The sequence below is a fragment of the Choloepus didactylus genome, chromosome 11 (assembly GCF_015220235.1).
Source record: "Choloepus didactylus isolate mChoDid1 chromosome 11, mChoDid1.pri, whole genome shotgun sequence".
Taxonomy (NCBI): Eukaryota; Metazoa; Chordata; class Mammalia; order Pilosa; family Megalonychidae; genus Choloepus; species Choloepus didactylus.
The window spans coordinates 63969091-64491958 of NC_051317.1; the positions used below are offsets into that span (position 1 = coordinate 63969091).

General features: G+C 36.8%; 1 protein-coding gene, 2 non-coding genes and 2 pseudogenes across 9 annotated transcripts; 2 read left to right on the forward strand and 3 right to left on the reverse strand.

The window, feature by feature from the left end:
- Positions 1 to 224075: 224075 nt before the first annotated feature.
- LOC119506607 lies at positions 224076 to 224182 on the reverse strand. The gene has a single exon (XR_005211021.1). It is a non-coding gene; the product is annotated as a U6 spliceosomal RNA (small nuclear RNA).
- Positions 224183 to 237973: 13791 nt separating this feature from the next.
- On the forward strand, positions 237974 to 486492 carry NIPBL (NIPBL cohesin loading factor). 7 transcript variants are annotated; one of them, XM_037798981.1, is made up of 48 exons: positions 237974 to 238385; positions 370043 to 370185; positions 372374 to 372539; positions 374416 to 374543; positions 377379 to 377478; positions 378031 to 378182; positions 384764 to 384950; positions 385708 to 385810; positions 385903 to 385999; positions 389345 to 389971; positions 396531 to 398159; positions 413046 to 413228; positions 417246 to 417443; positions 418015 to 418086; positions 418182 to 418271; positions 419822 to 419925; positions 421024 to 421110; positions 423233 to 423464; positions 424252 to 424403; positions 424992 to 425072; positions 425639 to 425739; positions 427068 to 427206; positions 443339 to 443421; positions 443914 to 444046; positions 444816 to 444959; positions 448099 to 448188; positions 449236 to 449450; positions 449550 to 449652; positions 450285 to 450383; positions 450484 to 450630; positions 455691 to 455825; positions 456582 to 456680; positions 457515 to 457568; positions 464772 to 464880; positions 466156 to 466292; positions 469236 to 469376; positions 469574 to 469667; positions 470101 to 470255; positions 470813 to 470903; positions 472894 to 473067; positions 473447 to 473637; positions 475396 to 475503; positions 475977 to 476177; positions 481070 to 481216; positions 482848 to 483122; positions 484070 to 484244; positions 485238 to 485467; positions 485987 to 486119. In XM_037798981.1, exons 2-48 carry the CDS (start codon positions 370122 to 370124, stop codon positions 485991 to 485993), a joined length of 8229 nt encoding a protein of 2742 aa, XP_037654909.1. In that variant the 5' UTR covers positions 237974 to 238385; positions 370043 to 370121; the 3' UTR covers positions 485994 to 486119. The 7 variants fall into 7 exon arrangements, with proteins under 7 accessions (XP_037654909.1, XP_037654908.1, XP_037654906.1 ...); XM_037798978.1 differs by having other exon boundaries at positions 237976 to 238385; positions 473447 to 473538; positions 485238 to 485426; positions 485987 to 486492; XM_037798976.1 differs by having other exon boundaries at positions 237977 to 238385; positions 485238 to 485426; positions 485987 to 486492.
- LOC119506622 lies at positions 395981 to 396115 on the forward strand. The gene has a single exon (XR_005211035.1). It is a non-coding gene; the product is annotated as a U4 spliceosomal RNA (small nuclear RNA).
- Positions 434165 to 434940, reverse strand: LOC119506098 (annotated as a pseudogene).
- Positions 486493 to 499564: 13072 nt separating the features above from the next.
- On the reverse strand, positions 499565 to 507287 carry LOC119506036 (annotated as a pseudogene).
- Between the last annotated feature and the right edge of the window lie 15581 nt (positions 507288 to 522868).

A 522868-nucleotide genomic window follows, 5' to 3' on the forward strand; every position in this document is an offset into this window, starting at 1 on the left:
AAGTTTATTGTTAGGTTTAATTGAATTAATATGTAAAACATTTGTCACTGGTAAGCACAAAAGTGTGGCAGTTTTATGCACAAAGATATTCATTCAAGCAAAAGAAAATGGGGACATTAAAAATCTCTAGCAACAATAAGTGGTTTACACAGCAGAGGACAGTGGAGGACAAGGTGTGGCAGAAACAGCTAGTTGCCACCCAATGTCTGTCTTCTCCCTCTAAAGTAATAGAACCCTGGTTTTTAACTGGGCATGGGAATGCCTAGAATAAATACTACATTTCCTACCCTTCCTTGCAGCTAGTTATGACCATGTGACTGCGTCTGGCCAATGGGATGTGACTGGAAGTGGTGAGTATAACTTCCAGGTTGTGTCTTTAAAGGCGAGGGGTATCCCTCACCTCTTTTCCCCCTTCCTGCTAGGTGGAACATAAACATGCTGGAGAGCCATCTTGGACCATGTAGATGAAGGTCACACTGAGAGATGACAGAACAATACAATACAAGAGGCCTGAGCCTCTGACAACTTTGCAGCACAAAGCCACAACACCAGTGAAGACTTTGCCACAGAAAAGAAATAGGCTTCTGTTATTCTGTGTCTCTGTCACAGCCAAGCTTATTTCCTCAAACACATAAAAATGTGCAACTTTTTTTTTTTGTTGTTTTTGCATCACTGTTTTTTTTAATTGTTATTATGGTAACATATATCTAACATAAAATTTCCCATTTTAGCCACTTTAACATATATAATTCAATGGTATTAATTACATTCACAGTGTTGTGCTACTGTTACCAGCCTCCATTAACAAAACGTTTCCATAACTCCAAATAGAAACTCTATACCCATTTAGCATTAATCTCTATTCCCTCTTCCATCAGCCCCTGATAACCCGTAATCTACTTTCTATCCCTATGAATTTGCATGGTCTTATTAGTTCATATAGGTGAAATCATACAGTATTTGTCCTTTGCTGTCTGGCTTATTTCACTCAACATGATGTTTTCAAGGTTCATCTATGTTGTAGCATGTATCAGAACTTCATCTTTTTTATGGCTGAATAATAATCTTCATTGTATTTATATACCACATTTTATTTATCTGTTAATCCATTGCTGGACACTTGAGTTGCTTCCATCTTTTGGTTACTGTGAATAATGCTGCTATGAACATGGGTGTATAAATATCTGTTCAAGTCCCTGCTTTCAATTATTTTATGCATATTCCCAGATGCAGGAATGCTGGGAATGCAACTATTTAAAATGATGCTTAGGAAGTAGTTTTCATAGCAGGATAGGAGTATATGATATAATCTTAGGTGAAAAAAAAAAAGCAGGATACTAAATTGTACATATAGCATGATCTCAGGAATTTAAAACAAATTTATGGTAAAAACACTGGAAGGAATTACCAGAATGTTAATGGAAAAGCTTTGGATGATAGAATTATGTTTGAATATTTTCCCCCTACTTTTTATCTACACTTTTCCAATTTTCAGCAATGTGTATTTAACATTTTTATAAGCAAGAGAAGATAAAGTATAAAAGTTCTAGTCACCCATATTTCAAGGCAGAGTTCTCAGCTTCCAGGAATACCCCTTTCTTCTGTAAGCATGCATCATTTCATTCATGCCGCTAGTGTGATCATAATCCAGCACAGCGTCTTGTATAACTCGAGATGCCGCACAGAATTTTGCCTATAGCACTCACTCAATAAATATTTGATGGATAAATCATCACAACCAGAAAGGCAGAGGCGTTTATAAATAAAGCTAAGTTAAAACAATAAACTCGGCTGCTTTATGTGTATACTACCTGTTTTATAAGCGAATTAGTCACAACCACTACATCCAGTTCATCTTCCAATACTCAAGACCAATAGAAAATCTATTGTAGCTGCATTTGATGTTTTACCAATATTATCTTATTAATCAAATATTAAAATATTTGCCACCACTCTTCTAAGCATGCATTATTATCCCCATTTTAAAGATTTGAAAACTGAGGCTTAGAGAGGTTATTTGCCCCAGATCACAGAGCCAGCTAGTATCAGGATTGAGACTGTAACCTAGATCTTTCTTACTTCACATTATCCTACCTACTGACTTTTCTCCAAAAATAATTTTACTGTATGCTTTTAAGCTAATAACAGTAGTAGTAGAAAGAGATAATGGTTTTGTAATATATACCAAATACTAGACATTGTCCTAGGTACTTTTATCTATATTAATTCTTTTAGTCCACACAATAACCTACACACATATTTTGTAATTTACTAATAATCTATTTCATTTTTTATAAACAAGTTTTTAATTGAAAAAGGAATACATGCCCCAGTCTAACCATGAGAAAAACATCAGACAAATACCAATCGAGGGACATGCTACAAAACATCTGACCAGTATTCCTCAAAACTATCAAGGTCCGGTGCCTGCGCCATTCAAGACGGTGGAGTGAAATGCTTCAGGGATCCATGTCCCCACAGAAGCTTTGAACAACCACGAGAACTGGCAGAAACATCTATCTCAAAACTCCAGAAAACAACTGGAGACTGCAGTAAAAGGGCGATTGCCAAAAAAAAGAAAAAAGCTACTTAAAAGCAGTAGAATCTCATGGCACCCTGGCTGCCCCCTCCCCCACCCCACCAGCACCACGCCCAGAGCCTACCCATGCTTCCAGTGCGGCCCTCTGGTCCTAGCTCCAGAGGGAGCAGAGTAGCCCCTGTGCACATACTGGAGCACATATGTCTAGTCCAATCTGTCTGGTGGTGGCCTGAGGGTCTCTTCCCAGAGCTTGCTCTGCATGTTGAAGGCAGAACCCTGTGGGAGAGCAGTCAAGTTGTGATGCCTGGGGCAATGAATTGCTGGCTGTAGGACAGTGCCCAGGACCATGAAGAAACTGTTTCCTAGGAAAGAGGGGATATTTGACAAAGTGTATAGAGGGCATTCCTAGGTCCACATGTACATGCCCAAGACATAGCATATGTACAGAAAGAATCAGGGAGGCCCCTACTCTTTGGCCTGGAGCTATTTTCTAAACTGTGTGGATAAAGCCTGAAGGAGAGCACTTGCCCAGGTCAACCACAAAGACTGGAGGAAGTGCTTTCTTTTTTCCTTTTTTATTTTTTATTTTTTTTTGTTAGCACCTGACAATCAAGGAAGTTTCCTGTCATAACACCAGCTGGATACAAGCTTAAGGAACAGATGCCTCAGAGTCTAAATTCTAGCAATAACACTTCAAAATATCAAAATGTCCAGATTTCAATAAAAGGTTACAAAAATACAAAGAAACAAGAAGTGATGGCCTAGGCAAAGGAGAAGATTAAAACATTAGAAACCATCAATGAAAAGGACTAGATCTGGGACATTCCAGACAACGACTTTAAAAAATGGTCCTAAATATGCTCAAAGAACTAAAAGAAACATGAAAAAATAACTAAAGGAATTCAGGAAAATGACAGATGAACACAAAGAGAATACCAATAAAGAGATGGAAATTATGAAAAGGAATCAGAGTTAAGACCACAGTAACAAAAATTATAAATGTCCTAGAAGGGTTCAACAGCAGATTGGAGCTGGCAGAAGAAAGAATCAGAGAATTTGAAGATAAGACCATTGAAATGATTCAGTCTAAGGAGAAAAAGAAGGATGAAGAAGAATGACAGCTTGAGGAACCTCTGAATCACCATCAAATGAACGAATATATACATTATGGGAGTTCCAGAGAGAGAAGAGAGAAAGGGGCAGAGAGAAAATTCAGAGAAATAATGACTGAAAATTTTCCAAATTTAATGAAAGACATGAATATACATATCCAAGATGCTCAATGAACTCCAAACAGGATAAATCCAAATAGATTCATGCTGCGGCATATTAAAAAAAAACTGTCAGATGCCAAAGATAGAACTCTGAAAGCTTGCGAGAGAGAAGCAACATGTCACAATCAAGGGAACCTCAATAAGATTAAGATCCAATTTCTTATCAGACACCATGGAGACAGGAAGGCAAAAGGATGACGTATTTAAAGTGCTAAAAGCAAAAAATTACCAACCTATAATTCTATGTCCAGCAAAACTGTCTTTCAAAAATGAGGGAGGGATTAAGACATTCCCTTAAGACATTAAGACACTTTTTAAGATAAACAAAAGCTGAGAGAGTTTTTCACCATTAGACTAGTCCTACAAGAGATGCCAAAGAGAGTTCTGTAAATTGAAATGCAAGGGCAATAGAAAATAGATTGAAGCCCCAGAACAAATAAAGATGACATGAGTAAATATAAATGCCCATGGTTTGTAACTCCACTTTTTTTACGTATCTTATGAGATCTAAAAGGTAAATATATAAAATGTAATGATAAATCAATGGTTCTAGACTCATAGTGAATGAACATGTAATTTGTGACAACTAAATAAAGGTGGGCAGTGGAGGTATAGGAACATAGTTTGGGTATACTGCTAAAGTTCAGTTGGTATCAAAGAAAAGCAGATTGATACAGATTTAGGGTGTTAAACTTAAGCCCCATGGTAACTACAAAGAAAATATCAGAAAATAAGCTCAGAGACAGAAATTAGACTACAAGTTGCCAAGAACAGGGGGCAGGGGCAATAGGGAGTTAATGAATAATGGGTGTAGGGTTTCTGTTTGGGAAAATGGGAAAGTTTATGTTCTCACAATTTAAAAAAAAAAAAAAAAAAAAAAAGAGCAACTGAAGAGACAATGACAGTTAAGTGATACATGATCCTGGAAGGGATCTAGCAATGGAGGTGAAAAGGCTCAAAGGGATTGTTGGGACATATGAAAAAATTGGAATATAGACTGTAAGCTTTATACCAATGTTAAATTTCTTAAACTTTATAACTGCACTTGAGGTGGTTACATGTTCTTAGGAAATGTGTATAGCAGTATTTAGTGTTCAAGGAGCCAGATATATACAACCTACATTCAAGTGTTCAGAAAATGGACTGATAAATAGAAATGATAGATGATGATAGACAGATAGACAGATAGGGTAAAATGGCAAATGTGGCAAAATTTTAAAATTGGTGGATCTACGTATCTAGAGGTGTGGGTAGGGGTATGTTGGAGTTCTCTGTATGGGGTTTGTATTATTTTTGTAACTGTTCTGTTGAAAGAAAGAAAGAAAGAAAGAAAAAGAAAGAAAGAAAGAGAAAGAAAGAAGAAAGAAGGAAAGACAGAAAGAAAAGGAGGGAGGGAGGGGGAAAGGGAGGAAGGAAGAAAAGGTTTTTAGAAAACCATTGAGGTCATCAAAAACAAGGAAGATCTGAAAAATGTCTCAGCCCAAAGCAGCCTAAGGAGACATGGTAGCTCCATATAATGTGGTGTCCTGTATGGGACTCTGGAACAGAAAAAGGACATTAGGTAAAAGCTAAGGACATGTGAATAAATTTTAGAGGTTAGTTAATAATAATGTATCAATATTGGCTCATTAATTATGACAAATGTACCATACTAATACTATAAGGAGGCAATAACGGGGGGAACTGGGTGTAGGGTACATGGAAACTATCTGTACTATCTCCACAATTTTTCTGCAACAAATAAAACTATTCTAAAATTAAAAGTTTATTTTTCAAAAAAGGAAAATACGATTTGATAAATTTACAAACAGTATCAGAGTATTTATGATGAACAGTAAGTCTTCCTCTCACTTCAGAGTCCTGCTCTCTCAGTTTCTCTTTCCAGGGGCAACTGTAGTTACCAATTTTTTGTGTCTCCTCTCCAAGCATAGAAAGGTGCTGACATTTGTGAGTATAGACCTGTGTTCATGAGCTATGAATTTAACTCACTAGTTTCAAGTTAGGTGAGTGAGTTAGTTTCTTGTGGCTGCTATAACAACTTACCACAAGCTTGGTGGCTTAAAACCATGCACATTTATTCTATCACAGTTCTGGAGGCCAGAAGTCCAAAATCAGTATCACGGGGCCCAAATCCAGTTGTCAGCAGGGCCACACTCCCTCCGGAAGCTCTGGGAGGGGAATCCATTCCTGGCCTCTCCAGTTTCTGGTGGCTGCCGGCATGCCTAAGCTGGGGCCACAGGACCCCATTCTCTGCCCCCTCAGTCACACTGCCTTCTCCTCAGTGTGTGTTAAATATCTCCCTCTGCCTCTCTCTTTTGCAGACACCTGTGACTGCACACAGGGCACACCTGGATAACCCAGGACAATCTCCCCATCTCAAGATCTTTAACTTAATCACATCTGCAACTATACTTTTACGATATACAGTAACATTTACAGATTCCAGGTATTAGAACCTGATCTCTTTGGGGGCCTAGTACAGTAACTTTTCAGCCTACTATACAGTAAGTTTGTTTAACTTTTGAAATCTTTTCTTCACAAATTAATAACCATAACAACAACAAAGGTCCAGATCATATGTGTGTTAACAAAACTAAGAAATGCTAATAAAATTCTCTAACATCCCTCCTCATTTTTCTTCTGAGGAACTTAATTCTCCCTGTGAGTTCAGTGTAAAAGATTTGGTAGTTCTTAGGTAATGTGCAGCTGGTAATTTAAATGCAGTGCCTCAAGATATTGTTTTTAATCTTCCTCTCCATCTTCCCTTTCTCAAGGGTAACGTAACTCCCAGCACACCCAGCCCCCTCCGTCCCGTTGCATCAGTTTTCAACTGTGGTTGTTCCAGCCTCATTGTCAGAGCAACATGATGAAAGAGCTTCAGCATCTGATGCAAGACTACACTCCCCGAGTGTCTTCCTGCCCAAACAAGTTGGCTCTGTGCCCCCGTGTGAAAACTGGCTGCCTGGCTGTGCAGCATTTGCCAGTCCCTGGAGCCCTCTTGTCTGACTCTGAAAGAAACCTTCTGTGCTTTACCTGTGGAAAAATGAAGCAGAAGACCTCCAGAGCACTCTGCCCACATGTGGGTTCACCAGGAGAGGAAGGAAAGTGGAAGGTAATGTACCCTCCAGGAGGAAGGAAAAAATAAATAAATAAAATTCCCAGCTTCCACTGACCTGCCATCCTCTTCTCGTTCATTTGCTCCAGCTCAAAGGATTGGGCCTTCTAGAAACAGCCTGGAAGGTTTTGTGGGGGCAGGGGACAGTACAGAGTGCTTGGTACTTTTATTTTCCTAAATGATAAAGCATTGAAAATGTTGGTTAATAATGTGCCTATCTGGAGAAGTTGAGTTCCCAACTTAGCACTTTCTTATATCTTAGGCTCTTACTCACCCTAGCTCAAAATTTTTTTTTTTTTTAATTTTTACACTTAAACACTTTACTGTGTATTTCCAAAGAGCAAAGGCATTTTCTTCATAACAGCAGTACAATTATCAAAATCAGATCAGGACATTAACAATGACACAACACTACTATTACCTCCTCTATACACTTCAGTCAATTTTTGCCAATTGTCCCATTGATGTCCTTTGTAGCAATAGAAAGAAAAATAAAAAACCTTTCCCTTGGCTAGGATCACAAATTGCATTTGGTTGTTATGTCCCTTTAGTCTCCTATATTTTTTTAAAATTCAATTTTATTGAGATATAGTCACATACCATGCAGTCATACAAACCCTAGCTCGATTTTTACCAGTGTCTGTTTTACTGCGGGGAAGGGAACAGTTTAACTTCAATAAGAAACAATGGCTCCCAGAACTTTCATTTGCCACCAGTAATTACTGCTCATGGAAGAGATTCAAAAAATTTTAAAAAGCATAATTCCAATTCCCTCACAGTCTGCCTGCAAACTCCTTTCTGTAGCCGGTATCATATTTACCAGTATAATGTTAAGCCAAGCATGCAAAAGCAGAAAACACCAATAACTTTTGTTATTTAAAGTGCTGACAAAGGATCAAATGGAGCAATAAAACACCATGTTGGAGTGGGCTCATTACACAAATACGCCCATCCTCCTGGAGGGCTGTGAGGAGGAAGAAGTGAGTAATGTATCTAGGGTGCTTTGCACAGAGCCTGGCAAGTGGTAAGCGCTTAATAAATAGCAGCTATTGCTATTATTAGCACAACAGTGGGGCCTGCTTGGAAACTGCATCCAATACTAGGCAAAGTGAGGAGAAGAAATGAGGAGGAATGCATAGTAAGAGGCTGAAGGGAAAGAGTGAGGAGAGAAAAAGATAGGCCAAGAAACCGAGTGACAAGTTTTACAGTTTACCTCGAGAAAACTTCTACCCTAAGTACACAATCCAAAATGACCATTTTTATCTGATTGTTAGATGCCACCAATCGAGCTGAAATTGTCATCAGAAAACATTTTATCAAGATTGGAATTACAGTTAGCTACATTTATTTTATTTACAGATTGAATAATCCAAGTTATACCTTTTTTTCCCTGTGATTTACTCACCCCTGTGATTAAACCTTTGTGTATTATAGTTTCATGGACCATTTGCCTAATATCTGGAAAAGTACCTGACTGGGTAAAGCTTCCTTCTCTTGACCCAGGCAACTAAGATGTCCCTTGATCTAGCATTGAAATAAGTGAAATTGATACCATCTCCTCTGCCCTTTGGTGTAACATAAACAGCTGACTTTCATCACCAGTCTTTCACTGCAGGGAGAGACATCAATGTTACTATTTTATTTACTTATCTGTGGTCCATAATGGTCCATGAAAGGATTTGAAGAGCTTTTCAACAAGAACACATACAATAATATTGTAGCACATACAATAGTATTATGGAACATGTACAAATTAGAATTAAAAATCAGCAGCAGGAACAATATAAATAGAAAGTCAAGACTGGAGAAAGCCTATGACAACTTACATAGAGACTATAATTGTGCCTCAGATTTAGCTAGAGAGAGTTAGAAGTTTCCAGGCAGCCAGAGGAGCGACTGGGGAGCCAGACTCATGAGGCAAACCTCAGGACTGGAGAGGAGGGAACGGCAGGAGCCGCTGGAACCAACAGGACAGTGAAGCACAAGCCCACATCACAGGAGGCTGGAAGGCCTGCAAGTCCATGCTGGGGCAGCGAGTCAGCCAAGAAACCCACCTTTGTTTCTGCAATTGTAACCTAACTCCACCCCATTAGTGTGACCCAGGGAAACACAGATGACTAGTTTTCAGTCAAGGAGCCAGTGTGTAGATGCTGGGTAAGGGTGGATCCAGGTGCTTTTGAGGTCAGATGAGCAAGTGGGAAAGTGAGCTTCTAGAGTACCTGTGGACAAAGCCAGAAATTTCCTCAAGAAACGGGGTCTACTCTAGCATGATAACAAATAAATGCTCAGCTTGTAGCATTCTACACCATGGATCATGTTTCAGATGCTCTTGGCATGGTGTTACCAGCCATCCAGCAAGGTCTTAACAAATCTCTGAAATATGCTTGTGAGCAACAGCTTCACAGTGACCCTGCCTGAATGAATGTCACACAGTGTCCACAACCCAAGGGGAATCGGATGAATTATCCTGCAGCAAGGGGTTACTGGATATGAAGCAATAAATTTTGGAGAACAACTACCAAGAGAATAGTCTTCGTTTTTGAATGGTTAATACTGAGTGTCTCTTAAAACAACAACTAGGTAGTAAGACCAACTGCTTGTTGTAGGTCCCTCCTGCTCCTGACTTTAATCCGTAGATCAGCAAACCGGAGGGTTTGAATATTTGCATTCTCCAGTTCAATAGCCAGGTATCCAGGTGATTGTGGAGAGGTTTCAAATTATTAAAATATAACTTTACAAACAGATGGAAAGTGGCAAAGCAAAATAAACTCAAGTTATTATCTAATTTCTTAATCTATTCTGGCTAACCCTGCTTCTTACAGGAGTATGATTATAAATGTACCAGGCTTCCCATCACACCTGAATTAATAGAAAAATAGCTTCTGAGTGCCTTGGCCTCTCCCACTAGCAATTCTGGTTCAAGAATGTGGAGGAAGAATCCCAAGAGTGTCTCCTCCCCAGGACCCTGTCCCCTGTTTCCTTATAAGCAGAATAATGGTCATCTGAAGATGGCCACATCCTAATCCTTGGAAACTGTGAATATGTTAGGTTACATAGCAAGGAGAAATTAAGGTTGAAAATGGAATTAAATCAGGGGGCCTTGAGATGGAGAAATTATTGTAGATTATCCTGGTGGCCTGATGTGATCACAAGGCAGAAGTCAACCAAAGAGATAGTATCTTAAGAAAGACTCAGCCAGCACTGCTGGCTTCAAAGGTGGAAGGGGCCAAGAGCCAAGGAACGCAGGTAACTCTAGAAGCTGGAAAGGTAAGAAAATGGATTCTCCCCTAGAGTCTCCAAAAAGCAACACACCCCTGCTGACTTCTTGATGTTAGCCCAGTGAGACCTATTTTGGATTAGACCTGCAGAATTGTAAAATGATCAATTTGCTACTTTGCTAGTATAGTTACAGCTCCCCAATTGCAACTCATACCTAACCTGGGAACTCACCCCTTTCTCTCTTCCCGAGTCACTGGTTCTTCAACCTTGGCTGCAAACTGGAATCACTTGGGGAGCTTTACGAATACTGAATCCAGCCTCCTACACGCAGCTATTCTGATTTAATTGGTCTGGGGATGGTCCAGGAATCAGGATTTTTAAAAAGCTCCTCAGACGATTCTGATGTGCAGCTCAGTTTGAGAACCACTGTTATAGAACATGTGGGGTACCTCTTCCTCATGCTCTGCATACCTCAGTAATATTTGGTCTCATACTCCTTAAGCAATTATCATTTCCTTTCAGAATCAAAGGCTGATGAAGAGAAATAATAGATTTAAACTGGCATATAATTTTTGACGGATTTCTTTCCAGAATAATATGGAGCTTAACAATGGTCAGCAGTGGAGAAGTCACACTAGAATCTTACTTGATTCTCAATATTGGCACAGGACAACGAGTTCCTAAATCCCACACTGATTAGGATTTACTTTCAGATAACAGAATAATTCTAGCTAGTTTAAGCAGGAAATGTATTTATTTCAGGGTGCTAAATGGCTTCCCGAATTATTGGGAAAGCTGAAGAAATAGCCTCTAAGTTGGGCTTTCTGAAACAATTCCTAAAGCCACAATACAGGAATGGGTCACCAGAGGGGCTTCTGTCTCTTCTTGGACCGGGAAGCTGCTGGCTCCTGGACCCTACACCACAGCTATGACCACGAAGCTGCCACGATGAGGAAGCTCTCACATAAAGAAGTCACACCAGGCTGGCTCTGATACACACCAGAAGGGATGCCCATGGTCTGCCCCTTAGGACTCACCGACTTCATTACTAGACACTGTTGGAGAAGAAAAAGAAATCCTTCCATGACTGTGCTGTCTACAAAAAGGCAAAAGCAGCATCGCTTCTGCCTTACAGGTCTTGTACAGATGTGTTTGGCTAAACTTAAATGACATCCAGAACCTTAGCCACAAGAGAAATTGGGGAAATATAATTTCTTGCTTTCTCACTCCTGCAGATCAGGTAAGTTCACCATAAGGAGACTTGAATGGATATCGAGCATCAATCCATTATAAATGCCACAGACTCTTCGTCTATTCAACATCCAATATGCCCTTCTCCCCATATTTAAACTTCCAAACAATAATAGCATAACAGTCCCTCATAAAAGAAAAAAAAAAATGGAAAAACACAATGCCTTCACCTCCCCTTAAACAGAGAGACCCAAAGTCACGTCAGTCTTTGCATCTGTCTCTGGGTGATATTCATTCCTTCTCCAGTTCAGTGACGAGCCCACCTGGATGTTTTATAACATATAAATTAACCTATAAAGTTAACAACTATTAGTAGCAGTAAATGTGGGTGGTTATGATAGTCCTAGTTTCAGTAATTTGTCACAAGGTTATAGTTGGTATTTACAAGTTCTTTCCTCCATAATCCAGTCTGCATTACTGTTTCCCTCGTCAACATCACCGCTGGGCAGGGTTATTGAACTGGCAGAGTCTCCCAAATCTTCACTCCTAGTGGAGCTGAGCCCTTGATGGCTGGGTTTCTGTAGTCTTCCATTTAAAGGTAATGTTAAATATATAAATTTAAGCCTGTATGTACATGTATATATACATTAAATAGTTAATGTTAAATGTAAGATAAGTTTTACCAGTGAGCATGGCAACACTATGAGGTATCTCAGAGGAACTCCTGGGTTCCAGAAATACCCCTCCCTGTTCCCATTATATAACAGCAATCCTATTTCCCCTTGAGAATTGGGGTTAGTCAATCACCCAGCTGATAGAGCAGTGACCCCTCTTTAGCCTGTCGATTCAGTGACATGAGGTATCCAATGTATAACCTGAATCTAATCATGAGGAAACAATCTGTCAGGCTGGAGAAAGAGATGAAAAATCATCCACAAAACAAGTCAATGTGTCCAATTTATTTTTCAGCAACTTCCCCTCAAGTCATGTCCTACTGTGAACAAAGGTATGGGTCACATATATTATATTCTGTGCCCATCCTAAGAGTTCCATTCACATACCTCTTCACAGTCCTCTTGACACCAAGCCTCCAATCTTTTTCCTTTCAAATCCCCAACCATCCTGCTAACCCTCTGCCCACTAGCCCACCCATGAATCCATATTGGCCTGGACCTCAGAACAACTTTATTTTCAGGCCAAGTTGACAAGTTCTCATTGAGAGGTTTTCTTTCTCCACATCCCTCCAGGTCACTACCAAGTGAGGCTGTAGTGCAACAGCAGTTGACTTCCAGCTGCTACAACATATTATGTAGCAGCATCCATAAACCAGGTTTGATTTTTTCCTTCCTCGGGTGACTTGTTCATTGGGACCTCCTCAAGAATCTATAGTTATTGAGTGAGAGAGAGGGAGATGCAGCAACAAATGAGCCTCCTACTCATGCAATGTAATTCTGCCTTCAAGACCACTTAATGGCCAAGTGTTGAGAGGAACACCATTTTTTGTAACCTGATTAATCAGATAATACCCAGCTCATGATGGACAGCTCAGGTCATATAATCACTTAATGTTCCAAGGGAAGCAAGCCAGGACTGTTTGTCAAAGGGAGACTCATTCATTGACAAACAGGGCATGATTTTGCTCCAAACTCCCCTAGGGATCTGTACTGTAGTTCTTTACTGTAAAGACTTGCTACAGGTTCCATGCACCATCCTGATCTAATATAGATACTTCAGCCACATTAGATCAGTTGGGTCATAAGGACCAAGTAAGTGGCAACACTGCTTGCACTACAACCTGACTTTTTCATGCTCTGGGAACCACTCAAAACTGGCAGCCTTCCAGGTTACTCAGAAAGTGGGTCAGAGCAGCACACCCAAATGTGTTTGTCTTCATTTCCCAGCTGTGATCACAACAACCACAAAATGGGTTGGCTTAAACAATGGGAAGATCAGGAAACTGCCACCTCCACAATCACAATATGACTGCCAGAGTCAGAAAGCTACTGCACTGTGGAAGCTTTCATGGACAGGAAGCTGGCTCCAGAACCACACCACACATGCTTTCACCTGCGTCTGCACCATGAGACCCTGGTGACCTGCATCCTGGCACCCATAAACTTCAGTTAATGTAGCTACAGAAAATGCAAATGCCTCCACTACCAGCTTTTCACACACAAAAAAAGCAGAAGCAGCAAAAGCACAGTGTCTGCCTTTCAAACCTTGCACCAGTGCAACACATTGGAAGGGCCTAAATTATATCCAGAGCCCTGAGGGCAGAGGAGTATGAGAAATGTGGTGTTTAGTTCTCCAGCCCCCGCAGTCCAGAAAGGCACATTAGAAGGCAGGTGGAGTGGACGTTCGCAGCAGATCTACCAAATCCATCACAAACTCAAATACTGAGTTCTAATCTTAAGCTCTGACAAAGAACCTATGTAAAGTTAATTCTTTTTGAAACCAATTAGTCTGCAGTTTGCACTTTTTATATTCTCCACCCACCTGGTATAATTCGTGACAGCTATAGGTAAACTATAAATTTCAACTGATTTAGAATATGTTATAATCATGAAGGGCATTTTATTCTGACTCTTTGCTAGAAGTCACTGCTAAATGGCTCCTCTGCATAGCTGCAATATGAAATATTTGCTGTTTATCTTGATGAGATCCCAGAGTGTCAACTGAATCATCCAAATAAAAGTAAATTATATTTGGTAGCATTGTACTTTGAAGTACATTGTACAATATACTCATTCTCTGGAAACAGACATAGGGAAGCAGCATGCCCCTGTTTTTCCATTCATTTCAGAAAACAGAGAGTTTACTGTCTCGAGGAAAGGCACACTTTCATAGCCTCTTGCCTTGAAGTCACTAACGTGCCCTACAATAGTCCCAGTGCAGATGAATGCTCTGTCTTCTCCAAGATATCCCCTTTCTTATCTTGCATTTGGTTATCTTAAAACTCTGGAATAATCATTCTGCCTGAAACAGAGAACGTCTTTGTGAGTATTTCTCAGGGCAAGAACTGACCACAGAGGTACAGCCCCTCCTTCAAATCCTGCTCTCAGCACCAAGACATATTTATTTCGACTGTATAGATCTCCAGCACACACAGTGTGCCAAGTGTGGGACAGAATCCACACCCAGCACAGTCCACCTGCTACTCAGAATTTGGGAGAGCGAAGGCCATACCCTTCAACCCCCTGCCTCAGCCAAGACTAAGGATGGAGGTTCCCAAAGGAATGTGATTAACAGGGCATTATTTTATGAAGAAACTGTGAATAATTAAATATAATTTCTACTCTTTTTTAAGAAGTCAGGGAAGGAGTGAGTAAGAGAAACCCTCCCAGGACCCCTCACTAGAATCCTGTCTGGCCCTCAAGGCAGACCCAGCTATCTTGTTGCTTGGTGGCATCTATCATTATCTTCCAAGTCCCTTCCCCAACACACACCAATGGAAGTTTCTACACATTCTTGCCTTCCTGACCTAATGCATGCTTTTCGTTCTCCCTCTTATTACTGTCCTATCCCCAAAATACACACACATACACACACACACACACAAACACAATGATCTTGTCATGACCCCACCATGGTAGCAAAGAGCAATAACTCTGGAGCTAATGTGTCTGGGCTCAAATTCTGGCTCCACCATTTGCTGACTGTCAGGCAAGTTCTATGTCTTGATTTCTTCATCTATAAAATAAGGATAATAATAGTATCTACTACAGAAAGTTGTTTTTGAGGATTAAATGTAACAAAGTGTTTGGAAAAATGTCTAGACAAGCTGATAACCAGTACATATTAGCTCTTATTATTACAGGACATGGCATCTGGAGAGAGTATTGAGTAATTGCATTCCCTTCCTGTCCAACAGTGAAGCTCAATGTGCAGACCTTGTCTACAGCTCCATTCTGAGGAAAGTGGTAGGAGGTAGTTCTTTCTTCATTCAGGTGCCATAACTGATGGTCACCAACCAAACATGAGTGCCTAGGCCAAAGGCAACCATGAAAATGTGTATCATGAATATGAGCAAGACCAGGTGTCTGGGAGTGGGTGGTGACAGCCCACTCTGATCAGAACTTCTCTCTTGAGAAATTGTAATTGGAAGGAGCATAGAAAAGAAAGCAATAGAGGACCACTGGGAAGGAGATGAAAAGATGACCAGATCACTAGAAAGGCCAGCATGTTCTGAATGACAGTGACTCACCAAGTTATCCATGAAGACGGCTCCACATTTAAGCCTGGGAAGCAGGGGATCCAGTAATGGCATAGATGCTGAGACAACTTTCCACATTTCTTTCTTTCCCTTGAAACCTTATCTCCAAAGCAATTATTTCCAAACTTTAGTGTTAATAGCAACTCTGCCAGTTTGGATATATCATGTTCCCCCAAAAGAGCCATGATCTTTTAACCCAATCTTGTCAGGTGGAAACTGTTAAGTGTTTCCATGGCGGTGTGACTCACCCAACTATAGGTAATATCTTTGGTTATATTATTTCTTTGGAGGTGTTACACCACCCATTCAATGTGGGTCTTAATTAAATCACTGGAGTCCTATGAGAGCTCATAGACAGAAGGAGCTCAGTGCCGCTGTTGAGAGAGACTTTGGAGAGATGCTTGGGAGCTGACTGTTTGGAGATGCTAGCCCAGAGTTTGCTCCAGAGAAGCTAAGAGAGACGAGTCCAGAGACATTTTGGAGAAAGCCATTTTGAAACCAGAACCCCAGTGCAGACACCAGCCATGTGCCTTCCCAGCTAATAGAGGTTTTCCAGATGCCATCAGCCATTCTTTGGTGAAGCTATCTGTGCCAGTTTGAATGTATTATGTCCCCCAGCAAGCCATTATCTTTGATGCAATCTTGTGTGGGCAGATGTATTAGTATTGATTAGATTGTAATTATTTGATTGAGTGTTTCCATAGAGATGTGACCCACCAACTGTAGGTGATAACTCTGATTAGATAATTTCCATGGAGGTGTGGCCCTGCCCATTCAGTGTGGGTCTTGATTAGTTTACTAGAGCATTATATAAGCTCAGACAGAAGGAGTGAGCTTGCTACAGCCAAGAGAGAAACTCTGAAGAATTCACAGGAGCTGAGAGAAGAGCTTCAACTGAGAGAAACATTTTGAAGACGGCCATTGGAAGCTGACACTGACATTTTGGGGAGTGCCATTTTGAAACACAACCTGAAGCAAGCAGACGCCAGCCACATGCCTTCCCAGCTAACACAAGTTTTCTGGACACCAATGGCCTTTCTCGAGTGAAGGTACCCTATTACTTATGCCTTACCTTGGACACTTTATGGCCTGAAGACTATAAACCCCCTTTTATAAAAGCCAATCCATTGCTGGTATTCTGCATAATGGTAGCATTAGCAAACTGGAACAGCAACCTATAAAATTAGTTAGAATGTAGATTCATAGGCCCCCTCTCTAGAGAGTCTGGTTCAGTAGAATGGGGTGGGACGTCAGGTAAGACCATTATTTGTGGCCGCACAGGTTATTCACTGCACAACTCTGGGTGCCACGTTAAGTGTTGACTATGATGTGAATGCCCCTGAGAGTTGTACAGTGTGCAAGCTGTCCAGCTGAATATCATGGCCATGAATAAACCTCAAATAAGTTGCTCCAGATCCACACTAAGAAATACTGAAGGTAATGTGACTATATTCTTTTCTTTGCCATCTGAAATAATCTCACAAATATAAGCACCCTGGTGACTTAGTCACTGCTCATACACAGACAGTATCTAAAGCCAGAAAGTGCTGAAGAAGAGGGAAAAGATTAGGCAGAGAAAAGACTAAAACACTTATTGTTTCATTACACCCAGAAAACTTCAACAAGAAGCTTCGAGTCTAGTCTAAATATATGTCCCTTCCAAGTACTCCTGGCTGTGAAGCAATTGGAATGAAACCAAATACAAAGATTCAACAGGTTTTTGCTGAGCACAGTTAGGTGCTGTTAGGACAAAAAAGAATTAGAAGACTCAATCCCAAGCTACCCAAAGACTTTAGTGTCTCTGGTAGAGAGGGAGGGTCAAGATTAAAACATAAAGAAGAAATTAGAAGACAAGGAAGACAATGTGTTAGCAATTGCTAAATTACTGAGATTGTACATGCAATTGGAGTTCAGAAAAGCAAGAGAAGTGAGGCTACCTAACACCATGTGGCAACAATGGAAGACTACAGCAGTGGCTACTTTCATAAACAGTGAATATCGGAGGTTTGAAGGGAAAAGCAGACTTGCTCATTTTTCTTCTGATTGTCATTGTCCTTGAGCCCTGTATTGGTCCTGATTTCTGTCCACTTCATGGTCTCTGGACCTACCTTCTACTCCAGTTGCAGGTGAGTGTAACCCGATAGCACCTCACCGTAGCTGCACACTTGCCTTGGTCATCTGTGGGAACTACTTCCTCCTGCAAACTGGCACTGTGAGGGAGTTAACACTCAGGGGCAATCCTCGACCAATAGGGGAGGGGAGTCTGTGGGTGCCCACCCATTGTGCCCCTGGAGGGGACAATTCTGAGACGCATCCTTCATGGCTCCTCAGAGGATCCCAGAAGTATCAGGCAAGTTGCCCACAGCTGTGACCAAACTTGATAACACACCTGTGTACCTGTGTATGTACTGGCTTCCCATTTTTCCCCATTTCCCACTTCCCAGGCCCCTACACTTGTTCCCTGAGATTGATTCCCAAAATAAACCACCTGCACACAAGCCCTTGTCTCAGGCTCTTTCTGGAGGGAATGCAGGCTAAGAGAAACCTCTAGAGAGATGATGATTTCTGCTTTAGAATTTGAATACTCTATGCTCTATTTGCATAGAACTCTGACACAGGTCTTCTCCCCAAGGAGTTTGCCATCTCAAGAAAGTTCAAACCAAAAATACTATCTGCTTAATTGGGGCTTTGCCAAAACCCAGATTATGTGTCATGGAGGCCCAGGATGTGAGGACGAGGATGATAAAGGAGCATTTCATATTTCCTAAGTCCTTATTATGTGTCAACACTCTACTGTATGTATATTTGCATGTTACTAAATGCTTCATAAATGTGACAAGGTAGATAGAATCATTCCTTTCTCAGAGATGAGGAAACTTGGGTTCAGACTAAGCAAGGATTTGAATCAAATCAGGATTTGAATTCAGGGTCAAGGACCTCAGAGCCCATATCTTGACCATTTACTTACCTGATGCTACCTACGTGCCATACACTGTTTAATTATGGGGTTAGGTGCTTCTCTCAAGTGTGCCAATGGTCATCATTAAGTTTGGGGGCTGTTTTGGAACTAGAAATCAGTTACATATAGCAACTAGCTGGCATTTGAATCCCTCCAGGTTGAGGGAGGGAGTTGGCTTCTTAAGCATCAGTGAAAGCCCACAACACTAGAAAGCTTTTTGCGTTTTTTATGCTGTAATCGGGGATCGAATGCCAACCTTATTTTGGCTGTGAGAAATGCAAGGCAACTGCATGGCTGGTAATCAACACAGAATGTGAGTCCGGCCTATTGCAGCACTGGGCTCAATGCTGAGCACCCAGAAGGTGCACAAGAAATATTTGCCAAATTACCTCATAAACCCTGAAGGCCAAGGATCCATTTTCCTCTAAGGGACTGCCAAAGGTAAAACACTATGGACCTCATAACACATTTCTGTGCTGTCTACTCTGTGTCCCTGTGATGGTTAATTTCAGGTGTCAACTTGACCAGGTTATAATATCCAATTGTTTGGTCAAGCACTGGCCTTCATTTTAATTGCGGGTATTTCAAGATGGGATTTATGTCTATAATCAGTTGATTGCATCTATGATCAACTGATGAGATTGCCCTCTGCAAGGTGGGGAGTCTTCTCATCCAGTCAGTTGGAAGTCTTAAAAGCCACAACTGAGGATTTCAGAGGTCAGAAGAGGAATTTGGACTCAACTTCAGCATGACTCTTGCTGGAATTCTCAGCCAGCCAGCTTCCCCTGGGGGAATTCGGACTAAGGACTCTAGTGTCCCCTTTATTGAAGTTTCCAGTTTGCAGCCTGCCCTGTGGAGTTCAGACTTGCCAGCCCCCATGGTTGCAGTTGCATGAGCCAATTCCTTATAATAAATCTCTTTATATAAATATATCCTATTGGTTCTGTTTCTCTGGAGAACCCTGACTAATATGGACCCCCTTGTACTTTTTGTATGTGGATCTCTGGGATAAGATGCTTCTAAATACATTTATTAAAGCTATATGCCTACACAGCAGGAGACTGAGAACATCCCTTGTGCTCAGACAGCATCTAGAACATTACAACTCACAGCTCTATGAATTGTCACTCTTGTGCTTGCTTATACAGTATTAATTAGATCCCTGCTGCTTTATTTCTTCCTCTGTACTTTTCTTGATTTTGTATTTATTTACTAATTGGCTGGCTCCAGTTGCTTCCTATTGATTCACAAGTCAATTCAGGAAAAGTGATTCTGGGGCAGGGTACTGAGAGCTGGGATCTACACTCTCATGCTGCTGCTTTGGTGACTGTGAAGCGGCATTGCACATCTCTGAGAATATCCACCCTCCCTTGCATCTCCCAACCTTGGTTAAGAAGGAATCAGAAGCATCAAAGCCTCCTAGAGTAGACAACGCAACAGTCATCCATTCGTTTGTATTTACTGAGACAGACCCACATTATTTCTACACAAAGAAAAGTAGGGACTCATAACTGCAATCACTTTTCCTGGGCACTAGGGTGCTATGGAATTAGAACTCTCTACATGGTGCTTCTCACTCAAACTGTTGTCCTTTGACCAGCTGCATTAGAATTTCCAGGTATGCTTGTTAAGAATATAGACTCCTGGGCTTTGCTTCAGGCTTACTGGATCAGAATTTGTGTTTGTGTGTGTGTGTGTGTGTGTGTATTTTTAAATTTTTTATTTTATCAAGGTAATTGCTAACCAGGAGATTCTCATCACACTAATGTCCAAGACCCCCTAGGTCTACAGAGATCCGCACGTCCCTAAGTCATCAAGCAAAGATTTCATCAGTTTACATCACCACTGCCTTATCCTTTCAGAGCTCCCAGCCCATTCTGGCATGGTGTCACCTAATCCTCTTTTGTTCTCCTTCAGTGTATGAATATGAGTCAATGTATTGATGGAGGTGAAAAGAAACTGAGAAGAGAAGAAAAATCAAGAAATTACAATCCAGAAAGTTCACTAATCAACTGTGAGAAAGAAACTGACCCAAGAGTAGACTACCACAGTAAGTCACTGCAAACACATATTGCCTTCCAGCTACTCCACACATCTGTGTATCACCTTGGTAATTTCCCATGAAGACTCTCTTTTGGTTCCAAAGCCATGGTTATCCAAGTTAGGCTCTTGAAGCAGGAGAAAATTAGCCTAATCGTCAAATTTCCGTTGGGAATGTAAGAGAAATTTGCCTTCATGTAAAGGCTATGTGTTGTAACAACAATCACAGCACCTACATTCACAACGTAATTTGTGTTTTTAAACATCCTTAAAGGACAGTATCTCATTTAAACTTTGCATTTATACATTTCATAAAAATTACAATTTATAGATGAAAAACATTAACAGCAAAACAGGATTTAGTTATCTCCCCTAAAGTTCTTGAAAACCAAATCAGAACATGCAAACTGCTGTTGTCCAAGACAATCTTAATCTCTAGGTACAGAATCAATGGCAAATCTGGTCATGATTTGCCAGAATGAAAATTAGCACCTCTGATTCTCTGTGTTTGAATGTGTAAATTTTGCTAATAAAAGTGCCTGCCATGGATCAGGTTCTGGGAGACATATCATATCATATCTTAAAACACTCCCTGAATTTATTCAAATCTGCCTGTCGAAGTAAGGTTCACTTTGACGGAAAATCAAGTCTCTGTTTTTGCCCTAGGAAAACACTATTTGGATTCAGTGATGAAATTAAAAATCCTATTCACATAAATCTGTTTATTCACATAAAGGCCCTTCCAGGTCTCATTTTCTTAGCCTGGGATACCTCCTGCTGAAATTACAAGAAAATAAAACTTTGTTAATTAAAATGATGAAATGTGAACACATTATCCAAGGATATAGATACTTCTACATACATCCCCAAAGTATTATTATTCAATAATATGGTCTTTGGTTTTTATTCGGTTTTTTTTGTTGTTGTTGTTGTTGTTTTTTTTGCACTGAGAGCTTTCTCAGCAAGGCTTCAGATACTATCACTTTATCAGGCATTCAAATACTTCATGATGTGGGGGAAGACCTTTTTAGCTCTTTGCACCAAATATTTCAAGAATATCTACCACCACTAAGGATCTTATTGAAATGGAAAAACTTAGGCAGGCTAGGAAACAAAGAGTTAGAGAGGGGAATTTAAGTCCAGTTAGACAAAAGAAACATCATTATTATGATTGATAAAGGTGGATTCTGAACCCTCAAATCCCATCTCATTGATGACTTCCTCTCTGAATAAAGAGGAGAACACTAATCAATGGCAAATGCATAGTCTTCAACACAGCCTGGAGTTTAAGCCCCAAACTCCTAGTCCTACTCTGGGGAGCTGAGTTTTGAGGATCCCTTTAGGACCAGACTAAGAGTTGGCTGAATACTCTTACTTGGCTTGTCTCCCCTTGGCCTCCATCACATTGCTGACTCTCATCTTACCATTTTACCTTCAGAGAAGGAGATAAGGGACATGTGGAAATGTGAGCATGTCCTTCTCCTTGAGGACTGAAACAGAGTGCTAAGCCACCCCTCCATAATTCTTTTCCCTGGCCCCACCCCAAGTCTCACAAGGACTTCCAAAGGGAGGGGGGCACTTAGGACCAGGGGTACCCTGGACCAGACCTTCCATCATCCAGAAGGTGGCAGAGAAGACTCTGGAGAATATGCACATGGGGAAGACAGGGGTGCTAGGCTTTTCTGCTTATCATCCCTTTACTCTTCCCAGTAAGAGCCCCACTCTCAAGCCTGCTGCCCCCACTGAGCTTAACTAATCCACAGCGGCATCCCTCCTTATTGGGGATAGAGTATGAGGGAGGGGATCTTCATCTCTGCATCTTCAAGTCCTTATCACCTGTATTAGTCAGGGTTCTCTAGGAAAACAGAACCAACAGGAGATATCTGTAAATATGAGATTTTGTAAAAGCATCTCACTCAACTGTGGGGATGCATGAGTTCAAATTCCATAGGGCACATCGCGAGCTAGCATCTCTGATGAAAGTCTTCCATGAGCTCCCCAGGAGAGGCTGGCTGGCTGAAGAAAAAGTCAAAGTTCTCTCTTCTCTATCTATCTGTTCGAGTCCCTGCTTTCATTTCTTTTGTGTATATACTGAATAGTGGGTTTGCCAGGTCATATGGTAATTCTATACTTAGCTTTCAAAGGAACTGCCAAACTGTGTTCCACAGCGGCTACACCAGTTTACATTGCCACCAGCAATGAATGAGTGCTCCTGTTTCTCCGCATCCTCTCCAACGCTTGTCATTTTCTGTTTTTTTAATAGCAGCCATTCTAACCAGTGTGCATTTCACTGGTGGCTAATGGTGTTGAGCATGTTTCCATGTGCTTTCTGGTCATATCTTCTTTGGAGGGATATCTGTTCAAGACTTTTGCCCATTTTTAAATTCGGTTGTTTGTCTTTTTGTCATTAAGTTGATGTATTCCTTTAAATATTCTGGATATTAAACCTTTATTGGGTGTGTGGTTTCCAAATATTTTCTCCCATTGTATAGGTTTTTATTTTACTTTCATGAGAAATTCTGAGGCACGAAAGTTTTAAATTTTGATGGAGACCCATTTCTCTATTTTTCTTTTGTTGCTTTTGCAGGTCTTTATTTCTTTATGCCACTTTGAACCACTGTATAGTGTATTTTCTTTTCAGTCTGCTTCTAGCACTGCTTGCAGGGCAAGTCTAGTGGTGGTGAACTTCCTTAACTTTTGTTTATCTAAGAATGTTTTAATCTCTCCCTCATTTTTGAAAGAAAGTTTCCAGATATAAAATTCTTGGCTGGCAGTTGTTCGCTTTTGGCACTTTAAGTGTTTCAACCCATTGCCCTTTTGTCCCCATGGCTTCTTGATGAGAAATCAGCACTCACTCTAATTGTGACCCTCTTGTATGTAACATGTTGCTTTTCACTTATAGCTTTCAGAACTCTCTCTTTGTCCTTTGCATTCAATAGTGTGATCAGTATATGACAGGATGTATTTTTCTTCATGCTTATCCTGTTTGGTGTTCTCTGGGCTTCTTAGATGTGCACATTCGTGTCTTTTGCTAAGTTTGGGAAGTACTCTGTCATTATTTCTTTGAATATTCCTTCTGCCCCTTTCTTTCTTCCTTCTCCTTCTGGGACTTCCATAATGTGTATATTGGTGTGCTCGGTGGTGTCCCAGAGGTGTCTTGGGCTATTTTTGCTTTCAATAATTATTTTGTCCTTCTGCTCCTCAGCCTAACTCATTTCCAGTGTCTTTCTCCTGCCAGCTCCAAACTGCTCTTGAAAATTTCCTGGTAATTTTTCATTTCAGGTATTGTGGTCTTCAACTCCAATAGTTCTGTTTGGTTCCTATTTAAAATTTCTGTCTCTTTACTAAGTTTCTCATATTGCTCATTCATTGTTTCCCTGATATTCTTTGGTTCTTTCTCTGTACTTTCTTTCATCTCCTCGAGCATTCTTAAGATCACTTTTTTAAAAGGTTTTGTTTGGTACGTCCACATTCTGGTCCTCTTCATTGGTGTTTTCTGAATTTCACCCTCTTCCTTTGGATAGGCCATCATTTTCTGTTTCTTCATTTGTCTTGTACTCTTGTTGCACACTATACATTTTAATATTTTAAAATGTTAACTCTTGGGCTTATTCCCTGAGATATCTGTTTCTTGATTTTGAAACCAACTGGTGATGACAGAAATTTTCTTGAGCTTAAGCCCTTCTATCAGGAAAGTTTGCCAAAAGTGAATTCAGTATGAAGGGCTTTCTGGGCCTGTGTCTTGTCCTGGGTTTTTCCTTGCTAGTTGTTTTGTAGCTCCGTTGTTTACAGGAGTTCAGTTGTCCCCTCTGTTTCCTGGGAAACAGACCTTCCTCTCCCTTTGCCTTAGAATGTTTGCCTCTATAATTTCTGCTTTTGCCTGGAGGGCAAATTCTGGGAGGAGGGACACGCCAGAGAGGACTTTCCCAAGTCAGGCTTTCCAGCCAAAAGAGGGTCAGGGACCCACAAAGGGGGTGCAAACCAGCTCCAAAGTGCCCTGGGAGGGGATCAGGAAGGGGGCCAAGAACTTCTCTGCAGGCTCCCCAAGCTGAGCTTTCCTGGCCTGCCCACAAATGCAGCCCTTCAGCTAACTGTCCTCCACAGCTGTGAGGAAGTGCAGAGTCCTCAAGTTTCCATGGCTGCCCCCGCCCCTGTCTGGGGCAGTTTAAAACAATGGTGGCTGCTGCCTTTGTCCAGACAGGTTGAAAACATGACTGCCCTCAGAGCCGGACCCCAGTGATCTGAATTCGATAATCAGAAGCCATGATCAGTGATCTGCCGTGCCCACCCTTGTCTTGGGGAAGAGGATTTTTATGGCCCTTTCTGTCACCAGTGAGCTAGCCAAGAGATGGACCCTAAAGCAGCCTTCCATGAAACTAGGAGATGGGCACCAGTAGCTGCCGTGAGGAGACAGCAATTTACTGTTCTTTACAGTATTTTATCAGCCTCTTCCTCCCACTCTTCCCTGGATGCTGTACAGTCTTCTTCTGGCTTCTGGAGTGTCAAAATAGTTGTTTCAGACAGTTCCTGCCAATTTCATAGTTGTTTTGCTGCAGGGGCTGACTTGGAGCTCCCTACTCTGCCATCTTCCCACACTCCTTAATTCAGACTTCAATCTTTGTGCAACAGGATTACTATAAGAAACTGTTACTGGATTCCTTGATTCATCAATCACTCTTTTTCTCTGCTTCTAAATAACTCTTCCTAAGCATCACTGTCATGTTCTTATTTAACAACCTTCTATAGCTTTCCATTGCCTATAGAATGTGGTATAGGTAAGAATTAAGATCATGGACTCTGGAGCCAGTCTGCCTGGGCTTGAATCCTGACTCTGCCACTTAACTCTGTGACTATGGGCAAGTTACTTAACCTCTCTATGCCTTAGTGTCCTCCTCCTAAAATAGGGATAGTACAGAATACACTTCATAGGATTAATATGAGGATCAAATGAGTTAATATAGAACAGTGTTTGACACTTAAGAAGCACCCAATAAGTGTAAACTCTTATCGCTATTGTTACAAATCTTGGTGCAAATTTCTCAGTTCAGCCCTTGCTGAGAAGTTTGGACCAGAAGTTTGTATTCTCTTACACAGACTCCCCCCTGGAACGGCACTCTTGGGAGATGGTAGCATATCCTGGGGCTCCCTAGTTGCTTCCAAAACAAGTAAGAAATGCACTGAAGGTGATAGGCATGGTGGTCAATGAGTCTTTCTCTACTTTAATAGAGTAAAGATTTTATTTGAGCCAAAAACCTGGAAGAAGTATAGAGCACCATAGAGGAGAGGTGGTTTTCTCCCGTCTGCCACTCCCGGGGAAACATTATGCTCGAAAAAGCCAGAAGGGAAGATTTGAGTTGATTATAATCTAATGAGGCTGCCAAATCAGTTTTATTTTCCAATACAGCATAATGACTGGTGAGTGCCTTGGGCCCGATGCCAGGATTATTTTAGCCAGTAGCATTATCTGGGTCAGATTGGTCAGCCTCTCCAGGAAATTCTTTGGGAAATATCATCATTCAAGTCGGATGGGAACAGCCCTCACTACTGAATAGATGGTGATACTCATGGTGTTTGGAGGGCAAACCTGAGTTCCTGAAAAGTAGCAGGGAGTACAGAATGGGAGAAAAGAAAGGGAGAAGAGGAAGAGGAAGGGCAAGGGGACAGCATAATAATAATAATAATAATAATACAGGTGGAATAGAAGTTGAAGTGGGGGTGAATAAAGTAAAGGAAAAAATGGAAGGGTAGAAATTGAAGGCACTGAGTACCAGGGGACAGAGGCCCATCTGGGGAGAGCCAGGGGACTTGAGTGCCATATGGACTCGGAAGACTTAAAATACACAAAACAAGCAAGGGCACCCCTTTGTAGTCTAAGCAATGTCAATTTGTAAATATTTGTTAATAAGCTTAATGAAGTGCTAAATGGAAGAATTATCTAGCAAATTAGGACAATATGAACAAGCCAGTTGGATTCTTCAAGCTTCAGAAGCCTCTTCAGCTACAGCAGGTGGCTTGAGGCTAGAGTCACTCAGGAGTTCCCCCAATTTTCTGGTTCCCTCTACTGCTTGGAAACAAGGCTGGTTCAATAAGCTATGCAGCCCTGGACAGACCAATCATTGTTGCCAAGAGGAAGTGTGGGTCAGTGCCGGGTTTGCCTCGAGATTAGCAGCATGAGGCCTCATCTACCCCCACCAGCAAATCCTCCAAGTATGGCCTGTGTGGATGGAGAACGGTGCCTGGCAGCAGCCAATACACTTTGAGGTAATGATTTAGCCATCCCAATTTATTGTCACTCCATGGAACTGTCACCTGGGACCACACCACACTATGGAGAGATGGTGAAAGAGCTTATTTTTCTTAGCTCTCTTTTCCTCATCTGTGAATAAATTCATGACAAAATACATCCCTCTATCACTTACTGAATCAGGAACAGGGATCAGAGTCACAGATCAAATTACCCTTTAAATAGCCCCACAAAAGGAATAAAAATAACAGAAATATGAGGAAAGTCCACCATGTGACATTTATTTTAGGCAATATTTTTCAAAAGCCAAGAAACCTTTCTCTATTTCAAAGTTCCAAACAAGAGATGGATGCGTTTCTTGAAAATAGAAGAAAAGCAGGGGTTGGTGGTTCAGAGTAAATTTTAGGACCTATCTTTAGGCGACAGGACAACTCAGTTTTCTTTCATTCCTCTTAAATTCTTCCTCCTGGAGCCAATTGCAGTGTAGGGTTTGTTGTGGTTTAACCCTTGGACAGTAACAGGGACTTGCTGAAGATTAGGTCCATGTTCAAAGGCAATAGGTTAGGTCCTCGGGGACCTTGAGTTCTTTTCATCTCTCTGCAACTCCAAGGCGGCAACTCTAGTCAAGCCACCATAACCTCTCACCTGGTCTTCCGTGATGGCCTCCTATTGGGTCTCTGGGTTTCCATCCCTGCCCTCCTTACAATCCACTCCCCACACAGCAGCAGAAAGTGCCCCTCCCACCTACTGCATCCCGTGTTTTTCCTTTCCTAGCACTTTCCACAGTGTGCAAATATGGGTACATGGAATTACCTGACTAACCGTCTCTCCCACTTGATTGCAAGCTCCATGAGGTGGGAAGGGACTGTGCTCAATGCACACCACAAAATAGGCTGGAGTTGTGTTGTCAGTTTAGACCTGATGCTCAAGTGTGTGGAGAAGGGAATAGGGATGATGAAGAGCTGTCAATCAACGGCCACAAGGTTGAGCATGTGACTTAAGTTGAGCCAATCAGAATTCTTTCCTGAGTTGTAGAAAACTGAAGCTGTGAAAAGCCCCATGTCTTGGGTTGGGTTTTCCCAGAAACAGAGCCAAGGATTCAGGTGCAAGTACTTTATTAAGGAAATGCTCTCAGAGGAAACCAGAAGGTTTGTTAATGCTGCCATTATGCAAAACACCAGAAATGGATTGGCTTTTATAAAGGGGGTTTATTTGGTTACAAAGTTACAGTCTTAAGACCATAAAAGTGTCCAAAGTAAGGCATCAACAAAGGGTACCTTCACTGGAGAAAGGCCATTGGCATCCAGGAAACCTCTGTTATCTGGAAAGGCACATAGCTGGCATCTGCTTACTCCCAGATTGCATTTCAAAACGGCATTCTCTAAAGTGTTGCTCTTGGGGCATTTTGTACTCTCTTAGCTACAGGTGCTCTCTCAGCTCCTGTGCATTCTTCAAAGTGTCCCTCTTGTCTGTAGCAAGCTCACTCCTTCTGTCTGAGCTTATATAGTGCTCTAGTAAACTAATCAAGGCCCATGCTGAATGGGTGGGGCCACACCTCCATGGAAATTATCCAATCAGAGTTATCACCTACAGTTGGGTGTGTCACATCCCCATGGACACAACCCAATTCAAACTTAATCAATACTAATATATCTGCCCCCACAAAAATGCATCAAGGAATATGGCTTTTTCTGGGGGACATAATATATACAAACTGGCACAGAGGGGTTAGCAGGATAGAACAGAAGCCAAACAATGGAGCAGGCCCCTGATCAGGAAGAGGGGTAAGAGGTCACCATGAAGACCTGCAGCCACTCTTCTGGGCTGATTAGTTGGTGGGGTTAGTTCCAGCATAAAGGTTGACCCAGGTATTCCTAGCTAAGTTCCCTTCTCTTATCTCCTTAACTCTACCTGGGGTCAGACACTCCAAATCAAAAGCTGTCATAGCCAACTGCCTGGGCTGTGGTGCTGGCTAACTTTTCACCTGCCTTCTCAGACTTTCTGCCTCGGCTTTCCTAGGCTGAACCCACAAATCTTAACCTTTGTCTTCTTGTTCTTCCATCTGCATTAGATAACCTGGCTTCAAGCCTTGGGGTAGGAAATGCAGAAAGTCTATTGCATATGGACCATGCTAATTCTCTGCTGGTTCCACCACTGCATCCCAGGCACAAGGTACTTTGGTGGAGTCAGTCTACCTTCCCGGGTGGGATACCCAGGGCTGTAAGACACAACTCATCCCTGTGCTTAATTTGCCTTTTATTTAATAGCTCTTTATATTGAAGGAAAAATCTGGAATCTTCTCAAACCTCCTGATATTTTTTAATTAACTAGAAAATTTTGTTTAAGGCAGGTTAAATGCATTGCTCCATTTTTTTCATCCTTCTCCATCAATACTAATATGAGTGCCCACTTATTAAGAGCAGCCATACATCAGGCTTCATATATTCACAAACACACACCCTCTCACATCATCCTCAGTCTTAGAGAAGATAATATCCCCAAAGTCATGTAGCTGATAAGTAGAAAGGCTTAGATTCAAACCTAAGTCTATCTGACTCCAAATCTATGTTCTTAGCTGCTTCACGCAACTTTTGCCAGCAATCGTATCTCATGGGCTCATTGCCAAGACCTAAAGCCATAGAGATTTTGGAATGCAAGAAGGAGAAGCAGAGTAGGTCTTTTGATAATGCCTTGGAAATGGTCTCTACATATATATGCAGCATCCCATGGCCATAGGAACCCAAACCTTTAACACTTGTACTACAGTCCATTCATTTATTTATTCATTCAATCATTCATTCAACAAATACTTATTAAGCAATCCTTGTAACAGGCACCTGTTCTAGGCACTAGGTATTTATCAGAGAACAAAATAGACCAAAAAACCCCACTTTGCTCATAGACTTTATGTTCTGGGATGCAGGAAAGAAGGTGAGAAGGGAAGCAGACAATAAACATAAAAAATTAATTTAATTTTATCATATATTAAGAGGTAATGAGCCCTGTGGGGGTGGGGAGATGAGCAAGGTAAGGAAAGTCAGGAGTGCAATTTGATATAGGCCACAAGGTTAGGACTTCCTGAGAAACTGACTTTGGAGCAGACTTGGAAGGGAGGGTGTGAAGCATGTGGCTGTCTCAAGGAAGAGTGGTCCTGGCAGAGAGAAGAGTCAGTGCAAAGGCTCCCTGAGGCACGTCTAAGGAAGAGTGAGAGGCCAGTGTGGCTGTAAGGGAGCATGATAGGAGATGATGACAGAGAAGTCACAGTCACCAGAAAGGCCAGCAATTAGGGGCATTACTCCATATGCTGGTCTCCAGGTGCTCAGGTCCATGTAAGGCAAGCTCAGGGTCCATAGGCCAAAGTAGATCTGTGATAGGAATAGGGAGTGCCAGCAGTTCTTGATAAGATGGACCTGAAATGCTACGTCATCTCCAATACTGGTAGAATTCTGCTTCACATTATTTTTACTGCAGCTAATATATAGAAGGCATTGTTTTTTTCAAATTCCGAAACACACATGTTTTTTATTTTTAAAAATTCAAATATTCTTGAATTGTAAAAGCAGAAAATAAAAGCTCCCTCAATCCCATTCTGTTCCTAACTCCTGCCCAATCCCACTCTCAGAGGGTTACCCTCTGCTGACAGTTTGGTGTGTATGATTCCAGATAGTTTTCCTATGAATAAACAAATTCGTATAATCTTTTTACTATATACACTACTCTGCAACTTGCCTTTGTTTTTAAAATTTAACAGTATATTTTGGAACCATTTCCAGTCATATATTGTGAGAGCATTAACACATATATTATATACACCCATATAAAATTGAGATGCTTGATGCTATAGTCTGAACGTATTATGGAATCAGGTAACCATAATTTGTTTAATCAGTAGCCTATTGACGGATATTAGAGAGGTTATTTTTTGTTTTTATTTTGTTTTGTTTTGTTTTGTTTTTTGCCATTACAAAGAGATGCAATGGACATTCTTATACATGTATCTTTGAACATATACATGAATATTTAAGTAGAATAAATTCCTAGAAGTGAAATTGCAGGATAGTCACTGCCAAATTGCCCTCTAAAGAGCTTATTTATCCATCTAACAACATTGTATCAGTGAGGGAGGAGATTATCTTTTAAAATTGTTTTACAAAGTACTTTCTCCAACAAAGGGAGGCAGAATTGCTATTGAGAGTTACCACCATTAATCTGGAAAGCCCCAAAGTGTATCAAATCTCAGGGGCAGGGTTAGTGTATGATGAGCAAATGAGTGGCAAAGTCACGAGTCAAGAGAGGTACAGGGGTTGGGGGCGGTGTAAGTTTGGGTTGGGTCTAGTGGCTTGAGGGCAGTCCCCTCCCCAATTTGGGAATTCCAGCTTGTGTCACAAGTTGGTTACTGTTGTTTAAAGGAGCTGTGCCAGGCTGAACAGGTGTGGCTCTGTGGAAATACCACCTCCATGAGTACATGTCTTGAATCTTATCTTATTGGTAGGGTGCGAAGCAGAGCTTTCTGTTTCCTATGGCTCTGTAGAGGTGATGTTGCCATGTGCGAGGGAAGACTATTTACACAAACGCTTGCTGCCTCCCACTGCTGCACTCACCTGAGGAAACATAAAGCACAGCTACCTTCACGGTTTCTATTTGGGATTTCAGCTGAACATAACATGACCCAGCATTTGGGGTCCTCTCTGGGAAGCCAAATGGTGAGGACACAAAGCCACAGATTGAGAAGGCAGAGACTTGAGTTTGAATCCCAGTCCTGCCTTTAACAGTTGTGTGGCAAGTTACTTAAGTTCTCTGAGTCCCTTTCTTGTAGAAAATGTGGATATAATCACACCTCAAAGGGTTGTCCCGAAGACTACACAGGATGTAAACTCTGGGTGCAATGAGTGGCCCATAGCACCTGCTCAAAACCCCATGAAGGATATCCTGTGGGCTACAGAATTAGAAGTCCCAGTTGAGAAACTGAGGGAAAATATGGAAAGATCAGTGATACTCTCCTCTGAAACACACGATTTACTCGTATCTCTACCCTTCGATTCCTGAGCATCTGAAGGAAAATGGGATATCCAGTCTTCAGCCAAGGGCTCTGGAACAATGACTTCAAATAAATCTAAGCAAAATGCAACTTCAACATTTCTTCTTCTTCTTTAAAGTCCTTTAAGGGGAGAAATATATACATAAATGAAAAGTTTATTCCAAGACAACATTCTCTAAAACGAGCCTGTAATGAAGGCAGCTGATTAAAAATCTTTAGGAAATATTTCTTTTCCTTGAAATCAATTCACAGAACATGAAATAGTTGATTTCAAAAAATTTTCCATCCCAAACCATTAAAGGAAAATGTAGCCAATGTTTGTGAAAACATCACCTCTTTCTTATAGAAGTGGCCCTTTATAAAAGCATTTTTATGTGAACAAAAGGATAGCAAGGTTGACTGGTTAATGTTTTAGCAAGAAATGTCAGCAAGATCTTGGGTATATTCCCGAATTTTTTTCTTCTTTCATTCTACTTATACTCAACAAGTGAATAATTTCCAAGATTTACCACCAGAGGGCAGTGATGCAAAATTGAATCACAATCACATACTGTAATTGGCTTTCATATCATCGAAATGCTCTCAAGTTCAAATGTCCCCTTTCATTTTAACCAAACTTTACATGCAAATACCTCACACTAGCATTGGCTGAAAACAAAATGTCTGAGTATATAGAAACATGATATTAAACCATTTTCCAGAATAGTATACTTAAGCACCTTTTTCTTGTTGGAAGTATAAATGCATAAAATTTAAAATAGAGTAGAATGAAGACCATGTTCAAGATAACCATGCATTCCCTCCCCAGCCCCGAGGATCTGGGGGAAGGTGCAGATGTGTTGGACATCCTCACCTGGGCTGGTGTTGATGTTGTCACAAACATTGGGACTAGCGGTTTGATGTGCTGAGCCCTCGAGCATGGGACTTGCCCTCATGAAGCTCATTACCACAAAGGAGAGTTGAAACTTGTATGTAATGGTGCCTAAGAGTCTCCCCCTGAGTACCTCTTTGTTGCTCAGATGTGGCCCTCTCTCTCTCTAACTGAGCCATCTCGACAGGTGAACTCGCTGCCCTCCCCCCTACGTGGGACCCGACTCCCAGGGGTGTAAATCTCCCTGGCAATGCAGAGTATGACTCCCGGGGATGAATGTGGACCCGGCATCGTGGTACTGAGAGTATCTTCTTGACCAAAAGGGGGATGCAAAATGAGATGAAATAGTTTCAGTGGCCGAGAGATTTCAAATGGAGTCGAGAGGTCACTCTGGTGGACATTCTTATGCACTATATAGATAACACCTCTTAGGTTTTAATGTATTGGAATAGCTAGAAGTAAATACCTGAAACTACCAAACTCCAACCCAGCAGTCTGGACTCCTGAAGACAATTATATAATAATGTAGATTACAAGGGGTGACAGTGTGATTGTGAAGACCTTGTGGATCACACCCCCTTTATCAAGTGTATGGATGAGTGGAGGAATAGGGCTAAAAACTAAAGGACAAATGGGGTGGGATGGGGGGATGATTTGGGTGTTCTTTTTTCACTTTTATTTTTTATTCTTGTTCTGGTTCTTTCTGATGTAAGGAAAATAGTCAGAGATAGATTGTGGTGATGAACGCATAACTATGTTATCATACTGTGGACAGTGGATTGCATACCATGGATGATTGTATGGTGTGTGAATGTATTTCAATAAAACTGAATTTAATTAAAAAAAAAAAAAGATAACCATGCATTCATCTGTTGAGCTTTCTTCTCTGTGTTTCTGTAGTTTCTGCTGTTTGTACCACTTCTTTGGGCTGAGTACCTGAGAAGCACCAGTGTGGCTGTATTGCAAGGAACAGTGCATCTGTACCCTGACAAGCCCTGGATTTGAGGCCCAACTTTTCCACCCAAGAGCTATGTGACCTTGAAAAAGTCTCCGTGCCTCAGTTTCCTCACCTGTAAAATGGAAGTAACAATACTTGGCTGGCAGGGCTGTGCTAACGATGAGTATTATGCTTATAAAATGCACAGCACATTATGGGTTTCTAATTCAGTGCTGACATTTTCTGGGTACACCCTGCCTTAAATGTGGGAATCATGCACATTTTATTCCTATATTACAGACATGGAAACTGTAGGATAATCAGGTGCCCAAAGTACAGAGTTAGTAAGTAGCAGGGACAGGTTACATGCTGTTTTTACTTCCCACACTGCTTCCACCGTTTATGGTTATGCTCCTTTGCACTTGCAGAGCTGACAAACTTTGTAGGTACTCAATAAATGCCTGGTGGAGATGATGAATATGCATATGGAGCAGCTTCTGGAAAAAAAGAAATGAGATAATGAATACAGTTTGCTCTGAAAAATCAAAAAGCTTCACCAAAGCAAGGTATTGCTATCTTTATTATCAGCATCATCATTATCATTATGATTAAGTGCATCACTGGGTTCACAGATTGCAAGGTAATGATATGCAGAGCTTGCAACTTGGTCTAAGAGGTATTCGATTTCCTGGAAAGAGAAAGGGGAGCCCAGGTAGTTTGGAGTTTCAGGTGAGGAGCAGGACCTGTGCGGGAGGGACCAGCAGGGAGCACTGGAACACTCTCAGGTGAGCTGGGCAGGTAACCACTCAGCACTAGCAGCTTACTCTGCTCACAATGTGGCACTTCTGGAGGGGAATATCTTTCCTTCGCAGCAGGACCCATAACACATTCTCAACCGAAAATGGCTTTAGACCTGAGTCAGTGAGAAAGATGCAACCATTGTTTGCTTCCCTGGCCTCTGTGTGCCCCTCCCTCACCTGGCCCCCATCACAGCTCCTCACCATTAGAGACTTTGTCTAGACCACTTTTGTATTCCCAATGCCCAGCCAAATAGCTTGCTCAGTGACTCTTTATAGCCTGAGAAAATAAAAGGCCCCATGCTCTCCACCACCACCATGGGAAAAGGCTTTTGCCAGCATCTGTCCTGAAGCATCAGCATCAATTGTTTTCAGCAGCGGCACCTTCGGAGCTCTGGGACTGGTGTTTTCTTGCTACCCGGGCAGTAAGAAGCACAGGCCTGCTTCTGCTATGGCAGGCCAGACGAAGCTAATTTCAGCAACCTGAACCTGCCGTGACTAACACGCTTATTTAATTTCAAATGTATGTTTGTTGACCCACAGAAATCAAATATAGTGGCCTCCCTGGCCAGGCCGCCACCAAGGCCCTGGGAGTGATGTCTGTGTGCAGAGCAATTACAAAGGCCCGTGGCTGGGCTTGGGTTGGATTGCATGGTGATACCTGGAACAGAATCCACTCTGGAAAGATGTCAATTCTCTGGGCAATGTGGTTCAACTTGGGCAGAGAATGAAAAGCGTGACGCTGACTCTGGAAGGCTCTCAGTTAGTGAGGGCACTCCAGCATGAAGGCTAAATGGTGGAAAAAAAACAAAACAATGGCTCCCTTCACTGAGAACCTACTATATGCTTCATGTCCTTTATGCATATTATTGCATCTATCCCTCCCATCTTCATGAGACAGATATAATTATTCCAATTTTATGGGTGGAATAACCTGCCGAAGGTCATCTTATAATAGTAACTACAGTGGCAAATATTTATTGATTCTGTCTGAGTGCTTAATATAATGCCATTTAGTCCTCATACTAACCCTATGAGGTAAAGATTATCACTAGCACCATTTTCCAGGTGAGGAAATCAAGGCTTGGGGAGGTTAAGTGACTTGCCCAGGATCCCAGCTACTCAGCGGCAGAGCCAGGGTTCCTATGAAAATGATAACAGCTGATATTTGTGGCAGGTACTATACTTCATGCCTCTGACACTTTGATCTTCACAGCTTTGTGAGGTGGGGAATCAGTATCCTCATTATACAGATGAGGAAACTGGGACTCAGGGAGATGAAGTAATTGAGGGAGTGCAGTCTTACCCAAGGACGCAAGCCTGAAATCTTTGTGCCAGGCAGGCTTCCTGGGCTAGTCTGCCTCAGATCACCAGGTATGGACCTAAGATTTCAACCCTGTCTGTCGGACTTCAAAACCCACACTGCTTTCTCGTTCAAGGTTATGTGATTCTCCAAATGAGGAGGGAGCAAGTGTGCATTAAGGCCAAGGATATCAGCTCAGGTTGCTCTGACTCAAGGGCAGTCAAAGAATTGAAAGCACATGCAGCTAGAAAGAGACTGGAGTAAGAGGGAAAGGACTGAGTCTAGAAGTTAAAACACACTGCCCAAATCAGCAGCCAAACATTCCATCCCTGGCTAGAGGCAGGTGCAGTCAGTGTCACCAGAGAGATTCCATCCCATCGTGGGAGCTAGGAGCTGGCTCGTTATTCATAAGAATGATGCTAACAACCGCCAATATTTCCTGAGCACTAACTAGGTACCAGATACTGTTCAAGACCCCTGCGTACACTCATTGATTATATGCCCTTTTACAAATGAAGGCAGTCAAGGTGACTCAGGTAGGAAGGGACAAAGCAGACACCTGGACCTAGATCTGACTCCAGAGCCCCAAGCCTGGGCTCCTTTCTACCACTATTGTCACCAGTTAATTAGTTTTCATCACCTACAATATGAGCTCATAAGTTCCTTTCCTCCTTTAATGAAAAGGAAATGTATTAAGTCAATTCTTTAAAAAAAAAAATCTTCCAAATGCCTTAAGGTTTTCCAAGCTGCCACTAAATAAATAGCATTCCTATCACAGGAAGGAGGTAGAATCCTTAAAGAAGACAGCCGTACATCAAAACAAGATCATCTCCATTGTTTAATGTAATAGATGAAACTGGCAAAATGTGAAACGGAATTGTATCATGTCTCATGAAAATATGCTAGCTACACACACACACACACACACACACACACACACACACACACACACTTTAGCTGCCCTATGATTAATGGAGAATATACTTGGTGAGTCCTTTCCGCAGGTCTGTATGGACTGGGTAGTGTGAAGTTAAGTTCCAACGTGCAACCTACACCTTGCAACGCCTCTAGCCTAGTTCTGCCCCAAAGTATTCACTCTGTTCCAGGGGAAATCCCCAAGAGATTCAACTAGACCAGGAACAGATCTCATTGCTTTGTCGAATATCTCAAACCGAGTCATTAGTCTTGAGTTACAGAACACAATTTAGAAGCTGTCCCAGAAATTCCCCCAAAATGAGGCAGAAAAGGCTTTCTCCTCAGCAACTTCTTCCCCAAAAGTAAGAAAAGCCTAAAAGGGTCATGTGGATCTAGCACCTTCAGTTCAACTCAGGAAACATTTTTAATCCAGAGTCACAATACCAAGAAAAAAAATGCTACCAAATATTTCTTCAAAAGTCATCATTTCTGAATGCTTTCATATTCCTTTAAAATCTTATGATTATAGCAAGTTTGGACTAAAGTCTGCATTTTTAGCTGTTCTGTGTGATGGGTTTATTACTCCATATACTGCTAAATCCCCAGGGATTGTCGCTTAATTAAATGCAGAGAAGTCTTCATGGATAGATTTCTAATTTATTGTTTCTATGCCAAGAGTTTCACAGGTCTCATTTCCGTTCAGAAAATTCTACTGCTTCAAAAAAAAAAGGAGGGAGGGAGTAATGAAATTAAATGGTTACTATTTTTGCCAAGATTGAAACCTGCTCATAACTGAACTCTGAAGTTAAGGCATATGTCAAAAGGGCACCTGTCTAAAGGGAAAACCTCTTCCTTCACTGATTTGAGCCATCTCTCACATGCCAGCATATGCCCAACAGGCAGCATTCTTTGATTTTAAAATTCCATATACAGATCTTGCACGGTTGATTGAACTTCACAACTTAAAATTCATATAAATACTTTTCTCCACCTCATCCACCACCTTGGCAGGATCTCTGGTAAAATTGATTAAAAAAATAATAACATGTCAAGATCTTGTGAAAACATTAAGGCTGTCATGTGTGTGATGTTCCTAAGTCCAGGTGACAGTTCCAACTTCTCGACCTCACGTGAGGCTTCCACATCTTTTCAAAGAGAAAGCTGGAATGTCCAACCTCTGGGGTGCAGCGTTGGGCAGCTGAAAACAGAACATGCACCCTCTTCCCCATCTCAGCCTCATCCATCCTGCTCAGACTGAGCCTACATTAGTCTGAGAGAATGAAAGACCCAGCTTTGGAAAAGACATCTTTAATAGAGCAAAAGTTTGTTTATTGAGCATTTTATCAACCAAAGCACTTTTACAACCAGCCTACTTCCAAATGAAAAATGGTTATTATTGTTTAAAGTGATGAATTTGAGGCCCTATGATCCCGTTACATCATCCAGCAGCCGTTGATGTCTGTATCCCGTGGATTCTGTTTCCACAATATTCTGGCTGTGTGTGCCATGTTTTCTCCTGCCCTTCTGCACATGAGGACTGCCATAAGCATTTCCTAACTGATGTTCTCACCAATCCATCCTACACATCACTCACTGCCATATTATTCATCCAAAAGAGCAGGTCCAGTTTTTGTCAATCTTCTGCTCGTAAACCTTCAATAGCCTCCCATTGCCTACTGAACCCCTTGACCTGCCATGGAATCCTATCCAGTTGGTCCCCAACATATATCTTTCCAAATGTATCCCCCAGAACTCTTTCTTACATAACTTCCTGTGATTTCCCACCTCTCACCCTTCACCTCTGAGATTTTAAATCATTTCCCTGCTCTCATTTCTGCCTGTCACAACCTTTTCCATCATTTCATATGCCACCTCCCTCAAGAAGGTTTCTCTGACCCCAAAACACCCAACCCTCCTGAAAAACATACACCAGAGCCATCTCCCTCCTCTGAATCCCCTTCACACTTTGCACATTTCTGAAGATGCCCAGTATCAGGACTAGTTGTGAACTTGCCTTAACCACACATGCCTTAGAGTGTCATATTCAAACTTCCAGTCCTGCAATGTTTTGTCCAGTGCACTGAACACATATATACCAAGTACTCAGGAAATAGTGGCTCTACCCATGTAGGCAAACAATTTACATGCTTTCTTCTTTCAAAAATGTATAAAATATTTTTAAATTTTTCACACTTGTTAATAGTTTTATGCTGAAGGTTTAAGAGTATAGGATTCCATTCAAATATAAATAAAATATTTTATTCAACTGAGCCATCTCACCCATGAGTGAGCAAGATCTTGTGGATTTGACAGTTCTAATGTGTAATATTGTGAATGTGGCTGTTCACTCCATCCCAAAGATCTGAAGCTAGCCTTATGTGCAGTTTCCATCTCAAATCCTTTGTCCCTTTCCTCTGTGGAGTTTCTTTATAGGATTTTTTTTTTTTTTTTTTTTTTTTACTCATGTAGATAGTGAGTTTTTGGCACTTACAAACCTATCATTTTAAAAAGGGAGCTCAGAAAGTAATGCGCAAGCCCAGATTTGGGTTCAGTGCCCAAAATAAAATGCAATTTCTCCACTTTAATCTGATCCAGCCAAATGGCCAGTCCAGTGTGCAACATATGCCCAACCAACTGGTTTGAGTCCATGCATTTGGTTCCTTCTGTAGATTAATGAGATTATGGCATTGTTAAAAAGAGGCAGAAAATGCTAATTTGACATCTACCGCGATTTGCTTTACAGTTTGGGGGATTGTGCATTTTAAGACATTTTTAATTACTTTGTTATACTGTGCCAACGAGGGCCATATGCCATTCTTGTCCCTCCACGGCTGTCTCCATAGTCACCTGCACATTCCCAGGCAGGATAGACTGCTGAGGCCTTGCTTCTCACAGCCTCCATCTAGAAGAATTAAAAGGCAGCCTTCTCTGTCACACGTGTGCACACCTTCTGGTGAAGGCTGTTTCAGAAGAAAATAAAATCACCTACATATGCAGAACTAAAGAATTAACTGACCATGGAAGAAAACTTGATTCAAAACAATAAGAGTTCTGTCACTATTTGCATATTATATGATTGCCTATATAGACAGTCCAATAGAATCATAAACTATGAGAACCAATAAAAGAGCTTAGCAATGTCTCTTGATGCAAAAATCAATAATCAATAATAAAGTTTTTAAATTCCTAAGAATAAATCTAACAAATATGAATATGTATATTTAGAAAATTATTTAAAAGAAAAATATATTACTAATAAAAGGCATAAAATGCAATCTAAATGAATAGGTAAATATATAATGTTCATAGATAGGAAGCATTAATAGAGTAAAGATGACAATATTTTCCAAAATAATGAAAAAATTCTAAGTATTTTAGATAAAAAAGTATTATGTATAAAAACACAAAAACAAACAAACAGAAAAAGCCCACAATAGGAGTTCACCTGTTTGGTTTTCAGAGAAAATCAACCACATAGACTCAGGGGCACTAGCCAAAGGTACACCCTCCTTCTACCTGTATCCTGGGGGGAAAATGGAATTTTACACGTATAATGTACATAATCTATGTTTTAAAAAATTATCTGTTGTTCTGCAATTTGACACTAGGCTATATGTTGCCCCAGAAGGCTTTTGAGAATGACTGATGCAACATTTGCTAACATATAGAATATTATTCCATCTTTTACATATGCTTCTGAATGCCCATGGAGACTTTAGTAAAGTAAAGTTGTATCTTTCTCCTTTGATCCTCAGAAGAGGCTTATCCTAGAAGCATCTCCTTGTATGGTGACGGATTTTATGTGGACAGAGGCTGAAGGTCAGAACAACTTTTCTCTCCAAAGCCTTTTCCTTTCCTAAAAGTATATTTGGAGCTGAGACTCTCAAAAGACAAATAAAAAATTCCATAAGTTAAATAATGATTAGTGGTTGACACTTACAGAATACCCTAGTGGAACAGGGGTCATCATTCCAAGTACATTATATATATTAACTCATTTAATCTTCAAAATACACTATGCAATAGTTACTACTATTATCCATTTCTTACAGATAAGGAAACCAAGGCACAGAAATGTTAATTAATTTGCCCTCAGTCACCCAGCTGTAAAAAAAATTGGCAGGACTTGAGCCCAGGCAGTCTTGTGGAGTCTGTGCCCTTACCTTCTGCATCAGACTAAAGGAAAAAATGAACAAAGACAACCATCTTGTTAAAAATATAGAGGTGGAGAGAACAAATTCATGTTTCCAAATTTCCTTGGGCAATTACTGAAAACATTTTTTTTCCATGAAAACGTTTTGGGATTCCAAAATATGAAATAATGGCTTATAGATTTAGCTCAACATCGGCATGATGGCAACCCTCCAGTGAGGAGGTGGACAGGAAAGCAATGCAAAACAAAACACAAGCATATGCACCTCACATCTACCCAGCAAGAACCCAAATGGCAGCGAAGACAACAGGGGCCTCCTCCCTTCCCCACCCAACACCTGCTTCTCTTATAAGGTGGAAACTTCCCTTTTTTTCTTCCTCGTGTTTTAGGGGAGGAGTAAAAGCATCCCCAATGCAGTTGGAGCCTGCCACTTCCCCACCGCCTGGAGGCAGCCAGGCTGTTTCTGGGCAGAGATCTGTCATCGACAGAAATGCCGACCCCATGAAAGGGCGTGGGGAAGGGTCTGGAGGCAGGAGGGCAGCAGCATTGCCCCTGGGCACCAGCACCTTCACCTGTCCCCGCTCTGGGACACACCTTTCCTGGGCTGCTGCAGGCCCAGGGAAACAGAAAACAGAAAGCCAGTGGTGGGGGGAGATTGGTGGAAAAACACAAATGAGCCTCCCCTTTTCTTTTCCAATTAATAGAATGTCCCAGGGCAGAGTGGTTCAGGGGCCATAGGACAAGCTTCAGAGTTAAACTGGACCTTGGTTCAAGCCCCAGGTGTGCCACTTTCTGACTATGAGACCCTGGACAAGTTCCTTAACCTTCTCCTACTTTGTTCAGACAACCATCACCTTCATCCTCTGCCTGGTTGCCTTGAGATCAAGTCTAAGCTTTTTTACAATAACCAGCAGGATCTGGCCCCTGTTTACCTCTTCAGACTTTTTTCTCATTCAAAATCTACATTCCAGCCAGGCTCAACTTATAGAGAACTTCATGCTAGTCCTCATCTGCTGTTCTTTCTGCCTGGAACACTTTCCCTGTCCCTCTCTTTTTTTCTCTTTTTAACCTGGCTAACTCCTACTTACCCTTCAGGTCTCAGCTGTAAGCACTTCCTCTAGGAAGCCTCCCTGGCTGTCTCCTGTGTGTGCCGATAGCTGCTAGCGCTTACTCTCCTGGAGCACTTTAATCCTACATTGTAATGGTCTGTTTGCTCCTCCACAGCTCACTGTACTGAGAGCTCTTTAAGAGCAGAGACTCTGTGTAAGCTTCACTGACACCCTATTAAACCATCTCTTTTACAACTACCTCAGTTATGTTTCTATTTCTTGCTTTATTGCAAGCTCTATAAGGGCAAAGACTACATGTTTCTTGTCACTGTTGTATCCCCAGAGCCTAGCACAGTGACTGGCACATAGCAGGAACTTGATAAATACTGTTGACTAAATGAATAAATAAACCTCTCTGAACCTCAGTTTCCCTATCTGTAAAACGGAGAAAACAATACTCGTGTCAAGGGGTATGCAAGGATTAAAAAATACTGGATACAAAGCAGCTGGCACGTAGTAGGTGTTTGATAAATGGCCACTAAACTGGCCATCTAGCATCCAGCTCCATGGTTCCAACCATCCTTTAAGCCCTAGAGAAAACTTGCACTCAACAGGTAGCTCACACTTCATCCCAAGAATATAACTATCTTTTTCCTTAAAAATCTCTAGAGAGGAAGTCACACCTCTCCCTCTGGCAAGTATCAGTTTCCCAGCCCTTTGTTAATCAATCAGTCAACAATTACATCTTAATCATCCAATGGTGCCAGATATTCAACAGCACTTATTCATACATTTCTTTATATACAAAGTAACAAAATCTTGCACAGAATCATACAAAAGACTTCACAGAATCATTCCAAAGAGTATTTATTCATTGTCTTTTTCACCTGTTTTCTTTCTCTCTTCCCCTCTCCCCACCACACACACACACACACACACACACACACACACAGTCTTCAGGACACTAAAAAGTTTTCAAGGGACATAGACAGCCAGTGAGTCAGGCATTCATTCACCACCGAGGACTCGCCCAGTGCAGCGAGAGGCTGAGGCAGAGGTACAAATATAAATGAGCCATGAGCCATATCCTTTGGGAGTTTGCAGTCTTTTGGTAGGAACAAGCACATAAACAAATAATTACTTCATAGTACACTAAATGGAGCAACAGTGGAAAATGCAGGGGAGTACCACAGTAGCCCAGAGGAGGGAGCTAGAGAACAGCTGAGTCAGACCTTAAAATGGCCCTTACTAGAAGGAGCTCTATTTCGAACATATGACTCTTTTTGCTACGCTTTCAGCCCATTTGTTCTCATTCTGTCCTCCGTGAAGACAGAAAACAGTTCATCAGCATCTTTCTCATAATAACCACCTCAATCTGTCATAAAGGCCAGCCCTAATGAACATAGAAGTCACCTACGATACAGTCTTGGTCTGAATATTTCACTGTCACAGAAGTCTACAGACTAGATTTGAAATCTGTCCAGTTGAGCTAATGGGGGATTTCTAAATGCTAGCTATTCTACTCTTTCATAGATAAGCTCATCGTAGGTGGCCGTGTGAATATATCACTTTGTTCAGTTCATTTCCTCAGAGGGCTATTTCAAGTGCTGACTTGGTGTATAACTCATGCCACTTTATTTTGTGTCTTGAAAAACAGGACCTGGGATTCAGAATCTTTACCAAAATTTTAAAAAAACATGAATTATAATGGCATTGAAATCTCATTTTTCTGTCTGGCTAATGAGGAGGGACATTTCTTTCTGTTCTGAGCATGTTTTCAGAGGAGGCACATGGAAGAATCCACTGCCAGACACAGCCTTGGGAACAGGTGGCACAACAGCGCTCTGACAGCTGTGAGCCACCGCGCAGAAAGGCATCTTTGACAAACTCTCTCCCCGACAAGACTGCTTTGGACGCCAGAGTCCCCATCATGAGGATCCTCCTGAGATACAGAGCACTGTTCTCACTGCAGGGTGACATTCTTCAGTTCACAGGGAACAATATATCTGATAACTACTAAATACTACCCAGAACATATTCAGATAATGAGGGACTGGGAAATAGACCTGGTAAAATTTAATCAGGGGGGAGCATGAAGTACCCTTAGGTCAGAGGGAATGGTGATATAAGAGCGCTGGTCCCTGGAAGAGTAAAAAGGGGAAAATGGTACGAGGAAAGGTGAGATGCTACTAGGAATCCAGCAGGGATGACCAGTGTGGGCTCTAAAATGGGTTTTAGAGGTGAAGGATCTCAGCATCCACCTCACTGCTGATGGTTTCCAAATCTAATTATCCAACTATGACCTCTCTTTCACTTTGCATTTCCATACTGCCAACATCCTGCTAGGCATGTGCCACCTGGTTGACCTACCAACAGCTTAAACCAACACAGGGCATCTCAAATGGAACTCATTTCTGATTTCTATTATTGCCATCACCAATCTTCCAGACATTTTTGATCCTCGTCCACCCCCACCCCCACCCCCCAAAATCTAAAATGTCACCAAAGCCCTTTGCCCTTCCTTCGTTGTGTTTCTTGCATCCATTCCCTTTTCTCAGGCTGATTGCTAGCACATCTCATCCAGGCCTCTATCTTCTGGACCAGTGAAAGCAATTCCAACAGGTCTCCCTGCCTCCAGGCTCCTTCCGCTTACCCATCTTTATCTACCACTCTCAGATTAGTCTTTCTAAATACTGCTTTCATGATGAAACTATCTTTGCTCAAAAACCCTCCATGGCTCCCTATTACTGCAATAAAGTCTTAATGCTATAACTAAGCATTCTAGGCCTTCCACAGTCTGGCCCCTACAAATCTGATAATCCATTCTTCCTCCTAAACATTCTGAAAAAAAAAGTGGAATGGATGAATGAATAAACACCCCAACACAAACCATCCATTCCAGTCAAACTATCTTATCTACTAGCACCTTGTAAAATGTTGTGCATGTGCCCATATGTCCAACATTTCCTCCTTATCTATATAATTCCAACTTTTCTTCTAGTTCCAGCAAAAATCTTGCCTCCTCCATTCCTACCTGTCCTCATTACTAAAAATGTTGTATCCTAATTCACTCAACAGCACTTACTGTTTGGAGTACCCTATTTAGCACTTAAGTATGATTTTTTAATATCTTTCACTATCTCTTCCTGTGTATTGGCTTACTCTACAAGCACACCTTACTCTCCAAACTCCACAAAGGCAGACACCATGCTTTAAACTTCTTTGCAATCCCCATAACACATAATAATAACCAAAAACATTCATTGAGTGTTTACCACATGCCAGGCACTGTGCTCAGTGTTTTCTAGCATTATCTCATTTCATCTAGCAACAATCTTCAAGGTAGGTACCATTATTATCTCCAAACTGCAGATTTGGAGATTGAGAGTTAGAAAGATTAACTGGCCCAAAAGAATATAACTAGTAAGTGGCAAAGCTAGGACTCAAACACAGGTCTATGCAACCCAGAAGTTCCTGCTCTTAAACTTCTATTCATTCTTAGTGCCTTTCACGAGTAAGTACTCAGCACTCGTGTATGAATTAATTAAAGCTATGCCTGCTACCAAAATAATTGGGATATGTGGTATGCAAAAGAATGGCCTCCAAAGATATCTATGTCCTATTCCCTGGGGCCTGTGAGTATGTTAGGGTGCACGGCTAAGGAGAATTAAGGTTGCAGATGGAATTAAGTTTGCTAATCAGCCGACCTTAAAATATGGAGTTAATCTTGGATTATCCAGGTGGGCCCAATGTAATCACAAAAGTGGAATTACTTAAAAGTGGAAGAAGGAGGCAGAAGAGAGAAAAAGTGATGCAATGTGAGAAGTATTCAACCTGCATTGCTGGCTTTGAAGATGGAGGAAGGGGCCACAAGCCAAAGAATGTTGATGGCCTCTGGAGGCTGGTAAAGGCAAGAAAACAGATGCTTCCCTGGATCCCCCAGAAAGGAACACAATCCTGTCGGCACCTCGATTTTAGCCCAGTGAGACCTGTGTTGGCTCTGTAACCTACAAAACTGTAAGATAATAAATTTGGTTGTTTTAAGCCACCAAGATTGTGGTAATGTTTCAGTAATAATAGAAAACTAATATGGGGGATGTAGTTCCCAACTGGACCTAAAATGTCCTGATGACTGGGCAATGCCCCGGTGAAAGATAATTGGGCTGCTTTCTATAGAATCTGAACATCTGCCTTCTATCTCCATGAAAATTCTTCATAGATGGAAATTGTACCACTCCTAGCATCACTGTTTGGTGGGCTGACTCTAAACTGTCCTTTTCCCTTCCTGTCCCTGAATTATACTGAAAATGGCCTTGCCAAGGACATGAAACTGTGAGAAAGCCACACGTTAGTGACAGAATTCTCTTAGGAAGATTATTATTACAATCAAAACATGTATGGTGTTCTTTTAAAATATCATTACCTAGTGCTTTTATTCTAAAGCACATCCCCTTATATTATGTCAGGCATCTGTGGCAGCCTTTAAGAGTACATAAATGGCAGTTTCAAGTGCACACCCGTGGTTTGGGGATTGTAGTTTTTGAGTCGATACTAAGGATTTTACTCTTAAGTGGTCTTAAGGAGTCTAAAATATATTTTTCTAAATGTTAGGAAAACCAACAGTCCAGTATTTTTTAATATAAATTAAGCAAGCAATAGGCAGCATGCAAGTGAGAGGAGACTATTGTATAGACTCACAGATGTATGCCCCTTTTTGCTGAGCTATTCTGACCCTGTGACTTTGCATCACTGGTTTTCTAGGGTCTTTAACCACATCTTGGCTGTGGACACACCAGGCAAAGTGGTGGCATGGGCACACTGGTGAGGCTGGGGCTGGGATCCGCACTTCCATCCATCATCCCTTGTTCAGTTGTCTTCCACGCATCTCCCACAACCACCTGGGCCCTCAACCTCTCTGACACTTCCCTCATAAATCCACAGTGAGTTTCCTATATCTTTAGTGAGGACCAGTCCCATGTTTGTGTGCCCATAGTAATGGAAATGATAATAGCTACCTGATCCAATCGGGCTATTTTCCAGGTACTTTACATACACGATATCACTTAACATGCAGTTTAGCATCATTAAGACAGCGTAGACTTGGGAACTAGACCACTTGGCTCTGCCACACATCAGCTGCCAGATGCCACACCCTTGGGCTCATTAACATTTCCAGGACTCAGTTTCCTAGTCTGGGAATGGCAGTTTACAAAATAATTCTTCCAAAGTGTGTTGTGAGGACTGTCTAGAAGAGTCCCAGTGACACAGTCAATACCGTATAAGTGTGTTAGCTCTTCACAACCTCTTGAGGCAAGCACGAGAATAATGGAGCTCAGGAAAGTCGTGCCACTTGCACATTTTCACAGATTTGGTGAGGGGCAGAGACAGAATTTGGTGCCAGGTCATTTTGTCTCCAAGGCCATGTACTTTCCACCCTGTTGCACTGCCCCGTTCTTCCTTTTGAACCAACCCGCGCCTGTCCTCCGCCTGCCGTCCATAAATAAAACGGGCACATCTCCCCCACCCACCCCCGCGCCCCACCTCCACAAAAGAAAACAACCAGGGAAATTTAAAAGTGCCCCTCCCCAGGCATGCCCTCAGGAGAAGCCAGCAGGTCTGCTCTTTGTCTGGCTCTGCCGGCCCTGGCACCTGGGCACCGGCCCCAAGCGCCCTGAGTCCGCCTTTCTGAGCTGCACCCCGGAAGCCTGAGAGTACGCGGCAGCCTCGCCAGGTGTTGGATGGCGAGGGTGCACGGGACGGCTGTCGCAGGCTGTCGGAGGCTGCCTGGTGGGAATGCCTCCCCAGCTGGGAAGGAAAGCAGTTGTTTTCTTCCTGGTGGAACGTTCCACTTGAAATCGTTCCACAAGGGCTGTTCTCGCCTCCGACTCCGGGAAGAACTGTAATTAACACAGCAACAACAAACGCCCACGACGCTAACTGGCAAAGGGAGTGTAACACGAGCCACTTCTCCAACCGAAACGGGCCAATTGCTTTCCCTTCTTGTCTCCCATTTGGTCTGTTTTGGTTCCGCAGCCATCCAAGTGTAGCGTTTCTTAAAACATTTCAGTGGCTGGTGTTTGTGTTCGGGGGTTGAACAGTTTCACACACGTCGCTGGAGACGGTGCGCGCCCAGCTGCTGTTCTGGGGGGCTCGCTTTCTGCGGCTTCGGGAGCATCCGGTAGAAAAAAAATTAAAAGAGAGTGACTAGAATGGCTGGAGGGAGGCTGAGAGAAGGACACCTGCCTCATCCTATTAACTGGAGTCGGTCGGTGGCCTCGGGACGATGAGAGGTAAAACCGGTCTGTCGGGTCCCGAGGGGGAGCGCTCGCAGACGGCCCACGTGAGTCGCTGCTCGGCTCCCCGCGGAGCGCACCTGGCAGCTGCGCGGCGGCCCTGGCGCAGGCGCCCCACACTGGAGCCTTGAGAAAAGGGGGAGGGACCCGGCTCTCAGGCGTCCTGCAAGCTTTACTTTGCCGGATGCAAACGACAGTACTTTCCCGGGTGCAAAAGACAGGCGGGCTCCCCTGGGAGCAGGCGGGATGGGGGATGGCCGGAGGCTTGGGGAAGGGGCAGATAAGCCTGCGGATGAAAGGCGCTAGGACTCCTTTATCTACCTTTATAAGTGTCTGACCACTGATGCTTCCATTACATGAAACCCTGCTGGGCATCACGTGGGTGCTTGTGACTTGCAGAGTCTCAGGCCCTGCCCCGGACCTACTGATTCAGAATCTCCACTTTAACGAGATCCCCAGGTGATGTGAAGGCACACTAAAGCTCGAGAAGCACAGACTGATGTATAATGAAAATACCTTCCTTCACAGGCTTTCCATCACTATACTGACCACCATTGTGTCCATGCTGCCTTCAAAAACTGGAAAAGGTGGGGCTTTGGGAGAAAAGTAACCCCACTCTCAGCTAAACAGCTACCCTTAACCCATCTGATGCTTAGCAGTAGCTCTCTGCTAGTTGCTGCTAGGGGTAATGAGTGGAGGAGAGGCCAAGTCTGCTACACATACCAACCCATAAAAACTCAGAGACTAGATCGGGAGCCAAAACCAAAACAGGAAGAGTAAAATAACTAGTTGAGATAATAATACAAGAGGTTACCCAAGGCAGAGGTAACCAAGTATCACATGGGCAGCTTCAGCAGTAAACACACACACACACACACACACACACACACACATACACACACTAGCATGGTGCCTCAAACATAGTAGATGATCAAGATTTATTGAATCAATAGCTGGATCCTGTCACAACACATTCTGGAAAGAGAAGAATTTTGTATTTTAGACCGAACCAGCATGGCTCTGTTCTAAAATTAAAATGCCCTTCCAATAGCCAGCAGTCCCTTTGTGATGGTTAGGTTCATGTGTCAACTTGGCCAGGTGCTGGTATCCAGCTGTCTGGTCAAGCAAGCACTGGCCTAACTGTTGCTGGGAGGACATTTGTAGCTGGTTAATAAACCAACAGGCTGGTTTATTAAATCATCAGTCAGCTGGCTGCAGCTGTGACTGATGATGTCAATGAAGGGCATGTCTTCCACAATGAGAGAATGTGGTTGGCTGGATTTAATCCAATCAATCAGTTGAAGACTTTTAAATGAGACAGGTAGAGGAGCTTCACTTCTTTGGCTAACTAGCGAAGGGTTTCCTGAGGAATTCATGGAAGTTGCCAGTTCATTTCTTGAGGAGTTCATCGAAGGTCTTCATTGGAGTTGCTAGTTTGTTGCCTGCCCTATGGAATTTGGACTTGTGCCTACCCATGGTTGCATGAGAAACTTTTATGAATCTTATATTTATAGATATCTCTCATTGATTGTTTCCCTAGAGAACCCTAATGAATACACCCTTTAATACTATAAGTCTTTCCAAACATTCATTATGCAATAGGTATATAGCTATGCAATAGGTACATAGCTCCTCTTTGAACATGATGGGTTGTGGGAGGTGCTGATCACAGCTACTTTGAGAATCTTGCCAAGCCCTCCAGGCAGAATAAAGCAACATACCTCCTCCAGGTCCATCAAGGCCTCCCAGGACACAGTATACTCATAGATCAAAGATTGTAACCTTTCAGAGCTGTTTCGGTCTTAGGCATTATTGATCTGCAAGCCCAACATTTTCAAACTGAGTTTTCACTCAATGGCCTGTAATAGTTCCAATTTATTCTGTCAAGTATTCAAAGTTCCTTAACGAGGCACTTAATCATGTGAGTCGTGTACTGTGAGTACCAATGAGAAGCAGGATCAAGTGTCCCTAATGCTGGTTCTTTACAATTTTTTTATGCTTTTATTTTTCTTCCTTTTAAATGGCTGGTGCCAAAAAGATGTTGTAGAGATTTTTTTATTTTTTTCTGTTTTGTGTTGCTGCTATGCCCCAAATGGCTAGGAGACTGTCTGCCAAACAGCCGGTGCTCAATAAATATTTTGAGTTGAACTGAATCGAATTGAGTTGGTGCTTGAGTCCACATGTGTGGTAGTTTGGAGCTGTTATGTACCCCAGAAAAGGCCATGTTCTTTTAACCCATTCCTGTGGGTGCAGACCTATCCTGGGTGGGATATTTTGATTAGGCTATTTCAATTGAGATGTGACCCACCCCATTCAGGGTGTGTCTTAATCCTCTGACTGGAATCCTTTATAAAAGGACATATTGAAAAAGCCCAGAAAGCTCAGAGAAGCCCCAGAGAAGCTGAGAGGTGAATTTTTTTAATGCAATTTTATTGATATATATTCACATACCATACAATCATTCAAAGTGACAGTTGTTCATAGTGTCATCACATAGTTGTGCATTCATCACCACAATCAATTTTTTGAACATTTTCATTACTCCAAAAAATTATAATAAAAATTAAAATTAAGAAAGGACATCCAAAACATCTCATACTCCTTTTTCCCCTCTATTTTTATCCCCCTTTTTTCTATTCATTTGTCCATATAAGGTATATGATTATACGATTGTTCTAGTTTGCTAATGCTGCGGAATGCAAAACACCAGAGATGGATTGGCTTTTATAAAAAGGGGGTTTATTTGGCTATACAGTTACAGTAATATCAGTAATACAGTATACAGTAATACAGTATACAGTTACATCAGTAATCAGGTACCTTCACTGGAGGATGGCAAATGGTGTCCGGAAAACCTCTGTTAGCTGGGAAGGCACGTGGCTGGCATCTGCTCCAAAGTTCTGGTTTCAAAAATGGCTTTCTCCCAGGACGTTCCTCTCTAGCAAGCTTGCTCCTCTTCAAAACGTCACTCACAGCTGCACTGAGTTCCATCTTTTTGAGTCAGCACGTTTATATGGCTCCACTGATCAAGGCCCACCCTGAATGGGTGGGGCCATGCCTCCATGGAAATATCCCATCAGTTATCATCTACAGTTGGGTGGGGCACACCTCCATGCAAACAACCTAATCCAAACATTCCAACTTAATCCCCACTATTATGTCTGCCCCACAAGATTGCATCAAAGAATATGGCTTTTTCTGGGGGACATAATACATTCAAATTAGCACAACGATCATATTCAAGAATCAAGGATACTGGATTACAGTTCAACAGTTTCAGGTACATCCTTCTAGTTATTCTAATACACTAAAAACTAAAAAGGGATATCTATATAATGCTTTAAGAATAAACCCCAGAATGGCCTCTCAACCCCATTTGAGATCTCTCAGTCACTGAAATGTTATTTTTTTTTCATCTCTCTTCCCCCTTTTGGTCCAGAAGACTTTCTTAATCCCATAATGCCAGGTCCAGGCTCATCCCTGGAAGTCATGTCTCACATAAGAGGGGAGGGCAGTGAGTTTATGAGAGGTGAAATTGAGAGAATCTCTTAGAAAAAAAGCCCTGGAGAAGTTAAGAGAGGACCCACAGAAGCTCAGAGAGGAAGCCACTGGAACCAGAAACTGAAAGCAACAAAACCTGGGAGAAAAGGACCAGCAGACACTAGCCATGTGCCTTCCCATGTGACAGAGGTATCCCAGATGCCTGTAGCCTTTCTTCAGAGTCCAGATATCATCCTGTTGATGCCTTAAGTTGGACATTTGCATAGCCTTAGAACCGTAAATTTGTAAGCTAATAAATCCCCATTATAAAAGCCAACCCATTTTTGGTATATTGTATTCCAGCAGCATTAGTGAACCAAAACAACAGGCAAGAGGAGATTGTCACTCTCTGTTACACAACAACAACTAATACCTGTACCTGTTCATTTCCAACAATCTTTAATGAAGAATCTAAATTAGTTCCTCATGCCTTATCTTTGTCTGAGACAATTAAAATCAGTGCTGTTCAGACCATGCAAGAGGAGGCAAGTAACAATTCTGGACAGAGAGGATTACAGGGTGGGGAGAGCAGGGTAAGAATGGTTGGCAGGGGGGGGATGCATCCAGCGTCATATAGTGAAGTGTGAATGAGAAGAATGGCTTTCAATTGTGAGTAGTAGGAAGGCAGAATAAAAAAGGTGGAGAACCCAACTGTGCCAGTTTGGATGTATTGTGTCCCCCAAAACACCATGTTCTTTGATGCAATCTTGTGGGGGCAGACATATTAGTATTGATTAGTTGGGAACCTATGATTGAATGTTTCCATAGAGATGTGACTCAATCAACTGTGGGCAAGACATTTGATTGGATAATTTCCATGGAGGTGTTACCCCACCCATTCAGGGTGGGTCTTAATTAAATTACTGGAGCCATATGAAAGAGCAGATAAACAGAAGAAACTCAGAGCCAGTAAAAGTGACATTTTGGAGAGAGCTTCAGCCAAGAGAGACATTTTGAAGACAGCCATTGAAAGTAGACTTTTGCTACTCCAGAGTTTGCCTGGGAGAAACTAAGAGAATACCCCCAGACACCTAGAGAGAAACAACCAGGGAGAAATCCATTTTGAAACACAACCTGGGAGCAAGCAGATGCCAGCCAAGTGCCTTCCCAGCTAATAGAGGTTTTCTGGATGCCAACGGCCTTTCTCATGTGAAGGTACCCTATTGTTGATGCCTTACGTTGGAAACTTTATGGCCTTAAGACTGTAACTTTGTAACCAAATAGACCCCTTTTGTAAACAAATAAGCCAATCCATTTCTGGTATTTTGCAAAATGACAGCATTAGCAAACTGGAACACCAACCTAGAATATTAATCACTATTTCTGAAATTAAGGTTTCTAAAAAGCAAGAGCCTCTAGGCAGTCAATGCATCCTCATCCACTCTAATAGCAACAGCTAATATTTATTGAGTACTCACTACACACCTATTGTACCTTGTTACTCCTTTATTCCTTACACCAACCCTAAGAGGGAGGTACTAGTATCATCCCCATTATACAGATGAGGGAACTGAGACACACAGAATTTCTTAATTTCCCAGCTACAGTGACAAATACTACACAAGGCATTGGCTTAAACAATGGGAACTTATTGGCTCACAGTTTAAAGCCTGGGAGAAGTCCAAAATCAAGACATCGACAAGTCAATGCTTTCTCCCCAAGTCTGTAACATTGTGGTGCTGGCTGCCAAGGATCCTTGGCAGTTTGTGTCAGTTTGTGTCCCTGCCTCACATCACATGGCGATGTCCTCTCCTTTCTCTTTTGGGTTCCACTGACTTCCAGCTTCTGGCTCTTCCCCATGGCTTTCTCCGCATAAGGCCTCTAGCAATCGGATTAAGACACATCTTGATTCAGTTGGTGACACCTTAATGAAAAATAACTTCTTCAAAAGGCCCTACTTCAATTGTTTGCACCCCCAAAGGAATGAGATTAAAGATTAAGAACATGTTTTTTCAGAGGTACATAACCAAATCTTACCATTCAGAAGTTTGGTAATTTTCCCAAGATCACATGAAGCTAATAGGCCACAGAGCCAGGATTCCAATGTGGAGAGTCTGACTGCAGAGCCTGTGCATGTACAGTAACCACGGTGCTGGAGGTGAAAAATACCATGTGAGCACTATTATGGGGAACAGGAAAGAAAAATAAATCTAATTGAGGAGACTGCCATCTTGTCTTTTCTCCTTCTGTAGCAAATGCTCCTTGGGTTACCTTGGAGACCAGCAGCTTCAGTGGTTACTTCTATACTCACTGATGGCCACCTACACAAAGCCTGTGGTCTCCACCAGACCAGAATGTAGTATGTGGGATGCAGACCAGAAGTGCCAGGGAGTCAGACCCCAGGCCCTAAGGCATAAGAGATGGAAGTCATAGATAAATAGTCTAACTTCCTCTCCTCCTACAATGGGGTGCTTCTGAAGTGGAGTCTACAGCCTTTCAGTGGGTCCCCAGAGGAACTGAGTCCCAGTTGCCCTCACGGTAACCCCCTCCCTGATGCACCCTTTATTGACTCTCCTTCCCTCCTTGCCTCATTTTCCTGCTGTTCTTACTGGAATCACTTTCTAAATAACTGCTTGTTTCAGGGTTTACCATTGGGGAAGCCAATCCAAAATACTGTGTAACATGCTATGGAGTGGGACTTTTTCTTTTGCAATGGATTTACATGAACATTATTTGTGCATGTACATTACATTTACAATGTAATGATTCCACAACTAGGACTCCAAACTAAGGATGTTGAATATCCCACATACTAAATGAATTTGAATACAACTAGGAGCAAGACACTCCTTAGTGTCTGTTAAGACGTGGCTAAAATTGTTCTGCAAATACATCACTCCAGCTTCTACCACATTTCTCTCCTTTTTCCCAATCCATATTGGCAGACAATTGGGGAAGAAAAGTTTGAAGAAATGGTTGAGATCCTCTAGTAAGGAGTTCTGTAGCTTTTACCTCCCATCCCCATGAGATGTTCCCTATCCAAGTTAAAATAAGCTGCACAGAAATGGACATTTCAAGTCACAGAATGTACAGTGGCCCTCATAGGGTCCACCAGAAAGTATATATGTACCCTCTGAGAGAACCAGCCCCTGGACGCTAGCCACACAGAGGCCTTCAACTTCCAACAGAGGATGGCAATCATTTATCCAGCTTCATAAAGTTGTGTCTGTGCCTTTCTTCCCATCACCAACACTCGGTGAACTAGAAGTGAAGGGCGACAGAAGATAAGGGGGACAAGCAAATGAAAGAGGAGACCATGCTACTCACCACTTAAAGTCCCTTGGAGCAGAAGAGGGGAATAGAAGAATGTTCCATTGTATGAGAAATTGAAGCTTCAAACAAAACTAGACTTTTTTTTTTTTTTTTGCTTTGCTTTTAATTAACTGAAAGTGACTGAAAAACTATACTTCAGATATAGTTAAAAGAGAAGGGAAAAGAAGAGTCAACCTAGCACATTTAAGGCAGCAATTAGAAAAAAAAAATAATCTTTACTATTTACATTCCAACCAAGATAGGTTTTTCAGTTTTACAGGTTACACTTGTTTCTTGAATCAAGTTCCTCAAAGCCCATCTGGCTATACTATTTAACAAAGACTATTGGATAAAGATGAATTCTAAAATCCTGCTTAATAATGAAAAATCATTCAGAAGCAACTGACATCTACAGTGTCTACATTCTGAAAGCTCTTTCTGCCTCCACCATTAGATTAAAAACAAAACCAAAATTTCTTCCCAAATCTGCCAGGAGAGCTATGCAGCAAATATATAAACTGTAAGAGAGTAAACCATTTTTTGATGGCAGTTCACATGGCTACTTTGTCTGGTACCATTTATTTTAAAATAAAAAATTTAAATAAAATGTTAACATTGAAAGAATTCAAAGTCTGTTTCAAATGAGAACTCTGAAACTGGAATTTGAAAAAAATTGCCTCAAGTAATATTGTTGGTAAACTTAAATAGTGTTATTGGTTTGCAAAAGTAACCAACATATTGTCATGGTTTTGGTAGAGCCAGGCACAGTATATGGAAAAAAAGAGAAGGAAAGGCGGGAAAAGCCTTTCGTGATCAGCAATGTTGAGAACCATAAAATCAGTAATTAGAGTTAGAGAAAAAGCCAATGGAATTTAAAACCACAGTGATGCAATCTGCTAATCTGGAGCTGGTTAAAATTCTGGAGTAGCCATGGCACAAATTGCTGTCTTTTGCTATACAAACTGGAGTTACTAACAAACAAACAAACAAACAAATGAAAATGACAATAGATAATAATAAAGATGCATTGTTCCCTCCTTCTGGCTTTTTTGATCATTATTTTCCAACTATGCTATGAAAAGGATTTTTAATGCTCTATGAAAAGGCATTTTTTTATTATAGAAAAATATCTGTGATGGCATTCATTAAAGTGTTGAGATTAATAATGGATCTTTTTATTCCAAGCAGAATTTAATTTTTGTAAGCAGGAAAGGTAAGGATGATAAATTTTTAAATTAAATACATCTAAATTTTTATTCCAGGGGGAAATATAAGGACTCAAATGCATATATTTACAAACCATATTTCTGTTATTGTCATGGGTGGATGTTTGTCACTTTGTTTGGCCACCCAGCATCTGAACCTCTTTCCAGTGTTTGAAGAACATCCTATCCCACACTCTCCCCTATTTATGAAGCAGAGCCCATTTCCCTCTATAGAGCTGAAAATGCCAGGTCTCGGATTTCTCAGCCTTCCTGTGACAGGGCACAGGCACTTGACAAGGCTCCATTCATCAGATGCATCCCCCTCAGACTTTAAATTAAAAGAGGAGGGACTGCCCCAAATCCATTCTGGAGACAGGTGTTGGCAGCAGCAGCAACAATACCTGATTTTCAGAGGCAGAAGTGACAGCAGTTATGGTGGCAGCACCTGGTGGCACCAGTGTAAGCAAAATCAGCAGTGCAAGCTGTAGCATCTGGTGTCCAGAGGGGACACTTCTGCAGCATGCTTTGGGGCATTGTTCTTGGCTTACAGCCTCCCTGCCTGGCTCTCTGACCATCCCATGGATGGCATGAGCTGCCTGATATCCTTTAAATGAATTCTTCTGCCACTGAAGTCAACTAGGTTTTTATTGTTTGTACTAAGATCTCTGACAGACATAATTATTGTTCACAATATACTGGAAAACATAAAACTGCTTAGAGCAATTATATCCATTATAAAGAAGTGAAAATGAGATTTCATCAGATCCTCTTTGGGATACGGATATTCTAAAGGCAGTGCCTTTTGCCATGAAGTAAATTAAGAGAATAAACAAGGAGAGCAAGTCTGTATTTCTACACATTTCAGGATGAAAAATGGAAGTGATAACTTTTATTTATAAACAAGTCTTCATTCTCCATAAGTAGAGATTATTTTTCTTCAAAATCTGTTTTGACTAAATCAAGAAATTTTTTATAATTGGTGAAGAAAAAATGGCCAAAAAAGAGGAGGAGGAGTAAGAGAGTTGTAAAACCATCGCTGAGTACAGTATTTCAAGCAGACCATAAAGGAGAGGCTTATGTGAGACTTTCTAGGAGGCTGTGAGTGGCAGCATGAAATAAGCAAGGGTCCATTTAGTTGGATGACAAGATCTTTTACAATATGAGATCCATTTTAATTCTCAAATAAAAGTTATCAAAATTCCACCTGGAAACAAACACGACACTTGCTAACCAATAAATTATAATACAAAATAATAGTTCACACAAAAATAGCAACAGGAGAGCCACCCTTCATTAGAGGATCAAGTTTCCAAGCAAACATTTTCTAATTAATTCTTTCATTTTCTAATACAGCATTAGGTAGTTATTATTTAGCATTTTCATAGATAGCACTTTATGTTTTCAAAGTGTTTTACCAACAGTAATTAGTTTTCTTCACATCAACCTTGTGAAGTAGGGCAGTATCGTTAGGCCCATTTTAAAGAAAAGCAAGGCAGTGAATAAGCATGCATAGACAAGTGAGACCATCAGCATAATCCTCAGGTCAGTCACCTCCTATTTTTCTCCCACCCTTATCTTAAAAATATGTAAAAGTGTTTTTTTTTTAATTGCCTTCTTTTAACCTTCTTCAAAAACCCAATGAAGTAGATAGAATTACCTCCATTTTACAGATGGAAAAATTGAGGTTCACATACATATGCATACATCAGAGAGGTGGTTGTCTATTTTGTCTGTTTGCAAAACTCAACCATGATCCCAGGGTCCAATAGGACCCAACAGAAACCAATTTCTAAAAGAATTCCCTTTCAAATGGAAAGAAGTTCCCAAACATCTGTGCCACTTGGTATAATGGGTTTTGCAAGAACTGCTCTTACCAGGAACACTTCTGAATTTATGTTATCAATAGCAGATCCGTGGACCACCAATCCACACAGACAACTGTGAGAACCATTTTGAACAGAAAGATGGCAATTGTTACATATGAATGAAAAACCTACCAGTTTGCCTGATGGCTTAAGGAAAATCAGTCTTGTTGAGAATAACATGAGCTGATTGGTCTTTGAGAAGAGTAATTAAATATTGGGCAGTCAAATTTAAGAAAAGAGTTTTAAGAAAAACAGAATCAATGTACTTAAACCTATTTACAAGATTTTTTTTGCCATATATGATATTTGTTCACAGAAAATGAAAACATTTACCATAAAAGTATGTATTTTTTTAGTCTCTGTAATTGCACTGGACTCCATATTTTCCTTTTGTGAGAAGAAAATTCAACTGCCTATTTTATTCATAATTTAGGTGAACTGTTTACTAAATGTTAGCAATTACAGCAAAATATGAACAATAAAAAAGAAAAAGTTGTCATAGCATAGTCAGTCAGAACTCCTTTTTTCCCACTGCATGAATTCCAATGCAAAATAAATTGGAGTTAGTAACATGCTATTTTCCATTCATCTAACTGACAATTAATCTAAGTGAAGCAAATACAGCCTTGAAGTGTACAGAATTATTCCACATTAAACAAAAAAAATTGCTCAAGCCAGTCAGTGTATCTTCATTCACTATTCTGCAAATTGTGTTTTATCTTAGAAAAACCATTTTAGGAAACTTAAGTTTTAATACACACTATTTTCAAAACCTATCCTTTCATAACAAGCCTATTATAGTAATTCTGGTCAAATGTTTATTTTCTTTAGTTATATCTTCCTGATTTTTTCAGCTAAGCAAAGCACCAGTTGGAGAAGCTAAACATGAGCTATGACAGAATTCTACAAATAGAAAATGACTTAAAGGTTTACACTGGGATAATGCCAAAATCAAGGACATGCCAAAAGACAACAAATCAACACAAAAGAAATTTCCCTTTAATACCTTCCATGAGCTTTTGTTATTTAGTTTCACTTAAGAATTGAAGCCAAAAGCCTTCCATGATCCCTTCTAAAAATAGCTTCTTTTCCTGATTCAAGTATGCCAATCTTGAGCACAGATGTATGACTGGAAATTCCTGTCTCAGGGGAAATTCTTATCAATGCCACTCTGTCCTCACCATAATATCTTCTATTGGCTGTTCCAGCCACCATTTGGGGACACAGAGAAACAGAACACCCAGTTCCCACCCTGAAAGAATTTGGGAAGGGGCACAACCCCTCAGGAGAGGTGAGCAGTAGGAATCATGAAGAGAGTGCAGTGTCGGGACCAAGTCAAGCTGCAACCCCGTTCCACTGCAGCATCCAGAGGTGCTAACATCTGTGTATCCAGCAAGTCACATCCCTGACTTTGCTTTTCTTCTCATTACACTGGCCTACACTTTGCAGGCCAAGGTTTCTAGATGCAGACGCTAAGTCAAGATCAAGGTTCACAGGGCTCTTGGTAAAGACTGAATATGTTAACACCAAAAGTCTTGGAAAAGGAAAAGGTGCTGCTTTAATTAAGTCACCACCATCACTATCTTGACACTCAGGGCCATTTGCTCCTCTCCAGCTTGGCATAGGCATAATAATAACAACAACAACAACTAACAGTTGAGTGTGTAATGTGTCTGCTGCCATATTACTCTCACCTAGTATTCATAATAACATTCTGAAGTAGGCATGATTCCATTGTTTACAGACATAAAACTATGGCATGAAAAGGTAAGAAACTAACTTACTAAGATTGAAGCCTCATTTTTCTGACCCCAGAGCCCACTCAATTAACCATATCCTAATTAAATATGCATATTGTCTTATCTGGGTTCCTCAGAAAGCAACACCTAAGGTAGAGGGCTTATGTGACACTCTTTTATAGGAAATTCCATCCCTGTCAGCAGGAGTGAGGGAAAAAGGGAGTAGGGCAGAGAAGTAGGGAGAACCAATACAAGAATGAGTTACGGAACTGACCACTGCTAAGTGCTATTGATTGTTCAGTCTACAGGACTCTGCCCCCAAGAAGTCAAATCAATGGCATCTCAGGGTGGAGAGAAAAAGGGAAGAATTTATCCACTGGTTCCCATCCTCTGTTGGTCAAAAATTTGACTTAGGGCATTAACTCCTCCTCCACACTTTGCTCTTGTATGGACTCAGAGTTGAGTCCCTTGGTGGAATCAACACAGAATTCCAGGACTGGAGGTAAGAAGTGTGCATCTGAGCAGAAGGTGAGGTGCTTTAGGTTGCAGCCACATTATATAAGGCAGAGTCCATGAAGAGAGAGTATCTGAAGTGTTCCATAAGAGGGGTGCCATAGTAATATACTTTACCATGAGACTGGATTTCCAAATGGAACAAAAATGTCAGATAGCATTCACATGAAAGCTGTAGCACCATGTATAACTTGGAAGCACCCCAACCAACTATACCACAGGATTTAGAGTGACATGGTGTATATACCCACATTAATTTGAAATCATCTCATGTGATGATAACATTACATAATTTAAACCCAGTACTATTCACCTATGAAGACAGCTCAGGAATCACTCCTTCTTGGAAGTCTTTTCCTGATTCCCATCTCTCTGGCTTGGTTAGGTACTTCTCTCTATGTTCTAATAATTCCCCGCTTGTAGATCTCTTTCATTGTCCTTTCTTCTTGTAATATAATTAGCTGTTTGTGTGTCAGTCTTCCCCACTAGGCTGTGAGATCCTTAAGGGAAAGGATTAGTCCCATAGACCTTTGAATCCCCAGCACAGCGTTATATACCTTAGCATGCATTAGGTACTCAAGGAATACTGTGTAAAAAAGGGGAGGTGGGAGGTGGGAGGTGGGAGGTGGGAGGAGAATAGAGGTCTGAAACAGTCATAGTAAGAGTGCCAGAGAAACATGGAAGTGTGATCAGGCAGTGCCAAGGGCCCACCTGAGGTTGAGGGCTATGAAGTTATGGTGGAAACCATCTATTCTTTTGTGTAACTTTCTCCACCTGCATTTAGCTAGTGTTATGTGAGCCAGGTGCCATAGATTTTGATGAATGCTGTCAGGTCAGAAGACAATAATTTAACAAGATGTTAAGTGACATTTCTTGTTATCTCAGAATTTCAGTTGAGACCCCAATCTGAGGATTAAAGAGAGGTGCCAAACACCTATATTTGGGGCTTGTCAAGAGTGGGCAAAAACCAGTCCCATAACTCTTAGCCAGGCTGTTGTCCATCTCTAGGCTAAAAAAAACAAGATTAAGTATTCTTTCAGAGAGAAACTCTTTAAAGAAAATTGTCAGTCTAGAAAAGAGCACCATGACATTATAGGGAAAAGAGTGGTTGATAGTTTCCCTCAAGTCAAATGAAGGGGCTCTCTTGGCCCAGAAATCCCATAAGGCCTGTGATAGAACTTTAGGATGACCCCCCAATAACCCATGCCCTTGTATCATCTCCTCCTCTTGAGAGTGGGTGAGACGTAGATATGTTGGGATATTAGTCCCATGATCATATTGTATATGTATATTACATATTATTATATACATTATGTTACATTACATTATAATATGACAAAAGAGGTTTTCTATATGTAATTAAAGTCCCTAATGGGGTTACTCAAAAGAGAGATTATCCTTGGTGGCCTTCACCTAACCTAGGTAAGCTCCTAAAAGGGGTCATAATGGTCTGAGATGAGCTCCTGCTGCTCTGGCAGAAAGTAAACAGTCATGTTGTGATCTGTCTATGGGGCCATGTGGCAAGGAAGTGCAGGCGGCCTCTAGGAGCTGAGAGCAGTTCCCAGTCAACAGCTAGCAACAAAATTGGAACCTCAGTCATACAGCTGAAGGGAATTAATTCTGCCAATAAACAATGAGTTTGAAAGAGGACCCCACATCTCAGATGAGAATCACAATACCAATAAACACTTTAAATTCAACCTGCTGAGACCCTGGGCAGAAACTCAGCTAACTCATACCCAGACTCCTGCCTCTCAAAAACTATAAGGTAATAAGTTTTCATTGTTCTAAACTGCTAAGTTTGCTGTAATTTGTTAAACAGCAATAGAAAATGAATGCAGGGCCAAAGTGAACTGTATTGAGAATTTTGGGGTGATATTCATGTCTGTCCCCTAGAGATGGAGAATGACAAAGGCTCGAGACATCTGAGGGTAAATGGTTGTCTGAAACAGCTCTGCAATGGTGTGGTGAGGAGAGGCCTGTAGGATGCATATTTATACTGGGCCAAGTTGTGCCTGTGAAAGTGGCTGGGAATGAGACTTCTTGAAAGGATGCCCCCCAAGAGAACCACCTGCTGGGGAAAGACAACCCCTACAGGTTCCATCTGAGCAAGAGGGAGTCTTAAGCAGTCAGCCAGAGAGGGCATTCCCAGGAGCAAGTCTGCTGAGTATTGAGTGGTCTCTGAAGAATCCAGAAAAGCTCCGCATCAGAGAAAAAACCAGCAGTGAGACATATATGCCACGACAGAGGGCACCGATAGTCAGGTAATCACAGCACCTGTCAAGCAAGAATTTGGCCTTTCCCTCTAATCTAATGTTTCTCAATTGAGGTCACTTTGCCGCCCTCCTCCCCAGGCATGTTTGGCAATTTCTGAGACATTATTGGTTGTCACAACTGTGGGAGAAGAAGTTCGACTGGCATCTAAGTGGGTAAAGAGCCAGGGATGCTGATAAACATCCCATAGTGCATAGGAGTGGTCCTCACAGCAAAAAAAAAAAAAATTATCTGGCTCAAAATGTCAGTATTGCAGAGGTTGAGAAATCTCCCCCAATCCCCCGTCCACCTGCCCTGAGGGAGCCAGAGAGAGAAAGAGGAAGTAGAGAACAAGACAGCCCTCCCATCCTTCCTTTTATTCCATTCTGCAGAATCTCAAAACAGTCCCATGATGGGAGAGAGGAGGCAGCTTTGAACTGGATGAAAGATGGACATACTGCTTTAGATCAGACTGGACTTTTTGTATATGAAAATGAGACTGCTCTAGTACCTACACATGACTAGAAAAGCTGTGGAAGACTGAGGTACCATCTGGGGAGGGTCAGGAAAATACAACTGAGTATGTTTAAAGGCAGTTGGTCCAGAAAGAAGCAAGCTATTTCCTCAGTGCATCCCAATGGATTCAGCTAGCTTGATAAACCTGTTATAATAGCAACAATTTCAGAGAGAAGATAGTTGACCCAATGGCATGAAAGGAGCAAGGCGTTTTACAGAAGAGAAGTCTCAGTGAGGAGAAAATAAGATTTCCATGTGGCTTAGATTGGGCTCCCTAGAGCAGAGCCTGAGGCAAGGGTTTTTGTGCAAGAGATTCAATGAGACAGTGTGCTCAGGTGAAACCTCTAAAGCGACTGAGGGTGCAGAATAGGGCAGGGAGGATGTTTGGCCAAGATATGGGTTCACAATATCTTGGGATCAGCCTGATCCCAAGGGGAACTCTTATACCTGAGTGGCATCACAAAGTTCTCCTCCTCAAGGGAAAGGGGCTAGCCTTTTGTTCCCCCTGAATCAATCAGCCATTGGCTGCAGGCAGTCTTTGAGGAGAGGCTGTATCATCTCAGCCAATTACAGTCTGGGTTCCTATCCACCCTAGGGCAGTAACTGTCAAACTAAACTGGGCATCAAAAACATACAGGGCTGGACCCTGCACCCAGGTTTCTGATTCAGTGGGTCCAGGGTAGGGCCTGAGAATTTGTGCTGGTTCAGGGACTACACTATGAGAAGCACTGACTTAGAGCAACTTTCAGAAGGGGGGCAGTTGTGAGCATTCAGCAGCCAACACCCACAGCAGCTGGAGTGTGGGTGCAGTGGAGGGCAACAGTGAAGCAACTACAACCTCCTGCCTCACAAACCTGAGGCATGTGGGGAATGGAAAAATAAACCCACATAAGCTGCAGGAGAATCAGCATCTTTAGGGGAGCCAGATTTTTGTTACAGCAAAGGGAAGAAATCTGTCAGAAAAGAGACTGTGAAAAGAGGAGAAGAAACTGCTGAAGACTGCCGAGTTTTCTAGATAAAAAGCCAGGAAAAGGAGTTTCTATTTTTTAAACCATCAGTGAGACAAGTGGACTGTGCAGTAATGATGCAGGTGATTTTAAAGAAACAGAATTGATCTTGGATCTCCCCTGCATGCCTTGTGACCAAATTGGCTGCCACTGCCAATTCACCCCTTTTTTCAATCTCTGTGACTCACTGAGTGACTGTCAACCAAGCAGCAGTACCACTCAGTCATTTCAAGGGCCTGAAGAATCCCATCAAGTGTGCTACAGTCTGGTTATTTAACTGATAGAAACAAAGCTTTATGGCAACTTTCAGCTGCGACTGAAGCTTAACTATACGGCTCCTCTAGTAAGAGAGTTATCTAAGATTGTATAAAATTGCTGCAATTTTACTGAGCCCAAGAAAAGGCTCTGTGGTTAGAAAGGGAAAAGAAATTATTTCAAATGCATTATATGAAAGACAAATTAAAACAGGTGACTTAAAGAAATGGGCTAAAAATAAGTAAAGGGACCACAGAATGGATTTGCCTTGATGTCCACAGAGGTGGCTTGGAAAGAAAATCTGGGAATAAAGTATGTATTAATTTAATAACATTAGACTGAATTACGAAAATAGATGTTTAGAAAATAGCAGAATACTGTCAAGTTAAAAGCAAAAGAAGAGAAAAGTTTTCTAAGAACCTCTTTTCAATTCAAGCTGAATGGAAAGTAGATGGAAAAGATCTCATGAAATAAGAGGGAAGCTTCTTTTGGGGCAAGCATGTTCTTAAGGGTCCACAGATTCTGAAATTGTGACCTACAGCTTTATTAGGCATCTCCCTATGGGAACATTATGGGCCAAAAAGTTGGGATTCTTAAATATCTTTAATTTTGCATTGGAAGGTTGCTTAACCTTTTTTTTCTGTATATAAAAGAAAAATGCATTCTCACTGTAGAAAATTTAGAAAATATAGAAAGTGTGAAGAAGAAAATAAATTGTACCCATGATCCCACCATGGCAACAAAATCATAAATGTATAATTTTTCCTCATTATAACTGTTGGTATATTGTTTTTACAATGGTATGTCCAGTTTTTTCCACACTTACCATAAGACTTTTCCAACTTTTACTGCTGCATGGTTGACAGTCACTCAGTGAGTCACAGAGATTGATTTTTTTTCTTGTCATTTCTTAGCACTCATGTCCTAGCACTTTTCTGGAGATATAATAAACATTCAATTATATTTTCTCATAGATTTTCTACTATCTTATTTTTTAAATTCACCTCTTTAATCTGTTTGAACATCACTCACACTCGGTGTCTAATATTATACCAGAATATTTCCAGGGCATTCAATTGTGAATGCTTTGATAAATAAACTGCGGCTTGATTAAGGTACCATTAAGCCAGCCCAGCTATGTTCATAGGTACAACAGACTGATCTGCAGCTCAACAGGCTTTTATAATCTGCTTTGAATACACCAGGTGGATCTTCAAGTACAATATTTCCCAAGCTTTAGCTTAACAAAGCAAGTTCTAGCTTCCCTTCTTCTCCATGTGTTGTTTTCAGTAAATACACATTTGGTCTTATGTGAATAAAGATTTCTCAAGCCCTGTTTTGGGATCCATATATCCTATCTCATTTGTTTGATTCCACCACCCCCACCACCCCACCCTTGCTGGTTTCCCAAATGCTTTAAGGAGCAATCAGTGTTGCTGACACGTGAACTCCAAATTTCAAAGTTTTCTAATGAGATATAAACCATCTAGAAGCCAGAAACCACCTTTCATCAGAAGACAGGGATCATGTCACGTTTCTATGCATATCATCAAATTTTCTTGTAAAAAAAAATTGGAAGGTGGGAAACTGACTCTCTTGCATATAATAGTCAACCTGTTTCTTGTTCTCCTCTAAATTAAAAGAAATAGATGCATAAGAATTGGTCATAAATAATAAATAAAATAATAATAGTGCAGTTGGGGACTTATATCCAGAAAATATGCACGAAGAAGATTAGAAGGTACTAGAATCTCACTATCAGTACAAGGCAATTATACCAGCTGGAGAAAGTTCAAGAGAATTCAGGTCATATCCCCATTCTTCTTTAGTTGGTGTAAACAATAATGTGAAGGAATGCAGATCTCACAAAAATTCTTAATCACATTTGTGTAATTTCAGAATTTATTGTTTTAGAAGCAGCTACATCAAGATCAAGATTGTACGAGGAAACTGGGTAGAGTAAACGAGATAGTTGGATAAGCATAGCACGAGTTTCTCCTGAGAAGTCCACTGCAACAACTGGCATAAACCAAAAAGGAAAAGTTCTTTGAGAAGCAAATTGGTGTTGGGGAATGAGACTGAGAATTGGAAGTCTTATGCTCTAGTTGTGGCTTTTCCACTAAAAAGCTTAGTGATGTTGAGCAAATCTCCTACCTAACGTGAGTCTTTGTTGCCTCATGTTTACATGGAGGGACTCTAGGATTATTTCAGCCAGCTTCATGTAACAGGTGAGAGGGAAAGTTTGGGAACAACAAAACCCAAGATGACTAGAGAGAACTGTATTTATATCAAACATGCATAGAAAGAGGAGACCTTGATCAACAAAGCTTGCATATTTTTTCACTTGCCATCCCACCTACCTTTGTGTAGGCACAACTCAGCAAAATAAATTAGATCAGAATTATTTTTTGTTTGACTTCTGTGAATTGCTGCTTATACTGGAAGAATAGGCAATTACCAATTCCAGTGTTGCAGTTATCTATTGCTGTATAACAAACCACATAATAGCTTAAAACAACAATCTATTATTTCTCATGAGTCTGTGGGTTTGTTGGGTGGTTCTTCTGCTCTGTGTGTTGTCAACCAGAGTGCTGGGATAGCTGGAATATAGAAAATGATCTCACTCACATGGCTGGCAGTTGGTGCAGGCTGCTGGCAGGAAACTCAGATGCAGCCATGGGCCAGGGGACTCAGCTCTCCTCCACAGAGTCCTTTCTACACGGCTGTCTGAGCTGCATGTCATGTCACAGGGTTCCAGGAGAAAGCATTCCAAGTGTGCAAAGGCAGAAGCTGCAGATCTCTTAAGGCCCAACCACGGAAGTTATACAGTGTCACTTCCACCACATACTGTTTGTCAAAAAAAAATCACACGGGCAGTTCAGATTCAAGAGGAAGGGGAAAAGACTATATTTCTTTCTCTTTTTTAAAAAACGAAAGTGCGTCTTTTGGCCAATCCCTACTCCCTTTCCAATTGCCTGGGTAACCACTTAATTATGAAGCTGTATTCTTTCAGACCTTTTAGAAATATGTCTTTAGTTATATTTGGGGAATGCATTAAACTTTGACTTTCTAAAAAAAAAACAACTTATCACTAGACTTTTAACATCTTTTCGAATGAAGAAGATCGTATTTCTCAATGGGAAGAGTGGCAAAGAATTTGTGGCTACCCACTACACCAAGGCCAGTGAATTTATGGCGCTAGCTATCCTTATTTATTATCATTAATCAGCTAGGAATAATAGAGATACATTAATCATGGGCTTATCTAAACTACTTCAACACTTGGTAATTTTATTATGCTCCCTTCATTGACCAGCCCTAACCTATCCATCCATCTGTATCTCCAATTTGGACCTACCTTGAAACATAGTCATACTAAACACCACTCCCCCAAGAATGCCCACTCCATCCTTTCTCTCCATGTGGCAAAAACCTACCCATAGTTCTAATTCTAATTCTTGTTTAAAGCTTTCCTAAATCATCCAGCTTATGTTGACTAACACACACACCCACATCTATACCCATATTGCATTTAATAGAATTTCCATCAAATGTTTTTATATGTATTATATACTCCTGTATTATTTAATTGTGAAGATCACTAAAAGGTGATGAAGAAGAGAAAGTTAACCTTTTGCTACGTTCTCAGCGTTGAGATCCCATTCCTAGGCCAATTGCTTGGGAGTAGCTTCTTTTATCAGAAACCACTAAGGGAGGGGAAGGACAGAGTACATGATCCCTGGATGAAAGTTGAACCTAAGACTTATAAAAACTTGACAGGCAGTACCAAAGCTGGAAAACTGTTGTTGCAAATCATTTAGGAGTTTGGAGTTGTGCAAGGAGAAGAGATTTGGGCACACTATTCTCTGTTCTGGAAAAACTACCTGAATGGTATATTTACGAATATAAATAAAGACCACCAGCTGAAAAATAAGATGTTTGAGACTGGCTCCAAGGGGCTGAAGCTACAGTGAATGATAATGTCTATGTGTTAGGCAGTTATACCTCAGTAGATTAATGGTCCCTGGAGAGAATTTTTCTTTCCAAGTATGCATTTGAAGCTGCTTTGTTGCTGGAAAGCTGTGGCTCATTGTCATGGAGGAGCATGAGTGTGTATGCTGAGGGCACCAGAAAATGAGTTAGAAGCTAAACTAGCTCTTTGCATGGGAGAAACTGTGAGACTGGTTTCACATCGAGCTGCTTCGAAGCCTGGGTCTCCTTACTATCACCAGCACTGCTCCGGCCCCCTTGGAAAGTGGCTCCAGGGAGGCAGCCTCCCTGGCAAACACCAAGAATGTGCAACCATTGCCTCCTTCTCTGCCAAGAGAACCCTGATCTAGTTTGGGGTGGCAATGAGTGGAGCCCAAGGGCATGCATTTTAATTGCCTAAGCTGGTTATGTTTATCCTGTTCCTCTTTGCCAGATGATCATTTTCCCAGCCTCCCTTGAAACCAGGCAATTCATGAGACCCAGTTCTGATCAATGAACTGTAACAGGATAGGTGGGGGGTGGGGTGGCAGAGGAGGAACTCGTGCTGCTTCTAGGGCTGATTTTCCTCTCTAAATAAAAGAAAGCCCCTTTTCCTATTTGCATTCATTCCTTCCTCCTTTAGACCATGATGTGTAGCGCTGAGAAAGCAATCTTGTAGCTACTAGATGACTTGCACAAGGACAAAATACCAACACGCAGAGAGCGGCACAGCTGAAGGATGAACAAAGCCTGAATTACGGAAAACCCTTGACCCAGTTTCAAGCCTAGAACCGCTTTCCTCCACACTTTTTGTATTGTTGAAACTACTGCTAGGTGGGTATTCTGTTGCTTGCAGCTAAATAAGAGAGCACGTTCACTTTCCCCACTGAGAACAGCAGCAGCAGAGGCAATGTGGGGATGTCTTGGCTAGGAGACCAGAGCAAAAGAACTTGAGTGAGTTTTTTCTGAACAAATATGAGAAAATTTTTTAGAGACCCTGTTCTAGTTTGCTAATGCTGCCAGGAGGCAAAACACCAGAGATGAATTGGCTTTTATATAAGGGGGTTTATTTGGTTACACAGTTACAGTCTTAAGGCCATAAAGTGTCCAAGGTAATGCATCAGCAATTGGGTACCTTCACTGGAGGATGGCCAATGGTGTCCGGAAAACCTCTATAAGCTAGGAAGGCACATAGCTGGCATCTGCTCCGGAGTTCTGGTTTCAAAATGGCTTTCTCCCAGGACCGTCCTCTCTAGGCTTCAGCTTCTCTCCAAAATGTCACTCTCAGTTGCTCTTGGGCATTTGCCCTCTCTTAGCTTCTCTGAGCAAAAGTCTGCTTTCAAAGGCCATCTCCAAAATGTCTCTGTAAACTGCAGTTCCTCTCCCAGCTCCTGTGAGTTCTTCAAAGTGTCCCTCTTGGCTATAGCAAGCTTGCTCCTTCTGTCTGAGCTTATATAGTGCTCTAGTAAACTAATCAAGGCCCATGCTGAATGGGCGGGGCCACACCTCCATGGAAATTATTTAATGAAAGATCTCGTCCACAGTTGACTGATCACATCTCCATGGAAGCATCCAATCAAAAGTCTCCAACCCAATCAACACCAATATGTTTCTTGCCCACACAAGACTGCATCAAAGATAATGGCATTCTGGGAGACATAATACATCCAAACCAGCACAGAAAAAAAACAGTGTGATGTAAAGATGTGTTTCCCTATAAATCATGTTATTTTAATCCATTCCTGTGGGTGCAGACTTATTGTGGGTGGGACCTTTTGGTTAGGTTGGTTCAAGAGATATGACCCACCCCACTCAAGGTGGGTCTTAGTCCTTTTACTGGAGTCCTTTATAAGAGGATAAAACACATAAAGAAGCAGAGAGATGAAACCAAGAGAAGTTCACAGACTGAAAAAGCCCTGAAGAAGCCAAGAGAGGACCTACAGAAGCTCAGAGAGGAATCCACTGAAGCCAGAAAGCTGAAAGCAATGAAATCCCATAGAGAAGGACCAGTAGATGCCAGCCATTTGCCTTCCCATGTGACGGAGGTGTCTCAGATGCCTGCAGCCTTTCTTCAGAGTCCAGGTATCATCCTGTTGATGCCTTGAGTTAGATGTTTTTGTGGCCTAAGAACTGTAAATTGTAAGTGAATAAATCCCCGTTGTAAAAGTCAACCCATTACTGTTACGCTGCATTCCAGCAGCTTTAGCAAACCGGAACATCCTCCAAACATAATCAGGATTCCGTTGGTAAGAAAGAAGGGGAAAATCAATGTTGAGTAGACACTAGCAGTGTCAGTCAATCCTACAATGTTGCTTAATTTTCTTTAAAAATTTTAAAATAAATCTTGACAATTGTTTCTATCTAGTTTAGATATTTATAAATATGATGTATGATGAAGACTACCTGTCTAAAACAAAAGACCTGTTTGTTTATTCAAAGTGCTTAATTTTCCCTATAATAAATCAACTTCACCCAAGCACCATGAGTGACCTTAAAAATGCTTTGTATAGTTTCTGAAAGACACTAGCAGGTGTACACTATACTGAATATCTATGATCACAAATAAAGGGAATTTACTTCCTTGAAGCTCACTATTCCAAATGTTTGCTGGGGCCTATATAATTTAATTTGTGATTAAGCAGGGCCACATTTTTCTCCTTAACTTTTTAGTGTCAGAGAGTCTTAACTTTTTTGATCATTAACTGAATTAAAGGCAAATCCTTGATGTTGTTTGGGACACCTTCCCTTTTATTTATTTATTTATTTTTTACTAAATAAATGAACACAATGAGAGGATACCTGCTTTGTTACTCCTTTTGTCTATCCTTCAAAAGCTTGGGGAAATGCTAACATCTTGTTGAAAGTTTGACAAATGATCCAATAGGCAAAATTCTTGTTATATCTTGCTTTGATTTTTAAAATATTACAAGGTATGTAATTCCACATACTGTAAAATTCACCCTTTAAACATGTACAGTTCAGTGGTTTTTGGTATACTCACCACTATATAATACCAACACGTTTTCATCACCCCAAAAAGAAACCCTGTATCCATTCTTCCCTGCTCCAGCCTTGGCAACTACAACTCTATTTTCCATTTCTATGAGATTTGCCTTTTCTAGACATTTCATATAAATGCAATCATACAATATGAGGCTTTTTGTATTTGGCTTCTTTCACTTAGCATACTATTTTCAAGATTCACCAATGGTTGAGTAATAGTCCATTGTATTGTTCTTGTTTTGATTTTAAGGTTTCATTATTATTAAGGATTTTGTGCTAATTCTCTGATTATCTGGAGAAGCAAAGAAAACCATCATGGAATTCTAGTCCCAACTTGTGGAGTCCTTGTGGAGTTCGGTTATGCCATCTACAAAATAAAGGAAGTATTTTTCTCTATATCCTTTAAGGTCCCAACTTCTGAGAGTCTCCATTGAGCCTTAGGATTTGTTTTTTCTACAATAAATCTGCAGACATATGGTCATGCTTCAATTTTTATCTAAACTGGATATTTAGATGGGGGAATTTTATTGAATGTTCTTTTATTTTTTAATTATCTTTAAAAATACTAAGCCTTCAGAAGCTTCTAATTTCATATATGAATAGGTTTATATGTAACCAGGCTTGGAGACAAATAAATGAAACCAGAATAGCTATGAAAATTTTTAGCTCTCCTGGAAATTATACATTCAAAATTAAATACATCCCCTAGCACATGAACACGAAATGAAGAAAGACGCTACTGCTTCAGATATTCTAATCCTCCGCTTTTAATGAAGTATTTATTCATGTAAACATACACGCAGTAAATGTGGGCCACTTGTATTTGTGAGCACATCTGGCCCAGAAATAGAAGAATCTAGTAGTCAGACCACCTCCAAATTCCCCAATCTACACAAAAAAGACAAGCCACACCCATCACGCCTACTAACAAATTCATTTTGCATCTGATTTAACTGAGCTTGAAAAAGGATGCCTGTTTTGAGAAATAGTGTGTGTTCTCATTCCAGAATTCCATCTCTTTCATTGAATTCACAGGAGACTCTGTGGGTGGGGTTGACAGTGTAGATGTCAGAATTGATTAGCCCACCACTGCATATTTTACATTGAAAAAAAAGATGAAGAGCAGCTGGATGAGAAATAAATGAATGTAGAATATCTGTATAAACATAAATGGAAATAAAAGGGCTTAAAAGAATATATTAACAAATGGTTGATAGGACTGGGATGCCTTGGTAAGACACACTTCTGGCAGATAAATTCAGGAGTCTGCTACTTCAGTGAAGTTTCTAGCAAGCCAGTTGAAATTTCTGGGGCATGTCAGAATAGCTCCTCAAAAAATGTAAAGAAACAGTGCTGCGCTTTGTACTCCTTACCATCAAGAAAGAAGCACAATGCTTAACAGACCCCTTGAGATTTGGAGACAACATGCACCATGTTTTAGTGTGGTTGCAGTCCATTTACTGTGACCTTCAGGCTGAGAGAAAAAGAATCTCTCCAGCTGCTTCAGGATAACACTTGGCTCTTAGGATTCAGCCTATCCTATTAGGTTTGAAATGTCTATGACTGATTTGAAAAACTGCATTCAAGGAACCACTGTCCAGACCCCTAAGGTTTCAGAACAAAGCCATGCCATTCTTAACAAAGCTCTTCTCCAGAGAAACAGCTTGTTTTCATTTCCTTGACTGCTCAAGCAAACACCAGGCAAAGGGTAGGCTTAAACAACAGACATATAATGGCTCATGGTTTTGAAGCTAGAAGTCCAAATCAAGGCACCATCACGGCAAGGCTTTCTTCCAGAAGTTTGGTGTTCTGGGGCTGGCAACAGTGACGTGTGGTCCTGGGCTCTTCTGTCACATGGCCATGCACATGGTCGACTCTCCTGGCCTCTCCCTTGTCTTCCAGGTTCCACTGACTTTCACCTTGTGGCTGCTCCCTCTGTGGCTTTCTCTTTCTTCTGTCTGAAATTCATTCTGCTTAAAAAGGATTCCTGTAGTAGGATTAAGGCCCATCCTGACTGAGTCAGGCCATACTTTAACTGAAGTAACCTCATCGAAAGGTCCTACTTTCAAGGGGTCCACACTCACAGGGATGAATTAAGTTTAAGAACATGTGTTTTTTGGTATATGTAGCGCCAACCACCACACAGCTTTTGGCTTGTATGTGGGCCCTAGTGGAGACTTAATACTCATTTGATCATCAGATTTCAGGTGATCATGTGACCTGAACTTCCCATCATGAACTGCAGTGTTATCTGTTTCAGCAAACCCTAAAATTGTATGCAGTTGCACTCGATCCTTACAGGAACAGAAGTTTAGTCTCAAATAGGTTCTGAAGCCCCTAGCATATATCATGAACACAAGGCTTACACTCTCAGTACGCCCACTCTTGATGCACTGCCATCTCTCCTTCATCTCACAACTAATCACCTTTAACAATTGCCTGGGAATAAAAAATTCAAAAAAGCTTTTCAGATTATTCTGCCTAATATGCTGGCACCTTCTGGAAAGGGACTGTTTCAGGATTACAATGACACTCCCATGGACTATGAGGCAGAAAAATTCTCTCAAGGAGAAGAACTTTGAGGAGTGCATGTGCTTATCATCTTGGTTTGGAAAAAGAACTGTCCAAAATGACATCAATTCATGGGTAAGAGCTACCAATTTCGTTAGATGTTCAGAGTCTTGGAAGGTACAAGGATGGGAAACTGGTGATGAGGAAGTCTGGAGAAGAGGTATGTGATCATGAGGCAGATTGAATGTTCCAAAGATGACTACACCAATATATCCATCCTGCATGTGCTTTTTTACTACTTGACATTGACACTCCTCCACTGAGAGGTGAGGTCTATGGTCCCTATCCTTGTATCCAGAGAGGTTTATGACTAATAGCAGAAGCAATGTCATGTGACTTCTGAGGCTAAGTCATAAAAGACAAGGCAGCTTTCTTCTAGTCCTCTTGGGATGCTCACTCTGGAACCAGCCACCATGATGTGAGAAAGTCAAGCACCCACATGGAAAGGACACATATAGATGGTTCAGCAACAGCTACAGCTGAAGAGCCAACTAACAGCAACATAAACCTCTAGATATGTGAGTCAGCAAGGCTTCAGAATAATCTGGACCCCAGCCTTAGAGGTAGCCCAGATGACATGAAGTAGGGCAGAGGTGTGCTGCCTCCACTGAAACCTGCCCATGTAGCTGATTCATGAGCAAAATAAATGTTGTTTTAAGTCATTAAGTTTTGGCATGATTTGTTGCAGAGCAGTAGATAACAGACAGATATTTCAGAATTGATGCAAGTGTAAAATTATTTGTTTCCTTTGTGAATGTTAACCAAAAGTCAACCATTAAAGAATGATACTCTCAAAAATCTGGTGGACAAGTAGACCTGTCTGTGGATATCAGGCTTGTGAACAGGTAGCCATTGTGGGAGCAATGGACTTCTCCTCACCAAGGTTAATCTAGCTACTTCTACTGCTGAGTTCTCAATCTGCCAAGAGCAGAAACCAGCAATGAGTCCATGACATGGTACCATGAACTAATAGCTGTCAGCAGGTTGACTACACAGGAAACCCTCCATTATAGATGGGGGAAGAGAGATGTCCTCATGGAGTAGAGGTACATGCTAAATATGGATTATCTTGCCTATCTGTCATTTTTTTTCTGCCAGTACTATGCCTCATAAACTTACCAGATACCTTATTCACCCAACTACTGACTAAATTCCTAAATGTACAGAAGAATAAGTTATGCAATGAATCAATGCCAATGACAATCGCTGGCCTTACGAAGTATTTGATTACCCAGACACAGTCAGACTTACAAAACAGAACTGCTTATTGAAGATTCATTTGTAGTGTCACTTGGGAAATGCTTCCCTGCAGGATGTGATATAAGCTTTGTAGTGGTTTGAAGCTGTATATACCCCAGAAAAACATGTTCTTTAAATCTGACCCATTCCTGTGGGTGTGAGCCCATTGAACACATTTTAATGAGGTGTTCTGGTTTGCTAAAGCTGCCGAAATGCAAAATACCAGATATGGATCGGCTTTTATAAAGGGAGTTTACTAGGTTACAAATTTACATTTCTAAGGCCATAAAAGTGTCCAAATTAAGGCATCAGCAACAGGATCTCTTCACTGAAGAAAGGCCGATGGAGTCTGGGGTTCCTCTGTCACATGGGAAGGCACATGGCCACATCTGCTGTCCTTCCCTCTCGGGGTCCAGTTTCAAAATGACTTTCTCCAAAATGTCTCCGGGCTTCTGTCTTAGCTTCTCTGGGTCCTTCTGCTTGTTTCTCACAGGGCGTCTGGGAGTCCTCTCTTAGCTTCGCCCGGGACAAACTCTGGGCTTCATCTCTTAGCTTAGCATCTCCAAACATCCTCCTGTCCACATCTCCAAGCATCTGGGTCTGTGCCAGCTACGGTTTCAACAGCTGTCTCCAAAATGTCTCTGGGTGTTTTCTCTCTAAGTATCTCTCTGATCCCTCTTCAAAATGTCTCTGCCTTTTATCCTTTCATAGAGTATGCTAGTAAACTAATTGAGACCCACCTTGAATGAGTGGGGTCACATCTCCACAGAAATAATCTAATCAAAAAGGCCCCACCTTCAATTGAGTGGGTCACATCTCCATTGAAACAACCTAATCAAAAGGTCCTACTCACAGTAAGTCTGCACCCGTAAGAGTGGATTAAAAAAACATAATCTTTCCTGGGGTACGTAACAGTTTCAAACTGGCACATGAGATTACTTCAGTTAAGGGAGCCCAGTCAGGTTGTGTCTTAATCCTACTACTGGAATCCTTTAAAAACAGAATGGAACATAAATTCCCATTGTTGAAGCAATTTTGTGGTACTTGCTTGAGCAACCTAGGAAACAAACAGGCTCTGATCAAAAATTCAATAAGGGGCCAAGAGGAAGTGACAAGGATGGGATTTGTCCTCCCATCTTTAACAATAAAAAAAAAAAGACAAAGTATTTACAAAACAGTTTTGAAGACACTAGACATCAGGCAGTGAAGGACTGTGATGCCTAAGAAACAGGAAACAATGAGGTAAACCCTATGATTTTCCCAACTTACTGATTTGAGAGAGTTTCCAGGCTGCAATGCGAAGAGAGGGAAACCCAGGTGGAGCTACCAGGGCAGCTCCCTGAGTTAAGGATATGGAACTGAGAGTCGAGGAAGACCAAGGTGAGAGACTTTGCATGACAGAATATTGGAGAAGAAAGGAAAGTACTCAGAAGACTCTTGCCTCAATTGTGGGAAATAATTAGCCCTATACTAACCATAGCATAATGACTCCTAAAAATAGACAAAAAGAATCAAACTGTTTCCAAGTTAACTTAACTGAGTTGCAGAACAAAGCTGTATTTATACAAAACTATCCAGCACCCAACAAGATAAAACTCACAATGCCTGGTGTGGTGGCTTGGAGTTAAGTACCACAGAAAAAATATATATGTTCTTAATCTTAATCCACTGCTGTGGATGTGAACCCATTATAAATAGGATCTTTGGTGAGGTTGCTTCAGTTAAGGTGCGACCCAACTGAATCAGGATGGGTTTTGATCCAATTACTAGACGCCTCATAAAGAAGTCAAGAGAGAGAAAGCCACAAGGAACAGTCAGAAGCTGGAAGTCAACAGAACTCAGAGAAGAAAGAAGATGTTGCAAAGAGCATTACCATGTGATGGAAAAGCCAAGGACCAAGAATCACTGGCAGGCAGCCCCAGAATGCCACAGTCTTTGGGAAGAAATCTTCACATTGCTGATGGCTTAATTTTGGACTTCTCCTAGCTTCAAAACTGTGAGTCAATATATTTCTATTATTTACGCCAACTCATTTTATGATATCTGTTTTAGAAGTTAGGAAACTAAAACATCCAGCAAACAAAGATTTTCAAGCAAGAAGCATAAAGAAGTGATAAAACACAAACCGATAATGAGGAGGAAAATCAATTGATATATCACAACCTAAAACTGACACAGATGTTAAAATCAGCAGAAAAGGATATTTAAACAGTTGTTATACCAGTGTTCAGTATGTTCAAAGGTTAAGTAGAGACATGGAAGAAAAAAAAAATACCCAAATTAAACTCCTAGACATGTGAAAACTACCATGCCTGAGATGAAAAAATATACTCAATGGGATTAACAGCAGATCAGATATTGCAGAAAAAAGATTAGTGAACTTGAAGATATAGAAATAGGAACTATCCAAAATGAAACACAAAAAGAAAAAACTAATTAAAAAAAATGAAGAAAAGAAAAAGCTTCAGTGAGCTATGGGATAACTTTAAGAGGCCTAACATGAATGTAACTGGCATACCAAAAGTGGGATGGTGGATGTGGAAGAAATATTTAAAGAAATAATGTCCTAAAATTTCCACATTTGGTTAAAACTATAAATCCACGGATCTAAGATCAACAAACCCCAAGAACAAGGAATATAAAGAAAATCATACCAAGGAACATTATAATCAAATTGTTCCTAACAAGTGATAAAGAGAAAATCAGGGAGAAAAAAGACATGTTTCATAGAAAGGAATAAAGATAAGTATGGCATAAAATTTCTTTCCTTTTTGGAAACTATGCAAGTGGAAGAAAATGAAACAACATCTTTAAAGTCCTTTAATTTAAAAAAAAAAATCATCAATCTAGAATTCTATTCTCAGTGAAAATATCTTTCAAAAATGAAAGAGAAATAAAGACATTTTCAGACATACAAAATCTGTAAGAACTCATCAGCAGATGGACACTACAAGAAATATTAAAAGAAGTCCTTCAGGCAGTAGGAAAATGATACCAGAAGGAAATCTGGATCAACCCCAAGGAATGAAGAACACCAGAAAAGGTAACTACATGGGTAAATATATAAGACTTTTTCCTTATTATTTAAATTTCTTGAAAAAATTAAAAAATTTTCCTTATTTCTTAAAAGACAATTGATTATTTAAACAGAAATAATAACAGTTTATTGTGGGCTTCATATGTTTAAATAAAATGTATGACAACATTAGCATAAAGGCTTCAGAAGGAGAAATGGAAGTATACTATAGTGAGTTTATTATACTATATTTGAAGTATATAATATCACTGGAAAGTAGACTATGATGATAAATTAAAGGTGTATTTTATGAACACTACAGCAACAATTCAAATAACAAAACAGAGATCCATATATTATGAGCCTATACAGAATATTAAATGAAATAAAAAATTCAATCCAAAAGAAGACAGAAAAAGAATAACAGAGAGTAAATGGAACAAATAGAATATGGATTGTATGAAGATAGATTTAAAACTAACCATATCAATAACCACAATAAATGTCATTCATATTCCAATTAAAAGGCAAAGATTTTCAGATTGCATAAAAAAGCAAGATCCAAATATATGCTGCCCATGAGAAACATACTTTGAGTATAAAAACACGATGAATTAAAAGTAAAAGGATGGAAGGAGGGGCAAGATGGTGGAGTGGTGAGGTGTGGGTTTAAGTTACTCCTCTGGGGCACCTGGCAGATAGCCAGGAACAGTGTGGAACAGACATCTCATGTGTTCAGTCACACATCATACAACAGTCTCGAATACATGGAGCCCAGCTGAGATCAGCGAAACCTGTAAGTTCTCACAGCCAGGGGGCCCGCGCCCCTCCCCTCCAGGCATGGCAGACTGTTTCGTGGCTGGTTTCTTGAGGGAGGAGGGGCCATCAGTTCTGGGAACCAGGGGGGAGGCTCAACCTGACCCCAGTTGCAGAACTGATTAACAAACTCAGACTGCTGAACAAAAAGTCCAACCATAGATAAACTGAGACCAGACACCGGAGAATCTGGGAGTAGTCAGCACAGTGGAGAGGAGACAGGGCTAGCAAACACATCAAAAAATGTAACAAAACAAAACAAAACAGAGACTTTTGGAGTTGAGGGTGAACATAATATAGAGAAGGGCTGGGCTCCAACAGAATCAGGCACATACACGAACCCGGGAAGCCAGAGCCCTTCTCTGAAAAGATGGTTTTTCTGATTTCTGTTTACTCCTCAGTTGATCTCCAGTTCCTTATCTTTTTACATTTCAATAGCCCATCAGAACTCCTGGGTCAACCAGGCCCCTCTGCAAGGGCTGAATTAAAGGTATCTCAGAATAACTATCCAGTACAAAGAGACAATAAGAATAAAGCACTTTTCTTTCAATAGTATATACTGGGCCTTTCTTTTTCTTTTTTCTTTTTTTAGCTTTCTCTCTCTCTTTTTTTAATACCTATTCTAAGTAGCCCATTGCAGAAAACCTTAAAAACTTGCAATTGGCCATTGGACTCAAGCAAGAGCAAAGATAGTTCTGAGAGTCAAAAATAAGTCTAGTGGGGAAGAAAATTCTCTAAAGGGCATAACTCACCCAAGAAAAGGGGGAATGGTCCAGCTTGAGTGGCAGCTCTCCACTGGGGAACTTAGATCCCAGGGGCTGGAATTCAGAAACCAACTTCAGTCAGCCATGCCCCTGAAAGGGTCAGAGTCACAAGGAGAACAAGCAGTTCCACACCTACTTATACTGGTGAGGGAGCTGTGGGTTGGCAAGTGCCACCTGCTGGATAGGATAGAAAAAGCATGGAGTCTAAAGGCTTCACAAGAGGGTCTCATTCTCAGGGAAACTCCATATCCTCCTCCTGAGAACTGGGCCTCTCTGGACCGGGAAAACCTGGCTAGGGTTGACCATATCCGAGGATACCCTCTCACAAAAAGGCTACATAGAGGTAGGGCAAGAAACAGAAAAACAAGAGGGGAAAAACTCTGATCAACTAAATAGAACCTAAGTTAGAGCTCTAGAATAAGTTGAACACCAAAGACTAGAGAACAAATCCAACCAACAAGAAAATCCTAGATAAAAGTGTAAAAATGAGCTCCAGAATAAAATAATCACGAAAGTCAGATGCCTACAAAGCTTAAGATAATGAGCCATACTAGGAAACACAAAAATAAGGACCAGCCAAAGGAACAAACTAATGGTTCAATAAAGATACAGGATTTGAGACAACTAATGCTAAATAAATTCAATATGCTGAGGGAAGATATGGCAAAAGAGATGAAGGATATAAGGAAGACACTGGATGAACTTGAAAAAATATATGGCAGAACTTATGGGAATGAAAGGCATAATGGAAGAGATGAAAAATGCAATGGAGGTATACAACAGTAGATTTGAACAGGCAGAAGAAAGGATCAGTGAATTGGAAGACAAGACATTTGACTTCATAAACACAAAAGAACAGATGGTGAAAAGAATGGAAAAATATAAGCAGGATCTTTAGGGAGCTGAACGGCAACATGAAGCACAAGAATATATGTGTTATTGGTGTCCAAGAAGGAGAAGAGAAGGGAAAGGGGACAGAAAGAATAATAGAAGAAATATTCACTGAAAATTTCCCAACTCTTATGAAAGACAGAAAATTACAGATTTAACAAGTACCATGTGCCCCAAAGAGAATAGATCGCAATAGATCTACTCCAACACTCTTACTGATCAGATTGTCCAATGTCAAAGACAGAGATTCTGAGAGCAGCAAGAGAAAAGCAATCCATCACATACAAGGAAAGCTGGAAAAGAATATGTACAGATTACTCCATAGAAACCATGGAGGTGAGAAGACAGTGGTATGATATATTTAAGATGCTGAAAGAGAAGAACTGCCTACCAAGAATTCCATATCTGGCAAAAGAGTCTGTCAAAAATGAGGGAGAGATTAAAATATTTTCAGACAAACAGACATTGAGAGAGTTTGTGAATAAGAGACCAGCACTACAAGAAATACTAAAGGGAGTGCTACAGGCTGATAGGAAGACAGGAGAGAGAGGTTTGGAGAAGAGTGTAGAAATGAAGATTATCAGGAAGGGTAAAAGGAGAGAGAGAAAAAATAAGACATGACATATAAAATCCAAAAGACAAAATGGTAGACAAAAGTATGGTCCTTGCAGTAATAACACTAAATGTTAATGGATTAAACTCCCAATAAAAAGACACAGGCTGGCAGAATGGATTAAAAAACAGGACCCATCTATATGCTGCCTAGAAGAAACTTACTTTAGACACAAAGACAAAAATAGGTTGAAAGTGAATGGTTGGAAAAACATATTTCATGCAAACAGCAACCAGAAAAAGCAGGAGTAGCTATATTAATATCAGACAAATTAGACTTCAAAAGTAAAACAATTAAAAGAGACAAAGAAGGACACTATATATGAATAAAGGGTCCAATTCATCAAGAAAATGTAACAATTATAAATATTTATGCACCAAGCCAAGGTTCCCCAAAATTCATGAGGCAAACACTGAGAGCACTGAAAGTAGAAGTAGATACCTCTACAATAATAGTGCGAGACTTCAATACACCACTTTCATCAATGGAAAGAACACCCAGACAGAGGATCAATAAGGAAACAGAGATGTTGAATTGTACGATAAATGAACTAGACTTGACAAATATTTATAGAACACTAAACCCCAAAACAGCATGATACACATTTTCCTCAAGTACTCATGGAACATTCTCTAAGATAGACCACATGTTGGGTAACAAAGCAAGTCTCAACAAATTAAAAATATTGATACTATAAAAAACACTTTCTTGGATCATAATGGGATTAAGTTGGAAATAAATAGCAGGCAGAAGATTGTAGAATTCACAAATATATGGAGGCTAAACAACACACTGCTAGAAAACCAGTGGGTAAAGGAAGAAATTAAAAAAGAAGTTAGTAAATACCTTGAGGCAAATGACAGTGAAACCACAGCATACCAAAACTTATGAGATGCAGCAAAGGCAGTTCTGAGAGGGAAATTTATTGGCCTACATCTGTATTAAAAGAGAAGAGAGAGCAAAAATTGAGGAATTGACTGTCCACCTGGAGGAACTAGAGAAAGAACAGCAAACTAACTTCAAAGCAAACAGAAGGAAAGAAATAACAAAGATTAGAGTAGAAAAAATGAAAATGAGAACAGGAAATCAATAAAGAGAATCAGCAAAACCAGAAGTTGGTTCTTTGAGAAAATCAACAAATTTGATGGACCCCCAGCTACTAGGATAACAGAGAGAGAGAGAAAGAGAGAGAGAGAGAGAGAGAGAGAGAGAGAGAGAGAGAGAGAGAGAGAGAGAGAGAATGCAAATAAATGCAATTAGAAATGGGAAAGGAAACATAACTACTGACCCTGCAGAAATAAAGGAGATAATGAGAAGATACTATGACAAACTCTATGCTAATAAACTAGACAACTTAGATGAAATGGACAACTCCCTAGAAAAGCATAAACAACCAACATTGACTCAAGAAGAAACAGACAACCTCTAAAAACCAGTCACAAGTAAAGAGATTGGGTCAGACATCAAAAAGCTCCCAAAAAGAAAAGCCCAGAACCAGATGGCTTCACATGTGAATTCTACCAAGTATTCAAGAAAGAATTAGTACCAATCTTGCTCCACCTCTTCAAAAAAATTAAAAAGGAGGGAAAGCTACCCAACTCATTCTATGAAGCCAACATCACCCTAATACCAAAATCAGACAAAGATATTACAAAAAAAGAAAATTATAGACCAATCTCTTTAATGAATTTAGATGCAAAAATCCTCAACAAAATGCTCAAAAATTGAATCCAGCAGCACATTAAAAGAACTATACACCACAACCAGATGGAGTTTATTCAAGGTATGCAAGGCTGGTTCAACAACAGAAAATCAATTAATGTAATAAACCACATCAATAAATCACAGCAGAAGAACCACATGATCATCCCAATTGATGCAGAAAAGGCGTCTGACAAAATTCAACATCCTTTCTTGATGAAACCACTTCAAAGGATAGGAATAAATGGGAACTTTCTCTTTATGATAAAGGCAATATATGAAAAACCCAGGTTCCATTCTACCCTTCTTCTACAATGCTTTCCTGTACTGCGGAGGCTAGGAAGCTACAAACAACATTTCACAGGCTTCCTTACAGCTAGGATCCTGCTGGCAAGTTGTTTTTCTTTGTTTTACCAACCAGATATGTGGTCATGTGACCTGGAATGAAGAAGTAAGGCACAGGTATTTTTTCTGCTACCTTGGTTAATACTAAAGATACAAGTTAATTTTATTCTGCAGCCACATTTCTGTGTCAAGGTAGGAGTTTTGTGGGTATTGTAGCAGTGGTAATAGTGGCAGGGGATTTCTAATTTATTTAGTAGAGTTTATTGATGTCAGCAGTTCCAGAGGGGAATATTCCAATTTTTCACCTTGCTTATAGTTGCAGAGGTAGCAACTCCCCTTGCAGGCAAGTAAAATGATATTATTCTACAAATATGCCTAAATACCCCCTTTCCAGCCCTGCCAACTCTTTATATCATACTTCTTTTTTTTTTTTTTAATCTTCATTTTATTGAGATATATTCACATACCACGCAGTCTACAAAACAAATTGTACTTTCGATTGTTTACAGTACCATTACATAGTGGTACATTCATCACCCAAATCAATCCCTGACACCTTCATTAGCACACACACAAAAAATAACAAGAATAATAATTAGAGTGAAAAAGAGCAATTGAAGTAAAAAAGAACACTGGGTACCTTTGTCTGTTTGTTTCCTTCCCCTATTTTTCTACTCATCCATCCCTAAACTAGACAAAGTGGAGTGTGGTCCTTATGGCTTTCCCAATCCCCTTGTCACCCCTCATAAGCTACATTTTTATACAACTGTCTTCGAGATTCATGGGTTCTGGGTTGTAGTTTGATAGTTTCAGGTATCCACCACCAGCTACCCCAATTCTTTAGAACCTAAAAAGGGTTGTCTAAAGTGTGCATAAGAGTGCCCACCAGAGTGACCTCTCGGCTCCTTTGGGAATCTCTCTGCCACTGAAGCTTATTTTATTTCCTTTCACATCCCCCTTTTGGTCAAGAAGATGTTCTCCGTCCCACGATGCCAGGTCTACATTCCTCCCTGGGAGTCGTATTCCACGTTGCCAGGGAGATTCACTCCCCTGGGTGTCTGATCCCATGTAGAGGGGAGGGCAGTGATTTCACCTTTCAAGTTGGCTTAGCTAGAGAGACAGGGCCACATCTGTGCAACAAAGAGGCATTCGGGAGGAGGCTCTTAGGCACAACCATAGGGAGGCCTAGCCTCTCCTTTGCAGCAACCGTCTTCCCAAGGGTAAAACCTGTGGTAGAGGGCTCAACCCATCAAACCACCAGTCCCCTATGTCTGTGGTCATGTTAGCAACCATGGAGGTGGGGTAGGCGAATACCCCTGCATTCTCCACAGGCTCCTCAAGGGGGCACTACGTCTTTTTTTTTTCCTTGTTTTTCTTTTCTTTTTTTTTTGTTTTTAACTTTCCCTTCTTTTTTAAATCAACTGTATGAAAAAAAAAGTTAAAAAGAAAACAAACATACAATAAAACAACATTTCAAAGAGACCATAACAAGGGAGTAAGAAAAAGACAACTAACCTAAGATAACTGCTTAACTTCCAACATGTTCCTACTTTACCCCAAGAAAGTTACATAATATAGCAACATTTCTGTGAACTTGTTCCTACTATATCCGTCAGAAATTAACAGACCATAGTCATTCCTGGGCATCCCCAGAATGTTAAATAGCTTGTCTGTTCTTCTTGGATTATTGTTCCCCCTTCCTTAATTGCTCTCTATTGCTAGTTCCCCTACATTCTACATTATAAACCATTTGTTTTACATTTTTCAAAGTTCACATGAGTGGTAGCATATAATATTTCTCTTTTTGTGCCTGGCTTATTTCGCTCAGCATTATGTCTTCAAGGTTCATCCATGTTGTCATATGTTTCACCAGATCGTTCCTTCTTACTGCCGCGTAGTATTCCATCGTGTGTATATACCACATTTTATTTATCCACTCATCTGTTGAAGGACATTTGGGTTGTTTCCATCTCTTGGCAATTGTGAATAATGCTGCTCTGAACATTGGCATGCAGATATCTCTTCGTGTCACTGCTTTCCGACCTTCCGGGTATATACCGAGAAGTGCAATCGCTGGATCAAATGGTAACTCTATATCTAGTTTTCTAAGGAACTGCCAGACTGACTTCCAGAGTGGCTGAACCATTATACAGTCCCACCAACAATGAATAAGAGTTCCAATTTCTCCACATCCCCTCCAGCATTTGTAGTTTCCTGTTTGTTTAATGGCAGCCATTCTAACCGGTATTAGATGGTATCTCATTGTGGTCTTAATTTGCATCTCTCTAATAGCTAGTGAAGCTGAACATTTTTTCATGTGTTTCTTGGCCATTTGTATTTCCTCTTCAGAGAACTGTCTTTTCATATCTTTTGCCCATTTTATAATTGGGCCGACTGTACTATTGTCATTGAGTTGTAGGATTTCTTTATATATGCAAGATATCAGTCTTTTGTCAGATACATGGTTTCCAAAAATTTTTTCCCATTGAGTTGGCTGCCTCTTTACCTTTTTGAGAAATTCCTTTGAGGTGCAGAAACTTCTAAGCTTGAGGAGTTCCCATTTATCTATTTTCTCTTTTGTTGCTTGTGCTTTGGGTGTAAAGTCTAGGAAGTGGCCGCCTAATACAAGGTCTTGAAGATGTTTTCCTACATTATCTTCTAGGAGTTTTATGGTACTTTCTTTTATATTGAGATCTTTGGTCCATTTTGAGTTAATTTTTGTGTAGGGGGTGAGGTAGGGGTCCTCTTTCATTCTTTTGGATATGGATATCCAACTCTCCCAGCCCCATTTGTTGAAAAGACCATTATGACTCAGTTCAGTGACTTTGGGGGCCTTATCAAAGATCAGTCAGCCATAAATCTGAGGGTCTATCTCTGAATTCTCAATTCGATTCCATTGATCTATATGTCTATCTTTGTGCCAGTACCATGCTGTTTTGGCAACTGTGGCTTTATAATAAGCTTCAAAGTCAGGGAGTGTAAGTCCTCCCACTTCGTTTTTCTTTTTTAGAGTGTCTTTAGCAATTCGAGGCATCTTCCCTTTCCAGATAAATTTGATAACTAGCTTTTCCAAGTCTGCAAAGTAGGTTGTTGGAATTTTGATTGGGATTGCATTGAATCTGTAGATGAGTTTGGGTAGAATTGACATCTTAATGACATTTAGACTTCCTATCCATGAACATGGAATATATTTCCATCTTTTAAGGTCCCCTTCTATTTCTTTTGGTAGAGTTATGTAGTTTTCTTTGTATAGGTCTTTTACATCTTTGGTTAAGTTTATTCCTAGGTACTTGATTTTTTTAGTTGCTATTGAAAATGGCATCTTTTTCTTGAGTGTCTCTTCAGTTTGTTCATTTCTAGCATATAGAAACATTACTGACTTATGTGCATTAACCCTGTATCCCGCTACTTTGCTAAATTTGTTTATTAGCTCTAGTAGCTGTATCGTCGATTTCTCAGGGTTTTCTAGATATAAGATCATATCACCTACAAACATTGACAGTTTTACTCCTTCTTTTCCAATTTGGATGCCTTTTATTTCTTTGTCTTGCCGGATTGCCCTGGCTAGCACTTCCAGCACAATGTTGAATAACAGTGGTGACAGCGGGCATCCTTGTCTTGTTCCTGATCTTAGAGGGAAGGCTTTCAGTCTCTCAACATTGAGTACTATGCTGGCTGTGGGTTTTTCATATATGCTCTTTATCACGTTGAGGAAGTTTCCTTCAATTCCTACCTTTTGAAGTGTTTTTATCAAAAAGGGATGTTGGATTTTGTCAAATGCTTTTTCAGCATCTATTGAGATGATCAATTCATTTTTCCCTTTTGACTTGTTAATGTGTTGTAATACATTGATTGTTTTTCTTATGTTGAACCATCCTTGCATGCCTGGAATGAACCCCACTTGGTCATGATGTATGATTTTTTTAATGTGTCTTTGGATTCTATTTGTAAGTATTTTGTTGAGGATTTTTGCATCTATATTCATTAGGGAGATTGGCTGGTAGTTTTCCTTTTTTGTAGCATCTTTGCCTGGTTTTGGTATTAGATTGATGTTAGCTTCATAAAATGAGTTAGGTAATGTTCCATTTTCTTCAATGTTTTGAAAGAGTTTGAGTAAGATTGGTGTCAGTTCTTTCTGGAAAGTTTGGTAGAATTCCCCTGTGAAGCCATCTGGCCCTGGGCATTTATTTGTGGGAAGATTTTTGATGACTGATTGGATCTCTTTGCTTGTGATGGGTTGGTTGAGCTGTTCTATTTCTTCTCTGGTCAGTCTAGGTTGTTCATATGTTTCCAGGAAATTGTCCATTTCCTCTACATTATCCAGTTTGTTGCCATACAGTTGTTCATAGTATCCTCTTATAATTTTTTTAATTTCTTCAGGATCTGCAGTTAGGTCACCTTTTTCGTTCATTATTTTGTTTATATGGGTCTTCTCTCTTTTTGATTTTGTCAGTCTAGCTAGGGGCTTGTCAATCTTGTTGATCTTCTCAAAGAACCAACTTTTGGTGATATTTATCCTCTCTATTGTTTTTTTGTTCTCTATGTCATTTATTTCTGCTTTAATCCTTGTTATTTCTTTTCTTCTACTTGGTTTAGGATTGGTTTGCTGTTCATTTTCTAGCTTCTTCAGTTGATCCATTAGTTCTTTGATTTTGGCTCTTTCTTCCTTTTTAATATATGCGTTTAGTGCTATTAATTTCCCCCTTAGCACTGCTTTTGCTGCATCCCATAGGTTTTGGTATGTTGTGTTCTCATTTTCATTCATCTCTATATATTTAGCAATTTCTCCTGCTATTTCTTCTTTAACCCACTGATTGTTTAGGAGTGTGTTGTTTAACCTCCAGGTATTTGTGAATTTTCTAAGTCTCTGATGGTTATTGACTTCTAATTGTATTCCATTGTGGTCAGAGAATGTGCTTTGAATAATTTCAATCTTTTTTTAAATTTATTGAGGCTTGTTTTATGTCCCAGCATATGATCTATTCTGGAGAAAGTTCCATGAGCACTAGAAAAGTATGTGTATCCTGGTGATTTGGGATGTAATGTCCTGTATATGTCTGTTAAATCTACTTCATTTATCAGATTGTTTAGGTTTTCAATTTCTTTATTGGTCTTCTGTCTGGTTGATCTATCTATAGGAGAGAGTGATGTGTTGAAGTCTCCCACAATTATTGTGGAAACATCAATTGCTTCCTTTAGTTTTGCCAGTGTTTCTCTCATGTATTTTGTGGCACCTTGGTTGGGTGCATAGACATTTACGATTGTTATTTCTTCTTGCTGAATTGCCCCTTTTATTAGTATGTAGTGGCCTTCTTTGTCTCTCAAAACATCCCTGCATTTGAAGTCTATTTTATCTGAGATTAATATTGCTACACCTGCTTTCTTTTGGCTGTAACTTGCATGAAATATTTTTTTCCATCCTTTCACTTTCAGTTTCTTTGTGTCCCTGTGTCTAAGATGAGTCTCTTGTATGCAACATATTGATGGTTCATTTTTTTTGATCCATTCTGCGAATCTATATCTTTTAATTGGGGAGTTTAATCCATTTACATTCAACGTTATAACCGTGAAGGCATTTCTTGAATCAGCCATCTTATCCTTTGGTTTATGTTTGTCATATTTTTTCCCGTCTGTCTATTAATATCCTTTATTGTACCCATACCGAATCTCTTTAGTACTGAACCTTTCTCCAAGTCTCTCTGTCCTTTCTTTGTTTCTCTGTCTGTAGGGCTCTCTTTAGTATCTCCAGTAGGGCAGGTCTCTTGTTAGCATATTCTCTCAGCATTTGTTTGTCTGTGAAAAATTTAAGCTCTCCCTCAAATTTGAAGGAGAGCTTTGCTGGATAAAGTATTCTTGGCTGGAAATTTTTCTCACTCAGAATTTTAAATATATCGTGCCACTGCCTTCTTGCCTCCATGGTGGCTGCTGAGTAGTCACTACTTAGTCTTATGCTGTTTCCTTTGTATGTGGTGAATTGCTTTTCTCTTGCTGCTTTCAGAACTTGCTCCTTCTCTTCTGTGTTTGACAGTGTGATCAGTATATGTCTCGGAGTGGGTTTATTTGGATTTATTCTATTTGGAGTTCACTGAGCATTTATGATTTGTGTATTTATGTTGTTTAGAAGATTTGGGAAGTTTTCCCCAACAATTTCTTTGAATACTCTTCCTAGACCTTTACCCTTTTCTTCCCCTTCTGGGACACCAATGAGTCTTCTATTTGGACGTTTCATATTATCTATCATATCCCTGAGGTCCATTTCGATTTTTTCAATTGTTTTCCCCATTCTTTCTTTTATGCTTTCATTTTCCATTCTGTCATCTTCGAGGTCACTGATTCGTTGTTCAACTTCCTCTAGTCTTGTACTATGAGTGTCCAGAATCTTTTTAATTTGGTCAACAGTTTCTTTAATTTCCATAAGATCATCCATTTTTTTATTTAGTCTTGCAATGTCTTCTTTATGCTCTTCTAGGGTCTTCTTGATTTCCTTTGTCTCCCATACTATGGTCTCATTGTTCATCTTTAGTTCTTTGAGTAGCTGCTCTAGGTGCTGTGTCTCTTCTGATCTTTTGATTTGGGTGCTTGGGCTTGGGTTATCCATATCGTCTGGTTTTTTCATATGCTTTATAATTTTCTGTTGTTTTTGGCCTCATGGCATTTGCTGAACTTGATAGGGTTCTTTTAGGATTTGTAGACCAATTGAAGTCCTTATCTCTAATTTATCAGATCTACAGCTTCGTGGAGTACACTTTCTCTAACTAACCAGCAGGTGGCGTCCACGAGCCACCTGTTCTCCACAAGCCAGTTCTCCCCTGCTTAGCCTTTTTGGTGAGTGGGGGAGTGAGTCTTGTGGGGTTCAATTGGTGTACCAAGCTTGCGTGTGTAATTGGTGTTGCCTGCCCTGTATATGGGGCGTGTTTCTGGGCAGTCAGGGAGGGTGGCGTGGCTCTAACAATCAAATCTCCCTGGTGATCCTAGAGTTTTAAGGCTGCTGAAATAATCTAATCCTTCAGTTCAGTCCTGCCACAGTTTGTCTCTGCCACTGACCCACAAGTCCTTGGTATTGGCGTATGGCTCCTGAGACTTGCAAGTGGGCCCCTCTTCCAGGCCGTGCACCCCCTGGTCCTCTGTTGAGGGATGACTGTGCTATGTCACTGGTGAGTGCCGTCCCCCCAGGGCAGTTCTGGGCTGCTGGGCTGTGTAGGGAGGCTCCCAGTCTGCTGAAATGATGGCTGAATGGGGCTTTGTTAATTCACACTGCTCTACCTTCCCAACTCTGGGACAATCAGCTGAGGTTGCAGGGAAGGCTAATGTCCACGCCCAGTTTTGTGGTGTGTGCCTGTTATCTGAAGCACTTCCGTCACACTGGGTTGGCTGGGGCAGTTCTGGGCTATGGGGCTGGCGATGGGCAGGAGTGTTGCCTGTCCGCCAGGATGATGGCTGTGAGCAGAAACTCCCCTTTTCTTGGGAAGTTGTGGTGTTTAGTGAATTTTCTCAGCCACTGGATTATTGCGTTTTGTCTCAGAGCTCTCCTAGTTCTGCTCTTGACTTGACCTGCCCAAATTGCAGGTCTTTGAAGCTTTCTGTATTGGGCTTCTTAGAGTAATTGTTTTAGAAAAAGAAAAAAGGATTAAAAAAAAAAAAAAAAAAAAAAAAAGGGCCCTCCTCAGAGATCTAATGGGTTATTGAAATGCTAAGAGACAAAGCAACCAGGGCCATTAAGGAAAGGTCCACAGGGCAGAGAGATCAGCTTTTCTTCGGGATTTGCATATGCGCCTCAGGGCCCGAGCTCAGGCCTGAGCTCTGCCCTTCCCCCTTCCACGCTCACCAGAACTCCAAAAATCCTCCACTTTTATTTTGGAGTTTTTCATGTTTTTTTTCTATGCCTGTCTCCTCTCTGCTGGGCTGGCTGCTCTCAGATTCTCTGGTGTCTGGTCTCCGTCTATCTATGGTTGGAGTTTGGATCAGCAGAATGAGTTTCCGATAAGGGTTGCCACTGCAGTTCTCCCTTCTCCTTCCTGGAGCTGACAGCCCCTCCTCCCACGGGACTGAGCCTGGCAGGGAGGGTCACGGGTTCCCTGGCCGCAAAAACTTACAGATTTCGCTGATCTCAGCAGTTCCACGTTTTCATGAGTGTTGTATGAAGTATGCCCAAAGTCAGATTGCTCTGTGGTGTCCAGTCCATGCAGTTCCTGGCTTTCTACCTCCTTTCCTGGAGGAGTAACTAAAACATACAGCTCACCAGTCTGCCATCTTGCCCCGCCTCTCTGTATCATACTTCTTTTAATTTAAAACAGCTGGAATTATCCTGTTTTCTGAAAATGAATCCTGACTACTAACAGGAATTTCTATTAGTTATGTAGTGCTGTATAACAAATTATCCCGAAACATAGTGGCTTAAAACAGCAAACATTTATTATCTCACAGTTTCTGTGGATCATGAATTCAAAAGATGCTTAGCTGGGTGATTCTGGCTCAGAGTGTCTCATGAGGTTGCAGTTGTGATGTCACTCAGGGCTGCAGTCATCTGAAGGCTTGACTGGGTCTGGAGGATCTGCTTCCAAGAGGCTCACTCGCATGACTGTTGACAGGACACTTCAATTCCTCACCTGCCATTACAAAAAGCCTCAGTTCTTCCCAGCATGAGTGTCTCCACAGAGCTGCCTGAATACCCTTACAACATCGCAGATGGCTTCCACTAGAGCAAGCAATCCAAGGGAAAGAACAAGGAGGAAGCCTCAGTGCATTTATGACCTTGCCGCCTACGTCACACACCATCACTTCTTATTAGAAGTAAGTCACTAAGACCAGCCAACACTCAAGGGAAGGAAATTTATGCTCTAGTACTTGAAGGGAAGAGTGCCAAAGAAGTTGTGGACTGCCACATAACTCTATAGATGTGAAGGTATATTGCTTTGCATATTTCTATGCAGTTTGCACATATTATCAAACATTTACAAAGTACTTGTCCATCATTAATAATAATTCCAACAACCCCAAATCAGGTTTTCTCTTCTCTTTTGGCAACTGATCACATTCCTTTAGTCTTCCTTCTACTATCCTAATTCTTTTTTTTAAAGGCAAGATTTCATGAAGGTCAGTTTGTCTCTCCTTATCCATGCTAATTTAAAGGTGAGATTTGTCCCCATATTCACTATGGATACCATAGTCTTTCTTACTGAATAATTTTCAATGTCCATAGATCTCTCTTTCCTATGTGCAAGAAAAAATGAAATTCTACAATTGTTTCATCACAGGAAGCCTGAGGCATAATTAAATTGGAGGTGGCTTTCCTTGGAAGTGTCAGGGTAAAGGAGTAAGAAGGGCTTGGATTCTTACTGAGTTCATTCAAAAAGTGAATCAGAACTTAAGAATAAGTTCAATTCATTACATATTATTAAAATTAACAGTGAAATTCTTTTTAAAGGGTTCCCAGTGAAAAAAGAAACATGTCCTCCATTTTATAGAGACCACCCTCAAACAGCAACAATTTTTAGCAAAATATTTCAAAATATTTGCATATGACAATGCAAAAGAAAAGTTCCTAATGAAACTATCATAATGTCACAAAAATGTAGAAATTACATTAACATTCATATTTTTAATATCCCAAGCCATAATTTAAAATTTTTTAACATGTTATGTATTTTTCATAAAAGCTTTCTGTAGGGTCTCATGTCAATAAAAGTAATATAGCACTTAGTACAGTACGTAGCAACTAGCATAATTCTTGACATATAGTAAGTACCCACTAAATTTCCTTATATTAATTAATGGATTAATGTAGCTAATAAGAGCAAGATCTGGTTAACTGAAGAAGAATAGTATCAGCCTGGCAGGCTATCATTTCAAAGTTAATTAAAAATCTTCCAGCTCATTTCACTTGCTGTGACTGCTTTTCTTTTATGCCCTAGATGTGTAAGCCCACAGCAATTTTCAAAACTAACATGCAAGATACCACAAGATACAGCCTACATCCCCACTCCCACCCTGCCTAATAAAGTGAAAATATCAAAAAAATTAAAGATAATACTGAGTGAAGGAGGCATGTGCTGGATTCTAAAGATATGTTCCCAACAAAGGTATTGTCAGAATTCTTATTGCTGATTGACTTTTTCAAAATATTTCATGCTGGTTTCCCTGTGACAATTGGCTTTCTGTCAAGCTGATTTCAACTCTTCTTTACCCTAAATATGTATATGTGTTTTTCATTTCAAAATCTGTCTTAGATATATGGTGCTGTAATAAGAAGCACTGTATGAGACATGAGTATATTTGACATGGGCTTTAAAGAATAGAAATGACCTTAACAGTTCACAGGAACAAGAGACAGCATTCACTTATTTAAGGGTGAGCACAAGCAAAGGTAGGGAGACTGGAGAGTGCAAAGCATTTTCACAGCTTAGGTACCCTTAATCCTAAGTAAATAATGCTACCAATTGTGAAAGGAGGCATATTAAAACACAGTATGCAGGCACACACCTCTTAATTTTGGAGAATGAAAGCATTTGTTTGCCTTGACTTACATAAACCACCCATCATCCAAAAACAGGAACACCCAGGAGAATATGTGTCATGTCATTTTTTTTTGACTGTTTAGATGTAACATCATCAGATGTCACACACATACCAACACTCACCCTGATAATAAAGTCATTTGCTTTTTTGACAAAAGACAATTGTCACGACATAGATATAAAATTTGAGGAATCTCCAACAATCATACTATGACCACTATCAGTACTTGGAGAAAATATGTCAACCACACTGACAATGTCCTCTCTAAATGGCTTCTGGGATCTGGTTTCCCCAGTAGGATGCGGCAAAATAACAAACTTCACACAAACTCTAAGGAAGCTTGGAAATAGTCTAGTTTGCAAGAATGGCTGTGACAGGAATACCTCAGGTAGTGTTACATAACCACTAATTATATACATAGTTCCTCAGAAAAATGAAAAAGATGTTTTTCAATCTGACAAACTCAATAAATGATGGCCATAAATCAGACTGGAGTGTCTATTCAGCTTACACATTAAATACAAGGGTTGATTTCTTCAAATAAATATTTACATACCTGTGCCAGTCTCCATGCTAGGTAAAAGGGGCAAAAGGAGAGTTAAAATATGAATAAGATTTTAATTCCTCCCTCCAAAGGAATTTACAAGAAATAAACAAGGGATCAAGAAAGCATGGGGGAGGTTGAAGGTGGTGGAGTGAGCCACTTCAGGGCTCTGTCCCCTCAGAGAGGCTTTAAACAACCAGCAAGAAGTGGCAGAAGCATCTTTCTCAAAGCTCCAGAGAACAGTTAAAGGACTGCTGTAACAAAGCGAGTGCCAAATCAAGAAAACTCCAATCAGAGTTTCTGTTTGTGGTGATAGAATAGTTGTGGTAATGGATGGTGGTGACGGTAGCACAATGTTGTGACTGTAACTAACATGACTACATCATATATTTGAATGTCATTAAAAGGGAAAATTTTAACTTGGACATATGTAACTAGAATAATTTTTTTTAAAAAACCATAGGACTTAAACCAAAACAGTGAACCTAATATATACTATAAACTATAATTAATAGTACAAGTATAATATTTTTTCATCAATTGTAACAAAGATACTGCACTAATCCAAAGTGTAAATAATAGCAAAAACTATGTGTGTGAAAGGGGGGTATAGAGGAACTCTGTATTTTCTGCCTGATTTTTCTGTAAATTGCAACTTCCTTAAGATTAAAAAAAAGTTATTACAAGCAACAGGATGCCCCAATGCATTGTCTGGCTCCTCCCCTGCTTCTCACTGGTTCAACCCAGAGTGAGTCCACATTCCTAGTGCAGATCCCTGGTCCCAGTTCTGAAGGGAGCAGAGTAAACGCATGCACGTATTTGGAGTATGTCTGTAGTAGGCCTGTCTGGCACAATCCGTCTGGTAGTGGCCTGAGGTTCTTGCTGTCCTAGTTCTTGCCCTGTGTGGAAAAGGCACCTCATGGGACTCTCCTACTAAACACCGTGGGAGAGCAATTGGGTCTCACTGGCTGGGGTGAGGGATTGCTGGCCATGGGACCATAAGGAAGCTGCTTCCTCAGAAATGGGGACATTCAGGACCATGTAAACGGGGAATTCCTAGAGCCACAACACATGCCAAAGAGAAGACACATTCACAGAAAGGATAGGGGAGGTCCCCATGATTTGGCCCGGAGCTATTCTCTAAACTCATTGTATGGAAAATCCCTGAAGGAGAACACTAACACAGGCCAATCTGGAAAGACTGACAAAAGTGTTTTGTTTTGTTTTTTTTTCACTTATTTTTGTTGTTGTTATTAGCTCCTGGAATCCAAGGAAAGCTCTGCCATAATACTAGCTAGATATAAGCTTAAGGAACAGATGCCTTAGATTCTAAATTCCAGTACTATCACATTAAAATATCAAACTGTTTTAGCTTCAACAAAAGGACACAAAACATAAAAAAAAAAAAAAAAGGAAGTGATGGCCCAGGCAAAGGAGAAGATGAAAGCATTAGAAACCATCAACAAGGAGGATAAGACCTGGGACATACCAGACAAAGGCTTTTTTTTTAAAAGGTCCTATATATGCTCAGAGAGCTAAAGGAAAACATGCACAAAGAATTAAAGAAAATCAGGAAAATGATAAATGAACACAAGGAGAATATCAATAGGGAGATGGAAATCATGAAAAGAAATCGAACTGATCTTAAGACCACAGTAACCGGTAAGAACCTAAGATGGTGGCTAGGAGAGACAGGGCAAAAAAACAGCTCCGTGAAAAATACTAGATAAAAGCCAGAAAGTGACCCAGAACACCAGTTCCAGTGATGCACCAGCTGGACAAGTTCTGCTAAATCCACAACGACTGTGCACTTGGTGAAACTGGGAGTCTGCGTTCTGAAACGAATGAGTAAGCCTGCTGAATATCCAGCAGCCATGCTGAGGTGTGGGGAAACCATGGGTTGGTGTTTGGAGGCAGACTAGTTCTTTTTTAAAAAACCCAAAAGAGGCTGCAGATATGGCAGCAAGAACCACACAGTGAAGCGTGGCAGGAACAGGCTGTGCAAATGCCTCAATACCTGGCATGGAAGATAGCTTTTTGTGCACCTGCTGCTAATCGTCTCAGGGCAAGGCAGGCAGAAGTGAGCCAAAAGGGAAAAAAAACCACATCCCTTGCAGCCATCTTCCCGGTGGGCTGGGAACACTCCTGCCAGGCACCAGAGCCATAGCCCAGAGCTGTGCCAAAAAACCCAGTGTGATGGGAAGTGTTTCCAGTAACACGCATACATGCCACAATATCAGGCATGGACAATAGCCTTTTGCACACCCACAGCTAATTGTCCTGGAGCTGGGAAGGCAGAGCTGTGCAAAAAGGGGGAAATTAACATGCCACATACAGCCATCCTTACAGCAGGCTGGGAATGCATCTACATGGCCAGCGGCCCAGAACTTCCATTGAGGGATGGCAAGCACTTGTGACATAGCACAGCCTTCCCTCAGCAGAGGCCCTAGGAGGGCACGGCTTGGAAGAGGGACCCACTCAGAAATCCCAGGGAACGTGCGCCAATATCAAGGACCTGTGGGTCAGCAGCAGAGACAATCTGTGGCAAGACTGAACTGAAGGTTTAGACTCTTACAACAGCCTTAAATCTCCAGGAACACCTGGAAGGTTTGGTTATTAAAGCTGCCCTCCCTCCCTAAGCACTCAGACACACACCCCACATTCAGGGCAGACAGCACCAACAACACACCCAAACTTGCTGCACCAATTGGACCCCACAAGAATCAGGCCCCCACACAACACAAAGACAAAGTTGGGGAGAACTGGCTTGAGGGGAGTATGTGGCTCATGGATGCCATCTGCCAGTTAGTTAAAGTGTACGCCACCAAGCTGTAGGTGTGATAAATTAGAGATTAGACTTTGAATTAGCCTACATATCCTAAAAGAACACTATCAGTTAAGCAAATGCCAAGAGGCCGAAAACAACAGAAAATTTTAAAGCATATGAATAAACCAGATGATATGGATAACCCAGACCCAAACACTGAAATCAAAAGATCGGAAGAGACGCAGTACTTGAAGCAATTAATCAAAGAACTAAAGACAAACAATGAGAGCATGGCACAGGATATAAAGGATATGAAGAAGACCCTAGAAGAGGATAAAGAAGAAACTGCAACAGTATATAAAAAAATAGATGATCTTATGGAAATAAAAGAAACAGTTGACCAAATTAAAAAGATTCAGAATATTCATAGTACAAGACTAGTGGAAGCTGAACAATGAATCAGCAACCTTGAGGGCCACAGAATGGAAAATAAAACAACAAAATAAAGAATGGGGAAAAAAATCAAAAAAATCAAAATGGACCTCAGGGATATGATAGATAAAATAAAACGTCCAAATATAAGACTCATTGGTGTCCCAGAAGGGAAAGAGAAGTGTAAAGGTCTAGAAAGAGTATTTAAAGAAATTGTTAGGGAAAACTTCCCAAACCTTCTACATGATAGAAATACACAAAGCATAAATGCCTAGTGAACTCCAAATAAAATAAATCCAAATAAACCCACTTCAAGACATATTTTGATCAGACTGTCAAATACTGAAGAGAAGGAGCGAGTTCTGAAAGCAGCAAGAGAAAAGAAACTCACCACATACAAAGGAAATAACATAAGACTAAGTAGTAACTACTCAGCACCCACCATGGAGGCTAGAAGACAGTGGCATGACATATTTAGAATTCTGAGAGAGAAAATTTTCCAACCAAGAATACTTTATCCAGCAAAGCTCTCCTTCAAGTTTGAGGGAGAGCTTAAATTTTTCACAGACAAACAAATGCTGAGAGATTTTGCTAATAAAAGACCTGCCCTACTTCAGATACTAAAGGGAGCCCTACTGACAGAGAAACAAAGAAAGGAGAGAGAGATATGGAGAAAGGTCCAGTCTAAAGAGATTCAATATTGTTTCATTAAAGGACAATAAGAGAGAGAGAGAAAAAAAATATATCTGACAAACATAAATCAAAGGATAGGATGGCTGATTCAAGAAATGCCTTCACAATAATAATGTTGAATGTAAATGGATCAAACTCCCCAATTAAAAGATATAGATTGGCAGAATGGATCAAAAAGTATGAACCATCAATATGTTGCATACAAGAGACTCATCTTAGACACGGGAACACAAAGAATTGAAAGTGAAAGGATGGAAAAAATATTTCATGCAATCTGCAGCCAAAAGAAAGCAGGAGTAGCAATATTAATCTCAGATAAAATAGACTTTAAATGCAAGGGTGTTAGGAGAGACAAAGAAAGACTACATACTAATAAAAGGGGCAATTCAACAAGAAGAAATAACAATCATAAATGTTTATGCACCCAATCATGATGCCACAAAATACATGAGACAAACACTGGCAAAACTAAAGGAAGCAATGGATGTTTCCACAATAATTGTGGGAGACTTAAACACATCACTCTCTCGTATAGATAGATCAACCAGACAGAAGACCAATAAGGAAATTGAAAACCTAAACATTCTGATAAATGAATTGGATTTAACAGACATATATAGAACATTACATCCCAAATCACCAGGATACACATTCTTCTCTAGTGATCACGGAACTTTCTCCAGAATAGACCATATGCTGGGACATAAAACAAGCCTCAATAAATTTAAAAAAATTGAAATTATTCAAAGTACATTCTCTGACCGCAATGGAATATAATTAGAAGTCACTAACCATCAGAGACTTAGATAATTCACAAACACCTGGAGGTTAAACAACACACTACTAAAATAAATGGTTTATAATGTAGAATGTAGAGGAACTAGGGATAGAGAGCAATTAATGAAGGGGGAATGATAACCCAGTAAGAACAGATAAGCTATCGTGGGTAAATTTAACTTTCTGGGAATGCCCAGGAATGACTATGGTTTGTTAATTTCTGACGGGTATGGTAGGAACAAGTTCACAGAAATGTTGCTATATAAGGTTATTTTCTTGGGGTAGAGTAGGAACATGTTGGACTCCCTTGTTGTGGTTTGTTTGAAAAATTTTTTATTGTATTTTTTTATATAGTTGATTAAAAAAAAGAGTTAATTAAAAAAAAAAGCAATCAAAAAAATATGCAGAGCCCCCTTGAGGAGCTGGTGGAGAATGCAGGGGTGTTGGGCTTCCCTACCTCGATGGTTGCTGACGTGCTCACAGACATAGGGGACTGGTGGTTTGATGGGCTGAGCCCTCTACCACGGGACTTGCCCTTGGCAAGACTGTTGATGCAAAGGAGAGGCTAGGCCTCCCTATAATTGTGCCTACCAGCCTCCTCCCAAATGCCTCTTTGGTGCTCAGATGTGGCCCTCTCTCTCTAGCTAAGCCAACTTGGCAGTTGAAATCACTGCCCTCCCCCCTACGTGGGATCTGGCACCCAGGGGAGTGAATCCCCCTGGCAACATGGAATGTGACTCCTGGGGAGGAATCTAGACCTGGCATTGTGGGATGGAGAACATCCTCTTGACCAAAAGGGGGATGTGAAAGGAAATGATATAAGTTTCAGTGGCAGAGAGATTCCAAAAGGAGCCGAGAGGTCACTCTGGTGGGCACTCTTACACACAATATAGACAACCCATTTTAGTTTCTAGTGAATTGGAATAGCTAGCAGTAAATACCTGAAACTATCAAATTACAATCCAGAACCCATGAATCTTGAAGACAATTGTATAAAATGTAGCTTATGAGGGGTGACGATGTGACTGGGAAAGCCATATGGACCACACTCCCTTTTGTCTTATTTATGGATGGATAAGTAGAAAAATGGGAGAAGGAAAAAAAAAAAAGACACCCAGTGTTCTTTTTCACTTTAATTGCTCTTTTTTGCTTTAATTTTTGTTCTTATTATTTTTCTGTGTGTGGTAATGAAAATGTCAAAAATTAATTTTATTGATGAATGCACAACTATATAATGGTACTGTAAACAATTGAATGTACACTTTGTTTTGTATGACTGCATGTTATGTGAATATATCTCAATAAAAATGAATTAAAAAAAAAAAAAAAGACCACAGTAACCAAAATTAAAACTTCCCTGGAGGAGTTCAACAGCAGGTTGGAACTGGCAGAAGAAAGAATCCATGAACTTGAAAATAAGAAAATTGAAATCATTCACTGTGAGAAGCACAAAAAGAATGAAGAAAAGTGAACAGAGTCTGAGGAACCTGTGGATCACCAGCAAATGTAGCAATTGTGGGAGTCCAGAAGGAGAAAAAAGAGAGAAAGGGGAAGAGAGAATATTCAGAGAAATAATGGCTGAAAACTTTCTAAGTTTAATGAAAGACGTGAATATACACATCTAACACACTCAACTAACTCTAAATGGTATAAACCCAAATAGACCCATTCTGCAGCATATTACAATCAATTGTCAAATGCCAAAAATGGCAAGAATTCTAAAAATGGCACAGAATAAACAATGTGGCATGTGCAAGGGCGCCTCCAGGTAAGATTAAATGCTAATTTCTCATTGGAAACCATGGGGACAAGAAGGCAGTAGGATAACATATTCAAAGTGCTGAAAACTAAAAACAGTCAATCAAGAATTCTACGTCCAGCAAAGCTGTCTTTCAGAAATGAGGGAAAGATTAAGACATTCCCAGGTGAACAAAAGATAAGGTGGTTTGTCACCACTAGACCAGCCCTATGTAGAGATAATAAAGGGAGTTCTGCAGGTTGAAAGGAAAGTATACAAGACAATTGACTGAAACCATATGAAGAAATAAAGATCTCCAGTAAAGAGAATGATATGGGTAAATACACATATCAGTATTAATGTGTTTTTTATTTGTAACTCCACTTTTTAATTTCTACAGGATCTAAAAGGTAAATGCATAAAATATAGTGATAAATCAATGATTTTGGACTCATAATGTATAAATATGTAGTTGATGACAAGAACTGCATAAAGGTAGGCCAACAGGGGTCTGGGAACATAGTTTGTGTATGCTATTGAGGTTAAGTTGGTTCAAAACAAAAGAGATTATTACAGATTTAGGAGGTTAAATTTAAGCCCCACGGTAACTACAGAGAAAATATCAGAGAATATGCATGCTTATATACAGAAATTGCAGTACATGTTGCCAGAAGAGGGGGTGACGGGAATGGGGAGTTAACGCATAATAGGTGTAGGGTTTCAGTTTGGGGAGATGGGAAAGTTTTGACAATGGAAAGTAATGAGGGTACTGCAATACTGTGAATATGAACAATTCTATTAAATGGTATGCTTGGGAGTGGTTGAGATGGGAAAGTTTTTGTTGTATGTATGTTCCCACAATTTAAAAAAAAAAAAAAAAGAAAAAGCAACTGAGAGACAATGATAGTGAAATGCAATACAAGATCCTGGATGGAATCTAGCAAGGGAGGAGAAAAGGTCCAAAGGAACATTATTGGGACATATGCAAAAATTGGAATATAGACTGTAAGCTTTATATCAATGTTATATTTCTTGAACTTGATAACTGCACTTAAGTTGGTTACATAGTGAATGTCCTTGTTCTTGGTAAATATGCATGGCAGTGATAAGTGTTCAAGGAGCATGTTGTATACAACCTACACCGAAGTGTTCAGATTTGTATTAATTCATAGATGATAGATAGATAGATGATAGATCAATGATAGAGAAATAGATGATAGATAGATACATAGATAGATACATACATACATACGTACATAAATACATAGATACATAGATACATAGGATGATACAGTAAATGTGGCAAAACATTAAAACCGGTGGATCTGGGTATCCAGGAGGGGGTGGTTGGAGCACGCTGGAGTTCTGTGTATAGGTTTTGTATATTTTGGAACTGTCCTGTAAGTTTGAAAGTATTTCAATATAAAAAGTTTTTAAAAAAAGCTCAAGGGTAAATGTTCATGGTCCTTTCTGTCTCCCTTTAAATATATTTTTTTCATTTTTAACTTCAACAGATCACCTCTGTCAAGTCACATATAAAGCAACAGTACATAGAATTATTATTTTTATGTAAAACAGGTGAGATGGCACAATATTAGCTGTATTGTTATTGTAACAACCAATAAAAATTATGACAAACATTTTGCAACCATAGAGGTAAAAATCTTTTTATTAAAACAATCATGCCCCTAAATTTGAAACTGTGTATTCCTCCCTCTTCTCTGCCTCGCTCCTGAAAGCTTCCTGAGATGTCATGTGAATTTTCTCCTTTGTATTCATTTCTCTTTTGTGGTGCTCATCAGATTTCCCATATACACCAAATCTTCCTCTCTTTTTTTGTGCTTACTGTGGGTCTGCCCTCCCAGTCCTTGCAGGCATTTCAATTGCATATTAGCATATCAAAGATATCACCCCCAGTCACTGCTAGAGTTTGGTTTGTAGGACCAGCCTTAGGATTGTGAGGTTCAGGGTTGCTCCTTGGAGCAAATTCATATATGTCCCCTGTACTTAACAAGAAAACAGAACAGAAGTACCCAAGATATGGGGTTTACATATGCTGTCCAATATGATTGCCACTAGCCACATATGGCTATATAAGTAAAATAAAATTATCTAAAATTAAAATTTCAGTTCTTCAGATTCATCACAATTCAAGTGCTCAAAATCTATATATGGCTAGTGACTACTGTATTAGAAAGTGTAGAACTAGAACATTTCCATCATTGCACAAAGTTTTATCTAACAGTTCTAGACTCTAGGCACTGTCAGAAGAGACACTGGAGAATTCCAGGGGACTATCAGCATACACTGAGCTAGAATTGGGACAGTGGAGTTGTTCTTTTCTTCTCAGAGTCCAGCAATGCTTGTGATGTGATAAATTACCAAAAATGCTCCAACTCTTCCACCTTTTCCTGTGTCCTCACCTTTTACCATGAAAATTTGTAGCACCCTCCCAATCTACCTCTGGGCTTGGCCATGTGACTTGCCTTGTTTGTATTCATTCCAAACAAATGAATTGCATTTTGGCAATGGAAGGTAGTGAATGTACTGCAATATTGTACAGTACAAGCAGGGGGATGAACAAGCACTTGCATTCTCTGCTGGTGATTTGCCCTCTGCCATTGCTGTATGAACATGTCCAAGCTATCCTGCTGGAGGAGGAAATTAACACGGAACAGAACCAAGGAGCCCCAGTTGTCCTAGTCAAGACTGTCCTAGATCTGCTGACAGCTAGCTGGACCCCTCCTTTATGAGCAAATCCAGCTGATAGCAGAAGAATTGCCAAGCTGAGCCCAGCCAAGGTCAACAGAGCTGCCCCACATGCCTGAATTTTTTTGGTTGTTATTATTCACCATCATTCTGGCAATATAACACTGACATATTATAGGAGAGCAGGATGAGGAGTGGCGGTGGTTAGATAGGAGTATTGACTTGGGTATCTGATCCTAGATGTGGACAAATCAGGGAACATACTCTGAACTGCCCTCCAGGATAGTAATGGCAGTGGAATACTTGGAGACCTGAATGCTGTTCTAGGAAGTGACAGAGAATTTGAAGAAGCCAGGAGGATTCTACAAGAGGCATCGTATTGCTTGGGCACCAAAGAAGCTTTGGGAGTTTGCTAATTGTATCACCCTTTCCCAAGGAGCATCATGTCTGCCTGCTGTCAAGGCACTTACAGGAACTCTTAACAGAGTTTGTTTTGACACAGTCAGATTACTATCAAACTGTGGATTTACCTGCCAAAGGGTTTTTGGCCATCTCTACCATCCTAAATGAACATTTTTTGAGAGTATCTAAGGAAAGGCTAGGGCCTTTTGGCTGTGGCACCATCTGTCAGTTGTCTCCCAATATCCATCCTCCCCCTTCTTCCTTTATTAAAACTCTCTGAGTTTTAGCTCAGCACACAACTACATCCCCCAGCTTCCCTTGTAGCTAGGTGTGGCTAAATAACTAAGTTCTTATAAGTGGGATGTGTATAGAAGTGATGGGCACAACTTCTGTGTTTTGCAGAAGGCATGCCATATGCCTTCCCTTTCCCCCTTTTTGCTGACTGCAATGCAGACATGATGGTGATAGTCAGAGGTGGATCCAAGTTTGCATGGGGCTTGAAGCTTTTACAATTTGGTGGCAGTATCTCTTTAGAGGAAAGAATGCAAGTTCACAAATACAAAATTGTTAAAAAGTAAATATTTATTTAAAATGAGAAAATATCACAACAAATAAATTTTGAAGTGGAAAAAATCATGAACATTACAAAGTGCAGAAATTAATAAAATCACTTTATTAACAGTCTAACACATTTTTCCTATATTTTTGTTTATATATTCTTGGATAGCCCCTGCATATGACATCAATTTTTCATGTCATTTCATATAAAGAGGATGGAATGATAAATCAGTCTTTCCTTCAGCATTGTTATCAAATTTTGCATATTTTTTAATGGTTTAAAAAAGCTTTTTCAGCTCCATGACTTATTAGTAGTAATGTCATATAAAATCTTTATTTAAGCTCATTGTCAAATCTGGAAAAACTTTAATCAAGTTTTTATTTCATATATGAGCTGTAAGATGTTGAGTCATTTTAAGGTTATTTTACTCTTAAATATTTTGGATACCACCAGACCTTACACATTGCACTATATCCTCTGACCTTGCCCCAGTATGTCACAATGCCCAGTTAAGTCAGCACTGGGAGAGGAGGAGGGGGGTGTGGAGTTGGCAGGATGATTTAACAAGCAGCTACAGAGCAAATTTCAAAGAGTGTAAAGTGTTACAGTTCTATCATTTCAGTTATTTCCTTGTAGCTATTCTAATATCCTAGAAACTAAAAAAAAAAATTTATATGAAGATTCAGTTTTCATAATCCTTTGTTAAATCCTATCTTGTCTGCTGCTACCCCTCCCTCTTGTTTGATCACTGTCTCAGTTTTCAGAGATATCTGGGCTAACTTGTTCATATTGAAAAGGGGTGTCAACATTATTGGGAAGGAAGCTGCATCTGGTTGATGCTCTTGAAGAGGCTGTTGCCTCAGGGTTTGGGGACTTATCTAGCATAGGAAAACTCTGGAGGATTTAAATTTCTGAAAAATAAACTTAGTGAGTGAAACTTTTTAGTCTCAGATAGGGACCTAGGTATTCTTTAGTATTTTCAGAACTACTGTTGATTTGGGCTGGGCATATTGTGGCCGTTTGGAATATCTAGCTGAAGCTTGCATAAGAGTAACCTCCAGGATAGCCTCTCAACTCTATTTGAAATCTCTTAACCACTGAAACCTTATTTTATTACCTTTATTTTCCCCCTTTTGGTCAAGAAGGCCTTCTCAATCCCTTGATGCCAGGGCCAGGCTCATTCCTGGGAGTCACGTCCCACATCTCCAAGAAGACTCACTCAGTTGGTCCTATATAGGGGGGACAGTAATGAATTTATTTGCAGAGTTGGACTTAGAGAGAGAAGGGCCATATCTGAGCAACAAAAGAGGTTATCTGGAGGTGACTCATAGGCATAATTACAGGTAGGCTTAGCACTCCCTTTACAGCCATATGTTTCACAGGAGCAAGCCTCGAGTTCAAGGGCTTGACTTATTAAGTAGGGGGTTCCTAATTTCACATAGCATATATTCTGTCCAAGATAAATAATCAATGTTTCACAGTGTCTTCACCTAGTTGTAAAATCATCATCACTCACTCTCAACCTTAAACAATTATTATAACCGCAAACACAGGGGTTCTTAATGTGCAAAATTATGGGGGTGGGGGAGGCTTGTAAACTTGTATGGAACAAAAGTCTATCTTTATTTTCACTGATCCCTAACTTTTAATATTATCCTCTATTATAAATGCAGGCAATAAACTATAGTAATATCTGCATGACCTGTGGCTTTGTCACCAAAAGAAATTACAGATATTTTCATGACACTCCAATTATTGCAAATATATCAAAATATCATTAATACTTGTTATTACTTTGAAATTATGCCAATTATTAGACCCATCACTAGATCTTACAATTTTATGCATTAATAAAGAATCATATATATTACTCTATCACAAATGTTTTTTCTTATATTACTCATTCATTTTCAATATTATTGGTTTCTTTTGTAATACTATATATTTTACTTTAGGCTTTGAAAAATACTATACTAAAAATCTAGAATAGGCTTCACCAGACATCAAAGGGATCCATGGCACAAAAAATACATCATATCCCAGAACATCCTTGCAAACTCTCCAACATTACTTAACATGTAGAAAGGACCCATGCAAGCAAAAGATCCTAAAGCTGAAGCTTCATTAGTTTTACGGTAAATTGAACGATGGTTGTAACTGAAACACCATTTTCAGTGAAGGGATTGAACCTGAGTGTTGATAATCTCAGAGTAACACAATAGGGCTCCTGATACCATGGAGATGCCATACTGTTACCAGACTGTCTCTCCAGACTTCTTCATGTGAGAGAAATAAACTTCTATTTTATTTTATATTAAGCAACTGTTTGGAGTCACTTTTTCACATCAGCCTAACTATTTCCCCAACTACGGCATTAGGTTTTCAAATATAACTCACAAGAGATAGAATGACAATTTCCCACTAGGGATAAAGAGATAGATGAGGGAAGAGAAAGAAGCAGTGTTCAGGACCAAAAAAGAACTTACCAACTGTGATTGTTTGAAGCTGTATGTATACAGAAAAGTATGTTCTTAAAGTTGACCCATTCCTATGGGTGTGGACTCACTGTAAATAGGATCTTTTGGTGCATAGGATCTTAAGTTAAGATGGGACCTACCTCAATCAAGGTGGGTCTTAATCCCATCCCTGGAGTCCTTCATAAGCAAATGAAATTCAGACAAAGAGAGAGAAAACCATGGAAGGAAGAAGCTGAAAGCAAGGAAACCCAGAAGAGAAGGGAGAGACCAGCAGATGCCACCATGTGCCCTGCTATGTGACAGAGGAGTCCAGTATCGCTGGCAGCAGGTCTACAGGGAGAATGCATTGCCTGATGATGCTTTGCTTTGGATATTTTTCTCAGCCTTAAAACTGTAAGCTTGTAAGCTAATAAATTCCCAGAGTTAAAGCCAATGCATTTTCTGGTATCTGCCTTAGGCAGCTTAGCAAACAAGAAAGCCAATTATAGTAACCCAGAATTGAACCCAACCCACAGACTCCTAGTAAATAGTAGAACCAGGTAGAGAAGTCACACTTTCATTAGTATTTTCCTTCACATTTCTAATGTCCTGCATACAAATATCCAAGTAATGTTTTTTCAAGTCAACAATAAGTACAGTGAAAAGCATCCCTAATTTTAAAAAATTTTCCATCAAAAAAGAAAAAGAAAGGGTCTCATCTATTTTCAATACTGCTGCCAAAGAAATCCCATCATTCTCTACACAAAATTATCCAAAACCTTCAAATTATAGTAATATTTGAAAAGAGACAAGGACTTTGTAGACAATGTTTTCTAGATGAAAAATCAGGGACTGAATTCATACCTTGCCCAAACTTGTTTGAAAATTGCTTCTGAAGTTTGAACTCTAGGCATTCTGTCCCTTTAATCAAAAAGTGATATACACATCAAGTGACTGTATTTGTGCTTTGACCCTCATTAATGTTTCCTGTGGGTATTATTTGCAAGTTATATAGCTACCCATTAAAGTCCCCAAACTTATGAATGCCTACAGTATTAGAAGCTATGCATCAATGAGGATTTCTCAAAGAAGAGTTAACTTTTCAAAAAAGTTTTTTGGCTTTTTTTAAACTACAGACTTCTCAAATGGAATGTTACCCAACATAGCTGTTGAGACAGTCATATGGAGCCTTTTCAAGTTCACAGCTAACTCCATTATGTTTATGTTGCCTAGAAATGATCCCAACTAAGCAGGTAGACATTTTGGTCCTTCTGCCTGAAACGTCTTTGCCCCACCTCTCTGCACTGAAACCTTTTCAACTTACATGTCCTCTTTTTTCATCCATCTTTAACGTCCCCAAGCAGAATAAGCTACTGGTTCTTCTGTGTTGCCACAACACTTATATATTTATTTCAGCACTTACTGTCTACCATTTGACTCTTACTGCTTCCTCTACTAGATTTGAGTTCCTCAAGATTAGAGCCAGAGTCGTCAGTCCTCACGGTGATGCAGGAATAATGCAGGGACAGAATCAAGACAGAAACCAGGGAGAATAAAGTTGGATAGGGTGAATGTCTCCTCAAGCCAACCTTCTACTGCAGTGACTTTTCCTTTTAAAATATTCTGTTTTGATGTAGAAGAAAGGAGTAGGGTTCAGGGCCAAAAAGAATCTTACCACCTGGTAAGATCATTTTCTTATAAGAAAATCAAGGTAATTTAGGGTTCATCTCCAATTATGCCTTTAACTCAGGCTGACTCATCACACATTGTGTAACCAGCATTAGCACTCAATAAAAGTGAATGCTAGGTCCCATGTTCTCTCTTCCAGCAATTGTCTTCCACAATGTTTTTCCCCACATTCATTCTTGGCCGTACCACCTACCCCACCCCCATCTCAGTTGATCACACTAGGAGTTCTTGACTTTTTCTGCAGGGTACCCAAGTAAATTTCCAGTTTTCATAACAATCTCAGATTCCAGTGTTTTGGAGGAACACTGAAGAGGCAACATTGCTCTTTTACAGCATAAGAGGCCGAGATAGATGGTCATATGCAACATGGAGCCCCGCCTGGGCAGTTCTCTGAGTTTTCTGGTCTTGTTATGTGATATGCACAATACTCTCACCTGACCAGACATGGCCATTCCACCATTTCACTGGGGAGAGAGTTAATATGGCTGCAGTTCCAAGGAAGCCCAGGAGACGTAAGGAACAAAGATCACATTGTGGCATGTTTGGAGTTCTCCCAGAAGCAGTCCTGGAGACAAGGATTTGAGTGTAGTAGTTTATTTGAAAAGTGAAGATAGAACAGGTAAACAAGTGGGGAAGTGATATAAAGAAGTGAAGGGAAAGTAGCCGATAAGAGGAGTACTATGTTTTCTAATATTTTGTGGTTACATAAACGTATCACAAAATTTCCCATTAAAAGGAGTACTATTAGCCAGCTACTACAGTGGGAGCTGGAGCTCAATTTCCCCTTCCCAACCCCACTCCTTGAGTCCCTCACAAAACACACATGACTCAGAATTACCCCAGATGAGAGGTGTGGGAGCTGGGGTATGTATACTCAAAATCCCAAGAATAAGTGATAGAGGGCTATTGGTGTGATGAGGTGGAATGTCAACTCCTTGACTGCTAGCCTGTTGTATTTGGGCAGCATGGCTTTCCACAGTTGTTGTTGGAGGGGTGGAGGGAAGAGTCCTCAGGCAGAGATGCAGATACTGGCAACTGGAAGTCCAGGAGAGCACACTGAAACTCCAGGAATGCTGTACAACTGGTAGCTGGCACATATTGCTAATCTGAGATAAGTTCTTACCTTGGCTATTTCTTAGGCAAGTCTCAGTAAAGAACATGCATGGAAGAAGAGTGGGAGTTGGAAGGAAAGCGCATATTTTATACAAATATAGGCTAAACTAATACCCATTTTTGCATTTGGGGAAGATGCAGCCATTTTGTGCTGGTGTCCTATTTGTGCTATTACATAGATGTAGATAGGAGAAACCAGTAGCTTGACTCTCTACTCTATAATCCTGTTCCCAAAAATGAGACAGGGGTGGTGGGTAGCCAGGGTTTTCCTACAGATTCACATAAATGATGAATTCCAGGGGGTCAGACAACTTCCAGAGCCAGGCTCTGGCCCAAGTGTGTATTAATCTGGAATCTCTAGAGTAACATGAACTGAGACTCCATACTTTCACCATCTCCCATTCACCTTCCAACTGGGTTTCAGAAAGAATGTAATTGGAGTTTGTGCCACCCTTCCCAAAAGTCTCAGAGGCACTCCTTGTGATGGCCCTTGTAACTTAAGTAGGGTCAGGAAGAGTCATGAGAGCAAGAGAAATGTGCCATGCTCATACAAACCCAGACTCTGTTGGACATGCTTTCTAGGTGAGATCTGTTTGCTTCTTAGGAGTGTTGGTTTGAAGCTGTATGTACCTCAGAAAAACATGTTCTTAAATCGAATCCATTCCTGTGAGTGTAAACCCATTGTAAATAGGACCTTTTTGATGAGGTTACCTCACTTAAGTTGTGAGCCACCTCATACAGGATGGGTCTTACCCCTATTATTGGAGACCTTGATAAGAGAATGAAATTCAGACAAAGAGATGGAAAGGCAGGGAAGCAAGAAGCTGAAATTAATGAAACCCAGAAAGAGACCAGCAGACACAGCCATGTGCCTTGCCATGGGGCAGAGGAGCCAAGGATCACCAGCAGCCAGTATTTAGGAAGAAAGCATCACCTTGATGATGCCTTGATTTGGACATTTCTCCATTCTCAAAACTGTAAGCTAATAAGTTCCCATGGTTCAAGTTGAACCATTTCATTACATTTCCTTTAAGCAGTGAGGAAACTAAAACATTAGGTAATTAATGAAGAAATCACTTACTGTTCTCACTAGTGGGGAGCCTCAAATGGAATCAGAGCACCATCTAATTCCTCCACTCAGAAGAGCAGATCCCATTGCTTTCTTTTCCCAGTTAAAGCCTGGGTAGAGAAGATCATCTGTCAGCATCCAGCTGAAACCTAAGGCACTGGGGTTTGCACAACTGACTAAATGATGGAAATATCTGGCCCAAGATATTTCCATTTCTGGGAGAAATGGTGAACACCAGCTCTAAGGTTCTTAAAAGAGGGGATTGTGAAAGGAAGACCAAGGATTTGAGTGAAAAGAGAATAAGAATGAAAGAGGGCTTGGCAGAGAGGGAGTGTTGGTGTGGGAGACCCTCCTTCTGAGGGCCTAAGCCTGTGAGGCCTTTTGCCCCTTGTAATACAAAGGAAAAGGTTTTAAAAAGTAATAACCCTTGGTTCTCCCATACAATCATCATATGGCATGTGTCCATTTGGGTATGACTATAAGGTAGGAACTACTCAGGAGAGGGATGTTAACTGTTTCCTAACCATCTTGCAGGGTGTATCAGTTAGGGTTCAACCACAGAAACAGAACCAGTAGGAGATTTTATGGAGAGAGAGAGAGAAAGAAAGAGAGGGAGAGAGAGAGAGAGAGAGAAATACAATTGTGGGGACTGCTTAGGCAAGAAGTCAGGAAAGGACGATCCCAAATAGGCCAGAACCCTATAATCATGGGTCAAAGAGACTCCAGGCAGGAGTCACTCTCTTCCTCGGGGAAAGAAGCCCTGCATCCTCTTTGAAGTCCTTCCAACTGATTAAGTCAGGCCCACCCAAAGATAATTTCCTTTATGGTCAACTGTTTATGGACTATAACTGATCCACAAAAGCCCTTCATAGCAGCCCCTAGGTTTATGTTTTAGAGGATAACAGAGAGAAAGTGTGTATATGCTGCAAAATGGCTGCTGCTTCCCTTTGTCCTCCAGCTGTCAGGAGAGAATACCCCTTGTAGCCCACCCTATCCTACCATACTAAAAAGGGAATTCTGGGGAATGTAGTTTAGCCTGGCTAAGTTGACACACCATATAGCCACCACACAGGAGATTTGACTGAGTTGGGAGGGGCACCAGTCAACCCTGTGAATGACTAGGTGGAGTTACAACTAGGTACCACCCCGCAAAGAAGCCCCTACCAGGCAGCCCTGAAGATATGTAAACCTTAACGCTATAATTTCTACTCCTCACTCAGATTAGGAAGAAACACCTTCTATGATATAAGCACTATATAGGCACTCTCTACTGAGTGGGGGGTGGAATATCATTCAAGATTTCAAATGACCGGTTTGGGGGCTGTTTCACTTTGCCAAAGCTGCCCAAATGCAATATACCAGAAATGGGTTGGCTTTTACAAAGGAAGTTTATTAGCTTACAATTTTACAGTTCTAAGGCCATGAAAATATCCCAATTAAGGCATTAACAGGACAGATACCTTCTCTGAAGAAAGGCTGCCAGCATCCAGGTTTCCTCTATCAGATAGCAAGGCACAGGGCCAGTGTCTGCTGGTCCTTTGCTCCCAGGTTCCTTTGCTTTCAGTTTCTGATTCCAGTGGCTTCCTCTCTGAGCATCTGTGGGTCCTCTCTTAGCATCTCCAGGGCTATTCTCCTTTAGCTCTATCTGGGTAATTCTCTCTCTAAGCCCTCTTTGGATGTTTCTGCCTTCTATCTTCTCATAAAGGGCTCTAGTAAAGGATTAAGACCTGCCTTGAATGGGCTGGGCCACATCTCAATTGAAACAACCTAAGCAGAAGGCCCCACCCACAACAGGTCTGCACCCACAGGAAAGGATGAAAAGGACATGGCCTTTTCTGGGGTACATAACAACTTCAAACCAGCACAGACCCATTCTGAATGATTGCTACTATCCTCCTCAATGGTCCTTACTCTTATCTGAATCTAGATTTTAGTGCAGAAAACTAAACCTCCCTAGTTGTTTTAAACAGAAAGAGAATTTGATTCTTAAAGATTGTTTGAAGCACTGGGGCAGCAAGTTCTACCCTGGACAGACTGAATGGTTCCTAATCACTATAAACAAATTCACCAGGGGAACTTTTTCATTTGACACAATCACATATGAGGAAATCAAAAGACTGCTACTAGAACTACTGAGTTCAATAAAAAACCACCATAGCTATTGTATCAGTTAGCTGTGGCCACAACAATGATGTTTAACAGCCACAAGACTTCATTAGCCTAGAAAAATAGGTGTTTATTTAGCTGAGCTTGCAGTTGGCTGATCTAGGCTGGGTTTGTTAGGGGCAGCTCCCCTAAGGCAGCTCTGCTCCATGTGACTGTCGTTTACCTCCTGAGACCAGCAGGCTCACCAGGGTATATTCATCTCATAAGTACATGGGGATGAGTGGAAACACACAGGGCCTCTTAAGGCCTAGGCTCAGAACTGTTGGCAAGTCACATGGCCAAACCAAAAGTTAAGGCATTATATTCATCCCATTAAATGGCATGGCAAAGGACAGGAGTATAGGGAAGTGTAGAGAATCAAAAACCTGCTGCCACTGCCACTCAATGCTCTCAAGCTGATGATAAGACATTGGAACATGTAGCTATTGCAGCTTGCCCTCAACACCCACAAAAGCAGAGAGTAGATTCTGGAACACTGCTGCAGAAAAACCCACAACTATTTTTGCCAGCAGAAAATAACCAAAAACAACAGGAAGATAATCTATACCTTGCTTATTTCTTCTAAAACTCACACAAATGTATCTCATGAACAGACTCTAATACATACGGAGAACCCTAGCTGCAGATGAGTCTGAAAAATGGAGTTTCTAACTTTTCAGCCTCTATAGCACAAGGCATCATACTGGGGAGTAGGGATGAAAGATGAGTACTAACTGGTCACATCCTACTCACCTGGCTAGAAATATTAACATTGAAGTCTCCTAAATCACTAGTATATTAAGTGTCACCTCATCTTACTGACCCTACTAGTGCCTGCAAGCTATAGCAGCCCCACCATGCTCCTCACCACCTGGGATTTTCGTACATGACTACCAAATCCTCTTAAAGCAAGATCAGCAAAGTCACCCCAAAAGACTGCCACTATGCCTGAGACATGCAGCATGGGGATCATTTATAGATGAAACATTTATTAAACATGAATTTGAGAAACTAATCCTTTAAAATTCTACATTTTATTGGAAGTTTTAATGTTAAAGTATCAAATTAATCCTAGAAAAAGCTTACTACTAGAAGCTGATGATTTCTGCATTTTATACTTCAGTGAGGTTTAAGAAAAAATAAAACACATTGCTTATTATTTTAGACTTTTTGTTGCATGGTTTTCTGAAACATTGTTGAGTCTTAAAAAATAACTTGCAGGGGGGAAGATGGCAGAGTGGTGACATGTGGGTTTTAGTTACTCTTCTGGGGTAGCTGGGAGATAGCCAGGAACTATGTGGAACGTACACCTCAGGGGAATGTGAGTTTGGACACGTGTCATATAACAGCCTTGAGTGTGTGGAGTAGCTGAGATCAGCGAAATCTGTAAGTTGTTGTGTCCAGAGGGCCTGAGCCCTTCCCTGCCAGGCACAACAGACTGTTTTGTAGTTGGTCTCCTGAGGGAGGAGGAGCCATCAGTGCTGAGCAAAAGGAGGGAGAACTGCAGTTGCAGAACTGATTAACAAACTCAAACTGCTGAACAAAAACTCCAACAATACATAAACTGAGACCAGACACTGGCAAATCTGGGAGCAGTCAACCCAGCAGAGAAGAGACAGGGCTAGCAAAAAGAGTGAAAAAAGAAAAAAAAAAAAAAAAACCAGAGACTTTTGGAGTTGGGGGTGAACATAATACGGAGAAGGGCTAGGCTCAAACAGAGTCAGGCACATATGCAAACTCAGGGGGGCAGTTCCCTTCTCTGAAAAGCTGGTTTTTCTGGTTTCTTGTTGGCTCCCCAATTGCTCTCCAACTCCTAGTCTTTTTGTGTTTCAGTAGCCCATAAGAACTGCGAGGACAGAATTAGAATGCTTTTATTAAAATAGTATATACTGGGCTTTTCTTTTTCTTTCTTTTTTTTTTATCATTCTCTTTTTTTAAATAACTATTCTAAGTAGCCCAATACAGAAAGCCTCAAAGACTTGCAATTTGGGCCCAGGCAAGAGCAGAGCTAAGATAGCTCTGAGAGACAAAGCAATAAGTCTAGTGGAGGAGACAATTTGCTAAAGGCCATAACTTCCCCCAAGAAAAGGGAGGAATGGTCCAGATGACTGGCAGCTGTCCTTCAGGGAACTCAGACTCCAGGGGCTGAATTTAGAAACCAACTTCAGTCAGCCATGCCCCCTACAGGGTCAGGGTCACTGGGAGAATTAAAGGCTCCATAACTCCTTACACTGATGGGGGAGCTACTGGCTGGCAAGCACCACCTGTTGGACAGGATAGGAAAAGCACAGCATCTAAAGGCCTTACAGGAGGGTCTCATTCTCAAAGGAACTCCATACCCTCCTCCTGAGACCTGGGCCTCTCCGGACTGTGAAAACCTGACTGGGGTTGACCATATCTGAGGATACCCTCTCATAAAAAGGCTACATAGAGGCAGGGCAACAAACAAAAAAATAAGAGGTGAAAAACTGATCAACTAAATAGAACCTAAGTTAGAAGCCTAGAATAAGCTGAACTGAACATAAAAGGTTAGAGAACAAAGCCAACCAACAAGAAAACCCTAGGTAAAAGAGTGAAAATGAGCTCCAGAATAAAGTAGTCAAGAAAGTCAGATACATACACAGCTTAAGATAATGAGCCATACTAGGAAACACAAAAATATGGACCAGCCAAAGGAACAAACTAATAGTTCAACAAAGATACAGGAGTTGAGCCAACTAATGCTAAATCAATTCAATGAACTGAAGGAAGCACAAATTAAAGATATTCAAAGAAATCTCCTAAATCAATTCAAAAATCAAGTCAATGAACTGAGAAAACATATAGCAAAAGAGATGAAGGATATAAGGAAGACACTGGATGACCATAAAGAAGAATTCATAAACTTGAAAAAACAAATGGCAAAACTTATGAGAATGAAGGGCTTAATGTAGGAGATGAAAAAGACAATGGAGGGATACAACAGTAGATTTGAACAGGAAGAAGAAAGGATCAGTGAATTGAAAAACAAGATATTTGAATTCATACACACAAAAGAACAGATGGTGAAAAGAATGGAAAAATACAAGCAGGTCCTTAGGGAGCTGAGTGACAACATGAAGCACACAAATATACATGTCCCAGACAGAGAAGAGCAGGGAAAGGGGGCAGAAAGAATAATAGAAGAAATATTCACTGAAAAATTCCCAACACTTACGACAGACAGAAAATTTCAGATTCAAGAAGTACAGCATACCACAAACAGAATAGATCTGAATAGACCTACTGCAAGGCACATAATGATCAGATCCTTCAATGTCAAAGACAAAGAGAGAATTCTGAAAGCAGCAAGAGAAAAACATCCACAACACACAAGGGAAGCTGGATAAGAATATATACAGATTTCTTCACAGGAACCATGGAGGTGAGAAGATAGTAGTATAATATATTTAAGATGTTGAAAGAGAACAACTGCCAACCAAGAATTCTGTATCTGGCAGAACTGTCCTTCAAAAATGAGGGAGAGATTAAAATATTTCCAGACAAACAGACACTGAGAGTTTGTAAATAAGAGACTGGCACTACAAGAAATACTAAAGGGAGTGCTACATGCTGATAGGAAAAGACAAAAGAGAGAGAGATTTGGAGAAGAGTGTAGAAATGAAGATTATCAGGAAGGGTAAATGGAGAGAGAGGAAAAAATAAGACATGACATATAAAATCCAAAAGACAAAATGGTACACAAAAGTACTTCCCTTACAGTAATAACACTAAATGCTAATGGATTAAACTCTCCAATAAAAAGACACAGACTGGCAGAATGGATTAAAAAACAGGACCCATCTATTTGCTGTCTAGAAGAAACCCACTTTAGACACAAGGACAAAAACAGGCTGAAAGTGAAAGGTTGGAAAAAGATATTTCATGCAAACAGCAACCAGAAAAAGGAGGGAGTAGCTATATTAATATTGGACTAATTAGACTTCAAAAGTAAAACAATTAAAAGAGAAAAGGAGGACACTATATACTAATAAAAGGGTCAATTCATCAAGAGAACATAACAATCCTAAATATTTATGCACCAAGCCACAGTGCCCCAAATTCATGACACAAACACAGAGAACACTGAAAGGAGAAGTAGATACCTCTGCAACAGAAGTTGAAGACTTCAGTATACCACTCTCATCAATGGATAGAACATCTAGACAGAGGATCAATAAGGAAACAGAGATGTTGAATTGTATGATAAATGAACTAGACTTGACAGACATTTATAGAGCACTACACCCCACAACAGCAGGATACACATTTTTCTCAAGTGCTCTTGGAACATTCTCTAGGATAGACCACATGTTGGGTCACAAAGCAAGTCTCAACAAATTGAGAATATTGATATTATAAAAAACACTTTCTTCGATCATAATGGAATTAAGTTGGAAATAAATAACAGGCAGTAGACTGTAAAATTTGCAAATATATGGAGACTAAGCAACACACTCTGAGAAAACCAGTGGGTAAAGGAAGAAATTACAAAAGAAATTAGTACATACCTTGAGGCAAATGACAATGAAAACACAACATATCAAAACTTATGTGATGCAGTAAAGGTGGTGCTGAGAGGGAAATTTATTGCCCTAAATGCCAATATTAAAAGAAAAGAGAGAGCAAAAGTTGAGGAATTGACTGTTCACCTGGAGGAACTAGAGAAAGATCAACAAAAGAACCCCGAAGATTAGAGCAGCAATAAATGAAATTGAGAACAGGAAGACAGTAGAGAGAATCAACAAAACCAGAAGTTGGTTCTTTGAGAAAATCAACAAAATTGATTGACCCTTAGCTAGGCTAACAAAAAAAGAAAAAAAAAAAAAAAGAAGAAAGAAAGCAGATGCAAATAAATGCAATCAGAAATGAGAAAGGAAACATAACTACTGACCCTGCAGAAATAAAGGAGATAATGAGAAGGTACTATGACAAACTCTATAGTAATAAACTAGACAACTTAGACAAAATGGACAACTCCCTAGAAAAGCATAAACAACCAACATTGACTCAAGAAGAAATAGATGACTTCAACAAACCTATCACAAGTAAAAAGATTGAGTCGGCCATCAAAAAACTCCAAAAAAAAGAAAAGCACAGGACCAGATGGCTTCACATGTGAATTCTACCAAGCATTCAAGAAAGAATTAGTACCAATCCTGCTCAAACTCTTGAAAAAAATTGAAGAGGGGGGAAAGCCACCCAACTAATTCTATGAAGCCAACATCACTCTAATACCAAAATCAGACAAAGATACTACAAAAAAAGGAAATTATAGACCAATCTCTTTAATGAATATATATGCAAAAATCCTCAACACTATTCTCACAAATCAAATCCAGCAGCACATTAAAAGAATCATACATCACAACCAGGTGGGTTTTATTCCAGGTATGCAAGGCTGGTTCAACACAAGAAAAGCAATTAGTGTAATACACCACATCAATAAATCAAAGTGGAAGAACCACATGATCATCTCGATCAATGCAGAAAGGGCGTTTGACAAAATTCAACATCCATTCTTGATGAAAACACCTCAAAGAATAGGAATAGAAGGGAACTTTCTCAATGTGATAAAAGCAATATGTGAAAAACCCACCGCTAACATCATACACAACGGGGAGAGACTGAAAGCTTTCCCTCTAAGATCAGGAACAAGACATGGATGCCCACTGTCACCATTGTTATTCAACATTGTGCTGGAAGTGCTAGCTAGAGCAATTAAGCAAGAAAAAGAAATAAAATGCATCCAAATTGGAGAGGAAGAAGTAAAACTTTCACTCTTTGCAGATGACATGATTCTATATGTAGAAAAACCAGGAAAATCTACAGCAAAGCTATTAGAACTAATCAATGAATACAACAAAGTGGCAGGCTAAATGCAAAAATCTGTAGTGTTCTTATACACAACTAATGTGCAACAGGAGGAAGAAATCAAGAAAAAAAATTCCATTTGCAATTTAACAAGGGCTATGAAAGACCTATACAAAGAAAACTAAAATAAACTGCTAAAAAAGGAATAGAATAGGACCCAAAAAAATGGAAGAACATACCATGTTCATGGATTGGAAGACTAAATATTATTAAGACGTCAATTCTACCTAAAGTGATTTATAGATTCAATGCAATACCAGTTAAAATCCCAACGACTTACTTTGCAGAAATAGAAAAACCAATAACCAAATTTATTTGGAAAGGCAAGGTGCCTCGAATAGCCAAAAATATCTTGAGAAAGAGGAATGAAGTGGGAGGTCTCACACTACCTGACTTTGAAACATATTACAAAGCTACAGTGCTCAAAACAGCATGGTATTGGCCTAAGGATAGATATACTAACCAATGGAATTGAACTGAGTGTTCAGAAATAGACCCTAGCATCTATGGACAGTTGATCTTTGATAAGGCAGTCAAGCCAAAGCAACTGAGACAGAGCAGCCTCTTCAATACATGGTGTTTGGAGAACTGGATATCCATTTCCAAAAGAATGAAAGAGGACTCTTATCTCACACTTTATACAAAAATTAACTTTAAAGGAATCAAAGATCTGAACATTAGTGCTAAGACCATAAGACCCTTAGCAGAAAATGTAGGGCAATTTCTTGAAGATCTCATTTTCAAAGGTTTCCTAGACCTTATACCCAAAGTGTGAGCAACCAAAAAACAAATAGGCAAATGGCATCTCTTCAAAATTAAAAACTTTTTACATCAAAGGAATTGTCAGAAAGGTAAAAAGGCAGCCTACACAATGGGAGACAATATTTGAAACCATGTATCAGATAAGGGTTTAATATCCTGAATATGTAAAGCAATCTTACAACTCAGCAACAGAATGACAAACAACCCAATTTAAAAATGGGCAAAAGATATGGACAGACAGTTTTCTGAAGAGGAAATACAAATGGGTAAAAACATATGAAAAATGATCAGCTTCACTGGCTATTAGGGAAATGCAAATCAAAACCACAATGAGATATCATCTCACACCTATCAGAATGGCCACTATACAAGAAAAGAAAACAGAAAATTACAAGCGCTGGAGAGGATGTCGAGAACGAGGGACATTTATTCACTGTCGGTGGGAATGTAGAATGGTGCAAACACTCTGGAAGACAGTGTGGCAGTTCCTCTGGAAACTAAATATAGATTTGCCATATGACCCAGCTATTCCATTACTAGGTATATACAGAGAAACTGAAATTTAAGACATGAACTGATATTTGTAAACCAATGTTTAGCGCGGCATTATTAACAATAGCCAAGAGATGGAAGTAGCCCAAATTTCCATCAATGGACAAGTGGATAAACAAACTGTGGTACATACACACGATGGAATACTATGCAGCTGTAAGACAGAACAAAGACATGGAACATTTAATAACATGGATGAACCTTAGGACATTATGTTGAGCGCAGTTAGCCAGAAACAAAAGGACAAATACTGTATGGTCTCACCAATATGAACTAACATTATGAGAAAACTTTGAGAGTTAAAACCTGTTAAAACAGGCTACCAGGAGATAGAGAGGGGGTAGAGATTGGGCATTTGATGCTGAAGAACTGCAGAATGTTTGGCAGGATTGCTTGTATAGATTCAGAAATGGATAGCATAATGCTGTGTGATGGTAGCACAATACTGTAAGTACACTGAACAAAGATGCCCATGAGTAAGGCTGAAAGAGGTGAGCTAGGGGCATGAATCTTTAACCTGAGTTAAAGATAGAAGGTAAAGACTGGAACTGTTTAACTTACCAAAGACTGGAGTGGTCTATGATTATGACTAAATGTACAAATACAAAACTGTTCTTGCACATGGAAGAACAGATGAATATCAACCATGCAGTGTTAGAAAGGGGATGGTATTGGGGAAAAAATATAATCAAAGCAAACTGGAGTCTATGGTCAATAGTAACATTGTAATATGCTTCCATTACTTGTGACAAAGGCAATATAACAAAGCTAAATGTTTGGGAGGGGGATGTAAGGGAGGCTTATGGGATTCTTGGTAGTGGTGGTGTTGTCTGACTCTACTATTATATTGTATTGTCTGATATTGTATTTTTCTTTTTATTATCTTTTTTATTATTCTTTTAAAAAAACTTTTTTTTTCATAGTGATCAATATGTTCAACTGCTGACTGGTAATAAATGATGATACCATGAGCAACTGATTGTATACTGTGGATAATTATATGGTGTGTGAATATAGCTCTATAAAATTGTATGGAAAAATATGAACAGTTATAAAAGTGCTGGAGAAAACATGGAGAGAGGGATGTACATATGTACTGTTGGTTAGGAGGCAGAATAGTATAGCCTTTCTGGAAGACAGTGCAGTGGTTCCACACGAAGCTAAGTATGTGGATGCCATAAGGTCCTGCAACCTCATTAGGGGGCATTTACCTGGAGGATCTGAGAGCAGGGACATGAATGGACATTTGCACACTGGTGTTTATGGAGAGAGTAAGCATGATTTGCAATGGGTGGAGGTGGCCTAAAGGTACATCAACTGAGGAACAGAATTGTGAACTGTTGTGTGTGCATACAATGCAATATTGAGCAACTGTGAGGAGTGAAGCTGTGAGACACACAACGAGGTGAATGGAACCCTAGACAGCATTTTGAGTGAACTATGCCAGAAACAAAGGCAAACAATATAATGCCTCACCGATATGGACTAACTACAATGTGTAAACTCAGAATTGAACCTTAGAGCACAGCTTATCAGGGGGACGCTGACTGTAATTGTCCCTAGATTGTAAGCTCTTACAGCAGTCACATTTATTCCTGAATTGTAATGGCTATCTCCAGATTCAGAGATGCTGATCCCTTTGTGTATAACCTGATCGATCCCTGGAACTTTGAGTATCCATGTGACACCTGAAACTCAGAGCTAGAGCTTGGCAGATATGAATGTCGGTACTGGCACATATAGCCGCTGTTGAAAAAGATGAAAAAGAGTCCAGACTTCAATAAAAGATATGATTGAAGCAGATGTGGTTAGGACTAGGGCAAATTGCCAAAGGGTAAAGGACAATACTGACTGCTTTTTTTTCTTTTTTTTTTTTAAATTCAGTTTTATTGAAATATATTCACATACCATGCAATCATCCATGGTATAGAATCAACTGTTCACAGTACAATCATATAGTTATGCATTCATCACTACAATCTATTTCTGAACATTTTCCTTACATCAGAAAGAATCAGAATAAGAATAAAAAATAAAAGTAAAAAAAGAACACCCAAACCATCCCCCCATCCCACCCTATTTGTCATTTAGTTTTTATCCCCATTTTTCTACTCATCCATCCCTACCCTAGATAAAGGGAGTGTGATCCACAAGGCTGACTGTGTTTTAAAACTTCAAATTCCTTGTGAGACCAAGGGAAGAGATGTTTAGTTGGTGCAAGATCTATATTTCCTGAACAATTTAACTCATACAGTTTGTTCAAATACCATAATTACATGGAACTTTTAATAGAAAGCAAGCCCTGGTAGGTTTGCATAGGTTAGTGTAAAATAATGACACATCCCAAAGTAATATGGACAGAGAATAAAAATATATATTCAGGGCCCCCCTGAGTTGCTGGGGGGAAATGCAGAGGTGTTGGGCTTCCTCCCTGAATTGTTGCAGATATTCTCACAAACATTAAGGAGTGGTGGTTTGATGTGCCAAGCACTCTACCATGGGACTTGCCCTTATGAAGCCCATTACTGCAAAGGAGAGGCTAAACCTGCTTATTATGGTGCTTAAGAGTCTCCCCGAGTACCTCTTTGTTGCTCAGATGTGGCCCTCTTTCTAGCTAAGCCAACTTGGCAGGTGAACTCACTGCCCTCCCCCCTACCTGGGATCTGACTCCCAGGGGTGTAAATCTCCCTGACAACACAGGATATGACTCCCAGGGATGAATCTGGACCTGACTTCATGGGATTGAGAACATCTTCTTGACCAAAAGGGGGATGCAAAATGAAATGAAATTAAGTTTCAGTGGCTGAGAGATTCCAAATGGAGTCAAGAAGTCTTTCTGGTGGGCATTCTTATGCACTATACAGATAAGGAGTGACAGTGTGATGGTGAAAGCCTTGTGGCTTACACTCCCTTTATACAGTGTATGGATGGATGAGTAGAAAAAGGGGACAAAAAAACTAAATGAATAATAGAGTGTTCTTTGGGTATTCATTTACTTTTATTTTCCTATTCTTATTTTCACTTTTTCTGGTACAAGGAAAATGTTCAAAAAATAGATTAGGGTGATGAATGCACAACTGTGTAATGATACTGTGAACAATAGTTTGTACACTTTGGATGATTGAATGGTATGTGAATATATCTCAATAAAATTGAATTTAAAAAACCAACCGGCTTTCTCACAAAAAAAAAAAAACAAAAAAACAACAACTTGGGATTTTATGTGCAGATGTCATTCTTTACATTTACTGCTCATGAATTTGATGAGTGTTGATGGCATTATTTTGTACTTTTGATGGCTTGTTATTGTCTGTCATGCTACAATTTTAGGTACTGATGTATAATGGAACCTGGAGATCTAGAGGAAGCTGTAATTTGGCAATTGGACATGTAGTCAAAAGCTGTCAAATTCCTGTTGTTATTTTTGGTACTTGAGGGACCCAAGGAGCAGTTGGAGAGCAGCAAGGGTCCCGGAGGCAAAAGCTTGTTGGCAAAGAGGAGCAGAGAGCCAGCAGGCACAGTGGACCTGGGGGAATCCTGGCTGCACCATGCTACTGGTTGAAGGGGAGTGGGGAGTAAAGTAAGAAGTGGAACTCAACAGCCAAGAAAGGCTTTGCCCTCGCGAAGAAGCCAGCACCACAGTCAGGAGAAGAATCTAGATTCAGCACATCAGTCTGTTGTTTATGAAAGAAACACAACCAGGGTTTGTGTCAAGAACCCATGTTCAAGTTGATAAGTTAGAACTGACATTCAAAATACAAAATGGTTATGAGCCAAATTGATATGGAAAAAAAGGAGGGAATCAAACTGCTGAGGGTGAAGGGAAAGGAATGGGTACCAGTGCTGCAAAGAACTGGAATATGAACAAAATAGAATGCACCACAAAATGGAGCAGGCAAGAGATGGCGACGGAGGACATGAGAAGACTCTACTTCGCTGGTTTTGTCTCAACCAATTTAAAGAGATTTGGCCAGGGGTTGCAGTGTGGAGTTTTCCAGGAATCAGGGGTGACACAGGTGCTGTTAGGTAGGTCAACCTGAACTGAGAAATAAAGTACAGGTACAGAGCCCAGGAACTGCAACTTCAGTCACAAAGACTCATATACATCTAGTTGGAAAAAGAGCCAGCCCCCAAAATTCAGGGAATCCAAAGCAATGAAAACAACCTTGCTAGACAGAAATTAGAAACAGATCCTGACAAGGCAATTCAAAGCAATAATGTTAGTTCCGTATCCATTATGGTAAATGTATTGAATAATACAGGACCAATTTTCAGGAATTATTTGGTTTTATTTTAAAACATTTAACTATAAAATGCAGAAATCACATGCATTTTTAAAAAAACTGTTCTTGTACTAATTTATATTGCATTATTTAAATGTTTAATAAATTAATTTATCAAAATCATTTCATAAAAGTTGCTTCTATAAATGACCTTTTTATAGAAGTTTAATTCTGTAAAAGAGACAAATAGGACCAGAAAACTGGAATGAGTCTTGTTCATAATACTGACTATTGATTGTTTTTAATAATATATAAAAGATAATTTTCCACCCCTCAATTTCAATATTCAATCATTTTACAATAGCAGTCAAAATATGTATGCATATAAATGATTGTTAGTATCATCTAATATTTGGAGTGGGGAGAAACTCTTGTGCTTTCTCACGTGGGCTATATGATCTCTAAGGCCAGTGCTAGCTCAAATTCTATAACTGAGGATATCAAATACATGACCGTGATAAAAAAAATTGGGTAAGATATATGTTGCACTTCAAAAACAAATGGATTTGTATAATCAGCTAAAACCCACCATTGTACATAAAACTATGTTGAGAAAATAATGGTTTTAAAAAAAACAAAAACAATTTCCAGACAAATCCAGATATTGGCGAAGCTGACCAATATCTTTTAAAACTTCAAAACTGGAGCTTTCGTCTCAGAGCACATTATATATTTGCATAAAAGTCCCTTATCTGTTAAATTTTACATTTAAATAGCAAAACAGAATCCAGTCTGTTTAGAATGAAACCTGTTATTAATCAATACAGAAGTGGTGTCCATTTCAATAGCAAGCATTTTGCTGAACAAGGAATGGATGACAGCAAAACATTCAATCAGCAAGACAAACTGGGACACAAGAACTCTGTGTTGTATATGGTAATGAAGATCCATTGGGTGCATTAAGTGACTGTTTTAAAAGTTTATCTTCAGGAAATTGTAAATAGGATAGTTTCCAGAGAGAGAGCCCTCATTTGCTGAATTTTCTTTCTGACCCGATTTTGCAGAAACCTGGTGGCATGACCTTCAGGGCATAGGGAAACATGCTGCTTATAAATCTAGTGTTTAATACGTTTTAATGTAATGATCACTGCTTCTCTGGTTTGGATATTATAATTATGTTATTTTAAAGCAGCCTTCAGGGAACACCAACATTATTAGCTAACTATATAAAGACTATAAAATCCAAAATACAGTTAACTTAAAAACAATTTTGCCTGAAATTTTAAGGCATCCTTTATTAACTGTAGGTTAGTTTAAAACAAGCAGAGCCATGAAACAGGTAATCTAGAAATCTATCCCTCACATCCACAAACTTTTGCTCATGTTGTTCATCTCAAATGTGAGTCCCAATTAGTAGCTAAATATTTTTAAAGGCAGCACAAAGTCTGAAGAGGGGTGTGTGTGTGTGTGTGTATACAATCACATGCAGTATTCTACTGAAGGCTCAAAAAACAGATTTCTAGGCAAGCTAGTCCAAATGAAGAGACATTTATGGAAAATGTATAAAAGAATCTCATGAAATATGAGAGGAGGAAAGCCAAGCCTTGTGCAAAATTGGTACTGATGAATGGAAACCCATCTGGAACCAAGGTTACACTCTTTACTTCTCAGGATTCTTAGGAGCTGTGTGACCTATTCCTTGGTTCTCTCTCTCTCGCTCTCTCTCTCTCTCTCTCTCTCTGCTGCTACCCCACCCCCATCCCCCGGATCTTTCTGTGTATCAGAACTTGGCCCCATATGGCCATCAGCCAAACTTCATAGCTTGGCTTCTCAGCCCCAGTGGGCACCACCCACTAAAATGTCTCTCTCTGTTTCTTAGTTCAAGTTTCTGAGAAAGGAACTGTGTTTGGGTCAGTGGCCTGACCTGTAACGGCCCTCCTCTGGGGAAGGGAAGGCAGATCACAAACATGGTCATGCTGGAACCATGGGCAGGACAGGCAAAGATAGATAAGTGTAGTATGACACCTGTGCATGTGTACAGTGATTATTTATCTGGCACTTTATTGCTTCACCATATTACACTTTAACAGTTACTATTTGTATTAGTCAAAATTCAAACAGAAAACACTCCGAATATTTACAGTAGAGGAAATTTAATACCTGGAATTGGTAACACAGGTGATGAAAGAGCTGAAAGTAAATTAAGATATGGTGAGGCAATCTAGAGATTAGCAAGGGCAGGAAGCCACTAGGACCCCTCAGCTTAGGGGACAAAAGGAAGACATGGTGTTACTGGAATCCAGCATTGGAATTGACTGGTAGGAGTTAGAACACAGTCAGCCTAAACAGATGGAGCTGAGGTCATGAACATAACCACTACTGGAGATGCTCCCAGAGGCACAAAGAGAAGAAAAGAGATACGTTGGCTTTTTCCTTCTTCCCACCTTCCAATCACATCCTGGACCTCCTATTAGCCTGACCCTCATGACACAGGGGCCTGGAAAATGGAGCCACTGCCTACCCCCACTCCTCTGTGATTCAGAAGAGCAAGAAATGGATCTGAAGGCAAATAGAACAAGGACTGGCTCTTCACATCAACACTCCAAGGTACATACTATCAATCTTACTTTACAAATTAAGAAATGGAGGCAAGTTGATAAATGGCAGAACAAGATTTTAGTCCAGGTCTTCTAATTCCAAATCCAGCTGACAATGACTTCCACTGGGCTTCACTATATATTTCACGTACCCTGGGCTCACCTTTCTCTGAATTTCTATACCACTTTTATTCTTTACTTTGCAAGTATTGCTATCTTGTTTTGTTTCTATCATTCTCATGAGGAATATTCCATTATTCCACAGCTCTCCAAAGGCACCAAAAGTACTTTAAGATCAGGGATCATGTAGCTATTCAAATAGCACCCATCCTACTGTCTAAGCTTACAGTAAGTGCTAAATAACTGCTCTGATTAATTTTTCTCCCAAACATTTGCTATGTTGTTACTGGGCATGGTTCTATTATTTCATGTTAATAAAGAAACCCTTCAACTTTTCCAAAATGACATAGTTCTCTAGTCACCAAAAAAATTTTCTGTGACTTAACAAAATCATCTATGTAAATATTGCATATTATTCTAAATGTAATCCCATAGACTGGTCTATTGGTATGAATCAGATCTTTAAATACTTTCCAGTTTCCCTCTTAACTGAGTTATCTGTCAAGGTTATCTTTTATCTTCTCCATTATTCACTCTTACTGTGAAACTGCCATCCTCTTTTGTCATAACTGTCCTGAAAATATCCTGTTTTGTCACTATTGATCAGTGACAATATCATGCAATTCTTTGCTGATAAAATTCGAAAAAAAATCAGAAATTCCTTTGCAGAAGCTCCTGGAGGAAAAATGATAAAGATTTCTTTCACCTTCATTATCTATGCTATGAAATATGCCAAGTACTTTGAAATCATTCAGAATACTACAAACACAACAAAATAGAAAACTAACCAAAATTTACAGGACTATGTATTAATATATCAAAGTCATATTACTTTTTACTCTACCCCACCATTGCTGCCTGTTCCTGGACCTGAGCATAACTAGTATATCTTTTCTTTAAGTGTCCCACTCACTGATCACCTGCAATTGTTCTTCTGGATTACTTCCTCTGGCACCACTGCAAAAACTCATCAACGTTTTCGAGACTGTCAATGCGATGACCCCACTCCCTTTCCTCATCCATTACCGCACAACCCACCCTCTCCTACCTTTCCTTCCTTCCTTACCCAGAAAGTTCTTTTCCTGTATCTTTATTCAAACTGGCCTACATTCATGGAGAAAATTATATAGCCAGACCAAATGATTTCTTTGATTTTGTCTTTTGTGGGGTGAGGGAATAGGGGTTTTAAAGAGAGAGGCTGTTATGTGTTTTCTTTTTATTTTATTTTTGTTTTTGAGGGAGATGAGGTTTACACCTTCTCCTAAATTTTCGGGAGGGTTGATGGCACCTGTCAGACCCAGGCTGAATTTAATTTTAAAAATTTACATACACATAATTTAAAAATTCAAGCATACAGAATGACACAAAGAGCAAAATAAGTCTCCCTCCAACCCCTGACCCTCTTCCCCCCCGGAACAACCAGTGTTGTAATTTTTCTGTGTCTCCTTCCCAGGAGCACACTGTATCAGTCAAGATAAAGTAGGTTATGCCTCAGTAGCTAACTAACCAAAAAATTCAGTGACTTAACACAACAGAGGTTTCGTTTCTTAGTCAAGCTACACGTCAAAGCTGCGTCACCTTTGTGATACGATGCTGCCATCCAACAGGTGGCTTCTGGGGGGAAGGGAGCGCTGGAGAGTTGCTCAGGGCTTTTTGCTCCTCCTTGAACTCATAGTCCAATGGCCAGAGCTAATCATATGGTCCCACTTCAAACAGTGGAAACGCCAGGAAGGAGTGCCAGAGACTAATAAGAACTAACAATCCCTATCACACATATATTTACATATGCATTTTACACAAATAGGAGCATGCTATACACACTTTTCTCTATCTTGCTTTGCTTTTCTCATTTTACAATACATGTTGCATAAAATAATTCCTTGGGTATGGCCATACTCTAATTTACCTAGTATCTGACTGGTGGATATTTGGTTGTTTCCAGTCATTTGTTTACTATAAACAGTAGTTATAACAAATATGCTCGTAAGAGTAATACTAATAATAGCTGACATGCATTAAGGCCTACTATGTGCAAGGTGCTGTTCCAAGCATCCTGCATATTTGAATTCATTTAATACTCTTAGCAACCCTATGCAATAGGTGCCAAAATTTACAGGTGCTCATTTACAGTGTCAGAGCCTGGCCTTAAACCCAGGCAGTTTGGCTCCAGAGCTTATCTAATTCATAAGGTTTTTGCACCTATCAACACAAAGTTCAGTAGTATAAATTCTTACAAGTGAAATTTATGGATCAAAAGGTGTTTCATTTTACAGTCTACCTGTTTTTGCTAAAATTACTGGGTCTCTTTTGTGAACCTTTTCAAATCCACTCGGAAGCAACCAGTTCCATGGAGCTGCCCTCAGCCTCATGCAGATGCAACCCCATAGCACCTTTTCTTAGCATTCCTAGCACTCATGCATGGAAAACCCAGAAGCACAAAGAAGCCTACTGTCCATGGAACCATTCTTGACAAACAGGATAAATACTTCCCCTTTCTTCCCCCATGTGAGAAGCTCTGTGATGCATTTCCTAAGGTTCCTCAGATCTCACTGAATTGAACACCAATCTCCAAAGCTGTGACCAACTGAATAATACTTCTCTACACTGGCTTTACTTCCTCCTCTTTCACTCCCCTGTCCCTCACTCTTGCTCCCTGGGATTACTTTCCAACAGTGTCTTCAGTAAAGCATTTGGGTTGACCCTGCTAAATGTAGTGAATGCGGTCATGCACCACCCGGATCCCCCCTTCAGGCCCAAGGCACTCGTTCCCTCCACTGCTGAACTATTGCCAACTGATGGCTCACAGCTGAGACCCTCTCAGGGCCTTGCTCTCAGCCAAAGGGAGTTGCTTCACCAAGTTTACAGCCCCTCCCCACAGCTTCACCCAGTGACTGGTAGTTTTGTAGGTACAATGGCCTAACCCCCTTGCCTCAATTTTAGACATCTTTTAATGACAAGATCAGCCCTAGAGATTTTCATGGGATCCAGCAACCCCTCTGTTGCAACTGCAACAACTGTTCAACTTCTCCCTCTGCTCAGTCCTGTTTTCTTCACTCCCTTATAGGTGTTGTTCTCAAGAGCATTTCCTCATAAACTTTGTAAATATCCATTTCAGAGCCCATTTCCTAGGCAATATGATCTAAGGCACTAAACTAAGCTAATTGGTAGAAACAGGCCCTTAGAAGGGGGTTTTGGAGCCGGATCACTCACAGACAGCAGTAAAACCCATTCCATTTGCTGAGACTCTGAATTGAGGGAGATTGAGATGAGGTAGAGGTGGAAAGTAAAGTGTCAGTTATGCAACAGTCTTCATGAGGGTAATGTTAATTATACCGGTGGTAATAGTGGGCTGAAACAATTTTGATCTGAAAGGTTTTTGCTGGAACCAAACAGGTGGATTGAGCAGGGATATGATGGGAATATCTTCCCCTGAATTCTTTAAGTATTGATGAGGGCCCTATTCACTATAACTCCTCTGGGATGTGGTATTACTTCTGATTTCTTATCTTGGCTGAGGGGTGAGGGGACAGTTTCAGAGGATTGTAGAATGCCTGATCTTTCAGTGTGGCAGCTGACACAATGTTACCTCTAATGAGGGGATCCATTTTGTGGCAAAGGTGGTGGTGTCAGTGGGCGCATGAGCATAAGATGCCCTGGTCTTCTCATATACCTCTTTACCCCAAAGCCTCTAAATTACTAGAAAGTCCTAATGATCTGTTACAGGCTCAGGTAACCCTCCAGTTCAAGTACACACTCTGAGGAGGGGCACAGTTCCAAGGATATGGTGAATTCTTTGAATCAATGGCCTATAAATGTTATGGCCCCAATGGTTGGAATACATGGGTCCAGGAAACAAGTGGTAGAAGTAGGATTAATTCCTCTTGGCATCACTACTTGTGACACATTTTCAGATATTGTGCTTCCATTCTCTGCAGCTTTAGGCTTTGCCAAATTAGAGTCTAGTTCCTAAGAGAACATTTCTACCAGGAAACACAATAAGAATTCTGCTCAACTTGAAACTAAAATACCATCTGGGCTCTTTGGGCTCCTCATGCAGCAAAAGAACTTATTCTACTGTTACAGAAAATGTACTTCTGATTACCATGGGATGCTGGGAAAGACTATGTCTGGAACTGAAAGGATTCACTGTGGAATCTCTTGGTGCTTCCATGCCTGGTGATAATTGTGAGCAGGCAAGTACAGAAACCATACCCAACTATGGCCTGATAATAGCTCAGACCCCACAGGGTAAAGGACCTGGGTTACCCCCACCCAACCCCACCCTAGGCTAGCAACCTAGACTAGCTGAAGCAATGGTAAAAAGGTGAGAGAAATCTAGGAAGGGTAAGAGAGAAGGGAGAAGATGAATATCAACTATGGCCATGGGACCAGCTCCTGCAACAAGAACTATGGTTTATTTCACTAATTCTCTTGAATTATGTCCTTGCAGAGATTGCTGCTGACCATTATGTTGAAGAGGGTTTTGAGGGGCATTGGACTTAATGGCAGGCATGAGTAGATCTGAATATTTTAAGGTGTGAACAATATAGGGCATTTGTGTGTGTGTGTGTGTGTGCTTCATTTTAAATCTGTGCAGCCCCACTTCTTACTCCAGCTACTGCGACAACCAGTTCCATGCAGTTTCAACCAGCTACCCACAGGTGCAAACTATAGTGCCTCGCTTTGAACCTGTACCACAGACCTCTCTCTTTTTGTTCCAGGTATTCTTTAACACTGCGACATAAGAGAAAACCTCTGGACCCTCATGCATGTACAATCCTGAAGTGCAGGGAATTAAAAACCATAGAACCATCCTTGCCCAAAGGGGACTGGGAACCAATGAATGAGTGCTTCCCTCTTTTATTCCCCAGAAGACAGTTCTGAGATGCATTTCCTAAGGCTCTTCTGAAAATCCTGTGGCACAGGGCACAAAATTGCCTAGGGGTGGTCATCTTGTTAAAGCATTCTTTTATTGGCTTTTCCTTTTTCCCAGTTCACTCTCCCTGTCCCTTATTCCTGCTCCCTGAAATCATTTCCCAGATAAACCATCTGCAATCAAGACTTTTCTTTGGCACTGTGAACAGAAAGCCCAGGCTAACGTGCCAGTTTATCTCCCAAAAAGATTGTAACAGTTTATATGCCCACTAACAATGTACAAGACTTTGTGCCCCACCCCACCCCATCTTCACCATCATAAATACAGTATCGCAGGTTCATTCTTTGACTTTGCTAATCCAAGGAGCAAATGTGACAATTTGCATTTCTTCTGGGTTTTTTTGAGTGGGCTTAAGCACTTCTTTTCAAATGTTTGAAAATAATTTTTATGTCAACTGTCTATTCCTCTGTTTCCATTATCTGTTGCTACATAACAAGCCATCCTAAAACTTAGGAGCTAAAAATAGCAATTTATTATGTCTCACAGTTCTGAGGGTTGACTGGGCTCATCTGGGCAGTTTTCACTTGGGGTCTCTCACATGGTTGTAGTCATCTGAAGGTTTGACTGGGGTAGAGGCCAACATTTTCACTTACACATATAGTGCTTTAGATAGGATGACAGGAATAGCTGCAGCTAGTTGAATATTTCTCTCCACACAGCCATGACTAGCTTGAGCTTCCTCACAGCATGGTGGGCTCAGTTGGATTTCTTGCATGGTGACTAATTTCCCAAGGCTGGAGCAGTAGGTAAGAGCAGCATAGGGCTCTATCTTTATCGCTTTATTTTTAAAAATTCAATGATGATATTTTATTTTATTTTATTTTATTTTATTTTATTTTATTATTTGATTTTATTTTAAAGTTGGTTGTACATAAGGCAAGTGATAGTGGCTTTCCATTTAAAGTCATGATAAGTTATTTTCTTTTGAAATACAGTTAATTCTTTAATTTTCACAGTAGGACAAGCCCAAATCAACAGTAGTCCTGAAAACCTGGTCTCAATCTGAGACTATATGAAAGTTTCACTCACTAATTTTATTTTTCAGAAACTTAAATTCTCCAGAGTGTTCCTATGCCAGATAAGTCCCCAAAACTAAAGGCAACAGCCTCTTCAAGAACATCAACCAGATGCATTCCCCTTTCCCATAATGTCAACACCCCTTTTCAATATGAACAAGTTAGGGTGGTCAATGCCTAGACACCCTTGAAGATCAAGAAAGTGATTAAATGAGAGGAAGGGGTAGTAACAGACAAGATAGGATTTAACAAAGGATTACAAATACTGAATCTTTATATAAATGTGTTTTGCTGTGTTTTTTTTATTTTTTAGTTGCTAGGGTATTAGAATAGCTGGAAGGAAATAACTGAAATAGTGGAACTATAACCCCTAACATTCTTTGAAATTTGCTCTATAGCTACTTGTTAAATTGTAGTTTGAAATTTATCACCATTCTGTATATATCTTATATTTCACAATAAGGAAATAACTGAAATTGTGGAACTGTAACCCATAACATTTTTTAAATTTGCTCTCTAACTACTTGTTAAATTGTACTTTGTAAGTTATCACTTTTCTGTATATATGTTACATTTCACAATAAAAAATGTAAAAAAAAAAAGTGAGTCAATTTTAAGAAAAATATTAAATAAATCTTAATTTAGAAGATATTTGACCATGGGAAAAATAGTAATGGTGGTAGGCAAACGACTGAATGTTGGGAAACCCTGCCCGAGGAGATTTTATGGGGTCCCCAGGCTTTTAAACACAGTACTGTCTATATGTTCTGATAACTCCCCTAGAGCTGTCCCCCAAGCTTCAGATTCATGGATTCAATAACCTGCTGGAAGCCACTTGGATACATAATAAGAAGCTCAAACACTATATTCAAAATAGATCTGAGTCCTGTCTCTCCCACTAGCTTGTGCCCCCAGCCCCACCCACTTCCCTCCTGATGTCGGTAAATAGCACCACCATCACTCCGCAGCTCCAGGCGAGCAAGTAGGAGTTTACCTTGATAATGCTCTTCTTCTCAGCCCAACTCTCTCTCCCCAGCCTCTGTCCCCACACCCCACATCCTATCCAGGTTATTTCCAAAATACATCTTGAATCTATTCTCTTTGTATATATCTCCTACCACTTGGTCCAAGCCTTCCTTATCTCTTACCTGGATTATTACAATGCCCTGCTAACAGGATTCCCTGAACCACTTTATTTATCTGAAACTACAATTTCTGATTTTTGCTTTCACATAGATAAAGTTGTGTGGAAAACACTGAAAATTCTGAATTTACCAGCCTTCACACTGAAATTGAGAAACTGTGGTTGAGTTATTTCACCATTGCAAAAACATCCAAGCCAAAGATGCCTTGGCATGCCAGAAGTCAATAAGTAGGAAAGTCAGCTAGAAGAACGTGGTGGCTGAGGATAGCACTTGACTTAACATTTCTGCACTGACCAAGAGGCTTCAAATGATAAAAAACAAAAATACGAAACACTGCCTAGGGCACAATCTGAGGGGTTCAGGACAGATTTTGCTCATGATTTACCCTATTTTCTATTTTGATGGCAAATTGGTAGAACTTGATATGCATTTCACCTTTTACATAGCTGATTCCATGTATTACCATTTAGGGTCCATCATATTATTGACAACTATGTTTTTTCTTTTCATCTGAAATAATGTGACATTATGTGGTCATGATACATTGTGGGGAGCATCTAATAAGTAGGAGGAGTCTGCTGATGTAAGCTAAAAGTCACAGACTTAGCAGCATTTCTTAAACTGTATTCCATAGACTATCAGATTCAGGGTCGTGAGGAATTTGCCTTGTTACAATGGCAAATTCCTGAGACCCTCCCCAGACCTATCCAAAATTTCTGAGGAATGGGAGTATGGAAGCCTGCTCTTTAAATAAGCTTTCCCAGTGACTCTTACATACACTAAAATGTCACATCCACAGGCATAAATTTTATGCCCTTTGTCTCTCAGCTCTGAGGATTTCTGCCTGAGACTTCAAACTTCCAGTAACCACCCAAAGCAAAAATCAGCTTAGGGGAATACAGCTGACTGGAAGGCCTGTTGTGTAGCTGCTTCTGTTAACACTGGGGCCCTGGGATACTCCCTGATTTTGTATTCCTTCGTGATTACTACTGTGCCTTTCTACAATGTTCCCTAGTCGAAGGGGGGGGGGGGGCATATGTGAAACAAAAGTAATACACATTGAGTCTGATTTTACCTGTATACACCACTCTGAGGATTCGGAGGGCACTTTGAAAGTTATGTTACCTCTTTCAGGTCATATAGCCACTATTTTCTCGATTACTGCTTTGCTGTATTAATCCTCATGTTCCAAAGGAATTATGCAGCTTTCAAAAGTGCATTTCATTGTATACAACGATTTATATATGGAGAGATTCTGAAATAATTTCACACATGATTTATCACCTGCTTAAGGTTAGTTATTGGCTCTTTCTCTACAATGCTAACCATCTGTAAAAAGAAATGCATCTAGATTAAAATTCCACATTACTGATGCTTTATCTACTAGATACCAAGGATATAAATAGATAGAAAATGAGATAAAACATAGACACAATTAACTGAAGTTTTCAATTTTGGTTCAATATTGGAGAGGCATAGTTTTCTAGAATACCAGTTAGAATATAGGTAAGAAAATTCTGCTTGCTTTATCTTCTCATATGGACATACTCCAAACTCTTAGAGTAAGTAATGGTATAATTGTGGTAGACAGAGATGCAGCATTATTCACTGAGCCAGTGAATATTTTATTACTCACCATGGGAATGATGCCTGCCATATAAATATGTATTTTACCAGTTTTTCACCTTTTAGGGTATAGGCACTCTACCAAGGAATTTCTATGAACAGTTAGTTCTCTTCTGCATTCATATGCTATATAGTAAATTCTTAATGTAAGTGCATCGTACATTCTCTGGGAATCCCCTCGGAGATTAATGAAAACAATAAATTAACTGTTGATGCATGATGACTGTTATTTTTCTTTTAAACAACTCCATGGGAAATTCCAAAGATAAAACACTGCCATATAATTTGTAATAGTAGAAAGTATCCAAATGCACTCATAAATTGGCATGGAGGATCTGTAATCAGATAAACTAGAAGAATAGACAAACAATGTAAAAAGCATGTTTTTGTTTTTATTACTTAGCTGATATATTCATAGTGACACAATCATTGCTTTTACAATGCATGAAAATTATGTTCTCTGTATTATTTTAGAACTAGTAATACAGTGTATGCAATATTATTTCTCATGAAACCATATAAATCATTTTAATATGCTGATGTTGTTAATATTTCACCAAGGTAATACTTATTTCTTAGACAATTATAACTAAAATCACTCTTTTTAGCATAGTGCTTTGTCTTATTATTCTGTGCAATTTTACTTGAAAATTACTGTCATCTTTTCCTGTTTCTGCAATTACACTACCTTTTCTTTTTTACATAAAATGCATAAAGTATAAAATTCAAATGTTTGAAATGAATTATCTGAATGAAGGCATAAAAGTAAAACTATTGACTGCTATCACAAGGCACTGAATACTAAAGGCTAGGAAATCTGGAAATTTCTGGTCCCATAGTAGAGTTATATGCTAACCAAGAATCAGTTATTTATCTCCAAATCTGTTGATTGCTAGTTGTATTAGTTATGATAATTATATAATTTAATTAATATTACATGAAATGAGAAATGAGTGCAAAAAGATAGGCTTTGATTGTATGAAAACTAAGTTAAATGCTTCTAAAAGCTTAAAAGTGCATTGCTAAAAAATATTATCAAATTAAATGTAAGCGAGGCAATTGTAAAAAAAAATCTTTCAACTGTAAAAATCTAGGATTCTGCATTCAGACCGCTTTGCAATGTATTTATATTCTAGCTCTGTGTTAAAGAAATGGAAATTGTGAAAGTAATACAAATGACAGTGTGATTTATATGATATTAACAATGCAAAACTCCAGTTGAGGGTGGTGGTGCACAAACTCAAAGGAAAGACCTTGGCTCCACTGAATGTTTGATGGATGAATGTACAATATACAAGCATTAATTTTAAAACATGTTGTATAATTTTTTGTATTATTTCCCCCCAACCACTTTTTTGATTAACCAATTAATGACAGCAACTAATGTGTCAACTAAGAATGTTCACTGTACTAGATTATTGTTTGGAAGACCCTGTCAGATTGGTGTCTTAATATTCCTAAAATGAGTCAGAAAGCTGAAATTTTTCATAGTACTGTTTTTATGTTATTTGAAAATGAAACCACAAAAACATGGTTAAGTACAGAATAACAATGCTAATCTCTTAATGTATTGCATTTACAATAATGTTGGCATAAGTAGATATGATTTATGGAATGAATAATAATTTTTCTTTCCATTCAATTTTTTAACTCCCATTTAAAAATAGAATGAATTGTTTATTTTTGTTTTCTTGTTTGTTCATTTTGTTTTATTGTGAGGTTTTTGTTGTTGTTGCTATTTTAGTTAAATACAGGGCAGAAGAGTACAAATGCAATACTTTGTTTTCCAGACTTCCCAAGAGTTGGAGAATATAAATACCAACAAAAGAATCTTTTAGAAAATATATGTTACAGCTTTGTGAAGATATAATTGACACATAATACATAGCACATATTTAAAGTGTACAATTTGATGAGTTTTGGCATATGAATACACCCATGAAGTCATCAACTCCCCAAATTTCCCACGCCCCTTTGTAATCCATCAATCTCTCCTCCCCAGCCCCATCTCCAAGGAACCCCTGATCTGCTTTCTATCACTAGAGATTAGTTTTTATTTTGTAGAATTTTATATAAATGGTGAGTAACTTTTTAAGAAACTAACAACAGTTCCCAAAGTGGTGTACCATTTACATTCCCATCAGCAGTGTTGAGAGATCCTGTTGCTCCAACTCCTCACCAAAATTTGGTATGGTCAGTCTTTTCAACTTTAGGTATTCTACTGAATGTGTAATGGTATTTCATTGTGGTTTTAATTTGCATTTCCAAATGACTAATGATGATGAGCATCTTTTCATATGCTTATTTGCTATCCACATATTATCTTTAGTGAAGTCTGTTCATATCTTTTGCCAATTTTTTAGTGAGCTGTTAGCCTTTCTAATATGAGTTATAAGAGTTCTTCATAAATACTAATGTCCTTTGTTGGATATATGTTTTGCAAATATTTTCTCCCAGTGTGTGGCTGTGTGACTTGAATTTGTATTTTTATAGTTTTCTTTTAAAGAGGAAAACATTTTTATTTTGATAAGACCCAACTTGCTCATTTTTTTTTTTTTTTGGTAGTTATTTTTATGTCCTGCTTAAGAAGACTCTGCCAAATATAATGCTACTAAGGTTTTATCCTATGTTTTCTTCTAGAAGTTTTACTGATTTAGTTCTTAAATTTGGGACTATAATCCACTGAACTCAAATTTTTTTTATTAAATTCAGTTTTATTAAAATACATTCACACACCATACAATTATCCATGATATACAATCCACTGTCCACAGTATGATAACATAGTTATGCGTTCATCACCACAATCTATCTCTGAACATTTTCCTTACATCAGAAAGAACCAGAACAAGAATAAAAAATAAAAGTGAAAAAAGAACACCCAAATCATCCCCCCATCCCACCCCATTTGTCCTTTAGTTTTTATCCCCATTCCTCCACTCATCCATACACTAGATAAAGGGGGTGGGATCCACAAGGTCTTCACAATCACACTGTCATCCCTTGTAATCTACATTATTATATAATTGTCTTCAGGAGTCCAGAATGCTGGGTTGGAGTTTGGTAGTTTCAGGTATTTACTTCTAGCTATTCCAATACATTAAAGCCTAAGAGGTGTTATCTGTATAGTGCATAAGAATGTCCACCAGAGTGACCTCTCGACTCCATTTGGAATCTCTCAGCAACTGAAACTATTTCGTCTCATTTTGCATCCCCCTTTTGGTCAAGAAGATACTCTCAGTCCCACGATGCCGGGTCCACATTCATCCCCGGGAGTCATACTCTGCGTTGCCAGGGAGATTTACACCCCTGGGAGTCGGGTCCCACGTAGGGGGGAGGGCAGAGAACTGAACTCAATTTTTGTGTATGTGTGAGGTAAGAAACAAATTTTTTTTCTCCAAATCCTATCCAATTGTCCTATTGCAATTTGTTGAAAATCTTATCCTTTCCCCACTGAATTGCCTTGGCACCTTTGCAAAAATCTATTGCTCATTTATATAGGAGGTCAATTTCTGAACTCTCTATTCTGTTCCATTGATCCATATGTCTACTTTTGCACCAATATCATACTGTCTTGATAATTATGACTTTGTAATGATTCTTGAGATCAGGCATGGTATATTCTTCAGTTTTGTTCTTCTTTGACAAAGTTATTTTAGCTCTGCTAGATGCTTTGCATTTCCATATAAATTATAGAATCAGTTTATCAAATTATATTATAAAATCCTGATGAGATTTTTATGGGATTACTTTAAATCTGTATATCATTTCAGGGGAAATTAATATCTTAATAATATAGAGTCTCCTGAGTCATGAACACTATGTGTATCTCCACTTATTTATGTCTTCCTTAAATTCTCTAAGCAATATTTTGAAGTTTTCTGTCTATAAGACTAGCACATCATTTGTCATATTCATATTAAGTATTTCATAGTCTTCGAAACCTTTGTAAATGGTATTTTAATTTCATTTCCAACAGTTCATTGAAGTATATAGAAATACAATTGATTTTTTAATATTGGCTTTGCATCCTGAAATTTTGCCAAATTCATTTATTAGTTGTAGAAGCTTTCTTGAGATTCTGAAAGATTTTCTTCATAGATGATCATGCCATCTGAGAATGAGCTTTAATTTTTTCCTCTCCAAGCTGCATGCCTTCTATTTTGTTTTCCTGTCTTATTGCATTGTCTAGATCCTCCAGAACATTGTTGCATAAAAATGGTAGAGCATACATCCTTTCTTTGTAGCTAATCTTAAGGGTAAGGATTCTTTTTATTTTTTTTTTCATAATACAGTATGATGTTAGCTGTAGGTTTTTTTGTAGATAAAATAACTTTTAGGACATTTGTTTCTATTCCTAATTTTCTAGGAGTTTTTGCTGTAAATGGATGTTGGGTTTCATCATACAGTTTTCTGCTTCTATTGAAATAATATACAATTTTTCTTTCTTGGTCTGTTAATATGGTGAATTTTATGGTTGATTTTCAAATATTAAACCAAACTTGTATTCCTTGAATAAACCTCACTTGTTGTTAAATATTAACATTTTTATATATCAATTTGTAAAATGTGTTAAGAATTTTCATGTTCATTTGGGATACTTGTCTTTAGTTTTCTTTTCCTTGAGTTTTTTTTTCTTCCTTTGGTTATCAGGATAATGCTGGAAGTAATTTGGAATTATTTTTTCCTCTACCATTTTCTGGAAGAATTTGTGTAGAACTGGTATTATTTCTTCCTTAAAAGTTTCATAGAATTAACCAATGAAGTTATCTGTGCCTTTAAAAAAAAGATATGTAATAATAGATATAGGACTATTAGATGATTTTTTTCTTTTTTTTTTTTTTATTTTATTTTGAAATAAATTCAAAGTTACAGGAACAGTTGCAAAAACAATACAAAACCCATACACAGAACTCCAGCATACCCCATCCCCCATCCCCCAATATCCCGATCCACAAACTTTAACATCCTGTCACACCACCATTTCTTTCTTTCCCTTCCTCCCTCCCTATATATCATCCATCATCTATTGCTCTGTCTTCTGAACATATGAAAGCAGGCTGCACACATCCTTGAACAAGCAATATAATTCACATATACATTTCCCATGAACAAGAACATTCTTTTATGTATTCCCATTAAGCACAGCTAAGAAGTTCAAGAAATTCCACACGATACAAAGTTTATATTCTATATTTCCTTTGTGTGTGTATGTGTGTCCCATCTGTGTCCCTTTGAACCTCCTGTCCTCCATCCTCAGATCCCATCCAGGATCATCCTTGGCATTTAATTGTCATTGCCTATTTAGATTGTCTTTTTCTTTTTTTTCTCAGTTGTGGAAACATATATACAGCCTAAACCTTCCTATTCCACCCCCTCCCTATCACTCCATTAGTGGGATTAATCACATTTAGAATGTTGTAGTGCTATCACCTTCACACCATCCATTATTAGAAAGTTCCCTTCACCCCAAACAGCAACCCTACACTCATTTCTTAACTCCCCATTGCCCCTTCCCCCACTTCTCATAACCCATATTCTACTTTTCATCTCTATGGTCATATTCTCTGATAATTTCTTTGTGTTTACTGTGGGGCTTAAATTTAACCTCTTAAATCTATAAATTTATAGATCTATAACCTCTTAAATCTTGTTTTTCTTTGATACCAACTTAACTTCAATAGGACATGTAAACTATGTTCCTATACTCCTCCATTCCCCCACCTTTATATAGTTCTTGTCAGAAATTACCTATTACACATTGAGTCCAAAGCCACTGATTTGTCATTAGAGTTTATATCCTGTAGGAAGTAAATAGTGGAGTTACAAACCAAAAATTATTGACTTCTATTTGTATTCCATTGTGGTCAGAGAATGTGCTTTGAATATATTCAATTGTTGTTGTTGTTGTTTTTTAATTTATTGAGGCTTGTTTTATATCCCAGCATATGGTCTATTCTGGAGAAAGATCCATAATCACTAGAGAAAAATGTGTGTCCTGGTGATTTGGGATGTAATGTTCTACATTTGTCTGTTATATTTTTCTATATCTCTCCCTCCTTTCTTTGTTTCTTTGTCGGTAGGGCTCCCTTTAGTATCTGAAGTAGGGCAGGTCTTTTATTAGCAAAATCTCTCAGCATTTGTTTGTCTGTGAAAAATTTAAGCTCTCCCTCAAATTTGAAGGAGAGTTTTGCTGGATAAAGTATTCTTGGTTGGAAATTTTTCTCTCTCAGAATTTTAAATATGTCATGCCACTGCCTTTTCACCTCCACGGTGACCGCTAAGTAGTCACTACTTAGTCTTATGTTGCTTCCTTTGTATGTGGTAAATTGCTTTTCTCTTGCTGCTTTCAGAACTTGCTCCTTCTCTTCAGTATTTGACAGTCTGATCAGAATATGTCTTGGGGTGGGTTTATTTGGATTTATTCTATTTGGAGTTCTCTGGGCATTTATGCTTTGTGTATTTATATTGTGTAGAAGGTTTGGGAAGTTTTCCCCAACAATTTCTTTGAATACTCTTTCAAGACCTTTGCCCTTCTCTTCCCCTTCTGGGACACCAATGAGTTTTAAATTTGGATGTTTTATTTTATCTATCATATCCCTGAGATCCATTTCAATTTTTTCAATTTTTTCCCCATTGTTTGTTTTGTTCTTTCATTTTCCATTCTGTGGTCATCGAGGACGCTGAGTCATTGTTCAACTTCCCCTAATCTCATATTATGAGTATCAGAGTGTTTTTAATTTGGCCAACAGTTTGTTTTATTTCCAGAAGATCTTCTATTTTTTTATTTACTCTTGCAATTTCTTCTTTATGCTCTTCTAGGGTCTTCTTTATGTCCTTTATATCCTGTGCCATGCTCTTCTTCATGTCCTTTATGTTTTGTGCCATGCTCTCGTTGTTTGATTTTAGGCCTTTGATTAATTGTGCCAAGTACTGTGTCTCTTCTGATCTTTTAATTTGGGTGTTTGGGTTTTGGTTCTCCATATCATCTGGTTTTATCATATGCTTTAAGATTTTCTGTTGTTTTTGGCCTCTAGGCATTTGCTTTACTTGATAGGGTTCTTTCTGGATATAATACGGATATCTAATTTTTCAGATCTACAGCTTGGTGGCGTATACTTTCTCTAACTAGCCAGCAGATGGCATCTGCGAGTCATCTATTCCCCTCAAGTCAGTTGTCCCTGACTTTGTCTTTGTGGTGTGTGGGGATCTGATTCTTGTGGGGTTCAATTGGTGCATTCAGTTTGGGTGTGTTGTTGGTGCTGTCTGCCCTGAATGTGGGGTGTGTGTCTGGGTAGTTAGGCAGCTTTAATAATCAAACTTCCCAGGTGTTCCCAGAGATTTAAGGCTGTTACAAGAGTCTAAGCCTTCATTTCAGTCTTGCCACAGATTGTCTCTGCTACTGACCCACAAGTTGTTTGTATTGGTGTAGGGTTCCTGGGATTTCCAAGAAGGTCCCCTTCCCAGCTGTGCTCTTCCAGGACTTCTGCTGAGGGAAGGTTGTGCCACGTCACAAGTACGCACCAGCCTCCAGGGAAGCCCTGGGCAGCTGGGCCATGCAGGGGTGTTCCTAGCCTGCTTTAAAGATGGTTGAATGGGGCATGTTAATTTCCCCCTTTTCGCACAGCTCCACCTTCCCAGCTCTGGGACAATTAGCTGTGTGTGCACTAAAGGCCACTGTCCATAGCTGATATTGTGGCATGTGTAGGCACTGTGGGAAACACTCTTGGCACGACTCTGGCTATGGTTCTGTCCCCGGGCAGGAGTGTCTCCAGCCCACCAGGAAGATATCTGCAAGGGGCATGGTTTCTTTCTCCTTTTGGCTCCCCTCTATCCCCCTGGCCCTGAGACAATCAGGAGCATGTGTGGGGAGGGCTATCCTCCACGCCAGACACCAATGCGTTGGCTACAGCCTGCTCCTGCAGTGCTTCACTGCGGGGTTCTGACTGCCATATCTGCAGCCGCTCCCAGGTTGTTGTTTTTTTAAAAAAAAAGAACTAGTCCATCTCCAAATGCCAACCCGTAGTTTCCCCACACCACAGCACGGCCGCTGGACTTTCTGCCAGCTTACTCACTTGCTTCGGAATGCAGACTCCTGGTTTCACCAAATGCACAGTCCCTGAGGATTTAGCAGACTTTGGCTGGCTGGTGCATCACTGGAACTGGTATTCTGGGTCACGTTCTGGCTTTTATCTAGTATTTTTCACGGAGGTGTTTTTTTTGCCCTGTCTCACCTAGCCGCCATCTTAGGTTCTCTGATGTTTTTCTTTTTGAGTGAACTTTGGTAGTTTGTATCTTTTAAGGGACCTGTCCATTTCATCTCAGTTATCAAATTTATTGTTATAAATTTATTCATAATATTTCATTTTTATTCCTCTATATCTGTTTCTCTCATTCTTCTAATTTAAAATTTAAAATTTTTTGTCTTTTTTCTTTTGTTTTCTGATCAGTATGACTAAAGATATATCAATTTATTGATGTTCTCATAGATTCAGCTTTTGGTTTTATTGATTTCCTCTATGACTTTTTGTTTTTTATGTTATCAATTTCTGCTCTGACCTTCATAATTATTTCTCATCTTATCATTGGGCTTAATTTGCTCTTTTTTAATATAATTTATTAAAGTTGGAGCTTAGGCCATTGATTTGAAACTATCTTCTTTTTTCTAAAATAGGTGTTTAGTGCTATAAATTTTCCTCTAAGCTAGTTTAGCTGCAGCACACAAACTTTAATATATCATGTTTGATATTCATTCAGTTCAAAATGCTTTCTAATTCCCCATTTGATTTCTTCTTTGACCTGTGAGTTATTTAGAAGTTTGTTATTTAGTTTCCAAATGTTGGGGATTATCCAGATATCTTTACGTTATTTATTCCTAATGTAACTCCATTGGGGTCAGTGAGCATAGTTTTTATGATTTGAATCTTTTAAATATTTTGATGCTTGTTTTATGGTCAAGAATATAGTTTATCTTGGTAAATGTTATATGTGCACTTGAAAAGAATGTATATTGTGCTGTCATTAGGTAGTGTTATTTAAATGTCAACTAAGTCAAGTTGGTTTGAGTGTTCTGTATCCTTACTGATTTTTAATCTATTTTATCAGTTGTTTGAGAGACACATGTGGAAATATCCATATAATTGTGGATTTATCTACTTCTCTTTTCAGTTCTGTTACTTGTGGCTTCATGTATTTTGAAGTTGTGTTATTAGATGCAGGTGTGTTTAGGATTGCCATGTCCTTTTGATGAACTGACCCCTCTAAAATATTAAAGGCCAAATTATTTGTATGAAGTTTGTATAATAGGAAAACTATTGGAATGAGATTCTGGGCATTCGAGTTCTAGTTTCAGCTCTGCTACATCCTGACTGTGGTTCTTATTTCCCCCTGTTGTAAAATCAGGATTAGATTATCCCTAACTTCCATGGACTATGAATGACATAGATTGCTGTGGTTAAATTTCTTATACATTTAGAAATTGCTGAGTCGTTTCTCCCAGAGTGCTTTTCCCTAGAAGAATCACTCTTAGATAATGGCTTTTCACCCAGAAGTAAATATAAAGAAAGTTATGTATAAATAAACATTACTTTAAAATGCCCCACAGAGAGTCCACTCTAAACAAGATAGCAGAGTAAGAAGCTTCAGGGCTTTGAACAACCAGCAAGAACTGGCAGAAACAACTTCGGCAAAGCTCCAGAACACTTAAAGTACTGCAGTAATGGGCAAGCACCAAATCAGTAAAAAGGCTTCATAAAAGTGGTAGGAACTCGTGGTTTCCTGACTGGTTACTTTCCATCTCCTCACTGGCTTGGAGTGGAACAGCCAAATACCCCATACATGTAAATACTACCTCCTTTATCTGATTATTCAAATTGCGAAAGCCTCCACTGTCCCTAATATTAAGCCCTCCGTGAGGAAGAATTTGAGATTTTAGGGAATGTTCCTTCCCAGGCAGAGGAAAGTAAGGCACTCTTAAAACTCTGACTAATTTAGGATAGCTGACCCACAAGGCAAACACACAGAAAGCATAATTACCAGTAAATTACCTCTTGCCCAACAATAGCTCTCCCCTTACTGTGAGGATGCTTTCACTTCACATTGTTTCACTGCCAAAATTCTACCAATTAAAAATTTAAAAAAAATCGCTTGCAATTTTCAAGCATCTCCTTTTGGAAATGCAAGTGCAATACTTCTGAAAGAAACAGAACTGTGAGTAACTCACACACCAGTCTAAATTGGTTTTAACTTATATTCTTCCTAACTGAATCAGCAAGTATGAAGGGCACAAAAAGGGAAGTGGAAGAATCTCAAAGGCAAACTTAAAAATTTTATAATTTTACTTCTTCATGAGAAAATTTCTCTTCTTCCTCCACCTCCTTTTTTCTCTTCCTTCCATTCAGTTTTAGTCAACAAATAATCACTGAGTGCCCACTATATTTCCAGCACTCTGCTAGATGCTGGGGGTTAAAAGATGAGTAGCACACAGCTCCTGACCTCCAGAATACTAGCATCTAGTTGGAAGAAAAAGATACATAAACAAATTTCAACAGTGGGTCATAGAAGAAATACAAAGAACAGATGCAAGCAAGTCTTAGAGATTTTAGAAAAGGTTTCCTAGAGAAGGTGATGTTGAGTTTAACCCTAATGGAGGAATAAAGAGGCAGAGAAGGAGCCTGGAAAGAGGTGGGGATGGAGAGAGTGGCAGACAAAAAAAATATGAGCAAAGGCACAGATGTGTGTATATATATGAGAAAATATTTAATAATTAAACACAATTTAAAAGCTCATCAGTGGTGCTCAGATGCAGTTATTTACACACGATGTGGGTATTTTCCTTCTCACTTGATTATTTTGAGAGAAGAAGAAAGGATAAGTATATGAGAGCACCCTTAGAGATTTAGAAAACAGACTTCTAATTAAAAAGAGGCCAAAAAGTGAGGCTCTTAAACAATCATTGAAAGAGAAAAAAGAGGGAAACGGTATAGAAGCTGATTTTAGGAAGACTTAGAACCATCTTGTTACTTGGTGTTCTCACTTGAAGCATGTGACAAATTACCTAACTTCTGTAATTGCCATTTTCCTATGACATGTTTTCAGAAATCATATGGGTATCTATTAAAGTTCTTTTGGTGCAAATAAGAGGAGCCCAACCAAAACCCAAAAGAACATTTCTCAGCTCATGTAACCTGGTTATTCAAAGGGTGAACTTCAGGCATGACCGGATCGAAGAACTCAAAATGATTTGTTATTATACTGTCTCTCTCCATCTCTCAGTTCTACTTTCCTCTATGTTGACCCCCTTCAAGGGGTGGCAAAGTTTGCCACCAGCAACTCCTGGTTTACATTATACCAAGTTAGCAACCCCAGGAAAAAGAGTATGCCAGTCTCAAGAGCTCCAACAGAAGTCCCAAACAACATTCTCATTGGCCCATCTTAGGTCATGTAGCTATTCTTACTCTAACAACCCAGCATAGGAGGATGGACTACTCTGTTTCATCCCCTACTTGAAATACATGAAGCAAAATCAAGGTGACAGCTTCAAAAGAAGTAGAAAAAAAATCCAGGAAGGCAAAAATTGTAGATGTCCACTATTAAATGTCTCTTTTTCCTATTACTCTTACTTTATTTCTCTTCCCTCACTGTCCTTTCTGTGAAAGGACTGGAATCAAGTCTCAAACTTTTTCAAGTGGCTCACTATAAACTTGAAACTAATAAACAAAAAAGTAAGTTCTCTATCAAAAACCTTTTATATCTAGTTCTGTATGCTAAAGTTGTGGTTATAAAAGTTAAATTAACAGGAAACTTTTGGTCTGAACTAAGTGTTCCTAAGATTTCCCATGAAGGCAGTCTAGGTTGCATAATCAATGATCAATTATTACAAATAATAGTATAGTCTTAAGATACTAATTTCATATCTATATATTTTATATCTACCTTTATTTTTGTGATTCATCCTTTCTAGAATGCTCCCACTGTTCCTCTACTTGTAGAAACCTATGTGTTCTTCCAGTAGAGAAGTTTGTGGTACAAAGCAATAAAGCATGCTAAAACATCACTGTGCTGGTTTGGATATATTATGTCCCCCAGAAAAGCTATGTTCTTTAATGCAATCTCTTGAGGGCAGACTTATTAGTCTTTGGATTCGGGTGGAAACTTTTGATTGTTTCCATGGAGATATAACTCACCCAACTGGTTTAGACTTTTGATTATGTTATTTCCATAGAGGTGGGGACCCCACCCATTCAGGGTGGGTCTTGATTGGTTCATTGGAGTACTTAAGAGCTCAGGAGCAGACATAGATGCTGAAGCTTGGAGACGCTTGGAGATGCAAACAGAAAGACATTTGGAGATGCTAAGCTAAGAAATGAAGCCCAGATTTGCCCTGGAGAAGCTAAGAAAGGACCCCCAGATGCTTAGAGAGAAACACCGTGGGAGAACAAGCAAAGATGCACAGGATCTGAGAGAGAGATGCTAAGAGAGACAGAAGCCCAGAGATATTTTGGAGACAGCCAATTTGAAACGCAACCGAGGAGCAAAGGAACAGCAGACGCTGGCCACATGCCTTCCCAGCTGACAGAGCTGTTCTGGACACCACTGGCCTGCCTTCAGTGAAGGTGTCCTCTTGTTGATGCCTTAGTTTGGACACTTTTATGGCCTTAGAACTGTACATTTATAACCCAATAAACCCCTTTTTCAAACCCAATTCATTTCTGGTGTTTTGCATAACGGCAGCATTAGCAAACCAGAACAATCACTGAGGTAGAGTACTGCATGCAGTTAGAAGAAATATTTTGATAAATAGTCTGGTATTGGGAGTGAACCCAAGCATCATACTCTGGTAAGAACAGAAACTTTATTCCAATGGAGGGTGGATCCAAGTAATTGCTGATCCAAGTAATTTGTGTTACTGAGTGGGGCATGTAATTTCTGAACATAAAGGTTAAGCTTGGCCACCAACTGGCATTCTTTCTCACCTTGCTTCTCCTAAATATTTAAATATTATGGGTTTGAAGGGGCACTATGTTATTATCCTACTCAGTGCCCACAGGTCTCAGACACAGCTAACATCTCACTTTCTAAGTGATTTCTCTCTCACTTAATCTCTTTACCACTCATTGAAAGTTAATCATGAAATTAATACCTTTCAGTATTATTAATTTTTCTCTCCATATATTCTCTTTCTAACTAGATTATGAGTTCTTTGAAGGCAGAGACCAATTAGTCTTCTCTGTAACTCTATTTTATGATGCATTATTATTATATGATTATAATGATAAGGAGGAAAAGCAGGATAAATTAAATATGGCCATAGCACAGTATGTCAAATATGATTTGACATTTGGGGTATGGATTAGACATGGTCCTCCATCTTGAACAGCAAAGTATCCGTGCCTACTCTGTAGTGTGTAGCAAAAAGAAAGCTAACAGTCGTATTACAAATTTTAGAAGGACCACATCTTATCTTTTTTATTTTATCACTTTTAGCTACTAAACAGGAATACCTACATTTTACATGCAGTAATAAATAAGTACTATACTTATTTATGAATGAATGGTAGTTCTGTGATATGCCTTTGCTCAAGGTGCCTATGAATGCTCAGTGGTTCCCAGATTTTGGATATTACAGACTAGCAAAATTTCAGAACAATTTTGGAGCCCAACACAAGACTATTACCTTCTTAATTGGCAAGAAAGGATGTTTAGAAATACAACTATCATTATTCCTCATGATAAAAGATACACTTTAACATGAAAATAATAGGAAGGACATATATGCCAGAATAAAGGGCAATCCTCTCAACTTAATTCATGTAATTTCATTTTTAAAACATGCACTAAAGATGCTGGTGGAATGTCTTAAAGTGGTAATTGTTCCCCATCCCCAAAATTAAGCAAGAGTGAAAGAAATATAAAAATTACATGAAATCATCATGGAACAAAATGAAATGGAAAAAAGTAGAGTCAGAAGCTCCAGGGCTACTGGGCTCTAGCATTGGAAACAAGCGGTTACTCTCAGGATTTAAAATGGTACAAGTGATCAGGAATTTAAAGTGCCCTACTTATATCTGAGAATTGTAGCCCGACTCCACATTATGTAATATAGGGCTAGGTCTAGGTTTCCCCACCTTTGAGAAGAAACTGAAAATTTGCTACCCCGATCAGGACTAGAGAAGTTATGAGAGACACAGCCCAAATCTATGGAACAGGCCAAGGGCTTGTTAACTCAGGGGTAGCATATTTGTTATTCATGATTTATCATTACAAAGCCCTGTTCTAAACTGCAAGACTCAAGAGGGGAGATGGAGTCAACCTCAAAACTGTCAGGCAGAGAAGACAACAGAGAAGATGAAAGTGGTCATTCAAGGATAGTTAGGTACGTATTCAGAAAAAGGATAGAAATATTAAATATTTTAGTCATTTCTAGGAAACACAAAGTTAAGTATATAAGAGAATATTTGGGTCAACAGGATCTTATCCATTGCTGGCAGGAATGTAACTCAATACAACCACTTTGGAAAACGTTTTAACATTCTTTTGTAAAACAGCACAACTGCTTTAGAAAACAATTCGATGTAATCTTACAGAGTTGAACATTTGCTTATCTCACAACCTAGCACTTCTACTTGTAAGTATATTCCAGGAAAACTCTTCCATATATGCTTCAGGAGATATATGCTAGAATATTCACGGCTGTAGTATTCACAATACCAAAACACTGGAAACAACTCAAATGTCCATGGATAAACAAATTAGTTTATTCTCATAGCAGTGAAAATGAATGAACCTCCCTACTTAAAAACATGAATGAGTACACTAATATAATGTTGAATGGCAAGAATCTAGTCCCTTTTAATAACCTCTTTGTAAAATCTGATGCCCTTTATATGTGGTTTCTTTTTTATAAAGCTCTCTTCATAAAATTCAAGAGTATGAAAGACTAAAAACTATTTACATATGTAAATATTTGTGATAAAATTGTTTTAAAATATGATTAAAAATACATTCTTATATTTTTAAAAAGTGAAGGAATGATAAATATAGAATTCAGGATAGTGGTTACCTAGAGAACTGGGGAGTGCAGGCAGAGAGATGGGATAAGGGAAGAATATATAGTTAGATATAAATTATTAGTAGCGTTTTGGTTCTTGGTTTGGGTGGGTATTCATCATACTTTTTTTTTTCTTGATCGTAATGGTAAAATAAAGAAAATAAAGAAGGATCATGTATGGACCAAGGATGATATGGTATTATGAATAATTTAATTCTGCTTACCTGTCATCCAAATAAAATATAATATACACAATAAAAATCAATAAAAGAATAGTATCAAAACTTTCAAAGAAGAATAAGAAAATAAAATAAAAGTTAAGGGAACAAAGAATCAAAACAATCTGTTGACTTTTTTGTATATTTCTCTTTTCCTTGCAAACTAGAGAAAATTTCTTCATGCGCCGGGTAGTGGGAACCACTGGCCTTGACTGAGCCCTCTACAGTTCACAAAGTGTTAGATTCTCATCATTCAACTTCACATACTGTCTTTGGGATTTGGGCAAAAGATTTTTGTCTTATCTGTCCATATTCTTAAAAATGATTATTCTACTGACCCTAAATATCAATGCCACTGCACCTTAGAAACACATGCCTTAAGATGCATGTTAGCAGAAACCAGTCTCAATATGTCACTCAACAAAAACATTTCCAGAAGCTTAGCACTTAATTGGCCTTATTAGCACCATCTGCTCATCAGTCTTGCTTGTGGAAAAGTGTTTCCAACAAGTCGAAAACAAGGCAGATTACCACACTTTGTTTTGAATTTGACACCACATTTTGCCTGCCTCTTATCACAGTTTTGTATCATCAAATTAAATAAGTCAGTCAAATCATAGCACTTGCATTACACATTAGCTCCCGATTTTCTCTGTAATCCCTCAAGCAAGTACATTGCCCAGGAGTTCTTTTATTCCCCATCATGCCTTTGTCAGATTGCTTAGTCATACATTTGTCTCTTAGTGGAAATTCAAGCAAACCTGGTGCACACAGTCCATTTTTTTCATTCTACAAATCTAGTTGCTCTAACACATCAGGTCATAGAAAAGTGATACCTAAGATGATGCAGAAAATAAAATTAGATGCTGGGTGAAGATTTGAACCAAAAATTATTCCTATTAGAAAGGCATTATCCTGAGAGCCTTTTGACAACTATGCAGTAATGATAAGAGAGTTTATGGTATGGATTTCCAGTCTTTCCAGACTTAAATGTTGACTCTACTGTTATGAATTTAACCATGGTTTTATTTTGAAGATATTTATATAATAAACTAAAGAAATGCTACATAATTAATATTAAACATTGCATAGTTAATCATTAAAATGTTCATTTCAGAAGGGAAATTAAAATTAAGTCTTGACCTCGTTAGTCTTACACATCACTTTTTTATGTGAAAAAGTGTAGCATAAAAAATTATAATTTGCCAAAGCAACAATTTAGCCAAAGCAAACATAACACTTATTAAGGAAGACAATGTAAACGATGGCTTCCTTTCTTAACCATTTTGGCTGTTGTTGGCATATCTGTTCATATTGCACCAAATTACTATTTTTTGTTGAAAAAATAAAATGATAAACAAGAAAAATAAGACCATCATCAGAGCTCTATACAAAACATAAAAGACTCTGCCAGGGAAAAACAACAAAAAATAGTTCTACAAAGACATAAATTTAAGTTTATTGTTCTCTTCTATCATAAGAAAAGCACACACATAGATATATACACACATACAAACCCTGGAATTTAGAATATACTAGAGCATCAATCATGGCAATAAATCATAGCATCTCACCAAATGCCTTGTTAGTTTTACTCCACATTTCATCAAAGACTTATTAACACTTACTGAAAACAGTTCACATTACTAGAACTTCATTACCATCTAGACAAAAAAAAACAATACAGTGCATTTGTTACCATTGTACACAGCAAGGGCACAAATATTTTATACCAATTACATTCACACATTTTGAGTTGCATCATGCTTAATGTTAAAATTTGGCTATGAAAATATGTAATCTGTTAATCTGAAAAGGATATCCTATTCATGACAATTAATACAATACATTTCATCTCACATTTAACCATTTTGAGAAAAATTGCATTATAAACAAAGTAAATAAATATTTAAAACATACATGTAATTGACTAAAATAAAAAGCATTTGTGGTAATAGATTTATTAAGGACCTTTAATATCATTAAGACTAATCTCAATATCATCTATGTAGAATTCCTGCCAAAAATGTTTCAGGTGAACCTAATCATGAGGAAAAAAACATCATAATAATCCAAATTGAGGAAAAGTGTGCAAAACAACTGGCCTCAACTCTTATGAGATCACTGTCATGGAAGACAAAAAAAGGGTGGGGAAGTGTTCTACATTAAAATAGACTAGAGAGACTTGACAGCTAAATGCAATGTAAGATCTATGATCAGATCCTGGATCAGGGGTAAAAATGATCTATAGGGGACATTATTGGGACATTTAGGAGAATTTAGAAATAGATTGCACATTAGGTAATAATGGATATATTTAATAATGCTAAATTTATTAAATGTGATAACAGATGGTGGTTACATAGAAGAACATCCTTGTTCTTAGCATACATGCTGAAGCATCAGAATGTCTATTTCTAATTTTTAAAATGGTTCAACATAAGAAATATATTTATATAGAGAGAAAAAACACAAATATGGCAAACTATTGGCAATTGTTGAATCTAGGTCAATAGTATGTGGTTGTGCATTATACCATTCTTCCAACATTTCTATAGGTTTAAAAATTTTCAGAAATAAAATTGGAAGTAAAAAGGCCAACCTTTGTAATTAAAAAATTATACTGTATCCAATAATATGTGGGCTCTCCCTCCTACTTTCCCACAAATTCCCTCTTACCCGTGTGTCCCCTAACAGTCCCAGTGTCTGTTGCTAAATTGCCCTGTCATTGATCAGGGTCTCGGGTGTCATGCAAAAACCACTTCCACAATAAATCCGCTGTAGCTACTGACACATTCTCCTTCACAAGGTGGCATTCATTCTCAAGTGCAGGTGATTTATTTAGTTCAGGCTATCTGCATGACTACATTTTTGTATTTCACTGTTCAAAGCAGAATTTGCGAGTTATTCTAATTAAAATGTAAAAGCTCACTTTGGGTGTTCTTTTTTACTTTTATGTTTATTCTTATTTTTAGTAATTTTGGAATAAGGAAAATGTTCAAAAATTGATTGGGGTGGTGAATGCACAACTAGCTGATGGTACTGTGAACAGTTGATTGCATACTATGGATGATTGTATGGTATGTGAATATATCTCAATAAAACTGAATTTAAAAATGTAAAAGCTCATGGGGGAGAGACTATATTAAAAATAAAAATATCTTTGTTTCTCAGTTTTCTACGTATAAATTAAGAGAACCCTACCTGCTTCACAGGATTGTTACAAGGATTAAGTGAACAAACATTTGAAAGCACTGAGCTAAGAGTCTGACACTCAATAAATTTATTAACATTCAATAAATTGCAGCAATTATTTACTCCAACCTTAATTTAAGTAGCAGCTTCTTTTTGTTTGTCTATAAGGAAAAGAATAGGGTACTGGGTATTAAAACGCACAAGCTCAAATTTTTTTTCTAGGGACTGAAGTTGTGTAAAGCCTCGTGAAATATCGTAATCTGAGCAAAACTATCTCTAGTACAAATGTTACCTAGTCAGTAGAAATTTGGTATTATTGAAGTTTAGAGATAATATTAAATCATAGTAGGTCATTATACCTACAGTCTTTAAACCTAAAATCTTTCCCAGAAAAGCTCTGCCTCTGGCCTGCAGGGATAGAAGGCAGTGACTCTTCTTCCTTTACATGCCTTCAACACTATGGAGGATCAGTAAATATTCAATAAATGTTTCCAGATTAAGGTAATGCTAACTAGTTGCAAACTTTTGGTATCACATCTCTTCCATAGGTGGTCTATAATCATTTGAGTAAATAATGTGAATAAGCATTGAATGAACAAATGAAAACAGATCTAGCAAAATAGAGGAGAAATCACTAAATTAACTGACTTAGAAACTTTTAAATGATTATGAGCTGGTTCTGCCTATTAACCATTTTGCCAATTAATTCAAAATATTGGAAATTCAAGACTCAAATGAAAGTAGACAAAGCAATGTTTTCTCAAGGAAATGCATTGTGTTTATTATAACTATGTATTTCTGTACCACATTATAAAAATATTTTGTTTCTTCTTGATTAGTTTACTCAATCTATTCAAATGTATACCAGCAGAAAGATTTTTAAAACAGTCCTTGCCAAAACACAATATGGCTGGTTAATATCTCTACAGACCCTTTTAGCTCAATTTTTAAATTGACAATTGTAGAAATAATCATATCACAGTTTATTACTTTGAATCTACATTTTCCATTCACTTTATTTTATTAGAGAAGTTGTAGGTTTATACAAAAATCATGCAGAAAATACAGAGTTCCCATAACACCCCTCACACATGCCCACACACACACACACACACACACACACACAGTTTTCCCTATTATTAACACTTTACATTAGTGCGTGTTCCAGTTTGATAATGCTGCCATTATGCAAAATACCAGAAATGGATTGGCTTTTATAAAGGAGGCTTATTTGGTTACAAAGTTACAGTCAGAAGGCCATGAAAATGTCCAAATGAAGGCATCAACACAAGTATACCTTCACTGAAGGAAGGCCAATGGCATCCAGAAAACCTCTGTTAGCTGGGAAGTCATGTGCTGGCGTCTGCTGATTCCAGGTTGTGTTCCAGCTCCACTCTCAGCTCCAGCGCATTCTTCAAAGTGTTTCTCTTGGATGCAGCACTTTCTTCTGTCTGCGAACACATTTATAGGACTCTAGTGATTCAACTAAGACCCACCTTGAATGGGTGGGGTAACACCTCCATGGAAATTATCCAATCAAAGATCTCACCCACAGTTGATTGAGTCACATCTCCATGGAAACTCTCAATCGAAGGATTTCAACCTAATCAACACTAATATGTCTGCCCCCACAAGGTTGCTTCAAAGAACATGGCATTTTGGGGGGACATAATACATCCAAACTGGCATAGTGTGGTATCATTGTTAAAATTAATGAAACAACATTATTATACTGTTAACTATAGTCCATAGTTTACATTAGGGTCACTATAACTGTTGTACAGTCCTATGGTTTCTTAAAAAGTTTTATTCTAGTAACAAGCATACAACCTAAAATTTCCCTTTTAACCATATTCAACTATAGAATTCAGTGGAGTTAATTACATTCACAATGTTGTGCTTATAATCATCACCAGATGTATTAGTTAGGGTCCTCTAGGGGAACAGAACCAACAGGAGATATGTGTAAATATGAGATTTTATAAATGTCTAACACAACTATGGGGATGCACAAGTCCAAATTCCATAGGGCAGGATGCATGAGTCCAAATTCCATAGGGCAAGCAGCAAACTGGCTACTCATTGCAGGTGTTCGATGAACTCCTCAGGAAACACTTTGCTGGCTAGCCAAAGAAGTAGAGGTCCTCTCTCTGTCTCCTTTAAAAGTCTTCAAATTATTGGATTAAATACAGTTGATTGAATTCTTTCACTGAGGAAGACACGCCCCTTGTTGACATAATCAGTCACAGATGCATTCAATTGATTAATGATTTAATAAACCAGCCTTCTGGCTTATTAGCCAGCCACAAATTCCTTGCAGCAATGGTTAGGCAAGTGCTTGTTCAACCAGATACCTGGACACCATCACCTGGCCAAGTTTGCACAGGAACCTAACCATCACACCATCCATTGCCAAAACTTTTCCATCACCCCAAACATAAAATCTGTACCAATTAAGCATAAACTCCCAATTCCCCCACCTCACCCTGGCTCTTGGTAACCTATATTTTAGTTTCTGACTCTATGATTTGCTTATTCTAATTATTTTGTATAAGTGAGATCATATATGTTTTTCATTTTGTGTCAGGCTTATTTCACTCTACATGATGTCTTCAAGGTTCATCCATGTTGTTGCATGTATCAAAACTTCATTTCTTTTTATTACTGAATAATACTGTGCATATACTGCATTTTCTTTATCCATTCATCAGTTGATCAACACTTGGGTTGCTTCCAACTTTTTGGCAATTGTGAATAATTCCATTATGAATATCAGTGTGCAAGTGTCTACTCAAGCCCCTGCTTTCAATTCCTTGGGGGTATATACTTAGAAATTGGACAGCCAGGTCATGTAATAAATATATGTTAAACTTTGTGAGGAACTGCCAAATTGCTTTCCATAGGAGCTTCATCATTTTACATTCTCACCAACAATGAGCAGTGTTCCTATTTCTCCACATCCTCTCTAGCACTTGTTATTTCCATATTCTTTGTAGTAGCCATTCTAGTGGATGTAAAATGGTATCTTATTGTGGTTTTAATTTTCATTTCCCTAATAGCTAATGATGTTGAACATCTTTTCAAGTGCTTGTTGGCCATTTGTATAGCTTATTTGGAGAAATGTCTATTCAAGTCTATTGCCTATTTTTCAATTGGCTTGTTTGTCATTTTGTTGTTGAGTTGCTGGGTTTCTTTATATATTCTGGATATTAAACCCTTATCAGATACATGGTTTCCAAACATCTTCTCTCTCTGAGTAGGTTGTTGTGCCAGTTTGGATGAGTTTTGTCCCCCCAAATGCCATGTTCTTTAAGATAGTCTTGTGGGGGCTGATGTATTAATGTTGATTAGGTTGGAATCTTTGGATTAGGTTGTTTCCATGCAGATGTGACCCACCCAACTGTGGGCAATACCTTTGATTGAATTATTTCCATGGAGGTGTGATCCCACCCATTCAGCATGGGTCTTAATTAAATCACTGGAGGCTTATAAGAGCTCAGACAGAAGCTCCCAGCTGCAGCCCAGAGAGACATTTTGAAGATGGCCATTGAAAGTTTATGCTGACATTTTGGAGAACACGGTTTTCAAGTGCAACCTGGGAGCAAGCAGACACCAGTTTTCCAGAAGCCAATGGCCTTTCTCCAGTGAAGGTACTTGTTAGGCAAAGCTCCCCACCCCTAACACATACACAACACACCCCTAGCAAATATTCCAGGAAGCTCTCCCACAACGGGTGTGACTGTTTACATAAAACCCACTTTTAGCTAATGTAACAGCCTGAGCAAGGACAAAAAAAAATTTTTCCATAACATAATAACCTCCCTGATGTCAACTCCTTACCTTACCCTAACGTCAACTCCTTATCTTACACTGAACACCCCTGACATCAACTCTTAGTCCTACCCTGAGGAAACCAGTCCCCTGACTCAACTCCTTATTTCTCTATCTTACCCACCAACAATTATTCCCCCAATCCCCCTCCCAAAAAGCTATAAAACTGTACTCCCACCTTTGTTCAGGGCTGTTGCCACTTCTTAGGCTTCACCCTGCCTGCGCATAACTAAAATTGTCTCCAATTGAGCTTTGGTCTCTTCTCTTCCTGGTCAAAAAACCTAATGTACCCTATTGTTGATACCTTACCTTAGACACTTTATGGGCTTATGAAACCCCCTTTATAAAAGCCAATTCATTTCTGGTGTTTTGCAAAATGACAGCATTAGCAAACTAAAACAGTTGTCTTTTCACTTTTGTGATAAAGTCCTTTGATATACAAAAGTTTTTCATTTTGACAAGGTACCATTTATCTATTTTTTCTTTTGTTGCTTGTACTTTGGGTGTAAAGCCTAAGAAACCATTGTCTTCTTGCCTCCTTGGTTTCTGATGAGAAATTGGAACTTAATTTTATTGGGACACTTTCTACATAACTCATTGCTTTTCTCTTGCAGTTTTTAGAACTCTCCTACTTGTCCTTGGCACTCAAAAGTATGAATGCTATGTGTCTGAGCATGGTTTTCTTTGAGTTTATCCTGCTCAAAGTTCAATGCTCTTCTTCAATGTATATATTCAAGTCTTTTGTTAAATTTGGGATGTTTTATGCCATTATTTATTTGAATATTCCTTCTGCCCTTTTCTTTATCTCTTACCAGGAATCCCATAAAATATATATATACTTGATGGTGTCCCAGGGTCTGTTAAGCACTTAAGCTTTTTCTTTCTTTCTTCTTTCTGCTCCTCAGTCTGAATCAAAACTTTAACTGGTTTCCAGAGTTTAGAGGAAGATAGTGCTGCCAGTTTCTGCTAGTTGTTCAAAGAGTCTGGGTGGAAATACCACCCTGGATCATCTTATGCCATCATCTTGGTCAACCAGAAGTCCCAACCTCGACTCACTTTTAAATACACTGTAATCTGGCTTCCTTTCCATCATGACTTTGCTGAAACTGCTCCAACAGAGGTCATCAGTGACTTTCTAATGGTTATTTCCAATGCCCTCTTTCATCCTGCTCTTCAATATTGGAAGTTGTTGACTACTAATCTCCTTAAAATTTTTTTCTATTCTTGCTTCCCTGAATACTAGTTTATCTTAGTTCAATTTCTAATTTATTCTCAGTTTCTCCTTTTTGTATCCTTTCTTTCTAATCCATTCCCTATCTAAATATTCTCCAGAAATTAGTCACTGCTCTTTCTGTCCTCAGTCAGGAGTCTAAGACTCAAGCTGCCTGCCAGATTTCCTTTCTTCAGGGAAAGTGTATTATCTCCACTACCCTCCAGTGCCTTTGCTGTCTGAGTTCCCAGGTATGCTGGTTTGAAGCTGCGTGCACCCCAGAAAAACATGTTCTTAAATTCAATCCATTCTTGTGGGTGTGAACCCATCGTAAGTAGGTCCTTTTCATGAGGCTACTTCAGTTAAGGTATGACCCTTTTAATTCAGGATGGGGTTTTTTTTTTTTTCTTTTTTTTTAATTCATTTATTGAGATATATACACATACCATGCAGTCATACAAAACAAATCTTACATTTGATTGTTCACAGTACCATTACATAGTTGTACATTCATCACCTAAATCAATCCCTGACACCTTCATTAGCACACACAAAAATAACAAGAATAATAATTAAAGTGAAAAAGAGCAATTAAAGTAAAAAAGAACACTGGCTGCCTTTGTCTGTCTGTTTGTTTCCTTCCCCTATTTTTCTACTCATCCATCCATAAACTAGACAAAGGGGAGTGTGGTCCTTATGGCTTCCCCAATCCCACTGTCACCCCTCATAAGCTACATTTTTATACAATCATCTTCAGGATTCATGGGTTCTGGGTTGTAGTTTGATAGTTTCAAGTATCTACCACCAGCTACCCCAATTCATTAGAACCTAAAAAAGGTTGTCTATATTGTGTGTAAGATTGCCCACCACAGTGACTTCTCAGCTCCTTTTGGAATCTCTCTGCCACTGGAGTTTATTTCATTTCCATTCACATCCCCCTTTTGGTCAAGAAGATGTTCTCCATCCCACGATGCCGGGTCTACATTCCTCCCCAGGAGTCATATTCCACATTGCCAGGGAGATTCACTCCCCTGGGTGTCTGATCCCACATAGCGGGGAGGGCAGTGATTTCACCTGCCAAGTTGGCTTAGCTAGAGAGAGAGGGCCACATCTGAGCAAGAAAGAAGCATTCGGGAGGAGGCTCTTAGGCACAATTATAGGGAGGCCTAGCCTCTCCTTTGCAGCAAGTCTTCCCAAGGGCAAACAGGATGGGTCTTAATCCTAATACTGGAGTCCTTTATAAATGGAATGAATTGATACATGAGAGAAAGCAAGAAGCTCAAATCAGTGACACCCAGAGTAGAATGGAGAGACCAGCAGGCACAGCCATGTTCCTTGCCGCATGACAGAGGAGCCAGGATCACTGGCAGCCAGCTCCAGAATGCTGGTCTTCGGGAAGAAAGCATCACCTTGATGATGCCTTTATTTGGACATTCTCTCAGCCTCAAAACCATAAGCAGATAAATTCCATTGTTCAATACAACCCATTTCATGTTATTTGCTTTGTGCAGCCTAGGAAACTAAAGTACCAGGTATGGAAACAAGCCCTGTAGCCAGAATTTCCTAGAATGCCATATCATGAGCAATCCCTAGAGCAGAAGGTAATAACATGCAGCCTTCCAGATGCCCTGAGCTGTCTTCCTAGTGCTCATGTAGTAACTGCTAAATCTCCCTTCCTTCCTGATACCAACCTCCTTCCTGTCTTCTTCCCTACCCACCTCCATTAACCATAGCCCACTCTGTGTAAAAAGAATACTAATTCATACATCCATTTTTGTGATTATGTTACTATTGCTGCTTAAAGATCACTGGCATAATACAATTATGGCTATCACATATAATTACATATATATGCATGTGTAATGTGTATGAATGATATTTCTCTTTCTAACCCATCTTAATATTTTATTGTATAATCTCCATGGTTGAGGATAAAAATCAAATGCTATCCAAGATGATTTACTATAGTCTTTCATGTGAATGAGTTCTAGGAAGCTGAAATCATACTTTGCTGTATATTTAAGTAGATGGTGGTAAGATACTGAATTATTGCAATATAATAGCATTCCTTATATATAAATGTGGGACTGACAAGTCCGAAATCTGTAGAGCAGACCAGCAGTCTGGAAACTAAGGCAGGAGTTCATGCTTCAGTCTTGAGGCAGAATTTCTTCTTCTCCAGGAAACTTCAGTTTTTGCTTAAAGCCTTCAACTGATTGAATGAGGCCCAGCCACATTATCAAGGGCAATTTTCTTTATTCAAGCCAACTGAATGTAGAAGTTAACCACAGCAATACCTAGATTAGTTTTTGATTAAATAACTGAGTACTACAGCTTTCTGATTCTAATTAACTGAGATCAAATTTCAAGTGAATCCCTATTATTGGGCCACTTTCTAGGACCCAAAGGGTAAGGCCTTAATTTAAAAAGAAAATATTACATACTGGTGACAGTTTCTATTTTAAGAAAGGATGATATTGTTAAAACAGTTATTAAAGTTGAAGAGAATTATGTAGCACTAATTATGTTTGAAACAACAGCAATTTCTAATTTACTTAAATGAAATTTAAATTCCTCATAAAAGTTCAACATGTATGTATTAAGACATCACAATCTCAGATGAGCCAATACCTATTTCTCCAATATTGTTCATATTGTTAGAGCCTTTAGATGTTTAAAATGTCAATAGTTATTAAATATCAACTCAACTTCTGAAATAAAATTTTAATTTCTATAAAATAAAAATTTTAATAATCATTATTTGTGTTGACATGTAAATTAATGTTCAAGTTTAGTGTTCTAAAATTTTGTTACAAAGGAAGAAAATTCCTTTGTTTTAACAATTTAGATGAGCACATAGATGAAAGCAAAGACTTCCCAGTTATAATAATTTAGATTTTAAGTTTGAAATAATAATCCTTGAAACTCTAAGATTAATCTCAGAAAGAGTTGAACTGATTTTTCATCATTTTGCATTAATATCAAATTAATTTATTCTCCATAAGTATTAAGCTATATCCATTTATTACTATAGTTTGCATGTGTGCATTCTTTTAAACCACTTCAAGTGTTTTTGGAACAAAGCATAAAATAAGCAAATGCACTACAGATATGGGTGATATTTTTTTTCCAACCATATAAATATCTTATTGTATAATCTCCATGGTTGAGGATAAAATCAAATGCTATCCAGGACGATTTATTGTAGTCTTTCATGTGAATGAGTTCTAGGAGGTTGAAATCAAACTTTGCTGTATTATTAAAGTAGGCAGTGGTAAGATACTGAATTATTGCAATAAGCAATTTTACAGATAGGTTCTGGAAATAAACGAAAGATCACTAGCTTACAGAAGATGAACATATATAATTATACCCTCAGTGTGATCTTAAAATAAAGATTCTAAAATGCCCTTAGACACAAATCACAGATCACCTGCATCAGATTACTTTCAGGGCTTGAAAAAATGGAGTCTCTAGAGGCGGGGTGCAGGAATCTGCATTGTAACAAACTCCCCCCACTAAAGATGAGAGCCATAGGTTTAAAGTGAGTTATTTTGTGCAAAGCTGGTTGGAGGTAGAGGAAACTTTGATATAGGTTGCCTGAGACAAAAAATTCTGAACAAGTGGGCTAACTGGGTGTTCTATTGGCCATTTGCCATGAAACAGTGCTTCAAGGTCATCAGGAAAGCATGGCATACTAAGGCATTTGCCTTCCAACAAACTTATTTATGTAAATGATAAAAAAGAAATAATATAGTCCATAGACTATTAAATTTTTTGGCTTACATTATGCCATCTCTGAGAAAATCTCTGATAAACTGCTTTTCAATGCTCCACATGAGAAAGAAAAAGTAATAATCAGAGAACATCACTGTCCAAGGCCTTGAGCATGAAAGAATGAGGCTGGTTCTCTTAACTGAAGGAAGCCATGATCAGTTTGTGGATACAGTGCTCTGCCTAGACAGACTCCTTTTCTTTCTGCCTCCTCTAAGGTCGTGTGGGAAAAGGCGTCCCTAGTCCCTGTTTAGAGTTTTGAAATGGCCAACCATAAAGGTAAGAGACCACCTCCAGAGATTTGCATAACCAGTTTAGGTAATATAAAGAGACTTTATATAAATCTTTCCGATTGACATCTGAATCTTTCACTCACTGGCTTATAAAATGACCTATTACTCCTGGGGACCTGGCAAGGAATAGGGGTCTCCTCAGATCATTGCCCCAAAATTCCCCTAAAATACATGTCTATCAAAGAATTTGGTTGCATTGCACCTGAGACTTAACAGGTACATGAATGATTTAACCAGTTCACCTCCATTGTTCTGCCCTACCTGAAACTTCAGAAGATGCAGGAGCCAAAAAAAAGGCCTCTCAGAAACAAGAGAGGGCCCTAGAGAATGGAGGAAGGCAAAGGGCAGAGAGGTATGATGAATTACGAAGATTGCAAACTCAAGTGTTCAGATGAGGCAGGACATATTCATTATGTGAAAGAAATGGGCCAGCGATAACTCACTTTACCAAAATAGAGAGCACATGGTCCCTCTTGTCAAGTCCACCTCAGCCAAGAGGAACATGCTGGAAGTTTGTACAGCATGGACGTGACTTCCAAGTTTCTAAGGCAAGCTAGAAAGCTGAATGCTTATGGGAAAGCTCTCCCTATTTTTAAATTTTGGCTGAAGAGAATTTTAAACACTGTGTGAGCCAACAAAACACATTTTCAGCATTGAATTTGGCCTGTGAGCCTACAGTTGCAACCACAGAGTTTTGCCCTCAATGATAAAATAGAAGAAGTTTTCAAGTTAACCAGGATGGGGAGGTTTAGGTATATTTTGAAAATTGTCACTGTGCATTTTTTTTGTTTTGTTTTGTTTTGTTTTTTCCCTACTTGAAACATTGATGCATCCATTGGCCTGGAGAAAAGATTAGGAATTTTTCAAAGGAAAAATGTGAAGAGAAAGACCAAGGTAACATTCAGCTTCGGATATTCAAAAGTGATTTTCTATGGTATTTCTTGACTTGGGTGGGCAATTTATCTATAAGAATGTTTAAATTTTGTATTTCCATTTTGATTCCTTTTTATTAGAGAAGTTGCAGGTTTACAGAAAAGCCATGTATTAAATACAGAGTCCCCCCAAATGCTGCCCTATTATTGACACCTTGCATTAGTATGGTACTTTTGTTATAATATTACAAATGATGAAAGAACATTTTAATAATTATACCATTAACTATAGTCCATGGTTTATATTATGTGTTGTAGAGTCCTATGGGTTTTTTTTGTTGTTGTTGCTGCTGTTATTTTAAAATTTTTATTCTAGTAACATATATACAACTTAAAATTTCCTCTTTTAACCACAAATATATAATTCAGTGCTGCTAATTACATTCACAGCATTGGGTTAACATCACCACCATCCATTACTAAAACTTTTTCATCAACCCTAACAGAAACTCTGTACAATTTAAGCATTACCACCCCATTCCTTAACCCCCACATTGGCCCCTAGTAAACTATATTCTAGCTTCTGACTCTAAAAAAAAAAAAAAAAAAGTGATTTTCTTCCATGTTCTGTGCCAGCAAGTGTTAAGCAGCTATAGGTGGATGTGGTGACCAAATCATAGTCTTGCATTCTGAATAGTTAAGCTTCCCAATGTAAATTTAAATGAGCCACAGAGAACTCAGCAGTATTTTCCATTCTGATATACTTCTTCTATAAAATAGGACTCTCTTCTAATTCAGAAAAGTCAAAATAATTACTCAATGTCGTGCCAAATATATAGTAGCAGGACAATGTTAATCAGGCAGGGGGCAGATATTGAGTCAGACAAAGGGTCCATTTCAGGAATCAGCAATTCAGTAGTTAAATGCACAATGTGAACACAGGTCTAAAAACAGGAAGTCATATGAGAGTCAAGACAAGGCATTAGTAGCCTTGTCATCACAGAACAATGGAGATGGGAATCATGAGGACTCAGAAATCAACGGAGGTAAGTTCTAGAACCGCCTTGTCCTATATGTTAGCCTCTGGTCATGTGTGCTACTGAGCACTTGAAACTTGTCTAGTCTGAATTGAGATGTGCTGTAAGTGCAAAATATGTAGTGGATTTAGAAGAATTATTATAAAAAATGTAAAATATCTCATTAATAATTTTTTGTTTTCATTATGTATTGAGATGATAGTATTTTGGATATATTGGTTTAAACAAAACATATTGTTAAACATTTCCCCTTTAACATTTCACCTGTTTCTTTTTACTATTTTAATGTGGCTACCAAACATTTTAAATTACATATGTAGCTCACATTATATTATTTCTAATGTTCTTAAAATAATGTTAGGTCAAGAGGAAAATGCCCGAAATCAGAACCTCGGAGTCATCCTGATGGCAAGATATGCAATTCACTTTCTTCTGTACTTCCTGATGAAGTGATGGGGGGAAAGGGCAGGTGGCAGGTGGGGAGCTCTAAGTCTATATACAATGATGAAAATGAAGTTGGAAAAATGGAGAACTCAAATAATAACTATATCTGATTATGGCTGCTAAATGGTAGGCGATCTCAGATAATAAGAATGATCTTAAAATTAAAAAAATAAACAATATAAAGCAAGATAAGAAAAGCAAACATTTAAGTATATACCTAGATCCTTCCTCACCATTCTTCTGCACTACCAAATCACTAGTGGAAGTAAGTATTCCTAAGGCTATCATGGCACAACCTGGGAATAGCAGCTTGTTCATAGTTTTTCTTAGCTTCAAGTCCTCTAGCCAGGCTTGCTCAGCATCAAAAATTGTTGTAGTCATCCTTCTGCTAGAGTGTTTTATTCATCCAAATCTTCATCCCAGCATGAAATTCCTGACTCTTTCCTATGATATGTTTTTTAAGATGTAATGTATCTTTTAGAATAAAATCCAGACTTCTTACCATAACTTACATGATCTAGTCCCTGCCCACCTCTGTGACTTCATTGTCTCTCTATATAAGTGACATACTGGAATGGATGGCATCTTACCTTTTCCTCAACTCTCATCTCAACTGACTACTCATCTCTCAAATCTTTCTGTGATTGACTCCTTATCATTCAGGTTTCAACTCAAATGTTACCTCTTCAAAGAGGCTTTCCCTGATTACTCTATGTGACGTTGCTCCCACCAAAACTCTCTATCCCATTGTTCTATTACATTTTCTTCATAACAATGATCACAGTTTGAAATTGCCTTATTTTTTACTTATGCATTTCTAGTCCCTTATCCTTCCCCCACATGTGAACTCCATGTGACCAGGACTTTTTCACTGTTGCTTGTTTATTGCAGAGTCAACAAAAACAGTGATGCAGATTGTGCACTGCCTGGTCATATCAGTCTACACATGCCCTGCTCTCTAGGTGCCTGGCATATAGTACGTACTCAATAAATATCTAAGAGTAAATGAAAATTTGCCTTTGCCCTTCAAGATTCTCTATCTTTTCTTCAATTCCTGTTTACTTATGACCCAGGAGAAAAATACTGAAGTTTATTTCAAAGTCTTTTTCAAATCAATAAATTCCCTGGCATCTATGTATTAAGTCTGAACTTGTTTATTCTACTTTGGAAAAGCTGTCCAGACATTATCCCCAACATGACCCAGCACATATATGCTTCTTATTTTATTAGAAAAAACTTCATCTCTTCATACATGCTCTCCTTACTAAGTGATTGAAGTTCTTAACAAGTCTGAACTCACAGGACTCATCACTGATATCACTCATTTGGGTATTTTTTTTGTGAGTTGCCTTTTGAAATTTCTCCTACTTTTCTATTTATTACTGTCTAGCATTTGTATTTACATCTAACTCTTTATACTGTGCCACTGCCTGCCCTTCAACTATGTACCCTTGAGGAGATATACTGACACTATCCTTTACTTTAAATTTTCAGGCAAGTAGTTCATTGCTGTGCACATAGCAGGTCCTCAATAACAAATGGCCTTGTTTCTGATTCGGAGTGAAGTCTTTAAAAAGGATCAGGATCCCTTTCTCAAAATATGTCAGTGTAAAAGATATAAGTATATACATCTAGCTGTTAACATTGTTTGCTTAGAGATCATTGGATTTTGGTGGATTTTTTCTTCTTTCTAAAGTTTCTGAAAGTTTCCAATTTCTCTCATTGATTTTTTTATTAGAGAGGTTGTAGGTTTATAAAAAATAATCATGCATATACATACTGAGTTCCCTTCTACCACCCTATTAGTAACACTTGCATTAGTGTGTTACATTTGCTACAATTCATAAAAGAAAATTTTTATAATTGTACTGCTAACTTTAGTTCATCATTTACATGAGGTTTCATTCACTGTTTGGGTTGTACAGTCCTATGTTTTTTGCTTTCTGTTTTTTTTTTTAATTATTATGCTAGTAACATACATACAACCTAAAATTCCCCCTTTTAACCACATCCAAATACATAATTTAGTGTTGTTAATTATGTTCAAAATGTTGTGCTACCATCAAAACAAGCATTACCAAAATATTTCCATCAATCCAAACAGAAACTTGGTACAATTTAAGCATTAACTTCCCCTTCCCTACCCCCATCCCAGGTTCTGGTAACCTATATTCTGATTTTTGACTCTATGAATTTGCTTATTCTAACTATTTCATGTCAGTAAGATTATACAATATTTGTGCTTTTGTGTCTGGCTTAGTTCACTCAACATGATGTGTTCAGGGTTCATCCATGTCATCATATGTATAAGAACTTCATTCCTTTTTATGGCTGACTAATATTCCATTGTATGTGTATACTACATTTTATTTATCCGTTCATCAGTTGATAGACACATGGGCTGCTTCCACCTTTTGGCAATTGTGAATGATGCCGCTATGAATATCAATGTGCAAATATCTGTTTGAGGCCCTACTTTCAAGTCTTTTGGGTATATACCTAGAATTGGAATTGCTGGGTCATATGGAATTATATATCTAATTTTCCGAGGAAAAGCCAAACTGTCTTCCACATTTTATATTCCCACCAACAGTAAATAAGTGTTCCTATGTCTCCACATCCTCTCCCACACTTGTAATTTTCCGTTTTTTAAAAATAGTAGTCATTCTAGTAGGTGTGAAATGGTATCTTATTGTGGTTTTGCCCTAATAGCTTATGATGTTGAGCATCTTTTCATGTGCTTTCTGGTCATCCATATATCTTCTTTGGAGAAATGTCTATTCAAATTTTTGCCCATGTTTGTTTGCCTTTTTGTTGTTGAGTTGTAGGATTTCTTTATATATTCTGGATATTGCTTTCATGATTAAGTAGTTTGATGCACAAAAGTTTTAATTTGATGAGGTCCCATTTAACTATTTTTTTCTTTTGTTGCTTGTCTGTTAGTCATAAAGTCTAAGAAATCATTGCCTAATATAAGGTCATGAAGATACCTTCCTATGTTTTCTTCTGGGGGTTTTGTAGTTCTTGTTCTTATATTTAGGTCTTTGATCCATTTCGAGTTGAATTTTTGTATTTGGTGTGAGGTAAGGGTCCACCTTCTTTTTTTTGCATATGGACATCCAGTTTCCCCAGCATCATTTGTTAAAGAGACCATTCTTTCCTCAATGAGTGGACTTGGCACCCTTGTTAAAAATCAATTGGTCATTAAAAAAAAAAAAATCAATTGGTCATAAATGTGAGGGTCGATTTCTGAACTCTCAATTCTCTTCCATTGGTCTATATGTCTGCCCTTGTGCCAGTACCAATCTAAAAAGATTGAGAAGTGTTAGTCCTCCAACTTTGTTCTTCTTTTTCAAGAAGTTTTTGGCTATTTGGAGCACCTTACCCTTCCATATAAATTTTTGATTGGATTCTCCATTTCTGCAAAGAAGGCTTTGGAATTTTGATTTTTAACAATATTTAGTCTTCCAGTTCATAAACACAGAATGTTCTTCCATTTATTTAGGTATCCTTTGATTTTTTTTAGTGAATTTTGCAATTTTCTGTGTACAAGTCTATGCCAGTTTATATATTTATATCCCCCAGAAAAAGCCATATCCTTTAATGCATTCTTGTGGGAACAGATGTATTAGTGTGGATTGGGTTGGAACCTATTGGCTCAGTGTCCATGGAGATGTGACCCACCCAAATGTAGTTGATAACTCTGGATAATTTCCATGGAGGCGTGGCCCTGCCCATTCAGCATGGGTCTTGTTTAGTTTACTAGAGCACTTATAAGCTCAAACAGAAGGAGCTCATAGCAAGCTGGAGCTGAGACAGGCATTTTGAAGATGACCGTTGGAAGCTGATGCAGACATTTTGGAGAATGCCATTTTGAAACGCAAAATGAGAGCAAGCAGATGCCAGCCACGTGCCTTCCCAGCTAACAGAGGTTTTCTGGATGCCAATGACATTTCTCCAGTGAAGGCACCCTTTGTTGATGGACACTCTATGGCCTTAAGACTGTAACTGTAACCAAATATAAAAGCCAATCCATTTCTGGTGTTTTGCATTCTGGCAGCATTAGCAAACTAGAACAAAGTCCTTTACATCCTTGGTTAGATTTACTCCTAGATATTTGATTCTTTTGGTTGCTATTGTAAATGGATTTTTTTTTTTCTTAATTTCTTCTTCAGATTGTTCATTACTAGTTACAAAAGCACTACTGATTTCTGGGTTTCATCTTGTACTCCACCACTTTGCTGAATTCATGTATTCATTCCAGTAACTTTTTTTAATGGATTTATAAGGTTTTTCTGTATATAGGATCATGTCCTCTGCAAATACAGAAAGTTTCACTTCTTCCTTTCCAATTTGTATATCTTTTTTCCTTTCTCTTGCCTGATTGCTCTAGCTAGAACTTTCAGTGCAATGTTGAATAACAATGGTGGCAGTGGGTATCCTAGTCTTATTACTGATCTTAGAGGGAAGGCTTTCAGTCTTTTGCCATTGAGTATGATTTTAGCTGTGGGTTTTTCATACATGCCCTTTACCATATTGAGAAAGCTTCCTCCTATTTTTAGTTTTCCAAGGGGTTTTATCAAGGAGGTATGCTGGATTTTGTCAAATGCCTTTTCCACATCAATTGAGATGATGGTGTGTTTTTTCCTTTGTTCTGCTAATGTGATTGTTTTGGATGTTATATGAAAGTTCTTTAGGTGATGAGGCACAAACACAGATAGCCAGCCAGCTGAGAATGTATGAAAGGACAGCTTTGTTTGATCAAAGGCCCTATAGGGCAGAGGAAAGGATGAGGGCAGCAGAGGGGCCCACTGGGCTAACCTAACCTAGGCTCCTGTGAGGGCCCATGGAGACTAGGGGGAAGAAGCACATGTGGGTCCTGGGCTCTTGCCTTTCTTGTGACCCAGAGGGGAGGAGTGGGCTTTGCCATGGATGCTGGAGATTGGAAGTCTCAAACCATATGGAACAAAAAGCAGATACAGCAAGGACCATTTGGAGAATCTGAGGGCCATTTGGAGAAGCTAAGGGCAGCTCCTAACATCCAGACCCCAGGGAGGTACAGGCCATGTTAGTTATAGTTATGTCCAGGGCGGGGTTGACTGAGGTGATCACTCAAAGGGAAACTTATGACTAAGCAGGATAGTGAGGCACCAAATATAATTTGTTTTATGCCATTAAAATCCATCCTATGGTGCCTGGGCATCATTCCTTAAGATGGCTATGGCCTGAGTAATGGACATATTTAAGGACACATTTAAGCTGTTCATTATGGTTCAAATGATCAGCCTAAATAAGGGCACCATAATCATAATTAGATCTAGTCCTATGGCTAGTAATTGAAGTTCTGGCAAAGCCAATCTCCCCAAGTAGTGGGGCTTAGCCATGAGAAAAGGTCCCATGCAGGCTTGAAGACAGTAAGGGTTTGGGAGGAATTATACATTTTAGCACAGGTATTGGAGATATTAATAATGTATATCTGTCATTGCATCTTTAGTAAATTCTATTGGGCTTGCCCTGAGTTGTTGCTGTGTACGCAACAAGCTGTGCTGGTCATAGCACCAAATCCCCCCCACCTTAATCAGCATATGAGTTAACAATTGCAAAGGAGGTGGCTTATGGTTTTGTAGGCTTTAGGGTACTGCATGGGCACACTGGGCAGGCAGTCGGTCTTCTCTGTGGGCTATAATTCCAAGTCTGTGTCCCAGGGCTACAAGCAGTACTGTAAGCCCTACACTCCAACTCCTGTGGTGGATTTGACTGGAGGCAAAGTCCTCTCCAGTGAAAAGGTCATGGGTTGGTGCAATGTCATCTGAGGTGGTGATAACCAGGGCCAACCCAGGGATGGGTATCCCTCCCAAGTAGCAATCCATAAAGAATTGGGAATTTTATCATGGGTTTTTAAATATCATTGGGCAGTTCTAGTCATGGTATCTCTGCAGGTTTTGTAAAATGTTTGTTTTCATGGAACTCCATAATTTTTAGAGGTTCATCTAAGATGCATCCTGTGAAGGCTTTGGCTTCATATTCCAGCACAGCACCCTACACTTTCCCCCACAGGCAGAATATGTTTTGTCCATTCATATATGCCATTGAGTGTTATTGGTAGGCTCACTTTGCAATCTAAGCTCTTGTCTTAGAATAGTATATCTGACAGGCAGGTGTAGAGGACAATTAGTCATGCAGTTTTGATTTGATCACACTTGTTAGGCTATTGATACTGTATTTAGATCATGCCTGGGTCAAGAATCATTTATGCATTGGTGCCAGTGGACCCATTTGATTTATAGGTTGGATAGCATAGGCACTGAGCCATGCTTGGTGGCATGCTGGGCACAGGTGGTTGAAGAACGACAGTCAGCACTCTCCTCTGTCCCATCCCTGTATAATTTTAGGATTAGCTGAATATTGTTTGAGCATTCCTGGGTCTGCACAGTGAGGCCTTGTGGGTCGGTAAGTAAGCTTATGACCCATGCAGTCAGCAAAGTACTAAAACCCAGAGCCAGGATGAACATTGACACTGTGCCAGTTGGTGAGGATGTTTCTAGGGCAGCTACTTGCATCATGACAGCCAGACTTGGTGTTTTTTTTCCTCCCTTGCTGAAGGATTGTATAATGCTTTCTCTCAAGCTTGCTCTATGTCTGGTTTTGCCAGACTGGGTGTTGTGTCTTGTGTGGGTAATAGGCACTCAGGGCAGGGTAAAAGGAGGTCATTATTTTATGTGACTAGCATCCACCAAATGTAGCTTTTCTTCACCTCTAAAGGTGACCCAGACCATTCTACTACTTGGTTTGGTAGCTATAATCTTTACTTCCTAGTGGTTCCAGCAGTGATGGGAAGTGGTCCTATGTAATTAATATAGCAATGAGAAAAGAGTTTATCCCCACCCTGTGTAATGTAATCACATCTATGAGATATCAGTGTTTGGTTTTGGAGTGCAAGCCCCAGCCTTTAGCAACTATTTTGGCCACGATGGGCCTAGAGGCAGTTTCATTTTATGTGTCCACTCTACCGGGGCAGAGGAGCCTCTGAGACCTAAGATACTATTGGCCCAGACTGCCAGTTGTAGGGGAAAGTTGGGGAGGCCTGAGTGGGCACTCTTCAATGGACTTGCTGGATATACTGTGCAAGAATGAATTTTAGGAAGTTTATCAGTAGTGTCATTGAACAGTGACTGTGTGGAAATGGGTGAGGCTGCAAGTTGTTTTCAAATGTGGAGCCCCCCACAAGAGCCTTTTTTATGAGAAAATTATCTTGCCTTTTATGAGAAAATTATCCTGTTTTCATTGGCCTGACCCTCTGCCAGCCCTTTGGCCATCACCCAAAAATCAGTGAATTTTGGAAATTGGGCAACTGGCAGCTCAGAGCATCCTGAAGGGCTAACTGGACTGCTTTTAGCTCTGGCAACCATGCAGACCCCAAACAGCCATTTTGGGTAAGTGAGGTGTTTGAGGCCAGGTGATATGCTGTGGCCCTCCAGTGAGTTACGTTGCATACAACGACAGCATTGCCATAGGTGAGATGTACTGATTCCCTTTCTCTGTCGGACAATTTGCCCCAAGGGGCTCCCCACTTGGCTAGAGAAGGGGCACTGAGAGCACCATCACAGTGTTTCTTTTTTTTTTTTTTTTTTACTTGTTTAACATTTATTCCCAGGTTTTTTTTTAATTTCCTCTGAAATGAATATGAATACACCACGGTCTTTACACTCTGCAGGAGCTAATCCTCCACTGGAAGCCTTGGGGAACCTCATTCCTCCTTGCGGATGCAATCTGTCGACACAGGCGTTCCTTCAGGCTCTTTGAAAGGCCCTCAGTGGATGGAGTGGCTCTCTCTTTGGAGCTCTATTACATTTATAACTAGGACTTTTCAAAAGAAAATAACACGGGAATTGCTTCCAGAACTCAATGCCTGTGTGAGACTCTGAACTCTCTTTGAGTCAAGGCAGCTTTGAATGGCTCATCCAGGGATGAGTGTGCCGGACCCCCTCACAGCCGCCAATGGAGGGGGGCAGTTACTGAAGCCTGAACTTGCTGCACACACTCAATGGGAAATGTGTACTTTCTTTTTTTTTTTTTTTTTTAATCTTCATTTTATTGAGATATATTCACATACCACGCAGTCATACAAAACAAATCGTACTTTCGATTGTTCACAGTACAATTACATAGTTGTACATTCATCACCTAAATCAATCCCTGACACCTTCATTACCACACACACAAGAATAACAAGAATAATAATTAGAGTGAAAAAGAGCAATTGAAGTAAAAAAGAACACTGGGTACCTTTGTCTGTTTGTTTCCTTCCCCTATGTTTCTACTCATCCATCTATAAACTAGACAGAGTGGAGTGTGGTCCTTATGGCTTTCCCAATCCCATTGTCACCCCTCAGAAGCTACATTTTTATACAACTATCTTCGAGATTCATGGGTTCTGGGTTGCAGTTTGATAGTTTCAGGTATCCACCACCAACTACCCCAATTCTTTAGAACCTAAAAAGGGTCGTCTAAAGTGTGCGTAAGAGCGCCCACCAGAGTGACCTCTCGGCTCCTTTTGGAATCTCTCTGCCACTGAAGCTTATTTCATTTCCTTTCACATCTCCCTTTTGGTCAAAAAGATGTTCTCCGTCCCACGATGCCAGGTCTACATTCCTTCCCGGGAGTCATATTCCACGTTGCCAGGGAGATTCACTCCCCTGGGTGTCTGATCCCACGTAGAGGGGAGGGCAGTGATTTCACCTTTCGAGTTGGCTTAGCCAGAGAGAGAGGGCCACATCTGAGCAACAAAGAGGCATTCGGGAGGAGGCTCTTAGGCATAACCATAGGGAGGCCTAGCCTCTCCTTTGCAGCAACCGTCTTCCCAAGGGTAAAACCTATGGTAGAAGGCTCAACCCATCAAACCACCAGTCCCCTACATCACAGTGTTTCAAGATCCATGGGCAAGGAGCTGAACATGGGGGAAGCCACATCCTCCTGTAATTTGGAAATGCCCTGTTTGTCAGGGTTAGCCCTCTCCTGTAGGTACCATTTCCATTTTATCAATGAGACTTTAGTGGTTGTGCTGAGCTCCTGCTGGGAGTTATCTCTCACTATGGCTTATGGGAATCTGTATGCAAAGGCTGACTGGTTGTGGCCTTATAAGCATCTACATTTTTTAGGAACCCAATACACAGCCAGAATTTGCCACGCTTAGTCCAAGGACTCCAAGAGACATATTTGGAGGTAACCAAGGCTTCTAATTTAAAATCCATACACAGTGGAACAAGGAACGTGGCATGGGAAATGGCCTATTGTGCCAATTCTAAGACACATTGTTGGGGCTCTCCCCAGAAGAAAGCAGCAGATGTACATGTGATTTTTGGATATGGGTTGTGATGAGACTAGGTGTCCCAACTGATCTCGAAGGATTTAGGGTCTGCAGCCATATACAGGTACAGGCCCTACTAGTTGCAGTTATACCCAGGGCAGGGTTGACTGGGGTGGTTGCTCAAAGGGAAACTTATGACTAAGCCAAGCAGGATGGCAAAGCACCAAATGATTTCTTTTATGCATTACAGTGGTATATTACATCATATGATATTTTTATGTTGAATCACCCTTGCATACCTGGAATAAATCCCACATGATCATGGTGTATAATTCTTTTAATGTGCTGTTGGCTTCCATTTGTCAGTGTTTTCCTGAGGATTTTTGCATCTATATTCATAAGAGATACTGGACTATAATTTTTTTTTTCTTGTGGTATCTTTATCTGACTTTCATGATGTTGACCTCATAGAATCTGTCAACTTTACTGATGATTTTAAAGAATGAAGTTTTGGTTTTGTTGGTTCTCTGTTGTTTTATTAATCTCTCTTTCATTTATCTCTCCTATAATCTTTGTTATTTCCTTCCTTCTGTTGGTTTTGGGTTTAGTTTGCTTTTCTTTTTCTAGTTCCTCCAGTTTTGAGGTTAGATCTCTGATTTGAAATCTTTCTTCTTTTTTAATGTAAGCTAAATGAGCTATAAATTTTCCTCTCATCACTGCCTTTGCTATATCCCATAAGTTTTGGTATGTTGTGTTTTCATTTTCATTCACCTTATGGTACTTCTTAATTTCCCTTGTGATTTCCTCTTTAACTCATTGGGTGTTTCAAAGTACATGGTTTAATTTCCACATATTTATAAATTTCTCCCTCTGTTGTTGATTTCTAGTTTCATCCCCTTGTGGTTGGAGAAGGTACATTGTATAATTGAAATGTTTTTTAATTTACTAAGACTTGCTTTGTGACCTAAGATAGGTCTATCCTGGAGAATGATCCATGTGCACTAGAGGAGAATGTGTATCTGCTGCTGTTGGGTGAAGTGTTCTATATATGTCTGTTAGGTCTAGTTGTTTCAAAGTATTGTTCAAGTCTTCTATTTTCTTACTGATCTTCTATCTATATGTTCTACCCATTACTGTGTTAAAATCTCCTATTATTATTGTAGAACTGTCTACTTCCCTCTTCAAATCTGCCAATATTTGCTTCCTATATTTTGGGGGATCTGCTGTTAGGTGCAAATATATTTATAATTCTTATGCCTTCTTGTTGAACTGACCCCTTTATCTGTATATAATGACCTCTTTGTCCCTCATAACAGTTTTTGACTTAAAGTCTGTTTTATCTGATATTAGTATAACAACCCTAGCTCTCCTTTGGTTATGACTTGCATATTCTTTCTGCTCCTCATTTTTCCATCATTTCACTTTCAACCTACTTATGTCTTTGAATTTAAGATGAATGTCTTATAAACAGTATATAGTTGGGGTCATGTTTTTTATACAGTCTACCAATCTTTTGACCAGAGAGTTTAATGAGCTCACATTTGAAGTAATTATTGGTATTGCAGGACTTTCTTCTGCCATTTTGCTATTTTGTCTTTGTCTTACACTTTTTATGACCCTCAATTCTTTCATTAATGCCTATTTCTCTATTTATTTGTTTTTTTATATGTGTATGTGTTGTACCATTTTGAGTCCCTTCTCATTCCTTTCTGAATATATTTTCCATGTATTTTCTTTGTGGTTACCATGGGGTTAAAATTTAACATCCTAATTCTAAAACAATCATACTGTCATGATTATCTTCATAATCATTTATCTTCAATAGCATACATCTATACTGTTCTTATTCCCCTCTGCCCCTCACTTTTTTGTACTTGTTACAAATTATATCTTTGTACATTGTATGTCCCAAACTATCAATTTATCATTATCTATTTGTATTTTAGCAACTTTACCAGAGATCTTTACTAGTTTATGCTACTTTGATCTACTGTCTAGTGTCCTTTCATTTCAGTTTGAAGAACTCCCTTTATTTTTTTTTTTTAATCTTCATTTTATTGAGATATATTCACATACCACGCAGTCATACAAAACAAATCGTACTTTTGATTGTTTACAGTACCATTACATAGTGGTACATTCATCACCCAAATCAATCCCTGACACCTTCATTAGCACACACACAAAAATAACAAGAATAATAATTAGAGTGAAAAAGAGCAATTGAAGTAAAAAAGAACACTGGGTACATTTGTCTGTTTGTTTCCTTCCCCTATTTTTCTACTCATCCATCCCTAAACTAGACAAAGTGGAGTGTGGTCCTTATGGCTTTCCCAATCCCATTGTCACCCCTCATAAGCTACATTTTTATACAACTGTCTTCGAGATTCATGGGTTCTGGGTTGTAGTTTGATAGTTTCAGGTATCCACCACCAGCTACCCCAATTCTTTGGAACCTAAAAAGGGTTGTCTAAAGTGTGCATAGGAGTGCCCACCAGAGTGACCTCTCGGCTCCTTTTGGAATCTCTCTGCCACTGAAGCTTATTTCATTTCCTTTCACATCCCCCTTTTGGTCAAGAAGATGTTCTCCGTCCCACGATGCCAGGTCTACATTCCTCCCCGGGAGTCATATTCCACGTTGCCAGGGAGATTCACTCCCCTGGGTGTCTGATCCCACGTAGGGGGGAGGGCAGTGATTTCACCTTTCAAGTTGGCTTAGCCAGAGAGAGAGGGCCACATCTGAGCAACAAAGAGGCATTGGGGAGGATGCTCTTAGGCACAACCATAGGGAGGCCTAGCCTCTCCTTTGCAGCAACCGTTGAAGAACTCCCTTTAGCATTGATTGTAGGGCAGATCTAGTGGTAATGAACTCCCTCAGTATTTGTTTATCTGGGAAAGTCTTATCTTGTTTATCTTTAAAAGAAAGTCTTGCTGGATTGAATATTCTTGGTTGGTTATTGTTTTCTTTCAGCACTTTAAAAATTTTGTACCATTACCTTGCCTCCATGATTTCTGATGAGAAATAGGCACTTAATCTTATTGGGATTTCCTTGTACATAACTTGCTGCTTTTCTCTTGCAGCTTTCAAAACTCTGTCCTTGTTCTTGTCATTGGACAGTTTGATTACTATGTGTCTGGGTATCTGGTTCTGAGTTTATTGCTTTCAAAACTCTCTCCTTGTCCCTGTCATTGGACAGCTTGATTACTGTGTCTGTATTTATGGTCCCCTTTGAGTTTATCACTCACAAAACTCTCTTCTTTTTCTTGTCATTGGACAGTTTAGTTACTATGTGTCCAGGTATGGTTCTCTTTGAGTTTATCCTTTTTGGGGTTTGTGCCAGTTTGAATGTATTGTGTCCCCCAAATGGCATTATCTTTGATGTAGTCTTGTGGGGCAGATGTTTTGTTGCTGATTAGATTTGCTTGGAATGTGCCCCACCCAGCTGTGGGTGATGACTCTAATGAGATATTCCCATGGAGGCATGGCCCCACCCATTCAGGGTGGGCTTTGATCAGTGGAGCCATATAAATGAGCTGACTCAAAGAGAAGGAACTCAGTGCAGCTGTGAGTGACATTTTGAAGAGGAGCAAGCTTGCTAGAGAGGAATGTCCTGGGAGAAAGCCATTTTGAAACCAGAACTTTGGAGCAGATGCCAGCCACGTGCCTTCCCAGCTAACAGAGGTTTTCTGGACACCATTGGCCATCCTCCAGTGAAGGTACCCAATTACTGATGTGTTACCTTGGACACCTTATGGCCTTAAGACTGTAACTGTGTAGCCAAATAAACCCCCTTTTTATAAAAGCCAATACATCTCTGGTGTTTTGCATTCCACAGCATTAGCAAACTAGAACAGGGTTCATTGGGCTTCTTAATGTGCATGTTAATGTCTTTTATTAAATTTAGAAGTTTTCTGCCATTATTTCTTTGAATATTCCTTTTGCCCCTTTCTCGCTTTCTTTTCTTTCTGGGAGTCCCATAAGGGATATATTGGTATACTTGATGGTGTCCCACAGGTCTCTTATGCTTGGTTCATTTTTTTTTATTCTTTTTTCTTTCTGCTTCTCAACCTGAATCAGTTGTCTTGTCTTCAAGATCACTAATTCTTTCTTCTGTCACCCTCAATCTGCTGTTGAAATACTTCATTTCAGTTATTGTGTTCTTCTATTTCCAGTATTGCTCCTGAGAGATTACCATATTGTTCATTCATTGTGTTCCTCAAATCTTTTAGTTCTTTCTCTGTGATTTCCATTATCTCCTTGAGCGTATTGGGGATAATTCTTTAAGAGTCTTTGTCCAGCTGTTGCTGATGTTCTCACAAACACTGAGGACTGGCAGTTTGATGTGCCGAGTGCTCTATAATGGCACTTGCCTTTATGAGGCTTATTACTGCAAAGGAGAGGCTAAACCTGCATATAATCGTACCTGAGAGTCTCCCCCTGAATGCCTCTTTGTTGCTCAGATGTGGCCCTCTCTCTCTAGCTAAGCCACCTTGGCAGGTGAACTCACTGCCCTCCCCCCATGTGGGATTTGACTCCCAGGGGTGTATATCTCCCTGGCAACACAGGATATGATTCCCAGGGATGAATCTGGACCCAGCATCATGGGATTGAGAACATCTTCTTGACCAAAAGGGGGATGCAAAATGAAATGAAATAAAGCTTCAGTGGCTGAGAGATTTCAAATGGAGTTGAGAGGTCTCACTCTGGTGGACATTCTTATGCACTATATAGATAACACTTTTTAGGTTTTAATGTATTGGAATAGCTAGTAAATATCTGAAACTATCAAACTCCAACCCAGTAGCCTGGACTCTTGAAGATGATTGTATAACAATGTAGCTTACAAGGGATGACGATGTGATTGTGAAAACCTTGTGGCTCTCACTCCCTTTATCTAGTATATGGATGGATGAGTAGAAAAATGGTGACAAAAACTAAATGAAAAATAGGGTGGAATGGGGGGGTGATTTGGGTGTTCTTTTTTACTTTTATTTCTTATTCTTATTCTGATTCTTTCTGATGTAAGGAATATGTTCAAAAATAGATTGGGGTGATGAATGCATAACTGTATGATGGTACTGTGAACAGTTGATTGTACACAATGGATGATTGCATGGTATGTGAATATATTTCAATAAAACTGGATTTAATTTAAAAAAAAAAAAAAAGAGTCTTTGTCCATTAAGTCCAAAGTTTGGCCTCCTTCATTGATGGTTTCTGGATTTTTATCTTATTCCTTTGGATGGGCCAAAGGATGCAGGCAGTCCTTTGTCCCAATCCACATTAACTTAATTGTTTCTCACACTGTCCCAACTGTCTGCAATCTGCTTCTCTGCCCTTGGGACAAATTGTGGGAAGGTGAGCCCAAGACACATTCCCCAGATCAACCCCTCTGACTTCCACTCAATAGATTGACACTAACATGCACGCACCCCTGTATGCACACAGGGATCCCTGTGCTCCTTCTGGAACAGGACCAAGTACCCACAATGGGAGCACAAGCTGGATGCAGCCTGCATTGTGGAGAGGGTGGGAGAGAGGCCAGTAAGGGCTTCAGGAGCTTCTTCTATGAATTTTGAAGGTGCATTTTCTTGGATCAGCACTTGTCCAGTTAATGCGGTCCTTTAACTATTTTCTGCAGTTTTGAGGAAGGTTGTTTTCTTTATGATTCCTCTGCAGCCTTTGCCCTAGGGGTGTTGGAACAATGGCTGTCTTTAGAGCAGGCCACCAGCAATCTGAAGTGGGAGATCAAAGGTAGACATCTGAAATCAGATCACACAACCTGGAGTTTGGAGGACTAGGACTTTATGTCCTATCCTGGCACCAGCAAGCTGTGCCAGAGGCTTGAACTGCAGTCCCCACTGCTGCCTGCCATGAGGCTGAAGGGAGTGGAAGGTGGCTGCTGCAGGGAGGATGAAACTCAGTGGTATTTACCACAATTCCCCAACATCTTCCTCCCACTCCTCCCTAGATACTGAAAAGTGTTCCATGAGACTCCAGAGTTTCAAAATAGTTGATTCAAACAGTTTCTGCCTGGTCAATAGTTTTGGTGGAGGGACTGATTCCTGGAGTTTTCTACTCTGCTATCATCCCACAATCCTCTCATCACTGATTTTTATTAAAATTTTTATTGGAAAAATCATAAAAATACATTATGTTTTAAAATGTGGCACAATAATCAAACCTGCCACAATTAGGTTTTGAAGACACAAGTCATGCTCAGGACTCAGGAATCTGGCCCTTGTCCCAGTGTTGCCTTTGAGGGTGGTTCCAGAGCTTACCAGAGGGGAAAAGAGTTGCAAGGTGGCACCAAAAGTCTAGAACCAGGAGTAATCATTGCAGGTCAGAGTAGAAGAAGCCAGGAAGAGAAAGGTTGGAGAGACAGTTTGAAGTTGGAAATGAGGAGGACATTTTATTTCATTTGATTCATTGTATATAATTTGACTCACTTTACTGCGTATTTACTGTATGGTTGGCACTTTCAAATTTATGAAGTCACTTTAATCCTCTTATTATTCTATGGATGGTGTTTATACACCACTTTTCAGATGGGCTAAGTAACATTCTTAGAAATGTTAATAATTTGCATAAAGTCACACAGTTCATCAATGGCAGACCCAAGACTCAAACTTCATAATGATTCTGTGATGGTTAGGTTCATGTGTAAACTTGGCCATGTGATGGTGTCCAGGTGTCTGGTCAAGCATGCCCTGACCTAACCATTACTGCAAGGACATTTGTGGCTGTTTAATAAGCCAGAAAGCTGGTTTATTAAATCTTCAGTCAATTGGCTGCAGCTGTAACTGATTACATTCAGCAAAGGGCGTGTCTGCCACATGGCTGGATTTAATCCAATCAGTTGAAGACTTTTAAGCAAGGCAGATACAGAACCCTCACTTCTTCTTCAGCTAACCAGTGAAGTGTTTCCTGAAGGGTCCATTGAAGTTACCAGCTCATTTCCTGAGGAGTTCATCAAACATCTTCATTGGAGTTGCCGGTTTGCTGCCTGCCCTGTGGAATTTGGACTCGTGCATACCCACAGTTACGTGAGTCACTTTTATAAAATCTTCTATTTATAGATAATTTCTTGTTAATTCTGTTTCCCTAAAGAATCCTAACTAATACAGATTCCTTCTAAAATTCTAGGAGGTGAAGCATGATGGTTCAGAACTGAGACCACAAATGCTAAATGATGCTACTTGGCAAAATCAGTGCACTTTGCCTGGCAAAGTTCAGGAACTTTAAAGGAGTTCACCAGACCAGTAATTAATCAGTTACCCACAATCTGCTCACATATTAGCAAGGAAGTGGAAGAGGGAGGTTCTTGGGATTCTAGAGGTTCCTGGGATTAAGACTCCACAGGCCTTGCTCAGTCATCACAATTATTCATATTTTTCCAAATCCTACAGGGGGGTAGGAGGATGAGGAGAACACACATTTGCAGGTTTCTGTCTGTGCTTGTATAATGCATTATAAGGAACTGATCAAGAGCCCAGTCTTTGGAGTAAGGCAATTTCAATTAAATTCTCAGTTTTGTCCTTTATAGATGGATAATCCTTATGCAAGATACTTAACCTCTGTGGGGCTTAATTTTCTTATCTGCCTGTCTCAGCTTGTCAGGGCTGCTGTAACCAAATACCACAGATTATTTGTCTTAAACAACAGAAATTTATTTTCTCACAGTTCTGGAAGCTAGAAATCTAAAATCAAGGTGTCATCTGGGCCATGCTTCCTCTTAAAGGGGAGAATCCATGTCATGCATCTCCCCTGACTTCTGGTTGTTACCTAGTGTTCTAGTTAGCTAATGATGCCAGAATGCAAAATACCAGAAATGAATTGGCTTTTATAAAAGGGGGTTTATTCAGTTACACAGTTACAGTCTTAAGGCCATAAAGTGTCCAAGGTAACACATCATCAATTGGGTACCTTCACTGAAGGATGGCCAATGGTGTCCAGAAAACCTATGTTAGCTGGGAAGGCATGTGGCTGGCATCTGCTCCAGAGTTCTGGTTTCAAAATGGCTTTCTCCCAGGACGTTCCTCTCTAGGCTGAAGTTCCTCCAAAATGTCACTCTTAGTTGCTCTTGGGGCATTTATCCTCTTTTAGCTTCTCCAGAGCAAAATCTGCTTTCAACGGCCATCTTCAAACTGTCATCTGCAGCTCTTCTCTCAGCTCCTGTGTGTTCTTCAAAGTGTCCCTGTTGGCTGTAGCTCCTCTTCAAAATTTCACTCTCAGCTGCACTGAGTTCCTTCTGTTTGTCAGCTCATTTATATGGCTCCAGTGATTTAAATTAAATGGGTGGGGTAACACCTCCATGGAAATTATCCAATCAGAGTCATCACCCACAGTTGGGTGGGGTGCATCTCCATGGAAACACTCAAAGAATTCCAATCTAATCAACACTGATAGGTCTGCCCACACAAGATTACATCAAAGATAATGGAGTTTTGGGGGACATAATACATTCAAACCGGCACAGCTGGCAATGAATTTTACTCCTTGGCTTGCAGCAGCCTAATTCAATCTCTGCCTCTGTCACATGGCTGTCTCCCTTTCTGTCTCTGTCTCTCTGTCTGTGTCCAAATTTCCTCTCCTTATAAGGATACCAGTCATATTGTATTAGGACCACCCTAATCAAGTTTGGCTTCATCTTAACTAATAACATCTTCAAAGATCCTATTACAAATAACCTCACATTTACAGGACTAAGGGTTAGGACATAAACATGTCTTTCTAGGGGATACAATTTAATTATAACATGGCCCAGTGGGAAAAACAGTAGTAATTATCTTATAGGCTTTAAGGATTAAATGAGATAATACATGTAAAGCATTTAGTTCAGTATACGACATGTAAGTATTCAATTCATTGTAGCTGTTTTGGTTTGGTAAGGCTGTCAGAATGCAATATACTGGAAATGGGTTGGCTTTTACAATTGGGATGTATTAACTTATAAGTTTACAATTTCTAATGCTGTGAAAATGTTCAAATTAAGGCATCAACAGGACACACCTTCTCTGAAGAAAAGCTGCTGGCAATCTTGGACTCCTCTGTCATATGGCCAGGCACATGGTGACATCTGCTGGTCCTTCTCTCCCAGGTTTCATTGCTTTCAGCTTCTGGCTTTAGTGGCTTCTCTCTCAGCTTCTCTGGGTATTTTCTGTGCTTTGTCTTCTTAAAAAGGACTTGGTTAAGAGGATTAAGACCCATCTGGAATGGGGTGGGTCACATCTCAATTGAAATAATCTAACAAATGATCCCACCCACAGGAATGGATTAAATGAACATGATCTTTTCTGGGGTACATACAGCTTCACACCATCACAGTAGCCATTATGACCATATCACTAATCCCTCATTGTGTTCAGCCCTTGATTGATTTCTCTTCCTAGTGAAGACCAAATAGTTTTAGTGTTCTTCCATCTCCTAAACCAATCTTGGGATGAATGCCATCACCTATGCGCCTTGGTTCCAGTTCAGACATGTGAGGTAAAGAAAGTTTCACCCTTGTGATTGGCTTCAGTGCCTGAGCTGCTGCTTCTTTTCTGTTTAGTGATATCATAGGAAGTGGCAAAGCATAGCAGTTTAAGATGTCAGGATCTGCTGGCAGATTGGTTGGGTTCAGTTACCTGCTTAATCTCTCTGTTCTTCATTTCCTCATCTGTAAAAAGGGGATACTAAGAGTACCAACTCAATGGACATTTGGAAGGGTTAAATGATTGATTCGTAAAACATGGTTAGAAGAGTACCAGGAATATAGAACATTCAAGAAATGATGGATAGAGCTATTACTTACAGATGAAGACACTGAGATTCAGAATTATTTATACATGCTGTTCTAGTTTGCTAATGCTGCTGGGGTGCAAAACACCAGAAATGGACTGGTTTTTATAAAGGAGGTTTATTTGGTTACACAGTTACAGTCTTAAGGCCATGAAGTGTCCAAGGTAAGGCATTAACAATCAGGTACCTTCACCGGAGTATGGCCAATGACATTTGGAAAACCTCTGTTAGCTGGGAAGGCACATGGCTGGCATCTGCTCCAAGTTCTGGTTTCAAAATAGCTTTCTCCCAGGACGTTCCTCTCTAGGATGCAGTTCCTCAAAAATGTCACTCTCAGTTGCTCTTGTGGCGTTTGTCCTCTCTTAGCTTCTCTAGAGCAAAAGTCTGCTTTCAGCGGCTGTCTTCAAACTGTCATCTGCAGCTACTCTCTCAGCTTCTGTGCATTCTTCAAAGTGTCCCTCTTGGCTGTAGGAAGTTTACTCCTTCTGTCTGAGCTTATATAGTGCTCCAGTAATTTAATTCAGACTCACCCTGAATGGGCGGGCCAACACCTCCATGGAAATTATCCAATCAGAGTCATCAGCCACAGTTGGCTGGGGCACATCTCCATAGAAACACTCAGAAAATTCCAATCTAATTAACACTGATAGGTCTGCCCACACAAGGTTACATCAAAGATGATGGCATTTGGGGGGACATAATACATTCAAACTGGCGCACATGCTAAATGTTAGAGATGGAACTCAAGTTGGTATGATTTTAAAGCCTAAATCCCCAATTGTTGCTAGCCATAACCACTTCTGCAGTGTACACTTCTGCAGTATAAATAAAATATTTACTTATGACTATGATTTACAAATGTATGAATTCTGTTTAAATAAATGTTTGTATATAAATATATGTATGGCTATCATGTATACATATATGTATGCATATTATGTTAATTACCTGAAATTATTTTTTAAAGTTTTTTAAAATAGTAATATTCCCCCCCTCAAAAAAAAATTTCACATGGAATCCCAATATCATGAAGAATTTAGGCAGAGGTGCTCTGCTTGAAGGGGAAAGTGGATATGAACAAGAAATGGGAAGATCATAGATGGACCCATGGCCTTTGCTAGGTCTTTCCATCATGGACCAGAGGCACCGTCTCCAATCCTTGGACTACTGTATTCATTTTCTATTGGTACCATAACAATTTACCACAAATTTAGTGGCTCAAAACCACACAAATTTATTACCTTACAGTTCTGTAGGTTAGAAGTTGACATGAGTTTCTCTAGGCTAAAATCAAGGTGTCAGCAAGTTGTGTTCCCTTCTTGAGGCTCTGGGGAAAATCTGTTTCCTTGCCTCTTCCAGCCTCTAGAGGCTGTCTGCATTCCTTGGCTCATGGCTCCATCCAAAATCAGCAATAGAGGGACGAGTCCTTCTCACATCACTTCTCTCTGATCCTTCTTCTGTCATCAAATCTATCTCTAACAACATCCAGGAAAGGTTCTCCAATTTTATGGACTCATGTGACTATATTGGGCCCACCCAGATAATCTGGGATAATTTCCCTGCCCCCATCTCAATGTCCATGCTCTTAATCACATTTGCAAAGTCTGGGATTAGGTTGTAGACATCTGTGGGGAGGGATGCATTATTCTACTTGCCACAGCTACACAAAACATTTTGAAAACCATTGTTTTAGGATAAATAATGCCAACATTTTTGCTAGTTAATTGAAAGTTGGTAACATTTTCATGGATTACAGAAAAATAAACAAAACTTTTAACATTAATTATTGGAAAGATGCCACCCAGTAAAAAGGAAACAAAATTAGGAATGCAATGAAGTCCAGGTTATCAAGCTAAATACAAAGACTTTTATTTTGGCTAATTAATTACAAAGTTTATTGTTTCACTTTGCTAAAGCTGCTGGACATGCAATATACCAGAAATGAGTTGGTTTTTAACAATGGGGATTTATTAAGTTACAAGTTACAATTTTAAGGCTGTGGAAATGTCCAAATTAAGGCATCAACAAGAGGATACCTTCTCTGAAGAAAGGCTATTTGCATCTGGGGTTCCTCTGTCACATGGGAAGGTACATGGGTGGCATCTGCTGGTATTTCACTTCTGGGTTTTGTTGCTTTCAGCTTCTGATCCCAGTGGCTTTCTCTCTGAGTGTCTGTAGGTTCTCTCTTAGCATCTCTGGGGCATTTCTCTCTCTCTCTGTGCTCTCTCCAAAAATGTCTCTGCCTTCTATCCTCTCATAAAGGACTCCAGTAAAGGAATAAGATTCACCTTGAATGCTTTGAGTCACATCTCAATTGACACAACCTAATCAAATAGGTCTGCACCCAGAAGAATGGATTAGAAGAACATGGCCTCTTCTGGGGTACATGACATCTCCAAATCAGCACAGTTATTAAGATAATTACAATGAATACAAATTACACTTAGTATGATTTTATTTATTTATAATTATTTATACCCTATCTTAACTATAGATATTATTTAAGGAAGAAATGTGATTTAGGTTTTAAAAGTTTGTCATTTAGCTGTACACAGTAAATTAGGCCAATAGGAGAGGAAATTATTAAATTTATCAGTTAGTATTCCGACAGATAAAAAAGACATTTATAGATGGTATCATTCACCAAGAAAGTATGGCATAAACAATTATTCTTGAAATATTAAATTTTTTATTTAGCATTTCTCAAAAAAAAACTTGTTAGTTTCAAAGAAATTTACTACATTATATTTTATAGATATATAACACGTGCCTTTAGAAAGGTTACACTTGTGTGGAGATTCTTCCCTCCCTCAAATTATCTTACCAGGGAGCTGACCTATGCTCTCAAAAGTTCCATAGCAGGTGGCTTGCCGAGCTGACTACCTTCTGTCTACTTCTTAAGAGTTCTCTGGTGCCACCCAAGCCCACAGTCTCTTCTCATTACCCCTGACACTTCTGCAGTTAAACCAATCTTTTTATTCTCTGTTTTTCTCCTACTTTCCAACTCCTTTCACTTATCCCTGGCTACATGGGTATACTAAACAGAAGTTAGCAAGATGGCCTTTTATGGACAGTTTTAATTAATCAGAGCACTCTTTTCTTTTCATCTGGTCAACCCAACCATCAAGATGCAAAGGCTTAAGCTTTAGTTGGACAATTTCTCTGCAATGTTAATTATGGCTGAATTCTGTGTTTTGCCTCTTCATAACAAAAACTTAATGGTTTAACTTTGTTTAATCATAGGTTCAGAATTGTTCCTGAGGATTCACAGTTGTTGAAGGATAGATACTGGATAATCAAGGATTTACAGTAATTGCATCAAAATAGCAAAATAACCCCAGATCTGCTAAAAGAAAAAAAAAAATTGCACAAATTCTAACAGAAAAGCCAATGATTTGGACACTTTCCCAATACAAGTTGGCCTGAAACATGTATAAAAACAATGCACAAAATATCAATCAGAAGCATGACTGGCATAGATTAAAAACTTAAATCTCCTTTTCTCCCTGAATCAGGGTGAAAATACAGTTGCTCATTAATTAGTACAGACCAACAACAAAAATAAAGGGCAGTTTAATTGTTAAGAAAATCATTCATTAGAAATATAGATTAACTTGTAACTGTAATGATAAAATAAGCTAAAATTAAACTTGAGTTTATCATAACAATTAGCCAAGTGGCAGTAACAAAAGCATTCACTGAGATATCAGAAAATACTTAGAAAAGAGAACCACCAGTGACACTCTGGATACTATAAATACCATAGAAGTGAGGACATATTTCCTTTGAAAGATTGTAGTATGGTCTTTCAGAGAGGCATCTTCTAAAAGGCAGTGCAATATTTACTGGATGAATCCCGAATGTTTCTGAAATAATCAGTTATCAGTTTTGGTTAGGTAGGAAGATAAAAACTGATGACATGAAGTTGTATAGTAATGGATTCTCTAGAATTGTATTAGAATTCAGTCACTAAAGGCAAAGACTCAAATCAAATATCATTAACTTGAACCAAATGCACACAAAAAAAACTTCTTTGTAATAGAGTTCATTATTAACTTACATGGATTTAATAGTAATACTATAGGTCAAACTCCATCACATGAAAATTAATCTACAAATAAAAACATTTGATGCTGAAGGATTACAGAATGTTCAAGAGGATTGACTGTATAGATCCAGAAACTGAGAGTGCAGTGCTGTGTGAAGGTAGCACAGTATTGTAGGTACACTGACCAAAGATGTCTGTGAGTAAAGTTGAAAGAGGAAGGCTGGGAGCATGCATGATACCAGAGGAAGGATGGCTGACAAAGACTGGAATTGTGTAATTTAGTGAAACTTAGAGTGGTCAGTGATGGTGACTAAATATACAAAAGTAAAAATGTCTTTACATGTGGGAGAACAAATGAATGTTAACCTTGCAAGGTGTTGAAAAAGGGATGGCATCGGGGAAAAAATATAATCAATGCAACTGGAGTCTGGGGTTAAAAGTAACATTGTAATACGTTTCCATTAAATGTAACAAAGGCAATATACCAAAGCTAAATGTCTGTAGAGGGGGGTGTAAGGGAGGAGTATGGAATTCTTGGTAGTGGTGTTGCTGTATTTTATTTTATTTTTACTTTTTACTTTACCCTTTTTACTATTCTTTTTTTTCAATTCTTTTTTTGAGTAATGAATATGTGTAAGTGCTGACTGTGGTGATGAATGAACAACTATATGATGATACTGTAAACAATTGATTGTACACTGTGGATGACTGCATGGTATTTGAATATATCCTTATAAAATTGCAGGGAAAAAAATAAACAGAGGGACACACATGCTGGACAGAACTTGGAGAGAGAGATGTATGTATTCACTGTTGGTGAGGAAGTAGAATGGTGTAGCCTATCTGGAGGACAGTGTGGTGGTTCCACAAGAAGCTACGTATGTGGGTGTCATAAGGTCCTACAACCTCATGGGGTATATACTTGGAAGATCTGAGAACAGGGACACAACTGGACATTTGCACACTGGTGTTTATGGCCGCAGTATTCATGATTTGCAGTGGGTGGAGGCGGCTTAAGGGTACATCGACCCATGAACAGAATGGTGAACTGTGGTGTATGTATACAATAGGATACTGAGTGGCTACAAAAAAGGAATGAAGCTGTGAGACACACAACTAGGTGAATGGATCTTAAGTACAGCATTTTGAATGAAGTATGCCAGAAATGAGAGGACAAACATTATGATGCCTCTTTAATATGGACTAACTGTAATGTGTAAACTCTGAGAACTGAATCTTAGAGCACAGCTTATTAGGGGAACACTTATTGTAATGGTCCCTAGACTGTAAGCTCTTATAGCAGTCATATGTATTCCTGAGTTGTAACGGTTATCTCTAAATCCGATGCTGAGCTCCTTGTGTATGACCTGATTGGTCTCTGGAACTTTGAGTATCTGTGTGACACCTGAAACTTGGAGCTAGAGCTTGGCAGCTATGAAGGTCAGTATGACCCCATACAGCAACTGTGTAAAGAGCTGAAAAACAGTTCAGACTTCAATTAGAGATACGAACAAAGCAGATCTGATTAGGACTAAGGCAAATGAGGCCAAAGGGTAAAGGACGATACTGACTGGGTTTTAAAATGACAACTTTTGTGTGAGACCAAGGGAGGAGATGTTTATTTGGTGCAGGATCCATATTTTCTGCAGCACACTAGATAATTTAACTTATACAATCAGTTTGTTTGAATGCCATAGATGCATGGAGCTTTGAATGGGAAGTGGGATTTGGTGAGTTTGTACAGGCTGGGGTGAAATCCCGATACAACCCAGAGTGGTGTGGGCAGAAGAGTAAAGGTGTATTTGCGCCCTTGATCTGGAGGCTTTCCCTTGTGAGGCTTGTTGCTCCAGGGCAGAGGCTAAGCCTACTTATAATTGTGCCTAAGAGTCTCCCCCATAGAGCCCCTTTGTTGCTCAGTTGTAGCCCCCCCCCCAACTAAGCCCACTTGGCAGATGAACTCACTGCCCTCCCCACTATGTAGGCCATGACTCCCAGGGCTGTGAATCCCCCTGGCAAAGCGGGGAATGACTCCTGGGGATGAGCTTGGACTCAGACCCGTGGGATTGAGAAAATCCTCTTGACCAAAAGGGGGAAGGGAGATGAAACAAAATAAGGTTCTAGTGGCTGAGAGCTTTCAAATGGAGTCAAGAAGTCACTCTGGAGGGTATTCTTATGCGCTATATATATATCACTTTTAGTTTTTGGTATGTTGGAATGGTTAGAGGGAAATACCTAAAGCTGTCTAACTGCAACCTTAATTCTTGAAGACGATTGTATAACAATGTAGCTTGCACAGTGTGATTATATGATTGTGAAAACCTTGTGGCTCGCATTCCCTTTATCCAGTGTATGGACAGATGAGTGGGAAAATGGGGACAAAAATTAGAAGAAGAATAGTTTGTGATGGAGGGGATAGAAAGTTTTGGGTATTCCTTTGCTTTTGTTTTTATTTTGGAGTAAGGAAAAGGTTCAAGAATTGATTCTGGTGATGAACGCACAACTATATGATGGTGTTGTGAATAACTGTGCACTGTGGATGACTGTAGGGTGTATGAATATATCTCAATAAAATTGTATTTTAAAAAGACAACTAAGTTAGCCTATAAGGAAACCCTATTTCTCCACATCAGCATTATAATTGGGAACATTTATTTTTTAAAAGTTCACTGTGATATTATATAGTAGTATGTCACAAACACTAGCATGAATATTAATAATGTCAGAGTATCTATCAAAAAATAGCAATTAATTGTGAAGATTAAACATTAGTCTAGATTAGTAACTTATTGATGCTTGTGTTTTCAATTCTAAGTAAGTAGCAAGTTCAAAAAGTATTTGGTGAATTTGTTGCCATGTGGTTAATTATGAGTCCTACTCACACCGCCAGCTCCTAAGTAAAAGCCAAAACAAGAGAATTATATTTCACATTTTTCCTTTCAATAAAACCTTCACATTTAAAGGAACTTAACTGAATGTATTCATCAAATCCATAATTGTGTTATTGACAACCATCTCTGAATAATCAAAATGTAAGCATTTCAAACTGAATTACATATTTAAATATGTAAGTATTTATATATTAATCCCATTTGGATTTTTGCAAGTGTTTTCTAATTGATACTTATTCTGGTATGCCCCACAATTAATCCATTCTAAAATCCTGTCAGCTCTACCTTCAGAATATATCTAAACTCTGGCTGATTTCCAGCACCTCCAGTAAACCAAAACATTCTGCCTGTCATTTAGACACCACCAGAACTTCCTAACTGGTCTCCCTGTTTCTACCCTTTCCCCTTCTAGACACAGCAGACAAAGTGATCCTTCTCAATTGCAAGTCATGTCATGTTACCCCTCCTCTCAAAACCACCCTACGGTACCCCATCTCACTGAGAATAAACCTAAGACCTACCAGTGCCAAACAATTCTGCTTCTGGAATAATCTGACGTCATTTCCTACCATTTTCCTCCCAGCCAACTCTCCTTCAGCCTCCTTGCTTATCTCTAAGCATCTCAGGGCCTCTGTACTCACTATTCTTCTGCATATGACACTCTTCCCCAGATATACTCATGGCTCACTCCCCCACTTCAGTGAAGGCTCTGCTCAAACATCATCAAGGAGCCGTCTCTTACCACCATATCTAAACTAGCACTCACTTCTCTCCACCTCCTCCTCCTTCTCCTGATCTGCTTTTTCATCACCTGACATATATTTACCTGATGGTTTATTCTTTTTTTAATTTTGGTCTTTCGCTCTCAGCTACAATATAAGCTTCAGGAAAACACTTTTATAAACTTCATTCTACTTCACTCTAGCCATACTAGCCTTCTTGCTGTTTCTGGAGCATAACAAATTCTTGCCCACCTTGGCTTTTACCCTTGCCTTGAAAGTTGTTCCCCAGATATGACTCATGCCCTCATTTATTTAACATCTTTCTTCATGCTATCTCCACAGACACGCCCTGTCCTACAATCTGCTATCAGTCTCCATCCTCTTTACTTTTCTTTATAGCACTTATCATACTTGTATATTTGATATTTGTTTTCACTTACTAGAATATAAATACTTTTTCATTTATCACTGCATCTCCAGCATTTAAAATGGTTCCTCAAATAAATATTTGTTTGGTGTTCAAAAATATTTGTTAAATGAATGAATGAATAACTACAAGAAATACTTTAGAAAGAAAGTTTTGGAATCATATTGTAAATATTGTAAATATTTATAGCTTCTCAAGAAGAAGGCCCATTACAGATTTATTTTACTCTGAATCACAAAAAAAGTTAGAATAAACTTCCATTTGCATGCAATTCAAGCAATTGAAAAGTAAAATAATCAAAATGTTTCATAACAGTATAAAAAAATGATGCTCATCATTTTGACTTTTGGTCCCAGGCTGGTCCAAAGACGAAATGGAAAGTAGATGGAGTTTGTCTTTATCCTTTGTGGTAGGTTGAATTATGTACCTTGATTTAGACATGTTCTTAATCTTAATCCACATTGCTGTGGGTATAAACCCATTGTAAATAGGATCTCTTAAAGATGCTATTTTTAGTTAAGATGTGGCCCAACTGAATGAGGGTGGTTCTTAACCCGTATTAGAGAAGACCTTATAAAGATAACCTGGAGTCACAGAAGCCAGAAAGGAGAGGACATCACCATGAGACAGGAGGTGGAGATGCATGTCAAGGAGCCCTAAGGATTGCTAGGAAGCGAGCACCAGAATGCTACAGACCCCAAAAGGAAGCAAGCTTTCTAGACTCCAAAACCACAAGACAATAAATTCCTGTTGTTTAAGCAACCCATTGTGCAGTATTTGTCACAGCAGCCTGGCAAACTAAGACATCCTTCTTTCATCTCCTCTTCAGGCACATCTCTTCCTACCCTTCACACATCCATCATCTTTTTCGGCCCTTATTCTTCGGTATCATTAATGAGCTGAATCTCTTTTTACAAGTAATGGTTGTAATAAATAGCTAACAACCAATCAATATCTGTCAATGACCAGCAAATTAGTCTTACTGATGCTTCTGTTCACATCTAACTACTTTCATGAGAAAATACCATGGTTCCATCAAAGATGTGTACATAATTCAACCTACCACAAAGAATAAAGACAAACTCCACCTACTTTCCATTTTGTCTTTGGACCATCCTGGGACCAAAAGTCAAAATGATGAGCATCATTTTTTTATACTGTTATGAAACACTTTGATTATTTTACTTTTCAGTTGCTTGAATTGCATGCAAATGGAATGGATTAATTCAAGCAAAATATATTGTTGTGGCAGACTTAGTGCACAGTACAGATAGGCTAACAGCCTGTAAACAGTTGAGTAGTCCATAAATTAAATACATGGATGATTATGTTTGTCAATGTAAATAAAATCTGTCAATTAATTAAGATTAAATGTTTGTTGCTGATGGACCTACAAAAAGCAATGTATCAAGAAAAATAATAATCACTGGGTACTGCTTTAAAATTTCAATCTGTTTCCAGATACATTATCTCTTTTGATCCTAAAGACCCTGTAATAGTGGTAAGACAGGCATTATTACACCCAGAGATGGATTTACTGTGCAACTGGAGTTTCAGGACCCCTCATTTGCACAGGACTCCTTGGGAGAGGCCCTAGCAACATGTGCCTTTTTTTAATAAGGTCTCCAGGTAATTGTCATTTTTAGACACCTACACCAAACTAATTGAGTTCCAACATGCCCCTAAGAATGAAGAGGTGTTGGGTGAAGAGTGTGCAGAAAAAACTTTGAGGCAGAGGGAATAGTTTACTGGGTGCTAAAGGCAAGAGATTTCCAAACTAAAAGAAAGCTAGCATAGAGAGTGAAGGTCTCACAGTGATACTGAAAGAGTGGACAGATCTCAGAGGGACTGAAAAGCAATGCTGAAGATTTGGGACTTTTTTTGTAAGCAATTTTAAGTTTGTATTTTTAAAAGTTCATTCTGGCTATAATGTGGAAATAAATACAATTTGAACTTTAATCTAAATCTGATTAAGTATGTAACAATTCTTCAAAGGTTAATGGAAAGGGATCTAGGGATTTAGGACAGAATATATTGTTTTATAATTTTATCTATTTATTTATCTTTTTAAAAAGGTACAATTTCCTTAGTTTTAAAAATGGAGTTATTCCAGTTTTTCCTACCTATTTTAAATCTCTAGAGAGCTAGAGCAAATTTCATGATGATTAAAGTTTTTAATTAATGCAAAATATTCACAAAAGAACACTGAAACCTAAGGCACATGGAAAAACCAAAGAAACATAAATTAAAACAACAATAAACTTCCCTTTTATGCTGAGAAGACTAACAAAATAATTATTAATAACATTCAAAACTAATAAGCTTGAAATGGAATAAATACACAATGTTAGTGGTATTGTCCATTTGGAGAACAATATGGTACTAGGTAGTAAGAGCTATAAAATGTTTATACACTTTGACCAAATAATTTCACTTCTGTGAATTTTTAAAAGGAAAACATTTTCATAAAACAGTGTTCCTAGAGGTGTTATCTAAAACAGCAGCAGTTGATAGTGACTATTAATATCATAGGCAATGAGGCACAGACCTGGTGTGCTGGTTTGGAGCTGTTATGTATCCCAGAAAAGGCCATGTTCTTTTAATCCATTCCTGTGGGTGCACACTTATTGGTGGTGGGAACTTTGGATGAGGTTGTTTCAATTGAGATGTGACCTACCCAATTCAAAGTAGGTCTTAATCTTTTACTGGAGTCCTTTATGAGAGGATAAAGGATGGAAAGAAGCCAGAGAGCTCTGAGAGAGAAACACCCAGGGAAGCTTAGAGGAAAGCCCCCAGACGAGCTGAGAGAGCAATGAAGCCAAGAGTTGAAAGCAATGAATCCCAGGAGAGAAGGATGAGCAGATGCTGGCCATGTGCCTTGCTATCTAACAGAGGAACCCCATATACCAGTGGCCTTTCTTCAGAGAAGGTATCTTCTTGTTGATGCCTTAATATGGACTTTTTCATGGCCTTAGATCTGTAAAATTTATAAACTAAAAAATCCCCATTGTAAAAGCCAACCCATTTTTTGTATATTGCATTTCAGTAGCTTTAGCAAACCAAAACACCTGGTAATATTTTATCAGGAAATAAAAGGTTAATTGTTTTTCAAGCCTGGTATGCCTGGCTGGGGCTGGATGCTTCAGGGTGGTCTATGTGAAGGCTCCTGGTATCTGGAAAAGATAGAATAATGTGCAAATGAATTGTCTTTTATTGTATGTGACTAACCCTTAGATTAGGGTTACTTTCTAGTTAGAAAGTAGGTTTTGATATTTTAGCAAAATTTTAGGTTTTGATATTTTGATGGGTAGGGTTTTGTGAAACTATTTTTGGGAGAGCAGAGGATAAGTAAATCAAATGAATCTTCATGACACCTCAGAAATTGGTGGAACTGACAACCTTAGGAAAGTTATCTATTTTATAATTCTTTGTATTTTTAATACTTTAAAACACAATTCTATAATCAAATAGTAAGGGTGGTAAAGACATACAAATTTGATACTTCTAAATAAATATGTCTAAAGTACACCATAAGCAAATTTAAAAACAAATAACAAACTGGGAAAAACTTTTGTATGATAAAAGGTTAATATTCCTAATATACAAAAAGTTCTTACAAACAATTAAGAGATAGATGACTGCCACAATAGGGAGATATATAAATGACATGAATAATTGACAGAAGAAATGGACAAGAAACATAAGAAAATATATTCAACTTAATAACAAAAAGAAATGCAAAAAAGCTTTAAAGAATTTATAATTCTCAATGATGCTGAGAGTGCTGAAAAATGGATATTCCCTTGTACTTGGTGAGACTGTAAATTGATATCATTTCTGGAGGGAGTTTGAACATATGTGCCAAATTTTTAAATGGATATATTTTTTGATCCAGCAACTCCACTAGAAATGTATCCTAAAGAGATAATCCAACAAGTACTCAAAGATGTATATAGAAGGATATTCCCTATAGAATTATTTATATGTTATAAGAAATGGGAAAGAATCTAGCTTTCCTTTAACAGGAGATTGATTAAATACCATACTACCCAGTGATATAAAATAATAATGTAGACCTATGTTTAGATTATAAGGAGGTCATATGTATAATGATGTAAGATGTACACAAAATATTATTGAATTCAAAAAGCGTAGTCCAAAACTGTATGAATATTTACAATTATTTAAATTTATGTGTATGTGTATGTGTGTGCATATATTTGTGTGTATATATGCTTTATGAGATGGTTACAAAATTGTTAAGCACAATTTTAACTGAGATTATCTCTGACAGGTGAGACTTCAGGTGATTTTACTTTCTTCTTTTATGCATGTGCATATTGCTTTAATTTTTTAAACAATGACCATGTACTATAATTAAAATCAGAAATATATAATGCTATTACATTTGAAATATATATACACTTCACATTTTATTTTTCACAAACTGTAAACTATTTATTGATCTATATCTAGAAAATTATTCAATAAAAGCCATCTAATTTATGTCACTGTCAGTTATGTAAAAAAGCCATTTCATTGTAGTTTGAATCTCTTAATGCAATACGATTTTTTAAAATAGTTTTCCTCCTTTTTTAATTATTTACATTTTTAAAAATCTCTATTAGCCAAAACTTCGAATAAAAAAATGGTCCTTGTTTTAGTATAATTTACAGCCCCTTATTCCCCTCACCTCCATACACCCACAGCGCGACCTGCACACAGCCACTCGTGGAGCCACCTGCTGAGCTGAGGGTGGACCACGAGGAAGGCCCATGGGATGTTCCATTTTCCCCGAGCGGTGGGGGGATTTTCTGAGAATTATAATTTATATAGCCCTACGTTTATTAAAATAACTTCAGTATCACCAAGTGCAATCAATAGAATAAAGCGCGATAACTAAATACGTGCCATAAAGTAAGTAAATCTGAGGTGAAATTTTGAAGTTGACGTCCTTCTTATAGGAGCTCGCTAGGAGCAATGGTTTATTCCGACCCTTCCCGCTCAGGTAAGAAGCTTCAAAGTTTTCTTCACCCTGTTAATTAGGTAATTATCTAATAACACCAAGGCCCTGTTTGTGTGTCTTCTTCCAGAAATATGAGGGCTTACTCTGTCCCTCTTCATGAATTCCCGCAAACTGTCAGCAGTTGATAGAAATGTTTAGTGAGTTCCTCGTCGCTCAGGGGTGCTGTAAGTCAGCGGTCGGGAGGGCAGGTGGGATGCTTCAGATACCAAAAACAGAATCAGCATTTAAACTTTACATGGAAAATATTTTAGACTCCTGAGAAGGTGGCAGTGTGCAATAAATGGTAGGAAGAAAGCCAGACATTGTGAGAGAGCCCTGATTCCATGTAAATACATTCGTTTCAACGAAGGTTACTCATTGTATGTGCCATTATATTAATTGTGGCTTAGTTTTTATAACTTTTGATATGTTTAAAATAAATAGTAAAAAATCCACTTGTCCAAATTTTTGGTCACCCTACCTGAATCCAATCCAAAGAGAAAGTCAGGGTTTCTACCAGGAACTAATATCAAATGAGAAAATGAAGGTTGAACAGGGAGAACCTAAGTCTTGCTCAGCACCTATCTGTGTCCCTGAGACATTGGCTTATCCCATTTATTCTTCACTGGAAATCTCATGAAATTTCAGTTTGGGAAGTTAGTTCCCTCAAAGATACAGTACTAGTAGACATGCTAGAGTAAGGATTCCACTCCAAAATCCATGTTCTTTTCCTCAGTACCATGCTGCCTCTAAGTGAAGGACTTGAGCGGTTATTTAGGTCATTGCCCACCATAGTAAAATTTTCACATTACTAATTAGTGGTAGAGCCAAAATGAAAATGTGAACATTCAGGCTGCTTTTCCAGCAGAGTATATATTAGTTATACCATTTTGTCTTTTGCATTTAACCAAAGCAGAAATGAAGTGGTGAAAACTTTATCCTTTCTTTTAAACTAGCTGAAGTATTGAGAATATTAATGATATTTTTTTCGAGAGCATGTAAATAATGACCAATAATACTGTAGTATATATACTATTTCTGTGAAAACTTCGTTTAAGTAGCCATATATATTCCTGGACTTTTAGTTTCATGTGATGGTGAACTGAGTACGAGAACTTGCACAGCTTTTTTTTTTGTTTGTTTTTTTCACTTTCCCACAGATTTTCTGACTGTGGCCAATCATTTTCATTCATTGGTGAGCTAGGTAGTCTTATAGCACCACACTTAGTCACAACATATTCATTTCTTAGTAAAATCAAGGATATTTTTTGGTTTCTAATTTTAGGAACATGGAAAGATTCATTAAAAAATTGTGTAAAGTTAACTGGGAATCTTTATTTTTTGGAGGAGGAGAGAAATTGAACAGTGAACACATTTTTTAAATCTCAAGTGGTCTCTCTGGATTTTAAAAACTGTTTTATTATTGCAAAATATTTTATATCAGTCCTGTGAGCTAGATAGTATTTTTAAAATATGCACACTGGGTTATTTTGGGTAACTTGCCTAATTTCAGAGTCAGAATTAAAACCTGAGGTGTTCCCAATAACAACAAACATTTACTTAGAATTGATTATGTGCCAGGCACTGTGCTAACCACTTTTCAAGAACTGTCTCCTTTAATTGTTACCTTTAGCTTCATGAGTTAGGTACAACTATAATTTCTAATTTACAGATGAGGGAACTGGGGTTTAGAGGGTTTTAAGTGACTGCTTGGATAGGAACTGCTAGATCCAGATTCTTAATCATTATACTGCCTCCAAGTAACTCTAAAAAAGTAGGAAGGAAACATTTTCCGGTCCTCCTTTGAGCACTTTCATTTGATACTTTGAAGTGGTCCAATCTCCAGTAAAAGGTGATGTGTCTAATTCAGAAGTAATGGTTTTGGAGTAGGCAAAATAGACAATAAAGAAAGGCATATCCAAGAATCTGTAACAGGTGCCATCTATGCATATCACAGTCTTAACTGAAAATGTTAATTGAATTTACCCTCTCTTTAATAGTGTCTGAAGAAGTTCTGTCAGCCTTTATAATAAAATGTTGATTTAATGGAAGTGATAACTATAATAAAAAACAGTTCATATATGGACCTATAAATACGCAAATTGCAAATAGTATACAGTGTAGTTTGGGTGTTAATCTCAAATGCTCTCTGGAGAACTAGTGAAAACTTCATCAAAGGTGATTAAGGGTAATGATAATGTTCTGGTTCTGTCATATCTTTCTTTTCATCCAGATGATTTTGCACAATCTTCTGGTTCTTCTTTTTTTGACCCATGCTAACCTGTGTTTCACTTCAGTCTTTATTGGTTCCTTATACCAGGGATAATAACCTAATTGGAAGGAATTTTAATTCTGCTTATAATTGGTTAAGTATTAATAGTATTTAGTAGAGGAGGGAGGGTCAGACTAGGGAAGATAGTATTGAATATTGTACTCCTGAGGGGCCAAACTGAGGTGATGGTGGCAAAATGAAGTGGGGATGATTTTAGTTGTGTTAATAAGCATGAGGGCACAGGAGTAGCTGGAGGAAAAAAGTATGAATAAGAGAAGAGAGATGGAGAAAGGGAGTGTGCTGGACATAAACTATGCCTGTTTCACAATTTGGCATACAGCCAGTCTTGCTCTTTTTGCCTAGTATTTTTGCAACCTATTTTCCTTTTTCTACTAAAGATTTTTTTAATGAAAACTTGTTATTTTTCTTTTTTACCAATGTGATTTATATTTATTATATAAAAGAAAATGCAGGTAGGCAAAAAAAAAGAAGAAAATAAAAATAACTTAAAATGTATCACTACTCAGTGCTAAGATTCCTGACTATCATCCTGGAGTCCTATCAATTTCTTACCTAATTCTAAGTTTTCAAAGTTGGTGTTTGATGAAATTCTCTATTTCATTGAACACATATGCAAATGAAATTTCAAATTAATGACAACAAAAGTTAGAAATAAAATATTATTATACCATTTAAGCATGTCAAATTTGCTTCTATTTTATGAAAGTAAAAATTGACATGTTCTTGCAATTTTGCATTTCTTTTTCCATTAAATCCTGTCACTATAAATAAAATACACATACACCTTACTGATTTTACCTGAATACATTACTTATTTTTGCACAAATTATTTTTGAAACTTAAAGGTATAAATTGTTTGTTAAAAGGAAATATAAAGGTAAATGCTAAATATATGTTGATTTATAGAACATGAACTTATTTATGTTACAAAAACCCATATGCTTTCAAAGAATATGTTGTTAAGAGGACATAGGACTGTTTTTAACCATGTGGGCCTATATGGTTTAGTTGGAAAACAAATCTTTAAACTGTCTCTACACCCCATGTCAAACATGTTTGCACTATTATCAGTTCAGTTTGGAATTGGGATATGAATAAAAATTATGTGATAAAAAGATTTTATGATCGAGTATGTTGGGTTAAAATTTAACAAGTTTCTTTATTGGGGAACTTTTCAGAACCTTTAATAGTTTGATGTACATGTAAATCTTCAAGAAGGGAATATGCCCAAATAATCCTTTATTTCTGGAACATTTTGTAGGACTAATGTTCTCTGAAATAATTTGGGAAATAGTGTGTAGTATAGTAACTTGGTCTAGTTAATTCATGTTAAAATAGAATTGGTACAGACAATATCAAATTTTGAATCTGTTCATAAAAATGTTAGTGGTTTGCCAAAATGTGTATAATGTCAGTTAATTCCTATCTCAATTTACAGTCTATGAGTTTTATCCCTAAATTTTGTTTTACATTAAAGTATAATTATTGCCCTGCTATTGTATGGGAGGAAAAAAAAGGAAACTCTTAATTTTTTAATGCAATTTTATTGAGATATATTCACACACTGTATAATCCTTCCAAGAAATACAATCAGTGGCTCAACGTATCACTACATGGCTGTGCATTCATCACCACAATCAATTTTAGAACATTTTCATTACTCCAAAAATAGAAAAAGAAAAAAAAAGGAAAAGAGAAAAAAATAAAAATGAACACCCAAAGCATACCATACCCCTTATCCACTATTTATTCATTTATTCATTCATTCATTTTATTACTCATCTGCCCATACACTGGATAAAGGGAGTGTCAGTCACAAGGTTTTCACAATCAAACGGTTACCCCATAAAAGCTATATAGTTATACTATCATCATCAAGTATCAAAGCTATAGTATTACAGTTCCACTGCTTCAGGATTTTCCTTCTATCTATCCTAATACACTCAAAACTAAAAAAAAAAAAAAAAAATACTATATACTGCATAAGAATAGCCTCCAGAATGATCTCTTAACTATTTAAAAAGTCTTAGCCACTGAAACTTTATTTTGTTCCATTTCTTTCCTCCCTTTTGGTCAAGAAGGCATTCTCAATCCCATGATGCCAGGGCCCACCTCATCCCTGGTAGTCATGACCCACATTGCCAGGGAGACTTACACCCCTGGGAGTCATGTCCCACATAGGGAGCAAGGTAGTGAGTTTAATTGCAGAGTTGGCTTAGAGAGAGAGGTCACATCTAAGCAACAAAAGAGGTTTTCTGGGGGTGACTCTTAGGCATACTCATAGGTAGGCTTAGCTTCTCCTTTTCAGGAGTCAGTTTAAAGGGCAAGTCCCAAGATCAAGGTCCCTAATGCTTGAGAGAATATCCAAAGTTCCCCAGATGGGAAAGGTTAATACTTCCACATTTTCCCCTTGTCCCTCATGGGGACTTTGCAAATACTTTTTTTTATTTTCTGCCCCAAATACTCTGGAATGTGTCGGGGTATTACATTAACCTGTACAGAATAACAGGATCTCATTTCCTATTCTAGGTTCCGTGTAATTATGTTGTTTAAGTAGACAAACCGTACAGGTTAAATTAGATAGTGTGCTATAGAAAATTTAAATTTTGTACCAAATAAGTGTCTCTTCCTTTGGTCTCATACAGAAGTTGAAGTTTTAAAATATAGTCTGTGTATCATCCTTTATCTTCTATTCTGATTTACCTTAGTCCTAACCAAGTCCGGAAAACCTTTAACTTTTAGTTGAAACATGATCATCTGGGGGTCATGCATTCAGTAAACATTATAGAGTACCTAGTAGATGTCAGGCTGAAATAACAGTAGTTGATGCTGCTGAAATAACAGTAGTTGGGGAAGCAGATACATTTTTTTTAAAGTAGTGTATATTTGTTGGATGATTGTATGGTATGTGAATAAATCTTAATTAAAAAAAATAAAAAAAGTATCCAACATAAGGATAATAAATTGTATCAAAGCAGCAGATCCAGCAATTAAATCAATAAAGTATTAAAAAGAAAAAAATAAAAGTAGTATATATTACGAATGTATCAGTATGTACATTAAGTTCTCTACATACTACTCAGGAACAAGTAAAGAAAGTAATAAAAAATATCTGCTTAACTTATTTCATCAGGATAAATTTTCCTTGCAGAATTTAGATTATATTTGGTATTAATCTAAGAAATGCTGGATTCTTTGGCTCATATTTGTGAATGTTTCAATTTATCCATATTTCTTTTTAAAAATTTTTCACATTTGTTTAAACTTTGAAATCCTTCCTCATTCAAAAATTTGATATAAGTTCCTTAGGTTTTCTTCTAAATTTGTATTGCTTGATTTTTAACTCTAACTCTTTAAAGTAGGTGGAAGTTATTTTGGTTTGTGGAGGTGAGTGAGACACTAAATAGATGTTTTTCAAATGTCTAGTTGGTTTTCACAGTACTATTTATTGAATAATTTTTCATATGCAATGACTTGCTTTCCAAGAGATTGTACATGGGATATATGTTGAATACTTTTTAGGCATCTGTTGAAATACTTACATATGTTTTTCTGATTTGTTGATTGATGTGATGTCTTGTGTTTAATATTAATGGGTTCGCTAATGACAACCATCTCTGCAATCCTGTTATGAACATAATTGCTATAGTGGATTGTTTAAATTGTTATTAAATTAAGATTTGTAATATTTTATTGAGGATTGTCTTTAGTTTCCATTTTAAGAATTTTTGTCATATTTAGTCTCAGGATTCTATTAGTCTAATAAAAAGAATTGGATAATTTTAATCACTTTTAAATCCTGAGTAGATTATAAAGCTTGGAAGTTTTACATTCTGTGAAAGTTTGAAAAAAGTGTGAGGAAGAAAATTAATTACTTTTAAACCCGCATTTCAGACATAACAATTTGATGTATTTCTTTCTAACCAATGTTTGAATTTCAAGATTGGGATTATAGTGCATGTAAGTTTGTATATCCTGAGTTTTATACTGTATTATGTGCTTGTTCTCCTATAACCAAATATTCTTTAAAAACGTGTTATATATATATATATATATATATATATATATATATATATAGTGATAACAAATACACATCATAAAACTTATATTGTGATAACAAATACACATCATAAAATTTCCCATTTTAACCACTTTCAAGCATAAAATTCAGTGGCATTAATTGTATTCACAATGTTCTGCTACCATCATCACCAGCTGCTACCAGAAAGTTTTCATCACCCCAAACAAAAGCTCTACATCAATTAAGCATCAAATCCCCATTCCTGCCTCCATCCCCAACCTATGATATGCTCTCTGTATCTTTGCATTTGCATATTCTAGTTATTGCATGTAAGTGAAGTCTTACAATATCTGCCCTTATTTCAGTCTTATTTCAGTCAACATGATGTCTTCAAGATTCATTCATGTTGTAGCATGTGTCAGAACAACATTCCTTTTTACATCTGCATAATCCTCCATTGTATATATAATCCACATTTTGTTTATCCATTCATCTACTGATGGACATTCGGGTTGCTTCCACCTTTGGCTATTGTGAATAAGCCTGCTATGAACATTGGTGTACAATTATCTGTTTGAGACCCTTCTTTCGATTCTTTTGGGTATATACCTAGAAATGGGATTTCCAGGTCATATGATAATTATATGGTTTAAGTTTTTGAGGAATCACCAAACTTTCCCACAGCAGCCACACCATTTTACTTTCTCATCAGAATGTATAAGGGTTGCTATTTCTCTGCCTCCTCACCAACAGTTGTTTTTTTCTGTTTTTTTTTTTTTTTTTATTTTTTAAATTAGAGAAGTTGTAGGTTTAAAGAAAAATCATGCAAAACTACAGCATTCCCATATACCCCTCCTATTATTAACACTTTGGATTTGTGTGGTACCTTTGTTAAAATTGATGAAAGAATATAATAATCGTACTATTAACTATACTCCATAGTTTACATTAGGTTGTATTTCTTTTCCCATATAGCACCCTAACATTAACACCTTGCATTAGGGCCATACATATTTTATACTTGGTGAAAGAACATTTTTATAATCATACTATTAACTATAATCCGTCATTTAAAATAGGGTTAACTGTCTTCTACAGTCCTATGTTTTATATTTTAATTCTTATTCTAGTAACATATATATATATATAACCTAAAATGTCCCCTTTTAACCACATTCACATTTGAATATTTATTACTTTTATTTACACTCATAATGTTGTGCTATCATCACAACTATCTATTTCCAAAACTTTACAGTCAATCTAAGTAGAAATTCTATTCACATTAAACATTAACTCTCCATTCCCTACCCCCAAACTAGAACCTCGTAACCTATATTCTAGATTCTAACTTTATGAGTTTTCTAATTCTAATTATTTCATGTCAGCGAGATCATATAGTACTTGTCCTTTAGTTTTTGGCTTATTTCACTCAACATGTCTTCAAGGCTCACTCATGTTGTCACATTAACCAGAATGTCATTTCTTTTTAATGTTGAATAATATTCCATTGTATGTATATACCACATTTTGTTTATCCATTTTTCTGTTGATGGATGCTTGCATTGCTTCCATCTTTTAGCAATTGTGAATAATGCCATTATGAACATTGGTGTGCAATATCTGTTTGAGTCTCTGCTTTCAAGTCTTCGGGTTCATACCTAGAAATTGGATTGCCAGGTCATAGTAATTAAATGTTTAACTTTTTGAGGGACTGCCAAATTATTTTCCACAGTTGCTGTACCATTTTACATTCCCACCAGCAATGAACAGTGTTCCTATGTTTCATCCCAGCTCTTGAAGGGCTTGGGTCAATGTAGCCCTAAGACCAAAGAACAGTCCAGGCACACAGTGAGACATGAGTTTATTAGTACATATGAACAGGAGGGTCCCTGGTGGTGGCTGTCTAAGGAAAATGGAATTAGCACTCCGTGGGGGTGGGGGTGCAAAGGGACAGCTTATAAGGGTTAGGACAAAGATGTTCCATAGGGTATGAGAACAGTTTTATTAGGGTCTCATGATCACATATCATGATCACATATAGGGTCTCATTGATAACATATCTCCAGGGGTCTGGAGATATGTTATCAACTGTGATTAGGGGAGGGGAGTTTCAGTGCTTTGTTTACGATACCATCTGTCCATACATTCTTCCTTGAGGAGGACTGATGGCCTTAACTGTCCCAGTCACTCAGGCTGCTATGTGCTGTAGGAACTTATTCCCCATTAGGGAGGGGGGGCCCAAACCTTGGGTCCCCACTTCTATTGTTCCACATCTTCTCCAGCACTTATTTTCCATATTTAATAGTAGCCATTCTAGTGGGTGTGAAATGGTATCTTATTGTGGTTTTGATTTGCATTTCCCTAATAGCTAATGATGCTGAGCATCTTTTCAAATGCTTATTGGCCATTTGTATAGCTTCTTTGGAGAGATATTTTCAAGTCTATTGCCTATTTTTAATTGGCTGGTTTGTCATTTTTTTGTTGAGTTGTAGGATTTCTTTGTATATTCTGATATTAAACCCTTATCAGATATGCAATTTCCAAATATTTTCTCCCATTGAGTAGGTTGTATTTTCACTTTCATGATAAATCCTTTGATGTGCAAAAGTTTTAAATTTTGACGAGGTCCCATTTATCTATTTTTTTTCTTTTGTTGCTTATGCTTTGGGTGTAAAGTCTAAGAAACCATTGCCTAACACAAGGTGCTGAAGATGCTTTCCTATATCTTATTCTAGAAGTTTTATAGCTTTGGTTCTTATGTCTAGGTATTTGATCTATTTTGAGTCAATTTTTGTACATGGTGTGAGGTGGGAGTTCACTTTCCTTCTTTTTCACTTTCCTTCTTTTCTCAGCACCATTTATTGAAGAGACTATTCTTTCCCATTGAGAGGACTTGACAGCCTTGTTAAAAATCAATTGGTGGAGAAAAAAAGATGGCGGCATAGAGAGGAGTGGAAGTTAGTTAGTCCCCCTGGAACAACTAATACACAACAGGAACAACTAGTAAATAATCTGGAATGACTGCTGGGGGACAGACGTGACTGTCCACACATCTTACAGCAACCTGGATTGGGAGGAATGCCTGAGATCAGAGCATAAAATCTGTAAGTAAAGACTGCAGACCCTTGCTGAGAGCCCCTCCCCCATGGCAGCCTGAACTGCAAACCTTACTGTGATAGAGAGCAGCACTCTCTGAACAAGTGAATATAACTCAGTCCAGCTCCTGCCGGGGGTTTGGATTAACAAATGTGGACTACTTAATACAAGCTGCAAATCCCCAAAAAGCAGACAGAGGCTTTCAATGATGACTGACCTTATAGAGCTGGCAGAATTCTCTGTGCCAGGAGGGGGATCCCAGAGGACTGGGTGCTATCTCTGGCTGGTGGGTGAAGCTGAGGGGACCATGGACTGGCTCTGAAAGGGGGCTTTCTCAACCTGGGTAGCTCAGTGGAGAAAGTCATGGCCATTTTTAGTCCATAGCTCTCTGACCCAGACAAGGGTGGAGATAGCAGAGTCAGAGAGACAAAGAGCCTATTTAAATGCAAATGAAAACTCCCTAGTATCTTCCCTAAGAGGAAGGAGGTGGTTCCCAGCCCTACTACTGGCCTCCCATTCAGAATGAGACCCCAGCGCCTGGGGGAAAACAGCCAAAACAGAAACTAAGGACTAAGGGGGCCACACCACCTTACACCAGTCAGGAGCTACAGGCTGACAGGCACCACCTGCTGGGCAGGTTAGGAAAAGCACAGCAGCTTGAGGCCTCACAGGGTGTGTCAGTCTTCTAAGACACACCCTCAGGGAGACCTGATACTGAATATTGCCCCCTTCTGAGTTCTGAGCCCATTCTGGTCTGGAAATACCTGCTTGGGGTAACCAAGAAAACTAGACACCAGAAAACTACAACCTACACTAAGAAAAATGAAGTTATGGCGCAGTCAAAGGAACAAACTTACACTTCAACTGAGATACAGGAATTGAAACAACTAATGCTAGATCAATTCAAAAAGTTTAGGGAAGATATGGCAAAAGAGATGAAATGTATAAAGAAAACACTGGGTGAATATAAGGTAGAAATCAAAAGTTTGAAAAAACAACTGGCTGAGTCTATGGAAATGAAAGGCACAACACAAGAGATGAAAGACACAAGGGAGACATACAACAGCAGATCTCAAGAGGCAGAAGAAAACACTCAGTAACTGGAGAACAAGACACCTGAAATCCTACACACAAAAGAACAGATAGGGAAAAGAATGGAAAAATATGAGCAACATCTCAGGGAATTGAATGACAATATGAAATGCATGAATGTATGTGTCATGGGTGTCCCAGAAGGAGAAGAGAAGGGAAAAGGGGCAGAAACAATAATAGAGGAAATAATCAACAAAAATTTCCCACCTCTTATGAAAGACATAAAATTACAGATCCAAGAAGTACAGAGTACCCCAAACAGAAGAGATCTAAATAGGCCTACACCAAGACAATTAATAATCAGATTATCAAATGTCGGAGACAAAGAGAGACTCCTTAAAGCAGCAAGAGAAAAGCAATCCATCACATACAAAGGAAGCTTGATAAGACTATGTGTGGATTTCCCAGTAGAAACCATGGAGGCAAGAAGGAAGTGATGTGATATATTTAAGATACTGAAAGTGAAAAACCCACAATCAAGAATCCTATATCTGGTAAAACTGTCCTTCAAATATTAAGGAGAGTTTAAAATATTTTCTGACAGACAATGACAGAGTTTGTGAACAAGATACCTGTGCTTAGGAAATACTAAAGGGAGCACTAGAGACAGATGGTAAAAGACAAGAGTGAGAGGTTTGGAACACAATCTTGGGTGATGGTAATGCAGCAATGTAAGTACACTGAATAAAGATTACTGTGAGTATGGTTGAAAGAGGAAGGTTAGGAGCATGTGGGACATGAGAAGGAAAGAGGAAAGATAAAGACTGGGACTGTATAACTCAGTGAAACCTAAAGTGCTCAACAATTGTGATAAAATGTACAAATATGTCTTTACATGAGGGAGAACAAACGAATGTGAACCTTGCAAGGTGTTAAAAATGGGGTGGCATTGGGGAAAAAATACAATCAATGCAAACTAGAGGCTATAGTTAACAGATACATTGTATTATGCTTCCTTTAATGTAACAAAGGCAATATACCAAAGCTAAATGCATATAAGAGGGGGACATAAGGGAGAGGTATGGGATGCTTGGCATTGGTGATGTTGTCTGGCTCTTTATTCTACTTTAGTTTAATTCTGTCTTGCCTTTTGTTGCTTCCTAGTCATCATGTTTGTTTTGTTTTTTTTTCTCTTTCTTTTCCTTTTTTCTTTCTGTCTTCTTTGACTCTTATTCTTTGTGGAAGAAATGGAGATGTCCTTATATAGATAGTGATGAGGGTGGTGAATACATAAATACATGACTATACAGGGAACCATTGATTGTTTACTTAGGATGGAATGTATGGGGTGTGGACAAAAACATCTTAAAAAATGGGTTGATGAAGAAATCTTGAGGACACTATATTAAGTGAAATAAGTCAGACACATAAGGACAAATATTGCAGGGTCTCACTGATACGAACTAATTGTAATAAGTAAACTCATAGACATGAAATAGTCTAGATATAGAACCAGGCTAAAGAATGGGGAGTGGTTGCTTATTATAAGCAGAATGTTCAACTGGGTTGAACTTAAGTGTTTGTAAATGGGCAGAAGTGACAGTAGCACTTTGTGAGAATAACTAACAGTGATGAATGTGTGAATTTGGTAGAAGGGGGAAGCTTAGAGTCATTTATGTCACCAGAAGGAAAGCTGGAGGTTAAAAAATGGGGATGTATGAAACAGTGAATCCTGTGGTGGGCAATGTCTGTGATTAACTGTACAAATATTAGAAATCTCTTTCATGAAATAGAACAAATATATGACACTATAACTAGAAGTTAATAATAGAGGGGAATATAGGGAGAAAAGTATACCTATTGCAAACTATATACTACAGTTAGTAGTATTTTTAACATTCTTTTATCAACAGTAACAAATGTACTATACTAATACTATGAGTCAGTAGTGGAGCGGGGATGATTAGGGGTACAGAGGATTTAAGTTTCCTTTTTTTTTTTTTGTCTCTATTTCTTTTCTGGAGTAATGAAATTTTTGGAAAAGTGAAAAAACAAAATTAATTATGGTGATGGATGCACAGCTGTATGATGGTACTGTGGGCAATTGATTGTACACTTTGGATCTTTGGATAATTGTATGGAATATCAATAATCTCAATAAAAATGCATATATTTAAAAAAATACTCCAACCATTTTTGGAAGTGTGCATTTTAAGGTATTTCCTGCAACTTGTAAATGAAACACACATATATGTATAACTAATTTCATTTTTATGTCTCTTCTCTGTGTCTTTAATAGATATCCTAGGAGAGATTGACATTTAAAAATTAGTTTTGATAGATACATTTGCAGCTACTTTAATAGTTGAAATATTTTGCTTTTAATTATTAAATTGATTAAATGCACATTTGAGAGGGAAAAAAAACCAATTTGCCATAGATGTGAGGGTCTATTTCTGAACTCTTAATTTGACTCCGTTGATCTATATATCTATCATTGTGCCAATGCCATGCTGTGTGGACTACTGTAGCTCTGTAATATGCCTTAAAGTCTGGAAATGTGAGTCCTCCAACTTTGTTCTTTTCAAGGTGGTTTTGGCTATTCAGGACCCTTTACCCTTCCAAATAAATTTGATAATTTATCTTTCCTTTTCTGCAAACTAAGCTGTTGGAATTTTGAATGAGACTGCATTGACTCTGTAAATCATTTTGGGAAGTGTTGACATCTTATAGATATTTAGTCCTTCCAAATATCCTTCCACTTATTTAGATATTTTTTTATTATTTCTTTTAGTAAAGTTTTGTTGTTTTTTGGTGCATGAGTCCTTTACTTCCAAGGTTAAATTTATTCCTAGATATTTAATTCTTTTAGTTGCTATTGCAAATGAAAGTTTTTTCTTGATTTCTCCTTCAGATTGCTCATTCCTAGGGAAACACTTCAGATTTATGCCTGTTTATCTTGGACCCCACACTTTGCTGAATTCGTTTATTAGCTCTAGTAGCTTTGTTGTAGATTTTTGTAGACTTTCTATATATATATATAAGATCAGGTCATCTGCAAATAGGGAAAGTTTCACTTCTTTCTTTCCTTTTTTTTTTTTTTTTTTTTTTTTTTTTCTTTTTCTTGGCTAACTGCTCTGGCTAGGATTTCCAGTAACATGTTGAAGAACAGTGGTGACAGTGAGCATCCTTGTCTTTTTCCATATCTTAGAGGGAAAGCTTTTAGTCTTTCACTATTGAGTATGAAAATTTGAACAGGAGGGAACACAACCTAACTCATTCTAAAAGGCCAACATCACCCTAATACCAAAGCCAGATAAGGATACTACAAAAGAAAACTGCATACCAATTCCTCTTAAGAATGTAGAGGCAAAATCCTGAAGTTAGCTGTGGGTTTCTCTTATATGCCCTTTATCATATTGAGGAAGTTTCCTTCTATCCCTATTTTCCTAAGTGTTTTTATCAAGAAAGGATGCTGGATTTTGTCAACTGCCATTATACTGCATCAGTTGATATCATGTGGTTTTTTCCTTTGATATCTTGTGGTGTATTGCATTAATTGGTTTTCTTATGTTGAACAACCCTTACATACCTGGAATGAAACCCACTTGATCATGGTGTATTATTCTTTTAATGTGCTATTGGATTCAATTCGCAAGTATTTTGTTGAGGATTTTGCCTCTATATTCTTAAGAAGAATTGGTATGCAGTTTTCTTTTGTAGTATCTTTATCTGGCTTTGGTATTAGGGTGATGTTGGCCTTTTAGAATGAGTTAGGTAGTGTTCCCTCCTGTTCCAATTTTCTAGAAGAGTTTGAGTGGGATTGGTATTAATTCTTGAGAAGTTTGGTAGAGTTTACCTGTGAGGCTGTCTGGTACTGGGCTTTTCTTTGTTGGGAGGTTTTGATGATGGATCCAATCTCTTTACTTGTAATTGGTCTGTTGAGAGCTTATTTTTCTTCTAGAGTTAGTGTAGGTTGTTTGTATGTTTCTAGGAATTTGTCCATTTCATCTAGGTTGTCTGCTTTGTTGGCATACAGTCGTTCATAGTATCCTCTTATGATCCTTTTTATTTCTGTGGCGTTAGATATCATTTCTGATCTTATTTATTTTTGTCTTCTCTCTTTTTTTGATTTGCCAGTCTAGCTATGGGTTTGTCAATTTTATTGATCTCTTCAAAGGACCAACTTTTGGTTTAGTTAATGCTCACTATTGTTTTTTATTCTCTATTTCATTTATTTCTGTTCTAATCTTTGTTATTTCTTTCCTTCTGCTTACTTTGGCTTTAGTTTGCTGTTCTTTTTCTGGTTCCTCCAGGTGTGCAGTTAGGTCTTTGATTTTAGCTTTCTTCTTTTTTAATGTAAGCATTTAGGTATATAAATTTCCCTCTCAGCACTGCCTTTGCTGCACCCCAGAAATTTTGATATGTTGTGTGCTCATTTTCATTTGTCTCCGAATATTTACTGATTTCTCTTGCAATTTCTTCTTTGGCCCACTAATTGCTTAAGAGTGTGTTATTTAACTTCTGTATATTTGTGGATTTTCCCTGATACTGATTTTCAGCTTTATTTCATTATGGTCAGAGAAGATGCTTTATATGATTTCAGTCTTTTTCAATTTATTGAGACTTATTTTTGACCTAATACGTAGTCTCTCTTGGAGAACAATCCTTGTGCATTTGAGAAGACTGTATATCCTGTTGTTTTGTGGTGCAATATTCTGTATATGTCTATTAGGTCTAGTTCATTTATATATTATTCAAATTCTCTATTTCCTTATTGATTATCTCTCCAGATGTTCTATCTATTGATCAGAGTGATGTATTGAAGTCTCCGGCTATAGTTGTTGAGATGTCTATTTCTCCCTTCAGTTTTGCCAGTGCTTGCATCATGTATTTGGGGCACCCAGGTTGGATGCATAAATATTTAAGATAGTTATTTGTTCTTGTAGTTTCCTTCTTTGTCTCATTTAACAGCTTTTGACTTAATGTCTATTTATCAATATTAGTATAGATACCCCAGTTCTTTTTTGGTTACTATTTGCATGGAATATCTTTTTCCATTCTTTCACTTTCAATCTATTTGTGTTTTGGGGTCTAAGGTGAGTCTTCTTATAAGAGACTTGTAAGAATATATAGTGGGTCATGCTTTTTTATGCAGTCTGGAAATCTGTCTTTTGATTGGAGAGTTTAATCCATTAACATTCACTGTTATTACTGTAAAGGCAGTACTTACTTTAGCCATTTTGTCCTTAGGTTTTTATATGTCATGTATTTTTTAGTCTCTCTTTTCCTTTACTGAAACTCCTTTTCTGTATGGTTGATCTTTTGTGCTGTATCTGACTGATCCTTTCTCATTTTGTTTCTGTACATTTTAAAATACTTTCTTTGTGGTTACCATGGGATGTGTATTTTACAACCTGCATCTATATTCTACAAATTTGAAAAGATAACAGCTTAGCTTCAATAGCATACATGTTCTCTGCTCCTATATCCCTCTGTTTACTCTTTAAGAAATGAAAGAGGAGAGTTGTATATTGAGGATACAGTACTATTGGGTTTTGCATTTACCCTTTTAGGTTACCTTTACTGAAGATCTTCATTTGTTCACATCACTCCAAGCCACTCTCTGCTGTCTTTTCCTTTCAACCTACAGAACTTCCTTTAGTAGTTCTTGCAGGGCAGATCTTTTGTTGACAAACTCTCTCAGTTTCTGTTTAATCTGTGAATATTATAAACTCACCCTCATTTTTGAAGGACAGTTTTGCCAGATAAAGAATTTTGGGTTGGCAGCTTTTCTCTTTCAATATCTTAAATATATCATATCATTGCCTTCTCACCTCCATGGTTTCTGATGAGAAATCTGCATTTAGTCTTATTGAGGATCCCTTGTACGTGACAAATTGATTTTCTCTTGATGCTTTCAGATTTCTTTATCTTTGGCCTTTGATACTTTGATTAGTATGTGTCTCAGAATAGGTCTATTTGTATTTATTCTGTTTGGAGTATGTTGTACTTCTTGGACATGTGCATTTGTCTCCTGTAAGATTTGGGAAATTTTTGGCCCTTATTTTCTCAAATATTCCTTCTGTCCCTTTTCCCTTCTGGGATATCCATGATGTGTATGTTTGTCTGTTTCATGCTGTCACTCAAATACCTGAGACATTGCTCAGTTTTTTTCTTTTCTCTATCTGTTCTTCTAACTGTATGATTTTGATTGTCTTGCCTTCTAGTTCACTGATTATTTCTTCTGCCTGTTTAAATCTGCTGTTGTATGTTCCTAGTCTATTTTTAATCTCCATTATTGTGCCTTACATCCCCATAATTTTATGTTTCATTTTAAACTTTGAAATTGTTCTTTATGCTCATATATTGTTGTGTTAATATCTTTTAGCTCTATATCCATATTTTCCTTCATTTTCTTGAATTGATTTAGGAGATTTGTTTGAACTTCATTGATTAGTTGTTCCAAATTCTGTTTCTCCTCCAAAGTTTTAATTTGTTCCTTTGACTGAGCCATATCTTCCTGTTTTGTAGTATGGCTTGTAATTTCTTTGCTGATGTCTGGGCATCTGATGATTTTGATGAGTTAACTCAGTAGGTCAATTTTTTCCTTTTGTCTGGGGTTTTATTGTTGGTTGGTTTTGTGTTAAGTCTCTTCTTTGATACCTGGTCTAACTTATTCTGGACTTTAGAGTAGCCTATGTTTAACTGTTCAGATTTTCTCAACCCTTCTTCATCTGATTCTTACCCTGGGTATGTGGTACTCTTTTTTTCAGTTGCAAGTTTTGTGAAATTGTTTCAGCTCCAGGAGAAGGCTTCCTTCTCTGGGATCTTGATCTGTTCTGTTTGTTTTTGGTTAGAATTTTCTCCACAGCTCCTATGATTTGTTTACATTCTCTCCCTTATTCAATGCCCCCTTTTCCTTACACTTTTCAGCTCTGGAACCTGTCCTGACTTACAGCAGGTCAATACCCCTCCCCCCCAACACACCCATACACTTTTTTTTTATGTGAAGCTTTTCTGCCTCTGGTTTCTTGACCATTAGGATATCCTGCCCAGATGTGGTCAATCCAGAAAGGTGAGTCAATCAAAAAGTCTGTTTTGCATTTAGGTGGTTTCACCAACAGAGACTGGGTTGGATGTGTGCACCTCTTGCCAACAGTTCTGCCATGGTTTCCACACACACACACCCCAGTGGGGGCTTCTGTATGTGGACTCCTCAGCTGCTTGTGCTCTGCCCTAGTTCTTTGCAGACTTGGGTCCCTGTGCCTGGCTATGTGTGGGATTCAAACTTGCTTCTGGGAGTGACTTTATAGGCTGCATCCATGGCAAGAGGGACGTTAGTCATGCTGCCTCTGTGCAAAAACCAAGCTGCATGGGACTAAGTGAGGGGGAGAGGTCTGGACTGGTGGGTTTTAGAAGAAAATCTCCTACCTGATCTTGGTAATTTTTTTTTCTTTTCTTCAATTAAGTACTTGTGTAGTCCTTCTCCAGTCTCTGTCATCCTCCAGAATTCCAATCAAGTGGAACTTGTCCTTTTATTAGTCGGTTCTGAGGGGAGAGTTTTCCAGGGGATGTCTTATGTCTCCATGTTGATGAAGTCACTCTTTTTCTGTTTTGTTTTTTAAACAATAGCCATACTAATGGGTATGAAGTAGTATCCCATTGTGATTTTTGAATTGCATTAACAAATTGCTAATGATGTTGATCATCTTTTCATGTGCTGATTGGCCATTTGTATATCTTCTTTAGGGAAAGGAGTATTCAACTCCTTTGCCCAGTTTTTAATTGGATTTGTTTTTCTTTTCATTGTTGAGTTTTAAGAATTTATATATTCTGGATATTAAATGCTTTTCAGATATATGGTTTCCAAATATTTTTCCCATTCTTTAGGTTGTCATTTCACTTTGTTGATAATGTCTTTTGATGCACAGAAGTTTTTAATTTTGATACATTCTAATTGATTTTTCTTGTTTTGCTCTTACTTTTCATGTAAAATCTAAGAATTCCTTGCCTAACACAAGGACCTAAAGGTATTTTCTTCTGTCTTTTCTAAGAGTTTTATAGTTTATGACTTATATTAAGTGATCCCTCCATTTCAAATTAATATTTGTATATGATGTGAGGTAAGGGTCAACATGCATTCTTTTGCATGGGCATATCCAGTTTTCCTAGCTGAAGAAACTATTTTTTCCCCATTGAGTGCATCCAGCACTCTTTCAGAAAATCAATTGCCTATAGATATGTGGATCTATTTGTGAACTCCCATTCTATTATGTTGGTGTATGTATCTGTGCTTGTAACAATGCCATATTGTTTTGATTACTGTAGCTTTGTAATAAGTTTTTTTTGTTTGTTTTTTATTATTCATTTTATTGAGATATATTCACATACCACGCAGTCATACAAAACAAATCGTACATTTGATTGTTCACAGTACCATTATGTAGTTGTACATTCATTACCAAAATCAATCCCCGACACCCTCATTACCACACACACAAAAATAACCAGAATAATAATTAAAGTGAAAAGGAGCAACTAAAGTAAAAAAGAACACTGGGCACCCTTGCCTGTTTGTTTGTTTCCTTCCCCCACCTTTCCACTCATCCATCCACAAACTAGACAAACGGGAGTGTGATCCCTATGCCCCCCTCCCCAATCCCACTGTCTCCCCTCATAAGCCACATTTTTATACAATTGTCTTCAAGATTTATGGGTTCTGGGTTGTAGTTTGATAGTTTCAGGTTGTAATAAGTTTTAAAATCAGGAAGTGTGAGTCTTTCAACTTTATTCTTTTTCAAGATGGTTTTGGTTATTTGGGCCCCCTGTCTTTCCATGTGAATTTGATGATTAGGCTTTCCATTTTTTTCAAAGAAGGCTGTTAGAATTTTGATTGGGATTGCATTGAATCTGTAAATCACTTTGGGTAGTATTGATATCTTCATGACATTTAGTCTTCCAATCTAAGAACATGGGATATCTTTCCGTTTATTTAGGTTTTCTTTATATTTTTTCAGCAAAATGATTTGTAATTTTCTATGTACAAGTCATTTACATCCTTGGTTAAGTTTATTTGTAGATATTTTATTTCTTTTAGTTGTTATTGTAAATGAAACTGTTTTCTTGATTTCCTTTTCAAATTGTTCATTGCTGATGTATAGAAAACACTGCTGATTTTTTCAAGTTGATCTTTTACCCTAACACTTTGTTGAATCCATTTATTAACTCTAGTAGCTTTCTTGTAGATTCTTCAGGATTTTCTCTATGTATGAACATGTTACCTGGAAATAGGAATAATTTTCTTCTTTTCCAATTTGGATGCCTTTAATTTACTTTTCTTGCCTAATTGCTCTAGCTAGAACTTCCAGTACGGTGTTAAATAGCAGTGATGATAGTGGACATCTTATTTTGTTTCTCATCTTCTGGGGAAAAGTTTCAGCCTTTCACTGAAGACAGTGATATTAGATATGCCCTTTATCATGTTAAGGAAGTTTTATATATTTTTAAAGACAAATTTACAATTGGTAGACATTTACATTTCTATGTCTTTAGTATTTTAAATAGTGCTACAGTGAACATCCTTTACATATTTGTTGGCCACTAATAATTTCTCTTAGGTTAATTCCTACAAGTGTACCATACTTGTTGGCTCAAAAGGCAAGTATAATTGTAATGTTGATAAGTATTGCCAGATTTCCCTGCTAGTTTATTCTTATCAATCATCTAACCATGGAACACCTTTCCTTTATTGAGGGAATTCCCCAGCCGTGTGGGTCACTAAAGCAGCTTTAAGTGAGAGCTGTTTCTCACCATAAAAGCTACAAATGTAAAGATACTTGATAGTGTAGCTTCTCTGAATTAGGAATCAGGGATGTGATCTGGACTTGGCCAGTCAGATACACAGCATCAGAATCATGGGAACCACCAAGAACTCTTTCTAGAAATGAGGATTGCAGGAGAATTGAGTTTTTGGGGACAGCAGAAGAATTGATAGCATCCAGTATCCAATTCTAGCCATATACAAACTGCAATGACTAGTTCTCAGTGATGTTATTGGTGTCATCACTGAAACAGTTCTCACTAAACTGTGTCCTCACTGAAATAACACCTTGATTTTTAACTTTGTTTCTGGCTATGTGTACCTTAACTTTGATTACCCAGCTTTCTTAATGACTCTCTGAACTACCCAGTGTCCTGTTAAATAAATACCTATATTCTCTTCTCTTTTTTTAGTTTTATACTTTATACTTAACTGTTTAACCCATCTGAAATGTGTTTTAGTGTATGGCAAATACATAACTGACTTTTCCCCTATATTTAGTCAGTAACCCTAGCCCCATTTCCTGGATAATCAATTTCACTGATTTAAAATGTTTCTTTATTCATAAACTGAAGTCTTATTTATAAAAGAGTTTGTGTTAGTGCTTCAAGTTTTTTGAATCTTTTATTGCTTTGCCATTGTCTTATATTTCCTTTATCATCTCTTTAGCTGCAGTGTGAGATTAGGGATGTTTATTCTGTTTCAATGACTGTATTACTATGTTGTTTTGATCTTAGATGTTTATGTTGTTTTAAGTATTGTTTTATAGAGTTTTAATATCTTATGAAATTCTCTCATTAAATTTGCTCACTTAAATATTTATTAGACATTCACTATGTGCCTGGCACCATATTTGATGCTGTGTTATGTGATATATAGAGACATAATATGTGTTTTCAAGGAGCTTATAGTCTAGCTATTAGTTTCCTTTGATGACTTCATATACTTTTTTTGCATTGTTTACATTCATATCTTGTTAATTCTTATTTTTTCTTTTATCTAATTTCTAATTTTTAGGAAATAATCTGTTTGGCTGTTTTATTAACACTGACCTTTTTTTATCCAATAGTTTTTCAGTTCACTCTGTCAGATTTTATACTTAGATAAGATATTTAGGTAAATAATGGTAATTTTGAATCTTGATTTAAAAAAATTAGTATTTAAAAGTTGTTAATATTTTAAATTTAATTTTGCAAAGGTTAGCTGCTGTCTTTTTACACTTTTGTCAATATCCAATACTAATTTAAAAAAAGAAAACTTCCCAAAATAGAGAAGAGACAATAATATTTTTATTTCTTTGGCTGATAGTGAAGTTGATAATTTTTTTCAAGAGTATAAGCTATTTGGATTTCTTCTGTATTCATGTTTTTGTCCATTTCCTATTGTAATGTGAATGCTTTCCTTGTTAATGATAAAGATTTTAATAATATTAAAATATTATCCCTATCTCATATTTGTTGCAAACACATTTCTCTGCTTAATTTTAGTTTTTTATTTTGCATAACATGATGTGCATTTTAACTCTTCTTTTGAATATCTAACTTATTATTGGAATTTGGAAAAATTAAAATCACCTGTAATCCTATAAACCAGAAATAAACCACTGTTAACATTTTGTTCAGTTTCATTCTACTCTTTTTTCTAGTCACATACCCACACATCTTACAAAATTGGGATTGCACTGTATTATTGTGTATTATTATTATGGATTCTGAAAATTTCTCAATTTTTAAAATATTCTTCAAACAAAATTTTTCTCATTTTAATTTTTTATCAAAGTAATACTTGCATATATATGTTTACTGAAGAGTTTTTAATGAAAAACAACAGACTTCTCTGTCCCACTCCTTACCTGTCCCACTTCTCAATGCTAAACATGTTTTAAAATTTCTTTTTGTTCTTCTGGTGGCAGGAAGGTGGCCTTTAGGCTAGGGTGATCACCAAATGCTAGAATGACTGGGGGTGGAGGGTGCTTTACTCTGGAGTACCAACATGTTTCCTAGAGGCACTAATACCTCCCCAGGAAATTTGTTAATTTCTATACAAAACAGTCCTCCAGGTTTGGGGAAGTAAAATACTAGGCATGAACTATGGTGTCCTATGGTGGTCATGGTGGATTACAGACAGGGCAGAGTGCAGGTTGGGTATGGTGGTGGAGTGAGGCCCATTGAGTTTGGGAATAGAACTGGCAAAATAATTTGGTAGAAACACCTTCAGTTATTTTCCTGTCTCAGTTTTCAACTTCATCTTGCTTGTATCTTTTTTTCTTTTCTTTTCTTTTTGTCTGTCTTTCTTTCTTTCTTTCTTTCTTTCTTTCTTTCTTTCTTTCTTTCTCTTTCTCTCTTTCTTTCCCCTTCCTTCCTTCCTTCCTCCCTCCCTCCCTTCCTTCTTCCCTCCCTCCCTCCCTCCGTCCCTTCCTCCCTCCCTTCCTTCCTTCCTATCTGCTGCCTCTAAACTTTGCTGGAGCCTCTCTGAGATGCTCCTGGGCAGATTAACTCTCTTCTATTTCTCCTATTGTTACTCCCTCCTGCATATTCTAGACTGCTGTTTTCTTGCTGTGTTTTGTCTTCAGTTTTCCAGATTTGTTGACAAATCTGATCTTAAGATGATTCTTCCACAGTCTTCACTGATATGGTCTACTTTTTACTGTAACTATATCAGAGTCTTGTGAAAGAAGGGGAGGCAAACACTTATGCTCAGTCTGCTCTCTAGAACTCATAGTCTTTGTTCTATTTTAGTATTTACAAAATACTCCATTTTATAGATGAAATAAGTCATTATGCTTATAGTAGAGATTTGTTTCCAGTTTTGGTTTATTATAAATGGTGATTATGTGATAACTATTAAGTCTTTGTGTGCAACTTTTGTTATTTCCTTGGAAAAAATTCTTGAAAGTGAAATTATTGAGCCAAAGGTATGTCCATTTAAAAATATATATATTTATTTTGAAATACTTACCAACTTACAGGCATTTGCAAAAATAATAGAAAAGACATACTGAGAACTCCAACATACCTCCCACCCAGAAATCACCAATTTTTAACATTTTGCCACATTTTCTATATTATTCTAGCTATATATGTATCCACCTACTCTGTCTTTCTGTCCATCCACCTGTCTGTCTTTCTGTGTATTGAGGTATCTATGTATCTATCTGTCTGTCTATCATGTTCTCAACATCTGAGAGTAGGTTGTATACATCATGCTCCTTGAACACCTAATACTTCTGTGTACATTTCCTACGAACAAGGATATACACTTATGTAACCACCTTGAGTACAGTTATCAAGTGTAAGAGATTTAACATTGACATCAATTTTACAGTCAATATTCTAAGTTTTTTGTATGTCCCAGTAGTATCTTTTTCAGCATTTTCTCCTCCATTATTAGATCCAGTCCAGGATCATTTCTTACATTTAATTGTGATTCTCTTTAGTCTCTCTCTTTATTTTAAACTGTGGAAACATATATACAATATAAACTTTTCCATCTCAACCACTCTCAAGCATACAATTCAGTGGGATTAATCACATTCACAATGTTGTGCTATACTCACCACCATCCATTACCTGAACTTTCCTGTCATCCCAAACAGAAACCCCACACCCATTTTGCTTTAACCCCTCATTACCTGTTCCCCCTAGAAACCTGTACGCTACTTTTGATCTCTATGAATTTGCATAGTCTAGCTATTTCATTTAAGTAGAATCAGAGTATGTCCATTTTTAATGCTCTTAATGCATTAAAATTTTCCAGTTGCCCTTAGAGATATTGTTCCGGTTTACACTCCCACCAGCAGCATTTATAAGGACCCAATTTACTGCATCCTCAGCAACATTGGACAATATAACTTTTCAAAAAATGTTTTCCAATTTGATAGTTCAAAAATGGTATGTGGTTTTGTTTTGCTTTTTTTTTCCTAATAAGGGTGAAAACTTTTCAAAAAGTGTTTTTCTTTTGTGACTATTCATGCTTCCTACCCATTTTTCTATTGGAGTATTAAGTTTTTTATTACTATTAAAGAAATATTTATATATTGAAGTTTAGTAATCCTTTGTCATATTTTTAGATATTTTTCATAGTTTGCCATTTATTTTTCCTGTATTTTTGGAAATGCAGTAATTTTAATTTTTCACAAAGTCAAAAACAATGTTTTCCTATGATTTCCTCTAAAATATTTGTTTACAAGTTTCTTTATATGCTCAGTTCTACTAATTTACCTTACTAACCAATGATTTTTTTTTAAATGATTCATTTTGCTTTTTGCATTTAAAATTTAGAATTTTATCTGTAATTTATTTTAGTGAATTTAATGTGGGAATCTAGTTTATTCTTCATTCATTTATTTATTCAGTCTTTCATTCAGTGAATATTTATCAAGCACATACTGTTGGGTGCTGGTAAACCAAACATGGTCCCCGCTCTTTTTAACACTAATAAATGTATGAATACAAACTGAGGTGAGTGCCCTAAAGGAAAGGAGTTCTAGGCAGGAGGGAGCATGTATTCATTCAAAGCTTTGGAAAATAGGGCTAGAGAGGCTGGAACATGGAATCAAGATGGAGATTAACTTGAGATAAGGCTGCAGAGGTAAGCAAAGACACACCATGCAGAACCTTGTACCATTTAATAGACTTTATTTTTTACAGAATTTTTATGTTTAGAGAAAATTGAGCAGATAGTACAGAGAGTTCCCATACACCCTTTATCTTCCTGGCTCACAGTTTCCCCTATTAACAAACTTGCATTAGTGTAGTACATATGTTAAAACTGATGAACCAGTATTAGGACATTATTAACTGAAGTTTAGAGTTTTCATTAGGATTCACTCTTTATGCTATAGAGTTCTGTGGCTTTTGACAAATGCATAATGTTATGTATCTACCATTACAGTGTCATGCAGAATAGTTTCACAGTTCTAAAAATGCCCTATGCTCTACCTATTCAACTTTCTGCCCCCCCCTCTACCCCAAATCCCTGGCAACCACTAGTCTTTTTACTCTCTCTGTAGTTTTACCTTTTCCAGAATGTTATATTGTTGGAATCATACTGTGTGTAGGCTTTTTCTTTCAGGGTCCTCCATGTTTTTTTGTGGTTTGATAACTCCTTTCTTATTACAGCTGAATAATATTCCATTGTATAGATGTACCCCAGTTTGTTTATCCATTAATCTATTGAGGGACATTTTGGTTGCATCCAGTTTTTGGCAATTATAAATAAAGTTGCTATAAACATCTATCTGAGTGTGAGTTTTTGTAGGCCTAAGTTTTCAACTCATTTGTATAAATATCTAGGAGTGTGATTGTTGGACTGACTGATAAGCCTAAGTTTAGCTTTGTTAAGAAACAGCCTAATTGTCTTCCAAAGTGGCAGTAACATTTTGCATTCCCACCAGCAATCAATGAGAGTTCCTACTACCCTACATCTTCACTAACATTTAGTGTTGTCCTTGTTCTGGATTTTAGCCATTCAAATAAGTGTGTGTAGTAGTTGCTTGTTTTAATTTGCAATCTTTAATGATATATGAGACTGAACATCTTTTCATATGCTTATTTTCCACTTGTGTATCTTTTTTGGTGAAAAGTCTGTTCAAATCTTTTTGTCCATTTTGTAGTTGGATTGTTTCCTTATTATTGAGGTTTTTTTTTTTATTCAAGAACTTGTAGGTTTACAGAACAATCATTCATAAAATACAGGATTCCCATATACCACCCTATTATTAACACCTTGCATTGGTGTGGTATATTTGTTACAACTGATAAAAGCTTATTTTTAGAATTGTAATATTAACTATAGTCCATGGTTTAACTTAAGTTTCACTGTTTGTGTAGTGCAGTTCCATGGATTTAAAAATAATTTTATTCCAGCACAATATAGACAACCTAACATTTCCCCTTTTAACCACATCCAGAGATATATTTCAGTGTTGCTAATTAATGTTCACAATGCTGTGCTACCATCACCACCATCCATTACCAAAAACATTTCCATCATTCCAAATAAAAAAATATGGAGCACTTCCTGAATTTCTGTGTCATCCTTTCACAGGGGCCTTGTTAATCTTCTCTGCATCTTTCCAATTTTAGTGTATGTGCTGCCAAAGTGAAAACTCAGTATAAATTTTTATATATTTATTTATATAAATTTCACATATTTCTTGTTAGTATTATTATAGGTATTTTATTGTTACTGTTGTTATTATGCTATTGTAAATGCAATGGATTTAGTTTATTGTAATGCAGTAAAATGGCTGGGTTGTGGAAACTTGCTGAAGAGAGTTACACTGCTGCTTCTTCACGTTTAAAACTTTTGGAAATTAAATGGACCCAACTTTATCTGAGCCCAAATAGCCAACATGATTATATTTTCTGTTTATGCTGCAAACAAGATATCTGAATATACTCACCTTGAGACCGCAGAGAAAAAAATAAAAGAAGTGATGAGTTGGTGAAGGGACAATAGTTATTAAACCAGAACATGGGAGTGGGTTGATGTTACTTGGAGAGTACATTCATGCCCCATATTAGAACTGCCCTATGCTAAATGGAATCATAGAATTTGAAGAATTGCAAAGCTATTTGGTAGAAATAAAATCAGAATTCAAAAGAATGCCACAAATTTTTATTAGCATGAATTATTTACGTTTCTGCAGCCGACTTTAGAGTGATGTATTTGAATTTTCTAAGTAATCTGCCTTAGCCTCACTCTATTTTAAGAGGACACTAAACAAGCTGAAAGCAAACTGTCCCCACCTAGAAGCCATAATATCCCTAGTATTTTGAAGATGAATATACACATCAGATCACCTCATTACTATTCTGAAATTTCTTGCTCTGTGGCCACAGTCTTGTATTATTTGAGTATCCCAACTCTGTTAATGCAAATTCCTTTTCAGGAAACTATCGAAATCAAATTTGAGGGCACTTTCAGTAATATGAACCTGAAGTGGTAATTGTGATGGGCCCTGTCTATATACAACCCTAGGTTCTTGAACTAAGTTTTGTCTGTTATATATCAGTATTCTCATTTACTTTTCAAAATTTATTGAAGACTGGTACTTGGCTCATAATTGTGCACTTTTATACAAATAAAGCTGATAAAGCCATTTGGACACTGCTTTGTAATACTATAAAACTAAGTGTTTTTGAATAGCCAATAGGCTATAATTGTAATATTGTTATAGTTTAAAATATATGGGGCCCAGAGACATGGATTTCTGATTGTTGTGATTCATTACTTTAAAACATGGATACCTCCGGCATATGTTGTGTTTTGCATAATCTTCACTTCTACCATGTTAGGCTGGTTTCTGTCTTACTACTAAGTGACAGGAATAATCAAGGCTGTTCTTGACTTAAAGGAAGAAAAATGTATGGGGACAGCAGGTAGATATTATAAAATTGTAAGAGAAACAGGGGTTAAGAAGGAATAAGTAAACCAGCAAGAGTAGTCAGGTAGAAATGTGGATTGGATTGGAATGGCACTTTGGGGCTAGAATAGACAGAAATTACTTGGAAAATCCAGAAGCAGTAACTAAACTTTCTAGATCTGGTCATAAGCTTTATTTAATTTGAAAAGAATTTGCTGCTTAAAAATAAAATGTCATTAAACTTTCCTATTATTCTCTTAGGAAATAAACCTCTGTTCTTCTAGTTCCTCATTTTCAAGTAAAATGTAAGAAAAAGAGATAGTAATTGAGTAACTTCCAAGATTAGATAATATTTTATATGTTATTTATTTAAGAGCCCAGCATCTGTGATAATATTTGGCTAAATATGTCTTAAAAATAAAAGGGTTCTTTTCAAATATTTTAGGGGAAAGTGGTAGATTTTCAAACCATAGCAGACATTGGTAGATTGCTTTTTCCGTAATGGTTTTTGTATAATTCTTGGCTCTTTCTCGTTTTATAAATTTCTGCTGGTGTTCACCTCCAGTGCTTCAACTGTCACCTACATGTGGATGACTATCATATTTGTATCTCTCTATCTCTTTAGTATTCACACATATTTTCAAATGTCTACTGGACATCTCTAACTGGAAGTCCAATAGACATCTCAAATTTAACTTACACAAAACCAGATTTATTCTTATTCCTCTCTGTTCTAAACCTACCCTTTCTCCTGTATCTGTGTCTCAACGGTACTAGTGATCATGTAGTCAACTAAGCCCAAATTGTCAGTCATACTTAATTCCTTCCTCCCTCTTCCCTTCCATATTTGTTGGTTCAACAAGTCCCCAGTTCTACCATATCTTTTAAATTCAGCACTCCTCTCCAGCACTGCTCCCATCCAGCCCTCATCTTTCACTTGAACAATTGCAGTACCTTTCTATGTGATCCTAGCCTCTCTCACATGAGGTCCTTCCTTCTTTCAATTCAGTTGCCTATGCTTCTTTCTGTTTTAACTGAAATTACAAAAGTAATATAAGACAAGAGAAATTTGAAAAACTAAGAAAAATTACCTATAATCTGACCTCCCTATTCTAACCACCATTTGCATTTTATTTCATTTCTGCTTTTTGGCCTATGTATATTTAAAATAATATAGTCATAATATACATTCAATCTCTGCTTCTTTTCACTTTACATGTTGTATTTTTCTATGTTGCAATGTAGTCTTCATAACCATACTTTTTTCTGATTGTTTTAAAGGAAGCTTTTGCAGACATCTCACAATTGCTTGAAGTGATTTTTCTAGGAAGAGAAGCATTTACTTACAAAGCTAATGTTTAAATCCTACCTGCCAAGAGTCCAGTTTTTCTTTTGGTGCAACTCAGTTGATATTGTTTCTTCTGGAATAATGTGCTGGATTAGAAAACATCACAATGTCATTATCTACCTCTTCATAGAGCGTAAGATGTAGTCCATGTGAGGAGGAATATTTGTTGGTATACTCCACAAACCTCTCATTTCCATGTAGGGATAAAAACATGATGTAACCTTAACATCCTACGTATTGGGCACTGCTCTGACTCATGCAATTACCTTTAATATCATAACCATAATTTTTAATGGCTATATAAATTTATCAAACAGAGGTACCAAAATTTTCTTACCATATTTGGGGCATTTCCAGTGTTTTGCTATTATAAGTAATGTTATAACAACTTTGCATATCTACATCTAGGTTTTTTCCTATTTGTAACTGGTTATGATAGTGTCTAGATTACTGTGTCAAAAGTATGAACATTTTTATAGCTGATACATATGTATAAATTGCTTTGCAAAAGCATGGTACCAATTTACTGTCACCAACAATGTATGAATTTCCAGGTTCCCCACACCTTTATTAAATATCCTTTTTAAAATGTAATGTAATAGGTACTTCTTTTTAATGTTAATTTTCAGATTTTTTAATTTAGTTTTATTGAGATATATTCACATGCCATACAGTCATCCACAGTGTACAATCAGTTGTTCACAGTACCATCATATAGTTGTGCATTCATCACCACAATCAATTTTTGAACATTTTCCTTACTCCAAAAAAATAAAAATAAGAATTAAAATAAAAGTAAAAAAAGAACACCCAAAGCATTCCATCCCCTCCTCCCATCCTATTTTTCATTTAATTTTTGTCCCCATTTTTCTACTAATCTGTCCATACACTGGCTAAAGGGAGTTGAGCCACAAGGTTTTCATAATCACACAGTTACATCATGTAAGCTACAAGAATCAAGGCTACTGGGTTGCAGTTCCACAGTTTCAGGATTTCCTTCTAGCTATTCCAATACAGTAAAAACTAAAAAGGGATATCTATATAGCACATAAGAATGCCCTCCGGAGGGACCTCTCAGCTCTACTTGAAATCTCTCAGCCACTGAAACTTGTTTCATTTCACTTTCCCCTTCTGGTAAAATTTTCTCAATCCAATGATGCTGGATCCAGGCTCATCCAAGGGAGTCATGTCCCACATTGCTAGAGAGATTTACACCCCTGGGAGTCAGGTCCCATGTAGGGGAGAGGGCAGTGAGTTCACCTGCCAAGTGGGCTTAGAGAGAGAGAGGCCACAGCAGATTTATTTTTATTTTTTTTAAATTCAGTTTTATTAAGATACATTCACATATCTTACAGTCACCCTTGGTGTACAATTAACTGTTCACAGTACCATCATATGGTTGTGCATTCATCACCCCAATCTATTTTTTTGAACATTTTCCTTATACCAGAGAAAGTAAAAATAAGAATGAAGAAGTAAAAAAGAACACCCAAATCATGCCCCCCCCCACCCTATTTTTCATTTAGTTTTTGTCCCCATTTTTCTACTCATCCATCCATACACTGGATCAAGGGAGTGTGATCCACAAGGCTTTCACAATCACACTGTCACTCCTTGTAAGCTACATTGTTATACAATCATCTTCAAGAGTCAAGGCAACTGGGTTGCAGTTTGATAGTTTCAGGTATTTACTTCTAGCTATTCCAGAACACTAAAACCTGAAAAGGGTTATCTATATAGTGCATAAGAGTGCCCATCTGAGTGACCTCTTGACTCCATCTGGAATTTCTCAGCCACTGAAACTTTGTTTCATTTTGCTTCCCCCTTTTGGTCATTTCTCAATCCAATGATGCTGGGTCCAGGTTCATCCCAGGGAGTCATGTCCTGCGTTGCTAGGGAGATTTACACTCCTGGGAGTCACGTCCCAGGTAGTGGGAAAGGCAGTGAGTTCACCTGCCAAGTGGGCTTAAAGAGAGGCCACTGCAGATTTATTTTTAAAAGCAAATTTTATGATGATGTTATCTTGAATGTAAAATTCCTTAATGTTAATCTATTGAGTATGCGATAAAATTTAAATGCATTATACTGGAGTACCAGATCTCAGCCTCCTTGGCCTAATTTGCATTCTTTTCAAACCAATAAGCAGATTATGAAATACAGCAAACTTTCTCATGCATCTATGGCTTTTTATGTGTTTTTTAGAATGGCTGATTTCCTTCCTTCCTGTCTCCCTCTTGTCTACACAGAAAATTATATATCCTTTTATTAATGTTCAAAATTTACTTTTCCTATGAAGCTTTTCTCAAAACTTCCAGGTTATCTTTGCTATTTTTCATAGTTCTTTTGATACAACTCAATCATTTATACCACTGCTTTAAATGTATTTGATCTAGCTCATCCTCTGGGCAGTGAGCTATATGAGGAAAGGGACATGGTTATTTATTTTGTATTCACTGTTCCCAATACATAGGTGCTGGTGCATGCTTGTTGAATGAAGGGTATATAGTTTATAGTAATAAGAATGTTAAATATTCATAAGTAAATAACAATCTTCCCCAATTTTGGATATACAAATTCAAAATTTCCTTAAGAAGCACATATTCTTCTGAAACAGTTAGAATACAGTAACTACTATTGCTACAATTATAGATAATTAGAGAATCATTTATTCAGAGGCCATACTTAACTCTGAGCATATTGAATGTAATAGTTACATTGTAGTCAAGTCATTTTCAAACCAATCTTCTGATGAGCATTTCTTAAAGAGCCAGATTTCAAAAGTATGCTGTTTTTCTACAGCAATATTGTATGTAGAATTAAAGCCCAAAAGATTTAATGTGTCTTACTATTGGCTATAGTAAGTACATTAAGCACAATATTAAACATAAGTCATTATGTTCTAAGCGCCTAGCACAAAATGAACATTAAAAAATATTTTTACAGAAAGTTCATAAGATATTCAGTGTTTTTTTAATTAAAAATATTTTTGCATATATGAAGTATTGTCCTAGCTCTTCTAAGTTCAGAATGTAAGCTATTTCTCCCTACATTAAACAAAAGTTACATAGGGTACCTGGATATTATCATGAAGAATCATCTGAATGTATTGGAGTAAGGTAATGGATGTTGTTAAAATTAGGAAGAAGGGAATACTGGGAAAGCTACTTCACATGCTTTAGAAGCAGTACAAAGTTCAACAGACTAAGGTGTAAAGAAGCTGATAAATCAGAAACATGACTACTTAAGAAATTTTGGTTTTAGTGCTCTTTTCTCAAAGAGAAAAAGAAAATATTTTAAATGTCTAAGAGCAGTGTTAAAAACAGTACTCATGTGTGGGTATAAATTCCTGAATAAAATTTTGTTTTTAATTTTTTAGGAAGAGAGAAATTCTTTACTCAAACCTCCTGATTTTGTTTATGGAAGTCACTTTCTAGGTGCTTACCTAATGTCACCTTCCCTACTCTGGAATAAGACATGGTATGAGCTTTTTTCTTCTTTCCTTTGTTTGGTTTTGAATTTATTGTTACAGTCAAGGTCTTAAATTATTAAATAAAAAATAGATAAAACAGAAATACATATACTACATATTTTAGGCCCTGAAATGTTGACTCTGGTGATAAAGGTAATAGTTTTTATTGGACTTTGATAAGTTACTCCATTATCATGCCTAATAAGGAAATGGTTAATGTAAATCCATTGCCACTATATTATTGTATTTTTTAAAAAGGCATTACTATTTTTCCATGGATGGAAATATTAACAAATTTTAAAACATAAAAGGCCAGGCTGTTTATACAATTCTAACAGCCTAAATTCATCACAACTTGCTTATAAAGGAAGAACATTATTAGAAGTAGTAATATTGGTTGCATTGCTTTTCTGGCATTATAATGTCTCTAGCACTGATTTCAGATTGAATTTTACTTTTTGGATACTATTGCTGTGATTAACAGATGCTAATATATGAAATAACCTCAGTATATTATATAATTTCATTATAAAAGAACTGACCGCCAAGAGGTTTACAGTGTACCTTCTAGAACTCAATATTAAATGATTTGCTTTTAAGCACTATTTTCTTGGACTGAATGAGTTGCATATTGATCTGTATGATTGTTCACAGAACACCAATGAAATTAAATCTTTTGACACGATTTAAGAATTTTGTCTAGTTCATAATGAAGATACACACCATGTGCTATGGAGATAGTGCTTAACAAGTATACTTTTGCAATAATAAACAGATGAGTAAATGTATGTATGACAGAAACTTGTTCAACCCATTGTCCTTCTATGCTTTGGATAGTATGTTTCCAACAAACCATGCAATGAGTAAGTGGCTGAACTAATGTAATTCATTCTATTATTTATCAATGTTTGGGTCTTTAAATTTCTTTTATTTTGATGCAGTTAGCCAACACTCCACTCTTACTTTTACTTCAGATAATAGTAAATAGATTACATCTATTCATTCAATATGCACCCATCCTATCATGTATTTTGATATTTTCTTAGAAAATATTAATGAAGCTGACAGTGTAGTTATTTTTTAGCTACTATAGTCCTCTAATCATCTAGTACTTTGTTGTTTTTATAAAGGGTAGTGGAAACAATTCTATTTTCTGTTTTTAAAGGGAAAAGTCACCTTATATATTAACTACTTCACTGTGATAATTTTGTTAGGGTTTATCCTTGATTTTAGATTGTTAAAAGTGCAAATAAATTTAGCAAAGTCAATCTACTTGTGCCAACTTTATAGTTTAAAAATGTGTCTATTTAGAACCTAATTTCAGTTTTAAATAATGATGGAAAAATGGTTCACTGTTACATATGGTTAGCAATTCTTTGTGGCTCTAAGGTAGCATTTCCTATGGTTTTCCATCTTAGATTATAATACTGACACACTCCACTTTTACATTTCTAGTTGAATGTCCTCTTCTTTATGGTGGATAAGGCTATCATTACTTTGTTCTAATCCACATAAATTTTACAACTCATAGTAGAAGGAATATCAATTTATTAATGTTGGTATATTTAACGTAATTCCATTTCTAACATATGCTTTTAAAAGAATTCTTTTAAGCCATTCTTCCCTGGGTTGTTCTTAATTTGAACAGAGTGTATATGTTTTCTTTCAGTTTGCTTCCTGAGAGGTAATTTTCATAGTTAGAATTTCCACCTTATCCAAATTTGATACATTCGTAGCCTTTCTTATTTATTTATTTATTTATGTGGACTAACCTCAACAGCTGTCACAGTTGCTAAATTGAAAACAGGAAGTCATGTGATCTTCCTTTGTACTCCTTACCCTTCAAAACTGACTTGGCTCCCTCTACTGGTTAGCAATATAATTGCTTTCTTAGTTCAATAGACTGTATTGCATTGGTGAAATATTTGGGGGGAATAAGCTTTGGTTCAATAAATGAGTTATTTAGAGATTCTTATATTAATTATCTAGTAAATTTTGATTTATGTTTAGCTAGGGTTTAACCATATTCCCTAGGTCAATCTACAATTGAAAGGGAGTTGGAATTACATGTTTGGAAAACAAAACCTATTATTAATGCTCTCATAGATAACTTTGTCAACATCACAATACTGATGAAAATCTATATAGCAAATGAGGTAAGGTACTGAAATGTTTAAATTTTAATAAAATGTCTACATTTTATTAAAATATTTCATAATCCTTATTTTTTTTGGTTAGATACCTTTCATTCCACTTATACAGTATTTTACACCTCCCTTTTAGATTCTATATACTGTTCCCTTCTTTTTAAACATCCTTTTAAATTCTGCACACAGTTTTAAGTGCATTTATTTAAATACATAGAATGCATTGGATGGCAAAGTTAACTATTTAAGTTAAAAAATTATTACTTTGGCTAGAGAGAAAAACTTTATTGAAAGCTTAACATTTTTTAGGAGGTAGAAGTTTCTATCTTTTCCAAGGAGTAATTTGTTCTTATGATAATTACTCTATGAGAGACGGCAGTTTGCTTTGTAATCCTATGACTAGTTAAGAAACACTTGTTTGAGATTGAAGGGAAGGTGCGAAGAAATAAACAAAACAAATATATCTTTAGCCCATATTTATTATTTTGCAGTATTAGGCATTTTGAATTAGAAAATTTTCTACAAGAGATCAGTAAGAAAACCAGAGTTCTGAATACACCAGATTTAGCAACACTAGAAAAATAATTCCTTCTCACAACTTCAACCATATTTGATATTTCTATGATTTATCTCCTAACCTCTACCTTAAGATCACCTTTCTGAAACCATTATCAAATCCCTTTTAAAATATGTTAGTGTCCTCTAAAATTCCAACTATCTCATAGGCAGTCAGAACTTCCTAATATTCCTCTTTTCTGTTTTGTAAGGGGGGCAATAAAGGAAAACCTGTACTGTAGATTAAAAAAAAAAGTCTTTTCCCCCCAGCCCACAGTAAGAAATAGATTTTATAAGGTAATCCAGCACATGCACACACATATACACATAAATACTACAAATATTTATTTACAAATAAATATCTTTACTGTGTGTGATGTACGCTTTGTATCTTCTATTCTTTTCTACATGTTTAATTAAAAAAGCTGGTCACAACCCATTACATTAATTTCAAGACCCATAACGGTACGTGGCCCACAGAGCAGATGCTTTGACAACAAGCTAATTTACTCAAGAGAACAGTTAAAAATGGGCATCAAAACCCTCCTTTCATACTTACTTTATATGCTTAAAGTTTTTAAATGTTTGTGTTCTTCACAGATAAAAACATTAACTGATGTTTTCCAGATTATTTCAGTAAAAAATAGATGTATAGTTTAGCTTTCTGATTCACATTCAGCATTTATGTAGGTTCCATGTAGATTAGGTTTCCATGAAAATTTATGACCCTAAATAAATTTACATTGAAATTATATTTCAGAAATGCATTTTTTGAGGACCCTAGTGTGCAATGCACAGTAAAACTTATAATGTAGTATAACACATAACTGATCACTTAAGACATAGATGTACAAAAATTCTAAACAATAATAGAGGAAATATTATTCATGAATGGCATGGATAATAAAATCTGTGAATTTAGAGAATCCATAATTATAGATGAGAAGGATCAATGAAAGGACAAAGCTGCTCTTGAAGGACAAGGATAGGCCAAGATGAAGAAAGGCATGCAGGGAAAGGACCATTTATTTCTATAATCTTAACAAAAATGGATAAAATACATTGAATAAGCTTCATAAATACTATCACAGATTCTATTAAGGTCTTTCCTTTGGAAACCTGAAAGAGGAACACATTTATAGAATGTTTAAGTCATTTGGTATTTTTGTATCTCTGCCCTCAAAATCAACATGCATAATTAACTTTTCATCAGATTAAGGTAAAAATCATCCTAAAAGTAACTTAATTATCCTACATATGAAATAATTTTGGTAGATTCTGAAATAATCTACAAAACATGAACACTACCTGTCCTTTGCTTCTTTTATCTTTTAAAGATTTGTTCCTTTAAAAAAAGATAAATGTGACTAACAAAGGTAACTAAAGGCATAAGAACAAAATGATTTCCTAAAATTTTTCATTTCTATCATCCTTTTATAGCAAATTGTATTTCTCTTGCAGATAAATATTCTTCAATAAAAATAACAATTCCTAATTTGTCAACTGTATCAATTCCTACACTCAATAAGACAGTTAATACTTAAAATCACCATTTTAAAGTATTTTATTATCTTCTACAATTTATTAATAAAGAATACATATGTAAATTTCCAGGAATATCCCTGGCAGTTAAAATAAATAGTGCACCTCAATCCTTAAGGCAAGAAGGGCAGTATTAGGTGAGATAAACTATTTATTGGGCTACCTTGCAAACTAAGAATTAACAAGTGAAGAATATAACAATGAAATATAACACAACCATACGTCAAATGAGTTTGGCTATAAAGGATTTTAAAATGCAAGAGCAAATTAAATGGAAGGTGCAGTGGAAAATAATTATTAAGCAAAAATAAAAGAAGAAACAAAACAATGAAATCAAGAACACTAATATTAGATTAACAGATTCTGTATAAGAGCACAACTTGGACACTTAAATTTAGGCAAGCAAAACACTAGTTGATATAATAAAGAAATAATTTCTAATATGCGTTGAAATAATTTCCTTAATTCCTTAATGATCTGGAAAAAATTTGTAATAAATTATATACAGGTTAAAACCATCAAATGCACAGACCTTGTTTGCATTCACTACTTTTACTGTATTTGAGGTGCCCAGCATAAAGCTTAGTATAGAATAAGGGAAGAACCTGAAAAATAAAGTATCTAAACTTTTAAATTCAATGCTACAATAATACTGGAACTTTCCATCAGTAAGCCTGGTAAAGACTGTTATCAACTAAAGATTTCTAGACATATAAAAGTATTAGTAGTTTACCAGTAATATGTAAGAAAGTAGATGGGAAGATAATTGGACTTCTTTAAGCAAACTGAAATACTGGTATTTTAAAACTGAGTCAAAAGCACATTCTGAGCCATCTGTATATTAATTAAAACTATTCTTAAGATTAATGGGAGAACTTATAATGAATGGACATTGATTTTATTTAATTGCATTAGTGGTTACAAAATACCTATCAAGACAGTCTTTCCAATCCACGAACTCCATACATGAAATATGAAAATCTGTAATAATCTCACAGCCAAAGGTCTAAAGCTTATTGCTTCGAGTTTAATGGACTATTCAATTATTTTAATTTAAAGAGCCTATTTTTCCAGCCATTAGGAAATAAGTTTTCACGTTTCACTGTTTTCAAAAATCATTATCAGTTAATTTATTGGTATACCCAGCGCTATCATAAGCAAATGTAAATAAACAGCAAACTAAAATGTGAATTAAAACATCCAGATTAAGGCTTACCTCAGCCTTCCCTGAACCTTTTCCAAGGAAACGGTAAAAATAAATCGCACTAGCATTTGCTAGTAGTAACCAAAGTAGCCATATGTGGTACTTTATATAAGGCCTCCCAAGCCTCAGAAACACACCTTTTGAATCACTGTGCCTGTGCCCAATAAATATTTGCTGAATGAACTTTTCCAGTAGTCCTGGTTTTGGGCTGAGTCAACTAAATTCTCAGATTTTTATTTCGTGAAAATAGCATGTATTTTGCAAGAAAGAGGGCAGACAAGATTAAGAATGCTGTTTGTGACTCAGGAAGAGAACAAAACTAATTGGCCCAGTATTAATTTGATAATGTGATCCACTAGTGGACCCTCTTCTAACATGCCCATTTATAGAAACCTAAAAACAAATAATCATCACTAGGTGTGGGCTTCTGGTTTTGTGGAGGGCTTTCAAATAAAAAATATCTAGAAGTGGTCTTTTTCTAGAATTTAAAAATAAAGTTGCATTATTCTATGTGCTGACATAAAACTGTAGATAAAAACAAAACCTCTTGCCCTCCTGGAGCTTGCATTCTACAAGGGGAAGAGAGATAATAAACAAGATAAATAAGTAAAATCTGTAGCACGTCCGAAGGGAATGGGGGACAGAAGACTTGCAGATTTAGAAAGAATGGTTACAGAAGCCCCGTAAGGTGACACTAGAGCAAACCCCGAAAAGTAAGGGAGCAAGCATTATGGATACTTAGGGGAAAGTCAGGCAGAGGGAATAGCAAGGACAGAGATCCTGCTTGCAAGGATCTCAGGGCAGCTGGAGGGCAGTGAGCAGAGAACGGTAGGAGCCAAGGTAGATCCACTTAGATGCAGGCTCCCCCCCACCGCGCGCAGGGCCGTTACGCCGCGGTTAAAGCTTTGCCTTTTACTCTCAACAAGATGGAAAGCCATTGCAATGTTTAGAGCAGAGGAGTAACAAGATGTGATCAGAACAACACATTTACTGTTAGCGCGGTGATATTATATATATATAATGCAGTTAACATACAGTTTACGTGCATTAAAATATAACACAAATTTTGATCCGTTTCAATAAAATCCGCTTACGTACTTTTTACCTTAAGACGACTCCCCTTTTGATTTACACAACTAAACTTAGATGAAAGTGGAACGATGAAGTTGTTTCACGTGTCAGTACAAAGCTCTTCCCTACAAGCATGGTATATATATAATTACAGTGAACTAAAACGCCATTTTATATTCCAGCCTTGATCAGTGCCTAACTATTTAAAATGTAAAGAGGAAAATGATGTTTGAAACTTGGAAGCCCCAGGTCGACCCGTCACCCACAGCCACCGGGGACCGGGAGCAGCTGCTTTCCCCGCGCGCTCGGCTCCACCCTCACTTGGAGCGGGGCGCGGACTCGCGCGCTCCAGGTCCGCGGGGCGCTGGGGCTGCGGCCGCCAGCTCCATGCTCGCACAGCGTCGCCTACAGGCCTTTATCCTGACAATTAGGGAAGAACCAAAATCGCCGCCAACGAAAAGCAAGAACCGAAAAGACCCCATGTTTCCAGAAGTAAATGCCTCACAAACGTGATCCCAATCAATCCAACTGGGAGTCTTCACCTCCAAGGGTTGCGTTCTTACTCCGGAGAAATAATGTATAGACGGGCGCAAAGTCCGGCATCTTAAAAGGAGAGGAGGTGTACGATACATCCATCCACCCAGCCGCTGGGACACCATATTAAAAATGCACCTTCGCGGGTCGAATCGCGGGCGTCCTCTACGTGGCCGCCCCGAGCTTGGCTCCTTAAAGCTAATGACAAACCCGGGCAGTAAGCGCGGCCTCCAGCCGCCGCCGTCCGCGGCCTGCCAGGCCGTGCGGACCTGAGAGGCCCCACCGCACACGACCACCACTAAACTCGAGTCCCGCTCCTGTCGGCCTCGGGGAGTATCAAAGACCAGGAAAGCCGACCGGCTCGTGCTGCAGCGAAAACGCCGTACCGCAGGATCGACAGTAAAGACAACATCCACAACCGCCCTAAGAAGGGCGCGAAGAGGAAAGCCGCCGCCGCCTCGTTGCCGGCCCCGGCCGAGTCCGCGGTACTGCGCAGTGTGGTGCGGCGCGGCGCAGGACGCAGTCCGAGGGCCGGGGGACGCGAGCCGAAGCGGCGGCGGCGGCGGTGGCGGTGGCGGTGGCGGAAGTGGAGTGGGGAAGAGGGGGTGGTTGTTAGTGTTTGGCGCCGGCGGAGGGAGTCATTCCTGCAGCTGCACTTCCGGTCGGCATTTTGTTCTGAGAGGGAGAGACGGAACGAGAGAGAGACACACACAGGGCTCCTTCCCCCCCGCCCTCCCCCCCTCCCTCCGTCGGTACCGACTCACCCGACACCACCAAGCCGCAGGGAGGGACGCCCCCGCCGACAGGAGGATTGGTTCCCGGGCTGGTGGCGATGCCCCCCCGGTAGCTCGGGCCCTTGCTTGGGTGTTTGTGAGTGTTTCTATGTGGGAGAAGGAGGAGGAGGAAGAAGAAGGAGCGATTTGTCTTCTCGGCTGGTCTCCCCCCGGCTCTACATGTTCCCCGCACTGAGGAGACGGAAGAGGAGCCGTAGCCACCCCCCCTCCCGGCCCGGATTATAGTCTCTCGCCACAGCGGCCTCGGCCTCCCCTTGGATTCAGACGCCGATTCGCCCAGGTAAATTCCTGCTCTTTATTTCGGCGGCGGCGGCGGCGGCGGCGCCAGCGCCAGGTCCTCAGCGTCTCTCTTCCTCGCTACCCTCCGCGCGGCTCGCTTAGTGGCCCCAGGTCTCTTCCACGGTTGAGTCTAGACTTCGCTCTTCTCCGGTGGCAGCCGCCCTGGGTGGCGATGGTTTTGTACCCTCTCCCCACTGGCTCTGGCGGCGGGGACTTGGGCTCCTGCCGGGCCGCCGGGGAGGCGTAGGCCCCGCGGAGAGTGCAGGCCGCGGGCCAGCGGAATCTACTTGAGCTCGGGGATTAGGAGAGCTCCGGGCTGAGCGGAGCGACTGCTGGTCGGTGACAGGCCTCGCCCGGGAGAGGAGCTGTAGCTAGTGAGGAGGCGGAAACAATACAACTAATAGCGAATGTGTGCCCAGATCGTCCCCATATTTACAACTTTCCCGGTGCGGGAGTGGGGAACGTCCCAGTGAAACAAACAACCCCCCTTCTTCCCCCTGTGACCCCATGAAGGGAGGAAGTAGTTTCAGTTAGTGAGACAAATGTAAATACTCAGACACGGATCCAGTGGTAATTCTTACCCTTTGTAAAACTTGTTTGGACGTTGGAAAGTTAATAAAGACTCATTTTCTTTTTTAAAGAATGAAATCGTCCACATGAATATTTAATATAGAAAACCATAGCGTGGCAGATATTGCATGTACTCCCTCCCACCCCGAGCTAGTTTTGTGTTTGACACTGTGTGTTGCACATGGACTTTTTATTCAAAGACAGGTATAAAGTATTTGACAGGTCTACCCTGTCACTTTATATTTGTATGCGTTATAAAAGGACCGTTTTAAAGGACTATACATAAAATCAACTCAGGTACTTCATGACCTAAAACGTACATAACAAGTATTTTAAATGTTCTGAGAATTGTGTTGGGATAAAGGTAAAGCCAGTTTTCTTTAAAAGGATAGAAATTAAGTTATGCTTAAAATCCCTGGGAGGCAAAAAATGTAAAAGATGCCATCCTTTTATGTCAGGGCAGATCTTCTTGAGGTCCCAGGATTGTCATTGGCTGTTTGTGCCCATGATGTTTGACTGTGTAATGAGAGAGGTGTCATTTTAATAGGTCAAATGTATCTGTAAATGCTGTAGAAAAATATTCTACCTTAACAAATTATAGTTCACAAGTAAGTTGTGTTTAGACCCTGTTTATGGAGGCCTTGGTAATGTAGGTTGGTAGAAAGAGAAAACACCAATTTAGAAGTCCCCATTCGTATAAATTTCATAGAAAAATAAATGTACCTGGTTTACACTATTTTGATACTTTGTCTCATTCGCTGAAGGAAAACTTCCAGTGGTTAAAATGAAGCAACACTGATCAACAAAGTCCCTTGTTTTACTAGTGGTTGTTACATTGGTTCAAAATTTTGGTGTCTTCTAAATTATTATTTTCACTGTAGAATAAGTAACTTTCCTGGAGGTTATTTTTGAGTTTAGGGTCCTGCTTACAATAAGTTGTTCCAAATTTCCTGTAAACATACAGATAAATGTTAAAAAGAGGGAAGTTAATATAGCTGTCACGTACTAGGCATGTTTTTAATGCTATAAATCCGTGTAGTAGTCAGTAGCGTGTCCGTGATTTGTATTGGTCAGGGAACAGTTTGAATTTTAAAAAGGCTGAAGCTCCTGCTGAGCCCCAATCCCGGCCTCCCTCCCTCCCACTAATCTCCCATTCCTGTCTTTGTGCTGCCCGCTCCTGTTAGACACTGTTTGCTACAGGGCCTCAGGCCTAAACCGGGTGGGGGGGTGTGTGAGTGGGGAGGGGTGTAGAGAATACAGAAGGAAGGAACATTTTCCATGTTAAGAAAGCAGAAGGTTTTTGTTTTTTGTTTTTTTTCCTTTCTTTAATTAAGGGCTTCAGTATAAATGTTTAAAAGGCCCATATATGTTCCTGTGATTGTCTACAACTTTAAATAAACTGAAACGTATGTCGAGGGATGAACATATTTCTACTAAAGATAATGCAAAGAACAGTTCTGCTTGCTTAGGTTTCATCAAGAGAAGCAACTTATTTTTAGAGTTTTTTTAGTTAAAGGGAGACTTCTTACATAGCTATTTGAATCAATGTTTTAGATATAGGTTTATGTGATTAATTTTTTCTTGTGACTTTGTAATTAAATTACAAGGAATTAGTTCCTATCAGATATTTTCCTAATCCTACATATTCAGTAATTTGTAGCGAGTAGTACAGGTTGTGTGATGCCTTCATAGCTATCATAAACATTTCTTTAGAGTAAACTGAAAATATTTTTAGTTTGGTCCAAATCAAGTAAATCGATCATAAAAAAAGAAAAAACATTGTTAAAATTGAATAAAACCTAAACTTAACTTTAAATTTTTGATAATTTAGTTGGAAAGAGACTGAAGAAAAATTTATGTTTCCCTAGAGATTATGAATAGTCTACTTTACCTCCCCTGTACTGGTTGGGATGTTCATCAGTGGCTAGTCTTGTTTTCTTTCTTTCTTTCTTTCTTTTTTTTTGTTTTGTAATTCAATGAAAGGAGATAACCAGGTGTTCAGTGGTCTTGTAATTCTAGTGATATATTTGGAGAAATATTTCCTAATATACCCAAAGGAAATTTCAACAGTGTGGTTTATTGTGTCTCTTCAGTCTGCAGAGTTACCAATAACTTGTAAAATTACTTGAAAAGAGACAGTTTTACAGTAAATAATGAAATGAAAAATTACTGAATAAATTGAAGTTGCACATTAAATAATTATTTTCAGTGTTTTGAGAAGAGTATATGGGATGTTTTCTTTTTTAAGCCATTAGTCAATTTGTTTACTTAAGTTACTTGCCAGTATTTTTGAACCTGTGCAAGGGATCATTATAATACTGCCCACCTTAAGAAGAAAACTGTTATATTTAAAGAAGGATTGTCCATCTAAGATTCTTTTTAGGGATGAAAAGTGAAAGTTTTTACCCACGATGGTGAACTTAGTTTCTTTTTTGGCACACTGATTATTATATTTTAAAAATATGGGCATAGCTATACCAGTTCAAACATGAAATTTTTGTTGTTTACAGTTGGACTGCCCAGTTCAAACTTGTATTTTCTAACACTTCCTAAATTAATTTCATATTTAATTTTTTATGTATCAGCCCATTATCATAAACTGTTACAGGAACAGTAGAACCCATGTTAATCTGTGTTAAATTTTGACATTGTGGTACACCCTGTTGTGGCATATTTACTATTTCAAAATCATATGTAAAAATAATGCAAGAGTAAACAAAATTAAGAGTTTGGGTCTATATAATTTCATTTAACCCCTGCCCCTCCATTGCTTTTTAGAAAAAGTGTGATGTGTAAGTTATTCTGGAATTTCTAATAAATACCTGATTTCAGTTTTAGGGGAAGTGATTGGGAGGTCTGAGGTAAAAATAATTCATTTTGGAGAAATATAACTTCACCTCTGCTTATTACCTTTGTTTACCATAGAAGGAATAGCTGACATTATTGACTTGGAAGCTTTATAGAAGCCTGATAATTGATTTTTTAGTTAATGATGCTTTTTTAAATATCCTGAACATAATAAGTTGGATTTGGTGGTAATTTATGGTCTTATTTAGCTTTTAAAAATCTTAAAAAGTTTTTCCTGTTTATCCAAAGATTATCCTGTTTTCAGCAATTGGTACTTATAATAATTTGTATATTTTTAAGTGATCTTTTTTTTTCCAAGGTGACCTGAGTCCATTCATACATATTCTCTTATCCCTGTGAGAGAAGTGACCAGCATTGTTGCCATTTTTTTGTGAAAAATTTGACACAGAGGCCATGTGATTTGTGTAGATTGATGTAGGAGTCAGTGTGAGAATAAGGGATTCCCTGACTCTTAATCGTTTTTATTAGATTATGTTGCTTTAACAGATGTCTGAGTTCTAGTCGTGAAGCCAGAGGTATTGGTGAGTTCTGACATTGATACCGTTTGTGAATTTTTGAATGATCTGAGGCCAAGGTGCTTTTCCTCTTTTAGAGGGATATAATACCTTGTTTCTTGATTCTGTTTTCTTGGTATGAAGATAATTAGAAATCCTGACCTTGTGTATATATGCTTGGGGTATGAATGACTGATTTTATTTACATGTATTCCTACTAAGGCAAGCGAATTAACTATACTTGCAGTAAACAATATGTAATGTTTCCTGAAATGTTTGCTTTTTAAAATTTTATTTTAAAAAATTATTAAATTGGAATTTTTATGTTTCTAGTTGATTAAAAAGCAATTTTAAAAACCATGTCTTTGTATTTATGGCCATCATTTGTAATTTTAGAGGATATTTTTTGCCCAAGTAGGTTAAGTAGTAAAAGTGATTTTAGTTATTTGTCTTGTGTTGTGGTATAATCTTCAGCAAATTCTAATGAATTGGGTTTTGTTAAATTGTATTAGGTTTTAAGACATATTCCTTTCTATTCCCAAAGTGGTATTATAAGGAGAGATTATTTCTTGATATAGCATTGCCAGCTAGATAAAAATTTGAGGGCTTATTTGCCAGGATCTGTGTGAAGTATATCCCCATGATACTATTTCATTTAGTTCTTCAAACTAGCCCATGAAGGAGAAACAATTATCATCTGCATTTCACAGATGAAACTGAGACTAGATAGGTTTAGAAAATTTCCCTTGGTCTTAAAGTTAGTAAATAATCAGTCTGAATTCCATTTGTTCTTAAGGACTCAGGATTCCACATTTTTAGTTTTAGTAAAACCTTCATATTATCCTTTGGGTTATTCAGATGATTCAGTACTTACAAGTCATGTAGTCAAGGAAATTGTGTACTTCAAAGAATTAAAATAGAATTCACATTATATATCCTGTATGTATAATGTTTTTTAAATTAACAGATTTTTAATTTTTAAAGTCTTACATTTTAAATTTGAGTTTGTTGAGCAATCTATGAATTTTTTACTTTTATATTGAGTTGAAATTGTCAAAGCATCTATTTTTAGAAAGGGAAAAATTAGCTTTAGAGAGTGATCTCATTAGAAGAAATGCAAATAAATACTTGTAGTATAGTAGACTAATCTATAAAGAAATATGACTGATAAGTTTTTTAAATTCCACAATTTATATAGCCAAAGAATGTTGATCTTTTCAAAGTGATCAATTTAGGAGGTTCTGTACTTATTCCAGAGCTATTGCCATTACATTCAGCCTTACAGAAATTCCTTTGGGAGTACTTTTCTTAACCTTTATGGTAACTCTTTATCCATAGGGGTGAATTTGATTTTTAAATTTAGTAAAAAGTCATTTGGAACTGAGTTTAGGGGAACTTCGATTTAATAAGATCTTACTATGTGCCAGACACTGTGCTCAGTGGTTTACGTTTGAAATATATAATACTATTGGGTGATTTCCATATTCCAGAAACTGCCAGGGATTTTAATATGGATTTTCTCAATTCCTCAAGGTATAGTAGGAGGTTGATGTATTTATTATCCTTATTTTATACTTGTTGAAACAGAGGTATAAAATAAATTAAGCAACTTGCCCAAGGTCATGCAGCTGATAAGTGGAAGGAAGTAGAGAAAGGAGTCCAGAGTTGATGCTTTGACCATCAACCTTAACGAGTACACTTTTTGTAATGATTTGTATATACATCTATCCCGGTTAGTCATCCTGTCCTTGTTTTATAGACAAGAAAATTGAGGTTCTGTCTTATAAGAAACTTGACTAGGGCAGCAAGTCCAGCAAGAGTTAGAGACAGGATTCCAACTCAAATATGTCTAACTCTAAAATCTCTGTTCTTTCCATTCTACCACCTTGCTTCTTCAAGATTTATAATAATTTTTGGTGAAGAGGTTAGGCTTGATTATAAAGTAGTCAGATTGGTTTTCTTGTGACTTATAAAGATTCTGAAGATAATTTTAAAAAAGGAGTTCTAAAATGTTTTAGTCAGTTCTAGTGGATTCATTATTTGATGATGGTCTTTTAATATCTTGTAACTTTATACCATGTATGTAACATGCAAAGTATTTGTGTATGCAAATAAACATTTAAATTAGATATTGATTTTAAATATATGTGTGCTGTATCTGTGGAATAGACAACTGAAATTTTGGTAGAGCCACTTTACTTTCATGAATTGATATTATGATTCTTGTTATTTAAAAATGTTTAGCATTAAAAAAATTCCAAAGAATACATTAAGCTTCCACCATAATAATTCATGAGGGTGAATTGCTTTGCCATCTTAGATGTGTATCATTTAACAAGGTTATGCCAATCTCTTTTAAAATTTTCTTTTGTATATATCTACCCTTCTTTGGCAGAAGGGTAAAACTTTTTCAGTACACAAAAACATGAAATTAGCAACTTAACATAATTCATTTATTAAAATAATTTTGTATACTTCTCCTGAGAAGTTCAGAAATTGTGACATAATTTTGAAATGGTGGATTCCTTTTTGTGACAGTTAATGTATTTGGGTCGCTTGTACTTCTTATTTCTTTACTCTTATGCAGATGAAGTACATACATGTTTTTATAAGAGCACTTTTTTAAAAATTGTTATTGATTCTGGATACCCTAAAAACTAACATGACATGTTTTTATAATAGCACTTTTCAAAAATAGTTATTGATTCTAGATACCCTAAAAACTAACATGCCTAAAATACTAATACAGCTATTAAAATTCACTTTAGTTTACTCTATAAATATTAATCTTTATGATTATATATTTAATTTGTTAATTGCAAAACAAAAATGTTCTTGAAATTAATCTTTGCAAGGAAATACATCACTGAATTTTCTTGGCAGTGCTACTTGGCAACACTTTTGCAGTATTTTAAAACCTACTTTTAGTAGCCCTTATCTGATAGGACTGTGCGTTGCCAATTTTCAGCTAAAGAAATTGATCATCTGAGTGTAAGCTTTATATAATTTAATTTTTCCTTGGTGATGACTAAGTTGAAATTATACAAGGGTTTAAAGTGGGTATAGCTCCTTTTTTATATGTGTGTATACTACTTTTTAAAAATTGATGCACACTGAGAAAAGCAGTTTTTCCAGGGTTCTGCCTATGCCTTAGAAAACTCCAAGTTTGAAAGTTAAAATGTATCAGCTAAAAGCTACTTTTGTCATTCTTTCTCCTTTGAGAAAAGAATTAAGAGTACGGTATTTATACCATAACCTACCTTGAAGTTATCCCCAAAGACATTTCTGATACATGCTTTTTGTATGACTCAACTAATCTTTTTACTCTTTTTTTCCCTTTCCTTGTGTCTCTACCTTTCTCTTTCAACTTCCATTCCATCTTTATCCTCTCCCAAAGAAAATTTTTATAAAGCATGGTGAATATAGGTGTTTATTGTTAATATGGGTGATCTTGAATGTATTACTTTCCATAGTGAAATGTAGAGCAGTTTGAAAGGCCTCAGATTTTGAGATCTTCAGTGGTTCAAATTTTTGCTGATGAAAAAAGCTTTGACATTAACTGAGAAAATGCATATTTGTGTAGTGTTCCTTCTTTTATTCTGTAAGCATGGATTGCTCCTGAAAATGTCACCTCATGGACTAGAATTTTTTTGTAAGGAGAAAGAGAAATTACAGATGAGGAAAAGCATGCCTTTTTTTGCAGAGGTTTCTTTGGTCATTCCATTTCATAGCATGTGTATAGTTTATTATTTGTATATTTGAATAAAATAATTTGTTCCTGTTTCTGTCAGTCATAGTAAATCATCAGCTTTATGAGAACAAGGAGATGTATTATTTTCATCTTTATGTCTGTATCACCACCATAAGTGCTGGTCTTGTTTTGGTATTCAGTAATACTTATTGAACCTGGTGAGTTAGAATTGAGCTGTATGATATTTTCTAAAGATACTTCTAAATCTTAGATTAGTGAATGGTAAATATACTTCTGTTAATTTCAAAATGTAACTCTCTTCTCTGGATTTACCAGATGTAGCTAAGACTTCAAGGCTTCTTGCTTTTTGAGTAAGAACATTTTCTTTAGGTATATCCCTAACAATACGTAGCTTGTGTATAAAAGTAAATCAAAGAAAGAAATTCCAAATAGAATTTCTTTTTTTAGCTATTAGTAGGGATTGCACAGTATAGGAAGAAGGACTCTTTGTTCTGGATCTCTTGGTCAATAGACTTGGGAGTAAGATATTGAGGTTTAAGTTTGAGCTAGATTATTATAGTTTTTACTTTCTTTGCTAATTTAAATAGTGTGATAACAATGTAGATAAGAGTAATGATAAATACAGTATATTAAAATGCTGTTCAACAAAAATAATGGTATGATGATTGAATTTTTTAAAATTTAAGTCAGGTTTATTGAGATATAATTTACACTGTAAAATTCACTCTGAGTTGTACATTTGAGTTTTGACAACCATAAACAGTCTTGCAGCAGCCACCACAATCAAGATATAGTATATTTCCATCAGCCCAAAAAGTTCCCTGGTGCCAATTTGTCATCAGTCCTTACCCCCTCCCTACCCCCTGGCAACTGTATCTGATTTCTATTCCTGTAGTTTTGCCTTTTCTAGAATGCCATATTAAGGGACTCATACAGTATGTAACCTTTTGTGTCTGATTTCTTTCACTTAGCAAAAGGCTTTTGAGATTCATCCATGTTGTTACTGTAGTTTGTTGGTTACTGAATTTTGAAATTAAATTTAATGTTCTAACTTTAATTTTGGTATTACTCCGTCAAAAAATAATGCTTTAAAACAGCTTTAGATATTTTTCTTGGATTTTTGGCAGCTGCCTTAGTAGACATAATAATAGTGCCGATTTTTGTCCCACACCCCTAAAAATCTAGTGTAATTGATATTAATTGCCACTTATTTTATTAATATAAGTACTGTTTGGTTAGATGATCTACCAAACAAGCAAAATAGATATTGCTTTCTTTTATCATTTCACCATAATCAAAATGGGTGGCATAGTATGTTTTTAATGTATAGCACATAGAGAAGGGAACAAGAAATGAAGAGTAGTAAATAATAACTCATCAAAAATTGACATTTTGCTTTGAGTTTAATCTCTGTAGTTTATGCTAAAAATAGAGTATGGGTTATAGTAAGGAACAGTCATTGCCTCTCTTCTAATCATTAAAATTAGAGAAGGAGTGGTGTTTACTGAAAGTTGGTACAGATAGTGAGAAAAGAGCTGTTTTCTGATCATTTTATTTGACCTTTTTGGTTTTTTCCACTTAACCTTTTGAAACAGCTTTCTTCCCTTTCTTCCCAGGGTTCAGGGACATTATTCCTTTATATCTTTCCTTATATCTTTGACCTCCCCTTTTTAGGCTCTTTTGCTAGTTCTTCCTCCTTTGTCCACCACTTAGTATTCCCAAGGTGGTTCTTCAACCTTTGTTCTGTTCTGTTTTCCTGTTGATTCATCTGTTCATATGACTAGTTGCAAGGTACCTGTATGCTGGTGACTCACAAATCTATCTCCAGAATATGTTTGTCCCCTGAACCAGATATAGCTGTCTACTAGTCACCACCTGATGTCCCACAAATACTAAAAATTCAATACTATATAAATCTGGACTCATCCTTCAGCCCCTCCCTGTTGTCACCTCTCCTCATTACTTGCTATGCCCACTCCCAAAGAAAGAAAACTATTCTTAAATATATATGAAGTGAGTTAATGTTTCCACCAACAACTCAGTAATCTGAACTAGAACTTTTGGAATAATCCTTGACTCTTCTTCAATCTGCTTCCTATCCAGTTCACTCAGCTCTGGCATTCGTAATACCTCCCTAAATATCACTTGAATCCATCCCTCCTCCACTGTTTGGATTCTGAGAATGGGCATGTACACCTTGTCAGATTGAATAACTTCTGTCACTTTAAGAACAATTTATGGGTGATTGTGAAAGAAGTATGTATTTAGTGTCTGGATATTTTTTGTTTCTATGTTTGGACTTTGCTATTTAAAATTAAGGTATAATCTTCAGTACCATTCGTTTTATATAACCTAAATGAGACTGTCTTCTGTAAACATTTCCATTATATCTAAAATCATGGCTTCTGACTTACAGTATATCAACTAAAACAGTTTGAACTCTTCATATCTTGGTTTTAGAGTACTGCATTTCATGGACGTGTACATTCATTTCAGTACTGTGTGTTTATGTGTTCTGGAGTAGGGTTTGAGTTGAGAAGAAAATGGGAATGTGGAAGGAAAAGTAAAGAAAGAACTTTTAATTGACTTTTCTGTGCTATGGAAAAAGACTTTGGAAAGCATTGCTTGTGAATTTTTGTAAAACCACCTGATGTTTCTTCTTTAGAATACGAAGTTACTCCTCCACCCCCCACACAATTTGAATGGAAGGGTCTGCGTAGAGTTACTGGTTTAAATAATCCCGAGTGTGTATTTTGTGAAATGGTAACTTTTAAAATGTGATGCTATCTTGAGAAACAAAGTAAGCATTTTCTTCGTTATAACTAGAGTCTATAACTAAAGAAATAATGGGTGCTTCTTTTTTTTTTTTTTTTTTCCCCCCTTCTCTAGTGCTAATTACCATGTTTTGGGGGAAAATAGGATCATTTTCCAAAGGCTGAAGAGGAGATATTATACGATTAGTTATTGGATCCCTGTGGTAGCATGCAGACAATTGTCAAATAAGTGAATTTGAATGTATTTCATTTTTGGGATATAGTACTAACTAGAGTGATGGAAGATGGTGGGGCTTGTTAAATATTGAGCACGTTTTATAGGGAAAGGAAAACATGACGCTCAGAAAAGGTAGGATAGCATTTCAAACAAATAGTTGGTATAATTTAGTTGATTCCTTTTATTTGGACAATTGGGTTTGCTTAACTCTAAATGAAAAAGATCAGTCTACACTATGTTTTGAATTCTTTCTATTCTATTCCCACTTGAGCTCTGCTGCTTGTCTCATGTATCATCGTGGTAGGCTCAGAGTTACAATCATCTGCATATTCCAGATATGCATATTAGAATTGGGAGGTGTTAGTGGGAAAGGAAGAGCTAGATATCTCCTATACTACTATCTTTTCTAATTCTTGGTTTGTAGTGTATGTCAAGGTACCATTACATTGTCCCCAGTTTTCCTAAGTCATTTAAAGTGATTTAAGATTTACACCAAGTTTATGACTATTCTTGGAGGAAGTACAGTATCTGTATCTGTATCATGCCTAGCTACTAGGCATGTACATGTTCCACCTACACTAATTACATATGATTTTAGTAATTCTGATATTTTCAACTAGAAGATAGCCACCCAACTGTGTTCGTTATAAAAATTTCAGTAATTCATGAACTATTCATTCCCTTAGTTTTCTTGGAAACCAGAACTACATATTGTTTTCTGGTATGTTATGTAAGGCTAAATTGTGGAATTTAGAACTTAAAATTTTTCAAGTACCTCAAAGTTAAAAAGCTTCCCTTAATTTTTGTTTTCAACCATAGAAACAACATGAGAAAACTACATGCTATTTGGAAAATAGGAAAAAATATCTATAATATGTTTTATGTTTTTCCTTATAGGTTTTTTAATAAAAATATTTATATGAATGTAATCATGGTCAAATAGATAATCATGATATAAATATACAGACATGATCCTCTCTTTTCTTAATGTTGTTTCATAAAGATTTTCCTAATTCCTGGCATAGTATTTATAATTACTTAAAATGTGATCCAATATCTTCTAAGTAGGTGAACCATAATTTACTTAGTCATTCTACTGCCAGACATTTAATTTGCTTTCATTTTTTTTTCCGTGTAAATAATGAGGCAGTGAACATCTTTATATGTACAATTTTTTCGTTTTGGAGCTTTATTCAATTAGAATTGAGTCCTGTAAATGAAGTTGTTGCACCAAAAGGTTTGACCATTTTTGTGGCTCTTGATATGTATTTCCAAAAATAGCTTTAATCTGCCATAATCTGTATTTTCATTCAAGTCTTAAGGCATTCAATAAATTGACTTTATTTTTTCTATGGAATGCACATTTCATTTTAACATTATTTTTAAGTCATTTAAATGCTTCTCTTTCACTCTTTGTGGCTGTGATCTATTTTTGATTTATTTTTGAGCATTTTGATGATGAAAATTAGGGCTTTTCAATGTGTGTATATCATTTAGAGGTACTATATAGTGAAATTAGGATGGAATTGAATCTAAACAAACTACTAGCCAGTTGACATTTAGGTAAATCATTAATCCTAGCCCTTTTATTCAACCCTAAACTTGAAGGGGTTCTATTAAATTGTTAGGTAATCCTCAAGTTTTAGGATTTTATGGACTAGCAAAAAACAAAGCAAAGCAAAAAAAGGAATCTAGATGAAGGAAGGAAGGGAAGGATGTGATGGGTAGAGCTATACTTGTAGTTCAGGGATCATCCGTCTTCTATCTAGAGAAAGTGGTAAGGAAATCAATCCTCCATTGGAAAGTACTAAAAAGAAAAGTAAATTGCTAGGTATGTCCTTCTACTTAGTTTTACTGTTTTGAGATACCAAAATATCTAGTATAATTTGGATATGGCTGTGATCTCATATTCATTTGCAAGTTGTTCATCAAATATTTATTGAGTGCCTCAGGAATTATTAGGCATTGGGCGTGGTGAAATGAAAGACTCCAGCCAGCCTTGCCAACAAGAATATTACAGTCTAATAAGGTTTATGAATAGACCAGTAAACAGAGATTATGTTATAGAATCTAAGTGCTATGATCAGGACAGACTAAGAAGGTGCAGTAGGGGCGCTGAGAAGGGACTACCTAATTTAGACTAGTGTGGGGGAGGGAGTAAATCAAGAAAAGTCTTGGTGAGATAGATGGCATGTATATCAAATTTTGAAGGCCATTAGTTAAAGTTGGAAGCCCGGGGCAACGGTTTGATTTTGGAAACTGCACGTGGCTTTTAGAATATAGGGCTGGAAAGGAGGTGTGCCAGAAATATTTGAAACTACAGAGAGGGTCAGGCGCAGATTATGGAGGAATGTATATATGCCTTGCTAAGAATTTTGTATTTTATTTTTAAGGCCGGGGGAATCAAGAAATTATTTAGTAACAAGATATATTTTGTCTTTTAAAAGTATTTTTTAGGCAGCAATGCGGTGATTGGATTGGAAGCAGATAAATGGATACTAGGGAAGCCAGTTAGGAGTTGATGAGATCCCCAGATAAGATAGAGGGAATATGGAGGAGGAAAGGAAATATTAAGAGTTAGTATATACAAATTGGTGTCTATATATAGCTGGATTGGGTAATGGAGAATGAAAAGAGTCAAGGATGCTTCCTTGATTCCCGGGTTTCATACTTGTGAGCCTTGATTAGAAATATAGGAGGAGAAGGTAGTAAAACTTGCACAATGAGGACATGATGGGTAGGAAGATGATATTCCAATTTTAGGAACATTGAATTTGAGTGACCCATGGAACATTCAGGTTTGTATTGTATATGCAAGTATAGGGCTAGAAGACAGAAAATGCTTCTGGTTCTCAGGCTCAGAATACCTTAGGTTTTTCCTTGACAAAAGTACTTTATGAATTGGTTTGTTAAAGGATATTTTCTTGAGGAAGATATGTCTAAATCTATGTAGAATTTTTTAAAGGATGTATAATTTTACTTTAAAACCATGTTTAAGTCCTAGGCTATCTTTATTACCTCAATTGAGAATATCTTAGATAATATTCAATTTTTTATTATAGTTTGGGTAAAGATATGCAAATTAGAAATTAGCACCTAATTTTTAAAGCCATTGTAAGTTCAATGAATTTTGCAGAGGATGCGGTAGAATTAAGGAAAGATTAGAGTAGCAGATATTACAAATGAATTTGGCCAAAGGGTTGATGAGAGAATTGAAGCAAAAAAATAATCAAATACAAATTAGTAGTAGTACTTAGAATTGTGAGCTGACTGATCTATTCTTAAGATGCCTTGAGTTTAAAAAGTTTACTCAGAAGTCAACTTGTATTTAATATGTTAGATATACACTACTTAAGTTTAGCATGAAAAAATGCTTAGAACCATGCTCTACACATACATTAAGTTTCAGCAAATTTTTGTGATTTGGTGAAAAATATGTCCTTGTCAAATATATTTATAAATGAAAATCTGCTAATTTGTGACATAATTAATTACTAGGAAGGATGGTTTTTGATAAGAAAAAAAGTAATCAAATCAACTCAGGATCATCTATATTGAAATAAGGTAGTATTCCTTCATAACACAATTTAGCAATATACTCTAGATCAGGCAAAGTATTCCAAATAATAACTCTATTTATAGGAGGAGCTTGATTTAACTCATCTCTAATAAAGAATTATTATGCTAGAACTGTTGACTATACTTTTAATTCTCATGTTTAGATGACAGCTAGTCATAGTTTTTCTGTTCTGTTTGTTTTTGATTTGTCTCTCTCTATTTTATATATATATGTATATATATGTATTTCTGTTCTGTTTAGATTTTTCTCCGTATTTTTAAAATAACCTGTTTTATTCACACACCATATAATCCATCCAAATTCACTATATTTGATAACTCATTTTCCCTGAAAGATTTTCTGTTTTCCTTCCTCACAACCTTTTAATCCTTTTACCTCCTTTTTTCTCCATCTAACCAAATTCTACCTTCTTTCTATCAAGATAGTATTGTTATTTGTTTCTGTTTTTTGATTGGAAGGAGATAGCATATCAGAATCACCTAGGGTTATTTTTTTCAAGCTTATAGTTCTTTGCCCCTTCTCTCCTGCCCCCAATTCATGTGATCTCTTTCTCTTCTAATATATACCTGTGTATGGGAATTAGTTATATATTGACTTGTCACATTTTCTAATTGTATATGAAGATGGAATTTGTTTTATTTAATTTTTACTTTATTTGCCTTATTTTCTCAATCAGATTATAAACTTTTTGAGGGCAGAGTTTGCCTTTGGTGCCTAGTAGAGTGCCTTGCCTGGAGTGGTGCCCAGTAGAGGGGTTGCTGATAACTTATCAGGCTCCTCTAAACTAGTTTGAAGAGGTTTAGAAAATCTCTTGCTTCTTTACTACATTTTCACATATCATAAAATTCACTCTTTAAAGTGTACAATTCAGTAGTTTTTAATATATGCAGAAAGTTGCGCAACCATCAACACCATCTAGTTTCAGAACATTTTCATCACCTGAAAAGAAACCCCATATCAATAGCAGTCACTTCCCTCTCCCTCTTCAACCACCCAGGCCCTGCCAGCCTCTGTCTTCTGTCTCTGGATTTGCTTATTCCTGTAAGTGGAATCATATAATGTGTGGCCTTTTGTGTTTGTCGTCTTTCACTTAGCATAATATTTTCAAAGGTTATCCACGTTGTAGCAAGTATCCCCACTTCACTGCTTTTTATGCCTAATAAATAATATTGCATTCCATGGATATATTGCACTTTGTTTATCCATTTGTCCATTGATGGACATTTAGGTTATTTCTACTTTTGCCTGCTATAATAATTATGAATAATGCTGCTATGAACATTTGTGTACAGGTATTTGTGTGGACATAATGTTTTCAGTTCCCCTAGGTAGATACCTAGGAGTGGAGTTGCTGGGTTGTAAGGTAACTCTATGTTCAACTTTTTGAGAACCTGCCAGATGTTTTCCTAAGAGGTTATGTAATTTTACATTCCCATAAACAATGTATGATGCTTCCAATTTATTCCCCTCCTTGCTGGCACTTGTTATTTTCTATCTGTTTGATTATAGCTATCCTGATGGGTGCGAAATGGTATCACAGTTTGGCTTCAATTTGCATTTCCCTTATGACTAATAATGTTGAGTACCTCATGTGCTTATGGATCATTTGCATATCTTCTTTGGAGAAATGTTTATTCACATCTTTTGCCCATTTTAAAATTGGGTGTCTGTCTTTTTATTGTTGAATTGTAAGAGTTTTCTTTAAATACTCTAGATACACGCTCCATTCACTTTGTTGATAATGTTCTTTGAAGCACAAAGTTTTACATTTTAATAAATGTAATTTATCTAGTTTTCCTTTGGTTGCTTGTGCTTTTAGTGTTATATCTAAGAAACCATTGCCTAATCCAAGGTCATGAAGATTTATGTCTGTGTATTCTTCTAAGAGTTTTTATAGTTTTAGCTCTTACATTTAAGCCTTTGATCCATTTTGATTAAATTTTTGTACATGCTTGTTAGGAAGGGGTCCAACTTCATTTTTTTGCTTAGAGATATCCAGTTGTCCCAGCGCTTTTGTTGAAAAGACTGTTCTTTCCCTATGAAATGGTCTTGGCCCTTTTACAAAAAATCAATTGAACATAAATTTAAGGGTTTATTTCTGGACTCTGAGTGCTATTCCATTGATCTCTCCTTATGCAAGTACCACACTGTCTTGATTGCTGTAGCTTTGTAGTAAGTTTTGAGGACAAGAAGTGTGAGTCTTTCAACTTTGTTCTCTTTCAAGGTTGTTTTGACTATTCAAGAACACATGTATCTCCATATGAATTTTAGAATTGCTCATCAATATCTGCAAAAAAGGCAGCTGAGATCTTGATAGGGATTATATTCAGTCTGTAGATGAATTTGAGGAGTATTGCCATCCTAACAATACTAAGTCTTCTAGTCAGCAAACATGGGGATGCCTTTTCATTTATTTAGGCCTTATTTAACTTCTTTCAATGATGTTTATGTTTTCAGTATACAAGTTTTACATTGCTTTTGATAAATTTATTCCTTAGTATTTTTTTCTTTTTTAATGCAATTTTATTGAAATATATTCACATACCATATAGTCATTCAAAATGTACAACAGTTGTTTGCAGTGTCATCATATAGTTGTGCATTAATCACCACAATAAATTTTTGAACATTTTTGTTACTCCAAAAAATAAAAATAAAAGTAAAGAAAAAACACCCGAAACATCCCATACCCCTCCTCCCTCTTATTCATTTACCATTTTTTCCCATTCTACTCATTTCTCCATACGCTGGATAAAGGGAGTGTGAGCCGTAAGGTTTTCACAATCACACAGTCACACATATAAGCTATATAGTTATATGATCATCTTTAGGATCAAGGATACTGGATTGCAGATCAGCAGTTTCAGGTATTTCCTTCTAGCTATTCTAAAGCACTAAAAACTAAAAAGGGATATTTATGTAATGCATAAGAGTTATCTCCAGAATGACTTCTCGACTCCATTTGAAGTCTCTCAGCTGCTGAAACTTGATTTTGTTTAATTTCTGTTCCCCCTTTTGGTCTGGAAGGCTTTCTCAATCCTATGATGCTGGGTCCAGGGTCATCTCCAGCAGTCATGTCCCACATTGCCAGGGAGATTTACCCACGTAAGGGGAAGGGCAGTGAGTTTACCTGCCGAGTTGGCTTAGAGAGAGAGGCCACATCTAAGCAACAAAAGAGGTTTTTGGGGATGACTCTCAGGCAGTTATAAGTAGGCTTATCCTCTCCTTGGTAATAACAAGCTCTATAAGGGCAAGCCTTATTGAGGGCTCAGCCTGCTAAACTGGTAGTCTGAAAGGCTTGTGAGAATATCAGATATTCCCCAGCTGGGGAATTTTAATATTTCCACATTTTCCCCCAGTCCCTCCAGGGGGCTTTGACAATACTGTTTATTCTCTGCCCACATTACTCTGGGATATATCAGGGCTTCCTGTTAACCTGTGCAAACCAACCGGATCTCACTCCCTGTTCAAGGTTCATATAATTATGGTGTTTGAGTAAACTGACCATACAAGTTAAATTATTTAGTGTGCTATAGAAAGTATAAATTTTGCACCAAATAAACATCTCTTCTTCCTTGGGTCCCACACAGAAGTCGATGTTTTAAAACACAGTTAATGTCATCCTCTACCCTTTAGTCTGATCTACACCAGTCTCAACAAAGTCAGTTTTATTCGTATCTCCAATTGAAGTCTGATCCCCTTGAAGTCTGATCCCCTTTTCATGCTCTTTAACAGTTGTTGCAGGGGGCAGTGCCAACACTCACAGCTGCCGAACTCTGGCTCTGAGTCCCAGGCTCCATGAAGACACCCAAAGCTCCAGGGACCAACCAGGTCACACACAAACAGCTCAGCATCTCAGAAATTAGAAATAACTGTTACAACCCATTAATAGATATGACTGCCGTAAGAGCTTACAATTTAGGAACCTTTACATAAGCCTTCCCCTGGTAACCCATGCTTCCCAGATTCAATTCTCAGAGTTTGCACACTATTGTTAGTCCATATTAGTGATGTGTTATAATGTTTATCTTTTCATATCTGGCTTATTTCACTCAACCTACTGTCCTCAAGGTCCATTCACCTAATTGCATACCTCACAACCTAATTCCTTCTTGCTGCTGCTCAGTATTCCATTGTATGTATATACCACAGTTCGCCATTCGGTTTATCAGTTGATGCAGCCTTAGGCAATCTCCATCCATTGCAGATCATGAATACTGCCGCCAAAACCACAAGTGTGCGAATGTCCACTTGTAGGTCCCTGCTCTCAGTTCCTCCAAGTATAAAACCAACAACAACAACAAAAAACAAAACCAATAACAGAATTGCAGGTCCATATGGCAACCCCATATTTAGCTTCCTGTGGAACAGCACACTATCCTCTAGATGGGCTGGGTTATTCTACTTCCTCACGAACAATTAGGTACATACCTCTCTCCACATTTTCCCCCAGCATTTGTATTCCTGTTTATTTTTTAAACAGTTTTAATCACAAAGCATATAATCCATCCTAAGTAAATGATCAGTGATTCCCAATATAATCACGTAGTTATGCATTAGCCACCAAAATCTATATGAGGACAGCCATTTCTTCTGTAGTGAAAGAGGAAGAGGAGAAAATAAAATGAAGAAGAAAAAAAGGTAGAAGAAAAAAATAAAATACAATATAATGAAAAGGTCATAAACAACACCACCACCAAGAATCCTATACCACTCCCTTGTATCCCCCTCTTACAGACATTTAGCTTTGGTATATTGCCTTTGTTGCAGTTAATGGAAGCATATTACAGTGTTACTGTTAACTATAGATTCTAGTTTGTATTGATAGTATTTTTCCCCGTACCACCAGTTTTTAACACCTTTCAGTGTTGACATTCATTTGTTCTCATGTAAAAACATTCTTATTTAGTACACTTAATCACCATCATTGACCCCTCTTAAGTTTCAGTAAGTTATACAGTCCCAGTCTTTATCCTCTGTCTTTCTTTCTCATATCCTGCTTGCTCCTAGCCTTCCTCTTTACCCGTACTCACACTCATCTTTGTTAAGAGTGCTTACAATATTGTGCTACCATCACACAGTATTCTGCTAATCTATTTCTGGATCTATGCAATCCTGTTGAACATTTTGTACTCCTTCAGCATCTGATGCCTGATCTCTACCCTCTCTCTGTCTCCTGGTAACCTGTGGTTCTCAACTTTAACTTTCAGGGTTCATTCATTAATGTTAGGTCATATTAGTGAGACCATACAGTATTTGTCCTTTTGTTTCTTGCTAATTTCACTCAACATAATGTCTATTGTCTACCAGTTTGTCCTTTGGATTTTATATGTCGTATCTTATTTTTACTTTTTTCTCTCTCTCTGATTACCCTTACTGGTAGTCTTCATTTCTACACTCTTCTCTGAATCTCTCTCTCTTGTCTTTTCCTATATGCCTATAATGCTCCCTTAAATATTTCTTGTAGAGCAAGTATCTTGTTCACAAACTCTCAGTGTTTGTTTGTCTGAAAATATTTTAAACTCTCCCTTATTTTTTGAAGGACAGATTTGCCGGATATAGAATTCTTGGTTGGCAGTTTTTCTCTTTCAGTATCTTAAATATGTTATACCGCTGTCTTCTTGCCTCCATGTTTTTGCTGAGAAATCCGCACATAGTCTTATCAAGCTTCCCTTTTTTGTGTTGGATCACTTTTTTCTTGCTGCTTTCAGAATTTTCTCTTTGTCTTTGACATTTGATAATCTGGTGTAAAGAGGTGCAGTGCCTTTAATTCTCAGTGGTCCCTGTCCTGGCCAGGGGCCAAGGGTTTCAGAAGCCAAGCTTAAGCTGTTTCTGTCCCCCGCATCTCTCTTGGCCCTGGGTTCTGAATTCTCTGAGGGAGGGCTGCCACTTGAGGTGTGCCCCCCCCGCCTTTCCTAGGGAAGACAAGCTCTTTAGGGAATTATCTCCTATGCTTGACTTCTTCTTTTGTCTCTCTGACTCTCTTAACTACACCCTTGCCTGGGTCAGTGCTGGCAATTGAAAATGCCTGAGTCTTTCTCTAATGAGCTACTTAGAATGGGAGAAAATGAAGAAAAAAGAAGAAATCCCCTTTTTAGAGGCAGTCCCCAGCCCCCCAGTTTTGCCGGTTGACTGGAGTTGGTACCTGGTTCTGTGTGCCCCTTTTCTTGGGACATAGCCATTTTCTAGTATTCTGAGCTCAGCCACCTCCAAAAGCCTCTATTTTTATTTATTATTATTTTTTTCATCAGTCTTGCCTCCTCCCTGCTGAGAGAGACCCCAGAGTTCCTTTCCTGCTTGCTTCGGGTTTATCTGTACACGTAGCTTGTATTCAGTAGTCCAGATTTGTTAATTAAGACTGCAGTTGAGCTTGGTTAGTTAATTTCCCTTGCTCCTAGTAGACTGCTGCTTCTTTCCACAGGGAAGTATTCCAACTCAGCCTCTATACCAGTGGGGGAAGCATACCAGCTCCGTAGTTTGGGGAGCTTTATTTACAGTTCTGTGCTGCAATCTCAGCCTTTCTACCCATTCCCTACTGGTGTATGATGTGTGTCCAGTCATGGCTGTCCCCCAGCAGTTGTTGCAGAGTGTTTACTAGTTGTTCCTGACTTTACTAGTTGCTCTAGAGGACTAACCAAATTCCACACCTCCCTATGCCGCTATCTTGCCCTTCCTCCTATTTTATTCTTATTGATGCTATTTGTCAGTGGAATTTTCTCAGTTTCATTTTCAGATTGTTCATTGTTTGTTTATAGAAATGCAGTTGATTTTTCTATATTTATCTTTTATCCTGCAACCTTTCTGAACTTGTTTATTAGTTCTGATCCATGCTTTCCTATTTGTTCTTCAGTTTCTTTCATCCTGCCCTTCTTCAGTGAACGTCCTTTCAAATACTACATGCCAACTCAAGTTATAAGAAATTTTTTTCCTGTTTGCTCAATCTTGCTCCTTTATGACTTGAAAATACCTTTGCACACATGTAAATTAAGTTTGGACAACTCAGAAGAAAAAGTTGTGAGCATATATGTCAACATTTATATGTAGTGCTGTCTGGCTGTTGCATAGAATTAAAAATATAAGATCGTAGTCATATATTTAATGGACTTACTGTAAGTACTTACATGTAGCCTTACATGTAGCAAGACATCTTAAATGTTTGTTGCAGGACTAAATATATGCCTGTGGTAACAATGTTTATATATGGTTGCAAAATAATGTCTATTGTTAGTAATTTCTTTACTTTCACTAGTTAATAAGTGGTTTTCAGTCATGCCCCTGGAAACCTTGTGTCATATATATAAAAAAATAATGGCAAGGGGAGGGAAGAAAGGGAAGGAGGCAAGACGACTAATAACTTGAATTTTGTTAATAGACAATATTGTGATTAAATAGATATATCTGCTGGTTAAGAACAAAAGAGAAAACAGCAATAAAAAATACTATTTTTCCTCAAGTTCAAATTTCCATTTTTTTAAATGGAGTGAGAATTGAACCTAAAATAGTAAATACACATATAAAAAGATGTTCAACCTCACTAGCAGTTAGAGAAATGTATAGTAAAAATTAGCCTGGGTGTTCTGTTGATCATCAAGAATTAAATAAGATAAAGTGCATAAAGTACCCTAAAAACTGTGCTTGTTTTGTAAGTTTTAGCTTCCATTCTTATTATGTATTCTATATAGAAGTTCCTTTCACCTTTTTGATTATGCATAATATACCTTGGATCCTTAAACTATAAATAACTGTTAAGTAAGATTTAAAGCAAAATTTTAAAATTTGATTTTGATTTTACTTCTGAAAAATCTTAGGGTTTTGTTTTTAGAAATCAGGTAAAGTATTTGCCCATTCTTTTAATGTTGTAATACTCAGTTGTAATGGTTTCAAATATTTCCTTAGTCCTTGCTTTGGCAAGTGTGCTTTTAAGACTCATGGAGATAGGATTTCAACCCAGAAACAAATACAGGCTCAGTAAAAGAGGAAGTCCTGGGAGAGCAGAGTAAAAATAACAAATGTAATGTGATTGCCTTATAGGTATTTAAGAAATACCTATATACAGAGCAAACCTTTGTATTGAGTTTGGTTTGTTAAGTTTTTGAGCAGTAGAATTTTGCAGAAGAAAATTAGCTTAAAGAAGTCATCTGAAACTTTGGTTGCTGAGGTGCCCTTTTAAAAGTGAATTTTTAAATAGGTTTAAAATAACTGATAATGAACTACCTCAAGGATTGCTTCATATATCTTTGGTCAGAGACTAGGTTGGCTTCTGGTTTTATGAAGTTTTTTCCGTTTTAAGCCTCAGTCACCCTATGGTTATTTGTTCAATTTTAGAATTTCAGGCTGTCTGTCTTATTCATCCCACCTAAGAGCATCCCTTCCAAAATATACCAGCTTCTTATTTTTAATTCTTATTTTTATATTTTATCCCAAAGTGAATTAAATAAGCTTCTCTACCTGAATTATTAAAAATCACTTCTTAAGCATCCATATGCGTGGAGATTAAAGTAATACTTAGATAAAATCAATCCTAGATTTAATCATGAGGTATTATGCCTGCTGTTGGGTCAGTTGTTTTCAGTACCTTCTTTTTTGGGGGGGTGGGAGTGTGGGGGCACATTATGACAGTCTAGGGGTACTTAATGCCTTAGTTGCTAATGACACTGTCACTTCTTGTACTTTATTTACAGAATCTAGGAGGAGATAAACAGAAAGGAGTCCAGAAGTTCCTTGTTTATAATTTAGGAAGGAGAAAGGTTTTTCACTATAACCTTTCATTACCTCACTCCTAGTAGCAGTGATGGCTTATATTTGTCAATAGTTTTGGCTTATATTTGTCAATATAACTATTTGTCAATAGTTTTCTGTTTTGAATATTTTACTTGCATTATCATTTAATCCTCGCTATGGTCCTTTGAGATGAAGGTATATTGTACCCACTTTAAAATTAAGAATCATGCTTATAAAGAATGTGACTCACCCAAGGGGGAGGGAGAGATTTCAATCAGCATAATTAAAATGAATGCATGCTTCCCCTAAATTCAGTTAGACTGCAGTCTCCTTGAGGTGAGGAATTTAACATCATGTTTGCTGTATTTCAAGTACACTACCTAGCACAATGCTCAGGATTTTGTCTTTTTTTTTAAGTTGAGGTTCACAATGAGGTGGTAAGAGGCTGATTTATTAACCTTAGCTTTAAGTCTGGAGAGAATCCACACTAATCTCATTTGGATTGCATGCAGTTTTACCTTTGCCTGGAATGTCATTTTCCCTGTGTCTATGTGACAAGTTCCTATTCATTCTTCAATTTTCAACATAATTCCATCTTTTCTGCGATGCCTTACTTATCTCTTTTAGGCAGGATTTTGTGATTCCTTTCTCTTTCCTCCCACTTATTTTTCCTTTTTTTTTTTTTTTAAAAAAAAAAAACTATGTTATAATACCTATAATATACTGTGTTTATCTTCTTCCACTTGCTTGGGGGGATCCTTGATAGGGCAGGAGAGGGTGTGGTGGTAGAGTGTGCAGTGGTAGACTGTACCTTGAGCATCAGACACAATTTCTGGCACTGGTAGATGCTCAATAAATGTTTGCTGAATGTATTCATACAAACAAATTAAAAATAAAATTGTAGATGAGTGGTGAGGCACTTTGTTTAAATGCTATCCTCTCTAAATTACTATTGTTTGTTTTGTGATTTTAGGCTACTCGTTAGTTTATTTTAAAAAATCATTCCTCTAACTGCTTTCTTTCAAATATTAATATTAGAGGAGATAGTATAGCATCTCAAGATTGCTACTGGGTTTTTCTAAGAAGTTCCCTGGCATTCTTATCCTTTGGGGGGAAATTTTAAGAAAGGGGGAGTTCCCATAGTCCCTCTACACACACATACCCACACAGTTTCCCCTATTATTGACATCTTGCTCTTACATTGGTGTGAATACATTTGTTACAGTTTCATGAGCAAATATTGATACACTTATTAGCCTAAAGTCCATAGCTTGGGTTTACTCTGTGTTGTACAGTTTTGTGTGTCTTGACAAATGCTTAATGTTGTATATCCACCATTATGATGTACAGAATGGTGTCATTGCTCTAGAAATGCCCTATGCTCCATCTACTCATCCCTCCCCTCCATCTACCCACCCTGAACCTATGGGAGTCAGTGATCTCTTTACTGTTTCTAAATCTTGTCTTTTCTAGAATGTCATATAGTTAGAATCATACAGTATGTAGTCTTTTCAGACTGGCTTCTTTCACTTAGCAGATGCATTTAAGTTTCCTCCATTTTTTCCCCTCTGTGGCTTAACAGCTCTTTTTTTTTTTTTTTTTTTTTTTTTTAATGATCGAATAATATTCCATTGTATGGATGTACTTCTTGAGGGACATCTTGGTTGCTTCTAATTTCTGGCAAATTATGAAACAACTGCTATAAATATTCGTGTGCAAGTTTGCATGGACATACATCTTCAATTCATTTGGGTGAATATCCAGAAACACTATTGTTGGAGCCTGTGGTGAAACTGTTTAGCTTTTTAATTGGGTTGTTTTCTTATTGCTGAATTTTAAGAGCTCTTTTTATATTTTGGATACAAGTCCTTTATTGGATATGTGTTTTGTAAATATTTTTTTCCCAATCTGTGGCTTGCCTTTTCATTCTGTTAACAGTGTCTTTCACAGACTAGAAATTTTTAATTCTAATGAAGTCAACTTAACAATTTTTTCTTTCATGGATTGTGCTTTTGTTAATATCTAAAAACTCCTAACCAGTCATTTAGATTTTCTTCTTTGTTACCTTCTAGAAGTTGTATAGTTTTGCATTTTACAATTGGACCTATGATCCATTTTTAGTTAATTTTTGTGAGAAGTCTGTGTCTGGATTTATTTTGTGCAGGTGGGTGTCCAGTTGTTTCAGCACTATTTGTTGAAAGCATTATCCTTTCTTCACTGGATTGTCTTTGCTCCTTTGTCAGAGAACAGTTGACTGTATTTGTGTGGGCCTGTTTCTGGTCTCTTTTCGGTTCCATTGCTCTATTTGTCTTGTTTATTGTAACTTTACAATAAGTCTTTAAGATTTGGATAGTGTTAGTCCTCCAGCTAATGATATTGTGTTGACTATTCTGGATCTTTTGCATGTCAACTTTAGAATCCCAAAATGCCTTTCTGTGATTTTTACTGAGATTGCCTTGAATCTTCTAGATTAAGAAGAACAGATATTTTAACAATAGTGAGTCTTCCTATCTATGAACATGGAATAGCTGTTCATTTATTTAGATGTCCTTTGATTTCTTTCTTAAGAGTTTTTTTTAGTTTTTCTCATAAAGATCTATGTATGTATTTTGCTAGATTTATACCTAAGTTTGGTTTTTGGTGCTAATAAAAATGGTTTTGTGTTTTTAATTTCAAAATCCAATTGTTTATTTATGGTATATAGGAAAGAAATTGACTTTTGTATATTAACCTTGTATCCTTCAACCTTGCTGTAATTAATAGTTTGGGAGGGTTTTTTTTTTGTTGTTATTTCTTTGGGATTTTCCACATGTACAGTTTTATTACAAAGACAGTTTTATTTCTTCCTTCCTATTCTCTATGCTTTTTATTTCCTTTTCTTGCCTTGTTGCAGTCCTTATTAGCTAGTACTTTCCAGTGTGATGTTTAATAGGATGGGCAAGAAGGGACATCCTTTTCTTGTTCCCCATCTTAGGTGGTGTTCTGGTTTGCTAAAGCTGCTGTTATGCAAAATACCAAAAACAGATTGGCTTTTATAAAGAGGATTTATTAAGTTAAAAATTTACAGTTCTAAGGCCATAAAGTGTCCAAACTAAGGCATCAACAAGAAGATATCTTAACTGAAGAAAGGCCGATGGTATCTCGAACACCTGTCAGCTTGGGAAGGCATGTGGCTGATGTCTTCTGGTCCCTTGCTCCCAGGTTCTGGTTTCAAAATGGCTTTCTCCAAAATGTCTCTGGGCTTTGTCTCTCTTAGCTTCTCTCTCTCAGCTCCTGTGCATCCTTGCTTGTTCTCCTGGGGCATTTCTCTCTAAGCATTTAGGGGTCCTCTCTTAGCTTTTCCGGGGCAAACTCTGAGCTTCATCTCTTAGCTTTGCATCTCCAAATGTCTTTCTATCTGCATCTCCAAGTGTCTGGCATTTGTGTTGGCCCTGAGCTCTCATAAGTACTCCAGTGAACTAATCAAGATCCACCCTGAATGGGTGGGGCACACCTCCATGAAAGAATCTAATAAGAGATCTCACCCACAGTTGGGTGGGTCACACCTCCATGAAAACAACCCATTCAAAAGGTTACACGCATACACCCATAGTAAGTTTGCCCCCACAAGACTTTCTTAAAGAACCTTGTCTTTCCTGGGACATATAACAGTTTCAAACCAGCACAGGTGGAAAGCATCTAGTTTCTCACCATTAAGTTTGATGTTAGCTGTAGGCTTTTTATAGATTTTCTTTATAAAGTTGAGGAAATTCCCATAAATTCCTACTTCACTGAGAGCTTCAGTCATGAAATGGTGCTGGATTTTGTCAAGCATTTTTTCTGCATATGTTGATATGATCAGATCGTATAAATTTTTTAGCCTGTTAAGTAATAGATTACATTAATCAATCTTCATATGCTGAAGTGGCCTTGACCTGGAATAAGTCCCTCTTGGTCAGAGTGTATAATTTACACATTGTTGGATTTGATTTGCTAATATTTTTTGAGGATTTTTTTTTTTAAATCTATGTTCTTGAGAAATATGGGTGTGTAGTTTTCCGTTCTCATAATATCTTTGTCTGGAATTTAATATATTTTCAGTCAAAATTTCAGTGAGATGTTGAGGATAATTGAAATAATGTTTCTGAAACTTATCTTAAAATGTAAGTAAGAGAAGTTTGAAAAGTTTGAGTAAATGGGGACGGAAAAACAGACATGCTTTATCATATGCTAAATATATTCTGAAGCTACAATAGCGAAAACATTACTTTATCAATATATTGTGATAAGTAAATCAGTGAAACAGAACAATCTTAAAATAAAGCCTGATGTTAATGTCTCTTCAAATAAAATATATAATCTATATACATATCACATATAATATATAGTATCTAATATGTAATATAGATGCACAAAATATATAAAGGAATTCTGTATTTTTAGATCTTTCTAAACAATTTTAAATAGTGACAGTGACTAATGTTATGATTATTTTGGGATTCTTTGTTTTAAGACTAATTTTAACAAAAATATAGTATAATCTCTGTTGCTGGTTAGATAATTCATCTTGCTAAAATCACTGTGCTGCCTTTATTAGTCTTTTCATTAAGAATGATAAATATTTTTTCTATCAGACTACTAACGCAATGGCTTTAAACAAATTATTTCTGTTAATGGAACAGATTTTGTTTTACTTTTAGTAGTAGTTTAAGATTGTTGATCTTTTCTCAAAGTCTCGTTATCTTTCTCACTTTCAGTGGAAAGTGTAATTTAATGCTTAGTGACTTCTAAATCTGACTTGGAGAAAAGGGTACCAAATTGAGATGCACTAGACTTAGAATATTTTCTAGAACATTAGCCTTTTTTTCTTTTATTTTAAATTCAGTTTTATTGAGATGTATTCACATAGCATACAGTCATCTACAATGTACAATCAACTGTAGAACGTTAGCCTTTAATTCCTTGGGGGAATGGTGGTATTTTGAGTGCTATCTAGATCCAGAAAGAATATGATTGGGTTTCTTCTTTCCTAGTCCCCCCAAATAAACTTTAATATAACTTCAGTTTTGGATCTGTATTTCAGAGTAATACTGAAAATGCCATGGTGTGTTTGTCTGCACAGGTGGTAACTGTTAAGACGTGGATTCCACCTATTTTAGAGAGCCACTGTTCCGGTTTGCTAATGCTGCCGGAATGCAAAATACCAGAAATGGATTGGCTTTTATAAAAGTGGTTTATTTGGTTACAAAGTTACAGTCTTAAGGCCATTAAGTGTTATAAGGCATCAAAATAGGGTACCTTCATTGGATCTGGCATCCGGAAAACCTTTGTTAGCTGGGAAGTCAAGTGGCTGGCATCTGCTTTCTCCTCGGTTGTGTTTCAAAATGTCATTCTCCAGAGCATCAGCTTTCAATGGCTGTCTTCAAAATGTATATCTTAGTGCAGCTCTGAGTTCCTTCTGTTTGTCAGCTGTTTTATAGGGCTCCAGTGATTTAATTAAGATCCACCCTGAATGGGTGGGGTCCACATCTCCATGGGAATAATCCAGTCAGACGCATCACTTACAGTTGAGTGGGCCACATCTCCATGGAGATACTCAATCAAAGGATTCCAACCTAATCAACACTAATGCATCTGCCCCCACAAGATTGCATTAAAGAACACAGAGTTTTGGGAGACATATTATATCCAAAGTAGCATAGCCACTTTAGGTGTCTGCTTTCTGAAGCAGTGGTTTTCCAACTTTGCTCCATGTTAGAATCACCTGATTATTTTAAGACTCTGGTTTGTCAGCCTTACTCCTGACTATTAAAATAGAATTTCTGGGAATAGACCCCAGGCATAAGTATTTGTTTAAAGTTTACCAAGTGATTCAGCTGTGTAGCCATGTTTGAGAAGCACTGCTCTGTGATGTTCACCAGGCATCTTGTTAAATGCAGATTGTGATTCAGTAGATCTGGAGTAGGGTTTGAAAGTCTGTGATGCTCTTGGTTTGTAAGCTACAAGATTGCCTAGATAGATGATAGAGATAGTCTTTGTTCAAAAAGAATTGTTCTGTTCTTGGTCTTATAACTGCAAGATATTTTGTTAGGTGAGTCTATATATATACTTTTTTTTGTTTGTTTTGTTTTTCATTTAAGCCTCACGACACCCCTGCGAGAGAGAATACATATTGGTTATGGATAATTCAGATAAGCAAAGAGAGGAAAAATAAAATTGTAGCTTTCAGAGATTAAAACTATATTTATTTATAGGTTTCTCTAAGTCTCCAAGTGAAAGTTAAAGCTTTAAGATGAAATAAATTTAAAGCTATAAATGGCTGTCATGTGGAGTTACTTTTGACATACTTGTTTTTTGTTTAACTGAAAAGTTGGTTTGCAAGATTAAAGAATTTTTAAGCAAGCACTAAAACACTGTAATCTCCTCTCTTTACCCCCAAATAAGAATGATTTTTATTTCAAAAGATTGTCATTCAGTATGTAAACATTTTATGTAGTGGCAGTTGGAATGTGTATAATATTTTTGTATTTTATTGCCAGTATATTAAATATTTATGGATCTTTGTGTTAGCCATATCACCTTTCAAAAGGTCACATAATGCTACCAGAAGTGGGTGAATATATTGGTTTTGCTATGTTTTGTCAGTGTTGGATATTAGCTTTAAAACTGTTATTGTGGAATGGGAGGAAGGAACCTAGTTAATGATCTATAAAATGCCTTACCAGAGTTGCTTTTGATTTTTCAGTTTTTTTCAGCTGTTGATTTACCACTTATTTTCACTTGTGTGAATTATTCTTTGCCCATTATTTTAGTGAAATATTGATGATTTCCATATGAATTGTCAGGTATATTTGTGTAATTTAGCTGTTACCTTCCAGACCTGTTCTTTAGAGGCATGCTTAAGAAGACTAAGGCATTTTGCTTTTCATTGTAAAGGTAATATATGCCCTTTACAAATATTTTGGACTGTAGATAAAAGGAAAAAGTACCTGTAATTGTGTTACCCTAATGTAGCTATTGTATGCTTTGGCATATTTCTTCTAGTCTTTTCTGAGCAAATGCATTTTAGTTGCAGCCATATTGCTCCCACAGTTTTTGTTTACTTTATTTAAGATGGGAGAATACATGTTATAATGCTTCTGACTATCAAGTGAACCATATTTTTTTTATTATTGCATGTTTAGCTTTTATGTGTTTGATTTATGTTTTCAGCCCTCTTCAGTCTGTATATTATAGAATCTTCCTAAATCAGAAACCAGTCTTAACTCCGATTTTTTTTTAAATTTTATTTTGAAATAAATTCAAACTTACAGGAATAATTGCAAAAACAAAAAACAATACAAAACCCATACACAGAACTCCAGCATGCCCTGACTCCCCTCCCCCAATACCCTGATCCACCAACTTTAACATCCTGTCACACCACCATTTCTTCTTTCCCTCCCTCCCTCCTTCTCTATCATCCATCATCTATTGCTCTGTCTTCTGAACATATGAGAGGAAGCTGCACACATCCTTGAACAAACAATATAATTCATGTATACAATTCCCATGAACAATGGACATTCTTTTATGCAATCCCATTAAGTGCAGCTAAGAAGTTCAAGAAATTCAACATTGATACAAAAGCTTACATTCTATATTTCCTTTTTTTTTTCCTATGTCCCAACTGTGTCCTTTTGAGCCTCCTCTCCTCCATCCTCAGAGCCCATCCGGGATCATCCTTGGCATTTAATTGTCATTGCCTATTTAGACTGTCTTTTTCTTTTTTTTTTCCAATTGTGGAAACATATATACAGCCTAAATCTTCCCATTCCAACCCCTCCCTAGCATTCCATTAGTGGGATTAATCACATTTAGAATGTTGTAATGCTATCACCTTCCCACCATCTATTACTAGAAATTTCCTTTCACCCTGAACAGCAACCCTATACTCATTTCTTAACTCCCCATTGCCCCTTCTCCTACTTCTCGTAACCCATACTCTACTTTTCATCTCTGTGGTCATATTCTCTGATAATTTCTTTGTGTTTACCATGGGGCTTAAATTTAACCTCTTAAATCTACAACAATCTTGTTTTTCTTTGGTATCAACTTAACTTCAATAGAACACGTAAACTATGTTCCTGTACTCCTCCATTCCCCCACCTTTATGTAGTTCTTGTCAAAAATTAAATATTTTACATTGAGTCCAAAACCACTGATTTGTCATTGGAGTTTATGAATTTTATATCCTGTAGGAAGTAAATAGTGAGTTACCAATCAAAAATTATTGACTTCTATTTGTATTCCATTGTGGTCAGAGAACGTGCTTTGAATATATTCTTTTTTTTTTTTTTTTTTTTTTTGAAAATTTATTGAGGCTTGTTTTATGTCCGAGCATATGGTCTATTCTGGAGAAAGATCCATGATCACTAGAGAAGAATGTGTGTCCTGGTGATTTGGGTAGTAATGGTCTATATATGTCTGTTAAATTTTTCTGTATCTCTTTCTCCCTTCCCTGCCTCTCCGTCGGCAGGGCTTCCCCCAGTATCCGAAGCAGGGCAGGTCCTCCACTAGCAAAATCTCTCAGCATCCATCTGTCCACGAAAAATTTAAGCTCTCCCCCAAATCTGAAGGAGAGCCCTGCTGTACAGAGCATTCCTGGCTGGAAACCCCTCTCTCCCAGAACTCCAAACATGTCATGCCATGGCCTTCTCACCTCCATGGTGGCCGCCGAGCAGCCACCACTCAGTCCCACATTGTCTCCCCTGCATGTGGCGAACCGCCCCCCTCCCGCTGCTCTTAGAATCCGCCCCTTCCCCTCAGCATCCGACAGTCTGATCAGAACATGTCTTGGAGTGGGTCCACCCGGGCCTATTCCATTTGGAGTTCGCTGGGCACCCATGCTCTGTGCATCCACATTGTGCAGGAGGTTTGGGAAGCTCCCCCCAACAATTTCTCTGGACATTCCCCCCCGGAACTACACCTTTCTCCTCCCCCACTGGGACACCAACGAGTCCCAGACTTGGACGTTTTACCTCATCTGTCGTATCCCTGAGATCCACCTCAACCTTTTCGATTTTTCCCCCATTCTTTCTCCCATTTCCTCACCCTCCATTCTGTGGTCAACGAGGACACTGAGTCATTGTTCAGTTTCCTCCAATCTTACACCATGAGTATGCAGAATCCCTTCAACCTGGCCAACAGTTTCCTCTGTCTCCACAAGATCCTCCATCCCTCTATTTACTCTTGCAGTTTCCTCTCAACACTCTTCCAGGGTCCTCCCCACATCCTTCACATCCTGTGCCATGCTCCTCCCCACATCTTCCATGTCCTGCTCCAGGCACTCGCTGCTTGATTCTAGGTCCTTGATTAACTGCACCAAGTACTGTGTCTCCTCCGATCTTTTGATTTGGGTGTTTGGGCTTGGGTCCTCCACACCGTCTGGCTTTATCACATGCTCTAAGATTTTCTGTGTTTCTGGCCTCCTGGCATTTGCTTTACTTGATAGGGTTCTTTCTGGATATAAAGAATACTGATCTCTAATTGGTCAGATCTACAGCTTGGTGACGTCTACTTTCTCTAACTAGCCAGCAGATAGTGTCCACAAGTCACCTATTCCCCTCAAGTCAGTTTTCCCCAACTTTGTCTTTGTGGTGTGTGGGGATCTGATTCTTGTGGGGTTCAATTGGTGCACTAAGTTTGGGTATGTGGTTGGTGCTGTCTGCCCTGAATGTGGGGCATGTGTCTGGGTGGTTAGGGAGGCAGGGCAGCTTTAATAATCAAACCTCCTAGGTGTTCCTGGAGATTTAAGGCTGTTGCAAGAGTCTAAGCCTTCATTTCAGTGTCGCCACAGATTGCCTCTGCCACTGACCCACAAGTCCTTGGTAGTGGCATAGGGTCCCTGGGATTTCCGAACAGGTCCTCCTTCCCAGCCGTGCTCTTCCAGGACCCCTGCCGAGGGAAGGCTGTGCCATGTGACAAGTGCATGCTGGCCTCCAGGGAAGCACTGGGTCACTGGGCCATGCAGGGTCGTTCCCAGCCTGCTTTAAAGATGGCTGAATAGGGCATGTTAATTTCCCCCTTTTCGCATAGCTCCTCCTTCCCAGCTCCAGGACAGTCATGGCCGATATTGTGGTGTATGCACGATGCTGTGGGGAACACTCTTGGCGCGGCTCTGGGCTATGGCTCCATCCCCAGGCAGGAATGTCTCTAGCCCGCCAGGGAGATGGCTGCAGGGGGCGCGGTTTCTTTCTCCTTTTGGCTCCCCTCAGTCCCCTTGGCTCCGAGACAATCAGCAGAGGGTGTAGGAAGGGCTATCCTCCATGCCAGACACTGAGGCGTTGGCAACAGCCGGCTCCTGCTGTGTTTCGCTGTGCGGTTCTCACTGCTGTATCTTTAGCTGCTCTCGGGTTTTTTTTTGTGTTTTTGTGTGTGTTTTTAAAGAACTAGTCCATCTCCAAATGCCAACCTGCAGTTTCCCAACACTGCAGCGCAGCTGCCGGACTTTCAGCCACCTCACTCACTTGTTTCAGAATGCAGACTCCCGGTTTCACCAAATGCACGTTCCCTGTGGATTTAGCAGACCTTGTCCAGCTGGTGCATCGCTGGAACTGTTGTTCTGGGACACTTTCTGGCTTTTATCTAGTATTTTTCACGGAGGTGTTTTTTTTTTTGCCCTGTCTCACGTGGCCGCCATCTTAGGTTCTCCCATCAGATTTGTTTTTAACTTTCCTAGTATTGAAGCCAACCATTTATTCAAAAATTTTAAGTTGACCTTCTAAGTGGTGCAATTATTGTGCAAATTTTATACAGGGAACATAGAGCTGGGACCACAAGGAAGTTATGGTTTAAAGAAATAGAAGGGTATTAAAGGTATTACTCCAGAAATGACTGGGCATCTTTTTTTTTTTTTATCTTCATTTTATTGAAATATATTCACATACCACGCAGTCATACAAAACAAATCGTACATTCGATTGTTCACAGTACCATTACATAGTTGTACATTCATCACCTAAATCAATCCCTGACACCTTCATTACCACACACACAAAAATAACAAGAATAATAATTAAAGTGAAAAAGAGCAATTGAATTAAAAAAGAACACTGGGTACCTTTGTCTGTTTGTTTGTTTGTTTCCTTCCCCTATTTTTCTACTCATCCATCCATAAACTAGACAAAGTGGAGTGTGGTCCTTATGGCTTTCCCAATCCCATTGTCACCCCTCATAAGCTACATTATTATACAATTGTCTTCGAGATTCATGGGTTCTGGGTTGTAGTTTGATAGTTTCAGGTATCCACCACCAGCTACCCCAATTCTTTAGAACCTAAAAAGGGTTGTCTAAATTGTGCGTAAGAGTGCCCACCAGAGTGACCTCTCGGCTCCTTTTGGAATCTCTCTGACACTGAAGCTTATTTCATTTCCTTTCACCTCCCCCTTTTGGTCAAGAAGATGTTCTCCGTCCCACGATGCCAGGTCTACATTCCTCCCCAGGAGTCATAGTCCACGTTGCCAGGGAGATTCACTCCCCTGGGTATCTGATCCCATGTAGGGGGGAGGGCAGTGATTTCACCTTTCAAGTTGGCTTAGCTAGAGAGAGAGGGCCACATCTGAGCAACAAAGAGGCATTTGGGAGGAGGCTCTTAGGCACAATTATAGGGAGGCCTAGCCTCTCCTTTGCAGCAACCGTCTTCCCAAGGGTAAAACCTATGGTAGAGGGCTCAACCCATCAAACCACCAGTCCCCTATGCCTGTGGTCATGTTAGCAACCATCGAGGTGGGGTAGGCCAAAACCCCTGCATTCTCCACAGGCTCCTCAAGGGGGCACTACATATTTTTTCCTTTTTTTTTTTTTTTAACTTTTTTTTCTTTTTTAAATCAACTGTATGAAAAAAAAAACAAAAAAAAAAAAACATACAATAAAAGAACATTTCACAGAGACCACAACAAGGGAGTAAGAAAAAGACAACTAAACTAAGATAACTGCTTAACTTCCAACCTGTTCCTACTTACTGCTTAACTTCCAACCTGTTCCTACTTTACCCCAAGAAAGTTACCTAATATAGCAACATTTCTGTGAACTTGTTCCTACTATATCCATCAGAAATTAAAGCCATTTTGAGGCCAGAGCTTTAGAGCAGACGCCAGCTGCCTTCTTAGCTAGCAGAGGTTTTCCGGACGCCATTGGCCGTCCTCCGGTGAAGGTACCCAATTGCTGAGGTGTTACCTTGGACGTTTTGTGGCCTTAAGACTGTAACTGTGTAGCGAAATAAATCCCCGTTTTATAAAAGCCTATCCATCTCTGGTGTTTTGCATTCTGCAGCATTAGCAAACTAGAACAGATTTTGGTTCTAAAAATCTGTACTCAGAGAGAGAGAACATCCCAGGACGTTCCTCTCTAGCAAGCTTGCTCCTCTTAAAAACATCACTCACAGCTGCACTCCGTTCCCTCTCTCTGAGTCAGCTCATTTATAGTCTGCAACTTTTTTTTTTTCAGTTGCTGCTGCTTTTCAGTGTCCAAGGTTGCATTCAAAACAGTGTAGCCACTGCCATACATGTGCATTATATCTTGGAGAGCAAAAAGAGAAATGTTCTGTAGCACTACGCCACGGTTATAAGACGTTTAAGCAGAGAAGCTCAGAAGTAATCAGTCAGATGCAGGTTCTTTAGAAACGTGAAACCACTTGAGAGAAGCCTAAGAACAAGGTAAAGGTATAGAAACATACCATATTGCAAATACTTCACAGAACTATTATTTTGTGTGTATCCTGTCTAGAAATTGTTACTGTTTCTCCACTTAAACCTTGTTGACTGTCTTTCCAGGCTTCTTACAACTGAAACCAAACAGCATACCCTAATTGTCTACTTCATTATTTCCCAGCCAGGGTTCAGGAGTATGCTGTTAGCACTTCTGACACGTCAGTTCTTTATTGTGTGGGACTGCCCTGTACATTAGTGTCCTACTCACAACTGTTAGTTGCAACTCCCAGGTATTATAAGTGCCTGGAGAAACAAATTAGGGAAACAAATGGAAGGGACTTGAGTCTTCTTTGTTCCAATAATTGATAGTTTAGAAATGGGGCAAGCGTTCAGGAGTAGGACTTACTACAGTCTTTTTTGGAGAGCAGTTTTGTACTATTGTTCCAATCAAAATTCAAAATGCATATGCCCATTTCTTATTAATTTCACTTCTAATCTAACTTGCAGGACTTTTAGTGGGCCATAAAAGTTCATGTGCTAGGATGTTCATTTGCAGTATTATTGGAATAGCAAAAATAAATAAAATTAAAATATAAAAAGGGTATTCGCCTACCCCACCTCCATGGTTGCTAACATGACCACAGACATAGGGGACTGGTGGTTTGATGGGTTGGGCCCTCTAACACAGGTTTTACCCTTGGGAAGACGGTTGCTGCAAAGGAGAGGCTAGGCCTCCCTATGGTTGTGCCTAAGAGCCTCCTCCCGAATGCCTCTTTGTTGCTCAGATGTGGCCCTGTCTCTCTAGCTAAGCCAACTTGAAAGGTGAAATCACTGCCCTCCCCACTACGTGGGACCAGACACCCAGGGGAGTGAATCTCCCTGGCAACGTGGAATATGACTTCCGGGGAGGAATGTAGACCTGGCATCGTGGGACGGAGAACATCTTCTTGACCAAAAGGGGGAGGTGAAAGGAAATGAAATAAGCTTCAGTGGCAGAGAGAATCCAGAAGGAGCCGAGAGGTCACTCTGGTGGGCACTCTTACGCACACTTTAGACAACCCTTTTTAGGTTCTAAAGAATTGGGGTAGCTGGTGGTGGATACCTGAAACTATCAAACTACAACCCAGAACCCATGAATCTCGAAGACAGTTGTATAAAAATGTAGCTTATGAGGGGTGACAATGGGATTGGGAAAGCCATAAGGACCAAACTCCACTTTGTCTAGTTTATGGATGGATGTGTAGAAAAGTAGGGGAAGGAAACAAACAGACAAAGGTACCCAGTGTTCTTTTTTACTTCAATTGCTCTTTTTCACTCTAATTATTATTCATGTTATTTTTGTGTGTGTGCTAATGAAGGTGTCAGGGATTGATTTAGGTGATGAATGTACAACTATGTAATGGTACTGTAAACAATCGAAAGTACAATTTGTTTTGTATGACTGCGTGGTATGTGAATATATCTCAATAAAATGATGATTAAAAAAAAAAAAAAAAAAGGCAACCAGTGGTGGAGGAAACGGCATTTAACGACAGTTTGGGGTTTGGAGAAGCCGAGATAGTGCATGGAGGGCATCGGTCATAGGGTAGGAAAAACAATGAGATGAAAAAGCTCTTGTGGAGGCGGGGCAAGATGGCAGACTGGTGAGCTGTATGTTTTAGTTACTCCTCCAGGAAAGTAGGTAAAAAGCCAGGAACTGCGTGGACTGGACACCACAGAGCAATCTGTCTTTGGGCATACTTCATACAACACTCATGAAAACGTGGAACTGCTGAGATCAGCGAAATCTGTAAGTTTTTGCGGCCAGGGGACCCGCGCCCCTCCCTGCCAGGCTCAGTCCCGGGGGAGGAGGGGCTGTCAGCTCCAGGAAGGAGAAGGGAGAATTGCAGTGGCTGCTCTTACCGGAAACTCATTCTACTGATTCAAACTCCAACCATAGATAGACTGAGGCCAGACACCAGAGACTCTGAGAGCAGCCAGCCCAGCAGAGAGGAGACAGGCATAGAAAAAAAACAACACGAAAAACTCCAAAATAAAAGCAGAGGATTTTTGGAGTTCTGCTGAACACAGAAAGGGGAAGGGCGGAGATCAGGCCTTGAGGCGCATATGCAAATCCCGAAGCAAGGCTGATCTCTCTGCCCTGGGCACCTTTCCTTAATGGCCCTGGTTGCTTTGTCTATTAGCATTTCAATAACCCATTAGATCTCTGAGGAGGGCCGTTTTTTTTTTGTTTTTTTTTTTAAATCCTTTTTGCTTTTTCTAAAACAATTACTCTAAGAAGCTCAATACAGAAAGCTTCAAAGAATTGAAATTTGGGCACGTCAAGTCAAGAGCAGAACTAAGAGAGCTCTGAGACAAAAGGCAATAATCCAGTGGCTGAGAAAATTCACTAAACAACACAACTTCCCAAGAAAAGGGGGGTGTCCGCTCACAGCCACCATCCTGGTGGACAGGATACACTCCTGCCCATCGCCAGCCCCATAGCCCAGAGCTGCCCCAGACAACCCAGTGTGACGGAAGTGCTTCAAATAACAGGCACACACCACAAAACTGGGCGTGGACATTAGCCTTCCCTGCAACCTCAGCTGAATGTCCCAGAGCTGGGAAGGGGAAGCAGTGTGAATTAACAGAGCCCCATTCAGCCATCATTTGAGCAGACTGGGAGCCTCCCAACACAGCCCAGCAGCCCAGAACTGCCCTGGGGGGACGGCACTCACCTGTGACATAGCACAGTCATCCCTCAACAGAGGACCCGAGGTGCACAGCCTGGAAGAGGGGCCCACTTGCAAGTCTCAGGAGCCATACGCCAATACCAAAGACTTGTGGGTCAGTGGCAGAGACAAACTGTGGCAGGACTGAACTGAAGGATTAGACTATTGCAGTAGCTTTAAAACTCTAGGATCATCAGGGAGATTTGATTGTTAGGGCCACCCCCCCTCCCCGACTGCCCAGAAACACGCCCCACATACAGGGCAGGCAACACCAACTACACACGCAAGCTTGGGACACCAATTGGGCCCCACAAGACTCACTCCCCCACTCACCAAAAAGGCTAAGCAGGGGAGATCTGGCTTGTGGAGAACAGGTGGCTCGTGGACGCCACCTGCTGGTTAGTTAAAGAAAGTGTACTCCACGAAGCTGTAGATCTGATAAATTAGAGATAAGGACTTCAACTGGTCTACAAACCCTAAAAGAACCCTATCAAGGTCAGCAAATGCCACGAGGCCAAAAACAACAGAAAATTATAAAGCATATGAAAAAACCAGACGATATGGATAACCCAAGCCCAAGCACCCAAATCAAAAGACCAGAAGAGACACACCTAGAGCAGCTACTCAAAGAACTAAAGATGAACAATGAGACCCTAGTACGGGATATGAAGGAAATCAAGAAGACCCTAGAAAAGCATAAAGAAGACATTGCAAGACTAAACAAAAAAATGGATGATCTTATGGAAATTAAAGAAACTGTTGACCAAATTAAAAAGATTCTGGACACTCATAGTACAAGACTAGAGGAAGTTGAACAACGAATCAGTGACCTGGAAGATGACAGAATGGAAAATGAAAACATAAAAGAAAGAATGGGGAAAAAAATTGAAAAACTCGAAATGGACCTCAGGGATATGATAGATAATATGAAACGTCCGAATATAAGACTCATTGGTGTCCCAGAAGGGGAAGAAAAGGGTAAAGGTCTAGGAAGAGTATTCAAAGAAATTGTTGGGGAAAACTTCCCAAATCTTCTAAACAACATAAATACACAAATCATAAATGCTCAGCGAACTCCAAATAGAATAAATCCAAAAAAACCCACTCCAAGACATATACTGATCACACTGTCAAACATAGAAGAGAAGGAGCAAGTTCTGAAAGCAGCAAGAGAAAAGCAATTCACCACATACAAAGGAAACAGCATAAGACTAAGTAGTGACTACTCAGCAGCCACCATGGAGGCGAGAAGGCAGTGGCACGATATATTTAAAATTCTGAGTGAGAGGAATTTCCAGCCAAGAATACTTTATCCAGCAAAGCTCTCCTTCAAATTTGAGGGAGAGCTTAAATTTTTCACAGACAAAGAAATGCTGAGAGAATTTGCTAACAAGAGACCTGCCCTACTGGAGATACTAAAGGGAGCCCTACAGACAGAGAAACAAAGACAGGACAGAGAGACTTGGAGAAAGGTTCAGTACTAAAGAGATTCGGTATGGGTACAATAAAGGATATTAATAGAGAGGGGGAAAAATATGGCAAACATAATCCAAAGGATAAGATGGCCGATTCAAGAAATGCCTTCACGGTTTTAACGTTGAATGTAAATGGATTAAACTCCCCAATTAAAAGATATAGATTCGCAGAATGGATCAAAAAAAATGAACCATCAATATGTTGCATACAAGAGACTCATCTTAGACACGGACACAAAGAAACTGAAAGTGAAAGGATGGAAAAAAATATTTCATGCAAGCTACAGCCAAAAGAAAGCAGGTGTAGCAATATTAATCTCAGATAAAATAGACTTCAAATGCAGGGATGTTTTGAGAGACAAAGAAGGCCACTACATACTAATAAAAGGGGCAATTCAGCAAGAAGAAATAACAATCGTAAATGTCTATGCACCCAATCAAGGTGCCACAAAATACACGAGAGAAACATTGGCAAAACTAAAGGAAGCAATTGATGTTTCCACAATAATTGTGGGAGACTTCAACACATCACTCTCTCCTATAGATAGATCAACCAGACAGAAGACCAATAAGGAAATTGAAAACCTAAACAATCTGATAAATGAATTAGATTTAACAGACATCTACAGGACATTACATCCCAAATCAACAGGATACACATACTTTTCTAGTGCTCACGGAACTTTCTCCAGAATAGATCATATGCTGGGACATAAAACAAGCCTCAATAAATTTAAAAAGATTGAAATTATTCAAAGCACATTCTCTGACCACAATGGAATACAATTAGAAGTCAATAACCATCAGAGACTTAGAAAATTCACAAATACCTGGAGGTTAAACAACACACTCCTAAACAATCAGTGGGTTAAAGAAGAAATAGCAAGAGAAATTGCTAAATATATAGAGACGAATGAAAATGAGAACACAACATACCAAAACCTATGGGATGCAGCAAAAGCAGTGCTAAGGGGGAAATTTATAGCACTAAACGCATATATTAAAAAGGAAGAAAGAGCCAAAATCAAAGAACTAATGGATCAACTGAAGAAGCTAGAAAATGAACAGCAAACCAATCCTAAACCAAGTACAAGAAAAGAAATAACAAGGATTAAAGCAGAAATAAATGACATAGAGAACAAAAAAACAATAGAAAGGATAAATATCACCAAAAGTTGGTTCTTTGAGAAGATCAACAAGATTGACAAGCCCCTAGCTAGACTGACAAAATCAAAAAGAGAGAAGACCCATATAAACAAAATAATGAATGAAAAAGGTGACATAACTGCAGATCCTGAAGAAATTAAAAAAATTATAAGAGGATATTATGAACAACTGTATGGCAACAAACTGGATAATGTAGAAGAAATGGACAATTTCCTGGAAACATATGAACAACCTAGACTGACCAGAGAAGAAATAGAAGACCTCAACCAACCCATCACAAGCAAAGAGATCCAATCAGTCATCAAAAATCTTCCCACAAATAAATGCCCAGGGCCAGATGGCTTCACAGGGGAATTCTACCAAACTTTCCAGAAAGAACTGACACCAATCTTACTCAAACTCTTTCAAAACATTGAAAAAAATGGAACACTACCTAACTCATTTTATGAAGCTAACATCAATCTAATACCAAAACCAGGCAAAGATGCTACAAAAAAGGAAAACTACCGGCCAATCTCCCTAATGAATATAGATGCAAAAATCCTCAACAAAATACTTGCAAATCGAATCCAAAGACACATTAAAAAAATCATACACCATGACCAAGTGGGGTTCATTCCAGGCATGCAAGGATGGTTCAACATAAGAAAAACAATCAATGTATTACAACACATTAAAAACTCGAAAGGGAAAAATCAATTGATCATCTCAATAGATGCTGAAAAAGCATTTGACAAAATCCAACATCCGTTTTTGATAAAAACACTTCAAAAGGTAGGAATTGAAGGAAACTTCCTCAACATGATAAAGAGCATATATGAAAAACCCACAGCCAGCATAGTACTCAATGGTGAGAGACTGAAAGCCTTCCCTCTAAGATCAGGAACAAGACAAGGATGCCGGCTGTCACCACTGTTATTCAACATTGTGCTGGAAGTGCTAGCCAGGGCAATCCGGCAAGACAAAGAAATAAAAGGCATCCAAATTGGAAAAGAAGAAGTAAAACTGTCATTGTTTGCAGATGATATGATCTTATATCTAGAAAACCCTGAGAAATCAACGATACACCTACTAGAGCTAATAAACAAATTTAGCAAAGTAGCGGGATACAAGATTAATGCACATAAGTCAGTAATGTTTCTATATGCTAGAAATGAACAAACTGAAGAGACACTCAAGAAAAAGATACCATTTTCAATAGCAACTAAAAAAATCAAGTACCTAGGAATAAACTTAACCAAAGATGTAAAAGACCTATACAAAGAAAACTACATAACTCTACTAAAAGAAATAGAAGGGGACCTTAAAAGATGGAAAAATATTCCATGTTCATGGATAGGAAGGCTAAATGTCATTAAGATGTCAATTCTACCCAAACTCATCTACAGATTCAATGCAATCCCAATCAAAATTCCAACAACCTACTTTGCAGACTTGGAAAAGCTAGTTATCAAATTTATTTGGAAAGGGAAGATGCCTCGAATTGCTAAAGACACTTTAAAAAAGAAAAACGAAGTGGGAGGACTTACACTCCCTGACTTTGAAGCTTATTATAAAGCCACAGTTGCCAAAACAGCATGGTACTGGCACAAAGATAGACATATAGATCAATGGAATCGAATTGAGAATTCAGAGATAGACCCTCAGATCTATGGCCGACTGATCTTTGATAAGGCCCCCAAAGTCACCGAACTGAGCTATAATGGTCTTTTCAACAAATGGGGCTGGGAGAGTTGGATATCCATATCCAAAAGAATGAAAGAGGACCCCTACCTCACCCCCTACACAAAAATTAACTCAAAATGGACCAAAGATCTCAATATAAAAGAAAGTACCATTAAACTCCTAGAAGATAATGTAGGAAAACATCTTCAAGACCTTGTATTAGGCGGCCACTTCCTAGACTTTACACCCAAAGCACAAGCAACAAAAGAGAAAATAGATAAATGGGAACTCCTCAAGCTTAGAAGTTTCTGCACCTCAAAGGAATTTCTCAAAAAGGTAAAGAGGCAGCCAACTCAATGGGAAAAAATTTTTGGAAACCATGTATCTGACAAAAGACTGATATCTTGCATATACAAAGAAATCCTACAACTCAATGACAATAGTACAGACAGCCCAATTATAAAATGGGCAAAAGATATGAAAAGACAGTCCTCTGAAGAGGAAATACAAATGGCCAAGAAACACATGAAAAAATGTTCAGCTTCACTAGCTATTAGAGAGATGCAAATTAAGACCACAATGAGATACCATCTAACACCGGTTAGAATGGCTGCCATTAAACAAACAGGAAACTACAAATGCTGGAGGGGATGTGGAGAAATTGGAACTCTTATTCATTGTTGGTGGGACTGTATAATGGTTCAGCCACTCTGGAAGTCAGTCTGGCAGTTCCTTAGAAAACTAGAGATAGAGCTACCATTCGATCCAGCGATTGCACTTCTCGGGATATACCCGGAAGATCGGAAAGCAGTGACACGAACAGATATCTGCACGCCAATGTTCATAGCAGCATTATTCACAATTGCCAAGAGATGGAAACAACCCAAATGTCCATCAACAGATGAGTGGATAAATAAAATGTGGTATATACACACGATGGAATACTACGCGGCAGTAAGAAGGAACGATCTGGTGAAACATATGACAACATGGATGAACCTTGAAGACATAATGCTGAGCGAAATAAGCCAGGCACAAAAAGAGAAATATTATATGCTACCACTAATGTGAACTTTGAAAAATGTAAAACAAATGGTTTATAATGTAGAATGTAGGGGAACTAGCAGTAGAGAGCAATTAAGGAAGGGGGAACAATAATCCAAGAAGAACAGATAAGCTATTTAACGTTCTGGGGATGCCCAGAAATGACTATGGTCTGTTAATTTCTGATGGATGTAGTAGGAACAAGTTCACTGAAATGTTGCTATAGTATGTAACTTTCTTGGGGTAAAGTAGGAACATGTTGGAAGTTAAGCAGTTATCTTAGGTTAGTTGTCTTTTTCTTACTCCCTTGCTATGGTCTCTTTGAAATGTTCTTTTATTGTATGTTTGTTTTCTTTTTAACTTTTTTTTTCATACAGTTGATTTGAAAAAAGAAGGGAAAGTTAAAAAAAAAAAAAAAGAAAAAAGACAAACAAGGAAAAAAAAAAAAAAAAAACAAAAAACGATGTAGTGCCCCCTTGAGGAGCCTGTGGAGAATGCAGGGGTATTCGCCTACCCCACCTCCATGGTTGCTAACATGACCACAGACATAGGGGACTGGTGGTTTGATGGGTTGAGCCCTCTACCATAAGTTTTACCCTTGGGAAGACGGTTGCTGCAAAGGAGAGGCTAGGCCTCCCTGTATTTGTGCCTAAGAGTCTCCTCCTGAATGCCTCTTTGTTGCTCAGATGTGGCCCTCTCTCTCTGGCTAAGCCAACTTGAAAGGTGAAATCACTGCCCTCCCCCCTACGTGGGATCAGACACCCAGGGAAGTGAATCTCCCTGGCAACGTGGAATATGACTCCCGGGGAGGAATGTAGACCCGGCATCGTGGGATGGAGAACATCTTCTTGACCAAAAGGGGGATGTGAAAGGAAATGAAATAAGCTTCAGTGGCAGAGAGATTCCAAAACGAGCCGAGAGATCACTCTGGTGGGCACTCTTACGCACACTTTAGACAACCTTTTTTAGGTTCTAAAGAATTGGGGTAGCTGGTGGTGGATACCTGAAACTATTAAACTACAACCCAGAACCCATGAATCTCGAAGACAGTTGTATAAAAATGTAGCTTATGAGGGGTGACAGTGGGGTTGGGAATGCCATAAGGACCAAACTCCACTTTGTCTAGTTTATGGATCGATGTGTAGAAAAGTAGGGGAAGCAAACAAACAGACAAAGGTACCTAGTGTTCTTTTTTACTTCAATTGCTCTTTTTCACTCTAATTATTATTCTTGTTATTTTTGTGTGTGTGCTAATGAAGGTGTCAGGGATTGATTTAGGTGATGAATGTACAACTATGTAATGGTACTGTAAACAATCGAAAGTACAATTTGTTTTGTATGACTGCGTGGTATGTGAATATATCTCAATAAAATGATGATTAAAAAAAAAAAAAAAAAAAAGGCAACCAGTAAACTGAAACAACAAAAAATAAATTTGTGGACTGTTTTAGTTTCCTGGGCTGTTCAAAGCAAATACAGTGAAATGGTTCTGCTTGAATTTAGTAATTTACAGTTTTGAGGCTGAGAAAATGTCTGAATCAAGGCATCATCAAGGCTATGCTTTCTGCTTGAAGACTAGCTGCCGGTGATCCTTGGCTCCACTGTCACATGGCAGCATCTGCTGGTGTTTCATTGATTTCAGCTTCTTGCTTCTGTGGCTTTTCTTTTTTTTTTTTTTTTACCATAACTGAAGTAGCCTCATCAAAAGGTCCTACTTAAATCAATCCACAGGAATGATTTAAATTTAAGAACATGTTTTTCTGAGGTGCATACAGCTTCAGACCACCACATGGACATAAATAAGGAAATGGATAAATTGTTTTATGGTACATACTATACATCTATTTTTTAAAAGTTAGTAGGTCTTTATATACTGGATAAATTGTTAACAATATTTTATTAAAGGAAAAAAAAGTTACACAATAGCATGACTAGTACGATCCCATTTTTGCAATAAAAATGTGCAAGTGCACATGTGTTTTTGTGTAAATAAGCCTGATAAGCCTGGAGGGTGACTTCCTGTTTTGTTTAAACAAATCTAAAAAAATAGAACGAAGACTTGCAAAGACTGAGGAAAAGACAATAATACTTTCTTTATTCTTCTGGTGCACAGTTGGTTTCCCATCATTTACCTTCATTTTCTCCTTTTCCTCCTTTAGACTACCCAATTGAACTTAGTAGAAAATCCTACGTCTTGAATCTCTACCCAAAAATACTTTGAAAAAGAAGTAGTAACTAATAGGGCAATAAGCACCATGGTTTTCATGGATACACAGGCTTAGACTTGTCATATTCTGACTATTTGTCTCTTTTTTTTTTTCCATATCTTCTTCATCTCAGTTGTTGGGTCCAGTCTGCACAGCTCCTTTCCCATATTCCCTTGCCATTCTTTTTGCTTCTATACTAGTTCATATCCTCATTTCTTTATTACCTGGATTATTACAGTAGTCTACAAAAGTGGTCTTGCTTTCAGCTTCAGCTCATTCCATTTCCATGTTAAACAATGTCTTCTGAGCATATGATAGTCAAGATTAGTACTCTTATTTTAAATGCTTTTGCAAAAGCAGTTCTGTATTATGTATTCACAGCTGTGGAAAATATACCCCAATAAATATGTTGCTTTAGCAGTTTGTACCTCTTCACCTAGAAAAGAAATAGTACTATATCTTATTTTCTTTAGTAGTGGAGAGAGAAGGCAAAGGAGAAGGGAGATACAGGGGCTGACACTGTTGTCTTTCAGTGCTGGTGGTCTGTCCCTAAGTAATTATATAAACTTGCAAACTGAACAACTGTTCCCGGAGGAAAGAATGCTCAAAGTAGCAAGAGAGGTCATAGCCAAGATTTAAAATAGATATATTTATGGGAGGAGCTCTTTATACAGGCCTGGAGAGAAAGGAACATGTTTACCTGTATAGTTAGTTGTATTTTAGGGTAGGAATTCTGTAATGAGTGAGCATGTCAGTTCTTCTTCTAATTATCTATAAGTTCTTGGTGTATTTTATTTTGATGTCCTCTTCCTTTTGAGAAATTCTCAGCTGAACTAAGAGGGAAGAAGGTTTTGTTACTTTGATCTCTGTCTAGACTAACATTGTGTGTAGCTGTAGCAATCTGGAGAAACTTATTAGAAGTTGCTCAGTGAGGTATCCCCCTTAAGAACAGAGTTTCCTATTTGGAGGAAGTAGCAGGGAGGGCATAGCACCTTGAAAACCTTTTCCAAACAATACTAATCAGATTCTGATATGGCATCCCACTTATTACCTTTCTCTCTTTGAGAATCAGTTTTAATGAGCCACTATTACTAAAAGAATGTGTCATATCCCTCATGTGTTTAGGGGCAGAAAACTAATTTAGAACAGTTGCCTTAGAGAAAGCGAATTGGGGATAACTATGATTATTTCCTACATACTCATGCCCAAACCTTTCATTTTCTTTAAGGCTGCCATCTGCTACCTCCTTTAAGAAAACTTCCCTGATTTCCTTCCCACGTTTCCTGTTCAGAAATAATTTCTCCCTCTGAACATACTTGGATCTTATTTATGACCCTTGTACTTGCCTACCTTGTACTGTAATTATGTTTGTGCCTGTTTTATCTACATTCTACACTAGAAACTTTCTAGAATGGGGTACATGTCTAATTTTTCTTGTGTCTCTTCCAGTACATAATACAATGCCAAGCATATATTTTAGAGGCTTAGCAAATATTCCCTGATAGAACAATTTTTGTATGTGAAATTTACATAGGAAAAGTTAATGAACTTCAAATGTCATTGTTTTTCTACCATCTTGAAATGTCTTTTTTCCCAGAGCAAAATTGGCAAAAATTAGAAAGGTGATATCCATGACTGAAGTTAGGGACACAGTGTACTGAAGAAAGCATCAGGTGTAGGTAGGCAGTCAACTTTGTAAACCCTTGTAGGTGATGCTAATAAGAGCTTGAACTTTATTCTGTAGTTGAAAGGGAACCATTGAAAGATTTTAAGAAGGGAGCCTTTTGATCAAATTTATGTTTTAAATGAATTAGTCTGATACAATGAGGAAGGTATATCTAAAGATGGTAAGACTGAAAGTTAGGAAATCACATAGGCTATTTAAGAGTATAGGTAAGAAATCCTATGATCCTAGATCAGAGGCAGAATAGTAGAATATAAGAGAATGAATTTAAGAAATAGAGGCAAAATTGGTAGGTCTTTTTGGTGCCTTATTTGATGTGGATTAAGGAAGAGGGAGTTGTCTTGACTAGGCTTTAGAGAATGGATGAAGTGCTGGCAGTTAAGTTAGAAAAGGAATATGGGAAGGAGAGTAGCAGTAAATATAGTGCTGATATAAATTTGGGATATTTGAATTTGACTTGTCTGTGGGACAGCCAGTTGAAGATGTCCAGCATCATTTGTTTATAGAAGTCTCAGGCTTATGGAGAGATCAGGGCTGAGAACCATCAGCATGCAGATTCAAAGTAAGAATTGCTAATGTTTACCCAGGAAACTATATATTATAGAGTTTCTGAACGTTTAAAAATCCATTCCCTTTTTCAGTGATTTCTGTGGTGTCCCCAGTAGCCAAGATATTTGTTATGATTTACTTTCTATAATTTTTTAAAATTCAGAAACATGATCTCTTTAATTTTAAGGTAATCATGGCGGGGAGTGGGGAATCAAAGCAATCCAAATTGAGAAGTCTACAAAACAATTGGCTTTGACGTTTCAAATGTCACTGTCATGAAAGATTAAAAACATGGGTTAGAGAACTGTTATAAATTAAAGGAGACTAAAAGGATAACCAAATACAGTGTGATCTTCGATCCTGGATAGGGGTAAAAAACAGCTTTAGAAGACATCATTGAGACAATTGGGGAAATTTGAGTATGGCCTATATGTTAGATAATTTATCAATGTTAATTTTGAGTGTGATCATTTATCGTATCGGACAAGGTCCTTGTTCTTAGGAGAAACACTTAGGGTAAAGTGTTGTAATGCAGCTAACTCAAGTGGCTCAGCACACACAAAAAGTGGGTATATGTAAAGAGAGAAAGAACTAAAACAAATATGACAATATGTTTTTTGAAAGTGACTACAGACAACAAAAAAACGTAGTGTCCCAATCCCCTTCAGAGATTCTGCTCATGTCTAGGGAGATGAGCTTCAGGCCAAGAGTAGACATGAGTGAACACCACATTTCACATGTGTTTAGAAGGAAGCGGTCAAGAAGGACATTGACAAATAGTCAGAAAATTAACTGAGCAGTCAAGAATAAGAATGCTGTGGAAACCAAAGGAGTAGAGAGAGGAGGGAGAAACCATACACCTTTTAATGAAAAGGTCTTTCAAGACTTCTCTTAGGCCTTCCTGGTCAGCAAAATAAGTTCATTGTCTTGTGGATTAAATTCTCTGCATAGTTTACCTTCACAGCAACTGAGAGTCTTAGGGATAACAACTGCTTGAGTATATCTTCTTTTATTTAGCGTAATGCTTTTCAGTTTCTTCCATGTATCAGCAGTGTGTTCTTTTTATTACTGAATAGTATTCTATTGTAAGAATGTACCATAATTTATCCATTCAGCAGTTTATGGATATTTGGGGTTGTTTCTAGTTTTCAGCTATTATGAATAATACTGCTATAAACATTCCCATTCAGACTTTTTTGTGGGCATATGTCTTTATTTCTAGGGTAAATAACTGAGAGTGGGATTGCTGGGTCGTTTGGTAAATGTTTAAACTTTATAGGAAACTGCCAAACTGTTTTCGAAAATGGTTGTATTAGTTTCCTAGGGCATAACAAATAACCACAAATTTGGTAGCTTAAAAAATAAGAGAAATTTATTATCTCACAGTTCTGAAGGCCAGAAGTCCAAAATCAAGATGTCGACAGGAAGGACACCTCTACTCTGAAGGTTCTGGGAGAGAATCTTTCCTTGCTTATTCTAGCTTCTGGTGGCTCTGGGTATTCCCTGACTTGTGGCTGCATAGCTCCAATCTCTGCCATCATCATAAGACTTTCTCCTTTCTATCTGTGTCTTTTCTTCTGTCTCTTGCAAAGACACTTCTCATTGAATTTAGGGCCCATCCAGATAGTCCAGGATGACCTCATCTCAAGATCTTAAATAAATTACATCTGTAAAGACCCTTTTTTCAAATAAGGTCACACTCATAAGATCCGGGGATTAGGATGTGGACATGTCTTTTGGGGGACCATCATTCAACCCACTATAGTGTTTGTATCATTTTGCATTCCTGCCAGCGATGAATGAGAGTTCCTGTTGTTCCAAATCCTCGCCAGCATTTGATGCTATCATTTTTTTTTTATTATTTTAACCATACTAATAGGTGTGGAGTGGTATCTCATTATTGCTTTAATTTGCAATTCCCTAAAGACATATGATATTGAACATCTTTTCATATGCTCTTTTCCTTCGATATATCATCTTTGGTGAGATGTCTGTTCACATCTTTTTAATTGAGTTGTTTGTTTTCTTATTATTGAGTTGCGAGTTCTTTACCCATTTTGGATACCAGTCCTTTATCAAATGTGTGTTTTGCAAATATTTTCTCCCACTTTGTGGTTCATCTTTGTATTCTCTTAACAGTGTCTTTAGGAGAGGAGATTTTGATCAAGTCTATCTTTTGTCATTTTTGCTTGTGTTTTTTCTTTGACCACTATATAATTGTTGTTCAGTATCTTCTTGTCATCTCTTCTTTAACATCTAATTGTGATATAGTGAACATTGTTTCAGTACCAGATAGATTGATTACTTTCTAGAATGGGCTCCTTCTGACCTTATCCTTCCTCTTGGGTATAAAATATGCCTTATGGCTGATACTGAAGTAATTACTCAAGAAATTATCTGGTTGATCCAGAGTTCTATTTATATAGATTTTTTGTGAAATCGCTAGGTTTTTTTTTGATACCATATAAATGTCATACTATGTCAGCCTTCCCATCAAAAAGATTTTCTTGCGATTTGATTTGACTCTTGTTGATAAGTACCCCTCCTTGAACAACATTGTAGCGGAACTGAACAATAACTAGCAATGTAGTCTTTAATGAATACAGTAGTATTGAATTTGGATATTGTCTTGTAAAGGCATCAAATTTAAGCCACTTTGTAGCATGTCATCCATGACTGTATTCTTTTGTGTATATTTCAGGATGAGAGAATCAATATTTTCAGATTCTTTAGGTGTTCTCACTTACAGGAGCTTATAAGGGTTTCTTGGTTATCTGAAAATGTATTTTTACAAAAGCATCTAGTTTTCTTTATATTTTTTAGCATGGTTGCACATTAGAGATTGAATAAAACTGTATTATTACATATTTGTGCCTTTGTTCATTGATTATGTGAAATAGTTAAGACAAAGGAAGATTCACTGTGAAGCAACTGGTTTATCATGACTCTTTGCAGCTAAATCTTCTAATTAAATGAACCAGCTATATTATGATCTGCTGTTAATAAACCTTTTATTATTCAGGATGGGCTAGGTTAACCCTAAAATCTCAGTGGCTTAACACAACCAAGGTTTGTACTTGCTCACATTACTTATTCAATACAGTTTGTCAGGGAAGTGGTCTGCTCTGTACAGTAGTTCAAGAAACCTTGGCAGCAAGAAGTTCTGACAATGTGTAGCTTCACTATCTGAAACATTAAGCCTCCACAGTTGCTATCACAGGGGAAGAAAGAGCTACAGTGTCTTTCATTATCTCTTAAATGTTTCAGCCTAGAAATGACACAGATCACATCCACTTACAGCCCCATTAACCAGACTAGTTACATGGCCCTGCACTGTTGTAAAGGGCAGAGAAATTTTGGGAACACATGGATACTTGGTGAGCAATTTGTCACATATTATATTTCATCTCAAGAAATACCTATAGTTGAGTATAGAGAGTCTTTAAAAAAATTGATGGAAATGGCCACTGTTGCCATAATTTTGCTTATTAAACTGGAATCAAAAGTTTCATCCCTTTTTAGTGGAAGGGAGTAATTTACTACTTTTGTATTGACTATTTCTCCAACAATCCACTTTTATTTACTTTCAAAACTGTATATTAATTGTAAACTGAATATGACATAGATTTAGTGATTGGCCCAGAATTGCAGAGTATATCATTTAAAGAGCTTATGGATTTTTGAGACTTTGCTTTGCTATTTATTTATTTTTATAGTGGTCAAATATATGTTAACGTAAAATTTGCCATTTTAACTATTGTTAAATGATGAGTTCATTGGCATTAATTGCACTCACGATATTGTGCAGCCATCCCCACTGTGTTTCCAGAATTTTTCATCACCACAAAATAAATTCTTTACCTATTGGGTAACAACTCCTTATTTCTCCTCCCCTCCTTCCTCCTTGCCCGCTTCAGATAACTTTTCATCTGCTTTCTGTCTCTGAATTTGCCTATTATAGACACCTCATATACGTGGAATCATATAATATTTGTCTTTTTGTGTCTGGCTTATTTCACTTAGCGTAATGTTTGCAAGGGTCATCCACGTTGTAACATGTATAAGAACTCCATTCCTTTTTATGGCTGAATAATACTCCATTTAAATATATGTCACATTGTGTTTATCTGTTCATCTGTTGATGGACACTTTGGTTGCTTCCACCTTTTGGCTATTGTTAATAATGGTGCTATTAACATTGGTGTGCAAGTGTCTGTTTCAGTCCCGGTTTTCAATTTGGAATATATACCTAGATGTGGAAGTGCTGGATCATATGGTAGTTCTATGTTTAATTTGTTGAAGAACTGCTAAACTGTTTCCGATAGTGGTTGTGCTATTTTACAATCCCAACAGCAATGCACAAGGTTTCCAATATTTCCACGTACTCACTAACACTTGTTATTTTCTGTTTTGTTTTTGTGTTTAACAGTAGTCAGTGAGTATAAATTGGCATCTCATTGTGGTTTTGATTTGCATTTCTCTAATGACTAATTATGTTGAGCATTTTCTCAATGTGCTGATGGCCATTTGTTTATCTTTGAAGAAATGTATTCAAGTCCTTTGCCCATTTTTTAATTGGGTTGTTTATCTTTTTGTTGTTGAGTTGTAGTTCTTTATATACATAGAATATTAAATTCTTATCAGATGTATGATTTGCAGATTTTTTTTTTTCTCATTCTGTGGGTGTCTTTTCACTGTCTTTTCACTCTTGATTGTGTCCTTTGCATAAACTTATTTTTGGTTGCTGTGCTTTTGGCATCATATTTAAGAACTACTACCAAAACCAAAGTCATGAAGATTTCCCCCTATATTTTCTTCTAAGAATTTTATACTTTTAGTGCTTAAACTTAGGTCTTCCAACCATTTTGAGTTAATTGTTACATATGGTGTTAAGTAGGGATCTAACTTTATTCTTTTGCATGTGGATATCCAGTTGTCCCAGTACCATTTGTTGAAAAGACTGTTCTTTCCCCATTGAATGTTCTTGGCATCCTTCTCTGAAATCAGTTGATCATAGATGTAAGGGTTTATTTCTGAACTCTCATATCCATTCCAAAGGTGTCTTTGTCTGTCTTTATGCCAGTACCATACTGTTTTGATTACTGTATAGTAATCATAGTTTTGAAACCAGGAAGTGTGAGTCCTCCAAATTTGTTCTTCCTTTTCAATTTTTTTTTTTTTTTTTTTTTTTTGGCTATTGTGGGTCCGTTGAAACTTAATATGAATTTTGGGTTGGATTTTTCCATTTCTGCAAAAAAGGCAGCTGGGTTTTTGACAGAGTGCATAGAATCTGTAGTACTGTCATTTTGACAATAGTCTTTCTATCAATAAACACTGAATAACTTTCCATTTATTTAGATTTTCTTTATTTTCTTTCAGCAAAGTTTTATTTTCAGTGTACAAGTCTTGTGCCTCTGTGGTTAAATTTATTCCTAAGTATTCTTTTTGATGCTGTTATATATGGAATTATTTTCTTATTATACTTTTTGGGTCATTCATTGATAGTGTATAGAAACCTAACTAATTTTTTTGTGTTGATTTTGTATCCTGCAACTTTGCTGAATTCATTAATTCTGTAGTTTGTGTGTATGTGTGTGTGGATTCTTCAGGGTCCTCTGGGAATAGAGATGCTTTCACTTTTTCCTTTCCAATTTGAATGCTTATTTCTTTTTCTTGCTTAATTGCACTGACTAGAACTTCCAGTACTATGTTAAATAGAAGTGGCAAAAGTGGGCATTCTTGTTTTTGTTCCTGGTCTTAGGGGAAAAGCTTTTAGTCCTTCAACATTGAATGTGATTACTAGCTGTGGGTTTTTCATATATGGCCTTTTATCTTGTTGAGGAAGTTCCCTTCTATTATTTGTATCATGCAAGGGTGTTGGATTTGTCATATTTGGCAAATTGGTATGTCAAAGCCTTTCTGCATCAGTAGAACTGATCGTGTACTTTCCTTCATTCTGTTAATGTGGTGTATTACATTGATTGATTTTCTTAAGTTGAACCACCCTTCCATTCTTGGAACAAATCCCAGTTCATCATGGTACAAATCCTTTTAATATGTTGCTGAATTCAGTTTGCACCATTAAATTTTTTTTTGTTATTTCATAATTTTATTTGATAAACATCTGTTAGTTTTCATCCACATTGACTGTCTGTAGGTTTTTGAAAGTGGTGACGGGTACATAAGTAACCAGTGTATTGAGCTTGTTTGGAAGCTTCGTCCTCTTTACATTTTCTGGACAACCGTACATGGATATATTATGGGATATTTCTTATTCCTTTGGCCCAGACAACTTTGTTGACCCTGGTTTCAGTGCATACATCTGGTATTCCCATCTCCTTCACGGCAAATTTCAGGATCTCTTTAAGTGCCCAAGGGGCACACTTCTTGAAGCCTACTCCATGAATGTGCTTGTGAATGTCGGTGATGTATTTCCTGGTCACTACCTCGATGGCAGAGCAGCCTTTCTTGCCATCTTTCTTTGCGAGAACATTCTGCTGGGACTAGGTTGGAAGGAAAGATCACAAAGTACTGTGACCATTTACATTTTAAGGATAGCTACTTTTAAATATTTATTTTAACTTCAAGTTTTTTGAAAATTTTAAAAGGGAATTTTACTTGTGGGATTTTTATTTTTATTTTTAAAATTGACATTATGTACTTTGAAAATAGCACTAAATAGTGTTTTTCAGAGTGTGGTCTATCAACCCGTTTAATAAAACCCTGTATATATTCATTCTCTTATTCTTGGGCATGCAGTTTGTTAGACTTGTTTCAGAGGTATAAATTCTAATGTATTTCTGAATAAATGTCCAAAATGTTTTACATTACAATTGTTAAACACATTTGAAATGCCTACATGGATTAATTAAACCTGTATCCATTTAGTTACATTTATATTTATGAGGTACAGCTCTGAATTGATTCCTGATATTAAAAGTTTGTACACAATAAAATACATCAGTTTTAATGTTTAATTTTAGGATGTTCTAAATCTGTTATAGAAAAAGTCAGTTAACCAGACACTCCTCAATTAACTTGATCACTGTACCAACTCCTCCTACAGATTTCTTTTTGTCATGTTAGGTCATTATTAGATGAAGTTTGAAGTCAGGGCAGATTCAAGATCTTTTATGCCTCAATAATTCTCAAAGGGAGTTTTGTTTTCAAAACAATACCTTATGAAAAACCATAAGCTATAAAAATCTGTAAAAAAGCTATACCATGAATGAGAGGAAGAGAAATACATTTTAATGTTAAGAATATATGAAACTTTACATTCTTGACACAAGTTTATTAATTCAGTAATGTGTAACTTTTGTTTAGGATTGTCAAAAAAAGATTTTTTAAAAATCCACTCATATTTCATCACTTTCATTTAAGAGTGAATTTTGTTTTGACATATAAAAATGATGCAAATCTTATTACATAGAACTATATGATGACACATGCCCAAGGATCTGCAGAGTTACCTCCATAGTTTTTGGAAGTGGTCCTGACTGAACACACCAAAAATTCTTAGACATTTGTGTCAGACTCCGTAAGGATCCAGCTGTGAGTTTATAAGTCAATGAAATCATATTTCACCATTTATTATTATTGATGAACACACCCTAAAAGGAAATGCATCTGGTATTCATTTCTTTACCACATCATTATCTCCGATGGAAAAATATATTTGGAAAGACTGCATTCAGTTGTTGCAAATGAAATGCTCATTTGTAATGGTCATCCTTTATTTCCCCCTAAACCATCTATTTCCTGAACAAAAGGAAAATTAGTGAAATTTCTTTTCTCAGTATACTTTATCCAAATTTGAAGTTTCCTAATAAAAGTCGATAATTGCCTTCTGGCACGTTTCCTTTTTATTTGAACTCCATTTAGGTGTTTTAATTTGTTTTACAAGTTAGGCAGAAGATAGTCCCTATTTTCAAAGTTACCTACTGAAGTATTGCTTTAGTTTGGAAGAAATGGAAAACTTTCTCTGAAACTTTCAAAAATACAGGTAAGCACCTGGCTAAAGTAAAGCCGTCTCTTTTTTGTAAGGAAAAGTCATTGTGCTCAATATCAGTTGTTTCACAAAAGCACAAAAGTGCTCAGTAGTTTTGGAGCCCTTTGTTTTTAAAGTGAATTTCAGTTAAATTTTAACATAGTATTGCCAACTTTTTATGTTGCTGAGTAGGGACATTTAAAAAACAATCATTTTATTAAAAGAGGGGACATTTTAACACAAGGTAAAGAAGGAAAGATGTAACTTTAGAATAAAAGATAGTCCTTCCATTTATGTCAGTTGGCAGTAGCATACTGATATATTTATGTCCTATATTGCCTTTACTTCTGTCGTTTCACCATCTGCTTCTGTATACTTTATTTTGATCCTTGTTTGAAAGGCATGATTTTGGACATATCCTGTGATGAAGTTTACAGTGCTTATTGCAATAGAAAAGGAATTTTCAGTTTGTAGTCAGTCTTAAGTACCACACAAACAGGTGTCTATAGCCATCAATTCCAAGTGGCTCTTTAAGCCAAATATTGACTTTAATGAAACTATCTTGGACATCTTCTCAATTTTTAAAACTTTCTGCCAGGTATTCTAGTATATCTTTTATGAATTCTAAAATGGATTGTGCTATTTGAAACTTAATGAAATTTTTTTGAACGTTTGGTATCAATACTATTTTGCTATTTCTAGGATACCAGCTTTCAATTTTCTTTTTAGCTATTGCATCAGGCAGCTTTGTTGGGGGTGAGGGGGAGTATACAAATATCAGAAAAATATAACTATTAAACCCTGATTTCATAGCTAAAAATGAAATGTTAAAAAAGGACAGAAAAAGCTTCTCAAGTGACACAAATGTAAATGTTCTCAAAGACTAGGAAGGTATAACCTTATGATGACAGAGCTTGCAGTCTTTTGGGTTTGTGTTACTTCAGAAGCATTTGTTACAGATATACTGCTTACTTGTCTAAACATTTCAACAAATAGACATTTTAAAGAAAAATATTAAGTAAATAATGATACACAGTTGATACTCATATATGGTGAAGTCATACAAGTAAACCTTGAATGAGTAGTGAGCAAATTGCTTTAGGATATGTGTGACTCTCAACTTCTGATGCTTGACTGTGTAAGTTTAGAGTTAGTGACTTAATTTTTCAGTAGATTGAATTTGGGAATGCTAATGACATATTCTTTTTGACAGTGAACACATTGGGGTAGCATAAGAAGCCGTATTCTCAGATGGCAATTACAAGACTATTTTCATAGCTATTCTGAAATATAGCAATAGCATATTATATTCTCTTTGCTACTAGTGGCTATTGAAATGAAATCATTTTATAATTGTTTTCCGGTAAAGAAAAATGTTGCTTGCAACAATGACCATCACCATCCCTGCACTTCTCATTTCAGTAGCTTGGCTACCTTACCTTGTATACTTTTCACTGGCATCTTTATCCTGTGTCTATGATATTACATATTTTTTGGTTTGTTTCTTAAAAATGGTTTTTTTTCCAAAGACTGCCTGAGCTTATGTTCTCTTATCTTAAAATACCTTATTAACTAGTTCTCAGCAATTTTGAAAATGTTTAAATCATACGTAGTCTCAGAAACAGAGATCTGTACTTTGCAGCCTCTTCTCTATGTGCCACCATAGCCACTTTCTTCTCTGTTCTGTTTTTGCTGCTGCAGTTCTTTTTCATTATTGCTGCTTGGATGCTGGCATTCAGGGCCTTACTATAAATGTCATTTTATCATAGATCAGGTTTATTCCACCTTCAGAGAACTTTCAAGTCCTTTATTTCCTTTTTCTCTCCTCAGTACCAAAAAATATACACCAAATAATTTAGCTAGTATTTTTAGTACCTTCCTGCCCCCCACACCCACTTTGTTCAGAAACTCATCTCATACCACCTTTTTACCCTTGGAGCTAAGAGTATGTTGTATGTACCTGGAAAAGGAAAATTTCGTCTCCTATAAAAATCACTGCCAATTTTTCTATGAGGACATCCTGCTTCTGGTTTGAGTACTATTTTGAAAATGGAGTGATGTAAAAATCTAGACTAAAATCTTTAAATTGTATGAAATTGCTATTAGAACCATAATAGTCAGATGGCATGTTTGTGTTGTTAATAGTAATCACACCAAAGCAAAATAAAAAGTACTTTTCCACTTGGAAATAAATTCTTGTAGTGCTTCATTGCCTTCTTCACCATCCCATGAAAATTTTCATTGCTATACCCAGGGTTAATTTTCTTTGCTTTATGTTTTTGCCAAGTCAGAATCAAAAGTGACAATTTTGAACTTGGAATCTTATTGAGATAGTTCATGTTGTCACTACTTTCCCAATTTTGTTACCTCACCAAAAAAGTAGCCAGGATTTTAGTTGGCTTTTGGTTAGGCAAAAAAATAGTGTTCCACATAGTAAAATTCTGTATTTCATTAAGCTATTTTAATGAAAATGCCAGTTTTCCTAAATGAGTGTTACCAGTATATAATTGATTAATGCTTAAAGAACTTTTAAATTTATATTGTTTTGATAAATTGTAATTTTTTAATATGGGGGAAAGCAAATGATTAATCTTTTATCATTGAAATACAATTTTTTTCCTTCAATGTATATTACCAATGTATATTACCAGTTTCCATTCCACCTACTTCCCATCCCCTTTTTTATTTTTTCCACCACTTAAAATGTTTATTTCACATGATTTGCAGCATGCGTTGTACTTTTTGGGAAAAAAGAGCCTTGCCCCAGTTCACATCATTAATTCATTTACAAATATAGGATTGTGTTAGAAATGATATTAAAGAACTCTGCACAATTTATCATGTACAAAAATAGCCATAGAATAATGGGTTTTTTGTGTACACAGTGTAGGGATAGTGTTCTGGTTTGAATGTATTGTGTCGCCCAGAGAAAGCCATATTCTTTGATGCAATCTTGTGGGGCAGACGTATTAGTGGGGATTAAGTTGGAACGTTTGGATTAGGTTGTTTGCATGGAAATGTGCCCACCCAACTGTAGGTGATCACTCTGATGAGATATTTCCATGGAGGTGTGGCCCCTCCCATTCATTGATTCCTTGATCAGTGGAGCCGTATCGATGAGCTGAAGGCCGAGGGAACTCAGTGCAGCTGTGAGTGACATTTTGAAGAGGAGCTACAGCCAAGAGGGACGCTTTGAAGAAAGCACAGGAGCTGCAGGTGAGAGACAGTTTGAAGATGGCTGTTGAAAGCAGACTCTTGCTGTGGAGAAGCTGAGAGAGGACAAATTCCCCGACTGCAACTAAGGTGAGATTTTTGAGGAACTTCAGCCTAGAGAGGAACGTCCTGGGAGAAAGCCATTTTGAACCCAGAACTTTGGAGCAGACACCAGCCATGTGCGTTCCCAGCCAACAGAGGTTTTCCAGACACCATTGGTCATCCTCCAGTGAAGGTACCCGATTGCCGATGCGTTACGTTTATGGCCTTAAGACTGTAACTGTGTAACCAAATAAACCCCCCTTTATAAAAGCCAGTCCATCTCTGGTGTTTTGCATTCCGGCAGCATTGGCAAACTACAACTGCATAAGAATTAAAAATTGAATCCCACCATTTTCTTGTTTTTTTTTAAATAGGCCGGGCAAGACCCAGCTTTCAGTGTTTTAATAATGATTGAGCTCCGTTCTGTAAATTCATATTAAAGTTTGTTAAGAATTATGTTTGTTAGTTCATTCGTTGTTTGCATTCTATTAATTGTCCCATAGATGGCACTGTTACAATTGTCCTGCTCACATTTTTGCTTTCCATAAAGATCCGTTTTTGTTTCATCTCTAGGACTTTTTGATTTAACATGATTGCTTAAGTAAATGATCAGACAAGGTCAGGTAATATAGAACTTTATGAGTAAAGTTGTTAACTTTGGATAAGTTATTTTTCCCCTAATTAATATCCAAGTTTTTAATATTTAAGTTTTTACAACTGAAATTAGCATGTAATATTATTGAATTATAGTTAAATAAATTATTTAATAAATTATTGGCTATAAATTATTTATAAAATATTTAAATGGTATGATTGGGGTTTTTCCCCTTTTTATCTTGAGTAAATTTTGTATAAATTTATTACGTTTCATAGCTTGTCAACATTATGGAAATTCTATTTTTATTTTTTAGGCGATATATAGTTAAGAGCACAAGTTTAATAATAAGATTTGAGTATGTATCCCTTACTAGCTATGTGAATTTGGCCAAACTGACCTCTTTGAAAGACCTTCAGTTCCTACAATAATCTGCAAGCTGGTGAAAGTAGGAATGCTGTCTTATCCTATGTATAGCTGTGTACATGGCGTCTGGCACCTAGTAGATGCCCAGATCCATCAGAGGAATCGCTACTCACAGTAGAATATCTTTCCAAACTGAAGTCACTCCTCTGGAGTCCTGATGCTCTTGTATCAACAAGTTTATGAATACGTATTCTAAATTCTTTTTTTTTTTATCATTTCAACCATGTTCATAGCATCTTTACCAGGAGTAGAATTCTTCTCAAGAAGTCACTTTCTTTGCTCATCCATAAGAAGCAACTCCTCACCTTTTCAAGTTTTATCACAAGACTGCAGCAGTTCAGTCACATCTTCAGGCTCCGCTTCTAATTCTCTTGCTCTTTCCACCATATCTATGCGTAATCATTTCTAGCTTTTGAGAGACTATAACTCTTCCCTTTACTGGAACACGTAGAAGCCATTGTAGGGTTATTAATTGGCCTAATTTCAATAATGTTGTGTCTTAGGGAATAGGGAGGCTCTATAAAAGGGAGAGAGATAGGGGAATGGCCAGTCAGGGGAACAGTAAGAACACACACAACATTTAGCGATTGTTTACTGTCTTATATAGGCATGGCTTGTGGTGTCCCAAAACAATTACAATATAACATCTAAGATCACTGATCAGAGATCACCATAACAGATATAATAAATAATAAGGAAAAAGTTTGAAATATTATGAGAATTGTGAAAATGTGACAAAGTGAGGACATACTGTTGGAGAAGTGGCACTGATAGACGCTCAACACAGGGTTGCCACAAACCTTCAATTAAAAAAAAAAGCAGTATCTATGAAGTGCAATAAAATGAGGAATGCCTGTATCTACCTGGGAAGAATCCAATGAAGATTAACATTATGTTAAGTAATATAAAAGAATGCCTGGCATAGAGTGGATACTTAATGGATGATACTATTTATTAATGGTATTGATATTAAGAATATTTAACAATTTATGCTTTTTCCCACAATATAGTGTTGTATCAAAATTATTAATACTTTTTTACATATATTATCTCATTTAATCTTTAAAATACCTCTGTTAGATGGGTCCTATTATCTTTACTTTATATTTTAGAAAACCTTCAGAGAGGCTAAGTAAATAGCCTGGAAATGACCATTATAATTGAAACCTCTATTCTTAACACTGTGCCATGTTCATTGAAGACTGTGTTCTTAGTCTGAGTTAAGAGAAGGTGCATACATCTTACATAACCTTTGGTTCCAGTTGTCTGTTCATTTTCCTATACTCCACTCACATTTCCTGCGTTTTTTTTTTTTTTAGCTTTGTTTCCAAATGGAACAGGAACACTGTATTCCATACCCTGTCTCCCAGACTTCTAGATCATAAATTTGTTTTAATCTCCTGCTTTGCTCACTTATTAGGTGTCATTTATAAATATTGTGTTCTTATTTTTATACCCATTCTCAAGCCAAATTCAAGACTTAGTTACTTCAGTGGCTTCCCTGTTTCTCTGGTCTAATCTTTCTGAACATGAGTATAAACATCTTTCCCAGCTTATTCCCTTTGGCTCACTTCACAAACTCTGTAACACTTTTGAATACTTGTTAACCATGCTTGTTTGATGACTTTCTGGTACTCACTTTTGTAGATAAGATTTGATTCTTTTGATTAAAATAAATTACTAGGATTTTATATTGATTTTCGTTAACTGTACTTTTTGTTCTGAAGATTTCACTGAAGGTGTCATTGACAAAAAGAGATGCTTCTGTAATCACCTATTGTATTTCCTTAAATTAATGTAGTCTGGAATTGAGGTTAGCTTTAAAATGCTTCTGCCAATATATGGCTTTTTTATGGAAGCTCTGTACCTGGAAATTAGAGTAGGTTCTCACTATTAAGTGAATGTGACAATAAGTACAGCATTGTGTATTATTTACACTTTAAAGAAAATATAATTTTGTTGCAAGTCTTTTATCATTTGATTGCTGTATTATTGGTTTAATATATTAATATGTGGTGTCTTTTGCTAATGATAGTAAAAATTAAAAAAACAATACTTACTCAACTTCCATCCACCACTTTGGCCCATGCTGTGCTTTGTATACATTGTCTTTAGTCCTCAGTGTCCTTACAAGGTTGGAGAACTATCCCCATTTTTCAGATAAAGGAACTTCAAAAGAGTTAATGACTTATATATGTAATAAGTAAATGAGTATTACATTTGTATTCTTTGTCCTCCATCCCTTTACACTCACCAGTGTAGATGTCATTTTTAGATACTCTTGTTTGGTTGTTAAATTAAACAGTTTCTTTAAACCAATTGTCATAATATGACAGTGGGCCCTGAACCTTTTTTCTTTCAGTATTACTATTCTTTCCTTAGTAGGTCAATACTGTGTCTCCTCCTAGTTATCTATCAATTTATTGTTTAACAGGTGGAAGGAAGTTATATCTTATACTTTATGTGAGAAAATATTTGAGAATGTGTAGTAAGAAGTTGCTTGTTCTGTCATAATTTATAAACTGTTCAATGTGCAAGATTTTCTTCAAGTGCAAAATGAGATTATAGTTCTTTTGTCATTTCAAAACCTTAAAATAATTAGTAACATTGAAATTTGCTATCATAATCATAGAAGGATAAGGGTTAAAGTAGCAAATGTGGTTAAGTTTTAGGTACTTAAGTGGGAAATAAGATTAAAATAATAAATAAATTTGGTTTCTAGGAAAAAAAGAAAAATGCAGGTCATTTTAAATTTTAAATGAAGACATCTTTGTTGCCAATTTAATAAAAATAATTTACTGACTGTTCCCTTTATCTCTTGAGCAACAGAGTCCCCCAAAACTTACTGGAGTAAAATAACCATTTTCTTATGTCTCACGATTCTGTGGGTCAGAAATTTAGGCAGGGCTCAGCTTTGTTCCATGGCGTATTGGTGCAGGTTTCTTGGAGGTCAGCTGGAGGGTTGGCTAGTCTGGATGGTCCAGGATGGTTTACCCACTTACGTGCCACCTTGGCAGAGATGTCTAGAAAGGCTGGGCTCAACTAGTACATCAGTTGTAGTGCGCATACACGGAACCACCAGGACGACTATCTCATGGTAGTCTCTCATTTAATGTGGCGGGTTAGGGTTCCCATAGAGTATTTTAAGACAGTTGGCTGAAGGCTGCAAGGTCTCTTATGACCTGGTCTTGATAATTCCAGAAGGTCATTTCTGCCACATTTTATTCATCATGTAATTCAATAAGGTCAGTCCATGTTCAAAGGGAGGGAAATGAGATTCACCTCAATGAAAGGACTAGCAAAGAATTTGTGGCCATTTTTATTCTGCTACAATGAATTACACCAATTATTTCAGATTGTGTAAATTCTAGTGAAAAATGAATTGATGGTAGAGAGGTCAAATGGTTTTATATATTTTTTACCGTAATAATTTAGACAATTGGAATCAGAGCAAATGTAACTGAATTTGATATTTTCGTAGAACTTAACCACAGTGTTTATTGGTTTGATTTGAAGGGAGGAGTTGGTTTTCTTAACCTTAGAAATATAAATGCTTTTTCCTTTAAATATGTACATTCTCCCTTTCATAGTTTTTTTTTTTTTTTTTGATTAACAGTATAACTGCATATGTTTTCATCTCATGTCTTGAGTTCAGGAGTTGCAGAGGTGTTTGAGATCTGAGGGGGAAAAAAACCCAAAAAATTCTCTGCTCTATTTTTTCCCTTTTGAGCCAAAGTTATGTCTTTTCTCACCAATTTATGTAACACTTAAAATATTATAAATGTTGTTTTCTAAAATGAGGTAAGGCTGTTTCTTACTGAGGGGAGAAAAGAATATCAAAGCAGATTTTTGTTTAAGAGATGTTATAATTCATTTTCAAAACTGGTAGGTCATTGTAAGGATTTTGGCTTTCACTCTGAGTGAGGAAGGAAGCCATTGAAGGATTTTAAGCAGAGAGAAGTAACATGAGGTCAGTTAGGAGGCTGTGAAGGGAGGATGGTAACTGGGAAATGGTCAAATTCCAGGTATATTTTGAAGGTATAGGCAATATGAGTTGCTTATGATCCAAAGTGGGGTGAGAAAAACCAGAAGTCAAGAGTAACACCAAGATTTTTGGTCTAAGCGATCAGAAGAATGTGTTTCCCTTAATCAAGATGGAGAATACTGCTGAAGAAGCTGGTGTGAAGAATAATATAAGCAGTCACTTTGGAAATAGTCGAAATTGAGTTATTACACATCCAAATTTAGGTGCTAAATAGGCAGTTAAATATACCAGGCTGGAGTTCAGGAGAGAGATACAGGCTGGAATTGTTAGCTTATCTGTGGTGTTTAAAATCCCTAAGATATGGAAATCACTAAAGAAGAAAGTAAGGAAGTAAAATTGTTGAGGAGAATAAAATAAAGAGATGGGCAGAGGATGTTGGAAAAAGTAAAAACAAAACAAACCATGGGAATAGCATGGAATAGAATTTAAGGTTAAAAATATTAAATCAGGTAGAGAAATTGGCAAAATGGGTAAATAAATGGCAAAATTTGTCAAGAACATACAGCAGCCAAAAATTTTTATGAACAAAAGAGCTAAGTATATAAAGCAAAAATTATTTTGAATATAAGACAATTTGACAAAAGACACTTATAGTGATATGCTAATACATCAGTTTAAATACTGGTCAGATATAGTAGACGAAATAGAGATATTGTAGTCAAAATAGAGGTATTGGATAGGATAGTTAAGCTTAAGAGAGGCATATAGAGAAATCCAAGTAAAGAATATCTTTTTTTTTTTTTCTTTTAATGAAAATCCCCCTACATCTCTGGGGGAAAATTCAAATTTTTCTGTCTTTTAGTATTTCCCTTACTTTTATTCCTTTTTGTATGATAGTAAGAAAAGTCTTTATTCCTTTCTTCATCAAATATTTCTTAATGTCTTATCACATGCCATGCTTGATCAGAATATGGTAATGAACAAAGTATATCCAATTTCTGTCTTCTTAGAGCTTGAAGTCCAGTGAGGAAAGTAGTCATTGAGCAACTAATTACAGAAATGGTGATTGAATTATAGTTACAAAAAGTGCTGTTGAGAAGAGCACATAATGCTCGAGAATATATTTGACGGGACCTAATCTAGTCTAGGAAAGATCATGGAATGCTTCCTTGAGGCAGTGGCAAGAGGAGTTATCAGCCAGCATGAGAGGTTGAGGGAGGGGTAGTTTTATGCTTGAGGAAGTGGACAACTTTCCAGGCTGAAGTCTTATAAAAGCAGTGAAGCAGAAGGAAGTTTTTGGGACTGAAAGAAAACCAATGTGGTTGAATCATACTAAGAGATAGAAAGGGTTGATTGAATATGAGCCTGAGGAAGTAGGCCAGGAGCAAATAAAAAATCAAAGCAATGCTTGGGTTCCTTGAACCAAATCAAATAAACTATCATTATCAATTGAAGAAGTTGGATTCTTTTCAGAGGTCACAAACTGGTGCCCTACAGGCCAAATCTGTTCTGTAGACTTGTTTTCTTTGACCCATAAAGTATGTTTGTTTGTTTGTTAAGGTGGCCAAGGTTTCGAGTTACCACTTTGGGCGTTCAGTCTCTAGATTGCCACGTCCTTCCCTTGTTTTTTATCCATCCTTTCATTCAGAGTGGGCAAGGCCACTGTGGGCATTTGAGTTTGCAGCCCCAACTTTAATCTGAGTACACACATATGGCTCATGCATTATGACCAGATAACTCAAGGAACTGAGCATTTCTTGATCAGTTAACCTTATGATAGAATATTAGAAAAACCCTTGTTTGGTTGTACATCATATGTGTGTTAAAGGGCTTAACAGGCCAACAGTTCAGTTAAGTATAACATTTATTCAGCATGTAAAACTGCCTGGTATTGTGGTAGGCAGTGGGAATATGAAAATTATATTGTCTCTGCCATCAAGAAGTTCATAATCTGACATGAAACTCAGAATTTTAGAAATAATTGCAGTGTACTGTAAATGCAAAAATAGAAGTGTGCATTAGATACAGGGATAGCATGAGATTACCCAAATCAGTATTTTGAAAGAATAACTCAAGCAGTGGGAGAGGAGAGCAGGTTAATCAGTTTGGAGGACCACTGCTATATTGGAGTTGTTCATGGAAGTGTGTGTATAGATGTCTGGAAAGTAACCCAAACAAATATTATCTGGAATATAAAACTTCATTAACTTCATCATAACAATACAATTTCCTATTTTACTGTATTCCCTAGATATTCAATAATAATCTGATATACTATATTCTACTGTAAAGATAACTACAGTAAAGGCAGGAATAATATTGTTGGAGTCTAGGTGGCCAGGCCACTTAATGGACAGGCAGTCTGAAAATTAGTGGTTTTGGCTTTAAGAACTTCCAAATTCATAGAGCCAGAAACTAGAATACAGTTTACCAGGGGTCGGAGTGGGGTAGGGAAGGGGCAGTTAATGCTTAAATTGTACAGAGTTTCTGTTTGGGGTGATGAAAAATTTTAGTGTTGGATGGTGGTAATGGTACCACAACGTTGTGAACGTAATTAGCAGCACTCAATTATGTATTTGAATGTGGCTAAAAGAGGAAATTTTAAGTATATATGTTACTAGAATAAAAATTAAAAAAAAAAATCAGGACTGTATAACACAAACAGTGAAACCGTGGCTATAGTTAATAGTACACTTATAATAGTATTCTTTCATCAATTGTAACAAATATATCACACTAACACAAGGTATTAAGAATGGGGGGGTATGGAAACTCTATATTTTCTTCATGATTTTTCTGTAAACCTACAACTCCTCTAATAAAAAATTAAAAAACAAAAACTTCCTCAGTGATTTATTTTTCTATTTTTAGGTAAATGTGGTTGATTTGATTTTTCCATGTCTATGACAGTTTATAGTCTTCTGTGTGAAATTAGCACCAAATATTACTATCACTAAGTTCTTTGCAGTTTCCAGTCTTTCTTTGGTATCTATCCTGACCAACTCCAATCTTTCCAACTTTTCTTTTGTCCCTTTCATGTTTCAAAAGTACCACTGGATATTATTCAGTAAATTGGACTTTTTGAAAGCCCTTGGGCAATACAAATAAACTTTCTTCTCCTTTCCTTAAGTTTGTTAAGTTATTTTTAAAATAGGCTCTTGTTACCTTCTATTTCTAGCATATGTGCGTTTATGAAGTTTAGTGAAAATATAGTTTAGAACATTTCACCTCCAAGGGTATCAAAATTAGTTCTTGTGCATCTCAGATATTAAAATAATTGGCGGGGCTCTCTAAGCTCAAATCTACCCTACAAAATGTTATTCCTTAATATTTGATTAGAGGGGCTGATAATAAATGTTTGAGAAATATTGGCTGTGTGTTGATTTTTTAAGAGAAGTGTGATTAGGTAGGAGAAAGATGATAACATCTGGAAGGAATTCTGCAGAAGCTGAGTTTGAGAAACAAGATTTTACTTTATGTTGGATTACAGTGATAAAAGGTAATCCAAAGTCAGATCTATTTAATCATTTAAACCACAGAAATATTTTACAGCACACTTCTAATGAAGCATAATATAGGATTATTGAATTCTAATGAAACATATGCTGCAACCTGATTATTATCTTCTTGGTTTCCTATAACAGTGAGATCAACAACTGTCCTGTGGATTTTGTTTAACTCAGGGAAAAATTTCACTTTCTTTGAGGTTCAGAGATTTTGTGCAGCTTAGATTTAAACAAATAAAAAAGAAAACTCTATTAAGTATAGTTATAAAGAGGAAATACCTCCTTTTTTCCTTCCTTTAGGTTTTTTCCCTCTTCCTAAACACAGTAAACCTTTTGACAAAACTTTCAGCCTGTCAGAAATGTAAGTTTTCACTTCTTTGTACATTATGATAGTCATTTTTAAAAACTGATTTTAAGTAAGAATGCCCAGCTTCATTGATGGAGCTGTTTCAGAATTTATGGAGGTATTTTCAATCGAAAGAAACTAAAAATAGAAGAGAATAAGAATAAAAAAACTCAAGTTTAATATAAGAATTAATGGAATTGGAAATTAGAAATATAGGAATTAAAGTTTTAAAATGAGGATAAAGTGCCAAGAATAGAAGAAAATTACAGAAGAGAATGGTATTAAGTTCTGAAAAACCACAGCAGCATAATGGTTTCCAAAGTGATGGATGTGTACTGCAGATGATGTTGCATCTTAGGGTAGGTCCAGGGGTATGTGTATGCAAGATAGTTTAGCTTACTATGGGAAGAAAATTAGAACCTATAGATATTGATTTTTATTTCATCCTTTTAAAATGTCTACTTTGTGACTTACAATAAACATTATATATATATATATTATATATATGTCAGGTATAAACACAAAATATTTATTGAAAGATATTGTGACCAAAATTTTTAAAGACCACCAGTTTAAAGAATCTAAACAGTGTGGAAAAACGAGCTTGGCTTTGAAGTCATATAAACTTAATTTTTAAAACTCTGGCTCTGTTACTTACCATTGCAAGTTAACTATTTTCAACCTCAGTTTCTCCAGTTATTAAATAAGATAATTATTATTTCATGGTTATATTTTGAGTACTAAATGAGATAATATATATGGAAAAGGTTTTCTAAACTTTCTCTCCCTTTTTGTAGACTATAAAAGGAACCAACAATTTGTAGGTACAAGAGATTTAGAGATTTGTTCTTAGAATGAAAATTAATTATGTGCTTAGCTGTTTGGATATTTTCCCTGTGATTATTCTTGATAATAATCTCTCACTTCCTTTCAAAAAAAAAAATGTTGTCAGTGCATGGAAAGAGCAGGAAAGTTAAGAGATTGGGGAGGTTTGCAACCAGCTTTGAAGGTATGATCTTTTCTCTTTTTGATTTTTTAAATTTGAGCTGTTGTAATAGAAGACTCATGCAAAAGTACAGAGTTCCTATATTTCCCTCTCCCCCTTTCCCGAGCACAGTTTTCTCTTGTTAACATTATGCATTAGGGTGTTACCTTTGTTAAAATTATTGAAGCAATATTATTATCATTATACTATAGTCCATAGTTTACATTAGGGTTCATTTTTTGTGTTGTACAGTTCTATGGCTGTTAAACTTTTTTTATTCTGATAACATGTACAACTTAAAGTTACTCATTTTAACCACTTTCAAATATACAATTCAGTGCTGTTAATTATATTCACAGTGTTATGCTACTGTCAGCACCATCTAATACCAAAACTTTTCCATTCCTCCAAACAGAAACTCTGTACCAATTAAGTATTAACTCCCCATTCCCCACCCCTTATGGCCCCAGTAACCTATATTTTAGTTTTTGACTATAGATGTGTATATTTTAATTATTTCATGTCAGTGAGACCAGACATTATTTGTCCTTTGTATCTAACTTATTTCACTCAGCATGATGTCTTCAGGTTCATCAATGTTGTTACATGAATCAGAACTTCATCTTCATGGCTGAATAATGTTCCATTGTATGGATATATCACACTTTGTTTATCTGTTCTTCTGTTGATGGACTCTTAGGTTTCTTCTACCTTTTGACAATTGTGAATGATGCTTCTGTGAAATTGGTGTGCAAATATCTGTTCAAGTCCCCCGTTTCAGTTCTTTTGGGTGTATATGTGAAAGTGGGCTTGCCAGATTATTTGGTAATTCTATACTTAACTTTCTGAGGAACTGCCAAACTATTTTCCACAATAGCTGCACCATTTTACATTCCCACCAACAATATACAAGGATTTCTATTTCTTCACATCCTCTCCAGTACTTATTAGTTTCCTTTTTTAAAAAAATAGTAGCCAGTCTAGTGGGTAAAATGATATCTAATTGTGGTTTTGACTTAAATTTCCCTAAGAGCTAATGATTTGAGCATCTTTTCATATGCTTATTGGCTATTTGTTTATATCTTCTTTGGAGAAATGTCTATTCAATTCTTTTTTCTGTTTTTCAGTTGGGTTGTTTATCTTTTTTTGTTGTTGTTTAGTTGCAGGATTTATTTGTATATTCTGATTATTAATCCCTTATTGGATATGTGGTTTCCAAATATTTTCTCCCATTCTTTAAGGTTGTCTTTTTACTTTCTTGATCAAGTCCTTTGATGTACAAAAGTTTTAATTTTGGTGGTTTCATTTATTTTTTTCTTTTGTTGTTTTGGTGAAAAGTACGAAATCGTTGCCTACCTCAAGGTCTTGAAGATGTTTCTTTGTTTTCTTTTAAGAGTTTTATAATTTTAGTTCTTATATTTAGGTCTTTGATCCATTTTGGGTTAATTTTTGTATATGGTTTGAAGTAGGGATCTACTTTCATTCTTCTGCATATGGCCATCCAATCCAGTTTTCCCATCACCATTTATTGAAGAGACTCTGAAGTTGTGATCTTGAACAAGCGATTTCATCTCTTTGCTTACTATCTATAAAACAAAGGGATTGGACTAGATGATTTATAAGATGCCTTTCTAATATATCAGTGATTCTATTCTAAACAGCATAATTATGTTGAACAAGACTGTCATCCTAGGGTAAAAGTAAGTAACAATTTTTAATTACACATAGGTGATAGTATGTGAGCATTCTTAAATTAACATTATGGCTTTTCTTACTCCTTATTCTTATTATTGAGAGAAATTTTCGTCAGTTGCAAGTAGGGCTAAGTAATATTGCAAAATCACAGTATTTGTGTTTGAATTTCCAGAAATGATTAGTATATGACTAATACATAGAATAGTATTTTTTTATCATGCTTGTTTTCTTTTTTAAGAAAACAATATTATTAACTAAGGAAAAATGTTTAGAGCTTGCTCTAGGAGATTACTATCTCCAACTGAATTTTTACTTTATAGCTTTATTGAGGTATAATTTACATATATAAAATTCAGTTAATATTAAGTGTACAAAACAATGTTTTTTTGTGAAATCCAATCACTAGCTGATTGACACTTGAATCACTTCCAACTTTGGGCTCTTTTGAATAATGCTTCCTTGAACAGTTATGGGCAACTCTATGGATGGACATATGTTTTCACTTCTTGTGGGTGGATTTCTAAGAATGGAATTGCTGGGTTGTATGGTACATTGTTTGATTTTTTTAAGGTTTTTAAGGAACTCCAAACTGTGTTCTGAAGTGGCTGTACCTTGTTCTGAAATGGCTCAACCCCAGTAATGTATGAGGGATTCCAGTTTCTCCACATTCTGATACTCGATATTGTATGCCTTTTTGATTATAACCAATTTAGAAGGTATGTCATGATCTCTCATAATGGTTTTAATTAGCATATTCCTAATGACTAATAATGTTGAGCACCTTTTTATGTGCTTATAAGCCATTTGTTGTATGTCTTTGATAAAACTTCTATTCAGACAAGTCTTTTGCCTGATTTTTAATTATACTGTTTGTTGTCCTATTACTAAGTTGTAAAAATTTGTCTATTCTGGATCCAAATCCTTTATGTATACAAGTGCTAATATTTTTTCCAAATTTGTGCCTTGTCTTTTGAAACTCAAAAAGTTTTAATTTTAAATTTAGTCCTGTTTATCAGTACTATCTTTTATGTCTCATGCTTTTGATGGTGTGTCTAAGAACTCTTTGCCTAACCCAAGATCACAAAGATTTTCTCCTATATTTTCTTTTCAGTGTTTTATAGTTTTAGTTCATACATTTATGTCTTTAATTCATTTGAATTAATTTTTGTGTATGGTGCATATAGATTGTTAATTGCCGCAGCACCATTTGTTTGAAAGACTGTCCTTTCCCCATTGAATCGTCTTGATGTCTTTGTCAAAAATCAGTTACACATAAATATGAATATTTATTTCTGGACTCTATTACTTCATTGATCTATATTACCTATCAGTAACATAATGCCTTGCTTAAGTAGGTTTTATAGCATATTTTGCAGTTGGGTGTTATAAGTCCTCCAACTTTGTTGTTTTTCAAATTGTTTTAGCTATTCTAAGACCTTTGCATTTCCATATAAAATTAGGACCAGCTTATTTCTACCAAAAAATAGCCAGATGGAATTTTGAAAAGGGCTGTGTTGAACCTGTAGATTGGTTTGAGAAGAATTGCCACCTTAACAACATTGAGTCTGCCAGTCTACGATCGTGGAATGTTTCTCCATTTATTTTAATTTTCTTTTTCTCTCAGCAATGTTTTGTAGCAGTATATAATATTAAACTTTTAAAACATTTATTCCTAAGTGCTTTCTTCTTTTGATGCTGTCTTGAATGGAATTTTCTTAATTTCGTTTCCACATTGTTGCTAGAATATAGAAATGCAACTGATTTTTGTATATTGCTCTTATATTTTGTAATTTTCTTAAGCTCCTTCATTAGTTCTAGTAGCTTTTTTGGTAGATTCTTTAGGATTTTTTTTACATATAAGATAGTGTAATTTGGCTATAAACTGTAACTTCTTCCTTTCAAATCTGAATACATTTAATATCTTTTTGTGGTTTTAGTTATTATTTTTTAGTGCTATTGTACTGCCTAGAACCTCAGTGTGCTGGTTTGAATGTATTATGTCCCCCAGAAAAAACCGTATTCTTTGATACAATCTTGTGGGGCAGACATATTAGTTGGAACATTTGGATTAGGTTGTTTGCATGGAAATGCATCCCACCCAACTGTAGGTGATAACACCAATGAGGTATTTCCATGGAGGCATGGCCCCATCCTTTCAGGGTGGGCCTTGATCAGTGGAGCCATATAAATGAGCTGACAAACAGAAGGAACTCAGTGCAGCTGTGAGTGACGTTTTGAAGAGGCACTACAGCCAAGAAGGACACTTTGAAGAAAGCACAGGAGCTGCAGATGAGAGACATTTTGAAGACGGCCGTGGGAAGCAGCCTCTTGCTCCGGAGAAGCTAAGAGAGGACAAATATCCCAAGTGCAACTAAGAGTGACATTTTTGAGGAACTGCAGCCTAGAGAGGAACATCCTGGGAGAAAGCCATTTTGAAACCAGAACTCTGGAGCAGATGCCAGCCACATGCCTTCCAGCTAACAGAGGTTTTCCGGATACCATTGGCCATCCTCCAGTGAAGGTACCCGATTGCTGATGTGTTACCTTGGACTCTTTATGGCCTTAAGACTGTAACTATGTAACTAAATAAACCCTCTTTATAAAAGCTGATCCATTTCTGGTGTTTTGTATCCCAGCAGCATTAGCAAGCTAGAACAGATTTTGGTACCAGGAGTGGGGTGCTTTTGCTGCTGAGTTTGCGAATACCAAACATGTTGGAACAGCTTTTTAAATGGATAAGGGGAAGATTCTGGAAGAATTGTGAGGAGCTTGTTAGAAAAGGCCTAAATTGTTTTAAAGAGACTGTTTGTGGAAATATGGACTCTAAAGATACTTCTGATGAGGACTTGAAAAGAAATGATGAATGTGTTGTTGCAAGCTGGAAGAAAGGCAATCCTTGTTTTAAAGTGGCGGAGAATTTGGCAAAATTGAGTCCTGGTGTCAGATGGAAGGAAGAATTTGAAAGTGACAACCTAGAATACTTAGCTGAGGAGATCTCCAGACTACGTGTGGAGGATGTACCCTGACTTCTCCTTGCAGCTTATACTAAAATGCAAGCAGAGAGAGATAAACTTAGAACTGAACTCTTGGATTCAAAGAAACCATAAACTAATGGTTTGGAAAATTCCAGGCTTCCAGAGGGTGGATCCCCAGAAGCTACAACCCAACACGAGGATTTAACTAAACATGGAACCCAGCCGCCATTTCAGTACAAGCCAAGATTGGAGATGGTGTTATCCAGAAAGGATTTGTGGAAAGTCCTATTGTCTGATGGCTTTGACCCCTGTGTGCTTCATGCGAAGCCAACAGAATTTTTGTGAGATCTTTATAGACAGAGCTGTTGCCGGTCTGGACTGGAGGAGACAGACAAGGAAAAAATTGAAGGAAAAATTTCTTCAAAGACAGAGCCATGAAGGTTGAGGTCTGGAGTCAAGAGGTCTCAGGCTGGGAGAGTGGAGCAGCTCACACGCATGGAAAGAGTTTGCTCCGGAGGCCGAAGGCCTCGATGTTCAGGAAATGTTCTGCCACCCCAACCCCCAAAAAGGGTGGAGCACATTTCCAGGGAATTGGGGAGAGCCTGGCTGCCACCACACTGTTCTGAAGGGGTTGAGCATGTGCCCCGGAGATGGAAGAGAATCTCGGTGCTGCCCTGATATTTAAGGAGGGTGGGGCCAAGAAGGTGGTCTCTCCAGTGTGTGAATATGTTGGAGCACTCACCCAAGGGAAGATGCCTCAAATTGTTAAAAACACTCTGAAAAAGAAAAACAAAGTGGGAGGACTTACATTCCCTGATTTTGAAGCTTATTATAAAGCCACAGTAGTCAAAACAGCATGGTACTGGCACAAAGATAGTTACATTGATCAATGGAATCGAATTGAGAATTTGGAGATAGACCCCCAGGTCTACAGCCGATTGATCTTTGATAAGACCCCCAAAACCACTGAACTGGGACATAACAGTCTTTTCAACAAATGGGGCTGGGAGAGTTGGGTGTCCATATCCAAAAGAATGAAAGAGGACCCCTACCTCACACCCTACACAAAAACTAACTCAAAGTGGATTAAAGACCTCAGTATAAAAGTACCATAAAACTCCTAGAAGATAATGTAGGGAGACATCTTGAAGACTTTGTATTAGAAGGTCACTTCCTAGACCTTACAACCAAAGCACAAGCAACAAAGGAAAAAATAGGTAAATGGGAACTCCTCAAGCTTAGAAGTTTCTGTACCTCAAAGGAATTTGTCAGAAAGGTGAAGAGACAACCAACTCAGTAGGAAAAAATTTTTGGAAACCATGTATCTGACAAAAGATTGATATCTTGCATATATGAAGAAATCCTACAACTCAATGACAGTGGTACAGACAGCCCAATTATAAAATGGGCAAAAGACATGAAGAGACAACTCTCTGAAGGGGAAATACAAATGGTCAAAAAACACATGAAAAAATGTTCAGCTTCTCTAGGTATTAGAGAGATGCAAATTAAGACCACAACGAGATACCATCGCACACCAATTAGAATGGCTGCCATTAAGCAAACAGGAAACTGCAAATGCTGGAGAGGATGTGGAGAAATTGAAACTCTTATTTATTGTTGGTGGGGCTGTGTAATGATTCAGCCAGTCTGGAAGACAGTCTGGCAGTTCCTTAGAAAACTAGATATAGAGTTACCCTTCTGTTCAGCAATTGCACTTCTTGGTATATACCTGGAAGATCTGAAAGCAGTGAAGCAAACATAATATCTGCACGCCAGTGTTCATAGCATTATTCACAATTGCCAAGAGATGGAAACAACCCAAATGTCCTTCAGTAGATGAGTGGGTAAATAAAATGTGGTATATACACACAATGGAATACTATGCAGCAGTAAGAAGGAACAATGCCGTGAAACATATGACAATTTGGATGAACCTTGAAGACATAATGCTGTGCAAAATAAGCCAGGCACAAAAAGAGAAATATTATATGCTACCACTAATGTGAACATTGCTGGGGAAGAATGCATGGGGTGTTGGGCTTCGCCACCTCAGTGGTTCCTGATGTTCTCACAGACATTGTGGACTGGTGGTTTGATGGGCTGAGCCCTCAGTCACAGGACTTGCCCTTGGGAAGACTATTACTGCAAAGGAGAGGCTAGGCCTGCTTATAGTTGTACTTAAGTGTCTCCTCCTGAATGCCTCTTTGTTGCTCAGATGTAGCCCTCTCTCTCTAGCTAAGCCAACTTGGCAGATGAGATCACTGCCCTTCCCCCATGTGGGATCTGACACCCGTGGGTGTAAATACCCCTGGCAACATGGAATATGACTCCTGGGGAGGAATCTGGACCTGGCATCATGGGATGGAGAACATCTTCTTGACCAAAAGGGGGATGTGAAATGAAATGAAGTAAGTTTCATTGGCTGAGAGATTCCAAAAAGGAGCCGAGAGGTCACTCTGGTGGGCGCTCTTATGCATAAAATAGATAATCCTTTTTAGGTTCTAATGAATTGGAGTAGCTAGCAGTAAATACCTGAAACTATCAAACTACAACCTGAACCCTTGAATCTTAAAGACGATTGTATAAAAATGCAGCTTATGAGGGTTGACAATGTGATTGGGAAAGCCATGTGGATCACACTCTCTTTTGTCCAGTGTTTGGTTGGATGAGTAGAAAACTGGTTGGGGGTGGGGGGGAGAAAAGCACCCAGGTTCTTTTTTACTTTAGTTGTTCTTTTTCACTTTAATTTTTATTCTTATTACTTTTGTGTGTGTGGTAATGAAAATGTTCAAAAACTAATTTTGGTGACGGATGCACAGCTGTATGGTGGTCCTGTGAACAATTGATTGTATGCTTTGTATGACTGTGTGGTATGTGAATACATCTCAATAAAATTGAATTAAAAAAAAAAAAAGAACAGGTATCAGTATTTTTCCCCCTGATTTTTAGGGGAAAACCTACCTCTTCCATTAGTGTGATATTAACTATAGACTTTTTGTAAATGCCTTTTGTCAGATTGAGGAGTTTCCTTCTATTCCTAGTTTAATGGTTTTTTTTTTTTTTTTCATGAAAGGGTGTTGTATTTTGTGAGATGAGTATTACCCTGATATCAAAGCTGGAAGACCAGAGACAGCAAAAGAGAACTACAGACCAGTATCTCTCATGAACCTAGATACAAAAATTCTTAGTAAAATGTAAGCAAACTAAATTCAGTAACAGATAAAAAGAGTTACGCATTATGACTAAATGGGATTTATCCTGGGAGTGTGAGGTTGACTGAACATCTGAAAATCAATTAATGTAAAAGACCATATTAATAGAATAAAGAACAAAGCCACGTGATCATTTCATAGACACATCAAAATCATTTGACAAAATTCAACATCTGATCTCATTTCAGGATGGAAAAGGAGTCTTATAAATTAGGAGCCCTAACATGCTGAAATTAGAAAGCTTGTTTTTCATATCCACTTAATGGTAAGTTGTTGATAAAGAATTTACTCTCTTAATTTAATAATCAAACCAAAGTGGAGCGGATTTTCAGTTATTGTTTCAGAAATCAGCAGTGAAAATTACTAGATTGCTATTAATTCATTGCAGATAAGATACCGTCTTCCTTTTTTTACTTAACTTCCCCTGCTCTCTCACCAGCTATGGAGACCCTTTTGGTAAGTATAAGAAGATACTACTATTACTAGCTTTTTATGGATCTGTTTTGGGTTTTTATAGCTTTTTTCAAGGATTTTATATTTCTAATCTGTGTAAAAGTTCAACTCTAATTTTTCCACTACTTTTATTAATAAAGTATTTAAAAGGAAGAAAAATTCTAGAGTTTAATTGGTTTCGTTAAAATCATTAGGTAAAATCATCAGTAAAAATCATTAGGCTGCTAATATAAACTTAACATGTGAAGATCATAATTTTAAGGTCACTTGATTTACAAATCATGTTCAAGTATGAATCCCTGATGTCATCATCCTAAATACATGAACTTGTCCAACGTCCGAATTTCAAACCCATTAGCCTAGTGTTTGCATAGAGCCTTGAGTTTTTCTTCTGATACATTCTCTAGCGGTTTCCCACTTGTTTTCTTTTCAACCCACTAAGCATATGATCAGCATTGTTCTAGGTGTTATGGGAAGATAAAATTTAAAGAGACAAAATTCTTCCCTTAAGGTGCCAGTGAAATTACTAGAGAAAATATGTAACCGTGTATGGTCAGATACTGACTTGTGAACGTATAATATAGGAGTTCATTAAAGGAAAAGATAGTGAAGTGAAATAATAGAGGAAGGTATCAAGGAAAAGATGTAGCTTGATGGATGAATAGAACTCATTTAGTTGTAGAGAAAGAAAAATAGCAGAGAAGAAAAAATAGCAATGTAAGGAAATCTATTGGTGTAAGATGTTTTAGGAACAGTAGAGAGACCAGTCTGGCAAGAACAGGTTTATGTTGGAACAGATGAAAATATTATTGAAGAGAGACTGAATTATGGAGGATATTGGATGGAAAGGTAAGGGCTTTGGAATTAAGTCTGTAGATGTTATTTTTGTTGTTAATTATGGAAGTAGATAATAAAAACAGTTGTTTTAGAGTACCTCAATGAGTAGCTGTATGAAGGGCAGTTGGAAGTAAAGAGGTACTGAAGTTGCAAAAAAGACTCGTTGATTGGTAATTAAAATAATCCAGGTGTCTGATAATGAATTTTTTAAAATTAGGATTAGAGCAGTAGAACAGGAACGGAAAAGTTAACTAATCGTGTAAATGATGAGAGAGATTAAAAGTTTATAGCCAGAAAGTTTGGATTACTTTGAATGGTAGTGGTGATAGAAATTGTATGATGGTGTCACAGGAGGTAATTTTGGTTTTAGAAATGTTATTTAGAGTGATAATACTTTGACAGAAATGATTGTTGAATGTCAGGCATATTGACATATTAGCACTATAAAAGTTTGTAGTGCCAATAAAAAATCATGAATGAATTCATATATAATTGAGCCATAGAGGTCCTTTAGAAGCCATGAAAATAAATGAATTTTCAAAGAAATGTAGAGAGAACAAGAAACTAGTAACTAGACTTGAGAAATGACCAAAGGTAGCAAACCTGTTAAGAAAGTGGAGGGAGTGAAGGTATTCCATTAAGAAAGTGCAATCATTAAGGTACAAGAGAGAAGATGGAGTCACAGAGGCCAAAGGATAAAAGTTGCAGAATAGAAGTACTCATTTACCGCAAGTATCGATTGTTACAGTAGTGCTTCTCTTGACTCTGATGTCTCTGTCCTCTTTACACCTTAAATTCAAAGATCAATCATAATCACTCCCTTCCATGCATTTTCAGTCCTTTTGACTCTTATTCTTGGTCTTGGCAAAACTACAACCACTACTAAATCTCATCCTTGTACTTCCGTGCAACTGGAGAAAAATAATACAGCCATTATGACTGATGTCTCTTAAAATTAATGACAATAATTAATGATAGTGAGCACTTAGTGCTACTCGGCAATTGTACTGCACATCTCTGGTTATTCATTCTCCCCCTCTCCTAGATGGCTGTTCTAGTTTGCTAATGCTGCAGAATGCAAAACACCAGAGATGGATTGGCTTTTATAAAAAGGGAGTTTATTTGGCTACACAGTTACGGTCTTAAGGCCATAAAGTGTCCAAGGTAACACATCAGTAATTGGGTACCTTCACTGGAGGATGGCCAGTGGCGTCCGGAAAACCTCTGTTAGCAGGGAAGGCATGTGGCTGGCATCTGCTCCAAAGTTCTGGTTTCAAAATGGCTTTCTCCCAGGATATTCCTCTCTAGCAAGCTTGCTCCTCTTCAAAATGTCACTCACAGCTGCACTCTGTTCCTTCTCTTTGAGTCAGTACGTTTATATGGCTCCACTGATCAAGGCCCACCCTGAATGGGTGGGGCCACACCTCCATGGAAATATCCCATCAGTTATCATCTACAGTTGGGTGGGGCGCATCTCCATGCAAACAACCTAATCCAAAGGTTCCAACTGAATCCCCACTGTTATGTCTGCCCCACAAGATTGCATCAAAGAATATGGCTTTTTCTGGGGGACATAATACATTCAAACCGGCACAATGACTTACATACTTCCGCATCTTCCCTCAGAATCTCTTCTATCCTTAGTTTAGCTGATGAACTTGAGAATATTGAGGCAGAAGAAAGTTTTCATAATTATCTGGCACCACATTTTTCTACGACATACTTAGCAGCCTCTATGCCCATGTACTTTGACTTCCTTTCTGTTACTATAGATGAATTTTCCAGACTCCTAAGGCTAGCCCTTCCACTTGTTCACTATGTCTCACTCCCCTTCATATACTCATATTTTTCCTGTAATTCTTATCTCTCCTGCATCATCGTTTTTTTCTCTCCACTTGATCATTCATTTTCATAAGCATACAAGCATGATGTTATTTCTCCTATCTAAACAAAAAACCCTACTCTTGACCCTTGGCTCCCCTTTATAGCAGTTGTCTTATTGGCTTGTTTTCCTCTTCCCCTTCTTTCTTAAGCTTATCCTAAACAGGTTTTTGCTTGTATAACCCACCACTTTACCCTGAATGGGTTTTGTGAAGGTCACCAGTGACTTCCATGTTGTTAAATCCAGTGATCAGTTCTCATATCTCAGTTGCAGTTGATGGCTCCCTTATCCTTGAAAACTCTTCAGTTGGCTTCCAGAATACCATAGTGTATTAGAATTGCTATATCAACACTCCTACTAACAGTAAACACACACCTTCTACATAAATTATTTTGTCCTTAGACTATATCCCAGTGTATTATTAGTTTCCTAGGGCTACCATAACAAGTTATACAAATTAGGTGGCTTAAAACAACAAGAATTTTATTCTTTCACAGCTCTGAAGGCCAGAAGCTGTGAAATCTAAAAGCTCTTGGTGAGAATCCTTCTTGCCTCTTCCAGCTTCTTTTGGCTCTAGGCTTTCCTTGGCTTATGGCTGCACAACGCCAATCTCTACTTCTGTCTTCACAAGGTCTTCTCTGGGTGCCTGTTTTCTCTTAAGTCTAAATCCAGGACGATCTCATCTTAACATTAATATAATTACACTTGCAAAGACCCTTTTCCAAATAAGGTCACATTCACAGGTTCTGGGCTGATGTATCTTTTGTGTGCCACAGTTCAACCCACTGTACTCAGGAATGTTATACAGTCATTCCTGTTATACAGTACTGTAGTCAAAGATACTTGAATTAATTTTTTTTCTGTGTGATTTGTTGTTATTTGATGTATAGTCAGGTTCCTACTGTTGGTATCTGTTGTTGCTGTTCATGTTCAGTTTTAGGATTTGCTTTTTAATCCATTTTGATTTAATATGTTTTTTTTTTTTTTGAGTATGTATAACATTTTCATGGTTCAAAAGTCAAAATTATATTAGAAAGGTATACTCAGAAGTCTCACTACCATCCCATTTCTAACCGTTTCATTATTTTCAAGTTTATTTTTCCTGGTTTCTCTTTGAAACGCAAGTAAATGTTTATATATAGGTACTTATTTTCTTGTGCCTTCCTTTTCTCACTTAATGTAGCCTGGAAATTACTTCATATCAGTTCATGGAGGTCTTTCTCATTCTTGATATATGTAATGCGGCATATAATAATCCGCTATGTGACTATATACCATATATTACATACCATAGTTTTCTATGCTTGGGCATTAGGTTGTTTCCAATATTTTTAATTGCGAATAATGCTGTAGTGAATAACCTTGTGCGTATGTTGTTACATATTGTGGATGTCAGTCTACAGGGCAAATGCCTAGAAATGGGATTGCTGAGTCAAAAGGTAAATGCATACATGATTTTGTTAGATACTGCTTAATTCAACTCCATTTTGCATTCTAACCAGCAGTATATGAGAGTGCCTGTTTTTCCACATCCTTAACAGAGTATCATAACATTTCTAACTTATCAGACACTCAAATGCTTATGTCAGTGTAGTTTTAATCTACGTTTCTCATATTAGGAGTGAGGTTGAGCGTCTTTTTTTTGTATGTTTTAAGAGCCATTTTATAACTTTTTTTATCTAAATGATGACATTTATTTTAAATCTTGGATCTATGTCTTACTAATTATTTTACTTTGAACAATTCTTTTAAGTTTGTTTTCTTCCCATCTTTAAAATGAAGGTAATAAGACTTACTCATGGGTTATTAAATAGATTAATTTAAAACAAATGTGAGGCAACTAATACAGAGTAGGTACAAATTCCTTTATTCTCATTGCTATCTCAGAATATAGGCTATATATTGCCTACAGTTAGGCAGACTATTGAAGTTGATCATCCATAGCCTTTTCTATAAAGGAAGATTTATGGTGTGTTAAACAGTGTGGTCATTATAAAGTACTGCCTTTTTATTAGCATTTTAGCTTTCCAGATTCTGAAAATTGGAATATATAGCATTTATTTATAGTAAATAGCCCTGGATTTAGAATTTAAAAGCATGATCCACTCCTTCATCCATATGTTTGAGCAGAATCAGAGTGCTTTTTTGTTGTTGTTGTTAAATTTTGCTAATGAAGTTCTGACCTGCCTGAGGCTTATTTTTCTGTAGAAGTAGAACATATCTTGGGTAAGCTTCTTAAACTTCACAAAATTATCTCCCCCTGTTTTTCCTTGCCTTGATTGATTGAGAATACATACACTCTGTCCTAATATCAAATCTTTGCATTCAGCCACATACTCTTGACTATATTTTTTTATAAGCCAGTTTTGTGCAACAATATAAATGGAGGATTGCTAAAGAATGTCATTCTCTCCATTCTTTTGAATATCTTAAAGTGCATGGGCTTCATTATTTTGGCCCTTCATAGCTTAGTTTTTTACTGAAGTGTGATTGTAGGGTGGATTTTTTTTTTTTTTTTCTTTAAAGAAGAAAATAAAAAGTCACTCAAAACAGAACTTTAGTTTTTTTAGGGGTGCTGTCAGGGACTTTTCTCCATCATATCATCCATAATTCTCTTGCTGAAGACTCATTGATGAAATTTCTCTCAGGTATCAGCATCTTGGGAAAGCTGTACTTCTCCTAAAACCATAACTGGTTTGCTTTTATCTTATGGCTGTCTTATGGATGTGTATTTTATTCTTTGCTTTGCTAACTAGAAAACTTAATCCATGTTTGGGACCCTGTTTATGGTGTTTTGGAGAGTAATATAATGTGCTTTTTGGTATGCTATTCTTACTTATTTTCATTATTTAAGTTGAGTTTTCATCACATATTCTTCTAATAAACTGCCTCAAATCCTTATGGAATGAGGCAGGATATGATGCGTATGTATATGTGTGTGTGTTACGTCTCAGTTGTGCAAGCCAGAACCTGAAAATTGTCCTAGATGATTACCTATTAATTATCCTTCACATCCAACTGGTAACCAAGTTTATTTCTTTAATTTCTGTATATCCATCTCTTTCTCCCTATTACCTTGTCTTATTTTGGTTCAGGGTCTCATTACTTCATTACTATATTTTCTACTTTATTTTTCTTTCTACCTACAATCTTAGTACCTTCTACATCCTCTTTAGTGTGACTAAAGAGCTGATTCTAGTGTCAGAATCTGCACATGTCTCTCTCTCAATATAAAATTCTTCTGTGGCTCCCCATAGCTATCAGTCATACTTGGACTCTAACTAGCACATAAGGCTTTTTCATTGTTTTGTTCCTGCCTATTTCTCTAGTGTCATCACTGTTCAAACCTTTCATTTTCGTCATCTTGAAGTTGATTTCCTGTTGTTTACCATGGTCTTCAACACTTGAAATGATTAGTCCTTTTAATTTTAGTCTAGTGGTATCTCATTGTGGTTAAAATTTGCATTTCCTAAAAGGCTGATGAAGTGGAACTTTACATATGGAAAACTGATCCTGTTTTCCATATTATACTCTAAGCTCTGTTAAGGCACAGGGATTATCAGTTTGTTTGCTGTTATATCCCCAGTCACAACAGGCCCTCCTTTCACATAGTAGGTACTCAATAAATATTTGCTGCTGAGTAACTACTGTAAGAGCAGGACATGATGAACACAGAATTGAGAATTTGCAGGCTTTGCCTGGTTACTGATTCTGTAACCTCACAGCCAAGACACCTAACATCTCTGGGTCTTGGTTTTCTTATCTGTAAAATAAGAGAGTTTATTCACAATGAAATGGTTTTCTTTTTGTCTAGTTTGTTTTTATGTTTGTGTATGATATTGTATTAAAATAGATGAGAATCCCGTCTTTCTACTACGTGCTTCTTTTCTCCACACACACCCCAATTTTACTTAGATTTCTTAAATAAAAACAAAAGTCACCCATAACATAAGATCAGGTTTCTTTTCTTAATCGTTTCTCATAGGTACTTTTAAAGTCAATCCGCTGTCACATATTCTAGTCTAGGGAAATCGCTATCTAGTTAATATCCTAATTCTTTCTAAAACAAGAAACAAAACAACAGCAAAACACTGGAGAGTTTAAGGTTTAAAGAGTTTATTCGGGTGTGTTTGCTATTTGGAATCCTTTCTTTAGGGACTGTTAACATTCTGTAATTTGATTAGCCTTCTACTTCAGGATGTAGTTGCCATTAAGTTTTCATTTTAATAAATTGTTTCATATTAAATTTACATTTGTGTAATTGTAATCATTAAATCTGAGACTATTTAAAAATTTTAAAAATCCATTACTCCCAGTGAAAGAGTGACATAATAGCAGAACTACATTTTTGCATTTATATGCAGAAATGATAACGTATTTGATGTTATCAGAACCTGCATTTTATAAAGAAAATTCTTGAACATGAGTATCATGACTTAGAAAAAAAATACCTCCTTAATTTATGTCGTCATTTATTTGGTTATAATCTATAAAATGGGGGATCTAGCAGAGGTCATAAAAAGGTAACTGTAGATACGGGAATCAGAAATCACTTTCCCCATTTATTGATTCCTTCCATGTAAATTGAACTATTTAAAGTAATTTTGAAATTTAGCTTCTTTGTAAGAAGCTGTTGATTAGTTTAAATTGACTTTTTAAAAGTTTATCTTTCCTGAAAACTACACCAGTATCTTTGTTCAGATTCATTAGTCATAGTATTTGATGATTATGTTTAATTTTCTTGAATTCTTTTCTGGGTTTTTAAAACCAGTTGCAGGAATATAGCCTGAGGGAATTATGGTTTAGCAATATTAGATCTAAAAAGACCTAAGGGCTTTAATGCTGACCTCATTATGAATCAATAGTATTTTGCACCCAACAAAGCTGCTACCTAGGTTTTTGAAAAACCTTTTATTATGGAAAATGTCAAATAATTGCAGAGTAAACAGAAGAGTGTAATGAATGCCAAGAACCCATCTCCTAGCTTTCATTTTAGTTTAATCCATACCTCCACCCATTCTCCAACCCACTGCCCAATTATCATCATCATTTTAGTTTTTTGGGGGAAGTTTAGTAAAATTTGCACGTGTTGAAACATGCAAATCTTAGTGTTACAATTTTGACAAGTGGGTACACTCATGTAACCATACCTCATCACAATATAGAACATTTTCATCAACCAGAAAGTTACTGATGCTCCTTTGCAATCAAATATATACCCCCACCCACCCACACAGGCAACCACTGTTTGAATGGTGTTTTCAACTTAGGTTAGTTTTGCCCATTCTAGAACTTAATATAAATGGAATTATAAAATATGTACTTTTTTCATTCAGCTTGTATGTAAGATCCATCCATTTTGTTGTGTTTGTCAGTAACTCTTCCCTTTTTAGTGCTAAGTAGTATTCCCTAGTATAAATATACCACAATTTGTATATTCAGTCTCCAGTTGATGGATATTTAGATTGTTTCCAATTTGGAACTTTAATGAGTAAAGGTGTTATAAACATTGGTGTATGAATCTTTATATAGACAGATGTTTTCCTTTCTTGGATAAATACCAATGTAAGTAGAATGAAGGAAATACTAAAAATAAGAGCATGTATTGGGAAAATACAAAACAGACACATAATAGAGAAAATTTAGCAAAAAATTAGTTCTTTTCAAACTTCAATACAATTAATAAACCCACCATAAGCCTATCAAAAATAAAAGATAAAATTAAAATTACCAGTGAAATGAAAGCATATCCCTACAAATTCTATACTCAAGGAAATAAAAAAAATTATGAATGATTTTTTTATTTCATTTTTTTTATTTTATTTTGAAATAAATTCAAACTACGGGAACAGTTGCAAAAACAATACAAACCCCATACACAGAACTCCAGCATATCCCGACCCCCCTCCCCCGATAACTCCAGTCCACCAACTTTAACATCCTGTCACGCCACCATTTCTTTCTTTCCCTCCTTTCCTTCCTCCCTCCCTCCCTATCATCCATCATCTATTGCTCTGTCTTCTGAACATATGAGAGTAAGCTGCACACATCCTTGAACAAACAATATAATTCACATATACATTTCCCATGAATGAGAACATTCTTTTACGCAATCCATTAAGCGCAGCTAAGAAGTTCAAGAAATTCAACATTGATACAAAGCTTAGATTCTATATTTCCTTTTTTTTTTTTTCTCATGTCCCAACTGTGTCCTTTTGAGCCTCCTGTCCTCCATCCTCAGAGCTCATCCAGGATCATCCTTGGCATTTAATTGTCATTATTTATTCAGACTGTCTTTTTTTTTTTTTTTTTTCCAATTGTGGAAACATATATACAGCCTAAATCTTCCCATTCCACCCCCTCCCTAGCATTCCATTAGTGGGATTAATCACATTTAGAATGTTGTAATGCTATCACCTTCCCACCATCCATTGCTAGAAATTTCCCTTCACCCCAAACAGAAACCCTACACTCATTTCTTGACTCCCCATTGCTCCTTCCCCCACCTCTCGTAACCAGTACTCTACTTTTCATCTCTATGGTCATATTCTCTGATACTTTCTTTGTGTTTACCGTGGGGCTTAAACTTAACCTCTTAAATCTATAAAAATCTTGTTTTTCTTTGATACCAACTTAATTTCAATAGGACACGTAAACTATGTTCCTATACTCCTCCATTCCCCCACCTTTATGTAGATCTTGTAAAAAATTACATATTTTACTTTGAGTCCAAAGCCACTGATTTATAATTAGAGTTTATGTATTTTAGATCCTGTAGGAAGTAAATAGTGGCATTATAAATCAAAAATACAGTGGTATTCGTATTTATATTTGCCATGTGATCTTTACTGGAAATCTTTATTTCTTCATGTGGTTTCAGTCGATTGTTTAGTTTCCCTTCCTTTTGGCCTGCTCACTTCCCTTTAGCATTTCTTATAGGGCTGATCTACTGCTGATGAAGTCCCTCAGCTTTTGATTATCCAGGAATGTTTTCATCTCCCCCTCATTTTTTTTTTATATTAAATTCAGTTTTATTGAAATACATTCACACACCATACAGTCATCCATGATATACAATCCACTGTCCACAGTATGATAACATAGTTATGCGTTCATCACCACAATCTATCTCTGAACATTTTCCTTACATCAGAAAGAACCACAACCAGAATAAAAAAAATAAAAGTGAAAAAAGAACACCCAAATCATCCCCCCATCCCACCCCATTTGTCCTTTAGTTTTTATCCCCATTCCTCCACTCATCGATACACTAGATAAAGGGGGTGTGATCCACAAGGTCTTCACAATCACACTGTCACCCCTTGTAATCTACATTATTATATAATTGTCTTCAGGATTCCAGACTGCTGGGTTGGAGTTTCGTAGCTTCAGGTATTTACTTCTAGCTATTCCAATACATTAAAGCCTAAGAGGTGTTATCTATATAGTGCATAAGAATGTCCACCAGAGTGACCTCTCGACTCCATTTGGAATCTCTCAGCCACTGAAACTATTTCGTCTCACTTTGCATCCCCCTTTTGGTCAAGAAGATACTCTCAGTCCCACGATGCCGGGTCCACATTGATCCCCGGGAGTCATACTCTGCATTGCCAGGGAGATTTACACCCCTGGGAGTCGGGTCCCACGTAGGGGGGAGGGCAGCAAGTTCACCTGTTGAGATGGCTCAGTTAGAGAGAGAGAGGGCCACATCTGAGCAACAAAGAGGTACTCAGGGGAAGACTCTTAGGCACCATTACATACAAGTTTAGACTCTCGTTTGTGGTAATGAGCTTCATAAGGTCAAGTCCCATGCTCGAGGGCTCAGCACATCAAACCGCCAGTCCCAATGTTTGTGATAACATCAACACCAGTCCAGGTGAGGATGGCCAACACATCTGCACCTTCCCCCAGATGCTCGGGGCTGGGGAGGGGGAGACTGTAAATATATTTTTCATTATCTGCCCAAATTACTCTAGGATGTGTCACTATTTCACTCCAGCCTATACTAACCTACCGTATCTCACTTTCTATTCAAAGTTCCATGCAATTGTGGTGTTTGAACAAATCAACTGTAGAGTGTACCGTTTAGAAAATTTAGATCCTGTACCAAATAGATATCTCTTCCCTTGGTCTCATATGGAAGTTGAAGTTTTAAAACCCAATCAGTTTCAACCTTTACCCTTTGGCCTGGCTTGCCCTGGTCTTAACCAGACCTGCTTCATTCATATCACTAATTGAAGTCTGGGCTCTTTTTCAGCTTTTTTTTTTTTTTTTTTTTTTGACAGTGGCTGTATGCACTAATACTGACATTCATATCTGCCGAGCTCTAGCTCTGAGTTTCAGGTGTCTCAGAGATATGCATTGTTCCAGAGACCAATCAGGTTATACGCTAGGGGATCAGCATCTCAAAGTTTAGAGATAGGCATTACAATTCAGGGATAGAGTTAACTGCTGTAAGAGCTTACAATCTAGGGACTATTACAGTTATTGTGTCCACGTTAGGCTGTGTTCTAAGATTCAATTCTGAGTTTACACATTGTAGTTAGTCCATATTGGTGAGGCATCATCCCTCTCACCATGTTTTCTCCAACACTTTTACTCCTATATATATTTTTTCCTACAATTTTATAGAGTTATGTTCACATACCATACATTTATCCACAGTGTACACTCAGTTGTTCATGGTATCATCATAAAGTTGTACATTTATCACCACAATCAGCACTTGAACATACTGATTACTACAAGAAAAATTGTATTTTTTTTTGGTTTTTTTTTTTTTTTAGCAATAAGAAAAAATGATAAAAAGAAAAATAACATGTCATAGAATACAATATACTACTAAGGACAGCAAATAACACCACTACCAAGAATCCCATATTACTCCCCTATATCCCCCTCTCATATACATTTAGCATTGGCATATATTGCCTTTGTTGCATTTAATGGAGGTATATTACAATGTTACTGTTGACCATAGACTCCAGTTTGCTTTGATTATGTTTTTTCCTGAATACTATCCCTTTTTCAGATTTCTACATGGTTGACATTCATTTGCTTTCCCACATGCAAAAACATTTTTATATTTGTATATTTAGTAACAGTCATTGGCCACTCCAGTTTTTGCCACATTATACAGTCCCAGTCTTTATCATCTATCTTTACCTCTGGTGTCATACATTCTCCTATCCCATCTCTTTCAGCTTTACTCACAGACATCTTTGTTCAGTGTACTTACAATACCGTGCTACCATCACACAGTATTATGCTATCTATTTCTGGATCTATGCAATCAATCCTAAACATTCTGTAGTCCTTCAGCATCAAATGGCTGGTCTCTGCCCTCTTTCTATCTCCTAGTCGCCTGTGTTATCAGCTTTTAACTCCCAAAGTTTGTTCATTAATGTCTGTTCATATTAGTGAGACCATACAGAATCTGTCCTTTTGTTTCTGGCTAACTTCACTCAACATAATGTCCTCAAGGTTCATCCACATTATTACATGATCCATGTCTTTGTTCTGTCTTACAGCTGCATAATATTCCATCATGTGTATATACCACAGTTTGTTTATCCACTCGTCCTTTGATGGACATTTGGGCTGTTTCCATCTCTTGGCAATTGTGAATAATTCTGCAATAAACATTGGTTTACAAATGTCTGTTTGTGTCTTAAGTTTCAGTTCCTCTGACTATATACCCAGCAATGGAATAGCTGGGTCATATGGCAAATCTATATTTAGCTTCCTGAAGAACCTCCATACTGTCTTCCAGAGTGGTTGCACCATTCTACATTCCCACCAACAGTGAATAAGTGTGCCTCTTTGTCCACATCCTCTCCAGCACTTGTCATTTTCTATTTTTTGGATAATGGCCATTCTGGTAGGTTTGAGATGATATCTCATTGTGGTTTTGATTTGCATTTCCTTAATAGCCAGTGAAGTTGAGCATTTTTTCATATGCTTTTGAGCCATTTGTATTTCCTCTTCAGAAAAATGTCTGTTCATGTCTTTTGCCCATTTTTTAATTGGATTGTTTGTCTTTCTGTTATTGAGATGCAGGATTCCTTTATATATTCGGGATATTAAACCCTTATCTGATATGTGGTTTCCAAATATCATCTCCCATTGTGTAGGTTGCCTTTTTACTTTTCTGACAAAGTCCTTTGATGTACAAAAGTGCCTAATTTTGAGGAGATCCCATTTGTCTGTTTGTTCTTTGGTTGCTCGTGCCTTGGGTGTGAGGTCTAAGAAACCACCTCCTTTCACAAGATCTTTAAGATATTGCCCTACATTTTCTTCTAAGAGCTTTATGGTCTTGGTGCTAATGTTTAGGTCTTTGATCCACTTTGAGTTAATTTTGGTATAAGGTGTGAGATGGACATCCTCTTTCATTCTTTTGGAAATGGATATCCAGTTCTCCAAACACCATTTATTGAACAGGCTGCTCTTTCCCAGTTGCTTCGGCTTCACTGCCTTATCAAAGATCAGTTGTCCATAGATGTAAGGGTCTACTTCTGAACACTCAATTAGATTCCATTGATCAGTATATCTGTGCTTATGCCAGTACCATGCTGTTTTGAGCACTGTACCTTTGTAATATGCTTCAAAGTCAGGTAGTGTGAGACCTCCCACTTCATTCCTCTTTCTCAAGACATTTTTGGCTATTCGGGGCACCTTACCCTTCCAAATAAATTTAGTTATTGGTTTTTCTATTTCTGTAAAGTAAGTTGTTGGGATTTGAATTGGTATTGCATTGAATCTGTAAATCAGTTTAGGTAAAATTGCCATCTTAACTGTATTTAGTCTTCCAATCCATGAACATGGTATGTTCTTCCATTTTTTCAGGTCTTGTTCAATCTCTTTTAGCAGTTTCTTATAGTTTTCTATGTAAAGGTCTTTTGTGTCCTTGGTTAAGTTTATTCCTAAATACTTGATTCTTCTGGTTGCTGTTGTAAATGGGATTTTTTTCTTGATTTCCTCCTCTTGTTGCCCATTACTTGTGTATAGGAACACTACAGATTTTTGTGTGTTGATCTTGTAGCCTGCTACTTTGCTGTATTCATTGACTAGTTCTAGTAGCTTTGCTGTAGATTTTTCTGGATTTCCTACGTATAGAATCATGTCATCTGCAAATAGTGAAAGTTTTACTTCTTCCTCTCCAATTTGGATGCCTTTTATTTCTTTTTCTTGCCTAATTGCTCTAGCTGGAACTTCCAGCACAATGTTGAATAACAATGGCGATAGTGGGCATCCCTGTCTTGTTCCTGATCTTAGAGGAAAAGCTTTCAGTCTCTCCCCATTGAGTGTGATGTTAGCTGTGGGTTTTTCATATATTGCCTTTATCATATTGAAAAAGTTCCCTTCTATTCCTATCCTTTGAAGTGTTTTCATCAGGAAAGGATGTTAAATTTTGTCAAATGCCTTTTCTGCATCAATTGAGATGATCATGTGGTTCTTCTGCTTTGATTTATTGATGTGGTGTATTACATTAATTGATTTTCTTGTGTTGAACCAGCCTTGCATACCTGGAATAAATCCCACCTGGTCGTGGTGTATAATTCTTTTAATGTGCTGCTGGATTCGATTTGCGAGTATTTTTTTGAGGATTTTTGCGTCTATATTCATTAAAGAAATTGGTCTATAATTTTCTTTTTTTTGTAGTATCTTTGCCTGGTTTTGGTATTAGGGTGATGATGGCTTCATAGAAATAGTTAGGTAGCTTTCCCTCTTCTTCAATTTTTTTGAAGAGATTGAGCAGGATTGGTACTAATTCGTTCTTGAATGCTTGGTAGAATTCACATGTGAAACCATCTGGTCCTGGGCTTTTCCTTTTTGGGAGCTTTTTGATGACTGACTCAGTCTCTTTACTTGTGATTGGTTTGTTGAGGTCATCTATTTCTTCTTGAGTTAATGTTGGTTGTTTATGCTTTTCTAGGAAGTTGTCCATTTCATCTAAGTTGTCTAGTTTATTAGCATATAGTTGTTCATAGTATCTTCTCATTATCTCCTTAATTTCTGCAGGGTCAGTAGTTATATTTCCTTTCCCATTTCTGATTGCATTTATTTGCATCTGCTCTCTTTTTTTTTTGTTAGCCTAGCCAGTGGTCCATCGATTTTATTGATTTTCTCAAAGAACCAACTTCTGGTTTTGTTGATTCTCTCTATTGTTTTCCTGTTCTCAATTGCATTTATTTCTGCTCAAATCTTTGTTATTTCTTTCCTTCTGCTTGCTTTGGGGTTAGTTTGCTGTTCTTTCTCTAATTCCTCCAGGTGAGCAGTCAACTCTTCAATTTTTGTTCTCTCTTCTCTTTTAATATAGGCATTTAGGGCAATAAATTTCCCTCTCATCACCGACTTTGCTGCATCCCATAAGTTTTGATAAGTTGTGTTTTCATTTTCATTTGCCTCGAGGTATTTACTAATTTCTGTTGTAATTTCTTCCTTTACCCACTGGTTTTCTAAGAGGGTGTTGTTTAGCCTCCTTATGTTTGTGAATTTTATGACCTTCTGCCTTTTATTTATTTCCTACTTCATTCCATTGTGGTCTGGGAAAGTGTTTTGTATAATATCAATATTTTTAAATTTGTTGAGACTTGCTTTGTGACCCATCATGTGGTCTATCCTAGAGAATGTTCCATGAGCCCTTGAGAAAAAAGTGTATCCTGCTGTTGTTGGATGTAGTGTTCTATAAATGTCTGTCAAGTCTAGTTCATTTATCATACAATTCAACATCTCTGTTTCTTTAGTGATCCTCTGTCTAGATGTTCTATCCATTGATGAGAGTGGTGTATTGAAGTCTCCAACTATTATTGTAGAGGTATCTATTTCTCCTTTCAGTGATCGCAGTGTTTGCCTCATGAATTTTGGGGCATTCTGGCTTGGTGCATAAATATTTATGACTGTTATGTTTTCTTGAGGAATTGACTGTTTTATTAATATATAATGTCCTTCTTTGTCTCTTTTAATTGTTTCACTTTTGAAGTCTAACTTGTGTGATATTAATATAGCTACTCCCGCTTTTTTCTGGTTGTTGTTTGCATGAAATATCTTTTTCCAACCTTTCGCTTTCAGTCTATGTTTGTCCTTGTGTCTAAAGTGAGTTTCTTGTAGACAGCATATAGATGGGTACTGTTTTTTAATCCATTCTGCCAGTCTCTATCTTTTTATTGGGGAGTTTAATCCATTTACATTTAGTGTTATTACTGTAAGGGCAGTACTTTCTACTACCATTTTGTTTTTTGGAATTTATATGTCATATCTTATTTTTTCCTCTCCTTTTACCTTTCCTGATAATCTTCATTTCTGCACTCTTCTCCAACTCTCTCTCTCCTGTCTTTTCCTATCAGCCTGTAGCACTCCCTTTAGTATTTCTTGTAGTGCCGGTCTCTTATTCACAAACTTTCTCAGTGTCTGTTTGTCTGAAAATGTTTTAATCTCTCCCTCATTTTTGAAGGAAAGTTTTGCTGGATATAGAATTCTTGGTTGGCAGTTTTTCTCTTTCAGTATCTTAAATATATCATGCCACTGTCTTCTTGCCTCCATGGTTTCTGCAGAGAAATCTGTACATAGTCTTATTGACCTTCCCTTGTATGTGATGGATTGTTTTTCTCTTGCTGCTTTCAGAATCCTCTCTTTGTCTTTGACATTGGACAATCTGACCAGTAAGAGTCTTGGAATAGGTCTATTGGGATCTATTCTATTTGGGGTACGTTGTACTTCTTGAATCTCTAATTTTCTGTCTTTTATAAGAGTTGGGAAATTTTCAGTGAATATGTTTTCTATTACTCTTTCTGCCCCCTTTCCCCTCTCTTCTCCTTCTGGGATACCTATAACGTGTATATTTGTGCATTTCATGTTGTCACTCAGCTCCCTAAGACCCTGCTCATATTTTTCCATTTTTTTCACCATCTGTTCTTTTGTGTGTATGAATTCGAATGACCTGTCCTCCAGTTCACTGATCCTTTCTTCTGCCTGTTCAAATCTACTGTTGTGTCCCTCCATTGTGTTTTTCATCTCCTCCATCGTGGCCTTTATTCCCATGAGTTCTGCCATTTGTTTTTTTAAGTTTATGAATTCTTCTTTATGGTCATCCGGTGTCTTCTTTATATCCTTCAGCTCTTTTGCTATATCTTCCTTCATTTCATCAAATTTATTTAGCATTAGTTGCCTCCACTCCTGTGTCTCAGCTGAGCTATTAGTTTGTTCCTTTGGCTGGTCAATGTTTTCGTGTTTCCTGGTATGGCTTGTTATCTTAAGTTGTCTAGGCATCTGATTTTCTTGATTAGTTTATTTTGGAGCTTGTTTTCTGTCTTTTACCTAGTGGTTTTCTTGTTGGTTGGCTTTGTTCTCTGGCCTCTGTTATTCAGTTCAACTTATTCTAGACCTCTAACTTAGGTTCTGTTTAGTTGATCAGAATTTTTCCCCTCTTGTTTTTTCTGTTTCTTGCTCTGCCTCTATGTAACCTTTTTGTGAGTGGGTCTCCTCAGATATGGTCGACCCTAGTCAGTTTTTCCCAGTCTAGTGAGGCCCAGGTCTCATTGAAAGGGTATGGAGTTTTCCTGAGAATGAGACCCTCCTATGAGGCCTTTAGAATTGGTGCTTTTCCTCTCCTGTCCAGCAAGTGGCGCTGGCCAGCCCGCAGCTCCCCCACTAGTGTAAGGAGGTATGGAGCCTTTAGTTCTCATGGTGACTCTGATCCTGTCACGGGCGTGGCTGACTGAAGCCAGAATCTGAATTCCAGCCCCTGGGGTCTGAGTTCCCAGAAGGAGGACTGCCAGTTGAGCTGGACCTCCCTCTACTCTCCCAATCCTTAGAATTCCAGTTGTCTCTCAGGGGCACTATTCCCTTCTCCCCTCTTCTCTTTGGGGCCTCTCCAGGTAGATTCCTTGGTCAGCCTGAGTTGCCAATTAAAGACGGGGGTGGAGGCCTTCAGTAGTGAATACGGAATTCAAAGACACTGTGGGTACTCTGTCTCCCCCAAGCCCAGCCCAGTCCCTCAACCTGGGCTTTCCGATAGAAAATAACCACATATATGACTTTTAGATTTAAAAAAAAAAAAAAAAATAGAAAAGAAATCAAGAAAAAGAAAAAAAAAAAAAAGTATCTTTTAAAAGTCTTTCCCCAGCCTGGAAGTTTTGTCAGTGTCAGAATAGAGCATTTAAAGATATGCTTTGGGCTATTGTCTGATAATTACTCTCCAACCGCTTCAGTTCTACCCCTGCTGGGGGCTATTGAAATGCAAAAAGATAAGGGATCAGTGAGAAGCCAGAAGGGACAAAATGTAGGGGGAAAAAAAATGTCTTTTTTGGAGTCTGGGAATGGGTGCCCGCTTTTATGTGCCCCCACTTCTTGGAGCCCAGCCCTTCTTTAGCACCCCAGCTCCCAAAGTTAGTTAATTAATTTGTTAATTAATTCTGCAGTTGGGGCTGGGTTGAGCCTCCCTTGTTGCCCTCAGCAGATTGCTGTTTTTTGTCCCACCCACCCCCACCCCCCGCCTTTCAGGGAGCCGGCAGCAAGACAGTCTGTGAGGTCTGGGTGGGGAGGGGCGCCAGACCCCTGGTCCGGGGAACTTACAATGTTCGCTGCGATCTCAGCTTTTCCTCCAATTCCAAACTTGTGTCCAATGTGTGACTGGTTACTGGAGACCCCGAAAACACTGTTTCATGTAGTTCTTGGGTAATTGCCAGCTGCTCGAGGGGAGAGACAAAATTCTGCTCCTCACTACTCCACCATCTTGCCCCACCTCTCTCCCCCTCATTTTTAGCATCCAGTTGTTTGTGGATTTTCTAAGTCTCTGATGGTTATTGACTTCTATTTGTATTCCATTGTGGTCAGAGAATGTGCTTTGAATATATTCAATTTTTTTTTTTTTTTTAATTTATTGAAGCTTGGTTTATGTCCCTGCATGTATGGTCTATTCTGGAGAAAGATCCGCGATGACTAGAGAAGAATGTGTGTCTTGGTGATTTGGGATGTAATGTTCTATATATGTCTGTTAAATTTCTCTGTATCTCTCTCTCCTTTCTTTGTTTCTCTGTCAGTAGGGCTCCTTTAGTATCTGAAGTAGAGCAGGTCTTTTATTAGCAAAATCTCTCAGCATCTGTTTGTGAAAAATTTAAGCTCTCCTGCAAATTTGAAGGAGAGTTTTGCTGGATAAAGTATTCTTGGTTGGGAATTTTTCTCTCTCAGAATTTTAAATATGTCATGCCACTGCCTTCTCGCCTCCATGGTGGCCACTGAGTAGTCACTGCTTAGTCTTATGTTGTTTCCTTTGTATGTGGTGAATTTCTTTTCTATTGCTGCTTTCAGAACTTGCTCCTTCTCTTCAGTGTTTGACAGTCTGATCAGAATATGTCTTAGAAAGGGTTTATTTGGATTTATTCTGTTTGGAGTTCACTGAGCATTTATGCTTTGTGTATTTATATTGTGTAGAAGGTTTAGGTAGTTTTTCCCAGCAATTTCTTTGAATACTCTTTCTAGACCTATACCCTTCTCTCCCCCTTCTGGGACACCAATGAGTCTTAAATTTGGACGTTTTATTTTCCCTATCATATCCCTGAGATCCATTTCGATTTTTTTCGGTTTTTTTCCCCATTGTTTCTTTTGTTCTTTCATTTTCCATTCTGTGGTCCTTGAGGATGCTGAGTTATTGTTCAGCTTCCTCCAATCTTGTATTATGAGTATCCCAGAGTCTTTCTAATTTGGCCAACAGTTTCTTTTATTTTCATAAGATCATCTATTTTTTTATTTACTCTTGCTATTTCTTCTTTATTCTCTTCTAGGGTCTTCTTTATGTCCTTTATATCCTGTGCCGTGCTCTCGTTGTTTGACTTTAAGTTCTTTGATTAATTGTGCCAAGTACTGTGTGTCTTCTGATCTTTTGATTTAGGTGTTTGGGTTTGGGTTCTCCATTTCGTCTGGTTTTATCATATGCTTTAAGATTTTCTGTTGTTTTTGGCCTCTTGGAATTTGCTTTACTTGATAATGTTCTTTCTGGATATAAAAACTACCGATCTCTAATTTGTCAGATCTACAGCTTGGTGGCATACACTTTCTCTAACTAGCCAGCAGATAGTGTCCGCAAGTCGCCTATTCCCCTCAAGTCAGTTCTCCCCAACTTTGTCTTTGTGGTGTGTGAGGAGCTGATTCTTGTGGGGTTCAATTGGTGCACTAAGTTTGGGTGTGTTGTTGGTGCTGTCCGTCCTGAATGTGAGGTGTGTGTCTGGGGGGTTAGGGAGGCAAGGCACCTTTAGTAATCAAACCTCCCAGGTGTTCCTGGAGATTTAAGGCTTTTGCAAGAGTCTAAACCTTTTTTTCAGTCTCGCTGCAGATTGTCTCTGCCACTGACCCACAAGTCCTTGGTATTGGCATAGGGTCCCTGGGATTTCCGAGCGGGTCCCCCTTCTCAGCCGTGCTCTTCCAGGACCTCTGCCAAGGGAACGCTGTGCCACATCACAAGTGCACGCCGGCCTCCAGGGAAGCCCTGGGCCACTGGGCCGTGCAGGGATGTTCCCAGCCTGCTGTAAAGATGGCTGAATGGGGTGTGTTAATTTCCCCCTTTTCACACAGCTCCGCCTTCCCAGCTCCGGGACAGTTAGCTGTGGGTGCACTAAACGCCACTGTTCACAGCCGATATTGTGGCATGTGCATGGTGCTGTGGGAAACACTCCCTGTCACACTGGGTTTCTTGGCACGGCTCTGGGCTATAGCTCCTGACCCGGGCAGGAGCATTCCCAGCCCACTGGGGACATGGCTGCAAGGGGCGCAGTTTCTTCCTCTTTTTGTCTCCTCTCTGCCCCCTGGCCCCGAGACAGTCAGCAGCAGGCTATCCTTCGTGCCAGACATCGAGAGGTTGACACAGCCCGGTTCTGCCATGCTTCACTGCACGGTTCTTACCGCCGTAACCGCAGCCACTCCCGGGTTTTTGTTTTTTTGTTTTTTTGTTTTTAAAAAGAACTAGTCCATCTTCAAACGCCAACCCACAGTTTCCCCACACCACAGCCGCTGGTCTTTCAGCTGGCTAACTCGCTCATTTCAGCATGCAGACTCCTGGTTTCACTAAATGCACAGTCTCTGTGGATTTAGCAGACCTTGTCTGGCTGATGTATCGCTGGAACTGGTGGTCTGGATCAGTTTCTGGCTTTTATCTGGTATTTTTCACGGAGGTGTGTTTTTGCTCTGTCTCACCTAGCCTCCATCTTAGTTTCCTCCTTATTCATTTTTTTAATAATTCAATATTATTGAGATATTTTCATATACCATACAGTCATACAAAGCGTACAATAAATCGTTCACAGTACCACCATATTGTTGTGCGTCCATCACCAAAATTAATTCTTGAACATTTTCATTACCACACACACAAAAGTAATAAGAATAAAAATTAAAGTGAAAAGGAACGATTAAAGTAAAAAAGATCACTGGTTGTTTTTTTTGTTTTGTTTTTTGCCCTCGTTATTATGAACAATTTAATGCTAGTAGGTTTGACAACCTTAGATGAAGTGATTGCTCCCTTGATCAAAACACAGCTTACTAAGAATGGACACAAGATGAAATAGGAAATTACAATAGGCCTGTGCCTATTAAAGGCATTGAATTCACAATTTAAAACCTTTCAGTAAAGAAAACTCCAGGCCCATATTGTTTCACTGTTGATATATCGATCAAACATTTAAAGATGAAATAAAGTTACTCTTACTCAAACTCCTTTAAAAAAAAACATAAAAAAGTAACAGTTCCCAGCTTTTCATGAGGCCAGCATAACACTGACAGCAAAACAGAAGAGCAGATTATAGTCAATATCCCTCATAGACATAGATGCAAAAATTCTTAAAACATTACTAAAGGAAATTCAACAGTGTATTTAAAAAAGATAATAGATTGTGACCAAGTAGAATTTATCTAAGGAATGAATGCAAGATTAGTTTACCAATTGAAAATCAATCAATGTGATACACTGTATTGAGGGAAATAAAGGAGAAAAAGCATATGATCATCTCACTAGATGCAGAAAAAGCATTTCACATAATTCAACATCTATTCATGATAAAAACTCTTATTTAAAAAGAAGAGAAATTCCTCAATCTGATAAAGGTTGTCTACAAAAACCATAGTTAATAGTGAGACACTGATTCCTTTTCTCTAGAAATGAGAAGAAAGAAAAGATGCTTACTTTCTCACTTCTAGTCAAAATTGTATGGAAGTATAAAAATTTGTGAGACACCACTAAAGCAGTACATGGGGGGAATTTATAGCACTGAATAGCTATACAGGAAATATTTATACTAAACACTAAATATCTGCACAGGAATACCTCATTTTATTCCATTCACAGATTTTGCTTATTTTACAAATGAAGGGTTTGTGGCAACCCATGTTGAGCAAGTCTGTTGGCGCCACTTTTCCAACAGCAGTCCTCACTTTGTCTCTGTCACGTTTTCACAATTCTCTAATAATTTCATACTTTTTCCTTACTATTTATTACATTTGTTATGGTGATGTGTGATCAGTGATCTTAGATGTTATATTGTAATTGTTTTGGGACACCACAAACCGTGCCTGTATAAGACAGCAAACGTGATTGCTGAATGTTGTGTGTGTTCTTACTGCTCCTCCGACTGGCCATTCCCCTATGTCTCTCCCTTTTGTGGACCCTCCCTATTCCCTGAGACACAACACTATTGGGATTAGGCCAATTAATAACCCTACAATGGCTTCTACGTGTTCCAGTGAAGGGAAGAGTTATGGTCTCTCGAAAGCTAGAAATGATTACGCATAGAGGGAGGCATTTTTCTGAGATAGGCTGAAAGATAGGCCTCTTGTGCCAAACAGTTAGCCAAGCTGTGAATACAAAGGAAAAGTTCTTGTAGGAAGTGAAAAGTGCTACTCCAGTGAACCCATGGATGATAAGAAAGCAGAAGTGCCTTACTGCTGAGATGGAGAAAATTTTAGTGGTCTGGATAGAAGATCAAACCAGCTGCAGCATTGCCTTAAGACAAAGCCCTAATCCAGAGCAGGTCCTAACACTCTTCAATTCTAGAAAGGCTGAGAAGAGGTGAGGAAGCTGCAGAAGAAAAGTCTGAAGCCATCAGAGGTTGTTTCAAGAGGTTTAAGGAAAGAATTCGTATCCATAACATCAGAGTGCAAGGTGAAGCAGCAAATGCTGATTTAGAAGCTGAAGCAAGTTATCTAGAAGGTGTATGTAACTAAGATCATTGATGAAGATGACTAAACTAAACAACGGGTTTTCAAAGTAGATGAAACAGTCTTCTATTGGGAAAAGATACAACCTAGGAGTTCCATATAGGGAGGAGAAGTCAATGCCTGGTTTCAAAACTTCAGAGGACAGATTGACTCTTGTTAGGGGCTAATGCAGCTGGTGACTTTAAGTTGAAGCCAGTGCTCATTTACCATTCCAAAAATTGTAGGGCCCTTAAGAATTACGCTAGATCTACTCTGACTCTGCAAAGCCTTGATGACAGCACATATGTTTACAAAATGCTTTAATGAATATTTTAAGCCCACTGTTGAGAACTACTGCTCAGAAAAAAAAAAAGATTCCTTTCCAGAGAGTACTCCTCATTGACAATGCGCCTGATCACAAAAGAGCTCTCATGGAGATGTGCAGTGAGATTAATGCTCTTTTCATGCCTGCTAACAGACCATCCATTTTGTCACCCACCGCTCAAGGAGTAATTTTGACTTTCAAGTCTTTTTATTGAAGAAATACATTTCATAAGGACATATCGATAGCGATTCCTTGGATGATCTGGGCAAGGTCAACTGAAAGCTTTCTGGAAAGGATTCATCATTCTAGATGCCATTAAGAACATTTGTAGTTTATAGGAGGAGGTCAAAATATCAACATTGACTGTAGTTTGGAAGAAGTTGATTCCAACTGTCATGGATGAGGGGTTCATGACATCAGTGTAGGGAGTAACTGCAGATGTGATGGAAAGAGCAAGAGAACTAGAATTAGAAGTGGAGCCTGAATATGTGACTGAATTGCTGCAGTCCCGTGATAAAACCTGAAAAGGTGAGGAGTTGCTTCTTATGGATGAGCAAAGAAAGTGATTTCTTGAGAAGAATTCTATTCCTGGTAAGATGCTGCGAACATGGCTGAAATGACAAAAAAGAATTCAGAACATTGTTCTAGTTTGCTAATGCTGCCAGAATGCAAAACACCAGAGACGGGTTGGCTTTTATAAAAGGGGGTTTATTTGGTTACGCAGTTACGGTCTTAAGACCATGAAGTGTCCAAGGTAACACATCAGCAATTGGGTACCTTCACTGGGGGATGGCCAGCAGTGTCCAGAAAACCTCTTTTAGCTGGGAAGGTACGTGGCTGGCGTCTGCTCCAAAGTTCTGGTTTCAGAATGGCTTTCTCCCAGGACGTTCCTCTCTAGGCTGCAGTTCCTCAAAAATGTCACTATTAGTTGCACTTGGGGAATTTGTCCTCTCTTAGCTTTTCCAGAGCAAGAGTCTACTTTCAACGGCCGTCTTCAAACTGTCTCTCATCTGCAGCTCTTGTACTTTATTCAAAGTGCCCCTCTTGGCTGTAGTAGCTTGCTCCTTCTGTCTGGTCTTATATAGTGATCCAGTAATTTAATTCAGACCCACCCTGAATGGGTGGGGCAACACCTCCATGGAAATTATCCAAATAAGGTCATCACCCACAGTTGGATGGGGCGCATCTCCATGGAAACACTCAAAGAATTACAATGTAATTAACACTGGTACGTCTGCCCACACAAGATTACATCAAAGAATATGGCTTTTTCTGGGGGACATAATACATTCAAACTGGCACAAACATGTATTCAAAAATTTTTCTATAAAGGAGTGTCAGGACTTGAGTGACTCCAGTTTGGAAAGATATTCTCTTGTGGGTAAAATGCTATGAAACAGCAACCCGTGCTATAGGAAAGGAAGAGTCAATCAATGCATCAAATTTCATTGTTGCCTAATTTTAAGAAACTGCGGCAGCCACATCAGCCTTCAGCAACTACCACATTGATCAGTCAGCAGCCAGCAACATTAAGGCAAGACACCCCCCCACCACCAGCAAAAAGATTATGACTCACTGCAAACTCTGATGGTGGTTGGCATTTTTTAGCAGTAAAGGTTTTTTTTTAATTTTATTGAGATTGTTCACTTATCATACAATTATCCAAAGTGCACAATAAGTTGCTCATGGTACCATCATACAGCTGTGCATCCATTATTCCAGAAAAGAAATTAAAACAAAAAAGAAAACTTAAATCCTCCCATACTGCTAATCACCCCCCCTCCATTTCTGACTCATAATATTGGTATAGTATATTTGTTACTATTGATGAAAGAATGTTAAAATACTAACTGCAGTACATAGTTTTGCAATAGGTATATTTTTTCCCTATATACCCCTCTATTATTAACTTCTGGTTATACTGTCATTTGTTCTAGTTCATGAAAGAGATTTCTAATATTTGTACAGTTAATCATGGACATTGTGTACCACAATATTCACTGTTCTATACATTCCCATCATTTAACCTCCAACTTTCCTTCTGGTGACATGACTCTAAGCTTCCCCTTTCCACCACATTCACACACCATTTGGCACTGTTACTTATTCTCACAATAACATGCTACCGTCACCTCTGTCCATTTCCAAACATTTAAACTCAACCTAGTTAAACATTCTGTTTGTAATAAGCAACTTCTCCCCATTCTTTAGCCTCATTCTGTATCCTGGTAACTTATATCTCATTTCTGTGAACTTACATGTTATAATTAGTTCGTATCAGTGAAACCATGAAATATTTGTCCTTTTGTGTCTGACATATTTCCCTCAATATAGTACCCTCAAGGTTTCAACCCATATATATGCATTCACCACCATCACTACTATCTATATAAGGACATTTCCATTTCTTCTACAAAGGAGGAGGAAGAGTCAAAGAAGGCAGACAAAAAAAATAAATAAATAAAAGACAGCTAATAAGCCACAAAAGGAAAGGTAGAATTAAAGTACAATAAAAAAGACATCACCAATGCCAAGAGTCCCATACTCGTCCCTTAAATCCCCCTCTTATAAGCATTTAGCTTTGGTATATTGCATTTAATACATTAAAGGAAGCATAATACAATGTTTCTGTTAACTGTAGTCTCTAGTTTGCATTGATTGTATTTTTTCCCCAATACCACCCCATTTTTAACACCTTGCAAAGTTGACAGTCATTTGTTCTCCCTCATGTAAAAACATATTTGTACATTTTATCACAGTTGTTGAGCACTCTAGGTTTCACTGAGTTATATAGTTCCAGTCTTTATCTTTCCTCTTCCCTTCTGGTGTCCCACATGGTCCTAACTTTCCTCTTTCAACCATACTTATAGTCATCTTTGTTCAGTGTACTTACATTGTTTTGCTACTATCACCCAAAAATGTGTTCCAGACCTCTCACTCTTGTCTTTTCCTGTCTGTCTGTAGTGTTCCCTTTAGTATTTCCTGTAGAGCAGGTATCTTGTTGACAAACTCTCTCATTGAATTCTCATTGAAGAGAATATTTTAAATTCTTCCTCATATTTGAAGGACAGTTTTGCCAGATATAGGATTCTTGGTTGGTGGTTTTTCTCTTGCAGTATCTTAAATATATCACACCACTTCCTTCTTGTCTCCATGGTTTCTCCTGAGAAAATCCGCACATAGTCTTATCAAGCTTCCTTTGTATGTGGTGGATTGCTTTTCTCTTGCCGCTTTCAGAATTCTTTCTCTTTTTTTTGACGTTTGATAATCTGATTATTAAATGTCTTGGTGTAGGTCTATGCAGATCTATTCTGTTGGTGTATGCTTCACTTCTTGGATCTGTAATTTTGTCTTTCATAAGAGATGGGAAATTTTTGTTGATTATTTGCTTTATTATTGCTTCTGCCCCTTTTCCCTTCTCTTCTCCTGGGACATCCATGACACGTACATTCATGCACTTCATGTCGGCATTCAGTTCCCTGAGATGTTGCTCATATTTTTCCATTCTTTTCCCTGTCATTTCTTTTGTGTGTAGGATTTCAGGTGTCTTGTTCTCCAGTTCCTAAATGTTTTCTTCTGTGTTTTGAACTCTGCTATTCTATGTCTCCATGGTGTTTTTCATCTCTTGTGTTATGCCTTTCATTTCCATAGATTCTGCCAGTAGTTTTCTCAAACTTTCAGTTTCTGCCTTATGTTCGCCCAGTATTTTCTTTGTATCCTTCATCTCTTTTGCCATATCTTCCTTGAACTTGTTGACTTGGTTTTTGATATGTTTTAGCATATTTCTTTGAAAATCTTTAACTGATTGTTTCATTAAAGTGAAACAATATCTCAACTCTATGTTAATTGAGGTGTAAGTTTATTCCTTTGACTGGGCTATCTCTTTGTTTTTCCTAATGTATTTTGTAGTTTTCTATTATCTAGGCATCTGCTTTCCTTGGTTATCCCAGTCAGATTTTCCCAGACCAGACCAGGTTCAGTTCTCAGAATGGGGCTATATTCAGAGTTCAGTTTCACTGAGGGTGTGTCTTAGAAGGTTGACAGACTTTCCTGGGGCCTGTAGCTGCTGTGCTTTTCCTAACCTGCCCAGCAGGTGGCACCTGACAGACTGTTGCTCCCAACTGGTGTAAGGAGGTGTGGCCCCTTTAATTCTTAGATTAGTTTGTTTCTGTTTTGAATGCTTTCCCCCAGGCCCTGGGGTCTGAGTTCTGAAGGGCAGGCCAGCACTTAGAGCTGGTCCCCACCTCCTTCCTCTAAGGGAAGATACACCGCTTCAGAATTATCTTCTGCATTTTAATAGCCCCTTTGTCTCTCTTAACTCCACCCTTGTCTGGGTCAGAGTGCTGCGAACTTAAAATGGCCACTCAGTTTGAGAGACAGAAAAAGAGAAAGAAAGCCCCCTTTACGAGCCAGTTCACGGCCCTCTGGTTTCACCCTTCCATCAGACAGAGCACCTGGTCCTCTGGGCTCCCTCTCCCAGGGCACTGGAGTCCTCTGGCTCTCCAGGGTCAGTCTCTGAAAGATTCCATATTTTTTCCTTTTTTTTAAATTAATTTTTTTTTCAGTACCTCCTCTCCACTGGCAGCGACCCCAGGGTACTTTGATGCTTGTTAGGGTTTTGTGTTCATAGCTTGTATTCAGCAGTCCACTTTTGTTAATTAAAACCCCTGTTGGAGCTGGGCTGAGCTATAGTTGCTTGCTCCAAGAATGCTGCTTTCTCCCACAGTGAGGTCCTGCAGCTCAGTCTTCTATGGGCGAAGGGGTGTCCCACTGCATGTCTGCAGTTTTTACTGACAGATTTTATGCTGTGGTCTCAGCCATTCCATCCAGTCCAGATTGGTCTACGATGTGTGGACAGCCACAGTTGGCCCCCAACAGTTGTTCCAGATTATTTACTAGTTGTTCCTGTCTGTTTATTAGTAGCTCCAGGGGACTAACTATATTCCACACCTCTGTATGCTGCTGTCTTGCCCCTCTTTCTAATACAGTGTTTTTAATTAAGGTATATACATTTTTATTTTAGACAGAATGCCATTGGACACTTAGTATACTACATTAAAGTGTAAGCATAACTTTTATATGCCCTGGGAAAGCAGAAAATACATGTGGCTCACTTTATTGTGATATTTGCTTTATTGTGCTGGGCTGGAATTAAACACTCCCTATGTCCAAGATATGCCTGTATTTAAAAGAAGGCTCTCAAATTAATGACCTCAGTTTTCCCCTTAAGAAACTAGAAAAAGCACAGAAAATTATACCCAAAGTAAGCAGGAGAAAGGAAATAAAAATGATCAAACCAGACATCAGTGAAATAGGAAACAATTGAGAAAGCCTATGAAAGTAAGTTCTTTGAGATGATCAATAAAATTGATAAACCTTACCGTACAGGACTAAAGCCCAAATTACCAGTGTCAGGAGTAAGAGAGGTGACATTTCTACAGATACAAAAAATACTAAAAGGTCAGTAAGGGGGTGTTATACTCTATGGCTTTAAATTTGAGAACATAGGTGAAATGACCAAACTTCTAGTTTACTGAGGAACAAATGGATAACTTGAAATGCCCTATTACTTGATGAATTCTTAGTTTAAGACTTTTCCAACATGAAAACCCAAGCCCCAAATGGCTACATTGGTGCATTCTCTACATATTTAAAGATGTTATACCAATGCTAGACATACCCTTCCAGAAAATTGAATAGGAGGGAATACTTGCCAGTTCATTTCCTGAGACCAGCCGCCTTCTTCCAAAAACAAAGACATTACAAAAAGAACTAATGAAAAACCTTCATCCCTCGTGAACATCAATGCAAATGTTCTAAACATACTAGCTAAATAGACCCAGCAATATATATAAAGTACGATGCATCTTCATCAAGTGGATTTTTTTTTTCCTTTTAGACATAGTTGGTTTAACATTTGAAAATCAAATCCATGTGATTCACTGTGTTAACAAACTAAAATAGAAAAAATGAACACATGGTTATCTCAACAGATGGAGAAAAGCATTTAACAAAATTTAATGTCCATTCGTTATAAAATCCAGATGGCACTGAAAAAATATATAGCAAGGTAGGAATAATCAAAAATGTCCTCAACCTGATAAAGGGTATGTATAAAAATCCTACATCTAATATCACAATTTACAGTGAAAAACTAAAGGCTTTCCCTCTAAGGCTAGGATTAAAACAAGTATGTCAGTTCACCCCACTTCTGTTCAATATCGTGGAAGTTCTAATTAGTGCAATAAGGCAAGATAAAGAAATAAAGGCCTGCAGATTAAACTGTCTTTTATTTGATGACAACATGATCTTCTATGTAAAAAATCCAATGATATGTACAGAAAAGATACCAGAATTAATAAGTGATGTTTGCATGTTTTCAGAATGCAAGATTAGTATATGGTATGCAGGTATATTTCTACCTAGTATCAATGAACAATTGGAAACCAAACAATTTAAAATTACAGTAGCATCAGAAATATGAAATACTTAGGGTTGAATCTCACAAAGATTTGAAAGCAGTAAAAACTGAAAACTAGAAAGCAATGTTAAGAGAGATTAAGGAAGTCCTAAATAAGTGAAGAAATATACATTGTTTATGGGTTAGAGAGTCAATATTAAGATGTCAGTTCTTCCCAAATTGATTTTTAGATTGAACATGGTATCTATCAAAAACCCAGCAATTTTGTAGAATTTGACAAGATTATTCTAAAATCCATATGGAACTGTAAAAAAAAAACTACAAGCAAAACAACTTTGAGAATTTAACAAAGTTGAACAATACCTAATTGCAAGACTCGTTACAAAAAGGCTATCAAGACAGTATGGCATTTATGTCAAGACAGACAAATAAATATTGATTGAACAGAATAAAGGGTCAAGAAATTGTTTAATATATATAAGACCTCTCCTATAAGAATCTTTAAGCTGATTTTTTAATAAACACTGCAAGGGCAATTCAGTGGAGAAAGGATAGTCTTTTCAATAAATAACAATGAAACAATTGAATATCTATATCTTAAAAACTGAAATTTAATCCATACCTCATACTACAAAAAGTACACAAAAATTAACTCTAAATGGTCATAGACCTAAATGGAAAATGTAAAACCATAAAACTTCTAGGAGAAAAACTTTGTGATTTGGGCTTAAAGATTTCTTTGCTGGAACACCAAAAGTACAGTCCATAAATGAGCAAATTGACAAATTGGACTTCATCAAAATCTGAAACTTCTGTTCTTCCAAGGGCACTGTTGAGAGAATGAAAAGACAAGCAAAGGACTGGGAGAAAATATTTGCAAAACATGTATCTGATAAAGGACTTGTATTCAGAATATATACAGTACTCTTGAAACTCAATAATAAGGGGAAAAAAGCCAAACCCAGTAAAAAAGAGGGGACAATGATTTGAACAAAGACTTAAGCATTTAACCAAAGACGATATAGAGATGGCAGATAAGCACATGAAAAGATGGTCAACGTCATTGATGGTTAGGGATATGCAATTTAAAACCAAAAGCAGATTTGACTGCATACCTGTTAGAATAGCAAAAATTAAAAAGACTGGCTAAACCAGTTGTTGGCAAGGAGGTGGAGGAACTGGAACTCTAATACACTGCTCGCAGGACTGTTACTCGGCACAACCACTTTGGAAAACAATATGGCAGTTTCTTACAAAATTAAATTTGCTGTATGTCTCAGCACTTCTACTCTTAGGAATCTACCCAAGATGAATGAAAACATATGTCTATACAAAGACTTGTATATGAATATCATAGCAGCTTTATTTGTAAAAGCCCAAAACCGGAAACAACATGAATGTCCATCAACAGGAAAATATTTTAGTAAATTGTGGTATATCCATATAATGGGGTACAACTCAACAATAAAAGTTCATGGAAAATTATATGAGATCCATATAATGAATGTCAGTGTCCATAAATAAAGTTCTACTGGAACACAGCTGTGCTCATCATTTACATATTGTCTATTGCTGCTTTCATGCTACAGCAGTAGAGGTGAGTAGTTGCAGCAGAAAACCACAGGTGACATTCTCGTCACTTCACACTGCTGCTCAGCCTACAGCAATTCAGTTGTGAGTCCTAACTGTGAGTGCTTTGAGTGCTGCATATATTACTGTACTGTGACATTTAATTTTTTTAAAATTCATTTTTATTGAGATACATTCACATAACATACCATGCAGTCATACAAAGCATACGTTTAATTGTTCACAGTATCATTATACAGTTGTGTGTTCATCACCAAAGTTAATTTTTGAACATTTTCATTACCACACACACAAAAATAATAAGAATAAAAGTGAAAATGAAAAAGAACAATTAAAGTGAAAAAGAACACTGGGTCCTTTTTTTTTTTTTTCTTTTGCTTTTTTTGTCCCCCATTTTTCTACTCATCCATCCATACACTGGACAAAGGGGAGTGTGGTCCACATTTTTCTACTCATCCATCCATACACTGGACAAAGGGGAGTGTGGTCCACATGGCTTTCCCAATCACATTGTCGCCGCTCATAAACTAAGTTTTAATACAATCATCTTCAAGATTCATGGGTTCTGGGTTGTAGTTTGATAGATTCAGGTATTTACTGCTTGCTATTCCAATTCATTAGAACCTAAAAAGGGTTGTCTATATTATGTGTAAGAGTGCCCACCACAGTGACCTCTCGGCTCTTTTTGGATCTCTCTGCCACTGAAGCTTATTTCATTTCCTTTCACATCCCCCTTTTGGTCACGATGTTCTCCATCCCATGATGCCGGGTCTGCATTCCTCTCTGGGAGTCATATTCCATGCTGCCAGGGAGATTTACTCCCCTGGGTGTCAGATTCCACATAGGGTGGAGGGCAGTGATTTCACCTGCCAAATTGGCTTAGCTAGAGAGAGGGGACCACATCTGAGCAACAAAGAGGCATTTGGGAGGAGGCTCTTAGGCAAATTATAGGCAGGCCTAGCCTCTCCTTTGCAGCCACAGTCTTGCCAAGTGCAAGTACTGTGGTAGAGGGCTCAGCCCATCAAACCACCAGTCCCCAATGTCTGTGAGCACATCAGCAACCATTGAGGTGGGGAGGCCCAACACAGCTGCGTTCTCCACCAGCTCCTCAAGGGTCTCTGCCTATTTTTTTCCTTGTTGTCTTTTTTTTAAACTTTTTTTTAAAATTGACTATATAAAAAAATAAAAATAAAAAAATACAATAAAAAAACACCATGACATTTAATTTTATTTTTATTACCAGTGTATATCTTTCATATCGAAATAAGAAAAGGAATGGAAAGAAAAAAGAGTGTTAGGCTTTTAATGTAGTATAGATTGTGGATTATTTTTTGAATTAGATGGCAAAGCATTGTGTGTATTATGCGATGGCATTATTGCTATGCCAAAATAATACACTATGTACTGATAGACTAAGCACTCATCACAATATTCCCCAATACTAGGAAAGCAATACTGTAGTTAGAAACATTGGACAGTTTAAATGGATTATATCTCATTGCCAAAGAATTTCTTCATAAAAATTAAAAAATGAAAATGAGACTACAACAAAAGTCAGTCTCTGAGTGGCAAATTTGTTAGCCCAGTAAGGAAAACTGTTTACTTTTGGTGCTCTAATTAAATCATATTTGATTGTAGAAACTGAATAGATGTGTCCTGAGAATATAATAAACTTGGTTAAGATTATTAGCCTTTTGATAAGAACAGTTGCTCCAAGAGTTGAGAACTTTGAGAGTATCATCAATAGTCAACTGAAAATGAAGACAAATGATGTAGAGTGGTTTTCCTTGGTTCTTGGTGTGTTAACATACATTAACCATTACTGCTCAAAGCCAAGTTTGACCCGACTGAAGAATTAGCCCCTGTGAAGAGTCTGCATAGAACAATGGGAAAGAGGTTAAGAAAACTCTAATTCAGTACAAACTGAAGTGGAATTTGGAAAGGTGTTCCAGCTGAAATTTCAAAACTTGTGAAAATTTGAAATGTTTAAAGACTATGGCTTTTCATTGTCTAATTCATCAGCAGGTATTTGGTGGGAAATATTTCACTTTTTATGTGTTGAGACAGTAGTGCTAACAGTGAATTTGTCATTCTCATGGACCTAACCATCATCAATTCCATCAGTTTTTTCAGAAATAGAATCTGAATTTCCTTACTCGCCCTACCACTAGTAAGCCAGTTTGATAGCTTAGCAGTAGAGAAATTTTATTATGATTTTTTTGAGTTTAGGGCCAAGATTGAAGTTTTTCTAAATGAGAAAAACTACCCATAACTGCTTTTATCAAGCACTGCATGGCTTTGGAAATTAGCTTTTGCATTAGACTTGAGTTTCTTAATGAATTCACCAGCAGTGTACTGCCAAACTTATATTTCAGGAAAATCATTTTGAGACAGCTAACATTTGAATCACAAGTATTCTCAAGCTGCTTTTATACATTTTCTCTGCTATCAAACATTAAAACAAGAAGTGAGATCTCTGTTCCCGCACAGATTTGTAGCAGATACAATTTCTGAGCTCAAACTATAGTTTCAACATTTTTTTGGACCTTGATACAAGTTCAAAGGAAACCTCCATATTTCAAAATCAACTGATCTGGGCATTGAGGAGCTTTCATGTAACCTTCCACTGGAAGTGATTAATCTACCAGGTAATGACATTCTAAATGGCAAATTTCAAGAGAAAAATCTAATAGAAGCATATAAAAGTAATGAATATTCTCAATTAGAATTATATGCTCATGAATTGATATCAATATTTGGAGTACCTATTTGGGTGGAAAGTTATTTTCTAAAGATCAAATTTGTAAAATCTCATTACTTATCACCATTAACAGATGAATATTTGCAATGGGTTTTCATGATAGAAATATTCTGACTGGGAACCCCAGTTAAATGAAATATTATCCTCCAAAATAGAATTCTGTTTTCATTAGAAAATGGGTATTACCACCACCCCCCAAAAATGGTACTCATTTTTATTCTATTTTTAATTTGTCAAAAATTTTGTACAAATTTCTTTTTTTATAATATGATACCTTTGTAGCATCCTCAATTTTACCTCTTAGCCCTCAGAGCCTAAAATACTTACTGTCTGGCCCTTTGCAGAATAAGTTTGCTAACTTCTGCTCCAGACTTTCACTTATTGGACATCAAAGCAGAGATGATGAGTAGGCAATAGGATATGAGTCTGGTGTTCATGGCAGAAGTCCAGGTAGGACATAGAAATATTTGGGAGTCATCAGCATTCTGGTTCTGTTTTCAAATCTTGAGACTGAATGAGATCAACAAGGGAGTGAGTATGGATAGAAGAGAAGATATCTGGGAGCCTTGAACAGGAGGATAAGAGGGAACCAGAAGAGGATTCAGGCGTGGCCATTGAAGTATGAGGAAAATGAGGAGACTGTATTGTTCTAGAAGACAAAGGAAAGACTAATCAGTAGTGTTGAATGCTAGTGACAGGTTAAATCTGATGAGGTCTGAGGCTTGTGAGTTGAATTTACACAGATGCCATTACGAACCTTGACAAGGCATTTTGGTGGAATGAAGAAAGTAAAAGTACATAAGGTTTGGGTTCAAGAGAAATTAGAAGAATTAGAGATGAATATAGACAATTTTTGAAGGAGTTTTGCCTTGAAAGTGAGCAGGAAAAAAATGGGCAGTTGGAGGGAAGTTCCTAGAGGTCAAGATAAGGGTTTGTTATGTTGTTTTTGTGGGGGTAAAAGAGTTAGCAACATACAGATGTTTATAAAGTGACTGGAATGATCCAGTAAGAGGGAAAATTGATGATGCGGGAGAGAAAAGAGAGAGTTTTTGCAGTATCTTTGAATGGAATAGTGTACGGATCATGTATGAGTGATTCAAGCATTTTTGCATATCTTCTACTATGGGTCCCTTTCTGGACTGCTCTTTCAAGTATTTTAAGTAGTGATCTTAAGCTGTTGAATTGAAGACTTTCCTAAGTATATGAAGCATATTCCATTTGTTCTCAAACTGAATTGTTCCTAGGGATTATATGAGGATTAAAAATCAAAGTATTCAGAGTTTCTTGAAAAGATTCTTAGGGCAGCTAAATTCCAAATGGCCAAGAGAACTAAGATAGTTGATAAAACTATTAGCATGTCTTTATTATTTAATATTAATGTAGAAGTCTTAGTGTTCTCAAGTTTTTCTTATATGTTGTCTGTATCAGAAATAATTTTCCCTGTTTGTTCAAACAAAAATTACTTTTCTAATGGTGTTGAATAATCAATTTAGAAGAATCTGGCTAACTTTTGATGGGCTTGTAAAAAAACAGGAAATTTTAATTTTCCTATTCAAGATAGTTGAAAGTATGCCCTCTTGTGGACTGTTCAGTGATTTTTCACATAAAAGCCCTTTCTCTTACATTTTAGAGTAAATTAATTGTGTATCATCAAATGTGCTTTGATGAAACATTAAGATCTAGGTATTAATGTTCTTTACAACCTAAATCTCATTTAGGATGAGTCATTGTTTGATTTTGCATTTCTAATACCCATCATATAGGAAATAGTCTCAGATAGTATGAGATACTGTATTAACCTTTATTTGGGACTTGGAGACAGACTGTTTCTTTTGCAGTGTAAAAGAAGATAAAATAAAATTTCTTTCAGTAGGTCATCTAAGTATCCTAGTAACTCATGGCTACCCTTGGAAATTTCCTTCATGTCCCCTCTTAAAAAATAATAGTAATAAAATTCTACAACTCAGGATGATCTTTTTCCTCATGCATTATGTACTGTTGCATATTAAGACAATGCAAAGTTTTGTTAAAGTCAGTTCACATAGTATGCATATGAAATTTATTGATAAGAACAAGGAAAAAGACGGATAACAGTTCATTATCTCAATGAACATAGACAGAGCTGCTATTAAGACACCATAAATCTAAACCTGATTTATTTACTGGTGACTTTTCTTTCTCTGTGTAGTAGTACTCAGTAATGTAACTATAGCTTTCTATTACTTAATCTGTATCAAGATATAACTAGATTATTGGGACACACACACACACACACACAAATGGTATCTAGCATGGTGGCTGCAGAGAGCCAGACTTTTAACATGGCAGCTCAGGGTTCCAAAAGCAAAGTGTGTGTACCAACATAGCTCTAGAATTTTGTTTTATTTTGCATTTTTCTTATTTAATGGAATAACGTTGGAGTTACAGAAAAGCAGAAAGGAAGTGAGAATTTTCACAGTGAAGGCAATTGGGAACTGTTTTCTTTTTGAGCTAGGATTTGAGAAAGATCCTTTCAGAAGTGTCTTAAACAGAATGTGAAAAATCTGTTCAATAGTAGACAGGGAAAAGCAGTCTGAAAGTAGCTTGACTAAAGTGAAGGGATTCTGCTGGAGAAGTGGCACTCTAGTAAGTCACTGTGACCTATTTAAAATAGTAAATAGTACAATATAGACTTACTTACCTATCTAGCTATTTAGGATTTATATCCCATCTATTTTTTAAAAGGATTTGAGGCAGTTTAAAATATTAAAAATAGCAAACTTGGACAATAGAAACATTCTGGTTTTAACACCACAATCCCGCCCCCAAAATAAATTACCAAGGAAGAAAACTGCTATTGGCTAAATAGTCCACACATATGAAATTCTGTGTTCATTCAAAATAGTGTTATAATCACTCAAGGTAACAGCATAGTTTAAAGAATACTGAATTAAAAATTAAAACATGTGTTCTAGTCTTGGCTACGTCAGTTACGTCAGCTACAGGTTACTAGCTGTGAAACCTTAACATTTAGCTTCTCCAAAGAAATTTTACTGTTTTCTGTACCTTTTATTGTTTAATCTTTCTGTTGTGGTAATGTAGGTATTTCCAGGGTTTTGTCCTTCTGCCATGTATGAGAATATAAGATTTGCTAGAAATACCTGAGTTTGAATCCTGGCTCTGCTGTGTGTTTTCTGTATAGCCAAAGGCCAAGTATTTAGGCTCTGTCCCTTTACTTTTTGCATCTGTGAAAGGGAATAATCTTCACAGCCTCTGACTTTGGTATGATTATGGAATGATGTGTGTTAAATATATCCTAGAAGAAGTGCTAAAAAAATTTATAATATTACCTTATCTCTTGTCTATCATCTGTTATTATAGTTTAACTGTTATCACCCTCTGTTGGATAACTTGCATATGTATAGCTATAGTTCTGACCACTTTCGTCAATTCCTACATTTCAACTTCCTGCTTCAAATTGGTGTCATTACATGCTAATACTGCAATATTGTCCTAGAAGGACTTTCAGCCTCCATTCTGTCTCTGTACTACACCATCTTCCCCATCTTCATAAGCATGTTAGATTAGGCTCACTTATATTAAGGATATTAAAAAAAGAAATCACATTACATGATAAATTCCTCTGCAGGCTCCGGTTCACCTTTCTGACGTTGTGCTTTGCCCAAAGTGTTTATGAATATGTGCTACATGTTCTCTTAATCTTTAGATTATCCTAGCACAGTGCCTTCAAATAGTAGATACTTATCATAGGTTTCATAGAAGGTTATTTAAATATCTCGGGAAAATATGTATGTACATATGGCAGCAAGTAATGTTTTTTATTTGTAGTTTTATATCATTTTTTAAATCATAAAGTGATATTTTATGGTAAAAAAAAAGTCTGTAGTAAAAAAACACAAAATACAGGTTAAATATCACAAAATGGGACTTCCCCCAAGTCCCAGAATACATCCCACCCCTGGCCATTTTTAATGTTAATATATTGTTAAAGACTTTTTTCATGCATATACTATCATTTGTATCAAAATGTATTTTAAACAAAAATGGGCTTGTTCTGTGCACATTGATACTATTTTCACTTAACAAGATATCTTGGATATCATTTCATGAATTTTAAGAATCTTTGCCATTGTTTTTTATTTTAAATAAATTTGATGAATGTTCCAGTTTGTTGATGCTGCCATTATGCAAAAACACCAGAAACGGATTGGCTTTTAAAAGGGGTTTATTTCGTTACAAAGTTATAATCTTAAGGCCATAAAGTGTCCAAGGTAAAGCATCAACAATAGGGTACCCTCACTGAAGGATGGCCAGTGGCGTCCAGAAAACCTCTGTTAGCTGGGAAGGCACGTGGCTGGCATCTGTTTTGGATTTCTGGTTTCAAAATGGTTTTTTCTCGGGACAGTCCTCTCTAGGCATCTGGGGGTGTTCTCTTAATTTCTCCCAGGCAAACTGTGGACTAGCAAAACTCTGCCTTCAAAGGCTGTCTCCAAAATGTCTCTCTAAGCTGCAGCAGCAAGCTCCTTCCGTCTGAGCTCTTCTATAGGACTCCAGAGATTAAATCAAGGCCCACACTGAATGGGTGGGGCCACACCTCCATGGAAATAATCTAATCAAAGATATTACCCACATCTCCATGGAAACAACCTAATCCAAATATTCCAACCTAATCAACACTAATATGTCTGCCCCCACAAGATTGCATTAAAGAACATGGTATTTGGGTGACATAATACATCCAAACTGGCACAATGCAGTTTTATGGAGTGCTTAAAATAAAGAGTAGTCGCAGTAAAGTTGGTTTATGTTTTAATTCATTGATTCCCTTTTCTCACCCTGGAAGGTCCACTCCTTTACAACATTCCCTTGACCTAACTCAGATTTTGAAGGTTGTGCCCTATGTTTAAAAAGAATGAGGGGGGGGGGGGGGAGAAAGGATAAGGAGAAGAAGAGAAAAAATGATAGCTCTTTGTAAAAATCTATACCCTTACCCCTTCCTACTCCCACTCCTTGTAGACTCATTGCTTTCTTTGATTGTGAATAAATGTGGATTTGGTAAGATTCCCTGATTTTTCATATATCTTTTTTTTTTTTTTAAGTGATTCAATTCTGGACTGATATCTCAACATTTTTTTGTTCAAGTGAATATAAATCAGAGGACCATCCCAAGGATCTATTTGGATAAAGGTTTAATGCTGCTCTCTTGTTTAACTTTCTTAAATCCTGTCACTTTTAGTGATTTGTATCTACATATTTAATATACAAATGATTTTGAGTTTAAAGATGAAAGTTGACAGTGTAAAAACCAAAGTCATCAAAAATTCCTTTTAAATTTTAAGATTTAGCTAGAAAATCATTTACAGTTTTCTGCTTTCACCAGTGGGTGGAAGGAAAATGTTTTAGTTTCCTGGCTGCTAAAACAAACCATGCAATGGGTTGGCTTAAGCAATAGGAATTTATTAGCTCATGATTTTGAGGCTAGGAGAAATCCAGACTCAAGGCTTTGTCAAGGTGATGCTTTCTCTCACAAGACTGTGGTGTTCTGGGGCTGGCTGCTGGTGATCCTTTGTCCTTGACTTTTCTGTCACATGGCAGAACACTTAGTGGCCTCTCCTAGCTTTTTCCTTCTCTTCCAGGTTTGTTGACCTTCAGCTTTCTTGCTTCCCATGGTTTTCTTCTTATGTGTCTGACTGTCATTCCACTTATATTTCAAAAGGTCCTGATTTGGTTGGGCCACACCTTAACTGAAGTAACCTCATTGAACGGTTCTATTTATGATGGGTTCACACCCACAGAAATGGATTAAGTTTATGAGCATGTGTCGTAGCCCTAGGCCAGGACAGCTTAAAAAGAACCACACAACTTGTATGATTCCTTGGGAATTGATTTGTTTAGTGGGCTTTCATTCTAATTAGAGTGCTATGCATGTTGTTACATTTCACTTGAGTATTTCTCCTGGGTTCATTATGAAACATGAAATTATATATGTATATATGTATATATATATATATATATTTTTTGGTGCTCAACTTTGGATGTATAATTCAGTAAGCCATTTACATAACAAATCAATTAAATATCTAGGTAACTGGCAACAAACTGATATTTATATAGATGTAGATGTAGACATAGATAGATATGCACAAAATATACATATATAGATACACAACATATATACAATCTATACATATTTTATATATGCATATCTATATACTACATATACTATTTATGCTCCATGATATAAAAATAAAACTATATACCTACCTCACACTATACACAAAACTATTTCCAACTGCGTGAAAGACTGATATAATATTTAATAGAGCAATTTAGAATTGACATTTTTCTCTTTTTCGTTAATTTTTATAAATAAGAGCCAATGCTCAATTATATTCCTTAATACAAAACAGCATTCATAATTTAAATATAGGTGACCACCAGTTTGTGAACTGGTTGGCCTGTCTTTTGTTTGAAACTCAGAATACAATTTCCTGTAAAAATTACTCTTAAGATGATTAGATTTCCAGCGTAATGTACATACCTTTTAAAAATGGTAATAATAGCAGTAATAATGACAGTCAGCAGTCTTTAAGTAGCTTACTGTGATCTAGGTTCTGTGGTAAGTTGAATCATTCCTGACACTTAACCTCAGACAAGTTTCTCAGCCTCTCATTTTTTTCTGGAAAAAGGGTGATGTGGAATAACATTACCTCCCCTTAGTATTGTTCTGAAGATTTAATGAAAAATACAATTATCATAATGCCTGACATAGAATAAGCTATCAATAAATGATAGCTGAGTTTGATAGTAGTAAAAAATATTAAAATTCTTCTGGTCAGCAGCCCTTTCACCTCACTTTGGGTAGGTATTTTTATGGGTTGCTTTCCTCTTCTATAAAATGGGAGTAAAAGATGACTCACCTATCTTCCAAGTGTACTATGAAGATCAAATCAGTAAGCTTTGTGAAGGTAGAGGCTATTTCCATCTTGTTAACTTGCTTGCCTGATACAGTGACACAAAAGAAATATGTTGCATGCATCATCATGAAGGGTTAATTACTGTAAAAACATAATGGGTTGTTTTGGGTATCATTTGTATTCCAAGAGTTACCTGTATGGAGTTGGATGAACTATTAATCTAACCTGGTAATACTTTTTTTTTTTTTTTTTTTTAACTATTTTAACTTTTAAACATCTTAATTAGTTAAAAAAAAAAAAAAAAAAAAGCTCAGTTATGCCAAAGAAAAGATGAAACATTTTTGCTGGAGAACAACACAGAATAGAAGTTAGTTTAATAAATAAAATTATTTAGAAGGTTTTTAATTAAAATATCTAAATTATAATTAAGTTATGAACTTTAAGAGTACAGGATGTTTACTTACTCATTGGAATCTTTTACCAAGATAGATTTTCTTCAAAGTGAGTTTTGCTTACTGCTCAATAGTGAAGATCAAGAAGAAAGTAAAAGAATATTTGAGATACTGTGGAGATGTGAATCATATACTAAATATGGTTATGAAGTAAGGACTCTGATAAAGCCATAATCACCTCTCTGTACAGTTGCAACGTATAGTTTACTGAATGACATTCATCTAAATTTGATGTTTCAACAAACCTATGAAACAGTATTAAAGAAACAAGGAAGATATGTATATATGAGAGATTTCTGAGATAACATGAAAAAAGCAAGATACAGAGAAATGTATGCTAAACAGCAGCTCACATTTATTGAACATTTACTACACACCCAGCATTGTTCTAAGTGCTTTACATGTATAAACTCATTTCATTCTCATGTCACAGTTGGAAATAATATTACCTATCTTCTGTTTCAGAAAAGAGGAAATTGAAATACAAAAAGGTTAAGTGACTTGTCTAAGGTCACATAGCTAGAAAGTGTTGGAGCTTGGATTCAAACCCAGGCAGCTTGTTCTCTTTGTTCCTTAGCTACATATTGTGACTATTTCCTTTCCTCACATCATTATTGATTATATAACATGGTTTTTAAATTGGGGCATAATAATCTATTATTGATATAACATTATTCACGATTCCAAAATATTAAACTAATAATATTGTGAGACATTTTAGTTGTTATATAAAATGCCTATTTGCCAGACAGGTTGGATGAGACTCCTGCTGTATGATGACCATAGGCAAGTTACTACCCTCTCTGTACTTCAGTTTCCTCATCTGTAAAACTGGAATATTAATACCTCATAGTGTTGTGTGAGGATTGAATGAGAGTAGGTGTAAAATGTTTACAAGTTCTATTACGTAGTAAATACTTGGTAATTGCTGATTATCACCATCACCATCATTCCTACCAATTTTTCACTACAAAAATAAGCAACATGTTATTGCAGCAACATCCATGTACATACTTTTTTGAGCACATATCTGATCATTTCTTTAGAATGTATTTCTTCCAGTGAAATAGTTGGGAGAAGGGTATACACATTTTTTAGGCTTTGACTATAAGTGCAAAGCAACTCCTCAGGAAAGTTTATGCACCATAAGATTATGAAAGTGCCCTTTACCCTTAATCCGTCCCAGTTTGAAAATTACAAGTTTAAAATTATTTCTTACTCATTTTTTGCATGTTTGATTTAGTTCTTAGTCTTATAGCAGTCAGGTGTTCTACTTTTTATCACCAGTTTTCTTTTCAGCTATCTTATCATTTAAGTAATTGTAGGTGGGCAGGCCTAGGACTATACTATGGGGAAGTAACCTACTGGACTTTGAAATGATAGTTTATAATAGATCTTTCAGAAGTAGAGACTATTAGTATTGAAAGGACCTCTTTTTCCTAATTCTGTTTTCCTCTTCTGTTCACCCAAACCTGTCTTTTCATTTCATTTATTTCATCACTACCAATGAGGTGAGCTGCTTCTTCACTCCTCCTTTTCTTCAAGTCTGAGGCTTTCAAACCTTTTGCCCGTGACCCACAACAATATGCAATGTACTCTTAATACTTCTGTTCCTTCCTCCTTTCTGGATGTTGATCTCAACCCACTAAATTTATTTTACAATTCACTAATGGGTCACTCTGATCCACAGATTGCAAAACACTGACTTAAGTGACAGTTCTAAAGCACTCATTAAATTTCCTTTACCATTTGGTTTCTTTTTCATTCTGGACACATTGTTCCCCAGACATGATGACTTTCACTTCAGCTTCAGCAGTTTCATTGAAAGTCAGTGTACTTTTACAGTGCAAGGCAGACCAAGCATTGTCCAAATCCGGAGCCAGAAATGCCATGTATAGTTAGAGGTTTATATATTTATGTCTAGGATTCCAAGAATGCTATTTCTTGATGGACCCAGGTCACCTTCCAACATAAGATAGCCACATTTCCACAGATTATTCATATTCATCAAAATTTACGACTTCTAAAATTTTAAGTCCATATCTACTAAATTCCTTTGCTGTTCTTCAGAATACAACTCCCATGCCAAAACCAAATGACCTAAAGAAAGAGAAATTATTCTTGGGCCAGAACCTAATCACTCTATTCTAAACTGGAACAAACACATCCTTGAAATCTCAGTCATAGAATTTACCCTTTCTAGGCACCTCAGAGCTCTAGAGCAGAAGTCAAAGGACTAAAAGATAGCAGATATTTAGACTAGTAGATAGTGATAAGAAAACCCAAGCTTGATGCAGTAAGGACAGGCAAACTGTGATAATGGAAGGAAGTAACTGTATTATTTTGGTAGCCCAAAGGAAAAGGTAGGGTGGAGTGATTTATTTCTTGACCTTTCCCTCCCCTCCCCAACTATCCAGCAACGTAGACAGTTACTATACAGAGAGATGTCTCTAGCCTTTCCTGCCTTTTGTGAGATCATTGACTAGCTTCCTTGGACACCAGCCTCATCATTCTTTCAGTCCTAGTGTCTCATGTATATTATTCCTGAAGAAGGGACTATGACTGAAATTTCTTGAATATGCGTGTTGTCTTTGATTCAGGTCAACTATATCTGTTGTGAAATGCTTTTAAGCATTTGTTATGTATAAAGCACTTTTCTAGTGAAAAATATAAAAAGTATTCTGCAGTGTTCCTAGAACATACTCTTTATAGTTCATTTTTGGAGCCAGATGACCTGAGTTTGAATTCCAGCTTTAACGCTTACTAGTCAAGTTACCAAAGTTCCATATTTATAAAATGGGAATGATGCATCATCGGTGTTTACATCATGTGATAGAACATATGTAAAATTCCCTGAACAAAGTTTTGGCACATCGTGTTCCTTCCTTCCCTTTGCCTACATCATAAGGAGCATACAGTTATAATTGAGAAGACAAGGTATGAGCATAAGTGATAACACAAGAATGAAAGAAGACAGATTTCAGAAGTTGTCATGAAGAAATTTATGATTATTTACCAAATAATCATACGTGGGATCTGACGCCCAGGAGAGTAAATCTCCCTGGCAACATGGAATATGACTCCCGGGGAGGAAGCTAGACCCGGCATCATGGAATGGAGAACATCTTTTGACCAAAAAGGGGATGTGAAATGAAATGAAATAAGTTTCAGTGGCTGAGAGACTCCAGAAGGAGCTGAGAGGTCACTCTGGTGGGCACTCTTATGCATAATATAGATAACTCTTTTTAGGTTCTAATGAATTAGAGTAGCAAGTAGTAAATACCTGAAACTATCAAACTGCAATCCAGAACCCTTGAATCTTGAAGACGATTGTATAAAAATGTAGCTTATGAGGGGTGACAATGTGATTGGGAAAGCCATAAGGACCACACTCCCCTTTGTCCAGTGTATGGATGAATGAGTAGAAAAATGGGGGCAAAAAAAGAAAAAAAGAAAAACACCCAGTGATCTTGTTTACTTTAATTGTTCTTTTTCACTTTAATTTTTTATTCTTAATACTTTTGTGTGTGTGGTAATGAAAATGTTCAAAAATTAATTTTGGTGATGGGCACACAACTATATGGTGGTACTGTGAACAATTGATTTTACACTTTGTATGACTGTATGGTATGTGAATATATCCCAATAAAATTGAATTATAAAAAAAAAAAATATGTTGAGCAGCAAATGTAAGTTCAGATAGCAGGGAGTTCCGGTGAGGGAGCCCAGCAGGCAGCAATTTCTCTCCTCACAGGAAATTCAGGGGGGAGGGCTGTGGAACGATGAGAAGCCGGGAAGGGAACAGGCAGCATACCGGCAATCGGAAGCCCCTCCCACACCCCGGACACCCGTGGGCGCAAGGCAGGCAGATAGTCAGCAGGCAGGGCCCATGTTTCACCTGCGGGGTGCCCTTGATTGGGCTCTCTGCCTACCTGCCTGCTGCCCATGTTGCAGCCCCAGGACCAGGATTCCCCAGAGCACATGGAGATCAGGTGCACTGATTGGTTCCCCACCCATTTTGGACTCCACCCACCACACAGGAGAAGTTTGGGGAAGACTTACTTGAGAGCACCACCTGTTGGTAGGTTAGGGAAACTGCACTCCAGCAAACCAAATTCTACATAAATGCTCGATTAATTCTGCACTTCCCACACTAACCCTATCAAGACAAGCAAATGCCTGGAAGCCAGCAGAAAATTACAAAGCACTTAAAGGATATAAAAGATGTGGATAAGCCAAAGGAACAAATTAAAAAGCCACAAGACAGATATGAATATCAGTATTAAAGCATACAGCAACTGTTAAAAAAAAAAAAAAAAGCTGAAATAGAGCCCAGACTTCAATTAGAGATATGAATAAAGCAGATCTGGTTAAGACTAGAGCAAATCAGGCCAAAGGGTAAAGGTTGAGACTGATTGTGTGTTAAAACTTCAACTTCCATGTGAGACCAAGGGAAGAGATGTTTATTTGGTGTATGATCTATATTTTCTAAACAATACAACTTCTGCAGTCAGTTTGTTCAAACACTGCAATTACATGGAACTTTGAATAGGAAGTGATCTGTATAGATTAGAGTGAAATAGCAACAAATCGTAAAGTAATTTGGGTGGAGAATAAAAATATATATTCAGAGCCCCCCTGAAGAGCTGGGGGAGGATTCAGATGTGTTGGACTTCCTCACCTGGGTGGTTGCTGATGTTCTCACAAACATTGGGACTGATAATTTGATGTGCTGAGCCCTCTGTCTTGGGGCTGGCCCCTGTGAAGCTCGTTACTGCAAGGAGAGGCTAAACCTGCTTATAATTGTGCCTAAGAGTCTCCCCCTGAGTGCCTCATTGTTGCTCAGATGTGGCCCTCTCTCTCTAACTAAGCCACCTTTGCAGGTGATCTCACTGCCCTCCCCACTTCATGGGACCTGACTCCCAGGCGTGTAAATCTCTCTGGCAACGCGTGATATGATTCCCAGGGATGAATCTGGATGCGGCATCGTGGGATTGAGAACATCTTGACCAAAAGGGGGATGCGAAATGAAATGAAATAAAGCTTCAGTGGCTGAGAGATTTCAAATGGAGTTGAAAGGTCACTCTGTTGGACATTCTTACACACTATATAGATAACACTTTTTAGGTTTTAATATACTGGAGTAGGTGGAAGTAAATACCTGAAACTACCAAACTCCAATCCAGTAGCCTTGACTCTTGAAGACATTGTATAACAATGTAGCTTACAACAGGTGACAGTGTGATTATGAAAACCTTGTGGATCACACTCCCTTTATCCAGTGTATGGATGGATGAGTAGAAAAATGGGGACAAAACCTAAATGAAAAATAGGGTGGGATGAGAGGGGTGATTTGGGTGTTCTTTTTTTATTTTTATTTTTTATTCTGATTCTTTTTTGTGTAAGGAAAATGTTCAAAAATAGATTGGGGTGATGAATGCACAACTATAAGATGGTACTGTGAACAGTTGATTGTACACCATGGATGGTTGTATGGTATGTGAATATATCTCAATAAAACTGAATTTTAAAAAAAGGCCACAAAAGACACAAAATTTGGAGCAATTAATCAAAGAGGTACGCACAAACATGGCTTAGGGTATGAAGGACATGAAGAAGACCCTGGATGAGCGTAAAGAAGAATTTGCAAGAGTAAATAAAAAAAAAAAAAAATAGCAGATCTTATGGAAATAAAAAATACTGTTTATCAAGTTGAAAAAATTCTTGAGACACGTAACAACAGATTTGAAGAAGTAGAGGAATGAATTAGCGACCTCAAGGATAAGGTGATGTAAAGTGAAAGCATAAAAGAAACAAATGGTGAAAAAAGATTAAAAAACTTGAAATGGATCTCAGGGAAATGATGGACAACATGAAGCATAGAAACATAAGAATCATTGATGTTCCAGAAAGGGAAGAGAAAAGGGCTGGGAAGAGTATTCGAAGAAATTTGTTGGGAAAAACTTCCCAACCCTTCTAAATGACATAAATGTGCAAATTAAAGAAGCCCAACAGACTCCAAATAGAATAAATCCACATAAACCTACTCTGAGACATATACTGATTAGATTGTCAAATGCTGAAGAGGAGAAACTTCTGAAAGCAGCAAGAGAAAAGCGATTCACCACATGCAAGGGAAACAACATAGGACTAAGTACTGGCTACTCAGCAGGCACCATGGAGGCAAGAAGGTGTTGGTATGACATATTTCAGATTCTGAATGAGAAAAATTGTCAGCCAAGAGTTTTTTATCCAGCAAAGCCCTTCTTCAAAATTGAGGGAGAGTTTAAAATTTTCACAAACGCTGAAAGAATTTGTTAACAAGGGATCTGCCCTGCAAGAAATGCTATAGGGTGTACTACCAGCTGAGAAAAAAAAAGAGAGAGGTCTGGAGAAGAACACAGAACTGAAGACTTATTAGTAAAGTTAACGTGGAGGAAAAAAAGGGAAAAAAATAGATCTAAAATCCAAAGGATAAGATGGCTGGTTCAAGAACTTCCTTAACAGTAGTAACTTTGTGAATGGATTAAATTCTCCAATCAAAAGATACAGACTGGTAGAATGTATTAAAAAATAAGACCCAGCGATAAGCTGTTTCCAAGAGATTCATCTTAGACCCTGTGACACAAAGAGACTGAAAGTGAAAGGATGGAAAAAAATATTCCATGCAAACTGCCATCAAAAGAAAGCTAGGGAAGCTATAGTAATATCATACAAAATAGATTTTAAATGCAAAGATGTCATAAGCGATAACAAAAGACACTATATATTAATAAAAGGGACAATTCACCAAGAAGAAATAATTATAGCATGTTTATGCACCCAGTCAGGGAGCTCCAGAATGCATGAGACAAACATTGGCTAAACTGAAGGAAGCAAAAGACACATCTACAATAATAGTGGGAGACTTCAATACATCACTCTTTTTGATAGGTAGAACCACTAGACTAGAGGACCAATAAGGAAATTGAGAACCTAAACAATATGATAAATGAATTAGACTTAACAGATATATGTATGTGTACACACACACACACACACACACACACACGCATATATATATCATTGCATCCAAAGTACTAGGATATGCATTCTTCTCCAGTGCCCATGGAACATTTTGCAGGATAGTTCATATGCTGGGGCACAAAAAAAGTCTTAATAAATTTAAAAAGATTGAAATTATTCAAAGCACATTCTCTGACCACAATGGAATGCAACTAGACATTAACAACCACCAAAGAACCAGATCTTTCACAAATGTATGGAGGTTAAACAACACACTCCTGAACAACCAGTGGGTAAAAGAAGAAATTGCAAGAGAAACTGGTAAATATCTAGAGATGAATGAAAATAAGAACACAGTATATCAAAACCTGTTGGATGCAGAGAAGGCAGTACTGAGAGGGAAATTTATAGCTTTAAATGCATATATCAAAAAGCAAGAAAGAGCTAAAACTAAAGACCTAACTGAACAACAGAAGAGGATAGAGAATGATCAGTAAACTAACCTTAAAGCAAGTAGACAAAAAGAAATAACAAAGATTAAAGCAGAAATAAATGAGGTAGAAAATGAAAAAAAAACAATAGAGAAAATAAATGAAACCAAAGTTGGTTCTTTGAGATCAACAAGATTGACAGACCCTTAGCTAGACTGACAAAGTCAAAAAGAGAGAACACGCAAATAGAATCAAAAATGAGAAGGAGGTGGTTACTACAGATCCTGAAGATATAAAAAAAAAAAATCATAAGAGGATACTATGAACAACTGTATGGCAACAAGCTAGATAATTTAGAGGAAATGGATAATTTCCTAAAATCACACAAACAACCTGGACTGACCCAAGAAGAAATAGAAGACCTCAGTAAACCAGTCACAAATGAAGAGATCCAATCAGTCATCAAAAGTTCTACCTACAAATAAAAGTTCACAGCCAGATGGCTTCACACGGGAATTTTACCAACCTTTGCAAAAAGAACTGACACCATTCCTGCTCAAACTGTTTCAGAAAATTGAAGAAAAAGGAGCACTACCTAACTCATTTTATGAAGCTGATATCACTCTCATACCCAAACCAGGTAAAGACACTACAAAAAAAGGAAAACTATAGGCCAATGTCCCTAATAAATATAGTTGCAAAAATCATAAAGAAAATACTTGCAAATCAAATCCAAAGGCACATTAAAAAAATTACACACCACGATCAAGTGGGGTTCATTCCTGGCATGCAAGGGTGGTTCAACATAAGGAAATCAATCAATGTAATTCAACATATTAACAAATCAAAAGGGAAAAATCAAATGATCATCTCAATAGAAGCTGAAAAAGCATTCAACAAAATTCAACATCCCTTTTTTGATAAAAACACTTCAGAAGTAGAAATTGAAGGAACCTTCCTCAATATGATAAAGGGCCTATATGAAAAACCCATAGCCAACATAGTACTCAGTGGTGAGAGGCAGAAAGCCTTCCCCTTAAGATCGGGATCAAGGCAGGGATGCCCACTGTTACCTCTCTTGTTCAACATTGTGCTAGAAGTTCTAGCCAAAGCAATTCGCCAAGATAAAGATGTAACGGTATCCAGATTTGAAAGGAAGAAGTTAAACTGTCATTATTTGCAAATGATATGATCTGATATTTGAAAAATTCTGAGAATTTGACCACAAATCTACTTGAGCTAATAAACAAATTCAGCAGAGTGGTGGGATACGAGCTTAACGCACATAAGTCAGTAATGTTCCTATACACTAGTAATGACCTAACTGAAGAGGCAAGCAAAAAATAAAATAAAAATTCCATCCACAATAGTAACTAAAAAAGTCAAATACCTAGGAATAATTGGGATGTAAAAGACCTCTACACAGAAAATGACAAAATTTTACTAGAAGAAATTAAAAAGGATCTAAATAAGTTGAAAAATATTCCATACTCATGGATAGGAAGACTAAATATTGTTAAGATGTCAGTTCTACCCAAACTGATCTACAGAGTCAATGCAATCCCAGTCCAAATTCCAATGACCTATTTTGTAGACTTGGAAAAGCTAGTTATGAAATTTATTTGGAAGGGAAAGGGGCCTCAATTTGCCAAAAACACACTAAAAAGAGAAGAATGAAGTGGAAGGACTTAACAGTTCCAGACTTTGAAACCTACTATAAAGCTACAGTGGGCAAAACAGCATGGAATTGGGATAAAGGTAGACATATTGATCAGTGGATTCGAATTGAGAGTTTGGAGATAGACCCCCAGATATATGGTTGATTGCTTTTTGATAAGGCCCCCAAATCCACTGAACTGGGACAATTTAGTCTCTTCAGCATATGCAGCTGGAAAAACTGGATAGCTATAACAAAAAGAATGAAAGAGGAACCCTACCTCACACCCTATACAAAAATTAGCTCAAAGTATATCAAAGACCTCAATATAAGAGACAGTACTATAAAACTCCTAGAAGATAATGTAGGGAAACATCTTCAGGCACTAGTTTTAGGAGGTCACTTCTTAGAGCTTATACCCAAAGCACGAGCAACAAAAGAAAAAATAGATAAATGGAAACTCCTTAAAATCAAAAGTTTCTGTACCTCAAAGGAATTTGTCAAAAAGGTGAAGAGGCATCCAACACAATGGGATAAAATATTTGGAAACCATGTATCTGAAAGGAGACTGATACCTGCAAATATAAAGAAATCCTACAACTCAATGACAGTGGTACAAACAGCTCAATTATAAAATAGGCAAAGATATGAAAAGACATTTCCCCATAGAGGAAATATAAATGGCTAAAAAACACATGAAAAAATGTTCATCTTCACTAGCTTTTAGGGAAATGCAAATCAAGACTACGATGAGATATCATCTCACACCAATAAAAATGGCTACCATCAAACCAACAGGAAACTACAAATGCTGGACAAGATGTGGAGAAATTGGAACTCATTCATTGCTGGTGGGACTGTATAATGATACAGCCACTCTGGAAGACAGTTTGGTGGTTTCTCAGAAAACTACCCTATGATCCAGCAATTCCGCTTCTCTGTATATACCCAGAACATTTGAAAGCAGTGACACAGACATTTGTACACCAGTGTTCATAGCAGCACTGTTCACAGTTGTCAAGAGATGGAAACAATCCATGTGTCCTTCAACAGACGAGTGGATAAACAAAATGTGGTATATACATACAATGGAGTACTATGCAGCAGTAAGAAGCAAGAAGGTCCTGAAACATATGGCAACATGGATGAACCTTGAAGAAATAATTCTGAGTGAAATAAGTCAGACACGAAAGGAGAGATGCTGTATGTTACCACTTCTATGAACTACCTGAACAATGTAAAATCAGTGTATTAGGATATAAGAAAATTGGGAACCTACTGATAGACAGTAGCTTGTGAGGGGGAATGATAAATCTAATATGTTCAGATATGTTAATGATGGTGAATTCAAAGGTATGGTAATGGATAGGGGTGATAGTTGTTTGATAATGGGATTATAAGTATCAGAGCTATATTGAAGGCAGATAGCACTGAAAGGGGTTGTTTAAAGGCATATTTCCCATAGATCAGCACCACAAGATAGGAGCATGCATGATATACTTTTAAAGTATGACACTGGTACAGAGAGTTGACAATAGAAGGGTATATGGGAAAAGTCTCCATATTGCATACTAGGGACTATAATTAATAGAAATACCATGCTAGTATTACACAGATACTAGGGATAAATAATTAAGGGCTGACAAGAGCTATGAGATGTTTTGAGTCATGAGAATTGTTTAAAATGGAGAGTGATAAGGATTGTACATCTAAATGATGATAATGTGAGATATGGATGGATTACTGTGGATATAACATATGCTGTATGAATTTAGGAACCCCTTACTTCATAAGTCAAGCTCTCGATATTGAGGCTTGCTCGGGTGAAACTAATGACTGTAGAGAGGAGGCTAAGCTCACCTGTAATTATGCCTAGGAGTCATCTCCAGAAAACCTCTTTTGTTGCTCAAATGTGGACTTTTTCTCTCTAAGCCTAACTCTGCAAACAAATTCATCACCCGCACCCCAATGTGGGACAGGACTCCCAAGATGAATGAGCCTTCTTGGTGACATGGGATATGGATTTCGGGAATGGGCCTGATCCTGGCACCGAAGGATTGAGAGTAATTTTTGACCAAAAGGGGGAAAAGAAAGGCAGCAAAATAAGGTTTTAGTGGCTAAGAGAATTCAAATAGAGTTAGGAGGTTGTCCTGGAGGTTACTCCTGTGCAAGTCTCACTTAGATATGCCAGATGACCACAATATGATAGACCCAAGTCAACAGAAGTCCCAGAAACCTTAAAGAGTGCCTGGATCCCTATCTGAGACTCTATAAAGGTTTTACTCACTAAGTTGATTCATCAGAAACTTAGATTCTTCAGAGTGCTCGTATGGCAGCTAAATCCCAAAACCCAGAGGCAATAGCCTCTTCTAGAACATCAACTAGATGTGTCTCCTTTGCTCATAAAGTTGACACCCCTTTTCAACATGAACAGATTAGGGTGGTCACTGCCTAGACATCTCTGAAGATCTGGAAAATGATTGAACTAGAAGAAGGGGTAGCAACAGACAAGATGGGAATTTAACAAAGGATTATGAGTACTGAATATTTATATAATTTTCTTTTTCTTAGTTGCGAGGGTATTAGGATAGTTAGAAGGAAAGGATTGAAAAGGAAAGGATTGAAATGGTAGAACTGTAACCCATAGCATCCTTTGAAATTTGTTCTAAAGCTACTGGTTAAATGGTAGTTTGAAAGCTATACCTTTTTGTATGGATGTTATATTTCACAATAAGGGAATAACTGAAACTATGGTACTATAACATAATAACATTGGAAATTTCCTATATATCTATGTGTTAAATCATACTTTGAAAGATATTACCTTTTTGTGTATATGTTATATTTCATAACAAGGAAATAACTGAAACTGTGAAATTGTAACCTGTAATATTCTTTGAAATTTGCTCTCTAACTACTGGTTAAATTGCATTTGGAAAGTTGTCACTTTTATGTATATATCCTATATTCTACAATTAAAAAAAAATAAAGTAAGATGACTTTCAGCTGAATTTGTCTGAGTTTTTGTGGAGTAGTGGAAATTTGCTCTGGGTCTTGAAGGCTTCCTAGGTAGGGAGGATGTCTTAAAGAGATATATAAAGATAGGAAAATACTAAGTGGATTCAGGAGAATCTGAGTACCCATACCAGTTTGAAGAGGATGGTTTATGTAGAAGAGTGGTAAAAGACATAGCTAGAAAGGCAAGTTGAAGCTAAATTGTGAAATTGGATTTTTAATGTTCTTATGATGTGGAAAAGAATTATAGTGCTTATCAAGATTGCCTGAGTATCTCTGTCTAGCAGTATAGTCCAAAGATTAAAAATTCTGACTCTGGAGCCAGATTGCTTGGGTTCTAATTCTTGCTCCACAAATTACTTTAATTTCCCTGTAAATTAATTTCCTCATTAGTAAAATGCAGAAAGTAATAGTGCCTACCTTAAATGGGTTGTAAGGAGTGAGTTAATGTATTCAAAGCACTTTACAGTGCCTAGCACATAGTAAGTGGTATATGAATGATAGTTATTATTGTTATATAGATTGAACAAGAAAAACTGAAAACAATTTTACTTTTTTTAGTGATTAAGAACTTCCCCAATAACAATATATCGCTGATAATTCTAAGTTACTTGACATATTTTTACAAATAATTGTTTTTTGTGTGTTGCAGTGTTTGGGAAATGGGAAGTAATGACAGCTGGCACCTGAACTAAGTATTTCTATAGGCAACACCATTCTAGAACTTCAGGATGAATGGGGATATGCCCCATGTCCCCATCACTACTCTTGCGGGGATTGCCAGTCTCACAGACCGTAAGTTAATTTGGTTAATTTATCTATTTAGTGCTACTCTGTTAATGATTTTTAGAAAAACCGTACAAAAATTATCTGTGATGTCATAAATAACAGAAAAATTTTAAGATTTGAGATTGAGTGACAAACATCATTTCCTTTGATTTATCGGCACATACATGAATGTAATGGAATAAAACAAAGTTAGTGTGGCTAGTTAATATTAGGTAATTTCTTGATTTTTGTTTTCTGTGAATGCCCATTAAGAATTGGTAACGTGTTTGTTTGATGGTATAAAGAGATGAATGAAAAAGAATCAAAAAGGTGACAACATGAAGAAGCTCGTTTACATTCTGAAACCAATGTAGACATTTTTAAGCATTTATAGAAATAGTAATTGAAATTGCCCTTCAGAGAAGAAAATTTGTCCAATTTATATTAATTTATATATTTGATGGTATTTTGGATGCCATGTTCAGTGGTCTGTTGAAGTATGTCATAGATACCAGCAGCCTATTTTACTCTAAACACATAAGAACTTTCAAGAACATTGTGAATCTTTTGAGATTTATTTAATTTAATAGTTAGGGACTCATTCTTTTCGTAGACAGCTCTAAAATTCTTGGTCCCTGGGTAATGGAGCAAAAGGCCACCTACAATGATAGTCCCTGCATCATCGTACCTGAATAAATAAAGGGAAGAGAGATATGAACGGGAAGAGTGGAGAGTGAGAAAATGGCATACTTTTCTTTGTATAGAATTGTGCAAGATATGGTGGTTTATAATAAAGGGGCTTTGAGAAAATAGCTTCAAGAACTGTTTTTGCCGTGTTCAGGATCACCCAAATACTATTTCTCAGTTTTGCTTTTAGAGGGGTAAAACAGCCTACAGTTTCGAGCTTTGGAAACTAGAGTGACTCATTTATGAGGTCTACGTTAACAAGAAAGTTGTTGGTGGAGTGAGGATAGATGATGTAAGAAAACTTTTTAAAAGTGGATATAGTCTTTGTCATTACTTTGTTATAGCTAAGACATAAACTGTCCAGTATAGAGGGTTGCAAAGTCAGATATACTACTAGGGATTTTTTTTTTAATTCAGTTTTATTGAGATATATTCACATACTCTACAATCATGCATAGTGTACAATCAGTTGTCCACAGTACCATCGTATGGTTGTGCATTCATCACCAAAGTCAATTTTTGAACGTTTTCATTACTCCAAAAAATAAGAATAAGAATAAAAATATAAGTAAAGAAGAACACCCAAAACATCCCATCCTCCCTATTATTCATTTAATTTTTGTTCCCATTTTTGTACTTGTCTATCCATACACTGGATAGAGGGACTGTTAGCGGCAAGGTTTTCACAATCACAGTCACACCTTGTAAGCAACATAGTTATACGATCGTCTTCAAGAATTAAGGCTACTGGGTTGCAGTTCAACAGTTTCAGGTATTTCCTTCTAGCTATTCCTTTAGCATGATAGTTATCCTATTCCAGCAGCATGATAGTTAAACTAAAAACAGAGACACCTGACATTTCAGTTAGCTTCCTTAACCTTACAAAAAGAATCAATTTCCAATAGATGAAGATGCATTAATCAGCAGAATTTAAACTCCTGTAAAACATTTATGTTCTTTAGTTATCTGTTGGAGTAGAAGAGAGGGGAGAACTATTTAAGATTTCATAACTTAAACAGAATTCCTTAGATATTCTTCTTCCTTCAGAGTCCTATCCTACGAATACTGTGCTACTAAAGTCAGGTATTTATTTTTGTATATACTTTGCTTTAAAAAAATATTACTTGTCTGATAAAGAGTCAGGTATTGTTATTTGGAATATTTATGTGCAAGTACTAGTGATTCTGATAAATTTTATAAGCAAGAATAAATGAAATTAATGAATATATTTTCATTCTGCTAAATTGGAAGTAAGTTTCTAACCTGACCTCTTTGTCTAGTCCTTTGTTGAATTGATAAAATTTAAGAAATGAAAAACAAATATGACTATAAAGGAGCTGTATTTTATTCTTAGAAAGTAGCAAAATCTTTTATGGTCCAAGTTATGTTTGGGAGGTTTCAGGAGGTTGATTGGATGTGTTGGGAGAGAGGAAGAATGCCTTTTAATAATCTTATTTTTATCCTCCAAACTAAAGAAACGCTTCTGAGGTCATTCAAATTCTAATAACCTGATTTTTATTCCAAATAGTCCTGAACCAGCTGCCTCTTCCATCTCCTTTACCTGCTACAACTACAAAGAGCCTTCTCTTTAATGCACGGATAGCAGAAGAGGTGAACTGCCTTTTGGCCTGTAGGGATGATAATTTGGTTTCACAGCTTGTCCATAGCCTCAACCAGGTATCAACGGATCACATGTAAGTATAATCAATTACTTATTACATCTAAAAGTAAAAGTGAAAATTTTTGTTCTTATTAATAAAATCAATATTCCTGATTTTATTTTTTATTTCAAAAATTTTAGATCCATAGTTTATTTTTAAAATACATCAATTGTGTGAAGAAATTAATGAGATTTTAATAGGCTGTAGTTATTTTGAGACAACAATTGTGATCCATGTATTTCTAAAATGATTTTTAGCTCTGTTGGAATAATCTTGAGATCCATTATGTTGTGCAGAAATCTCAGATTGCTAATGGAGCTATCTCCCCTTTTCCTGGTATTGCTAGAGTAGTTAGAATTCCCAGGCACACTATGGAATATGCTGCTAGCTTTAGCTGGAGTAGGCCCACTTGTTTCTCATGGGAAGTGTAATAAGAACTCAAGGACTGACTCTATGGAAGGCTGCTCCAGAATTTGAGACTAATTTTTCCTAGGATTTACACTGAACTATCAGAGCATAGATGTGCATTTTCACACAATAGACGTTAAAAAATATTGACATAAGTAAGCAGTGTATTTACACATTTTTTTTGTGCACAGGAATGTACCTTTTTAAATTTATTTTTTAATAGGAAAGCAATATATCCTTGTATCTTAATTCAAAATGTATAAAAGTTAAATCTCTCATCCTTATGCTTTCCCATGCTACTGCACAGTAGTAATCATGTGTCATTCCATTCTTTAATTAACTTTTATTTTTAATTTAAGGATTCATTTGTTTAGGGGCAAAGGATAAAGCACATTATAATGGAGAGATTTCTGCCATTAGATGCAGTACATACTTTGGAGCCATTTTTATACCTGATGTCTCTAAGGTGAAATAACCAAATGTGAATTTTCTGGTGGAGAGTCTGAGAAGTGATTGGTTAAAACCAGAAAGAAGGTGAAATACTATTATTTTGTTAGTCCAGAAATTCTACAGTGTAATTACTGTCACTTCTTATATCTGTACATACTTACACACCAGTTTTCACCAAATATTTAAAGAATAAAAGGAAATGGCCCATGTACAGTTCGGATTTATTTTATAGAGACCTCTTTCAGATTGCCCCCAGAAAATATTGAGTCTTATAATTGGACACCATTTTTTATAGGATTTTATTGTTGGATTGAATGAGTGGAACGTTGACATTTAGAAAGCAAAATTTAAAATATTGCCTCTAAAAAAAACAAAAACAAATAAAAACAAAAAAATATTGCCTCTATTTAATATTCATATCTGTAAATTTAATTTTTGTTCTTTCAAGTGAATTGGTAATTGCTATGGTACTTAAATACTTGATTCTTTTTTCCCCTCTCATGATTTTGAGCAGAGAATGTTAAGATGGAAAAATCACATACCTCTGGGTCTTATCTGAACAAGTATGGCAACAGTATTTTCATTCAGAGGATGTTCCTAGTAAATTGGACTCATTTATATTCAGATGTATGGAAGAAAATACATTCCAAGCCCAAGTATCAGCTTCTTTGCATAATTATCACCTCTAACCCTTCCATTATTTTGAGTAGTTTAGAGTGGACTCTATTTTGTACTTTAAAACTAATGTTTTGGGTTGTTTTTGTTTTTTGTTGTCATTTTTCTGTTTAAAGTAAAACAGAAAAAAAGTTTGTCCTAAGAAGAACTCCTTTCTGTCATTTTTGATTATTGTTTTCTTCCTGGGATAGCATCTTTGAAAATTCATTGTTGAACATACCTTTGTGATTTGTTTTCATACCCTGAGTCTTCTTGATTTTCTGTTTCAGCCTTTTCTGATTTCACCAGTGAGTTGTTGCATAATTTGTTTAGAATAGGGAATTTTTAATAAATTAATCACAATTTTAATTTTTCATATATATTTTTTCAATGCCAGAGAATTGAAAGATAACCTTGGCAGTGATGATCCAGAAGGTGACATACCAGTCTTGCTGCAGTCCGTTCTGGCAAGGAGTCCTAATGTTTTCAGGGAGAAAAGCATGCAGAACAGATACGTACAAAGTGGTAAGTTTTTAATTGAATTTTGTAGTGTGTTTTTATTATGAGTCCTATACCATAACTTGCCTCACATGTAATTAAACTCAAGCATCTCTTCTAACAAACTGGCGTATCATCTATCATATGATCTAGGAATGCGGTGTTGATACATTTAATCAAGCCAAGAACAATAAGGAAAGTAGATGGATGTTAATATTCTTGCAACTTAACAAAATTCTTTAGGAATTAGACAAAACTTAAAGTTTATTTTGTTGGATATTTCAAAATTTTTAGTTTGCTCAAAGAGCTTTAGAATTTTTTTTTTACTTTATAAAAGCATAGAATTGAAATGAAAGAAGTCTTTTCATTAACCAAATAGTAAAAAGGTTTGCCAACCTTTTGAACATACTGCACATGTGTAAATAATTATGCCAGCTTATAATTTTAGTATTGATTGTGGTGGCATTCATGCTTATCTAGTAAATGGTTTAACACATCTATTACCTTGGCAACAGAAAAATTCATTTATAATAAGTATCATTATTAAAGAAAAGCAGGCGATACCCAACATAGATATAATTTTAATGTAGTAAAGGAATACCTTTGAATTGGGAGCATTGTTCTGGTCTCAAGCTTACTGAATCTGGCATGCCCAAGTACCTACTTGGCTCTCCAGATCAAAATAAGGAATTACTATTTAGAACAGCTCAGGAAGATCCAATTTAGTTAATTGATCAACTGTGTTCAAGAATATTGCCAGATTCATACAGGTTTCCTTTATTGGCAACATCTCCATGAAGCTCCATATTCCATTTCCCGGTTTTGTTGCTGTTGTTTTTAATAGCATTGCTTTGTTGATTTGGTGTGTTTGTGTGTGGGTTGTATTTTTAAAGCTGTTGTGTAGTTACTATCCATTCCCCATTGTGACTCCACAGGAATGCCTCTGCCCAACTCAGTTTTCAGCAAGTTGAAGGCAGGTTTACAAGGCAGAACTGTGTCTTAACCAGAACTACTAATAAGTTAGGTTGTAGTAGAAGGAAAAACATAGGAATATTGAAAGGAAAACTAGAGTTATGAATGTTGGGATGAAAGAAAATTTGGAGAGAGAGTAGATTGGAAGAAAGAATAATAGATAGGAATATTAAGTATAAGAGAATGTGAGTAAATATAACATTGAATAAAAGTAGTCTTCCAAGGCTATTAATACTATATTTTTAAAACTTTTTCAATATTTAATTTGGGTTATATCTAATAAAATCTTTTAAAGTATTCACTCACCTGTCAGTCACCTATTTTGTGTTCTAAACTATTATACTTATTTTTTAGTCCAAAATGGTTTTTTCTTCCATATTTTCTGTGAAAACATAAACTTGTATTTATTGGATATGATGATTTTTCAAAACGTTTTTTCTGGTGGCATATTGCTTTTAAAGAAGATTCTTGCTAAATGTAAATACAATCACACACAGGGAGAAGATTTAATAATTTGCAAATCACTTTAAGTATAGCTTTTTGAAACTTTGAGATACTCAGAAAAGATTGTTAAATTTCATTTACCCACTTTATTTATAAAGCCATTCAGTTACTTTTGAACTAGTACTTCCAGCTTGTTCCAATGATGACTGTGCAGGGAAAAAAATTTTTTTAACCTCCTATCTCAGGTATTGTACTCCCTCTCAAAAAAAAATTAAATAAAAATAATCCAGTAACAAAAATTATATTAATTAAATTATTAAGCTATTGGAACATGTGATTTAGTACAGAATTTAAGTTGGAAAGAGAGCTCAAAAATTGAAATTTAGATTATATACATAAGATTAATGCACTACTAGTGGTAGACGTGGTAATTTGAAGCCCTCATCTCATTCATCTACTGCCTTTAGAGCTAGAATCTCTTCTGTAATATTCCAAGGAAATGAAAATGTAGCTTCTGTTTGACATTTCTGGCAAAAGGCACTTTTCATATCAACAGCAAGAAATGAAATTTGGGAATTCATGTAATTTAATGCTTGAAACTTCCAAGAAGAGATTACCTTTAGAAATCATAACAATTCAAGGTTAATCATAGATTTGACCTCTAGTTCAAAAATGTCTAACTGAATTTTTCTCCATCTCCTATATAATAAGATTCTATTTTCATAACAATTGAGGGAACAGTATCTATCTTGAAAAGAGATGAATGATGATCTGAAAGCTATCCCCACATTTTCGTTCATTAATCAACTATTTATTTAATCCCTATTATGTAGCAAAGAATTATTATCATAGAAAGAGTAACATTCTGTTTTTGCTTCAAGAGACAGGATTAGTTTTTGCTTCAACAGACAGGATTAGGAATTTTGGGTGGAAATTGCAAGAACTCAAACTTGGGTCCCTAAATAAAATACTTTCTAAAACCTAAGGCTAAACCACAATGAAACAAATAGTTTTGTGAAATTAAGTTCTCAAGCACAGGAAATGTTCTTGTAGTAAAGTTACTCCATGTACTAGAAAAACCATCCATAGGCCTGTTGTAATATGAAGTATAGTATTTGTTCAACAGTTATGCAAGGTGACTTCTAAAAATACTTTGCAGTTCTATGGCTAAATGATAGAACATTGAGTAAGTAAAAGAAAAAAGTAAAATAAAATCTCTGTCTTTAGTTCTGCTGTAGTTACGTGGTAAAAGAATGTTTTTGTAAAAGTGACTGTACTTGATATTTACAGATTTATAGCTTCTATATTTTGCTCTTCAAAATGAAAATAGTCAAAAAATGAAAGAAAAGAACTTTTTAATGCTTGTGAAATTCTGATTTAAATCATTTTGGGATACTTTACTGTTAGAAGAAAATAACGTTTAACGTATTTTTGTGTATTGCATAGGAATGATGATGTCTCAGTATAAACTTTCTCAGAATTCCATGCACAGTAGTCCTGCATCTTCCAATTATCAACAAACCACTATCTCACATAGCCCCTCCAGGTAATATATAGTGTTTATTTAGTATTCTTTTCTGTGACAAATATGCTTATGACTATGCAATGTATATATTTAGGGAATGGTGAATTATATGTAGTAAAATAGTTGAAATGCTTACTCTTAAATAGAAATCCACCTGTATATTTAACTTCAAATATTGCATATAGAAATATTATATTAATTGAAGTAGCTGCCATCTTAGTCATATAATTTCATAAAATCAAAATAATGTGTTAAAATAATTGATGATTTTGCAATAAATAAGAAAATTATAATAGGGTATAATTTATCTTAGGGAACATGGCTTTATATACCTTAAACAGTTGGTCCTTTTATGCAAGTAAAGTAAATGGATGGGATCAGTTTTCACAAACTGCTTTGTTTAACCCTTAGACTATGAATTGTGAATGATTGTTGTAGTTATCCATTTCACAAAATTGTTGTTTGTGTAGATTTTATGATACATAAATTAATATTTGAAGTTTTTGACAAATTTCAAGGAATAGCATATTTATTTCATTTCCTGATAGTTGTTATTTGGGTTTTATGTTTTAGCCGGTTTGTGCCACCACAGACAAGCTCTGGGAACAGATTTCTGCCACAACAAAATAGCCCAGTGCCTAGTCCATATGCCCCACAAAGCCCTGCAGGATACATGCCATATTCCCATCCTTCAAGTTATACAACACATCCACAGATGCAGCAAGGTAAGAAAGTTGTTACTTTACTGGGAAATGTGATATAATCTAATGAACTATAATTCTAAACAAATTCATTTATTTCTTTTTATAATTTTTAAAACACAAACTAAAATGCAATGCTATATACTTATTTATTAATCAACATTTTTAAGCTATGGTTTAAACATTTAAAAACATGTTACATTTATCCTTGGGAATTTGTCATTTGGGAAGTGAAAGGAGCGATGCCATTTTGACACTTAAGAGTAGGTTACTATATAGCTGAGTATATTTAGTTAAGAAATTAAGAACTGCTTTTTTTATTGGGCTTTTTCTTCTTACAGTAGAATTAAGTCAAAGAGGGAAGTATGATTTAATTGGCAAAGTATATATAGTGTGAAAAATTGACTGTATATAAAGTTGATACAGTACTAGCATAGGAAAATTAATCTTAGATGAAAACTTCTGGGGTTAGGTTACTAGTTCTCAATTAAATTCAAATATTGATAGAGAATATGATATCTTTTTAAGGTTATATTACCTTGGAATTTACTTCACAACTACTGCATAATTGATTCATCATGAATTTATTTATACTTTTTTGGAAAAAAATTTTAAAAAACAGTGAAGTACAATTAAAGATAATATAACAAACATCTTTAGCTTTCTCCCAGTTAATTAACAGCAAATTTTGAACATTGGCTCTCAGTCATTAGTTCCTAGATATAATCTTGTTTTTTTATTGCTTATGGATAACTTTTAACTCAGTCATCCAATAAAACAGCCAACTTCTGGTTCTCCAAAGCTATATAATGAAATATCAGATTAAGACCATTTCACACACTAACTCAAGTTGAAACCTGGAGACAAATCACACATTTGGAACAGACGCCGGGAAAAAATACTGAATTTAGTGTGAGTAGTGAACGTATGAGAAAGTATTAGACTTATGTCTCATAGACTCTTAATGCTTGTGAACTGTTAATATACTATAGTGCACAAAAGTATGAGGAACATTACTGATATTATTAATCAAAGGAAAAAATCAAAGGGCACATTTATTTCTTATGGAAATGTCTACAAAGATCTAAATATGTTAGGAAAGTACATAAGTTTTACTCTAAATACTGTGTTGATGTCTTTTAACAAAATAAATTCAGCTTCTTCAAAAGCGTAAATTGAGATCACAGCATCAAAAGAAATATACTTTGAAAGCTTGTTCAGTGATGAGTCATGTTTTGGAAATTCTGAGATACTTGAGGAACTAAAAAAGTTACTAATGGTTTAGCCTTAACCAGATATTAAAATTTTTCTAAATAAGAAAATTTAGTCTCACAAGAAACAAATGGATAGATCAGTGGGACAGAAAAAAAATCCAAAAATAAGGCAAATATCTATGGGAATTAGAGTATGAGAAAGGTAGCATGTAAAATATTTTTCTCAACTTTATATTTAAGAATTGTAACCATGCCAAAAAGTTGAAAGAGTAGCACAATGAAACCCTTCACTGACAGACATCAGCACACTTTGCCCTTAAATACATCTTCTAAAGAATGAGATTCTCCTATATGACCATTAAATGGAATAATTAACCCCTAAAAAATTTAAGAACAGTTGTATATCATCATCTCATAGCCAGTCTGAATTCAGTTTTCACCAATTATCCCAAATAGGTCTTCATAATTTTTTTTTCCTTTTCAAAGTATACTATAATCTAGTACCCCACATTTTATATTTGCTTTTTACATCTTTTTTTGTCTGTTTTAATCTAAAACATCCCCATACCTTTTTTCCCCTGTGACAGTTTTTATTCTTTGAAGAGTCTGTGCCATTTTTATTGTGGAATGTCCCATATTCTAGACTTCACTGTTAACTCATAATGATGCTTAATTTTTCTTATAACCCCTATATTTCCTATAAACTGGAAGTTAGCTTTAAAGCTTGATTAGTTTCAGTTATATATTTTTGACATGAATACTCCATAAGTAATGTTTGCACTTTATATTGCATCACATCAGAAAGCTTGTGATATTAGGTGGTTCCATTATTATTAGGTGGTGATATTTAGGTGGTGATCACCTGATCTCTTCATTGTAAAAGTACATTTTTTTTTCTTTTGCAACTAGTAATTAAATGTCTTTGGTATTAATTTTGAGATCATTCAAATATACTGTTTCCCAATAACTTTTTATTTAAAGGGTTTAGCATTAGTAATGATCTTCACTTCATCACTTTTTACACTGGTCATTGTAGAAAAATGGTGATTTTCTAATTCTGTCATTCTAAACATGGCGTTTAAAATTTTTTTATTTTAATTTTAAAAATGGTTAAGAATGAATCATTTAATACATGGTGAGTGATGGGTTGATTGGCTAAGCATTTTGAAAATGTAGTTGGATTCCTAGATAACCGAAATCAAAAATGTTCTAGATATACTATTTACAAGTTAGTTGTTTGGGTTTTTCTAAGTCGTAAAATTATTAGAAGAAAATATGGGTGAATTTTTGGTAATCTTAAAAGTTGAGAAGGCCTCATTTCTAAGCAGACATAAAACCTGGAATCCAGAAATAAATGAAATAGAATGATTTATTATAAATTTCTTTATGAGAGGAAAGACCATAAATAAGGACAAGTAGATATTGGGGAATTATTCCTGCATTTATTACGAACAAAAAACATTTTTTAACATAACAAGATCTCATAGACTGATAAGAACAAGACAAAAATAGACTAAAAGAGGTAAACAGGCAATTTACTGAAAAGAAAAGTAAGTTGGATACAGAAAGTTGGATGCAGAGAGGTTTAATAAATATATGAAATATGTGGTCAACATGGCTCACAACTGTAGAGATAGGGATCAAAATGAAATAAAATTTTATACCAGTTAGGTTGGTAAACATTTTACAATAATAGCAAGTAACAGCAAGGATGAAGGCTTATAAGAACTTCTTATAGCCCTGAAAGGGATATAAATTGGTACAACTTTTTTAGAGAGCAGTTTGGTGGTATCATAATTTAAAATGCATATACCTTACTCAGTAGTTTAACATCTCTTCCCTTGAAAAGAGGGAGAAGATCAAAATGTGCTCAGACTGGTTCAATGACAAGTTCCATCAAACTTTCGAGGAAGAGATAATCTAATCTTAAGCCATTCCAGAAAAACAAAAGTTGGCTCTCTCCCAATTAATTTTATAACTTTGTATAACTATCTTGATAAAATCAAATGAAGTAAGGAGAGTATAAGAAAGGAAAATGATAGGCCAATCATTACATATGAACATGGAAACAAAATTTCCAAATAAAGTATTAGCAAACCAAATAATCACTGTTACCAATATGTAACAAAATTTTATGTGCATAAGGTATCAGCAGATTGATTAGCATTAGATAATTAATTTAACACAGATTGAAAGAGTAGGGATCATATGATCATCTTAATGCAAAAAGAAAGTTCAACTTCCATTTCTGTTTTTAAAAAAGTTTTCATGGAATAAGAATAAAGTGGCATAATTTTATCCTGTAAAGGCTGTCCATCTAGTGGTGAAAAATGGGATAGGACATCATTGCCTATAATCACCACTTTTATTCCATGTGGTGTGGGGCATCCCTGCCAGTACAGGAAGAGAAGAAGTATAAAGCAAAACTAAAATTATTCGTAAGGAAGAAACCGAATGTCATCATTTTCAGATGATGTGATTGTCTTCATAGAAAATCCAAGAGATGCTACAGACAAAGTATCAGAATTAATAGTAGTGTTTCACAGTTACTGCAATCAAGATTATTATACTGCAATCAACTGCATTTTTGTACACCAAAAATAGGCAATTAAAACTATAATCTTTTTAGAGTATCACTAGAAATTTCAAGATAAACCATAAAATATCTGGGAATAAATTTAACATAACATGGAAGAGGACCTTTGGTGAAGAAAATTATAAAACTTTTGAAAGAGATCAAAGAAAACCCAAGAAAATGGCAAGTTATGCCACTTCATGAATGGGAAGACTCAATATGATAAAGATTGGAATTTCATCCAAATCTATAAATTCAGTACAATTTCAATAAAAATTCTAAGCAAGGTTTTTGTGAAACTTAAGCAGTTTCTAAAAATTCATATGGAAGAATCGAAATCCAAAGATAGACAAGATAGTCTTGAAAAGTAGCAAGGTGTATTGATCTAACAAGAATCAAATTTATTGTGGTATCAGTACAGATGTAGAAAAGTTGAGAATGGTAGAAGTAGAACCTGATAAAGAACCTAGGAATATACCCGTGAACAAATGGAAACTTGGTGCATACACGGTGTTATATGTTAATGAGAAAAGGATGGTCTCATTAATAAATGGTGGTGAAATCATTTGTTATCCCTATTGGAAAAAGTAAAATTGGGTCCCTGTCTCACATTACACATAAAGGTAAATTTAGATGGATTAAAGACTTAACTGTAAAATAGATTAATTGGACTTCATCAAAATTAAAAACAAAGGACATTATTAAGAAAGTGAAAAGACAGCCTACAGAATGGGAAAAAATGTTCAGAAATCATATCTCCGATAAAGGTTTAATATTCAAAATATATAAACAATTCGTACAACTCAACAACAAAAAGCTAAGCAACTCAATTAAAAATGGGCAAAGACTTTAATAAACATTTCTCCAAAGAAAATACACAAATGGCCAAACAGCACATGAAAAGATGCTTGACATCATAAATCATTAGTATATGCAAATCAAAACCACAGTGAGATACCACTTCATACCCACTAGGATGGCTATAATTCAAAATTAGGAAATAACAAGTGTTGGTGAGTATGTGGAAAACCTGGAGCCCTCATGTTTTGCTGATGGGAATGTCAAATTGTGCAGCCACTGTTAAAAACAGTCTGGCAGTTCCTCAACAAGTTAAACATGGAATTACTACTCTGTATGATTCAGCAGTTCCACTCCTAGATATATACCCAAAAGAATTGAAAGTGAGGACTCAAACAGATACTTGTATGCCAATGTTCATAGCAGCAGCAATCACAATAGCCAAAAGGTAGAAGAAACTCAAGTGTCTTATCAGTAGGTGAATGGATAATCAAAATGTGTTGTATGCACACGATGGATATATTCAGCCATAAAAATGAATGAAGTTCTCATACATGGTGCAATGAACCTTGCAAGCATTATGCTAAGTGACATAAGCCAGACCCAAAACAAGTATTGTAGAATTCTACTTATATGGACTATCTAGGATTGGCAAATGTGTAAAGACAGAAAATACAATAGTGTTTGCCAGAGGCTGGGGGGAGAGTATAATGGGGAGTTACTGCTTAATAGGTACAGAATTTCTGTTTGGGACGATGAAAAAGGTCTGGAAATGGATAGTGATGATGGTTACAATATTGCGAATGTACTTACTGCCGCTGATTTGTACACTTAAAAATGGTTAAAATGGTAAATTATGTTATATTCTACCACAATTGAAAATGTCTTTTAAAAAAAATGACTGTGAAAAGCAAAACTGTAAAACTTTTAGAAGAAAATATAGGCAATTATCTTTATGACTTGTATTAAAGAGGATTTCTTAAAACAGACCAAATCTGTAAGGGGAAAGATTAGAAATTTCAAGATAAAGATTTATTTTAACCAACAAATAATTCAGGACTACATGAAGAACTCTCACAATATATTAAGACAAAAACAAAAACCAGTAGAAAAATGTGCAAAGTTTGTACATAGACTAAGAGGGAATCAGAATAGCCAGTACGCATGTAAAGATGCCTGACTTCACTAGTAATCAAGCAAGTGCAAATTAAAATGACATTTTCCACCCTTGGATTGATGAAAATTGTTGGCAAGGCTATAGAACAGTAGGGACTCATATACTACTAAGTGAAGTACAAATGACATAATTAATTGGAAAGCTATTTGATAATATTTAGGGAAGTCTAAAATGGGCATATTCAAGCAATTTCACTCCTCGGTATTGAACCCTAGAGCTCTTACACATTTGTGTAAGGAGTCATGTATTTGAATATACATTGCAGTATTGTTTATGGCAGCAAAAATTTTTAAACAGTTTAAATGTCCATCATAAGAAGGGGTAAATTGTGTGTATTATACAACAGAATTATATGTAATTTTTAAAGTCAATGAATTCAAAACTATGTATATAAAAATAGATACATCTCAACATAATGTTGAATTAAAAAGCATATTTATAGAAGGATATATACATATATACCATTTATATAAAGTTTTATGCAAAATTACGTGTATTATTTAGGAATATATTCATTCATAGCAAAGTTACAAAAGTATGCGTAGGTAGAATGAACTTTAAATTCAGTATACTGGTTATCTCGAGAGAGTAAAGGGAAGGGAATGGGGGAGAGGAATACACAGATGAATGGGGTTCTTCATCCATATCTGTAATGTTTTACTTTTCAAAACTAGATCTGACTGACATCTGGCACAGTGTGAAAATTGATCAAGCTATAATAGTCAATAAATGAGTGTTTGTTTATTATTCTTTGTACTTTCTTTATACTCTAAATATTTCTTGTGAGCCATTATTATTCTCTAAAAATTTTATGAAACTTTTTTGTTCTTTTTAATTTCAGCATCAGTGTCAAGTCCCATTGTTGCAGGTGGTTTGAGAAATATACATGATAATAAAGTTTCTGGTCCGTTGTCTGGCAATTCAGCTAATCATCATGCTGATAATCCTAGACATGGCTCAAGTGACGACTACCTACACATGGTGCACAGGCTAAGTAGTGACGTATGTAACATATTAGTATCATTAAGGTAATAAAACAGTCTTAATAACTTAGTATTTCAATTCCACATGTGTTTACAGGGTATGTGCCATTTATTGAGGATTGCACTAGGTACTGAGAATCTATGAGCAAGACGGTTCCTGTACCCACAAAGCTTAGTCTAGAGCAGGAGTTGGTCATCTATGTGCAGTGGCCTGGCCTATTAGCCAAGAATGGTTTTTATGTTTTTAAAGAGTTATAAGAAAAAAAAAAAAAATAACAGCAACAAAGAACAATATGGTACAGAGTCTCTATGTGGCCCATAAAGTCTAAAGTATTTACTGTCTGACCCTTTACAGAGAAGGTTTGCTAGTCTCTAATCGAGAGGTTTAGGTTCTTAATGAAATACAATTTCAGTTTTAAGTTATTAACAGCTGCTCACCCAAAATATTTTCTTAAGTAGTGAATCATTATTTATTAATACCTGGGTCTTTTTCCCTTTAAAACCTGTAAAAAAAAACTTTTTTTTCCCTGCAATTTAGTTTTGCTTTGATGTTTTTAAAAGATTACGAATATTGGAAATTTGTTTTGCTATTGATTTGGTGCTGTATTTTCATGTAAGCTACATGTATCTGTATAAAAGAAATAAGAATTATCTTAGCCCTAAGGATAACAGAAATGATAATGGATTCTGCCTTGAGACATTTACATCCTAGTAGGGTGTTCACAGCTCCTTTTGTAGAAAATAGCAAACAAAAATGGAGCATACTAGTAACACCAATTTTCTTATTCATTGCCATGCTTAGGCTGTTGATTCTTTTGGATACAATTCCAATTCTCCTAAGATATACCAAGAAGAAAACAGGGAAGTTCAGAAGAATTATGCTTTTGAATATCAACACTTTACCTGTCAGTAATTTATGTGTTTTATTGGTTCTCTTTAAGATTTCTCAAAAGCCTCTCCTATCATTAAACATATAAATTGTATACTCTGTTCTTAGGATGGAGATTCTTCAACAATGAGGAATGCAGCACCTTTTCCCTTGAGGTCTCCACAACCAGTATGTTCTCCTGCTGGAAGTGATGGAACTCCTAAAGGTATTATTGTAACTAAAATTTCATTTAGCATTTTATATTTCAAGTTGAGTAAAGACTAAAATGTCTTTGAGTAGATACCAGAAGTTATTCTCTACTGTTTTCATTTATTGTACAGAACAATAAATAAACCTATACTTAAGCAAGCCTAGGTCATGGGTTTTAAATCTGGCTCTAGTCATTAATTCATTCACCTCCTGTTCTCTTTAAATCTCTGTAAACTATTAATGATGTTCTCAGACATACCCAGTATTGTTCTCATTAATAAATGCCACAGACTTTTCAAACCATGACTTGTTTAATCTCTCTGAAACATTTGAAGTTATTGATCCTTCTTCCCCAACTCCCCCAAAATATTTATTTCATACCTAGCCCACCTGTTTTCCTCAAACTTCTTTCATTGCTTTTTGTTTCTTTTTCTTAATTAGCTCCTCTCTCTGCTCTCTCATTTCTTAAGATTTCTTAGACTTTTTATCTCCCATTTTATTTTTTTCTTGGATATTTTATTCTGTTTGATAACAGCATTGGTTCCTTTTATGAACAAGACTCCCAAATCAATGTCTTTAGTTCCATTCTTGTCTCTAGAATTGTAACTCTTCATATCCAGGCAAAACTTCCTAGATGTCTAGCCGGTATTTCATATTCATGTTCAAAATTGTTCTCACTCTTCTTTCTGTTATTCCTTTCTCTCTTACGGTATCCAAACCTGAGTCATCTTGACTTAAAATTTTGAAGTCATCTCGAGTTTTCTCTTTCCTCTTAGTTATCAGGTCTAGCCTGTTCTATGTTACCTCCCTAAGTCTCTCACATCTACTTTCATCTCTGCTTATTAAAATCCTATCTACCTTTCCAAGTCTAATTTAAGTGAATGATCTTCCATGGCCCTCCCCTAATCTCCTCAAGCCATTAGTTTATATTTTTTTTCTAATAACTTATCCTATACTGTCTTATGGACATTAGTTTTATTTTGTTCATCTTTGAATTCCCAAAATACCTTGAATGATCCGCTGCCTATCATATATTCATCATATCATATGAACTTAAGGCCCCATTTAGGCTTAAATTTGCAGTCTGATAATTTTTATTATCAAGGTTCATGAAGTGAAAGTTGAGTCATTCTAATACTACAATTCTCTGAATTTTCAGGGGTAAAGGTAACCCAGCTTCTGAAAGAGAGAACAGCTTCCAGGGTAACTCTTTGTAGGTTAGGCATCAAAGTTTGATGCATATCCCTGAAATTGCCAGGGTGAGATGTTAATCAGATTTCCAGGAAGGGAGGAGGATATAGGTGGTTGATCTATATAAGCAACTTATTTTTCTTTTAACTCTTGAGAATGGATGGATAGACAGACAGACAGATAATTTTATCCATAAATTGTGGCTTCTGATGACTAATGAATTTACAAGGATGTTTTCCTTGAAGAGTGAATGTGTTGTCAGTCAGTTGGTTCATGGGTAAATTTTTGGAATTTGAAGTTTGTTCTAAAGTACATATAATTTGCCACATAAACTTTAATTAGAAAAGCAATCTAATGTAACTAAGAGTTGAGACAAATCTGAGTTTAATTTTTTCAAATTTGCTAGTTACACAACCATGGGCAAATTTCTTAACTTACTGTAAGCTTTGCTTTCCTTTCCTGCAGAGTAGATTTGATATACTCGCAAAAAATGCTGTAAAAATTAAATGAATTGATATATACAGCACCTTGCACAAGCTCTGGCATGAAGTAAATGGTCCAAAAATGTTAGTGTCATTTCCTTTTAATGACTTCAAGCTCAGTCTAAAAATGGTTTTTTGATTTATGTAAGTTCAAACTGACATTTATAGCAAATTATTTCAATAGCATATTTGTCAGGCTTTATTCAAAAGTTATGTTCTCTAAAAGGTTATATTTTAGGTATAACATTTTAAATATATTAACACCGTTAATTGAAAGTATAGATTTATATATCATGGAAAAACCATTTTATAAAATCCTCATTTTATTTGTTTTATACATTTGGACATGTTATGAATTGGTGTTCTGATCAAGTAAAACTTGTCTTATCCAGCCTCTATTGTTTATTCTTATGGGAAAAAAAAAAAAAAACTTAAGACATGTCTAGGTTTAAGTTCTTTCTATAAAGTACTTTCATTCTTGACCAATTTTTACAATTTCCTATGAGTTTTAAAACATTTAATAAATAGGCTAATGACCAGAAATATATTGTGTACATAACTCATATAAAATTATGCTTTTCTTTTTGAAGCATATCAGTTGTTTTTCCTCACTTAACAGCTTGTTAATTAGGATAATTTTTCCATTTGATTAGCTTATTTTTAATACTTCTCTGTGTCATGTGGCATTAGGTAATTTAATGGGATCTGGGCTCAGGGGTTTTATTGAACATTTACATTTGCTGGATTTTCATATTTTACTTATAAAAGGAGGATCAGCAAGTTGAAGGGAGTATGTGAATGATGTTAAGTGAAGGGAGAAAGAGAAGATGATGTGAGGTATAAAAATAATTCCCGTTTGTATATGAAAAAGTTATTTTAAACATGAGAATTGTAGGAATAACTTTAGGAATTGTAATTCATTATTATTAAATAATGATTCAATAATTTAAAAATCCAAATTGGGCATTATATTTAAACTTTTCACTTTTAAAATGTATTAAAGATATTTTTTTCATAGCAAAAGCTAAAGTTCCTATAAAATATATTTGCTTTGAGAGGTGTTAAAGGGAAAAAAATTCATCTAAAGGATTACCCAAGAGATTTTCTATATTTCCATTTTGTATCTTTTTAATTAATACTTTACCACTAGTTTGTGAATGAGCAGAGTCTTGTAATTATAAATTTTCCCACTTTCTTTTTCAGACCAGTAATATTCATGTGAATGTGGTCTCTAGGATTAATTTGTAATTTCTGTGTAATTTGACAGACTTATTCTTATTTTAAATATTAGGATATATCAGTTTTCCTATTTGATACAGATATTACTGAAAGAATAGACATGAACATGTCCAAAATATTTGTGTTGTATCTTCAATGAACAGTGAACTCTTTTGCCCTTTTAAACTAGGTGTTTGTGCCTTATAGTCACAAAAATATAAATTTTACTGGTCTGGAAGATGGAACATACATTCAGTTCTAAACCTAGATCATCCACCAGCAAGCTAAGAGACCTTGGGGCACAAGCCTCTGGCCTTCCTTTAATCCTATAAAGATAAGGACTTGGACTAGATAATTTCTTAATATTCCTTGAAGCATCACTATATTGCCACTTATTTAATATTTCTGTCACTCTATAAGAAAATGTGAAAACAGCACAATTGTTCACTCCTACTGAATTTTTTTTCTAGGATCAAGACCACCTTTAATCCTACAATCTCAGCCTCTACCTTGTTCATCACCTCGAGATGTTCCACCAGACATATTGCTAGATTCTCCAGAAAGAAAACAAAAGAAACAAAAGAAAATGAAATTGGGCAAGGATGAAAAAGATCAGAGTGAGAAAGCTGCAATGTATGATATCATTAGTTCTCCATCAAAGGACTCTACTAAACTTACATTAAGACTTTCTCGTGTAAGGTCTTCAGACATGGACCAGCAGGAGGATATGCTTTCTGGTTTGGAAAATAGCAATGTTTCGGAAAATGATATTCCTTTTAATGTGCAGTACCCAGGACAGACTTCAAAAACACCCGTTACTCCACAGGATGTAAACCGCCCACTAAATGCTGCTCAGTGTTTGTCGCAGCAAGAACAAACAGCATTCCTTCCAGCAAATCAAGTGCCTGTTTTACAACAGAACACTTCAGTTGCTACAAAACAACCCCAGACTTCTGTGGTACACAGTCAGCAACAGGTATCACAACAGGGGCCCATCTATGATGAAGTGGAATTGGATGCATTGGCTGAAATTGAGCGAATAGAAAGAGAATCAGCTATTGAAAGGGAGCGCTTTTCAAAAGAAGTTCAGGATAAAGGTAAAATAATCTCATTGTTACCACTTCATCCCTCTGGGCAAATATATAATGATAATGCCAAAATTTTAAAGTGACTCTTTTTATTCTTATTGTATTTTTATAATTCTTCATGTCTCAAGTATATTTTTATTACATTTGCCCATACCTCAAGTTAAATTCTTAACTTTTAAATTCTGTTTTTTATGTGAAGCAGCTATCTATTTGAAATTTGGTAGTTCTATACATTAGGTCAACCATCTATTATGTACTATGTGATTTTATTTGGGTTGTTCTACTAAAATGTACATTACCATTTCTACATCATATACATTTCCTTAAGTTATGTTAATATAGTTGTGCATCTTCAACTTTTTTCTGATAAAACAAGGGCAACTGCTATAGAATTAATTATTAAATAATAATTTGAAGTAGTAAATGTAAGAATTAAAGTTTGTGTATGATTTTACAATTAGACTTTTCACCTGCTTTGTAATCTTACCATTTTAATAATGTGATTTTTTTTTAATAAACAAATTATACATTTTTAAGTTAGTACTAAATAGCAAACCTTAGGAATCAAGCAGGTTCTTTTGCTGGTAATCACAGGGACATACCCTTTTATCTGACTAGTGTATTAGGATGGAGTTTCAACACATACCTCTTCTATGACTTTATGGTTGTTTTCATGCTTTTTTATAATTAAATAAAAATAAGTCCCTAATAACTTCTTGATTATTTGGTACTCTATATATAAAATCTCTTGAAAAATTTGAGACTAATGAATCAGTGATTGAAATTAGTAAAATAATTTATGAGTTCGATGTCTTTACAAATGCATATACACATTTGATCATTCACATCAAAACACACTTTATGATTAATTGCATGATTAAATATCCTAGTTTGATTTACCATTCTCATTTTCTTTCTTGGTAACTATAAAACAAAAACTTCTCGATGTTGGGTAGAACTCCATTTTATATATGATCTTCATTGTGTGACAATATCATTACCACATAGTTGGTTTCCTATGCTAAGAAACATGTTAAGGACTCATGTTACACTTTCTTTCTATTGTCATGGCTCATTTTAAGATTATTGGAAAAAATAGGCTGTACTTAATAATTGTACTAATGTTTGCAAAGTATATGAATCTTAAATAGGTACCAATAACGAGATTGCTAGGGGTATTCATTTTATTGGCTAGGGAATTGGGTTTTGTTTTTTGGTATGTTTTTTGGTTTTAAGGATGCAGTAGTGTGTTGCTTGCTCTTCTTCTCTTGGGTTTTCAGTGTGAGATCCAGGAAATAAACAACTATATGTGTACCAAACTATATCTCCTCCTCTTATCTCTCATAAATGTATGTGCATGTCGAATGAAGAGAGCAACATTACTCTGCTTCTCTTCTCTTGATCATGTTAACCCATCCCAAATTCCTGAATCCTATGATAGGTGATTTTGCAAGAAACATAAAAATTACGATTGCCTAACCAAGAAATAATAGTTGCTTTGAGGACTGAATTTATGCATGGCATTTGAATCTGTGGTCTGGAGACCTGTGTGTTCTTAAAAAGGAGAATAATTTTTTAATGGTTTTTTAGTTGTCAGTTGGGATAAAAACAGAGGAAATAGTAAGCTTTTTAAAAAAAACTCTTTTCTGAACTTGTATTGTCAAAACCAAAGATTTTACTTTTATAAACGGAATGAAAATAAGGATAGTAACAATAGGTCCAGTTGCATATTAGCAAACTTATTTTAGACCGTTAACTTTTCTTTGAAAGAATAAAACAAAATCAAGATATTGTTCTTAAAGGAACTTCTAATATATATTTTAATTTCAGTTATCTGAACAGCTTTTTCTGTAATCTGTGATGGTGTGACTATAGCAAAAATAATTGAAAAGCTCAATGAGCAGTGTTGACTTAGAATTTTGGTAAAAACAGTTAACTGTTGCTGTTAAGGATCAGAGTAGGAAAAAAATGTTCATTAGCACTGATTTTTAATTTGATTTAAATGAGTTAATATGTATTTTCCCTAATTGTTTATGCTGATTTTGAATAACCATGTCGGTGGTGTCATTTCTAACTTGTTTTCTGAAAGACGTGTTCCTGTTATTTCATGGATTTATTTGAAAAACGGCTTTGATTTAGCCATTATTTTGCATTCAGTTTCTGCATTGCATGATGATTGGCTACCTATCGAGCAGTTATCTAGAGATTTTGGAAAGATTAAAGATTTGTATAGTACTCCAAGGTTGTAGGTGAGGTCATAAATAAAAGTGAAATTCTCCAGAAGTGGTGGTTTTGTGGTCAGTCCTTAGAAATGAAATACTTTTTGAAGTGATTTAATCACTAGCTAACCTTTTTTTATTTTTAATTTTTTACTTTTTAGGACTAAATTTTAAATTGACATTTAATGTATTCTAAGGTTTGTCACAAAGAACTTTTTTATAACTATTGTGTTGGTGATGGTAAGGAGTGAACAAAAGTATTTGTCTCATCTACATGGTTTTACTGAAGGCTATGCTGTTGGGTCTGAGCATTCTGTAGATACAGAATCTCAGTTGTCCAGTGGTGACTCAGGTCCTTAGAAAATTTATTTTATGTTTACCAATACATTCATTTGCTCTAAGAGAGTATTTCCTACAATAGACCAAAAAATCAAAAAAATTAACCTTGTAAACAAAATTATAAAGTTCAGCAAACATGGTTGTTTGATAATTGTGGATTCCAAGAAAAGGGATAGAGTAATCTTTAAGAAATATTTTACCTAGGCTGTGGTAGCACCTGATTACCTCCTATTTCTCACACAGAAGACACTTCTCTGGCCACTAAATAGTATGTCCTTAGGCCTCTTCTCTCTTCTTTGGACAGTTCTGTATATACACTGATACGGTAACGCTCTGAACCTAATATTTTATAATATCCCAAAAGGATCTTTATCTCAGTCTTCACGTTCATTTTTTAGCATATGTAGTTATATAAATTAATTTTAAAAGACTATTCATCCTTTCTTTTGGGATGGCCTATCATAAACATTAATACCTCTTTCATGTGCTGAAAATGCCTGCTTTCTTTAGTCAAAGGAATTCCTTTGCTCATCTTTGCTTGTTTCATCTTTTTCCAAGGTCCACTTTCCATGTTAGCAAGTGTAAGGAATGGCCTACCTTCACTAATGTTTTTATAATGTTATAATATTCTTGTGCTGTAACTCTTATATAAAGTAAATTGTTACCTACTGTCAGTTGGAATAAAAGACTGGTATTTGGGACAGAAATAGGACAATTAGTCACTTAGCCTGTTCTGTGGTTTAGCATGGTGTATTTCTCATTTTTAATGATTGGCTACTGCATGTACTAATTATTATGCTTTCGGCTATAACTTTAACTGTTTTCAGTTACACTTGTAGTAGATTTAAAGTACAGGCATACATCAGAGATACTGTGAGTTCAGTTCCAGACCACTGCAGTAAAGCGAGTCACAGTGATGTTTTGGTTTCCCAGTGCATATAAAAGTTATGTTTACACTCAACTGTTGTCTATTAAGTGTGCAATACCATTTTGTCTTTAAAAGCAAAGTATATACCTTAATTAACGTGTGACACAGCGTTATGAAGTAAGCACATGCTGTCGGAGAAATGGCGCTGATAGTATTGCTCAACACAGGGCTGCCACAAACCTTCAATTTGTAAAAAGCACAATATCTGCAAAGCACAAAAAAACAAAGTATGCCTGTAAATGAAATAGTTTGTTTCTTACAAGCATAGTCGAGTCCAGAAGTCTTCAGAAGCCGACTCTTATTTTCAAAATATCAGAATCTGGGTGATATGTGTTGTTGGTTTTGAGATTGTGATATCCTTTTGTATGTGTTTCCTTCAGGAATATCATTCTTACAGTGAATCTTAACGGCTCCCAGTGCTGAAGTGTGTCCTAAATTTTGAAATTACTGTTCATAGAGCTAGCTTTCCATCTCTAGTAAAGGTTGATTATTATGTGATGAGGACTAATAACAAAAGTGGATAGATAAAAGTGGCCTTACAGATTTAGAGCCACTTTCAGGAGTAAGTACATGGTGAAACTGAATCCGACCAAGTGAATCAGAGCATGCTCTTAATATTAACATATCCAAGAATTCCTACAACAGGAATGAGATTTTTATGGGTTTTATAGACAGGTGAAGTACTTTTCAGTAGTTGAAAAATTAAAATATTGTATTTAGCAATATTTTATGTATTATGGGAAAAATCAGAAGATCTTTCCCAATCTTAATGTTACATACATTGTAAGTGTTCATATATGTCTTTATTATAAATAATCATAGCATCTATAGTTTAAGATAACTAAATTGAGCATGATGATTTCATTGAAATTAAAGTATTTGCTAAATTTCCATTTTAATGATGAAAGATAAATTGGAGTGAGGTTAATGGTCTGTAAACTCTTTACATATTTTGTAATTCTGTAAAAATAAGCCTTGTAAGATACTTTAATGGTTTTCTGAAAGACAGATGGCTCTTTAATAAAAGAATGCGCCATAGATTTCTTAAGAAAAATCTTCAGATTCCTGAGACCTATGTGTTTATATTTAAATATGCTTGTTACCATTTTAATGACTTTCACAAAAGTATATTTCATTTAAAATATTAAAATCTTAGATTATATTATTTAAATTTCTTGATTCTTGTCATAAAGATAAAACCTTTATTTAGAGATAGAGAATGATGAAGCATCCTATTTATGACATAGTAAGTACTCTGATGTGCCCTGTGGGAAGACATTTTGAATGTAAAGAACATTCAAAAAGAGAATTCTGCAAACATAAATTTACTATTTAGTATTCTAAGTGCTTTTTTCCAAGGATTGATACAGAAAACTTCATCTAAGTTCTTATCAAGCTAGTTTTAACCAGGGGAAACAGTCTAATTCAAGTCTAATGATAATATAGTTTTTATTATTATATATTTTACAAATGGAACATATGTAGTGGTAAATTTGATTTCTGGATAATTGAAGAAGCAAAATGACTTTAGTTTCACAAAAAAATTGCTATCAAATATATGAAGCAAATTTAGTAACTTTGATTAGATTTTAAGCTAGAATAAACTGCTGCTTCCCTCTTTGAGAACAAAATGAAGGAACTTTAGGAATTTTGGTGTAGAAAAGAATCTTTACTATTTTTTTTAAAAATTCAGAACTTAAATCCCCAACAATAAAGAGCTGGTTTTTGTGTTGTTTTTTTTTTTTTTAAGAAGTTATTAGTTTGACTATTAGCCTTGTAATACTGTTTTCCTTGAATGATGTATCATATTAATGAATATTATGAGTAAATCTGCAAGTTCTCTTATGTTAAATGATTAAAAGTGACTTTTAAAACATAGCCAGACAATTCAAGTAAATAAAAGCAGGCAAAAACTCATGGTGCTATAACATAACTATTCCTAAGAACTACCTGGAGATCTAATTTATAGAAAATGACCTAGCAGCCTCTTGAGTCAAAAGTGGAATCATGCAGAGAAATACATAGGCTGTTAAAATACCTTGACATTTTATTGTGGTGTGGAGTTATATGTTTGTGTTTGTTTTTCAATTTCAGAATACTGGAAATTAGTTCTTTCTGAGACCTTTTTGTGTTGAAGAGCAGACGCCTTTTTCTTCAGTGGAAGTTACTTAAGACAGATTTATCTAAAAAAGTCATTATATGCTTCTCATTTGTACCAATGACATATATTATTTCCTTATTTTAATTCTAAACCTTAATCATGTGTTAGCTTTTAAATTCCATTTGTATTGTTCACATCTTGAAGAATTTGAATCCTGGGTCAAAGATTTAGTGACAGATTATTAAATTCTCTTTTTTTCTGTATTCTCATTTACTTTTTTTTTTTATCCCCAGTAGCATGAATTCTGTTCTCTTTCTGATTGCATTCTTTCCAAACCAGTATCATATGTAGTATAAGTTTATGTTTCGTGTTTGGTATGTTGCAGATTGGGGCGCCCTGTAGTTTTTGTTTAACAGTTAAAATTAAATGAGAGCTTTGCTCAGTGGCAGTGGCCATGAGGTTTATCTGAGGTGCGATTATTGCTAATTGAAAACTTTTCCCAGTACCCCACTGTGACGACTTGAAATACAGTCCGCATTGGCAACTTTTGACAGTTTTTATGGAGACAGATAAAAAAAATTAAATGAGAATGTTTGATTCATAACTGGTTGCCTTATTCTTATATTAAAGAATCTGGTTTGTCCTTAACATATGTGGACATAAATATATGTCAGTATTTGATATATTCTGTTCTATTCATTTGATACTGTTGAGCTTATTTATAGACTCAAAAAGTACGCTGTTAAATTCTTTTTACCATAGTCACTAATGATTGTTGAGGTGCAGCAAACATGAATATTTTCTCAAAGTTTGGCTTAAAAGTGTTTTATCATTCATGCTGTTTTAAATATGTATATTTACATTTGTATTTACCTCATTAAAAAAAGTTATGACAAAAAATAACAAAAGTCCATATAGTTTTTTAATAAAATAAGAATAGATATCTATTACTGATATTGAATATTTATCTTTAAATTACAGATAAGCCTTTGAAAAAAAGAAAACAAGATTCTTACCCACAGGAGGCTGGGGGTGCTACAGGAGGTAATAGACCAGCTTCTCAGGAGACAGGTTCTACAGGAAATGGGTCAAGGCCAGCATTAATGGTTAGCATTGATCTTCATCAGGCAGGAAGAGTGGACTCTCAGGCTTCTATAACTCAGGATTCAGACACCATAAAAAAGCCTGAAGAAAACAAACAGTGTAATGATGCACCAACTTCAGTTCTTCAGGAAGATATTATTGGAAGTCTTAAATCTACACCAGAAAACCATACTGAGACACCTAAAAAAAAGTCTGATCTTGAGCTTTCAAAGAGCGAAATGAAACAAAATGAAAGTAGACTGACTGAATCTAAACCAAATGAAAACAGATTGTTGGAGGCAAAATCAAGCGAAAGTAAGTTAGAAACTAAAATTGAGATGCAAACGGAGGAAACTAAACAGAATGAGAGTAGAATGACTGAATCCAAACAGAATGAGAGCACTGTAGCTGAGCCTAAACAGACTGAAAGTAAACTGGCTGACACAAAACCAAATGGCAACAAACAAAATAATGGCAGATCAGAAACAACAAAGTCAAGACCTGAAACCCCAAAGCAGAAGGGAGAAAACCGGCCAGAAACTCCAAAGCAAAAGAGTGATGGGCATCCTGAAATTCTAAAACAGAAGGGTGATGGGTGGCCTGAAACTCCAAAGCAGAAAGGTGAGGGCCGTCCTGAAACTCCAAAGCAAAAAAATGAGGGCCGGCCAGAAACACCAAAACATAGGCATGAAAATAGGAGGGATGCTGGAAAGCCATTAGCAGAGAAAAAACCTGAAGTCTCTAAACATAAACAGGATGTTAAATCTGATTCACCTCGGTTAAAATCAGAACGAGCTGAAGCCTTAAAGCAGAGACCTGATGGACGATCTATTTCTGAGTCTCAAAGACGTGACCATGATAGTAGACAAAAGTCAGATGACAGGGGTGAATCAGAGCGACATCGTGGGGATCAGTCTAGAGTTCGAAGACCAGAAACACTGAGATCGTCTAGTAGAAATGAACATGGCATTAAATCTGATGGTTCAAAAACTGATAAATTTGAAAGAAAACACAGGCATGAATCAGGGGACTCACGGGAAAGACCAACTTCTGGGGAACAAAAATCAAGACCTGACAGTCCTCGTGTTAAACAAGGAGATTCTAATAAATCAAGACCTGATAAACCTGGTTTTAAATCACCAAATAATAAAGATGACAAAAGGACAGAGGGTAACAAGAGTAAAATAGACAGCAATAAAACGCACCCTGACAATAAAGCAGAATTTCCAAGTTATTTGTTGGGGGGCAGATCTGGTGCATTGAAAAATTTTGTCATTCCAAAAATCAAGAGGGATAAAGATGGCAATGTTACTCAGGAGACGAAGAAAATGGAAGTGAAAGGAGAACAGAAAGATAAAGTAGAAAAAATGGGATTAGTTGAAGATCTAAATAAAGGAGCAAAGCCTGTAGTTGTCCTGCAAAAGCTGTCCTTGGATGATGTTCAAAAACTTATTAAAGATAGAGAGGATAAATCAAGAAGTTCCCTTAAACCTAATATCAAGAATAAACCATCAAAATCAAATAAAGGTAAGAATACTTACACTGATTCCACATGTATTCCAGTACGTTTTGTCTTTTAAGTTGTAAGTTTACTAAGGTTAAAAACAATGGAATTTTACAAGAATTAGAAAGCTTCATGAAAATATAACATTTATATAAAACAACAGTGAAGTGATTTCAATAGTATAGATAAAAAGTTAACAATGAAACTTCTTTTGCTCCCACCCATACTTGGCAGGCATGATATTTGCTGCTGTTTCTTTACACAAAGGTAAGTTCTTTTGCTGTTCAGGTATATCAGATGTTTCTGAAAGTTGCTTGTTGTCACATGAATGATGTATTAGAATAGATGTATTTAACAGTGCTTTAAACAGTCGTTTTAACCGTAGAGATACTCCGCTTGACAATAAGATATAATAAATTGAATTTTAATTTCTAACATCTTAGTAAAACTTTACAGAAACAATGTTATAAATTCTTTTAAAAATATTAAGCATTTTATATTACTGTTGTTTTTTTAACAGGTCTATCTCTGAGTTAGTTATTGATGAATCATTTGTATAATTTAGAAAGTTATATAAGTAGTTATTTTGTTTCTTTTTGTGGAGGTGGTGGTTAGTTAAGAATATTTCACATACATAGTTCTATCCTTTCTATGGGAAGGTAATACGGTATTTACCTTTTAAATTGGATTAAGTGATAGGTTTCTTTGGGGTTTTTTGGTGTTACATTTGCATCTTTGCTGAATTAAACTTACTTGTTACTTGAGTAAAATTTTTCTAGAAAAAAAATTTAGTTTTAGGTGCTGAAAATATACAGACAGTTTGTATAGAAAATATAATGTCATATCCCCCTGTGTACTAGATATTTTGAATTGATACATTTTGTATAATGCTGTATGGCAAGACCTGTTTAACCCATGGAATGTAAATAGGTTGAGATGTAGTTTTGAAAGCAATAGAGCTGAAAGTTTGAGTTTAAGTTTTCATTCTGTGAAAGGCGTCCATTAAGAACTTAAATTTCTACCTACTTGTAAACAAAGTATATGAAACTCTAAAGCTATTATGACCAGTACAGTGGCTGCTAACCTCTGTTGGCTATTTAAGTTGAAATTAATTTAAATTCATTAAAAATTTCATTTCCTCAATAGCCACGTGTAGATAGTGACTACCATAGTAGACTATGCAAGTAGAGAAGATTTGTATCATCACAGAAAGTTCTGTTATATAGCCCTGCGGTATTATTTCTGTAAAATTCTGTTGTAGCTTATCTATCAAAAAAAGCTCATTGAAAACACACTATTACTATGTATTACTTTTATGAACTCTATTTAAAGAAGTGACTTATAATAATTCATTTGTTTTTATTCTTACTTGGTCTTGGTCAAATTTTTTTCCATGGTTAATTTATTTGGTTTTGTCTTTTAAAAATTTAAAAATGAACAAGTTGCCTTTTTTTTAAAGCAGTTTTATTGAGATAAATTCACATACCATACAATCACTTTCTTCTAGTATTTTCACAGAGTATGCATTCATCACACAATCAGTTCTAGAACATTTTCACCCTGAAGAAGGTTATATATGTTCTATACTGGAAGGAAAGCCAGAGGATGAGACATGGCACTGTAAAACAAAAGGTTGCCTTTTGAATTGCTATTTTTTGTACTTTTTAAAAAACGAAGCTTTCAGAGTTTTAAATTATGGCAGTCATATCTACAAAAAATTAAGACTTTGGCCTTAATTGATGTTAGGCTATATTATTTAACTAGAATGTGTCTTTTCAGAATTACTTGTTTTATGTAAAAAAAAGGTTGTAGAATCGGGGTGGGAGGCTAGCAACAGAATTGTTTTCTTTTAGATAAACATCTTCTCTAAAAATTGTCAGTGGAAATTCAAGAGTGGCTTAAACTAAAGAGTATAGTTACACAATTTTAGAAGTGTCAGATGGAAAGTGGTACCCTTTTGTTCCCTTGTTCCAGACCATCTTTCTCTCCCCTGCCTTCTATCAGCTTACACTAGCTTTGCTTTCTAAGCTCTGTACTAACAAAGAGTTGGTCTAACTTCTTAAAGAACGTCAAAAAATGAATATAGCTCCTGCATTAGTAATTGTTGTATTATTTCCCATGGCTTTTTCCATGTAACTTCTTTGCCTGTGAATGTCTTTTTAGTGCCGATCCATGTTGTGTACTTTTAACACAAATGTGTGTACTTGAGATTGTCATATGATGGTGAGTAAGTAGGGTGTCTGGGTGTTGGCTTGTTAGAGTTATGTGTGTGTACGTGCACATTCATACATTTTTGTGTACTCACACATTAATATAGCTGCAATTATAATAACAAGTGGAACTTTTCATCAGAAAATATTATGTCAGTGCCTGATTTTGGATGAAGCATAGTTATGTATTACCCTTTCTGGACACCTTATTTGGGATTTTTTTGGCAACTCAGAAAATCACATATCTGACATTTTGCTGTTTTTCTCAGTAAAGGAATTAGGCTATTGCTAGATACTTCCATGGTTGATTCCCAGGGTCAAACTTTGTTCTAGATTTTCCTTTCTTGGAAGGGCCATAAAATTCTAACTTTCAAATATTTTACCTGATGTTTGTATGTAAAATATTTATTCACTAAGTTAGTTCCTTGCATATGTGTTAAGCTGATAAATTTTGAATGTGTGGTTAAGGTGTGGATTTATCACTCCTAGTTTAGACTGCTTAATTATTTTGGTCTTTTGTGTGAACATATTAAATGTCAAATAACATATTAAATGTCATTTGATTTAATTGTTATGAGAAAATATCTGTATCCCTAATACTTATCACAATGTCTAGTACATAATAATTACATATTAAATATCTGTGGAATGAATGGAAACTGTATTGCCACTATGTTCCAAAAGGCTTCTGTGTGCAGAAAAAATTTTGAACTCATCTTTTAGGTTCCCACTAACAGACCATGACTTGGAGCTATATAATTTTCCACTTCCCGTTCCCTGAACTTTGTAATAACTTCTTCACCCTGTCATATACCTAGTTTTTTTTAAGATCCAAAGGAGACCTGTCCCATTCATGTCTGTTTAATTTCCCCTTTACCCCTGTTTTGCTATGTATCTTATACAAGGTTGGCTCAGTATCAGTCCCATTCTCATCCTGCTCTTGTCAGCCTCTCAATCTTTTCTCTATCACCTTGTTTTTTCCTCGTAACTGTAGGGGAAAATCAATACAACCTCTTGTGAAACTTGAAACATTTTTAAAATATCTTCTGTCAAAAATTTACTTCAGCTAAATGCCAAAAATAACAATATCTTTATTTCTAAAATATTTTTACTCAGAATATTACCACATATAACCTAATGTACAATGTCTCACAATTAAAATAGTAAAGTTATGAGATCCTTTAAGATTGAGTTGATCATCAACTGACATGTCTCACATGTTAACAGCTTAATATATGTAATTACAAAAATTAACTATTTTATTTTATTTTTACAACTCTAGAGTATTTCGAAATAGCTTTAGATCCAAGGAAACCATTTTTTATTCTTCTCCTTTCCCTTACTTCCTTGCAACTAATATATCATTTTCCATCACTTGCCCTCACTAACTGCTTTAAAAAAATACCCCATGCTATTTGTTATTCAAAAGCATAGCCTATAAACTAAAGAGTAAAACAGTTACTGAAAGTGGTCCTTAGTAGGAATGTGTACTTAGCTTGCAGTTCTAATAGGCAGCAATGATTAATCTATATTGTTCATATGATTAGCTGATGATTGAAGTCCTTATTAGGGGTAGTTATTTCACTTCAATTACCTACTATAGTAATTACACTACCTAATGCTGATCACTATTTTACATTAGTTGGTTGCCTTTTACGTAACACTGCACAATGTAGTTGGATTATTCATAGGATTCCAAGCTTTTGTAAATTTGAGAGAAGATATATTGTCTCTGAGAGTGAATTTTTCGTATAGTTTATCAATTCCAAAAGTGAAGAATTCTCAGTGCTTTTTCTTTAAAGTTGATATGCCTGTAATATTTAGTGATCCTTAACAATGATGCTACAGTAGAAATTTATGTTGGTTCACTCTAACAGTTTCATAAAATACCTTCTAAAAGCACAAATTTTCAGTTCCTTTGAAGACTTTAGTATCAGTGATATCTTTCAGAAACCTCTGGAGAATCTTTTATTATAGAGGTTGGCATAATATGTACTTGGCTGTTGTTGAGTTTGATTTAGAGCAATATTTTGAAAATTTGTGCCCATGATTCCCAATCATAGAATATTTTGGTCAAACTATTGTTTAATAGGTAACTGATATTAATATTAATTTAAAGAGATCCATTGAGTAAAAATTTTTCATAAAAATTAAATTTATTAAAGCTTGCTGGAGGTTTTCTCCCTTCATTCCATACCTCAAGCCAGCCAAGGTCAACAGTTTCAATAGAGTTCTCCAATTTACTAAAAATAGGAATATGATTGGGGGTCAAGGAGCTAGCAAATATTAGTTCTGAGAAAACCTGCTCTTGTTTATGAAGAAATAGTCATCACTGTGACACCCTGAAGTCCCTCTTATCCTATAAAAGTTAATAAGTCCCATCTCCCACAAAGGCCTAATCGTATATTAAGATAATGAATACTTAGCATTCTCTGACTTCTAAGTACTAACTTTCTTTTCTTTTTCTTTCTTTATATACAATTTTCATTTCAAAATAATTTCAAACTTTCAGGAAAGTTGTAAAACAATAAAAAGAACTCCAATATATCCACTACCCAGATACCCAGATTTATCAGCTTTTAACATTTTGCCACATTTGTTGTATCATTCTGTCTGCCTATCTATTTACTAAACATTTGAAAGTAGGTTGTGTATATCACACTCCTTTAACACTTAATAGCTCCATGAATATTTCCTAAGAACATGGATATTCATTTATGTAACCACATTACGTATAGTTATCAAGTTCAAGAAATTTAGTACTGATATAAAGCATTCAACCTATATTCCAGTTTTTCAAATTCCCTATAATATCCTTTTGAGCATTTTCTCCTCTGTTATTAGATCCAGTCCAGTAATGTAACTTTTGAAAATTCTCCTTTAAGCCTGTTATACATAACTGTAGTAGAAGAAGCCATGGAATCAGAGCCTTAAACAAGTCTTAACCTTTCAAAGCCTTGCTTATTCATTTGCTTTTGTAATGAAGAAATCAGTTTCTTTCCTTCTTTATGCAGTTATGAGAACCAAAGGGGAGGTGTGTTATAATAATAGCTAAAAAATCTGTCCAATTTTTTTATATAAAGGAATTCAGTCATTCAATTTTTGATGAATTCATCTAATAAAGAAATTTGTGTATATAAGTCTTTTATATATGTATATATATATATACTTTACATTTAGTGTTTATTTGACACTACTGCTGCCACCATTTATTTTTCTCACTGTGTATATATATCAAGGAAAGAATCATTTGAGCCACACTTTTTACTTTCTAGATTGATTAGTAAATTATCATTTATATAATAAACTGCATAGAAAACATGTTTTCTTTTATAGTTCTTCCTCATAATATTTCGCTGACTGAACATTGATGAAATCTTCGTGGTTCTAGTATCAATATCAGAAATGCAGTGCATAAAATTGGACTTGAAACATTTCATAAAATCTCTTTTTTCTGCATGCTTTTTTTTTTTTTTTTGAGGTTTTTTTTAAATTCAGTTTTATTCAGACTGTTCACATGCCATACAGTCATCCAGAGCGCACAATAATTGCCCATGGTACCATCACACAGTTGTGCATCTATCACCACAATTTTTTTTTCAATTTTTAGAACATTTTCATTACTCCACAAAAGAAATAAAAAAGAAAACTCAAATCCTCCCATACCCCTAAAGCCCCCCTCCATTATTGACTCATAGTATTGGTATAGTACATTTGTTACTGTTGATGAAAGAATGTTAAAATACTACAAACTGTAATACATAGTTTGCAATATGTGTATTTTCCCCTATATGCCCCTCTATTATTAACTTCCAGTTATAGTGTCATACATTTGTTCTAGTTCATGAAGAAGATTTCTAATATTTGTACAGTTAATCACGGTCATTGTCCACCACAATATTCACTATTTTATAAATTCCCATATTTTAACCTCCAACTTTCCTTCTGGTAACAGACATAACTCTTAAGTTTCCCCCTTCCACCACATTCACACACTATTCAGCACTGTTCATTATTCTCAAAGTAATGTGCTACAGTCACCTGTGACCATTTCCAAACACTTAAGTTCAACCTAGTTAAACATTCTGCTCATAATAAGCAACCGCTCCCCATTCTTTAGCATCATTCTGTATCCTGCTAACCTATAGTTCATGTCTATGAGTTTACATATTATAATTAGTTCATATCAGCAAGACCAAACAATATTTGTCCTTTTGTGTCTGACTTATTTCACTCAATACAGTGCTCTCAAGATATCTTCATCAACCCATTTTTTTATAAGACGGTTTTGTTCACCCACCATACGTGCCGTTCTAAGTAAGCAGTCAGTGGTTCCCTGTATAATCATGTATTTATGCATTCACCACCATCACCACTATCCATATAAGGACATCTCCATTTCTTCACAAAGAAGGAGGAAGAGTCAAAGAAGATAGACAAAAGAAAAAGAAGGAAAAAAAAAATGACAGCACACTGCTTCCTTCTTGCCTCCATGGTTTCTACTGAGAAATCCGCAGATAGTCTTGTCAAGCTTCCCTTGTATGTGATGGATCGCTTTTCTCTTGCCGCTTTCAGTTCTGTCTTTGTCTTTGACATTTGATAATCTGATTATTAAGTGTCATGGCGTAGTCTATTCAGATCTATTCTGTTTGGAGTATGCTGCGTGTCTTAGATCTGTAATTTTATGTCTTTCTAAGAGATGGGAAGTTTTCATTGATTATTTCCTTTATTATTGCTTCTACCCCTTTTCCTTTCTCTTCTTCTGGGGCACCAATGACATTTACATTCATGTGCTTCATGTCATTCCATTCCCTGAGACGTTGCTCATATTTTTCCATTCTTTTACCTATCTGTTCTTTTGTGTGTAGGATTTCAGGTGTCTTGTTCTCCAGTTCCTGAGTGTTTTCTTCTGCCTCTTGAAATCTGTTGTATGTCTCCGTTGTGTTTTTCATCTCTTGTGTTGTGCTTTTAATTTCCATAGATTCTGCTGGTTGTTTTTCCAAACTTCTATTTCTACCTTAAGTTCACCCAGTGTTTTCTTTATATCCTTAATCTCTTTTGTCATATCTTCCCTGAACTCATTGACTTGGTTTTTGAATTGATTTAGGATATTTATTTGAAAATCTTTAATTGATTGTTTCATTAAAGTGAAACAATATTTCCACTGTATCTCAGTTGAGGTGTCAGTTTGTTCCTTTGACTGGGCCGTATCTTCTTTTTTCCTAATGTAATTTGTAGTTTTCTGTTGTCTAGGCATCTGGTTTCCCAGATTTTCCCAGATCAGAACAGGTTCTGGTCTCAGAATTGGGCTATATTCAGTGTCAGGTATCCCTGAGGGTGTGTCTTAGAAGATCGGCAGACTTGCCTGTGAGGCCTCTAGCTACTCTTCTTTTCCTAACCTGCCCAGCGGGTGTCGCCTGTCAGCCTGTCACTCCCCACTGGTATAAAGAGGTGTGACCCCTTTAATTCTCAGCTTAAGTTGTTTCTGATTTGATTGTTTTCCCCCAGGCTCTGGGGTCTGAGTTCTGAAGGGAGGGCAGGCACTAGAGCTGGGCCCTACCTCCTTCCTCTTGGGGAAGGTACACCCCCTGAGGAGTTGACTTCTGCATTTGAATTACTCCTTTGTCTCTCTGACTCTGTTAACTCCACCCCTGTCTGGGTCAGAGTGCTGTGAACTGAAAATGGCTGAGGCTCTCTCCACTGAGCCACTCAGGTTTAGAGAGAAAACAGGAAAGAAAGCCCCTTTTCAGAGCCAATCCATGGCCTCCTGTTTTCACCCGTCAGTCAGAGAGAGCATCCAGTCTTTTGGGTTCCCTTTCTTGGGGCACAGACATTTTCTGGCCCTCTTAAGGTCAGTCATCTCTAAGAGCCTCTGTATATATTTTTTTTAATTTTGTTTTTTTCTTTTTCCATCAGCTCCACCTCCTCTCCACTGGGAGTGACCTCAGGGTACTTTGCTGCTTGTTAGGGGTTTGTCTATGTTTGTAGCTTGTATTCAGCAGTCCACATTTGTTAATTAAAACCCAGTTGGAGCTAGGTTGCGCTATGTTCGCTTGCTCCATCAATGCTGCTTTCTCGCAGAATGAGGTCTTGCAGCTCAGCCTGCCATGGAGGGAGGGGGCTCCCGGCACGATTCCACAGTTTTTACTTACAGTTTTTATGCTGTGATCTCAGCCATTCCACCCAATCCAGGTTAGTGTACGATGTGTGGACAGTCATGGTTGTTTCCCCAGCAGTTGTTCCAGATTATTTACTAGTTGTTCCTGGTTGTTTATTAATTGCTCCTGGGGACTAACTAAATTCCACACCTCTGTATGCCGCCATCTTGACCCTCCTCCTCTGTCTGCTTCATTTTGTAATAGAATTTCTTCATTTGCTGAAAACTGGTGTTTTGTCTTCGTTAAGTAAACCACTTTGCAAAAACCTAAATTCTGCAGGATATAACTATATAGTGACTACACTTGGAGTGGGGAATATTTTGTTCCATTTAGAATAAAGTATAATATGATATATATCTAGGGGTCAGCAAACTGTTTTGTAAAGTCAATATTTTAGGCTTTGCAGACCACTCAACTCTAACACTGCAGTGCAAAAACAGCCATAGACTGAATGTGTGTGGCTGTGTCCCAAGAAAACTTTATATACAGAAACAGATGAATGTGATAAATAAATTGTTCATTCTATAGTGAGATCTCAATTTTGCATCTCCCACTGCCATTTGAGACTATATATATATATATACACACACAAAGGAAGATCTAGGTATAGATAATTTTTATTTTTTCTAGTTCTTATCCAATTTGTAAATATATGAAGTTAGCCAAATTCAATATTTTAACAATATATTTAATATTCATGAGTATTTATTTTCGTGTATCCAGGGGATATATACACACTGTGTGTGTGTATACAGGCTTACTGAAGTTGCCTTAAAAATATTTTTAAATTTGTCATGTGTTAGTTTCCTGGCTACTAAAACAAATACTATACAATTTGTTGGCTTAAACAATGAGAATTTATTAGTTCACAATTTTGAGGCCAGGAGAAGTCCAAAATAGAATTATCGACAAGTGATGCTTTCTCCAAGAAGATTGTAGTATTCTGGGGCCAGCTGCCATTGATCCTTGGTCTTTGCTTTTCTGTCACATCACAGTGCACATGGCGATGTCTTCTTTCCCCTCCAGGTTCCATTGACTTTCATCTTCTTCCCCTGGCTTTCTCCCACTCTGTCTGAATTTCATTCTGCTTTTGAAGGACTCCAGTAATCCAAATTAAAGTCCAGCCTCATTCAGTTGGTCCACACCTTAACTAAAGTAATACCTTCAAGAGATCTTATTTACAATGGGTCCACCCCCACCAGAATGCAGACCAAAACCAAGAACATGTCCATACTGGGGTACCCAGTTCAATCCTCCACATCACATTTGTATTGAAATATTTATATTATCTGTCTTGTCACTCTGTGAGTAAACTTCTCTATTTTTATCATATAAAAAAAACTGAAAAACCACCTTCAGGATTAAAAAATAATTTCACTGGAAAAATTTCTTATAGGACCAGAATTTCATTCAATAATTATATTTAACATTCAACAAATATTCCTGGCTATCTTCAGCATCCCAAACACTGAAAAACACAACACAGTCTTTGGACCTTATCAAGTTTATGATCTTGATAAGGAGAATGTAGATAACTAAAAAGACAGTTAAAATATATTCTTCAGGTGGAGGGTGCTGGATGAGTAGAGTTATTGGGGATCAGGTGTGTTCTTAACAGAGGGGCAGAAGGAAAAAGAAAAAGCATTACAAGTTGAGGGAAATTAAACATTCAGCTAATATTTAGAATACCATGGGAGAAAAGTGAGGGTTAGTTAGAGAATAGATTAGAGACTAGATTTAAACTAGAATGTTTAAAAATTAAACATTTTTTTAGCTTTTGGTGGTCAGAAATTAGTCAGAAAAGATGCCATTCCTAGCATTCGGTTGCTAGAAAATAATTTTCTAGACTATGATACAATAGATGTTGCTAAATTTCTTTCAGCCTAATGTAATAAGTAGTCAGTTGAATAGTTGATAATTTAATACTTGAGCAGGTTGATTAAAATACATAAATAGTACAGGTATGAGCATGTTTGTTTTGTCTTTGATTTGGTATTTTCTGGTTTCTATGTGATCTTAAGTTAAATTTTGATGGTATTTTGGCTAAATCTTGCTTCCCAAAGTGGAATATGGTAAATAGATAATTGTAACATGACCACATTTCAAAATTATTAGATTTATGGCATCTACTTACTGTTTTCCTTTACTTTTCACGTGGACATATATAATAGCTAGCTCTTAGAAGATTTTTCTTCCATCTCCGCTTTTCAGTCCATCCCACAAATTACCTCTAGAGTAATATTTCTAAAGCACATTCTGATTATATCATTCCTTAAAAAGACTGCAGTTTTGGACTCTTAGCTATTTGTGTAGGCTTGTATACTTTTTCTCTTTTTTTGATATTTTGCTCTGTCCAGGGCAGACTGCTCTAATTGCTTCAAACACATCTCTCCTAGAATGCTCCAAAATCACCGCTTCTTCTACATTACTCCTGTCTTCCATTTCCCATTCCTCCCACCTCACCCCATCTCATCTCTGTTGAAAATCATCATCTTCATGAAATATTTCCTAATCCCTCACAAATAATCATTTACCTTTCTTTTTTCTGCTTCCCTAAGATGTACTTGCATTTCTTTAGGAAAATTCATCTTTTAAATTAGGGTAATGTTTACATTAATTACCTTTTACTCCAGTTAGTTATATAGATACCTTTTACATAGATGCATTGTGGTATACCTTATCATGTTATATTTTGTTTTCTTTGCCCTTTCTTATCTCTGTACACAACAGTCTTCGTAGTTATCTTTTAATGTGATCTACTCTCCCATTGTGTTGCTTGCTTGGTTCCTGAACATTTTGGTGTTACAATAGATAAAACTGTTCTAAACATCTTTCTACATAGAACTTTTTTATTTTGTTGAATAAATTTCTGAGTGGTATAAATGGGTTAAAGGGTTTAAACAGCATTCTCTGTGTGTTATATTTTCTAAACTTTTAGCAGAGTCTTAGCATACATATTTCTGCAAATTACAAGGAGACCTGCAGAGTTAAGAAGCAAAGCCTGGATCATTTAATAGTGTCATACAGCCTTATGCCTGGCAGTGTTGTGTACAGCCTGGTACAAAATTTGATCTTTTCAATAATGATCATAATTCAAGAAGTCTCCCTCAAAAAGGAGAAGGTACAGTGCTTTATAGAAAGACTTATATTAGAAAGAATTATTAGAAGAATTTCTGAATAACCCAAGATTTCACTGTCACAGGTCTTCAAAATTGTAATGTTGGCAACTTTTATATCAGAGTTACAGGCAGATTAATTAAGCTTTCTGACACAAGGTAGTCAATATTTTTTTAACTTACAATGAGTAAAATCAGTTGGATTATTTTTTAGTGTATTATTCAAAGAATTATTTTTTATTGAAAGCTTGACAAACATTTTAATGAGCTTTATCTTAGAAAGGTTTGTCCTAGAAAGATATTTTCAATTTGAATTGCTTCTCCTATTTTGAGAGAGGTGGCAACCATAAAAGTCAAAGTACCTTCAAACCTTTTTGACTATAACCTAAGTTAAATAAAATGTTATGCTGTGATCTAATAACATATTGTGTTGTGAACGACTGCATACAAACACACACATATTAACAATACCTACCCTTACCATAGGCAAAACGTTTTCTTTCCTATTTCACTTTGAACACAAATGCTGGTCAAGACACACAAAATTGATTTCATAACTTGCTTATGGGTACGAACCTGCAACTTCAAAAGTATTGACTAAAATTATAAAAGGAGGCTTGACAGTTATAAGTTACAGTGATTCTTTGCAGTAGTTCCAGAAGTATTTCTCAGAGTACATCGGAGAAAATAGCTCAGATTTTGACCTGGCTCCTCCCTCAACCACAAATAACTTTTTGCTAATCTTCCAATTTTCTTTTTTTTTTTTTTTTTAATATTCTGAAGAGCGTTATAGGGCTTCTACCAAGTGCCTAGGGTCTCTGCCTCTTTACTAATATCAGAACAACTTTATACCAAATTATCTCATCATTCATCACTTTGATTTATCCTGAACTATGACCTAAAATGCAAAATCCTCCAATTATTTATTTCCTGACTCTTCTTACAGATTATGCAGGCCAGCTGGTCCTCTCCTCGGTTAAATTAAGACCTCACACCCTTGATTATAAACAGATGCCCCCTTATTATTACCCTGAAGACTGTTGCCATCTACTTTAGAAACTGTGAATTTCATTCCACTCATTTTTCTGCACCCTCATACCTCAACACCAAAAAGTGGTATCTCCTTTCCCATAATTTTCTATTGCTCTTTCCAAATAATTGCTCAAACATACATCAGTCATAGCTTTTCCTCTGAAGTCAGTGTTTTGTGGCCTCAAAACTTATCTTTCAATGTTCCATGTCCCTGCATTCACTGAGAAGTTTTGTCCCTAATGTACATCCTTCTTTACCCATAGTCCTTTCATCTAGTTAGTTAATTTTACAGGTCCCTGTAGTAGGAACATTCAATATCCTGATCACATAGTTTAACCATGCATTTTTTTCAGTTTCTCTCCAAGTTACCTCCTTGTGCTTCTGCTTCTCAAATTTTATTGTTTTCCAGTTGCTTCAAGTAAAGTAGCTGACTTGCATTTAGGAACTATGTACACCAAAAAATACGTATCTTCAAACAGTATTAATTCAGAGTGGCAAGAGAGCAGACTGGACAGCCTGCACTATTGATTTTTTTTTTTCTTTCTGCTCCTGATTACCTGTAGTTGCAGTTAAAGATGTCTTTGATGCTACTCCTCTATTATATTAGTAGGTTAGTAGAAGACTTGTCACTGATTTACATTATGCCTACCCAAGATATTTTTGTGGTTTATGATTACAATTTATTTGGAGGTTTATATGGGGTTCTTGGTTTTGTTTCTGACTGGTTTCTATGGACACTTCACCACCAAAGGATTCTCATATTAATTAAGGTAGTTTATTTTAATCTCAGGGTTGTTATTGAGCATTTTTATCTGTATTTAACTATTTAATAATATAGGTCAAATGGAGAGAGGAACATGTATACTAACTAGGAGATATGATCCTCCCATCAGAAAACAACATATTTAATTAGAAGTATCAGAGCATTCAGGACCTTTAAATGTGATGTACAATGTATTTAAAAAGAAGCTTGTACAGCTTAGGGTTAAAGATACTGGCAACCTAAAGCTGAAGTTGATATCTTTTTACCTCTGCAGTATTCTATTAAGTGGGCCTCACTGTTTGGAAACAAAAAAAGTTAAATTAAGAAAGGATTCACCAGTCACCAATATTACATCTTTCTTGAATAAAATTATTATACCTTTCCTTAGAAGAACAAAAGACTGAAACTTAATGAAACAACTACTTCATGATGTTAAATCAAAGCTTCATGAGCAATCAAATAGGATTATTCTTCCATTGAGAGTAATACTTTACATTCTATATTCTTGAATTATTTGTATTGTATATGCTTATGGCTTTGATATATGTCTTAATCTGTACCTATTTATTTTATTGTCATGGTTTACTTTTATTTATTTTAAAGGATAGTTTTAATTTTGATTAAAAGGTATTAATATTTTCACCAAGGTACTTTTTGCTCCCAATTCCTAAAATTTAGGAGGTAGACACAATTTTTATGCATCCATTCAAAAATATACATGGGTAAGTAAAGTAGTTAAAATTGTCATCTTCAGTACCCATCAAGAACAAATTATCCTGCATAAATAACTTTTGCTACTTTTTTATTTTTAAACTGTGAACAAGGTGTTAAGAGTTTATTTCTTCCTAGTAACTGTTTGTGTTTGGAGGGAGGGTAATATTAGGTTATATGTGTTATGTTAATAGTTATTATTGTATAATATTGATACATTTTTATCCTGTCTTTACTCTTTTGTGGGAAAATATGAACTTATTTCATAGCAGACTTGAATTTACTATTTCCAATTACAGAAATAATATTTCAAAATAAATTTGGTCTGTTTATCCTACCTTTCAGGTTTCTGTTGTCTTCAGTTAAATGCATATTTATTGGTTTTTCTCTCTGAGGAAATTCTGCATAATACTAAAAAAGCATTACCATGCTTCTCAAATATACAGTGATAGGTAGAAGCATATAAAGCTCTTGTCCCACCCACCATACCCAACTGCCAAGGTCATAGAGGAAGAGAAGGAGGGGTAAATGTCTTCCATTCCTTCATTTGTACTGAGGGGTAACATTCTATTCAAGCTAACTGACCTCAAGAATGTTTATACCAGGGGGTCTCCAGTTTCAGAATTTTTTTAGTCAGTGCAGGCAAATAAAGATGTTATTTCAAAAGTTGATGCTATAACTACCTCATATTATGGAACAAGTGTCATATTTTATCATAAAAGTTGTTATGTAAGGATATATATGTAAAAACTATCAGTTAAGGGTTAAGACTATTGTAAACATGAAAATGTTTTAGTAAAATACAAAGATGACTCAATTATATAGAAATATTAATATGTATGTAAGTAATACTAAATGCTGATTTAGTTAAAATTTTCATTTTATCTTCAAATTAACTTTTGTAACCTTTCATTTATAGGTAGTATAGATCAATCAGTGTTAAAAGAATTACCCCCTGAACTCCTGGCAGAAATTGAATCCACCATGCCACTTTGTGAACGTGTGAAAATGAACAAACGCAAGCGTAGTACAGTTAATGAAAAGCCAAAATATGCTGAAATCAGTTCAGATGAAGATAATGATAGTGATGAAGCTTTTGAATGTAAGTATCACATAACTTTATTATGTGTAAGCTGTATACCATGAAAACTGAACAAATCTGAACAAAGTTTTAAAATTGAAATAAAATATACAGCAAAGTTAACCTGATAAAAAGCAGATGTTTGTTTCATGCATAATTTTTTGGGTTAGCAAGAGTACAATGACCTTTATTCTAAATAATATAGTATAGCAAGTTTTTTTCTTTATACTTTAAAAATGTGTAAAAAGTGAGATCAGTTGGCACCAAGAAAAAAATGGAAATGAACTATAATTAGTGTTAAATAACACAGATCTGTGTGTCTGTACGCATTTAGAAAACTATTGAGCTCCTACTATATGCTAGGCACTGAGAATAAAAGTACAGCTAATATGTGGTCCCTGTCTTCAAAGAGCCTTCAGTCTATTGGGGGAAGTATATAAATAAATAATTGTAGAACAGTGTGAAAAGTGCAATGGTAACGGTAAATCCAGAGTGCTATGGGAACACATTGGATTATCATCCATATCATACTGTGGGTTTAAAGAAGGCTTACTGGAAGAGGTGACACTTGAGTTGAGTCTTGAAGGACACGTAGGAGATAGCCAGATGAAGAAATATTTAAAACCATACTATCATTAAATTATGAATGGATTAGCCACATTGCAAATTATTTGTGTGGTTTGGACCTGGCTTCTCCTTTTTGCTCCGCTGTGTCCTGGAATTCCTCCCTTGTTTCACTGTTTTCCAGAGCTGGCTTCTTCACTACACAGCTACCTCTCTACAACACTGTGATCACCTGTCTTTGCACTAGACTTGCTATACCTCGCCTGTCTTCCTACTGGTCCACTGAAAAAGTTCTTCTCTTTTATCCCTATCTTCCTTCTTCTGGAGCAAGAGAATTGAGCCTAGCCAAGAGGGGTCAGCAACCTTGTTTGACTTAAACGACATTCAGTGGAAACAGACTATGGGAGATCTTCACTTGTGTGCCAACTGACTTAGTGATTATGACCAAAAGAAGTGGAAAGACCACCAGTGTGTTCTACTTTTTCCACCTAGTTCCATAGATTGAGGTGTGACAAGCAAAGGCAGGAAGGACAGATGCATGCTGCTATTTTTAAATGTATATTGCTGATGGAAGCCGTTCACCTCCACTAAAGTTTTTAATCAATGTTCATTTAAAGTTGTGAGCTCTTGAGCTGTAAGCCGTATACCATGAAAACTGAACAAATCTGAACAAAGTTTTAAAATTGAAATAAAATATACAGCAAAGTTAACCTGATATTTTATTATATGTATACTTGTTAAAATTTGTATTTAATTATGAGATGTATTTACCTACAGTATATTTAAATGGCTAAAGTAAATACTTTTTTATTACAATCAAACATTTTGTTCACATGGGGTCATGGGCACCTTTGGGAAGGGAGAGGAGAAAGGAGATTTGGTGGCCCAGAAACATCCTCTTTAAATACTTGCCTCACTTTCACTTACCCTCTGTGATACAGGGAACTGCTAAGAAGGAGTCCCCTTAATGGCAGTTTGACTTCAAATGACACATCAACTCCAGTTGATTGATAGTGACTACCTGCATTCCTGAGTTGATAAGAATTTTGAAGCTACCTTACAGTTAAGTGGGAAAACATAGAATAATCAGAAATGTTCAACATGAGTAAAGTAAGGGAGAGTAGAGCCATACATACCTCATATTTGTCCTCAGTGCAGCCACTATTCTTTTCCTTGCTTCCTGATATCAATGAGATATTGTCTCATCTTACAGATCCCTTTATATGTATGCCCAAGTATATTGACAGCTAATATTTTTCCATTGGAGAACCTGAGCTTTAACCCCTGCTAGGATAAAGGGAAGTCTCCCTTGATTTTTAAAGAGACCTTAGGGTAGCATCTGGATTTTCCTGGTTTATGTCTACATAAGTAACTGTAGAAAAGCCTACTCTGTAGCCACTGATTGGGGTGATGAAAAAATTTCAATTGGTAGTTCAAATTGTCATTATATCACAACAAAAACAATGTAGTGAAGATATAGTATGATACAAAATGTAAAAGTATTGTAAGAACATAAATAGCAAGCATTATGCTGCTTTGAGGAGACATAATATAATCATAGTGTAATTTTTGAATCTTAATCTTTTACTAGTTTAATCAATTGGTTTCCTAAAATCTAAAACTAAGGAATGATTTTTGTCAAAAGATAGGAGGAAGGATTGAGGGGTAACTTTGAAATTTGGGCCATGCAGATACGGATAACCATAGCACAAATATAAGGGTGCTTGGATCCTAGAGTATCAGGAGATAGGGGGATATAAGAAGTTAAGAAGAGATATAGGTGAAATTTGGAAAGGGAGGGTGGAGAACTCCAAAGTCATATTTTTTTATACCTCTCTTTTGAGTCCCTGACTCTCCCCTACATCTTCCAGGGTAATGAGGGAAATGAAAGAGCAAACCTACCACAATGATTTGAGATCCTGGTAATTTATTGTGACACATGATATATCAAAGAAGTCTTTTTAAAATTTGCCACCCCATTTTTTTCCCTGATTACCTAAAGTATAATGAATGTAAGATAAGTCTCTGTGGCCTGTAAACAGTCTCTGCCAGTACAGCATATTGTATGTAATTTGCTAACAATTATTAAACTTTTCAAACACTTTCTACTCATAGAATAGAATGCTAGGAATGGCTTTCTTATAAAATTAATTAAAATGCAAAAGGGCTACGTTGATTATACTTGAGGTCATATAATATTACTTTCTGAACAGGCTTCCTTGATAGTTGTCATTCTTCATGTTTGATAGGTATTTCAATAGTAGTTGAAAAAGCAGTTAGTGTCTGCTATGCAGAAATGACCTAGACAGACAGACTAACCTACTGACCTACTTAAGTACCTGAAACAACCCCTCATTAAGGGAATGTACTGGGGCATACCCTAATGATAAAACAGGAAATGCTGCTTCCTCACATACTTCATAACCAAATTTATGCCTGATTATGAACATAATCACTAAAGATTTAAATATATCTATTTACATATTAAACAATCTTGCTATACCAAGGCTGTGGCGCTGTGCCGTAAAGCAGGTATGGTAAATATTTGTAACTTGCACTGCCCTCCAACTCTCACTGCAGACAACATCACTAATCAGTCTTTTTTTGCTGAATTGTGATGCTTTCTTGAGCCTCCAGAGTCTTCTCAACATAGCACTCTAGGCAGCTATTACAGTTGATCAGAGTTGATGTGTCAAATGAAATCTTTTAGCCAGGCCTGCCTAGAGGCTTCTGTCAATATTGGTGATTATAGCAGTAACCTGTGGAAGGATGGGGGAAGGATTGAGATGTAACATATATACTTATGCTTATATAGCATGTATAAGATTAAAATCTTTTCTCCTCGGGTTAAAGTTGCCTATCTAAGAGCTGAATTCAATATATAAATGACAACTTGTACAGATTTATTCTATCTCTGTAGGTTTGTGATGTTAGGTCATCAGAGTCCACAGAATTTATATCTGAATTGTGGGTTTAACTCAGCTGTTAATTGATGATATTCATGGCTACCCATATTACAGAGAACTTTCTCAAGAATTAACCCTTTCTCCAAAACCCCACTCCCCATCAAAACCCAAATGCTTTAATGTGCTTCTGTTTTTCATCCAAATCCTAGATAAAGGTTGTTTTACAAGTCTTAATTAATCATGAAGTTTATATATAATCTTTAATGACTCACTGAATACCTTTCATTGAAATGAGAACTGTGATTTACTTCCTGGGACCTTCATAGCAATATTTATTGGCAAAGTGGTTTTATGTCTTTACATACAGATATATCATGGTAAAATTCATAATACCATTTCTATACCATAATTTAATCTTCCAGAAAGAATGACTCAGAATTTCCTAGACCCACAGAATGAAGAACACCCCCCTGCCCCTCTCCCCCCAAATGTGGTTCATTTTTAAAGTGCAAGTTTTAATAGTCTTTTTAAATGAGGTAAATTATTTGTCATGGGGATTTGCTTCTAGCCTCTAGGAAACGACATAAAAAAGATGATGATAAAGCTTGGGAATATGAAGAACGTGACAGAAGAAGCTCTGGGGATCATAGAAGAAGTGGCCACTCTCATGAAGGAAGGAGGAGTTCAGGTGGTGGTCGTTATCGAAATCGAAGTCCATCGGATTCTGACATGGAAGATTATTCTCCTCCTCCCAGCCTTAGTGAGGGTAATTCATCAGCATCAGCGGATTTCTTACATAAACCACCTTAAATTTATGTCTTTAACTCTGAAGAATATTTTATATCTTTTATGAGTTAATTAACTTTTTTCTTATTAGAGAAATTGTAGTTTTACAGAAAAATCGTGTATAAAATACAGAATTCTCATATATTCTCCTATTATTAACACCTTGCATTAGTGTGGGTACATTTGCTGCAATTAATGAAAGAACATTTTTATAATTTTACAATTAATTATACTCCATGGTTTATTCTAGGGATCACTGTGTTACAGAGTTCTATGGATTTTTCTTAAGTTTTTATTCTAGAAACATATATATAACCTAAAATTATCCCTTCTAATCACATTCACATATATATTTCAGTGCTGTTAATTACGTTCACAATGTTGTGCTACCATCATCAATAATTTCAGCCAGTACAAAAGTATATATTTAATTTGGATTGGCAGTGATTATTGTTTAAGTATTTAATGTTCAGGAAGAAACTAGAAACAAAAGTGGAAATTTTTTTAAGTCATCATTCCTGTATTTCAGTATCTCTTTATATTCATTTTAGTTGCAAGAAAAATGAAGAAAAAGGAAAAACAGAAGAAGAGGAAAGCTTATGAACCCAAACTAACACCTGAAGGTAACTTTTTAGATTATTTAATTTGTCTTTATTCAGTCTTCAGTTTTGCTTGTCTACTTTGAACACGTACACAAGTATTTTTTTCTCTATTGCAGAAATGATGGATTCTTCAACTTTTAAGAGATTCACAGCTTCAGTAGAGAATATTCTGGATAATTTGGAAGATATGGATTTTACTGCATTTGGTAAAATCAATTTAAAATATATTGTTTGCCTCCTATTCTGTGTTTAGCTTTCTGCCATTTGCTCTGGAGGATACAGAGGCATAATATATGTTATCAAGAAACTTGCTACTTAGTCGTGGAGTCAAATGTAGTCCACTTTATCAAGAAACTGAAAACTAATATAAAAATCAAGCACTAAAGTACTCAACTGTCAACAATTAGTGTCTTAAGAATTGTGAGAGTGCAGTTATCACAGTAGGTTAGAGTAATTGAAGAAGTCTTCATGCAGGTGAGACGTGAGTATGTCCCAGATGAGGATACTAATATGAGCAGAGATGCAGCAGGAGGAATCCATCTATCTGTTCATTTATTCTAATGACCAATATTTACTCTTTGCAAGTAGTATGTTAAGATGCAAAGGTAAATAAGATACCAGTTGTATGTTAGAGATGCAGAGATAAATAAGCTTTAAGGACTACATAAGCTAATATGGGAAACAAAATAGTGCAATAAGATAAGTATTATATTCATGTTACTTTTTTAATGATATACAATGATTATGTCTATAAATATAAAAATGTTTATAAAAACACTGCTTACAATGTTTAGAGCTACCCTCAACAATCTTATGCCATCTTCAGCTGGTACAATCATTAATTTATATGCAGAAGTCATGTAGCATACATTAATTATGATATGAGTCTGTCCATTTAGAATGCCTTATTAGATATGTTGCCCTTTATTTTTAAAGTATTTGCATGTTTTATGAGAGTTACTTGCCTAAATATAAGTAATGTGTTCCCTGATTATTTAAAATTCCAGTTTCATCATTTCTAAACTCTTAGAGTTCTGTGCTGAGAATTTGTCTTTTGTATCATTCAAGGGTCCTAATATGGCAGGACTCCTAATATGGCACTCTCGAATTAGAATAATTTGAGGAGGGGTTATTTACAAAGAGACCAATTACAGTGTAGGAGTGGAATATTACTGGAACTGAGGGCTAATAGCTGTGGAGTTGTTACCATCCCTATGCCCAAAGGAACAAGAGTAGAGAGTCACTGGAACTCAGTAGACTAAAGTTAGAGAGTAGGCTGCCTTGAAAGAGGTAGTAGCCTTTGGATCAGAGGACATAGCCAGCCTGAGAAGACCTTGCAAGGAAGGAGTCAGGGATATAAATAAATACCCTGACCTCACTCTCCTTCTCTTTGATCTTCTGACAGGGCACCCCACTGGCTGAACCCAAACAGAAGCCAGAGGGCATGGGAGACTGTTGATGTAGTCCATACAGGTCAGCCTCCTGGGGCAGAGAGCATGGTTGAGAAGGGTCAATAGTATATATAAAGTAATAAAGACAAGATACCTATTGTGTCTTCACATCCTAGTCAGAACTCTAATTTTAATCCCTATCTTTCATTCAGGGTTTGCTTAAGGTTTGCAGAGGCCTCTTAGTTTAAGTTTGTTATATTGTTTGTGTATCTAGAAGTTTTATTTAAAAATTAGGGTTACCATTTTGTGGTATTTCTCTTTACCTAAACTGTGTTTTGTTTATTTGGTTTGGTTTGGTTTTTCAGGTGATGATGATGAAATTCCTCAAGAACTGCTCTTAGGAAAACATCAACTTAATGAACTCGGCAGTGAATCTGCTAAAATTAAAGCAATGGGTATAATGGATAAGGTATCCGTCTAAAGTAAAACTTATAAACTTTCTTAATATCTAGTGTTTGAAATTAGCTTAAGGTTTGAGACTCAATTACAAAGCTTATATAAAGTAAATAATAACAAAATGAAAAGTAATGGTTGCTTCTGAGAGTCTAACTGAATTATTTCTTTTAAAAAAAACTTGGAAAAAAGGAATATTCTGTGGCAAATTGTTCTAAAGAAAAACCATCTGACTGCACTGAAAGAGCTGTGGGCCTGGATTTTCAAAGCATAGTTTTGTAAAAGTCTCAGTAGTTTTAATCTGCCATGAAATCATCTAAAGCAGTAATTGGAGGAATTTACTTCTATGCTCCAGCATGAATAATCAAACTGGACTTTATATCCATTTCTCTGTTGATCTCCCATTTGGCTCTTCTAGCTGAGTTGGTTGAATGTCCTAACTGCATATGCTAGGAGACCCATGCTAAGAGTCCAAAAGGAGAACTATTCAATCAAAATAGTATGAGTAGTGGTTGCTTTTTGGCAGAACCTCCAAATGGAGTATTAATTTTTTTAAATAGATAAAGCACCTTTTGTAAGAAAGGAAAAAGGAGGTTCTTGAAAAACTAAGAACAAAAGAGATTTCTACATATATAAAAGCAGTGTTCGTTCATATTTGTAACTTTCATCATTCATAATTTCATGCATCTGTTATTCAGAGTGCTGTCTTGGATTTTAAGAAACCTGCTGAATAAGTATTGTTTCAGATCAACAGATGAAATCTTTAATGTGTTTGTTTATTCATATGCATGTTCATTGTCACTGCCACAAGAGCAGGGAGCCAGGCATGAAAACAAACTCAGTCTTACCTACCAATATGGTAAAAACTGAGCTAGTAACATGCCCATTCTGTGTTTGCTCTTCTGTCTTTGAGAAACAAGTAATTAATTCTCTGCATAATTCAGATTTGAGTAGAGGATCTAAGTTATCATTTTCCACTCTTCAGGAGGGTGGTAATGTTATACGTTCCATAACCTAAAATGGATAATTGTGCAAAATGTTCCTTGAATAATTACATCCCTTTCATTTCTCCTTTTATCAGTGATTGATAAAAGAATTTATCTTGCCATTTTAGCTTTCAACTGACAAAACTGTGAAAGTCCTAAATATCTTGGAGAAGAATATTCAAGATGGGTCAAAGCTTTCCACTTTGTTAAATCATGTAAGTTTATAGTCCATATTGTTACTTTTACCCTTAATATTTTTAAGATATAGAATGTTTTCATTGAAAACTTTGTTTTATAGAGGAAATTCCACATTTCATTAATTTGAACTTTTTACCAGCAATTATTAGTTACAATTGTTAACATTGCTGCTAAAGGTACACTTTCAGTAATTCAAAATTAATGTTATGCACAGTCAGCTCTCAACTTTACCATAAGATAAGAATAATAAGGGCAGATATTAATGTATTCAATGTAAAGGACTGCTCTTTAATATTACCTTTACTGTTCCTTTGTAAATATATGAATGTTTAAAAAATCCTTTCATTTATGAAACAATTACATGTATTGCTTTTCTCCTGACCTTCTCTAGAGAAATATTTAGAAACCTTGGGCTGATTTCCTAATTTTACCTCAAATGTTAATCCTTATATGCCTTTTTTTAACCTAGTTCCAAGGGTTGTTGAAAGGAATAAATGAATTATTATAAATCATATATATATTCAAATTGATCTTGATATCACTATCATTAATGAATACAAATGTTAATGCTTATAAAGGCTTTGGGGAACTTTTGAGTTAATGAATTTTCTTTATTTTTAAAAGCCTGATACAAAGGTAATGTTTATTGTAGAAAATTCCCAAAACACAAAAATACCAAAAAAATTCATATCGTCATCCAACTATAACCACTATGAACTGTTTTGATATGTACACTTCCATTCTCATATATACATATATATTTGTTTCATATACTGGATTTTATTTTATCTCATGAGGGAAAGTATAGACAGTGTTCTAATTGTCTATCCTAATTTCTAGGATATCTACATGTAATATGTAAAAAAATAATTTCTGGTGGTATTTCAATGATTATTTAATAGATCCATATTTTCCAGTGCCTCACCTTTTAACTAGATTTTCTGTCATAGAAACAAACAGCTTAGACCTGTAGTGGCAATCTACTCCATCTTTAGTCTACAAGTTTTACTTAAAACGCTTTGGCAAGAAATTGTGATAAACCTCGTCTAGAATCTAGAATTCTGGAGAGTTGGCTGATTTGGTCTTAATGAAATTATTTTCATACCCAAAAACCTTAGCACTATTTAATGTCTTGCAGTTAGCCTTAACATTTGGCACGATCATGAACCTCCTTAATTGACTCTTCAAATAGCAGTTTTAGTATCAGAGACAAGCTACTTTATTTTTTAAGGTTTTAAAATAGGCATATAGACAATAAATGAAAGGAGGCTAAAGAGTTAGGAAAATAGTAATCTACTTTTTTGGCATTACTGCTTAGAAAGACCCTCTCTGCTTTATATTTATTGTGCTTTTATTGGCCAACCCAGTTGTTCCTTTTCTTGGTGTGTAAGTTTTGAATAGTGTGCTATTGAAAGTGTTTTTGGAATATGATGTTGATATTTCATAACTAAGGAATGTGATAGGAGTTTCACTTCGAAAAGTAAGATTAAAAGCACTCCTTCCCAGTTGTAATACCAAGTTACTGATGTGCAAATTAAATATGGTCAACTGTTAGTTGTTGATTTATCAATTTTAGAAAATAAATTATGTTTTCAGTAGTTTGCATAATTACCACTCTTTAATTTCAATTCCAAAAATATAGTGTTATTGAAAAACTAGTATTAGGATTGAATGAGTCAAGAATATTTTAGCACTTCTAAATAAGACTCTGCCCTTTGTTGTTGTTAATTTTTGCTTTGGTCTCACAGCAGCAAGCAGAATTTATAGTTTTTTGACTATATGTAAGGTTTATACAACAAATGCAAAATTGTTTATATATAACTGTAGTCTTAAGCTAAAACTTAAATTTTGATAAAGTAGATAGTAGATAAAAGTGTGACTATAACTTTATCAATGGAGTGTCATATAGTGGTGAAAATAGAAAGTAGAGTAGATCATGTTTGGAAACAAAACGAAAATCTTGTTTAAAGTACTGTCGTCGTATTTATACTTCATTCTTGATATTCTTTAAAGAATGTACACACATCAAAACTCTTACCATATTTTCCACCAGTGAAAGTCAAATGTATCAGTTTTTTTCTCATTTTGAACCTGCAAATGTGTTTATTTCCATTTTATTAACAATGTGCTGTTTTATAGAATAACGATACTGAAGAAGAAGAAAGGTTGTGGAGAGACCTTATTATGGAGCGAGTTACGAAATCAGCAGATGCCTGTCTTACAACTATCAACATTATGACATCTCCTAACATGCCAAAAGCGGTATATATTGAGGATGTAATTGAGAGAGTTATACAGTACACTAAATTTCATTTGCAGAATACACTTTATCCTCAGTATGATCCTGTGTACAGATTAGATCCTCATGGAGGTTAGTTTGCCCTTTTCTATTGTTAATTTTTCTTTGAATCTAATGTCAGGATTTTCTGTAATATACATTTTCTGTGTTGCATGAGTCAAAATACAATGGCTTAAAAGGCCCAAAATTATTAGATCACATGAATTATAATAAACATTGACTTTGATTTTGGATTTAACGAGAATATAGAACTCTTATTTGAACTACTATTTGTTCAATAATAATTTCTTTAGCAACTCTTTATGCATAATAGAAGTAATTTCTAGTGGTCAGGGAAAATCCCAGATAATACTAGCTTCAGGGCCCATTTATCACTTCCTCCTAATTTTACCCCAAATAGTAACTGTAAAATGATTTCCACATATGCCTAACTTTTATAAATGAGCAAAGAAATAGGTATTATATACATTTAGAGAAAGGAATGGAAAACTCAGCTTCATGAATCATCTACGTTTGATCGTTTAATAGTTATGAATTAACTTCACAGGAAATATAATCTTACTATCCTACTCCAAGAAAAAAAGATAGAAAAAAGATAAAATAATATTTTAGACACAAGATTTTAATAGCCACTGAAATATACCATAGAATAGCTATTATAAGAATGTTTGTTTTCTTTCTAATTAACCCTGAAGAATAATTTTCTCTTCTAATAAATCGCCAGCTTTATTTCAAAGTTTGTATTTTTATGCAAACAAAAAAAGTGTGTTCTGTTAATTCAGAAAACAGTTTTAGTACTGTTGACTGAAAATTATTAAAAGTCACTATTTCTCTTGTTTTGAATTTTTTTTCATTTCAGGAGGCTTATTAAGTTCAAAGGCAAAACGGGCCAAATGTTCTACCCATAAGCAGAGAGTAATAGTAATGCTTTACAACAAAGTTTGTGATATTGTTAGCAGCTTATCGGAATTGCTAGAGATACAACTTCTTACAGACACAACAATTCTTCAGGTAAGTTTTTCTGAAGCATTTTTAGACCAAGCAATTTAAGAGTAGAGGTTCTGATTGAGTCCAGTATAACCTTGCTCAATAATAATAACCGACTATGTTAATTTTTCCATTTCAAAGTATACTCTATCTAAATTGAAGAAATGAAAGTTCAGGGAAGTTTAAAAAATAAACATTTTGACCAGAAGACAGGTGAATGGAGTGTAAAGTCCAAACTTTAAATTATTTGGAAGATAAGTTACCATTTCCTTTAGAATGTGCCAGAATATTTTTTGTCTGGTAGAGCAAAATGTTTTTCAGGTTTTTTATATTCCTGTAACATTATCAATCCAAAAGGTGGAGATTAGGGAAATGAGAGTTGTGAAGGATACACACTGTTGTATGTGCTAATGTGCCTGAGGATGAGGAGGATTAAGGGGAAAAGAGAATGGACTAGATGATGATTAGATGAAAGGAAAGAAGATGGCCTCTTGGTGTTTTCCAGTGAGTTTATGAATGTGTTGAAATTAATGAGGTAGAATGTTACAGAAATCAACTAGAAGACGTGTACTAATTACTCTCCCTTTTTTTTGTTTTTTATTTTTTCTGCAGGTATCATCGATGGGAATAACACCATTTTTTGTGGAAAATGTCAGTGAACTTCAGTTGTGTGCCATTAAGTTAGTAACTGCAGTAAGTATACTTTTCATCAATTTGTATTTATCCCCCAAATAAAATAAAATTAACGTGATTTAATCCAATCTTTCAAAAATTAACGAAAATTTGAGTTTTTCCGTAGACTTATTTGAACATAAGGACTATTTTAGTGTGCTTTGATTTTATGTATTAGAACTCATTTTTCAGTTTCGTGAATTTGTTGGGCTATTTTCTTTTTGTCAAAATTTAAAACACTTCAAATATTAAAAAATATTTCAATTAGTAATTCCTTGTTATTTACGATAATGTTATGATAGCTCAAAATCATTGAAATTTTGTCTTACTTTCCATACCCAGAAACTAGTATACCTCTAAATGAAGCCAGTGTACTCTTTGACTTCTATAAGAATGTTGTAATTGATGATAGAATAGTTGAGTCAATTATTTTGTCATTACCATTGAACATGTTAAAAGACATTCATTCTAAATGGCAGATAGTATTTTTTTAATCACATTGTATTAATTGTTAAGTCTAATGTGTTTTGTTTCATTTTCAATTCATTGTAATCAGCTTAATTTGGAATCTTGTAATTACTAAACAGGTATTCTCAAGATATGAAAAACATAGGCAGTTAATTCTAGAAGAAATTTTTACTTCACTTGCAAGATTACCAACTAGCAAGAGGAGTTTAAGGAACTTCAGGTAACTAAGAAGACAAATGCAATGAGGAACTCCATTATATTATAACCGTCATAAATTATTTCCTCATCATTTTTGTGTGATTTATTTTCTAATGAGCAAGTAAGGAAGAGAAAATCATTCAGAGTGGTATGAAGAATAGCTTACATGTATGAAATTGTTTAGCATATTCAGGATACTTAGAGATGTTCAGTGATTCTCAAGTGTAAAGATCTATTGCAGGGTTTCTCAACATCACTTTGCTGTGGGGGAGGGGGGCGGGGATATACTGTGCATTGTAGAATGCTTAGCAGCACCCCTGACTTCTACCCACTAGATGCCAATAGAAATGTTCCACCTTCCAGTTGTAACAACCAAAATTATATCCAGATACTGGGCAACTGTTGCTGGGGTACAGAATCATCGCTGGTTGAGAACCACTGGTCCATATGGGAAGAGCAATAGGAAATAGGGCTAAAAAAGAGTCATGGGCAGTTCAAAGAGAATTTTATAAGTCATATCAAGGAACTTGGACTTGATCCTTTGCCAGTGGGAAGCCATTAAATAATATTTTACAGAGAAAGTTGAAAGATTTCTCTACTGGCAGTATAAAGAATAGACATGGGGATTAAATGCTCTTAAATCACTAAGTGCACTGTATCTAAGGGATGTTGGCTGCTGTGGTCATCATCGGTGATCATCATCATAATATCCTTGAGTGAGTAAATGTGCTGACCTGGTGTATAGCAGTATTTTAACATTTCTTTCAAAGCTGTCTTCTCTAAATTAATTATTTTTGTCTTAGTCATTTTTTGAGCTAATTGTATATTGATATATCTGTTGTCTATTAAACCTGAAGAAAAACTATCAGCATATAAAACGAATTCTTAAGTTTCTAGAATATCTGTAGAACAAAAGACTTAGAAATTTATTTTTCATAATCTGTGCCCCTGAACTCATGCTTGAGCACTGACAAGAGCTTTGTAACAGATTTTAATATAAGAAAATGAATACCAGAATTCATAAGACTTCAAGTTTTAAATCATTTTTAGAAATATTTATTTTCATTTTAAAATTTTTTTATCTTTAGTGCTTGTAAAATATAGATACTGCTATTAAATGCTGTGTTTTTCTGTTTACTTATTATAATTATCTGAGTATGCATATCCATTTACTTCATATTTTTTCTAATTATTAAGAACAATTAGACATGGGGCACCATTATAAGCACTGAAGATAGTGCATTTACTACTGGTAAATGAAAATTATGAAAATTATAGATTACAGATGATATGTAAAATGAAATTATCTTCACACTCTGTATGATATAAATTTTTTCTTTTCCATAACAGGTTAAACAGTAGTGATATGGATGGAGAGCCTATGTATATTCAGATGGTTACAGCACTGGTTTTACAACTTATTCAGTGTGTAGTACACTTACCATCATCAGAAAAGGATGCTAATTCAGAAGAGGATTCAAATAAAAAGGTAAGGAACCTTTTAAAGATTTTACTACTTTGTACTTTTATGGTAGGAAGAACCTATATTCTCTGTCATTCTTATAAAACTGAAGTTCTTAATTAGGGGTTCATGACTAGACTTTAGGTTCCTTGAAAGAGTGCTACATGGGCTTTAGGAAACTGGAGTTCTGATTCTAACTCTTACATCTGCCAGTCCTGAAACATACAAGTCACTTTAATCTTTCTGAGTTTGTTTCCTTGGCTGTAAAATGGGGGTGGTTATACCTGACATGGTTATCAAACCAGGTTGTTAGTCTCAAATGAAATACAGAATGTGAAAGTAAATAGTATAATATATATTAATGAATAACATACAGTTATAATATGTTTAGTTTGAAATTCTTGTGGAAAATTAATTTATGCCATCATGATGGATAACTTACAGCTAAGATCTGCTTTCTTCCAACCAGGGTTATAATTTTTCCAAATTCCATATTTTTGCCAAAATAAAAAATTCAAGAGAAATGGGAGTAATTTATTTCCTTATCTATTCTGTTATAACCAGATATAAGAGAAAAAGAGAGAGTGCAAAAAAAAGTATGTAAAATCTGTTTTATTTCTTAGTAAATAATGAAGTACACAAGTACTACAAAAAAAGTTTAAGCCCCTTTTGCTTTCTCCTTTCTCCCAAACCCATTGTCTAGTCTCCAATCTTTCTTCCTTCCAACTGGTAACCAATATCATGAGTATATTTATCTCCTTCCGTTTATTTCTTCAGCAATAAAATTCAATGTAAAATTATTCTGTTTTTTTTAAAGTTTATATTAATGATATAGTGACATTTATAGCTAATTTTCTCACTGAACGTTGTTTTTTATTTAGGTTCTTATTTAGTTTTTATTTTGAAATAATTTCAGTTTTATCAAAAGCTGCAAAAATGGTACAAAGAATTCCCATTTATTCTTATTCAAAATTCCCCAAATATTAATACCTTATGTAACCACAACACATTGATCAAGGACCAGAAATTAACCTTGGTACAATACTATTTAATCTCTGCTCTTATTTGGATTTTGCCAGTTATCCTCCAATGTCCTTTATTTTTCTGGATACATCTAGGATCCCACACTGTGTTTAGTAGTCATGTCTTTTTTTTGTTTGTTTTTTGTTATAATTATATTTTTATATTCCCCAGTTTATTTTGAAAACAACCTTTTCTGATATATATCCAAATGAATTTGAAATTACGGTTATCTCAAAGTACACAGAAATTACTTATATTCTCCTGTAAATAACACGTAACATATTATTTAAGGACTTCAAGATAACAGAATTCTCTTTTTCCAGCTTTTTATACTATTTTTTTTTCACATCTAACCCAATATGTGATATTTGACATTTGGGTTATATGTGCATATACAACAGACACATTTGTCAGAGTGAGCATAAGAAGAAACAGCATACAGTGTCCTTTCTGGATACAGATTTTCAGAGGCAAGGTTGTCCAAATGGGAGCAAAAAACTGACTTCCTCATGAAATAAACTAGATAAATAAAAATTAAGAATAATGCTAAAGATTTATTCCATACCATAAATCATCCTCTTTCCTATCCTTGTAACATACAACTGTACACTCTGGGTATGTGTGAATCAGAATACTTACAATCAAGATTATGACCCTCTATGACTAGGGATTTCTAATTCAATAAAAGGCCCTGGGGTAAAACGAGGTAGTGTAGGTGAATAGAGGACATTTGTCCATCAGGTTATACATATTGACTTAATAAAGAGGTAGATTATGTAAAAATCTCAATGGGCTCAGATATTGACTTGGACCAGATAGTGATGTTTTAATTACTTATTTAGTGTATTAGAATGATAGCCATCACTGGATTAGTACCTTAAGGTTAAACACTGGAAAGAAATGATTGTTACAAAACACACACAAAACATATTTTATGGTACTACTATTTTGTTTGTTCCACTATTTTTGTAACTGGGGCAATATAAATGGTCCAGTTTGTTTAAGAACATTTAATGTACCCCATAAACTCTCTGAATCAAAGATTTTTATTAATTCTTCTGCCAAACACAACATTGATTTCTATCTACAATTATTTTTAAGATAAACAATCAATTGAACAAAAAAATTGTGGCCTTGAGCTATGAAGCATTGCACTTTTAACACACTGACTGAAAAACCTAGAACATCGCTGTTAAGATGTTAATCATTGTTGACCTTTAGCAATGAATGGATGCAGCTTTATTGTGACTTTTCCAAAACTGCTTTCCAGCACCTAACACACTGCTGGTACACAGTCTCGAAGTTGGAGTCATTCCCATAATAAGGATCCTCAAAAGTAAATTGTTTTTGTGGATCATAGCTCCCAAGTAGTTCAGTTTTCGCTTTGCAGTTTCTAACTTCACTACCTTTTCTAGTCAAACCTCTCAGATTGCTTTCATCCATACACAGTATATAATCAAATGTTGCAAAGTCTTCTTTGGTAACCTGCCAGGCCACTTGATTCATAAGAATATCATGCTTTTTCATGCAGTTTTGCCCTCAATAATCAGGAGGGTTTCCTATCTCATAAGTGTATGTTGCGGCACTGTCGATCCTCCAATTATCTGAAATATTTTAATCAATTACAAGTTTTCTGAAAACAGCTTCTGCAGTGGGTGATTGACAGATGTTACCCAAACATTCAAACACCACTGACTTGGGCAGTGCGTTGCCATCTTCTCAAGAACAAAGAGAATAGTAGTCATGTCTTTTCAATCTCCTTTAATCTGGAAGAATTCCTCAGTCTTTCTCTTTTTTTTTTTTCTTTTCCCATTCTTTTTTTCCCCCTCCCACTCTCTGTAAGAGAAATTGTAAGTTTATAGAAAAATCATGCAAAGAGCAGAGAGTTCCCATATACCCCACCTCACATACTCAGTTTTTCCTACTATTAACACTGTGCATTAGTGTTGTGGTTTGTTAAAATTGAGGTAACAATACTATTAAAATTATACTGTTAACTGTAGTCCAAAGTTTACAGTAGGGTTTATTCCCTGTGACATACAATCCTGTGGCTTGGTAGTTTTTTTTTTTACATTTTATCTTAGTAACATATATACAACATAAACCACATTCAAATATATAATTCAGTGATGTTAATTCTGTTCACAGCATTGTGCTGTCTCACCACCATCCAGATTTTTTCATCACCCCAAACAGAAACTCTGTACCAATTAGGCATTATCTCCCCATTCCCTGTCCCTGCCTCAGTCCCTGGTAACCTGTATTCTAGTACTTGACTCTGAATTTGTTTATTCTAATTATTTCAGTATCAATGTGTATCCTTTTGTGTCTGGCTTATTTCTCTCAACATTGAAGTCTTAAGGCTCACCCATGTTGCCACATGTATCAGAACTTTCTTTTTATGGTTGAATAATAGTCCACTGTATAGATGTACCACATTTTGTTTATCCATTCATCATTTATTATTCATTGGGTTGCTTCCATCTTTTGGCAATTGTGAATAATTCCACTGTGAACATTGGTATGAAAATATCTGTTCATGTCCCTGCTTTCAGTTCTGTTGGGCATATACCTAAAAGTGGGATTGCCATATCACACAGTAATTCTAGACTTAACTGTCTGAGGAAACACGACTGTTTTCCACAGTGGCTGCACCATTTTACATTCCCACCAACAATGTAAGAAGGTACCTGTTTCTACACATCCTCTACAACATTTGTTATTTCCCACTTTTTTGATAATAGCCATTCTAGTAGGTGTGAAATGGTATTTCATTGTGGTTTTGATTTACATTTCCCTAATGGCTAATGAAGTTGAACATCTTTTCATGTGTTTATTGGCCATTACTACTACTTCTTTGAAGATATGTCCATTTGACTCTTTATTCAGGATATTAAACCTTTCTTGTATATAAGGTTTCCAGATATTTTTTCCCATTGAGTAGGATGTCTTTTTACTTTCACAATGAAGGTAAGAAACCATTGTCTAACACAAAGCCCTGAGATGCTTCCCTATGTTTCCTTCTAGGAGTTTTATCATTTTAGTTCTTGTATATAGTCTTTGATCTATTTTGAGTTAATTTTTGTATTTGATGTGAAATAGGGGTCATACTTCATTCTTCTGCATGTAGATATCCAACTTTCCTAGCACCATTTGTTGAAGAGACAGTGGTTTTCCCCCATTCAGTGTTCTTGACACCTTTGTCAAAAATCAATTGGCCATAGATGGGAGTGTTTATTTCTGAACTCTTGATTCGATTCCATTAGACTGTGTGTGTCATTATGCCAAAACCATGCTGTTGATTCGTGTAGCTTTGTAATAACTTTTAAAATTGGCAAGTGTGGGTCATCTAACTTTGTTCTTCTTTTTCAAGATGTTTTTGACTATTCAGGATCCCTCACCCTTCCATATAAATGTGATGATTGGCTTTTCCATTTCTGCAAAGAAGGGTGTTGAAATTTTGATTGGCATGGTATTGAATCTATAAATTGCTTTGGTTAAAATTGGTATCTTAATATTTAGTCTTCCAATCCATGAACAGAAAATATCCTTCCATTTCTTTAAGTCTTTGATTTCTTTTGGCAATGTTTTGTACTTTTCCTTATGTAAGTCTTTTACATCCTTGGTTGAATCTATTCCTAAATAATTTGTTTTAGTTGTTATTATAAATTCTATTTGTAAATGCTAGTATAAATTGAATTATTATAAATTAATAAAAATTTAATATGTATTATTAATGATAAATTCTTGATTTCCTCTTCAGATTGTTTGGTACTAGTATTTAGAAACAGTACCGATTTTTGCATGTTGCTCTTGTACTCCACCACCTTAACGAATTCATTTATTAGCTCTAGTAGCTTTCTTGTGGATTTTCTTTATATAGAATCATGCCATTTGCCAAAAGGGAAAGTTTTACTTCTTCCTTTCCAATTTGATGCCTTTTATTTCTTTTTCTTGCCTAATTGCTATGTTTTTTCCTTCTGTCTGATTATCTGATCTATTTGTGTTTAGTTTGCTTTTCTTTTTCTGGATTTCTCCAGTTGAGAGATTGGGTCTCTATTTTGAGATCTTCCTTTTTTTTTTCTTTGTGTGTGTGTGTAAGCATTCAGAGTTATAAATTTCTGGCTCAGTACTGCCCTTGCTGCATCCCCTAAGTTTGGGTTTATTGAGTTTTACATTTTCATTTGCCTCAAGAAATGACCTGATTTTCCTTGTTATCTCTTCTTTGGTTGTTTAAGAATGTGCTGTTTAATTTCCACATATTTGTGAATTTTCCATTTCTCCCTCTGTTATTGGTTTCTAGCTTCATTCCATTGTGGTCTTAAAAGATACATTGTATGGTTGCAATGTTTTAAAATTTATCAAGACTTGTTTTGTTATCCAACACATACTCTATTCTGGAGAACGATCCATGTGTACTTGAGAAGAGTGCATATTCTGTTGTTGTTGGAGGAAGTGGTCTATATATGTCTGTTAGGTCTAGTTCATTTAGAGTATTATTTAAGTCTTCTGTTTCCTTATTGATCTTCCATCTAGGTGTTCTATCCATTATTCAAAGTGGTATATTAAAGTCTCCTTTTAGATACCAATAGAATGTCTATTTCTGCCTTCAAATCTGTCAGTATTTGCCTCCTACACTTCAGCGCTCTGCTGTTAGGTGCAATTCTTATGTCTTATTGTCGAATTGACTCCTTTCTCAGTATATAATGACCATTTTGGCCCTCATAACTTTTTTTTTTTTAATTATATTTTTAATAAAGAGTATTTTTTAACTTGTTTGTAATCAGAAACTGAAAATATGTCATGTGTTTACCTCAGACAAATTAAGATACATAAAGCTCAGTACCGAGACTTGTTTTATGCATATGGTATTGAAAATATTATAAATTAGAGATTGAAAGTTGAACAGCCTGTAAAAGTTTTTCAAATATTCTAATTAACACATACCTATTCAACTAAGTAAGTGAAAATTTCTGTGCCGTTCTCACAAACCAATACCATGAGTGCATTATAACAAACCACTGGATCAAGATGGCTTACCTTTCAAAGTTAAGAGTCGAAGGGACCTCTAAGAAGTCATTTGGCCCAACTCCCTCACCCCTTGACCAGATGAAGAAACAAGTTCAGGCAAGCTCTGTGACCTGCCTAATGAAATTCAGCCGTTAGGGGCAGGACTCCAAACATATCTCTTTATGTTATGTAAACTGGAGTGTATACTACAATACTGAGACTATTTTTCTTCTTTCTTCTGAATCCAACCCAAATATCATTCATCTTTTTTCTAGATCATGTTTTAAATGATCACTGGGATCATTTAAAAAGCCCCCAGAACTTAATTTTTTTAACTAGTTTATTTAATCGCATACAAGTCTTACAAAAATGACTGAAGGAATGTGAACATCTGTTCCTCCTATATATCAAGCATAGAGTACACCTGGTTGAGTAAAACAAAAAGGAGAGAGGGTCTATTCAAGACCGTTAAGACCAAAGGCAAACTGGCAAGTATTCTGCAGACAGCTATTCGGCAAGTGTTCTGAAAGTGTTCTAGCTAGATGGAGTACCTGTTCTAATACATGTGTACATCACCCTGAATATTCTGCGACTCACTCCTTTGGGGCAAAATGACAACTGCTAAAGGCAATATGTGACAGACCCACATTCTATATGGAGTTCCATTTACAGAAGAGATCCATGGATGCAAGTGCTGTCAAGAAAGTATAGCACCCTCTGCCAACTATCACCACCAATTTCCTTCATGTAGGACCTCACAGAATGTCAGGTGCTTTCCAGGAAATACCAAAATCAGACTGAGAGGTTCTGCTTGGTTTACAAAGTTGATCTGAATAATTTAGCCTGGAAAGACAATTTCTCTCAGGGTCTGGGTTGACTTTTGCCTTCAAATCTTGACTCCAGTGCCTACAAAGGTACCTTTAGTATAAGGACCTTTGAAGAGAAAAATCCATTATTTATTTTCTTTCTTGAGAGCTGTTTTCTTCCCTCCTCCTCTGGAAGGTTTGCAGTAGTTTGCTTCCATCTGAGCCAGAAAACTGTCTGTTTCCTTTTGTCGATCCTTTTGTCTGCTCTGAATGGCTGTTTCAAATTATCCATCCCTTCATCAAGCCCCAACTCCTTCCTGCTCATTTCTGCTTCCCTAGCCTATTCTCAAGCCCTCCTTTTCTTTGCATTCATCTTTTGCTTTGATTCTTTGACAAAGGCTTTGATGGGACCTCTCCCTTTATTCTTGCTTGCTGAATAATGTTCCTTATTCTGGGTTCCTCTGTGTACTGCACACACAGCACTGACTCCATGATCTGGTCCATATCACCCTTAAAGTCCATATAGGCCTGTTTAATATCAGCCAGCTCTTCTTCAGAACCTTTGTATGTTTTTTCAAAAGCTTGAATGTCTTCTAGCAATATCTTTTTGAAGAGTAACCTCCAATATGCTTCCCAGTCCCAGTCTTGATTTAGCACAGCAGAGTCCTCTCCACTGTTCCCTGCTCATCATACACTGCTCTCTGATCTTTATCACTTAGAACCGAATAGACTTTTCCAAGGATCTGGAAACAGCAAGTGGCATCCTCCTTGTTGCCCTTGCCCACCCTGTCTGGGTGCAACTGTAGGGATACTTTGTGGTAGCCACGTCAGACTTCACCGTCCGAGGCCTCACGTTTCACACCCAGCACCCAGTAGAGGTTGGATGTCCGAACGCTTCCTTGCACAGCTCCAGCAGCCCCATGCTGGGGACCGGGCTGTGGCCAGCAGGGACCTCCACAAAAACAGTGGTTCCCAGATCCCTCATAACTGTTTTTGATTAAAATTCTGTTTTATCTGATATTAGTGTAGCTACCCCAGCTTTTGGTTACTACTTCCATGGTATATATTTTTACCAACATTTCGCTTTCAGCCACTTGTGTCTGATTTTAATGTGCATGTCTAATAAACAGCATATAGTAGGGCCATGCTTTTTTTATCCATTCTGATGATGTTTGCTTTTTAACTGGAGAGTTTAATCCATTTACATTTAAAGTAACTACTGGTAATACAGGACTTTCTTCCTTTCTTCTGCCATTTTGCTATTTAATCTTTGTCCTATACCTTTTGTCCCTCAATTCTTTTGTTAATTCCTACTTTCAAATATATTTGACCTTTTTTTTTTTTTTTTTTTTTTTTTGAGTCCATTCTCATTTCTTTCTCTACATCTTTTTCAGTTTTGTGTGTTTCTATGTGGTTACCATGGGGCTTAAATTTAACCTCCAAAATATTTAACAGTCATGTTTTATTTTATACCAACTTAGCTCTAGTAGCATACATATACACTGTTCCCATAACCTCTCTTCCCCCACCTTTTTATTATAGTTGTTACAAATTGTATCTGTATGTATTTTATGTCCAGAACCATAGATTTACCATTACTTTTTGTATGTTTATATTGTAGAACCTGTAAGAAGTAAAAAGTAGAGTTACTTACCAGAAAATAAATACTGTAGTACTGGCATTACCTTTGCCAGAAGACTTCATTTCTCTATGCCATTTCAATCCATTATCTGGTGTCTTTTCCTTTGTGTCTGTAGAACTCCATTTATAGTATTGCTTATAGGGCAGTTCTAATGGTGACAAACTCCCTCAGCTTGTATTTATTTGGGATTGTGTTAATTTCTCCTTCATTTTTGTAAGACTCTCTTGCCAGATACAAGACTCTTAGATGTCAGTTGTTTTCTTTCATTACTTTAAATATTTATTCCCACTGCTTTCTTGCCTCTATAGGTTTTTGAGGAGAAATCATCACTTAATCTTATTGGGATTCCCTTATACATAACACGTTGCTTTTCTCTTGTAGGTTTCAGAACTCTCTTGTCCTTAGCAGTTGACAATTGGACTACTGTGTGTCTGGGCTTGGTTTTCTTCAAATTTATCTTTTTGGGGGTTCATTTTACTTCTTGAATGTGCACATTCATTTCTTTCATTAAATTTGGGAAGTTTTCAGCCACTATTTCTTCAAATATTCTTTCTGCCTCTTTCTCCCTCTCTTCCCCTTCTGGAACTTCCCTAATGCATATTTCGGAACAATTGATGATGTCCCATGGGTCTCTTAGGCTGTGTTTATTTTTTTAAAATTCACTTTCTTTCTGCTCTTCAGCTTTAATTATTTATACTTTCAAATCACTGATTCTTTCTTCTGCCTGCCCCAATCTGCTTTTTTTTTTATCTTCATTTTATTGAGATATATTCATATACCACGCAGTCATACAAAACAAATCGTACTTTCGATTGTTCACAGTACCATTACATAGTTGTACATTCATCACCAAAATCAATCCCTGACACCTTCATTAGCACACACACAAAAATAACAAGAATAATAATTAGAGTGAAAAAGAGCAATTGAAGTAAAAAAGAACACTGGGTACCTTTGTCTGTTTGTTTGTTTCCTTCCCCTATTTTTCTACTCATCCATCCATAAACTAGACAATCTGGAGTGTGGTCCTTATGGCTTTCCCAATCTCATTGTCACCCTCATAAGCTACATTTTTATACAACTGTCTTCGAGATTCATGGGTTCTGGGTTGTAGTTTGATAGTTACAGGTATCCACCACCAGCTACCCCAATTCTTTAGAACCTAAAAAGGGTTGTCTAAAGTGTGCATAAGAGTGCCCACCAGAGTGACTTCTCGGCTCCTTTTGGAATCTCTGTGCTACTGAAGCTTATTTCATTTCCTTTCACATCCCCCTTTTGGTCAAGAAGATGTTCTCCGTCCCACGATGCCAGGTCTGCATTCCTCCCCGGGAGTCATATTCCACATTGCCAGGGAGATTCACTCCCCTGGGTGTCTGATCCCACGTAGGGGGGAGGGCAGTGATTTCACCTTTCAAGTTGACTTAGCTAGAGAGAGAGGGCCACATCTGAGCAACAAAGAGGCATTCGGGAGGAGGCTCTTAGGCACAACCATAGGGAGGCCTAGCCTCTCCCTTGCAGCAACCATCTTCCCAAGGGCAAAACCCGTGGTAGAGGGCTCAACCCATCAAACCACCAGTCCCCCATGTCTGTGGCCATGCCAGCAACCGTGGAGGTGGGGTAGGCGAATACCCCTGCATTCTCCACAGGCTCCTCAAAGGGGCACTACATCTTTTTTTTTCCTTGTTTTTCTTTTTCTTTTTTTCTTTTTTTTTTAACTTTCCCTTCTTTTTTAAATCAACTGTATGAAAAAAAAGTTAAAAAGAAAACAAACATACAATAAAAGAACATTTCAAAGAGACCATAACAAGGGAGTAAGAAAAAGACAACTAACCTAAGATAACTGCTTAACTTCCAACATGTTCCTACTTTACCCCAAGAAAGTTACCTAATATAGCAACATTTCTGTGAACTTGCTCCTACTATATCCATCAGAAATTAACAGACCATAGTCATTTCTGGGCATCCCCAGAACGTTAAATAGCTTATCTGTTCTTGGATTATTGTTCCCCCTTCCTTAATTGCTCTCTATTGCTAGTTCCCCTACATTCTACATTATAAGCCATTTGTTTTACATTTTTCAAAGTTCACATTAGTGGTAGCATATAATATTTCTCTTTTTGTGCCTGGCTTATTTCGCTCAGCATTATGTCTTCAAGGTTCATCCATGTTGTCATATGTTTCATGAGATCGTTCCTTCTTACTGCCGCGTAGTATTCCATCATGTGTATATACCACATTTTATTTATCCACTCATCTGTTGAAGGACATTTGGGTTGTTTCCATCTCTTGGCAATTGTGAATAATGCTGCTATGAACACTGGCGTGCAGATACCTGTTCGTGTCACTGCTTTCCGATCTTCCGGGTATATACCGAGAAGTGCAATCGCTGGATCGAATGGTAACTCTATATCTAGTTTTCTAAGGAACTGCCAGACTGAATTCCAGAGTGGCTGAACCATTATACAGTCCCACCAACAATGAATAAGAGTTCCAATTTCTCCACATCCCCTCCAGCATTTCTAGTTTCCTGTTTGTTTAATGGCAGCCATTCTAACCGGTGTTAGATGGTATCTCATTGTGGTCTTAATTTGCATCTCTCTAATAGCTAGTGAAGCTGAACATTTTTTCATGTGTTTCTTGGCCATTTGTATTTCCTCTTCAGAGAACTGTCTTTTCATATCTTTTGCCCATTTTATAATTGGGCCGACTGTACTATTGTCATTGAGTTGTAGGATTTCTTTATATATGCAATATATCAGTCTTTTGTCAGATACATGGTTTCCAAAAATTTTTTCCCATTGAGTTGGCTGTCTCTTTACCTTTTTGAGAAATTCCTTTGAGGTGCAGAAACTTCTAAGCTTGAGGAGTTCCCATTTATCTATTTTCTCTTTTGTTGCTTGTGCTTTGGGTGTAAAGTCTAGGAAGTGGCCGCCTAATACAAGGTCTTGAAGATGTTTTCCTACATTATCTTCTAGGAGTTTTATGGTACTTTCTTTTATATTGAGATCTTTGGTCCATTTTGAGTTAATTTTTGTGTAGGGGGTGAGGTAGGGGTCCTCTTTCATTCTTTTGGATATGGATATCCAACTCTCCCAGCCCCATTTGTTGAAAAGACCATTATGACTCAGTTCAGTGACTTTGGGGGCCTTATCAAAGATCAGTCGGCCATAGATCTGAGGGTCTGTCTCCGAATTCTCAATTCGATTCCGTTGATCTATATGTCTATCTTTGTGCCAGTACCATGCTGTTTTGGCAACTGTGGCTTTATAATAAGCTTCAAAGTCAGGGAGTGTAAGTCCTCCCACTTCGTTTTTCTTTTTTAGAGTGTCTTTAGCAATTCGAGGCATCTTCCCTTTCCAAATAAATTTGATAACTAGCTTTTCCAAGTCTGCAAAGTAGGTTGTTGGAATTTTGATTGGGATTACATTGAATCTGTAGATGAGTTTGGGTAGAATTGACATCTTAATGACATTTAGTCTTCCTATCCATGAACATGGAATATTTTTCCATCTTTGAAGGTCCCCTTCTATTTCTTTTAGTAGAGTTATGTAGTTTTCTTTGTATAGGTCTTTTACATCTTTGGTTAAGTTGATTCCTAGGTACTTGATTTTTTTAGTTGCTATTGAAAATGGTATCGTTTTCTTGAGTGTCTCTTCAGTTTGTTCATTTCTAGCATATAGAAACATTACTGACTTAGGTACATTAACCTTGTATCCCGCTACTTTGCTAAATTTGTTTATTAGCTCTAGTAGCTGTATCGTCGATTTCTCAGGGTTTTCTAGATATAAGATCATATCATCTGCAAACAATGACAATTTTACTTCTTCTTTTCCAATTTTATGCTTTCATTTTCCATTCTGTCATCTTCAAGGTCACTGATTCGTTGTTCAGTTTCCTCTAGTCTTGTACTATGAGTGTCCAGAATCTTTTTAATTTGGTCAACAGTTTCTTTAATTTCCATAAGATCATCCGTTTTTTTATTTAGTCTTGCAATGTCTTCTTTATGCTCTTCTAGGGTCTTCTTGATTTCCTTTGTCTCCCGTACTATGGTCTCATTGTTCATCTTTAGTTCTTTGAGTAGCTGCTCTAGGTGCTGTGTCTCTTCTGGTCTTTTGATTTGGATGCTTGGGCTTGGGTTATCCATATCGTCTGGTTTTTTCATATGCTTTATAATTTTCTGTTGTTTTTGGCCTCGTGGCATTTGCTGAACTTGATAGGGTTCTTTTAGGATTTGTAGACCAGTTGAAGTCCTTATCTCTAATTTATCAGATCTACAGCTTCGTGGAGTACACTTTCTCTAACTAACCAGCAGGTGGCGTCCACGAGCCACCTGTTCTCCACAAGCCAGTTCTCCCCTGCTTAGCCTTTTTGGTGAGTGGGGGAGTGAGTCTTGTGGGGTCCAATTGGTGTACCAAGCTTGCGTGTGTAGTTGGTGTTGCCTGCCCTGTATGTGGGGCGTGTTTCTGGGCAGTCAGGGAGGGGGGGTGGCCCTAACAATCAAATCTCCCTGGTGATCCTAGAGTTTTAAAGCTGCTGCAATAGTCTAATCCTTCAGTTCAGTCCTGCCACAGTTTGTCTCTGCCACTGACACACAAGTCCTTGGTATTGGTGTATGGCTCCTGAGACTTGCAAGTGGGCCCCTCTTCCAGGCCGTGCACCCCGGGTCCTCTGTTGAGGGATGACTGTGCTATGTCACAGGTGAGTGCCGTCCCCCCAGGGCAGTTCTGGGCTGCTGGGCTGTGTAGGGAGGCTCCCAGTCTGCTGAAATGATGGCTGAATGGGGCTTTGTTAATTCACACTGCTCTACCTTCCCAACTCTGGGACAATCAGCTGAGGTTGCAGGGAAGGCTAATGTCCACGCCCAGTTTTGTGGTGTGTGCCTGTTATTTGAAGCACTTCCGTCACACTGGGTTGTCTGGGGCAGTTCTGGGCTATGGGGCTGGCGATGGGCAGGAGTGTTTCCTGTCCACCAGGATGATGGCTGTGAGCGGACACCCCCCTTTTCTTGGGAAGTTGTGGTGTTTAGTGAATTTTCTCAGCCACTGGATTATTGCCTTTTGTCTCAGAGCTCTCCTAGTTCTGCTCTTGACTTGAACTGCCCAAATTGCAGGTCTTTGAAGCTTTCTGTATTGGGCTTCTTAGAGTAATTGTTTTAGAAAAAGAAAAAAGGATTAAAAAAAAAAAAAGGGCCCTCCTCAGAGATCTAATGGGTTATTGAAATGCTAAGAGACAAAGCAACCAGGGCCATTAAGGAAAGGTCCACAGGGCAGAGAGATCAGCTTTTCTTCGGGATTTGCATATGCGCCTCAGGGCCCTTCCCCTTTCTATGTTCACCAGAACTCCAAAAATCCTCCGCTTTTATTTTGGAGTTTTTTGTGTTGTTTTTTTTTTCTCTATGCCTGTCTCCTCTCTGCTGGGCTGGCTGCTCTCAGGTTCTCTGGTGTCTGGTCTCAGTCTATCTATGGTTGGAGTTTGGATCAGTAGAATGAGTTTCCGATAAGGGCTGCCACTGCAGTTCTCCCTTCTCCTTCCCGGAGCTGACAGCCCCTCCTCCCACGGGACTGAGCCTGGCAGGGAGGGGCGCAGGTCCCCTGGCCGCAAAAACTTACAGATTTCGCTGATCTCAGCAGTTCCACGTTTTCATGAGTGTTGTATGAAGTATGCCCAAAGTCAGATTGCTCGGTGGTGTCCAGTCCACGCAGTTCCTGGCTTTCTACCTACTTTCCTGGAGGAGTAACTAAAACATACAGCTCACCAGTCTGCCATCTTGCCCCGCCTCCCCCAATCTGCTTTTGAAACCCTCTAGGGAGCTTTTCATTTCAGTTTTTGTGGTCTTCTACTCCAGTAGTTCTGTTTTATTCCTTTTTAAAATTTCTATCCTTTTTTTTTTTTTTTGAGGTTTTCATGTTATTCATTCATTGTTTTCCTGATATTCTTTAGTTATTTTTCTGTGTTTTCCTTTATCTCCTTGATCATATTGAGAATCTTTTTTTAAAAAGTCTTTGTCCAGTATGTCTAAAGTCTGTTCTTTTTCATTGATAGTTTCTGGATTGTCATTTAGTTCCTTTGAATAAACCGTCATTTCCTGTTTCTTTGTTTTTCTTCTATTCTTTTGTTACAGAGTGTGCATTTTAATATTTTAAATTGTTGACCCTGGGATTTAGTCCCTGGTCTGTCTGTTCCTTAAGCTTGTATCCAGCTGTCCATGATAGGGATTTCTTTGGGTTCCAGGAGCTAGGAAAAACAGACAAGCCAAAGCAAAAAAAATGCCTTTCACATTCTCTGCAAATTGATTCTGCATTGGCTGGTGCTCTCCTTCAAAGTTTCTCTCTCCTGTTACGGGGATCAGCCTGAGGTGAAAGTGAAGTGCAGTGTCCTTTCCTTTCTTTGCTGAGCCTGCATCTTGTCTTGGATTTGTGCTTGCTCGAGGCCTCAGGAATTCAAATACCCCCTCTACACCCTATTAAATAGACTTTTTCCCCCTCTTGGGTGCACTATTGTATGACTTAAAGCAGGTAATACTTTCCTCAGGTTACACTGCTTTAGATATCTGCAAGCTGCTTCTACCTTCAGGACAAGGTTCTGGCATGGTGAGCCTGAGACACATTTTCTGGTTCAGTCTTTCAGGCTGTCACTGCATAGATTGGTACCAACATAAAAGCACCACAGTATCTGCATAAGAATTATTATTCTTCCTCCAGATTCAGGGCCAGGGACCCAGAATGGGAGCACAGGCTGGCTTTACAGTGCACTGGGTGGCGTGGGTGATGGGCCAGCAAAAGTGTCACAAACTTCTGTTTTTTTTAAAGCTGTGTTTGTTTTATTTGACATTCGGCCAGTTACTGCAACCCTTTATCTATTTTCCAGAGTTCCTTTGCTAGTTGTTCCAAGGTTCCGTGGGAGAATGGCACCTTATTTTTAATATACGTATCTCACACTATATTCTTTTTTGAGTTAAACACATCATATAACTGTATCACAACTTAAAGCAGTAGTTTCTCTACATATATACTTAGAAGTAGAGTAGTTAAATCATAGTGTACATACATTTTTAACTCTACTGGAATTTGTCAATTTCCACTTTGCATTCCCACTGTGGTTCTTCCTAGTGTGGAAAAACTAGATGCAAAAAACTACCAGTGTGAAGTGGTATCTTGTTTTATTTTGCACACTGTTGGTTACTAGTGAGCTTGAGTCTTCCTATGTTTATTCACCTTTTGGGTTTCCACAATTATGAATTGCCTATTTATATCCTAGTTTTGAAATTTCTAATGAAGTAGTTGTATTTTCTTTTGTGTTATATTCCAGTGTCTTATAAATTTTGGGCCTGTAGTGTTTTTTTCCTAAACTATCTTTTGGTATTTTCAGTTTATTTCATCTTGTTCTGATGTGGATTGGGAGAAGCAACTATTATTATTACATTTATAACTACTTTTGTCAGTCTTTTACCTATTTTGCTAAATTTAAATGAATTCTAATTTTTTTGATTTTGTAAAATATTGAAATATATTTAGTTTGCTAATTGTGGCTTATTTCTTTAAATACAAAGAATAGTTTGAACATTTTACTGTTTAAGCTTATTACTCCTATTTGGTAATAAAATGGGCCAGCAACTGAGATAACTTGCTTGTTGGTTATTTCTTCTGATATCTCTGTAATTTCATTTTTCTCACTCTAGGTTGATCAGGATGTTGTTATTACCAACTCTTATGAAACAGCCATGCGAACAGCCCAAAATTTCCTCTCCATCTTCCTTAAAAAGTTAGTAAAGTTAACATAAATCTGTTTGTACTTTCCACAGCATAGAGTATAGTTCATTTAAGAAAAAGATTAATCCAGGTTATGCCATAACCTGCACCTTGAATAAGTCATTTTGTCTCCCTGGCCCTTAATTTCCTGTTCTTTATAATGAGACAATTGGCATATTAAAAAATTTTGCTTCAGTAAAGTTTGTGGTGAAAAGTTATGTAGCTTCTGTAAGAATTTGTTAATGTTTTAGACAGAAAAACAGTGGTCATTTTTAAAAATTTGTCATACTTGCAAGAAAGTAATGTCAGTATTAATCAATAAATTCCCTACATTAGGGGAAAAATAAGTTTAAAAAAGAAATTCATTGTAAACTAAATTTTATTGCATGGACTCTCCTATACCTTATTACTAGATATATAAAGAATAAACTTGGTAGCAATTTCAGTAATGTTGGGGAACATGTCACCTAAATTCACAGCCTTTTCATCATTTATTTTTGAACAGATGTGGTAGTAAGCAAGGTGAAGAAGATTACAGACCACTGTTTGAAAATTTTGTTCAAGACCTTCTTTCAACAGTCAATAAGCCTGAATGGCCAGCTGCTGAACTACTCCTTAGTTTGTTAGGGAGACTGTTGGTAAGAGTATAGCATTTAAAGATTGTTACATTACTAGAAGACAACATAATGAGGATGTACTCTGATTCACAGATGATGAAATTCTTTTAAAATGTGTAAGGAAATATGACCATTGCATCTCTATTTTGCATGTGCATAATTGTACACAATATCATCTGTACCTTGTGGAAAATTTTCAAATGTTGTGACTTTTGGTGCTTTCATTTCATTACGTAAGATAAGGAAACAGTGTTTGGAAGAGTTATATTGCCATTTAAAAGCATCCCTTAACACTGAGTCATAAGTTATTGTAGATATTCATTTCAAATCGTGAAGATGAATAAAGTAAACTATTTGTTGTCTTTAAGAATATTTCTGAAAACATATGGCACATTTAAATCCGTTATATAATGCAGTAGGGAAATGCACAGAAATATTGTGGTTTCTTCTTTTATTTTTAAACTACATTTGCACATGTGCAACATAGACTGTTACAAAGCTTTTGATATTTTACATTTTGTGAACTGGAAAAAATATTAAACTATTCTAAAATCAAGGTAACATTTCATAAGCATCAGAATTCTACCCTAAGAAATTTTTAATCATATCCCTTCTTTTTCTTTTTAACAAATAAAGAGCTCAGCCTACATTTAAAGAAATGCAACTGTTTTCATCATAAGAAGGTTTAATCTGTAATCTTTTTTGGAATTCATATGATAAATTGCTATTAAAATATATTTTTATAAATGTATTAAATTAATGGCAAACTTAACTTTATTTTGACATTTAGGTTCATCAGTTCAGTAACAAGTCAACAGAGATGGCTTTAAGAGTGGCGTCCCTTGATTACCTTGGAACTGTTGCTGCACGACTGAGGAAAGATGCAGTTACCAGCAAAATGGATCAAGGGTCTATAGAAAGAATTTTAAAACAGGTATTCCGATAAAGGATTAAAATTTGGGTGATAAATAATAATTAAGTACTTTCTTTACGTATTCTTATGTTAATGTTACATTTCATTTTGTAGATTCTAGAAAGTGACCTGTTATTTTAAAAGCCCCAAAGAGAAAGTTAAGATCTAAGCGTGAACTATAAAGTCTAAGAGAAACTTTTAAATGGTATTTATAAATCTTTAGTTTGCTTTCTTTTTGTGAACTACTTAATGAATGTATATGCTATTTTATATTTGGTTTAATGGTGATTTTATTTAAATCTTTCACTTACTGAATGGTAATTTAGCACACCCAATTAGATTGTTCTATACTTTTAAATGCTGTGTCTCTTTTTATTTTTCGGAGGGGGTGAGGAGGGCTTCTTTTCCTTTCTTTATATTAGAAAGTTTTCATCCTAGGGAAAAAGTGTGTTATTGCTTCATTTATTCCTCTTCTTTTCAAAGTGTGGATGAAGTGGCAGTAATACGAAAAGTTCCCACGAAAATTGATGGAAGAATGATCTCTAATTCTACCATTTACAACTCTTATTTTCATTTTCTTTCTATTCCTTTTTATTTTGAAATAATTTCAAACTTACAGAAAAGTTGGAAGAATAATACAAAGAATCCTCATAAACACTTCACAACAGTGAAGTGTCTCACTGTTGACAATTTACAATATTCACTTCATCATTCTTTAAAAATACACATATGTATGTGTGTATGTATTTGCATAAATTTTTTTCCTGAACCGTTTGAGGTTAAGTTGAAGGCATAATGCCCCATTACCCCAGAATTCTCCACTGCATTGATTCTCAAAGTGTGATTTCCCTAGACAAGCATCACCAGCGTAAACATCGTCTGGGAACTTGTTAGAAATGCAAATTCTGGCTCCCTGCAGGCCTACTGAATCAGCAGTCTGTGTTTTAACAAGCCTTCAGGTGGTTCTAGTGCATGCTGAAATTTAAACACCACTGCATAGTCTGTATTTTCTACGAACGAGAGCTCTCACCATATCCGTAGTACAGCTATCTAAATTAAGAAATTACATTAATACAGTACTACAAGCCCTATTTATAGCTATTGTTATTTATTGTTCAAATTGTCCTAATGTTTTACCACTGAGAGCTCCTTCAGGCTGGTTTTTGTGTCCTTTTGATATGTTCTTATCATTCTGTTTTTTAAAAGCAGTTTTACTGAGATAAATTCACATACGTACAATCTATCTAAAGTGTATGGTGTCTTCTAGTATATTCACAGAGTTGTTCATTCATCACCACATCAATTATAGAACATTTTCATCCTGAGGAGTGTTCACTATGTTATACAGTCCCGTGTTTCATCCTCTGGCTTTCCTTCTGTTGACATACATGACCCTAAACTTTCCTTTTCAACCACAGTTGCACCCACATATAATCTCTGTTAATTATACTCACTATAATGAGCTACCATCATCTCCAAACATTTACAATCAACCTTATTACATATTCTGCACAAATTAAGCATTAGCTTCCCATTCTCTGCACTCATTCTATCTTCTGGTGACCCAAGTTCTAAATACTAACACCATGAGTTTATAGTTATATTTAGTTCATATTAGTGAGTACATAGAAAATTTGCCTTTTTGTGTCTGACTTACTTCACTCAACGTAATGTTCTCCGGGTTCCTCCACATTCTCACATGCGTAATGACTTCATTTCTTCTCACCAAATTTTGTTTATCCTTTCATCAGTTGACAGACCCCTGGGTTGTTTCCGTCTTTGGGAAACTGGAAATAATGCCGCTATGAACATTGGGGTGCAAATATCTGTTGGTGTCCCTGCTTTCAGTTCTTCTGAATGTATACCTAGCAGCTGAATTGTCAGATCATATGGCAGTTCTATACTTACCTTCCTGAGGGACCACCAAAATGTCTTCCATAGTGGCTGCATCATTCTACATTACCACCAACAGTGAATAAATGTTCCTATTTCTCCACATCTTCTCCAAAACTTGCAGTTTTCTGTTTTTTTAATAGTAGCCATTCTGTTAGGTGTGAAATGATCTCTCATTGTGGTTTAGATTTGTATTTCACTAATAGCTATTGGTCTCAAACATCATTTCATGTGCTTTTTAGCCATTTGTATATCCTCTTTGGAAAAATGTCTATGCATGTCTTTTGCCCATTTCTTAATTGGATTATTTGCCTTTTTATTATTGAATTAAAGGATCACTTTATATATCCCGGATATTAAACCCTTATCAGATATGTAGTTTCCAAATATTTTCTTCCATTGAGTAGGCTGCCTTTTCACAAGAGGGGTATAAGATGTTCCAGTTTGCAAAAGCTGCCAGAATGCAAAATACCAGAAATGGATTGGCTTTTATAAATGGGGTTTATTAGGTTACAAATTTATAGTTCTAAAGCCATAAAAGTGTCCAGACTAAGGTATCAACAAGAGGATAACCTTCACTGAAGGCAGGCCAATGGCATCCGCAACACCTCTGTCAGCTGGGAAGGCGCATGGCTGGCGTCTCCTGGTCCTTTGCTCCTGAGTTGCATTTCAAAATGGCTTTCTCCAAAATGTCTCTGGGCATCTGTCTCTTTTAGCTTCTTTCAGCTCTCCACTTGGTTCTCTTGGGGCGTTTCTCTCTAAGGATATGGGAGTGTCCTTTCTTAGCTTCTCTGGGGCAAACTCTAGGCTTCGTCTCTTAGCTTAGCAACTCCAAACATCCTTCTTTCTCCATCTCCCAGCATCTCCAAGCATCTGGGTCTGGGTGGGCTCTCAGCTCTGTTAAGGACTCCAGTGATCTAATTAAGACCCACCCTGAATGGGCAGGGCCACACCTCCATGGAAATAATCTAATCAAAAGGTTACACCCACAGATGGGTGGGTCACATCTCCATGGAAAAAAATGTTCAAAAAGTCCCACCCAAAATAAGTCTGTACCACAAGACTGGATTGAAAGATCATGGCCTTTCCTGGGGTACATAACAGTTTCAAACCAGCACACTAATTCTTTTATTTTCATCTTTGTCATTTATCAATTCTTTCATCTTTATCATTTATCAGTTCTTTTCCTTAGATTTGTTTACAGCTAGATGATTTATCAAAGTACAATAGTAATGTCTTTTTTATTCTTATTCAATTATTCTTGTAGGTTTCAGGAGGAGAAGATGAAATCCAGCAATTGCAAAAAGCATTGCTTGATTACTTGGATGAAAATACTGAGACTGATCCTTCACTAGTGGTAAGTTTCCTCTCTCTTTCTCTCTCTCTTTTCTTTTTGGAGATATCACATGTTTTATTTGAATTGGTTCCAAAAGAAAATTGGGAAATAGCATGAAAAGGGAAAATTAGTTGTTTAGAATTGTATTGATTTTTGAGAAGATAAAACAAAGGGATACTTGATAATTGAAACAAAAAAGAATGCTTATCGATTGATTTGTCTTATATGGAATTCTGGTACAGGTACTGTAGTGTACTGGAATTGCATGACTAAGGAAATATTTAGAAATCTTTCAATAGGTTATCTTTGAGACTAGGCTAAATTATTGGTCCTCACATTAGGCATAAACCAAGTGATGTAATCGATGATCTATTAATGTATTAAAAGAAATGATTAGAATTTTTTTTAATTGTAATTCTTAAGTCTGTTTTTATGTATGTTATATAATGTAACTAAAATTTAGTATAATGGTTTGTGTATTGAATTTATAAACTACATTAGAGAATAGTGTATATATATAGTGGGTAATTTTTTTTTTTTCTAATGGGATGTGTAGTTGAAAGAGGTTGGAAACCACTAACCTATTCAGCCAGTCACTTCAGTGTTTTCAGTTTGTATTGAAAGGAACATATTTACAGGGGTTCCTTGTTGTTAAACTATTTCAGTAATAATTGGCCTGTGTATTTATTGCTGAAGTTGAGACAAGATTTGAAAACAACCGGAGTCTTCTACCTTCAGCAATTTTTACATTTGTTCTAAACTTTTCTGGTAAATTTTACTGATTTGTTGTGTGACATTGTCACTAGTTAAGTAGTTGATAATAGCATTCTCTATTTAATATAGTTGTGTTTATCAAATTAGTATCTTATGCAATCATTACTGTAAATAGTGGAATAAGGTAAGATAATAAGTCTGACTTTCTAAAAAATCTTTTTTTTTCTAAAGGAAGTTGTTTTAAAGTAAACCTCAATAATTGTATTCCTGATTGTGAGCACTCTAACTTTATCAGTGGACTGGAAATCTTGTTATTCATTTCCTCAAGCTCAAGTCTACCTAATTTCTTTCTAGTTTTCTCGTAAATTCTACATAGCCCAATGGTTCCGTGACACAACTCTGGAAACAGAAAAAGCAATGAAATCTCAGAAAGATGAAGAATCATCTGAAGGAACACATCATGCAAAGGAAGTTGAGACAACTGGTCAAATCATGCATCGAGCTGAAAACCGGAAAAAGTTTCTTAGAAGCATTATTAAAACTACACCTTCTCAGTTCAGCACATTAAAGTAAGACCCAGAGGGGAAACGTACTTTGCAGTTATCTTTTTGACATCTATGTACCTAATTTACAAAAATAAGCAAATTTTTAATGACCTTTTGTTGCAGGATGAACTCTGATACGGTGGACTATGATGATGCTTGCTTGATTGTTCGATACTTGGCCTCTATGAGGCCGTTTGCCCAGAGCTTTGATATTTATTTGACACAGGTAACCTGAGCCAGAAGTTCTTATAAAATGATGTTTCTGATTCTAGATGCTTGTGGGGTAGTGTGCAATATCTATTCGTTGTTGAGCACAGACATTTAGAAAGTCATCAATGTAGCATATTTTTCCATGTTCTATATTTGTTCAAATGTCCTTGGTCTGAATCCCTTTTACTTATTGATAACTCGTTTTACAGATAGATGGATGTGTATCTCTGTCTGAATACATACACAAATGGTATAGTTATAAACATTGTAAATTATTATTTTTTAAAAAATCAAATCAGTAAATTACCAAATTACAATTTGAATGATACTAAATATCCTTGATTAAAGTTACACAAAGCAAAGTTTTAGTGGGGCTAAAAGTCCTTGCAAATGAAGCATAGCAATAAAAACCAGATTTGATTGAGGGTACCTGGGTAAAGCAAAGGCCCCAAAGTATAGAATCCCTCACTTATCACACATACACAGTTAAAACTTTGTATCGGTAAAATAACAACTCTTCTATTCATTTTTATAAAAATTAAAGGTAGGTAAAAGATTTATTTTCATTTCCTTTGCATGTTTTCATGCTATATTTTGTTACCTTTTATGATTGTAAAATTTATGGACGTGTCAATGTTTGCTTGGCAGATCCTACGAGTTCTTGGTGAAAATGCAATTGCCGTTCGAACAAAAGCCATGAAGTGTTTATCTGAGGTTGTTGCTGTAGACCCCAGTATTTTAGCAAGGGTAAAAAGAACACGAATTATTCTTATTGTTTGCGTTTTTAACTCAAATTAAAATATTATCTCTACTTACGATAAATTACATTTTCTTTTTCTTTCTTTAGCTTGATATGCAACGCGGAGTTCATGGACGATTGATGGATAACTCCACTAGTGTCCGAGAAGCAGCAGTAGAATTGCTAGGTCGATTTGTCCTTTGTCGACCTCAGCTTGCTGAACAGTATTATGATATGCTGATTGAAAGGATACTGGTATGTTTGTTTTGTCACTTATATAATGATTTATGTATACAGTTTTGCCTTCCTAGTATCCAGTCTTGTTTTAAAGGGCTTACGCTTGGAAAGTAAATACATCAATTACATATTCATATTGCCTAATTGGTGAACTATAGCAACTTTCTAAAGAAGGACTATTTACAGGAAGAGGACTTCAAGATCATAAAACAAATTATTGCTGAAAATTGGAATCCTTTTCTCAGTTACCATTGCCTTTTGATTACACCAGCATATAGTGAATAAGTGATAGGAACTAAATGTTGTACAGTTAAGTATTTTTGGACTGCAGTATACTAGCGCATATGCATATTTGTACGTATGTATGTTTATAAACACAATGAGAGTTGTTTCTGTGAACGCTAATTACAGAACTTTGTATCTGACAATGTATTTGGATTCTTTATGTATATCTGCATGTTCCTTAAAAAGTAGAGTTGATTGGCTATATTATGGCAAGTTCAGATACTTTCAAGTTATACCAGAAAGTCCTTTGAGTGTGCAGAATAAACCTAAGAAATACTGTTCTAAGATACTCTTCCTTTGTATGTTATGGAATTGTCTGGCCTGAAGCATTTGGTATTAAGAATTATCTGTGCAATCTCCATACCACCCACTGCAGGGTTATTGACAACTTCTAGAACTCAACGTGGATGCATTGTTGGACAAGATTAGGTATTCACATAATGATGAGAGTCTATTGTGTCACTTTTCTCCTAGCACCAGAATATTGTGTGACCAAAAGTTATAGGCTAAAATTCCACTTCAACTAGGCATAAAATCTTGGTTGAAGCAAAGAATTTAAGGAAAGGGTGGAAGAATTTTTTGCCTTGTAGTACTTCAGTTTTTCCAAGAATGGAGACAAAATCTAAGGGATTCCTAAATATCTAATGAACTCTAAGGTGTTTATCCTAGTACGATATCCTAAAACCTTTTCAAGATTATTAGACCATGTAATGGGGATTAATAATTTTGCACAATGTGTCCAATGCTTTTTATTTATTTTTAAAACTCTTTATGAAAATGTGTGACATTTAAAATAGTAAAATCAGCACCCATATACTCACCACTATACTTTATCTATATTTTTGCTTATTTTAAATTAAATTACAACCACTTTGCTACTTCCCTGGATACTTCAGCTTGCATCACCAAAATACAAGGATACTGTCCTATTTAACTCAAAACCATCATTTCACCTAACCATAGTAATACTTCCTAATATCATCTAATGACCAGTTCATATTCAAATTCCCCAACTGTCCCAAAAATGTTTTTCCTGGCTTTTTTTTTTTTTTTTAAATCAGGATCCAGTCAACGCTCACACTTTGCATTTAGTGGTTATGTCTTAAAATTAAGGTATATCTTTGCCCCATGCCAATGACTAAAAAGACCAAGTCAGGCTTTTTATTTCCCCATGGTTTTGTTTAATTTGTTCCTTTCTTATATTTTCTCTGAACCATAAGATAGTGCTAAAGGTTTGATTAGATTCAGGTTGAATGTTCTTATAAGGAATTATTTTGTAGTGGATAATTCATATGCTTCTTAGGCATGATTGCATTTTATTATCACATTTAATTCTGGCAAATTTATACTCTAGTATTGTATGCAGTGCTAAAATATAGAACATTCTTCCATTTCTAGGATGACATATTTTTTTTTTTAATTCAATCTTATTGAAATACATTCACGCACCATACAATCATCCATGGTATACAATCCACTGTCCACAGTATGATAACATAGTTATGTGTTCATCTCCACAATCTATCTCTGAACATTTTCCTTACATCAGAAAGAACCAGAACAAGAATAAAAAATAAAAGTGAAAAAAGAATGCCCAAATCATCCCCCCCATCCCACCCCATTTGTCCTTTAGTTTTTATCCCCATTTTTCTACTCATCCATACACTAGATAAAGGGGGTGTGATCTGCAAGGTCTTCACAATCACACTGTCACCCCTTGTAATCTACATTATTATATAATTGTCTTCAGGAGTCCAGACTGCTGGGTTGGAGTTTGGTAGTTTCAGGTATTTATTTCTAGCTATTCCAATACATTAAAACCTAAGAGGTGTTATCTATATAGTGCATAAGAATGTCCACCAGAGTGACCTCTCGACTCCATTTGAAATCTCTCAGCCACTGAAACTATTTCGTCTCATTTTGCATCTCCCTTTTGGTCAAGAAGATTCTCTCAGTCCCACGATGCCAGGTCCACATTCATCCCCGGGAGTCATATTCTGCATTGCCAGGGAGATTTACACCCCTGGGACTCGGGTCCCACGTAGTGGGGAGGGCAGCGAGTTCACCTGTTGAGATGGCTCAGTTAGAGAGAGAGAGGGCCACATCTGAGCAACAAAGAGGTACTCGGGGGCAGACTCTTAGGCACCATTACATGCAAGTTTAGACTCTCCTTTGTGGTAGTGAGCTTCATAGGGGCAAGTCCCATGTTCGAGGGCTCAGCACATCAAACCGCCAGTCTCTATGTTTGTGACGACGTCAGCACCAGTCCAGGTGAGGATGTCCAACACATCCGCACCTTTCCCCAGATCCTTGGGGCTGGGGAAGGGGGAGGCTGTAAATATATTTTTTATTATCTGCCCAAATTACTCTGGGATGTATCACTATTTCACTCCAGCCTGTACTAACCTACCATATCTCACTTCCTATTCAAAGTTCCATGCAATTGTGGTTTTTGAACAAATCGACTGTAGAGTTGTACCGTGTAGAAAATTTAGATCTTGTACCAAATAGATATCTATTCCCTTGGTCTCATATGGAAGTTGAAGTTTTAAAACACAATCAGTTTCAACCTTTACCCTTTGGCCTGGCTTGCCCTGGTCTTAACCAGACCTGCTTCATTCATATCACTAATTGAAGTCTGGGCTCTTTTTCAGCTTTTTTTTTTTTTTTTTTTTTGACAGTGGCTGTATGCACTAATACTGACATTCATATCTGCTGAGCTCTAGCTCTGAGTTTCAGGTGTCTCAGAGATATGCATTGTTCCAGAGACCAATCAGGTCATACGCTAGGGGATCAGCATCTCAAAGTTTAGAGATAGGCCTTACAATTCAGGGATAGAGTTAACTGCTGTAAGAGCTTACAATCTAGGGACTATTACAATTATTGTGTCCACGTTAGGCTGTGTTCTAAGATTCAATTATGAGTTTACACATTGTAGTTAGTCCATATTGGTGAGGCATCATCCCTCTCACCATGTTTTCTCCAACACTTTTACTCCTATATATATATTTTCCTACAATTTTATAGAGTTATATTCACATACCGTACATTTATCCACAGTGTACACTCAGTTGTTCATGGTATCATCATAAAGTTGTACATTTATCACCACAATCAGCACTTGAACATACTGATTACTACAAGAAAAATTGTTTTTTTTTTTTTTAGCAATAAGAAGAAAATGATAAAAAGAAAAATAACATGTCATACAATACAATATACTAGTAAGGACAGCAAATAACACCACTACCAAGAATCCCATATTCCTCCCTATATCCCCCTCTCATATACATTTAGCATTGGCATATTGCCTTTGTTACATTTAATGGAGGTATATTACAATGTTACTGTTGACCATAGACTCCAGTTTGCTTTGATTATGTTTTTTCCTGAATACCATAGGATGACATATTTTTAAAGTAGAGTTAGGGAAAGAATAGTCTCTTCAACAAATAGTGCCAGGGAATCTGGATTTCCACATGCAGAAGAATGAAGTTGGACCTCGCTTTCACATTGAATACAAAAATTAACTCAAATGGAGCAACAAGCTAAGTAAAGAGCTAAAATCATAAAACTCTTAGAAGAAAATAGAAGGGTAGATATTCATGACCCTAGATTTGGAAATGCATTCTTGGATATGACACCAAAAGCACAAAGAACAAATTAAAAATAGATAAATTAGACTTCATCAGAATTTAATACTTCAGTGCATCAAAGAACATTATCAGGAGGATAAAAAGACAACATATTGAATGGGAAAAAAATATTCGAAAACCGTATGTCTAGTTGGAATTTAATGTCACAAAAAAAAACACAAATAACTCAATTTAAAAATGGGCCCAGGACTTGGATAGACATTTCTCCAAAGAAAGTTTACAAATGACCAATAAGCTCATGGAAAGATGCTCAAAATCATTGATCATTAGGAAATGCGAATCAAAGCCACAATGAGATAGCACTTCACATCCACTAGAATGATTATTATTAAAAAAAAAGAAAAAGAAAGAAAAATTTGGTGAGGATGTGGAGAAATCAGAACCCTCACCCATTGTTGGTGGGAATATAAAATGGTGCACCTGTTTTAGCAGTTCCTCAAAAAATGTGTAACATGGCATTACCATATGACTCAGCAATTCCACTTCCAAGTATGTACCCAAAATAATTGAAAACAGGATTCAAACAGATACTTGTACACCAGTGTTCACAGCAGCATTTTTCACAATAGCCATAAGATGGAAACAATCCAAGTGTCTGTCAATAGATAAACAAAATATACATGCAACAGAGTATTATTCAGATGTAAAAAGGAATGAAATTCTCAGGCTTTATGGATGAATCTTGAAAATATGCTGAATTTGTAAGAGACAAAGTAGTTTAGAGGTTTTCAGAACCTAAGGGTTGGGGGAGTGAGGAGTTTTTGCGCAGTGGGTACAGAGTTTCTGTTTTGGGTAATGAAAAGAGTTTTGGTAATGAATGGTGGTGATGGTAGCACAATAATGTGAATGCTATTAATGCCACTGAATTGTACACTTAAAATTGTTTAAAATGGGAAATTTTATGTTCCATACCTTACTATTTTTTAGAAAAGGAAAGGCAAAATAATAAGATAACCCATATTTATAGTGACATGAATTTAAAATATGTAAAGAGGAATTATACAGACCATATTAATCATGTTAACAAATTGTGAGTATAGTGCTTGTGGATACTTGTTTTATAATTTCAGTTTATCAACTTTCACAAACCTAAGGTATCTTGATTTTTATGATGTTTAAAAATACCTCTCTTCTCAGGATACTGGTATCAGTGTCAGAAAAAGGGTAATAAAGATTCTAAGAGACATCTGTATTGAACAACCAACATTTCCAAAAATTACAGAAATGTGTGTAAAAATGATTCGCAGAGTCAATGATGAAGAGGGCATTAAGGTAAAATGAAATGTTGACACTTTAAAACTCATTTTTCATTGATTTTTTTAAATAATTCAAATGTCTATCACATCTAAATTTTGTTTATTCAAATGTATATAAAACCTTAAAAGGTGAATAAACAATAACATTTTTAGTTTGTAAATTCAAGAAAAACATATTTTGATGCATTTTTTTAATTTCTAGATTTTGTATTAATAAAATCAGATCTTTCCCCACCAATTCAGCAAATAATATGTTTATTTAACATCACTGTAGAGATTGCACTATATCCAAGAAGTTTATTATCAGATTAAAGTTATTTTGGTTTTCAAGTGGTAGGTGCTTGGTTTTCTAAATTAGTAAAGACTTTGTTGAAAGTTTAGTCCTGAGTTCATTAGTGAATTTACCAATATATATGATTGTCCCTACATTTATTTTTATCAAGTTGAGCAAACATTTTAACAACTTTTCCCCCAAAAGTATCAAAAATACTTAGCAATTTGATCAAAAACATTTGAGTGTCTACAGTGCAGAAGTTTTAGGCTAACCTAATCATTTAAAATCTTTATCAAATTGAGGCCAATTGTAATTATGAGAAATTAATTGGTGTTTAAAAAAAAATACTGTAAAGAAGTTCATACAAAAATTCCCCGTAGCTTTTGTTTTAGTCATTTATTTCTTTGTATTGTTGGCGTTTAATGAGAATTTGCTATTGAGAATTTTTCCATGTTTGTTGTACTTAGCTAGTTTGAAATTTTTCTTTCTTTCTTCTAGAAATTAGTAAATGAGACATTCCAAAAACTCTGGTTCACTCCAACTCCACACAATGACAAAGAAGCAATGACAAGGAAAATTTTAAACATCACTGATGTGGTAAGAAGGACTGGAACCAAGGGTGTGAGTGCCTGTGGGTGCAAACCCAGTGGAAGCCTTGCCTCTCTTCCAATGGGAGAGAGATGATGAGATATTTGGTTAATCTTTAATTTTAATAGTGGTTCCATTCTTATTTCTGGAGACATTCAAGGGATGCAAATACGATGAAGTTGGTGTCTCGACGTTCTTGGCATTCATGGAAGCAAGCACTGATAGTGAAATTCTCTTATTCCTTCCAGTGATTGAAAACAAGGATGGGAAGAAAGAGTGAATGAGTAGATATAATAGCTCGGGGGTAGCAACCTGCAAAGAGATAGTAAAACCTACCTTTTTTTATAACATACAAATTTACACGTGTAGTTATACTCATAAGCTACAGATTTTTCTGACCTAAAATACTTGTCATGTTTTTAGCATAAGAAATTTTATGTTAATAATTACATAGTCTTCTACATGAAATTCCACTGATATCTTAAATCTGCTGATTTAGAAGGAAAATAAGTAAATATTTCAATAATTGTTATTTTAGACTTTATGGATTTTTCTGACAAGTTTGTGATTCAAGTTGTTCAAAGTTTAGTACCATATTAAACTGTTAATACATTAAACTAATTTCTTGAATATTTCCCAAGGTATTTTTAGAATAAAATTCTTTAATATAAATAAATGTACTGAGTTACTGAAAGCAAATAAATTGGTTACTTTAAAAATAATATTTTAATTGATAACATTGAGAAATTTATTTGCTCCAGGCTAAAGCATAGCAAAATGTATCTTATTTCAATTTTTAATAAATTTCTAACTTTGACAGTTTCACCACATTTTCCTCCTTAGGTTGCAGCATGCAGAGATACTGGATATGACTGGTTTGAGCAACTCCTTCAAAACGTGAGTACTATTTTGACTCCTGATCAAGTGAAATTTAATAGATCCATTCTTTGTAAACGTATTATTTAAAAGAACCTTTTCAGTTATTTTTAAGTATTCACCTTTAGTAGGGAAATTTTATTTCTGTTTGGTAGGCTGAATGTTTTTGTTAATATACCTATTTAATAGATTATTCCATTGCTTGTTATAAAAGTAAGTTTTCTAAGTCAATGACTTGGAATTCTATCTTCACTTCCTTCTAGGTAACTACTTTTTTCTTACCTCTTTAATCTAGATATGAGGTCTATAAATAGTTATAGACATATAGTTCACATTGAATATTAAACTACATTATTTGAGATGTTATAAAATATGTAGAATTTCCTGTAATAGTGCAAAAGTAAACCACAATTAGTATTTTAAGTTTCATAAATGGAGATGTGTATCTCCCTAAGATTTTTTTGAGTTTTTTTATCTCAGTAGTTTTCAGACATTGAACTACCCAGTATCAAAAATTATCAGCAATTTTCCAGTCTTGTTTCATCTTTCCCTCCTCCGTCTTTTCTTTTTAAAAGCAAATCCCATACTTTATATCATTTCACCCATAACTACTTCAGTATCTATCTCTGACAGATAATGACTTTGAAAAATATGTATCTAATATCAAAAGACATCAAAACAAAAATAAAAAAATTATTCCCTGATATCTAATACCTAATCCATGTTCACATTTCCCCTACTGTCTCAAAAATGTATTTTTACTGTTGGTTTACAGTTGCTTTATACGGCTCTTCGGTTTCTTAATGTATAATAGTTTATCCCTCAACCCCTTTTTTCTTCTTCTTTGTGTGTTTTCCTATAGAATGTCCTACATTCTGGATTTCATAGATTTCTTCCTTCTGGTGTCATTTAAGTTGTTCATCTATCCACCATGTTTCCTGTAAACTTTTAGTTAGATCTAGACGCTTGATAAGATTGAGATTGGATTTGGGGGGTTAGGGTGCAAGAATACTTAATAGGCAAAACTGAATATTACTGCATCACAGCAGGTACATATCTGGTTGTCACACTTTCAGTGATTGATCTGTGGGCTCAGGTGTTGCTAGACTGATACATCTATTATAAATGTTATTTCTGTATCAATTTGCCAGGATTCTTCTCTAACGAGGAATGTTTTCCTGATTAACTATTTGGTTACTGTGAAATACAATTTGTAAAGGAAAGGCAGGAAAAATGCTTATTTTCTATCACTTACCAATTTTTCCATTACTTATCAATTTTCAGAATAATGAGTTTCCCTATCCACCTCCAAATGTGACCAGTAGATTTGTTCATTTTTTAGTATCACTGTGAACCTAATAGATTCTTATATATTTGATGTGTCTTAATTTTTTACAATCATAATTCTTTTTGAAGCTTAAATTGTCCCATCTTTTCCCATTGGTAGTCTGTTCAAGTTGATCCCTGTATCCTTTTGAAAAAACCTCTTAGTCTTTCATAACCTGATTACTTTCTTGACTCTACAAGACTCATCTTGTACATTTGTGGAGTGAGGTGCTGCATGGGGCATCATGGGAACACAGGTTCAAGCCCAGTAGAGTTTTTCAGTAAATGACCACTTTATTGATAACACAGCTTACAGGGTCCAAAAGAGCAGAGAAAGAGGTCCATTGTGACTGGTCCCCTGGGGAATCCAACCTTTTGGATCAGTGTTGACACATGGTGGCTCTTTGCACCATGTTTGAGGTTGGAGCTGAGAGACACTTGTCCTGCCAAAGTGTTGGGTTTTTATATACCTCAGGGGGAGGGGTCCCTTCCACTGAGCAAAAAGTATGCATCAAGCCACCTTTGTGCAGAGTTTCCACTCTGGCAAGCAGATGAGGCTCCTTATTCTCAGTTTTGGGTTCAAGATATGGTTAGGCCATTCCATTTCTATGTAGATTGTTTTTCACATTTGTGATCTAACGTTTCTCCTGGGCTGCTTGCAGTTTCTTAGGAAATGGAAACATACCAAACACCTGCACACAAACAAGCAAGAAGGAGAGGGAGGAGGCAGGAGGTAGGCGAGGGCTGAGTGATGGCCCCTGAACATGTTCGTGACTTCCCCAAATTTTCTGTCCCAAACCTGAAGTCAGCCATTTTTCCTAGGAGCCCTAATTCCTTTTAGTGGAAACAATCTGGGTGCTGTGTTGGCTGTTCATTTCTCATGGATTATCATAGCTTTTGGACTTCTTCAGAGGGTAAAGCTAGAAAATGTCCTTTTTAGAAAGAGAAAATTAAATCAGGAATTTATGTTGCTATTTTTCCATTAAATTTAGGATTATGGGATTTTACTTCTTTGATTTTATTCTTTCCTTTAGGCTGAAAATTATGTGCTTTACCCTACTATATATGTAATAATTTCTAAATAGTAATATCAATATTATCATTTAGAATAAGATTCACTCATTTTAGGTGTACAGTTTGGTGAATTTTATTAATTGTATATATTCACATAGCTTCCAGCACAATCAAGATATGGGATATCACCTTAGGAAAACCACTGATCTGCTTTTTGACACTACAGTTGTGCCATTTCTAGGATTTCACTTAAATAGAATCATACAGTATATAGTCTTTGTTTGCTTGCTTCTTTTACTTAGTAGAGTTTTATTGAAATTCATCCAAGTTGTGCATGTACTATTTTGTTTCTTCTTATTATTTAACTGTCCGTTCAGTCATTGCTCCCTATAGTATGCTTTCATTCTTTAGTTTCTGCTAACAGTTTAAATTACCAATGGCATTGTGTCATTTTGACACAGTCCTTATAATAGCTGGTTCTGTACTTCAATGAAAAAAATAAGACTCAAAAATATTTATAAACACGTGACAAAGATGGCCACTCTTATTAATTATAGCAACATGTATGCATAAATTTCTAGAGGAGTTAGGAAAGATATAGAGAATGGGCTACTGGAGTTATTGGAAATTCTTGAGTTAAGAATAGTTCGCTTACTGTTTCCACACAATTGCATATACATACTTTGTATACAGTCCAATTTCAGATATTTCTAATTTTTATATCGGGGTTGGGTTTATTTCTTGTAGCTAAGTGATTGCCAATCCATGGAATATGGTTTCATAGAGAACTTTGGAGTACTATAAGGTGGCTTCAAATTCACGCTCACACCAGGCTGTCCATTAACTCAATAATTACTTTAATAAGTCATATTTATATGCTTTTTAAATATATAGAGGTATTATTTCCTTTAATGAATTCATAATTTGGGGTCATTTTTGCCTTTTCTTGGTAGTAGGTGAAGTATCATTAAAAGTCCTCAAACGTTTTTCTGAAAAAGTGATCCAATTAGTTTAAACTGCAAGAAATTTAATACTCTTCTAAAAAGCTTTGCATAATGGCCTTCAAAAAGCCATTGCCATAGCTCTGTGATAGCTATACAAAAATTGAAATGATGTTATAATGCCATTTGTTTTAATTGCTTATTGTCCAAGACTATGGTCCTTTTTTAATTTATGAGGAAATTACAGGGGTGAAAAAATTTAAGAGTGTAACCCTTATCTCATCTGTTCCTGGTCTTGGGAATTCAAAGCAAGATCTCCTTCTTTAAGATTACTATGAAATACTCTGTTGTGTCTCCATCAACCGGTGAATGGATAGACAGTGATAGATCCATGCAATTTAATGGTACCCAACATCAAAAAGGAACAAACTGTGGATATATATGGTAACATGGATTAATACCAAAAACATCATGCAGAGTGAAAGATGCTCTTACACAGAAGAGTACATATTATGTTTCCATTTATATGTGAAATTCTAGGAGAGGCAATGCTAATATTTATTGGAAAAAATCAGAAAAGCACTTGTAGGGGATAAGAGATCGACTGGGAGGGTCATGTACTTTATGGGATGATGGTAATGTTCTATATCAATGTCTATAAAAGTGATCTGCATCACTTGGTAACTTGCTAGAAATCCAAATTCTCAAGCCCCACTCCAGATCTATTGATTCAGAAACTCTGAGGTATGGAATCCATCATTCTATATTTTAACAAACTCTTTAGATGATTCTGATGCAAGCTGAAATTTGAGACCACTGTCCTGTGTCTTGGTACACAGCGGGTTGAGTTAGAATGGTGAATGCATTTGACAAAATTGAACTTAGTCACAGTTTAGATTTTTGCATTTTGTTGCATGTAAATTTTTCTGAAAAGGAGAAAAAGTATACTGGTGTCCAAAATTTACTTTGAGCTGTGTCAGAAATAAGATGGATAAAGCAGTGTGTGTATATCTATGTACATATACAAATAGAACTATAGAAATAGAAGTTATCTCCCAATACAGTAAAATGTTAATAGTAGACTCTAGATGGTGTGGAGAAGGGTATTGATGGTATATTCTTTCAAATTTTCTGTATGTTTGAAAATTTTTATAATAAAATATTCAAGTATTGGGGTTTAAAAAGTTCTATATCATTGGAGGTATTGGTACCCTTAGAAATGATTTTTTAAATGAGAAAGCTAAGTCAACATTTTTTAAAAGCTAATGGACTTTATTATTTGTATCATGAATGCAAAGTGGTTTACCATTTATTTGTGTGCGTGTGTATGTGTGTGTGTGTTTAAAGGAGAAAAATAACTAGTCATCTCAAAGGACACAGGAAAAAAATTTTTATAAAATTTAATTCCCTTGAAAGATAATTTGTAATAAACTAGCAATAAAAATGGGAATGCCTTAATCTGACAAATTAAACTAAAGAGCCTAAAATGGAAATCATGCAAATAGAGAAAATGTTAAATCTCTTCAAAATCAGGAACAAAAAATATTTATCAAACATGTCAAACTCGTAAATTGTATATGGAAAGGCAAAGAACAAAAATAAGTCACTTCTGAAAAAGCAGGAGCACTGACTTTCCTAAAATATCAGGACTTATTTTAAAAGCTACCGTAGTTAAGACAGTGCAGTGGTGCTAAATAGACAGTGGGATCTGACAGAGAGCCAGGAACAGACCTATACAATTCCATATAGATTAAAGTAAGACTTTAGAAAATGAAGAACGTTTATACATTAAAAGATTTTAAAGAACATTTATACATTAAAAGACATTTTAAAGAAAGTGAAAACAGAAGTGATAAACTGAGAAAAGATATTTGACACACATATTAATATTGAGAATATATAAAGAACTTCTATATACCAATAAAAGGTAAGCAATCCATAGGAAAACAGGAAAATTCCATGAACAGGAATTTCGTAGAGGAAATAGCACATATGGCCAAAAGGTGTTCAACCCTGTAAGTAATATGGAAAATAAAATACAGCCATCTGACTGGCACAAAATTGAGACGTTAGACAATACTAAATGATACGGAAGAGATGGACTAACTAATACCTCTTAAATGTTGTGAAAAGCAGTTTAGCGTCATCTCATGTAGTTGAACATTCATATATCGTATGACCCAGCAGTTCTACTCCAAGGTAGGTGCCCCAGAGAATCTTAACCTGTGTGCACCGGGAGACATACAAGAATGCTTGTTGTACAACTAAAACTGTAAATAGCCTATCAACAGAAGAATGAGTAAATGAATTGTATAGATACATATAGACTGTTGTATAGCAGTGAAAATGAATAAAATACAGCTACATACAACGACATGGATTTTACTGTAATGGCATAATGTTGAGTGAAAAAAGCAGGTCCCAGTAGACTACATCTCGTATGATACCTCTTTAGAAAGGTTAAAAATCAAACAAAACTGTAAACAGTATAAACATTTAGGCATTTTTTTAAAGCAAGGAGATAAAATTTCTGATAGTGGTTATCTTGAGAGTGAAACAGGAAGATAGCATAAGGGGAGGAACACATTGGGAGATATAAATTATTGGACATTGTTCTTATTCTCTAGTTGGATTCACATTCATCATATTTACAAATAAATGAATTAAAAGGGCCATGCATATACCATTGATGATTGTGTGCCATAAACCAAATTTATGATTAATACTTTTATGTGTACCTGAAGTCTTAGAGGTGTGAGGGGGAGGGGGGGGCGTGAAAATACCTGGTTAGCATATGGTTTTAGTAGCTGCTTAAGGAAATGAGTTATGCAGTGGAACAAGGAGAATTTGCGGTTCAGAGTTGAAACTGGGTAAATTGAAGCTGTCTGCTTTTACTTAATTTATTTCTTTATATTTAGGGGAAGGGCATTGTACATGTTATGTTATTCTGACTGCTATTGGGTGTTTTAATCAGCTAGGCATCTTATAGTGAAAGTTTAAATTTATGTTGTCCAGTACTAGCTACATGTGGTTTTTTTGACATTTAAAGTAGTTGAATTTTTTATTTTATTTCTTTTTAATTCCTCAGTCACACAAACCACATTTCAAGTATTTTATAGCCACGTGGTTAGTGGCTGCCATATTGGACAGCATAGGCATGTAGAATATTTCTATCACTGCAGAAATTATATTAGACAGACTAGAACTCTTTATAGAAATTGAACATACATTTTGATTCCCTTAATATCTCCAGAATTATACTAGCTAATTTTTATTAGCAAAATAGATATGCCTTACTTGACTTTTCTGTTGACCTCTGATTATGAAAGATTGAATTGTTTTCGTATTTGGCAACGTTAGACTGGTCTCTTTTCCTCATCTCATTATTCATTTTTCCAACATCATTTATTAATGATTTGACAAAGGGTAACATAGTTATTCTGTCACAGAGAAGAACCTCTAGCCTTATGTTTTATAATTACAGAACTTAAGTTGCTGTTCAGATGTAGTTAAAATTATGTAAAAGACATAATTAACACATAATATTTTATTAGGACTTGAAATAATGAGGGATGGTATACTAATTCTTAATAATTCCACTAGTATTGAGTGGTACTCTTTGTTATTGGTTGGCATAAGGTGGGAACGGAAGGTAACCTTTCTCATTTCTCTCATACCCCACCTTGGGTCCTAAACATAGCAGTTTAAATATTTCCATCCTAGAATTGTTTGAAAGTAACTGTAAATTCCTAGTTTATAAAATATTTTAAAACATTTGTCATGTATTTTTGTTTTATTTGTTAATTTGTATTTTCAGTATTAAATTGTTAATGGCAGATTGAAAAGCATATTACTTATGGACATGTTCAATGTGTTTATATTATTATTGACAAATGAATAATTATACTGGGATTTTTTTTTTTATATATATATACATATATAGTTGTTGAAGTCTGAAGAGGATTCCTCATATAAACCTGTGAAGAAAGCTTGTACTCAACTTGTTGATAACCTAGTTGAGCACATTCTTAAATATGAGGAATCTCTAGCTGGTAAGACATTTTATATATTGGTCATTAAGTTGATTTTATAAGGTATTTTTAAATACTTTGGGCTCATTTCTCGTTTCTTGTATCTGGCTCTGCTTAGCCTAATAATCAGTGTCTTCATTTTTAAATGAAATCTCTTTATTATTTTTATAGATATCTGTTTGATGTTTCATGCTATGTTATATTGTTATGGTTACTAGGATAATTTAGAGCAGTATAATAAAAGCATAAGCCTTATCTCTTCACTTTCAAAGCATAAAATTTTAGATGTCAAATTGAACAGGAATAAAAATAAGTCCTGGGGCTAATATGTATTTAACTAATTTGTTTGATACCTTTTAAATCTTATGAAGTTTACTCTCAAAATGAAATTTTTAACTGCTATAAGGATGTTTTTGAAAGATTTTATTACATTCCTAATATTATTTATAATTGTTATACAAAGTTCACTTAACATTGTGTTAGAAAACTGTTACTGTTTTTAGAATTCACAAATTCCTTACTTAATGTATATTACATAATTTCCAGTCACAAATCTGAAGTTATTAATCAAAATATAAATCATTATATAAAGAATAAGTTATGATTGATACTTATTGCTTTAAATACACAATAGCATTACTTCCCATCTTCTAACATACATTATGAGCAACAGTAGTCAACCTTGGTCATTCTCCAGAATTGGGGTCAATAGCCTCTGGCAGAAGTCCCATGTACGGTACATTTTATGGCTTTTTTTCTTTCTTATTTTCCGTGTGTACCCCTTTTTCTTTTGTTCCTACCTGAACAGCATTTAGTCTACCCTTCTACTATAACATTGGTCCAACCTCTTCATTTGTTACTCCCATCCTTTAGCAGTCTTCTATCATAGCAACATCTCTTTCTTCCAGTACCCTTAAACAGTATCATCTCAGCCAAGTTGTTTTGCCCCCCCTTTGCTAATATTCTTTCCCTATTCACTTTCATCCATTATTAAACATAGCCAACACCAAATTTATTCCCAGATTTATTGCCCAAACTTCCCAATTTCTATCCTACTTTTTAACTTCAGTTCTTCTACCCTCAGTGTAAAACTTGCCTTCCCTAGCTCAACTTCTTTGTCCTTTATCCTCAATATATATAATCAAGAAAAAATCCTAATATCATAAGAAATGTTAGTTTGTTACATTGAGACATATCCTGAATCTATTCGGGGGATAATATTGAGGAATTGAAAACTGTACAATTTTCACTGCCTTGTCATATTTTAATGTCCTATTTCTCTATTTGTTTTTCTAGACTCTGACAATAAAGGTGTGAATTCTGGAAGGTTGGTAGCTTGCATAACCACTCTGTTCTTATTCAGCAAAATAAGACCCCAGCTTATGGTTAAACATGCCATGACTATGCAACCATACCTTACCACTAAATGTAGTGTAAGTATAGAGCTGTCTTATTTTTCTTTCTTACATAAAATGTGTAATAAAGTATTTTAAAGTTAAAATTCACATATATGTCAATGGCAATTTACTGGTAGATTACAGTCACTTACACTGACAGGTCAACTATCATTTACTCAAATGTATATTCTAATATTTATAGCAAATTATCTACAAACATCAGTTTTCTGTTGTATTATTAAGAAGGTTCAGATCCCATATCTCTGTGCGCTCCTCAAGACAGATTTTCAGTAATGCTTAGTAAATGTGGTAGCAATTGTTTTAAGCCTTAAAAGTGAATGATGCAGAGTTCTTGTCAGAAATTTGCTATCTTTTGGATTCTGAATTTGCTTTTCATTTGTCTCTGCTATTGATAATATAGTTTATTATAAGTATATTTATGTTTATGTATAAACATATATGTATTTTAGGAAAACACATATAGTATGTTTTCCTAAAATATATATTTTATATATATATAATATGTTTTCCTAAAATAAAATGTAAGAATTAAATACAGCATTGCATAAGTGAAATAATTTAGCAAATAAAGTAAGATAAAAAAAATAAAGCAACACGGTGTGTTAACTGACTTATTAGGAATGCTAAATTTTAAAGTAACTCTAAAAACTTAAAATTATTAAATGTTTTTCACATCCTCTGTTTCCATAGGTTTAACGATTTTCTCTATGACATATGTTTTCTTGCTATGGTCAATTTTTTTGGTGACCTAAATTACAAGTTCTAGGTAAAAATCTTAGAAGATTTTAAGAACTATAAGAGAGGAGCAGAAGATACAAGATACATAAGAGCAACATGTAATACTTTTGAGACCCTAATTCTATCTTTTGGACTTGTGTTAGATCCAGAAGTGAATTTGTTCTGTGGCTAATAATAGCTAACATTTATTGAGCACAGTGCCATGCACTAAGAAGCATTTTTACATGCATTATCTCCTTTACTTTGTGAACTAGGTACTATTTTATCTCAGTTTTACAGATAAGGAAACTAATGTTTAGAGAATATAAGTACTTGCCCAGCTAATTAGTGCCAAAGTTAGACTTTATCCCCATGTTTGTCTCAAGTAACCTGTATAAATAGTACTTGTGATTTTGAGTCAATATTTTTTAAAAGCAAGATCACTTTTAAAGCATTTTGTGCATTTTTATGCATGTATTTGCACAAATATAAGGTTTTATATAAGGAAGACCATCTCATACTTAGATCTTGTTAGATTGCCAGTGGGCATGTTATAGCCTCTTTGGAACACAGTATATGCGAACTATGCTTTATCCTTTCCCCAACCACAGTCAGCAATCAATGTCAATATTTGTACTCTTTGCCAGTCTAACAGGTATAAAGAAAAAGCTCATTATTGCTTGAATTTCTCTGTCCCTGACTTCCAGGAAGTTTTAACATTATTTCATGGAATATTGATCATTTGGACTTGGTTTTCTGTGAATTAACCCTTCATATCATATGCCTAATTTACCCTTTGGATTGTGGATCTTTTCTTTTTTCCAGTTTTTGAAAGCTCTTTGAATATTTTAAATATTTTAGATATTAATCCGTCTCGTGATATATTCATTTCATATATTTATTCCTAGCATCATTTGCTTTGTTTTCTTCATTATTCCCATTTTTCATTGAATTTTTCTTCTAGATTTTAAGATATTTCTCTTACTTCCTTTTCCAGGTCAGTAAGATTAAGAAAAGTTTCCAACATACTGCTATATTTTTTTCTGAGTAAAATTTTACCAGTGGTTCTCAAATGAATTTATCTTGTAATCCACCCCCTCCCCCCCCCCCAAATTTTCTCTTCTCAGATCCACTTTAACCCATAATGTATTGCTTAAAGGAAGTGGGGGCAGGAGACGGCAGGGAACAGCAAGATTTCTGTGTTACTTAGAAAGAAGCATTCATCTTATCCATTTTTTTTTTTAATTTAATCCTTTGGGGATGCTGATAAGAGGGATGAATGTGCAATGTGATGATTTTAACCAGCAAGATAAACTCAGAAAAATCCAAGATGAGTGTCAATAATCTGTTGCTAAGAAAAAGGAATGGTAACTTGGGTAGATGAAAACATATGTTAAAAGCCTTAATCCACAAACACAAAAAAACTAGTAACTTTGGTTACCTTTGAAGAAGGGAACTACATGGCTGGCAGAGAGGGATGGACAAGAGAGCTCATTGTAAACTTTTTTAATACCTTTGATTTTTTTAAAGGCACTATTTGTGTTTTTTGGGTGTTTTTTTTTTTTTTAGCATTTTAATCAACAAAATATGTTCAAATTTTAAAATTAAAGGAATGTTTTACCTACTTTTGGAGCTATATTTTTTCCTATCATAAAAGGGGTTAACATAGGGTGTCTCAACCTTGGCAATGTTGACCTTTTGGATCAGATAATTCTTTGTTGCTAGAGACTGTTCTGTGCATTATAGGATGTTTAGCAGCATCCCTGCCCTCTGTCCATTAGATGCAAGTAGCACCCCCCTTTTGTGACAACCAGAAATGTCTCCAGAAATTGCCAGATATCCTGTGGGGGTAATCTCACCACTGATTAACATAACATACCTCAGCTGGAAAATTACTAAAGTAAAAACTATACCAGTCTTTGTAAAATGCTCTGTTAATATTTAGATACCTTAGTTTAGAATTGATTCTTGTTGAATTTTTAGGGATAAAAAGAATAACTCTAGCATTGTGATTAAGTGACCCAAAGGTCACACAAGTTTTGGGCAGAGTTAGAATCCAAGTTCCTGACACACTCCTTGGTGCTCTTCACTCCGTATTTTAAAAAAAACTCTTTTCTAACAGACTTTTTTTTGTTTAACTGAAACATTACATACACAATACCTTTCCCGCATAACCCAAATACATGAAGTTGTTTACACATTCTTGTAAATATTCATAAAACATTAATTTTGTCCTTATAGACACAAAATGATTTCATGGTTATCTGCAATGTTGCAAAAATCCTAGAGCTGGTTGTACCACTAATGGAGCATCCAAGTGAAACTTTCCTTGCCACTATTGAAGAAGATCTAATGAAGCTTATCATCAAATATGGCATGACTGTAAGCATTTGGTTTACCATCTCTATACTGATTAGTATATAATTTGCAAATGATAACATGTAAAATATTATCGTATGTAAAACTTAAATTCCAATGTATTTTATTACATTTCTAAAGTACATGTAAAAAGAAAACTTTTTAAATATATATTTTTACCTTCATCTTTGTCTAATGGTAACATTTTCCATGTCTTTTAGGTGGTGCAACATTGTGTCAGCTGTCTTGGGGCTGTTGTAAATAAAGTGACACAAAATTTTAAATTTGTGTGGGCCTGTTTCAATAGATACTATGGTACGTTCTCTATTTTACTTTATTCTGCTAGGTTCTGTGGTTTGTTCATCTCATTTAGCGCAACTGCTAAAGGCTGGCATTAAGGGAATTGTGAAAGGTGTGTTTATCCTCCTTGGTTGACTCTCAGAAGCAATGTATTCTAGTATCTTTTGTATCCCCTCAATAATTCACTCATTACTTTTGGCATTTATTTCTTCATAAATAAAAGTTTGGTTAATTTTCTGCCCACTATGTAAAGTGAAATTTAAGTGTTTCTTTTAAGTTAATTATTTTAGGCTCTATGGACTACCTGCATAATTCTAGACATATTTAATGCTTAGAACCATGGGTAGAAATGCATTAGTAGTAATTATATGAGCATAGTAATTCAAGGATACATGACTTATTATAAATTATTTTCTTTTCATTATTTTATTTTATTATAAATTATTAGGTGCCATTTCAAAATTAAAAAGTCAACACCAAGAGGACCCAAATAACACTTCACTCCTAACAAACAAACCAGCACTTCTTAGATCCCTTTTCACTGTTGGAGCACTGTGTCGGCATTTTGATTTTGATCTGGAAGATTTTAAAGGCAACAGTAAGGTAAAGATCACAATAATTTATTTATAATTTATTTACTATGCTGTAAAAAATAGAAGAGTGTGGCCATATGAGCTAAGAATGAATGTAATGACTCACAATGAAAGAGATATTGGAATAGTCTGTGTTAAATGAGAATTCTAAAATAGTACTACTCAAAGCACAGTCCTTGGACTGGTTGCTGATCCGTAAACAGTTTATTATTGTTACTGGTCTGTGACAAGAAGTTTACACCAAGATGATGTCAGCTTTGTAGGTACACTGTTTAGATCAGCCTCAGACTTTTTTGGGATGGGGGTGCATTGATTTACTTTCTGGCGTAAGCTTCTTTGTCACAGACTGATAACTTTGAAAAGCATTGTTCTAAAATATATGGAATTGCTGATTTATTTTTTAGTGAAGTTCACATGTAGAAATTCTTAGTGTTTACTTTTTAGGTGTGTTTTTGTGGTTTTTTTGTTTGTTTTTTTTTGTTTGTTTGTTTGTTTGTTTTCCTTTTGGGTTGAAAATTTATCTAGATTACTTTCTTAAACAGCCTTCAATGTGATTCCCCCCCTTAGGTTAACATAAAGGATAAAGTACTTGAATTATTGATGTATTTTACAAAGCATTCAGATGAAGAAGTACAAACAAAAGCCATCATTGGTCTAGGTAAGTTAAGTCTTTAAATTTCTGTAGAGTTTCCTTTATAGTTTGAGGGGTGAAACAAAGTTTTAAATCTAACAAAACTAAATTGTTGATGTGTTTCAATGTGTTTCTGTTGGTAGAAGGTTCTGGTTTAGAATATAGGACTGGGTGGTTAAAACATCTGGGTTCCATTCTTAGCCAACTACCTGGGTAACCTTGTGTAAGTCACTTATCTTCTCTGTTTATCAATTTCCTTATTAGTAAAGTAGACATAACAATACTATTTCATAATTTTCTTAAGAGGATTCATTACAGTATTTTGATAAAGAATATGATGTAGATGAATTGAGGGCTGTTGCATATTTTTTAAATTGTTCTTTGTCATTACAAAGCTTTGTCATTGTATGTGTCTGCCACTTCTAGGTAAAGCAATGGGCAGTTTATACAGACTTTTGTTTATATCTATACACATGGTAATCAACCCAAAAGGAACAGTTGGGATATATATACATGTCCCATCTTATTTTTCTAGGAGCACTGATGATATAAAAACATGTTTCTGGAGAAAGTTAGGTCTGTGTGGCTTATCTGCCTAGAATATGGGAAAAATAGGAAAAGGGATAGCATTAAAGTATCTGAATTGAGTGCATTTTTTAAAATATACGAGAATAGTCTTTCTAGGTTTTTTGTTTTGTTTTTTGCATATACATGTAAAGCTACCTGCTAAGGTTAATAACTTATTTGGAAATTTTATTTTGGTAGCATTAACAAGGTTTATTATTAATTTATTAATATTCATGGGCAGTAAACAGTAATTTATATTACAGTCTTTGTATTACAAAAATGAGCAATAAAAGATTCTCAGTTGCCTAAGCTTCGTTACATCATGTTTACTGATTTCTTTAAATAAATTTAAATCTTACTACCTTTTATTCCTTCTCCATCCCTTTCAGAAAATTACTTATGACAAGAATAGTAAATATTCAGATACTACTTACTTGGGAGTTTATATTGATGCTCTGTTACCTTCATGCCAATGTAGGCCTTGGACATATTCAGACGGGACATAAGTTAAATAGAGAAGCAATACTAATAGTGTTACAGCGAACTCAGAGAACAAATAGTGGGAATTTTACTCTAACTTAAAGAAACAGCACTCTCCAGAAAATAATACCTCTAGATTACTTAATAAAAAGCCTTCTTGCCTGGGCCATAACTATCCTGTGTGACCTTGGGCTAGTTATCTGATCACTCTATCCATTTAGTTTAATTTATTGTTTGGAATCATTAATACCTCTATCAGATTGTTTAAGGATCTTTTCTTTTTTTGTCAAATAAGAAAGCATTAAGTACAAATAAACATGGATAGTAATACCATTTTGCTACTTTTAACTATGGTTATAGAATTCAGCATTGTGGTTTTATGACAATACCATATGAAAAAGAAACGGAAGATATTTTTTAGCTGTACTTTATTTTAGAATAATTCTATTTCATCAAATGGATATGTTTCAATATTTTTAAATAATGCCAATGGTAGTGGCTTCTGCTGGGGATCTGAAAAATGTGCAGACATTAGCTCTTAAACCCTGAAAATATCCCTTTGAGGTAGGTGGGTGGTAAATATTATTGTCCCCATTTTACAGATGGAGAATTGAGGCACAGAGAGATTATGTGACTCACCCAAGGTCACACTACAAGTCAGTGGTGGAGCCAGGAATAGAACCCAAGACTCCTGACTCCTAATCCACTCCCCTAGCCACTAGGCCCTGCTCCCTCCTCAAGGTTTCCTCTTGTGTGAAATTCTCCTTTGAAATACAATTTCTTATTTTTAATACATGGGGAAAGAAGTACCTGCTCTAATACTTCACTAGGTAAGGCCACCAGCATATTCTTCAAGTTTTAATTTTTTGAAATAAGGAGCCCTTTATGTAATGTATCAACTTTTTCATTAAATGTTATATTTAATTTTAATGTGAGTATATTAAGAGGTTTTTTTTTTTCTGTTCTTTAGGATTTGCCTTTATTCAGCATCCAAGTCTAATGTTCGAACAAGAGGTGAAAAATCTATATAATAATATTTTATCTGATAAGAACTCTTCAGTAAATTTAAAAATACAAGTGTTAAAAAATCTCCAGACCTACCTACAGGAAGAAGATACACGTATGCAGCAGGCAGATAGAGACTGTAAGTGAAAATGTATTTTTTTAAATTTCACAGTGCAGCTGAAATTATGATACCCTATGACTCATTTTTTAAAAGTACAAATACCAAAATTTCCTTGTCTATTAGATAAAGGAATTCAGGTAAACAAAAGAGTCCTTAAGCTCTGAGGTCAGTAGCTAGGCATTAAGGTATTCTTAAACCCCCTAAAATAGTTTGTAAAAATTTTTTATGCATGCAAACATTAACATTTTGAGGGAGGAGAGGGATTAAATACTACAAACCATTGGACTAGAGAACTTGGTATAAATTTTTATTTCAGTTGTGGCCTACTTTTAGAGTACTTTAGGAAAGTGAATATACATGCTCTTAATATATATTTATCCTTTACTTCCTTTGGTAGGGAAAAAAGTTGCAAAGCAGGAAGATTTAAAAGAAATGGGTGATGTTTCCTCAGGGATGAGTAGTTCCATCATGCAGCTTTACCTCAAACAGGTGCTTGAAGCATTTTTTCATACCCAGTCAAGCGTACGCCACTTTGCCCTAAATGTCATTGCATTGACTCTAAATCAAGGTCTTATTCATCCAGTTCAGGTAAGTATGTTTTATAATAGTAGAATTTACTAAAAGAGCCACATTTGTCATTTGATGACATTATGATTAGATAATAAGTAATTCTTATATTCCTCTTAGTCTTTAACCTTCATTTCCTAAACTCTTAAGAGTCAAAGTTTTGAGAAATATCTCTTAGTTTGTTATTAGTGCAAATACCTATATATTTACATATTTTCCTTAAAACATTAACAATTTTTAAACAAACTTGCGTCTATTAAACAGTCTTCCAATTTCTATTAGTAGAATATGTACTTGGAATTATTTTTCTAAATAGGGATAATAGATTTGTTTCAATCCATATTCACTCTTATCTCTTAAGAGCCAACAACATGCGATGTCAGGCGAGCTAACTGGGTTTAAGGGTATAATCTAACTGTTGAACATGGAGTTTTAGACCACAGAGAAGTTAATTATATGAGTTCAGTTCCTTCACCTGTAAATTGGAGGTAATATCAACTACCAACACCTCAAAGCATTGATATAAGGATTATTTATGTAATAAAGCCATTAGTGTTAATGAAAATTGGTAGTTGATATCGATGTAGTCGTATGCACTATCTGGCATTGTTGGGACAGTGCCATAAGCTACAGAGGTGAATTTATTAGATAACCAGAGCATATACCCTTTAAGAACTTTATTTTGGCTAGTTTTCATGGAGCTTTTTCTAAAATATACCCTAATTATATTACATTCTTCCCTGTGTCCTGAAACTATTGCTTATTCAGCCTTTTCTTGATGACTCAGTATTTTCATCATCAGTATTACTTATTAAAATATACAGCAGTACATTGACACTCTCACTTTTTTGAGGTTTTTAGGGTACTTATCTGGTATTTTCAAAGGCCTGAAGTGATTGTGCTTTTTATTATTATGTCTGCTTAAAAAGTTTTTTATAATTGCAAACCTACAAAAAATTGCAAGAATGGTACAGTGAATGCCCCTATACTCTGCACTATATTATTATTTGTTAACGTTTTGCCACATTTGCTTTCTCTCTTCCTCCATCTATCTCCCTCCCGTTTCTCTTTCTCTCTTTCTCTGTGTGTGTGTGTGTGTGTGTGTGTGTGTGTGTGTTGTGTGATCATTTGATAGTAAATACTTCATCATGTATTTTCTAAGAACAGGGCTTTTCTCAAGTTGTTTTTTGTCTTCCATTGTTTTCTGGCATTACTGCTGTCTGATTCAGATTCATTTAACATAGTGATGTTTCTTGACTTTGGAAGTATAATGAATATGGCTGTTACCAAAAAGTACTAGTTTTTCAATTGTCTGATCATTGAAGCCACATCTAAAATCAGCTTGGAGGGAAAAAATTATATTTTCCTAACTTCAAGTATGAAAAACAAATTACTGTTTGCCCTATATTATCTTTAAATAGCAAATGAAGTCAGTTTGAAAATTTGAAAATTATTGAAATATACATTTGAAGTAAATATATTATTGAATGGATATTCTTAGTTTAGGAGTACTTTATGTTTGAAGTACCTTAAATTTCTGCTGAAGTTTTAAAAATTTCACCAAATCCATATTTTTACTGATGCTCCAGTGCTTTTGTTTTAAGCTACATATAAAGAAAGATTAATCATTTTTAAAAGAACACTGAAATGTAGCCTTTGTAGGAAGGCCTAGGAAGCTAAATTCATATATCCTAGATATACAAGTTTTAACTTACATTGAAATACGTCTAGAGTTTTTACTACTGTGATGTTTTATAAATACTTTATTTTTATTTCTAGTGTGTGCCGTATTTAATTGCTATGGGCACAGACCCAGAGCCTGCCATGCGCAACAAGGCTGATCAGCAGCTTGTGGAAATAGACAAAAAATATGCTGGCTTCATTCATGTATGTATTTTTTAATTGCATAACCTACATTTAAACATCTTTTTCTTTCATACACCATTTCTTGGTAGATGACCTACCCACATTCATAATTAGAAAAAAAATGTGTTACTTAATACTTGAAACATGGAACTAAGTTCATCCTCCAAGGTATTTATTGCAGACACCTAAGAATGGACTAGAGGTAAAAGTCCAACAAGTACACAGGACTAAAAACCCAGGAGGCATGGGTACTAGTCCCTATCTTGTACTCTTGGCAGCAAAAATTCTTCTGATCTTCAGTTTTCTCTCCTTTAAAATGAGGGGATTGAAACATATGATTTTTAATGTGCTCTCCAGCACTTGCATTCTGTGATTTTATTTTTTTAAATAAGAACACCAAATAATCAAGTTGGCCTCAGAATATAATGCTCAATGTTATTTTTATTTGACTCTCTTAATTTCCATGACAAAAATGAGGCTTTTGTTGATTTCAGATGAAAGCAGTGGCTGGTATGAAGATGTCTTACCAGGTACAGCAGGCAATCAACACATGCCTAAAAGATCCTGTAAGAGGTTTCAGACAAGATGAGTCTTCTAGTGCTTTGTGTTCACACCTTTACTCCATGATCCGTGGAAACCGCCAACACAGACGAGCCTTTCTAATCTCTTTACTCAACCTCTTTGATGACACAGCAGTAAGCAAAAAAAAAACTTACTATTTTAAGAAGTGTTCTAGAAATATTATACCTAAAGTATTTGCCATTCTTAAAATATTACCATTTTCGTAAATAATAGTGACTTGAGTCCTGTGTTTACAAGGTATACAGTCGAAGTTGAAAGGGATATTTTACACGAGAATAAATATAATGAGGAATAGAGTATAATTGTGTCTGTCTTCTGAGTTATCTCATACACTTTGCTAACAGTTCCCATAAGTATACTTTTGATTAAGCTATATTACTAAACCATCACTTTGGGGGATAGGTTACAAAAATAAATAAATTTATTTATTTCTCTTGTTTCAGTAGGACTCGAATACTGTTAGAATAACTTCTAGGTTTTTGACCCTTTAAGCTATTGCACAACAAGTTGTATTGGCCAGGACCATGAGCTAAGAAAATAAAACATCCTGTTCTTTTAAGGTTACCTCTTAATTTATTCATTCATTTTACACAAATATTTATTTAGCACCTACTGTGTGCCAGGCATTGCTCTAGGTTTGAGGATAAAACAGTAAATGTGACAGAGGTCGCCTCTGCCTAAATAGTGCTTACAGACTAGTCTAGGCCTGTAACAGCTTTAAAAAAGAACAAAAGAATTATTTTTTCTTATTTTAGTCACTTGTTAGCTTGACTTTATTGCTATACCAACACCAGATTTTTTTGTAATAAAGCAAAATTAAAATTACCAGATTATAGGTACCTTACTGAACTTCTCATCTTATCAAGTAGTACATGAAAATTTTTGGTATGTAATTTAGTAAATAAATACTACACACGTGTTTAAGAAATACCAGGAATATAATTTTATCAGCATCACCATCTTCATCACATCATCGTCAATATTCAGCTTTCATTGTGTTTAGGACACTGTGGTGGAAGTACAGAATGGTATATCATGTGCTGGTCCTTAAAGGATCTTGCCTTCAGTTAGGGTATTAAGACACAATAAAGGAAATAAATAATAATTAATATTTAGCCTATCCTGAGTGCCAGATGTGTTGTATAGATGATATTGCTTCACTCCTTTTTGCTCTCCTGAGTTTTGTTCCCATTTGCATTCACTGCCTGCTGTATGTCATGAGCTGGATGTCCTGCCATGTCAGCATGTGAAACATGACCCTCATAATCCTATCCTTGCTCCTGCTTTCTTCCACCGAACGATGTCAGAGGAGCAACAAATCCCTGAAGGCCTAGAGAAATTAGATAAGATGGATTTGCTATGTAAAACAAGGGAGGGAGATTTTCTAGGCAGGGGTAAAAACATGAATAAAAGTACAAAGATAAGAATGTGTGAGAAATAACATGTAGATTATTATTTAACTTGAGCAGAAAGGTCATAGTAACGCATGGTTTACAGAGAATCTTGTAGACAAAGGAGAACCGTAGAGAAAGTGTTTGAATAAAGTGATGAGAACAGGTGCCAAAGAGCATTTTAAGAACATGAATTTGTCAGTATGTGTTCACCCTTGAGGTAATAAGAGACTGATCCATTATAATGACAATAAGAAATAAAAGAATAAATATTGTGAGAAAAGAATATATTAGGGGTGACTTTGTGAGAAAAGTAGCCAAAGATACCTGGAATATTTTTATCATGAGCAACTAAGAGAATAATGAGATTGTTGCTAAAGGCAGTTTGAAAGGGAGTTGGCTTGCAAAGGACATAGGGGAGGAATGGTCAAAGAGCTAGGAAAAGAAAAACTAAGGAAAAAGAAAGTTTCAAGAAGGAAAGGGTGGAAAAATAATGTCAGATGCTCCTGAGAAGTTAAGGAGAAATAAGAAGTACAAAATAGGGTGGGATCATTGGTGAATTTGGTAGATAGAAACAGTCAAGCAGTGAGGGGCAAAAGCATGATTTCAGTGAATTAAAGAGTGGGCGGGGGAGTGAGAGGAAACACGGGAGGAGCCACACTAGACTGTTCTTTAAAGAAGTTTAATTTTGAAAAAGCATTACAGGACTTTTATTATCAAAGTTGAAGAATTTCAGAGTTTTGAAAAAGTTTTCAGAGGAGTCCTGAACATTTTCAGTTTTAGGAGGGGAAAAAAAATTTTAATTATAGGGTTAAAACTAGTTGATGAGGTAGGGTTCTATGTCTACATTTCTGAAGTTTTTACATGTAGGTGTTGATAGATATTTCTTTAACTTTTTAGTTTGAAATACTGTCAAACTTATCGGACAGTTATGAAAAAATACAAACTCCATATAGAGAACTCCAGCATACCCTTAACACCCCCGTCTAGATGCCCAGATCCACCAATTTTAACATTTTGCTACATTTGCTGTATCATTATATCTATCAGTTATAGCTATCCAGTAATCTATCTTTTTATCAGTCATTGTCCAAACACCTGAATGTAGGGAGTATACATCATGCTTCTTAAGCACTTAATACGGCCATGTACATTTCCTAAGACCAAGGATACTTATTTAGCCACCTTAAATGCAGCTATCAAGTTAAGGATAATTAACATTAATATAAAGCTTTTCCCAGGTTTTTCATATGTCCTAGTAATGTCTTTTCAAGCCTTTTGTCCTCCCTTGTTAGATCCCATCTTGGATTATGTATTGTGTTTAATTGTCATTGTCTCTTTAGTTGCTCTTTTTATTGTGGGAACATACGTATATAACACAAACTTTCCCATCTCAGCCATTCTCAGGCATAGCCTTCAGTAGGATTAACCACATTCACAATGTTCCAGTACCTTCACCACCTTCCATTAATAAAACTTTCCTATCTTTCCAAACAAAACCCTGTACCTATTATGTATTAACTTCCATTCCCTCTGCCCCCACCCCATTTCTATCACTAAGTACTTGTATATTCTCCAGTATTTTCTTTGTAACTACCATGGGGCTGAAATTTTACATCCTAAATCTATAACAGTCTGATTTGCTTTGATACCAACTTAACTTCAATAGCATACACAAGCTATGTTCCACTTCTCACCTCTTTGTAGTTCTTGTCATATATTACAATTATGTTTATACAATTATGAGTCCAAAACCACTGATTTCTTGTTACATTTTATGCATTTGCCTTTTAGATCCCGTAAGAGGTAAAAAGTGGAGTTACAAACCAAAAATACAAGAGTACTGGCATTTATCTTTACCCATGTTTTCCCTTACCAGAGATCTTTATTTCTATATGCAGCTTTGATCTATTCTCTATTGTCCTTTCCTTTCAACCTGCAGAATAATCTTAAACTTAAACTTGTATACAATTATTATTATGACAGAGCTTTTCTTGGATGCCAGGAGTCAACAACAACAAAAAAGGAATAAAAGAAAACACCCTTCCCATTCTTTGCAGACTGACCAGTATAAGTGCTCTCCTTCAGGCTTTAGAGAATAGCTGCAGGGCAAAGCATAGATCCTTTCTGCTCATGAGTCTTATCTTGGGCATGTGCAATGTGGCCCTAGGAATTTCCCCCTTTACATGGATACAAATGTCCCCTCATCCCTAGGAAACCATTTCCTCAAGGTCCTGGGCACTGCACTGTGTGTCTTACAGCCAGCAATACCTTGCCTCAGGCAGCCATGACTTGACTGCTTTGCTACAGCGTTTTCTCTGTGAGCTGCCTTCTACACAAAGGGCTGGTTTGGGGATGGTGCATCGCTCAGGCTACTACTTGACATATAGGCCAGTCATACAGGCCAGACATAAATGCTCCCAGTATGTGCCCAAGAGTTACTGTGTTCCCGCTGGAACTGGGACTTAAGGCCTATACTGGGAGCATAGGTTGGCTCCATGCCAAAGGGAGGAAGGCAGCCAGGGCACCATGGGATCCTGCTGCTTTTGTTACCTTTTTCTTAATTTGGTGCTCGCTCTGTTTCTGCAAGCTTTTAACTGTTTTCTGGAGCTTTGAGAAAAATGTTTCTGCCACTTCTTGCTGGTTGTTCAAAGCTTCTGGGGGAGGACCAATACATATTTTAAAATAAAAAATAGAGTGAGAGTCTCTTATGAATATTATTAGAAACTATTTCTTCTGTCCTATGGGATTTTTCTTACTGTTGCTGCTGTTGAGTATTATGTTGTTTGGACTGCAAGGAAGGAGAGATGGTGGAATAGGGTGGTTTTTGGTTGCTGGGTTTTGCTTTGTTTTGTTTTGTTTTGTTTGTCTTTTGTCTTTTCTCTTTTTTTAGCTGTAAATTTTTAAAAAAAATTTGAACATTAATATTCCTTTCTTTTTATATCTCTGTGATCATGAAATGCTATAAGTCTAAGTTGCTTCTTATTAAAGCAAACAATACTAATAACCGTTATTTTTCTCTTAAGTATTTCCTACCTCACAGTTTTTAGTGTGAAACTGTAGTAGCACTGTCAAAAACAACCACTCTGACATTCTAAGTTACATATACAGAGGAAATTGACAAATGTTTTATGAATACATGAGTTTGGGGGGGGCAGAGTTAAAATCCACATTTTAGTGCTGTAGGTTCCGCTTATTTTTGAGGGCAGAATAGTAACTGTGTGTAACTGATCTCCATATGGGTTAAACTCTTAGAAACACAATTACAAATAATTATGAATTGATATGTACACTTTCTGATGTGGTATGGATTTATCATAAAGATCCTATAAACTGTCTAAGAAAACTAAAGGGAATTTCACTTGGGTGCACTAAAAAATTTCACCTCTTCCCTCTTGAGGCATTCTGGTGTAAGTCATTATGAAATCTTCAAAAATGGGTATAAGATTATTTTATAAAATCCATCTCTGTTCCCCCTCTTCCCTTTTTCTTACATCTCTCTCTGAAATATTAACTGAGGTGAAAGTGCCCTGTAATATTTTTTCTAAAAGAGCTTTTTGGATGGATTTCTAGATTATCCACTAAATATATGTACCTTTTTTTAAAATTTACAGAAAACAGAAGTGAATATGCTCTTGTATATAGCTGACAATCTAGCCTGTTTTCCATACCAGACACAGGAAGAGCCGTTGTTTATAATGCATCATATAGACATTACACTCTCAGTTTCTGGTAGTAACCTACTGCAGTCATTCAAGGAGGTAAGTTACACACATTACTATTCTTAATGCATCTGTCAAAGTGCAGGCATGCTATTTCCACTGTTTTGTTTGTCATTATTCTTTTTATTCTTTTCACAGGTATATAAAACCTTTCTAAATGAACTTATTGATATCTGGGCCGTACTTAAATTGGGGAGAGGAAGTGGGTTGCCATTTCGTTTCTATTCTGAAAGCCCTGAAACCATTCCATTTCTTTATGATTTAGGTGGACTTATTTTATACACACACACACACACACACACACACACATACATATACACATAGATACACACACACACACTTCTTTATGGATTGTTCTATTGACATGCCATCCCACTTCTTTATTTCTCTCACTTTAAGCACTGTCCTTTAGTGTTTGGTGTCCATTCATATATTCATTTAAACCCCTTTTTAAAGCATCTTCCTGTCCTTTAAATCTGGTAATGCTGTAGATCACAGTGTACACATGAAAATATGTATATTGCTTACTTACAAGAAAACAGAGAAAACTATTGATATCAGGGATATTATTCTCCCTCAACAATGTTATCATAATGGAATTAGCTTATTGTGTGCCCCAAATCTTTACTAAATTTCTTGTTATAAACTTTGTCTTTACTGTTGTGATATTTAGGAAGAAATATAATTGGTTTAATTGTAAAAGCACCTAGTAAAGAATTGAGCACATATGGGCCCTCAGTAAATTCTTTACAAATTTATTGAGATCTGCATATTTCATTGTACAAAATCATAGTGCTCAAGACCCAGGCAAACTAGTAAATCAGGGAAATTGTTTTAAATACCAAAGGTCTAGAATTACAGAAGTATCTAAATTCTTGCTGCTTGAAGTGGGGAACACACATCAGTGGCACCAGCTTTACCTGAGAGTTTGATTGAACTCTGGAGCCTCAGGCCCTACCCCAGACCTGCTGAAACAGAGTTTGTATTTTTAACAAAATCCATTGGGGTTTAATAAGCACATTAGAGTTTGAAACATTAATAATTTTTCAAGTATTTATCATGTTTTCTTATTTTACTGTTCTTACTGTTGTGAATATACTTGAAATTCCTTAAGGGGCTACATTTTAAGTAATTGCCTTTGTAACCTAGTCTATTCCCCCTCTTAACCCAGCTAGCTGATTCTTAGAGCAAACAGTTTCATAAAATACAAAGAAACTGAAGTTGTATATTACCTTGCTGGGAAGTTCATGAAAGGGAGAGTTTGATAGAAGCTGAGGGTGTTCAAACCTTCTGTTTTCTCCTCAGTTAAATTATAATTACTGCTTTTCCTCCATTATGGCTTACCTATGTACCAAATCATTACTTTTATTGCTAATTTATCTTTCATTAGTATCGTGTAAGAAAACTATTTCCCTTTGAATATTATTTCAAAAGTTTTCGTTTGTTTGTTTGTTTTGGTATTATGTATGGTTTTATTTAGTCTTGGAACCTGATTTGCCCCTCACTCAGTCTGCGGTTGTTTATGGAAAGTCAGAAGGTTTCAATAAGTGAAATATTAATTTAAGGATGCTTTTTTGGAAAAACCCTTTTGTTGAATGGAACATTTGTAAATTTGTTAGTGGTACTTTGTTTTTACTCTTTTCATATAGAATAATTTCCTCTTCTTTCAGTCTATGGTAAAGGACAAAAGGAAAGAAAGAAAACCATCACCTACTAAGGAAAATGAGTCAAGTGAGAGTGAAGAAGAAGTTTCCAGGCCTCGAAAGTTACGGAAACGTGTAGATTCGGATTCAGATTCAGATTCAGAAGATGATATAAATTCAGTGATGAAATGTTTGCCAGAAAATTCAGCTCCTTTAATTGAGTTTGCAAATGTCTCCCAGGGTATTTTATTGCTTCTAATGTTAAAACAACATTTGAAGAATCTCTGTGGATTTTCTGATAGGTAAGGTACATAAGCAGTAAGAGAAAAAACTTTACTCTGTTCAAGTAATAAATAGGAAACCCAGTTTTGATCGCATGCTTTACCTTAATATTAAAAAGTCTTTTTATAAAGAAAGAAATTTATTTTTATTTCTATACAGTATTTGTTGTATAATATGCCAACAAGTATTTATCCACCCTATTAATAAAGGGAGGGAATATATTTACATTTATGATAATACATTTCAAATTAAAGGACTTATTTTGCTCATTTCCTTAAAAGGCCTTTTTAGAGAGTCAGACTAATCTTAAAATGGTTTGCAAATTTATGTTTTTAAAGAGCTGTGAAATAAGATCAGATGCAGACCAACTAGGCTAAGCTCTAACCGAACCTTAAATAGTCTTTAAATTTTTCTATAAAGTAAGAGATAGTAAAAGTACTAATTATTGTGAATGTCCTGTAATTTTATTCACCAATGGTCACTATAGGGTATCTTTTCTGCCTGCATTTATGCAGTTTTGGCCTTTTCACATTCATTAAATGTGGAATCACAAAATCAAATGTTTACAGGGAACAGCTAATGAAATGAGTGAAGTGGACCTAGTAAAGGATCAGTGACAAACTAGGAAGAGCATGTTTCTTATAAACAAATGGTCAGACATTACTCAGGTTTTCATGAGATTGTTCCCACAGTAGAAGCTGGGCCCAATGTGGTCAGCGCTTCCATTTTTTTTTCAAAAGAAGCTAAAAACCCAGATTTTTATGTTTAATATCTTGATGTTAAATGTTGGCAACAGATTCACTTCCATTTAAAAAGTTAAAATTATTTTGTGTCCAAGTCCACTGATTGACATCTGTAAGAACAATAAGTTTAATTATTAGAAAGTAAAATTTAACCAGAATACTACAATTTAAATACAACTGCCTGAAATTTTTTTTTTAATTTTGTCTTTGTTATTCCAAAACAGTAAAATTCAGAAATATTCTCCATCTGAGTCTGCAAAAGTATATGATAAAGCAATTAACCGAAAAACGGGAGTTCATTTTCATCCCAAACAAACACTGGACTTCCTGCGGAGTGATATGGCTAATTCTAGAATCACTGAAGATGTGAAGAGGAGTATAGTAAAACAGTATCTAGATGTGAGTAGTAAAACCAAAATATATTTTCTTCTCATACTTACTTTTATAGAAAGTAAATTCTTTTTTGGTAGATAACTATCTCCTTTACATTGCATGTAGCTTCATGAACTGTTGAGATTCTTTTTCTCATATGTGGTTTTAACCAGTTTGAAGCTTGACTTTCCTGTTGAAGTATTTATTTTAGCCAAAATGAAAGTTTATAGGAAAGTGTGTTTGTTTTTTAAGTCACTGGATTACACAGTTTATATTTCATAAAGGAAAAACAGTGAAAAGACATCTTTCTACCCCATTCAGCCACTTTATTCCTCTCCTTTCTGGCAGCCAATATTATTAGTTTTTCATGTATTCTTACATGAAAAAGGTATATTTGTATATCTCATATATATATATATATATATATACTCACTAACAAGCACGTGGATGTGATGTGTATAAAATGTGTTTTTAAAATGTCTTGAGAGGACTGTCCTTCAAAATAAAAATAAAACTTCATAGTTTAATATACTTTATGCAGGGAGCTAAGCATAACTAATATGACTTTATGTAACCAAGAATGAAATCTACACAATGGTTTTCATGTTATTCATAGACTTTGTAAACCATATATCCTCAAACTGAAAAATATTTTAGTTTACATTTAAATTCCTTCAACATCTTTTGCTGCTTCTTGTATCCTCTTATTTTGGAGAGAGCAGAGAACTGAAAGATACATTTTATTGAAATACAGCTGATGCCCATTCATGTGTGATTGTCTGTAGCTGCCTTCATGGTATAATGGCAGTTGAATCATTGTGACAAACTGTATGGCCTGCAAAGTCAAAAATATTTACTATCTGTCCACTTATAAGAAACATTTGCCAACCCTTGGCATGGGCAGTAGCTAAAATTTATTTCACCTGTACTAAACTACTGCCATAGAAAACGTTTAGGGATGTGACAATCTTGTTTGAAATATTTAGTTAAAACTCTAAATTAATATCTACTTTTTTGTAGTTCAAACTTCTCATGGAACATCTGGACCCTGATGAAGAGGAAGAAGAAGGGGAGGTGTCAGCTAGCACAAATGCTCGGAACAAAGCAATTACCTCGCTGCTTGGAGGAGGCAGCCCTAAAAATAACGCAGCAGCAGAGACAGAAGATGATGAAAGTGATGGGGAGGATAGAGGAGGAGGCACTTCAGGGGTGAGGCGGAGGAGGAGTCAACGTATTTCGCAGCGTATTACGTAAAATGATTTTTATGTGCTTATATATGTCAGTCTATTAAATGTATACAAAGTAATGTAATACTTATGAGAGAAAACATTTTGTAGATAGAGATTCTCTACTTATCCATTTATACATCCTTTTGTAGAAAGTTTAACATAAAAGACAATAAAAAAGAAAAAAAAAACAAATGAGATTTATCCAGCATAAAGAGTTATTAATTTTTCTTTGGATTGTATTGTGTGTTATCCTTTTTATTGTTGCTAAGTTTTTATGTAGCATAATGGTTCATATGTATATATAATTTTATATATCAATAAGAGTAAAAACACGGGTACAAATGAAAAGTTATATGGTTTTACAAGTATATGTTAACCCCTTGGCGCTGGCGGTCACGGTGCGTCTCATTGCCGGCAATGGAAGTGTGCTGGGAAATCCCAACTCCCGGCGTCAAGGGATTAAAAGCAATAAAAACAATAATTTCACTAAAATTCTTTTGTGTAACACTTGGTCTTTTTTCCCCCCTCCCAATGTTTTAGTCATTGAGAAGGTCAAAACGAAATTCAGACTCTACGGAGTTGGCAGCACAGATGAATGACAGTGTTGACGTCATGGATGTCATCGCTATTTGCTGTCCAAAGTACAAAGATCGACCACAAATTGCAAGAGTAGTACAGAAAACCAGCAATGGCTTCAGTGTTCAGTGGATGGCAGGCTCCTACAGTGGCTCCTGGACTGAGGCTAAGCGCCGTGATGGCCGCAAACTGGTGCCTTGGGTAGACACTATTAAAGAGTCAGACATTATTTACAAAAAAATTGCTCTAACGAGTGCTAATAAGCTGACTAATAAAGTTGTTCAGACTTTACGATCCCTGTATGCCGCCAAGGATGGGACTTCCAGCTAATGAATTTGTACATGCAGCCAAATTTACAGGAATTTTTTTTAAAGGCAGAGAAACTTGAAATATCAACATTCTGGCAAAAAAAAAAAAAAAAAAAAAAATCAGTTTTATGAAGAGTAAGAATGGAACCTGGGATGCAGGAACAAAAGAAGGAAAATGTTGGGCAAACATTTTTGTGGGAGCTCCCTTCGCTGTTGTGCAGCAGAAACAGATTCTCAGTTCATTTTTACTCCCACTGTATTATAGTTTAACAAAAATTGTTTATATCTTGGAAAAAACGTTCTGTTTAAAAAAATAAACAAGTGAATGTTGGAAACTAGTCTGTTAATGTTCTTAATAAAGTGTTCTTGGAGTTTAACCTAGCAGCGGATGGCTTTCTTTAGCTTAGCCCAGTTTCCAGGGAAGCATTGTTTTTTCCAGGCTGTAAAATGGCAGAATCTCCTGGATATATAATTTATTCTGTTGAAGAAAGGAAAAAAAAAAAAAAAAAAAAAAAAAAAAAAAAGCATGCAGTATCTATGACCTATCTGCAGAAGGAGTTTTTGTAAATGTAGATTTTGATGTATTAGGTCACCCTGAAAACAATACAAGAAAAGGGATCCCCAGGCAATCTGGTGGAGCAAATACTGCAATAAATTTTTTTACTTCTCTTTGTTACTTGTCTGTTTCCATTTGAATTTCTTATTGTAAAGATCTGTTTAAATCCATTTATATTATTTTGCAGTCTTTTATGTAAAATTTATTATATCACTGGTTTTCAAAGCAAAACATAAAATATTGTTTATACAGTTTGTATAGGCTGACTTCAGAATAATTGGTATCTATTATTTTCATTCCCATAAGAGGGTGTAAACAATTAACTCCAGGGTTTTATTGTATCCTGCAATATTTAGTATTGACTATATATGATTTAGCACTGTGCCAAACACATTTTCAAGAGTACATTTTGATATAAAAAGAAACTATAGTTTAATCCTTGTATGCTTCAATTTCTTTAATGATGTCACAATGGTAATATTTATTTTTTTAAACCTCGGGGAAAGGTAACAATCTTGGGGAAGGGTAACAATCACACTATTTTGGGAAAACAGCATTTCTAGTAGTTAAAATTATGCCACATTATCTTAGAAATACTCCGAGTTGAAATGAGTGTGGCGCTTCATAATTACACTACATTTTTCACAAATTATTTTTTCATACTGGAAAAAAGGATTAATTTTACTAGTTGAGATGTTTATCCATTTTCTACTCTAAAGGTTTGATTATACATCTTTTGGAAACGGTTGTCCTTATATGTTAGTTACCACAAACATGTTTTGACTAAATGAGGAGTGGGGGTGTTTAATCAGTTGTTTTGTGTAGTTGATACTTTTAGAAGTAGTAATACTTAACATTTACAGTGGACCAGATCTGTCTCAAATTAATTCTTTAGAAGAATATGTACTTATTTTTTAAATCATTGTTTTAAAATTTCTACTGTCTAGAATGCTAGGTTTTATGAAATTGGAAAATAAATTAAGGTATTCAGTTTGTGAGGAAGAGTGACATCGTCCTATTAAACCATGATGAAACTGACTGCTTAGGATCTATTTCCTATGTGAAATTCTTTCAGATCGTTTTCTTGAAGGAGCTGTCTGCTCACTCTACTTTATCTTCCTTTTTTTTTTTTTATGTTTTCTGTTCTCTTTTCTTGTGAGCTCTTTGAAACAAAACTAGATTGTTTTAACCCCCTTTGGAGTTTGTTTATACATAATAATTCTTATTCAACAAAGGATTTGAGGTTACTTATGAAAAAAATAATGTATCTGTAAGAGAAAAGTACCAATGAAAAAATACATATAAGAGAATATAAATCCAGCTTAGAAAGTTCTAAAAAATAAAAATGGAGAGTCAGACAGCCAATTTTGAATGCTGTGTGTCTAGCCATTAATGATGCACATCATCATTTAATTCTCACAAAAACTGCTAGTTAAAAATATTATCCTCCTTTTTAGATGAAGAAACTGAGGCTAAGCAGGATTCTGTAATTTGCTAACAATTGTCATAATAGATTTAAATTTAGAGTTGGAGTAGCTGCTTCTCAATACTTTAATTGAATATCAAGCTTAAGGGACATAATCCTTACTGAAAGTAAACCAGTTCCTTAAGAATACTTGGAGTATGTAATTGAGGATCCTGTCTAGAGTGATCTTTTGGAAGTAGGTACACATAAGACTTCCATGTTTATGATCTTAATTTGGAATAACGTTACCTTTGTAAATATATAAAACCCATCACAGATTACCACTTGAAATAATAATGTAATTTGAAACATGATAGTAATTTTTGCTGTACAAAAATCTGTTGGTCATAAATGAATTGTGTTGGCCATTTATTGAAAATTTGACTCCCAGTTTAGTAATTTTATCTACTAATATAAGCCAAATGGTGATGTAACTCAAAAAGTCTTACCCTAATACAACCCAAAGGATTCAAAATGCTAAAGATTTCTCAAGGATTTTTTTTTAAGTCTTCATGTTAAAATAAGGCCTTGGCAGTACAAACCTCTCCAAGTTTATTTGGGTTTTACAAAATTCTGTCTTAATCTATGGTTTGTTGATAATGTAATAAGCCATATCATGTTATATTGACTGGTATTGGAAAGAAGATATATTTGATATAAAAATGTCGAAGTACCTCTTTGCCTTTCTAAAAATATTAATATGGAAATTTAGTATTTTATTATTTAAATCTATTATTATTTTAAGAAAGAATGGATATTTTTTAATGTCCATACCAAAATATACCTGATAGAAATAGAATTTCATAATCTCTAGAAGAAAAAAAAAATGCTGTGCTTTTACAGAAAAGTAATAGATAGCTTATTCTGTTGATATGTTGAGTATTTGAACTGTTAGCAGGTAACTGAAGCACACAGGCAATTTTTGATGTCCATAGTCTGTCTCATGAAGAAGACAGGTAAGTCAAACTGATTTTTATAGATTTCATGCCCCAAAAATTTGTCATATTTTCACTTAGAAACTAAACCTAACCAGAGAAGAGTATGGTCTTTCCACCTGCCCCCACACACCACTTTTTAGTTGCGCAAGTAACTCGTCCTAGTCATTACCATTGTCCATATGGCCTGCGTCTTCAGAAGTGTTTATGGATCTTAATTTGGAATAACGTTACCTTTGCAAATATCACAGATTACCACTTGAAATAATAATGTAATTTGAAATGTGATAGTAATTTTTGCTGTACAGAAATCCTACTTGTTTGGATCTTGTGCTCTTTGACCATTTTAGAACTATCTAAAATTTGTTTGGTCCCTGGCTAATCTTTGTCATAGGAAACATCACAAAAGTTGATTTGCTAATTATATTTATTTGGTTGGTCCTATCTGAGAAATAATGGAATACAAATTAAGTATAATAGATCACTGACAAATTCCATTACCCACAGTTAATTGGCTAGTGGTCATAAAATGTATTTTTTGCATGCCAATCAGGTGAGTACCACCAATTCACCCTTTAAAAGGTTCTATTACATACGACTTCATATCTCAGAGCGATGCTGTGTGCACATAATTCTTTTTTTTTCCTCCTTATCCAAAAGAATTTTTTTTAATTATTTTATAGTTTTTGTTCTGTCTGGGAATCCCCCATGTACCCATCATTCCATTTCAATCATTCTGAATTACTGTCCAAGCCTGTTTGCTATGCACTCCCTCCTCCAGTATGTTTCTGAATCATATCCCAGGCATCATATTATTTCATTTATAAAATATCTCATTTTTACATGTTAATAATTTCTTGACATCAAAGATAATGATAAATGTCACTTAATCTTTGGAATTAGAGTTGTCAAATGCCAAACATTTAGAGGTGAAAAACTAAAGAAGATGGAAGTTTGAACAGAGGATTCTTACAACAGTGATTAAAAGCTCAACCTTCCTAGTCCTGTTGAAAATAAAAAGTTATTTTGTGTTACTTTGTCAAATAATTACAGCATACCCTTAACGTTAGCCTTTCTTCCTCTAAGAAATAGCAGTCTTAAGTTTGCCTTTATTATAACTTGCCTAGAATTTTAATTTAGACTTAACCTTATTAAATTTATATCGTGGAACGAGAAGCAGGAAAGAAAGTCCTTATGATCTCAATTTGCCATAAAACTTAAAGCAATAATGGATCTCTGTTACATAGTTTTAATATTTATAGAATCATACAGTAAGAGTAATCTGCAAGATCATTTAATCTAGTTCTTAACCACTTTGGAATTCATGAACCCATTTGACAATCTAATGAAACCTGTCCTTTAAAAACTGAGCAAATTCATACCTAGAACTGTGCATACAATTTCAGGGGGTTATTGTCTCAATTCCATGTGTGGCCCACTTTGGGAATTCATATACTGCGGATTAAGAGCACCTAGATGTCCTAAGCCAAACCCTTCTTTTACGTAAGAAGGGGAAGTTGAGATAAAGTGATACCCACAAGTTACATCCCTAGTTGGTACCAGAACCAAGAGCATCCCTCAGGGCTCTTATCTCCCAGATCAGTTTCTCTTATAAGGAAGATTTCATGTGGGAATGTCCTTATTCAGTTGTGTGTAAAGATTTGAATGCAGGCTACCTAATGACTAAATTTTATAGATAAACGGAAGGGTAAAATGCAGTATTTTATTGTGTGTTATTTTTATTTTAGTTATTTTTTACGTTGTCTGGCTTGATGTAGAAGACTAAAGCTTGGTGAAACGAGTATTGAATATGAAGTCAGTCGGAAGACTTAGTTTGAAGACGTGTGTCCAAAATAGTGTAAAATGAAGATTGGTAAAAAAATCACTTAGCATATTATTTGGGAGCTGATTTTTTTTTTATATCCATTAACTTGTGCAGAGTTGTATCATCAGAACTTTTGCTTAAAGTGGGGAGGTGAGGGATGGAATTCAGAAAATGGGAACAGCATAAATGTGGGTGAAGCCAGGATGCATGTAATATAGTATCAAGAGATGAAGTACAGAAAGTAAGGAGGGGTAAGTATGCAATTTTGAGAACTGAAATTTTAGTTTGTAGGTAATTGAAGGACTTCAACAAGGGACTAATGAAAGCTGTCTCTGGCTGCTACAAAGAGCAGATTTGAGGTGTCAAGTAGATTACATTAGTCTCAGTAAGAGATGCTGGGAGCCTGAAACTAGGATGATGGTGGTGGTAGGGAAGAAGAGAACACTGGAGTGATTGCAGATGTATTTAGGAAATAAAAATAGCAAGTCTTGACAGTTGACTGAATGGGGTAAAGGGAGACATAGGCATCAAGGATAGTAGCTAATAGGTTTATCTAACTTAAGTGACTAAGTGCAGTTTTACTTATGTTGAGATTGAGTACCTGTGGAATATTCAAATTATATCAAGAAGGTGGGAACTTATACAAGCATAACACTTTCGGGGTGGGGGAGGCCTGGGGCTACATTTAGGAACCAACAGCATGTAAACTAGAATAAGCATGGGAGCCAAAGGAGGACTGTGGAGATTACCAACATTTAAAGTACAGCAGGATAAAAATGGGGAAGAATCCAGAAATCAAGGGATTTGAGAGTTTCAGGAAGGCGATAGAGAGCAACAGAGGAAATGCAGCAGTCAGATCAAGAGTGAAGAATGATTTTTAGATCTGCCATTCAGGGTATAAATGGTGTCCTTAGAGTAGTTTCAGAGGGAATAAGAGTAGAAGCCAGATTGTAGTTGAGCTGAGAAATGAATGACAATTTTGTAGGGGAGAGTGGTAAGACAGAGAGGGAGAAAATAGTACTGAAATGCTGAGAGGTGAATCAACAGTCTGAAGCAGATATTAAAAGGTCTAAAATGCCACATTCAAGAGATTAGAAAGGCTTTAAACAGGGCATAATATATTCAAGATTGTGGTTCAGGAAGATCACTCACTGACTACAATGTGAAGAATTGTGGTGATGCCATACTGCATGATTGTTACAGGTGCTTTTTCACTAAGATAGGTTTGGGGACTTGCTGGAGGTACAGTCAAAGAGCTAGATGAGAGAACGTGGAGGGATCAAGGTTCAGAGGTCTCTGTGAAGTGGAAGAGCAAATGTAAAGGGCATAGCAGAAGTAGAAAGAATAATGGCATGTTATAATCAGAGAAAAAATGTGAGATTTCTGAGGTAGAGTTCTAGATGAGTTAGTAAAGTGGCGTATGCCATTGAAGAGATCAAGGAATCAGCCTACATCTGCATTTCTTTCCTAACCAGAACACTGGATTATTATTCTTTCTTGCACTAATTGTTTACCTTGGGGATCATTTGTTATTGACACTGGTTCAATGTTTTTACCGTTTTTCCAAGTTCCATCATTTGACAAGTATTTGCTGAGTGCTTACTATGAGCAATGCAGTATGCTGGACACATTGGGAATAAGCTTGTGGTCTAATTGGGGAGATAGAAAATCAAGCACAAAGTATACAATTATTACACTATTATTTAATTACAAATGAGAGAGTAGTTAGAAGGGAAAAATTACAAAAACCATGCGAGTATGTAGCACTGAAGTAGTCTGGGGGACTGGGGAAAATCAAAAGCTTCCTTCTCCAAGTTTACTAATCCTCAGATAAAGCCTGACATGTAGTAGATAACGATACTCCAATGATGTTGGTTTAACTGTTGAAAAATGGTAAATGATAAATAATAATTGCTCCCAGTGATTCATTTTTTAGGGACATGATGATTGAGCTTTGAAGTATTAGGAAAAAATAAATGGAGAGGAGCAAGGAGTGTGTCCCAAACAGATGGCACAGCTTGTGCAAAGTCCTTAAAAGAAGAATCATATTAACTTAAGCTTCACAGCTCCTATGAACTGGTAGAGAATGAATAAGAAAGGAATGACGAATCTGATGAAATAGAGCCAAATCAGCTTCTGTAGGCCATGCTAAGGGTTTTCTTGGGAAGCCATTGAAGAGATTAAGATGGATAGGATTGGGATAAGGGAACATCAGATTTACATTTTTTGAAAGATCACTGGCTACAATTTAGAGAATCACTGGGGGAGCCCCAATGGTCCACATGAGAAATAATGGTAACTTGGGCTGAGATAGTGGTGGTAGTGGAAAGAGAGAAAGCACCTCATGTAAACTGTTTAGGATGCTTTAATTGGCTGTTATTTAAATGGTAATGAGATAAAGGGTATTAATTTCCTTAGTAAGACTTCATGGGTGAGACATGACTTCCTAGTTATCCACCTAGAAGACAGTGTGACTTATTCCCTCGTTCATCTGGAGGATGATGCATGGAGTATAACCATGATTTGACTGAGAAAGGGAATCAAAAGATGTGACATTATCCTGAAAGGAGGCAATAGCCCAGTTACTTGGTGGATTATGGTTCAACGTAATTCCAAAATACAAATTTTAATGATAGTCTTTTTCTTTTTTATGCAATTTTATTGAGATATATTCACACACCACATAATCCATCCAAAATATATAATCAGTGGCTCACAGTATCATCACATAGTTGTGTATTCATCACCGCAACCAATTTTAGAACATTTTCATTACTCCAAAAAAAATAAAAAAAGAAAACCCAAAACTTCCCATACTCCTAATACCCCACCCCACCCCATTATTTTTTAACGGTTTTATTCACATACCATATAATCCATAAGAAGTGTACGATCAGTGGCTCTTGGTATGATCACATAGTTATGCATTCACCAATGATAGCCTTTTAATGGTTTAATTTTTATAATTAAATCCAAAGAAATGATCCCTTGTCCCACTTCTCCCTACCCAGTCCTTCTTAATAAAGCAAACCACTTTGAACTCTTTTGGCTCTTCTTTGGGTAGTTATAGCCATGTTTTTGAAGAGTGCACTGTTACAATTCATTAACTCTAGAATTTATGTATTGAATTATATTGTGATCTATTGACTTTTTTCTTATGATAAGGACTTGTGTCTCATAACCTTTCCCTCTCCTACCAATATGGATATCACTATATTTAATGAGAATATTAGGACTATAGGACTGAAAATTTTGTTGAATCAGAGCCAAGTATTGTACTATGAAAACATTTCCTTTTTGTATACTTTTGTTTCTCCTTTAGTGAATAATTGCTTTGCTTTTTTTCTCACTTAATTTCCACATAGGAATCTCTAATTCTTTTAGAGTGTCCTTTATATCATTCATTCTTTTGAGTCTCCTTTCCCCCTCTTTCCTTCCCCTGACCCTCCATCAGGAACCCCTTCCTGGAAGTGTTATTATTTTTGCACCAGACAATACTAGTTTCCTAGGGCTTCTAGAAAGCTATTGAATCAGACTTTTCTACTCCTTTTCTGGTTGGATCCAGAACCCAAGTCTGGAACCACTGTGTTTGGGATTGACTCATGTCACTCACAAAGGCTTGTTCAGGTCCCAATTCTTGGTCCTGTGGGTGTGCACCATTCAAAAATAGAACCTTTGAAGATGTTATTAAGGTGTGCCCAAACTGAATGAGGGTGGGCTTTAACCCAATATGACTGCCGCCAGTATAAGCAAAGGAAATTGGAAACAGAAGGAGAAGCCACGGGAAACAGCCAGAAGCTGGAAGTCAATGGAATAGAAAGGAAAAGAGAAGATACCACCATGTGCATTGCCATGTGATGGAAAAGCTAAGGAACCCCTAAGATTGCTGGCCAGCCAGAGAATTCTGACCCTGGGAAGAAGCAGGCCTTCTAGCCTCTGAGATCATAAGTCAATAAATTCCTGTTGTTAAGCCAGCCCATTGTATGTTATTTGTTTTAGCAGCTAGGAGACTTAAGACACCATGTCTTTCTCCTTCTTCAATAAAATTATTATTTTGCTTAAGCATACCCTGAAGTAGCTTCCTAAGAATGGGTGTATAGGGACAAAATTTTGATTCACTGGATGTCTGAAAATGTCTTTATCCTTCTCTCATAATTGACCAATAGCTGGGTCTAGAATGCTTAATTGAAATTTTTCCTTTGAAAGCATTTCACCATTATCTTCTAGCCTGTGCTGTGGCTGTTAAGTGGGCTGATACCATACTGATTGTTATTCCTTAGTATATGACCAAAGTTTTCTCTCTCTAGAAGCTTTTAGGATATTTTCTGTATTTCTAGTGTTATAAAATTTCACAATAATGTGCCTTAATGTGAATCTTTTTTTATTCATTTCATAGGACACATTGTAGACTCTAATCATTTAATCTGTGCCCTTAGATCTACAGAATTTTCACTGATAATTTCTTTCTTTTTGGTTTCTTTTCTCTCTCTCTGAAATTTCCATCAGATATCATCCCTCCTGGATTGATTTCTCGATTATGTGTTTTGCTCATTTTTTTTTTCCGTCTCTGTCTTTTGACTCTACTTTGACAGTTTTTCAACTTTATCTTTTACTTCTATTATTTCAGTTACATTTTAAATTTCAAAAAGCTTTTTTCTTTCCTGATTGCTCCTCTCAGATAGAACTTGTCCTTATTTTATGAATCCATCATCTTCTCGTATCTCACTGTAGGATTAGAAAGTTGAATTCTCACTTACCATTTGGAGGCCTGAGCTCAAGTCACAGCCAATGTATCATGTGTTCAGGTTTAAAGAGGCCAATAAACTATTCCTCAGTCCTTTGAGTTCAGATTAGAATTACAGCAGGAGTCAGATGGATAGAGATAAAAGTTACAGCTTTGTTAGTAGAGCCAGAGTAGAGAACATACTGTAGCCTGGACCTGCAATCACAAACAAGCTTGCAGCTGTCTGCCCCAAATCTAGACCTTGAGATCCATCTGCTAAGTAGAGGATCATTATCAGATCATTATCTGATCATTATCTCCTTATGTAGCCTACTGAAAAGGAAATTGCTGACCTGACCCTTAGCTCATCAAGTCCTAAGAATAGGGACAATATACTCAGCTTTTGATACATGCTTTCCAATCATTTAAAAACTGGGAATCAATTGATACTGGACACTTGCCACTCACCAGTCAGAAATACTGATCCGTTTTACTCCAGCCAGAAGTAATCTCATGAAAATATGAGCGTAGGGTTCCCTCTGTCATTGATTGATCATACCAGTTTGTCTTAGTTCTAAACCATTTCTTCTATTTCCTGCATGATCTGTTGTCTCTAGTATTTTGCCCATTTAGTTTGGATTCTCACTCTCATGATAAGCACTTTCCCCATGTGTGTAGTGATGTCTAACTCCTTTTAGAGCAAGGTACAAAAAACTAAGTTCTTAGTGTATATATAGGTGGTGTTCAGGGCCAGAACAAGCTCCTGCAGAGCATGGGAGGAGGCAGCTGCTAGACCAGAAAACACACCAGGCACAGAAGTGGACATGAGTTTACTGGGACTCACAGACAGGAAAAATTTTTCTGGTGATGGCCAGCCGGACAATTCACTCTCCACAAAGGGAACAGAAATGTACAAGGCAATATATAATTTCAGAAGAAAGACATTCCATATGGTAAGAAGACATCGAGTCTCTCGTCTAATCATTAAAGGAGCCTAAGATCTGGGGTTTACTAAGGTTAGTGTTTAAGACTAAGATACCATCAACCATTTTTTACATCCGTAATTACATTCTTCCCCTTCTGGGGAATTATTTACTATCTTGACTTTTGTCCTTGGCTAAAGCAGGTTGTTACAGGCTTTTAGGAGGGGGCCTGGGCATTGGACCATAACATTCCACCCAGCCTGTAACAGGCTGCATTGACCATAGGACAGACATTGTATCCATATACCACAACAACAATATAAAAACAACAAAATAGTAATAATCCAACACTTAGGGCAGATAATCCTATAAAGAAATGCCACCAAGGCTGCCAATTAAACCAAGTAGAAATGGGGTCAGTAGATAATTGATCAATACTGTATATGTGCTCTTGCATATGATTTAAAGCTTGCGAAATATTATGTGAGTGATCAGGAATATATTCACAACATTATATGTTTATAAGGGCACAGGCTCCACCTTGTGCCACAGTTAAAATGTCTAAAGCCATTCTAACAGGCTCCACCTTGTGCCACAGTTAAAATGTCTAAAGCCATTCTATTTTCTAAGATACCTTTAGTAATTGGGTGGTCTCCTCGTTTAACAATGATATTGCTGATTCAGATTCAGTAAGCACTTGAGCTCTGTGGTTAGGTAAGGCTGTTATATGCTTTTCAGTAGCCATTGCAGCTCCCCCTGGGACAAGAAGAGCTAAAGGATAAAAGCACTCAGTATCTAGGTTTAACCATTTCCCAATTGATAGTAGTGTGTGGTAAAGAATCATATAATGTGACAGGGACATATGCTTGCCTGCATGTACAGCATCCTGTCCAATTGTAAGGTAAATAGGGCCATCCATATTGCCCACATGTCCGTAACCAGAGGCATGTGCTCCACATCTGTTGGAGGTGACTTGCCAATGGAAAAGGCTATCATTGTATAGCTTAATAGTAAAATCACACACTTCTGAGCGTAGGCACCCCATATCTCGGTTCCAGTTTGTTAAAGCTGCCATTATGCAAAATACCAGAAATGGATTGACTTTTTTTTTTTTTCCAAATTGATGTAATTATTTAATGACATGGGAAGATACATGTTTGAAATATGTTGGTTATTACAAAGTAATGGGTAGAGGATAACTTCACTTTTGGTTAAAAAAAAAAGTTGTAAGTATCAGTATGCCTAGAAAAAACTGTACAGTTAAATACCCAAATATCAACAGTTATTTAGTTCTGTTCAATGATTAAATATTTGCCCTTTTGCTTTTGTATCTTCTTTGAAACATGATTATTTCTGAAATAAACAAAACAAGCCACTGCAAGGACAGTTATTAAATGCAAGGAGCCGGGAGCCCAGCAGCCCGTGTCTGATCCCCAGGAAGACAGGGCCAGCCTAGTGCCCATGGTCAAGCCCAGATGTGGCACACTGCTCTCTTCTCTTCCTGTTGGAATGCTATGTGTAAGGCTGTGTGCCCTACACCTGATGTTCTCAGTGTACTTGCTTCATGGGACTCTATGAATGTAACCTGGTACAACAGCAAAATGAAGCTAGCAACTTTTGGTTTTGAATTGCTACAAAATAGAACTACCACAGGACATAAAACTTACCAGAAATCAAGTGCTCTTACAACAGAAATTCCACCTGACTAAACCACTGACTTTCCTAGTTTTCTCTGACCTTCCTTCATTTTCAGCGTTCACTGCCAATCTATTTTTGTTTCATGGATTCTGGAAAGAGGTAATCTTTCTCACAGACACTACCATTAATGTTCGCTGAGCAATGACTATTTGATGGCTTTGCTACAAGTCTATTGATATGCAGTCTTACTGTTTAAATACTCTGCAAAGTCAAAAGTACCAAAATCCAAACCACCTTGAAATTAACAAATTTGTTAATTTCAAATTATTTTTTTTAAAAAAGGGTGTTGGCAAAGTTACCAAATATAGAACAATAAAATATACCTATATTGGTATAAAGGAGGCTCAAAAGGCCCAATTTTTCCCCCATTGAAAAGACTGCAAGGAGTGCTTTATTCAAACAGCAGCCAGTATATAAAAATGGATACCACCTTTAACCTAAAGTGTTTCCAAGTTATTTCCCAAAGCTCTCTGCCTTTTTATACTGCAACATTCCAAGGAAGGATCAAGAACTGGTGTGAAAGTCCAAAGAAACAACCAAAACCAAAAAAATTAACCAAGAATATCTTCTGCATTACCACCACCTCTCCAGTAGACCCTCTTACCTGCCTTTTCCAGTGAGTTAGTATAGACATCTTTGCCATAAAAATTTTTAGGCACCAGGAAAGAAAGGTACAGAAAAAGTTCTATTAACAACAGTGACATGAAATTTGGGGAAAAAAAGATTTTAAATTAAAATATTATATCATCACAACAGAAACTAAAAAAGTTGAACTGTTTTCTACCCCAAAAATAAAAAAGAGATTTTCTGGAAGTAAAGAGTGCTCAGTACCTGCAACCCAAGTTCATTAATACTCTTATTAGATCAGTACAAATCATGGAAATAAGTTGATTTGTTAGAACAAGAGAAAAAAAACTCCATTCAGGACAAAGTTATTCAGGATGAAAGGAAGGTGTGTCTTCAGTGAGAGAACTATCTTCTGTCGGATGATTTCTTGCTAATGTTTTTGAAGATTTTGGACTTCTCAATTTTCTTGGCTTTCTGTAGTAGCTGAAGCCGCCACCTCCTCCTCTCTTTTTCTGTTTGTCATCGTTGCTGTTACATTCAGATCAAAAAAAGGATGCACTTAATGGAAACTTGTGCTGCTTCAAGTAATGAAGGAAACCCAATTCTTCTGAGTACAAAATGAGCAAGGCATGTCCTCTTCCATTTAGGCCTCTGGCTGTTCTACCCACATGATGAATGCATTCCTTAGGGTCATCTGGAGGGTCATACTGAACAATCCAGTCGACTTCAGGAATATCCAGCCCTGGAGCTGCCAAATCTGTACACAGCAGTATCCCTTAATCTGCATTGCAGAACTGGAAGAAGGTGGTTGCCCACTTATTTTTTTTTTTTTTTTTTTCAAATTCAGTTTTATTGAAATATATTCACAAACCATACAGTCATCCATGGTATACAATCAACTGTTCACAGTATGATCATATCGTTATGCGTTCATCACCACAATCTATTTCTGAACATTTTCCTTACATCAGAAAGAATCAGAATAAGAATAAAAAATAAAAGTGAAAAGAGAATACCCAAACCATCCCCCCATCCCACCCTATTTGTCATTTAGTTTTTACTCCCATTTTTCTACTGATTTTTTTTCAATTTTTTAACTTTGTTTATCAAAAAATTAAAAACAAACAGGCAAACAACAACCAAAAAAACCCCACAACATTTCAAACAAAGCAATGGATTAAGGAAAACAAATAACCTAAAATAACTACTTTGCTTCCAACATGTTCCTACCACACCCCAAGAAAATTAACAACCCCTAAGAAAACAAAGGAATAAGAGAAAAAAAAAACCTAAAATAACTCTATTGCTTCCAACATGATCTTACTATATCCAAGAAAGTTTACAAACCATAATCATTCCTGAGCATTCCCATAACATTGAGATTACCCTCCATAGTTTATCTGTTCTTATTAGATTATCATTCCCCCTCCACTAATTGGTATCTCTAGGTCCCCTACATTCTACAGTATAAAACATTGTACATTTTTCACAGAATTCACATTAGTGGTAACATACAATATCTCTCTTTTTGTGCCTGGCTTATTTTGCTCAGCATTATGTCTTTTTTTTTTTTTTTAATCTTCATTTTATTGAGATATATTCATATACCACGCAGTCATACAAAACAAATCGTACTTTCGATTGTTCACAGTACCATTACATAGTTGTACATTCATCACCCAAATCAATCCCTGACACCTTCATTAGCACACACACAAGAATAACAAGAATAATAATTAGAGGGAAAAAGAGCAATTGAAGTAAAAAAGAACACTGGGTACCTTTGTCTGTTTGTTTCCTTCCCCTATTTTTCTACTCATCCATCCATAAACTAGACAAAGTGGAGTGTGGTCCTTATGGCTTTCCCAATCCCCTTGTCACCCCTCATAAACTACATTTTTATACAACTGTCTTCGAGATTCATGGGTTCTGGGTTGTAGTTTGATAGTTTCAGGTATCCACCACCAGCTACCCCAATTCTTTAGAACCTAAAAAGGGTTGTCTAAAGTGTGCATAAGAGTGCCCACCAGAGTGACCTCTCGGCTCCTTTTGGATTCTCTCTGCCACTGAAGCTTATTTCATTTCCTTTCACCTCCCCCTTTTGGTCAAGAAGATGTTCTCCGTCCCACGATGCCAGGTCTACATTCCTCCCCGGGAGTCATATTCCACGTTGCCAGGGAGATTCACTCCCCTGGGTGTCTGGTCCCACGTAGTGGGGAGGGCAGTGATTTCACCTTTCAAGTTAGCTTAGCCAGAGAGAGAGGGCCACATCTGAGCAACAAAGAGGCATTCGGGAGGAGGCTCTTAGGCACAACCATAGGGAGGCCTAGCCTCTCCTTTGCAGCAACCGTCTTCCCAAGGGTAAAACCTGTGGTAGAGGGCTCAACCCATCAAACCACCAGTCCCCTATGTCTGTGGTCATGTTAGCAACCATGGAGGTGGGGTAGGCGAATACCCCTGCATTCTCCACAGGCTCCTCAAGGGGGCACTGCATCTTTTTTTTTTTTCCTTGTTTTTTTTTTTTTTTTTAACTTTCCCTTCTTTTTTAAATCAACTGTATGAAAAAAAAGTTAAAAAGAAAACAAACATACAATAAAAGAACATTTCAAAGAGACCATAACAAGGGAGTAAGAAAAAGACAACTAACCTAAGATAACTGCTTAACTTCCAACATGTTCCTACTTTACCCCAAGAAAGTTACCTAATATAGCAACATTTCTGTGAACTTGCTCCTACTATATCCATCAGAAATTAACAGACCATAGTCATTCCTGGGCATCCCCAGAACGTTAAATAGCTTATCTGTTCTTCTTGGATTATTGTTCCCCCTTCCTTAATTGCTCTCTATTGCTAGTTCCCCTACATTCTACATTATAAGCCATTTGTTTTACATTTTTCAAAGTTCACATTAGTGGTAGCATATAATATTTCTCTTTTTGTGCCTGGCTTATTTCACTTAGCATTATGTCTTCAAGGTTCATCCATATTGTCATATGTTTCACGAGATCGTTCCTTCTTACTGCCGCGTAGTATTCCATCGTGTGTATATACCACATTTTATTTATCCACTCATCTGCTGAAGGACATTTGGGTTGTTTCCATCTTTTGGCAATTGTGAATAATGCTGCTATGAACATTGGCATGCAGATATCTGTTCGTGTCACTGCTTTCCGATCTTCCGGGTATATACCGAGAAGTGCAATCGCTGGATCGAATGGTAACTCTATATCTAGTTTTCTAAGGAACTGCCAGACTGACTTCCAGAGTGGCTGAACCATTATACAGTCCCACCAACAGTGAATAAGAGTCCCAATTTCTCCACATCCCCTCCAGCATTTGTAGTTTCCTGTTTGTTTAATGGCAGCCATTCTAACCGGTGTTAGATGGTATCTCATTGTGGTCTTAATTTGCATCTCTCTAATAGCTAGTGAAGCTGAACATTTTTTCATGTGTTTCTTGGCCATTTGTATTTCCTCTTCAGAGAACTGTCTTTTCATATCTTTTGCCCATTTTATAATTGGGCCGACTGTACTATTGTCATTGAGTTGTAGGGTTTCTTTATATATGCAAGATATCAGTCTTTTGTCAGATACATGGTTTCCAAAAATTTTTTCCCATTGAGTTGGCTGCCTCTTTACCTTTTTGAGAAATTCCTTTGAGGTGCAGAAACTTCTAAGCTTGAGGAGTTCCCATTTATCTATTTTCTCTTTTGTTGCTTGTGCTTTGGGTGTAAAGTCTAGGAAGTGGCCGCCTAATACAAGGTCTTGAAGATGTTTTCCTACATTATCTTCTAGGAGTTTTATGGTACTTTCTTTTATATTGAGATCTTTGGTCCATTTTGAGTTAATTTTTGTGTAGGGGGTGAGGTAGGGGTCCTCTTTCATTCTTTTGGATATGGATATCCAACTCTCCCAGCCCCATTTGTTGAAAAGACCATTATGACTCAGTTCAGTGACTTTGGGGGCCTTATCAAAGATCAGTCGGCCATAGATCTGAGGGTCTATCTCCGAATTCTCAATTCGATTCCATTGATCTATATGTCTATCTTTGTGCCAGTACCATGCTGTTTTGGCAACTGTGGCTTTATAATAAGCTTCAAAGTCAGGGAGTGTAAGTCCTCCCACTTCGTTTTTCTTTTTTAGAGTGTCTTTAGCAATTCGAGGCATCTTCCCTTTCCAAATAAATTTGATAACTAGCTTTTCCAAGTCTGCAAAGTAGGTTGTTGGAATTTTGATTGGGATTACATTGAATCTGTAGATGAGTTTGGGTAGAATTGACATCTTAATGACATTTAGTCTTCCTATCCATGAACATGGAATATTTTTCCATCTTTGAAGGTCCCCTTCTATTTCTTTTAGTAGAGTTATGTAGTTTTCTTTGTATAGGTCTTTTACATCTTTGGTTAAGTTTATTTCTAGGTACTTGATTTTTTTAGTTGCTATTGAAAATGGTATCTTTTTCTTGAGTGTTTCTTCGGTTTGTTCATTTCTAGCATATAGAAACATTACTGACTTATGTGCATTAACCTTGTATCCCGCTACTTTGCTAAATTTGTTTATTAGCTCTAGTAGCTGTATCGTCGATTTCTCAGGGTTTTCTAGATATAAGATCATATCATCTGCAAACAATGACAGTTTTACTTCTTCTTTTCCAATTTGGATGCCTTTTATTTCTTTGTCTTGCCGGATTGCCCTGGCTAGCACTTCCAGCACAATGTTGAATAACAGTGGTGACAGCAGGCATCCTTGTCTTGTTCCTGATCTTAGAGGGAAGGCTTTCAGTCTCTCACCATTGAGTACTATGCTGGCTGTGGGTTTTTCATATATGCTCTTTATCATGTTGAGGAAGTTTCCTTCAATTCCTACCTTTTGAAGTGTTTTTATCAAAAAGGGATGTTGGATTTTGTCAAATGCTTTTTCAGCATCTATTGAGATGATCAATTGATTTTTCCCTTTTGACTTGTTAATGTGTTGTAATACATTGATTGATTTTCTTATGTTGAACCATCCTTGCATGCCTGGAATAAACCCCACTTGGTCATGGTGTATGATTTTTTTAATGTGTCTTTGGATTCGATTTGCAAGTATTTTGTTGAGGATTTTTGCATCTATATTCATTAGGGAGATTGGCCGGTAGTTTTCCTTTTTTGTAACATCTTTGCCTGGTTTTGGTATTAGATTGATTTTAGCTTCATAAAATGAGTTAGGTAGTGTTCCATTTTCTTCAATGTTTTGAAAGAGTTTGAGTAAGATTGGTGTCAGTTCTTTCTGGAAAGTTTGGTAGAATTCCCCTGTGAAGCCATCTGGCCCTGGGCATTTATTTGTGGGAAGCTTTTTGATGACTGATTGGATCTCTTTGCTTGTGATGGGTTGGTTGAGGTCTTCTATTTCTTCTCTGGTCAGTCTAGGTTGTTCATATGTTTCCAGGAAATTGTCCATTTCCTCTACATTATCCAGTTTGTTGCCATACAGTTGTTCATAGTATCCTCTTATAATTTTTTTAATTTCTTCAGGATCTGCAGTTATGTCACCTTTTTCATTCATTATTTTGTTTATATGGGTCTTCTCTCTTTTTGATTTTGTCAGTCTAGCTAGGGGCTTGTCAATCTTGTTGATCTTCTCAAAGAACCAACTTTTGGTGATATTTATCCTCTCTATTGTTTTTTTGTTCTGTATGTCATTTATTTCTGCTTTAATCCTTGTTATTTCTTTTCTTCTACTTGGTTTAGGATTGGTTTGCTGTTCATTTTCTAGCTTCTTCAGTTGATCCATTAGTTCTTTGATTTTGGCTCTTTCTTCCTTTTTAATATATGCGTTTAGTGCTATTAATTTCCCCCTTAGCACTGCTTTTGCTGCATCCCATAGGTTTTGGTATGTTGTGTTCTCATTTTCATTCGTCTCTATATATTTAGCAATTTCTCTTGCTATTTCTTCTTTAACCCACTGTTTGTTTAGGAGTGTGTTGTTTAACCTCCAGGTATTTGTGAATTTTCTAAGTCTCTGATGGTTATTGACTTCTAATTGTATTCCATTGTGGTCAGAGAATGTGCTTTGAATAATTTCAATCTTTTTAAATTTATTGAGGCTTGTTTTATGTCCCAGCATATGATCTATTCTGGAGAAAGTTCCGTGAGCACTAGAAAAGTATGTGTATCCTGGTGATTTGGGATGTAATGTCCTGTATATGTCTGTTAAATCTAATTCATTTATCAGATTGTTTAGGTTTTCAATTTCCTTATTGGTCTTCTGTCTGGTTGATCTATCTATAGGAGAGAGTGATGTGTTGAAGTCTCCCACAATTATTGTGGAAACATCAATTGCTTCCTTTAGTTTTGCCAGTGTTTCTCTCATGTATTTTGTGGCACCTTGGTTGGGTGCATAGACATTTACGATTGTTATTTCTTCTTGCTGAATTGCCCCTTTTATTAGTATGTAGTGGCCTTCTTTGTCTCTCAAAACATCCCTGCATTTGAAGTCTATTTTATCTGAGATTAATATTGCTACACCTGCTTTCTTTTGGCTGTAGCTTGCATGAAATATTTTTTTCCATCCTTTCACTTTCAGTTTCTTTGTGTCCCTGTGTCTAAGATGAGTCTCTTGTATGCAACATATTGATGGTTCATTTTTTTTGATCCATTCTGCTAATCTATATCTTTTAATTGGGGAGTTTAATCCATTTACATTCAACGTTATAACCGTGAAGGCATTTCTTGAATCAGCCATCTTATCCTTTGGTTTATGTTTGTCATATTTTTCCCCTCTGTCTATTAATATCCTTTATTGTACCCATACCGAATCTCTTTAGTACTGAACCTTTCTCCAGGTCTCTCTGTCCTTTCTTTGTTTCTCTGTCTGTAGGGCTCCCTTTAGTATCTCCAGTAGGGTTGCCCACTTATTTTGCTTCTGCTTTCATGGCCAAGACAGGCAAATCGATGTAGTTCAGCAACTCGTAGTGGTATTTCACAGACTTACAGGATGAAAAGAATAGCATCATTTTCTTCTTTCGGTTCTTCTTAAGGAATGTAAAGAGCAGAAGGAATCTCTTTTCAGAGGGACAAACAACATATCCCTGCTCAAGCCCATCCACCATTGCATTAGTTTTATCATCATCACCACCAACATACAATGGCTCCTTTTTCAGAGAAATTCTTGCCGGGTCTTCAACTTTTTGAGTTTGTGTGACAGAAAAGAGCATGGTCTGTCTGCGTACTGATAGAAGTTTAATAATTTGCTTTAATTCCTCTTCAAACCCAACATCCAAGATACAATCAGCCTCATCAATAACAAGACATTGTAGGTTTTTATACATAAACACTGGGGTATTCTACATATGGTCCAGGAGTCGACCAGACCAGCGTGGCCACGATGATATTGATCCCATTAGCAAGTTTCTGTGCTTCAGCATATCTGTTACTGCCGCCCATTATCAACCCGCATGTGTGGACATGGTGGGTCATTAGCACCCCAAGCACCCCTGCATGGCCAGGTCCCTAGTAGGTGAGAGAATAAGGACTCCTGTTCCATTCCTGGGCATGAATTTTAACTTAACAATGAATTCAACAGCAGGGATGAGAAATGCCAGGGTTTTGCCACTGCCTGTTTTCACAGCTGCTAGAAGATCTCTGCCTTCCAGAAGTGGTCTGACACTTTTATGTTGAATTTCAGTCCTGTTCGTAAAGCCCATTTCTTTTATTGCCCTCAGAGTGTTTTCCTTGACAAGATTAGTTAGGGATGTGAATGAATTATCCTCAAAATCTCCTGTCAGTCCCAGGGGCAAGCTGGGCACTTCATTGTCATCTTCATCATCTGGCTTCTTCACTCTATTTTCTGTTTCTTCAGGAGCTCCAGCACCTTCTTCCTCAGACTCTGCTTTATCTTCAGTTTTTGCTTTTTTTGCATCAGGCCCAGAATTTTCTACAGTTTTCCTCTTTTTCTTTTTCTTTTTTGATTCTGAATTGGGTGACTGTGTTGCTGCTTCACCATTGGTTAATACAGTAGACTTCTTTGGGGATTTTTTAACTTTAACGTTTTTTACTGTTTCATTAGCCATGTCTCCATTTTGGGCTTCTGACAAGCCCACATTCATAGACTGTTTTAGGGACTTTTTAACTTTTCCAGCTTCCACAGTTTCTTCATACACATCTTCATTTTGAGCCTCTGATAGGCTCACATCTGAGACCCCATGTAGCTTTAGGTTTCACTGCTGCAACTTTAGGTTCTGCTTGTCGATCTTTCTGCACAGGAGTTTCATGGGTAGGTGAGACATGATGTCGTTGAAGTGCCTTCACCTCAGCGGTGCAGCCAGATTCCTGCACATTCGAGGTTGATGTTACTTCCTTCTGGCGGATTGATTTTTATAAAGGGGATTTATTAGGTTACAAATTTACAGTTCTAAGGCCGTAAGTGTCCAAACTAAGGCATCAACAAGAGGATACCTTTGCAGTGTCCAGAATGCTTCTGACAGCTGGGAAGGCACATGGCTGGCACCTGTTGGTCTTTTGCTCCCAGGTTCTGGTTTCAAAATGGCTTCCTCCAAGTGTCTCTGGGCTTCTGTCTCTCTTAGCTTCTCTCAGCTCTTTCCTTGGTTCTCCTGGGGTGTTTCTCTCTAAGCCTTTGGATATACTCCTTAGCTTCTCCAGGGCAAACTCTAGGCTTTATCTCTTAGCATAGCATCTCCAAACATCTCTCTGTCTGCATCTCCAAGTGTCTGGGTCTGTATTGGCTTTTAGCTTCTCCTGGGGGCAAACTCTGGATTATGTATCTTAGCTTCTCTCCAAAATGTCTCTCTCAGCTTCTCTTGGGGCATTTTGTCTTCTCTGCTGCCTGTGTGACCTCTCTTCAAAGGACTCCAGTGATCTAATTAAGACCCTCACAGAATGGGCAGGGTCACACCTCCATGGAAATGATCTAATCAAAAGTTCTCGCCTACAGTTGGGTGAGTCACAGCTCCATAGATACACTTAATCAAAAGGTTCCATCCTAATCAAAAGACTAATAAGTCTGCCTTCACAAGATTGCGTTAAAGAACATGAGTTTTGTGGAGGACATAATAGATTTAAACCAGCACAGTTCCCATGAAGACATTCCATGCAGATAGGGGCCATATGATCTAAAGTTACTGCTTTGAAATTGTTGAATTAAAGGGTAACTCTATATGTAGTTTTCTGAGGAAATGCCAGACTTTCTTCCAGAGTGGCTGTACCATTATACAGTCCCACCAACAATGAATAAGTTTTCCAATTTCTCCACATCCTTTCCAGCATCTATAGTTTCCTGTTTGTTTAATGGCAGCCATTCTAATTGGTGTGAGATGGTATCTCATTGTGGTCTTAATTTGCATTTCCCTAACAGCTAGTGAAGATAAACATTTTTTCCCCTGTATTTTTTGGCCATTTGTATTTCCTCTTCAGGGAAATGTCTTTTCATATCTTTTGCCCATTTTATAATTGGGCTATTTGTACTATTGTTGAGTTGTAGGATTTCTTTATATATGTCAGATATCAGTCTTTTGTCAGATACATGGCTCTCAGATATGTTTTTCCCTTGAGTTGGCTGCCTCTTCACCTTTTTGACAAATTCCTTTGAGGTACAGAAGGTTTTAAGTTTGAGGAGTTCCCATTTATCTATTTTTCCTTTTGTTACTTGTGCTTTGGGTGTAAAGTCTGAGAAGTGACCTCCTAATACAAGGTGTTGAAGATGTTTTCCTATATTATCTTCTTGGAGTTTTATGATACTATCTCTTGTATTGAGGTTTTTGATCCATTTTGAGTTAATTTTTGTGTAGGGTGTGAGATAGCAGTTCTCTTTCATTCTTTTGGATATGAATATCTAGCTCTCCCAGCCCCATTAGTTGAATTGACTGTTATGTCCCAGTTCAGAGGTTTTGTCACCCTGTAAATCTTGACAGTCCTCTACTATGATAACAATCATTAGTCTAGGCATAAGATGAGTCCACATAGTTAAAAATAAGGTTTCTGTGGGAATAGGAGGCCTCAGATTGGTGATGAAAATTTTAACAGGAATTTTTTGTATAAAATACATCATTACAATATTCTAGGTGACTCCTATTCCCCATGGGCTTAAGATTCCCAAGTGTGGCTGCATAGGCCAGTACCAAGGCCAAAGGACCTCACTTTCCTTGGTTTGTATGGTCTGAGGCATAGGCAACAATAAGTTGTTTTTTTTTTTTTTTTTTTTTTTTTTGAGATTTGGAAAGCATGTTTATTTTTCTAAGAGACTGAATCTTCTATTTACCCAAAGGGCTTTCCATCAGGAGATGTGAGTGTAGTAGGCAAGATGAAGAACCTATTGAAAAGTGGTAACAGACACATTTTTTTTTTTTGTTTCCAGTTCTTTTTTTTTTTTATTTTGAAATAAATTCAAAGTTATATGAACAGTTGCAAAAACAATACTAGCCCCATACACAGAATTCCATCATACCCTGACCCCCCTCCCCTGATAGCTCAATCCACCAACTTTAACATGCTGTCACATCGCTATTTCTTTCCCTCCCTCCCTCCCTATCATCCATCATCTATTTCTCTGTCTTCTGAACATATGAGAGTTAGCTGCACACATCCTTGAACATACACTATAATTCACATATACACTTCCCACGAACAAGAACATTCTTTTATGCAATTCCATTAAGCGCAGCTAAGAAGTACAAGACATTCAACAATGATACAAAGCTGACACTCTATATTTCCTTTTCCTTATGTCTCAACTGTGTCCCTTTGAGCCACCTGTCCCCTATCCTCCAATCCCATCCAAGTTCATCCTTAGCATTCAATTGTCATCTAGTTAGACTGTCTTTTTTTTTTTTCAGTTGTGGAAACATATATACAGCCTAAATCTTCCCATTCCACCCCCTCCCTAGCATTCCATTAGTGGGATTAATCACATTTAGAATGTTGTAATGCTCTTTCCCACCAACCACTACTAGAAATTTCCCTTCACCTCCAACAGCAACCTTACACTCATTTCTTAACTCCCCATTGCCCCTTCCCCCATTTCTCTTAACCCAAACTCTACTTTTCATCTCTATGGTTATATTCTCTGATAATTTCTTTGTGTTTACTGTGGGGCTTAAAGTAGGAACATGTTGGAAGTAAAGCAGTTATCTTAGGTTAGTTGTCTTTTTCTTACTCCCTTGTTATGGTCTCTTTGAAATGTTCTTTTATTGTATGTTTTTCTGTTTTGTTTTGTTTTTTAATTTTTTTTTCCATACAGTTGATTTAAAAAGGAAAAAAGGGTTAAAAAAAAAAAAAAAAAAAAAACAAGGAAAAAAATATGTAGTGCCCCCTTGAGGAGCCTGTGGAGAATGCAGGGGTATTGGCCTACCCCACCTCAATGGTTGCTAACATGACCACAGACATAGGGAACTGGTGGTTTGATGGGTTGAGCCCTCTACTGTAGGTTTTACCCTTGGGAAGACGGTTGCTGCAAAGGAGAGGCTAGGCCTCCCTATAATTGTGCCTAAGAGCCTCCTCCTGAATGCCTCTTTGTTGCTCAGATGTGGCCCTCTCTTTCTACCTAAGCCAACTTGAAAGGTGAAATCACTGCCCTCCCCACTACGTGGGATCAGACACCCAGGGGAGTGAATCTCCCTGGCAACGTGGAATATGACTCCTGGGGAGGAATGTAGACCTGGCATCGTGGGACGGAGAACATCTTGACTAAAAGGGGGATGTGAAAGGAAATGAAATAAGCTTCAGTAGCAGAGAGATTCCAAAAGGAGCCGAGAGGTCACTCTGGTGGGCACTCTTACGCACAATTTAGACAACCCTTTTTAGGTTCTAAAGAATTGGGGTAGCTGGTGGTAGATACCTGAAACTATCAAACTACAACCCAGAACCCATGAATCTCGAAGACAATTCTATAAAAATGTAGCTTATGAGGGGTGACAATGGGATTGGGAAAGCCATAATGACCACACTCCACTTTGTCTAGTTTATGGATGGATGAGTAGAAAAATAGGGGAAGGAAACAAACAAACAGACAAAGGTACCCAGTGTTCTTTTTTACTTCAATTGCTCTTTTTCACTTTAATTATTATTCTTATTATTTTTGTGTGTATGCTAATGAAGGTGTCAGGGATTGATTTAGGTGATGAATGTACAACTATGTAATGGTACTGTGAACAATCGAATGTACGATTTGTATGACTGCATGGTATGTGAATATATCTCAATAAAATCAAGATTAAAAAAAATTAACCTCTTAAATCCATATCAATCTTGTTTTTCTTTGATACCACCTTCACTTCAACAAGACACGTAAACTATGTTCCTATACTCCTTCATTCCCCCACCTTTATATAGTTGCCTAAAATTACATATTCTACATTGAGTTCAAAACCACTGATTTCTCCTTAGAGTTTGTGTATTTTATATCATGTAGGAAGTAAATAGTGGAGTTACAGTTCAAAAGTTATTGACTTCTATTTGTATTCCATAGTGGTTGGAGAATGTGCTTTGAGTATATTCAATTTTATTTTTTTTTAATTTCTTGAGGTTTGTTTTATGTCCTGGCTTATGGTCCCTTCTGGAGAAAGATCTGTGATCACTAGAGAAAAATGAGTGTCCTGGTGATTTGGGATATAAGGTATTATATATGTCTATAAAATTCTCTATATCTCTTTCTCCTTTCTTTGTTTCTCTGTTGGTAGGGCTTCCTTTAGAATCTGAAGTAGGACAGGTCTTTTATTGGCAAAGTCTCTCAGCATTTGTTTGTCAGTGAAAAATTTAAGATCTCCCGTAAATTTGAGGGAGAGTTTTGCTGGATAAAGTATTCTTGGTTGGAAATTTTTCTCTCTCAGAATTTTAAATATGTCATGCCTTCTCATCTCCATGGTGGCCACTGAGTAGTCACTACTTAGTCTTATGTTGTTTCCTTTGTATGTGGTGAATTGCTTTCCTCTTTCTGCTTTCAGAACTTGCTCCTTCTCTTCAGTATTTAACAGTCTGATCAGAATATGTCTTGGAGTGGGTTTATTTGGATTTATTCTATTTGGAGTTCTCTGGGCATTTATGCTTTGTGTATTTATATTGTGTAGAAGGTTTGGGAAGTTTTTCCCAACAATTTCTTTGAATACTCTTTCTAGACATTTACCCTTCTCTTCCCCTTCTGGGACACCAATGAGTCTTAAGTTTGGACATTTTATTTTATCTATCATATCCCTGAGATCCATTTTGATTTTTTCTATTTTTTCTCCATTCTTTCTTTTGTTCTTTCATTTTCTGTTCTGTGGACTTCTAGGACACTGAGGTGTTGTTCAGCTTCCTCTAGTCTTGTATTGTGAATATCCAGAGTCTTTTTAATTTGGCCAACAGTTTCTTTTATTTCCATAAGATCTTCTATTTTTTTATTTACTCTTGCAATGTCTTCTTTATGCTCTTCTAGGGTCTTCTTTATGTCACTTATATCCTGGGCCATGGTTTTCTTGATGTCCTTTAAATCCTTTGCCATGTTTTCATTCCTTGATTGTAGTTCTTTGATTAATTTTGCGAGGTATTGTGTTTATTCTAATATCTTGATTTGTGTGTTTGGAGTTGGATTCTCCATATCATCTGGTTTTATCATATGCATTAAGATTTTCTGTTGTTTTTGGCCTTTTGGCATTTGTTTTGCTTGCTAGGGTTCTTTCAAGTTGTAAAAAAAAAAGGATATCCATTTAATTTTTCAGAAACACAGTTTGGTGATGTACACTTTCTCTAACCAGCAGATGGTGTCTGTGAGTCACCTATACCCCTCAAGTCAGTTCTCAACCTTGTTCCCACAGTGTGTGGGGAAATGATTTTTGTGGGTTCAGTTGGAGAACTCAGTTTGGGTGTGTTGCTGGAGCCGTCCGCCCTGAATGTGGGGCGTGTGTACGGGTGGCCAGGGAGGAAGGGCAGTTTTAATGTTCAAATCCCCCAGGTTCCCAGAGATTCAAGGCCACCGCAAGAGTCTAAGCCTTCATTTCAGTTCAGCCCCAGACCCTCTCTCTCGCTGATCCACAAACCACCGGACTTGGTGTAGCATCCCTGGGTTCTCTGAGCGGGTCCCCCCTCCAAGCTGCGATCCTCTAGGAGCTCAGCCAAGGGAATGCCATGCTATGTCACCAGTGCACGCCATCCCTCAAGGGGAGCCCTGGGCCGCCGGGCCGTGCAGCGGTGCACTCTCAGCCTGAAGCAAAAATGGCCGAATGGGGCATCTCAACCCCCCCCTCCTCGCACAATTCCTCCTTCCCAGCTCTGGGACAACTGGCGGGGCTCTGGGCTGTGGGCACGGCCCCGGGCAGGAGTTTATCCAGCCCTCCAGGGGGCCAGCTGTTAGCCACGGGGTTTCTTTCTGCTTCTGGCTCTCCCCTCCATTCCCCCGGACCCAAGGGTATCTGCAATGGGCTATCTTCCCAGCCAGGCACTGAGAGGCCGGCCCAGCCTCCTCTTGCTGTGTTTTACTGCATGGTTCCCACTATTGCAGCTGCGGATGCTCCTGGGTTTTTCCCTTTTTTTTTTTTTAAAGAGCCAGCCAGTTTCCAAATGCTGAGCCCTGGCTTCCCCAGACCACCACGTGCCTGCGGGTCTTCTAGCCAGCTTACTCACTCGTTTCAGAATGCAGACTCCCAGTTTCACCAAGTATACGGCCCCTCTGGAGCTAGGAGACCTCGTCCAGCTGGTGCATCGCTGTAACCAGTATTCTGGGTCACTTTCTGGTTTTTAGCTAGTGTTTCTCACGGAAGTGTTTTTTCGCCCTGTTTCAGCTAGCCGCCATCTTAGTTTTCAGCAATAAGTTATGATCATTTTCCCTTTTGGGCTGTAAAGCAACTGGCCTATTAATTTGTATTCTCCATGCCTGCATCATTCCTGCCATTAGCATTTCAATAGGAGCTGGGGCTGCAGCCTGCAGTGTAGAATTGAGGCAGGTTAAAGTCTGATAAAGCCTTAGTCCTTTATTGTAGGGATTTCTTATCATCTTTCAACTGTTCCTTTAAGAGACCATTCTTTCTATAGGGCCTGCATCTGCAGGGTTATAGTGTAGATGAAAAGTCCACGTTACATCATAGTCCATAGCCCATGCTTGGATTATTTGTCCAGTGAAAGTGGCTCCCTGGTCACTTTTTATTTGTGTAGGTATTCCATAGAGGCATTTACTCTTTCCAGACAGTGTGTGGTGGATTTTTGATTAGGTTTTCCAACTGGAAAACCTAACAGAAGTTCTGTGGCAGTATCTACTGCAATGAATGCATACTTTGTCCCTTCTGAGAGTGGAAGGGGGCCAATGTATCCACTTGCCACCAGTTCACTGGAGCCTGTAACCAACTGATGTGTCCCATCCAGTGGGGCAATTGGTGTGGTCATCACAGGAAGCATGACAGGCACTCCTGTGTGATATCTATAAGTTGTTGGCATGTGACGGGTAGCTTGAACTACTGGGCTAAATACCATAAGATCTGATACGTTCAGTGTTCACTCTTTTGATGAAGTCACTCAGCTGCTTCTTGAGTTTCAATAGTGTGACTCTGGATTCAAGCAAGAGTGTCTGCCTCAATGTTGCCTGGTAGCATGTTAGGAGTGAGCATGGACATGGTAGACATTACCTTTCATTAATGGCAGGCATCCCAGATGTGTTTTCACAGCTCTCATCCCCATAGGAGGTGACCTATGACTATTGTTTTTGTTTCCAGGTTGCTATCCAGATCAAAAGGCCTTTGTAAACAGCCCAGCTGTCAGTATACAGTTAGCATGTTTCCTGGTTCATGCAGTATTACCTTCCTATGGCTCTTAATTCATCCCATTGACTGCTTTTGATAGTGCCAGTCTCCCACCATATGGTGTCAGTACTGGGTTGTACCATCACAGCTGTCCATGTGGGAGGCTGCCTGCTAGCAGATCCATCAGTATCACAAGCAGACTTAGGAATTGTTCCCATGCCCTCTATAGTGGGCATTTCAACAGATATTTCAGGTACAGCAATTTTAATTGTTGAATCGCCTACATATGACACCAGTCCTAAAATTTCATGCATCTTGGCACTAAGAGGGCTAGTATTGAAACACTACATCACAACAAGTAAGCTTTCAACTTTGTTAAGGTATTTAACTGTGCACTGCCAGAGTGTGGCTTATTGCCCATGTCTATATAGGGAGGGTAGTCCTTAAGGTGACAGGACATTTCTGCGTCAGACCTTCCACTTGCAACAGAACGTTATAAGTGGCACATAGTTGCTTTTCTAAGGGGCTATATATTAATTCTGGCCATTTCCATGATTGTGATTAGAACCCTAAGGGTATTCACTTAGAATGTTGCTTCTGCCACAAATCCCACCCAAAAACAATGTCAGTGCTAGCCACATCCAATTCACAGGGTAAATCAGGATCTACCACCCTCAGTACTTGTGCTGTGCTATTGCCCTTTTTGGTTTTTCAAAAGCAGCCTGCTGGAGGTCCTCCCATTCCCAAGTGTGATCTTTTCTAATTAGCGCATACGATGGTTTTAATATTTGATCTCAATGGGGAATGAAAGGTCTCCAATATCCTGGTAGTCCTAGAAAGGCCATTAAGTGTTTCGGCATACGTGGTGTAAGAAAATGTAATTTATCAATTACTGGAGAAGGAATTTTTGCCTTACCTGACCATGTAACACCCAAGAATTTGACATACAGCCAGAGCTGTGCAGCTTATTGTGATTGGTTGCCCATCCCTGGCTCTTGAGATGGGCTACTAATGTTTCTGACACTTCTTTTAGTTCTGAAAGAGAATTTATGGTTAGTATAATATGATCAATATGATGAAATAAAGTCACATATTTGAGTTTCTCCCAACTGGCCAAGTCTTTTGCCACAAGGTCATGGCAAATGGTTGGGCTATGCAAATAGCCTTGTGGGAGCACAGTGAAAGTCCTTTGTCATCCTTCCCAGGTGAAGATGAAAGCAGGTTGACTGGCCTTATCTAAGGAAATGCTGAAAAAAGCATTAGTACGTCTAAAACAAAGTGATAATGACATAATTGAGTGCTAATCTCTTGTAGTCAAGAGGCAATGTTTGGAACTGCTGCATATAAAGGTGGCATTAATTTATTTAATTCATGGTAATCCACTGTCATGTGCCAAGTTCCATCAGCTTTCCATACTGGCCCCACAGAGCTTTTAAAGAGGCTATTGGTTGGTATTAATATTCTCTTTCTAGTTCCTTAATGGTTGCAGAAATCTCTTGATGTCCCCCTGATATATTGTTTAGTGGCTACAATCCTTTGAGGTTGTGGTATTTTTACAGGGGTCCATTTTGCCTGCCCCTTTAAGATCTCTTTCACTACCTTACACCAGAGGCAAAATTCTCCTCTGGTGGTTTGTAATGTGGAATTTAAGAGAAGATCAATTCCAAGTATATATACAGGTATAGGAGAAATATATGCAGTGTATTCAGGGGTGGGGAGGCAATCTCCTAATTTGCAAGATCAAATTATGCCATTTGGCTCTGATTGTCTATGGCCAGCACAGGTCCATTAAATCGGGCTACATTTCCATAAATTAGAGTATATTCAGCCCCCATATCCACTAGGACCAGCACTCTTTGTTTTTTGTAGAGGCCAGTAAATAGTTGATTCTACATGTAGCCTCTGATCCCTGGGGTCTCTGATTATAGCTTGAATCCATGAATCTTGACCTGTTCCTTATGAGAGGATAAAAGGAGCTTGCCAAGTCTCCTCCAGGGGTGCAGAGCATTCTGTTTGAAAGGGGGCTTCTTAGCCAGTTTATTTTCCCCTTTAGTTGTTTGGGGATATATTTTAGTAAATATTTTGTCTTTGGGTAATTTGTTCCACAATTTAACTAAAATGGCATTTGGTTGTTTACCTATGGTTTCTAGTTCTGTCCCCATGACAGTTAGATCAGCCCTCATTTGTTTATGTGAGACCTGATTAGGGTCGTCATGTTCTTGGAGAGTTTTTCCCATGATCCCCACTCCTCTTTTTTTGGAGCCACTCCAATTCTCCAAGATCTGCTATGCCTTGACCAGCTCTCAAAATGAGATGTCCCACTAGAGGACTCAAAATAGACATGAGGGGTCCATAAAAATGATTAGAAGCAGTGTGCAGGATAGTGTCTTTCATCCCTGTTGCAAAAGTTTCATTGTCAGGGCCAGCAGAATATACTGCATGTTTCATCCCAAGACCCAGTAAAACATGTTGCAGTTTTTCCATAGATTGCCAGTGAGGAGTGGTGTATGGTATATCATCTCCCCCATTGGGCCAAGAAGTGTTGCATGTAGCTATTAGCCAGGCTAATGAAGATATCAGCTCTACCTACCTTGTTTAGGGCTGCATACAGGCACTAGTGTAGGGATGGGTGTGTTGTGATAGATGCTAATTTACTCATTTCCATTCCAGTTAATGTTACACCCTCAGCTCCTGTGTCCCATAATTTCAAAACCCAATCAGGTAACGACTCCCTGGCTTGCTTCCTATAACACTGTCCAAGGTCCCCTAATTCTGCCATAGTGTAATCTCTCATGGTAACATGGAGTTTATGTACAGTTTGTAAATTCTGAGGGTTCACTCCAGCAGGTCATTCCTGTGCTGTTTTTGTCTTTTGCTCTAACACTGGGCATACTTGCTGGGCGGCTCTTCCCCTGCTTTCTAAACCTCTTCCTTTTTCTCCTCTTCATCATCAGATGAAGAATCTATGGGATTCCAAACTTTTGGGACCCATCCCAGATTAGTCAGTATTCTCCAAATTTTAACTCAAGGTAATTTTTTGCCACAGGCTTAAGCATACCTACAGGCTAATGATTCTAATTGATCATCCACATGGTGCAAGTGCTCAGTTAAGGCATCTTTCACATCCACTTGAGTGAGCTGTGTGTCTCTCTAATTTAAATTCTTCCTCTAGATGGTAGACTATTGTTTTTGTCACCTATTTTTCCTCTGTGGCCATACATAAGCCTCCTAAAAGGGGCCAGGCTATGGCTGCCACCACTTGGCATTCTCTTTTTATTTTGCTAAGATTTAGTTGTCCTATCTGTTGCAATACAGAAACCTGCCAGTTTTTAGGGCTTTTCTGTTCTTGTAGCAGTCCCTATTCATCCAGGAGGGCAGCCACCCCTCCCCACTTAGACAATGTAGTTCAACTGGGATTTTCTTCGTAGATTCTCCCTTCCCCAGACCCATGCCTACTGCTGCCGGCAGTCTTTCAGTCTCCTGGCTGGCTCGCCAATTGTTTGGGCCCAGACCAAACTCCTGCAGAGCACGAGAGGGGGCCGCTGCTACATTGAAAATACACACCAGGCACAGAGAGGACATGGGTTTATTGGGACTTATGGATAGGAGAAATTTTTCTGGTGACATCCCACCAGATGATTCATTCTCTATAAAGGGAACAGAAATGTATGAAGCAATATACAATTTTAGAAGAAAGATTCCATATAGTATGACAAAATTGGGTCTCTGGTATAATCATTAAAGGGGCCTAAGACCTGATGTTTACTAAGGTTAGTGTTTAAGATTAATATACAATTGACCGATTTTTACATCCATAATTACATTCTTCCACCTCTGGGGAGATTGTTTACTTTCTTGACCCTTGTCCTTGGCTAAAGCAATTTTGCTATGGGCTAAAGCAAGTTTGTTACGGGCTTTTAGGAGAGGGCCTGGGCATTGGGCCACCACAAGTGGAGTACCTCTTGTGGGCTTCACTCTAGGAGAGGGGTCAACAAACTTGCTTCTGTAAAGGCCCAGAATGTAAATATTTTAGCCTTTGTAGGCCATAAGTTCTAAGTTGCAAACACACAACTCTGCCATTGAAGTGTAAAAGCAGCCATAGATAATATGTAAATAAATGGGTACATTTGTGTTTCATTAAAACCTTGTTTACAAAAGCGGGTAGTGTGCCAGATTTACCTAACTGCCCTTGTTTGCTGACCTCTGCTGTAAGGTGATCAGATGGGAAGCCAGACTTCCACCTGGGGCATAGCTTCTAGGAGTTTTTTGCAGAAGGGTTGCAGAAATGAGGAATTGCAACTGTTCTGGATATAGACTTACTATTATTCCCTCTGATTTTGGCTGTCTCACCATGCCCTTTTTTGCACTAGTCAGCTCTGAGACAAGTTAATGACTAACCTCTTTTGCACAAATTACATAATACCTTCCTCCACCCTGCTATACCTGTTGCTACTCTTCAATTCACTTTGTCTTCCAAAATATGTTGAGTTTTTCATCCAGTGATATCTTCTCTACAATACTCTTTGAGTTGGTATATCTATATATATATATATATATTTAAATCTTTTATTAATCTTTCTCGAGTTTAAAGAGAATAAAAAACATTTATAAATCCACTGTATTTCTTAATATTGGTGTTATTTTGACTTGCTTATTTTTATACATCCTTGTTTTAAACATATTTAAAATACTTGTTTTTAGTCCTTTTTTTTAAAGCATCACTGGTCTTTAAATTCTATATAAAAATTTTCCCTTTAGCTTGGCAACTCCTGCCACAGAAACTGGCTCCAGACCCACACATATAGGAATAAGCTGGGCCATTCATTCCCAACTTACAAACCTTACCTAACAAGGCTTTTTTTCCCACTGAGATGTTTCTAGATAGAATATTTTCATTAGAATGCAAGTTTTATTTCCATCAGGGTTTCCTTAAGGTGTAAGGCCACAGTCCAGATGCTGGACACTTGGTTGGTCAGTGTGAAGCAACACTCTGAAGGATGTGAAATTCTAGCGTGCCACCAGTGTGACGACTTCTGCCCAGTTAAGTGCATTTTCCTTACTTTTTCTCATATTTCCTCAACAGGGACCAAGGTTTAATTTCTTACAGAAAAGCTAAGCAGGGCATAATGTATGGTAAACAATAGTTATCTGAATTGTTGAGAAATGGCAAATGATATAAGCTATAATGGCTTGTCACTAGTTCATAAAAAATTTAGAGGAGTACACAGTGTAGTCTAGAAACAGTGGGTGCTGATGTGAGAAAGCAAATAAGGCTGAACTCAGTGTTTTTTAACCCAAGAGCAAGGACATAACTTCTTAGCAGAAGCTTTGTGTTTCAGCATCCTTTGCTGACAGATTCGAAACAGCCAGACTAAGACATGTGGGTTTGGTTTAGAGACACCCTTTACCAAATGATGTGTAACATACTTTCTAATAAAAGTGTGAGGAAAATAAAATTCAGTTTTCATAACTTGAGGAACACGCTTGATAACTGGAGATATCCCTGATGATGGTAAGTGCTAAAAGACATGGAAATTGCTTTTAAAAGTTCATGAATGGATAGCATGAAATCTAGACCTCCTTATAAGCAAGAGTCTGAAACACTCTCATTTGGATGTTTCCTGTGTGTTCAGACACACAGAACAAAGTCATCATAGCTCAGTTTTTTAACTCTCTGAAAGCATATTTAAGTTAGAGGCTAGAGACGTCTAGTTAGATGTCTGTTGATACTCTCTGCCCTCCGTTTTACCTCATTTTCAGGTTTGTTGTATGGACTTAAAATTCATGGAGACTAAGAGAAGACTTCTGCTTCCAGCTATAACAGAATAACTAGTGCCATACTAGCATTCCTGTCTTAAACCATAAAACTGGACAAAATATATGTAAGGCAATTGTTCTTAGGCACTGGAAAACAGCACCAGACAGTGATCCCCAAGAGAAGTTGAGGTGACTCCCATGAACATCTAGCTATTTGAGGGTATTATCCTGACTGTGGCACAATGCACCAGAGTCCAAGCAGAACACAGTGATCCCATGAGCTGAGGAGGAAAAGATAAGGGTTTGGAGCAGCCACAGTGGCTGAAATTTGCAGGTAGGGCAACAGAGAGAAGGAAGCTGTGCAGAGGGAATCCTTAAAGTCTACATGTGGGTTATGAGTCCTTGGATGAGAGCTGGTCTGCAAATATTCAGCACAAAACTTATGAGGCTTGTCAGAAAGCATCTGCTACAAGGTTGAGAAAGAACAGAGATTATAAAGGTTGAACCCAGCCAGAGTGGTGAGATCTTGCTAACATGTTCATTAACATCATCAGGCATCCAAATGAGACACCAGACAGACTCACCTTAGAATTTAGGATTGTGCTCTCTAAAATAAGGCCTACAAAGCCTTAAGAGATTAGCTTAATCAAGTTTTCAGGAAGATACCAGAATCCAGAATCTATTGCATATCACTCACCATTTCCAATATACAATAAAAAAAAAATTGCCAGACTAGGAAAAGGAAAAATGTGATGCAAAGTCCAGAAAAAAAAGCAGTCAATGGAAACCAAGCTTGAGATGGCCTAGACAGACTTTAAAGCAGCTCTTATAAATATATTCAAAGAACTAAAGAAAAATGTTTAAAAAATTAAAAGAAAATGTGGTTTTAATGAGTGAACAGAGACTGCAAGCAAAGAAATGGATATTACATATAAAGAGTATCTATATATATATAAAGAATCAAAGGGAAATTCTAGAACTAAAAAGTACAATAACTGAAAAAAAATTAGCTCAGTGGCTGTAACAGACTGAAAGTGGTTAAAGAAAAAGTCAGCAAGGTTTAGGCAGATCAGCAAAACTTATATATACTTAAATAACAGAGAAAAAAATTAAAGAAAAATGAACAGAGCTTCAGGGATCTGAGAGACAATATCAAGTTGTCTACCAAATAGAGATTACTAAGAGAGTGATAATGGGGTGGAAAACAGTATTTGAAGAAATACTGCCTGGAAATTTCCCATATTTTATAAAAAACATTGACCTCCAGATGTAAGAAGCTCAGCAGACCCAAAAAAGAATGCATTCAAAGAAATGCATAGCTAAGCATATCAAGTCAAATTGCTGAAAATCAAAGAGAAAATATTGAAAGTAGCCTGAAGAAATGACACATTACACATACAGAAATGATAGAAATGGTGGCTAACTTCTCATTAGAACAGCACCTTAAATGCTGGGGGTAAAAACAAACAAACAAACAAAAAAACAAAATACACACACACACACACACACACACACACACAAACACACACACAAACTGTCAATGCCAAATTCTACATCCACTGAAAATATCCTTCAAAAGCAAGGGTGAAATAAAGATACAGTTGGATAAACGAAAACCAAGGAAAGAAAGTGCCAGAAGATCTGTACTAGAAGAAATGCTAATGTTCTTCAGATTAAGGGAAATACTAGACAGAAATTTGGATCTACAGGAAGAAATGAACAATAATTGATAATGATAAATGAATTGTTTTCTTAGACAACTGAATGTTTAAAGCAGAACAGGAGTGAGCACATAAAAATAATTATTTACTGTTGTAAAATTAGTTTCTTTGTAAAGAAGGGAGTATAAAATGTGAAGAAGTGTGGAACATCAAGTGTAAATTTGTATAATATTGACTCTAAGCAGACTGATACATTAGGGATCCATAATTAGCCCTATTGTTAGCAGCAGTTCTCAAACTTTTTGTTCTCTTAATACTCATAAAAATTATTGAGGACCCACAAAGAGCTTCTGCTTATGCAGGTATATCTATCAAAATTTATTGTGTTAGAAATTAAAACTGAGAAAATTTTAAAATATTAACTTATTTTAAATGACAATAACCTCTCTTGAAGTTAACACATTTTTTATAAAAGTAACTTTGCCAAAGCAAAATTTAGTAAGAAGAGTTGCCTTACTTTAGCATTTTTGCAAATCTCTTTAATGCCTGGCTTAATAGAAGTCAGCTGAATTCTTATATCTGCTTCTGCATTCAACTGGTTACAATATGTTGTTTTGGTTGAAACCTTTTCACATAGTATTCTATACACTACACCAAAACTAGACAAACGGTTGAAGGGTCCTGGTCATTAGTGTCTCTTCATAAAAATTATCTCCTAAATTATATTTTTTT

Excerpts from the sequence above, each read along its gene's own strand:
- NIPBL (XM_037798976.1), top strand. The coding sequence starts at position 370,122 with ATGAATGGGGATATGCCCCATGTCCCCATCACTACTCTTGCGGGGATT. Across the intron at positions 419,926-421,023 it reads CAATGGGTATAATGGATAAG|CTTTCAACTGACAAAACTGT; the intron begins GTATCCGTCTAA and ends TTGCCATTTTAG. Across the intron at positions 470,904-472,893 it reads AAAAGCCATCATTGGTCTAG|GATTTGCCTTTATTCAGCAT; the intron begins GTAAGTTAAGTC and ends TCTGTTCTTTAG.